This window comes from Rhinolophus hipposideros (genome assembly GCF_964194185.1).
Source record: "Rhinolophus hipposideros genome assembly, chromosome: 3".
Classification (NCBI taxonomy): domain Eukaryota; kingdom Metazoa; phylum Chordata; class Mammalia; order Chiroptera; family Rhinolophidae; genus Rhinolophus; species Rhinolophus hipposideros.
In genome coordinates this window covers 72,536,413-73,113,128 of record NC_138049.1, presented here as the reverse complement: position 1 = coordinate 73,113,128, position 576,716 = coordinate 72,536,413, and the positions used below count along the sequence as shown (strand labels likewise).

The window sequence follows — 576,716 nt, the reverse complement described above, 5'->3', positions numbered from 1 at the left end:
TAGATATTCAAGCCTAGGAAGCACAGACTGGCCCAAACAAGATGAACCTAAACAGGCTCACACCAAGACAAATTATAATTAAAATGCCAAAGCTTAAGAAAAAGGAAAGAATCTTAAAAGCAGCAAGAGAAAAGCAGTTAGTTACTACAAGGGAGTTCCCAGAAGACTGTCAGCTGATTTCTCAACAGAAACTTTAAAGGCTCAAAGGAATTGGCACAAAATATTCAAAGTGATGAAAAAAGCAAGGATCTACAACCAATATTACTCTTAGCCCAGGAGAGCTATCATTTAGAATTGAAGGACAGATAAAGAACTTGCAGACAAAAAAAGCTAGAGTTCATATCCACCAAACCAGCATTACAAGGAGTCTTCGAGGGACTTCTTTAAGATGAAGAAAAAAAAGATCAAACATATCAATAATAAAATGGCAACAACTACATATCTATCAACAATTACTTTAAATATAAATAGATTAAATGCTCGAGTCAAAAGATAGGGTGACTGAATGTATAAGTAAACAAGACCCATGCAAATGCTGCCTACAAGAGACTCACTTCAGATTGAAAGGCACACAGAGACTGAAAGTAAAGGTATGAGAAAAGAGCATTTCATGAAAATGGAAACAACACAAAACAAAACAAAAAATGCAGGGGTAGCAATATTTATATCAGACAAAATAGACTTTAAAACAAAGGCTGTAACAGAGACAAAGAAGGACCTAGTAATTCCATTTCTGGGTATTTAAAGAAACCCCAAATACTACTTCAAGGCGACATGTGCATGCATCTGTTCATTGGAGCATTGTTTACAACAGCCAGGATAAGAAGTAAACCTGGGTGTCCCTGTACAGATGGGTGGATAAAGAAGAGGTAGTAGATATATACTATGAATTAATACTCAGTCATAAAAGGAGAATGAAATCTTGCCATCTGCAACAACATGGATGGACCTACAGGATATCGTACAGTCAGACAGAGAAAGACAAATGTCATACGATTTCACTTCTAAGTGGATTCTAAAGAACAAAATAAACAAACAAACGAAACAGAAACAAACTCATAGATACGGAGAATATAATGATGGCTGCCAGATGGGAGGGGTTTTGGTGGTGGGTTAAAAGAGGGAAGGGATTAAGTATAAATCGGTTGTTACAAATTAGTCATGGGGGTGTAGGGTATAGCATAAGGATTATAGTCAATAACACATAATAACTATGTATGGTGTCAGATTGGTACTAGTTTTGTTGGGGTGATAGATGGAAGGGTGTTTGGGGGGCAGGGTGAAAAAAGTGAGAGCATTAAGAAATACAAATTGGTAGTTACAAAATAATCATGGGGATATAAATAAAACATAGGCAACATAGTCAATAATATAGTAATAGCTATTAATATGTATAGTGCCAGGGAAGTACTAGGCTCGATAGGGGGATCGCTTCTTAAATTATACAAATGTCTAACCACTATGCTATAAACCTGAAATTAATACAAAATAGTGTTGAATGTCAACTGTAATTGAAGAATTTTAAAAGGGGAAAGAGAATAAGAGGTTCAAATTTCCAGGTATAAAACAAATAAGTCTTGGGAAAGTAATGTACATTCCCAATAGGGAATATAGTCAATAGGATAGGGAACATAGTCAATAATATTGTGATAGCTTGGTAATGTGTCAGATGGTTGCTAGATTTATCATGGTGATCACTTCTTTATGTATATAAATGTTGAATAACTATGGTGTACACCTGAAACTAATAAAATATTATGTTATCTATACTTTTATAGAAATGTTTTTTTAAATATTATGATTAAATGTGTTGAGAATAATTAACAAGTTTAAGGTGTAGAAATAGGGCAACCAATTAGGAGGTAAACAACAATAGCAGCTTAGGGCTAAATGTTAGAAGTGAGGACAGAGAGACCTGGTAATATTAAGGATGTTTTGAAGACCAAACCAATCGGATTTATTGTTAGATTGGATGTTTGTGTGAAAGAAAGAGAAACATGAAAAATTATAAGATTTTTGATGGAAAAAACTGAGCAAATGGAATTGCTGTTAAGTGAATTGGGAAGAATATGGAACAAACAGGCTTGGGGGAAGTATAAGGATTGCTAAGAATTCTTGTGCATTCCACATCTGCAGCACAGATGGACAAGTTGAACTGTTAAATGCTAGAACCAATTACTATATTGCTACAATGCTTATAATATTCACTAGGGTTTTTCACAAACATTCTAGTTTTCTTTCCAGGCATCTGGTAATGTTATACTTCCCCATACAATTTGAACTTAGGTGTAGCCAATTAACTAGCTGTAGCTAATTAAATCTATTTATATGGAGCCTCCATCAGCTGGCGTCTCCGTCACCCTGAGGTCCTGAGCCACCACAAGGAGCAAAATATCCTGTATTAGACACATAGCTAGAGCAAGAAATAAACTTTGTTGGGTTAAGCTACTGAAGTTGTAGGGATGTTTGTTACTATAGCATATTCTAGCTAGTACTACCTAGCATATTCTTACTGATATAGAAATTAGTACCCAATGTGACATGCAATTATGATATAGAACATACAGCCATAAATACATAGCACTGTCTAATAATCAGATAGTGGGCAGCAAGAAGAGGAAACTGTTATTGGAAGCTGGAAGGATGATGATTAATGCTATATACCAATGATAATTTTGGTAAAGCATTGGGTACTAATTACTAGGTAATACTAGCTAGAATATGCCTGTAATAACCTAGAAGTAAAATAAAATATATAAAGAACCTGTAGCTTTAATGAAGAAGATCAGAAAACAATGTTACTGTTGTGTGCTGGTTGCTGTTGGTTTCATTTGATAAGGTACAGTAATCCCCTGTTATCCATAGGGGATATATTCTAAGACACCAATGGATGACTGAAACTGCAGATAGTATGAAACCCTACATATACTCTGTTTTTTCTTATACATAATACCTATGATAAAGTTTAGCTTATAAAGTAGGCATAGTAAGAGATTAACAACAATAATTAACAATAAAATAGAACAATTATAACAACATATTATAATGAAAGTTATGTGAATGTGGTCTCTCTCAAAATATTTTACTGTCCTGTACTCACCCTTCTTGTAATGTGAGGAGATACAATACCTAATTATGTGATGAAGTAAAGTGCGGTGAATGACCTAGGCGTGGTGACTTAGCGTTGGGCTACTACTGTCCTTCTGACAATAGTACTGTGCTTCCCCGAAAAAAATAAGACCTAGCCAGACAATCAGCTCTAATGCATCTTTTGGAGCAAAAATTAATTTAAGACCCGGTATTATACTATATTATATTATATTATATTATATTATATTATATTATATTATATTATACTATATTAAAGACCCAGTCTTATAGTAAAATAAGACCGAGTTTTACATTAATTTTTACTCCAAAAGACGCATTAGAGCTGATTGTCCGGCCAGGTCTCATTTTGGGGGAAACACAGCTATAAGCACTTTATGGGTTCTCTGTGGCATATCCAAATTGCAGCACCACTACTCTTGCACTTTGTGGCCACTATTAAGTAAAATAATTGTTATTTGAACACAAACACTGTGATACTTCAACAGCTGATCTGATACCCAAGATGGCAGCTAAGGGACTAATGGGAAGGTATCATGTAAGCATGGATAAGCAGGACAAAGGGTATTCATGTGCTGGGAGGGATGTAGCAGGACAGTGCAAGATTTCATCATGCTACTTGGAACGGTACAATTTAAAATTTATGAATTGTTTATTTCTGGAATTTTCCATTTAATATTTTCAGACTATGGTTAACTGTGGGTAACTGAAACCAGGGAAAGTAAAACCACAGATAAATGGGGAGGACTACTGTATTATGAGAAAGAGATGAGTTCAAAAAAGAATTGGCTAGCTTCAGGCAGAAGTAAAAGCAAATAAAATATAATAGCTAAAATCCACAAATAAGATGCAAATAATTCTCCTTTCTCAACTTGTAAAAGAAAACTTATGATGCCTTAGAATGATAAAGACCAATTAGAACTCATCAAGGATAAAATTAAGAGTGTGGCTTTCAAACTTGTTACAAACTGAAAAATAAAGGAGACAAGAAGAACAAGGGACAACTAAAGGTCTAATACTCATTTATTTCTTCCAATTGGAGAAAGAGCTTAGGGAGAAAAACAAAACAAAACCAAACAAACAAAGCCTGGTAGGCTCTTAATTAATTCAAGGTGGAGACAGGAGAACTTTAGCAAAATGCATTAGTATGTCTAAAAATAAACTATGTGTGGCTATTGGCACATAGAACTGAATAGAATCTAATAGATATGGTGCTTGCTATGTTTTCAACAAAGTTATACTACCAAAGAAACAACATATCTGAACTGAACAAGGTCTGATTGTTCAAGACTTAAAATTATCTTAGGTTTCTGACTTCCACAGTTATACAGTAGATTAATAAAACTGTTTAGTATTAAATAGCAGGCAAATGTTCCAGTATCTGTTTTAGTTAAGTAAATGAGTACTGGCAAAATAAAAATCCTCTAGAGCAACAGATTCAAGAACCATGGGAGCAGTGGACCAGGGAACTCTCCCAGTAAGCAGAACCGAAGTCTAATCAAAGAACAATTCCTCACCGTCAAGGAACATCTAGATGGATTTCCGAATTTCTATGGACCTGTAACAAGCAGCTTTGTGTCTCCTGTTCTTCCTTCTTTCTAGATTGAAATGTTTATTTTGGTTGTCCTATCTCTCTTCCAGTATTGTATGTATAAAGGGTATATGGGAGATATATAATTTGTCTATTACATTTATAGAAATTCAGACTAAAAGGAGCTTTGTCCAGACCTGGTAAAGGGACTATGGAGTATTACTTAGAGATTCTGGACTTGGACTGGATGCAATATCTGAATGGAATTTTGCATAAGAGTTTGCCAAGTCTTTGGGGACCAGAAAGGTAAATTGTGGTGATTAGGGCTGCTCACTTTGGCCAATAAAAACTGACTTGAAGTGAAATAAGTCACTTCCACGTAGAAGCTTTGAAAATGTGGGATTCCCCACATTCCCATTTTCCTCAATCTGTCATAATGAAAGTATATGAGGGAGAGGGGAAATGTAACTCCTCATGTGCCAAGGAGAATAGAAACACTTGTGAGCAGCTCTACTGACCGCCATAGTCTGCCTTTTCTGAGAGAAGAACAGTTATCCCAGAGGTGGTTGAGTCTCAGCTTCCTTTCCCATTAAGTGATAGAGAAATAAAAGAGCAGACCTTTCACACTCCCATTTTTGATCTACTGAGAGAAGGAGGAGTCAAAGTTTCAATCAGAAAGGAGAGCAGAGTTTTAAAATTGACTCACTTCAAATTATCAAGAGACTCCAATTTTAATCTGTCTAAGATGTTGCCCAAGTTACAGGAAAGAGAAATTCATCTGAGCATGGTTCTAGTCAGTGACTGGAGAAAAACAGAATGGTTTTGTATTCATTCCTCACTGAGTTCAGACTGTTCAAGAAACCAGTTACAGCTGTGACCCTGTTGGAGAACTGTTGTACAAAGATAAATGTGAGCTCTGGAAAAGATGAATGTGGGAAATACTGTGATAGAACTGAGTTTGAAAATTTGTATAGAATGATTTAAATCTCCTAAGAAAGTATAGAGTGATAGGTCAAAAAGTGTAGGAAGGAAAAAAAGTAAAAAGAGTACAATCTTAAGAGTTTACCAAGAGATGAATTCCTCTGTCATTACTAGAGAAATACAAAAAAAAAAAAAAAAAAAAAAAAAAAGCATAAAAATTTATTTTTAAAGTCCCTGTCAGACACTGAATTTCCAAGCAGGAAACCTTTTCCTAAATACGAAGTGTATTTAGGTGGTGACCTAAATGCCAGAGTCCTGGGATATGAAAACACTCCTATGTCCTCACACCTAAACACACCACCCTAAACACACATCCGTTAATATGTTGGAGCAGGCACTGGGGGAAGGTTTTATTCCCTTTAATGCAAAAAGTAAATTACCAATAACTGAGTTTATTTTCCAAGAATTGCATTCCCACCCATTAGTGCTTTAGTGACTGTGAATTAATATCTCAGTAATCAAAACAGACTTTTGGATGTGTTGAATACCAGAAATCAGAGCATGTCAGTTTTTTGGAAAACTACCAAGATACTGGTTGAAAAGGTGTCTGTGAACATACAGACTATAACAATGGACTGATTTGAAGGGTCTGTCCAGGGTATCTTTAGACTCAGGAAATGTGGATGGTCTCTTCAAAACAAGTATAGCAGGGCAATTTTGGTGACTTGCTTTCCTCCGAGATCAGTCTGACTAAACTCTAACACTGCTCTCATCTTCTTTCAACTACTGATGCTAATAAAGTTAAGAGTGGAGGGAGACAGTGATGACTCACATCCAAAATTTGAAGAACAGCTGTCAAATAGATGATTTCAGGGGAACTGGCCTAGTGCCTAACCAGCTGGAATAGACAAGACATTGTCCGAGCAGCTGAAAGCTCAATCAACTGCTTAGTCAGCTTTTGGGAAGCCTGGTGTCAACACCTTTCCTGAGGCCTCTCCCAAAACACACTGACAAGATAAGAATGCTCTACCTGCAAATGGGCAGGCCGTCCACCTGCCTGCTACCGGTATGTGACTGATGGAGTAACAAGCAAAGGTACAGGAATTTGCAGGAGGTCTGAGCCCACAGTGAGCTGAACACACTACAAAACCATACTAGGAGGACTCAGAGATACGTGTAAGAGGTTAGAGAAATGCACCTACCCGTCTTTTAGCTTTGCTTGCAGAGAAGGTAGACATTGTGTGGCAGGCTGCACTTGCCAATATAAAGTTGAAAGCATGGGATTTCCATAAAATCAAAGGCAGGCCTGGAGGATCTTGTAAAAAACAAATAGTTAGGGAAAGAGAAGGCTTTGGTCCCACCAGAAACTAGTCTCTGATCTAGTTAGGGAAGAGAAAACACCTGAAATTACTCCTGATGATGGACATACACTTGAAAGGGGATTGGCTGGGACTTGGCACCACCAGCCTCTCATGGAAAGGCCAGCGGCATTCAAAGCCTTAGGTCTCCTCCTCTCCCAGAGACTTAAGTAGAAATAGAAAGAGGGTTAAAGCATGAAAGACAGACTTCCATAGTCAATTTTTTGAGATTCTGAGGTTGAGAAGACACGAACAGTATGTTAGAGACTGAAAAATCAGCCCAAACTTCTGTTCAGTATTAAATCCTCGATGGCTTCCTTTAAGGCAGAGAGAGTTTCTCACTGTTCCATGAAGATGTGGTTGTCTTGAGCAGTCAACCATGAGAAAATGAAGAGCTCAGAGGGTCCTTACCCAAGTTTTCTGACCAGTTAACCCCCTGGATCTTTTGCCAAGGCGTCTGGCAAAACGAAACATTCTAAGGAAAGCAAAAGTAAGGTTACATTTGCAACCAACAAATCATGGAGCTTACTTAGAAGCCAGGTACATTTGAGTAACAAAAAGTATTAAAATGTAACTTTTCTCCAATCTGAGTTTCATGGAACAAATTCAAATCTAAACACATATATTGGATAAATGTCTCTAATCAAAGGCTGCTTTCATACAAAAATATTTTTGTAATATTTGGAAACGATGGATAAAGAAGACACAAAATATCTTCATAATTTTGACACTAAAACATCTAGCCTAGTTGTGACTAGTTGGTATATGACTTCAACTAAAAGAGTTATTCTAATGGGTCAGATGGCGTTATGTACCTCTTGAAACAAACGGTATTGGAGCTGCTCAATGTACGGTATAGTTGCTGTTTTTACTTTCAGTCTGATAATTTAAATACCTATATTTATATATTCTGATAACTTCAAAAATTATATTTATATCCTAGAATCAATTCTGAGCTCTCCATGCATCCAACTGTCTCCTTAATACTTCCACTTGGTGTTCAAAAATCAAATTGAATATACACAAGTCACCTCCTCCACCCATGTTCTTCACCCTAGCCAATGCCACCTCCATAACCCAGCTGTTCAAGCAGGAATTCTGAGAATCACTCTTGATAGTGCCTGATTACTCATTGTTCATAAAAAAATTTTAAAAATTAAAAAAATCCATCCCAATTAGTGCCAGCTTAAAACAGATTTCAAACTCATTCACTTTCAGCAAGTCCACTGTTCCAACCTAGTTTCTGCCTCCACCCTCCCTCCTGTGGACCACTGCAAGAGCCTCCTCATTTGTTTCTCCTCTTCCTCTCCTGCTGCACTCTGTACTGTTTCTCCCTCATCTAGTACACTCCTACCACATAAAGTCTTTCAGTTCCTCTGGGCCAAAATACTTTTTTTCCTCTCTTTTCCTCTAACTTATATTGTAAACTACAGAAGCATGGTGTAAATCACTTTTACATGGTGGTATCAAAGTGTTGGATAAATATTTATTGCATAAATGAGATGATGTGGAATAATGCTGCAAGGAAATTTAAAACCATCTCCTCAAACCCTTTCATTTTATGACTAGGGAAAACAGCAGGTGTCAGGTGCTTCACTCAAGGCCATTCAATTGGCCAAGTGGCAAAACTGGAATTTCAGATTCTTAGCCTGTGTATCTCCTGCAATACCACTTAACTGTAATGAATTCAAATATCAACAAATGCTCATTCACTTTTTTCCATCCATTCACTGAATGCCTACCATGTTGGCACTGCGGCCACAATAAAGAACAAGGTAGATACAGACTCCAAGGAGCTTTTAGTTAGTGGAAATTGGTTCTTGGAATGATATATTGGGAGCTCAATGTTATTTATAAAAATTCATTAATTCAGTGATATTTCATAGGAATTTAAGAATAGTTTATTTCATCAAGGGAAACAGTTTATTATTTTATTCTGATTGAATTCAGAAAAAATATTTCTTCCTGAGTTTAATAATGTAATTCTGCATGAAAGCAAAAGCATCTAAATATTAAAGAGTTTAAGACTGATAGCCAAGCTTATTTTTAATATCTTTATCCTACAAAAATCAACAAAGATTGTCAATGAAAAGAGAAAATATTGATCGATCACTTGAATGTTTTGTTAAACTCAGGTCTTTTGTATCGTAGTAAACAATTATTTACTGTTCAAATGATTTAATGTTTATCGGCATGTTTTTTGAGATTATTTAGGCATTGAATACTTTTTTTTTTGTAAGATCATCATGTTCTCTCTTGGTCTTCTGCTTAGTTTTCAACTATCAGGTTGCCAATTCAACTGCTTACAAATCTCTTTGGAAGGTATTTTGCAATTTCCTTTTGGTTTATATGATATCTTACTGTCTGATATTTGTCTTTTCTTTAAAGAAGTGTTTTATAGACTTTACAACACAATTTTTTGCAAGGAAATGTTAGTAAAGAAATCACTATTGTAGATTTGTTTTTAACTCTTAAATTGTAAAAGAATAAATCTAATATATTCTGAAAAATTCTTTAATTTTTAAAGACTGTTGATTCTTTTCAAAAGCAAAATATTTGTTCATTAGATGAATTTAAACAGTAGCAAAAAATGTGATTGTGTTCTATGAAGATATACACACTATAATGATATATAATATATATACATATACATTAACTAATTGTACATCTAAAGACTTATTAGGAAAGATTAGGTCGACAAATACCTAATAAAGTTAGATGTTTATTTATGAGATCACTTGTTTTGAAATGAATCCTCTGAGCTAAAGTGCATGGTGTTGGAAATAAGCAACATTGACAGGTAGTGGGGATAGCCTTCTCAAGAGATTTTTTTTTTTAAATGTTAAATAGATAGGAGAATTTACTTGTTTTCAAATAGAAAAGAAACATGGACACTTGAAGTTGATGCTTGAAATACCCTATTTCATTTTCTCATCAAACTTCAATTGGCCTACTTTAGCACATGCATTGCAGAATCCCCATGTGGGAGACTCATGTGAATTACTTAACATCTTTGGTGATATAATCCCTAAAAGGAGAAGGAAGCACGAAGATTCATGAGTGTGCTGCTACTGGTGTCACAACATCAAAAGGAGCTAAGACGGGAATCCAGCTGCTAGAATTTGAGTTAGCAGAAGAAACCACTGCAGATTGTTTATGGAAGCACAGATGGCTAAAGGGAAAACAGCTTTCTCGGAGCCAGCTCGCCAGGAGAAACATTGGCAGGACACAGTTGCACTCTGTTAACATTTCCCTCCAAGTTGAAGGGGTCTTAATTTCACTGCTGAACAATGATATTTGACACTTTTCATATATGACTTGTATACAGACTACAGCTATAAAAGTTTGAACTGCAAAACATCTGGAGAGAGACAAAAGCCGTTCACCTAGCTAGAGGTCAGGTCTCGCAATGACCTTTGGGAGCCCTCAGAGGAATTACAGAAGCTTAGGAATGGCCAAACATGGAATGAACCGCCAAGCATGACAAACACATAATTCAAAAAATATGCTCTGATTCAAGGTTATAAAAAATAAAATAAAATCAGGGAAAAGGATCCATTCGTAGACATTTATGATAAGTGTCTATCAAAAACGAGAGTAAGAGTTCATACTAAAGCTTAAATGAGTATACAAAAACAAGTTTAGGAAAAGTTTGAACAAGTTTGCATAACTATTCATAGAGAGTCATACAATTAAATACATAGTTTAGTTTTTATTATTCTATTTTGATGTTAATTTCTTGTATTTCTCACTGGAAAAAAAAAAGGAATACATCATTAACCTCATTCTGCTTTCTAATACAGAGTTGTTCAATGGTCCGAATCCTAGAGTGAGAATACACACCTCCACACACCCACACATAGCATACACAACTGGTGGCCTGCTGAGCCTCAAGCACAAGAGGGTTTGGTTTCTGAAAGTCATTGTTTCCCCCAACTTCAATTCAAACAAACCAAAGGATGTGGGAAGATATAAAATGTAACTTATCCCCATCATGTCTATCAAGTTTTTATATTAAGGGAGGAATCAAACCAATTAGGGTTTCTTTAACTATGTTAATACTATGTTAGTAAACTATGTTAATGAAATATATCTATATGACAGTGTAGGAAAACTAGATACTGTATTTTGCCATGTATAATGTGCACTTTTCTACCCAAATTTGGGAGGGCAAAATAAGGATGCACATTATACATGGGTAGTACTAATTCCATGTCTATATAAATGTTTTTAATTCTTTTATTTATGCTTATGAGTTAAAAGTGTCACTCTAGAAATCAATAACGATATCCATATGCAAAATAATACTCTAGAATATGATAACTGGTTTTGTTGAACTTACGACGAACTTGCAACGACGAAGAGTTCTTGGCCTTCTATGATGCGTAAATATCGTGAACTTGTTACCAGTACATAAAATTCCTTGTACCTTGTATCTGTTCTTGTGTTTTGTAATTGTTTATTACATAAAATGTCTTGTACTATAATATGTTAAAAGATAAATGCTAAAATACAAAAAACAAATACCTAAAGGTAAACAAATAAAATTTGAATTAAAAATTTAAAACAAAAGATTTTTTTCCCCTGAATGTTTGGGACAAAAACGTGGGTGTGCATTATACATGGGAGCACATTATACATGGCAAAACATAGTATTTCAAACATGGCTTCAGAAAATCGCAGAACAAAGTGAAAAATCAAAACATATATTTCTACTCTAATTTTCAAGAATTGTGCAAATCCCCATTCCTCAGACATTCTTTTAATGCACATATAAAAACATGTGAATCAGTTTTCTTTACGTTCAAGAATGAGCATGTTTACTCTCCTGTTCTGTTTATGTGATGCCAAACATTCAGGTAAATGCACAAGAATTTGTTTGGTTTTCCAGGTATTATATCCCAGATATTTACATGAAATATCATAATGTGAGACATAAATCACTGTATTCTCTTAAATCACCCACTATGTAGTCAAATTTACTAAGTGCCAATACTACAACAGACACTACAAAGTAGAACATGTGCTCTATGCCTCTAAGGAATTAAAAACCAAAAAAAAATGAAAGGGCTAAGAAATAAATATGTGAAAGGTTAAATAGCAATAGTACATATCAATAAAAGTTCAGAGTAATAAGGAAAACCATGTCATAAGACATGTGGTGATTAACTTCCAAAAAAGTTAGTAACTGCCATTAAGAACTGCTGGAGTTCAGAAAATGACAAAATTACACCCATGTATCATGGTTAGGGGTGACTTTGCAGAGGTAATTGAATTTGATCTTATCCTGGAGAGTTTACAGGATTTGGGTAGGTAGAAAGGATTCCTGGAGCGAAGGTACTCCAGGTCAACAGGGCAGTGTGCGTCAGAGCAAGAGAGCATGAAAGACAGAAAAACACAAACCAGTTTCTGTAGACTATAAAATACCTTGTTGGCTGAAGTGTTCAAGTATGTTTACAATGTTCAAGTATGTAAAGGGACAGAATGCTGACCAGGTAGCTTATAGAGTCAGGCTTTGGATGCCAGTGAGTACTGGGGAGTCCAGGTAGTGGGGATAGTATGCTGGAGATGTTTTAATTATACTAGCTTGATGATAGTGAATTTGGAAGTGAGGGGAGCAGCAAGAAGGAAAGTGGTAAATAATCGTAACTTTTATTTATAGAGGCTAGTTGTGTCAAACATTGTGTTTTATGTACATTATCTTCCACAGTTACCCCAATCCTATAAGATGGTGTGCCAGCCTTATTTTAATTACCCAAGCTGTTAAGTGACACAGTTAGGATTTGATTCAAGGTCGTTTAACTCCAAAAGCCATTCTGGATGAGATGTGTGCTGCTTCCAAGGCATGGCGTAGTAAGGGACTGTGGGGATGGCCAAGAAGGGTCAAATACATGGGAAAGACAGAATAAAAGTAAAATCAGTAGGACTTGATGACTCATTGGATGAGAGGGAGAGGAAGTCAAAATTAGTTTCAAGTTTTCATGTTTGAGGGATGAGAAAATGATGATGAGATTAATATAAAAAATGTAGGAGAGGCAATGGTTTTAGAGGACAGCAAAAAGAGAGTAGAACATTAAGTAAGTTTCAGATGGCAACAAGATGTTTCAGTGAAAATGGCTGGTGGGGGAGATTTTAAGGATGAGCTCTAATAGTACTTTCCTCAGCTAGAATGAATATTGCAGCACTGGCACCACAATGGAAAAAGAAAATGGTTATGGAAATCCAGCTTCAATCTGGGATCACCAGATCCCTTTCTTCCCAACATTTCCTCCAAGTTTGTTTAAAAATATGAAACATGAAAAAAATTGTACATGATTTTGAAGGATGCAAACATTGTGGTTCAATAGAGTAGACTTTTTTTTCCAACCAACGAAGATTTTCCTGCCTTCCAATGCCAATTTATGCTCAAATACCCTTTTTCCCCTAACAACTTAAAGTGTGAAAACATATGCTTTCCTCTGCCTGCACCCTGTCCACAACCCTTCCTGTAAAATTCCATCCTTCAGCAGTTAACTATAGCTTTAGAATGATATAGGTCTTAAAATAAAAGTTTGAGGGCTCAAAGAAAACAGTGGGTTCCTAATGTAAATATATCATGAGGCCAAATACTTAAGAAAATATTCAAGTCTCAAAATTTCATCCCTTCTTAAAGGAGTCTTTTGAGAGCTATTGCTTTTTTCTTTTCCATTTTAAAACATGAAGCTTGTGTAGTGATCATTTCCCGTAGTGTTACAAATATAGGCAAGCTGTACTTGGCCCTCCAAGAAAGGTACACAAAATTTAACCTTTCAGTATACTCTGAAAAAATGAACCATTTCCTAAGCAGACTCTACACTGTTGGGATAAATTGTAATACCGAATTTAGTGTATGTCTCACTATGGGAGGGGGAAGTGTTTTTAAACTTCAATAAACTTTTATTTCTAATATGAATGTGATCCAAAAGTAGATAATGTGTCATTGTTCGGTAGCTAAAAGTTAGATGGCTAATTGTACTGCAGCCAAATCATTCTATATGTATTCCATAACTGCAGAAAAAAATGTCCAGTGACTAAAATGAGTATAAATATCTCATATTCTGTCAAGACCTATAATAACAAAGGCAGTAAGGAGAATGAAACTTGTAATTTTACTGCAGGTGGATTCAATTAGGGGGAAAAAGTGGTTTTGGGATCCAGAACTTGCAGAGGCATAATAGATATCTTTTGAGTGAAAAATCAGAGGATATCCTTTTATTAATAGCAACACTCCGAGTATAACTGAAAGAATAACCAGAAGAGGAAGACAACAGACAACATGTAAACAATCACAGAAGTTTGTTTTAACAGAGTGGTTGACTGTGTAACTTATTTCAAGGGGTGACTAATAATAGGAAATGTGTTTCTCTGCAATAGAAATTTGGCATGATTTTATCTCTCCCTGCTCTATTTCCAAACGTGAAGGATGTGTGATGATAATATCCAAGGGAGGTGCTTACGTGAACAGGCTGTCCCATATCCCCTAAGAAAGTGTCATATGCTATGTGCAACTTCAGCCAGACTTGAAAAACTCCAGAAATATTAAGGAGCCTTTTCAAAGGACAGAGATACACTACAACAGGAATCCCAAGTGCAGTTCATTAAAGAAACACTGATTTCAAAATGGACAAATAGTATGGATAATTAAAGGTTGATTTTTGTTTTGTTTTGTTTTGTTTTGCATTAAAAATGACCCTAGATTATGTGTGCAGATAATTGGAGGGCTGAGAAAGATCAAAATGTCACAAGTAGTGGAACGATTGGGCAAATTATGTTATGCTATCTTGATGAAATATTATGAAGGTATTAAAAATGATAACTATAAAAACTAAAAATGAAATTTTAAGACCATTATACTTTATTGATGAGAACACAACATGATTACAATTATGGAACAATGTATTTTTGCACAAAGGCTAGAAGGGAGTATATGAAAGCTATGTTTGGATGGTTATAGAATGGTCTTTTTTAAAATTCTTAAATCAATTTTAGTGTTGTTTTAAAAATGTTAAAACAATCCCTGAGCTTCAGTTGTTTTATACTCTGCTTATATGTATAACACAAAAAATAGAAACCTAAAATTTAAAATTAAATAAACTTTTGTCTTTATTACACAGGTAGAAGAGCATAATGTTTGGCTGGGTTCAAAGCCTCACTCTGCCACTATGTAACCTTGGGTATGTTAACCTTTCTGCGCCTCAGTTCTCTTCTTTGCTAAAATGGAAATAATAACAAAACCAACCTGTCATGATTATTGTCAAGATTAAATTAGACAATTCATGAAAGCCCTTGGCACAGTACATGGCACACAAGGAGTTTTACTAATGACAGCTATTACAGTTAATAAACAAAATATAAAGCACTTTTATATACACGTGTGTATTACATGTTTATATGTGTAAAGGCATGTCATGCATGCCTGTCACATATACACAGTAAGTGGGAGCTGTCACTTAGTACTCAGATGGCTACATTTATTGAGCACAAGAATATAGGATGTGCCAAAACTTCTGCTAAGAATCTTAAACACTTATATTATGCATTATATGTAACATGCTGTATGGTCTATTTTACAGCATTTCATCCTTACAACAATTGTGAGGTTTAAGAATTATTATCCCCATTCTACAGATGGGGAAGTGGAGGCTCAAAGAGCTGAAACAACTTCCCCAAGACCACAGAACTGTTTAATGGCATTGCTGGAGAAGAACAAGGCTAGTTGACACCACATACAAGCTCTTAACTGCTAGCCATGCTGCTTTCAGTAAATGAGAAAGAAATAAGATACACTTAGCTCATATTTCAACCCACTATATGCCTCATCTGTCTGGTGACACTCAATAAAACAGAGGTTCCAGTTATTGCTTCAAACACAAGCACAGGTAAAGTCCTGTTGTGAAGCCATTTAACTTTTCTTCTCCAAAACCATTCTGGTCTTCCTCACCTTAGCTGCACCCAGCAAACCGCACAGGGCTACCATAATTTGAGAAATGAGGATAAAGGGTAGTGAGGTCATCCCAAAGTGGTGTTAAAAGAACATAACTGCCCGTTAGAAGAAAGGTGCACAAAGAAAAGTCTTCCGCTGCAAATATGTCATTTTAACAATTCAACATTATTAAATATGTTTCTATTTTTACTGTTGGAATTCCTCTAAGTTTTTAATGTGTTATTATGAAATTTGGATCTTCAAGAAAAGGATTTAACATGCAGTATTTTCCTCCCCAGACCCTTTGTTCTGGAAACCCCAATTAACACTTTCCAGAATGAGTATCCCTAGGGGCCCATTCCTGAGGTAATGGTCTAGTGGAAAAGCCACTGCCAGGTTTCAGGAGACTGGAATTTGGGTTCCAGCCTTCCTCACACTCATTGTGATGTCAGGCAACTGTTAGACCCCTCTGCTTCCTCCTATAAAATTAGGAAGTGGTATCTAATATGCTATAGTGGTATAAAATGTCTTTCTGCGTCAAATGCTTGAGAACATCTATGCACATGAGTACGCCACACCACAGTGTAGCTCTTAATTCCATCCTTCCACATGATTGAGATCTGACTGATACAGGAAGAAGTGTTAAAAGGATTGAAGTCCATATTCTTTTCTTTCAGTGTAATATAGGAGGAATGTAAGAATTATAAAGCTAATAATGAACAACTTAGCAACCTAACATGACTTAGAAAAAATACTTTTATGTCAGGCAACACACTGACACCATGCTCACAAAGCAATCCCAAGTGTTTTTATTGTAGAATTTCTCTTTGTTCACCCAGCCCTACTTCCCACCACTCTCTAACATTCTCTCTGCCCAGCTACGCCAGTCACCCTCATCAGCAAAGCTCACTCCACCTAAAATGTTTACTCCCTGCCATGTAATGCTCTACTCTTTTGCCCAAAGTAGTGCCTCTCATCTCACAAGGAAAGCCTTCTTTGATTCAAGAGATTCTCAGCTTCTTAAGAATAAGAACTCTGTCTTCTTGTATTACCAGCTTCTTACATAATATTAGACATGTAAAAACTAGATGCCAATACCAGCTCACAGTATTCTCGCCTATCTCTAACTCCTTTTCTACTTCTGTAATCATGCAGATAAGCATTTAAAACTATATTTACCTGCCACATATAATTATTTTCTTATATTTTTCATGGGTATATGTGATATTTCCTTTAGTATGTTATATAAAATTGTTTTATTCCTGCATTTGTCATAATACCTAGTATAATGTTAGGCAAGTAGAAAGTATTCTTTAAATACTTGTTGAATATCTATTTGATTGTAGTCTCTTTTAAAGAACTTTTATAACATTAATATTGCTAGACTATGAGTAGTACTTTACATACATTATTATATTTATCCCTCATACTTAACTTTGAGAAATATAACATCTTTCTCATTTTGTAGATGAGGAAACTAAAGGTTAATGAAGTTAAATGATTCTTTTCAAGGTCATGCAGCTACTAAAATAAGATGTTTATATTTGTCAACCAGGATATATCTGAGCATGAGCAAACACATTAAAAATCATTATAATTATATGAATTCTGAAATATTTGTTTATTAACTGACATTTAGTTTTATTATATTGGTAAAACTGTAAAATAGTTTTATTCAAAAATTACTTTCAAAATAATTCTTTAAATAAAAATTAAAAATATATAAAACAAAATAGAAAAAAATTATGATTAGCTAAACATTAAAAATTAACAAGTTCAATAATTAGTCTTGATACATATTTTCATCTCCAAAATTGTATTATAGAGTCTTTTAAGAAAATTTTTTCATTATGGTCATATTTTTAAGTTTTTCATAAAATTTTCTGAAATCTTCAAAATTACATAATATGATAAGTAGATTTGAAATTATAATACTTTCAATAGAGCTTTCTCTATGAAACATTTTTTTAATTAAAAAATACTTTCTAAAAGTTTTTACGCACTCATAAAAATAGATCCTTAGGGAAAAAGTTGAAAGTGCCCTTAAAGGGCATAAAACTACAAGAAAAATAAAAGCAGAAAAAAAATTAAAAATGGAAAGTGGAGAAAAATAACAAATGTCGTATGCACATAAAGGATGAGTTGTTTGACAATGGGAATACTTGTGGAGAATAAAGAACACACTTTGCATGCGAGAGTGTGCCAGGCCTGTACAGTGACAATAGTTCAAATAATCCAAATGTGGCTTTTGTAAGGACATAGACCATGTCTGACTTTTCAGCTTTGTTCAACATGCCAGGAACATGTTTTGTAAATATTTTTGGAATAACTTAACGAATCAACCAATTAACCAAAGACAAGGAAATCTAATAAGTCAAACTCAAAGACATTTTGATGTATATTTAGAGGGTAAGCATCAACTTTTCTTAAAGACTGAAAGAAAAAACTTAGAGGAAGAGCCCAATGAAAGTGCTATACAACCCACAAATTATCACTACCCAGGAATAATTCACTGTATTCAAGACCCTTTAACATCTGCAGAATAGAGTATGTGGTAAGGTATTACATGCCAATACTGCTGCTGCTAAAGCGCTTCCTACCACATTAGAGGAAGAGGCTACATGCCTCAATGTTGTCCCAACCTAGGAAAATGATTGATTTTTTTTCAATGCCTGAAAAAAGTTGTCAACAATAATTACAAGACTGCATTGCTTTACAAATGAGCAAATAAATTTATCGACCTTTCCTCACAAGTCCCTAATATGTGGTGGAAGAGAGTGAGATCTTAAACTTGCAAATTAGTGGTATCTCAACATCTTCCAATACAAGAGACTCTTTTCTGTTACTCTGTCTCTTTTCAATAAATGCTGAGTTGTTCGATTCCCACATGGGCCAGTGGGCTGTCAACAACAACAACAATAAATGCTGAGTCATTCAAATTCCGTCCCCTCTTCATGCTCACCTTCAAGATAAATCTGGGTTGAAGCTGGAAGCAAAGAAGATTAACATTTCTTTGGGGGGAGGGACAACAATCCAAGTGCATCAGTCCTTACCTTGTCCCCTGTCTTTGCAGACCTCTGCTCTCCATGTGCTTTCTCTAATCAGCCTAGTCACTGGGTGTCCAGGCAGCTGGTGTTTTCATTTGCACATCTTGCTAACTCAGCCTTACTTCAGCTTTCACTTACACTGTGGGTCTCCTAGGAGGTCTACCTGTGGCTTCTATTCAGTCCCTGCCTCAACACATCTGCCTTTCTCTAGTCTTTGTGAAATATCCATTTGCCTGTATTATGATAAGCCCTTCTGGCAAGTTCACCAGTCCAACTACTCTTAAGCATAATACATTCCACTTCCTCCTGAGAACATGTCAGAATTTCTGGGACCTTTCTATGATGCCAGAGTCCAAAGTCAGCTTGAGAACCGTCAGTCAGACTTATTTTTCACGACTGCTGCACTAATGTGCACCACTACTCTCCCCCTGCCATGTTGTTTTGAGACCATACTCTGGGACACTCCCTTTCTAGGTTTTTGGAAAGAGAATGATCTAGTATTTCTCTGCTTTAGGTTTTTCTCTTAAACTAAACAGCACAACTTGTTCCCTGATATTTGGGGCCAGTCAGAAATCTTATCATGTATTTGATCTTCATCTTCCCCTTCCCACGATCCCCTAGGACATGCTAGTTGGCTTCCTACTTCCTCTTCCTTTCTGGGTGGAACTTTGACTACATCTTACCCTACTTCTTCCAGAGAGAAGACTGCTTGTCTCGGTCTATGGCAAATAGTTATCCTTCCCTTAAAGTAGGAATATTTTATGATTTGAATCAGCCAACTGAAGATCTTCGTAAAGAAATTATTAAATTGCTTGGAACTGGGAGTTATAGAAGACAAAAATTTATTCGTTCAATCAATACCTTAAAAACGTCATCCCCAAGTTTTCCAGTTTTAGAATTCAAGAAACAAATTACACTCCTATTTGGCACCTAATCTGTTTGTAGAAAAAAGTTTTCTGTAACCAGGACAAAGTTATTTATGAGAAATAAAGTGGATATACTCATATAAATTACTTACAAGTACTGTAAAAGTGTAAGATTCAGAAATAATATATAGTATAAATACTATTCATTGCTTAATATGATACCACAAAACTAGGAATTTGGCCATTTTTTATTCTAATAAACCTGAATAAATACCTTCATTTGTGCCCTAGATAAACTCTATTAGGTAAATATGAGAAAATAAAGAAGAGTTCAAAATCTGTGTTATAATATATGCCAATTTTAACATTTGGACAGAGAAATATATACTCTTAAGCAATAAATTATCACATTTTGTAACTATTTACAAAATAAATCATTAGCAGATCAGAGAAAATTAATAGATTTTACTACTACTGAGATAGCCTATACAGCATAGCTATGCTAGACAAAGGGATGATTCATATTCTAGGTGGGACAGAGCAGAATGGCGTGAGATTTTATCATGCTAATCAGAATGGCACATAATTTAAAACTTATCACATGTTTATTTCTGACATATTCTACTCAAAATTTTTGGGCCATGGTTGACCACAATTAACTTAAACTTACTGACCACAAGAAAGTAAAACCAAACTGTAGGTAAGGGGGACCATAAAAACATTCAGTAGCGTTGATATAAGGACTGATGAGACGTTAACATTAAAGTCTTATCACAGAGACTGGAATAGATAGATACTTTCTCTTTCCAAACACCCATTTAGGTTATGTTATCTATGTTTCCTTCCCCCAGAGCTGAATTTGGTCCTCTGAATTTGCAGGTTCTCTTTGAGAGAGCTGTGTAGTTCATTTGTTCTAGGATAGAGTTCTTGTTGTATGAGGATGGAGAAGAAGAATAACCAGAAAGAATAGGTCATGATGGGTTATGGAAAATCAGTTGGTTTATGATTGAGAATCTTTGTTTCAGAATCATACACAACACATTACAATGTCTTTCTATGATACATAATAATATAGTAGCTACACACATAATTTTTTTGTTTTATCTCATTTTATGATACCTTTGTGGGTTAAAAAATTTAATCTGTCAAACTCTTTCCTATGAAAAATTTAACTTTATTTTGTCCTTTCCTTTGCATGTTTTATATGGAATCTGTTCGTTTCTGTTTTTCTCATCTAGAGCCTTGGTGAATTCAGCAAGTAAATCTGGTTTCTTGAATTGCTTTGTTCACATTTGGTTTAATCATATAAAAATGTCAGAAAAAATAGATCACCGTATATAAAGACCCAGTGTCTTTAAAATAATAATAATTAATTAAGCAAGTACAAAATGAAGAAATTACTCTATTGGTTGGTATTAATAACTCTTCACCTGTCCCCCAAAAAGATCCACTTGTATAATTACATTTAAGATTTAAATTCATTCAACAAAATTTGCCTTAATAAAACACAAATCCAGCTGAAAACAAAAATCTAGGACCTAAAGCCCAGAATAACAGCAGCTACTGCCATTGAGAATACCACTCTCTTTTCCTCAAAGTGGTGGTTTTACCACCCACTAGCTGACCTTCTACATACAATTCTAAGAGGCTCCCTTAAAATTAAAAAAAAAAAAAAAAGAAAGCATATAAATACATGTTCCATTGCATTCTATGATTTGGGGAATTTTGTTGCTTTATTATTATAATAGAAATCAGTTTTTAAGAAGTGTGTTTTGTGTGTGTGTGTGTGTGTGTGAGTGTGTGTGTGTGTGTGTGTAAGTGTGTGTCTGGCACACAGACAGAAAGAGAAAGAGAGAGAGACAGAGACAGAGAGAGAGCTAGGTGGGTTCTAGACTAATCAGGGGATCACTGTATAAATTATATAAATATCTAACCACCATACTATACACCTGAAACTAATATAAAATAACACTTAATGTCAACTGTAACTGAAAAAATAAAATAAATCATTTTTAAAAGAGAGAAATCAAATATACCTTTAAAAAGGTATGGAAAGCTGAACTATGAGCTGTTAACAGTGCTCAACTTTGAGGAGATTACAAAGGAATAATTTGTTTTCATACATTCCTACATTGGTTGCATTTTCACAGAAATATTACACTTATTTTTATTTCAAATAAAGGAATAGTATTTCATGGTGTATATAACAAAACAACAACCTAGGAGAGATCCAAGATGGCAGAGCAGATAAACACAGTGCTTGCTTCCTTTTGTGATCACAATAAAATTACAACTATATTATAGAATGATCCACCTAGAGAACCATCTGAAGTCTGGCTGAAGAGAAGTTTTATAACTAAGAATATAAAGAAGAAGCCATGTCAAGACTTGTAGGAGGAGTGGAGTCACAACACAGGCTGGCCCCAGACATCCCCATGTAGTAGTTGAGAACTGGGAGGGATAGCTCAGCCACAAGTTTCTTCCCAGAGAAACTAGAGACCCCAGCCCTGAACTAGCTTCCCCAGCCCAGAGTATTGGTGCCAGGAAGAGGAGCCCCCGCAACTTCTGGCTGTGAAAAACAGTGGGTATTCTGACAATCCAGGTGAGATGGAAGGCTGAGGGAAACTGAGATGTCCTCTTAAATGGCCCACACATAGACTCTGTCAGGCACTCACCCTGAGGTCCTTTGTAGGGACCGCGACTGGGGGGGCATCAAAGGCATCCAGGGGGCAGACTGAGGTGTGTGGCTTTGGGGCAGGGTTGGAGGACAGTCACCACTTTCCCTGAATGAGGGTTCTCCTCCCATGCAGCCAGCAAGTGGGCTCCATCTTTCCTGTGTTGAGCTCTACCCCACACTGCCAAATTTGAATCTGATTGCTCTGGTGAGCTCCGCTGCTCCACCCTGCTGAATCACTGGGAAGCCACCCTACCCAATTCACCCAACACCAGAGACGCTTTCTTGCAAGCAGCCAGCCCCTGCCCACACTGCATACTTTCTTGGCAATCTATCCAGTCCCTGGGCTTCAGGGGGGCAGCAACTGGCCTCAATATGTTCTAAGACTTTTGCTGAGTAGCTTCAGGCTCATCACTGGCACCAGACCAGAGTCTACATTAACCTGGTGATGATAACTCTTTCCAATTTAGTGACTCTCTGAGACCCTGCCTCACCCAACTCAAGTACATAATGAAGCTTTATCAGTGGCTGAACCTTAAGGGAGCCAGCAGGTAGCAGCAGGCCTGCGGTGTTCTGGCTTTCTGTGGAGCTACCCCAGGCTTGGATTGATGGTAGCCATCCTTAGTTTGCAGTGTGTCCTCTCCTATGTGACTCCAACTTTAGCACAGGGAGCAAACAACCATGGATAGATTTATAGCTCCTAACAGGTAGTCCCCAGCTGGTGACAGGCAGTGGGTGACCTAGGCCTGCACCACAGCCCCTCCCATGAGATCCCAGAACCAACATATTTGGAGGTGAGCTTCAGACCACAGCAGAGCACCACCCAATTAGCCCTACAACTAGCACACACAAAGGGCAGTTTCAACAGGCAGCAGAGCCCATTGTGGTGAATCCCACTCAGTGGGGTAAGACCCAACCCCCACAGCAGCCTATCAGCAGTGGACATGGCCAAACTCCACAGTCTGAAGGCTAATCCTTCAGACGTGTAAATAGCAGTCAAGGCTCAACTATAACAGGAGAGCACACATAATCCACACAAAGGACATTCTTGAAACACCTGGTGCAGGTGACCAGGGAGATTGCGCCACTGGGCCCCACAGGGCACATACTACATAAGGCCATCTGGCCAAGACTGGGAGACATAGTAGATCTGCCAAATACCTAGAAACAGACACAGAGAGGTATCCAAAATGAGGAAACCAATGTGTCCTAAATTAAAGAATAGGAAAAAACTCCAAAGAAAGAACTAAACGAAATGGAGACAAGCAACATACCAGAGACAGGGTTCAAAACAATAGTTATAAGGATGCTTAAGGAATTTAGTGACAACTTCAAAAGAGAGATAGCAAGGAGTAAAAAGACCATACAAAGAACAAATCAGAAGTGAAGAATACAATAACTGAAATGAAGAATCACTAGAAGGAATCACCAGCAAACTAGATGAAGCAAAGGATTGAATCAGTGATTTGGAAGACAAGGTAGAAGAAAACACCCAACTGGAACAGCAGAAAGAAAAAAGGATCCAAAAAAATGTGGATAATTTGAGAGACCTCTGGGAAAACATCAAGTGTAACAACATTCACATCACAGGGATACCAGGAGGAGAATAGAGAAAGCAAGAGATTGAGAACCTGGTTGAAGAAATAATGACTGAAAACTTTCCTAACCTGGTGAAGGAAATAGACATCCAAGTCCAGGAAGCACAGACAGTGTCCCAAACAAGATGAACCCAAACAGGCCCACACTAAAACACATTATAATTAAAATAGTACAAGTTAAAGACAAAGAGAGAATCCTAAAAGCAGCAAGAGAAAGGAAACTCTTAACTTACAAGGGAGCCCCCATAAGATTGTCAGCTGATTTCTCAATGAAATGTCGCAGGCCAGAAGGGATTGGCACAAAATATTCAATGTGATGAAAAGCAAGAATCTACAACCGAGGGTACTCTACCCAGCGAGGCTAGCATTGAAAATCAAAGGACAGATAAAAATCTTCCCAGACAAGAAAAAACGAAAGGAGTTCCTCATCACCAAACCAGTATGACAAGGAATGTTAGAGGGACTTCTTTAAGATAGGAGAAAAAAAAGTCAAAATATGAATAATAAAATGGCAATAGCTACATATGTATCAATAATTACTTTCAATGTAAATGGATTAAATGCTGTAATCAAAAGACATAGGAAAGCTGAATAGATAAGAAAACAAAACTGTTACATCAAACTAAATAGTTTTTTCACAGCAAATGAAACCATCAATAAAACAAAAAGGCATCCTACTAAATGGGAGAAGATATTTGCTAATGGTACATCTGATAAGGTGTTGTATGAGTTTTTAAAATTTATTTTAAAACTCATACAACTCAACACCAAAAAAACAAACAACAGAATTAAAAAATGGGCAGAGGACATGAAGACATTTCTCTAAAGAGGACATACAGATGGCAAAGAGGAATATGAAAAAATGCTCAAAGTCACTAATCATTAGAGAAATGCAAATAAAAAACACAATAGGACACCACCTTACTGCTGTCAGAATGGCTATCATCAAGAAATTAGCAAACAAGTATAGGAGAGGATGTGCAGAAAAGGGAACCCTTGTGCGTTGTTGGTGGGATTGCAGATTGGTATAGCCATAGTGGAAAATAGTATGGAGATATCTCAAAAAAATGAAAATGGAGCTACCTTATGACCCAACAATTCCACTCCTAGGTCCTATCCAAAGAAATCCAAAACACTAATTTGAAAAAAATATATCCACCCCTATGTTTATTTCAGTATTATTCACAATAGCCAAGATATGGAAACAACCATAATGCCCATCAACAGACGACTGGATAAAGAAACTGGTGCATTTATACAATGGAGTATTGCTAGTCCATAAAAAAGAATGAAATCATACCATTAGCGACAACATTGATGGACCTGGAGGATATTATGCTAAGTGAAATAAGTCAAACTGAGAAAGAAAAATACCATATGATCTCACTTATATGTGGAATTTAAAGAACAGAATAAACAAGCAAACAAAACAGAAATAGACTCAGAGATACAGGGGGAAAAAACTGATGGTTGCTAGATGGGAGAGGAATGGGGAGGGGAGAGAAGGTGAAAAGACTAAAAAAGGACAAATTAGTAGTCACAATATAGTCACGGGGATATGAAATACAGTATGGGGAATATAATCAGCAATGTTGTAAAGGTCATGTTAGGTGCCAGATGGGCACTGAACTTATCAGGTAGATCACTTCATAGACTGTGTAGATGCCTGACCACTGTGCTGTACACCTGAAGCTGAAGTAGAATAATATTGAATATCAACTATATTTAAATATGTATATAATCACGGGATGTGGAGTACAGCATATGAGAGATAGTCAACGGTATTGTAACAGCTATATATAATGTCAGAGGGGTAGTTCACTGGGAGTGTTAATACTTTGTGAGGAGCATAAATGTCTATAATGTTGCTTTGTACACCTGAAACTAATAAAAAAAAAGTTACGTATGCTGCCTACAAGACACTTTCAAATTGAAAGACACACACAGACAGAAAGTAAAGGGATGGAAAAAGTTATTTCTTAAAAATGGAAATGAAAACAAACAAACAAACAAACAAAAAACAGGGGTAGCAATACTTATACCAGACAAAATAAACTTTAAAACAAAGGCTATAATGAGAGAAAGAAGGACCCAGTAATCCCACTTCTGGGTGTTTACCTGAGGAAATCCAAAATGCTACTTTGACCTGTGTATCCATATGTTAATTGCAGCATTGTTTACAATGGCCAAGATGTGGAGACAACTTGGGTATCCATCAAAAGAAGAATGGAAGAGGAGGTGGTACATCTACACAATGGAATATTGCTCGGCCAGGGAAGGGAATGGGTTCTTGCCATCTGTGGTGGTGTGGATGGACGTAGAGAGTACTGTGCTTAGAGGAGTATGTAAGACAAAGAAAAACAGATGCAATGTGATTTCACTTATACATGGAATCTAAGTAACAAAATAAACAAAAAACAAGAGAAACAAATTTATAGGTACCAAAAACATTTTGATGGTTGCTAGATGGGAGAGGGTTCGGGAGTGTGGATTAAAAGGGGGAAGGGATTAAGAAATACAAAGTTGTTGTTATAAGGATGTAGGGTATAGCATAAGGAATATAGTCAATAATATTGTAACAGCTATGTATGATGTCAGAGGGGTACTAGCTTTGTTGAGGTGATGAATGCGAGGTGGTTGGGGGCAACATGAAAAAGGTGAAGGAATTAAGAAGTACAAATTGGTAGTTACAAAATAGTCACAGGGATGTAAAGTAAAGAATAGGGAATATAGTCAATAATATGGTAATAGCTTTGTATAGTGCCAGGTGGGTACTAGACTAGTCTGGGGAATCACTTCCTAAATTATATAAATGTCTAACTAATATGCTGTACAACTGAAATTAATACAAACAAATACTGAACATCAATTTGAATTGAAAAATTTAAAAAGAGGTGAAAAGTGAAGGGGAATAAATTTCCAGGTATAAAACAAATAAGTCAAGGAGATGTAATGTTCAGCATAGAGAATATATCAATAATATGGTGGTAGCATAGTACAGTGTCAGATGGTTTCTGGACTTATCATTGTAATCAACTCTTTAGGTATAAAATATTGAATAACTATGGTGTACCCCTGAAACTAATATAATTTGTACGTTAGCTGTGTTTTTAATAAAAATCTTTAAAAAAAGAAAAAGAAAACAGTAACCTCTGTTCGAGAGTCAGGATAATTCTTCCTTCAAGTTTGCCCACCTCAGAAAACACAACTAGCATTAGCTCTCTTACTTCAGTGCAAAACATAGGATTCATATTAGATTCTCTTTTCTTCATAGTACTTCTGTTGTCTCTACCCTCAGAACATAACCTGAATCCAACCAGTCCTCACCTACTCCACGACCAGCATCTGGGTCCAAACCACATTTTTGTCTTATGTGTGCTACTGCACATGCCTGTTAGCCAATCTCCTGCTTCCGCTCTAGCTCTCCAAAGTCAGTTTTTCATGCTGCAGTCATATTGCCCTTCTTTAAATGTAAATCACTTATGTCAATCCCCCACTCAAAAACCTGTTCACGTTTCCTAAGAACAAAATTCTATCACCACATGATCTGACCCTTGTCTTTCTTTCCAATTCTACCTCCTACCATTCTCCCCTTCTTTCATTCTGACTACCTGTTGTTCATCAAACATATCAAGCTATCTACAGTTGACATGCTTGTATTAGTTTGCCAGAGCTGTCATAACAAAAGACTATAGTCTGGATGGCTTAAACAACAGAAATTTACCTTCTCATACTTCTGGATGCTAAAGGTACAAGATGAAGGTATCAGCTGGTGTGGTTTCTTCTGAGGCCTCTGCCTTTGACTTGCTTCTCCTCTTTACGTCCTGACATGGCTGGCTCTGTGTCTGTCTGTGTCCAAATCCCCTCTTCTTGTACAGACACTGGTCATATTTGATTAGACACCACCCATATGACCTCATTTACCTTAATTGCCTCTTTGAAGGCTCTACCTCCAAAGACAGTCATATTCTGAAGTACTGGGTGCGAAGAACTCAACATATGAATTTGGAAGGAACAAAATTCTGCCCATAATAATACTTTTCCTCTGCATTAAATATTATTTCCCAAGATTTTTCATGGCTCATTCTTTCATATCATTCAGTTTTTTGTTTAAATGTCATTTCATCAAACAGGCCGTCCTCTACACCAATTTATAATAGCACACATACCCTCTTAATTCTATTCATTACCTTATTTTGGTTTTCTTCCTAGCACTTCAATGATTTCATAGCACTATATGATTTTTTCTTAATTTTCCTTGTTTCTTCATCCTTACTTCCAGAATACATGTGTGCACATGTGCGTGCATGTGTATTGCATGCATGCACACACACACACACATTAACATATGAAGGTAGGAATGTTTATCTGTCTTATTTATTGCTGTGACTCCAGTGTGTATAATTGTTGTAGGAATATATTTTCAGCTCAGGAAATATTTACTTAATGAATCAGTAAATGAATTAATATTTTGAATATTTTACAAAGAAAAGTCCATGAGGTATTTCTAACAGTATAAAGACACTGGACAAACTATAAACAACCCCTTATATAGACTATACACAAAAATGATCATGGAACATGTTATTAATGGTCATGCTTCCTAAAACTAATGTTTGTTGTTGGTTATTTAACAACAAATTTAACAGACTGTGTTTTGTCATGATGAATATAGTTTATTAATTACTCAATTAGACCAGTTGTTTTCAACCAAGGGCAATTTTATTACCACAGAGGACATTTGGCAACATCTGATATATTTTTGGTTATCCCTACTGGAGTAGGGGTGCTACTGGCATTTAATAGGTAGAGACTAGGGATGTTGTTAAACAGTATATAATTCAATGGCTAACTTTCCACAACAAAGAATTTTTCGGCCCAAAATGTCAATAGTGCTGTTTGAAAAACACTGCTCTAAAAAAAATTAAATCAGAATAACAGATTCTTTGACTAGTTCACTGCTAATTTACCCCTATGACATTGTTTAGCATAAATGATGGGTTCTATATAATAAAATACCAGTATACATATTTTTTTAAATGCCCAATTCCTATCCAGCTCTAGACAAAACTGCAAATTAATGGACTTTGTCTTAGGAAACTTTTCACTTTCCCCCTTCTGTCTCACTTTCCTTTTGATACCTTTGTATTCTTAACAGTGTGATCCCTTAAAGGCTTGAATGTTATCCCCCAAGCCCACTCCCTAGGGACTGGAGTTTTCACTACATACCATACCAGGGTCTATCCTTACTTTGGCTAAGCTCCATATTGCCCACCAAGCTTTGTCACTTGTCTATGTCAGCTCAAAATTCTAAAACTCTAGGAATAAACCATGCAAAAATTTAGCAGGGAAAATGTAGAGTTCGGCATTTAAGTTTCATCAACTAAATTTCACCAGGACAGGATCAGGGAGATGATTTTGCCAAGGTTCCTGTTGAAAAGATGTGGGATATTTTATTATTGATCCTCAACCTCAACATGAACCAGGACTATACTGGAAGCTTGATGTTCTGGTCTAAGAACACAAGAGACCAACCCTACTTCACCTAGTAAGCAACACCTGGAATAGGCAAGAGAATGTTGGGACTCACAATCATTTTGTGAGCATCAATTTCTGGGGGTACACTGACAGATCACTATATTCAGAGGAACTACTAAAATAGCTGGGAATGTCAAAGCCATGCTTCATATGGAACAATTGAAGAAAATTGAAATGCTGGTGCAATTGAAGACAACACTTAGAATTAGATAGAGTGACAATCTCTAAATATTTGTGCAATGACTACCCAAAAAAACAAAAAAAAAAAACAACCTTTTTTCCCCTTGCTTTAGAGAACTGATACCATTGAGCTGAAGTTATAAGGATGAGGTGGTTGACTTACACGCTCCATGTGGAAGAATTTGATGACATGTTGGTAAAAAGTGCTGCTTCACAAATAGTGTGTTTCTTATTACTGGAAATATGCAAGCAGAGACCACAGGACTGCTTCTCAGATACACTGCAGAAGGGATTCCTATTTGGGGGTAGGAAGTTAGACTTGAAATCTCTACATGTCCTTCCAATTCTGGGATTCCATGAGTCTAACAATTCTTTTACTTAAAGCAAAATGTTTGACTATTCTCTACAAAAGAAAATATGCTTGAAATAAGGTTTTCTCCATACTCTCAATAGCTATAAAACATTTTGAAAGAAATATATTATCTACCATCTTTCAAACACTAGATGAGTGTGTGATTAAATAAGCACCCTAATTTTAAGTTATAATAAAAATTATAATTAATGTCCCTTTTTCTGACATATAATTATAGGTTACATTACATATAAAGTAAGAATACATATAATTTTTAGCAGCGCTATCCTGCCCTACTTATCTCTTTTGATTTTTGTTTATTTGTGTTTTCTGAGATATGTTTTTTCAGATCAGTATAAATTTTTTCCATAAGTAACAGTTTTTATTTATGAGTCATTATGGAATTATGTAAAAAGCTATTCATTAGATACCAAGAAGTACTTTCCCAATTTGTGTTTGTTCCCAGTGTTCTAACATTTTGAGCTGAATTCTAGCATTCTGACCATTAATGACTGTGTCCTCTACCCAATTAATAAGTCTCTGAATCTCAGTGTGTTTTTTTATCTTTAAAATTAGTTTGTACTAGCTTATCTCTGAGATTTCTTTCATCTTTTATTTTTTATTATTTTATTACTTAACATCACAGATGAAGTTATTACCAAAGCTACCAATGTAAGTCGTGAAGACTTCAAAGAGTTATAAAAAGTAGAGAGGCCGGGAAATCAAAGGAATAGAACACATCCCAGCCTCCTCCATATCCTGGTGTTTTGTGTGTTATTACTGACAGATAAGGGTTTGAACAGTGTTGTGGTGCCCCAGTCAACTAATCCTAGAAATCACAGTTTTTTGAGGATTAATAATTCATGTAGTCCTGTCTGGTATGGTGGAATCAAAGAGGAGGATAGAATGCACATGTGAATAACAGCGAGGGAGATAAACTTATATTTCTTCTTTTTCTTTCATTTAATTCTGCCCAGAGACCCACTATCCTGCAGTAGTTGAGAAAAATTGAACTTCTTTGAAAGTTTGACAAGGGTGAAAAAGCCATTCTAACATGTCTATAGCAGCCTAAAATGTCAAGCCACAGTGCTAATTAATATTGGTTAGAGCACTGATTGGTGCTTCACACTTGGGTTTCTTTAATGCCACATCAACGTGACTGTAAAACCACATAGTAGCCAAGCCAACTATGAGTTGACTAGTGAAATAGAAGAAGTCACCATAAAAGCTGCTGTGTTCCCCTCTTCACCAGATGGGGACAATTTTTCTTTGATCAAAATAAAATTCCAATCATGGTTCCCCTGAGTAGCACACTTGTATGTGTCACTATAGACTGAACACAGATTATTAAGACTAAGGGTTTTTAAATAGGTTTTTGAGATCCTCTAATTGAAATCTCTGTATTATTTCAAAACTTTAAGCAAGTTATGCTCTTGACAATAACAAATTATAATTGTATTTTAACAACTTTCTCAACTTGATCATGAAACAAAATCATTCTTCATTTTTTTTCCTTTTTCCTATAAGGAAAATCCATCAATATTATAAATCAAAATTTATTGACTCTTATCTATAATGTATGTCTCAGATATTTAGGTGACAATCGACAATTCCGCAGGGTATGACATGTAAGAGGTATTGCTTGAGATTGAGAACTTACACTTTGAATCTGATAATGGCTGTTACCTTAGCATGCCCCTCCAGATAAACTCTCCATCCTTCTCTGCCCTGCCCTGTGCCCCAAGAGACTGACCTGTGTGGACCATATCAGCGAATTCCAGGGCCCTCTGGCTTCCAGTTGTGTTCACCAATGGGGAATTTCAGCAGGAGATAGAAGAGAGTAGATTGAAGCTGGGGTATATATTCCCCTGCCTCCTTCCCACAGGGTCATTTCAGGCTGGCTTTGACTTGTCCCTGAAACCCTGAAGGCTTCTCTGTGCAACTCTCTCCTTCCAAATTCTAGTTATAGCTTCCCCTTCATGTCTCTTCAGGAACAAGTGGTGATAACTCTGCTGTTACTACCTGAAGATACGATGCTACTCCTTTTGTTTTTCCTACCCCATTCCTTGTGTTAGTAAACAGTATCTTTTGCAAACCATACTGAAATTATCTTAATTTGAGTGAACCATTTCTTTTTGTTTGTTTGTTTGTTTGTTTGTCTTTGCTAGAGCTGATCTTTTCAGATACTTAGGTGAAGCTCAGTGGAAATGCGTAATTCTCTTTCAAAGAACCTACTTTTGGATTTATTTATCTTTTTAATAATTTTTGTTTTCTATGTCATTAAGTTCAGGTGTCATATCAGTATTTTAAGTTTTTGATGGGATCATTATTTTATTATTTACTTCTAATTTTCACAGTGTATATGTTCTTTAAGGTCTCTTTTTTTTATAATTTAGTAAGGATTTCTTGCGGCCAAGTATATGATCAATTATTTTCTACTTTCATAATTGAAAAAAAATGCATTCTCTATTCGAAGAATGTGAGATCCATACATCAAGTAAATCAAGTTTGCTGAAGAAATACTTTTTGGGGGCCTAGTGAATCAATCTATTTTTGAAAGAGCTATATATTCAAAAATCTTTCATTATCACACTACTTGCATGAGGTTTTCCTTGCATTTCTAATAGCTTTTGGTTGTGTATTTTGTCACTGTGCTGTTTGACATATGTTATTTTATAACAAATCTTCATCAACGTAGATTTATATCACTATACAACTATACAATATGCCTGTTCTAAGTGGTATTAACCTTACATTTCATCGTATGCGATATTAATATCATCATTCCAGTTTTCTTTTGATTTGCGTTTTTAATGTCACACAACCCTTTTATTGGATGGAAGGAAAGCAGGAAGGCAGGAAAGAAGAAAGGAAACAAGGAAGGAAGGAAGAAAGGAGGGAAGGAAGGAAGGAAGGAAGGAAGGGAGGGAGGGAGGGAGGGAGGGAGGGAGGGAGGGAGGAAGGAAGGAAGGAAGGAAGGAAGGAAGGATGAGTGAGCTAATTTTGACTCTTAATATGCACTTCTTTGTAAACTAATCAATTTGAATTTTGTTCTTTAACTCAAAGTAGTAATTTCTGACTTTTTAAAAATTTATTTTTATTAGTTTCAGGTGTACAAGACAAAGTAATACTTAGATGTTTATCATTTATATCCCCCACACTGTGTGGACCCCCCTCCCCCCATCCACTATCCCTCTGACATCGCACCGAGCCATTATATTTCCACTGTCTCTATTCCTAATGCTGTACTCCGCTTCTTGTAAGTATATACATACATGTATATACATACATACATATATATATGTATATATACATACACAATTATAGTTGGCCAATTTCTGACTTTTAATGGATGAATTCAGTCCAATCACATTTAACAGAAAGTCTAATGTTGATTTTATTCCTTCTGCTGTACTCCATTTTTTACTACTGGTCTACATTGTTTTTTCCCTATTTTTTTTCCCCTCAGTTTTGTTAATTTGATTGAATTGCTGCTCATTCCTCTTTCCACCACATTAGATTAAAGGTTCTGGTGTATTTTTCCATTTCCTTAATGGTTACGGTCTCTTTCCTTTCTCCCTTAATCAAACACATATGTCACTACAATTGTTTTAAAAACAGGATACCAACTACTTTCTTCTTTCCCCTACTATGATGTCCTAGTCACACCTGCTTCCCCACCTCTCCAATGCCAACAGAACTTCAAATACTTTTATGTTCTCCACATGCTTACTCCCCCCCATCTTTTGGGATAATTTTATTTTGCTGTGTTGTCCCCACATACTAATGGTTTGCTGAGATAGCTCAGTGCTTATAGAGAGGAAAGAGGAGGAGGGAAAGAAAAGAAGGAGAAGAGAAAGATGAGAAGCATAGGAGAAGAGTGAGAACGGGAGGTGGAGAAAAGAGGGATGAAGATGAGAAGTAGGAATGGAAATCCAAGGACCTCCAGGTAGAGGGAAGTGAATATTCAAGGACAAAGGACAGCCATGCTATGTGATTATTGTGGGGGTGTCCAGTGCACAGCACAGGTACAGATGCAGAACGTGGAAGAGTCTTGCACGTTGTAAATTACCCCAAACTACCACAAGAAGAAAATCTAATCCTCACCATTTCCATTTAGGTTTCTATATGTCAATGTGGCATAATATGTTTCAGAAAGACAAAATTAGATTTAATTTTAAAAAAGAATCCCAAAATATAGAGTAATTATGGATGTCTGCAAATTATAGTGCCTGTTTATGTATGTGCCAGTGACACAATGAGCTTTATGATATCCATTTATCTTATAAAAATATCTAAAACTATCAAAAAATGAAGCTGGACTTTGTTTTGTTATATCCATAATCTCAATGGTTTTAAATAGTATTATTTTAGACTATAATTTTGAACTATACAAAGTTTAAGCTGGCACAAAACAGTATTTACATAAAATTGTCCATGAAAAGTGACTTCTGGACAAGTTCATCTGGTAAATAAAATTGTGTGAGGCATATTTAATTTTCATAAATTACATACTTATTATTAAAGAACTTATAATACTCTATACAAATTTAAAATGCTGAATTCAATTAAAATTGTTAGTATACATAATCAGCAACTGGTCAAGCTCTTCAGTATTTTTTTTCCAGACTTTTACTGACTAAGCCAACTTGACAAAATAGGCTTCATTCTGTTTCTTCCCTGTGATTAGTCAGGATTGGGGGAACTTGGATGCTCTTATAGTTAAATATATTTAAAATAGATTCAAATTTAGTTTTTTTTCTTTATCTCATAAAGAGCTGCATTAAGCAGTTGATACTGCTGCATTGAATCCTTTTCAGAGCTTACTCTTGTACTTACTTGTGATAAAATCCCTTCTTCAACCTGTTAATAAGTCTGTCTGTTATTATCAGCCAATAGTGTGACAGATTTCTTTCCATCAATTGATTGATTCTAAATACAGTTTTCCCCCTTTTTGGTTCTGTACCACTTCATTTTTTTTAAGTTTCCCAGGACCTAACAAACAACCACAAAAGCAACTAAAAACTACAAATTATTGGTGTTGTTAAAGATGTATATACAATGGTCTCACCGAGGCCAAACCTCTTACCACCAGTGTTTGGCCCTGTGACAGCATGAGGAATCAGATTTCATCCTGTCTTAGAGAGTTTTCCTCTTGAGCTTTTAAAATGTGTCCATGTGGCACCATGTAAAGCTTTCAGTCAGTCATTATTTTGCAACACAGTTATTTTTAGTTCATTATATAGGTAAATACTGAGTCAACAAATAATGTTACCTTCAAAGAATTTTGCTTCTCTTTCAAGTTAACTATTATTTGTCAAAGTAGATCAACATAAGATTTAGTTCAGGGTTCATTTTTTTGTATATAAAATTCCTCTGAAGGTATTCAACTAAATATGGTTCTAATGAAATGCTGGCAGTAATGTCAAAAAGTAGCAAAGCCTTCCAGGCAGTCTGAGATTTTGTTTTCCAGGAAGCATGAAATGTAAACGGTTGGAATGTACCTTGGGATAAGGAATATCAGTGGCATGCTTATACAAACAGAGGAGATAATGTTTCCAGTTTGCTAGTAGTATACTACATCCATAAGAGCACAGGGACACAGTTTGCTTTACATCGTATCATCTTATTCCCTGTGTGCTGAATTGAATGCACTGTGCTCTGTCCTAAATTATCAGCTCTTTCCCATCCGTGGTTAGTCTAAATACTTTCATCTCACCACAGAACCACAGCTGCCAAAAACGCATGCAGGCACACCCTCCTTCTTAAAATGGATGTACTTACAAATTTCAGGAGCTCCTTTGCTTAATGTCTCAAGATTTTCTGCTGTCAGCCTGTCTGTTCAACTTTAAAATAAGCTTGTTCATGCAATTGTTCAGGATTTAAAAGCATTCGTGTGCCTAAAATCCAGATCATGCTTACAAGTAACCTCAGTCATTCCTTTTTGCATTAACTAGCTAGCATTTGTTCAAATTAGGGCCTTGTTTTAATTTGGATGAAGTTAGAAGTCTTCAGAAAGGACAAAGCATAGAGAGAGAAAACCTTTACTCCCGAGGTTATCACAACCTTATCTTTTCTTTTTTCCGCAGTCATTCTTTAGTATCCATTAGCTTGGCTGTTTAATACTTTTACATAATAAGGTAGGTATTGTGGTCTTTCTTACAAAAGGTGATGAAACCAGCATCAGTGGTCAGATCTCTTTACTCTGAGAACCCTGTGAGCATGGTGGCCTACATGTAAGGTCAAGGGTAAGTCAGCTGCCTGTGACAAACAGAAGCTCCTTGTTTTCACTTTAACCAAGGATACTTGTGGTCAAATGAGAACTGCAATGCCCCAGATACCCGCTAAATCTCTTTCTGTATGTCTACTTAGCTCTCATTGTTTTCTTCTTGTTCTATGATCTTAATTAATTAGCTGCTCCCGCAATTGGACAGTGCTTCATGCCAAGCCACCTCACTAGGCAATGGCCAAGCTGCAACTGGGCACTGTTGGGTCAAAAGCCCAAGTATGATGCAGTGTAGGTCCAACTCTGAACCTGCAGCTGAGAATGTAGTAATTTCAACAAGATGGAAAACAGAATGTGATGAGCTCCCTGACTAGCCAATCCTGAGCTTGCAAAGCCTTCCAAAATGTTTTATATAACAGTATTTTTCTCTGAAATTTTGAGCCATATCTCAATGGGTACTTTTAAATTTTATCTAACTGATTTTCAGCAAAACTCTAAATACTGGGATTGGTTGATAAAGTCCTGATTTGTTTTCTTATTTTGACAAGTTGCATTTTCAGTGGCTAGGCTACTAAATTCCTCTAAAAGACTCTAAGACGTACATAAGCCCAGGTTTTTCTGGCACATGAGAAGAATTCTAGATCTGGGAGTGGGGGGGGGACTAGGTGAAACTACATGGCATTTTTTAGCCCCCCAACCCCAAAACCAGACCCCCCCAAAAAAGATATTGTACTTTGCTAGAAATTCATGTTGAGAAGAGAAGTGAAGCATCTCCAGTTAAGATTATGGAAGTTGGGTCCGCACTATAACAGGGCACTTGCCTAGAATAACTGTTCTTCCTCACTTCTCTCAGATAATTTAGATGTGAGAACACAAGGACAACCTGATGTTTTATTATGTTGACTCTCAGGACTGTTTCCTCCCCTCTGGAGGTACAGAGGTGGAATCCATATCTGCTGAAGAGAGCATCTCATTTATGTAATCAGCTGTTTCAATCAATGTCACGGGTTTTAGATAGAATTACAAAAGAAAAAGAGTTACAGAATTTCAACCACCAAAGGAAAGACGATTATTCTGTCTGTATTATTTAAAATGTGATTCTCAGACATCAAATGTTTTAGGATTAGCTACAAAAGAAAGTGATTGAAATTAAAACCAGAAGACAAAGACAATGATATAAAACAAATGATACCAGATGAGAAAAAGAAGAAACAAGCCAAGTCTATAGCCTGGGTCATTAGTCAGTCAGATGTGACAAGTTACAAAAGGCAATTCTGCTAAATTTCAGAAAGGTACAATAATTTGTATTCCTAACTTCTAATTTCCACCTCATATTAGCGTACAGCCTCTGGCTGCATAGATTGTTCACTGCACAGATCTAAGGAGTGTTATTCATATGGGCAATTTTCACATGAACTATATTATAAACTGTGAACCCCTGGGAGCTGTGCAATGCAGTAGCTCTGCCTGCTAGTCTGCGTAGCATAAGAACAATAGAGTTTATAAAATCCTATCTGAACCCAAGGTCCATAAGTTTAGTGCTGATGCTTTCTTCTATGCAATTTATTATTTCAGGCCTTATATTTAGGTCTTTGATCCATTTTGAGTTAATCTTGGTACATGGTGACACATAGCAGTCTAGTTTCATTGTTTTGCATGTGGCTTTCCAATTTTCCCAGCACCATTTATTGAAGAGGCTTTCTTTTCTGCATTATATAAATTTGGCTCATTTGCTGAAATTATATATATGTATATATATATGCATACATATATATGAATTTATTTCTGGGTTCTTGATTCTGTTCCATTGGTCTGAGTGTCTGTTTTTCTGCCAACACCATGTTGTTTTGATTATTATCACTTTGTAGTATAAAGTCAGGGAGTGTGATACTTCCAAACTTGTTCTTTTTTCTTAGGATTGCTTTGGCTATCAGTGTCTTTTGTGATTCTATACAAACCTGATATTTTTTTTCTATTTCTTGAAAAAATGTCATTGGGATTTTGATGGGGATTGCATTAAATCTGTATATTGCTTTGGGTAATATGGCCATTTTAACTATGTTGATTCTTCCAATCCATGAGCAGGGAATGTCTTTCCCTTTCATTTCTTCTTTGATTTCTTTTAATAATGTCTTACAGTTTTCAGTGTAGAGATCCTAAACATCCTTCATTAAGTGTCTTCTTAAGTATTTTATACTTTTTGTTGTAATTGCAAAGGGAATTTATTTTTTCATTTCTTTTTCTGAAATTTCATTGTTAGTGTATACTGTAGAAATGAAATGAAGTTTTGCACATTGATTTTGTAGCCCGCGTCTTTACTGTATTTTTTTATTGTTTCTAATAGCTTTTTGGTGGAGTCTTCAGGTTTTTCTATATAATCATGTCATGTGCAAAAGTGACAACATAATTTCTTCCCATTTGGATGCTATTTATTTCCTTCTTTTGCCTGAGTAGGCTTCCAATCCTCTGCTGAATAACAGTGGTGATAGGGGGCATCCCTGTTTTGTTCCTGCTCATGAGGGAAAACCTTCAGTTTTTCACCGTTAAGTATGATATTCACTGAGGATTTGTCACTTGTGGCCTTTATTATGTTGAGGTACTTTCCTTCTATACCCATTTTATTAAGTGTTTTAATCATAAATGGATGCTGTATCTTGTCAAATGCTTTTTCTGTCTCTATTGCTATGATCATATGATTCTTATCCTCAAAAGCAAGACAAGTAAAAGCAAAAATAAATGTATGGGATTCTATCAAACTAAAAAGGTTCTGCACAGCAAAAGAAATCATCAACAAAACAAAGAGGCAACAAACCAAATGGGAGAACATAACTGCAAAAAGCACCTTCACTAAGGGGCTACCAAAAATATATAAAGAACTCATACAACTCAACAACAATAAAACAAACAACACAATTGAAAAATGGGCAGAGGACCTGAACAGACACTTCTCCCAAGAAGACATACAAATGGCCAATAGAAATAAGAAAAAATCTTCAACTTCACTAGCTATTATGGAAATGCAAATTAAAACCACAATAAGATACCACGTCACATCTGTTAAATGGCTATTATCAATAAGACAAGTGATAACAAGCATTGGAGAGGTTATGCAGAAAAAGGAACACTCATAAACTGATGGTGGGAATGTAAACTGGTGCAGCCACTATGAAAAACAGTATGGAGGTTCTTCAAAACTTAAGAATAAAATTACTATATGACCCAGCAATCCCTCTTCTGGGTATCTACCCCCAAAATCTCAAAACATTTATCCATAATGTTATTATGTACCCCTATACATAGGGGTAGATACCCAAAAGCATTATTATGCAGCATTATTCACAGTGGACAAGACATGGAAATAACCAATGTCTTATGATAGATGATTGGATACAGAAGATGTGTACATATAAACAATGGAATATTACTTGGCCATAAGAAAAGATGAAATACTGCCATTTGCGACAACACGGATGGATTTTGAATATGTTGAGATTATGATGCTAAGCGAAATAAGTCAGACAGAAAGAGTTGAAACCATATGTTTTCACTCATATGTGGCACATAAGACTAAAAGCAACAAATGAACAAGACAAACAAACAAATAAAAATCATAGACACAGACAACAGTTTAGTAGTTACTAGAGGATAAGGGAAGAAGTGGGTAGTAATAGAGTGTAAAGGGGGACACATATATGGTGATGGAAAGAGAACTGATTCTGGGTGGTGAGCACACAATGCAGTATTCAGATGATGTATTATAGAAGTGTACACTTGAAACCTATATAGTTTTATAACCAATGTCATCCTAATAAATTTAATTTTTAAAAAAGAACAAAGCATTAAGGGACACTTTTCTATTTATAGGCTTCTCTCTCTTCTTGTGTTTCATTTGATACAGCATTTATTTATGGTTTATGGGAATTTAAGGCTTCTGGTTTCCAAAACAAATAAAATAAAAAAACAGCAGTTGCACTCAGTGCCTTACCCAAAGTCACACGTCTTCCAAGGTGGCCCAAATCCAATGACTAATTAATATGGAGATATAAAGGCTGGTCCTCTCCTCTATCTCAAGACAGTTCAGAAAGGCCATCATATCTTAAGAACTTCCTTCATTGTCAGCTGAGGTCTTCATTGAGGCTGCATCAGAACTCTATTTCTTCCTTCTGCCTCCTTTTTTCCTTCCCTTCTATGGCTGTTATTCTCAAGAGTGCTCCCTAATAAACTGCCTGCACACCAATCTTCATCTCAAATTCTCTTTTGGTGGGGAACCTAAACTGGAATATCTGAATTCCAAATCCCATGCTCTTTTTAGCAAATCGCACTCAGCATCCTCATGAAGTTTATCCATAGTGGATTCAGAACAACTCATTCATACATACACAGAACAGACAATTGGACCCCTTTGTGTTATTTCAGGGAAAAACCACACCTGCCCTGATTTTTCTCATCCCAAACATCCCTTTCTTATCACTGATTCATGAAATTGCTTCAACAACGCAAAATGTTCCATTCTACAATCAGAATGAATTTTAATGAAAATATTCACAATAAGTAACACAATAAAAAATGACTATCATCCATGATAAGCAATTTAAGGGGCAGGTATCCAGCTACTAGAGTATGGGAATATGTTGACTAATAATACAATCTACCTGGTAAATCAATGTGTGACCTGGTCATCTTTAGTTCTGCATTTCATCTGCATACTCAATAGACAGGTTTATGCATAAGGATCAGTGTTTCATATACTTACTCCCTCTCTCATAACTAAGCTCCCTAGAAAAAAGTTTTAATGTTCTTTTATTCACGATGATTCAATCATACCTATCATTTAGCACGTACATATAACAACATGAAGTCATATGCTAGACAGATTTACAAAGGCAATTATATCCATTTCATTCCTAATTATTAAAGAAAAGCAAAGTATTGTTCTCCTTGTACTCCTCACCAAACTAGAAATGGATGAAACCAGCTCCAAACTTGGCCATTCTTCCTTGCCCGTTCACTACTCTAAACAGAAGAAAATTATAAGGAGAAATGGGAATGCATGGCATGAGGAAAGGGAGAAGTTTTATCATCTAGTACCTATCCGTAAGCATACCGGCATACACACACATGTGCGCATACGCTCCTACTGATCCTACATTAGCCTATGGATTCTTGTTTTTCTTGCTGTTGTTTATCTAGTTATAACTTTATACCAGACAACGCAGACCAAATAATACTGTGACAATAAACCCTAACGATTCGCCGCAACAAAGCTAGTTTTTACTCATATTACCTGTCTATCACAGGCCTACTCTTCATTATCTTTCTCCCGGATCCAGGCTGAAGAAACAGCTCTGATTATTTTTCTCTAGGTATTTAGTAATATAGTGATATTGTGTGAAATAGAGGAAGAAAGCTTTTACTTTTCATAATATATGCCTGGCATAGGAAGCAAATAAATTATTTTTCATTTTAAAACAACTGGAAAACTGAGTAATGAAAAGTGTTCTGAGTCATAATTTACAGCATATGAAAAGTGTATTTCTGTTTTCTAGGTTGAAGAGTTTTTGTTTTTAATTTCCTTAAGGATGTAGTCTAGGAAGGTGTGCTGTCCATTTTGAAGTAAGTAGAAGGAAAATCTGGAATCTTTTGTCTTATCACTCAAAACCACAGTAAAGGTATCGATTATTCAAGGCAATATCAAGCTATAACTTCGGAAGCTGATAATCGGCCATTTTTGTTCCTGACTCTTTTTTCTAAGTTAGACTCTCAAACCAGCTAAAAACTACCTGTGATCTCACACCTGCTGAGAAAATTGCATCAGCCTAAGGATCTTAGCCATAATCAGTGACCCCATTAAAAAAAGAACGAAAAATAAAATGAGAATACTACTTCAGTAATAGTTCCTACTATTATTCTGATGTCCTGACTTCTACTGAAAATCTTCCTTAAGATTATCTTAATTTCAGATTTGAGGTTTTTTCCTCCCTAAAAGAACTGTTTTCTTTTTTTTTTTTTTTTTTTTTTTTTTTTTTTTTTTTTTTTTTTTTTTTTTTTTTTTAATTAATTTTATTGGGGTGACAATTGTTAGTAAATTTACATAGATTTCAGGTGTACAATTCTGTATTACATCGTCTATAAATCCCATTGTGTGTTCACCACCCAGAGTCAGTTCTCCTTCCATCACCATATATTTGATCCCCTTTACCCTCATCACCCACCCCCCACCCCCTTACCCTCTGGTAACCACTAAATTATTGTCTGTGTCTATGAGTTTTTGTTTCTCATTTGTTTGTCTTGTTCTTTTTGGTTTATATACCACATATCAGTGAAATCATAGGGTTCTCTGCTTTTTCTGTCTGACTTATTTCACTTAGCATTATTCTCTCGAGATCCATCCATGTTGTCACAAATGCTCCTATATCATCTTTCCTTAACGCCGAATAGTATTCCATTGTGTATATGTACCACAACTTCTTTATCCATTCATCTATCGAAGGACATTTTGGTTGTTTCCATGTCTTGGCCACCGTAAACAAAGCTGCAATGAACATTGGCGTACACGTGTCTCTGTAGAGAAATGCTTTTATATTTTTGGGGTAGATACCCAGGAGAGCGATTGCTGGGTCATATGGTAATTCTATTCGTAATTTCTTGAGGAACCTCCACACTGCCTTCCATAGCGGCTGCACCAGTCTGCATTCCCACCAACAGTGTATGAGAGTTCCTTTTTCTCCACAGCCTCTCCAACACTTGTTACTATTTGTTTTGTTGATGAAAGCCATTCTGACTGGGGTGAGGTGATATCTCATTGTGGTTTTCATTTGCATTTCTCTGATGATTAGCGATGTTGAGCATTTTTTCATATGTCTATTTGCCATTTGTATATCCTCTTTGGAGAAATGTCTCTTCAGGTCCTCTGTCCATTTTTCAATTGGGTTGTTTGTTTTTTTGTTGTTGAGTTTCATGAGTTCCTTGTATATTTTGGATATTAGCCCCTTATCAGAGGAACTGTTTGCGAAAATCTTCTCCCATTCAGTTGGTTGTCTCATTATTTTGTCAATAGTTTCTTTTGCTGTGCAGAAGCTTTTCAGTTTCATATAATCCCATTTGTTTATTTTAGTTTTTACTTCCATTGCCTTTGGAGTCAAATTCATAAAATGCTCTTTGAACCCAAGGTCCATAAGTTTAGTACCTATGTTTTCTTCAATGCAGTTTATTGTGTCAGGTCTTATGCTTAAGTCTTTGATCCATTTTGAATTAATTTTGGTACATGGTGACAGATAGCAGTCCAGTTTCATTCTTTTGCACGTGGCTATCCAATTCTGCCAGCACCATTTATTGAAGAGGCTGTCTTTTCTCCATTGTATGTTTTTAGCTTCTTTGTCAAAAATTATCTGTCCATATTTATGTGGTTTTATTTCTGGGTTCTCAATTCTATTCCATTGGTCTATGAGTCTGTTTTTCCGCCAATACCAAGCTGTTTTGATTATTGTAGCCCTGTAGTACAAGGAAAAATCAGGGAGTGTGATACCTCCAGTATTGTTCTTTTTTTTTAATATTGCTTTGGCTATTCGGGGTCTTTTGTGGTTCCAAACAAATCTGATGATTTTTTGTTCTATTTCTTTAAAAAATGCCATTGGGATTTTAATGGGGATTGCATTAAATCTGTATATGGCTTTGGGTAATATGGCCATTTTAACGATGTTGATTCTTCCCATCCATGAGCACGGAATGTCTTTCCATTTCTTTGTGTCTTCTTCAATTTCTTTCAAAAATGTCTTATAGTTTTCAGCATATAAATCCTTCACATCCTTGGTTAAGTTTATTCCTAGGTATTTTATTCTTTTTGCTGCAATTGCAAAAGGAATTGTTTTTTCTATCTCTTTTTCTGAGATTTCATTGTTGGTATATAGGAAAGCAATGGACTTTTGTACGTTGATTTTGTAGCCAGCAACTTTACTATATTCATTGATTGTTTCTAATAGCTTTTTGGTGGAGTCTTTAGGGTTTTCTATGTATAGCATCATGTCATCTGCAAAGAGTGACAATTTAACTTCTTCATTCCCAATTTGGATGCCTTTTATTTCTTTCTCTTGCCTGATAGCTCTGGCGAGGACTTCCAACACTATGTTGAAAAGCAGAGGTGATAGGGGACAACCTTGTCGTGTTCCTGAACGTAGAGCAAAGGGCTTCAGCTTTTCACCATTAATTATGAGGTTAGCTGAGGGCTTGTCGTATATGGCCTTTATTATGTTGAGGTATTTTCCTTCTATACCAATTTTAGTAAGTGTTTTAATCATAAATGGATGTTGTATCTTATCAAATGCTTTTTCTGCATCAATTGATAGAATCATATGGTTTTTGTCCTTTATTTTGTTTATGTGATGTATCACATTGATGGATTTGCGAATGTTGAACCATCCTTGTGCCCCGGGGATGAACCCCACTTGGTCGTGATGAATAATCTTTTTAATGCATTGTTGTATTCGATTTGCTAGAATTTTGTTTAGGATTTTAGCATCTGTATTCATCAGAGATATAGGTCTGTAGTTTTCTTTTTTTGTGTTGTCCTTACCAGGTTTTGGTATCAGGGTAATGTTGGCCTCATAAAATGAGTTAGGGAGTACTGACTCTTCTTCAATTTTTTGGAAGAGTTTGAGCAGGATTGGTATTAGATCCTCTTTGAAGGTTTGGTAGAATTCACTGGTGAAGCCATCTGGTCCAGGAGTTTTGCTTTTGGGAAGGTTTTTGATGACTGATTCAATTTCGTTACTGGTGATCGGCCTGTTTATATTTTCCACTTCTTCTTGGTTCAGCCTTGGAAGGCTATATGTTTCTAAGAACTTGTCCATTTCTTCTAAGTTATTAAATTTGGTGGCATATAGTCCTTCATAGTATTCTTGGATAATCCTTTGTATTTCTGTGGTGTCCGTGATAACTTCCCCTTTTTCATTTCTGATTTTGTTAATTAGTGTCTTCTCTCTTTTTATCTTAGTGAGTCTAGCCAAGGGTTTGTCAATTTTGTTAATCTTTTCAAAGAACCAGCTTTTTGTCACATTAATTTTTTCTATTGTCTTTTTGTTCTCTATTTCATTTAGTTCTGCTCTGATTTTTGTTATTTCCTTTCTTCTGCTGACCTTGGGTTTCGCTTGTTCTTCTTTTTCTAGTTTTTTAAGGTGTAACATGAGGTTATTTATTTGGGATTTTTCTTGTTTCTTGAGATAGGCCTGTAATGATATAAATTTCCCTCTTAAAACTGCTTTCGCGGCATCCCAAAAATTTTGGTAGGATGTATTTTCATTGTCATTTGTTTCTATGTATCTTTTGAGCTCTCCTCTAATTTCTTCTTTGACCCAGTCGTTCTTTAAAAGTATGTTGTTTAATCTCCATGTATTTGTGTTTTTTCCTGCTTTCTTTTTGCAGTTGATATCCAATTTCAAAGCTTTGTGATCAGAGAATATGCTTGGTATGATTTCAATCTTCTTAAATTTGCTGAGGCTGATTTTGTGTCCCAATATATGGTCTATCCTTGAGAATGTTCCATGTACACTAGAAAAGAATGTATAGTCTGATGTTTTAGGATGAAGTGCTCTATATATGTCAATTATGTCCAATTCATCTAATGTGTCATTTAGGGCTGCGATTTCGTTATTTATCTTCTGTTTGGATGATCTATCCATAGCTGTCAATGATGTATTTAAGTCCCCTAGTATAATTGTGTTTTGGTCAATTTCTCCCTTTAGTTCTGTTAGTAGTTGCTTGGTATATTTCGGTGCTCCCTGATTGGGGGCATAAATGTTGATGACTGTTATGTCTTCTTGTTGTATAGTCCCCTTTACCATTATGAAATGTCCATCTTTGTCTCTTGTTATCTTTTTCACCCTGAAGTCTGTTTCATCGGAAATCATTATGGCTACACCTGATTTTTTCTGGGTACCATTTGCTTGAAGTGTCAATTTCCACCCTTTCACTTTGAGTCTATGCTTGTCCTTGTAGCTGAGATGTGTCTCTTGTAGGCAGCATATGGTTGGGTTTAGTTTTTTGATCCAATCTGCTACTCTGTGTCTCTTTATTGGTGAGTTCAGTCCATTTACATTCAGGGTGATTATTGATATGTGAGGATTTCCTGTCATTCTGTCTTTAGTTTTCTGGTAAGGCTGTGTCTCCATTGTTTCTTTGCCTTTTTGTTGTTGTCTGTTATTTCTGTGTGGTAGTATTCTATGATGTTTCCCTCTGTTTCTTCTTTTATTACAGTATATATTTCAGATTTGGATGTTTTTTGAGTGGTTACCCTTGAGTTTATATAAAAGAAAGTTTGATATTTAGAGTATTCCAGTTTCTTCAGTACGCTTACTTTCTCTATTCCCATATTCCAGTTCAGGCCATTACGCTCCCCCTTTTTATGTTTCGGTTGCCACAAGTTGTCCCTGTTGATGGTGGTCTAATAGCCTCCTTTAGTATTTCTTGTAGTGCAGGTCGTGTATTAGAAAATTCCCTCAGCTTCTGGATGTCTGGAAAGGTCTTTATTCCTCCTTCATATCTAAAGGAGATCTTTGCTGGATATATTATTCTTGGCTCATGATTTCTCTCTTTCAATAGTTTGAATATTTGGTTCCATTCCCTCCTAGCTTGTAGAGTTTCTGCTGAAAAATCTGATGATAATCGAATGGGCTTTCCTTTGTAAGTTACCGTCTTCTTTTCCCTGGCTGCCTTGAGGATTCTTTCTTTATCATTGATTTTAGACAGCTTCAATACAATGTGCCTTGGTGAAGGCCTGTTGGGATTGAGGTAATTAGGTGTTCTATTTGCTTCTTGGATTCGAGGATCCAGTTCTGTCCACAAGTTTGGGAAGTTCTCATCGACGATTTGTTTGAATATATTCTCTGTTCCCTTCCCTCTTTCTTCTCCTTCTGGTATGCCCATTATTCTTATATTGCTCTTTCTGATGGAGTCAGAAAGTTCTTGTAGAGTTCTTTCATTTCTTTTAAGTCTCAAGTCTCTTTCTTCTTCCCTCTGTGTAAATTCCAGGTTCCTATCTTCGATGTCACTGATTCTTTCCTCCATCTGGTCAACTCTACTACCTAAACTGGATATTTTATTGTTAATTTCTTCTATTGAGTTCTTAATCTCCAGAAATTCTATTTGGTTCTTTTTCAAGATTTCAATCTCTTTTGTAAAATGCTCATGGTGTTCTTTGATTGTGTTTCTGAGTTCATTAAACTGCCTTTCTGTGTTTTCTTGCATCTCGTTCAGTTTTTTCAGAATTGCGATCTTGAATTCTCTGTCATTTAAATCACAAAGGTCCATATCTCTAAGTTCCTTTTCTGGAGACTTTTCACTTTCTTTCTGAGCTATCTTGTTGCCTTGGTTATTCATGGCAATCACTGATTTACTATTTCTCTTCCTAGACATCTACAGGAGTGTCTTCTGCAACAGGTTGATAGGTATGCGAAGAGCTTTTGGAGTTCCAAAGCTCTTTCTGCACCAGATTCAGAGCCCGTTTGTTTCAGCAGTTCTGTTTACTCCTGCAGGGATCCGCCCAGATAGGTGGGGCCAGGGGCGGGGTGAGTTGTGAGAGGTGGCCCAGAGCAATGGCGGCGACCACCACCACAGCCAGTCCTGCTTCCACAGCTCCCTCCCCTTTGCCGGAACTAGTTGAGCTGCGAATCTGTGTCTGCGGTCCACAGTTCTCAGAGCAGCAAATATTCTGTCCTTTGATCCGACACTGCTACTTTATCGCTTCTAGCACGGGGCAGGTGGGGGCGGGGCGAGCTCTGGGAGGGTAAGGAGGGGGCGGCTAGTCTCCGTGCCTAAGGCTTCCGTTCTCCGCTCGGCAGTGAGGGCTTAAACCACCGATTTCAGCCCTCTTCCCTCAGTCTTTGCTCCGAGGTCTGCCGTGAGCGAGCGTTGGGTTCAGCGGTTTTGTATGCTGCCCCCTCAGCCCTGCGGGCCGTAAGCGGAGCCCTAGCAGTCCGAGTCCTTCCCTCTCCTGCAACGGCGGTAGTTCCGGGAGCAGCGGGCTCTGAGCACTGAGCTAGGTCTGTGTCCTGCGCCCGCGCGGCTCCGTCTCCGCACTTCTCCTCTCCCTCCTCCCCCGCTCGCGCGATTCACCCACCTGGAGGTGAATTCAGTAGTCGGCCTCTTCGTCTTGCCTGTCTGCTGTGCAAGGAGTCCTTTGTGGAGTTATTGTTGTCCAATTCGTTGTAAATTCCAGGGGAGCATTACAGAGGCTCACCTCACGCCGCCATTTTTTTCAGTCTCTAAAAGAACTGTTTTCTTGTTCCCTCTCTGTCTCCGTGTTCTCAGCAAGTAGTCACACAGAAGCGTGAGTTATTGTAGAAAAAAAAGACGCAATAGAAAAACAGTCAAGAAAAGAGTAAGAAAAATAAATGGTTTGAATGGGAATTTTATAAAAAGATTTCAATAATAAGGGCCTTGCTCTGAGGGAGAAATTGAAACACATAGCAAATATTCATATTCAAGAGGACGTTTACTGTCCTAGATACCAAAAGACTACACTTGGGACTTTAGGGGAAAAGTGACATAAAAGTAAGAACTTCGTTCTCGTTATTTGGATGAACTCACTCATAAAATTAGAGAAGCCAGCCACATCTTGATTCAAGTATTGTGAATTACCAAGAGTACTGCCCCCACCTTTGACATACCACACTATCTAAAGTAATCAAAATTAGTCATTTCTTTGGATTAAGCTATTAAGGGCCACTCATCAAGTGTTAATATGATTATATTGTTTTTAAAAAAGAAACAAACAATTTTAGTTATTTTTCTCTACCATGTATCATGTATTTATTTCTACCATTTCTTGAGACAAAAGAAAGATTTCCTAGTAAACAAGAAAGAAATGTTTAGGTTTAATGGCAGCACAAAGGGATTCTCTGGGAGGACTTAAACCCCCCGGCTCAAAACCTCCTTCAGCCTCCCCTAAGGTCACCTCGAATACATGTTCAATGTGAAGGAAATCGTGAGTCTGTTCACAAATGCAGTTTCACAGCAAATTTCAGACACCTTCCCTTCCAATCAAATTACCATCCTCATTTCCTTACACAAACTCTGCAGTGGCCAGACCTCAGGCCCCTCCCCACCAGGAACAGAGCCAGATATATGAAAACTCTGGAGGACAGGAGGGTGGCATTTGTTATCTGAGAAGCTGATTTGGGAAAGTTAAGGAAGTGAAAAGAAGGAGAGGCAACCTGTCAGTGCCTGGCAGTGTCAAAACATGTTTAAGTGTGGTTCACAGAAGCGATGGCAGCAAGAATTTCAAACTAGCTGGTGGAACAGCAGCAGTGATTGATTGACACAAACTAGCAACAGGAAAGTTAGAGGCATGTTGGTCCTGGGAGGTGGTTGCATTCATAGTAGGGCCCCAACCAGGACTGGAGGTTCAGAGAAGAGGATCAAACTCCCTGGGAAAAGGAGAGTAAGAATTAACAAGGCACCAGGGCCCCCGGTTGCAAAGGCCTGGCTTAGCTAGTGCCATTCCCAAAACATTCTAACTCAGTTCGCCAAAAAGAAGATCCACCATGCCAGGTCACTCTTGGCTTAGAAACTGGACTATGTTTAGGCCTGAACATAGCTCTACTTTGGGAAAAGATGCAGGGAAATTAGCTGGACACTTTAAAAAAAAATAATCTATAATTTATGTTGCTTGTTCTAAGAAAGTTCTCATGTGATGAAACTTACGTAGTTGTAAAAATTACTTTGGGGAACTTATTCAATAGTGTTTGGGGATTTTGTTGGGTGTCCGATGGACATGTGTCCTGTTTGGGAGACCACCTCAGGGATGCTGTGGATGCCTGGTCATGGCATTGTACACCAGAGGCTGGACATTAATGAATGCCAACTATAATTTTATGTGTATAATGTGATGGCTCGGTGTGAGGTCGGGGTGGTGGTGGATGGGGGGAGGGGGGTTCACGGTGTGAGGGATGTAAAAATAAAATAAAATAAAATAAAACTATTAAAAAAAAAACAGTTGGCTAATGCTATCCTGATTTTGGTAAGTTTTTGAAAAGAAAATGCAAATGGTAGCCTATCTTTTGTAAGAACTTTCATCTCAGAACAAATAGCTACTTTATTTCCTGCCTACTTCAAGAACATTATACAGTAATCTGATAATATATTAACACTCAAGTTTGACCCAATGATTATATTCACAAGAAACACATTTCCTCTTGTTTTACATTATTCACCTGAATTTTAAAATTTCACATACGGTCCCTCATTCATATTAGCTGTCTATATGCCTCCCTATAAATGTTTAAACCAAATCACACTCATGAAGCTTTCCCCCACGATTGTGAGTATGTATAGAGAAGCTCTAGATAAACACGATCCATCAACTCAACTGCAGATAAAACAAAGGCCTCTTTCAAGAACTGAAAACAAAGCTAATGATGGGAGAGGGGCAGAGGAGCCAAGGAAAAGTTGATGAAGGGACCCAGTAAAACATATCTCTGGTTTTCCTTTTAAGAGATACATTCGATGAAACTATCATAAACAAAGATATAAAGTTTCTTTTAGATGGAACTCTTTACCACTTATAGCTGAAAGGTATTAAAAATGTGGAAGAAATCACTGATACCTCATGTTCCATCTTTGCTCACATAGAATTTTGTTGGCTTTCAAAAAAAAAAAAAAAGGTCAAACATACAAACATATTCACAGAGCTGTTAATAGATTTTAAACTTTGTTCCATATTGCTAACTCTACAGTGTCAGAGAACGTCCTTGGAAACACACAGGTTTGCAGGATCAGAGTAATGAATAGTCAAACCAGCAGGGAATTCCAGCATTTAAGGATATTTGGATGCCTATATCTGGACGGGCTAGAAGTCACTGTGTAGGGGAGTACATCTGAATTACATGATACCTGCTGTAAAAGAGAGAAACCACTACAGAAGAGAATGCCATGTGACCACAGAGGGAAAGTCTGTCCTGTGCATCTGCAAGCCAAAGAACACCTACAACTGCCTGCAACACCAGAAGCTGAGAGAAAGGCCTGGGATAAACTCTGTCCTGGAGGCTTCAGAGAGAGCCTCTGCCGACACTTTGATTCTGGACTTCTGGCTTCCAGAACTATGAGAGAATAAATTTCCATTGTTTTAAGTCACTCAGTTTATGGTATTTTGTTATGGTGATCCTAGGAAATTAACACAACCCGACTACTTCTACAGCAGGTTACCTGACCAGCAATGCCCCAAGTCTGGTCATTTCTGGTCACACTGCCTATTCAGCAATGTCCGAACTTCCTTGCTGTCTGGATTACTGAAAAATGCTCTTTTCAACAGCTACTACTAATTTTTCCCAAGAAGTTCCAGTTACTTTTTCCACTTCTGGCTCACTGCAAAGAGTTCCAGAGGTTTATGAAATGTTTGGAAAACCAGAGGTTTCTTTTTTCAAAAGGAAAAAGAACACTCTCATCTTAAACCTCTCTCCCAGAATGACCTTAAAAGGCTTAAAATTATAGGTTATTATGGGTAGCTAAAAAGCTCATACTTGAAGACTTGCTTGGGGAATTTCTCTTCTGGGGATAGCACTGAGGAAAGAAGATAAGAGACATTCCTGCTTTTGATCGGCTCTCCACTAATGTCTTTGAGGTTTACCTCAGAAACAATAGTAAATGGCTTCCTCTACAGAGTATTAGATAAGTAAGAAACATTGTCTCAAGTTAAAACCATGGGCCTAACTGTTGACTCAGAACGTCGACTAGCGTTCTCTTCCCATACACATGTGATCTGAGTCAAGTCATTTATCCTGTCGGGACAAATTTCATCATTATTTAGTGTTGAAATGGCTCTTCATAAGATTCCTTGCACCAATACATTGCATAGTCAAATTCTTTACTCTCAGGTCTTCTAAGCTTAATTACAGCAACAAACATGTCTTTTCTCCAACACTGGTACATACATTTTATTAAAGAACTAAGTTGGCTCTTTAGACTTCTGTTAAATCACTTTTATCAGAAGAGACTTCAGCTTTTATACTTTGCAAAGCATGCTTGTGGCTTCACCTCTCAGTCACTGCCAGCATGAATGGATTTCACATTGCCCTTCAATCTCTAGAAACTGAATAAAAAGATATAGGATATGATTGCAATCCTGGCCATCCCTCCTTTTCCCAAATGAGTAACTCAGGGGAGATGTTACTTGAGAGAAGTGGTGAGTGGAATGGAACCAAGAGTACTGAGAAGCTCACACCAAAGTTGCTCTCCCTAATGCACAATTTGGGGTGAACTTCTTGGAAAACCAGAAAACTTGGAAGGGAAATATCCATGTAACAACATTAGCAATCCTAGAACTGAAGTACTTGAGGGAACATACATACCACTCCTCCTCACAACTGCGATTAAAATTTGATCTAAATTAGCTGTTTAGTCTAGAAACATCTAAAAGCCTAACCCCAATTTCTGGAATATGGCAATCTACTGACAAAATTCCAGCCATAAAAAATTCCAGAGATAGTTTCCCAGAAACTAGAATTCTCTTCCTTTTTTTACTGTATGTAATTGTACTTATCAAGCTTACTACCACTAGCCACATGTGACTATTTAAACTTTAATTTAACTTTAATTTAAATGTGACTATTTAACTTTAATTAACTGATATTAAATGACATTAATAATTCATCATTTTAGTCTTAGTAGCCACACTTTGAGTGTTCAATAACCCCTATATTTAGTGGCTACTAAATCTGACAGCACAGATATAGGCTACATCCAGAAGAGGCAGTAGATCTGACAATTAATTCATAAGGGGTTCTCAGCCTCGCATTACCATGTGTAACATTCTTTAACTAAAAAAAAAAAAAAATTAAGCTTGTAGTTTAATATAACATAATAATGTATGCATTGCATTTTATTCCTAATGAGAAAAATATGGAAACAATTTTATCAGAATTTTCTTTTTCAATTTAAAAAATTTTTTCTCCAATACTTTTGTATGCCCTTAGAAACTAAATGTCCAGGATCATTGTAAAAACAGCTGGTCTTGGCATTTCACGGCACAATGAACTTGAGTCTGCTCTCTTTGTGTTGGAATATATAGGTAATTTGGTTTTTAAATGTAAGATATTCTAAAAGTACAATAAAGTACCATGAAATTAATACATTTTCAAGAAAACCCTTCCCCTACGTGTTTAAAATTTCAAACCTGTTTGAATGTAAAAGAGAAGATTATTGAAAAAAAAACACAGGCACATATGGCAATGAAAAGCTATGAAAAATGGTATGGCTATCATAAAATAAAACAATATTTATATTTATATACTTGATATCATGCTATGTACATTCCCAACTTGCATTAACTGTATGCTTTGCTTTGTACTTCACCTTATTTTGAACATTTGATAGAGTCATACCAACAATATTCTGATGACAAAGATACTCCCAAGTCAATTTCAATTTTAAGAAGCAGTAACAATTCGATTTCTAGGTTGTTGATTATATTAGTTAAAGTCTTATTTTAAATAAACCGTATAGATCTGACTTATAAATGTGGGTAGAAAAAAAGGTCATGGTTGTCAAAAGTGAGACAACAATACCAGTAATTTATGGTTGCCCTTATTTAAACCCTGAGATTCCCGATAAGTAAGACCCTCTCCCAAGATATGTTCCATTGGAAAGTGCAAATGACTCTCCAAAAAAACTACCTTTCCAGTCAAAAACACATGCTCTGGACACTGAGTCAGTAGCCTCTTTTTGCTATGTGAAATAATACATTTTATCTGAGTCACTTTGAGGTTGGTGAGCATCAAAATAGACTAAAAATTGTCTAAAAATTCACATAAACATGACCTTCTCATGTTTCTCCTCAAAGAAACATACTCTGTTAAAACAATGTAATCTCCAGTGAGTGTTTAATGAGTGTCCAGAGAGAGCTGAAACACTCTTTCACATTTAAAGATGGTGTGAACCACAGCATTATATTATATTATATAGACTATAATAGCTTGTATGTGTATATAGGCATGACTGAAAAGACTGACATGGGACTAAGAACATACAGAGAGAGTCCATGAATGAAGCTCAATTCTATTCAATTTAACAAATATTAAATAAGCAATTATTATATGAGGGACATGTGGGACATGTTATGTGAGAGGGCTGGAGGAAGGGTGGGATAAGAGATAAAGATTAAGAAGACCAAAAGAAATTTTAACTTTCATGACACATGTCTAAGTCAGCTTGATTATTTTTTAAATGTCAACTGCTCTCCCTGTTAAACATGAAACAATGGATATTACTGAGTAAATAAATGTCATTAATCTGAATTAGGTTTAGTTTTTCTCTGTAAATTTTCATTAAAGTGTCAGAAAGGTGGCTAAGACATAGTCTACAAAGAAATCACAGCTATATCATAATCGATCATGCTAATGTGCTTTATCTATAAGTTGCCATGTGTCAGGCTGTGCACTTTTGGTAAGCTAATGCTAGTGGTCATCACATGGTTATTTTGTTTATTAAAGTGTAATTTTTAATGTATTACATATGTGGGGGTCATTTTAAGATATAGGAGAGGCTCTTTATAGATAATAATATATATAGGATGTCTTAATTTTCATCTAAAATGATACTGTCCAAATACAAAACACCGAATTACCTTATTTTAAAAGAGAGCATCAAGAAAACAGAAGAGAAAAAGATTAATTTCACGGCCAACTAAGTTATATTGAGTAAATTCAATGTTTATCAGCAAGGTCTTCTTATGCTCTGAAGCAGTGCCTCTCAAATTTTAATATACATGTGAATCACCCTAGGATGCTATTAAAGTTTGGATTCTGATTCATGAGGTCCAGGGTGGGGCCTGAGATGGTTCATGTCTAACAAGTGTCCAGGTGAAGCAAGTGTTACTGCTCCTCCTCACTTTCAACAGCAGTGGTCTGAAGAGTATTTCTATGAGCAATGGCTACAAGCAAGATCTCCTTGTATACTTTATTACAGAGTAACTTAAAATGTTTAGAGTTCAACATGGTCTCTAGTTAGAGACCAACTAAACTAGAACTCCAAGGATGGGATGTGGAGGGTGTTTTGGGTGTTTTTTGCCATTAAGCAAGTTTGGGAAACAAAAGATTACTTCTTCAAGTGTTTCATTTCAAGTGAAAATTTCACGGGGAACAGTCACCAACTAAACTTGTATCAGTCAAAATTTATTCAACTGCATTTCTTGTGACAACTAAGATAAGAGTTGATGAGAAAGAAATTTGGATAAGGACATGAATAGGGGTCACCTTAAAGTGCTGTCAAGAGAAAGCTAGACTGGCTAAGGTGTAGCAGGAGAGGATTCCTAAGCAATCAGATCATGAGAAGTGGAGAAAGGGAAGGAAATAATAGCTTTCCTTTACTAACAGCTTACTATGTGCCCAGCACGCTTTTAAGCGTCACGTGCAAAAACTCCTTTGATCTTCCCAATGTCAATAGGTTGGTTCTACTTTTTGACCCGTTGTACAACTGACAAAGCTGAGGCAAATCAGCTAGAAAACGGCAGAGCCATTTTTCAAACCTAGACAGTCTAGCTCCATAGTCCACACTTTCATTCATCATGTTAAATTTCCTCCAAAACAAGTTCTGATAATTTTACAAAATCTGTCCAAAGCCAGTGTTTAGCTGCATTAGTATCTGAGGAAGGAGGTTGACTTTGGACCAGTCACAAAACTATAAATTCGACTTTTTTAGGTTAAAAAATAATCAAAATTAGACACCACATATGGTACAATCTCCATTAAATGTTTTAGTCAACATTTAAGTGTTCCTTGAGCACTCACTTTCTGCCTAGTCCTGGACTACTTACACTGAAATCCTAGGGTACAAAAAGCCCACCTCTGGGTACAAAAACTGACACTCTTGATGACTATCAACCACATGAGGATTAGCAACAAGGTCAAATGGCTATTCAGAGCTTCTGTGATTGAGAACCATACAGTTTCTGAGCCTTTAACCCCTTGCCATTCTCTGTCTCGTGAATCACTCCTCTCTCCTTCTAGAAGTCAAAAAAAGTATAAAGAAAGATAACTCTTTTCTCCCTAAAGGATTTCTGGTAAAAAGAAGGGCAGAAACCTTAGAGTAGGAGGGGCTGCTCAGCAGGCACACCATCTCAGATTTTGTAACTTGTGGACCCACAAGCCAATTACTAACTAGAAATATGTTTTATTTGGCTTACATACTATTTCATATTTTTAATGAATTAAATATCAGTATTTTAAATGTGACAGATATTATGACCCAAATAACTGGACTTCTGGCTCCTCTTGACCTTATAACAACAGATGGTGAAAGCTGATTAGCAGGGTGGTCCTTTGAGACCTGCAGGGCGGTCCTTTGAGACCTGTAGGTACTCTCCAGCAGCCCCTACTTATCACAAGCCCCAGTTGTCTTTGAGACCAGCAGCATTTTTGAGCCATTGCAGTTTGAATCTCCCTGTTCTACCTGGGTTCCCTAATGTCTTCTGTCTCCTAGAAGAGCCTGAAGCCATTCCATTATGCTACCCTCCTAACAACACCACCAGGGGTCATTCACAGGAAAATAAAAGACATAGGAACACAGGTTTGAAAGGTAAATGGACTAGAGTTCAAAGACCTTAGGAAATAGCTCATGTGATAGAAGTTCCATTCCCAAGTGAGTCATAGAGACAAAATGGTTTACAATTCTTTTCTGTTTGATCTTTTCGTAATTCTGTCTTGTTCTTCCATAACTTCTTCAATTTATGCAGATCTTTGTTGATCCTGGAAAGTACCGTATTGTTTCATCTCTCCTCTCTTTTTTCCTGCCAGAACAGAATGTTTTCCCCTCTGCGCATTTGGTCTGAGTTGGGAGTTACTACCTCCCATTCTGACCAATGGTACCCTTAGTTTATCAAAGCCTACTCAGAATCAGTGTACATTTTTCAGACCCCCACAAGACTTCAAATGTATCTGTACAGTGGAAAAGTTATTCTTTGATATTTTTTCTTTGTTGGTGCCACCGGGATTTACACTTCTCTAATTTAAACTACAATGAGACTATGATCTGGTTAGTATTATACTCAGTATTATCAAAAGGAATTTGTTTTTTCTTATATTGTTCTTGAAATATTTTTAGGCACAGTTTCTCCATCCAGATTTAAAGATGCAGAAACAATTCTATGTCTTCCCTGCATTCTTGGGCACTTAAAACAGCATTAGGCACATCACAGGCCTCAAATAAATACTTTTTGGATATCAATTTTTATCAATTCATTTCATTTGCTTGGAATTTAATGTGTATGCTTTGATTTGGGAAAATATTTCATTTTATTTACTTAAAATATAACCAATAAACAAAATATTATGACACTGCATCAGGAATTTCACAGATCTTCTGTGTCATTTGTTTGAGATTTTAGTCTGGAACACAACTTTGGCATTCCATTCATATTAAAAATAATGCTATTAGATGTTGAAACTTTAACAAATGTATGAAGCAAGCCTTCTGCCTTTAAGTAACTGATGTCATACTTACTTTGAGAAACATCTATCAAAGAAACTATTTTGGCATGAGTTGTATCTACACATCGCCAAATATTGTCTAAAATACTAATTCACTGCATATATTTTTAAACTTTTGAAATGTTGTTTCAAAGGGAACTCAATCTCAGAAAGCCAGAAGAATGGAGTCAGATAAATGACCAGCAAAAGTGGATAAAAGCAAACATAAGGAAATAAGCAAAAGTCACATGCTGGAAGGAGCAGGAGTATGAGGGAGTGGTGGATGGAGTTGGCAAAATTCAGGATTAGTTCTGCAACCCATCATGTTTGCCAGGATATTCTGCATTGGCAACCCTAAAGTTCATCGCTGTAAGCAGCCATACTGGCTCTGCACTGCCCAACTCCAGGGGGCGCCATGTGCGCAGACTCTGATAGGAATGGTGTCCTGAGCTGTATAACGTGGAAGCCCTGGGCAGTCATAACGAGACCAAACCATTCCAGACCAGGAAGCCTTGTATTGCGTGACCAGAGTAAGGCAGCCACTTAAGGTCTTTTATAACATGCCAAGCAAGTAGCGAGACTTTTAGTATTCTCTTGGACTTAGCTTTAAAGGCTCTTATCTTTCATAGAAATCTGTACTATTAAAGATTGTCCTACATATCCCAAAAAGAGAGTGGGAGAAAAAAGACATTGTCTTGAGAGTCATAAGAGAAACAAGAGATTCCCAGAAGCTAAGCAGGAGATAGGGTCTGAGGGAATCCAAAAGAGACTGGACACAATCTGAGGGAATCCAAAAGAGATTGGACACAATACTTTCCACACCGTGCCAGAACTCCAGAGAAGTATATCAGAATGTAAGACTGTGCAGGAGAAGATGAGCCTCAGACACTAGCGCTCTCAGCCTAGGCCAGGACTTTGCATTCACGTTGGCCCAGGAACAGTGGCACCACAGATTACATCAGCCTATGCTGGCCTGGTAAATGAGGCGTCAGCAACCACACGGCGGGACAGAAACACAGGCGTTCTCACAGCCCTTTTAAGCCTTCTGGATTCTTATGTGACCTAGAAAAAGAAGTTCCAAAAAAAAACAATGAAATTGAATATGCTAATATGCTATGAGTTCAAAGAGTGGAGACTCCTAGACAGGTCTTAGTTGAGATCATTTAAGTGAATCTAATTTCTCACTCACCCATTTGTATCTTCTCACAAATTTGTATCTTCCTTCAGTCAGAAATAGCATTTCTAGGACTGGCATTAAGGGCTAGAGTTATACCACCCAGTACTACTACATGATAGTAAAATGCATCCTTATTTTTCAGTTGCTAAATGTCAAACCTTTGGCCCCTCAATAATTATCACATGCTCCTATCCTAACACCTAACAAAAAATATTGCTTAACTCCTATCCCTAGATTTTATTTATTTTAGAAACAATAGTTAGCTTTATAACACTGGAAGGAAGGAAGGAAAAGATGGAGGAAGGGAGGGATGGAAGGAAGGAGGGAGGCAAAGAAGGAAAGAAGGAAGGAAAGAAGGAAAAAAGAAAGGAAGTTCTATTATCTAACTTGCTGATTTTAAAATTAGTGAAAGTAATTTGACCAACCTTATGTACAAAAAAATGCTGCCTGGATCCATAACCATTGAAAATCCCTTTTTAATAAATGGGATCCCTTCAAAAAAACCTCAGAAACCACATCAAGAACCCTCTGTAGGTCGGTCCGGTGGCTCAGGCGGTTAGAGCTCCATGCTCCTAACTCCGAAGGCTGCCGATTCGATTCCCACATGGGCCAGTGGGCTCTCAACCACAAGGCTGCCAGTTCGATTTCTCGACTCCCACAAGGGATGGTGGGCAGCACCCCCTGCAACTAAAATTGAACATGGCACCTTGAGCTGAGCTGCCGCTGAGCTCCGGCATGGCTCGGTTGGAATGCGTCCTCTCAACCAGAAGGTTGCTGGTTCGACTCCCGCAAGGGATGGTGGGCTGTGCCCCCTGCAACTAGAAAACAGCAACTGGACCTGGAGCTGAGCTGCGCCCTGCACAACTAAGACTGAAAGGACAACAACTTGACTTGGAAAAAAGCCTGGACGTACACACTGTCCCCAATAAAGTCCTGTTTCCCTTCCCTAATGAAAAATTAAAAAATAAATAAACCAAACAAAACAAAACAAAAAACACTCCAATGAAATTCAACACCTATTCCTATATAAAAAAAAAGAACCCTCTCTACAAAACAAATTGTATTACAGATTTTAATGACTATCATATGTTCATTATCAAGAAATTAGGTAGATTTTTCTCTCTTCTTTTTTTCAATTGATGCAGTGTAGTCAAAATAAGAGAATTAGCTAACAAATTTTTTTCAGAGCAGTTTAGTGCTGAGATAAGCGAAAGCAGACTGTTACCTATTTTATTTTATTTATTTTGTATGCCTTTGCTATTTAACTCCTTAGCCTAACTACTCATTAGGTAGAACATTTTACATTTATTTCTTAGTGGCACTCTATTGCCTTATTTGAAACCAAGAATGGTATTGGTTTAAAAACTGTTTAGCCCATGCTCACTCAACCTGTTTCCCCTCATCTCCACAAACTCAAAGGAAAGGATACTGGTATAAGATAAGCATATGACCAGTAATAGTATAGTAAACTCACTGGCCTAGGAGCATGATACCTTCAGCATAGAACTAGAGTAACATTATATTAAAAGTAGGGCTTAATAAGAAACTAGTTTTAACATGCAGCAAACCAAAAAGGAAAACATAAAAATATGTAAAGTGTTCCCTTGTCCTGTAGTCCAAATCATAATGAATGACATAAAGATATAGATCTGGGTTTTTCCAACTGATCATTAAGAGATATAATTTAGCAGTTTGGCCCTTGGAATTTCTCAACCAAACACAAGTGCTCTCTACTGGTTTTAACAAAAGAATATTTTCCTGGATTTAGAAACATCATCCCAAACAGTGTGTAAGAAAGAAGGAATGAGAGAGAGGAGAGGAAAGCAGAGAGGAGGGGAGGGGAAAGGAGGGAAGTGGTGGGGAAAGGAGGGGAGGGAATGAAAGGGAAGAACAGAAACAAACAGGTATGAAAGGGAGGGAGGACAGAAAGAAATGACTATGTGGAATATTTTTAAGTATACACCATGTATATTTTCCCTTTAAAATTATTTAATCTGGGTTCATCTTTGAACTTCCTAATACGATGAAACAAAAACACTCATCTTTCACAAGATCTCTATCAGCGTCCTCTCATCTAATTTCCTCAATCCAAACTCTTGTTTCTCAAATCTATCCTTAATCATCAGTTATGCTCCCAAAACACAGCTTGGATCATGTCACCCCCAATCTCCAGCATCATTCATATAAGTCTTGGTACTCAAATAATTAGGCCCAAACTTTACCAGGCAGGTGAGCTTCATTCACTTACATTGTTACTCTCTCATGCAATCTCCCACTGCATTTGTTCAGTTCTTATTCTCAAAATTCCATCTACTATTCAGTCACAGAGAAGGCCTCCTGCATGTCACAACCATGCTCATGTTACAGTTAATGCTCTTTCCATGCAGTCCGTTTCCATGCAGTCCGTTTCCATCCTCTTCCAAAATTTCTATCCCTCTACACTGCAAATTTCTCTGTGTCATACTATGAACCTCGTGAGACCTGGGGCCCACTCCTGTTTTCTTCTCACCACCCTATTTGCAGCATCTGGGCACTCTGGAGAAGAGGGACCGTGTCTTATTTATCTTTGTATCCCAGGTGCCTAGCCCCACAAGCAATGAATGTCCCACAAAGATTGGTGGAATTGAACAAATTTAAATTCTACATTTTGAAATTCTACTATTTTTCATGACCCATCTCAGATCAACATCATTGTGAGACCTTGCCAGATCCTAATGGTTTTATCTACTCCCTCCCTGTTCTCTCCTGGCACATTTTTAATAAGCCCTGTTATAGCATTTGATTCCTCCTGTGTTGTAGCATAATAATGGCTTATGTCTCTTTGAACTGAATCTCAGGTCAGAAGCAGAGAGAGTATATTTAGTACAATTCCTCGCCACTGCTATACTGCTAGTCCAGCACCCAATATTTTCATCCAGGATATCTTTCCTATGTCTTGGCATTTCATGTGATAGTTATAGACCTCACACTACCCCTGTTTTGTGATTTTGTTAGGTTAACATTTGCTAAGTAGAGCCCTGGGGTGTCAGATAGTAAGCCCTGTTCAATAAAACACCATAAGGGAAATTGAAATAGAGAAGCTTATTACTCATAGGTCCTAGAGGAGGTACACGGCACAACTCAAGGGGCCACTCAGGGAGATCAAGGCAAGGAGCAGGCAGAGAATATGGCAGAATCTGGGCACGTACCTTCATTAAGGTCCATGGTGGAGTGCTTTGGGGTTCCTGGGCCTCCTAGATTGACCATTTCAAACCAAAAAGAGTGGGGTTTTGGTAACCTCCTTTAGATTTTAATACGGGGTCTCATGTAAGTGGCACACAAGAGAAAGGCGCTGGGGTGGTAGGAGGGGGGATATTGTTTATCACAAGGCCATTGGAGAAGCATGTCAGGAATGTACATTTACTTGTGACTTTGTGGGCTACCTAGGGCATGAACTTGCAAGGGGATGGGGTGGGGAGAGGTGGCGAGTGTCAGTTTGGGGCCCTTGCAGACCATTTTGCCAAACAAAATGGCACCAAGGCAGCAATATCCTGGAGCAGCTTAGCTAAACTCTCAACACCCAGACTCTCTTCTGCTCTCCTAACTGGCAGCCATAATTAAATTCTTAATCCAGATATTCTCTGCAACACATAAGACAATGGGTTTCCTTCCCATAATTGTAATGTTAGACCTATATTAATGTATCCTGAGTAACCTTAGGATTTTTTACAGCCTCTTTTTCTTGTTAACCATATATTGACATTATGATCAGTTGTCTAATTTCTATTAAATAACAGTTTATTGGTTGGGAGCAGATTTCAATTTGTAATTTTATGTTCTGTCTCCAACATTACTCTATTTGTTGAGTGAACAGTTTGTTGAATGAATTGTTTGTTGAATTAATAAATTAAGTCTGGATCAATCCTGGAAAGACCAAAAGAATATTATAAAAATATTTTTCAAATGCTTCTATAAAATTAATACAAATGATAATAATCAAATTCCAGTGGTTCTCAAAGGATGGTTCCAAGACTAGCAGCAGCAACAGCAGCACCTGGGAACTTGTTAAATATGCAGATTATCTGGCCCCATGCCAGCCCTACTGACTCAAAAACTCTAGAGGTGGGGCACAGAAAGCTGGTTTTAACAAGCTCTCAAGTGATTCTGATATACACTAAAGTTTGATAACTACTGTCCTAGTTTATCAAACTGATTGTTCTGATGCTGTTCCATTGATTTTCTATCTTTAGTATGTGTTTCCTTGTAACAAGAAAAGCAGACTTTATTTTCAATTAATTCCATGTACAAACAGGGTAGTATTCAGCAAATTATTTAAACTATTAGACCCATTTTGCCCTCATCTGTAAAATAAGCACGATAACAGCAAATTTGCAGCATTGTAGGGAGAATTAGGAGTAATATATACATAAGGCTACTATATATACTTAAGGTACTTAACACATTTGTTCTCATCCCCTTTCCTTCTCCTTCCATTTCATTTTCATATCTATGGAACCATCTATTTTTTGATACTTCATCTTAATGATCTGGTCTGATTTTGAGACAAGATTATTTCCAAATACTTGATCTTTGTAATTCTCATTTAGCTAAATTTCCATTTGGCCATGAAGTTTCTACTCTCTCTCTTGGTCATTTTATATTTATATCTGAGAAATTGCATTTAAAGAGTACTATGGGGTGGATATCATGATTAGGCTTTCCATCTAGAACTCACTTTCAAAGCCCTAAGTTCAACATTACTTTTCATGAGGTTCTCCCACAACTGGAGTCACAAATATTTACTGAGTCCACCCAGTAGACTGGACAATAAGCCCTCGGTACTGGAGATAACATGGTGAGTACAATACAACCCATTCCTTCAAGGAGCCTCCAGCTAAATGGGTTTATCTTGTTTATCCAGTTGACTTCTTCTTCTATACCAGAATTTATTTTTCTGGAGAAAAGAACTATTGTTTAGTGACTAAGGTAGGGAAACATGATGGAAATAAAAGTGTAGTTGTGTGCAAGGTGGAAAAGATAGCCAGTGTATCTCTAGATATAAAACCCAGATTTCTGAAATCTGCCTTCATTACCCTGCACTCACTAAAGGATATCCAATGGTACCAACACTAGTGTATTACTAGGAACAAATGCTAGCCCTTCCAAGAGCTTCTGGAAATATAAACTTTCTTTCAATCACTACTGAAAGTAGAAAGTATTTCTGTTTAGAAAGAGCTTGATTAATTTCAGTGTTTTAATCATGATGGTAGAGAAATGCATTATTATTACTGGGTATTCAAAAGTTTTGATGAAAAATCTAGTGGTTTCTTGGTGAGCTTCTCGAGTAAAAGTAGAGAACAGAGATTTGTCTTGTCCACAAGTCTACCACAGTGTGCAGCCCACAATAAGACCTCAACAAGGGATAGTTTGTAAAAGGTAATAGTGCTTTTACAGCCAAAAAGTATCTACAGTGGCCCTGTTGGCTCCAAGCATATGCTCATTAAAGACTTTAATAAGTACATAACCTACCCCCAAGAAAGGTGGCACCAATTTACATTTTTCACTAATGGGAAAAAGTGCATTTTCTCAAACCCTCACTAATACTGAGTTTGTTAGTTTTTCGATTACTTGCATTAATAAAGCATTATAATTCAATGTTTTTAATTGCATGATATGAGGTTGAACACAATTTCATGTTTATATTAGTATATTTTTTCTATTAATTGTCTGTTTTCTTGTATATATTCTTAATGATATGTTTATCTTTTAGCTTATTGATTTCATTATATTTTCTGCAAATATTTTTGTAAAATTAGTATGTGTGTCTTTATTTTGGCTTTATACCCCAGTGCTCACTAATAGAGAATTTGGTTAAGTAGAACATAGTACATGTGTAAAATGGAATGATACATAGCCATTAAAAATAATGGGTAGGAGGTCAAGATGGAGGACTAGGTAAATGCTGTGCTTACTATCTTTTTTTTTTTAACTTTTCATAGTTACTTTTTTTTTTAATTTATTGGGGTGACAATTGTTAGTGAAATTACATAGATTTCAGGTGTACAATTCTGTATTACATCATCTATAAATCCCATTGTGTGTTCACCACACAGAGTCAGTTCTCCTTCCATAACCATATATTTGATCCCCCTTACCCTCATCTGCTTACTTCCTTTCTAAACCACATCAAAATTACAACCAAAGTACAGAACAACCATCATTGAGAATCATCTAAAGTCTAGCAAAATCAAAACCTAAAAAAAGAACATACAGAAGAAGCCACCTGGAGACTGGTAGGAGTGGTGGAAATGCTGGCCCCACACCCACATGTGATAATTAAAAATTGAGAGGGATATCTAGGCTATCAAAGTCCCCCCAGAGGAGTGAGAGGTCCCAGCCCCACACCAGACTGCCTAGCCTAGAATTCCAGTGCCAGGAAGTTGGTTTTCACAACTTCTAGCTATAAAAATCAGCAGAAATTTTGGCTGGGTTAGAAGGAGGGTAGCTGCAGTCCCAGGTGATGCTTTAAAGGGTATGCACACAGATGTACTCACTGACACTCACCCTCACTCTGAGCTCCAGCACTGGGGCAGCAGCTCAAAAGATTCCAGGGACACAGGAGGAGAACCTAAGTTGTATAGCTGCAGGGTGAGGGCTAGAAGGGCAGCTTTCTCCCAGAAAGAAGTGCTGGCAGAATCCATTGTTTCTTTGTTGCACCCTCCGCCTCCCAGCATGCAGATGTAAGCAATTGCCATATCCAATTCTCCATCAACCTAGCTAAAACTGTTAATTCTCCCCACCCTGGTATATCTTGGAGACACTGCCCCACACACCTAGACCACTTGGTGGCTTTTCTGTACAAATGGTCTGTCTTGGATCATATTTCGAACTTTCCTAAAATCTCTCAAAGGTTCAGAAAACCTAAGCAAAGAGCATCTAGCTTTGGCATGTTTTATACCTCTAGCTGAGCAGCCCTAAGCCTGGTACTAATGACATCCAGCCTCACTTCACAGCTTGGCCTCTTGAGGTACCTCCAAACCCAGTGTTGGTAATGGCCATTGGCAGATTACTTTGTGGATCTTGCCAGATGGCCCTAGGCAGGGCACAGACTGTGGCTAAATTTGACCTGCAGTGGGTCACCTCACAGGAGGCCCCAGGACTTGCACACCTTCAGACCAAGCTTAAGACCAAGCCAGAGCATCACCCAGCCACCTCCAATGATGACAAACCCAAAGGGTAGACTATGCAAACACAAGAGCCCTACTAAAGTGAATCTTGATGTGTAGGATCAGCTCTTGCACCACAGCTCCACCACTGTAGTCATGACCAGTCCTCAAAATCAATCAGCCTGAGGTTCAATCCCTCTGCTGACATGCAAACAGCAACCAAGGCTCAACTACAACAGGAGGGCACACACAACCCACACAAGGGACACACCTGGAGCATCAGACTCAGGTGACCAGAGAGACTGTGCCACTGGGTCCCATGAGACACTGACAACATAAGGCCAATAAGACCAGGAGGTTTAGCCTACCAAAGCCTACCAAATACGTAGAAACAAAGGGAGGCAGCAAAATAGGGAGACAAAGAAACATGTCCCAAATAAAAGAACAGAAGAAGGCTCCAGAAAAAGAACTAAACAAAATAGAGACATGCAATCAACCAGATGCATAGTTCAAAACACTGGACATAAGGATGCTCAGTGATCTCAGGAAGAACTTCAACAATGATAGAAACATAAAAATAGAGACAAAAATCATAAAAAAGAACTAGTCAGAAGTTAAAAATACAACAACTGAAATGAAGAATACTTTAGAGTGAATCAACAGTAGATTAAATGAAGAAGCAATTTAAAAGATGAGGTAGCAGAAAACACCCAATCAGAAAAGCAAAAAGAAAAAATAATCCATAAAAATGAGGTGAGTTTAGGGGGCCTCTGGGACAACATCAAGCTAACATTTGTATTATAGAGGTACCAAAAGAAGAAGAGAGACAGAAAGGAATTGGAAACCTAATTGTAGAAATAATAGTGGAAATCTTTCCTAAACCAGCAAAGGAAATGGATATTAGAGCCCAGGAACTGCAGAGAATCCCAAACAAGATGAACCCAAACAGATCAGCACCAAGACACATCATAATTAAAATTCCAAAGCTTTAAGAAAAAGAAAGAATCTTAAAAGCAGCAAGAGAAAAGCAGTTAGTTACCTACAAGGAAGCTCCCATAAGACTATCAGCTGATTTCTCAACAGAAACTTTGAAAGCCGGAAAGGATTGGCATAAAAATATTCAAATGATAAAAAGCAAGGACCTACAACCAAGATTACTCTATACAGCAAGGCTATCATTTAGAATTGAAGGACAGCAAAAGACCTTCCCAGACAAGGAAAAGCTAAAGGAGTTCATCACCACCAAACCAGTATTACAAGGAGTGTCAGGGGGACTTCTTTAAGACAAAAATAATCAAAAATATGAATAATAAAATGACAATAACTACATATGTATCTACAATTACTTTAAATGTAAATGGATTAAAATGGATTAAGTGCTCCAATCAAAAGACATGGGAGAACTGAATGGATAAGAAAATTGTTCCCACTCTGTTTATGATACATATGCTGACTATAAGAGATTACCTTTAGATTGAAAGACACACACAGATTGAAATAAAAAAATAGGAAAAAAATGTTTCATGAAAATGGAAATAAACAAACAAAACTGGGATACCAGTACTTATACCAGAAAAAATAGACTTTAAAACAAAGGCTAGAAGAAGAGATAAAGGACCCAGTAATCCCACTTCTGGGTATTTATCCGAAGAAACCCAAAACACTACTTCAATGGGACGTGTGTATCCATATGTTCATTGTAGCATTGTTTACAATGGCTAGATGTGGAGGCAGACTGGGTTTCTGTCAATAGATGCGTGGACAAAGTAGCTGATATATATATTGCTCAGCCACAGAAGAGAATGGGTTCTTGCCATCTGTGGTGGCATGGATGGACCTGGAAGAAATTTGGTTGAGTGGACTATGTCAGACAGACAAAGACAGATGCAATGTGATTTCCCTTATGTGTGGAATCTCAAGAACAAAATAAATAAGCAAACAAAACAGAAAGAAACTCATAGATACAGACATTTTGATGGTTGCACGGTGGGAGGGGATTTAAGGAGTGGGTGAAAAAACAGGAGGGATTAAGAAGTACAAATTGCTTGTTACACAGTAGTCATGAGGATGTAGGGTATATCACAAGGAATAGTCAATAATATTGGAATAACTATGTATGGTGTCATATGGGTACTAGTTTTCTTGGGGTGTTAGATGGGAGGGGGTTTGGGGTCAGGGTTAAAAAGGTGAAGGCATTAAAAAGTACAAATTGGTAGTTACAATGGTCATGGGTATGTAAAGCATAAGGAATGCAGTAAATAATATGGTAATAACTATGTATAGTGCCAGTTGGGTACTAGACTAGTCAGAGGGATTACTTCTTAAATTATGTAAATGTCTAACTGCTGTACACCTGAAATTAATATAAAATAATATTGATGTCAACTGTAATTGTAAAATTAAAAAAAGTGAAGGGGAAAGGTTCAAATTTCCAGGTATAAAACAAGTCATGGGATATAATGTATAGCATAGGGAATATAGTCAATAATATTGTGATAGCATGGTACAGTGTCAGATGGTTGCTGGACTTCTCGTGGTGATCATTTGTTTAGGTACATAAATGTTGAATAACTATGTACACCTGAAACTAATATAATATTGTATGTTAGCTATATTTTAATAAAACTCTTCAAGAAAATGAATAGATTTCTATTCATGAATATGGGTTCATGTTCATACATCACTGAGTTTAGATAAAAACAGTATAAAGACTGGCTTTACTTTAGTTTTATACAAAGTGTATTAATATATGAGTAAGTGCTCAAAGACAGCATTTTCCAGATTTTTTTTTGTTTTTTTTTTCCCAAAAAGGAATTCTAGATTCATAAGGTCAAGAAATACTGCATACTAACACTTTCTTAGTTGTTCTCATAGCACAATTCAGATATTAAAGTTTCTGAGGATATCTACAACAGAGAAACATGCTTAACCTTGTTTAACCTATCATTTATCAGAGATAATTTATTACTAAACTCTTTTCATTAAAAAATAATATATAATCTGATTGAAAGTCATCAAAATGGCTGCGTGAGGTGAGCCTCTGTAAAGCTCCCCTGGAATTTACAACTAATCAAACAACAAAAACTCTACTAAGGACTCCCTGCACAGTAGACAGGCAAGACGGAGAGACCCACTACTGTATTCACCTAAAAGTGGGAGAATCACATGAGCGGGGGAGGAGAAGTGCGGAGTCGGAGTCGCATGGGCGCAGGACGCAGACCCAGCTCAGTGCTCCGAGCTCGCTGCAAGCCGGAACTACTGCAGCTACAGCAGAGGGAAGAATTTGGACTGCTAGGGCTCTGCTTATGGCCCACAGGGCTGAGGGGACAGCATATAACACGGCTGAATTGAATACTCATGGCAGAGACCTCGGAGAAAAGACTGCATGAAGAAGGCTGAAAACGGTGGTTTAAGCCCTCACTGCCAAGCAGAGAACAGAAGCCTTAGGCACTGAGACTAGCCACCCCCTCCCTACCCTACCAGAGCTCGCCCTGCCCCCACCTGTGAGGTGCTAGAAGCGGAATAGTAGCTGTGTCAGATCAAAAGAACAGAATATTTGCTGTTCCAAGAACTGTGGACCGCAGACACAGATTCGCAGCCCAACTAATTCTGGCAAAGAGGAGGGAGCTGTGGAAGCAGGACCGGCTATGGTGGTGGTCTCCACCATTGCTCTGAACCACCTCTCACAACTCACCCCGCCCCTGACCCCACCTATCTGGGCAGATCCCTGCAGAGGTAAACAGAACTGCTGAAACATAAGGGCTCTGAATCTGGTGCAGGAAGAGCTTTGGAACTTCAAAGGTTCTCCGCATCCCCACAGGGACGTGGCACCCTATAACCCAGGTGAATTGTTAACAGAGGAGAAGGCCGTCTCCCAGGGAATCCCCCCATTGTGTGGGAAACTGGAATAGTGCAGAGAAAACATAGCACTACTGTGTGAGAGAGGGAAAAAAAGGCTGCAGTCGGAGAGAAAATAAAACATTCTACCAAGTATTGGAAAACAAAAGAAAGACCTCTTCCTATCAACTGTTGCAGAAGCCACTCCTGTAGATGTGTAGGAAGAGAAATAATAAATCAGTAATTACCATGAATAACCAAAGCAACAAGATAGCTCAGAAAGAGAGTGAAAAGCCTCCAGAAAACGAACTTAAAGATATGGAAATATGTGACTTAAATGGCAGAGAATTCAAGATTGCAGTTCTGAAAAAACTCAACGAGATGGAAGAAAACACAGAAAGGCAATTTAATGAACTCAGAAACGCAACCAAAGACATGAGCATTTTACGAAAGAGATTAACATTTTTAAAAAGAACCAAATGTAATTTCTGGAGATTAAGAATTTAGTAGAAGAAATTAAGAATGAAATAACCAGCTTAGGTAGTAGAGTTGACCAGATGGAGGAAAGAATCAGTGACATCAAAGCTAGAAACCTGGAAATTACACAGATGGAAGAAGAAAGAGACTTGAGACTTAATAGAAATGAAAGAACTCTACAAGAACTTTCTGACTCCATCAGAAAGAGCAATATAAGAATAATGGGCATACCAGGAGAAGAAGAAAGAGAGAGGGAACAGAGAATATATTCAAAAAAATTGTTGATAAGAATTTCCCAAACTTGTGGACAGAACTGGATCCTCGAACCCAGGAAGCAAATAGAACACTTAATTACCTCAATCCCACCATGCCTTCTCCAAGGCACATTGTATTGCAGCTGTGTAAAATCAACAACAAAGAAAGAATCCTCAAGGCAGCCAGGGAAAAGAAGACAGCAACCTACAAAGGAAACCCCATTAGATAATCATCAGATTTTTCAGCAGAAACTCTACAAGCCAGGAGGGAGTAGAACCAAATATTCAAACTATTGAAAGAGAGAAATTATGAACCAAGAATAATATATCCAGCAAAGATAACCTTTAGATATGAAGGAGGAATAAAGACCTTTCCAGACATCCAGAAGCTGAGGGAATTTTCTAATACACAACCTGCACTACAAGAAATACTAAAGGAGGCTATTCGACCACAATCAACAGGGACAATTTCTGGCAACATAAAAGGGGGAGAGTAAAGGCCTGAACCGGAATATGGGAATGGAGAAAGTAAGCGTGCTGAAGAAAATGGAATACTCTAAATATCAAATTTTCTTTTACATAAACTTAAGGGTAACCACTCAAAAAAAATCCAGAACTGAAATATATACTGTAATAAAAGAAGATACAGAGGGAAACATCATAGAATACCACCACACAGAAATAATAGACAACAACAAAAAGGCAAAGAAACAATGGAGACACAGCCTTACCAGAAAACTAAAGATACAATGACAGGAAATCCTCATGTATCAATAATCACCCTAAATGTAAATGGACTGAACTCACCAATAAAAAGACACAGAGTAGCAGATTGGATCAAAAAACTAAACCCTACCATATGCTGTCTCCAAGAGACACATCTCAGCTACAAGGACAAGCATAGACTCAAAGTGAAAGGGTGTAAATTGACACTCCAAGCAAATGGTACCCAGAGAAAATCAGGTGTCGCCATAATGATATCAGATGAAACAGACTTCAGGGTGAAAAAGATAACAAGAGACAAAGATGGACATTTCATAATGGTAAAGAGGACCATACAACAAGAAGACATAACAGTCATCAATATTTATGCCCCTAATCAGGGAGCACCAAAATATACCAAGCAACTATTAACAGAACTATAGGGAGAAATTGACCAAAACACAGTTATACTAGAGGACTTAAATACATCATTGACAGCTATGGATAGATCATCCAAACAGAAAATAAATAATGAAATAGCAGCCCTAAATGACATATTAGATGAAATGGACATAATTGATATATATAGAGCACTTTATCCTAAAACATCAGACTATACATTCTTTTCGAGTGCACATGGAAAATTCTCAAGGACAGACCATATATTGGGACATAAAATCAGCCTCAGCAAATTTAAAAAGATTGAAACATACCAAGCATATTCTCTGACCACAAGACTTTCAAATTGGATATCAATTCTGAAAAGAAAGCAGGAAAAAACACAAATACATGGAGATTAAACTACATACTTTTAAAGAACGACCGGGTCAAAGAAGAAATTAGAGGAGAGATCAAAAGATACATAGAAACACATGACAATGAAAATACATCCTACCAAAATGTTTGGGATGCAGCGAAAGCAGTTTTAAGAGGGAAATTTATATCATTACAGGCCTATCTCAAGAAACAAGAAAAATCCCAAATAAATAACCTCATGTTACACCTTAAAGAATTAGAAAAAGAAGAACAAGTGAAACCCAAGGTCAGCAGAAGAAAGGAAATAACAAAAATCAGAGCAGAACTAAATGAAATAGAGAACAAAAAGACAATAGAAAAATTGATGTGACAAAGAGTTGGTTCTTTGAAAAGATTAACAAAATTGACAAACCCTTGGCTAGAATCACTAAGATAAGAAGAGAGAAGACACTAGTTAACAAAAGCAGAAATGAAAAACGGGAAGTTATCACGGACACCACAGAAATACAAAGGATCATGCAAGAATACTATGAAGGACTATATGCCACCAAATTCAATAACCTAGAAGAAATGGACAAGTTCTTAGAAACATATAGCCTTCCAAGGCTGAACCATGAAGAACTGGAAAATCTAAGCAGACCAATCACCAGTAATGAAACTGAATCAGTCATCCAAAACCTTCCCAAAAGCAGAAGTCCTGGACCAGATGGCTTCACTAGTGAATTCTACCAAACCTTCAAACAGGATCTAATACCAATCCTGCTCAAACTCTTCCAAAATTTGAAGAAGAGTTAGTACTCCCTAACTCATTTTATGAGGCCAACATTACCCTGATACCAAAACCTGGTAAGGACAACACAAAAAGGAAAACTGCAGACCAATATCTCTGATGAATACAGATGCAAAAATCCTAAACAAAATTCTAGCAAATTGAATACAACAATGCATTAAAAAGATTATTCAACACGACCAAGTGGGGTTCAGCCCCGGGGCATAAGGATGGTTCAACATCCACAAATCCATCAATGTAATATATCACATAAACAAAATAAAAGACAAAAATCATATGATTATATCAATTGATGAAGAAAAAGCATTTGGCAAGATACAACATCCATTTATGATTAAAACACTTAATAAACTAGGTATAGAAGGAAAATACCTTAACATAATAAAGGCCCTATATGACACACCCTCAACTGATCTCATAATTAATGGTTAAAACCGAAGCCCTTTGCTCTACGTTCAGTAACATAACAGGGCTGTCCCCTATCACCTCTGCTTTTCAACATAGTGTTAGAAGTCCTTGCCAGAGCAATCAGACAAGAGAAAAAATAAAAGGCACCAAATTGGGAATGAAGAAGTTAAATTATAACTCTTTGCTGATAACATGATGCTATATATAGAAAACCCTAAAGACTCCACCAAAAAGCTATTAGAAACAATCAACAAATACAGTAAAGCTGCTGGCTACAAAATCATCGTACAAAATCCATTGCATTCCTATATGCTAACAATGAAGTCTCAGAAAAAGAAATACAAAAAACAATTATTTTTGCAATTTTAGCAAAAAGAATAAAATACCTAGGAATAAACTTAACCAAGGATGTGAAAGACCTGTATGCTGAAAACTATAGGACTATAAGACATTTTTGAAGGAAATTGAAGAAGACACAAAGAAATGGAAAGACATTCCATGTTCATGGATTGGAAGAATCAACATAGTTAAAATGGCCATATTACCCAAAGCAATATACAGATTTAATGCAATCCCCATCAAAATCCCAGTGGCATTTTTTAAAGAAATAGAACAAAAAATCATCAGATTTGTTTGGAAGCACAAAAGACCCCGCATAGCCAAAGCAATCTTAAGAAAAAAGAGCAGTACTGGAGGTATCACACTTCCTGATTTTTCCTTGTACTACAGGGCTACAAAAATCAAAACAGCATGGTATTGGCAGAAAAACAGACACATAGACCAATGGAATAGAATTGAGAACCCAGAAATAAAACCACATAAATATGGACAGATAATTTTTGACAAAGAAGCTGAAAACATACAATGGAAGAAAGACAGCCTCTTCAATAAATGGTGCTGGCAGAATTGGATAGCCACGTGTAAAAGAATGAAACTGGACTGTCATCTGTCACCATGTACCAGAATTAATTCAAAATGGATCAAAGACTTAAGCATAAGACCTGAAACAATAAACTGCATAGAAGAAAACATAGGTACTAAACTTATGGACCTTGGGTTCAAAGAGCATTTTATGAATTTGACTCCCAAGGCAATGGAAGTAAAAGCTAAAATAAACAAATGGGACTATATGAAACTTAAAAGCTTCTGCACAGCAAAAGAAACCATAGAGAAAATAAAGAGGCAACCAACTGAATGGGAGAAGATTTTTGCAAACAGTGCCTCCGATGAGGGGCTAATATCCAAAATATACAAGAAACTCATGAAACTCAACAAAAAAACAAACAACCCAATTGAAAAATAGACAGAGGATCTGAAGAGACATTTCTCCAAGAGGACTTACAAATGGCAAACAAACATATGAAAAAAAATGCTCAACATCACTAATCATCAGAGAAATGCAAATAAAAAACACAATGAGATATCACCTCACCCTAGTCGGAATAGCTATCATCAACAAGACAAATAGTAACAAGTGTTGGAGAGACAGTGGAGAAAAAGGAACCCTCATACACTGTTGGTGGGAATGCAGACTGGTGCAGCCGTTTTGGAAGGCAGTGTGGAGGTTCCTCAAAAAATTACGAATAGAATTACCATATAAGCCAGCAATCCCTCTCCTGGGTATCTACCCAAAAAATCTGAAAACATTTATCCATAAAGACACATGTGCTCCAATGTTCATTGCAGCTTTGTTTACGGTGGCCAAGACATGGAAACAACCAAAATATCCTTCGATAGATGAATGGATAAAGAAGTTGTGGTATATATACACAATGGAATACTATTCGGTGGTAAGAAAAGATGATATAGGAACATTTTTGACAACATGGATGGATCTTGAGAATATAATGTTAAGTAAGCATTTTACTTAGAATGCTTGAATAAGCCAGACAGAAAAAGCAGAGAACCATATGATTTCATTGATATGTGGTATATAAACCAAAAGCAACAAAAGAACAAGACAAACAAATGAGAAACAAAAACTCATAGACACAGACAATAGTTTAGTGGTTACCAGAGGATGGGGGGGGAGGTGGGGAGGGGAAGATGAGGGTAAGAGGGATAAAATATATGGTGATGGAAGGAGAACTGACTCTGGGTGGTGAACACACAGTGGGATTTATAGATGATGTAATACAGAATTGTACACCCGAAATCTCTGTAATTTTACTAACAAATGTCACCCCAATAAGTTAAAAAAATTAAAAATTAAAAATTAAAGAAAACTAACCTCAAATTGGGAAAAAATAAAATAAAATAAAATAATAAAAATAATATATAATCTGATCCAGGGTTCTGTGGAGCACAATTTGAGAACTCTAGCATGGAAAACCACTTGGAAGGATATTCACCAAAATAGCAGGAGGATTATCTCTGGGTACTGGGATTTAGGTAACTTTTACTTTGTTTTAGTATTTTTCTCTAATATTGGGATTTTTACATGTATTATTTTACAGTTAGAATACATAATACAATCTTTTTCATTTTGAAAATAAGAGGAATGCTCATACACTGCCAGTGGTACAACCACTATGAAAAACAACATGGAGGTTTCTCAAAAAATTAAGAATAAATTACCATATGACCGAGTAGTCCCTGTCCTGGGCATCTACCCCCAAAAAATCTGAAAACATTTATCTATAAAGGTATATGTACCCTTATGTTCATTATAGCATTATTCACAGTGACCAAGACATGGAAACAACCAAAGTGTCCTTTGATAAATGATTGGATAAAGAAGCTGTTGTACTTATTTATGATGGAATACTACTCAGCCATAAGAAAAGATGAAATATTGCCATTTGCAACAACGTTGATGGATCTTGAAATTATCAAGCTAAGGGAAATAAGTCAGAAAAAGTCGGAAACAATTATGACTTCATTCATATGTGGTACATAAAACTGAAAGTAACAAACAAGCAAGACAAACAAACCAAAGCTCATAGACACAAAAAACAGTTTAGTGTTACCAGAGGGTAAGGGGGGAGAAAGAATGGTTAAAGAGGGTAAAGGGGTCAAACATCTGGTGAAGAAAGAACTGATTCTGGGTGCTGAACACAGAAAGTAGTACATAGATGATATATTATAGAATTGTACACGTGAAACCTATATAATTTTGCTAACAAATGTGACCCCAATAAATAAAAATTTTTAAAAATAAGAGAAAAAGCTTAAAAGAAAATCAAATTTATGGATCTTAAAAATAAATAGATTACCATCAGTTAAACTGATTTGTCATGGAAATAAAATGTTGTCAACATTGTCTGGAATTGTTTTTCCAGTCACATGGGTAGATTTGGGCTGATTCTATCCCCCTACTCACTTCTCAGGTATTAGAGAGTATGCATTTCTGTACTGATACACTGCCCTAGAAGTTCCCCAGCAAAGATCAGCTGTTCCACGAGGCAAGGGGTTAGAGGGAGATACAGAGATGCGGAAGGCATGGATTGATAGATAGCTGGGCAGGTTAAGATTATTGTAGACCACCTTCCCCACCCCTCACTCGATGTTCAGCATATGCCCACATCCTTCAATACTGTGTTTGTGTAAAAGTAGTGATGTTTCAGTACAGTCGTGTGTCACATAACATTTTGATCAAACACAGACTGCAAACACAATAGTGGTCCCATAAGATTATAATGGAGCTGAAAATTCCTATCATCTGGTGAGACGGTAGCCATTGAAAAGTCCTGGTGCAACACATTCCTCACATGTTTGTGATGACTGTGCACTGCCAGTTGTATAGAAGTGTAGTACATACAATTATATACAGTACATAATGCTTGGTAAGTATAATAAGTAACTATGTTACTGGTTTATGTATTTACTATACTGTACTTTTTATCTTTATTTTGGAGTGCACTCTTTCCACTTATTAAAAAAAAGTTTGCTATAAAATAGTATGCTGTATTGTGCCAGCAGCAGCCTCATACATCTGCTTATGCATCATTGTTTCCTGTGTTTGATTTAATCTTGCGTTGTTTTATAAGTAACATGCTGTACAGGCTTATAGCCTACGAGCAGTAGGTTATACCATCCATCCTAGGTGTTTGGCAGACTATACCATCTAGGTTTGTGTAAGTGCGCTCTATGAAGTTTGCAAAATGACAAAATTGTCTGATGTCTCATTTCTCAGAATGTATCCCAGTCATTAAGCAGCGCTTGACTGTAGTAGTGGTATCATTTCAAGACAGGAGGAAAGTAGGGATATTACCATATTTTGCTGTGTATCATGTGCACTTTATTGCCCAAATTTGTGAGGGAAATTTTGTGAGGGAAAAATAAGGATGCACATTATATATGGGTGGTACTAATTCTGTACCTATATAAATGTTTTTAATTCTTTTATTTATGCTTATGAGTTAAAAGTGTAACTCTAGAAATCAATAAAAACATCCACATGCAAAATAATACCCTGGAATAGAATAATCGGTTTTGTTGAACTTATAACCAACTTGCAACAACAAAGAGTTCTTGGCCTTCTATGATGCATAATATCATAAATTTGTTACCAGTACATAAAAATTTTTAACCTTATATCTGTTTTTGTGTTTTGTAATTATTTGTTACATAAAATTTCTTGTATCATAATATGTTAAAAAAATTAAAGCTAAAATTCCTTTATAATACAAAAAAACAAGTACCTATATATAAACAAATAAAAATTTGAATTAAAAAATTAAAACAAAATTTTTTTCGCCCTGAATGTTTGGGCCAAAAATGTGGGTGTGCATTCTCCATGGCAAAATACGGTGTTCAAGGAAAATGTGTCTGACATTTTTCTTAAAATGAAACTATCTCACTATTTTTATTTACATAAACCTTTTCCCCTGTATTTGCTAAAAGTAACTTTAACATTTTTTCTAAAACAAGCTTCAACTTGGGTAAAGATGCAGCTGAGCCTGAATCACCTGAGTTTTTAGGGAAAGCATCTCTTCATCAGCATCTGTGAACAAAACCAAAGACAGAAGTTTTGCAAGATATGCTCATATGGTGGCATTTATGGGCATTACCTTCTTGGGCAAGCAGCAACTTGGAAGGAGCAATGCTGATTCCAGCAAAAAGGTTTTGTTAAAATGTAGGCAAACTACAAATGGTATTCATATCTAAAGGGGTGCTGCCAAAGGCCTCCGGGGCAACCAAAATTTAGGGTGGCACCACAGTCTCATGACTCAAGCTTAGTCAAAATGTTATGTTGGACTCTGTCAAGGTTAATTTAAAAAAAAATCTAAACACCTGGGAGGAACAATTGGTTCTGGACAAAGAAAATTAGAGCTAAAATTGAAAACAAAAATAAGCTTCCATTTAAAGGAAGCCTAAAAAATCAGTAGCCGATTATTACTCCAAGACAGAACTGTTAGCAATAATCCCCGTGTATCACTCCACATTCCTGGCACAAGCAAAGGCATTTTCAGTGGGTACAATAACTAATTTTCATCAAGATGGTTAATGTGCCAGCTCAACCAGCAGAGATTAACTAGCACAGGGCTGAGAAAATCATGTTATTTAACACTCACTGACTTCCAATCCAGATTAGGGAGTGGAATTCAGACAGAATTTATGTTCACGTTATGCTGTCTAAGACTACTTACATGTTCTAAAAACCCAATCTGCGTCAGACAGCTGAATCTGTCTGCTTTATTCCATGGGAATGGAAGGTAATTTGTGATAAGAACGACATCTACCATAAGTAGACTTCTCAGATTCCCCTAGAGATTATTGATCTCTCCCTTGACTCCAACACTTCCCTAGTATTTGTGTTTGAATTTGAGAATACAGATCCAATTTTTCATATTTCTATTCTTCCACAGATTTTTTTAAGAGTGAAAATAAAAGGAAACATGAGCATCATTAACCAAAGGACAAAGTTACTTAAGTTGTTCTTCCTAACTCTAGGCAAAAAGTCACCTAATCCATCCAGAGCCATGCCAGGTACATAATGGACATGCAAAAAAGATGTCTTGAATATATCTAAATTGACTCTCCCCCTTTGTAGGTGTCTTTTTCGTAGATTTTAGCCAATGATTCCAATACATATGTATAACACGGAATTATAGACATACATTTTTCAACTTGAAAACACTGTAGCAGGCATCAAATAATAATAAGAGCTAATACTTACATTATACTAACAGTTCAGTAGTTACTACTCATTTAATCCTCACTAAAATCAAACAAGCTGGACACTTTTATTATCCTCATTTTTAAATAGACACTGAGGAAAAAGTGTTAAGTAACATGCTCATAGTCAGGAAACTGGTAAGTGACAAAATAAGAATTTGAACTCAGGCAGTCTGGCCACACAGGTTTTGCTCCCAGAGCATCCTCCTGCATTTTGGTTCAGCTGCTCCTTCGACAAGCAGACTCAGTTCAGACTGACTTCCCAAAGTCAGAGGTCAGGGTCAGCATTCCTGAGAGCAAGGGCAATGCTCTTGTTCTCTAAATTTTACTACATCCCAACCAGCTACTTGCCAATAGATTCCAAAATATAGACAATAGTATTTATCTATAATCATCCCAAAGAAGAGATATAATAATTTAGAGGAGAGTCTGATAGCCTTCACTGGCAAGTCCTTCTTTTCATCCAAATTGTCACTGCTTCTCCATTGCCTTCACTGTATACTGAGGACATCCACCCTCTTCACAGCAACCTTTCATGGAGAGTCTAATGGGAGAGGAGGAATCAGGCATCAGTGTATCTGAGTTTTAGTCCTCGCTCTTCACTAACCAGCTTTGCAAACTTATAGAAAATACTTAATCTTCCTGCCCTAGAAACTAAATGAGTAAGCTAGATTGTTTTTTAAAAATTAAAAACCCTTTAGTTTTATTTCAGCTTTTACTTCCCTTGTCTTTGAAGTCAAATTCATAAAATCCTCTTTGAACCCAAGGTCCATAAGTTTAGTACCTACGTTTTCTTCAATGCAGCTTATTGTTTCAGGTATTATTTTTAGGTCTTTGATCCATTTTGATTTAATTTTGGTACATGGTGACAGAGAGCAGTTAAGTTTCATTCTTTTGCACATGGGTTTCCAATTCTCCCAGCACCATTTATTGACGAGGCTGTCTTTTCTCCATTGTATGTTTTTTGCTTCTTTGTCAAAAATTATCTGTCCATATTTATGTGGGTTTATTTCTGGGTTCACAATTCTATTCCATTGGTTTGCGTGTCTGTTTTTCTGCCAATACCATACTGTTTTAATTATTGTTGGCCCTGTAGTACAATAGACATTTCTCAAAAGAGGACATACAAATGACCAATAGATGTATGAAAAAATGCTCAACATCACTAATAATCAGAAAAATGCAAATAAAAACCACAATGAAATATCACCTCACCCCAGTCGGAATGGCTATCATCAACAAGACAAATAGTAACAAGTGCTGGAGAGACAGTGGAGAAAAAGGAACCCTCATGCACTGTTGGTGGGAATGCAGATTGGTGCAGCCATTATGGAAGGCAGTGTAGAGAATCCTCAAATAATTAAGAATAGAATCACCACATGACCCAGCAATCCTTCTCTTGGATAGCTACACAAAACGTCTGAAAACATTTATCCATAAAGATATATGTGCTTTGATGTGCATTGTAGCTTTATTTATGGTGGCCAAGACATGGAAACAATCGAAGTGTCCTTCAATAGATGATTGGATGTGGTATATATAAACAATAGAATACTATTTGGTGGTAAGAAAAGATGAAATAGTGCCATTTGCGACAATATTGATGGATCTTGAGATTACAGTGATAAGCAAAATAAGTCAGATAGAAAAATTCGAGAACCATATGATTTCACTGATATGTGGGATATAAAACTGAAAACAACAAAGGAACAAGACAAACAAATGAAGAAACAAAACTCACAGATGCAGATAATAGTTTAGTGGTTACCAGAGCATAAGAGAGGAGGGGGAGTGGTAGATGAGGTACAAAAGGGTTCAAATATATGGTGATGGAAGGAGAACTGACTCTGAGTGGTGAGCACACAATGTGATGTATAGATGATGTATTACAGAATTGTACACCTGAATCCTATGTAACTTTAGTAACCATTGTCACCCCAATAAACTGTAATTAATAAAAAGAAAAAACCCTTTAGTTTTAAATAATTTGTGTGATAGAGTGCCAAGCACAGAGGATAGGTGCTGGACAAATATTTGTTGCACTAAATAAGCTTTTGGCAAGACCTTCAATGTTTTAATCTCTTTTTATACATTCTTGAATTTGTCCTCTTTCAACCATTAACTATGTTGGCTTGGTTTTTAACTTGGGAGAGAAGGATAAAATGTGCTAGTGAGAACCACTTAACTTTCCCAGTGACATCAGTAGAGTAACCATCCCTCATCTCAAAAAATAACTGTGAAAAATTCTACTAATAATACTCCTACTCAAATTTCTAACATGGTGACTGTTAATAAATATTCTAGATGGAATACTATTCTGCCATAAGAAAAGATGAAATAGTGCCATTTGTGACAGCATGGACGGATCCCGAGATTATTATACTACGTGAAATAAATCAAACAGAAAGTCGAGAACCATATGATTTCACTGATACATGGGATATAAAACTGAAAGCAACAAAGGAACAAGACAAACAAAAACTCATAGACATAGACAATAGTTTAGTGTTTACCAGAGGGTAAGGGGTCAGAGAGGTAGTAGATGAGGAGAAATGGGATCAAATATATAGAGATAGAAGGAGAACTGACTCTGGGTGGTGAACAAACAATGTGATATATAGAGGATGTATTACAGGATTTTACACTTGAAACCTATTTAACTTTACTAACCATTGTCACCCCAATAAACGTTAATTAAAAAGTAAATAAATAAATAAATAAATATTCTAGAATCTTTAAAGAATAAAATGATATCCCAGATCTGAACTCTAGCTGTCCCCTACCTCTCATCATATCATACTCTAAAGTCCTGGGGATAAGTGTTCAGTTGGCACAGTGTGGGTCTCACGCCCACACACTAAGTCTACCCAGGCCAAGTTGAATATATGACCCCCTTGGCTACTATAGTAAAATGGAAAAACTGGGAAACATTTTACATTGAGATCACAAATGATCATTATTCCCCACAAAGGGGAATTCCAGGTTCTAGTGCAAAAGGAAAGGAAAAATGGGAAACCAAACAACAAACAAATGTGCACTAAATATAACAATGCATATTATTCAGCTTCTCCTTTCAGCTTTTCTTTAGCAAAATCACAAAGTGACTAACCATTTGTTATTCTGATGTAATGTGATCTGGCATATTGTAGCCAGATTTAATAGATTACTATCTTCCTGCTGAACCTAAGGATAAAATGTTTGGACTGCATTGAAATATTCATTATAAAGAATCCAGTATGGCCCCTTTGTTAATTGTTTCCAGACTTTGCTTATAAAATAGTCCTGTTTGGAATTTCACCATCACAATAGTATATTGAAATCTGTGTGTAATTCTGTAAAAAAGAAACTTGTTTCACCTTGTTCCAAATTTATCTAACCATGAAAAAATTATTTTAATTTTTTTTCAGTTTTACTAAAAAATAATTGACATACATCACTGTATAAGTTTAAGGTACACAGCATGATGGTTTGATATACTGTGAAAGATTACAATAGGTTAACATTCATCTTGTCATATAGATACAATTTAAAAAAAGAAAAGAAAATTCTCCTTGTAATGAGAGCCTTACAATTTACTCTCTTAACAACTTTCCTATATATCATACAGCAGTGTTAGCTATAGCCATCATGTTATACATTTATTTATCTTATAACTGGCAGTTTGTACTTTTTTACTACCCTCTTCCAATTTGCCCTCCCCCCAACCTCCACCTTTGGTAATGAATGGCAAGTCTGATTTCTTTTTCTATAAGTTTTGGGGGTAAGGGCAAACCTCTTGTTGCTTGTTTGTTGGGAATATTTTTAGATTCCTGATATATGTGAGGTCAGACAGTATTTGTCTTTCTCTGTCTGACTTATTTCCCTTAGCATAATGCCTTCAAGGTCCATCCATGTTGCCACAAATGATAGGATTCCCTCATTTTTTAATGGCTGTATAATATTTCATTGTATATGATATGTGTGTGTATGTGTGTGTTTGTGTGCGTGTATATATATATATATATATACATATATATAAACAATTTTTTTATCCATTCATTCATCAATGGACACAGGTTTTTTCCATGTCTTGGTTATTATAAATAATGCTGCTATGAACATGGGGGGTATCTTTTTGAGTTAGTGTTTTCATTTTCTTCAGGTAAATACCCAGAGTTGGGACTTCTGAGTCATACAATAGTTTTATTTTTAATTTTTTGAGGAAACTTTATACTGTTTTCAATAGTGGCTATACCAATTTACATTCCCATCAACAGAACACAAGGGCTCCCTTTTCTCCACATCCTCACGAATATGTTATTTCTTGTCTCTGATAATAGTCATTCTAAGAAGTATGGTGTGATATCTTATTGATATTTTGATTTACATTTCCCTGATAATTGGTAAAGTTGAGCATGTTTTAATGTACCTGTAAGCTATTTATAACTCTTCTTTGGACATAGAGTTCGATGTAGTGGACGCTACTTTTTCACTGAACAAATATCATTTTAAAGGGATGTTTAACAGGGCATGCGTACCATGCCCTGTTAAATTGTGGAAATTTAAAATATATGCATATATATTTATATGTACATATATATGCAAACTATATGCATATATATGTATATGTATATGTATATATATATGTGTGTACATATATATATATATATATATATATATATATATCCCAATTCCAGTTGATGGGAAGATAGCAGACATAAGTAAGGGATAGCTGTATTTTTTAAATCACCAGAAGTGATTTAAAACACTCCAATTCCCGACGAGTTGTCATCAAAATGGCAGCATGAGGTGAGCCTCTGGAAATCTCCCCTGGAATTTACAACAAATTGAAAAACTATAACCCCACAAAGAACCCTGCACAGCAGAAAGACAAGATGAAGAGTCTTACTAATAAATTCACCTAAAAGTGGGCAAATTCCATGAGCAGGGGAGGAGGGAAGGGAGAAGTGTGGAGACGGAGTCACACGGGCGCAGGACGCAGACCTAGCTCAGTGCTCCAAGCTCGCTGAATTCCAGAACTACTGCAGCTGCAGGAGAGGGAAGAACTCGGACTGCTAGGGCTCCGCTTATGGCCCACAGGGCTGAGGGGACAGCACATAACAGGGCTGAACCCAACGCTCACGGCAGAGACCTCAGAGAAAAGACTGAGGGAAGAAGGCTCAAAATGGTGGTTTAAGCCCTCACTGCCTAGCACAGAACGGAAGCCTTAGGCACTGAGACTAGCCACCCCCTCCCTACCCTCCCAGAGCTCGCCCTGCCCCCACCGGCCCAGTGCTAGAAGCGGAACAGTAGCAGTGTCAGATCAAAAGAACAGAATATTTGCAGTTTTGAGAACTGTGGTCTGCAGACAGAGATTCACAGCCCAACTATTTCCAGCAAAGAGGAGGGAGCTGTGGAAGCAGGACCGGCTATGGTGGTGGTTTCTGCCATTGCTCTGGGCCACCTCTCACAACTCAACTCGCCTGCCCCCACCTATCTGGGAGGATCCCTGCAGGAGTAAACAAAACTGCTGAAACACACGGGCTCTGAATCTGGTGCAGGAAGAGCTTTGGAACTTCAAAAGCTCTCTGCATCCCCACCAGGATGTGGCGCCCTATGATGCAGGCAAACTGTTAACAGAGGAGAAGCCCTCCTTCCAGGGAATCCCCCCATTGTGTGAGAAGCTGGAATAGTGCAGAGAAAACATAATATTACAATGTGAGAGAGGAAAAAGAGCTGCATTCGGAGAGAAAATATGACATTCTACCAACACGTACTGGAAAACAAAAGAAAGACCTCTTCCTATCAACCTGCTGCAAAACCCACTTTTGTAGATGTCTAGGAAGAGAAATAATAAATCATTAATTGCCATGAATAACCAAAGCAACAAGATAGCTCAGAAAGAAAGTGAAAAGTCTCCAGAAAATGAACTTAAAGATATGGAAATATGTGACTTAAATGGCAGAGAATTCAATATTGCAGTTCTGAAAAAACTCAACAAGATGCAAGAAATTACAGAAAGGCAGTTTAATGAACTGAGAAACAAAATCAAAGAACAACATGAGCATTTTACCAAAGAGTTTGAAATTTAAAAAAGAACCAAATAGAATTTCTGGAGATTAAGAACTCAATAGAAGAAATTAAGAATGAAATAGCCAGTTTAGGAAGTGGGGTTGACCAGATGGAGGAAAGAATTAGTGACATCGAAGATAGAAAACTGGAAATGACACAGATGGAAGAATAAAGAGACTTGACACTTAAAAGAAAAAAAAAAAAAACCCTACAAGAACTTTCTGACTCCATCAAAAAGAGCAATATAAGAATAATAAACATACCAGAAGGAGAAGAAAGAGAGAAAGGAACAGAAACTTTATTCAAACAAATAGTCGATGAGAACTTCCCAAACTTGTAAGAAGAACTGGATCCTCGAATCCAAGAAGCAAATAGAACACCTGAATACTTTACCCCAACAGGCCTTCTCCAAGGCACATTGTATTGAAGCTGTCAAAAAATCAATGACAAAGAAAGAATCCTCAGGGAAGACAGAGAAACGAAGACAGTAACCTACAAAGGAAAGCCCATTAGATTATCATCAGATTTCTCAGCAGAAACTCTACAAGCCAGGTGAGAGTAGAACCAAATATTCAAACTATTGAAAGAGAAATTATGAACCAAGAATAATATACCCAGCAGAGATATCCTTTAGATATGAAGGAGGAATAAAGAACTCTCCAGACATACAGAAGCTGAGGGAATTTTCTAATACACAACCTACACTACAAGAAATACTAAAGGAGGCTATTCGACCACCATCAACAGGGACAACTTGTGGCAAGCAAAACATAAAAAGGGGGAGAGTAAAGGCCTGAACCAGAATATGGGAATGGAGAAAGTAAGCGTGCTGAAGAAAATAGAATACTCTAAATATCAAATTTTCTTTTACATAAATTTAAGGGTAACCACTCAAAAAAAATCCAGAACTGAAATATCTACTGTAATAAAAGAAGAAACATAGGAAAACTTCATAGAATACCACCACACAGAAATAATAAACAACAACAAAAAGGCAAAGAAACCATGGAGACACAATCTTACCAGAAAACTAAAGATAGAATGATAGGAAATCCTCACATGTTAATAATCATCCTAATGTAAATGGACTGAACTCACCAATAAAAAGCGCAGAGTAGCAGACTGGATCAAAAAACTAAACCAAACTATATGCTGTCTCCAAGAGACACATCTCAGCTATAAGGATAAGCATAGATTCAAAGTGAAAAGGTGGAAATTGGCACTCTAAGCAAAAGCTTTCCAGAGAAAATCGGGTGTAGCTATACTGATATCATTTGAAACAGACTTCAGGGTGAAAAGGGTAACAAGAGACAAAGATGGACATTTCATAATGGTAAAGGGGACTATACAACAAGAAGACATAAGTCATCAATATTTATGCCCCCAATCAGGAAGCACCGAAATATACCAAGCAACTACTAACAGAACTAAAGGGAGAAATTGACCAAAACATAATTATACTAGGGGACTTAAATACATCATTGATAGCTATGGATAGATCATCCAAACAGAAAATAAATAATGAAATAACAGCCCTAAATGACACATTAGATGAAATGGACATAATTGACATCTATAGAGCACTTTATCCTAAAACATCAGACTATACATTTTTTTCTAGTGTACATGGAATATTCTCAAGGATAGACCATATATTGGGACATAAAACCAACCTCAGCAAATTTAAGATGATTGAAATCATACCAAGCATATTCTCTGATCACAAGACTTTCAAATTGGATATCAACTGCAAAAAGAAAGCAGGAAAAAACACAAATACATGGAGATTAAACAACATACTTTTAAAGAATGACCAGGTCAAAGTAGAAATTAGAGAAGAGAACAAAAGATACATAGAAGCAAATGAGAATGAAAATACATCCTACCAAAATTTTGGGGATGTAGCAAAAGCAGTTTTAAGAGGAAAGTTTATATCATTACAGGCCTATCTCAAGAAACAAGAAATATCCCAAATAAATAACCTCACGTTACACCTTAAAGAACTAGAAAAAGAAGAACAAATGAAACCTAAGCTTCACAGAAGAAAGGAAATAATAAAAACAGAGCAGAACTAAATGAAATAGAGAACCAAAAGACAACAGAAAAAATTAATCTGACAAAGAGTTGGTTCTTTGAAAAGATTAACAAAATTGACAAACCTTTGGCTAGGCTCATGAAGATAAAAAGAGAGAAGACACTAAAAAACAAAATCAGAAATGAAAAAGGGGAAGTTATCACGGATGCCACAGAAATACAAAGGATTATCTAAGAATACTATGAAGGACTATATGCCACCAAATTCAATAACCTAGAAGAAATGGACAACTTCTTAGAAACATATAGCCTTCCAAAGCTGAACCATGAAGAACTGGAAAATCTAAACAGACTGATCACGAGTAAAGAAATTGAATCAATCATCTAAAACCTTCCTAAAAGCAAAATTCCTGGACCAGATGGCTTCACTAGTGAATTCCACCAAACCTTCAAAGAGGATCTAATACCAATCCTGCTCAAACTCTTCCAAAAAAATTGAAGAAGAGACAGTACTCCTTAATTCCTTTTATGAGACCCACATTACCCTGATACCAAAACCTGTTAAGGACAACATAAAAAAAGAAAACTATAGACCAATATCTCAGATGAATACAGATGCAAAAATCCTAAACAAAATTCTAGCAAATGAAATGCAATAATACATTGAAAAGATTATTCATCATGACCAAGTGGGGTTCATCCCAGGAGCACAGGATGATTCAACATATCAAATCCATCAATGTGATACATCACATAAACAAAATAAAAGACAAAAATCATATGATTATATCAATTGATGCAGAAAAAGCATTTGACAAGATACAACATCCATTTATGATTAAAACACTTAATAAAATGGGTATAGAAGGAAAATACCTTAACATAATAAAGGTCATATATGACAAACCCTCAGATAATCTCATAATTAATGGTGAAAAACTGAATCCCTTTGGCTCTACGTTCAGGAACACGACAGGGCTGTCCCCATCACCTCTGCTTGGAAGTCCTCGTCAGTGTTGGAAGTGTTGGAAGTCCTCGCCAGAGCAATCAGGCACGAGAAAGAAATAAAAGGCATCCAAATTGGGAATGAAGAAGTTAAATTGTCACTCTTTGCAGATGACATGATGTTGTATATAGAAAACCCTACAGACTCCACCAAAAAGCTATTAGAAACAATCAACGAATACAGTAATGTGGCAGGCTACAAAATCAACGTACAAAAGCCACTGCATTCCTATATACTTACAATGAAAACTCAGAAACAGAAATTTTAAAAATGCAATTCCTTTTGCAATTGCAGCAAAAAGGATAAAATACCTAGCAATAAACTAACCCAAGGATGTGAAGGACCTATATGCTGAAAATTATAAGACATTTTCAAAGAAATTGAAGAAGACACAAAGAAATGGAAAGACATTCCGTGCTCATGGATTGGAAGAATAAACACAGTTAAAATGGCCATATTACCCAAAGCAATATACAGATTTAATGCAATCCCCATCAAAATCCCAATGGCATTTTTTAAAGAAATAGAACAAAAAATCATCAGATTTGTTTGGAACCACAAAAGACCCCGAATAGCCAAAGCAATCTTAAGAAAAAAGAACAATGCTGGAGGTATCACACTCCCTGACTTTAGCTTGTACTACAGGGCTACAATAATCAAAACAGCATGGTATTGGCAGAAAAGACACGTAGACCAATGGAATAGAACTGAGAACTCAGAAATAAACCCACATAAATATGGACAGATAATTTTTGACAAAGAAGCTGAAAACATACAATGGAGAAAAGACAGCCTCTTCAACAAATGGTGCGAAGAGAATTGGAAAACCATGTGCAAAAGAATGAAACTGAACTGCTATCTGTCACTATGTACCAAAATTAATTCAAAATGGATCAAAGACTTAAGCATAAGACCTGACACAATAAACTGCATAGAAGAAAACATAGGTACTAAACTTATGGACCTTGGGTTCAAAGAGCATTTTATGAATTTGACACCAAAGGCAAGGGAAGTAAAAGCTAAAATAAATGATTGGGTCTATATCTAACCTAAAAGATTCTGCACGGCAAAAGAAACCATCGACAAAATAAAGAGGCAACCAACTGAATGGGAGATTTTTGCAAACAGTGCCTCTGATGAGGGGCTAATATCCAAAATATACAAGGAACTCATGCAACTCAACAACCAAAAAACAAACAACCCAATTGAAAAATGGGCAGAGGACCTGAATAAACATTTTTCCAAAGAGGACACACAAATGGCAAATAGACATATGAAAAAATGCTCAAGATCACTAATCATCAGAGAAATGCAAATAAAAACCACAATGAGATATCACCTCACCCCAGTTAGACTGACTATCAGCAACAAGACAAATAGTATCAAGTGTTGGAGAGGCTGTGGAGAAAAAGGAACCCTCATACACCGTTGGTGGGAATGCAGATTGGTGCAGCCGCTATGGAAAGCAGTGTGGAGGTTCCTCAAAAAATTAAAAATAGAATTACCTTATGACCTAGCGATCCCTCTCCTGAAAAATCTGGAAACATTTATCCATAAAGACACAGGTGCTCCAATATTCATTGCAACTTTATTTACGGTGGCCAAGACATGGAAACAACCAAAATGTCCTTCAATAGATGAATGGATAAAGAAGTTGTGGTATATATACACAATGGATTACTATTCGGAGGTAAGAAATGATGAAATAGGACCATTTGTGACAACATTGGTGGATCTTGAGAATATAATGCTAAGCGAAATAAATCAGACAAAAAAAGCAGAGAACCATGTGATTTCACTGTTATGTGGTATATAAACCAAAAACAACAGAAGAACAAGACAAACAAATGAGAAACAAAATAGTTTTCAGACAATAGTTTAGTAGTTACCAGAGGGTAAGGGGGGAGAGGGGTGGGAGATGAGGATAAAGGGGATCAAATATATGGTGATGGAAGGAGAACTGACTCTGGGTGGTGAACACACAATGGGATTTATAGATGATGTGATACAGAATTGTACTCCTGAAATCTATGTAACTTTACTAACAATTGTCACCCCAATAATCTTTAATTTTAAAAAATAGATAAATAAATAAAACACTCACTCCTAGTTGGAAATCAATAATCTAGAGGAAGACAATAGTCTTGTAAACCCCAGCATGAACCAGTCTCCCTCAATTGATATGTGGAAAGTATTAGCCATATTCCTCTTTATTATTCAAAATACAGATTAACAATTACATAATAATAAATACAGATAATAAATAATCTGTATATTTTAGTGGTTTGTATTAGAGGGTATCCGAAAATAATAGCTGTTTTCTAGATAATATATAGGCACAAAGAAAAGAAATCTGCAGTAAAATATGACAAAGTAAAATTGGGTTGCTATTTCTCATTTAAAATCTTACAACTTGAAAATTTAAGGTGACCTACTCAGGTTGTTTCTCTTTCAATTGAGGAATATTATATAGAAATCTCGGGATTTTATGGACTCATTGGTATGGCCCTAAGGAGTATTGTGGGTTTAAAAGCCCTAGTATTCCAGAATCATGTTTCTTTCTTTAAATGTAACTCTTTGAAGACTGAGTTTTGTCCCTTTCTGGGTTTTTTGTTTTTTTTCTTTCTGGTTTTGATTGCTGCTGTGGACTATTTTCCCCTAGTTTTTACTTAGTTGTTATTTATTTCATTATGAATTGGAGCAAGGAGACTTTACAAGGCAATCTCATCCAGAAATTTTCCCTTAAATTTTGTATTTATGTTTAGGTAATTATTTATATTTAACTTTATGTTAGTTCTTTCCAATTCAATTACTTTGCTGAAAGTTTCAGAACTTCTTATACTTATCTAAATTAGAGGCTGTAGAACTTTCATTTTGAGGAAGAAAAGACATCAAACCAGAAACATGAGTCTCTGTTTCAAAAGAAAATCAGCTTTAATTAAACAAAAAAACAAAAAAAATAAAAATAAAACAAAAAAAACCTGAAACCATTCAACTATATCTAAGGGAATTTTTTTTTTAATTCCAGCAATATGTTGTACATATCTTCTCTTAGTTGGTGAGATAAGCTGGAAGATACAGAATACATATGACCCAGGAAGCTAATCTAAGGACTATTTTCTAACTATGCTCCAATGTTACTGATAATTTCTGTTGTGTTTTCCTACTATTCAACATAAAGAAATAAGAACTACATTGCTATCAAATTCCTAATTAATATAAAGGCCTGTTTTTACACATCTGCTCTGTAAATTTCTAAATGCTTTTATAGATATAAAGAACCATGACTCTGGGTGGTGAACACACAATGGGATTTATAGACGATGTAATACAGAATTGTACACCTGAAATCTATGTAAATTTACTAACAATTGTCACCCCAATAAATTTAACAACAACAAAAAAAGAAACTTAAAAAAAAAAAAAAGAACCATGAAATGTATTTTTTATGTGATTCTGGCTATTCAAAAACTGGTGACAAAAACAACGTAATTTTCATTTTCCTCCCCAAAGCTATGTCCTTGTTTCTGCCAGCTCCACATACACTACTCTGTTAGTCCCAGTGTTTGAAATAACAGCTCTCTGTCTCTGCTCTGACATGTTTAAAACAAAAATTGCTTCTAAAGTCATAAATCCTGTAACACAACTCAAAACTTTGTTTATTCTCCGACAAGGTCAACCTGTTTAAAAAAAAATGTCATCAGACTATTAGCTTTAATTATTTTCTTCTCCCCTCCCCTTTATCTTAACTTCTTCTCCCTTTACTTATGCTCTTTCCCTTTTATCTGAGCTTAATACTTATAATTTTCTGCTCCTTTCTCATGGTGCTCAGGTCATCGTGCACCCTATGAAGGATGCCAAAGAGCATATAAAACTGTTCTCTGATTTCCAAGGTAAATCATTTTGAGCATTATGCTACAAATGGTGTTCTTTTTCCACTCTCCTATTGTATTTTTATTGGGCCTATCTAAGTTTTGTTCTGTGTACTTATCCTCAAAAAAGGAGATTCCTATAAAGACCTGCTGTTTCCAAAAGACTAGGGAAATAGCAGCTCCTTGGCCCTGCTTATTCTTCAGTTGGATGCCAGTCAAAATTCCATCTGAGACTCACTGTGGAGGAGCAGGTTCCCATGTCAGTTTCTAATCCAATCCCCAGTGTCTTTGAGACCTTCATGAAGGATAGCTAAACTTACGTGAGATCATCTTCAAATCCCGCTCTCTAAATGTCTGATATTCCTAACAGACTATGTGCATGTATAATGTACAGTCTCCACTGAAAACAGGACTCTTCCTATTTTTACCCCATCCACCTTGGTTTTAAATGTCCCAGTGGTGCAATGATCACCCACCAATCTCTCCCGGCTTCCTAACCTATGAAAGCTGAGGCCACTTGTACCCACAAAGCTTAACTATCAGAATGGAGTATCAACATGCCTTAACTATGTATTCCAGGATGTTATTAAAGGAAGATAGGAATATAAATCAATAATTTCACTGATTGCTTCAGTAAATTCCTGCAAACCAATTTATTTTTTTAAAAAGTAAGAATTTAGGTGAACAGCCTGCTTATTAAGACTCACTCAAGACCCTCACTCCACTGAATTCACCAATCTTAAACCTTTATGCCATGAATTTTGCTCAATCCCAATATATCCCCCACCTTGAAAGACCACCTTTAAGCCACTTGATAATGGATACTAACACCCTATAAATATCCTTCCTTGACTTCCTTTTTCTCAGACTCTTTTAAGATAATAAAGGTAGTGTTCTTCTTTATTGTATTAGGTCTAAAAGTATAGTTTTGATTAATAAGCAGGTTTTCTGGTAGTCTTCTGGAGAGTTGACATCTAAAGACACTCATCATTTTAGTGATCTTGCTTTTTTGTTTGTTTGTTTGTTTGTTTGTTTGTTTGTTTTAATATGGAGGAAAAATGGGAGTAGAAGAACAGTATTATTCTCCTCCAAAAACATGAGTAGAAGAATTGCTTGCCTGGTTTTCTAGCTAATTCACCACCTGTGCCTAAATCTGAAACAAATAAGGGAGATGACTTCCATTATTTCAGGTATATGGTGTTTGTTTTGTTATATTAGGCAAAACACAGCTAAGCTAGATTCATCATTGTGTTCTTATCAATCCAGATATTGTTAATCTTATTGTCTTTGGTTTTCTCCAAGAATCTGCAGCAGGTTGTCCCTAAGAGTTACATTTGGATTTTGTTTCGATTTTTACTTCATTTTTATCTTTTAAACTATTTTGGAAGAAGTTGAAAGATATTCCATAAAGGGCTTTTAGGCAAATGTCATTTTCAACCAAAAATTTGTGCTCCTTTTCAAAGCAAAATATCTTTTTTGTCATTCAAATTGGCCATTCATTTGTTTCTTTCTTCTCTTCATTAAACCAAGATTTATGGAATATCTCACCTGGACCAAGTACTGTGAAAGATATTGAAGATTTGCCTTCCCTACTCTCAAGGATAATATGTTAGAGGAGTTCTATGAAAAAAATAGCGTTTATATACCTGCTATTAATATGGACATCGATTTTCCTCCTTGAGAAGAAAAAGGTATTGTATAATAAAAAGTGGGATTACATGTTAGAGAGGAACAGAAGGTGTTAAAAAAATTCCAACTATTTAAACTAAGAAAAGGGCTCTTGCCTCGAAATTTATTTTGAAAAGTCCACCTTTCCAACAGATTTATTTTATCATGTTTCCTGTAGAATAGTCTTGTAAATGGTCACTTCTATAAACACTTGAGAAAAGTTGTAATTGTTCCAGGGTGGAAGTGCATACTGACTTCACTCTTATTCCTTCCCATGTACCTCCACGTCAGAAGGCAGCCCATAAAAGCAGTTACAGAGAACTGGTGTTTTATTGTATTTGTTGGAAATGATTTTCAAATAAATCCAGTAATTATATCCTGAAGTCCACTTACACGGGCTTATATTATGAGTATTACTGAAGTAAAATTGACTTCTAAGAATGTTTAACAATGTGTTAGCTTTCCCATCAATGTAATTTATGTTGGGCCAATTTCCAGAGTTGATATTGATAGTCTAAATTAATTGTTAACTAACAGCCAATTAATAAAATAAAATGAAATAAAAACACAAGAATTCATGTTAGGCAGGATTTAGACTCAGAATTAATAAAGAAAAAGCAGAATTTATTGCTTTCAGTATTGTATCCCACATATCAGTAAAGTCATATAGTTCTCAACTTTTTCTGTTTGACTTATTTCACTTAGCATGATAGTCTCAAGATTCATGATGTCACAAATGGCAGTATTTCATCTTTTCTTATTGTCAGAGTAATGTTCCATTGTATATATGTACCACATCTTGTTCCAGTCATCTATCAAAGGACACTTTAGTTGTTTCCACATCTTGGCCACTGTGAATAATGCTGCAATGAAGACAGGGGTACATATATCTCTACAGATATATGGAGATATGATGGATGACCTCTCCAGTGTGGGATGATCTTTACTATCGATTGTTTCATGACAACCTCTAGTTCAAATGTTTTGCTCTGTCATCACATAACAACAAATCAATATAGTAAATTTCAGGTCAAAAATTATGTTCCAAGTTCTTATACAGTATAATTTCCATGGAGTAGAGTCTACTACATAGTATTCTGTCGCTCATATCACCGATTGATTGAAATTTCACATAAAGTTTCACAATTGATTTTATTTAGTGAGCCTTGGTATGAATAGTCCTGAAAGTGCCCATATAGTGTGAATGCATTTTTCATCTCCTGCTAAATGCAAATATTTAATAGGGAAAACATATAAGAATGCTGAGTACATACAGACTATGGGAATTAGTATTAGAGAATACTAATGAAGATAGGATAAGGAACAGACATGGAGATTAAAAAACAAAAACAAAAACACATATATTGTCTCCTCAGAAATTGCCTAGATTTGGCCCTGCATGCAATGCCTTTTTTGCTCATGAACAATAAGAATTACATGTCAGTTAGTTTCTCAATTTTATTTTACCCACTATGAATCTCAATAGCTATTAAAAAGAGAATGTTGTCTATTTTCCCTGAATACAGAGGGGGAAAAGGACTTTCATGGTAATCTAATACCAAAGTGATTTTGAGGAAAGGGAGATATTTTTCCATCCCCAGAAATTACTCAAATTCTATTCCAGCTTTAGAAATATTTACTGAGGCCAAATTCCACAAGTTAAATGCCAGTTTTTGCACACAGCATAAAACCCTCTGTAGGCTGGCCAGTTCTAAGATCATCTTGATATTAAGGTTCAGAACAGAGTTTGCTCAAAGTAGGCCTGAGAAGTTTTCAAGAACCCAACCCCTGAGATTTGACCAGGATATTAAATCTGGAATTCCCTGTCCATTTCAGTGTCAAACTATCCTCTGAATTGAAGAGAAAACGATTTGAAAACTAGTCAGTTCATATCATCTATATGCATTTTAAACAAAAGGCAGAATTTCTTAAGAGGCATCATTAAGATATGAAAGAGAAGGTTATAAACTTCCCATTGACAAAAAATCTCTGTGGGATGAAGTAGGTGTGAGTCTTCCTTGAGGTAGAGGATGGCCCTCAAAAAGTCCCCTCCAATCCAAGATATTTCATGATTCAGCAGTAAACTTCCATTGCACACAAGTTGTACTGAGATCATTGTTGTTCATGGTTATAAGTATTTCTACTAGGGATCTTGTCTTGTGTTTGTGATTTTATTTAATGGAACTGTAAACACCATAATCAACAAAAGAGACAAGGTGAATATAATCCCTTTCTACCTGAAAGGGATTTCTTTCTGAAGAGTGGTAATGATGCAGAAGGCAAGGAAAGGAAGGAAGCAAGAAACAAAGGAAGTTACTGACAGGAAAGGAACAGTGGCCTATAGATGAGCAAGAGACTTGTAAAAACAAAAACAAAAACAAAAATGAATGTCCCAAAACTGATGTGATCAGAGAATCCTATTAATATCTTTATTCCACAGAAATGTAGTTCTAGACTGACCAAGGGCAAAGAGGAACCTGAATCTGAGAGGAAGGCAAACATTTAATATGAAAGTAGGAAGAAAGGATATACGGTATCAGCCTCTAAAATTTTCAAAGGTACAGTGTTCAGATGGTGTGAGCCAGTTTGAGACCTCTCAAAATAAGAAATTCCTGGAAACAGAGGGAGGAGATTGGTAATGAAAGAGGTAGAGGAATTTTATTAGCCAAAGCAAAGGCTTTCTGCAATTTGGAACTCCCTTAGGGTTAAGCTTGCATGCCAAGAACTTTTTCATGCCAAGGGCTTTTCAAAGAAGTTTGAAAGTGAAATAAAAACACCTGTCAGGACTGTGGGTGAACCCTTCTGGACAATTTGGCAACAAGAGATCCCCTTGCTCTGTGGTAGAGAATGCAACAAGTTACAAGCTGTAATTATTGAGTAATCTGTTGTGTAGAAGGCATAGTCTACATGGACCCTCCTTCCAAAAACTGAGACTGACCTGGCACCTGAATTATATAGTTCAGTTCTGTAGCCCAAAGCCTTCCTCTCTTTGAAAGCATGAGAATGTGTTTTCTATTTGAACTAGTTGAGTAGGCTAACAATAACAAATTGTGCAGCATCGGTTCCCAACCATGCCTCTCCACCTCCACTCCCTATACTTTCCACAAAGGGATGGGCCCATGCGTGATGCCTATAGAGTGCCTTGATGAAGTCTGCATAACCAGCTGTCAACCCCTCTCTGAGCAAACTCAAAAAGTAGACAAAATTAATATCTTTCTAACACTTTCATGAGGTACACCTGAAAATAAACAAACAAACAAACAAACAAACAAATAAATAAGATGACTGAAGAACCAGGAAAGGAAGGTACACAGCCACAAATGACACCTCAGATCACAGCACAGAACGACTCTGATGAAGACACCACAGGCAACACTGGGCCCAAGCTCACCCCACAGACATCACCAAAACTGGATATCAGTGCACAATAAACAGGATGTGGGTGTCACCACTCCAACCACCCTTTGCCAGAATTGATTCTATATTATCCCTTACTATTTTTGTCACTAGATTCTTTAATAATTATTAACTAAGTTTTTATTATTCTAATTTTACTTATATATGGTTATTATAAATAAAACTAAATTTCTTTTCAAATAATCTACAATTCAGACTTTCTTTTGAGTCATATGGGCTTACCCTACAATTTTATACCAAATTAATTAATTTTTCTTACAATCGAATAAATTGTGCTTATCATCACACAAAAAACAGACATCTTTACGTACATGACATCTATAAAATGTCAGAGAAGACAGAAAGATAGAAAAAGTTTGAATTTTTAAAAACCATTTTTGTCTTAATTCAAAATTGTGATGATTTGAGAGAAAACATGAAGTAGTTAACGTAAAAAAAAATGGCTCAAATGCATCCATATTCATCCATGCGAAATAACATCTTGAAAATATTTAATATAAAATGCTCATATTTTTTGTTAAATGAAAAAAGCAGGTGACACAATAATGTGACTACTGTGATCTTAATTTAGTACGTGTGATTGTATACACACACATATACACGCGCACACACATTCATGCATAGAGATAGGAAATACATTCCAAAATTCTTATTATTTTTATTTTTAAAAATGTAAAATAATTTTAAATCATAATATATCATCTTTCTTCTTAAAGTGGTCCAGTATTGGGTGGCAAGAGTACTTCATCTTCTTAGAATTAGTTTGGCAATCAAATGCTTTTGGTAATCAAACATTTCTTGAGTTTTTAAGTCAAGTATTGAAAAAAAAATGATAACTATTACCTACTTTTGGCACTCTTTCCTTTTGTACTCAATTTTAATTAAAAATGTATATAACTAAAACCCTAATAAAGTTCTAGACCTGTGAACCTCAGTTGTGGGGCAATACAACTACTTAAAAAAATTAAATAATTCAAATCTTTACTTCTATCTCATAATGTTTAGTTCTATCTCATAACCTCCAGCAACACTTTTCATAGTTCCCTTTCCTATGACTACACACCTAGACTCCGGAGACATATTCTATTGACCTCAACTCTTCATTTATCCTTCATTGCCCTTGATTATACCTCTTTTTTCTGATCTCTCTCTCTCTCTCTCTCTCTCTCTCTCTCTCTCTCTCTCTCTCTCTCTCTCTCTCTTCTTTTACAGGAGAATTTGATGCTATTTAGGAGGTACAGAATAACAGACAGGAGGTTGTCTCTTAAATAATGAGGTAAAATCTGATAACATTTACTGATAGAGGAAACAAAGGAGAAAATAGCTAAATTAATTGAGTACTTATGACTGTTGAAACATGTACAAAGTATCTTAATGAATTACCTCTCTTGATAGTTACCACAAACCAATGAAAGGGGTACTATTATAATACTCATTTAATAAATAAGTAAACTAAGGCTTCTAAAAGCTAAATTACATGTCACAAAATTAACATATAGTAGAGTTGTCATTTGAATACCAAGAGAGCACATGAAATTAAATGCTTAGCCACTTTAAGAAAGAATATATAATGACTTCAATTTTAGACCCTTGGAAGGAGAGGTGTCCATGAATCAACCAATGAATATTTCTGGTTGGAAATGGGATAAGCAGATCTGATTCTCAGAGAAGAGCTTAAAAGAAGTGTCTATTAGATAACTACCGTGTTTTCCCGAAAATAAGACCGGGTCTTATATTAATTTTTACTCCAAAAGATGCATTAGGGTTTATGTTCAGGGGATGTCATCCTGAAAAATCATGCTAGGGCTTATTTCCTGGTTAGGTCTGATTTTCAGGGAAACACAGTAGAATAAAATCTTTAAAGACTATCATAAACCAGTTAGGAATTTTAAACCAAGAGTTGGACTCTGTTTCTGTCTCTAATATTAACAAACTGTGAAACTGACAGGTAAAATGAAAGTATGGGACAATACATAGGATGTTCAAGGACCTTATCTGTGACAATTTATACTTGTAAGATTCACACACACAAAAAGTGTTACATTTCAAAAATGAAATGTAGTATAGTTTTGAAATGTGGTATAGTATAGTTTTCTATAAAGGAAAATCAGAAACATACTGCAAGAATTGTTGAGTTTCCTAGGGAGTCACCAATTTTGGGATTTACACCAAGACAGGAAGTAAGAAAATCAACAGGAAGCATAAACCTCTATGCAAAATAAAAAGTTCTTCCTCAAGCTTCAAAAATTGATTTTTGTGATTTCAAATATCCTGTAGACAGTATTGGAGATTAAATTCAAACAAATCTATTTACTCACTTGGAAACGTGACTATATACTATAATAATATTTCAACTTGTCTGTGAGTGTCTATGATACATTTTATCTCCTAGATAAGTACAATAAAAGTCGCCAAGTGTAGAAACTTGTCAGTGAAGTAAGAGGGGCAACTAGAAATAACTAGAAATAGCAAGATGGAAAATACTGGAAGAATATGAAACAAAATAAGAGTTGGATAAATGATCTTTTTCAGCCATAACATAATGATTCTACGATTTTTATGGTACATAAAACTTTATTGAGGTAGAATTTACCTACTATAAAATTCACCCATTATAAGTGTACAGGTCATTGATTTTTGTAATGGATTTACAGAGTTTTAGAACATTTCCATCACCCTAAAAAGTTCCCTCAGCTGATTTGCAGTAAATCCCTGTTTGCGTCCTAGTCTCAGGGAACCACTGCTTTGATTTCTGCCTTTTCTAGAAATTTTATATAAGTGGAATCAGGCAATATATCGTCTTTGTGTCTGGCCTCTTTTTTTTGTGGTCCATGCATGCTATAGCACATATCAGTGGGTTTCTATTTATTCCCAAACAGTATTATACTGTATGGACATATCACATTTTACATATCCATTCACTAGTTGATGAACATTTGGATTTTTTCCAGTTTTGGGGTATTATGAATAATGCTGCTATGAACATTCATATTCCAAGCCTTTGTATATACATATATTTTCATTTCTCTTCAGTGGATACTTTGAAGTGGAACTGTTATATCATATGATTCTATAATTCTAACAGCAAAATCTTTAGAAAAGTTATTAAAGGAAAGATATTTTGGAAGCATAGCATCAAACATAAAAAGTAGCCAAGTTTCTCTCCCAAACTGTCATCCTCATTTCACACAAGCCCATTGTTTATTTTTACATTTTTAGTTCTCTCTCCAGTGGTCAGTCAAGCAAAACCACTGCACATGACAGAGTAGAGTTTTTGTTTGTTTGTTTATTCTTTGAGAACAGCCTTTTCTTTGCCATTTAGAAAACAAGAGTACGCAAATAAAATCAAATGCATCACCTCTAGCTCTTCTTTCTCTCACACACTTTCCTAATAAAAATTCATGGAATTTAGACTTCTTTTAAGTAAATGGAGACTAGTCAGCTCTTTATGAATTTTGAGAGAGTTAATAAAAATACACATAAATTTTTCTGGCACTTTTTTTCTTTGACCCCTTTCCTGCTTTCTCTTGCCTCTCTTTATTCCTTAAATATCCATTGCCTGGCCATTTTTTGATCTGCACATCCCCAAGATAATCTCACCTACCATTCTTCATATATTCAGGGCTTCCAAACCTGTATTCCCTAACCTCTCATCCTACCTCAAGATATATTTGCAGCTTCCTCTTTAATCTTCTACTCAGTTATTGACTACAACTCACCATTTCAAAAGCTGAATTCCTCATCTTTATCAATAGACCTGCTAGCCCTACTCTATTCCTTATTTTAGGAATTGGGATCACTTTCCACACAAGCCTGCAGCATAAAAGTCATCCTTAATGACTATTCTTCCCTTTAATCCTTCTTCATGTATAATCAAATACCCTTTTGTGGATTCTACCTCCTAAAGCTCAGGTCTGACCCTCCCTTCTTTCCTAAATACAGATAACTTGATTGCAGCCCTCTAATCTCTCATCTGAATTACCCACTCTGTAAGCTATTTGTTGTACCCTCGGTATTGCTTCCAGGGTGATCTTTATAAAATAAAAGGCTGATCATGTATGCACCCATTTTAAAATCCATCAATGGCAATCTCATCACTTTCAGAAAGACAGCCATCCCCAAAAGCAAAAGTCCAGGACCAGATGGCTTCACTTGTGAATTCTACCAAACATTCAAAGAGCATCTAATACCTGTCTTATTCAAACTCTTCAAAAAAATTGAAGAAGAGCCAATACTCCTTAATTCATTTTATGAGGCCAACATGACCCTGATACCATTTTTTTGGTACATAAAACTTTATGTGGTATGTCAAAAACCTGGAAAGGATAACACACACAAGAAGAAAACTACACACCAATACTTCTGATAAATACAGACACAAAAATCCTAAACAAAATACTAGCAAATCGAATGCAATGATGCATTAAAAAGATTATACATCACAATCAAGTGGGGTTCATTCAAGGGGCTCAAGGTTGGTTCAACACTCAACATATGCAAATTGATCAATGTGACATACCACATAAATAAAGGAAAGGATAATAATCACATGATCATATCAATAGGTGCAGAAAAAACATTTAACAAAATACAATATCCATTTATGGTTAAAACACTAATAAAATGGGTATAAAAGGAAAATACCTCAATAAAACAAAGTCTATATATGACAAACCCTCAGTTAATACATACTTAGTGGTGAAAAACTGAAAGCTTTTCCTCTGTGATCAGGAACAAAACAAGAATACTCCCTCTGAGTATTGTTATTCAACATAGTATTAGAAGTTCTAGCCAGAGTGATCAGGCAAGAAAAAGAAATAAAAGACATCCAAATAGGGAATGAAGAAGTCAAATTGTCATTTTTTGCAGATGAAATGATTCTTTATATAGAAAACTGTGAAGACTTCACCGAACAAAAATACACTTTTGTTTTATTAGAAACAATAAAAAAAATACAGTAAAGTTGCAAGATACAAAATCAATGTACAAAAATCCATTGCAGCTTAATACACTAAGAATGAAATTTCAGGAAAAGAAATTTAAAAAAAAAATTCCTTTTGCAACTGCAACAACAAGAATGAAATACCTAGAAGTAAACTTAACAAAGGATGTGCAGGACCTATACACTGAAAACTATAAGACATTATTAAAAGAAATTGAAGAAGACACAGAGAAATGGAAAGATATCCCATGTTCATGAATTAGAAAAATCAACACAGTTAAAATGGCCATATTACCCAAAGCAATATACAGATTTAAATGCAATCCCCATCAAAATACCAATGGTGTTTTTCAAGAAATAGAATAACAACAAAAAACTCATCAGATTTTTATGGAATCACAAAAGACCCTGAATAGAAAAAGCAACCCTGAGAAGAAAGAACAATGCCAGAGGGATCACCCTCCCTGACTTCAATTTATACTCCAACATGACAGTAATAAAAAAAAGCATGGTATTGGCAGAAAACAGACAAACAGAAATGGAACGGAACGGAGAACTCAGAAATAAGCCCATGTTTATATATATAAACACATGTATGTATATACATGTGGAAAGCCATGTGCAAAACTTCTATCTGTCATCATATTTTTAAATTAACTGAAAATGGATCAAAGACCTAAGCATAAGACCTGAAACAATAAATTGCATGGAAGAAAGCACAGGTAATAAACTTATGGACTTTTGGTTCAGAAAGGATTTTATGAATTTGATCTCAAAGGCAAGGGAAGCAAAATCAAAAATAAATGAATGGGACTATGTCAAACTAAAAAGCTTCTGCACAGCAAAAGAAACCATCAATAAAACAAAGAGGCCACCAACTAACTGAGAGAAGATATTTGCAAAGAATATCTCCAATAAGGGACTAAAATCCAAAATATATAAAGAACTCAGACAACTCAATAACAACAACAACAAAAAAAACCAATCCAATTGAAAAATGGGCGGAGGACCTGAACAGACCTGAACACAAGACAAACCAGTAGCCAACAAATATCTGAAAAAATGCCCAACTTCACTAGCTACTAGGGAAATACAAATCAAAACCACAATGAAATACCACCTTACTTCTGTTAGAATGGCTACTATCAACAAGAAATGTAATAACAAGTATTGGAGAGGTTGTAGACAAAAGGAACCCTCATACACTGCTGGAGGAAATGTACATTGGTACAGCCACTATGGTTAACAGTATGGAGGTTACTCAAAAAATTAAGAATAGAATTACTGTATCAGTCAGCAATCCCTCTTTTGGGTATCTACCCCAAAAAATCTGAAAACATTTACCTGTAAAGATATGTGTACCCCTATGCTCACTGCAGCATTATTCATGGTGGCCAAGACATGGAAACAACTGGTGTCCTTTGATAGGTGATTGGATAAAGAAGATGTGGTACATATATACAATAGAATATTACTCAGCCATAAGAAAAGATGAAATACTGCCATTTGTGACAACATGGATGGATCTTGAGATTATCATGCTAAGGGAAATTAGTCAGACAGAAAAAGTCGAGAACCATATGATTTCACTTCTATGTGGGATATAAAACTGAAAGCAACAAATGAACAAGACAAACAAACAAAACTCATAGACACAGAAAACAGTTTAGTGGTTACCAGAGGGTAAGGGGGAAATGGGGGAAGTTGAAAATGGTAAAGGGGGTCAAATATATGGTGACAAAGAGAGATTTGACTTTGGGTGGAAACATACAGTGCAATATACAGATGATGTATTATAGAATTGTACATATGAAAACTATATAATTCTACCAATCAATGTCACCCTAATAAATGTAAATAAATAGATAGATCGATAGATAGATAAAAGAAAGGAAAGAAAGAGAGAGAGAGAGAGAGAGAGAGAGAGAGAGAGAGAGAAGAAAGAAAGAAAGAAAGAAAGAAAGAAAGAAAGAAAGAAAGAAAGAAAGAAAGAAAGAAAGAAAGAAAGAAAGAAAGAAAGAAAGAAAGAGAAAAACAGCCAGCATTCTTAGCATGGTTTTCACGTTTTGTATTATCTGGCCACTATCTATCAGTTCCTATCCTGCCACTTTGGAGAATCCACCACAGAGGAAAAAAATGACATGCAATTCCTCAAAAATACAATGCTTTCTTCTCACTTCATGTGCATTTCTTTGCACGTGCATATGTGTCTGCCTGATATACTCACCTCTGCCTTTTCCCTATCTTCATGTTGTAAACTCAAATCCAGGAGGCGACTCCTGTGTCCCCAGAATTCCTTTGTGCTTCTAGGATCTTTGGATAAAGATCTTGTAATAACAACCTCCAGTCTGAGTTGGAGTTTTTCTTAGTTTTCTGATTCCCCCACTCAAGTATGTATTGGTTTAAGGGCATGGACAGTATTACAACAATGTTAAGGGCAAAGATTTCTTGGGTTTGAATCTTGGCTCTGTCTCTTACTAACTCCATATCTGGGCAAGTTATTTAAACTCTCTATGCCTCAGTTTCCTCATCGACAAAGTGAGGGGAATAATGGTATCTACTACACAGGATTTTGAGGGAAATAAAATTAGTTAATCCATCTAAGAGACTTCGAAGGTTGGTATTCTTCATCATCATCACTATCATCATCATCATCTGCTAAGTTCCCACCTAAGCACACAGCACCTGGGATATGCTATTTGAGAAAGAAAATCATACATTAACAGCCTTTATGGAAGTATTAGCTCAAATAAGAGAATATTGCTCTCCCCCAGCCCAAAGACCACAAAGACCAAAGTACATAGAGTCAATGAAATCCTGAAGCGTAGCCATCATTAATGGGGATGATACAGTGTCACAGGGGCAAGGGAAGAGACTGTTTCAAAGTAAAGGGGATTGGTGATTGGTTTAGCATGTTTGGGAGAAGTCAAAGAGACAGAAAACTGAAGCAAGGCCATTTGAATCTGGGCATTGATATTTTTGAGAGTGTACTCGTAGTGGAATGGGCACGATGTGAATAACAGTGCTGGAGATAAACGAGGCTGAGTGAGTGGTAAGGAAATCGGGACATATGTGCAGATCAGCTCAGGAGAGCTGACAGTGCATGGGAGGGTAAAAATACAACGGGGGTTAAAGGGAGAAAGAGAAGGCTCATAGATTTAGTTCCCAGTTCATTAGTTCTCCCCTTTGAGAGGATAAATGTTGCTTGTCACCTTCTGGCCAACTTCTCTATTTCTAATCATCAGTATCTTGCCAAAAATAAAAAAAAATGACAAATCCTATGGGGTGACTGATTTTTATTTTATTATTTTTTTGCATTGCTCCACTTACTTGAAGAAATCCATTATTGCTCTATTCTTGCCACATCTTAAGGGTAAAGAGCTAGATGTGGACAGAGAAGAGCAAGGATATCACCTACTTGCTAAAACTTGTAAGGAATGTATTACATGTTTGAGTCAGAGATATTAATCAAGACATTAGTCAGTTTTACATAGCTCATCATGAGACGCTGTAAGTTCAAAAATTCCAAGTAAACTCTTCTGACATTTAACTTTAACATGGTCTTTTTCTAGTCAAAAAAACTATATCAAACTTCATGTGAAAACTAAAAAACACAAAGTACAAAACACAAATATTAAAATCTCCATAATTCTACAACCTAGATAAAGGTACTATTGACACTTTCATATATTTCCAACAATTTTTTTCTATACACAACTGTGTGCACACAAACATGCACATACAAATCTTTACAATATTTATAGCATACTCTATATAAACTTTCTCTCCTGTCATTTCTCATTCAATACCATATCATAGATATTTCCCATATCTTTAAAAATTTCTATTATAAACATAATTTAGAATAATTTTATAATATTTAATTTATTTGATTTGACAATCTCATTTTTGTCGGACATTTATATGGAGATTTTTGTAGTTTATTTGCTGCTGCAAAAAGAATCTCCTTGTCTCTTAGCATTTGACTCTAAGTCTGACAAATTTTGAAGAACAGATTCCTGGAATGATTACAGTGTTAAAATGCTCCTCATCAGGAAGCACACATTACTATGTTCTTTTCCAGGAGTTAATAATAACTGACACTCCTGCCCCTGACATGGGATGAGACCAATCTCTTTGGGCCTACTCTCACCAATAATCTTAGTTCCATTTTCCATGTGATACATGAGTTATGAATCCCATTTTTAATTTCATGTTTACTTAGTAATGAATTTGAACCTTTTAGAAGCCATGATAGCCCATTTACATTTCTTGTCTTTATGTTGTTTGGCCATTATTTTATTGAAGTTTTATTTTTGTTAATGATTTTAATAACTTTCCTTGTAAAGCTATTAACCCTTCTGTCATATTTATTTGTCTTTTAGCTTTGATGGTATTTTACATTCTTAGATAGCTAAAATTTTGTATGGTTAACTTTGTACATCAGAATGTTAATGTAGTTTAAATATTTTCCACTTCTTCATGGATTTTATTCTTAGAAAGATTTCCACTTATCTAAATCAGATGAATATTTTCATTTCTTTAAAGTAGTTTTATATTTTATATTTAACTCTTTAATCCAACTGGAATTTGGTGTATATAATGATGTAAAATGCCACCTTTATATTTTCCAAATATTACCCAATCATCACAGTGCAATTTTATTGACATATAATCCATCAGTGCTTTTTACTACTGATGTGGGGGACCAGTATTATGGATAATACATGAATTCCTCTATCTACTAAGGTCTACATTCATGTTTTCTATTTTGTCCATTGATCTATTTATTGATTTCTGTACTAATAAAGTAAACTTTTAGTGACTAGCTTTAGAGTATGTTTTGGTGCCTTTTAGGGCATTAATGGCATTTTATTGTTTCAAATCTACAACTCGCTGTGCTTTTACTTTCCCAAGGACAGAATCTATTCCCATACTGAATTTCCAAAACATATGTAGGAAATACAAGTCTTTGATTCCAAATGGTGCCACAAAACTTTCAAAGTGACCTCCTAGTTTCTAGTAAGCATTCTTTCTCTGGTGATAAGATTGTGGTGGGCCCAGATATCTTCCTAATTGTAGGTTTGCTGAAGAACAAACCACCCTGAACTAGGATCATGTTGAGTTCACTGCTCAAAAAAGTGTCATGTATCAAAACATCATACTGAGCATGCTGCTTCCCAACCTACTCATATATATTGGAAAGACATGAATAACTAATTATCAACAGGAGGATCTCTAAGTTTTCAATGAAATTTAACTAAACAGGTTTCTCCCTGGTTTTTCAGCCCTTCAGTCATAAACCTTAATTGAATAAGAAAACTATTTCTTTCTCTTCGTCAAACTAACTAACAAACTACACTCAGTTTGTTCACTGGTCCTGTGAAAATAAGTTGAACTGTGTTTATGTTAACTTTTATTTTAAACTTGGCAAATTTTCTTTAGTGTAAAGAGCACAAAATAGTGATTCCTGCTCATTTTTCAAGTTGATATTCAGAAACGAAATCTTTCTCTTGCAAGGAAAACATACTTAAGAGACAGTTCCTTCTTGGAAAGAAGGAAAACAATGGTTATTTACTGAAAATATACAGCTATCTCAGGTTGGTGGCAATCCAAAGGAGAGGCCTCAAGCGATTTCTTAAAGAGAAAAAAATTTACATTCACAGTCATTTTGTCAAGAATGCATTTCTTTAACCATAATATAGCACTAACAAATGCTCTTCTGGATATCATGCATGTTTAGACCTTGCCAAGTCACTTCTTTAACTTCATTGGCTAGTGCAGTTAACATTTCTCTTCCCTTAAATTAATCCAGTCTAAATATAGTAACTAACTATGCATATGCATATTCAATCTAAATATCAGCATTCTCCACCAACTTGGTAAAGAGCTTTCTCATTAGGAAAACTTAGGGATTCCTATTCCAAAGAGATCGTTTTCATCTAAAAACATTGACACTGCTTATCCTTGAAAATAACCCTGTGTTTGATAGAAGAAAGCAAAGATTTTGGCTTTTTGAGTGGTTTGCTTCTGTCTGTTTAAAGATGCTCTAATAAACAATCCTGAGATTTAAGAAACAAAAAAGAAAGATATAATAGTATTTAATTAAATTCATTAAGCTTCCATTTTATTTGCAAAAGAAGGGGAAGAAAATTAGTTATGTTTAATGTAAAAAAGTAAGCTTACAGAAGAAAAATTCCCTCTCATGGCCCGATTGCAATTCTTACATTAAATAACATGAGAGGCCTTGAGGCCATATTTAAAGTTTCTTTGTCTCCAAGTTTAATGCCTTGGGCTAATCAGTCTATAATTTCAAAGCTAGTGTTATATCATTCAGGCTGATGATTTGCATAAGAACTTACAAGAGATTTATGCTGAATTATAAAAAATGTAAGCATCATATAGGATAGGACAGCCATAATGTTGAATAATCAAATATTAGAATAAGTTGAACTACCAGTAGGATAGATATATTAGATAAAGCAATCGGGATAACTGGTGCCCAGAGCCTTAAGTAACAAGGAAACAGGCAACAATGGATGTGTGTATGTATGTATGTTGTGCAGGAGGACAAAAGGGGAATGGGGGAAAGGGAAGAGTATGCCAACCTATATTTTTACAAAACTGCTTAACACATATTTATAAACATAAAACAAAAATAAAGTTTTAATAGGGCATTGTTTGGTCCCACAATTAGCTTGTTTGGTCCCACAATTAGCCTTTAACAAGATCCCTGGAAATTAGATGCTATTATCCTCAAAACAAACACCTCTGATGTCCAATTTAATGACCAAACTTTAGTTAGTATTTACTCTTGTGAGAAGCTGTCTGCTAAATGCCACCTCTCTGCGGAGCAATGAACAACAGTCTGCAGTATTCCAGTGCCTAGCACCCCATGGCTTAAAATTTCTTTTCTGTTGATCCTTCATTGAGTTAACTTTTGTACAGCCACAGATACTGAAGTAAAAATCTTTAAAGATTCATTTTCTAAGTTGTATCTTAAAATTCAAAACCTACTGTATTGAAAATAGCATGTTCTATTTCCTAATGCATTGTCATACTTAATGACCCAAAATCAAGAAAGCACACTCCTGGATTGCATTGAGGAGGTTTACCTCTCTTCTGATTGCCTATCAGAGAATAGACTAAGTCTTTTTTGTGAGGTATAAGATAATATTTGCCAAATCTCTATTATATTTACAATGTAGGGCATTCAATCAAAAATTAGCAAAAACAACAAAACAAGACAAACAAATGAGAAACAAAAACTCATAGACACAGAAAATAATTTAGTGGTTACCAGAGGGGAAAGGGGAAGGGGGGAGGTAGATGAGGGTAAAAGGGATCAAATATATGGTGATGGAAGGAGAACTAACTCTGGGTGGTGAACATACAATGGGATTTATAAATGATACTACAGAATTGTACATCTGAAATCTATGTAACTTTACTTTAACAATTGTCACCCCAATAAACTTTAGTTTTAAAAAAAGAAAAGAAAAAAATTATCAGTGCTCCCAAGAATCAGGATCAAGAGTATAAACAGACTAAAACAAACAACAATAAAAAAAAACACACACAAAAAAAATCACAGGTGATGCAGATTTTTGAGTTATCAGACAAAAACTTTAAATAATTGTGATTAATATCTTTAAGAAAATAGGTGATAATGGAATCTTTATACATAAAAATTGGAATCTATAAGAAAGATAAAATGGAAATTCTAGAACTTAAAAATAACTAAGTTAGGGACACGGACACAGTAAGTGAATTAAACCTGTAGAATGGCCATAGTTAGAGAAAGAAACCATGAATTAAAAGATCAGTAGAATATTTCTAAACATAAACACAAAGAGAAAAAAAAGAAAATACAGAATAGAATGTGAAACATATGGTCCATAGTGAATGTCTACAAAGTGTCATTTGAGTCCTTGAGAGGTAAGGGAGAGAGAATAGGGCAGAAAAAAATATTTAAAGAGTAATGATCTGATTTAGGTTAACTAAGAAAAAAAGAAGATTCAAATTACTAAAATCTATTAAGAAGGACATTACTACAGACATTTGGGGAAAAATTATAATGGAATATTGTAAATAACTGTACACCTAGAGATTAGATAACTTAGATAAATGTAAGAATTTCTAAAAATACATAATTACCAAATTTTAGTGAAGAAAAAATAGAAAATCTGAATAGACCTATTATAAGTAGAGAGATCCCATTATTAATTTTAAAACTCCCCAGAAAGAAAATCTCAGGCCCTAATAGCTTCCCTGGTAAATTTTATCAAAAATTTAAAGAAGAATCAATACAAATACTTCACAAACACTTCCATAAAATGGAAGAGAAAGGAATAGTTTCCAATTCATTGTATGACAGTGTATTACCCCAATGTCAAAACCAGACAAAAATATAACAAAAAAAAAATAAATAACCACAGAGTAATAGCACTTATGAACTTATATGGAAAAATGAAATCCAGCAAACTGAATGTAGCAAACTGTAAGAAGGACTATACACCATAATCAAGTAAGATTTATTCCAAGAATGCAAAGTAATTCAAAATCTAATTAATGTAATATAGCAAATTAGTAGAATAAAATACAAGTACCATATAGTCATTTCAATAGGTACAGAAAAAGTCTTTGAAAAAAATCCAACACTGTTTTATGACAAAAACACTCAACAAACTAGGAATAGAAGGAAACTTTCTCAACCTGATAAAAGTCATCCATGAAAACAACTAACGTGGCACTTAATGGTGAAGGACTGAATACTCTGCCCGTAAGATGAGGAAAAAATCAAGGTATTCCCTTTCACTACTCCTATTCAATATTGTACTAGAGGTTCTAACCAAGGCAATTAGGCAAGAAACAAAATAAAGTTATCCAAATCGGAATGAAACAAATAAAACTACATTCACCAAGTGATTCACTGAGAGATAATGTGTGAGAATTTTCCAAAACTAATGACAAATGCAAGCCATAGATTCAAGAAGTTCAAGAAATGCAAGCAAGCTATATACAAAGAAAACTACACATAGGCACAGTTGTTCAGCATAAAATTAATGAAAACCAAAAACAAAAAATCTTATAATAAACTATACCAAAAAAATATTTCATGGAGCAACAATAGGACTGAACTCCCTCCTCCAATAGAAAGGATGGAAACTGTAAAAAAGAAAAAAAGAAAAAAGAAAAACAATCCCACCTTTAAAATTCCAGAAGAAAAAAAAAAGAACTCTTTAAGAATTCTATACCAAGAATTTTCAAGTAAAGATAAAATAAAGATGTTTCCAGAAAAACAAAAACTGAAAGAACTATTTGCTAGAAGGCCAAAGGAAAAAAGTTATAAATATAGTTCTTCAGACAAAAGGAAAACAATCCAGATTGCAACATGGAAATGCAGTAAGGAAAGAATGATGGAATGTGTAAATATATACTTAATCTTTGGTCATACTTACTAAAGTTGAACATAAGCATATCCTATGAACTGGTCATTTCACCCCTAAGCATAATGCTTCTCAGAAATGCATACTTATGTGCATCAAAAAACATGTATTAAAATGTAAAGAGTAGCACTATTAAAAACAGGCAAATACTGGGAAAAAAATGTCCATGAACAGGAGAACAGATAAATAAAGTGTGGGATATTCATACAATAGAATACTAGTCAACAGTGAGAAAAATAACAATTCTCACACACAATAACATGGATGAATCGTTAAAACATAAAAAAGTACATAATGTATGTTTCCATTTGTAAAAATCTCCCAAACAAGTAAAACTAATCAATGGGGTTACATATCAGAATAGCAGTTCGCTTATTGGAAATGGCCTAAAAAGAGTTGCAATGGTCGATATCTTTACACAGGTAGTGGTTATATGAATATACTTGTATGTACTTTGAGAAAATTCTTCCGGCTGTATTCTATAAAATTGTGCACTTTTATTTACGTCTTTTATGTGTCAATCAAAAGTTTACTTTGAAAATGCCAGCATGGTGGTTATTTGCAATGATACATTACTTAACAGCTTTACAAATAGAAAGTTTCCAATGGTCCTTGCAAAGCCTTAAACGATGCCCCTATGTCAGCACTTTGGTATCAAGCTTGAAAGTGACCCTTGAATGGTCTCAGACTGTTAGATCTTGACCACTATTTTAAATGCCTGTTAGAATAGAAGGCCCAGTGACATCTTGATCTTCTTCAGGGATCAGATTCAGCCCTACTCAAGGTGTTCGTATTTCAAAAATACCTACAGTTTAATTTTTCTTAAACATTTAATGTAAAAATCTATTACTCTTAATTACACCCCATTACAGGGATGAAGAAATAATAATCTCTCTGATTAAAATCATGAAATAGGACTATGTGTGTATGTATACTGTCTTTAGAAAAAATAGGATGTCAGTGGGTATCAATAACACTTATTGCAGAGACGTGGCTAATGTTTGTGCCAAAATATGTTGTTGCTCACTCTCAGCAGGATTTGTGTTCCATCTGCACTAGACAGGGAGGTGCCCCACACCCCAGGGCTTTGCATGTACGTGCAGGCCCTTGCAATCTCTCTTCATACAGACCCATTATTTGGGTCTTCCATGTGGAGTTATTTTGCCCACACCCAAATTAACACTGGAAAGAGAGAGACAGAGAGAGAGAGAATCTCCATGGCTTGCAAGACTATCTTTGCAGTTAATTAGGTATGTTGGACAGGCAGAACCAGCAGCCACGCCAAAGCCTTTTTTTTTTTTTTTTTTGCCTCAGATAACCCCCCTCTTTTTTGGTTGGGTATGATAGTTATCATCAGTTTCAAGCTTGTTTGTTTTGGCTGCAAAAAACAAGTTCACACTCTTGGAGGAGAGTAAGTAAAAAAAATAAATAAATAAATAAAAATCTCCCTTTCCAATGTCAGGAGTGAGCCAAACACTTGGCAGCATTTTCTGGACATTTTCTGGCTCCATCTCACAACATACATCATTAGGCAGAATCAGAAACTGATAAACCTGCCACACCAGGAAGGCACCACACTCTGTCTTCTGGTCCAATAGGCCAACGCCAGGCCTGCCTTCACTCCTGAGATCTGGCTGGAACAATAACATCAACCACAAACCTTCCTGTAAAATGGCACTGATATATGACTAAACATAGAGATGAAAACCTTTAGTTTGAAAACTGACAATCAATTCTTCAACATTATTTAAGCAAACTGCTGTGCTAAAAATTAAAATTTCAAAGTGGTTTCAATTTAATAAGCCATTGATGTGCTTATTACAGATATTTCAGCCAAAGCCAGAACTTCCTTTTAAACATCAAGTCATATCACACTGCTCAGAACCTTCCATGGCTTCCTCCTCACTCAGAGTGAAAGCTGCAATCCTTACAATGGCTACAGGCCCATGAGATCTGCCCCATCCTTCCACACTCCCTAACCTCTCATCTCTTCTTCTGAATACTCCCACCTTAGCATATTTGCACCACCGCGTCTCTGTTCCTGACATACTTTGCCCAAACACCCCCACAGCCATTATGCCTTTGCTTAATTGTCACTTTCTCTATGAGGCCTTATTCAAAGTTTCAAAACCCACCATACTTGGCACTCCTGATTCTCCATTATCCTCTATGCTTTTATCTCCCCTTATGGCAATTGTTACCTCCAAAAAACTACCTAATTTACTTATTTATATCCATTATTTATTGTTGTTTCTTCCTCTCCAAAATGGTAGCCCTGTGAGGGCAGAGATTGTTGTTTTATCTATCGATTTATCCTAAGTACCACAACAGGGCCTGGACCATAATGGTTGTGCAATAAATACCTTTCAATGAATGAATTACTGAAACATGGGCATTTACTCTGAATTCAGGAACTTAATAGTTGCCTGAATAATAGAACCAAGTTGCAATCACATCCTCCCCGCTTCCCAGTGGGTTGATTCAGATGGACACTGAGGTAAACAGACCCAGCACTGCAGACCGCTGTACTCAAGCTCTAAACAAGGTACAGCAATCTTGAGAAAATAATAGGAACTAGTATTTGTTTAATGACTTACAATTTACAAAACACTTTCACAAACATGTTCTCTTTAAAATCTCACAGAAACCCTGTGAAGAAGGCCTTATTATCCTTATTTTTTAAATGAAGAAATAAGAATCATATTCTAATTAATTTTTTCAAAGTCTCTTCATGATTAAGGGACAGAGTCAGGACTTCAAAATGGAACTGCATTGAGATCTAAGTTTACCTATCATCCCCAGTCTCTCCCATAATAATAATAATAATAATACGCATCCTGGGAAATAGACCAGAGATACATAAATTTAATAAAGATGTTTAAAAAAATCACACACAGAGTTTGGCAAAGGACAGACAAGCACTTCCAAAAAATTACATCATGAAGGATATCAATAAACTGAGCCTCGTGATATAACCATATAGCATAACTCTGGTCACTTTTCTTATTGTAAATCAGTGAAAGATAATGTCAACATACTTATCAGACAAATAAAGCCCCTTATGGCCAATCTAACTGATAACTATAACATTTTTTAAAGCAGTTTAACTTCTAACAATCATAACAGTTCTGGGAAATGCCCAGAACTTAGCTGCTATAGACCATTTATCACAGGAAAAACTATTTTATACATATAATAAATATAACAGCTTTCATTACACCACCATTTTATGAAAGAAAAAAATGTCATTGCTGATAATCTAAGTATTTATTTGGGATTATTGAATTTAAACAAAAAAGTCATTTTCTAAAGTAACAACTGGTTAAATTTTCATCTTTAGAGTCAAAGTGTGTTTTACATTAATACAATTCAACATAGATGACAACCACTTGTAGAAAAGAGAGAAAACAAAGACAAGCATTATGGTAGTCTCTATTCTCAAGGAGCTTGAAATCTCCTGGGGAGAATAAAATAATTGCATTCATACTTGTAATAAAGAGAAGCACACGGCAGTGTCATAGAGAGATATAAGGTGCTGGGAAAATTCCAGAATTAGGGAAGTCATATCTGGTTGAGATATTTAGAAAATGTAAAAGGAACTGGATTAACTCTCCTGCCTAAAACTAATAAAATGCCCAAACAAAATATTTGAAACAGCAGTTTTCAAAACAGTGTCTAATCAGACAACAAAGGACAATAATCCATGAGAGATTGGAAATACACAAGGCGAGTCAACTGCTAAGCTAACTTCTCCGTTTTTTTTAAAGTTTATTGGAGTGACAATTGTTAGTAAAGTTACATAGGTTTCAGGGGTACAATTCTGCAATACAATGCCTACATATCACATTGTGTGCTCACCACTGAGAGTCAGTTCTCCTTCCATCACCATATATTAGAACCCATTTACCCTCTTCTACCACACCCTTCCCACCTTATCCTCTGGTAACCATTAAACTATTGTCTGTGTCTATGAGTTTTTGTTTCTTCATTTGTTTGTTTTATTCCTTTGTTGTTTTCAGTTTTATATACCACATATCAGTGAAATTATATGGTTCTCGACTTTTTGTCTGACTTGTTTCCCAGCAGCAGTGCAAGCAGACAGAATCCAAATGGAGCCTGGAGGATTCCCTGAGTTGAAGCGATGGGTCTGAAAGTTGAGTACACCAAAGTGGCTAGAGTTTGCAGGACAGTACTGATCATAGTTCTTTTAAGAACTCCAGAGATCTACAGTGGAGTTTACTCCTTGAGTATTTATCAGACAACTGATCCGCACACACGTGAAGAAATGACCTTAAACCAGGCAAAGAGCCATCATCGGGGATTACAGAGAGACACAGTCAGTGCTCACACAGGATTGAGACTAGTGTCTGGTCATACCAAGCAGACAGAAAAACCACATAATTTGTGGGGCCTTTGGGTAGAGTAATCAGAGGGGTCTTGCCTCAGTGTCAAAGAATAATTACTAAACCTGGACTGGTCCCATTAAGAATTCTGAAAAGCCAGGCATAAAAGAATCAAACTGCTTACAAGTATTTTAACTGTATCCCAAAACAAAATTCAAGAATATTTACAGGCATACAAAAATATCCAGTACCTAAAAAGGCAAAATTTCAAAATATTCTGAATGAAGACAAAAAGATCAAAAGAGTACATATTGTATGATTCCATGTATATAGAATTCTAGAAGAAAACTAATCTATAGTGACAGAAAGCAGATCAGTGATTAGTTGGAAAAGGGAGTTGAGAAAGAGCAAGAGGAAGGGATAATAGAATTGCACAAGAAAACTTATGGGGATGATGGATAATGTTCATTATTTTAACTGTAGTGATGATTTTTTGGGTGTATACATATGTCAAAACTTCAAACTGTACACTTTAAGTATCTACAGTTTATTGTATATCAATTATAGTTCAATAACACTGTTTAAACAAAATGTATAGACCTGCTTCCCTAAAAATCGTTCCCTGTTTGATCAAAATGGAGGTGCTTTTGGCAGAAATTATCTCAGGGAGTTGATTTGGGAATAGGTAATATTAATTAGTTCTGATTCACAGAAACACTTTCATTCATTTAGTAGTGATTTAGATGTATATCCCTACGGTTGACTTTAGAGTACTTTAGAGAGTAATTCACTGGCAGATCTGTGAAGGACAAGCTGTTTTACCTTCTCAAAAAGTTTACTTCCAAACTGTTGTCTCATATAAAATGTTCTGCAAATGCATTATTTTTAGGATCACCCAAAAATTCTATTAATCTGAATTCCTATTTTGCTATTCACTCCATTTTTTAAAATCATAGCTGCCAAATATGCATAAAGTGTCTATTGAGAAGTTTATAGCATCATTGGGAGATTTAAAAGTCTAGAATCCTTTCTGAGCAAAGAGATCTCATATCCTGCCAGAAAGGATCATATCCAAATCAACAGATGTCACAGTGAAATAAATTTTTTTCATGTACACACAGTGTTCCAAACTTTGCAACTGATTTGGCAAACAAGGATAAAAATTCTGTTTGAGAAAAATGATAGTGAGAGAGGCCATTGGATTGGCATATATCCCTGGGGTGGGAGGAGGGAGAAGATTGTTCTGTTTGGAGTCCATTTAGTTTAATAAATGAAATACCATCAGTCTTGGAATTAATTATGTGAATGACCAACACTTTCAAAAAATTCACTCCAGCTAGCAAACATATCGTACTGGTGACTTTTTTAAAAAATGTATTTTCAATTATAACGTTTTTTAGATATTACAAATGTATCAGTTGCAGAACAGGCAAGGTTGATGGGAATGAGAGAGCCAGGGACCACGCTGAATATTTCCAAGGGAGCAGGAGAACAGGAAGAAAAATGTCAATGTGAAAGTTAGTGAGTTATATTTAACAATTGCCAAATAGATTTGCAATAAGTAGTTCCATTTTTGCCTGCAGGCTTTCAATTACCATTTTGTGGAATGGTAGTATAAATACATGGGTTGATTAAGTCAGATTTAGCCAGCTATTAGGCTGAATTGAAGGAGTTCACACTTTCTCAATCCTTTTATCCTGGTTGGCTCCATTCTCAACAGAGGGCATTAGTTTACATTGGCAAACACATGCTTCCCACCTAAGTGCTAGAAAACTTACTTACATTAAAGACGGGAAATTTGGATTAAATTGAAGCCACAAACTCTGACATACTGAAAGTTAGTATCTAGATAAATCAGATTCTCCTGTGCTTTAATTCTTGATATTTTGAATATGTAAAATCTTTTTGGCTAAAATACTGTTCACTACATATTTGATAACTGCACTTCCTTAATAAATCCTTCCATTAGGGTTGATACGCTTAAGTCTTTTGTGAATTAAATAGCAATAAAACTGTAAATGAGCAATAATTTCCATTACATTTACTTTAAATAATGTGAAATTAATTCACATTTCACTGACAGCCTCACTTAAAAATTACTTTGATTTTTATCTAAAAGTCATCGGATGATATACTACCATGAGAAATCTCTTAGATTCTCTATAACTGGGATATGCACCATCCATTTGACGCAACTGGGAGATAAAAATCTAGATTTACAAAACACGCAGATGGAAAGTGGCTTCCACAACACAAAAGTAATCAAACTAGGAACCTGTTAAACATCTTGTTTCCCTTATGCTTTTATAATATCTTGTGACTTTTCAAAATACGATTTTACCTACATTTCTGAAATAGATACAGTGTAAGTGTCTCTATCATCCATCATACTTAAATAGCCAAAGTAAAGCATTTGTTTATCAAGTCTGAACTGTTATAAATTTTATAAGAGGTATTATGATGATGGAAGTGGGTGACAAAAGATATCCTAAAATTATAAATATTTCTTACTCTGGGAATCAAAAGAGTATTCCAAATAAAAAAAAATTACAAAACTAAATGAAAAAATATATATACATGGTATATTATCAGCAAATTTCTTTAGTTACTTACATAAAAAAAAACCTGTTTAAGCAGTAATAGAATCCTCATATCTTAAACTGTATTGCTGTAAAAAAAGAAAAAGAAAAAGGCAGTAGTTACATAGAGGTTTACTTCATACCACTGCATGGAACGTCCTGTCAAATGACCTGAGTTTAACCTGACACTGTACACAAAGTCTGGTCAACATCCAACAAATACTTGTCTGTGACTGACAGGAATTAGACAAGTAGAAATCTCTCTCTCCTTCCCAGGCGTTGCATTAATTTATGGGAGACTCAGAATAATTACTATTGAAAACAGAAGAAAACAAATGGTTAAAATAATAATATAGGACCTAGTATACATTAGTAACTTCATCTTTTTATTAATACTCCCAGCCATCTACTCACCCATCCACACCTTGTTCTTTCCTCAAGCTCACATTTTTCATATTCTGGTGCCTTAGCAAGTGCTGCTTCCCCCCTAAGATGCCCTACCCATCTGCACTTGCTCTTCTCCGCCTCCAGCGCTAACTCCTTTGGCAGTTTGTTCTGGTCCTTCCTCCCACGGCTCCCCTAGCACCTGGAGTGCACCATCCCAGCACTCGTCTTCATGTGCTTTCTGTCTCTCCACTGACTCTGAGGCTGACCAGGCAGCAGCCACAGTCTACCTCTACATATCTAGCGTGTGGCACTGGGAGCATCAAGAAAACCCTGCATACATCATACTCAGACTCCGAGCAGTGTGAAAAAATTGGTTTGGGCTACAACTGAGTTAAATGTTGTGATGCCCACATCTGTCAGATGGAATTTGGAGCTGAGCAGGTCATGTGATGACTGGGAAGTATTGAGGTCACAGAAAATGTAACCCCAAGAGTGACTTTCCATGGTAAATTCTTTTATCGAGAATTCAGAGCAACTCACTAATTTGGTTTCTCAGGTTGTCCTAGTTCCACCAGTGTGTACAACAGTTTTTATTAAAAATACTTCTATGCTCTGTATTTTAGAATAGTTTTCATTGCTTTACACTTCTACTTTGGCAGTAATTTTCTTTTAATTCTACAGAATATTTTTAATTATTTTAATAAAAATTCTACTATCATACACATATTTCTCAATGTCCAAATAACCCATATTTTGAGATGGAATTAAGAGATAGAGAAAGGCTTGAGTATTTTCTATTCTACAAAAGGTTACACTTGTTTGGGCCATGACCAATCCTACAAAAACATGGATTCTAATCTCTCTGCAGTTTATAGTGGCATATTTCTAAGTAGGGGAGAAGAAGCCCTTTCAAGGACTTTTCAAGCCCCATAATACTATTTTAAAATAGTTTTTGTCACCAAATCTTCTCCAATCCAGCTGGGTAATAAGTCTCCCTCATAATTAAACTAGGAGGCAAATGAAATATGACTTTAATAAATATATTCTGTCATTTTGTTCTCTAGAATATAGTTAATGCTATTTACTGTCAGTTTAAAGATTACATACTTAATCATTTTCTATAATCTACAACTACAAAAGTGTTATTTTTAGTTGAACTTGTAAATCATTCACTTACATGAAAGAGCAAAGGTAATCCTTTCCAATTTGTATGGTTATCGTTAGAGCTTCAAATGAAATTCATTTCTTCCTATTAGCAACTTGGGACTCATACCAAGGAAACTTGAAACAGCTCTAGAAGTAAAAACATGCTAACCAACATACATTTGTTATGCTCTTAGAATTTCCAGCATAAAGTGATTCTCATCTTCAAAGATCTACAGGCCATTTAAGAAGACAAGATTCAAATAAATGATATATTCAACATTCAGTAAGATGTGTGTCCAATAATGAAGTACGAATTCAGTGCCTAAGAATTTAGAGAAAGTGGCTGAAACTCCAAGGAAGACTACGTAGAAAAGGATATGTGGTTTGACTAGGGTCTTAGATAAGATATAAAATTTCAGAAGGAAAATAAGAATGAGTGGCATGGTGTAAAGAAAGGTATAGATGTGTGAACAACATAGTGTATACAAATCACTGTGAGTACACCAGCCTGTACAAAACGGTGTTCAAAACCAGCATTTCCTAAAGTACTACCAAAAATGCTAAATCCCAGGAAAAGAATAGATAATAAAACAGTTAAGCACGTGGTCCCCAGAGACCAAATAATTGCTTCTGACACCTAACCCTCCCCCTCTGGATTGTGTAACCTTAAACGAATTACTTAACCTCCTTTGTAAAATGGGAATACCAAGGATACCTTAGTATTAAATAAGCTAAGTATTCTATTAGTATCTGACACACAATGAGCATCTAATGTGTGTTAATTCTTATTAGCTATTATATTTTTCTTGAAAACACTGTGTGACCAAACAGGCTTAGGAAGAAGTTGCTAAATAAAACTTCACAGGTTTACTTATGCCTGATTTCCCAGAGTCCTTAATATAATAATGTAATGTCTTATAAACCTCAACACATGCAGGGTTTCCAAAATGTATTAGGCTATGGAACTCTTTTCGTGTGGAGCACAACTAATCTTCTATGCAAGATTTTGGGAAATACTGTCGCTTGTAATATAAAGTAAATGTACTTAAATGTACACTTAGCCCACACCCTTAGAGTTTATAGTGGCATTGTTGACATATGAAATCGATTTTAATAATAATAATAATAATAATAATAATATATACTGAGCACCATACTTTTAATCCTCCTCGTAGCAATCCTATGAGATAGACACTATTATAATCACCCCTTTTTCTATATAAGAAAACTGAGTCTTAGAAAAGTAACATCTTCAGTTTCACAGACCCAGTAAGTGACAGGGCTTGGATTCGTATCCAAGTTCTGAGACACGACCATTGATGACACTGTACTGCACAGAACAGTTCTGTCTTCATTTGTTTCTTATGGTCTCTCCTTCAACTACCAGCTGGCTTATCACGGATTTTCTTTTGAAAACTACAGAGAGTAGTTTGGTTAACTATAATGTTATCCATCTCCTTAGAGGACAAAGACACTTAAGAAATCACATTCCACAGCATATACTATCATTTTTTAGAGTTTGCAGTTAGCTTTAGCAAGGCCTTCACACCCCAGGAGTCTTCAGTTGCTCAAGCCAATTTTGGTGCTTTGAGAAGTGTGCACGTTTCGCTGCTAAGTATATTATGTTTCTCTCTTTTCTTTTTCATTAATTTTGTTCCATTAATAATGCTTTGCTCCACACCATGGAAAATCTCTTTTCTGGGAAAATGAAATACTGATGGGCACTAATGTCAGAGACTGTTCTCCTCAAGGTGTGCGGTCCACTATGGTCTGGTGCTTGTTTCTGAGCTCTTTGCTGCTGTCTGTCATAGAATTCATATGGAACCTGAAATGGGCATTTATAAACCTTTACAGCAACTTGACAGAGTCATTTTACCATTGTTAAATCTACTATAAAAGGGGGACTTATAAGTTGTATGTCTTTGGGTTTCTTTATTATGAGTTTCCCTTGAATTTTAAAAAGACATTAGTGTACATAGATGAGGGAAAGGCTAGTTCTCTACTGCCAATAGTTTGAGAAGAACCAACCTAGGGGATAGGAAACCACTTTCGAAAGTAAATTCTTGCCCACTCCAGACATTTCATCACAATATATTCCCCTAAAATGCCCAATGAGTTCCTACCTAAAATTATTAAAAAAAAAAATAAAAAATTAGTCACTTTAACTCTGGAATGCAAAACTGAAAGTGGGAGGCAAAAGTACACTAAATTCCTATTTTGTTCTTTTTCTCTTTTTTACATAGTTCACTTATGCAGTTTATGTAAAGCTATCCACATAAAGCTATGGGTAATTATAGGGAGCAATATTAAAAACCAATATATTATGGGAAACTTTACTATGGAAGTTACATTTCTCACCTTTTCATTTTGGTGTCATGAAGAGAAGCATGACTTTCCACAAAATTTCCTTTGATGCCACTGTCAGAAATGGGATTATGAGTTGATCGAACGACAGAACTGCACCAGTATGACATATATTAAATCTTTCATATCTTACACTAACACAGAAGGAGGAAATAAAGTCAGAGTGTGAAAGCTACATGTTGAAGGAGTGTGTGACTCAGAGGACGTGAGCTGTGCAAGAAAAAAGACAACTTGCCACATTACACATAGATAAGTAATATCCAACAGCGTGCAAAAAGGGAACAATAAGCTGGTAGACAGAAACCAGTCTGGAGAAATGAAAGCAAGAAGCAATTGTCACAAAAATTACATTACCCTTTCCAAGAACAAAAAAAATGCAATACAGTGTTCAAAGAAATCCCTTCAGAATTACCTATTAAAACTAATTGTTCATTATTCTATTCTGAGAATCCAGTGTCACTCAAGAACGAAAAGACTACGGGCCAAAATGGTTCTTCTTGTATTGTTGAAAAAGGAGATACAGAAAAATAAAAGAATTCCCAGAAAGTCATTAGTTGTATTTCAGTATGAAAAAAAAGAAAAGAAAAGAAAATGCAACCTGTTTTATTGTTATTTGGTTTTTAAATTTGCTCAAACTTTATTGGCCGGAGAGTGGCACAGAAAAAGAATTTGTGTGCATGGATTTATATGTGTAGTACACATCTTTACAAACAAATTCTGTGTAACATCTGCATTTCTATCTTCTCCTATTAGCTTATATGATGATCATATATTATTTTTTCTAGTCTCACTCCACATTCTAAAAAGATCATTTCTATTTCACATGGTCTAAAACAAAAGCCACACTAGATATGCAATAAAAGACCATCTAAACAATTCATATTATGAAGGAATTATAGCAGCATTCTATTCATATGCCAAGAGTATATCAAGTTTGGGCTAGGAATGGCATAGGCTGCTCAAAGAAACTGTGTTAGAAAAAACTATAACCCACATTACACCTTCCCGTGGTAGCTGTGCAATATGTTACTCATCTTAGGAGATAGTTTTACTCTGAGATCCCCAGTTCTCTGGCAGCTGTGTTTATACAAAGATATCCTTGCCAAATTATTTGTTGCCTTTTACTGTTTAAAGTTGCTTTCTTCTTACATCACATGTACTGAATTAATCTCATTCATTCCTTTACTTTTACTTATAGCCTTTGTTTCTCTCACATCTCTGGCTTTTTTTTTTTTTCCATTCTGGCAAGAGTTCAAGAATTTTAAAGCAAACAAATAAAAACTACAGTTTAACTCTATGTTACTGTATTCTTTCTTTTAGTACAATCTTGTTTGCTGAATGCAAGGAAGCATGAGTTAGGACATTTAAAACCCTTGTTATACCTATAATGTTAGGATGCTCTATTGGTAGAATAGCATCCTAGCTCTTTTCTGTTCAAGCTACCTACAGCCTTCTGCCAAAATGCTTTTTAAGCTCTTCTTTCTATTATGTCACTTTTTTATGGGGAAATCTGTCCTAGCTGACTCTTCCCATTTCAGGTCTAAATTTTTCTCCCTTATCATAATGCCTACTACAATCCTCTCCCATCCTACCAGCCCACCGTTATTTCTCCCTGTTGTCCAGCATGCATTTTCCACTTTACCCAAGCCTATCTTGCTGTTCAGCAAATTTGGCAGCAGCATCCCTTCCTCTAGGAGGTTGTTTGTGTTGTTCTCCTGCTCTGAATATTCTTTGACTTCCTTATAGTTCAGGAGCTGTCTTCCTCTTGAGACGCTCTCTTACTGCCTTTACACTTAATATTTCTCTTGTCTACATGTCCTATTAATCACCAGTCATTTAAAGTACATTTGTTGTATCGCTTTAATTAAATTGTAAGCCATCAGTTTAGAAAATGGAAAAAAATATAAAAATTTCATAGAGCTGGTGAGAATGCTGGTATGTGGACAATCTGATTTTTGCTAGTGAAAATGTAAATTGCTCCAATCTTAAATAAAAATAATTCAGTGATAACTATTAAAATTTAAAACCACATTCTTTGACACAACAATCCCATTTCTGGGACTCACCTGAAAAGAATACAGTTCTAATATAGAAAGATATATGTACAAGAATGTTCATTGTTGGGGCAGCTGGATGGCTCAGTTGGTTAGAGCGCGAGCTCTGAACAACAGGGTTGCCGGTTTGACTCCCACATGGATGAGTGAGCTGCACCCTCCACAACTAGATTGAAGACAAGGAGATGCAGCTGAGCTTCTGGAGAGGCGGCCAGTTGGCTCAGTTGTTTAGAACACCAGCTCGCAACAACAACAAGGTTGCCGGTTCAATTCCCTAATGGGATGGTGGGCTGTGCCCCCTATAACTAAAGATTGAAAACGGCAACTGCACTTGGAGCTGAGCTGCGCCCTCCACAACCAGGTTGAAGGACAACGATTTGGAGCTGATGGGCCCTGGAGAAACACGCTGTTTCCCAATATTTCCCAATTAAAAAATAAAGGAGAAGAATGTTCATTGTTGTTCTATTTGCTGTAACAGAAGTATATAAACTTCTTCAGTGTCTATTAGTAGGAGATTGAGTAAATGAATTGTGGTACATTCACGCTATATTATGTACAGTTAGTTAGATTAAAATACTTTCAAAATACTTTCACCTTACAGAATACTCACGGCATATTGCTAAATAAGAAAAGCAAGTTACCAAGTAACATACACAGACAGAATTGCTGCATTTTTACAAAAACATAAAGAGTAGAAAGACATTTGCTGGATTAACACTGATTGTTGGTTTGGGAGGTAAAAATTGGAAAGGAGAGAGGTGAACGAAGACTAATGCAAAATGGAAAAATGCATGTGATGGTCATTTTGCTCACTGATATGTTCTCGTCACCTTGTGTGCACAAGAAACATGAATTTCCTGGCATTTTTGTTTGGACGAGGCCATGTACCTAGCTCTGACCAATAAGCTGTGAGCTGTAGTTATACATGGCATTTCTGGGTCAGAACATTTAATTGCCAGTTAGAAAACTCCAGAATTACCTTTCCACTGCCACAATGATTGTGAAGTACAACTGACACAAAGTCTCCATCCCAGGGTTTGTAAGTGACTACAGAAACTTGTGCTCACTCGTGTTGGACATGAGGCGTACACATAACTCTTCTTGCATTAAGCTGCAAACATTTTGGAGTTGTTTGTTACTGCAGCATAACCTAGCCTATCCTGATGGATATAATAAAAAGACATTAAATTGTTTATATTTATTTATTTATTTTTTACTTCATGCAGGCACATAGCTAAAAAATACTTCAATAGCCCTAAAAAGCTATTGAAAAGAGATTCTGCCTCACCCTTACTGAAACCAATTCTATTCCACAGAAGCAACTAATTTCATGCTTTTAGCAAATTTTATGGTGGTCAATTCAGTAACACTCAATAACATGCTTCTACTACTATTCCTTGGTTTATGAATTTTAAACACTGTTTCCTATTATGGTAAGTCAGGATTCTTTTGTACCACAACCACCACTCCCAGCACCACCAACCATAATAGACTTACTTTACCTCTCCCTATTCCCCTATACATCAAATTTTTGGTTAAAGTAATAATCAATGCTTATATTATTATGACTGTGCAAATAATTGTTCACAGAAATAATTGTCACCTTCAGATTTCTCTCAGCCAACATTCTGAGAATCCATTGTCTTTTAAGTTTTCTGGGTTCCATACTTTTACATTCTCTCTTGGTTCTATAGGAAAGGACACAGGATGGACGATTTTTCAAGACTTTGAACAATCTAGTATTATAATTTCTACAGAGTATATAATTTTCCCTCATAATTTTGAAAGTATTCCTCCATTCTTTTTCTAACTCGCAGTTTCTTTGAGCAGTCTATGACATTCCTAACCCTAGCTTGAAATGCGATATTTTATCAACCAATCTTCTATTTCCTGATAAACCTTGGTGTGGGTTTGTTTTGTTTTGTTTTGTTTTGTTTTGTTTTGTTTTGTTTTGTTTAATTCTGGACGCTTGCCAGGTCCTTTAGCCTGTAAAACTATGTCCTGGTATTAATTGTTTGAATTTTTTTCCAATTTTCTAGTCCTCTGTATATAATTTCTCTTAAATGAATGTTGCCCTCCAAAGAACACATAGGACCTAGACTGAGACTCAATTTTTAAAAATATCTTCTTGTCTTGTCTTATCTTCCTTTCTATGTGTTATTTTGCTTTCTTAGACATGTTTCAATATCACCTACTTAATTTTAATTTGGGGTACATTTTTAATACTCATAAGTTTTTCCTTCTCAATATTACACTTTATAGCATCTTATTCTAATACTACATATGCAGTAATTTTTATCTCTCTGAGGATATTAACTTAGGGATTTTTTAAAGATTTCTCCATTCCCTTCATAATATTTTTTGTTGTTCATTTATTATAGTCTTATTTAATGAAGGAGATTTTTATCGAATATTTTCTAGTGACACTTGTATATCAGTTCATGTCTAACAGTGAGGCTAAGCAAGGATGATTGGACATTCTCCACTCAGGGGGCAGTAAAAAAGAGGGAATATGACGAGTAGAGGGAGAAAGGGAGCTGTCAGTTGGAAAGCTTCATCATACGGTGATAGGCAACAAGACAGATTTCTTACTGAGGTTCCTCCAAACATCAGAATGCCAAGGTCCTTTAGGTTTCTCCTGAAAAGATTCCCCCACCTCTTGCCTGGGAAGTGTATGCCTGAGAAGCATTCTCGGAGTAGACAGTTGGAAGCAGTGGGGCTCATCATCCAGTATAATGCTTCACAAATTCTTTATCTAACTTCTAGCTTCTAAAAGAACGGACATCTGTCACATGCTGAGTAATCTTCTCCCTCTGTCTCTTCATCCCTTTGGGTTTCCATCTGTTTTATTCCTTTATCATTATTTTAGTAGTGTTCTGAAGGGGTACAGATACAAACACTTGTGTTGCTTCTGTTATGTTTATCCAGAAGACAAACATAAAATGTTTTAAAAATAATTAAAAAGAAAATTGCAAGTTCTTTGAGGACAGGCCTCACACCGCAGTTGACCCACAGCACTTATTGCAGCAAGGGGAAGATAGGAGTTACCCAGTAAGAACTTCATTTATATTGAGAGGAACTTACACATTAATTACTCACAGAGTGTACTGGTATTTCAGAAACTAGAACAAAGGATTTCTCACTTACTATGACAGGGACTCTTTCTGGAGGCATTTACAGTAAATTTGACCAGATCCTTCTCCCACTCATTCTTCTATTTGTTTTCATTTAGGATAAAAAAAGAACATTTTGTTTAGTCTTTTTCTTCTGCAGACACGTGTAGGGCTGGGAAATGGAAAAGGGGTTCGTTTACCATTACTCACGTGGGTTTAAGTGGCCTGGGAACTCATGCACGTGTCCTGCCAAACCACCGCCAACGACTCACAAAACACAATGCTGACTTTTTCCATGTATCCAATAACACATAAGTGTATGATATGTTAAAAATGTTCATGCCATATACTCTGGTTTCTCTTCAGATCGTATAAATCTTTCGCCTTTTACTAAAGATGTTCAAGCCAAACTATTCTAAAGGACAGCAGTGGAAGGAGAAAGGCACATTTTTTCAATGATCTGTTGTTTGCCCCTTTCACCACACAACCTTGGCCTATTCCGAGTCTGACACTGAGGGACTCAACAGATGGAGGAATGTGGTTTTAAGTTAATTGTACTTGTTCCTACTCACAGCCCTCAGATTTAGATATCAGAGATGCCTGAACCCTTCCTCTAAACACACAGACCCAGTTATTGCTGGAGGAGCATAACCCAGTGATGTTTGTCTAAGAAGATCCCTCCCCTATGTGCCAGTTTCACCACAAAAGCATTTATATATGATTTTCTTCTTAGAGTAATTTTTACTGGAGGTTTAGCTTCTTACAAGATATGGAATCTGTATTATATAATTCCTCATTTAGGAGTCAATAAACAAAGATCTTTTCAAGAAAATTTATAACAAAGTTTAATCAAAGGAGCATTCTTGGACTTATAATTAAAATTCCAAAAAGAACCACAAATTCAGCTGTTTCTGCCTCAGCCCCAGTCACACCACCACCCTTTCACAAAAACCTCACTATTAAGCCATAGCAAGCAAAGGGAAAGAGAAGGGAAGGGAAGGTGGGGAGGGGAAATGAGGGAAGGGGACAGGAGGCTAAAAGAGGGGAGGGGAGAAGAGGGGAGAGAAGAGAGAAAAGTATTAGATAATTTTCTATACTCAAAGGTAACTAATTTATCTTTACTATTATCTTAAAGGATATGGTGAATGAGTAAGCCATTTGTTATTAAATATTTTAATTAGGTTTTACAAAGATCACATTTGGAGGGTGTTTTTGTTTCTTTCATAATTTGTTTTAACACCAATGCATTAGGGAAAGAAGTAACTGGCATTTGTTAACTATCTATTTTGTGCCAGGCACTTTGCTGTTCCTTATATAGATTCTCTCATTTAGTCTTTACAGCAACCCAGTAGGATAAGGATTATTGTGCCTATCTTAAAGATAACAGAACTAAGACCTGGTTTCCAGGGTGACTCAGTTAATGCAGGATCTTGCCAGAATTTGAACCCAAGTGTTTCTGGGTTTGAATTGTGTAGGAGACACATGTTGTGGTGGTAAAAAACCACTGACTCTAGATCAAGAATGGCTGCATTTGAATCTAAACTACACCCTTTCCAAATGGCCTTAGGTAAGTTGTTTCATTTCTCTGTGCTTCAGTTTTCTCATCAACAAAACAGAGATGATCAAATTCATAATTTCACAGGTACGTTGTAGAAATTAGTGAAGTGAGGCCTGCAAAGTCCTTAAGAACAGTGCTTTGCAAAGAGTAAGCCTTCACTATATGAATGTTAACTATTATTGTCATATCATCTCAACTTTCATAAAAAAACATTTTTCTTACTTATTACTCCTACTGTACAAAAAAAAGAGAAATTTTATAAATAATTGAACCCATAAGAAGACATTCATCTACTAAAATTTCACTCTATACATAGGAATTGGATTTGCCTGGACATTTAGCCAAATTGAAGGTTACAAATAAACTTAGTCATCCTGTTCATTTATGCATCCCAAAGAACTTCCAATATCTCCTTAAAATTTCAAGTATTTTCATTGGACCTGACACAGATATTTTGATATTTTAATATTTGAAGCATAAGAGCTAGTTAGGAAGTAGAGTTGGCTGACATTATGGACAGAAAGTACTTTTATCCATATTAAGAAGAAAAAAGGCTCAAGTCTCAAATATTGAATCTCAGACTTAGGAAAGACCCTGGTAGATGAAATAGTACAGTGAAGTTAAGTTCATGTTCTTAAATACTTCTTTGCTTGATATCTGACAGATCCAAAATGCTTTCACACACATATTTCAAGAGATCTGCTATATTCCTGACATCACTATTTGTTCTCTGCTTTATCTGCTTGAATATTTCTAGTGATGGAGAGCTCATTGCTTTGAGGACAAGAGGACTGGAAAAATTAATACTTGAAACCTGCCATATCAGGTCAGCATTTATTGGAGATTTTAAAAAAAAACAAATTTTATGAATTCTGCCCTCTCTGTGGATACTGGCTTTCTTGGAATTGATTAAATTGGCTATGCATTTATAGTCTTCAGGCAGTTTTTCCAACCCATAGAATGAACCTGTTCATAAAGCTCTGAGTCCCATGAACATTTAGGATAGGTTGTTTTAATGCAGTCTTCAGGTTAATTAGCATGCAGTCAATGGGACTATGTAATAGGTGGCACAGTAAGTGGGGGAAATGAAAGAAACCAAAACCCATAGTTTTTAAAGATTTTCTACCAACAAAAGTGTGCTTACATTGGCTTATATTTTTCTTATAAGACTAAAGCAAATAAGATGTACTCTTACAAAACATCAGATCAGGTAGTTTCTGTTGGTTTGTTAAGTAGTTTATGTTTAAGAAAAACAAGACAAAAATTACTTTTGAGTTGCCAATTTATTTTCATAAATATTTTTATTGAAGTTTAAAAAATTATGAATGACTGCACTGCATATATGTTAATTTGTGTGTGTGTGTGGGTGTGTGTCCAGAAATTGAGGCCACAGGTGGATGAAGATAGATGTGGACCTAGGTGAAGAGTTATTTTGATGAAAGAAGTTGTTAAGGAAGAGAAAAGAGTTTAGACAACAGTGGAAGAAAATCAGAAAGTCAGGGATAGTAAATCCTCAAACTTGATCATTGAATCTCTTTGTCTACCTCTCCCACAAATACTACCATTTCCCCACATCCAAAACAGGCCACAAAAACTGCACAAGACTTTGTGTCACACCGTGATTCTGGGTATTCCTTTAAAATACAGTCTAAGAGAATCTTGCTTAAATATTTTGGGGCCCAAAGATATATCATCATTCTTTATATGTGTCCCCTTTTCATTAATAGGCTTTCAGTGGCACAAGATAGGGGGACTCAAGGAACTTGTTAGCAAACATCTGTCTATCTCCTTATAGTAACTAGCAGAAATGAAAATATTAGCTATCAGTTAATTAGTACACACTATTCATCAATCTCTGTATTTTATTTCTATTAACATCAATCCTCACAATTGGCCAAAGAGGTAGTTTTATCTTCTTTTGAAGATAAACAATTGTACTTCAATGACTTTTCCTTTCCATATAGTTAAAGTGATTAAAGTTGTGTCTTTTAGTATGTGTCACTATTTTGGAACATTGTCTTGGGCATTTAGCCACCAATTTTGCTCAACTGGGGGCTGAATTCAAACGTGGTATGTTTTCCCAGGAGCTCAATCAATTGACCCTGGATTAAACCCAAAAGTAAAAATGAAATACAGTAGCACAATTGTAGAACAGTTCTTGATTTTTGCATAATCAATACCACTATATATTATTTTATTTTATATTTTCTCAACCAGGTTTAGTCAAGAAGTTTTCCTTTGCCTCTAGATAACATTATCTAGTCTGCCAGGTTTTCTTGCAATATTTGTTTAGTTGCTAATCCATCTTGGATTTATATATGTATGTACTGCAAGATGAGGGTTCAAGTTTATTTTCCTCCATATGACTAACCAATTATATAATGGCACCATTTAATAACTAAGTACTCATTTCCCACTGAACTAAAATACCAACTTTATCACATGTTAACCTCTTATATATATGGGAAATATTTTCTGCTCTATCTGCTTCATTCCTTCTGCTTATTTTCTATTTCTATATTAATAATTAATTGATTTGACCACAGAGATTTTTAGCATGTTAGATTTTTAATTACATCCAAGGAAAACAAGTATATATTAAAATTTAAATAAATATTTTTTTCTATATTTTCTCCCTATATCAGACACAAATATTGGTTAATTTGGTTTAACTTATGTATTTTTTTCAGTAATTATAACCCGAAGTATTCCATACATGAAGAAGTCGGTAACTAAACTAATTTTTTACAAACCAATGCAAATCATCAGATTAGTTTCAAATCAATAGAGTACACATGTTTGGTATCTGGCAATACCTTGAAGGCACAGGACTTGATACATGTCACTGTGCCTTTAACACTGGACTCTATTCTTTGATTCCATGAGATTCTATTGTAGATTCTATTTGACTGTGTGATTGCTAAGAACTAAGATTCTAATGTACCATAAGTACTAATGCTCTACAATAGTTCAACTCCAGAAAACAATCTTCGCAAGCATCACGCTGTCACAAACTGAGTGCACGCAGGAAAGATGGTCAGGAAGAGAAAAGCCACTCAGTATGAAGCTTTGGGTATAATAGATATCTGAAAATTATCATAAGGGCCAAAACCATAAACCAGTTTAATATTAAACTAAAACTGATATGTTGTTTGTCCAAATATCGTATCTCCTAAAACAGTGGCCCTGAAGAAACCTGGGCCTCAATAAGATCCCTGGGCTCTCTGTAGCAATATATTCCACATACAAATGAGTAAAAAGCTCTAAAATTATGTTTTGCCTGGGAGAGCTGTAAAGACCGCAGGTAGGTCTGTTGGATCAAGTTTCCTCATTCACATAGTTAGAAAATTAAAAATCGTCATCCAAGCAATTAAACATCAGTTGGTTTAATTTAAAGTATAATATGTTTCAAACAGTTTTTATAAATATACATAAACAAACTTTGGTGATATTGACTCAATCTTTCATAAATTAGATATGCAATGGTTCTAAGGCAGAATTTACCAGCCAGAGGCCCAAATTAAATTCTTAATCACAAAACTCTTATACCGAGCAGGTCAGGACAATCTAAGTACACCATGTACAAATTAGACAGAATTCTAACACTCATCCCCTTTTTCTTTATGTATAATTTTAAAAAGAGTAGTAACAATATTAATATGTGTGTACATATACCCACATACATGTATATATACATCCCGGGAATGCAAAAAAAATGTATACACATGAGTTTCATTCATCTTTTGTTATCGGTATATATTGAGCATTAGAATTTTAATACAGTTTTTTCCTTTCTTAAAATGTGTATACATTTATTTGACACCCACTATATATATTTCTGTGTTAGTATCTCACCTTGTTCTAAAACAAAGTGATGGCATTAAACAAAATTATATGAAATAAAGCAAGATGAAAGAGAAAGGAGAAAGAAAAAAATACTCAGAATTGAAGCAAATACAAAAATTCATGTCACAAATTTCTATGCACTTGGTACCAATGGACAACAAAGGTAGATCTAAGATTTCTAGCAAATATTGTAGTAGCATCATATCTGTAGTATGTTTACATAAATTATCTCACTATCAGCACTGTGCCTGCAATGCAGGTGAGGTAATCCATTACTCAAGTGTATATTCTAACATCCCGGACATCTTGGGACATAAAGCATTAAGCTTCACAAATTATAATGTATGCCATGAACAACCCTCAGACTTTTGTTCAAGAATGCTGTACAAGAATCACGCTTTCAGAATCAAATGGAATTTATACAAAAACAATGATTTGTTGAATGCCTGTTACATTTTAGATATTTTTTATCTAAATAGTTTATTACTGATGAGGTTCTAAGCTGGTTATCAACAGACTTACTTAGACTATAAGAATACTAAAGACCAGAGAAATGAAAGAACTTACATAAGATTGCACAGCTAGTAAGAGTTAACACCAGGGCATATATGCCAGCCTTTGGGCCCAATGCCAATGTTCTTTCCACTGCTGTGTCAATCCCTAAATGGTAAAGTTAATGGCATGTTTTAGACCTGGGGTCACCATGACGTACTTGCAATCTAAAGTCTAAGTTCAAAAAGGGCTATAAAATGTAAACTCCCTTACAGCTGTTTTTATTATTTGGATACAATGGGTTGTCTATTCTAAGCTTATTTTATACTTGGGTTTAATCTTCTAATCTAATTATTTTAGTAGGCTTAGTAAACATTTTACTCAAAATGGCATGAAATAAATGTCTATAATAATAATCATCATAATAACTATAGAGTTTCTTCCAACTCTGACATTCCAGTATGTTTTATATATTTCATACAAATTTTCGATTTTCAGATCAAAAAATAATTATTAAAGTGAGGTTCTTCTATAATGTGTTCAGTCTCCTGATGTTCATTTGCTGACAACAAAGGAGAACAAGAATTTCCAAAGTAAAGGTTTTATAACTGGCATCAAAATAACTTCAAAATTAAAACAGATCTTTCTCTACCTCAGCAACAAAGCCATTCAACATATAATAAACCAGTAACCATTTAACAGATATTATTATTAGCAAAACAACTTTAAAAACTTTAAGGAAGGTTTAAGTTTTGTTTGTAGGTTTTTAAAAATCCATAAGTAAAAGTTACTGAAAGTAATCAAATGAGTCAAAAATATAAATAAGCTTTTATAAATGTAAATAAATGTAGTGAAGCAGATAAAGTAAATATCATGTCAAAAACACAATCTTCTAAGGGAAAAGAAGAATTACTACTACACAAACAAGAAAGGCAAAACTCTTGTGGAAAAAATAAGAAAAAGGTACATTATCAAAGAATTTGTATTTATAATGAAAAGTGGTTGTAGGATCAATTAATTCTTACCTGCAATACTATAAAATAGATAATTAATATTCTGCTGAAAATTAAACTGGAAGTTTTTGGTCCTGGATTTTATCTACCCTCTCTCACATCCTAAATAGTGCTCATACTGAGGAATCATAAAATTTAGGATAAAACATTTCCCTTTGAAAAATACATTTAAACACCTATCCTTCACCAGACAAGCAAATCTACATTTGAAAATTAAGTATCACACACAGAACTCTTACTCATGGAACCTTCCATAAAACTTCATTTCCTAATGGATAAGGTCATGTCAGATAGACTCTCCCATTAACATTGACTCTCAGTGTGAGGCAGGCATTCAGAGAAATCATCAAGGGACAGCACTGAAAGGAATTAGAGGTTATCGCAGTCCAAACACCTCATGGTAAAATTCAAGACACTGGAGCCAGAGGATTTAAGTGACTCATTCCAGATTACATAATTACCAAGTGCAGAGCCTGAACCTGAACCCATATATCTCAACTTCTGACCTGGTCTTCTTTCCACTTTGACCTTCTGACTTCTGGTTCAGTAGAAAGAGTTCCAAACTACAAATCACAAATGGTTGCCAACTTGACTTTGATCATCAGGAATGAAGACTGTAATTCTAGAAAAAAGATAGACACGGCAGTACTCATGGTCATGTACACAATATTGGTTTTGATTACTGCTGTAAGAAATTACCACAAACTTAGAGGCTTAAAATGCAAATTTATTATCATATAGTTCTGTAGGTTAGAAATCCAACACAGGTCTCACTGGGCTAAAATTGAGGTATTAACAGGACAGCATTACTTTCTGGAGGCTCTGGGGAAGAATCCATTTTCTTGCCTCTCTCCAGCCCAAGAGATGGCTTCCATTTCTTGGTTCATGGTCCCCTTCTCCATTTTCAATGCCCACAACATTGTGTGTGTCTCACCGTTCTTCCACAGTCACATCTCCTTCTTATTCTGACTATAGCATTGAAAAATTCTCTGCTTTTAAAGATTCTTGTGATAAGATTGGGCTCATCTGGGTATCCAGGGTAATCTCTCCTGGAGGGAGGGGAAAACTTACTACTAGTCCATGTCCAAGGAGAATTTTAATTTTAAATTAACAGTCTTGAGACACTAGTGTCTAGAGGCCTATGATTACCATCACTGATGGTATCTCAAGTTTAAAATCTGAACAGTGAGGGCAACAAAAGATGCCCCCAGCATCTCTCCCTGTTATGTATTCTTAAATCTCCATAAGGCCATTCTAGCCAGAGATGATCAGATAAGATATACACTCCCCTTCCAGTTCTTTACTGGCAGGAAAATAGTTTAGTCTACTACCATCAGTGAATGCAAGATACTTTGAATGGAAATTTCCAAATCCCAGAGAAGGGGCTCCCACACTGGGTAACTGAAGCATACAAGAACTTCCATTTCTTCTTCCAGCCTGTCTCTCCTCTGATTTGGAACCAGTACGGAAGGGAAAGGAACACTATAGCTTTTTCAGATGACCATGTCTTCCAGGTGCCATATTCAAAATAGACTGAGAATCTTTAAATCTTCAACCCAGAAGCCTCTACTCCTGGTCCTGCACAATTCCCTGACATTTACTTTCCTTTCTCTACTCTATAGAATTTACAGAAACCAAATAATTATACCCAGTTAAAATTCATAGGGGAGGCCATTTAGCTCAGTTGGTTAGAGCACCGTGCTCTTAACAACAAGGTTGCCAGTTCAATCCCAATGTGGGTCACTGTGAGCTGCGCCCTCCACAACTAGATTGAAACAACTACTTGACTTTCAGCTGATGGGTCCTGGAAAAACACAATTAAATAAATAAAAGTTTAAAAAAAAATCAACAAAATCAGTAGATCCCAAGAATGCTAAAACTCAAGGGGAATTCACAGATGTGCCATTCAATCCTCTTTTCCCCTCCTCTACTTTGCAGATAAACAAACTGTGAAACAAAAAACTTAAGTTCTTTCTAGAGGCTATTCTGTTGGTAACAGTACCAGAGCTTGAACCCAGGTATGAAACCAGGGATCTTTCTAAAACATAATGCTTTTATAAGTCCACCTGCCAAATCTTTGGGATTTTATAATTATGTCTTTATCTTTGCTTTAATTGAGGCTCTTTTGATTGCAAGAAACAGAAATTGCTCAAACTAAGTCATGTTAAAAGAATGAGGGGCTCTCACAAATCTGAGGGATAGCAGGCACTTCCAGGTACCATAAAAGCCTGCGAGTAAGGACTTGAAAGTCCTCATGCCCCCTTTTGGGGCTGATGGTCACTGCTCTTCAATATCCTCAAAGGATCCTCAAATGCTTCCTTAGCTTTCTAATACTCTAGTCAGGCAAGTGGTACAATACGGTCACCAGCTCCAATGCTCATCCTGTAATCTCCTCAACCCCAACTGTCTGCTTCATTCTGTGTCCCTTATTTCTAAGTTTTACAAAATGAAATCTGATCAGATAAGTTCAGCTATGTGTCATCACAGTTCTTTGCTCTCGAAATACACACGTGTCAGGTGTTGACTTTTGGTTCACTCAGTGGCCACATCTGAATAACATCTTTCCCTGCTTGGTGGGTGATGGGTTGAGCTATAGGGGAAAGATGGATATGAGAGGAATATTTACTTATATGCCTGGAACAATTTTTATTGGACACATTTTTCCTTCTTAGATATGAAGACTAAGTCTTCTTTAAAATTAGTGTTTGTCATACTACATAAGATAACCCAGCAAGAACTAAGAGCTCTAGGGGATCTTCCTAATACATCAAAGCAAACACAGAGAGTCAGTCAGAATGGGGAGACAAAGAAACATGTCCCAAATAAAAGAACAGAAGAAACCTCCACAACTGGAACCAAATGAAGCAGAGGTAACCAACATGTCAGAGACAGAGTTCAGAACACTGGTGATAAGAATGTTTAAGGAGCTTAGAGAAGACATAAAGAAGGATATAGAAATCATAAAGAACAACCAGTTAGAGCTAAAAAAGGATGTAGAAATCTTAACGAACAACCAGCTAGAACTAAAAAACACAATTACCGAAATTAAGAACTCACTTGAAGGAATGACCAGCAGGTTAGATGAAGCAGAGGATCGAATCAGCGACTTAGAAGACAAGTTAGCAGAGATCACTCAAACTGAACAACAGAAAGAAAAAAGAATAAAAAACAATGAAGATGGGTTAAGAGACCTCTGGGATAACATCAAGCGCAACAACATGCGCATCATAGGAATACCAGAAGGCGAAGAGAAGAAGCAAGGGATTGAGAACATATTTGAGGTAATAATGTCAGAAAACTTCCCTAACCTGATGAAGGAAACCAACATACAAGCCCAGGAAGTGCAGAGAGTTCCAACCAGGATAAACCCAAACAGGCCCACACCAAGACACATTATAGTTAAAATGGCAAAGCTTAAAGACAAAGAGAGAATCTTGAAAGCAGCAAGAGAAAGGCAGAAGGTTACATACAAGGGAACTCCCATAAGACTATCAAATGACTTTTCTACAGAAACATTGAAGGCAAGGAGGGAGTGGCAGGAGATACTCAAAGTGATGGAACACAAAGGCCTACAACCTAGATTGCTTTATCCAGCAAGGCTATCATTTAAAGTTGATGGAGAGATAAAGAGCTTCCCAGAAAAGAACAAACTGAAAGAATTTATGACAACCAAGCCAGCATTGCAAGAAATACTAAAAGGACTTCTGTAAATAGAAGAAAGATGAAAACAATTTACTACAAATCTAAAAATGGCAATAACTATGTACCTATCAATAATCACTTTAAATGTAAATGGATTAAACGCTCCAATCAAGAGACATAGGGTGGCTGAGTGGATAAGGAAACAAGACCCTTGTATATGCTGTATACAAGAGACTCATTTCAGATCAAAAGACACACACAGGCTGAAAGTGAAGGGTTGGAGTAACATATTTCATGCAAATGGAAGCAAAAAAAAAGCTGGAGTTGCAATACTTATATCTGACAAAATAGACTTTAAAATGAAAAAAATATTAAAAGACAAAGATGGGCACTATATAATAATAAAGGGATCAATCCGACAAGAGGACATAACCCTAGTAAACATCTATGCACCTAACATAGGAGCACCTAAATATATAAAACAGGTACTGATGGACATAAAGACAGAGATCAACAGCAACACTCTCATAGTAGGGGACTTCAACACACCTCTGACAACAAGGGACAGGTCCTCCAGACAGAAAATCAATATGGAAACAACAGCCTTAAATGATACTTTGGAGCAGTTGGACTTAATTGATATTTTCAGAGCATTTCACCCCAATGCTGCAGAATACACGTTCTTCTCAAGTGCTCATGGAACATTTTCTAAAATAGATCATATGTTAGGACACAAGACAAGCCTCGATAAATTTAAGAAAATTGAAATCATACCAATTGTCTTCTCTGACCACAGTGCTATGAAATTAGAAATGAACTACAGGGGAAAAAAACCAGGAAGATACACCAATTCATGGAGGCTGAATAACATGTTGCTAAATAATGAATGGGTCAAGCAGCAGATCAAAGAAGAAATCAAAAGATATCTTGAGACAAATGAGAATGAGAACACGACGACCCAAAATCTATGGGATGCTGCGAAAGCAGTCCTAAGAGGGAAGTTCATAGCACTGCAGGCCTACCTAAAGAAACAAGAAACATCACTAATTGACAGTTTATCTTCACACTTAAGGGATCTGGAAAAAGAACAGCAAAATAAACCCAAAGGGAGCACAAGGAAGGAGATAATAAGGATCAGAGCAGAAATAAATGAAATAGAAACCAGAAAAACAATACAAAAGATCAATGAATCCAAGAGTTGGTTCTTAGAGAAGATAAACAAAATTGACAAACCTTTAGCCAGACTCATTAAAAAAAGGAGAGAGAGGACCCAAATTAATAAAATCAGAAATGAAAGAGAAGTGACAACAGACACCACAGAAATACAAAAAATTGTAAGAAATTACTATGAGCAACTATATGCCAACAAATTTGACAACCTTGAAGAAATGGACAATTTTCTAGAGGCGCACAACCTTCCAAAGCTAACTCAAGAAGAAACAGAAAGCCTGAACAGTCTGATTACCACCAGGGAAATTGAATCAGTAATCAATAATCTCCCAACAAACAAAAGCCCTGGACCAGATGGCTTTACAGGTGAATTTTTCAAAACGTTCAAAAAAGAATTATCACCTATTCTCCTCAAGCTCTTCCAAAAAATCCAGAAGGAAGGAAGACTCCCAAACACTTTTTACGAAGCCACTATCACCCTGATCCCAAAAGCAGACAAAGACACCACAAAGAAAGAAAACTACAGGCCGATATCTCTAATGAACATAGATGCAAAAATTCTCAACAAATTATTAGCAAACAGAATTCAGCAATACATTAAAAAGATCATACACCATGATCAAGTGGGATTCATCCCTGGTATGCAGGGGTGGTTCAACATCCGCAAATCAATTAATGTGATACACCACATTAACAAAATGAAAAATAAAAATCACATGATCATATCAATAGATGCAGAAAAAGCATTTGATAAAATACAGCAACCTTTTATGATAAAAACCCTTAAGAAAGTGGGAATAGAGGGATCATATCTTAACATAATAAAGGCCATATATGACAAACCCACAGCTAACATCATACTCAATGGGGAAAAGCTAAAACCATTCCCCCTAAGATCAGGAACAAGACAAGGTTGCCCACTTTCTCCACTTCTATTCAACATAGTGCTGGAAGTTCTAGCCACAGCAATCAGACAAGAGAAAGAAATAAAAGGCATCCAAATTGGTAAGGAGGAAGTAAAATTATCATTATATGCAGATGATATGATACTATATATAGAGAACCCTAAAGACTCCACCAAGAAACTATTAGAACTGATAGATGAATTTAGTAAAGTAGCAGGATATAAAATTAATATTCGGAAATCAGTTGCATTTGTATATACCAATGATAAAATAGCAGAAGGAGAAATTAAAAAAACAATTCCATTTACAATTGCTCCAAAGACTATAAAATATCTGGGAATAAATCTAACCAAAGATGTAAAGGATCTGTACTCAGAAAATTATACAACACTGAAGAAAGAAATGAAAGAAGACATAAATAGATGGAAACACATTCCATGTTCATGGATAGGAAGAATTAATATAATTAAAATGTCCATACTGCCTAAGGCAATATACATATTCAACGCAATTCCTATCAAACTACCAACGACGTTTTTCACAGAAATAGAACATATAATCCTAAAATTTATATGGGACCATAAAAGACCCCGGATAGCCTCAGCAATCTTGAGAAATAAGAACAAAGTAGGAGGTATAACGATACCTGATTTCAAACTATACTACAAGGCTACAGTAATCAAAACAACATGGTACTGGCATAAAAATAGATACATAGATCAATGGAACAGAATAGAGAGTCCAGACATAAATCCATGCCTATATGCCCATCTAATCTACGACAATGGAAGCAAGAATGTACGATGGGGTAAAGATAGTCTGTTCAATAAGTGGTGTTGGGAAACCTGGACGGACACATGCAAGAAAATGAAGCTGGACCACCTCCTTACACCATATACAAAAACAAATTCAAAATGGCTTAAAGACTTAAATGTAAGATCTGAAACCATAAAATATCTAGAAGAAAATATAGGAAGAAACTTCATGGACATTACCCGGAGTAAGATTTTCACTGATATATCCCCTCGCGCGAGCGAAGTAAGAGAAAAAATAAACATGTGGGATTACATCAAACTAAAAAGTTTTTTCACAGCAAAGGAAACCATCAATAAAACAAAAAGGGATCCTACTCTATGGGAAAAGATATTTGCCAATGATATATCTGATAAGGGATTAATATCACAAATCTATAAAAAACTTACTCAACTCAACTCCAAAAAAACAAACAACCCAATTAAAAAATGGGCAGAGGACTTGGGGAGACATTTCTCTAAGAAGGACATACAGAAGGCAAGAAGACATATGAAGAAATGCTCAACCTCACTAACCATCAGAGAAATGCAAATAAAAACCACAATGAGATACCACCTCACTCCAGTCAAAATGGCTATTATCAATAAATCAACAAACAACAAATGCTGGCGCGGATGTGGAGAAAAGGGAACGCTAGTGCACTGTTGGTGGGACTGCAGATTAGTGCAGCCACTATGGAAAACAGTATGGAGGTATCTCAGGAATCTGAAAATGGAACTACCCTATGATCCAGTAATTCCACTCCTAGGCATCTACCCGGAGAAATCCAAAACTCCAATTCAAAAATCTGTATGCACTCCTATGTTTATTGCAGCACTTTACACAATAGCCAAGATATGGAAACAACCAAAATGCCCATCGGTAGATGACTGGATTAAGAAGCTGTGGTACATTTATACAATGGAGTATTACGCAGCCATAAAGAAGAAAGAAATCTTATCATTTGCAGCAACATGGATGGATCTAGAGAACATTATGTTAAGTGAAATAAGTCAGAAAGAGAAAGACAAGTACCATATGATCTCACTTATATATGGAATCTAAAGAAAAGACTATGTGAATGAACTAATCAGAGTCAGTTTTGGGGACGCAGAGAAAAAACCGAGAGTGGTTAGATGGGTGTGTGGGAGGGGGTTGGGGATAAGGGGAAAGGTGAAGGGATTTGGAAGCAGCTGGTAACCACAAGATGGCCTCAGGGTTTTTCTTTTGAAAATTAATTTGGGGAAGGTATTCTATAATGTTGTAAAGATTTTGTTGGGTATCCGATGGACATGCGTCCTATTTGGGAGACCACCTCAGGGATACTGTGGATACCTGATCATGGCATTGTACATCAGAAGCTAAACATTAATGAATGCCAACTATAATTTTATATATATAATGTGATGGTTCAGTGTGAGGTCGGAGGGATAGTGGATGGGGGGAGGGGGGTTCACAGTATGAGGGATATAAATGATGAACGTCTAAGTATTACCTTGTTTTGTACACCTGAAACTAATAAATAAATTAATTAATTAAAAAAAAAAATAAAAAATAAAATAAAATAAAACTACAAAACTTATGGAAGAAAACATAGGGGAAATCTATTTATTGGATTTAGGAAAATATTTCTTAGGTAGAACACACAATAATAAATCAAGAACAGTAAGCTATGATAAACTGGTCTTTCTAAAAATTTAAACTATAATAAAGAGTCTGGCTCCAAAAAAAAAAAAAATAAATAAATAAATAAAAAAAAAAAATAAAATTAGTGTTTGTATTTGCCCAAGTTTACATTATATGCTAAAAGACTGAGTAGACTCAATTCACTGCAGCCTAGTAATACCAGCACCCAGGTCAGAGACTAGGAACAAGTGGATTATCTGGTCCTTAGGGCCAGAGAAAGACATGAGGGTGTCCTGAGAAGGCTAAACATTTAGTATCCCTCCAAACCATGAATATATAAATCTCTTTGAACCTTTATTTAATCAGATAAAGAAAATCAGATTTTTCTGCTAATAAAAACTGTATGTTCCCTGCTCATGTTCAAAATAAGGGATTTGTTTTATGCATTTACTTCATGTGCTTCTGAGCCAGTCAGCATCTTGGGAGGCATATAAAAGGGTTTAACTTCAGATAATAAAACAAGCCAATCATTGTGGGAAATACCCTTATGTCATATATTGTTTGGTTTCAGAATAGCAGCTGACTATGCCTGACAACACTGAGAAGAGGGAAACTCTCTTGTCTCTTGGTGAAGTCGCTTGGAATTGTTACATGAAATTTGCATAAATTCTTAACACAGATGGATAGGCACTAGGGGGAAGTGTTTGAATTTCTACGAGGGGCACTGTCTCTATCTGCTGGATCAAGACAACTGATATTTCTTTCATCAATTATGTAAGTCACAGTGGAAACCTGAGTTAACTGGTACTACCGTATTTTGCCATGTATAATGTGCACTATTTTGCCCAATTTCATGAGGGAAAAGTAAGGATGCGCATTATACATAAGTAGTACTAATTTCGTATCTATATAGATATTTTTAATTCTTTTATTTATGCTTATGAGTTAAAAGTGTAATAATAAATAAATAAATGCTAAAATTCCTTTATAATACAAAAAAGTTCCTAAATATAAACAAATGAAAATTTGAATTAAAAAATTAAAATGAAAGATTTTTTTTTCCCCCTGAAAGTTTGGGCCAAAAACATGGTTAGGCATTATACACCCGAGCACATTATACACAGCAAAATACAGTATGTTTCTCATTTTAGCAACTTTATTTTAAAGCCATTGAGTCTAGATCTTCTTCAGATTGCTGATGACTTGAACCAATGAAATCTCTGAGCTTCCTAACTATAATCAGATCCAAATACTTCTTTAAGTATTATTCAATAAAAAATATAAATTTAAGATATGCTTTTCATAAAGGTACTTGTCTATGAAAAATGAGGCTTGGCACTCTAATCCATGAATATCATTAATTTTAAGAATATAAAGTAAATAGTCTCCCAGCAGAAAGTAGAAACAAATGTCTTGAGCTGGTTTTTGCCTTGCATAAATCTATAAAGAATCCCATAAGGACTCCACACAACAGTCTAACTTACGTTCTCATTTTCATAAAACAACTATTTTAATTTAATAGCGATTCCCCACCAACTTTAGTCTTAAATTATTTAAGACTTAAAAAAGTGGGGGGGGGGGGGCATTACAGTGGCATTAATAAAGATGCTGACAATGGAGAGCAGAAAATGAGTTTTCAATGAAAGTGATGGTTACTGTTGCTGTTGCAATAAATGAGGTCCCATAACTGAGAAGGTCTGAGCACTAGCTTTACGCCGTCTAAATTAATCCATAAAACTCTATATGTGCACTGTGTTCCACATACCCCTGAAACAAAATGTGAATGCAAAAGGCAACAAAAGTCCATCTGTCTACTAATCATAAAGAATGCTTACTCAGGAAATTTTTATAAAGGCCTGGGATGTACACAATTTAGGTTAGGACTCATAAATTGACTCATAAATTTGCTTTAATTGAGGCTCTTTTGGTTGCAAGTAACAGCAATGGCTCAAACTAAGTCGTGTTAAAAGGATGAGGGGCTCTCACAAATCTGAGGGATAGCAGGCACTTCCAGGTACCATAAAAGCCTGGGAGTAAGGGAGTAAAGAGAGACATCATGGATACTTCTCCATAAACCTCAGTGCTCAAAAATCTCTCCCCATCTTACAACTGCAGAAAGGCAACGAGCAAATCTATGCACAATAATAACTCTCACAAGAGACTTTCCTTTCCTGGTTATGAGAACTGTCACCATTCTACATTGCAGCCACTCTTCCCTCTAAAACTCTGATGAAGAAAAATGAATGTGAGCAGAAGTGTAAATGTTCCATGAAGTACTTTAATTCACTTTTGATCTTTAAATCCAAACTTCAAAAAAAATTACTGTAAGTCGTTGCAGGAAAAATTCTTTGTACCCAAAGTAATATTAACTGGTAAATAAATAGAACATGCTGCTTTTTAATAAATTATTTCAACCAGAAAAGAAAAAACCTTATTGAAAGAGAACTAACATGGAAGAAATTCACTCTTCTTCCAACAAACACACATCAAAAGTTGGCATTCTATAATCCTTAGGCAAAATTAGCATTCCATTAGGAATGAGAGATGCAAGCATTTTTCCAGATAAATAATTCCATTTCTGGTCTATTACTTTGAAAAGTCTTACAACTTAGTTAAGTAGGTGGCAGTGCAGGCACACCATCATCTAACAATCTCCAAACCACAACATCCTGGGAAAAATCATATCAATCCTTCTTTCTAATATTTATAATTAACAAAAAAAAATATGAATTTTCTGTATGTATTTCCATGTCATACCAATATACTACAATAACTTCATAGGGACTATTTAAGGTTTAAAAACAAGATTTGACTGAGCAACAGAGAGAAGGACATATTGTATTCCTGTTGGGAAGATTTATTACCATCATAACGATAATTTTATCTCAAAATAAAATACAGATTTAAGGAAATCTCAATTGGAATCTCAATAGAATTTTATTTGGAATTGATTAAAGTAACTATATACTTCATGTGATTAAAATGTGTAAGAATGAATAAATCAATGAAAATTGTTAAGAAGTGTTTAAAAGAAAAGAGGAGATTTGAAGGGGAAGAGACAATTAAGGAAGATTACCCTACACAATATTAAAACTGACTATAAAGTTACTACAATTAAAACAATATTTTATTAATATTTTATTAAAATAGACAAATAAATAAGTGGAATTAGTAGAAAGCCCAAAGAAATCTTAATATATAACAAAGTAGCATTTCAGTTTTAATGGATGGATTTTTTAATGGTATTGGCACAATTGCCACCCATTTAGAAAAAACAAAGTCATGCCTTTTACATAAATTTCAAATGGATTAAAGATCAAATCACGTGTGTGTTATGTGTTTTAAGGTTTTTTTTAATCTTATTTTGATAAGAACACTCAGCGTGAGATCTTAAGAGATTTTTAAGTGTACACTCTGCTATTGTATCTTTAGGCACAATGTTGTATCTCATTTCTAAAATTTATTCATCTTGCATAATTGAAAATTTGTATATCTTAGCAACTTTCATTTCCCGCTCTTCCCAGCCCCTGGCAACCACCACTTTATTCTTTGCTTCTACAAGTTTGACTATTTTAGAGACCTCATATAGGTGGAATCATGCAGTATTTGTCCTTCCATGATTAGCTTATTTAACTTAGCATAATGTCCTCAAGTTTCAACCATGTTGTCACATATTTAAGGATCTAATTATATATACATATATATATAGAGAGAAAGAGATACGTATATACATATAGATATATATATATCTATATATATCGCAGAAGATATGTATAAACCATCAAAAAGAATGTAAATGCAGAATTCTCAAAAAAGAAGATTGACAAATTTGACTTCTTTAAAATGTAAAATGTCTCTATGATAAAGTTGGCACTTTCTCACTGGAAAATAATATTTGCAACTCTTATAACTAACCATTGGCAAATATCTATTAACAAAAATCCTCTCAAATTGCCCATTAGAAAGCTGGGCAGATAAGTGATAGAATGCAGAAGAAAAAAAAAGAATCAATGACTAATAAACATATAAAAAGTATTCAAGTTCATTGGCAGTCTTGAAAATGTAAAAAAGAAATGGTAATGAGAAGCCATTTTTTACTCACCAGATGAATCACAATTAGGATTGATAATACCCAGTACTGTCAGGGGCTCTCATAGACTGGTGGTGGGAATACGAGTTGATATATTTCTAGAAAGTGACTTGACACATCTATCAAAACTACAAATGTGTGTAAACTTTGATCCAGTAAGTCCATATCTAAACTTCTATAACCAGAAATAAGATGACTAGTACCTAAAGGTGAATGTTCATGAATGCTTTCTGCAGCACAGTTTGTAGTAGTAAAAACTAACCTACATCCTCACCAACCAATAGAGGAAGAGCTGGATAAACTGTCATAAAATCACACTATAGAAACTACGGCACATTGTATAGCTACTGAAAAGAATAGATTTAATTGATATGTTTGTGTATAAAGACCTGAAAAGATCTTTATACACAAATACTCATATAGTTTTACTTTCTAAAGAACAGGCAAAATTTTCAAAAATGTAAGCACTCTGTTATGTTAAAAACATATCACGAACATTTTTTGAAGTCTTATCTTGTGTCAGACACTGTGATAAGTGCTTCATATACATATTTCATTATCACAATTCCATAAGGTAGTTATTAATATATGCACTATTTTACAAATGAAGAAGCTAAAGTTAAGGACTTTATGTAACCTATACAAAGGTATACAGCCAGAAACTGTCTTGGCCATTAGGGAGGGTACCTTGCCACTCTATAGAGAAGCAGAGGTCCCAATTTGAACATGGTCTACCTCAGAAAGCCGTTAGGCCTAGTGAAACAGAATGGCCAGGGATTCGCTCATAAACATGACCACAAGTGTTCCAAAAGATCCCCTCATTCTTAGGGAGGACATGTTGTTTCAAGAACAATGAGTCATGAACAGTTTTCGGGTCAAGGTGGTGAAGTATGCAAATGCTGTGCTCACCTCCTCTCAGAACCACATCAGTTACAACTAAACCACATAATAACCATTATTGGGAATCTCCTGAAATCTAGCTAAACCAAAACCCTACAATTACGAACATACAAAAGAAGCCACCTTGAGACTGGTAGAAGGGGCAGAGATGTGGAAAGGGCTAGTCCCACACCTACGTGTGACCATTAAAAATTGTGGAGATATCTTGGCTACAGAGGTCTACCCCAGAGAGTGAAGGGTCGCTCCCCATCCCAGGTTTCAGTTCCACGAAGAAAAGTCCCCATAACTTCTGCCTATAAAATGCAGCAGCGATTGTACCCGAGCAAGAGGAAAGGCAGCTGAACTCTCAGGCACCCCTCTTAAAAGGACTACACACAGACTTAGCTACCAATGAAATCACTTGCTCTGAGCTCCAGCTCTGGGACAGCAGCTCGAAAGTCACCAAGGACATACAGAGAAGAACTGAGTTTCTGGCTTCAGGGTGAGAGATGGAGGGTCAGCTTTCTCTGGGACAAAGGAGCTGGAGGAAACCATTGCTTCTCTGTTGAGCTCTCCCTCTTCCCTGCATGCAGACACCTGCAGATGCTGTATCTGAGTCTCCATCAAACTGGTTATCACCTTTCATCTGCCCCACCCTAGTGATTCCTTGAGACCACACCTCACCTAACTTTTGGGCACACCCAAGCCATTTCTAGTGGCTTTTTCGTATAAATAGCCCGCTTTGGCTAATGCTGCAGACTTTGTTAAAATCTCTCAAAGGTTCACAAAATGCTAACAAGCAGCATCTGGCTTCAGCATGTTCCGTACCTCTGGCTGAGAAGCCCTAAGTCTGGCACTAGCAACAGCTGGCCTTTGTTTATGACTTGGTCTCTTAAGGCCCCTCCAAGCATAGCATAGGTGGAGGCTGTCTCTGGATTGTTTTGTGGCTCATGCCAGGTGGCCCCGGGCAGAGCACAGACTACAGCTGAACTTGGCCTCCACTCCCAGGAGGCCCCAGGGATGGCAGTCCCAGTGGCCAGCTTCAGACTGGGCCAGAGGATCACCCAGCCACCTCCAATGATGACACACACAAAGGGCAGACGGGGTAGGTACAAGAAGCCTGCTAAACTGATAGCAATACTTACACCAGATAAAATACACTTTAAAACAAGGCTATAAGAGGTGACAAAGAAAGACCCAGTAATCCCAATTCTGGGTAATTACCCAAAGAAACCCAAAACACTACTTCAAGGGGACGTGTGCATCAATATGTTCATTACAGAATTGTTTACAATGGCCAAGATGTGAAGGCAGCCTGGGTGTCTCTTGATGGATGAATGGATAAAGAGTAGGTGATATATATATTACTTGGCCATGGAAAAGAATGGGTTCTTGCCATCTGCGGTGGCATGGATGGACTTGAAGGGTACTGTGCTGAGTGGAGTATGTCAGATAGTGAAAAACATATGCAATGTGATTTTGCTTATATGTGGAATCTAAAGAACAAAATAAATGAACAAACAAAACAGGAACAAACTCATAAATATTCAAATAGAGAACATTTTGATGGTTGTTAAACAGGAGGAGGGTTAGGGAATGAGTGAAAAGAGGGAAGGGATTAGAAAGTACAAATTGGTTGTTTCAAAGTAGTCATGGGGATGTAGGGTATAGCATAAGGAATATAGTCAATAATATTGTAATAACTACATATGATGTCAGATGGGTACTAGATTTCTTGGGGTGGTAGTTCAGAGGGGGCCTGGGGGACAGGGTGGAAAAGGTGAAGGCATTAAGAAGTACAAATTGGTAGTTACAAAATAGTCATGGGAATGTAAAGTAAAGCACAGGGAACATAGTCAATAATATGGTAATAACTATGTATAGTGCCAGGTGGGTACTAGATTAGTCTGGGGGAATCACTTCTTAAATTACATAAATGTCTAACCATTATACCTGTATACCTGAAATTAATATCGAATATTGAAAGTGAACTATAATCAAAAATTTTAAAAAGGGGAAAAATATGGAGGAGAATAAGGGGTTCAAGTTTTCAGGTATAAAACAAATAAGTCATGGGGATGTAGTGTACAGCATAGGGAAAATAGTCAATAATATTGTGATAGCATAGTACGGTGTCCAATAGTAGCTGGACTTATGGTGATCACTTCTTTAGTTGCATAAATGTTGAATAACTATTGTGTATACCTGAAACTAATATATTGTATGTCAGCTATATTTTATTTAAAATCTTTAAATAATTAAAAAATAGAATAAGAGCCATGTATGAGGCAATGATTTTTGACTCCATTACCTAAATCCTATAGCAATAGGGCTGTAATAAATGAGCAATTAAACACTATAAGAGTAGAAACAGTAGTACTCCCATAGGACACTGAGAATATGAGGCATCAACAGACACTTTGAATCCACTCCCCAGGAGCAAACCAGCAGCAAACACATTTATAAGTGATTTGCAGTGGTAAGAGACATTATCCCAAGTACCAGAGCAACAGGATGGGGAAAAGATGGTCAGTCAGTACCATGTGGCTCTGAGTAAACCAACATGCAGTAATTCTCTTAGACAAGAGACTCCATCAGATGTGTAAGATGCAGAGAAATGTTTCACTGTAACTGCTGTTTTTACCCTGTTCTTAAAAATAAGCATCACACTTACTGAAGTTTCATTAGATATAACCTATATTTTTGACACAAGGAACATTGGAGGACTCTTCCTCATGTTTTAATTCTTCTGGAGGGACAGTCTTTAAGGAGACAAGTTCATTCTATTTAGATGTGAGTATAAAACATGGCATTAAGTTATATACACAGCCATAGATGAAGAGAACACTAAAAACTTACAGAACAGAATCTTAGGGCAACAAGATTTAACCAGCCTGTATTCAATTAACTTTGCAGGTACACAAAACTAAATGACTACTGGAAATTCAAGTTTTTTTTATTGCCCAAGGAAATTTTCTGATTAATTGATTTAAATTTATGGAAGCCAACTTAAATATTATGGCAAGGCATCAGAGAGATAAAAAAAGATTGAAAAGAGACCTGTTGGAATGATCTTTATGTATCGATCTAGATACCAGCAAGAAACAGATGGTATGCTCAAGTAAAGAAAATATGAGTCTAAGAAAGGACAATGTACAGAAATGTGGGCAGGGTGTAGGGAAACCACAGGGGCCTCAGGGCTAGTCATTCTAGTTATCACTCCCATACCTGAAGGGAGAAGGGGAGGCAATGGTAACCAAAAGAGACCTGTTTGGAGAAGACCATCTTATAGAAGCTTTAACACTCAACTGAAGGACAATCAGCCAACTAACTGAGAACCCACAAGGAGGGGGGCCTCCCCATTGGCTAAATGCAGCACATAACCAGAGAGCAAGAGAGACTATTGATGTAATCTCCAAAGGTCAGCCTGCTTGCCATAGAGCAGTGTAGAGAATGAAGGATAGTGATTCTGAAGGGACAAAAGGAAGATACCCAGTAGAGCATCTGTCTTACAACTCTATGCCTGTAGCAGGCTAAGATGATGACGGTTTAAAACTAAAGAAGCACACAGTATCTTTTGGTATAATTCATAGAACAGAAACAGCTCATTCAATCACAAACTAAATGGCACAAACATGCCTTTGGCACGAGGTCAGAGGACAAAGATTCGTTCACTGCTGGGAAATATATCCTTTCCAAGAACAAAAAGATCATTAATTTTAGACTTGGCTTCTTCTAACCTGTAAGACCCAAATATACTACAAGTATACATATCTGCAGGTTCAACATAAATCTGTATCCCCAATTCTTTAGCTGCTTTCATTACAACACCTAAACTAGAGATAAAGTTTATTGGAAAGAAACATTAAGTAAGAAAGATGGATGTTCTTAAGATTATTACAGGGCATGTGCACATATTTTAAGCATTACTTGTTTCCAGAATGTCAACTATGCATTGCTGGCTGCATGTAGGTAAGAGTATTGTGATGGTCTCCACTTGTGCCAATAATCATTCCATATGTCAAGGAAGGCTCATTTTTCTGTGCATACTATTGACAAACTTTAGGCATTATACAAAGGGCCTAGGCTTCCTTTCCTTTCGTTGGAATATTTCAAGAGTAATCTCAACTGACATCCAGGACTTATGACTGTGAGATGAGTGGTCACTATAAGATTTTTAACATATGGTTAAATTCAGATGTTAACCTAAGAGTATCATATACATTATTACCTCTATAATTAAAAGTATACCAGAATATCTTTTATAAGTCTGCTTGCTAGGGTTTGCAACATTTTGATGATAGATAGATAGATAGATAGATAGATAGATAGATAGATAGATAGATAGATAGATGGTAGATAAAGATAGTTTCTGAACTCTTTTCCTACGTGTTTTTAATTTAGAAAAATAAAACTTGGCTTATATCTTATACTAAATGGATCAAACTTTCATCTAGGTATTTCAAAGAAAAGTTCACACTATACCAAAAGAAGAAAAAAATTCTCTTTTGGTAGTCAGTTGCTTGGTAAAAAAAAAGTCAGAGAAGGATTTGCTATGGAGAATTCACCAGACTTCCCTCCTGCCTATGAGCTCCTGGTCTCTAGAGCCCAGTTTGTGAAGGAGAGTTGGCCAGTGGAGAACCCCAAGCCCAAATGGTTTCACTGGTGAATTTTACCAAACATTAAAGAAAGAAATAACACTGATTCTACACAATCCCTTCCAAAAAATAAAAGAGGAGGGAACACTTCTTAATTCATGTTATGAAGCCAGTATTGCTGATACCAAAATAGAGACATTACAAGAAAACTATGGACCAAAACAACAGATCTATTGCACATAGACCAAGAATCAGCAAACTACAGTCTGTGGGCTGGCTGTCTATAAATAAGTTTTGTTGGAACACAACCACATCCATTCATTTGCTACGGTAGAGTTGAAGAGTTGCAGATGCAACAGAAAGTGTGCGGTCAACAAGTCAACTACATTTACTATATGGCCCTTTATGGAATTTGCAAACTCCTGACATATATGCAAAATTCCTCAACAAAATAACAACAAAGTTGAGCTGAGCAATACATAAAGGCATAAAATACATAGCAACCACGTCCACACAGAGGGAGTTGAGGTGGAGTGGGGTGGATGCCAGAGCCAGAGCAGGGTGATGAGGGCATTATATAGTCAAATGCTCTACCCCTGAGCTATGCCCCCCCCCCAAGTCTGAGGAGGGCATTATGAATGGTGACTGGGACAGCAGCCCAAGCAGACAAAGACACTGTGTGTTCAGAGTGGGCTGCAGGGACCCAAGTAAAATGAGGAAGATGTCCATGTTGCAGGTGACAATGGCAATAAAAGAATAGTTATCTACACAGGGGATTGAGACAAAATGTAAACATACAAACAATAATCTCCTTGCACTAGGAGGCAAATGAAAATCCTAAAAGAAAATCTTGAAAAAATTGAGACGTGACTAAAGGTAACAGATGCCGTCTTAAAGGACCTCCCACTAGCCAAATTGTGGACAGTTGGAGCACCAAAATAAATTATATTACTAATGGATTATAATCTATTTAAGAAAAATAGGTATCAATGAGTTCATATTTTAAACAAATAAATAAATAAACAAACAAGAAAGCAAGGTGTTCTTTAAGGTTATAAGATCAACTAATGAGTGTAGAAGAAACAATTGAATTATAAAAAAATTACCATTTGGCAGCCATCATAGTAGTAATTAATTCAGCCAAGAAACATTAATGTATATTCAAACTAGAGGCATTGGTGTGCTGGAATCAATTGATGACAGATAGATAGATAAACAGATGGATAGATGGATAGATGATGGATAGATGGATAGATGGATGAATCCGTTGTTGAAATTATTAAAATTTAAATTATATGAATGTGCAATTAAATAAATTATATTTAAGCAAAGGTAACACAAACTTAAACCTCACCACTTGGCTCAAACACCTCTCTCTGAGCAACTGCAGGCCCGAGCACATGCTCAGCCCTGACATCCTGCACCACAGTCCCACTGCCCCTGTCCCCCTGCATTGGAGGCACTCCTCACCTTGCTTGGGTTCTGACAGCCCATCCTCCCTCCCTTCCTCATAGATGGATACCTACCTCATTTCCCATTGTAGAGGTACAATTATCGCTTGCAGTTCTAGACTTATACTACTTTAAAAGGTCAAAATTGCCAGAGATAAAATGCTTTCCTTCCCACTAGTTCTAGCAAACATTCTGTGGCTGACACTGATTGTCTCAGTTTAGGTCACAAAGCCATTCCTCAGTCAATCACTGTGGTGAGGGGTGGGGCAAGGGAGGGTAGAGGAGTGGGATGGAATATGCTGATTGTAGAGCTTGGGGACAAATGCTGGGTCCTGGAACCAAGAAATTGGGTTAGTCCCTCTGGGACTACATGGGCTGAGAATGACATGGAAATTGATTCTCTGAAGGAAAATCCAGTGTTAGAACAAGAAGAATAAAAAAGGAAGCAGGGCAGGCAAGAAACCACTGCAGGTACCTACATATTTAAGAAACAAGGGGGAGTGGAACCATCAGGCAAGAGAGAGCAGCCATTCAAGTAACAATACTAGAGCCTGTTAATATCATGAGAAACAAGCACAGGAAGAGAGTTTTAAGAAAGAGGGGGAGGCTAAAAGTGTTTTACGAGGTCTGATAATTAAATTCATGAACTTGTTGCAACGATGTTGCTAATCTTTTTTGATATCAGAGGGATTATTCATTATGAATTTGTACCTCCTGGACAGTTAACCAAGTTTACTATTTGGAAGTGCTGAAAAGGCTGCGTGGAAAACCTGAACTTTTTGCCAACAATTCATGGCTCTTGCATCACGACAATGCCCCAGCCCACACGGCACTGTCTGAGAGGGAGTGTTTAGCCAGTAAACAAATAACTGTATTGGAACAACCTCCCTACTCATCTGATCTGGCCCCCAATGATTTCTTTCTTTATCCAAAGATAAAGGAAATATTGAAAGGAAGTCATTTTGATGACATTCAGACATCAAGGGTAATATGACGACAGCTCTGATGGTCATTCCAGAAAAAGAGTTCCAAAACTGCTTTGAAGGGTGGACCAGGAGCTGGCATCGCCGCATAACTTCCCAAGAGGAGTACTTCGAAGGTGACTGTAGTGATATTCTGCAATAAGGGACGTAGCAATTTTTCCAGGATGTGTTCGTGAACTTAATTGTCTAACCTCATGTGCAGCAAACATCAAAAGGAATAGTATAAAAAGAAAAGATTCTTTGTACACAGTGATTGATCATTAGTGACCTTGCAAGGGCCACTTGAGCAGAGTCATGGGGATGCAGGAAAGATTCCATGGAATTATGTTTTAAATTGATGGTGAGGAGATGGAAGCAGCAGACAAAGACTCATTTTTCAAGAAATTTGGCAGTAAAAGAGAGGAAAGAGATAAAGTGTATAAAGGCATGATTTTTAAAGGGAGAAATCTAAATATATTTACAAGCAGATAGGAACTCATAAATTGTGCCACATTTGACAACTCTGGAAATTTATTCAGATAAAGGGATTAGATAGCTAATTGGCTACTATTTGAGTTACGCAACAAATGATGTTAGTTTCGTGTTTTCTAAGAAATTATCCTGTGCTATAAACTAAAAACATGTAAATGTCAGGGGTGTATCTTACTTGGGTTTAACAAAAGAGGCTGACAGAGTACCTCTGAATAAATTAATAATAAAAACATATTTTAAGTGGGCGCTATTGAAATAACAGGCTCAAGACTGATAAATTGCACTTGGAAAGCCTCAGATTTCAAATCCTCACTATCAAGCAAACAGAAGCAGGCAAAACAAAACAAAACCTGGCCAAAACTGTGAAAATCCCACAAAGAGACACGTTCAAGTAGTTTAGTCTTTACAGTGGAACATCATATGTCTATAAGTCATTCAATTCACAGGAGGATACTTGCTCAATCATTTATTTGAAAATGTTTCAAAGCATTTATTTGAAAATCATTTATTCTACTATATGTTTTAAGAATAACAAATGTCTATAATGTGGCTTTCCATTAGTGTAGATTGAGAAGCTCTTTTGTTTTATTGTTTTTCAGATTACTTCTCTTATTTTTCAGTATAATCTAAAAATATCAATCACGGGGACAACAATCCTGTTTGGAAATCTTGATATATTCTCAAATAAGGACACGTTGCCTGGGGCAGGAGCTGAATCTCCAGTGTTCTCACTTCTCCTTCCTCCTTCCTTGAGGGTAAGACTGGTTTAGAAGAATGATTGTCCATTTGAATAATGAGCATAGCTGCATGCTCAAGAAAGTCCTGAGTCTCCATCTACATAATCCTAATGAAAAATGAGAATGAGGAGATCATTGATCACGATATAATATTTCTTTTGAGAATTGGAAGATTTGAGTTTCCATTTAGTCAGAATTGGCTAGGAAATGTGTCTTAAATGCGGCAAAGGGCAAAAATATGCACAATGAGGAAGAGCTATTGCTCTCCGGTCTACTGACTCTGTACAAATATGTTGACAGGTCACCTAATAAATATTTTATAAACAAGTTTAGTTTTGCCCTTTAAACCCAACAAAGTAGTCATCCCCCAAGCAAGAAAGGAACTGAGTAACCTGGTGCCACCAGTCCCTTTCTCTCCCTGCTAGCTCATGGCTGCCTCTCTGTTTACCAGTCAGTGACTGGAGGGGAGAATTCCAGAGTGACTGTGAGACTGGGTTATGCCACAGAAAAGCCTGGCTTAAGTAAACAGGCACTTCTGATCATGTCACAGTTGGAGTAAATATCCCTCATCCTCTCTGCGTCACCTCTATGCTCATCTTCAAGATAAATGTTGAGTTTCTTGGCTTGACCTCAAGACCTTTTCTCCACCATCTGGTTCCTGTTTCCTTCTCCAAACCCAGTCCTGTGCCTGTCTAGTCACTCCTTTCCTCACCCCATGTTCCTTCACATCTTTTTACAAGTGGCCCCATCAGCCAGCAATGCCTTTCCTCCAGGAAACTAAAATCGTTTGCTTATGTTGCAATGCTCTTACCTGAGAAAGTAGTAAAATTCCAAAGGTAGTGTCTCTTTGGTACCCCTTGCCACCTACAAAATGAGCTTAAGTTTCATCTCAAGTTTTACTTATGGTCTTTTTCAGGGAAACCTAAACTCTGTCTCTGTTAATCTACTGTGAATTGATGAATCATTAGAATTTTAGCAGGAATGTGATTAACACCAATGAAACATCAAGAGAAATACTCAACATCATATATACAGAGGGTGCCAAAAAAATGTATACACATTTTAAGAAAGGCAAAAACTGTATTAACATATACTGATAACAAAAGATGAATACAAGTCACGTTTGACTTCTTTAATTATAAGAGGTGCTCAAAGTGGTTACTATCAGCATCCAGACACTTCTGATTACGGAGAACTACTGCTTGAGCAACGTTGACCAAAGTGTTAACATCTCTTAAAAATGTGTATACATTTTTTTGGCACCCCAGGTATATGATGGGTACAATTTGACTTTCGGTTAACTGTGCATAGCACTATATTATGTATTATATTTGAAGCCACTATTGCTGACTACTTCTGCTCACTTACAGCTGAAATGTTGAAGGAGTTATCACTGTCAATGGGTGACATCAGGTTTTTTTAAGTAAAAATCCATTTGAAAATCATAATTAAACTCATTATTTAAAGGTCTTTGGAAACTATAATTTAAGTTTCTGAGGCACTGAGATATTCAAGAAATTAATTTCAAATCAACTTTCATGACTATTCCATATCATTTATATACAGACAGCTATAGCACCAAAATAATCAGAAATTATTTATAGTTTACAGTTTAATAGAGCTATTTTATTCTAGTGTTTTATGAAGATAATGAACCACTTGAATTTCCTTATAATCTATGATAAATATCAAAAAAGATTAATACCTTAATAATATTCATCAAAAGTCAGAGAACGAATCCATTAATCTCTTCTTTTGAGTTTCTCCCTTATACTTTTCTTCCTTACATCCCCAGATTTTGATGACTTCTGCACTAAAAATTAGGCTTTTTATTGGTTTTCCCAAGATAATTTCTTGGTGTTTTTGGAGAGAGGGAACGTAAGTTATGGATAAGGCAACAAGGGAAAAGAAGATGAACACAGAATTAAATGGCATGAATAATGATAGCATACATGCCAAAAGATGACATACTAATAGAATGAGACATTTAGGTCTTGAAGTGCCAAACCTGAATTGATTCAAGCTGCTCCTGAAGTAAGGATTCCTTGGAACCTTAACGTGCAGACAATGCTGGCTGGGAAAACAAAATAACTCATATAAAAACAAACATAACTGATGAAAGCTGGAAGAACTTCAAAAAGGAATCTATACAGCATTAAAGTAAGAGGGAGTGTCCCTTAGCTCTGAAAGCTAAAGGATTCACACACATAGAGAAGCTATTCCAATCACAGACATCAATGAAATGATTGTTCTTGCTTTTAATGAGAATACCTATGCTTGTCTCGATTGACTTTTTTTTTTCCTTTTCATGATGAATGAAAGCAATGAAATCAAGTGGTGGGTATTGTTCCACTTATTTATATTTTCAAAATTTATCAAATTATGTTACACAACTGTCATTGAACCTCTTCATAAATGTGTTCATCTAATATTTATGTGAATATCATGTTTTTGCGAATCACCATCTTTAGCATTTCTTTTATAGATTTTACTTCCAAATTAAATATTCAATAAAAAGTTCTCAAAACATCACTCAAATAGTTTTCCTTTCTTGTACATTTAGTCAACAAGCTAACATAGTATAGCCACCATTCCTCTTCCCATTCAAGCAAAAGTTATCTCTCAATGTCTCTTTCCAAATACATTTTTTCTCTCAACCAATTTCTTTGGTTTTTTTCTCTGCTACTTTCCCTCCATACTCTCTTATTTATCCCCACATTTGACATTTTAGTAACTAGCCTTCTGAAAAAGTTCTAATAGCACAATAGAGCCCTCCAGGAAAGCGGAACTCTATAAGCCTAATGAATAAGTTTGGTTTTATTGAAAATTTACCTACTTTGTGAAAAGAAAAAAAAAGCAACAGTTGTTGTTAAACCATTCTTTTTTGTGCTTTCTGAAAACTGGAAATGACAAAGGTTAAGTTAAAAACAGTGGTCATAAATAGCAACAAGTGTTGGAGAGGCTGTGGAGAAAAAGGAACCCTCACACACTGTTGGTGGGAATGCAGACTGGTGCAGCCGCTATGGAAGGCAGTGTGGAGGTTCCTCAAGAAATTACGAATATGAACACTGTTTTTAACTTAACCTTTGTCATTTCCAGTTTTCAGAAAGCACAAAAAAAAATGATTTAAAATAAAATTAATTAAAAAAAAAAAAAAGAAAAAAAAAAAAGAAATTACGAATATAATTACCATATGACCCAGCAATCGCTCTCCTGGGTATCTACCCAAAAAATCTGAAAGCATTTCTCTATAGAGACACGTGTACTTCAATGTTCATTGCAGCTTTGTTTACGGTGGCCAAGACATGGAAACAACCAAAATGTCCTTCGATAGATGAATGGATAAAGAAGTTGTGGTATATATACACAATGGAATACTATTCGGCGTTAAGGAAAGATGATATAGGAACATTTGTGACAACATGGATGGATCTTGAGAGTATAATGCTAAGTGAAATAAGTCAGACAGAAAAAGCAGAGAACCCTATGATTTAACTGATATGTGGTATATAAACCAAAAACAAGACAAACAAATGAGAAACAAAAACTCATAGACACAGACAATAGTTTAGTGGTTACCAGAGGGTAAGGGGGTTGGGGGGAGGGTGATGAGGGTAAGGGGGATCAAATATATAGTGATGGAAGGAGAACTGACTCTGGGTGGTGAACACACAATGGGATTTATAGATGATGTAATACAGAATTGTACACCTGAAATTACGTAATTTCATTAACAATTGTCACCCCAATAAATAACTTTTAAAAAAAATGAACTGAAAAGATAAGTATTAATAAATAACATATGATGTGAGAAGATGATCAATTCTATGCGAAAGTAGCACAGTAGGATAAGGGCAAGGATTCTTATGCTGGACGCCCAGAAAAAAAAAAAAAAAAACCGTGTTCATTAGGAGTAGCAAAGCATAAACTGATTTCTACTACCTGAAAATGACAAAGCTTGTCATCCAACCCATGCTGCTACTTTCTCTTTCAAATCTAAGAACTGAATGAAGACATTGGACCTAGAATTGCACCTAGAGCATTCTAAATCTAGAGTCCACAGGGATGCTGGAATATTCAGGCTGGAACTCTCAGCCCATGTTGTTAAGCAATGATGGCAATTCAATGATATCTCTTCAGTGACTTAGTTTTCCTTACTTATAGGATTTGGAGACAAGGAAAAGGCTGCCCTCTTTTTGCATGAATTCCTTGCAATTCCAGTTCTCTCCAACTTCCTGTGCCATTGCGTCAGTTTTTCTTATCCACAGGAAACCCAGTCTTAGATTATGTGTGGCTTGAGACAGAATCTTTTCTTAGTATTCTTCACTTACCAAGATAAAATTTCCCCCCAGTGCCTGAGATGGTTTCCAATTCAGCTTGTTTGTACTTGTATGTTTCCACTATCTAAAAATGATGAGACTTGTTATCCAATCCAAATTTCCACTTTCACTTTCAGCCTTTTATGCGGTGTTTGGTTTAGAGTTAGAGGATAATTTCCTGTCTTTATTATACAAGGTGAAATAGAGCCTCAGAAAAGCTAAAGCACTTTCCCCAAAGATCACTGAATCATTTAGTAACCAGTCCAATTTTAATTCCAATCCAGTGTTCTTTTCTTAAATCTTGTCCCCAATATATCAGTCAGAATCCCAAAAGAATATAAATTTCTCCCAAAGGGCTCAAATGATAAGATTTTAATAAAGAGATGATTTACAAAGGTGTGAGCAAGTTAAGAAAATAAACTAAGAATGGTAAAGCATCCAGAAACTAGCAATGGGAACTTGCTAATGGAAAGGCGCTACCTACAGCGCTGAAGAGACTCAGGGAGAAAACATAAATGTTATTATTTTTGTCAGAGGTCAGTGGAGCTGAGGGACTAAGACACTCAGCAGGAGGTATAGTGTGGTAGGAAGCAGCTACTGCCAGAGTTAGGACATTGTCTCCTCTTCCCTCTCATTTCCTGCTGGTGCTTCTTACTGCTTGAATCCTTTCCAAAGCCAGCCTGGAGAAGACCCCAAGTGAATTCTTCCTAAGGCGTTAGCTTCCAGAGGCCTAGAGTGCTGCTGAATAGATCTAAGGGTTAGGGCTGAAGGGTGGAAAAAAGGAGAATAACCAACACACTTTAATTAGACATATTTGTGAATTAATGATTCTGTTTTTAAAGGTGTAATTCATACCACTAAAGATATGAATTATTCCCATTTAAAAGAGTCAGCTTAATACTTAAATTGAAATTTCATTCTTGTGTAATTTTACATATGACTTCAAATACTTTTGTTCTCTGGCCAACCAATCACGTAGCATCAGGAAATTCATGTTACTTAGCCATGTGCTTTCTGAAGTGCAGTGTGAGCCTCCTCGGGAGAGTCTACGTAGACCACATGAGAATTTTTAATGTTCTTTCTCATGAGAGACTCCACAGACAAAGCTGGAGAGAGGTCAGAACATGTGATCAACACAAGGCATCCCAACTAGTGAGCTAACACTTTCCCTCAGCACTCACAGTCACTCATTCAAACGCAGCCCTGGCTCCACTGCTCTAAGAATTAAAAGTGCCCTGTATCACATCAAAGAATATATTTCCCCCTCCTCATCTCTTTTTATCCTACTGGCCTACAGCACTATTTATTAACATTTTCTACCCCATATCTCTAACAGTGCTTTCTCATTTGATCTCCTGCTTATTTCTACAACCAAAAGGACTACGGAGCTTCATTGTCTGTAATTCATGTTACTAACAGAACAAGTATATGAAGCTTGAATTTTCAAATATCTACAAACTCCCATCCTTCAGAGAAAATGTTACCCCCGATAATTGATCATTAATAACTTGGGATACTTAGGCCAGACAGGTGGAGAGCATTCAGGCTGAAGATATCTAGATTATATTTTGATAGCCCAATTTTCTCCTGCAAGTATTCCCAACATCCCAGACAGAAAGCCCCTGGCTTTCCATAATTTGGTCTAGAATGGGTCACATACATATATCCGGTCTGTACCATATATCAGCTATTGGCCTCAAGAGCCCTCATAAAAGTGGGACAAAGACTTTCTTGGCCAGTCTGACCCATATAGTATGGGACTTTTACCTGTGGAATTCATGTTTACAAAAACCAAAGGAGAGAGGTCTAAGTTGAGCTGTGATCTTAATAAGGCCAGCTTCTGGTTCTCCTAACATTTCTTTTCTCAGCCCTTTACAATTCTATCCTTTTTTTCATGGTATCTGGTACCTTCATAGGTTGTTCCCCATTTACCTAATCAAACCTTTCTCCATAATTCATTTGCTCTGTAGTATAGATCATTAATAACAACTAAAGTGTTATCTGCCGCCCTCACTCACACACACAAAATAGACTTGAATATAAGTGATAATCAAAGTTAGACATACAAGAAGCAAGCCAAGCACCTTTACAAAAGAAAAGTCTTTGACATCAAGTCCCCTGAGTTTATAACCTCCACTCAGCTTTCCCCTACTTTTCCTGTCTCAACGTAGAATTCTGGGATCACTCTGTGTCTCAACCAGGCCCAGATGCTGGCTTCCTTTTTTATTATTCTTTTTAATAGAATAGTTTTACTGAGACATAATTTGCCCATTTAATGTGCACAATTCATTGGTTTGTACTATATTTAGTAATACTAAATTCATGTAGTGTAGGATATATTTTGAGGTATATTTCCAAAGAAATTGTACCATTTTACATTCTCTGTTTACAGTGTATGATGATTCTAATTTCCCCACATCCTTGCTAACACTTATTTCTTTTTTATTATAACCATTTTAATGGGTGTGAAGTGGTATCCCATTGTGGTTTTGATTTGCATTTCCCTGATGAATAATGATATTGAGCACAGAGTCATATGCTTATTGGCCATTTTTATACATTCTTTGGAGAAATGTCCATTGATTAATATCCTATGCCCATTTTTAAGTCAGATTACATGTCTTTTTATTACTGAGTTGCAAGAGTTCTTTATGTAAATATCAAGAATACCGTTATCAGATATATGATTTGCAAATAATTTATTCAATATTGAGGAATGGCACTTTGCTTTCTTAATGGTATCCTTCAAAGCACAAAAGTTTTCAATTTTGATGAACTCCAATTTGTCTACTTTTTATTTTCTTGTTTGTGCTCACATCTAACAAGGTTTTACATAAAGTAAGGTTACAGAGATTTACTCCAATATTTACTCTAAGAAGTTTATAATTTTACATCTTACAATTAAGTGGATGATCTATTTTAAGTTAATTTGTGTATATGGTGCATAGAAGGAGATTTTTTTCATTCTTTTGCACGTGGGTGTCCAAGAGTGTCAGCACTATTTATTGAAAAGACTATTCTTTCCCCCACTGAATTGTCTGGATACCCTTGTCAAAAATCAAGTTAACGTAAATGTAAGGGTTTATTTATGGACTATCCATTTCATTCCATTGTTCTATATATCTATCTTTATCATTGTATCACACTGTCTTGAATATTGTAGCTTTGTAGTAAGTTTCGAAATTGGGAACTTTGGGTCCTCCAAATTTGTAATTCTTTTCCAAGATTGTCTTAGTTATTCTAGCTTCCTTGAAACTTCATATTAATTTTAGAAGCAGTTTGTCAATTTCAGGAAAGAATCCAGTTAGGATATTGATAAAAATTGTATATCAATCTGAGAAGTATAGCCATCTTAATATTGTTTTCAAACCCATGAATGTGGACTGTTTCTCTGTTTAATTAGAATCTCTGTATTTTCTCTCAACATCTCAACTTTTTTTTGTTTGTTTCAGAGTACAAGTTTTGTACTGCTTTTGCTAAATTTATTCCTATTTTATTCTTTTTGATGCTGTCGTAAGTGGAATTTTTTTCTCAATCGAATATTTAGATTGTTCATTGCTGGTGTAGAGAAACTCAAGTTGATTTTTGTAAATTGATCTTGTATCTTGCTCATATCATTTATCAGTTCTCATGCTTTTTTTAGTGAATTCCTTAGGATTTTTCCATATATAACATTACGTCATCTGCAAACATACAGTTTTACTTCTTCCTGTCCAAACTAGAAGTCTTTTATTTCTTTTTCTTATCTAATTTCCCTACCTAGAATCTCCAGGACAATGTGCATAGAAGTGTCAAGTGTGATCATCTTTGTCTTTTCCTGATGTTAAGGGAAAAGCATTCAATCTATAACCATTAAGTTTGATTTTTGCTGTGAGGGGTTTTTTTGTAGATTCCTTTATGAAGTTAAGTAAATTTCTTTCTACTCCAAGTCGGTTGAATGTTTTTATCCTGAAGTAGTACTGGGTTTTGTCAAATGTTTTTTTCTTAGTATATGGAGATGATTGTGTGGTTTTTGGTTCCTTGTTCTATTCCTATGTTATATTACATTAACTGATTTTCCACTGTTAAATCATCCTTGCATTACTAGGATAAATCTCACTTGGTCATAATGTATATAATTCTTTTTATATGCCACTGAATTTGGTTTGATAGTATTTTGTTGAAGATTTTGACTTCTACATTTATAAAGATATTTGTCTATAGTGTTTTGTTTTTCTTTTCATGTATTTTGATCTAAAGTATGTCTTATGTAGACAGCATGTAGTGGAATCTTGTATTTTTTTATCCAGTCTGAAATTTGTGAATTGATTATATTTTTTTTATTCATTCACATTTAATGTTATTTTGATATCAGTGGATTTATGTTTGTCTTTCAACTTTTTGTTTTCTATATGTCTCATGCCTTTTTCTTCCTCTATTTCTCCCTTTACTGCTTCCTTTTACATTAACTGTGTATTTTCTAGCAATATTTTAATATATTTAATGATTATTTTCACTATATTTTTGGGGTTTTGTTCTTAGTAATTGCCCTAGGGATTACCATATACATCTTCACTTATCAGAATCTACTTCATATTTATAATAGCTTAATTTCAATGAGCTATAGAAACATATATTCTTGTATCTCTCTCTCTCTGTCTCTGTCTCTCTCTCTCTCTCTCTCTCTCTCTCTATATATATATATACATATATATATATATGTGTATATATATATATATATATATATATATATACAAAACTAAAAGACAATTCCTTGCTATAAAGTATTACTTTACATAATGTTATATCTTTTAAAGAAACTGGTAGGAGAGAGAAAGGTAATTATATATTCATAGAATTACTTATATCAACATTCTTATTTACCATTTTTGTTCTCTTCATTTGTTCTTCTGAATTCAAGTTAAAGTTTGATGTAATTTCCTTACTTCACTTCGATATAGCTCCATCTACAAACTTTGTGCTGTTATTGTCAAATTATTACATTCCTATATATTATAGGCCTAACAATGCAATTATATATGTATCATATTATACAATTGCTTTTTAAATCAGTTAAAAGAAATATTCATTTCTTCTCCTTTGTACCATCTTTTATAATTACATAATTACGATTCATAAATTAAATTCTTTTAGTGTTTTTATAATTATGTAATTATAATTTATAGTTACATAATTATATTTATAATTAGATAATTCTTAGTTATATTATAATTATATAATTACTGTTTCCAATGCTTTTTATTTTTCATGAGGATTTGAATTATTGTCTGGCAATACTTACTTTTACCCTGAAGAACTTCTTTTAGTATTTTTTATAAGGTGAGTCTGCTAGCCATGAATAATCTCAGTTTCTGTTTATCTTGATATGCTTATTTCATCTTTATATTTTTAGCATATTTTTATTAAATTTACTGGGGTCACATTGGTTGATAAAATTATATAGGTTTCAAGTGTACAATTCTATGATATATCATCTGTAGATTCCATCATATGTTTACCAAGTCAAATCTGCTTTCATCAGGAGGTTGTAAAGATGTGTTAACTTAAATGTACAGAAACAATGGACAGGGCTTGCTTAAGACAAAGATAAACCTTTTACTAAAAAGTTATAGGCCTGTGGTATGACTATCCACCATGACCCCTCAGTTAGGAATTTATAGTCAGATCACCCTGTGAGGTTACTTTCCACAGAAGCCCATTTTTCTTGTCTACATTTCCCTCTTTCGGTCATAAATCAATCCAAAAGATGCATTGATGACCAACCATTTGATCAGATAGTGTATCACACTCAATTTTAGTAAACTCTTTAATAAGACTTCACTGAAGAATTAGTATATGAATGCCCAGTCATTTTAAGAGCACTAGTGACAAATGATTTAATGAGAAGTTGGGCCAGATTTTTTAGGAAGTTTCTCCCTATCCACAAGTTCCAGGAACAGACTTTGGATTTCATATGGAAAGTACTCAGTGGTTTATGGCTGCCTGCCTACAAGAATCAAAACTCTAAACAAAATCCATTTGAAGCTCCTGTGTCCCAGGACAGCTGAGTGCCCACCTCACCCGGCCACATGCTACAGTATATCAAAGGGTGTTTTGACTTCTGGTTAACATGTGTTATTACCTTTTATCCAACTCTAAAAGAGTGGAATGTTTTTAGTGGTTGAGGAGAAGGCCAAGAAGCATTAATTTTGTTCATAAATAGATTATTAAGCTCTAAATTTGTTGAAGTGGTTTTCTAGATATATTTTTTTCATCTGAAGATCAGAATATTTGTACATTAGATATGCTAGATGTTCAAGGAATAATTCAGCCGACAATTAACTTAATGGCCAGCCCAATGTGAAGAAGCTCTCAAAATACCCAAAATAAAGCCCTAGTAAGCAATTGAACTGTATCCAGTTTGGATAGTAAATGTAATTAACACCGTGGTGCCATTATATGAATTTATAGGCTTATAAGGTATTTTCACTCGTAACAATACCAATCACTTCTTGAACACATGCCTTCACTAACATGATGGCATCTAATCTTTCCATCAATTCTAAAAATAGTTATTAGTTTCACTAATAGTTCTCTAGATTTGAGATAGATCTATGCTAAAAAATATGCCATGACAAAGATAACTTGGCTAAATAGCGGATTAACTTGAGGAGTAAGGTGGAATTTTCAATCAGCCATAATTTAGACATAGTATAAAGAATGTTTTTGAGAAAAGCTATGCTTTTTTCTGATACGTTCTCCCTGTATAGCTGTCTGGTATCCCGATCATTGTAAAGAATGACAGAATATGAAAATAATCCCAGTACCAAATATAGAAAACAACAATTCTATCCTTTTAGGAATTTTCACTAAATTAAAAATCAATCACTATGTATCAAGTGTTTATACATGTATTTTCTCTAATTATCTGTAATACAACATTGCAATAGAGGTATTATACTCATTTTATAGATTATACAAGTAAAACTCAGAGAAGTTGAGTTACTTTCCCAAAGCAGCTAGTAAGTAGGAAAGTCTACACTCACATCCAGGTCTTCCTGGCTCCAGAGTCTTTCTTTTCCACTACTTCGGTACTAATCCCCAGGTGGGCTGCTTTCCTTTAGTATTTTATTCTTAAAATGTAACCCTTGGCTCCACAACCTATGAATACAATGTTGTTTAAGAAAGACATAATTCCAATACCTTTAAAAATTGTTGAGCTATACTCATTAACAAATTCAAATAGATGTTAAAAAAAAAAAAAAAAAAACCTATTCCCAGAGCTTTCCTGTTTCACACATCCCTTCCATTTTTTTCCTCCACATTCTTCTCTTTGGTTAAGTCAAAGCAAAGAACATTAAATTCCTGCGGCATGAGATCCTTACTAAAACTTGTATATAAGCCTATCATGACGCCCAACAAACACTAAGAAACCCAGTCACTACATTAAGACCAATTTACTAGAGCTATTGGATAGCAAAAGCAGAGAGCATTTATTTGGTGACCAGTGTGCTAGGTATGTTCACATAATTATTACCTCTCACTCTACTGATAAGAATGAAAATATAAGGATTATAAGCTATTAAAATGTGAACAGAGAAACAAGTATTAAAACTTGAAATGATGGAATGAAAACTGAAGACAAAGTAAGAAAGCTTCAGCTGAAAAGTGAACTGGAACAACCTTTTCATGAGCTGAAATAACTACTGGGGAAGTCTCTAATTTCTTCTCAAAGGATTTGTATCTGAATTAATTTTTTAAATGGTCAAAAATATCAAAAAATATTGACATTAATATTCCCACAACTCTAAAGGTAGCTGTGAAGCCCAAGTTTTGAGAACTTTGGAATCAGAGAGGTTAAGAAACTTCTTAAGATCACAGTTATACAGCATCTGCACCAGGGTTGAAACCCAGGTTTATCTGAGAGCAAGGTTTGCACTCTTAACTAGAGCATAATTTGTAGACAGGATTATGCTTGCATTATCAAAAGTAAAGAGTAAAGACAACATAGTTTAGGAGAAAGCAAAGATTGGAAACCTCCTCTCTTTTCTAGCTGTATGACTTTGCATAGTTTAATTTTTTGAAACTTTTTTCTCATCTATACAATAGGGATAATAATACTTGAAAGGTGTGTAAGTGGAGGCACTTAGCACCATGCAAGGCACAAAATAACTTACATGACTGTTTTATATACTGTTTTTAAAATACCCATGGAAAATATTTTATAATATTATTAGAAGTTCTCTTTTATAATATTATTAGAACTGATAAAATTGAAGATTGAATCAGCAATTTGGAAGACAGGAAAAACCTGCCACAAGAAAAAGTGAAAGGAGTTCACCAACACCAAACTAGAATTACAAGGAATCTTAGAAGGACTGCTTGAGGTGGAAAAAGATTAAAAATATATATATATGAATACAATAGCAATAACTACATATCTATAAACAATTACTCTAAATGTAAATGGATTAAATACTCCAAGCAAAAGACATTAAAGGACTGAATAGATAAAAAAAAAAAAGACCCTTACATATGATACCTGCAAGAGACTCGCTTCAGATCGAAAGACACACACTAACTGAAAGTAAAGGGATGGGGAAAATAATATTTCATAAAAATGGAAAATAAAATTCCAAAGTAGCAATACTTATACCAGATAAAATAGACTTTAAGACAAAGGCTAGAACAAGAGACAAAGACTCAGTAATCCCACTTCGGGGTATTTATCCAAAGAAATCCAAAACACTAATTTCAAGGGAACATGTGAATCCATATGTTCATTGCAGCATTGTTTACAATGGCTAAGATGTGGAGAGAGCCTGGATGTCCATCAATTGATGAATAAATAAAGAGGAGGTGGTACATATATGCAATGGAATTTTGCTTGGCCACAGAAGGGAATGGGTTCTTGCCATCTGTGATAGCATGGATGGACCTGGAAGAAATTGTGCTGAGTGGAATATGTCAGGCAGAGAAAGACACATGCAATGTGATTTCATTTATATGAATATGTGGATTCTAAAGAACAAAATATACAAACAAAACAGAAATAAACTCATAGATACAGAGAACATTTTGATGGTTGCCATATAAAAGGGGGCTTGGGGAGATGGGAGAAAAAGGGAAGGGATTAAGAAGTACAGATTTGTTGTTACAAAGTAGTCATGGGGATGTAGGGTATAGAGTAAGGAATATAGTCAATAATATTGTAATAACTATGTGTAGTGTTAGATGGATAGACACTAGATTTATCAGAGTGATAGATGGGATGGGGGGTTAGGGGACAAGGGGAAGATAGTGAAGGCGTTAAGAAGTACAAATTCATTTTTACAAAACAGTCATGGGAATATAAAGTCAAGCACGGGGAATATAGTCAATAATATGGTAATAACTATGTATAGCGCTAGGTGGGTACTAGACCAGTCAGAGGGATCACTTCTTAAATTGCAGAAATGTCTAACTACTATACTATATTCCTGAAATTAATATAAAATAATATTGAATGTTAACTATAATTGAAAAAAGAGGGAGAAAAGTTGAGGTGGAATAGAGGTTCAAATTTCCAGGTATAAAAAAAAATAAGTCATGGGGATGTAATGTACAGCATAAGCAATATAGTCAATAACATTGTGATAGCATGGTATGGTGTCAGATGGTTTCTGGACTTATCAAGGTGATCACTTCTTTAGGTATATAAATGTTGAAAAACTACTGTGTACACCTAAAAACTACCATAATATAGTATGTTAGTCATATTTTAATAAAAATCTCAACAAAAAAAAGGCTCCAATGACTAACAGTTCTCACCAGATCTATCTCATAAATTTGCAACAAATTCAATTTTATAACAAACTCCATATAGCCATCCTTTCAAGTGTTGACTCTTGGAGGAATGACTTGGGTGAAAGCTCTTTCAAGAAAAGAAAAAGTCCTTTCTTCTCTGTGGCATTTCCTGAACATTCAAGGCTTTTTTCATTAACAACTCAATGAGACTTTGAAGCAACCTCTATATCTTACTTTCCACCTTGCTTTGAACCTTGGAGAAGATAACATGAAATATTTCCTAACATCTCGCCAATTATCTACTCTGCATTGGTCACATTACCTTGAATTCATAAGTATAGGTGCTGGTTCGATACCTCCGGAGTTCCCCAGGTGAAATTTGAAACTGATGCCATACATGGAGGGCAAGGAGAGACCAAAGAAAGTGGCAGTCCACTCCAAATTGGTAGGTGGCAGGTTTAATAAGCAAGTGAACTTACTTATGAGGCTTGTATCCAACAGTCACAAGACAGTAAATCTCTACACCCACTCACTAGATTCTTAGAAATTTATGTAGAGGCCTTAACTGGGTTAAGTCACATATTCAGCCCAGGTGGTTTCAACAACCTTTTACTCTCTGAAGGCTGTGTTCTTGAAACAGTTCCTAGTGTAAGAATGGTGGGCAGAGAGCACATTCCAAAAATGGGAGGAGGTGAGGAGCCTCCAATTGCCCAGGTCCAGCTCACAGGTCAACCATAGGTCATGTTCTCTTGATGACCTCCAACATTCTATCCTAGGGACCTGCTTTTACAATCTCATGTGCCCCCCTCTTCCACAATGTGCCCTGAGAGTTCAGCAAGGGGGTTCACTAGCATGGAGGTGGTTAATTTGGTGACTGTCTGGCTGCATTGGAGGCAGATGCCACAGCAACGATATGGGTACATACAAGAGACAATAATTCCCAAAATTTGTAACACTTTTTCCACCAAGAGCCCCATGATCTGAACCATTCATTGATTTATTAAGTCCCCTAGGTTGGGGGTCTGATCAGGTAGGGCAGGGGTGTCCAAACTGTGGTGTGCAGGCCAACTGCAGCCCGCAATCCACTTTTAATTGGCCCTCAGCAAATTCCAAAACTACATTTAGTTTACTTAAATAAACCAGGTGAGGCAATGCGTGCTTCAGTTCGAGTGAGTGGCCCGGCTGTTTGTGTATTTTACCGCATATGGCCCTTGGTAAAAAACATTTTAAAAAGTTTGGACACCCCTGACTTCACTTGTGCCCTCGTGTGATTTAATAAAGATGACAGACACATTAGCAGACTCATTAGATATGAATATACAACATTCTATTTGGATATGGTACAGGCACCAACTTGGGAGGTAGTAATAACATCCAAGGCCCAACAACATGGATGGACCTAGAGAATATTATGCTAAGGGAAATAAGTCAGGCTGAGAAAGATAAATAATGTATGATTTCACTTATCTGTGGAATGTACAGAACAGAATAAACGAGCAAACTAAATAGAAATAGACTCAGTGATACAGACAAAAATATGATGGTTGCTAGACGGGAAGATGATGGGATGAGAGAGGAGGTGAAAGAACTAGAAAGTGTAAACTAGCAGTCACAATATAGTCATGGGGATATCAAATACAATATGGGAAATAATAATCAATAATGTTGTAAAGATTATGCAGGGAGCCAGATGGGTATTGGACTTATCGGGGTCCGGGGGGGAACACTTCATAGACTGTGTAGATGTCTGACACTGCACTATACACCTGAAGCTGAAGTAGAATAACATTGAATGTCAATAATAATTAAATATATATATACATACATGTGTGTTATATATATATATATATATATATATATATATATATATATATAGAGAGAGAGAGAGAGAGAGAGAGAGAGAGAGAGAGAGAGAGGGAGACGGAGAGAGAGAGCCAAAAAAATGCATACACATTTTAAGAAAGGTTAAAACTGAATTAACAGTACTGTAGTACAATGAATAACGCTAGCATTTATTTGATTAATGCCATCTTTTGAGTGAGCATCATACTTCACATTACTACCTTAATTCAACTTCAAAAAATAATACATAGATAACATCTCTTAAAATGTGTTCATTTTTTGGCACCCCCAGTATATATAGTGACTGAATTTAAAGTACAGCATAGGGAAGATAGTCAATGGTATTGTAACAGCTATATAAGATGTCAGAGGGGTAGTAGATTGGGGGGATATCACTTTGTGAGAGATGTAAATGTGTAATTATCATGTTGCTTTTTACACCTGAAAATAATTTTTTAAAAAACTGTGATCCTGGAATATTCAGCCATAAAAAAATCAATCAATAAATCCAAGGCCATCCTATTTTGGAGGATAGCTTTCCTCATTAGAGATGGTACAGTGTTTAGTCAAGACTGCTATCATTTAAGACTTGTTGGGTGAATGTAGTAAGGGTTTTCATGTGTGCTATAACATCCCCCAGGCCAACGGAGGGGACAAAGACATGGGCCAAATGACTGTACCAGTGGGAAACACAACGTGTTGATCCCATGACTGGACACCACAGAAGCAGCAAAAATCTAAGGTAGAAAAGACATATTTAGTAGAAAGATACATGGGAAGGTCTTCCCCTTCTATAAGAATTACTCTTGTGGCTTGATCCTCAGATGTTAGGTAATGTGGCTGCAGCTTTAGGAATTTGAGCTGGTGGTGCTACCATACACGCTGGCCAGGGGAGGCAGCAGTGTCAGGGGTGAGGAGATAGACTGGCGGCCGGATATGCCAGACCAGAATTCCCACCTTTCTCCTCTCTCAATGGTACCTGTTCCATTCCAGTCATAGTGCATTTCCAACAATCCAGCTTGCAGCAGGACAACTGAATCCTGGTGGAGACTGAATAGTACCCTCCTCACCCAGGGGTACAAAATAACTCACCTATCACTCACCCAGCCCAGTGGGACGACCCATTGCTCATGCCAGCAGATAATGTCTTTCCAAGGTGTGATGGGACTTGGTGTTCTCAGTAGCACAGCACACTGACCCACAATGAGAGTCGGGGCAATGGCTGTTTCCAGAGATTTTCCTACTTCTACAGTATTAGATGTCTCAGAAGGGATCCCCAGTCTGGAATATGGGACAACAGTTCTTACTGCTTGATCATTCAAATGTATTAAAGCCTGGGACAACACTGAAGTCCATCTGACCAAGGAGGTTTTACATGTTAGTAATTTAATCTGCTGCATTAATATTCCATTCTTCCTTTCTGCCAACCCAGCTACTTGTAGGTTATAGAGGAAATGGAACCCCACTTAATGTCATGTTCTTTTGCCCAGTCTTGCATATCATGACATTTGAAATGTGACCCCCAATCACTATCTATTCAGTGAGAGTGTCTGTACATGGTACTCACCTTCCCTAAGCCCCTAATGGTAGCAAACTAGTTTGCATGGTGACAGAGGAAAACTTGGGGTAGGGCAAATGCAGTTTCCACACAAATCAAGTCACATTTACAACCTTTACTTGGGGCAGGGCAATATAATCAATTTGCTAATCCCTCACTGGTAGGGCACTTCAGTGGATGCCTTCAGACTCCTTTGGCTACTGCATTAACTAAATCGTTGTATTTCAAGGGCAATCTGACATCCTCAGCAATAAGCCATCTGATCAAGGCATTAGGGTGGCCATTCTTTCTATGCACCCATCTACTGTATCTGCTGAAGGGTCCGTTGCTAGGTCTTGTTCCTGAGCTAGGGCATCAGCTTCATGATTGCCAGGGGGTGTCAGCACCTACAAGCTGGGATGTGGAACACAGCGAGGACCACCTCAGGCTCCTGTAGACTGGTGAACCCAAATGTCTTTCCACATACCCTAACCACACAGGGCTTATGCATGATCACCCATCACTGGGTTTCTCGTTGTCCAAGCCCTAGAGTTCATTCCTTTAGAACAGCCCAACTCTCAGTGCAAAGAGTCAACAGCCAGGGCTCATGAGGGATCACCAGTCAAACCGCTCTAAGTTCAGCTCACTGACTGCTGCAATTCATTCCTGTTTTCATCCAGATGGTGTCAGTGTTGGGATGAATAGCAACTGCTGTCCATGTGGATGGATTGCCCCAATTAGACCCATCTGTATACCAGGCTTCAGTGGGACATTCCCCCATTCCCTCTCTGCAGACCATAGGAGCCACCACCAGAATAGGAGTGGGGCATTTGGAGAATCTACAGTCTCCAGGGCCTAGGAGCACACACATTTCTAGAGACAATGGGCTGGTGGACAGGGTGCTTCTCTGCTGCCAACAGGCATGCCACTTAGAGCGGGAGTTAGAGTCATGGCAGCGGTGGGTCAATGGAACATATTCTCAGCCCATCCCTTAATATGAAAAGAAGTTCTCACCATGGTATACTGTTCCTTTGTGAGATGTTCTACCTGTGTACACTGCTAGGAGCTATTGCTTTATGGGGTTACTTTGGGTCCTTGTCCCCTTTCAGAGCTGGGACCAAAATCATAGGGGTACTATCTCCCAGTGTTGTTTCTGCCACAGTGCTCAAACCCATACCTTGCAGAGTCACAGACACCTCTAACACCAATGGCAGCCTGCTTATGAGATGCCCAGAGCTTTAATCTCCTTCACTAGTATTTTTGCCTTCTCAGAGGTGGCTTGCTGATCAGCCCAGCATCATAAATGTCTTGTCCCAGGACTGGGCTCCACCTGATTATCAGCATCCCATATCGGGTGCTGGGGACAGACTGGAGTATTTTGGCTTTTATTTCTGAAGTGTATGTGGCCTGATCAAGGCCTTCAACACAGGGGTATACAGATGGCCTGTCTCATTCCCAACTCCCTAAAGATTTGTTGTATCTCCTATATAGATTTTCAGGGTCCCACGTGTCCAGAGAAATCCTTCTCATCAGGCCAAGCCTCCCTATATGCTACAATAATCTATAGTGTAGAGTGAAACCACCCCCAGTGTTATGCAGATGCTGTTGGAGAACAGGGTATATGGTGATATTGCTCATTTTCTTTGCTTCCTGCCCAAAGAAATGTCATCGCCCACCCCCACCCCCATATCCAAAAGCTGTACTGACCATACCTGGATACTCTTTTTGGCCTTTTGCTCTAGCAGATACTCATATATAAATAAGCTCAGTGGGTATATACTCTCTCTTCATGAACGTTTCTTGTATTGAACGCTGTCCCACTAGCTGGAGTTGCTGTTGCTGTGCTTTGGCTTTCCTTTGTATTAGGAGTCAGACACCTCAGGAAGTTTGGTCTGTTTCACTGTCAGTCACCACAACATCCTCCTATTTGTCCTCCTAACTTTCCCGGGGATTCCACCTCTTAGCATCCCAAGCAGGCTTTGTCACAGTGCTCCAGACCTTAATCCACAGCAGTTTACACCCTCTTAGCTTTGCAAAGTTTCACACAGAGTTCTCCAACTTATTATCTTGCTCTCCCACCTCGTCTGCTAGCCTGAAGCTAGCACAGTGTAAACAACCACATATCATTTTCTAACCTCAGCTTTTCTTCCAACTTTATAATTTGAGCTTTAGCTTCTACTTGGGCCTAAGTGGCCAGCCGAACTGCCCACAGTAGAGGTCAGCCTGCTGTGGCATCCATTCCTGCCCCTTCTTTGCTGCAGGTATGTGTCATTGCTCAAACAAGTGTGTCAAGCCAGCCAGCCTTTTCTGAGACTCCTGTACTCATGCAGCAGTCCACAAATATTTAGTATATGAAACACCCCTACCCCCACAGCCATTGCAGGCAATGTGGGATTGCCCATGCAGGTGAGTGTTTTCCAACAGCCATTTCTCTATTCTCCTAGCTGGCTCACCAATTGTTGATTCAAAATCTCAAGAACTTACAGGGTGAAATCTGAAACTGGCTCTTGTACACAGGGCGAAGGAGAGACTGAAGAAAGAAGCAGACCACTCCAGATCAGGAGATGGCAAGATGAATAAACAAGTGAACTTTCTTATTAGGTTTGTCTTGGTCAGCTGTAAGATTAGTAGATCTCCTTAAGTGTTCACCAGGATCTTAAAAATGTATATAGAAGCTTTAACTGGGTTCAGACACATATACCGTTCAGATGGTCTCAACCACTCCTTACTCTCTCGAGGCTGTGGCCTGGAAATAGCGCCTAGTGTGGGAGTAGCGTGTGGAACGGAGATTCTAAGGACAGGGATGGGGTGAGGAGCCTCCTCCAATTGGGTCCAGGTTGTGGGTCAACTGGCAGTCACATCTTCTCAAAGACTTCCTCCAACAATAGGACAGTACCATGAAAAGAAGCACAAATGTATAACAGCCCAAAATAAGGAAACTCAAGCTTTCCTGTCATTGGTGGCTTGTATAGAGTGTAAAAAAATCCCAGTGGCATGGCCCCCAGCTCTGCAACAAAGTGGACATGAAGAAGTTTAATCACACGTGAATTATTCAATCTTTATACAGTATTTTGATGTTTTAAATAGAGTCTGGTGTATCAAGGAAAAGAGTTTATTTCACTTGAAATTATTCATCCAACAAATACTTACTGAACACCACCTAAATATAGCACTTTGGTGGCTGCTCTAAGGTCCCTGTCCTTAGAGAAACTTGTCATCCAGTAGGGAAGACAAACATTGAGTACGAAATTGCTGGTATGATAGAAGGTATCAAAGGGAAGTACATGGTATTCATGCACATTAAACTTGGGAAGTGACAGGACAGGTATCCCAAAGGAAGTGATTATTTCAGCATCAAATTAAAGGATAAGTAGTATGTGACCAAATTAAGACAGTGTGTTCTAGACAAAGGAAATAGCACCTGTTAAGGCTCAGGATTAACAAGTGGTACAGCAGGAAGTCAAATGTAGTTGGGGAAAATCAACTGAGATAAGTGAGGTATGTGATGTCAACGAGTAGGAAAAGGCCAAATCCTTGATGGCATAAGGGTCTTAATGAGGTTTCTGAACTAAACCCCATGAACAGATTTTAATAAATGCAGCATATGGCCCGATTTGCGATCTTAATAATCATTTTGGCTGTTAAGCTGTAAGAAAAATGGATTAGAGGGAAGAAAGAATGACTGGAATGAGACCAGAGAGAAGACCTCTGAGAAATGCAGACAAGACAATGCAGCTTAGAAAAAGAGAGGGGCAGTGGAGACACAAAGAGGTGAACGGTCGAAAGATACTTAGGAGATAGAATCAGGAAGATTTAGTGATTGATGGTTCATAGGAAGTGAGGGAAACTTCCGAGTTAAGCAACTGAGATACTGGTTGTACTGCTCACAAAAACAAGAAACTTGTCTTGTTAAAAACAAAAAAAGCTGGTATGGAAAGGAGGGTGACGGATTTCATTTCGTTCATATTAAATTTGAAATGCCTGTAAAATATCCAACTGAAGATATACTACAGCAGTGGGGTACACCTGCCTGAAGGATCAGAAGAGTGGCCTGGGCTAGAAATAGAGTTTGGGCGTAAAAATGATATCCAAAGTCAAAGAGAGAATGTATACAAGTTGCCCATCCTGGTTTATCATATGGCTCACCTGAAGAAAATATTTAAAATAACGTATTCTTGGGCCTCCATTTCCAACATGCTGAATCAGAATCTCTAGACGTAGTTTGGCTTCCTAGCTGTACTTTATAAATTACCTAGGGAGCTTTTTAAAATCCTTATCAGCAGATCTCATCCTAGTCCTATTACCCTGAATTTATGAGGGTGGGATTCAAACTTGAGGATTTTTTTTTTTTTAAGTTCCCAGTGATTTCAGTATGTCGACAAAGTCAAGAACAACTGCTCTAGGAATATGGCTGGTAATCTGTATAATTATGAAGCATACAGATTACACAATTAGCAGTCATATTTGAACTTCATGTTTTCAGCCACCCTTCATTCAGTTCTCTGCTTAAATAAGCATTTCCTTACCACTCTATTGAAACGTGCACACATCATTTACACTCACCATTCTATCCTTCCGCTCTGCTGTATATTCCTCCATAACACGTATCACACCCTCTGACTGTGTATGCTTTGCCTTTTTATTTGTTGTGTGTTTATCACTAACAGTGCGAGCCCCCATGAGGAAAGGGACTTTGTTTATGTTCTTTTATGTTCACCACAGAACCTCAGCACCATTTCCAACATTAATAGGAGTCTAATCCAATATTGGTGGAAGGAATAATAAGGAACCCAGAGTTCAAGAAGAAGAAATAAAATAGGAGGAAAGTTGGGTCCAGATGCATGTGGCTTTGTAACACTGTGGTAGAAAGATGAGAATCCAGTCTGGCTTCTTATTCCTGTATGAAATAGTTGCTTCTATGAGAATTAGCAAGATATAGATATATACAGAACATAACTGAAGGCAATGACTAAAAAAACAAAAATAAAACTAGATTTTACAGTCAAGATGGCAGCGTAGGTAAATACAGTGCTTACCTCCTCACAGAACCACATCAATTCCAACTGACATACAGAACAGCCATTATTGAGAATCACTTGAAGTCTAGCTGAACTGAAGCCCTATAACTACAGACATACAAAGGAAGCCACCTCAAGACTGGTAGAAGGGGCAGAGAAACAGAACGGGCTGTTCCCACACCTGCCTGTGACCATTACAAATCGGGAAGGATAGCTCAACTGTGAAGGTCTCCCCACCCCCAGAGTAGTGAGGGGTTCCAGCCCCTCCCCAGCCCAGAGTTTCAGTGCTCGGGAGAGAAGTCCCCATAATTTATGACTGTGAAAACTAGCAGAGAATGTGGCTGAACGAGACAGAGGTGACTGCACTCCCAGGCGTTCCTCTTAAAGGGACCATGCCCTGACTTACTTTCTGATGGATTCACTCACTCTGAGCTCCAGCACTGGGGCAGCAGTTCAAAAGGTGCCAGAACATATGGGATGAACTGAATCGACTGGTTTCAGGGGAAGGGCTGGAGGAGAAGCTCCTGGACCCAGAAGCTGGTGGAGCCATTGTTTCTCTGCTGAGCCCTCCCACTCCCTACACACAAATGCACACAGATGCTCTGAGTCTCCATCAAACTATCATCTTTCACCTGCTCCACCCTAGTGATTCCTAAGACCACACCTCTCTCAACTTTTGGGCACACCCAAGCTGCTTCCAGTGGTTTTTCCCTACAAACAAAGTGTCTTAGCTTATGCTTTTATTCCTAAAATCTCTCAAAGATTCATGAAACCCAAACACCCAAAGAAGCAGCGTCTGGTTTTGATGTACCCTGTACCTCTGGCTGAGGAGTCCTAAGCCAGGATTTAGCAACAGCTGGCCTCAGTTTGTATATTGGCCTCTTGAGGGACTTCCAAGCCCAACACAGGTGGAAGCCATCTGTATATTGATTTGTGGCTCATATCAGGTGGCCCCAGGCAGGGTACAGCCTGCAGCTGACCTTGGTCTGCAGCAGGACCCCTCCCAGGAGGGCCCCAAGGTTGGCACACCCAGAAGCCAGCTTCAGACCGAGCCTGAACATCACTGGGCCACATCCAAGGATGACACACCAAAAGGGAAGACCGGGCAGGCACCAGAGCCCCATTAAAGCGAACCCTGCTCTATAGCGTCAGCCCTGGCACCACAGCTCCTCCACTACAGTCACGGCCAGTACTCATAATCAATCAGGCCAAGGTACAGCCCCTCCCACTGATGTGTAAAAAGGCTCAACTAAAATATGAGGACACACACAACCCACACGAGGGGCACACCTGCAGGACCCAGATCTGGTGACCAGGAAAACTGCACCACTGGTTCCCATAGGACACCTACTACATAAGACCATTCTACTAAGACCAGAAGGCATAGTAGCTCAACCTAATACTAGAAACAAACACAGGGAGGCAGCCAAAATAATGAGATGAAGAAACACAACCCGAATGGAAGAACAGAACAAATCTCCAGAAAAACAACTAAACAAAATGAAGACAACTAATCTACCAGATGCAGAGTTCCAAACACTGGTTTTAAGGATGTTCAGTTATCTCAGGGAGAATTTCAACAAAGAGATGAGAAACATAAAAATGGAGATAGAAAACATAAAAACGAACCAGTCAGAAATAAAGAATGTAATAACTGAAATGAATACATTAAAGAGAATCAACAGCAGATTAGATGAAGCAGATGTCTGAATCAGTGATTTAGAAGATAAGGTAGGAAAAAAACAGAATAGCGAAAAGAAAAAAGGAATTTTAAAAAATGAGCATAACTTAAGGGACCTCTGGGGCAAAAATCTATCATATCAACATTCACATAATAGGGGTACCAGAAGGAAAAGAGAGAGAGCAAGAAATTGAAACTTATTTGAACAAATAATGGTGGGAAACGCCTCTAGCCTGGCAAAGGAAATAGATTTACAAGCCAGGAAGCATGAAGAGTCCCAAACAAGATGGACCCAAACAGACCCACAGCAAGACACATCATAATTAAAATGCCAAAGGTTAAAGACAAAGAAAGAATCTTAAAAGCAGCCAGAGAAAAGCAGTTAGTTACCGACAAGGGAGCTCCCATAATCAGCTGATTTCTCAACTGAAACTTTGCAGGCCAGAAGGGTTTGGCACAAAATATTCAATGTAATGAAAACCAAGGACCTATGACCAAGATTACTCTACCCAGCAAAGCTATCATTTAGAATCAAAGACAGATAAAGGGTTTACCAGACAAAAAAAATAAAAATAAAAATAAAAATAAAAAGCTAGAGGAGTTTATCACCACCAAACTTGTATTACAAGAAATTTTAGAAGGAATTTATAAGATGAAAAAAAGGATAAAAACATGAATAATAAAATGGCAATAGTTACATATCTGTCAATAATTACCTTAAATGTAAATTTAAGATAAAATGTTCCAATCAAAATATAGGACGGCTGAATGGATAAAAAAAAAAAAAAGAAAAGGACACTTACATATGCAACCTATAAGAGAGTCACTTCAGATAGAAAGACATACACATACTGAAAGTAAAGGGGTGGAAAAAGATAATTCATGAAAATGGAAATGGAAAAAAAAAAGCTGGGTGGCAATACTTAAAACCGATAAAATAGACTTTAAAACAAAGGCTATAACAAGAGAGAAAGAAGGACCCAGTTATCCCACTTGAGGTGTTTATCTGAAGAAACTCAAAACGCTACTTCAAGGGGACGTGTGCATCCATATGTTCATTGCAGCATTGTTTACAATGGCGAAGATGTGGAGGCAGCCTGGGTGTCCGTCAATAGAAGAATGGATAAAGAGTAGGTGGTACATGCATACAATAGAATATCGCTCAGCCATCGATGGGAATGGGTTTGGGTTCTTGCCATCTGCAGTAGCATGGATGGAACTGGAGGGTATTGTGCTGAGTGGAGTATGTTGGAGAAAGACAGATGCAATGTGATTTCCCTTATAACTGGAATCTAAAGAATGAAATAAACAATACAGAAACAAACTCATAGATACAAAGAACATTTTGATGGTTGGCAGATGGGTGAGAGTTTGGGGGTAAGTGAAAAGGGGGAAGGGATTAAGAAGTGCAAACTGGTTGTTACACAGTAGTCATAGGGCTATAAGGTATAGCATTAGGAATACAGTCAATAATATTGTAATAATTGTGTATAGTGTCAGATGGGTGCTAGTTTTACCAGGATGAATGATGGGAGGGAGGTTGGGGACAGGGTGAAAAGGTAAAGGCATTCAGATATACGAATTGGTAGCTACAGAATAGTCATGGGGATGTAAAGTAAAGCATAGGAAATATAGTCAACAATATGGCAATAACTATGTATAGTGCCAGGTGGGTACTAGACTAGTCAGAGGGATCACTTCTTAAATTATATAAATGTCTAACCACTATGCTGTACACCTGAAATTAATATAAAATATTATTGAATATGAAAATTAATTAAGTTAAAAAAAATTTTTTAAAGAAAACTGGTTTTGCATTCCTTGGAGTTGAGGATATTCGATAAACTAGGAATGTTACCAAGACATGGAATCCAAGCTATATAAGGAAGGAATTGAAGACAAGGAGCGGCTGATAGATGGGAAGGACATCAAAGGTTCACTGCATTGATTGTCATAATGAAGTTGAAAACAGTTGCAGTGGGGGTATTTGAGTAGGTGAGCTGGAAATCCAAAAAAAATGAGGGTCTAAATTAGTGATTTCAAAGCAGTATCAATTTGATACAAGTCCAAGGTAAAACCTTGGAGAGACTGTGTAGCTGAGGTTGAGTAAAAGAAAAAGCCTTTGATGATAAGAATTTCGAATAACTGTGATAATGTTATATTTGTTATCCAACATGGATGATTAGGGTAGATAACTAAAGCCTCTGAATGGGGGGGGAGTCACCATGAGGTAAATAGATGATGGTGATAGGGAGTTGGGTATGAGCCTAAACAATAAAGGCTTTTTATAGAAGGAAGGATTGTTGGTCTGGAAACAGTGCTAAGTAGTGAGGAGGACATGTCCCCACCCACCAAATCTGGGAGGTATAAACAGTCTCCGCAGTGTCTTCAGGGTCCTGTCAGGAGGTGCTGGGGTTGTTCACTAAAGAAGTTAAGGATTTGGGGAAGTTTGTTAAGAATGGAGTGGGAATTTCAGGTGGTCCAGTGGAAGGGTTGGTGATAAAAGAGGAACAGGGGATTGACACACAGAGCCAAGACTTGCAGAGAAATCTGTATACCACCTGAAGAACTTTGAGCAGGGGACATGATATGGGCAGGGTTGCAGTTTAGATAAATCACTCATTGAATGGATGTGTGGAGTGTGGATGACTCATTTGAGGGGGGGCCAAGGCTATGGGAAAGGATACCATTTATGCTGTTATAGCCATGACAAGAAATCCCAAGAGTCTGAAACTAAGGAATAACAACAGGGTGATTACGATATATGTAGGAGCTCAATCAACTAGACTTGATTGACTGAATGTAAGAAGTGAAAAGAGAGTTCACAATGACTCTCCAATTTCTAGCCTGAGGAACTTAGTTGTTGTTAGGGACAATGGAGGAAAATCAGATTTGTGGGGAGACAGGTTCAGATTTGTACATTGTGTCAAAGATTAAAGCCTTGTGTAGACCCCCAGCATGCATTTTCCCACTCACATGTAATAGAGTAGCAGACTTTAGTTTGACAGGTGGCTGCCCAAAATCAAGAGAACATTTCACACTTGGAGCTAGATGTAGCCAAAAGACTAAGTTCTGGCTAATGGTAGGTAATACAAATTTGTTGTTATAAATTGTGTTTGCAACTTCCAGGAAATGTCCTTAAAAGGAGTAGTGGGTTTTTCTTCACTCTTTCCTCCTTCCTGCAGGGGAAATACGAACATAATAGCTGGAGCTCTACTAACCATCGTAGACCGGAAGTTTAACTTAGCTAAGGAAACCACAAAAAGCAGAGCAGCACAATGGAAAAAGCCTATGACTTTGACTTCTTATATGAGAAATACAGAGATTTCTACTTGCTTAAGCCACTGTTATTTTGTGACTGTCTGTCAGTCATATTATCTAATCCTCCAGTTGGATATACTGCTATGGAACCAGGCAGGAGATCAGTGATGGAGACAGGGTCTGTAAGTGACCAGCATAAATGGTAGGTCTTTCCCTGAAAGCAAGTTCATATGATTTTTTCCCGATAGCCTTAAGCAGCCTGGATCTCAGAGTGAAAAAGTTAATAAAGTTTCACTTAGACATTCATATCTAAATTCATTTTCTAAGGACAAGTATAAGATGATATAGGGGTCAATTAATTTGTATATAAAAGATTGCCTTTGAAAATAAAAGATTTACCGCAGCTATTCTTTGTATAATTGGCTACTCTTTATAAGGCACGCAGACCACATGAGGATAGTATAATCCAAACCCCTTTTATTGTGGAGAAATTATGACTAAAACCAAATGAGGAATAATCTCATGTGCCAAATACAGTGCAATGGATACAATAAATAATAAACACTCAGGAACAATAACATTGACTTTATTTGTACAAAAAATAAAATATGGTTGAGCAACTGATAGGCAACATAATTCTTTACAGACTCAAAATTAGACACTCAAAAATCTGAGAAAATATATGTGCAACAACCTTTTACACTTGCCAAATTGTTAATGCATTGTACAAGATATTCTATAAAACTACTCAGAAATTATGATCTATTTAAGTGTTATTTTAAAATTTTGAAACCTTTCTTAGAAGTCCTCATTAGAAGGTACAACCTCTTACCAAAGGTATTTCAAGTTAGTGTCTTAACAATAAGAGCCCTAGCTTCAAATATATATTATAGTGAATTTCTTATAATGCTTCCCCAAATGTAAAGAGCTAGGAAAAGTGTTTCAAGTTGTTGTGTATTCCACCAACGAAACTTTGAATATTTAAACCAGCACTTACATATTTAATTTTGTGAGGTTTTACCCTTAGTTTTCAAAACTAGACTATCTGGTCTTTTCTCCCTATGACTTGTCAATATGCACTCAATCAGGGATTACAAAAATGATTTTAACATAAGATTCAGCAAACAGTAATTAAGGAGAAAATAGGCTATGAAAATAAAAATCACAATGTATCTCACTTGGTTAATTTTGTGCTTATACCCTGGTTAGGAATGCCTTGGCCCCTCATCTCACCTCCCAGCATAGATTATAAAGTAGCAAACGTCAAGAATCTAATCCATACCTAAGCAGTGAGAGAAGCTGGAATTATTTTGTGCCTCAAACGCATGTCGCCTTGGGCCACAGCTGGGTCAGTGACGAGGTACTCAACCCTACTTCATGCTCCTGATACAGCAGTTCTTTGTCAAGGAGCATCAGAAACACAAACGAATTATAAATTAATTAAAATGAATTCATAGAACATGGAAGTTTGAAAGTGCATGCTCAGGGAGTAGGTGTCCCCAGGAAGATAGAGGGAGGGGTGGAGAGGAGAGTATCTGGTGATAAAACAGGGTTAAGAACCACAAGACCTAGGGTTTTTGTCTTGTACTGATACTAATTAGCTCAGTCTGTTTTTTTTTCCTATGTAAAGTAAGTAATTGGACTGGGAAGCATTCAGTGGTGTCTTCCACCTTGAAAAGTGTACATATTGGGGATTACAAGTGAATGCTGTGAATTTAGCAATCTGCTTGAAACCTCCCGAACACAGGACATACATTTATTGTCTATTCCTTTTGATCTCTGTCTCCAGGATGTATTTAACCTAGTTGTTCTGCTCTGCAGAAAATCTTCTATCACTACCTCTCTCTCTTCAATTGATGTTTTTTTCTTCCAAACCAACATTTACATTGTTTTCTTTGACATTTAGAATGACATTATTGGCATTGTGAATGTGCAAAAGGAAGGTACTATGTTTCCCCAAAAATAAGACCTAACCAGAAAATAAGCCTTAGCATTTTTCAGGATGATATCCTCTGAACATAAGCCCTAATGCATCTTTTGGAGCAAAAATTAATATAAGACCTGGTCTTATTTTCAGGAAAACACAGTATCAGTAAATGTAAAAATTTCCATTAAGGAACTTCCCATTTTGCAATTAAACATGCTATTGGGTAAAGTATGGTATAGGAAAGTGATTAAATGCATACAGAATCATGTGGGTTGGTAAAGGTTATTTGGTTGTTTGGGGTCTCCTAGGATACCTAGTTGTTTTTTCCACCAACCCACACATCCTCTACATTCCTAATAAAGCTTTTGGAATCAGCTTGGCTTTTAAAGGTTCTCACCACTCTTTTTCTATGACTTCACCATATCATTAAAAATCTAAAGTTATTTAGCATAATTTAATATGTTAGCAAGATTTGTAACTGTATCCAAGGATATAAACTTGTTTGTTGTAACAACTGCCTAAACAGTCTAAAAGGCCATGCAAAGAAAACACAGACCATGTCAAATTTTCAGTAGTTTTATTGAAAAATGCCTCTTTTGTTTCAGAAATAAATAATATAAGGCAGTGAAATTCACAATCTGCAGTTAAAATATAAAAGCAGCAATTCTATGTTCATAGTCTTGCAAACATTTCCAACTGCTTTTGATAACTAAGAAACATTATGTTCTGAAAAAAAGTTCATACTAAATATACAACACAAACATGCAATTCCATCTCTGCAGAATAATCTGCAATTTGGCATAAATGTTAGTGTGTCTAAAAGGAGGTTTAAGGCAATATGAAACTGTATCCAGTTGATACAATAATTTCAGCTACATGGTTTAAGGTTTGTGGTTGTTAAAGGAGATGTATAAGAGCATTCTATGCCATAATGTATAACAGAAAATAGAAGAGGAAGATAAATAATTGCAATGGAGTTGACTTTTCCCTCCTTTTCGGTTTTAGGAGGGGAATTACTTGAATCGTGGTGTAATTGAATTGCAAATAGGTATTGGAAATGATAAACTGCCCTCTGGAAATATACAGTAGTTCTGGGTTCCAGGACTTACTGCTTAACCTAAGATTTTCACTGAGGCTGCCCGCTGTACAAACTAAAGGCACAAGGCACGTTCTCTCCTTGCAGCTTCTGTGAAGGAAGTATTTTGCAAGCATTTCAAGGGCAAAGGCAAGATGTCTACAGAATGCGTGCAGCGCGCTAGGCTTCCTGCAGAAACAAGGTTCTCTACAGTCAGAAAGGGTACTCTTGGATGAAGCAACGCCGGAAGAAACATCGCAGATATGACGCACACTGCTCTGTCTGACCTGTAAAGGAGAATCCCAACACCTCCCCCCAGCCTGGCCGCGCAGGGCGCAGTCTCAGGTTCACTGCCCTGGGCCGTGGGGCAGGGCACGCCGCCAGCGCACGTGGGGAGGATGCTCGTCTGCAGGCTCATCGGCTCCGTAATCTTCGTACTCGTCTGTCCGCTCCGGCTCCACTGGCACGATGAAGGGCTCGCGCTCAGGCAGGTAGGCCCCGCCCTCGGGCACGTATGGCTCTGTCCGATTCAACATTACAGTTATGGCATGATTTGGTAGATACACACACAGCAAAAGCTAAATCATCACCTGAGGTGATAGCACTCCAGTCTTAATAATCTCATAACTATAAATAGATAAATTACAATGTGCTGATTACTTCCATTTGCAGTGAGAATTTGGTGATGCTCAAATAATGTAATGAATGGCACTTAAAAAAAAAAAAAAAAACCTTCAAAGATCCAGCAGTAAATACAATCATTGCACAAATACCTGGGAAAGGTCAGAGACTGGGCCAAAGAACTGTAAACGTAGAACCTAGGTAGGATTTTCGCAAATCCCCAAGTAATTGTTCATGACTTCGAACTCCTCAATTCAAAGAACAGTTTGGAAAGATGAGGAGGTGAGGGGAAGTTTTGTTGACTCCTAGAAACTTAACTCTGGAGGTGAAAATCAACTATCACCAGGTAATATACAGTACATGACATTTTTCTGTGGCTGTCTCTCCCACAGACTGAGTTACAGCTGGTGGGTGAGGAACACCAGTGACTACAGCGAAACAGGAAGAAAAAAAGTGATTATAAAACTTTGGTTTGAAAATTGCAATTACAAAACCCAGATGAGAGTTCACGTACAAAAAATAATAATCATGAGACACATGCCCTGAATCAGACACATCGCTAACAAGCAAGAGAGGAGGAGATTCCATTCGGTGTTATTCCGGCATAGAGCAAGCAGCAGGCTTTGATGCAGAAGCTTATTGTAGGATTGTTAAGTGATTTTAGTGGACAGGATCACATACAAATCATTTACAAGCCACAATTAGTTTATTATTTACATAAGACATTTCTCTTTAACCAGGTTAATTCTTTTTCTCAAAATGGCATCATGTCCGCTGGTTAGTAGTTTTATTATGCGCCTCTTTCACAACTGAGGCTTCTCATGGCTGTGTGTTTGAACTTTTTTTTAAATAATATTTTTCTACATTATTACTGAAATGCATCAGGCTTATAAATTAACACCACTGTTTTTTGTCTCATTCAAGTTAGTATAAAGAGTCTCCACCCTCCTTTATGATGTTGACCCGGTTCGTTAACCATATCTGTGGTGAGATTTCCATACAGACTCATTTCCTAATAAGCATGTGCGCAAACATCTCAGAAACAGGATTTTCATGTATTCAAACTGTAAGCAGCACTGGCGACTTAGAAAATTTGTTAGCCGGAACCTGAAACAGGTCAAAGATGATAGTTTTTAAAAGTTGAATTACTATGCAAAAAATATATTTACACATCCATCTAAGTATGTAATGGTTAAAGTATATATACATATATATATATCCATATATTTCCAGTTATTCACACATACCAGAAGGCAGAGGTCATTTAAATTTCACTTATAAAGCATTAAATTATAATTTTGTGAGTGGGTTGCATGAGAAATTTACATTAAGATTCATTATTGCTTTCGGTCATCTGTAAGTATGCACATAAATATATAGATATATAGATATTTAGATATTTCACTACTCATGCACTATTTGCTAGTAGCCAACCATATCAAACAGCAGTATCGTTTTGAAACTTGCAAGATGCTTGAGGGTGTGCTGATGAAAAGGACACCGCTGACCACTGCATGACTTCCTCATTCCAGATCAGCATATGTCCCCTGTCCCCACATTCCCCAAAATCAGACATAAGAGAATGGAAAACACTAGAATTTGACTACTAACTCTTTTTAAAAATTAGGTACCAGATTTTATAAATACTAATTTGATGAACAGTGTGAGACACTGAATTATTTTCAGTTATCTGCACCATGTTATCAAATAATTTGCCTATACATTAGATTCCCAAAACAAATTTTTATATATTCTTAGCATTCTACAATTGTATTCAACAAATCCATGTTCCCAACCTTTAGGTTAAGAAAAAAAAAAATCAATTGGTAGCATTCTTTGACCATCCAAAAGAAATATGGAAAGTTTTATGATGTTATTTGGTAAATGAAGAAATATTGGAAGGGAGAGAAAATAATTACTCAACTCCTAACAGTGAAATAATAGTTTACGCTTTGAGAGAGAACTATATCACTACATAGTCAAAACACACAATTGAAAGAACTGATATCTTCAAGAAATCCTTAAATCAACGTTCCTTCAATCCTAAGGAACTTCATTTCCATGAACGTTCTTTAATTCAGGTGAACTTGAGTTCCTACAATGGCAACAACATACCTGGATAGCCTTGCCCATTGTATGGGATGCTGGCGCATTGGGATGAGTCACAGTACCCAGGAGGACCTGGGGGTCCTCGGATACCTGAGTTTCCAGGGCGACCTGGGGGACCAGGGGGACCTCTTGAACCTGTGGACCCTGGTGGACCTGTTCTGGATTCTCCTTGTGGACCTAGTAAAGGGTTGGAACAAAAATTTCCCCTCTTGTTAAATACTTCCCTTGAGACAGTAAACAATACTTGAGGTACCTCCACTGCCTCAAGACTAGACAATTCACTAGTGTATGGTAAGAAAATACTTCCTTTAGAAATCACCAATATGAACCAGCATAGATCTTTCTTACCAGTGAGTCATCAAGAGTTAATACCAGAACTGCAACTAATTTAATGATTTTATTCAAAGAAAACTGCTTTAGCAAGAATTAAGCCAAACTAAAGATATCAATGTGTTCTCTGGTTTGCTCCTACTCTCAGACAGATAAGACTTCCTAATGCAAATGGCTATATTAGCCACATTGGACTGCCAGGAAAACACGTGACGTGCCTGCTCCACACCTCTAGACTATGTAAGCAATGTTATTTCTGGATCAAGTGATATTTATGGTTAACATAAATGTAAATATGTAACCACTAGAGCTGACCTTGGTTGCAAGAGCCCCATGGACCTTACAATGAAGAAAAAAATTTGTTTTCAATCTAGTAAAGGAAATGTATAAAGCAGCTGGATAACTATTATTTCTTTCCACAACATCAATAAAGAACCTGTAAGTGAAATCTTGTGAGGTATCAGGCTTTTTAGTGAGAATAATATTTTTTTTTCAGTCTACTAACATCTTGAAGAATACTAGATGAAACAGGAAATGACACTGTCCTCGAAGGCTATGAGACCAAACAAAACAAAGAGGAACATCATGAAAAAGAAAACAGCAACCCTTTGTGTCAACTGAAACTCATACCTTCATGTGTTAAAGTTACAGTGAATGTTTAATAGAACACATTCAAACATGTTTTGAGTAAAAAAAACATAAAAATGAGAAGGTTATACGAGTGAAACTTCTTGCTAAAATATTTTCCATGATGGTAGACATGCCTGAAGCTAACAAGAGAAGCTTGTGTGCCCTCTCAGTAGTTACACCTTTCATTGTTCGATGCACTAGTAGACATACCTGGGGGACCAGGTGGCCCTCGTGCTCCTGGAGACCCAATACCCCTTTCACCTTTCTCTCCCGGCAAACCTAAGGCAGGAAGAAAAGATAAAGTCCAAGAGGAAAATTATCTGGAAACATACAGTTTTTATTTTAACTGATAATACTTGATTCAATTAATTAATTTCCCTTAGTGAAAGCAGAACCTAATTTTTCACAGAAGTTCACTCTGTAAGCCAAATTCTTTCTAGACGTTTGTGTAATTCCAGATTCATGGTCAAGAAATAATCTGGCTACGAGTCAGGGGAAAAGTTATTTGAAGCAAACAAACATGTCTAATACAATTTTTTAGAAACAATTATTAGAAATAGAAATCCTGAATAAATAGTTACAACTCATTGAAAAAATATCTTAAAGCTCTCTTATCTTCAGTAGCCCTATTAGTGTAGCATCCACACCAACAGAATTATAGAAATATCTAAGTTTTCTCAAGAATGCTGACTACTACTTCGACCAAAGTCGAGTACCCAGAGTCCTAAAACATCTGGAATCAGATAATCTTATTTTTCTTTTTTTCCTTCAATTACACTTATCTACTATAAAATTAAAGCCAAACAAACACACAAGACCAGTGCCAGACCCTGAATAAAGGAACCAAAAAATATTGGATCTAAAACTGTACAGCTGCTTACGTACCTTCAGTTGCTGCCCAACTCTTGCCAGTTAAACAATTAATAAGATTTTAGTGCCTGAATTTGGTTGGCCAAGATATAGTTTTTCCCATGAACAACCACCACCACCAGAAAATGGTATTATCTTTACTGATATCTCCTGACAAAACCTTCCTGCTTTCTAACATATGAATCTCTATGGCTTGTGGCCCCCTAAAGAAGAAAACACATTTGTGGACACACAGCTATTCTGGGGCTGTCCAAACAAGACTAAAGTTTACCAAGTTCAATCTTCCACATGCTTTTCAACCTGCCCCAGCTCCTACACTTGCAGATTCTTTCCTTTATCCCTACGCAGCAACCAGAAATGCCTACCTCGTTCTCCTGGGGGTCCCTGCATCCCTGGTGTGCCTGGGAAACCTGGTCGCCCCCCAGGTCCTGGTTCTCCTCTGGTTCCCGCGCTGCCTGGAGGGCCTGGGGGACCAGGCGGGCCTGGCTGGTTGCGACTAGAGTGGTAATCATTTGGAATTTGATTCAGCATCTGATTGAATCTGTTCATCTGACCTACAAATAGAAAAAAGACTTGTTGGTAAGAAACCCAATAAGGGAAGAATGAGAGGGTGAAACTGTTTGCTCTTAGTGTTTAGTGAAATCCACCTCTATTCCTCCCCCTCCAAGGAACATTCTAATTATAACCCTAAAAATAAAACACTCCAGTCCCCAAGGACAAAATGATCCCTGATAAACAATTGTCTCCACAAAATACTGACCAAGTAAGCCACAAGCATTACTATAAACATTAAAGAGTTGTAAAAGTTTAATATGGCTGGGATAGAAAGTTCTGAGGTTCGCCAGATGATGTCACTCAAAAGTGGTCAAATATAGGGTAATGGAGAGAGAACTGACTCTGAGTGGTGATACAATGTGATTTATAGATGACGTATTACAGAAATGTACACTTGAAACCTATGTAACTTTACTAACCATTGTCACCCCAATAAACTTTAAAAAAAAGAGAAACATTTTTATTATTCAATTTATTGGGGTGACAATGGTTAGTAAAATTGCATAGGCTTCAGGTGTACATTTCTGTTCTTGATAATTAGGCTTTAGTGTACATTGGAATTGCCTGAGATAACGATGAAAAATACAGATTCCCGAGCCTCATCTCTAAAGACAACGCTTTACTATGTTTAGAGTATGGCCCAGGAGCCCTCATATCTAACGAGCTGTATAACACTGGTGATTTTATTGCACGTGCTCTCAGGAGCACACTCCAAGAAACACTGATTAAGACTTCTGACAGTGGGAACCCTGAAATTAAGGCCACACTTGGTTTGCAGGCACTGAGCTTTATTACTTAATTGGCTTCATGGAATAAGAAGAAAGAGTCTGTGAAAAATAAGGAGGCAATACAAATGTCCCCACCAAAAGGGACTTTCTGTGATCAAGTTAATCTTGGTGGGCCCCTACCTTAAAGTCACAGAATACCTTAAAGTTCATAACTTAAAAGAGCCAATGTTTGCTGCTTCCATATATACACAGATGAAGATCACTAAAAATCCTACAACATGGAAACTGAAAAGCCCTTCAAAAATATGATTTTGTATCAGACCAAATATAAGGATAACAGGTCTAATTTTACCTTGAGTAATTATTTTATCTTAATGAAAAACATTAAAATATTACTAGCCTTATCTAACTGGGTATAAAATTGATAATGTATACCAATAAGAGATCATCAAAAATGAAATAGAAACATATATCTTAGAAACTTAATTACTCAAACTCTGCATTTTCCTACAATTAATTAAAAGGCATTCATACATTAAAAAGAAAAGAAATTTTACCACTTATCAATTGTTCACAGACTTGTCTTGCAACTGCCCGCATCATGTTCTGGGAAGCAATGTCTCCCTTGTTAATTAAATCAATGAGAATCATTAGCATATTATTTCTATAGTTTCAGACTTCAATGTTTACCACAAAAAAGAAATGTAAATGAAATTTTAAGAAATACATACTCTATCGCCTTTCTCTCCTTTCAATCCAGATGGACCCTGTAATACAGGAATTTTATATATTAGAAGCTGACAAACATGGTCTAAAAAACGATTCATAAATGGACATGATAAAAGAGAGCAAGGTCTGCTTTCTAATGAATTAGCAAAATGACACATCACATTTATATCCATGTTACTCACCTTTTGCTTCTCTGTAAAAAGAAATCTAATTCCCTTTCCCACCCCACTCTCTCTGAAGCACATGTCCTCCAAAACAATGCTGAGATATGAATTTTATGATCATAATTTAGAAGTTATGTAATATGCATACATTTTATGATACTATTGACAATATAGTTCTGGAACTAAAATATATATAAAAACTGCCCTTGGTACCATTATATTTTCTTTTACATCACTCTGGCTGGTTAACTCAGCTGGTTATTGCAGATTGTCCATGAGGTTAATCTTGGTTCAGTTCTAGTAAGAACCACTGGGCTTTTTGACAATTCCCTAAATAAACATATATCTCTAACTTCTTCCAACTTTTTTTTTTTTTTTGTGCATTGGGTATAAAAGGAACCACATGTCTCCAATATTAAATAATTCAGTCCAAATGGTGGTCCTACATCTAAACACAACTACAGAATATTTGTTCCTACTCTGTTAGGCTTCTCACTGGCCATGAGAGGATCTTAGAAATAGTTTCCCTTATAGTGTAAGAAGTTTTTGTCTTTTAGCAATGTATTTCCAGGCTAACAACTGCTATCACAGAAGGAAGATCTAAACCATTGATAAATCTAATGTTCAGATCATACCCAAACCAAGTCATGCCTCATAGTCTCCATGACTTTTGCCTGAACTACTGCAATATCCTCCTAACTGAACTTTTGCTTCCTGTTTTGCCCCTTTAGAGTCTATTCTCCACACAGAAGCCAGAGTGATATTTTTAAAAGGAAAATTTGATCATGTCACTCTCTTTTGGCTGCAAGAGACCCCCACGACACTTAGAATAAAAGAATTCCTTATCATTGGCTAGATGGTCCACAGCTATCCGACCTCCTCTTCCATTTCTCTTCCAGTCCTTCTCTTGATTTCACGTAGCCAGCCAGGCCTCTCTGCTGTTTCTCTCACATGCCAGACTCATTGCTCACTCAGTGTTTTTATTCATGCTGTCCCCGCAGCCTAAAATCCTCTTCCCACAGCTCTTCAAACAGCTTCATTCCAATGTCACCACTGCACGCAGGTTCTAACTACTGTTATCTAAAATAGCCATCTCCCCACCACCACAATTACTCTCTAACCCCTTAGTCTGTTTCTTTTTCTTCATGTCATTCATCATCACCAGAAACTATATTACTTATTTACATGTTTTTGGTCTATAACCCCCACTAGAATCTCCGTGAGAGCAAGGACTTTGTCTTGTTTATTGTTGTATCCCCAGATTCTAAAACACCGACTAGCATACTTAGGCACCATACAAGTAGGTGTTGAATAAATGAATAAAATATTTCACAAGCAGTTCTTGAAAATATCCACTATACAACTTCAGGTGTTGTAAGCTGGCAAAAAGATACCATCAACTGGTTATAGTACTAATGTCATAAGCTAATCGGGATTAAGCCAAGCTCTCTGCTAAGACCTTTATACACCTATATGCTAGTTTGGATTTTAGAAATTAAAGGTAAGATAGAATAGAGAAGAAAAGGAGAGGCAATTTGCCACCATAGAAGGATAAGATAAAGGGAAAAAAGAGGGTCAATAAGGCCCAAATAAATGTTACCAAATTATAATCATAAGAAAAACTGGAGTTTGACTTTCCCTTTGCCAAAAGTACTAAACTCATGAAAACACTATTATTATTGAATTTGGAGCCTTTTGTAAATTTCAGGGATTTTTTTTTTTACATTGACTGCTACTTTGAGATTGTTCTTGGGGTGTTTTTTAATTTACTGCCACTGTGAGGTTGTTCTAATATCCATGGTTTGTAGAAATTATGTTTATTGCCAGAATCTAAAGATCACATTTCAAGTCAAGGAAGTAGAAGTTTCCTCTAGGTTTCTAGCTGTAGATATCAATTACATCAGTAGTATTCTTACATAATACTCTTACTTTGCTCATAGTAAAACAAAATAGGATTCTAAATAAGTAGAAAAATTCCGTGTATTTTTATCTTTTCTTGTGAAGTTTCTGCCACGATTCAATGAGGAAAAGAGAGTAATAAAGGCATGTGCTGGGGTACACAGATTATAAAATATATCAGGAGTCCTTTAATCTTTATGCTGCTTGCTTAATTTTATGTAAACATGGAAGGCAAGCCATGTCACATAAAGATTATACCCTAGGTTTGTTTGACATCAATTTTTTTTAAAAACTTGGATTTATGTAACTTGGATAATACTTAAGAAAAGAGAAGTTCAGTTCAGAAAACAGCCCTGAGAGATGTGTGCCACGGCTAAAAGTTGGACTTAATTATCTTTAAGATAAATTTTCATATTTCAGAATTCTATTCAGACCCAAAAACTGCTTAAAATAAATTCATGCCTCATCCGTAAAAAATAAGGAATAATTTGTAAAGAATATGAAGCCCCGCATTCATTACAAATACTTCTGGATATTTTAGGAACTTCAAATTCAGTTTTGGAAATACTAATTCTAAAACACCAGACATCTATTGTTTTAACCAAAACACCTAACTAAAAGGAAGTTAAACTGGATGTAAGTTGGAGTAAAATAGCAGATTAGATCAATCCTTTTAATTTCGGGACTATGTTCTTAGCAACTTGAAGGAAAGGAAAAGACCAAGCGGCTTGGCTGGATGATACCACCAAAGGGTTAATATCTGCACACTACACACGGAAGTGCCATACACCACCATCATGTATTTTTCTATGGTAAGTAGCATACCACTCCTAAATAAAAAGAATCATTCTGCTGACCCAGCCTTGAGTGTTTATACAGTGCAGAAATATGTGTCTTGGCTCATAATCCCACTCTCCTTTTAAAGAAACCCTATGACCACAGTTTTCATCCCAAAATGTCCTAGCTCTGAGAGAGAAAAACTTTAGAATTAGTACCAAGTTAAAACCATGGGTTTAATATAGTTTCAACAAATGCTTTGAATGCATTATAACAGATGTAACATAAGTAAATATGACAAAAGCCTTTCCGTCTCCTCATTATTGATGGCCACAAGTAAATGACTCTAGACATGCAAGCTGTCCACTTACGGGCCTGCCGTGGTCTCCGGGTTTTCCTGGTTTCCCACTTGGTCCTGTGACTCCTGGAGAGCCTGGGCTTCCCTACAACACACAGGTCAGGAAAGGGAATGTTATGATGAAAGAAAAATCCCATCTAAAGTAAACTAACAAAGCGTGGCCAGCTTTAAAAGCTTTTCAATGAGACAGCATATAATCACATATTAAGGAAGAATAAAATCAAATTTTAAGTTAACATCTAGGAAAAAATATCTTGAAAATTCCCATTCAATGTTTATGAACTGTATAGTTCTAAAATACAGTTTGAGACTATTTGAAAAATATATACATATATATAATCAGTTTCACAATTCACAGATAGTGGTCCCAGTAAATGGATTACAAAATGAATCTGCAGAAAGCAATTCCTGTTTTTCAGTTTATTTCTATTACATAACCAGACAAGCCATCAAAAGACAGGAGTGAAAACTTTGACTGGGGAAAAAATTAAGAAGGTAGCCAGTTTTGTGCTAAATTGGGCACCATAGTGGCAGAGTCTTCCCTTGTCTGACAGAAATTGCACTCTCGGCCTAAAAATTCACTTTTTCTTTGGTGCATTCTCCATACTTCCACTCTCTGTCATATCATCACCCTTCACCTCATCAAAACCATAGGAATTACTCCTTGTTTCTTTTAACACACCTTCAAGACATTTTAGCCATATTTTTCAATACATTATGTTCTAAAGCCTAAAATTTCCTTAAAATAGAATCATCAGATTTGATAAAACAACTAATCCTTTACTTCATCAATTATGCAAATTTTCAGCTCAGTAGTAAAGACTTAAGTGGAAATTTACCACACATTTTCACTCTCCTTTACCTGAGAACATACATAGGTATTACATACATAGGTATTAAACATCAATAAGATTATTTTAACATATTCTCTTGAATCTTCATATCATGCCATAAAACATGAAGAGCATTCATCACCTCAAAGAATTTAATTGTGATCTCACTCGGACGCAGGTATACAGATGACACTTTCAAAACCATTGGCTGTAGTATTTTCCCCAAAGATCTTAATTCGAAGATATACTTGGGTAAAATTTACTTCTTCAGAATGACTGATAGCTGTTCAGCAATAAATGTCCTTAAAGTGCAAATATCATAGGCCAAAGATTCTTAAAATTGTAGAACAAGAAGTAACCAGTGAAGTCATAAAATTCCACCAGCCAATGTGGGGATGGAAGGAACTGAGGCACTAACCAACTACTGACCAAGTTACTTAAGGATATTTTCCTACTTTTTAAATAAAACTTGATTAAACATAAAAACTGTGTTTTAAATTCTTTGAGGTGATGAATGCTCTTGATGTTTTATGGCATGATATGAAGATTCAAGAGAATATGTTAAAATAATTTTATTTACGTTTAATACCTATATATGTTCCACCTGTGCTGTGGGGTATTTTAACACGTATGTTTTCCCCAGTGTATTTTGATTTAGGAAAATAAAAATAAACAACAACCTCAATGGCATACCCCACAGCACAAATGGAATTACCTCAAAGGCCAGGTTTACAGGCTCTCCTCTAGAAAAATGGGGGAAGGGGTTTACAATGTAACCATTCCATCCTTACCGGTGGCCCTGGTGGACCCCTGGGTCCCATTGTACCATCTTTTCCAGTAAAGCCCTATTGTAAAAAAACAAAATTAATTATGGATTAGTGAGATAACAACCAAGTGCAAAGGAAAGACACTAAACAAGTTGCTAAGTGTGAAGGGTAAAGGATTTAACCCAATTTGCTGTTTGTGGGTAACCTTTCATTATAAAGACAAATATACCAAAATAAATGATTTCCAATTTAACTTACATTTTGTACTGAATAATTAATTTTTATACTCACTCATTTATATAGTTATAATATAAAGGTATAGTTATAAATAAAACCATTTTAAGACAAACTAATCTTCTCCAAAGAAGGCATTTGTTTCATGAACATACGTACTAACTTTTGCTTTTGTAAGAGTGTGAATAAGTCCGAAGGAAGACTAACACTTTCTACTGAAAAGTCAATGTCCACAACTGGCACAGGAAGGATCCAAGTGCAATAAGAGAAATGTTGCTAAGAAAAGCACGTGGTTTCATAAGAGATGAAGGAGAGGCCAACCTCCTGTTTAGATAACTCCCTTCTTCATTCTCTAAGCAAGGGCAGGACTGCTGATGTCTCCAATCCTAGGGAATTCCTCTCCTCCCTCCCCAAAAAAGAGGCCATGCTGTCTTAACCATTCTCCACTGGAAACAAAGGAAATCCTCAATTTGCAGTTAATTTTTTTAGTGGCCCATCTCACTTCTTCTCATCTCACAGGAAGACCAGACCCACATTAGACTGGGAAGGAGAAATCTGTCCCAGGAGCACAGAGCATCTCCCCACAAGCTCACTCTTTGGCTGTCCTGCCCCATCTCCATACAGTGCCAAATGACCTCTGCCTGGAATGAGTCACTGTGCTACCCAGTTAACATTCATCCCAACAGCAGGTCTCTGAAACCCAGCCGAGGATTTCTGAGTCAGATCATTTTTTATGGTTGTTGCATTCCTCTGTCAAAGGAGATTTTTGTCTCATTTTCTGCAAAGAATAAGAGTGATAATTTTATCCATATTCTTGGATTCTAGCAAAAATCAAGAACATTTGGATCACTGCCTGCATTAAGTATCCACACTTCCACTGATTTCACAACAGGAAATTTAAATTATTTCCTTAAAATCGTTAGAAATATTCCACCACCCCCCAAAAAAAATTCTTTTTCAGTAACTTAGATAAAAAATTCAGACTGTTTTCTGGAAGATCTAAGCCTACTTAATAAAAAACAGACTCCAAGTTCATCTGATGTAACATCAACATTGCTTCTGAAAGCCACTTAAGAAGCAAAAATGTACTGGTAGTATTGTTTGGACAGCTTGAATTGTATTTCTTCCATCTAAATCTCTCCAACTACTATATAAGACATTCTTATTTTTTTCTTTTTTCCTTTTTAGATAACTATCATATTTCTGAATAATCCTCCTTCAGAACATTTTCCTTTTTTTTGCAGCTTTACTGAAATATAATTGACAAAATGTGTATATATTTGTGTTGTACAAGATAATGTTTTGATATATGTGTATATTATTAAATAATTACTACAATCAAGATAATCACCAGATCATAATCATACCCATCACCTCACATAGTTATCACTTTTGAGTGTGCTGAGAGAATTTAAGATCTATTCTATTAACAAATTTCAAGTACACAATATAGTATTATCAACTATAGTTACTATGCAATATATTAGATCTCCAGAACTTATTCATCCTGCATAAGTGAAACTTTGTACACTTGACCAATATCTCTTCATTGTCCTTGCCCCTCTGCCCCTGACAACCACAATACTACTCTTCCATGAGATCAACATTTTAAAAATTCGATACATAAGTGAGATCATACAGTATTTGTCTTTTTGTGCTTGGCTTATTTCACTTAGCATAATGTCCTCCAAGTTCATCCATGTTGTCACAAATTACAAATTTCCTTCTTTTTTAAGGTTGAATAGCCATATATATATATATATATATATATATATATATATATATATATACACATATATAACATATATATACATATATGTGTATATATATATATGTATGTATATATCTCACATTTTCTTTATCCATTCATCCATCAATGGACACTTAGGTCTGATCAACCACTTTCTTTTAGGAGAAACATATATTTAAGTTGGGGTGAGGATTTTATTCTGGTGTCCTCAGAAGGGCTACCCACTGAGTCATCTGCAGAACTTTATGCTATAATTTTATTCTCTATTTTCAAAGCTGCAGCAGTTATTGCTGCTTCCCCCTATGTGAGGGTGGCTGAGGAAACCTATGGTTGTCTTCACAGATACAATGCATTAGATACCTGTACATGCAGTTCTTTTGTTATTTTCTAACATTCCCCAAAGCTGTGACTCATTTTGAAAATCATCTATGTTGAAGACAATCCATGCATTTTGTTCTTACCGACTCCACCTTGGTAACAATCTTACTTCCCCACCATGGTCCTTGGGCTTGCTCTCCTGAGCTTTCTTCTCTTCTCTTCCACCACAGAGTTCAAGTTTCTTTGTTTCTTTCTTTGTTTCTTTCTCTTTCTCTCCCCCCCGCTTCCTTTTCCAGCTAAGATATCTGTACCTAAAATCTACCTAACTTTCCAAAATTATGTTCCATCAGCCATGCACCCTACTTTCCGCACTAGTGGTAGGAAACCAAGTGGTGGGTAGGTGTACAAGGTTATGAGGGAAAGATGGGAATGATTTCCTAAAAAGTGTCCTCACCCTCAGCCTGAGAGACCTAGACAGCCTCACCACAAAGTTGGATTCTCCGATTCGAATGTGAGAGTGGAAAAGCATACTCGTCCCCACTCACTCATTTTTCAGAGAAGCACTGATGATGGTGCTGGCTGCCTGACTGCTAGTTCAAAGAGAGCATGTTGATGGGACTTACACTGGTGACCCACCATGTCTGCATGAAGCCCACACTGGGTCGACGTGATGGACCCAATAAGGCTTCAGTAGTAGCAGCAGCAAGTGAGTCAGCCCATCAATACTTCTTGGTTATGGTACTTTTTGTTTGGTTGTCTATTAAATAGACTGACTCATCACCCTTACAATCTGCATTATTGTCTTTATTGTGAAATAAGAATTCAAGAAAAACAAGAGTCAAAAGAGTCAAAAAAAATGTGTGTGTGTGTATGTGTGTGTGTCGCCTCTAGGTCCCAGACTCCCAGAGAATACCGTTTTTTTCTTTGATCTCTTTCTCTCCCAAACTCAAAAGTAGGCATAGGAGCAAATAAAATTCATTAACATATCATCCACTCTTTGGTATTATCTGGGAAAACCTTTACTCAATCTGAATGGCTTCCCTCTTCTGCCCAGCAATGTCTTGGAGGTATTACGGTTAACAAATCGATGTTTATAATGATAGCTATTGCAGCATTGGACCTCTCAGATTCTGCTGCTAATCAAATATTTTAATTTTTGATTAGTCAGAATACAGATTACTCTCAGGTCTGAACCACAAGATGCTGAAAATTTCCTTCGTTCTGAGCAACTCTACAATCTCTACCAAAGCATTAATGGTCTCCAATGAAACCATATATTTCTATAAATTGAATAGAGCAGAGAGGCCAGGTTCACTGTGCTTCTCATTTACTTGTCCTAGAAAAAGATTGGATTTCCTGCACTGTTTTCATAATAAGTCAAGAGCAAACCTGAAAGCTGTCACAAATGAGCAAAATCCCTACTAAGTAAGTACCAGTTGTCTGTCTCAGCATCAAGTCCTGGAAGTGGTATTTAAAGGTGTAGAGAGGATGGCCTGACTTCGTAGACAGTGCCCTAGAAATAAAGACTACTCTCAGACTTACATAAAAGCTGTGTCATAACAGAGATGTTAATTTTATGATTTAAAACAATTTGCTAGGATTCTTACATCTCTTTCCAATCAGGTAAAACTCCTTTTATGGACTACTTTTTCTAAATCTCATAAAATAAAAAAAATTCCCAAAATTGAAATTTCAAAGGTTCTTCTAAAGTCCCACCACTTTGTTTCATAGACCCTGAGATTGATCTGATATTGGGTGGCCCGCTGATAGTAGTTTTTCAGCCTTCCACAAGATATGTGAACTCTACTTTCCAGCCATACAAACAAATTGTAAAGGGTCTTCAATTAATGGGCAGCAATATGATATCATTTCCAACATTATTATAGTTCACCCAAGAAAACTTACTCTGTCTCCTGGAGGTCCCATTGGTCCTGGTGGGCCAGGTAGGCCTGGGGTTCCCTACATGAAAAGAAACAAAAAAGTGGAATACTAATGTCTAAGTATTACTTTGTCTTGTGTACCTGAAACCAATAAAAAAATTAAAAAATTTTTAAAAAGTGGAATACTGTAATATAGTTCCTCTGTGTGAACAGATACTGTTATTCTCTAAATGTGAAAGAAAGAAAGAAAGAAAGAAAGAAAGAAAGAAAGAAAGAAAGAAAGAAAGAAAGAAAGAAAGAAAGAAAGAAAGAAAGAAAGAAAGAAAGAAAGAAAAGAAAGGAGGGAGGGAGGGAGGGAGGGAGGGAGGGAGGGAGGGAAGAAAGAGAGAGAGAGAGAGAGAGAGAGAGAGAGAGAGAGAGAGAGAGAAGAAAGAAAGAAAGAAAGAAAGAAAGAAAGAAAGAAAGAAAGAAAGAAAGAAAGAAAGAAAGAAAGAAAGAAAGAAAGAAAGAAAGAAAGAAAGAAAGAAAGAGGAAGGAAGGAGGGGAGCAAGGGAGGAAGGGAAAGAAAAGAGGGAGGGAGGGAGGGAGGGAGGAAGGGAGGGAGAGAAGGAGGGAGGAAGAAAAGAAGGAAAGTTCAGGGTGCTCTGAAAAGAAACAGAAAAGCAGAACCAAGAACAGTGCCAACCATACTGTATATGATCAATCAACATTCAGATACCTGACCTGACAAAGCACAGACATAATGAATAAGAACATAGTATGAAATAAAAAGAATGTGAAGCACATAGCCAGACTTTTTCTGCTTTGCTGCTTAACCTTGGTTCACCTTTTGAAGCACTGCAAATCAACTTTTCAAACACTTGACAAGTGAAGGAAAAGGCAATTTCAAGAACAACTCACTGTTCGGCCTGGAAGTCCTGGCTCTCCAGCATCACCTTTCATCCCTTGGCGACCCTAAAGGAAGCAATGGGAAAACAGTTCCCAGGCGTTTTGTAAAAGCCCCTAAAATTTCATTTGGACAGTAGATGCATCAACTCTTTTGAGCAAGAAAGCCCTATTCCTTCACATGATTCATTTGTAGCTATATCAAATATACGTGTGTTTTTTTTTCCTTTAACTGCCAATAAAAATGTATCTGTCCTCTATTATGGCATCTTAAAAGTAAATTTAGAATTAAATTTAAGAACTATTCAGTTACATATTCTCATCCATGCACGGTATTTGTTTTACCTTGAGGTATAGAAAAAAGTTAAAATATAAAGGTAAAATACCTTATATAACTTCTTGTATAAGGTATAAGAGCTTTAAAAGGTAAAATACCTTATATAACTTCAAATTTTAAAAGAAGTAAAGACTTAGATGAGAGAAATAACACACGCTTGCCTTGAGGTCATATTAGGAAAGGACTCCAGGGCTGCTACTGAAAGCAATTGCAAAGCTTTCAGGATGCTGAAGGATATATGTACTACTTATGAAAAAAAATTGAAAGGTCAAATAGGTAGCAATAATTTTTTTCTACACAGTTTCATATTATTATATATACTATTTACATATCTGAAATTATAGTCATCATAGGAAGTCATCGCAATGACTCACTTTGTTGAGATCTCTGAGAAAACATTCGTTTGGCAAAACATAGTAAAAAATGTTCCAGTTAAACTCAGTTAAACTCCAGTTAATCCAACATCCTCACTTAATACAGAAAGACTTTGTCCTTACTTGTTCTCCCGGAATAGAGAGTCCATTGGGTCCCTGGGGACCTGGAGGACCCTGGGGGCCTGGAGGACCTGTATCTCCACGAGGCCCAGGGGGGCCCTAAAATACAAAAGAGAAAAACAACCGCAAGTCACATAATGTTCATCCAGTGCTTAACACCCAGTCAGAAACTTGTCATCATAATTCTGAGACACCAATCATACAATCTTCACAAACATTTTAGAATCTATATATCTACAAAAGTATTTATTAATGCCATTCCTTTCTTTTTTTGACTACACATTAAAAGAACAATTGGAAAGTGCAATAAATTCACAAGAACACTTAAATTTCCAAAAGTCCTATTAGAAGTAGATTTTTTTAAGTAAAATACTTTATTGAACATAATATATTCATATATTTATCTACTATATTCATGAGATCAAAGCTCAAATTTCATCGGATTTGATTTATTTTAAGCTAGTCCTGATTTCTCTGAGACTTTGGCTTAATTCTGGAACCAACATATATATAAATCAAGCAAGGAAAGAACAGATATCCACTGAGTAGATAGTCTACGCTTGAGTTTCTTTGCAACGTATGTAGGTGGAAAAGGCACAAACTTGGAGGCAGACAGATCTGGGTTAGCATCGCAGCAGCACCCTTTCCTAACTGAGTTAGTTTATCATTAGTGATATTAGGACAAAAGCAACACATTATCTTCATAATATGTTGCTCCTCAGAAGCTTGAGTTTTTTTGTGGAAGACCAGTGTGGAACAAGTATTCGGGGCCAGTGACCCCCAGAGAATGCATATGTCACACAGCTCTCTCTGAGACAGGTGAAAAACAGAGCTGCAGAACTGTTCCCAGCCCTCTCCAGCTTCCCAGCAGGACTCTGCTCCTTGTAGGGTCTTCTGATTCATGACCACGTCACCCCCTCTGCGTCCCCATGTTGCAGCAGAGCCCTCAGTTTCTTCTGCAGATTTCCCACGTGCAATTCCTACATCAGTGAGATGCTTCATACATTTCTTTCTCTGATCCATCATTTTGACATCCAGAGACAGGGCAGAGGGAATCACATCAATCAAGGTACACTAAACTTGAACTAACTTGCTCAAGGTCACATTCCCCTTAGCCAAAATTTGAACAACCAGATGAAAATTTAAATGCACTCTCAATTATACTTACAATTGCCCCACTGATACCTCTTTCACCTCTGGGACCTTTAGCACCAGGTCCTCCCTAAAATACATAGTAAAAGCACATTTTAGAGTAAATGTAAGGAAAGTAGTAAGAAGTTGATACATAAAAATGGCTTCAAGAAGCAGTACATTCTCCAGACAATCAATGCTTCCCCAGTTACTTACAAAATATTGAAGTAAATATTCATATCATACAAATATCTGGGAAAAGAGAATTTCAAAACTTTGAATATTCTAAGTGTCTCATTTTTACATTCTGAACTTTATTGTTAGCAAAATTTGAAGTTTACTTGAAAATTTGATGTTTATTGGAAAAAGCAAGCATTACTTAAATACAGTAAAGAGAAAAATCAGTTTTGGAATTATATGAATGCATTCTTAAGGAAAAATAATATGCAAAATGAAGAGTATCTCTCAGAATCTCAGAATACGTAGTTTAGTAACAGGAATTCAGATACCACTGAACAAAGAAAAAATAAATATGACAGTGGCATCCAATAATATTATCTTACAGCTAGAGAAAAAATATCTCTGCTTGTCAAACATATGTAAGTCACAGTCAGGATAATTTTATGATTAAAAACATAAGTCAGGTAAATCACTATTAATAAAAAAAAATTATGGTAATTCCAGTGACATCTTGATTCTGTGTATCAGGAGCTGATTTCTAATTAACCTAAAATCAATTTACATTATTTGCTATGACCCACGTATAGTAAAATTTGGTGTTTTGAGGATATCTGAGCCATTTCTATGTTAACTAACCATTTTCTTTAAAGAGGCCAATGTTGCTTAGAAGTATTACTTACGTTCTACAAAACCAGCCCAGGTCAGACGTTGGATTAACTAAATCAAAGCTTCCACGTTATTAATGAGCTCTATCACTGCAATCTTAATGTTTTACCTTAAACTTTCTTGGTCCCCCGCCCCCAAGGAATAGACCTACTCACAGTCTTCTCATTCAAGTTATTCCAAACCTCAATACTTTCAACCAGTGTTTATGATATCGTGACATATGTAAACTATCCTTTTTATACATTGTTCTCATGATATGGCTGTTCGTAAGGTACACATATCCTACATTCTAAACAAGTTGTTCTTGAGTCAGCCTCTCAACCGTGGCTCCATAACATACATACAAGAAGCTTTCAGGAGATGTAGGAATTTTCAAAACCATGTGACTACAGAAAGAAACCCAGATTCATATCTTTAAGAGAAAAGATCTTGACTACTAAGCCCATGTCATTCATTCCTGCATGGCTGGAGAAATGTGTTCAAATGTGTTCAGATGATTCTTCTTGATTTACTCCATTTCAGATCTCAAAACATACCACAAAAATGGTTTGCCATTTGGCTTGCTCTGTCCTAGAAAACACAGATGGCTGGAAGCATTATGCAAAAGAATGATTACCCAAAGATGTAACATGAAAAACTAGGACTGTTTCAGTTTCCTTACCGCAGGGCCTGGTGGTCCTGGAGGCCCAACGCTGTCCTGTGTACATGTGCAAGCATTTGGAAGAGCAGGACATTTTGCTTCATCTCTCTGAAATTTCAAAAGAATATTTACCTATGAACTAAGGGTAAAATAACAACTTCCTTTCCCTACCCCCATTTATCTTATATACACAAGGAAATCTGTTTCCCAACTTGTAGAAATAATTTTTAGCTATCATTACAAATAGTCTTATGTTGAATCTTGCTTTGCTCCTTTGCATCTTTATTTTATGTTTTACTTTAGGAAAACTCACATAACAAACAAATGTTTACAAAACTACCCCTGGTAGTTTTGGACCACTGGCAATATCAACTAATTTTCTCTAATCCAGTGTTAGGAAAATGCTGAATATCTCAGCTACCAATGCCTATTTCACTCAGAATAAAACCTAAAATCCTTTTCATGGCCTGCAAGGTTTTCCAAGCTCTTCAAACCAGAACCTCACCACCTTGGCCTTCTCATTGCTTACCCCTTCCCCCCACCCCATTCTCTCTGCTCCAGCCCCACTGACCTACTGGATGTTTCTCAGATATTTAGAGTACATTGTGGCCTTAGGGCCTTTGCATTTGCAGTTCCCCCTGGCTGGAAAGTTCTTTCTCCATTATCCACATAGTTTGCTCCTTCACTCCACTCAGCTCTCTGCTTAAATCTCACCTTATCACTGAAGGCTGATGGTACTCACCTGGCTATCTATCCCTTTATCCTGATTTGTTTTTCATCTGAGGACTTTTCACTCTATAACACAGTCTATATCTACTTGCTAATTCTTTCTCTCCCGCTGCCTTCCCACTAGAATATTCACTTTTCCCTGCTGGAACCCTAGCACACAAAAGAGTGCCTGGCTTATAATAGGTCCTCAATGAATATTTGTTGAATAAAAAAATGCATACTCATCCTGTGGATGTATGCAGTTCACTGCTTGCCAAAAGCTTCCAATTCATCATCAGCATTCCACATTGTAACTACCACCACTTGCACAGATACTATGGGGGAGAGCCATCATCTCAAAAAGAAATATGGCTATTGCTACCATAAACCTTAGATATCCAGAGATGTGATGGCTTGTTCTGTAAAATGCTGAGACTTTACAAACAATAGGAAGGATTTACAATCAGTGGGTTTACCAAATATGCTGACTCAACAGGACTTTTCTGTCTATGCGTAACCACGCTGGCCCTTAGAGAGAACTTCCAGATGTGTCTTGTGCATTCCTGACTTCCAAGGGAAGGGTGGCTGGCCCAAGCTGTGGTAGCTGCAATGCTCACACATAATCGTGTATCCTGGAGACGCAGTTACGAAGTGCTAATTTCTCTCCCAGACCATCCACATCCGCATCCCCATTATTCCTTGGGGACTAGTAAAACCCAGACAGGATTCCATTCCAGTGTACTTACCTTAGAGGGAATATCACAGCATCTGTCTCTACTGGTCCACACCGGACTGCAGACGATATCAAAATTCTGGATTTGGAACTGCAAACAACCAACAGCAACATCAGCTAAAGATGCATGAGAAACATTCAAATTAACGTTTCTGCATTTTATCCTTTGCCAACCTCTCACAAAGCCTGTCTCAAGGGTACAAGCCCTTGAGAACAATGTGATCCTTACTTCATAAGGAAAGAACATAAAAACCAATGCCTAAGAGAATAAAGTAAATGCATACCTGAAATTCCCACTTCTGATTCACTTCCTTGGCTAAAATGAAATGTTTGATTGAGTTTTGGGTTTTTTTGTTGTTTTTACGAGAACATTAATTTCTTTATTTAAAAATTTATTTCATTAAGAGTTCAAAGACTACACACATTTAAATCAACTCTTAAGAGTCTATATCCTTGTAGAAAAATAACAACAACAACAACAAACTAATTCCTTACTTATTCTAAAATTGATGCTCCTCTTTTTATAAATTCTTACCTAGGGGTTGACTAATACTTTTTATGATTACCTTCAGCTTAACTATTTCAATATAGTACAATCATCCTTTGGTATCCCTGGGAATTAATTCCAGGACCCCCTGCAGATACCAAAATCCACAGATGCTTAAGTCCCTTACAAAAAATGACAATATTTACATATAACCTATGCCCAAATTCTTGTATACTTTAAATCATCTCTTGATTACTTACACCTAGTTCAATGTAAATGCTATGTAAATAGTTGATATAACATATTGGGTAGAGATCAACTTTCTGGAATTTTTTTTCTATTATTTTTGATCCATGGTTGGTTGAATCTGCAGAGGCAAAACCCGCAGATAAGAAGGGCCAATTGTATATAATTTCTATCTTTCTATATTTTAAAATTAAAGCTCTTTTCATAAAAAGGAAAAGATTGTTTAGCTAGAGCAATTATTTTATAACCCCAATATATAGTTGTTCGGTTTAAATATCAAATCAATTAAATAAAAAGTCTGGATTTAATCACAATTACATTAAATTTGCGTTTATTATTTTTACATTGTGGAACAAAAATTTCACTTTGGAATCTAGGAGAAGAAAATTCTGTCTATGGGAGAAAAGCTAAGTTAAATAAATGTAATTTTAAAAAAAAAATAGAAGTAAAAGATGGCAGACTTGCTTTTAGAACAATATTATTATTAATTGACATTTAATATGAACTTAATTAGCCTGTTACAATGAAAACCCTTGATTTAAAATTGTATTACTAGATAGCCTTGTAAATAGGGTTGGCATGCTCCTGCCTCAAGCATGAGCCAGTGAAATCTGTGAGTAATACAGTCAGTTGGCTGCCCTACTACATTGATCTTGCCTGTGAGACAGACAGATGATGACTCCTTCGTGAGAGCATGTGGGCTCTAGTGATGGTCACAGCCAGTGTCCACAAACGCTTCATATCCTGACTGCCCAAATTTGTATTAAGTCACTATCTTTGAACAAAAACATGAATTAAGATCTCACTGATTATCTTGGCAACGATTTGTGTTGTATTCTCCCATTTAGTCCTGTTTCAAGATGACCACATGATGTTCTCTGATGCCTTGACATTTTATTTTGTTTTAGCAATAAAATGCACTATTATATCCTGTCAGTAGCATATTCTCTCAATGTAACTTTTCCAATGTTTCAATTTGACCAAGGAATTTAACAATTTAAAACTCACTGAGAAAATACCGAACAGATTATTTTTAAAACCACACAAGGTACCAAGAAAAATAAAAATGTGTTACTTACTGTGGCTGATTTCCTCTCCCCTTTAAGTAGTTTTCCAAGAATTTCATAACCATCAGTTGTAATATTTCCAGCTTCTTTTATGTCTTTTTCTATAATTTCATAGCAGTCGATGTAAATCTTAACACTTTTTGAGGTCACAACAATATGAACCTACAAAGATCATATGTTTCCATTATAAATTTTCTACCACCAAAAAATTGTCTGACTTCTGCATATTTCAGATCACTGATTTTAAAATGTATTATTTAAGCTATCCTCATCCCAAATCTAGAGTTTTAGACTAAAAATCCAAGATCAAGCTGCAAAATGTTCGTGTCACTTATTAGCAATTTCCAATCAAATGACCCACTTAACCTCCCTGGGTCTCAGTTTTCTTCATCCATATGTACATGCCTAATTCCTTATTCCTACCATGTACTCTTACTGAGATAGTCCAGAAATAAGTAGTAGATGAGGGGACTCTGTAAACTATTAAGAGCTAATTCAAATAAAAGTTAATAAATCATTAATATATTATTATAGTCAGTACAAAGGAGCCTCAAATGTCTTCCACTGATTTTGCTAAATTAAATTTTAATTTATTTCCTAATTTCAGTCAAAAGAACTTGCACATCATATAGCTACCTAACATAGTTAAGAACTAGCGCATATCTTCTATAGAGATTCAGCTCTGGACATCAGTAGATTCAAGATTCAGTTTCCTTACAAGTAAAGAATCTTGTGTTGATTTGTTTTTTTTGTCTGATATTGAGCACATTTGGAATCTTAAGAAATTTATTAGTACAGGTAATAAAACACCTGAATTTCAACAATGTAAAGAATGGTTGTGTGTAATCTTTGAGTTTATAGTTATGTTGATATTTTCCATTTATCACAGCACAAATAGTCAAATAAGCACTTGATGATTATTTTGAAAAGTTTGACTCCAAGTTAAAAGGAACAGAAATTCCCTTAAATACTTTGCATCAATAGCATAAGGACAATCTCTAGAGAAATTTTTAAACAGTAAGTGTTTTTCTCACAGAAAATGACCACCAAAACATTAATTTAGAGTATCTATAAATGATAACTATGAATTATATGTTGTATTTCTATAAAAGTGATCATAGCTTGCTAACAATAAACTTTATACTCCCCCAGCACAATCATCTAATAATGAATTCAAGAAGACCACCATACAAGCATTCCCAAGATATGTATTATCTAGTAAGAACTAAAACTTATTTGTTACCTCTTGTATAAACAATCTCAGAGGCAAATATTACAAAATATTTGAAAAATCAATATCCAGAAAAATTATTTCAAACTCAAAACTTTTAATTTGTAACAAAATTATTCCAAATACACTGGTCACTGATTGCCAGCCATAAAGAAGCACATGCCAAAAACATATTTTGCTACAATTTCTTCCATATGTTTTACTGTATTTTAAATACATACATAATTACATTTTAGAGTGGGCTCTTCATCTGTAGACCTATGTCCCACATATTTAGGGACTATTTCCCAACTGTGAAACATTGTTGGTCACAGACGAGTAGAAAGAAATGGAACATTGTCAACTCATCTCCAATCCCAAGTTCTGTCCTTCCCTAAAACTTCATTTTTCATCTATTCTCCTTTTTTCTCTTATTAGAAACTTCTCACTTGGATCTATGTCATCCATCAATAGACTGGAGACACAAAAAGCTTTTCAAGCGAATTCTCAAAAAGCAATAGCTATCTGCCATTCCTTCCTTATACTCTTTTAGCCTATCCCCTCTCTTCCAAGAGTTCCCCACACGTCATTTTCACTAATTTCCTGCTATCCAAGCATTACACATTACCCAAAAGATTGAAGGATTTCAGTTACCACACTACATGGAAAATGAAAAATGAGTGTTTTGTATCCTTGGATCAATAAAGAATACAAATAGCCAATAGTGGTTGAATTTGGTACTTTAATTGATGGTATAAATGAGAGTATGTGAAAAGAATGGGATGGAAGAATGGAGGGGGAAAAGAATACAATAAAAAAGTAGAGGAGAAACTAATAAAAGAAACATATCATGGTTTAAAAAAAGAAGGTAGAGAATTTGAGGAGAGAACAGAGCTTGAGAGAAGGATAAAGAAGAGGCACTATATAAAAGCTAAGAATATACGTACCTCTCTATAAAAGCAAATAAGGGAGGAAATGTCAAAAAAATATCTTGATTTGCAATAATTAATGACTGTCACCATAGACCTCTGCAAAATACTGCCTTTTTTTTGCTCAAGTAAAATGAAGCATTTGATGAAAGTTTGAAAATTAAAAAAATAATAGTCCCTAAATGGTTATCAGTTGGCTAATAGAAAACTAAATTTCTAGTATCTTCAGTGGCTATGGAAGGAAAAATGAAGTAGTCTTTTTGAGTGATTTACTCAAATGTAAGTTTAATAGATGTATCAAGGAGCCAAAAAAGTCCATATGAATTTTGCCAGATTCAACAGTGGATAAGGAGCGGTTGAAGCCAATATTTGTCAAATTAGAATTTGCTTTCCCAATGAGGTATTTATTTTATCACCCTTCACCATGAACATCTATAAACTATTAAGTGGATATGCTATTATAATTAAAAATCTTTGTTTTTCCTTCACTGTTCCTTTGCTTCTCACTAATGTGTACATTGCACCTCTTTGAGCTCCATGAGAAGAGTTCCTGGCTATCCTTAGCAAGAATCTGATTAATGAATAAGAAACACATTCCGGAAAGAAACCAAGATTCTCAGGAATAGAATCCACAAGAAATACAGCTAACCCTACTCAAATGCAGAAAAGTTCTTCCATTTTCATTTGAGAATCATAGTGAACTAGAAATATTTGTCTTCTATGTATGGGGACTAACTTTCTTACTGTCATCTTGGAGAAATTTTAGATCACTTGTGCAATAAATGATATTCTTCCTTTAACTTAATCAATAAAGAAATATCATTAAAAAGTCCATTGCTAATCTACATTGTTCTCTTCATTTCTAATGTTCCAAATTTCATTATTTTTATATGTCAATTCATTATCTTTTAAAAACCCGATAGAAAGTCTTTATTATCCTTGGATGTTGACATACAAAAAATTAAGATCAACAAAAATAGACAATACCCTCAGAATGCATCCTAGAACTTTTAATAATATTTTTCAGAGAATTCATAAGTGTGTTCATGTGGAAATTAATCTCATAAACAATTATTTTGGTGGATAATGATAAGTTTTAGACTGGCATGTTTGTAACTTTATAATAAACAAGCAAGCTTACTTGTCTCTATAAAATAACACTATCAATTAAAATACAATCCACAAAAATTAAGCTTTTGAAACAAAATCATGTAGGGGTTCACAATAAATGGTAGGTAGAAAAAATAGGCATACAATATTGTATATGCTACATAACTCAAATTTTGAAAAGATATTAGCATTCAAAGTATGTCAAAATGTTAAAAATAGTTGTCTCTTGATTAGTAAAATTATTGTTTTATTTTAAATTTTCTTATTTGGGTTAATGAAATTCTCTCAGATTTTGTTTTTAATTTAGTTTTTCTAGATTATTATATATTTTTCTCAATTGTAGTTGACACTCAATATTATATTAGTCTCAGGCATACAGTACAGTGGTTAGACATTTATATAAATTACAAAGTAATCCCCCCAATAAATTTAGTACCTTCTTGAAACTATACATAGTTATTACAATATTACTGACTATATTCCTTATGCTACAAAATAGTGATGAGGATGTAAATATTTTGTTTTTCAAAAGATATAGCCTATGTTTCTACCAATTTCACATGACATTTTAACAAATAATAAAATTAATTAATTTAAAGTTTTGTCATATTCTTTTCTCTATAAATAACCAGATAACCCTATTTTTTACCTTATGAAAACTTCCATAAAATAATGTCTTCACTTCTTCTGTGTCAAATGTAACAGTCTGCACCTCACCTCTTGTATCCTTGTTAAAGAATGATAATGTCTTGCTAGAAGCTGTAATCAACACATAGTTGCTATTAAATCATATGCATGGTATATTTTACATTGAAAGTATTAACATATAATTCTTGTTGGAGAGGTTTCTAAAAAATACAATAATTTCAGTTGAGATAAAATATAATTAGAACATATACCAATATGTTATATTTTTAAAACTTTAAACATAAAAGCATATATCAAGTAAATACACACATATATATATGTATGTATATACGTATATATATTTAGAAGCCTCTTAAAGACAAAAGAGAAGGAAATAGAAAACACGATAAAAAAATATGTATGTTTGTGCCTTAAAATAAGATAAAAATCCTTACGGTCTGCTATCACTCCAACTTGTGGTTTGTAGTCTCTGTCTGTAATTTGCCAAATTGCAAAAGGATCACTGGGAGTTTCTGGGAGAAGTCTGAATAATAATATAATCGTGTATGAAGGAGGGAGTCCATTTGGGTGTAGATCTCTGTTGGTTAATACGAAATAAGTAAATTAATTACTTAATAAGGATTTCTCACAAGAAATAGAGAATATTTCAAATCTTTGGACCAGAATCTCATCATGGGCAGTATTAGACGTCATTTATAATAATCTGCTTACATAAAAGAAAGGAAAAATTCACGAAAAACATCAAAAGAACACTAAAGGCCAATTATGTAAGTAGTAATAGAATATTTATAATCTGATAAAGTCACAAAGTCTGGAAAATTGCCAAATGGTCTTTTATCCTACTGTTAATAACCAATGTTTTCTAGACACATAAATGATTACAAAACTATATAATAACTTTAGAGTGATAAACATTATATCTATGGATCTAATTTAAAGAAAATAAATCTTACTAAATATACTTAATTTCCAATGTCAGGGGTATGAGATCATAAATAAGATGGTTTTAATTTCTCCCTCTGTATCTCTAACAGTTTTTACACTTCCAAATTCCTCCCTTGAAATAAAATAAATCAAATAATCTCCAGAAGCTCACATGTTCCCAAAAATAAAACCAGTAATAAAAGTTAAGGGCATGTACATGTGCAAACGTTTAGTGGTGATAAAGGGAAATGATTCAATTAAAAGGAAATGTTTCTTGGCTCTAAGGCTGTAAGACAAAAAAATGTGGTTCCATGTGTTCTTCCAGATTTGAGTCAATTATTCAGGGAGAATCTTTGAAGCAGAATTGATGGTTTTCTGTCTGAGACCACTTAATAACACTTTATCTGAAGGTAGGAAAAAGGCCCTGATAATCAACTCTTAGGAGCTATTTGTTCACGAATTTTGACATAGGGCACAGAATTTCTCTTGAGATTTCATGTCCTTGTACCATGCCACTGGTACTTCTGGAATGCAATGCTGCCTTGCTTCTTAAAACATATGTTCTGGGCAAGCTGCTGTGATGTCTTCTTCATGCTAAAAAACACTACTATCTTCATAATATACCATGTTAAAAATAATATCTTCTCCATATTAATTCATGTCTAACCTTGTCCATTTTTCTCCTTCTTTCTCAATGAGTGCTTATGAAAAAAGTAATTGTATTTATGCTTCTTTCAGCCATAAATTCTGACTCTTGAGTGGACTATAGGCTACTGTTAGTTAAAATGTAGGTATCGTATCTTGAGACAGTGAGAGTTAAACACTGGGTATTAAGGTTTACTGAAAAACCTAAAACTGCAAACCAACGTGGTTAACCATAAAAGAGTTAGGAACTTACAGTGTGGTCAAACTACAACAATATGATCTCTGCGTCCTTAAAAGAAATTCATTTTTGTTTTAATCTGAATTTTCCGTCAGCTTTCCCAAAGCATTTCAAATTTCAGGCAGCATTTTCTGACCCTGTCCTAAGTTACTGAAAGCTTTATTTCTTCTTGTTCTTTTCTCTCTACAAGTTGCCAGACACATATTTCTCAAGACTAAAATGTTTTCATTCTAATGAATAAGAAGTGCATGTTTTGGTTATCATACCAGGTGCAAACTTTCATGAAGTAAAACAACGATATCTCCAGCTACCCAACAGATTGCCAGAGCAATCTAACCGCTGCCTGTCTGAACATGGACAAGCAAAACTGCTGCGGTCTTTCATCTTCTGGAAGTCTGAAACACTGAAAAGAATGCTGCTCTCATTTTGCACTTATTTCATCCAGTCCTCTGCACCAGGGGGGAAATATGTTCAAAATAACAAGCTGCCTTCCTGTGCAAACAACCTCCCTTAGAAAAAGTATAACTACGATCTTAGCCTTAAATTCAAAAGGGTCAGTAGCCATAATATTGCAGAATCTTAGTTCTGAAAAGGCCAAGGCTTAGTTCTAGTTCTGAAAAGGCCAAGGCTTGAGTCCTAGTCTCATGTGTGACCTGATGGAAGATACTTAATCCAACTATATTGAAGGAAATTAAACCAGGTCATACATGAGGAATCTTCTGACAATTCTGAAATTCTAGGATTCTGAGAAGGCAGCAAAGATTCTGAGAGCCTCAGAAAAGAGTCTGGCCAATTATAATGAAAAGAAGCTTTTGTTGGTATACTTACACTGTAGGCTGATTTACAAAGGCATTCTTCTGAAGCCTGTATGCTGAGTAGCTGGGAAAAGACCCTGACTCCAAAGAAACTCCTTGTACAGATGCAAAATTCTTTTCCGTCAGGTTGTATGCTTCAAGCATCTTAAAACCTTTACATCAGAAAAGAAAAGAAAATGTTGAACCTAGGTTATTTAAATTATTTGATTGTTTAAATCCTGAAATAAATTAGCCCAAGGGTATAAATGCTTACCTGGTGAGGTGTAGCCATCCAAATAAATGAGAGGACAACCTGTAATATACAATGTTCTTTAAGTATGATTCACCAACATGATATGCAAACATTGTACATGTACAGAAAGCAGCACTGTATGTGTATCAAGTAATGAAATTGTTCATACATTTATAAAAACTTCTTGCATGTAGGAGAAATTAAACTATTGACCACTATAAACAGTGTTTTCTGAACATTCTCCAGCCCAATTGGAATTTTACAAGGTTCTGAAGAACAATAAAAAAGAGTTAAAGTGAAAAAAAATTCAGATGTTCTTTAATAAAGAACTTTTCACCCAGGGAATTTTAGATTTATGTAAAAGCAGGAGTCTGTCCCTAGTCAACCCTCTTTTCTACCAAGCCCCCGAGCCTCAGGCTACCTACCGAACCTCATGTAACAGTGACAGTCAGTGACAGTGTACAAAAGTTTTTCACCATGGGTGCCCTAAAGCCCAGGATACCAAAGAGTGGCTTTCAGGACCAGCTGGGATGGAAGGAACTACAACTGTAGTTCCCTATCCACTTTCACCAGTGCTGAGCTTTCAGGTCAGTTTTCAGAGTAAACCACTGGCATTTGTCTACTACTGCCACCTCTCACCAGAGTTCTGAGTTTTTAATACAATGTTTAAAAGGTAAAAATATAACACTTGTAAAGCATAACCATGCTTAGGATCGGGAGTCTAGACTAGCCACATATCTGTCTCCCAAATTTAATATTCCAAGAATCGGTGCTAAAGGATGCGGAAGAGGATAAATTGACAAATAACCAATCTTTTGTCCTTCACTGTATTTTAAAAGTTGAACTTGAGATCTTGTTATAACAAGAAAAATTTACACCCCAAAAAACAAATGGGAACCAATGAATTTCTATGGAGCACACATGCACAAGTCAGTTTTTTCATTGCTCCCTGAAGCACAGATGTTGACAAAACAAATACCAATTGATTACTAATAGGGAAAACCTTCATCTCACAGAAACGTTTCTATAAATGCATTCCTAAGCTGAAGATTAATTTACTCGAATGTCACAGGCATCAGGATGGTGGAAAAAGGACATACTAAAACACTTTATTTCCATACAAGGAATATATTACATCTTCAACAAGGCTAAAAATGGACTTCTGACAAGCACACACTTAGCGTGATCTCAATAGGAACAATGATTCATCAGGTTCTCAAGTGATTTCCCAGGATCTGTTTATGCACAGACTTGATCCCATAAGGAGAGGGAATGACCTACTAAGGTTTTTTTTTTTTTTTTTCACAACAAGTGAGACTGTAGATCCATGTGGATCATGACTTACTTGACGTGGCAGTTTCACAAACAAATGTAATGAGGTTGTCCTCGATCTTCTCGAAAGATTCGAAGTCATCCACAATAAACACGTGCCGCTCGCTGGGTTTGCTGGCTATGTTGGCAAGCTCGTTGTACTCAACATCAGCTACACCAACGACGAAGACACTGAACCCTGCAGAGCAGCATCACAGCATGAGTTCCACAACACAGCCCTTCTTCTGTCTTTCACTGTTTAAGCAACTCAAAAAGCAATCTTGTCAGCAATGATGCCGCATTTTCTCAGCATATGCAGGAAGTCCTTCTAATTGACGTCAACTCTCTTTCATGAATCTGTACTTTTTCCAGGTCTTCCTACTCTCTGGCTAATAAAAGTCAGTTAATTGGATTTGCTAGAATAAAATCCTAACAATTCAAACATTTTAACAGCACAAAGACTTAGTCAGCATGGTGCACATTTCCTGACAGAGATCCACAGTCCTAATATACTCATGAATTCAGCATCTCTCTTAGGCACCCTTTACCTTTTAGGCTGATGTGACTCAGAAACCAAGAATGGGCTCATTTTAAAATTTGATTCTGATTTTCTCAACAAACTCAGGCTCAAAGGCAGCATTTTGCTCACTTTTAAAATGGAATCTACAACTCCTACTGGCAATAAACTTTCATTTATTTAGGTTAATACAAATAAAGTTTTCACTCCAAAAGCTTAATTTGACTGTAAAAAAATAAACTGTATAAGGAATTAGTTATATATAAATATGGTAACTTCAGGAGTAAGCATTCATAATCCCAAACTTAAATCAGCTAGGCGCACAAAATACACGGAAATCTGCTCAAAGTACATAACATAATGGCAATGATTTATAAAAAGATCAGTGCAATTCCCTGGAACAAAGTACTCTACAATACCACAATAGATAATGCATAGCATAGAATTCTCCCTAGAATATGTACTTGGACCTTGGCTGCACGTGAGGGGTGGGGAGTAATGCAAGTACTGGAAAGACCTAGTTTCATCTCCAATAATCCTAAATAACTAATCCAAAGGGCAGTGTTGCCTGCAGCTTTCAGGATGTTTGGTGGCCAAGATCTCCCCTAGAGACATCTCCCTGAGGCCTGGCTACTCCTCCTTTGCAGTGTACCTTCCAGCAGTCTGCTTAGGGCCTGCATCTGCAAGGCTGTGCTCAAATAAAAGCCTCCCTATGTCTCTCCTTACACAGGAACCAGCATCAAGACTCACTTCTGCTATGGCAGGAAACCAGCTCTGGGATCATCCATCATTGCATTCTGTGGCTTTCCAGCCACCGAGGGGAAATATAGTTTGCTGTTTGACAGCCCCTGGGTCACATCTTATACAAAGACCACACCATAGTATTTTTGAGCAATTACCAACCATTCCATAATTAAATATAAACTAACATGATGAGGGTAGAGAGTACAAATTATACAGGAACAAGAAAGTGAAATCAGTAATTTGGGATGGTTTGCAATCATTCTTGAACATTTAAAACTGTTAAAATAATGAGTACAATCACTAGACATCAAATTCATGCTTGGGCTTACCTGACTGCTGGATGACGAAAGCTGCCTTCTTGACCTCGTCCTGTGACCGACCATCTGTGACCACAACCAGCACCTTGGGGACATTCTTCCTCATGCCACTCTCCCAGGTCAAGACCTTTTCCTTGATAAATGTGAGAGCCTTACCTACAGAGTATGGAATATTTTAGTATCACCTCAGTGCAAATTATCCAAATGCTGTTAGTCACACCCAACTGATAAGAATTTGAATATTAGAGTGAGATGGTACACTCAGTTTTAGCACTCCGAATGCTTAAGAGAGTGAAGGTCTACGTGTACTCCAATTAACTGTACCTGTTCTTGTGTTTCCTCCTCTGTACCTAATATTCTGGAGAGCCCCAAGGGCTAGGGCCTTGTCATTGTACGTGTTCAGCTTGAACTCAGACTTCACCTCATCACTGTACTGCACAAATGAGACCTGAAAGAAAATGTGGTTTGGCAGTGAAGGTAAGTCATCTCTTTTTATATTTCAATTTTTCCATGAGTCCTCTAGCTGCAGAATAGGAAAAATAAGAAGCACCTCAGACCTGACAGAAGAGTATAAGCTCTTTATAGCTAGTATCATAACACTGACTAAATTAAGTTCTCATTAATTTCCATAATTTCTAATCTTTAATTAAATTGAGAATAATTGATATTAAAATGTAAATACATGGTACGTATATGGTACCGTTCTCTAGGATATAGGAAGGGATAGGTAAAACTGGGGAACAGTGAGTCTCCTGAATTAGAAATGAGAACACACCATCTTGAACTCAAATGTTGACTAAACATTTGGTTCTTAGTCAATTGCTCCTTCTCACCAACTACATCCATTCTTTATGGTAATATAAAAATGTCACATGTGTGATAATCAGCACTCATCACAGATTTAGTGGTAGTATGATTTAGTGGAAACAGTACAGACTTTGTAGTCAAGATTAATTGGACTGAAATCTGAGCTCTGCCAATTAATAGCCCTGTGACATTGGGCAATTTCCCAATACCGTGTTTCCCCGAAAATAAGACCTAGCCGGACAATCAGCTCTAATGTGTCTTTTGAAGCAAAAATTAATATAAAACCTGGTCTTATTTTACTATAAGACCCGGTCTTATCTAACATAAAACCGAGTCTTATATTAATTTTTGCTCCAAAAGACGCAGTAGAGCTGATTGTCCGGCTAGGTCTTATTTTCAGGGAAACACGGTATTTCTGGGCTTTGGTCTCCTCATCAGTAAAATTGAGATAACTATACTTACTTTCTAGGATTGTTTTAAGAACTAGTAATCATTTATACAAAGTAGCTGGCTCATCTACGTTAATAAAATACAATAGCAATTTTTATTTTTAATACAAATTTCTAAAATGATGAAAACATGACTTAGTTGTTGACATTAAATTGAGAATATAACTAGCCTGATTTTTTCTTGGGTTAGAACTACATCCACAAGGTTATTTGGGGTTTTGAAATTTAGTATATTCCATAAAGCACTCTTCCATAAAAGAAGACATGATTTGTTTATGAAATTATTTGTGATTTATGTCAAAATCTCTTATTTTCATAATGTGTCTAAGATGCCACAGTGAAAAAGTACAAGTTGCCAAAATAAAGAAAATTCACCGAAAGGAATGGGGAAGGAACAAAGAGAATTCAAAAGAATACTAACACAATACAGTCTTGCTTTAAGGAGTCAATGATTTAGACAAAAGAGAATTGCACAAATGATGACAATATACAGTGATACTTGCTGTAACAGTAATACAGACAAAAATCCTTCAGGAGCAAGGAATGCCTAAAGCCATCAAGGAAACCTCTCTAGAAAAACTGGGATTGGAAGTGGGCCTTCAAGGTTGCGGAAGGCAAGAAATAGCTAATAACAACTAATCAGGGTCTTGGAGAGGTCTAGGAAGACCCCCCGGAAATAGTTTCGAGCAACTGGACCTGAGTGCTCAGTTCACACCTACATTGAGATTAGTGGAGGAGATTCTCTGTTTTATAGATAGTTACGGCTAAATGATGAAGTTTTTTTGAGGCCCCTCATAGAAAGATAAACTTCTCTAAGTTCCTACTGTAATGAAACAAATTCTTTTGGAGTAATTCTACAAGATCGTTGGTAGTTATTTTAGGGAAACAAATGAAATACCCTTTGAGTCAATAATGGCCGTTCTTCTGGTCAAGGTAATACCTGCAATGCCATGACAGAGGGGCCAGCAGGATTCCACACACCCACCCCAGTCACAATTCAACACTGAATCCTCTGACTGAACAGAGTGCGACATTCACAATGCATTTAATTTTCAGAACATCAGATGACCTTAGATGGAAATGTACCATTGTCAGAGTTTTAAGCTGGAAGTAGGATCAGAATCCCCTAAATTCTCCAACAGGAATCTCTTCTAGCCAAAGAGAGTACTGAGAGGAATGTTTAGTCTTCTGTTTATTTATCAGTGATGCCCAACTCCTTCCCAAAAATACATGTGTAATGAAAATAGCAAATAAGAGTCAAAACGTAATTTGTACTAAAAAGTCTTTCTACTTAAAAAGAGGAGTTCGAAGGGAACAGCAAGACATGACAAGTGAACAGCCACCGAGAAAACGACACTGACCTGAATTCCAGCAGGATTGACTTCATCAAAGGCTCCCACAGTATTGAAGATAAACTTTACAACTTTGTTAAAATTATCATCCCCGATACTCCAGGAAGCATCAGTCAAGAATACAATATCTGCCTTGGCCCCTTTGCATACTAGAAAGAAAAAAAAAAATCCGAGGAAGCCCCAAATCTCATGACTTCCTTCATTCAAGTAAAATTACTTAACTAAGAAATGCAGTCCAACACCTTGCTACTCAAAGTGTGGTTCAGCAGCATAGTATCCCCTTCTTAGAAATGCAGAATCCTGGGCCCTACCCCAGAGTTCCTAAATCAGAATCAGCAATAACAAGATGCCCAGTTGATTCCTATGAGCAATAAAATGTGAGAGGCACCAGTCTAACTGGTCCTCAATTTTCGCTCTGGAATTACTTCATCTGCTTAGTTCCATATGTAAATGTATGCTTTTTCCTCCTGGAACTTTCTGAGTAGCTTCAAATAATAAATGGGGAGGAAATCAAATGTAAAGCAATGACATTCAGAACTTAAGAACAGCTATCAGTGGATTTGGAGATGTTGTGTATAATTACCAAATATTTGGTGCAAAAAAGGTGTCTTTTCGTTTTAAACTAGGCCAATTAAGAATCCTATGGAGGGAACAAAGGGATTGAATAAAATCAATATCTTTAATTTAAATCTTCAAACTGGGAGGCTGAAAAAAATTCTGCAAGGAAAACTTTAACAAGATTTAGTATATAAAAACTTATCATGTGGAATGTACAATACCAGGCGTGAACCAGAATGTAAACTGTGGACTTTGGGTGATAATGATATATCAATATAGGCTCACGGGTTGTAACAAATGTGGCACTCTGGTGGGGAATGTTAAAACTGGGGGAATCTGTGCATGTGAGGGTGTGGGGATATGTATGGAAACACTGTAATTTCTCGTCAATTTTGCTATGGAACTAAAACTGTTCTAAAAAATAAAGTCTATTAAAAAAAAACTCAACACGTTTTTAAGCCAAGATTATTTGCTACATTTCTTTCAACAATCTAATTTTTAAAAACCCTTTATTATTTTACTCTGTAATAATATACTTTTAATTTTTCGACAGCCTTCTAAGATAAAATAAAAATACTTTAAAATCTGAAATGCTTTTAGTTACACACTGGAAACAGAATGTGGGAAAAGAACAAACCAGTAGTTAATTAGATTAAATTTAATTTGATAAGGCACAGAGAATTGCCCCAAATTACTGAGAGACCAGCCTTAATAACCCAGTATGTCTTTTCACAGTTCACTGCAAGTGACAATTATGTCTCCAACTTCAGCAAATAGAAGTGTTTTAGTTTTGTGTAATTGAGGGCACTTCTTAGGCCAGAAGACAAGAATTCCAAAGCCAAAGGCCCAGGGGCTAGCTAGCTTGCAGATACAGCCAAAAAGGTTCACAGCGCCTACTGATGCCAGCAGCCCACAGAAAGAAATGCCCACCAGGGACTGTGTAAGGTATCATTTTACATTAATCCCCAAAATTGAGGAAACAGAGTTCCAACTAAAGAGCTAGAGTAGTTTATGACTGATTTTATTCACACCAAATTGTGCCTGGTATGGGAAGAAGGACAAATTACTGGTAATCTTTTCCTTTAACCTAAAAACTCTTCAACAAGAAGAATACATCAGAAATGTTCTACATCAATTGTAAATGCTGTATAAACTTCATAACTAAGAGAAGGTTATAAATCCCTCTCAGCTGAGTGTATTGTCGAATCAGCTGTACTTACCATCCCGGGCGGGTGGAATTGTGGGAGGAGGAGGAGGTGTGGGTGGCTCTGTAGGGGCTTCTGTTGGTTTTAGAGCTAGAATTAAAAAATCATAATTAGAAAAACACAACATGTGCACATTTCATATTACAGAAAGTAAATTTTAAGAGTGATTTAAATCCTTGATAACAAATAAAGTCTCATTGGCAGAGACGTACTGGGAATTCTATTTTATCCAAATTTGGTATCATGGGAAGTCATTCAACTGAAAGTCATGGAAGTCATTGGAAGTCATTCATGGAAGTCATTCATTGACTACAACTGCATAAAGCAAAACCAAGATTCAGAGGGTGAACATAAGGCCTTCAGATAAGGTCAAATGAGTAAAAGTCACTAATATCGATGCATATCACCTTCTCAGCTAGAGCCACATCTCTCTCCTTTAGCCCTTTCCTTAAGATAACACCAACTCTGTAACAGGGGCAACATGGATTTGCTACAGATAAAGATCCTGAACCAGCCACAGACTCCAACCTTCAAGAACCAGACATCATTACATCATTACTGCTGCCCCTAGGGAGAAGTGCCTCCACAGGAGCCACTGAGGTCTCCCACACCCAGAGCATTCTACTCTGAAGTCTTACAGACTTTCCAGATTCCTCAAAACTTACTGGTATGTTCTTTGACAGGAACACCTGGTCCCTCAAGGTTCGGTGTCTGCACAAAAACAGTGATGTCATAATCAGTGTCTGGTGTAAGGCCAGTGAAGCAGTGACTGGTTTCTGATCCACGCACTGTGATTTCTTGTCCTCTGGTTCCTGATTATGACAACAAAGGAAAATAAAACTTCGGTTGTATTTAAAGACATTTTTATACATAATTTTATAAACAAAATGACATCTTTTTTATTGAAGTTTAAAATGTTGCTGCTATATACTCCAGTTTTGGGGAGGTTTTTTGTTTGTTTTTTGTTTGTTTGTTTTGCACACGTACCATCTGCAGGGCTTAGTTTTAGCCTGTAGGAGGTAGCTGCCCGATGAGGTGACCATTTAACACAGAATGTATCCCACCCAACCTGGTAAGTTTTCAGATCTGTCACATTTAAATACACTACAAAACAAAGAAAGAAAGATATAGATTTACTTTGTAAATAAAGGCCAAAAAAAAGCATACTTTTAATCATAACACAATTTTAAAACTTCCACTATGGCTGAAAAAAAATGTCTAAAATCATGTTATGTTTCCTTATAAGAAATATACATTAAACATACATGAAAATGGGTACAGCCAAAACAGAACTCCCTTTCTATCACTGATTTTCAAGGAAAAAATATTCCACATAGTCCCTCTCAACACCACAAATGTCAATGACGTCTCATGGAAAATAATAAAAAAATTTTCTGAAGGGCTATCTTCTAAGCCCTTAAATCATTACTAAAGTACTTCATGACAACAAACTCTATCTGGGCTGAATCAGTAATTATAGCACTTCCATAAAAACTTTCAATTAAATTAACATATTTAGGTAATATATGCTTTAATATCAAATATCAAGAAAAACTATACAGCATTCCAATTTTAATTTTACAGATCATTCATGAATGAGATTGTAATTCCTATAATTTTCATCTTTCAAAATTCAAAATATAATATTTCATGTGGACTAAACATACCTCATCATATACATTTTTGTATACTCAATTATATTACTTATGTATTTATTTAGCTGGACACAAAAGGGCAACCTACTTAATGCTGAGAAAACATGCATATGTTAAGAAGAAATAAAATTAAAACAGGCTAACCTGGTACTTTGTACTACACTTTTTCTTACAACTATGCAAAAATACACAACTCACATGTAGTGCCTTGATCCGTCAGGGGGATACTGAGTCCAGAATCATACTGAGCATAAACATTCACGTCATAGGTGGTGCTGGGATTGAGATTGTGCAATGTGTATGATGTCACTTCTCCAACAAAGACTTCCATGGGCTCACTGGAACCTTCAATAGCAATCACAAAAATACACAGAAATACGCTATCACTAGTCTCAAATTTTTCTTAAAGTGAAATGCCTCAACTTATACTCAAATGATAGTATGAATACCATTAATTCCAAAGACCCTTATGCACTTGCTCACTGTAGCACATGCTGCATTATGAATATGAAACTGTAATCAGAGACTGGATTTTTTTACCCTCTGGTTCTCAAGGCATAGCAGAGTACCTAGAACGTAGCAGGTGTATAATCAATGTTTCTTTAATGACTAAATCAATCATATATCAACTACCGTACATTCTCAAACCCCTTCTCTAAGACCTACTTTGCCAGTACAGTGCTCTGTACGTAGCAGGTGCTCAATTAAAATTTTTCAATGTGTTGTAGAGATTATATAAGAACATCTATCTTGGATTTCATTCCGTGAGTTTAGTGACTAAAGGTCCTCAATTACCAACACCTCCTCTTCCTTCAATTTTGTCTCCATTTCTTACACAGGCTCATCTTTCCTTTCTCTTGCCCTTTCTCCTTTATTTTTTTCTAGGAGAAATTTCTAGGAAATTTCAGAAAGTTCACACCCTTCCTTCCTAGGTCCATGGCAGATACCCTAGTACACTTGGTACAGAGTATTTTCCATCCATTTTGCTAAGCATATAGACAAAATATAGAAAAAAAGATAGCAAATAATTTAATCAAGGTGATATCCATTAAGGTGCAAATACCAATGAGAAGTTGAAAGTAAGCCTCTTATGAATAAACTAAAATGCTATGCCCAAAATATATAACAGCTTACCATAATGGGGAAAACACAGACTTTTACATTGATTAAATACGCATTATTTCATAATCATAATAACACGTAGGATGTCTGAACACAAACACCTTGGGTGTGTGCAATTTTATGGATCAGGTCAAACTTTTTAGTCATGCAAATTAATGAAAATGTCATCTACACCCACAGTAACAATGATACTTCAGACCACTGATTTAAAATGATATTTCCAGAACATTACCTCTGGTCAGAGAGGACTTGATGTGATAAATGAACTATCAGGACAATCTAATACGGGGGTGCAACAAAGAAACCCTCTTATGCAAATAACTCTCCTCCAATGCATTTCCATGATGATAAAGCTACTTCCTTACCCACTGGCTTATACACAATTTTATATCCAAGAACTGGAGAGGGTGAAGGATCCCAGGATACCCTGAACCGTGTATACCATTCATCAGAGATGTGTATGTTCTGAGGCGGAAGTAGTCCCACTGCAAATAAATATTGGCAAACATTACTGACCTTTCATTGACACACAGGGAAAGCACAGAACTTGATGAGTATGATTATAAGTATTAATAGTGCAACCCCATGAAAAATATCTATTAATATCCCATAATTTCCTTATCCAGAAAACAAAAGGCATTAAAATGTTCAACAGAAAACTTAGCAGTTTTCCAAATTCAAACTGCAACTCAAGTGGACTCAGGAACTGGTGATTTCCAGAGATGGTTATGTTATATGACGCAGAATTACAGAAACTAAGAAATCTCATACCCCTTTTAGACTGCTTACGGATTGTAAGAGCCAACAAGCGATTGAGAGACTCTCTAGTCCAACTACCTTATCATATAAATAAGATACGATTTGCCCAAGACCACAACAGCCAGCTAGTGACGGAAACAATGTTCTTTCCCAACACCATTCTGCTCTCCACCCATACAACCAAGAACAAATCCTCAAGCCTCCACAGGTACTGCCTCCAACTCCACACCCTGAAAACCAGTGCTGTTAAATAGCATGTTAAGTAGTTGTTGAGTTAGAATTTGTACTATTACACAAATAAGGAATTCAACTTGAAAATTTGTTTCATAAGAGAAACTAAAAATGGCTTTGGGCCTTCCTCGGAAATTCAATATTTAGGAAAGATTTTTGTATATACTTTGATAAGTATAAAATTCTGAAATATGCCATTTGCCCAGAAAAGTACCAAAATATATTCTAAAACCTAAGGGAAAGTAAAAAGTGGGAAGTTGTGAAATTAAATCATCTTGATTTTAAATTAAAATCACTCAGCTGAGTCTCCATTGGCTGAGTCCTATAGACAATAGGTGCCAGTAAACATAAAGATTCCTGGCCTTGAGAGACAGAGCTGAAACAACTCTAGTCCTGCTTTTCTGTTAAGAGCTTTGAATGTTACCTCTCCCAAATTCTGTACTGTTGTCAAGATCATTTAAGCACAAAAAGAGTTTTGGCAACTCAATATAGTAAAGATCCTGAAATCATTAGATAAGTGGATTTTTGCTGAATAAAGTGGAAAAGAGGAATGCCAATATTTACCTGTAACAGAAACCAGATCTATCGCCTAGCATCCCTTTATGCTAAAGCAGTGGCTCTCAGCCTTGGATTAGAACATCAGCAGGTCCAGGCCACACCTCAGACCAGTTACTTCAGTATATCAGCGGGTGGCACCCAGGCATAGCAATTTTTAAAGCTTCTCCTGTGATTTCAATGAGCAACCAAACTGGAGAACATTTGCTCTAAACCAGGGGTGTCCAAACTGCGGCCCGCGGGCCAACTGCGGCCCGCAATCCATTGTTAATTGGCCCACAGCAAATTCCAAAAATATATTTAGTTTACTTAAATAAACCAGGTGAAGCAATACGTACTTTACCTCGAGTGAGTAGCCCAGCTGTTTGTGTATTTTACCGCATATGGCCCTTGGTGAAAAAAAAGTTGAAAAAAGTTTTGACACCCCTGCTCTACACCATGAGAAACTGCCACCAATGTAGGCTTGAAAGGGCAGCCTGAAAACTGGCAAAAATAAATTACTTGGTACAACAACAAAAAATATTTTTTTAAAAGCTACATTTGTAAAGACAGAAGATAAGTGCTAATCATCTTTTTTATTTATGACTTAAATTTCTATCGTGACGGAGTTGTTTTTGCTGATACTAAATTGACTGAGTTATTAGCTACAACCTTAGCTGATACCACACAAACTAAAGAATCATTCATAGAATAAGCAATAGTTTTTCCAAAGGAGAAATAAATGACCTCAAGCAAAGCAAAACATGCAGATTTTTGTCTCCTTTTTCTTCTTTTAGTGGACCTTTTTAAAAGACGAATTCTGTTTTCATATCATTTTGATGAAATTAAATGTCTAATATAAATGTTAATGCACTACTAATGTGGTATTTGAGATACATTGGTAAAGACCAAATTTAAAGGTTATAAAAGGGATAAGACATTTACCAGTTCTTCCATTTCCTGTTAGATGGCTGCCATCTCCATCTTCGTAAACAGCAATAACAGTAATTTTATATGGAGTATCAGATTGCAGGGGCTGCAGTATTACATTGTTTCTTCTGCCTGGGACTGTGGTCTGTTGGGGAAGTTAAATTATAAATTTACTATGGTCTAGAGGACTTCCAGATCAAAAAACAATATTGTTGCATGTATTCCCATAAACAGTATGTTTTCTTCGTATTTTCTTTGTTGTTGCACAATGTTCATGGCAAAGCAAACTGTCTACACTGCCTGTGTGTAGTGTGGGAAAACAGTTTTACAGTCAGACAGATCTGGGCTCAAATCCCAGATTAGCCATTTACCAGACTGGTGACTTAGCAACTCTGAAGGAAATTGTGAGGTTGAAAGGCAATAACACTACAGCACCTCAGTATGTATTACTGAGTATCTCAGTGCTCGGTAGTATGTTCCCTTCATCTCTCATTGGTACGTTACATTTTTCTGTATTCCTTCAACAAGTATGTACCAAGTACGTACTGCGAGCCAGGCATGGTACTAGCTACTGGGAATATACTGGTGAGGGTTTCTGCCCTCAATTAGTATCAGTTTGGCTGATACTAATTAGGTGGAAAAGATGAAAAAGAAGAAATGGAAAATACATTTAACTACCTCCATGAAGAGTAAATGAATCAGATAGATTTCTAAATCTCTCTTTCAATCCTAAACTTTACTTCTATAAACAGTGTGAATCACTTATGCCAGTGATTTCCAAAGTTAGAGTCCCTTGATTACAAATGGTGAATTAGGGGAAGAAATTATATCTTTACTGTTTTCAGAAAGTGAAGGGAAAATGCACGTTTGTACATGGGAAGGCTGAACAAATACTAAAGCACGAGCTTTGCTTTGGCAAACTAAGTGTGGCAATTTGGCTTATCTCTTTTTGATCAGAAACACTAAGTGGCAGTTGCATGTGTTTCTGATTAATAAAATGGGGGCTTGAATTAAAGCTTAATATATCAAGTTCAAGTAGATTTAATATTTTATAACATACGGATAATGGAAAAAAAATGATCAAAGAGGACGTATGTGGAAAAATGGTTGCAAACCAGGCCTAACTGCTTTACAATCACCATTTTGTGTAATCTTCCACTAACCTATCACATCAACTAATCACTAACCTTTAAAGAAAGGGCTGAGTTTTTCCATCCATAACAAATGGATATGCATAGTGAAAGCTATGAGAAAGCTATATGAAAATTTGAATCTGGTTCTAAAGAGACAAAATATGACACTCAAAAAGTTTGAAGCTAATATTAGAGTATCTATATTCCAAAAACAATATGTACTGAACAATGTTAAATTTAGAGAAAAGAGTGATCAATTAGCACTGGTGTATTTTAGGAAGAATACAAACAAAATAAACAAAATAGATTTGTTTACAAATCTATCTTGTAACAAATTTTGTTTACAAGTCTATATTGTAACAAAATAGATTTAAAGAAAGGGTAAGATTTAAACAGTCACAGCATTTGAACATGAATTTAGGTAGCTCAGAATAATGGGTATCATGTTTCACTAGACTTAATTCCTGTGGTGTAATTAGATGATTAGAAATATGCATTTCATGGGATAAGGTAGTTTTAAATTTCTCTTTGGAATAGAAATGAGCCCCAAAGACACTGATTCTCTGTAGTGTGGAATAGGAAGCACATTCCAGTGGTCCCAATATCATGTCAGAGGAAGTCATATAGAAGGTAACTTTCACACAGGAGTCAAGGACTCAGCTCTAATCCCATCTCCCTCTTCGAGAAGAGAGCTTAATTTCACCCTCCAACCAGGTTGGAAATTATAAAATGCTCAAATAAATGAGAATCAGACTCACATATTCATCAATCGGGTCACCGACAGTGGGAGAATAAATGATCCTGTATTGCTGAACTGGCCCATCAGCATGATCCCAGGCCACAGAGAGGCTATTGGTTGTCTCCCCAAAGACTCTCAGATTTCTTGGTCCACTTCGTGGTACTAAATAAATAAAATACAATAGAGTTATCTGCCTGTCTGTGAGCATGACAGATATGGGGTGGACAGAGGGGTATAAAAGAATTTTACTCAGGTCAGATTAAGGAAGTGATTTAATCTGGTCACTTCCAGATTAAGTCAGGTGTTTCACCATTCACTAGGGTGCTTACTCCTTATGATAAAATACACATCTTTTATGGTTTTAATGTGAAAACATAACGAGTAGAAAGTGCTGCATTTCAGAACTACAGTTACATCCTGAACTTCCAGGGGCATAAAGCTAGGTTTGAAACTAAATGTACAAATAAGGAAAGAAAGGGATTATTTTAACCACTTCCTGTTTAATGAAAAATAGAGGCCAAGCCCTCACATTTGTAAAGTACCCATTTGGTAAGAAGATGCATTGAAGGGCAGAAAACGGAGGAAAAAAATCCCTCCTTAACTTAGGTCCTCGATGAGAAAATGACCAAATGAAGATCACTCAGCATAAAAGGCAGTCATGGATCCAAAGCCTTAGCCTGGAGTATGACTGTGGGGGAGCCCAGACATAAAGAAACACATGCCCAGGCCTCCCCTCCCCTGCACAAAGATGGAGAAAGTTCTCATCGCCTCTCTCTCAGCGCCTCTCACTCACCACCCACCTCACCCTCGAAACTCACTCAGAGAAGCCCTGCCAATTCAGTTACAAGGGAAGGGGGTGGAGAAAGGATTTCTGCCTCACGCGTTCGGCCCTGGGTGGGGCTGGGATTCCCCTCTCCGTCTGAGTAGAGAGCCACGATGTTCACGGAATAGGGTGTGTCTGGAATCAGCCGCTCCAGGTGCACCGTGCGGGTATTTCCTGGCACCACAATCTGGAGGGGAGGAAACGCCAAATTCTGTCTGCTGACAACCCAAATGCTTACCAAGTCTTTTATTAGTCAGCATAATAACTTTGATAATAAAAAGCTGAGCCCAGACATGCCAGAAGCCAACTACTGTGCTTCATCATGGGATAAGCCCAGCCCACACTATTAGATGCAGTTTATCCTCAGAAATTTCCTCTCCAAAAAAAAGTTAGTTCACACTTGACCTTAGTAGCTTCAATTATCTCACATTTATGTTTATTGTAAAGATTCTCAAATATAACATCCAGGGCTCCTGATAGTTACCCAAAGAACATCCTGAATATTAAATACACATAGAAGAGACTTCTACCATGATGGTGGAGAGGTTTTTGTATTAAAATAGAGAGCAATTTTATGCAATGGATAAGGGCAACATTGTCTGAATGTGTCCTACCCTACAAAGGGACGTGCAAATCAATATTCTTACAGAACACGTGTATTGTTCATCATTTGTCTTTCTTTGTTCACCTCCATTGTTCATTTTTATGAAGACTTGTAAATAAGGTTAGTCTATAAATTTACTTTTCTTTAGGTGTTCTGATACTGTCCTTATTCAAATTAGTAATTTCTGATTACTAAATTACTAATCTACTTACAAAACTGAATAGTACTATGAATTGAAGATAAATTGGGCTATTTCTAAAAGCCAATGAAGGGATACTCTAAGACAGTTTCATAATAAAGACATTTGTACTGTATAACAAAAGCCCACATTAACAACGTTTAGCAATAATTTGCATTTATTGCTGGGGTTTTTAACTCATATAGGCTAATTTGCATTTCCCCAAATTCAATTCTGCTGACTAATCTTATAGTTAACACACCTGCCTTAGTTCATGAAAAGCAATCATTTAATCATTATACTCTGGCATGTTTGTGGTTTGCATTTTTACAGGCTCCCCAACATGACATGAACATGAGCTTACATTTATCAGGAAATGAAGTTGCTGAGACTCGGTGCCACACCAACAACAGGCCTATTGTTCTGAGCCAGCAGCCATGGCAGGAGACACAGGAGAATCTATGAAATTCAATTGCTGAGCTCTAAGATGACAAAATTACTTACAGATTCCGAGGGTCTCGTGCCAGCCACAGGAGAATACACAATGCGATACTGCTGCACAGGCCCAGGGGCAGGGTCCCAGCGAACATCTAGGCTGTTTGGCGTCGGATTGTACACCTGGATGTCTCTTGCGAGTCCTCTCACCACTGAGGAAGGAAAAGCCAACACGCGTTTCTTAAGTCTGTTTACACAGGTCAGCTTTTGCTATCACTTCTTCAGAACTTACACTCTGTAAAAGGGTAAAATACTGTCCTCCTTAAACTTCTAATTATCTACATACAAAAGCAGATTTAAAGTCTCCAAGTCCAAATTTACTCAATGTTAGCCAATTATAGCCTTTCTCTGTATGGAAACAAAGTCATTGCCAATAAAAACAAGCTAGTAAAAGTAGTAATATAGTTGGCCATAAAGGGACAACAGATAAGAGACAAAATAAACTGGAAAAGAAGGTTCAGTTTTCCAACATAGGTAATGGAGAGAGAGAGAAGAGGAATTTTATAATGTCTGCCTTCTAAGTAAAAGTAGTTATGAGCCCATCTAATTCAGTCAGCCAGTTTCAATCATTCATTCTTTCATTCACTCCTTCTTCATACAACAAATAGCTACTGAATATCTTCTCTGATTAAAATTAAAAGCAAAAGAAGGGAGAAATAAGATCCTTAGTTCTCAATTAACTGCCCCAATAGGGACTTTGAAAAACAAATTAAATCCACATATTAACTCCAAACTCTAGTTTAGCCAATAACATCTTCTTTCCAGGCCACTAATCTTTTAGCAAAAGAAGCCATCCATAATTGCTTCTGTTTAGCCATCAGCAAGTATATTTCTAACGCCAAAGAAATATTTATAAGTATGCACAAAAGCCTTTAAGCAGTACTACAAAAAACAGTAAAACCACTGTAAACTGGTTTTCAAGATGTTAACAGCAAATGAAAGCACAGAGATTTTTAATGCCAAAAATCACTTCTTTAGAAACCAGAGAAATGTGCAATCAAGCAATGTGATGAACAAATTTCAACAATTCACACTATAAAAGCCCATTACAAATGCAAGATTGGAAAAAAAAAAAGCCCATTATACAACACTGTTTCTCACAAATGTATAAAGCACAAAGCAAAGCCCAGTGAACTTTTGTTAGTGAAAGAGAATAACCAAAGTGGCATACTAATGATTGTATATACACATTTATAAATCTTAAAATTATCATTTCAGAAGACAAATGTCATTATAATTTTTTTTATCTCCTACTCTAAAATAGTAACAGTTGATGGTGTTTGGGAGGTAAATTATGGGTAATTGTATGCTTTTATTCTATCATTCTGAATTTTCCAAATTTTCTTTAATGGGTCTGTATGACCTTTATAATGAAAAACAAAAATTTTAATGAAAAAATTAGATTTTTCTGCCTTCTTACTTACATGTTCTTGCAGTATCTGATGTGCGTCCTCCATCACCATCTGTATAAACAGGAACTACTGTAACAGTGTATGGGGTATCAGGCTGCAGATTCCTAAGAATGGCATAATTGGTATTCCCAGGGATTGGTACCTAAAGAGTTAATAAAATATAAAGTACTTGATTTGAAAAATGTGTAAAAGAAATAATACTTCAAACAATAAAATACTCAAAATACTAACTCAAGACCAAGTCAAGAAGCAAGCTCTATAATATTGGAATATAATAATGTGCCCCCATATGAACTGTTACAGGGTTATAATGACTTCTCTAGACCACTACACTCACCCTAGGCTTCTCCTTTAGAACTTCCTGGAATAATTACTTCCCCCAGCCCTAATCCTCCTCAATCCCCTTATCACACAGACACTAAGGTTCCAATCTATTACCCACTGTCAAGTTCTATTAAATGAATATGAACTTCTTCAGTGCTAAAATAAATTGGTTAACTCCTTTAGCTCCACTTTAAAATCATTTCACTACGTTTAAACAAATATTCATTTTTCACTACAGGAAATAGTTACCAGTTCCTCTGGACCACCTGTTGTTTGTGTGTAGAAGAGCTTGTACTGACGAGGATTTCCGTCTGCATGGTCCCAGCGAACATTCAAGGTACTGGTAGAAGGGTCATACACTCTTAGGTTCTTCACAGTATTCAAAGGTTCTGGAATGCACAGAAATCACATCACAGTATGATCTTAAGCAAGCACACACGAAACACAGGCTCACTGATATTTCCCAGGAATCCTGGAATGTAGCAGGCACCCCATAATGGGTACCCAACAAATATTTGTTGAAGTAGTGAATAAATGAAAGAATGTCTGTGGTAATCTGGCACACATATCCTTTCTCCATGAGATAGTTTGGCCCCAGAGCTTTTTTTATCCTAAAAAGTAATAAATGTCTTTCTCCACAGAGACAGTTAACTAACTCCAAGCAAGGATATTAAAAACAATTAATATCATTTTTTAAATGAATTTTAAAAGATTAGCAAAACTCTGAGTCACTGTGTTTCCAGATAAGGACGTGATGCTGTTCCAGTGGTAATTATTAAAGAAGCTACAGGAGTGTGGGTTCACTTACTGGTCTTGCCTCTTCCGGTCATCCGACCTCCTTCACCATCAGGATACAGGGAGGATACAGTGATTGTGTAAGGAGTGTCGGGCTTCAGTTTCTGCAGGACCACACTGTTCTGTCGTCCCCCTATCGTGGTCTTGAGTAAAACAGGAATAAGTGTTAACCTTGTTCTTTCCATCTCACTATTAGAAAAAGCTCTTTCGGCAGAGAAGCCATTTGAGATCCTTGCCAATGTCCGGAAACATGTACTGCAGTGAAGGTTTAAAAGCTATCTATCTTATGGTATCATTTTAAATGTAAATTATGCACCTTGAATCACAAAAAGGACTCTAAGCCTTAAGCTGGTGACCTCAAAAAACTATTTCCGCTTGCTCACCTCCAGAACTGCCAAATTTCATCCATAACACATTTCACAGATCTCTTCCCAAAAAGGCATTAATCATAAGGGAGCTACAAAGGAACTTGAAGATAGCAAAGGAACTTCTTACTTTTTTACAGATGTTTTTCATTTGCTTTAGAAACACATTAAAATGATTCAGCAAAAGATCTAAAGCTTTTGGTGTTTCCCCCAAACACTGCCACTCTAACAGTATTAGCTGTGTAAACTACGTGACCAGACCTTTTGCCAGGACACAATCAGGCAGGGGTTCCCAGCCATCTTCATGATCCCAGCCTTGTGGTACGATGCTTTTTAAATTTCTTCTAATTACAGAGTTTTAAGTATTGTATTCATTGCTTAAGGTCATCTAGCTATATTGTTGAAAGAAAATTTGTATGATTTGTTAACAGCTTACCAAATTCAGATGTTTCTCTCACACTAATTAAAATCGCATGAAAAAGGCATGCTGCCCACAATGAGTACACATGTGGATGGCTGGGTGCACGAGCACAGTCCAGATGTTTCCCACTTCACACCCATCCTCTCAAGCAGCCTGAGTTCCAGGAAAAATCTCAGCGAATCACTGTAGCCATTCTCAATGTCAGCAAATTGAACTACAGTGGCTAATTTTAATAAATTTAAAATTTGAGGTTATGAAAGAAAAGTATCAGTTTGATACTTCGCAAATCCGAAAGTAGCTACTGAATAGAATTAGCCTTATGAGTAAGCAGAGGGATGTCTGCCTACTTCTTTCCAGAGCTCCAAGATAATTCTGCCATCAGTGATTCATTACTTTATTCTGGACTAGCATTGAAATGCAAAGATCCCTAAGAATAACAAACCTAAAGGGATTATCAACTCATACTTTCCAGAGGATAATTTTATGAGACTCCATCTAATTACAACAAATAGTTGAGAAACAGTAAAAGAGATTCAGGACAGCAGTTGGAGTATCACAGTGAAGTTTAGCCTGTTTTATAGTTTTACCTAAATCTGTCCTGGCACAGACAAAAAGATCTACTTCTGACATTAAAATATCAATCCATTAAATGTGTCTTGTCTTATTTTACATAGAAGGCAGTTGATTACAGTTGGTATTTAATTTATTATTGATAACCTATTCAAGTAAAATAGACAAATTTTCAATCCAAATACATTAAACTACCTAAGTCCGGTTCTATGGAAACCGCAAAAGGCCAACTGAAAAGTCTCACTGGGATGGGAGGGTTTCTGGTTCAGCTAAACCCACTTACTACGTACTATCAGAGACATTTAACCACATGTCTTTAATGAGCATCCACCCTTGTTAACACTTCTAAACTGGTAAGATGTATGACTGATTTGCTGGCGCTCAGCTAGTCAGATGATTAAAGGATAATGACTCATATCTCTCTAAGGCTATGTGAGGAATTATAATGGACGCTCCCCCCAAAAAAAAATCAACCTCTCCAAAAGAAGTATTTGATATAAATCAGAAAGCATCACCTCCTCTGTGTAAAAATCATGGTGCTTCCTCAGCTAAGATAATGTGTGTAGTTGTAGACACACATTTTATAAAAGCAAAGCTGAAAAAAGTTCAAAGACAGACAACTAAAGTAAGCAAGGTAAATAGACAAGGGCTCTGTTAAAAAAGGAAAACAGAGAAAATACAATAGATGAAGGCTGAGTTTATAGTCCTACTGTATTTCTCAGAAAATTCTATTTGGATAAATATAAAAAGAATTTTAAAAAAGTATGAATTAGGCTAACAGGCGCCCATATCTGAAAACACCAGATCTAGGAGATACCCTATGTCATGCAAAAAACAACAACAACAAAAAATCGAATATTGGAAGTTTAGGAACTTTACAGCACTGATTAAGCTAGGGAGATATAGAGTGAAAATCTAAATAGACTCAAAAATATAGATGTCTTCGTGGATAATCCAATTGTGATAGCTTTTTAAGGGAAACGTGGACACATTGAGACACTTTCCTGGTGCTGTGAGACACCCATGAAGAACAACTCTTGTCTCCCATGAGGACATCTACTGAGTGTCCATCAGGGATAGAGTAAATAATTCCATCCACTACAGTAAATCTTACATCTCTACAAAAGAATAAGTATGACTAAGCAAATACTGCAGTGAAGGATTTTGAAGAGGAAAGGGTAGAATTTGTCTAATAGTTTTTTTCAAAACAAATTACCGTTTGTTCATTGCCTTCGCCCGTTGAAGGCTGGTAAGTGACTCTGTATTTCTGCACACGCCCACTAGCAGGATCCCACTTAACCGTCAAGCTGTTAGATGTTGCATTGTACACCTGAAGGTTCCGTGGCCCGCTTTTTGGAGCTGAAAGAAGAATGTTGAGAAACAGAATAAGAACGTGGACCTACGCTTCCCTCCAAAATATGCACTGTTCCCAAGGAAATCAATAGAACCATATACTTATAGGTTTAGCACTAAATTATACCCATGATAAATCATGGTTATCAAATCTTAAATGACTCTTTAACAAATAGCAACGAAGCAAAGTTTTTCAAGAAAAGAAGGCCTGTTTTAAAAAGGTCCCAATCAACACCTTACAATTTAAAAGCCGAAGGCCTGTTTGCGACAGATTTTGTGGTATTTTTCTTTCATTCATTCATTCATCTATTCATTCATTATCTGGACCTTCATACAATTCAGCAAATTAAATTCTTACCTTGTGTTGTTAAGGGTATCAGACGCACTAGAAAAATAAAGAGAGAGAATTTGGGAGAATATTACTAACATAGCTAAAGCTCTATTTTTTAAAATTAATTTTGAAATAACTATGTCCTGAAGGATGAACACCTACGTGTGCGCTCACGGCCAGTGAGATCATCGCTTTCTGACTCATCAGGATAGATGCCAGTGATAGAAATTTCATAGAGAGTGTTTGGGTTCAGGTTTTCAAACACCAAACTATTTTCATCTCCGTTTAAGATGGTCTTAGGAAAAGAGGAAGAAAAAAAAACAACCCACATGAAATTAAGTCACCACATATATCATATACTCAACGGCCGTTTGCTGACATTATTTACTCAGATGTTTCTCCTGCTTTGATTCATGCCATGAGCTCAAATGTCACCAGTAGGAAAGGATGCTTTTCTGACAACAGAGTTAACACATTTTTCAAAAAGATGTTCTATAATTAAATGGAATTTTAAAAAACAAAAGAAAGAAAACAAAGGGGGAAAAAAGAAAGAATGAGAGTTAACACTACCTCCATCTTATCCGAGCTTCCAGAAGGTGCCCAGGTTATTCTGTAGAGAGAAACATCTGAAGCTCCATGATCCCAAGTTCCTCTGAAACTCTCTGGTGTTACTTCAGTAATCTTCAGGTTTTTTGGTGCCGGCACCTTGCCTATCATAAGAAAAGGCAGGACTAAGTTCTTTAATGTGATCTACAAAGTTAGTAATAATACAACTGCCTTGTTTTATTTTAATGGACATGGAAAAGCTGGCTGAAAACATTGCTCAGAACCAAATATGTCACCAAGTCAGTTCATTTGAAAGATAAATAGGAGCTCTGAAAGCGGGGAAGCACTGTATCGCTATAAGAGGTGATTATTTATGTTCTATTAAAATGGTGATGTTTTTTTAAAAAGGTACCATTTAGTAATACTCTTCTAACTCAGTGGTTCCTAATCATTTTGTGTCTCAAACTATTTGAAAATCTAATGAAAATCACAGACTCTTTCACGTAGCTGTACACTAAGCAGAAATTTTGGCATGTAATACCAGAGTTGCATGAACCTTCAATGGTCCATGAAATGTTATAATCTAAGTGATCCATGCGTAAGCTTTTCCTATAGTCACTAACCTTAAACACAATGTGAAGCAGACTGTACTAACTCTATCCAGAGAGAGGAATAACCCCGGAGTGCTGATGACTGCTGAAATGCCAGTTAAAAGGTCCTCCATTACACAGGCATTCTAGTTTACAGCACAGCGGTAGGAAGTGTCTGCCACCAGTTTTGAGCTTTCATTGTTAAGTATTTCTCTGTCTCCTGATAACCAAAGCCAACTACACAAACCCTGGAGCCATCAAAAAGTTGTTTCTTATAATTACAATGAAAAAGCTCATTGAGATAGAGTAGTACCACTTTCACAAGCACAACTGCCATCAAACCGTCTGTTAAAGATGAACTCTGGATGTATCTAAAAGTTATCAGGAAATCTTAAGAGTTAAAAACATATATTGAAAGTATGAATTTAGTATACTAAATTACCGGCTTTCACTAGCCTTTTTTCCCCCGATTCTTTTTCTCTTTACTGCACGTTATGTTTATGTAAAGCTGTCAGTCTACTCATATGCATCAATTTTCATCTCTAACCACTACCCTCACCAGGAAAGTCCTGAGTCAAGAAGGCAACTGAAATTGCTAAGAGATGTCACATGGTAAGAAAATAGCAGAAGTGGATTCTGCCTAATGTTAAGGCGCAGGCTGTGACATTTGACAAGATGTACAGACAGCTGAGCACTAATGGAGAAGCTTTTGAGCTTCTGGTGATGGAGTTACTGGACAGGAATTAAAAGTTCCAGGCCATGGTCTGATCCCACCGCTGGCTTACTGGATGAGGTGAGGCCAATCATTTAAATTCTCTGCACCTGTGCTGTCCACTATGCGAGCACTAGCTACATGTGGCTATTGAAATGTGGCAAGTCCAAATTAAGATACACTGTCAGTGTAAAATTAATACACACTGGATTTCCAAGAATTATGATGAAAAATGTGAACTATCTCATCAAAAATTATACTGACGCATGTTGAAATAATAATCTTTTAGATATATTGGGTTCAACAAAACACATTTTTAAAATTAATTTGATCTGTCTTTTTTTACCTTTTGTAATGTGGCTACTACAACATTTGGAATTACATATGTGGCTCCCATTGTATTTCTCTGGAATCCTGCTGGCCCTAGACCTCGATTTCTTAACTACTATTTAACTAGGAAATTGTGGGCTGAGCGCAGTGCCAGGCACTGGAGATACAAAGTTGAACAAAATAAATATGTCTCTGCCTACATTAGTATGGAGCGAGGAGAAAGTAGAATAGATTTAAAAAAAAAGAAAAAAGACCAAGAGGCAAAAATAATTAAGTTGAATGCTATGGAAGTACCATGAGACAAGAGAAACTGAAGTCCCTCAAAGAGGCAACAGAATGGAGCAGGGAAGGAGGGGCGAGGCAGGTAGCTCTGCATCTCCCTACCTTTCCACTGTGGAGGTCTGCCCTTCCTCTGAAATCCAACAGCATACAATCTGAGTGCCGCATACCCCACCTTCCTTACATGATCCCATGTATTGTTAATTCATTTTCTTATCTCCACAATGAACTCATAAACTATCGAGGGCAAAGATGCTTATATTTTGTGACCCCTGATAGTCATTAACGTCTAATGAGATGTCAAAAAATATTTGATAACTAATGCAACTTTTCCAGAGAAAATATCCAACCTACACCACGAATGTACTTTCTTCCCCCCACCCCACCTCACCCCACACACCTACCAGTTAAGCATCTAGAAGATGAATTAGTAACAGTGGCTGGTAGAATAACAGTAGGATAGAAATTATTATAAAAGAAATGGACATAAAAGTAGAAGAAGACAAGAAAATAAGTGAAAAATAATCTATCAATCCAAACATGTTAAACACTGACAAGAAAAACAGCATTAAGAAACAAAATGACCCAGTAAGTTTAGTTATGTGTGCATGTAGTATTGTTTCTCAACTACCAATTAAGCATTTGCACAACTCACGGGTAGTTTCTTGAGCAGTCACTGGGGGAGATTCTCCCTCATCATACACGGCAGAAACGCTGACAGTGTACAGGGTTTGTGAGACGAGCTCTTTAAGATGCACGTTGGTCCGTGACCTGTCCACTTCTACCTAAAACAGAGCAGTGGAACTATTTTTTACAAAAGGTTTAGTTGTGACATCTGTCTGTTGTTTGTTGTACCTCTCAACACAAGATGGTACCAAAAATAAGCAATGTTTTCCAATTTGCATAGAGTCCAGGAACTGAAGACAGTGTATATGTTTCTGAACTGGAAAAAAAAAATGTATGTACTAGAGCCATACGGGGCACTATTGTTTGGTAAATGATGACTGCCTATGGATTCAAACAACTTAATCATTTTTCACCTGTTTTCCCCCTTTGTAGCACTGCCTTATTCTTTTCAGAAATGCTCTCCTGTGCATTATCTCATTTGCTATTCACAAGAACCCTGTGAGACCCACTAGTCATTGTACCTCTTTTGAAATTTAAACCCAGAATAAAATGAATGTGTACACATGTATAAATTATCTTTTGTATAATCCAAATGATCAACATAGTCAGTAACTGGGTGCTTAGAGGAACTATTTCTATATTCTAAAAATGCCCCTAAGTTTACATTAATGCCTCCCCCAAACATACACAAGTTTTAAACCCATTCACTGGTGAAGCCCCTCAATTTACTCTCACTTTGAATTAGGTTATAATGGAAACAACTCTCCACCCCAATATCATCTCACAAATATTCACTGTTGAAGGGACATTCCTCTAACAACATATTCATCCCTTCTTTCTGTCCCTTTCAACTATGCTATCTTCCTATTAGCTGACAAACTCCTCCACATCCCCTTGCTAGCTTTTATTTTTGGAAACATTATTGATATTTTTTAATAATTCATAGAATGCAGAACACCATATAAAGTGTCTGGATGAAAAGGAAATACCATCTAAATTCTACACCTAAGGGATGATGGTTTTGAGATTATTATCATACAGCAAAATATTTTAAACTAAATTCAAGACAGTCCAATATATTATTGATATTCAAAAAGTGCTTTATGAATATAACAAATTTTCAACACTATATTAATAAACTGACAGCATTCAAAACATGCTATCAACTATACGTGTTTAGTTTCTTTTATTAAACCTACAGGAAAATGAAGAATTTCAAACTCACTCTAATTTCCAACCTACCTCTTTGATACCTTCTTCTGGTGCTCTGTAGCGAACAATATATTTACGAACTTTTCCAGGCGCAGGATCCCAAATGACATTCATGGTGCTATGGGTAACATCCCTGAGTTTCAAATCTTGAGGTTTGGGTAAAGGCACTGGAGATGCATGAGAAATTAGGTCCAGATGTGATTCTCAACCACAAAGCTCTAAAGAATCCACACAAACTTTCAAGAAGTTGTTTGGAGAAAACTTAAAGGTGTGCAGCAAATAACTAAAAAAAAATGGTTATGATGATAAAAGTACTATGATTCCACCAGGTAAAGTCTACCAGTTGACTTTAAAAAGCCAAGAAGGTTTTTTAAAAATAGAATAAATTAAAATTTTTATGACAGCTCTACTTCTCATTTATGTTAACTTCTTTCACTCTATTTACATAAGCTCTTACTTGCTATAATAAATCATAATCTACCATAAATGTATTAGTCACATTTCTTTACCATATATTTAAATTGGTTAAGACAGTAAACAAAATCAATAGAGGTTAAGTTCCCCTAAGAATATGATAGGAAAAAAAATGGTTTTGAGAGTGAAGAATGAAGATTGACAAAAAGTAACCATCCAATAAGTCTATAAGAAAATTCACAGAAGCCTAAATGGTTAGAAGATAATAAAAATGTGTTGGTCAGTAGATAATTGGATAAAGAAGATGTGGTACATATATACAATGGAATATTACTCAACCACAATAAAATCTAAAATACTACCATTTGTGACAACGTGGATGGATCTTGAGATTATCATGCTAAGCAAAATAAGACAAACAGAAAATATTGAGAAACATATGATGTCACTCATATGTGGGATATAAAACTGAAGGCAACAAATGAACAAGACAAACAAACAAAAACTCATGGACACAGAAAACAGTTTAGTGGTTACCAGAGGGCAAGTGGGAGAGGGATGTTACAGGAGGATAAGGAGGGTCAAATATGTGGTGATGGAAGGGGATTTCACTTTAGGTGGAGAACTGACTCTGGGTGGTAAGCACACAATGCAATATATAAGTGATGTATTACAGAATTGTACACTTGAAACCTATATAATTTTACTAACCAATGTTACCCCAATAAATTTAACAACAAAAAAGAAGAAAATAAAAATCATAAATTTTTAACAAGTCAAACAAAGTTTTACCTAAAAAAGAACAGAGAAAAGGATAACTAATGAAGAGGTTTTCTTTTGTTGCTGCCCATTTGACCAATTTCCTTTGTCTCTCATTTCAACTCTGTACATCTGTCTTTCTGAGTCTCTCTCTCCAACTCCATGTTTCTGCACCTCCATCCCTTCAATGTTTTCATCTCTCTGCATCTCTCTGTTCCCTTTCTCCTCTGTTGCAGTCCAGCCCTATATCCAAATCCATGACCACATTTTGTCTTTCATTCCACTATGGATCTTCTCTCCCAGCACTCTCAGAACACACGTCTCCATCCCTGGATGGCTCCCCACTCTTTCCACCTGCCGCTAGCCACCAATGCCAGACAGGTTCTAACATATAAAAGATGACTATTTGTTGTTCATGAATTCATACTGTTCCATCCTACAGCATTCTTTCTCTTTTCTGCTCCATCATGCTTCTGTCTCAGTCCCCTTTCCCCCTTGAAGATTTCTTCCAACTTCTTCATTTCCTTAGAAATGTGGGCTGAGACTCACCAAATTTAAGGCAAGTCATCTATCTCAGCATGCCCACCTCAACAGCATGAGACCAAACTACCAGCTAAGGAAGGCAAGTGTCCTAAGTGCAGTCATTGTCACTTTTTAAGAAAAAATACCTAAATGCTAGTGAAACAAACAGGAAACACAAAGGGGGCTGATCAACACACACAAGAGACGTGCAAACCACAAAGGAATCCATAAGCTTATACTGCTTTGTATTATTCATCGGTGCTTTCCCAACACTTAGCACCATGACTGGAGTATAATAGTTGATCAATATGTTTTTGGATTGACTTAACTGATTGATTCACTTAATTGAAACAGACTTATTCATATGTGCTATAGAGTTTCTATTTCAACAGGAACTTGGAGCATCTTGATCTTAAACCTAACATTTTCCTCCAAAATTACACTCAGCCAACTTTCCTTCTCACCAATGCTGTATACCCTACAACAATGCTGGAGATCCCTACAACAACATCAATTGTAAGATGTGCCACTATTTTATGGTCTATGCCCTGATTGACATCTGGCCAAGAACAGTTGTAGGATAACATGGATTGTAAGATACCTCTCAATATCAGGCATGTTAAATGTGAAAAAAAATGTAAATCCTAAAATCAATTTAAGGTGCTGTCATAAGTCTAGAATTAATCTTAATTCTCAAATTTGATTACTATAAGTAACCCTGCAACTTATGCACATATTATCAAACCATTGTTAGCGTCATTAGGTAAAAGAAAAAGTCCAATAATATTATGTTTGTAGTAACAAGGAAAGAAAGAAAGCTGGCAATGTCTTACAGGTGACTTCCCGAGCAGTGACAGGGTCACTAGTGAGGTCGTGCAGGGCGGCCTGGACCTTGACTATATACTCTGTGTTGGGAAAGAGGTCAGTCAGCTGCACGTCGTTCACCGTGGGTCCCACACGCATCTGCATATGGACAAGCGAAGAGGAAATGAGATATTCAAATCAAATGTTTCCAATAATTAGGGACAGCCAATTACAGCCCACTTGTAACCACTAGATTATAACACGAATTTTATTTTTTATTTCTCTGAACCGCATTTCCTTTTTCATGCCAATGTTTTCTAAAATGTGTCACAGGTCACAAATCTAATTTCCTATTTTTCTGTTTTGTGTATTAGGGTATAAATGAGTTCATAATAACTACATTTTAATGAGGACTCTAAACTGTAAAGTCTCTGGAAGGTCCAAGGAAAAAGAAACAAATGTCTCCCACCTCTTTGGGTTTTGTCGGTTTTGTGGCATTGATGGGTTCATATGACAAGGTGTAGCCAGTAGCCCCTCCCACTGGCTGCCACTGCACATGCATGGTGGTAGGGCCAATGTCATAAATATTCAGGCTGACTACAGGGACAGGCACTGTTGGAATATAAAAGCAGACATCAGTCTCATTCTTTTTATTCTACTCATTTTTTAATTGTTGTTTTCTACTTAGTTATTTATATTTGTACATGCTAAACAGAGAAGAGGTTGCTGTGAAAAATCAGTGAGAGTTACTATAATTCTTTCCTCTTCCTGCAAAAACCCAATCACATTGTTTGTTGCTACCGCATATTCAGGGCTGTATGTTACAACTATTTGATAGGGAGAAAAAGTTTAAATTTCAAATGAGATTCCAGTGAGTCTATATGGAAGCCAAAATAGATACTCACTTCCTGAGATTTCAATCTCTTTTTCTGGAACATCTCTATGTTGACTATTTTCATTCTTCAGTCATAAAATTTCATAGATAAGTAATCAACACAGTATTTTATTTCCTCTTTCTTTCAAAAATGTTTTTAACAGAGAGTGCCATACATAAATATCTGGAACTTAGGCAATTTACGGGCTTTCTGCAGTCAAGCCCATGTGACAGAGTAAAAGTTTGGCTTGCAGTCTCCTTTTCACTCAACACCCATATAGCTTTCTATTTACTGTCCAGAAATCTAGTTTAAAGTTTTAAAGAATTTTCAGATGAATCCTGCCTATTATGAAATACTTTATTTCCCACCTCTTGTTGTCTAATATGAAGGGAAATGAGAGAAGAGATAAAGACCTGTGGAACTGAGCAGTAAGGAGGATGAATTCTTGCTTTGGAGAGAATGATACTCACTCCTTTCTCTTATAAGTGGCCTCCTTTCCTCTTGGAACCCAGCCAAGAAGATAGGAGAAGGAAAGAGTATTTTCATAGGGCGTCAGAAATACCACCAGGAATAGAAGCGAGGAACATCTCTCCTAAAAGCTCTATTCAAAGTCAAAGCCATAGAACTTCTCTAGTAAAGACCAGAGGTCCAAGGCCAGAAAAATATGGGGAAACCTCATTTACAGCAGAAAGATCTGGCCATCAACAGAACTGCAATATATCATCTCTGCACGTTCCTCTTCCTAATCTTAGTCCCACTCCCCACATGGTACTTTTCCTTAAGACATGAATAACTCTATGAAAAGTACTTTTCCCTCTCAGTTATCTGTGGCTATGACGACTCATTCCACCAGTGGGGTCCCATGGTGATGGCAGGAATAGCCAGTCAGAGCAGAAAACCATTGAGTATTTATTGAGCACCTGCACAAAGAATGCATTCGGTAAATATTCGTTGAGTAGGTATTGAATAAATGAATGATTTGGAAGACTGACAAAAGCCCACATGGGCTATCACCTCTTTATCTTAAAAAACAAAACAAGAAGATTTTATTTTAATCTTGACTTACAGGTTTTTTCTGTGCCCTTCAGAGGCTCACTATATTCATCTTCTACCACAGAATACACATTCACATCATACTCAGTTTCAGGCTTCAGATCTTTCAGTACTGTGCTACTTTCCAGTCGGCTCACATAAAACTAAGGGAGGAATATTTAAAAATAATAACAACTTATGTTATAATCACTTTCCCCTTTTCTACTACAATTACAAAGCAGTTAACTACAATGAGCTTAGAAATTATATTTCAATGAAGCCATTGTCTTTTGTTTTTAGATACTACCAGATTACAGTGAGATCTTGAACAATTCATATAATTTATTCTCGCAGCTGTTGCTTCCTTATTTGTAAAAGGAGTGGGTAAAACTAGATCATCTTCTTCTTCCCTTACAACTCTATGATTCTACTATGAACTAATGAACAAATCAAGCATCCTGTAATTAAGTTTTAATTAAAAATCATATTGCTATTCTTCAATTCTTAGAAACCATAAGAATCCAAGCAAAGCACTTTGCCTTTAATTAAGACCAAATGGAAGTGCTTGTCTAACAAGGAATAAAAAGCATATTGTCAACTCAGTTCTGTACTGCTCTGTATCCCTCTTGCTCTCCTAACCCAACATTTTTCTCAGAGCCCTAATGAGGAGGACCCAATCTCAACATCAAGAAGGAGTGGGTTGTAGGTTGTCTACTCACTTCTTGGCGTTTCCCTCCAGAAACTGGGTAGTATTCCACTTTATATCTATCCACACTGTCAGTAGGCGGTGTCCAGCTCACTCTAAAAGAACGATGGGTTCGCTCAGAAATAACTAGGTTAGAAGGTGCTTCCAAGTCACCTACATATGGAAATAAAGTACATACACTTTTTTCATTATTACATCAAGGTGATGAAATTTGAAATTACATTGAAACAGTATTACTTCCCAGATTAAGCTTGTACACACATTCCTTCACACACGAAGTCACTACAGTAAATCAGTATAGTGGCCCATTGCCCATAAGACCTCTCTGAATGGGTGGCCAAAGGGTTTTTCAGCCTCAGAAAATTCAAACCTGAGTTCATTGTATTTCATTAAAACTTGATCCCATTCTTTCTTATGGGACCACCAGTTTACCAGTCACCTAGACTCAAACCCTCTGAATCATTTTTGGATACTTTCTCTTCTTTCTTGCTTTGTAATCAATTTATAATCTAATAAATGTAATAATCTATAATGAATGTAAATACTAATTAATAATCAATAAATAAGGATTTGGGACCTGACAATTCCATTGTCTCTACCACTGTTGGCACCACCTAAGTTCACTGCACTAATTATCATTTTGATTATTTATATTCATAGCTTATCTCCCTAACTATAGTTTACACCCTGTGAGAACAGAATTGGCACCTTATTCATGATAAGTTCCCCTACAGAACTTAAATCAGTGGTAAGAGAAGCTAACCACTTTTGTACTCAAGGGAGAGGAAAAACAAATAAGTTTTTTTAAAATTTGGTAGTATCATACTGTCTGTGATTGTGCTCTCTGTAGGTAGAGAGAGGTGAAATGACTAACACATAAGAAGACCCAGAATAAATATCAATGAAAATGAAAATATTAAGCTCAGTATGACCACTAGAAAGATGTCCAAATAAAAATGGAAAGAAAATTAATCCAGTGACTCGACGAGCATGGCGAATCATTCTCATATAAATTCTTCCTACTTTCTTTGTAAGCCAAAGCTGAGGAAAGGATTTCCATTCTTAGTATCCTAACCTTTATTGTACTTGGGTCATAATCAAACCTACAAAATTATCAAGCAATTTAACTGTCTGGGAAACCAGAATGAATGCAACTATTACATAGCTGACAAAAAATAAAAAAATAAAGGAAAATAAATAAAAGATGTTTTCATCCCTACTCAAAGTTCTCTCCAACTAAATAAAACTACAACTCTCTCAGCTAATCCAGAGCCAGAAGCCTACAAGTTCTGGCTTCCTGGCTGGTCTATTTCTCTAGGGAAAAGGTCAGTCTGTTGTTCAAAATCCAAAACAGAAAATCTGCAAAAGTTTGGAGAGAGAAACTCAAGAAGGAGCAGTCAAATAAATGCATCCCCAGTACGCAAAGCATGTGAAACATTTCTACCACATTATTTGTTAAGTTCATTCCAATTTTTCCAAAACCAGAATAAATTCAGAAAAGACAGTCTTTTCCATATCTATAAGTACTTAAAAGAAACTTTTATCATAATGATAATTAAATTTTGTCATTAATTTTCAAAAACCTTTAATTTTGGTGCTTACTGTGTTTTGCCCTCTTTTCTTTATAGATAGTAACCATGTTGTACTATTCTTTGTAACTACAAATTCAGTTCCATCATTTTATTTCTAAATTTTAATTCCTTATCAATAGCTACTTTTTTCAAGACCTCTAAAAACACCTTTAACCATTTGACTCTGAGTAAGTAATTTAACTTCCCTAAATCTCAGTTTCCTCACAGGGGAAGAACATTGTGTCATTTCTAAAAGTCCAAACTCTAAAATTGTAATTTCTCTGAATATTTAAGGGTTACAAGTACAAAGTCTTAAATTTTGTCATCTATAGTTGAGGCAAAACAAATCAGATATAAGACCCCTCTTTCGGGGCAGCCCCGGTGGCTCAGGCGGTTAGAGCTCCATGCTCCTAACTCTGAAGGCTGCCGGTTAGATTCCCACGTGGGCTAGTGGGCTCTCAACCACAAGGTTGCCAGTTCAATTCCTGGAGTCCCGCAAGGGATGGTGGGCTCCACCCCCTGCAACTAAGACTGAACACGGGCACCTTGAGCTGAGCTGCCGCTGAGCTCCTGGATGGCTCAGATTGTTGGAGCACAGGTTCTCAATCACAAGGTTGCCAGTTCGATTCTTGGACTCCCACAAGGGATGATGGGCAGCGCCCCCTGCAACTAGCAACGGCAACTGGATCTGGAGCTAAGCTGCACCCTCCACAACTAAGATTGAAAGAACAACTAAGATTGACTTGGAAAAAAGTCCTGGAAGTACACACTTCCCCAATAAAGTCCTGTTCCCCTTCCCCAATAAAATCTTTAAAAAAAAAACAAAACCCTCTTTCATTTCTAATCACACAAAAAAGTTAAGAAACTTTAGAAAACAAAAGTCTAATAAGAGGCTTTATAAGAGAATATATATATATATATATATATATATATATATATATATATATATATATATATATGAAAAGCATCTCTCTTTCTCTTCTCCAGCCTCCATTTATACATACATGTGTGTGTGTGTGTGCATGTGTGTGAGTGAGTGTGGTGTACAGGCACATATAAACTAAAAGTATCCTCCAATAAGCTAGAAGTCATTTCTAGTTTGATGCCATCAGAAAAAAAAATCAAGGACTAAACCAATAATTCTCAGTTGGGGGCAGTATTCTCCGCAGCAGACATTTGGAAAATTCTGAAGATATTTTCAGTTGTCATAAATCAGAGGATGCTACTGGCATCCAGTGGGCAGATCCCAAGAATGCTACTAAACATCTCACAGTGCACAAAAGAGTCACCTCCCCCATCCAAAAAAGAATAATCTGGCCCAAAATATCAACAGTGCTGAGGGTGAACATCCTGGGCTACCCTTACCTGGACCTTTGACACTGTTGCACAAGTTAAGGGTGAGGTCACCCACAATCTTGGCGAGTGATTCAAAGTCTGCCACGTTGTACGCGTGGATTTCATCAGGATCCGTTGCAATCACCTTTAATTCAATCTCATCAGCATTTTTAATACCTCAAAACAATGGATATATAGAAATTAAAAGCACTTCTCAGAAGAAAAATAATGGAATGAAGCAAATATTTTACATGCTACCCTTATATGTTCAATGTTAGCTAGAACACATGATTTTCCTCAATAATAAAATGATTACCTATTTTTACTTATAAAATAGAAACAAATAAAAAATATAAACCAAAGGCTACTCTGAATTATATTCTTCTATATGTTTCTAGCACCAATTTCCCACCAAAAAGTGTCTCTTCAGTGTTCTTTCTGGAAAGTAAAATAATGGATATCAAAAATGAACATGGTGCCATGGGAAACCAAACAGGAAATTTCCTGAATCCTACTAATAGCAAATTTGCCCTCTTGATCCATTACTGTCTTCCAAGAACACATGTCATTTTGTCTCATTACAAGGAAAAAAGGAGAAAATGAATTAACTTTCTGGCATATCATGTTGACACATTATGTGATAGGAAAAACGTGGGTTTTTTTTCACACTTCAGAAAATAATTTTAACTACAAAACTACCCTCATCTTTTGTAATACAGGGAACATTACTAGCCTTTCCAGTGCTTACCAATAGCAAACAGCTCTACACTTTCATCCTTGAGTTTCCTTGAAGGCCCCTCAACATCATCTTGTGACTTTCCATCAGTGATAAGAACACCAATTTTTCGAGCTCTAGACCTCATGCCAGCTTGGGTTCTGAAGCTCTGTTGGCGAAGGAAATTCAAAGCCATGCCTAGGGGATTTTTAAAAGAGAATCAATCACATCATTATTTAGCTACAAGGTTTGACCAAAAGCAGAAACTAAAATTGCACCAGACCATCCTTCCTCACCTGTGAGAGTATTGCCTCCTTTGTATGGCAAGTTTGCCACAGCTTGCAGCAAGCTCTTCTTGTCTTTATGAGTATTTAACTGCCACTCCGTTCTGGGGTCCCCGCTATACTGAACAAGGCCTAAAATAACACCATTGGCATTAGCGTATATAAAAGAGCATAATGAAAATGTCTAAATGTCTTCAATATTGTCAGACCTACCAATTTGTACTCTGTTAGGGCCAATATCAAAGATTTCCACAATACGAGAAATGAAATTCCTCACTGTTCTAAAATTTGCCCGGCCGATGCTCCATGATCCATCCACCAGCAACACAATGTCTGCTTCAGCTCTGGTGATACAATCCATCCCTGACACGACAATTGTGAGACAGAGCAGAGTAAGCAGCAAGTTCTTAGCAGTGTTACTTCCTAGCCATGCCTCTGCCACCCCTAGATGCTCACTGTTGCCTAACTATTTGAGTTCTGCAGCTTTGGAATTCAAGACTCTGAAAATATGTCCATATGATTTGTTAATCTCAAATAACAGTCATAAATATCATCAATTCCTCCAATGATTATTTCAGTGGCAAATCCTTCATCTTTGACTAAATTTCCTGGCCATAGTCATAGACCCTGAAGACTTAAATAAAACCATCACTGTAAGTTTGAATCGGCTCACAAACCCAAGAGCTGAAATAAATAAGTGAAAATGTACAGCCATCTAACTATAAGGCATTAATAATTTTAATAAAATTTTAATGTGATCTAGCAACTAGATTTGTGGGTGATTCTTTTTGTAATATTCAGTGGTCATTAGCAGACAAGTATGAGAGGAACTGATAAAATGTGTAAGCTAGAAAAGGTTTTAGTGAGCCAAAAATATCTTTTAAAATAATTAAACTCCCAGATAACTATTGCATAAATTATGAAGAATCAGACACATGACTCTTAAAATTAGACCCTTTCAAAGTAAAAATACATGTTTTAAAACCTGATAGCTATTATATTATTTAGTTATAAACTACTTAATCATCTATTGTGTACAACAATTATGTAAATACAGATGGTGAAGTCTGCACATTTAAAAATCAAGAGAGAAGGAAGACAATTTAGGAAAAGTATGCAAACAAATATACAAATTGAGAGCTATAGAGACAACAAGCACAAACATTGATACAAAGCTAGGGTGCTTTGGAAAGAGAGAACAATCCCAATATCGTCAGTGCACAGGCTACAAAATAAAAATATAAGTCAGTTAATATCATCATAGGAGAAACAATAGAACATTAATGCAAAACAGCAAGATTTGACACTTTATTTTATCTACATCTATGTTTTCAAATATTGTATTTCCCAGAACTATATGTTACCAGTTATGAATTTTCCAAGCTGTTGCCATGTTAGCATTTGATCTTTATATTACAAAAAAACAAACTTTCATGGAGAAAAATTATGTGATGCTCATCACACAACAAAGGCATCATTCGTGTATTATACATTAAATCAGGATTGAGGATTCCAAGATACTGCTCCAAACACCTAAGTCTTTGCAAGCCTGCTCATGCTCTGTGTACACCTACTCTTTTTTAGCAATTAATAATGGAAAACATTTAGAAATAAATTCTACCCACAACTTAAACTTGTAAAAATGTTCAAAACTAGCTTTGTGTACATCAAAGTTGTAATCATGGCAGGAGCAAAAGAACCTAAGATTTATGTCACCATTTTGCTTCCCAAGTTGTGGTTGCCCACCTATTTATGTAACGCAACTCTGCTGCTCAGCCCAAGTAAATTATTTCTGCCATTACTTTAACAAAACAAAACTTCATTTTAGTCATAAAAAAGAGAGAAAATGTATACATATTATCTACCTATTGTAAAAACTCATCTTTAAATAATACAGTACTATGTAATCAATGAAATGCTGATAAGAAAAGCCTTAAAAATATATTGTCAAAAGTATGCTTAGCTGGATACTTTTTAAAAAATTTAAGTATGTAAATTATTTAAATAAATTTTATTGTTAAGTTTTTATAGTCATTTTTCACTGCATGATTAACCTAACAACTCATATTTAAAGTAGTTTCATAATATTAAGGTCTCCTAGGTAAATGTAATTCAATTTCTTACCAGAAGATAAAATTGGCATTACAGTTGTGTCAGAAAGGGTTGTCATTTCTTGTCCAACAAGTGGTGAACTTTCTCCTCCATCAAACATTCCAAAAACATTCACTTTGTACGTGGTACCTGCCCTGAAATGTTAAAATATATAGTCTGTATGTATAATTGGCTCAAATGGTATCATTTTTTGCTTTGTTAATTTATAAACTTTCACACAAAGGAAGTTATAATGTATAACATTACAAGAGAAGAATAAGTTCTGTTTCACTGTAGTTTAAGCTTACAAGTGAGGCATTAAGGGAAACTAGCCAGCAAGCATTCTAGAGAATACTAGGGCTTCACAGAGCCAGCTTCTGTCTTGACTTTCCATCAGATGTGGAATCCTCTCCATGTCACTGAGCATGTCAGGGAAAGATCAGGCTCTTTATTCTTACTGCTTCTAAGCAATGGTCTATAAGAAAATAATGTAAATGTTGTACCTTGCCAGGTAACATAAAGCTCCTAGCACAATGCTCGGCACATGGTAGGCTCAATAAATTTCATCCTCCTTATTCTGATTAAAGTAAATAGCAAGCATTTATACAGATTTCAATATCGTTGAATGAATGGTTGAAACAAATAAACTGTCCAAAAGGCATTGCACAGTAAGCCATTCTTTTTACTGTAATGAATGTAGGGTGCTGTTCAAACTCAAATTTCCTTGTTTTCCACTGCACAGCCTGAAGCAAGACTTTTAATCAGCCCACCCTTCCCCAATCCTGCCAGCTGGCACCAAGCACAAAGTCCTGCCTTTTCTCTCCCATGGCCCACCCTGGAAGAGGATTCACACTTGGAATCAGCGTGAGTCACCTGGGCCTTTCCAGAAGGCAGGGGATACCCCACAATTCCACAGGGCTGGTTAGGTACAAGCTGCTTTTGGTAAAATCGTGTAATATGGATGTTAATTTTTTTAACTCAGGGTGTTATTGAAAAAAATGACATCCCTGACCACTTAATAACAAAAATGTTTAAAACATTTTTTTAAAAATCTGCATAGACCTAAATTCTGTTGCTAGATTCTGAATCCTTAACTTCAGCAGCATCAAGAATAAGAAAGCAACTTCAACTGATTTTAAAAAACTGCTGGCAAACAGACACATAACTGATTATCTGTGTCAGGCCTATTAATTTACATAAGTTAGTCAACCTTTTAACACAAACCAAATATAGTTCATTCCTACCTAAGTTCCTCCAAAACAACTGTATTGTCATATGGTCCAACCACTAACTCCCCCAGTCTTCTGTCATCCCCTGTAGGGTGGAATGTGACTTTATAACCTTTCACTTCCCCAGGGGCAGGCTCCCAAGTCACTCGGAAGCTCGACATGGTTGGGTCAGATGTTTTGAGGTTTCTGGGTGACTTAAATCGAGAAGCTGCAAGATAAAAAGATTTTAAAGTATTATCCATAAGATTACACTTTGGGTTTTGTTTTTTATTAGCCCTTACAATAATAAATCAAATTAGAAATATCTAAGTCACATACATGAGAATCATCACAAAGATAACACTTCAAAATGTGTATTTATAAAAAGATTAAGTCTGGTAGCACGACATATAATACCCAATAAAAGTCCTGATTAATAGAATGATACCCAAGTGGAGGTGTAAATAATTCTCACAGTTCAGAAGATTAGATTATCATTAGAATATTAATATGTACAATCGTTTTACCAGGAACTAGACTGGCAAAAAATATGCTAATTAGGCATCCTATGTAATTATTCTAATTTAATTTGTTGCAGAATTAATTTTAGACATTTACAAATAAAGTAGATGTATTAAAGTCTCCCTTTAAAATATGACATACTTTCCCCCAAAAAAAATTATTTTGTACCTGTTGTTCCTGATCCTTGCCTAAGCTTTCCTTCTCCTGTCTTGTAAATTGGAAGAACTGTGATGTCATATGTGGTCTGGGGTTTAAGTCGCTTTAACACTGTTGAGGTGACTGTGGGTGGCACTTTAGCAACCATTTGTCTTCCTCCCCCACGGGGGCGATATACAACACGATAGTTGATGACTTTCCCTGGTGCTGGTTTCCAGGTAACTCTCATTGTGTTTTCTGTTTCTTCATCCACTTTCAAAGTTTTTGAATCTTGCGATACTGTGAGATAAAAGGATGGTTTACCATGTTGAAAGAAAATATACATATCCCACTTATGTGAAAAGAAACTATCTGTGGTTTCTTAAATATGTACACTATTCTCTTGCTGAGCATTGTGATCGCTTGTAAATTCATGATGGCGTGTGAGCTTAATCTCAGTGAGATCACAGTAAGATGTTTTTCTTTAACTGGCTAGTAAATAAAAAATGGAAGTTCATATTGCACGGATTTCCTACTTGCATTCTAGAGACCTTAGTAAAGAAAATATCCATTTCTGGAGATAAACTTTTAGAATTTTTATTATGTTACCATCTGTAAAGAATTCCTGTAGCAATCATGCTGTGGGGAATACTAAAAGTCACGAATGTGAGATCAGAAGTATCACGTGGATCTTTTCAGAAAAAGGTACAAACAACTAGCCAGAATGAATAGTTCACACTATTCTTTGCGATTGTCACAAACATGTAAGACTATGAAAACAAAGGAGTAGGGAACTTTAACACATAAAAATATCTCAAGGGCTCTAAAGATAAATTGGTAAACACTGAGTGTTTTAGGACGCACTATATGTAAAAAGTGTTTAATAATATGTAATCAATGTTATTTATTAAATTATCTTTTACTAATATTTCACAATTATTAATAATTATATCAGGAACAGGTCATCAAATATCCACAAATAGCCAACATATCCCTTTTCTTATACATAATTAGGATTTATAAGCAGGATCATTTCGTTCAGTTCAATAATCTTAGCCTTCAAAATCCATAAGCATTTTCTATAGGAAGAAACTAAGCTGAAAGAAACACTGCAAAGAATCTTTCTTGATTCTAAGAGAAACATTTGTGTTCAAATGGGCAGGGACCACTTGAAACAACCAAAAATCTGAAAAAACTAAAATGTACATATACAGATAAACATTTTTCAGACATTAGACATCAAGCAGCACAGAACAGTGATCCCTGAGAGATGGAAAGCAAATGAAAGTGCGCGTTATGATTGCCCTAGCTTATTGTTGGAGAGGGTTTCCAACCTCAGTACAGGAAGGGGGGACCCCTATGGAGCCTGGTAGTGTTCCTTATTTGAGAAGGTAGTTTTGTAAGTCTGGAGAGCCCAAAGCACCTAGAACTTGCAAAGCAGAGAACTGTAGAGGAGATGGTGTTATATGAGTACAGAGAAGAAGCTCCAAAAAAGTCCTCCTTGAGCCTTCAACCCAGTACTAATCAGTACATAGATATGGGGTCTGAGAATTAAGTTTGCAAACTTGTTGCAATGATGTTGCTAACCTTTTTTGATATCAGAGGCATTATTCATTATGAATTTCTACCAACTGGACAGACAGTTAACCAAGTTTACTATTTGGAAGTGCTGAAAAGGCTGCATGGAAAAGTTACACGAAAATGACCTAAACTTTTCACCAACAATTCATAGCTCTTACATCACAACAATGCACTAGCTCACACAGCACTGTTTGTGAGGGAGTGTTTAGCCAGTAAATAAATAACTGTATTGGAACACCCTCCCTACTCACCTGACCTGGCCCCCAATGACTTCTTTCTTTACCCAAAGGATAAAGGAAATATTGAAAGGAAGACATTTTGACGACATTCGGGATGACAGCTCTGATGGCCATTCCAGAAACAGTTCCAAAATTTCTTTGAAGGGTAGACTAGGCACTGACGTTGGTGCACAACTTCCCAAGGGGAGTACTTTGAAGGTGATCATAATGATATTCAGCAACAAATATGTAGCACTTTTTCTAGGATGAGTTCGCGAACTTAATTGTCTGACTTCATATGAGAAAACTACTGGAAACCAGGGAAAGAACCACCCAAAAAGGAAGAGAAGGAGCAATTCTGACTTCCCGCAAGGCCAGAAATGCTCCCCCTAACCAAAGCAGAAAACCTCAAAATTCTCAGAGCATGATGTACTCAGGAGGTTATTGTCTCAGTAATAGGGCAAAATTAGGCCTAAACTAAAAGTTTCTCTAGTCTGACTTTAATAGAGCATAAAAGAAAGCTTCAAAAAGATCAAACTATTTTCAAGTAACTTAACTGCTTCCAGAACAAAGCTTAGGAATGTTTATAAGAATATAAAAATATCTGGCACCCAAAAAACTAAAATACACTATGTCTGGTATCTAATAAAAATTACCAGGTATTCAAAGAAGGAAAAAAATATGACCCATGTTATACACTAAATGATTGCATCACCCCAAAATGCATATATTAAAGCTTTAATGGGATGGTATTTGGAAATAGAACCTTTGGGGAGGTAATTAAGATTAAATGAGGTCATAAGGGTAGGGCCCTAATCTGATAGGATTTGTAAGAGAAAGAGAAGATACCAGAGTGTTCACTCTCATTCTCTCTCTCCCTCTTCCTCTCTCTCTCTCTCTCTCTCTCTCTCTCTCTCTCTCTCTCTCTCTCTCTCTCTCCCTCCGTCCCTCCCTCCCTGCAAATATAGACCAAGAACAGGCCATGTAAGGACATAGCAAAAGATTGTCATCTGCAAGCCAAGAAGAGAGTCTCACCAGAAATCAAATTCTGACAGAACTTTGATCTTGAACTTCCAATCTCCAAAACTTTGAGAAAATTAATTTCTGTTCTTTAAGCCTACAGTCAATGGTATTTTGTTATGGTAGTTGGAATTGACTAAGAAAATCCATAATAAGAGCAAAAATCAACCAATAAAAACAGAATTAGAAATAACATATATGACTTAATTATTCAAAATGGATATTAAAATTATATTTTATATGCTAATGATGATAGAAGAAATATTAAGCATGGTGAGTAAAGACATAGAACATACAAAAGACTCAAACCAAACTTCTGTAACTGAAAAATGCACAGAGTGGCATTAACAGCAGATTAGAAATTGTAGAAATGAGATTAATGAACTTGATGACATGATAATAGAAACTACCTACCCAAAATGAAACCCAAGGAAAGAAAAGAAAAGAAAAGAAGATTGAAAAACAGAACAGTACAACAGTGAACAATGTGATAACTTCAAGACTAATGTACATATAATTGGAGTACCTCAAGAAAGTGGGTGTGTAATAAATAAAATATTTAAATAACTAATGGCCTAAATATTTTTAAATTTTACAAAAGTATAAATCCACAGATCCAAGAAGTTCAATGAACTATAGGCATAGGAAACGAAGAAAACTACACCAAAGCATAGCATAAGTAAATTGCTTTGAAATCGTTGTTAAAAAGAAAATGTTGAAAGTAGCCATATAAACAAAAGATACATTATGTATAGAGGACAAAAATGAGAATAATAAAATAGGTAAAGAAATTTAATATATGATTGTGAGTTATGTTTCTGAGAGATGTAAAAGTATAATTTCAACTAAGAATAAATTGGTTCGATTTTTTATTTTAGGGTTTAAAAAAACTAAAAGAATTCTCAGCCAAGTGTCTTACTTTCTGGAAATATTAAAATTTATTCAGATTAATTTTCAATTATCTATTATTATTCTCCAGGTGAGTGAACTATTAAAAGAAAAAAAATGTATATTTTCAAACAAAAGATGTAAAGACTTTATGTATGGTTTTGAAAATAGTATGGAAAAGAATGGTATACAGAACAACTTATTTGTATTATTACAAATTTTCACAAATATCGAATAATTTGATGTGTATCTAATACGTTTCTAAAAAATATTGTGCTAAATGTTTTCTGATCTCTTGTTTCTATCTTAATTTTTTATTCAGTGGAACAAGACACTTCTTACACAAAATTCTGAATTACACACAATTCAGAATTGAGGAAAATTACCATTTAAATCTTATAAGTGTTGGTCTGAAAAGAAACCTATGTTCCCAAAAGAATGGCATCCCAAACTTTAAAATTTTCCCAAAACTAAATATGTTAATAAACAGTCAAATGTTGTACTTCATACCTTGAAGTGCTTCAAAGATTTCAATTATATTCCTGCCTTTGATTCTTTAGATAAAGGAATTGAAGTTAAATAAGGTACAATATACCTTATCCTACTCTTAAAGAAAAACTATGGATTTTAGGGAGAAATTTTTAAAAGCCTTGTTGGCTTCCCACAAGTAGAAAGCAAGCTTTTTAACTTTATTGATAGGCAGCCACATGATATAAAAATGCTGTAACACTCACATTGTAAGTTCTTTCCGTGTCTTAGGAACTCTCACAAAATGCTTTCCAACACCCACTGTACCTCTGCTAAACCAGCTGCCATAAATTGGAGGGCTAATAGAAAGTTTCTCATCTGCTGGCTTTCTAGCCACAGTTCACGGTTTTCATACTATCAGCAGTCTGCATACCATGTCTCTGAGTTGAAAGCGATTCTGAAAATATTTACAAAATGTTCCCTTGGACGTTTATCAGAAACTCTAAGAGCCTGACCTAGTGACTCTGCCCAGTTATCCACACTTTAGGATTCATCCACCACCTAAATACCACATCTGACTCAGCTTGCTCAAAGTACTTTCTAAACTGCTTTACTTTCCACAGAGAGAACAAAGTAAAACACAGCAACAAAATGGTACTAGAACAAAGAAAAGTTCCTGGCTTCTCTCACAGCTGCTTAAATGTTTGAGCAGGTTGCCTGTACTCTAAAAAATGTATGTTTCATTCCTGCCTAGTCTGCTCCTAGTTCAAAAGAGGCCTTTCTGTTCACACATCTTTAAATGAATCAATTAGCCACTGAAAATTTGTTAGAAGCCCAGCTACTTAGAACTGAAAGATTATTTAGGATTTCTGCTTACACACTTGCTTTTGGCTAAAACGTCCCTTGTAGAGATTTACAATTCTAAATAAATATCTGAAGACTCAGTCTATTTAGAAGAAGACACAGTGGAGGAGAGTTTTTGAACAAGCGTCCCTTTACTCTAAATACATATACTTTTATAATTTCTCAGCCACATAAATTGTATCTTTACTCCTACAAATAAATTTATTTATATGTGTCATATCTGGCCTAAATTCACAACATGACTTCTTTCTATAACAAATGAATTTCTGCCAGAAATAGAGATGAATTTCTGCCAACTTCTTAAACATCTGAATATATTATTCAGACAGAAGATTTCATTTACTATTAATACTATGTAAACCAATCATATGAATATTTGAGAAATATGCCTTTTCATGTATTTAAATTTCCTATAAGGATTTTTATTTTTTTCAATATCATTAACTTTGACACAAATTTAAGCTTAGTCATAGCCTACTGAGTTTGCCAGTGATTAAAAAGAAAAGATGACTTCTTCAGACAACTCAGATGAAAAGATTTTAAGGATAACTTAAAATCAAGACTTAGGATTTAATTGAAATTGTTCATTGCCAGAAAAATCACCCAATTTCTCCACTTCTTTCTAATAAAAGAAAATGCAAGGATTCCCTATTCTGTCTTCTTTTCCTAATTTTTTTCCCAAAACAGAAGGAATACATATTTCTCCTATAAATTTTGAGAAATGCCCATGATTAACAAATGACTTTTTAGGAAAGATAATTAAGAAATGTTGACACATATTTCACCAGACAGCTAATAATGAATGATGATACATCATTCAAAATTATTTACAAGAAGAATATTAATGAGATTAAGGTAAACCATTGCCACCAGAAAATTGAGACTTTTGATTTAACCTTACCAACTACAGTCGGAATAAAGTAAAGAATCTAGGATTAGTGTATAACAATCATAGTCTCAATAGCCACTATCACTTATCAACCATCTCTCAGTGGCGAGGCACTATGCTTGGTACTTTGCACATTGTTATTTCAATCCTCAGAACTGTAAGAGACTGCATTCTACAGATTAGGACACTGAAGCTCAAAGATTAAGTAATTTGCTGAAGGTCATATAGCTATAAATGTGCCAAATTCTGTCTTCATAGCTCCTGATCTTTTTATTAGTTCAGTTTCTTATCTAGTTGATCATTCTGAGAGTGAGAGAGAAAGAGGGAAATAGGTAGTGGGAAGGGATTCAATATTTCACATTTTGTTAAAAACTTTAGATACTAATCAAAGCTGAATTTAAACCATATTCTTTATAGGTCCTAATGTTTTAGTACTCAATGATCATATCAAAAAAAAAAAAATGCAAGTGGTTCAGCTTCATATCACTTAAGTTAGGTAGCACCAATACACACCAGACACATTTGTAATGTTACCTACATTCAGTTGTGGCTTCTCCATTCAAAGGTTCTCCTTCTCCACTGCTGTAAACTGCAAATACTGAAAGTTTGTATTTGGTCTCTGGCTGCAGATTTTCTATCACAGTATGAATTGCATCTCCAGGAAGACTTTTCTCTCCAGCCTCAACATCATCATAAAGCGATTTCCACGAGACCCTGTAACCACGAACCATTCCTGGAGCAGACGTCCAATAAGCCCCAACTGATGTGTCAGTGATATCTTTAGTAATTAAATCCCGAGGTGAACCACGTTCTAGAATAGAAATTAAAGGAGAATCGTTTTTTAATGCCTACTAGATATGTAAATATCCCTACCTCCTGGTAGATATCCTAACTTGCTGGACTCAAATTCAGCTTGTCTAAAGTTGCTCATTTCTTCTTTCTGAGTTCTCTGTCCTGTTCTGTCAGTGGAACAGATTGATGGAATAAAACTTTAGAGTTATATATGCTTCCAGTCGATCACCCTGCCCCCTATATATCCAGTCAGATTGTAAGGTCCTTCAGCGCAAGGACAACATCCAAGTATGAAGTATACGCCTAACAGAAGTATATGCCTAACAGAAATTTTTCCAAAGAAAAAAATGCATCTAAATCCAAAAATTTTACCACATTTCACTCCACCTTATGACATAGCCCATTGTTCACAAAGATCTTTGTTTCTTTACCATCATATTTTCCTCTCTGATCTAATTTAAATAAGCTCAATTTCAATGTATGATTTACAATAACTTCAACAATTTCCTATCACTTACAAATCTCAATTCTAACAATCATTTTTTGGTGGAAACTTTATTTGTTCAATCAGTTAAAAAAGTAGAAGTGCAAACTTTCAATACAGCTTACCCCTAGTGAAACCAAAAACCACCAATTCTTCTGGAAGGCTTAAAAGCGATTAGTCATCAAAATAAAACACACTACTTGTTTTAGCTGATTGAAAATGTCTGCTACTAAATTTTGGCTCTTTCATTCAAAAAAAAAAAAAATACAACCCAAGTGGAAAAATATAGAAACCTCAACTTAATAGGAGGCACAGATGCCTTCCAATAAAACCCTCACTTTCCATAATTTAAATGTAAGTTAAATATACAGGTCACTTTATATTGGCTACCTTTTCTAGGGTTTATGCCACAGTGTGACATAAATACAAAACTCTCTGCTTCTACAGCATACATTTTACCACTAATTATATATTCAAGCTAATGATATACAATGCTGTTACAAGAATTTGGAAGGCTATTATTTTATTTGAATCAAAGAAAAAAATGAATACCTTAAAGATACCCATAATTAAACAATTAAATTTCAGTACAAAAAGTAAAGATAACAACAAATGAAAAAGATATCTGGGTGAACAAAAACGTATCACACATGGTAGAATTTGGAGGGGAAAAATAAACAAAACAGGAGCTGGGCATCATACCAGAACCCCAAGCCCAAATGGAAAATTCTAATCCATTATAAATAACTCTAACTGCTGACAAGACATTTCATCTCTAGAGGGAAATTAGTTACATATTTCACTGTAACCAAGAATACTTATTTTCAAGAACATGTTGACTTTTTTTCCCTAAGTGCTTGAGACTAATTCTCAACTAAAGCTCTTCTTTACCTGTATTTGCTACTTAAATGGCCACACATCTTTATATTTTCTCTACTTACTGGAATACAAACAAACTGTTTCTATGGTTTGGTTTGATTTCGTTGTTTTTTTATTGATTGATCGATTGATTGATTGATCATTGATATCCCCACAAATGGTCTCTAAGGTTTACATGTGCACACATGTTTCTTTTGCTTGAAATGTAGCCTTTTTTCCTAGGCTTCTTTTCTCCTAAATTACCTAAATTGCAGTTAGAAACAGCTGGTGTGAAATAATTGTACTGAAAATTGACTTTGTATTTAAATGAGCTAAAAAAAACACATTAATGACATTCCAAAAAATATATAAGACAAAAATAAAGTTAGGAGAATGTGGGCATTATCTTCCAAATTAACACTGGAGTAATGTATAAACAATGTTTTTAGTTTCTAGTCTCCCCAAAGGTTGTGCTTCTCAGCCTGTTTTCCTTTCTACTTTCTACAGCACTGCATTTGTGACATTGTTTATTTCCATGACAACAGATACCAATTTCACAAACAGAGCCTGGTGATTTTGCTGTGAGAAAAATAATAGGAAGATAATTGTGTTTGAAGCAAAAATACATCCACAAAAACATTTCTGGGCTACAAACAAAAGGAGCTTAGATCACTAGACATGAATTTCCCATGAATTTTAATAAACTATTTTAACACTCTCAAGACTTATGAAGTAAGAACAAAGTACTAGTAAAATTGTAATAAAGACCTTTGTAATGTTTATCAATGTCCTGAAAAGAATCTGTAAAGATACAAATAAAATATCAACTGAAAGATATTCCTGAGTTCTAATTAATGGCATAACAACACTAAGTTGAGTGAACGCTAAATTCCCTACTACTCAAAAAAAAGGCTCAAAGAACTGTAGTTTCTGCCTGTGTCACATAAAGGCATGACTTGCAGACACTGGTATTGCAATATTCCATGATTGATAATGACACAGAAATAAGGAATCCAAAACAGAAGAAAGACACCTCAATCCAGTAGCCAAAATTAAAAAGATAAACCACTCTAATGGGCTTCTATGTCAATCATTCAGTTTGATAAAAAGATGCCTAAATATTAAGTTTATACTATTGTCAAACAATTGAGAAACTTTTTTTCTGAAAAAAGGAAGAGGGTTGGGTATTCTAGCTGTTGAATGAGTCCCAGGGATTTTGAGAATATGATATAATCATGACAAGTAAATCTTAATAGATCCTATAACCCTTGAAGTTTTTTTTTTTTTTCTTAAATGGAATCTTGGCTTGGCCAAGTATTAAATCAAAAGATGAAGCTATTGGATTGTACCCTATGATATAATTGGCAGACTGCCAAGTGGCACAGCTGGTCTTGGAATTAGATGTGCAACAAGTTGAGCAGGTCACCAGCAGACTATATCACCTCCTAGGGCCCTGGGCAGCAAAATAACTGGACTGGACTTAGTTGGATATATAGAATCACCTGCAGAGCCAAAGACTAGACCATGCCCAAATCAGTTGAATATTCTATTCAACTGGAATATCTGGAGATATGCCTCAGCACTGATGCTTCTAAATCTTTTAAATCTCTTCTGTGATTCTAATGGTCTACAATTCTTTATTTTTTTCTCATTTCTTTTCCCTTCTTTCTTCTGCTTCTCTCTGAGGCCTCGAGAGGCATTTATTTTGAAGGTGTGCTTGCTTAATGTCTGAAGGAATCCTCATACTTGTTTTTTCTCTGAAATGGGGCTCCTTCAAACTAAAGACAGGTGTGGTGAAAGCAAAACTCTTCAAAACTGTGAACACAGTGATGCTATGTAGGACTGCTTGATGATTTATATATTGTTTGGGTCTGTGGCCATGCACAACAAATCACCCTTTAGATACTAGACTAGTCTAAAGGCTAACCCTCAGAGAAGTAAGAAGTTGTTTGAAGCTTCTCATCACATCATTTCCATCCCAAACACATGTGGGATGTTCAATGCTCTCGACTCCCCTGCATCCTTTCTAAAAAGGATATGGTTCTCTACACATGCTTCTTATTCAAGAGTTGATCATATTTTCCTGTGACTGAGGTTCAATCCAAGTGTTACCCAGCCAAGCATTTGGTTTGGTTTAATATATTGAATTGTAGGCTTTGTTCTCAATCTAAGAAACTTCAGACATCAGTAACTGCAGGAAGAGAATTATATGGCTTGGTTTGGTTAGATGGGGTTTGGGAAAGTCTCTTGTTAGCATTCCCAACAGGGAAGACGAAAGAGAGAGGAATAAGAAAGGAAAGATGTCAGAAGACCAGCCTGTAGCCTCTCTCCAAGAAAGGCAAAGCAATGGCGGCAGTGAACGAAAACCAGTTCCAGTAGACTTTTTGCCATTTTGTCATTACCTTTCCCTGAACCTGGATCCACTTCTGCTCTAGCAAAGGCTCCCTCCCTCCTTGAGTTCCTCCCTTCCCTCTGCCGCAAGATACAAATGTATGTTTTATGATGTTTTGGCTTGTTCAGTTTTTTTACCGAAGTGACATTGTTTTCAATAATATTTAATCTCATGGTTCTGAACTATATGTCTGTGCTTTGTATGTTACTTTTATCTCTGATAACAGAATTTCTGGCAATCATTTCAAACAAGTCCTCTTCTTTAGTGATGGTATGCCTTCATCTTTATTCCTTTGACTTCTTCTCAAAAGTTTTCCCTTCTACCCTATTCTCTTCAGTATAGTACCAGTACAGATATAAGGAATAATAATGCTTTTCTGTCATAAATTTAAACATACAAAATTCACCAGTTTTTTAAATTTTTATACATTTCCACTCCGATTATAAAACGTATTCACATATGTTCAGAAGGCATTTTTCTCGTGCCTGCTGGCGTGCATCTTTGTGCTGCTGCTGTGGGATGTAACACAGACAGGTGCATTTCTCATGATCTGAACATCCACAAGGGGTTGATTTCTACTTTTTTCCACATATGAGGCCAAAGAATTAATGCCTCATTTAAGTAACTTTCCTACGTTTCCTTAGCCCTTTTCCATTTGCTTTCTGAAAAGCAAATCATCGTCCAATTCAAATACAATTATAAAAGAAATTAGCCAATGATGATAACTGAAAAATTAATCATAATGAAATGAAACTGTATTTCATCTTATAGATTGTTCCAGCCAGCTTTCATTGAGTTTCACATACCACTTTCAAAAATAGAAGTTAAATTGAAAATGTAATGTAAACCCTCTTCTAAATCAATTTGTCTTTTCCGTTAGAGCTCAGCTAAAAAGTCATCCAACTTTCCATAGCAGAATACAGAAAACCTGCTTCTGGATAATGTTCATATGGAAACACACTTGATTTACTACCAATGAATTAGAGCCACCATTCAAAAGGACAAAGTTCACTATTGATAAGTTAATTACCTTAAGCAATACATATTTCTTAAAAACCTCTTAACAACTAAATCAGCCTTTGACCTCAAGGCCTGTGTGAGGTTTCTTTCATAATTATTATCTGTTCAATTTGATTTAGGTTTTTTTATGATGAGTCATTAATTCACAGAAAAGGAAATATTAATTACTGTTTGGTGATTGTGCTAAAGTTGCCTGGAAACGTCAGAGTTGTTATACCCAGAATGTATGATTTTTCAAATTATAAGACAGCAATAAATCTAGGAAAACATAGAGGCCTTGTTTAGTCCATCTTGGAGAGGCCCCATGCTACTCAACAGCATGCAGAAGAATTCCTTGATGTGCTAAAAACCTCATTGTAACAAAATGTCAGCTGAGTTAGCTTGGTTTGATGTACAGGAAGCCATTCATGTCTAGGACATTGGCAGGTTGCTATAGCAACTGAAACAAAGGAAATTCTGAAGTCATCTTTTCCATAGCCAAAAACAACACTCAGAATTAAAAAGCATTGAAATAAGTCAGAAAGAGTCAAGAACCATATGATTTCACTCATATATAGGATATAAAACTGAAAGGACAAACAAGTACAAGACAAACAAGCAAAAACTCATAGACACGGACAATAGTTCAGTGGTTACCAGAGGATAAGCGGGGAGGGAGAGAGTTAGAAGAGGGTAAAGAGCATCACATATATGGTGATGGAAGGAGATTTGACTTTGGATAGTGAACACACAATGCAATACATAGACGATGTGTTACAGAATTGTACATTTGAAACTTATATAATTTTATTAACCTACGTCACTCCAGTAAATTTAATTTTAAAAATTTTAATTAAAAATAAAAAGAACCATATTATTCCCAAACTGAAATTTTAATTCATTTGTGGTAAAACTCTGAGTTAAAATGGGCATTATTCATCTCAAGGTTTATAAGAACAGTTTTCCTTTCTCTAAACACTAACAGTGACAAGTTCTACAAAAACGTAAAGTGCATTTCCATGTACAACAGTGTTTTAGTAATCACATTAAATTTACTTTAACAACAACAACAGGAGAAAAAAAAAAAAAAAACAATGTAAATCAACCCTAATGGTTTGTGCTCAGATTCCTCTGAAGTTTGGATCTGAAATAGTAATAAACTCTGCCTTTGTGATTCTATTTCATTAAGTACGAGAGCCAACCATGAACTTCCCCAAAGCCAATGCTAATAAATCTCTCTTCCAGGGACAGGGGAATTTTCTGATCATTGGCTGCACTTCAACAAAGCACTAGAAAACAGATTCAAGTTAGGGATGGTTGTAGACCACACTAAATATTTTTTTAATTCTTTTTGAATTGAATTGAATGCACTTCAGGCAATCTATAAAATGTTCAACTTACAGAATGCTCTTGCCCACTAAGCCATGGCTCTGGATCGAAGAAACATTCCTTTAAGGTAGGCTCTTACCACCTCCACTCCCAAGAGAAAAACAGATTAGAAAAACAGCAGCCCTCAAAAGCAGTTGCCTGGCTCTGTTTCTGGGCTTTCCATTCCCTGCATTTACCATCATATCCTATTCCTGTATATGGTATGTGGGTTTGGCTGAGTTAATACAATAAAATGAAATGGAATAACCAGGGGCAAACATTTTCTATTTTTTTAATTTAGTCACAACTATGCTTTCACATATTTGTCAAGTTTACCACACATGATGCAATGGGATAAATATGTTAATAAAATCAGGCTGGCAGCATTTCATGTAATCCTTCACCATAGTAAAGAGCTTGGTGTAAATAGAAACAAAAATTTATAATTACAATGTACTTATGAATTAACTCTATTTTTAAAGTAAACTTGTAAATCATCTAGGTCTCCTCCTTCTCAGGAAATGAGAAGTAACTTTCAAAATTTATTTTACTTCCCATGTATCTCCCTTAGAGGTAATTTCTGATCAAATATGGGTGAGAACACACACTCACACAAGCACACAAGTTGGTAGATGTTCTATACCACTTGTGCAAAGCTACAAAATTATAAACAATTTAACTGTATAGCTAGCATAGAAAAAAACTCACAGCCCAAGAGAATGTGTTTCCTGTTCATTTGAAATGTGTATTTTGTTTTCTAAAGATTATTTATACATCATTCTTAGCAAAATTCCATAACTTTTAGAATCAAGAAGATTTTGATTGAGTATTAATATATTTTTGAAAGTAAGAAAAATCAGAGGGTTAAAAGATACAAGTAGGAGTTAAACAATTTCCAAGATATTCCTTATAAGGGAGAAATTTTTACAAGTATAAATAATATGCAGCTATTCTATAAAAAAATAAAAGCTCAAAAGTTTATCCCCAAAATAATCCTATGAACAATCTATGTTGAAAGATTGAGGAAAGCACATGAGAAAGAAAACTTCAAAAGGTCAAAAGAAAAGTACAAACTTCTCAGAAATTTTAGATGTTGCTCCAGATATAAAGATCACATGCTTTTGTTGTTTGGATTATGTCTCTGTGATTAAGGCAATTTCCATTTCTACCTCTAATTATTTTCACAACTTTAGTGTAGCCAATCAATATCTCTGAATATCTCTTACAAAAGCTTTATGTTTTAATATCAGTTCTAAAGTTAATGTTATTTCCTTTTGATACATTTTATAGACATATAGTACAAGCTTTAATTGCATTCTCCCATTTGATCTCCACAGTACGTCTGGGAGAAAGGGGTAACAATGGTCATCCCCTCTTTATAGATGGGTAAACTGAGGTTCCGAGAGGTTCCGAGAGGTTAAGGTCACATGGTTAAGAAGCCAAACCAGGACCCTTCTGGTCATCAGTATTTTACATACAGGTGCTTAATCTTTCATTTAAATCCTCTTCTAAAAATAAATTTCATGGACTATTGCAATTAAACTCCTAGATCACTATTAGAGATAGAATTTTAATTAGAATGTTTTTTATTTATTTGTTTTAATTCTTGACTACGTTTTGAAGTTTTATCCAAAACTGCCTGCTGTAGGCCTTGTCCCTGCTAATTAAATCATCTATAATCTTCCAAACTCCTGGATCCACCTAATTTGATGGATATTTTTTCTAATATCACTGTGACGTCACATCACAAAAGATATTTCAGATTCTTCTTCCTATGGTTATTTAAAATAAGTCATATGAAAGATGGTTATAATAAGAGGACAGCTATGCCTGATTTTCCATTTAGGCCCCCAACTATGATACTAACTTATCACTGTAACCATGCACCAGTATTTCTTTTTAATATTATATTCCATTCTCATTGTGGTTAAGTTAAATTTGTATTTTCTCTCTCTTACATGACTTACTTTGTAGTTATGGTGAGGTAACTCTAAGCTTCCATTATGTTTCAAAAGATCCAAAAAGATATGAAGTCTTCTGATAGATAATGAACTCTAGAGAACCAAGGAAAGGCTCCAGTCTTGTTGGTGGTTCTTACTAAGTACTGCATTAACTCTGAACTTTTAACACAGAACTGAATTTTGGAGGTTATTTGGAAAACAAACAAATGGAAACTTGGATTCTCATATTTCTCAAGCTGTTATGAATGTTTTTATGCATGGTGAATGAAGAGACACTGAGAGTCAAAATAGGGTTCCTGTGCCCTCCTGGGCGATGGAAGCAGCTGTTGTTACCTTGGGCAATTCAAACCCTTTTCATCCACAGGTGTTTCCCAAGGTCCCTTCCCACTCTGAGTGTCACACACCTATTCTCCAGTTAACCAACTCATGACATTATAGATATATTTCTAGGGTCTTATTTATGCACTGAGCTCCCCAATACACTTCTCCCTAGTCAAGTTAAATGTTTCAGTTGCTGACATTCTACATCTCATAATAAGAGGCGGTTTTATAGTTACTTATTTTTCAATACAGATTTCTTATAAGAGAAAGAATTGCACATTTCTAGATTTCATTCTCTGAAAACATTTTAAGCTTCCTAAATGCAATCACCAACAGGTTCAGGGATTTCTATAAAATATGACAGTAATTACCTTCAAGCGTTGTTCCTTCTCCAAAAAGGGTGTCTCCGGCCCCAGACGCATACAAGGCCGTCACAGATAAGGCATATTGTGTTCCTTCATTTAATCCTCTCAGCATGGTATTGGTTGTATCTCCTCTGACAGTGACCTCTTGAGTTTCACCTCCTGCCACTGGGGTATATGTGATGAGATACTGTTTCACTTTTCCTGGTGCTGCACTCCAAGATAATTTCATAGTTGATGTTGTAGGGTCAGAAACTCTTAAGTCTCTTGGGTTCCCTCTAACTTCATTGAAAGAAAAAAAAGTCATTATTTAATAAAATGACTTGAAAAACACTTCATTGTCTTATATGCATATCTGTGTATGAAATGAAATGTATGTCCTGGGTGATATTATGACAGTTGTAAATGTTAAGTAGCCAACAGGTTAAACATTTCTAAGTTGGGCCTTATATGTCAGAAGAAAGAAAGCAAGAGACATCCAATTCTCCTGTGTTTACACAGTTAAAACCTTTCATGTGAGAATCTGTCATGTAAAAACCTACAAGGTTTTCTGTAAAAGTGGAACAAAGCACTATAAAATGCCCATACGTTGATTATTATCACAATGTAGATTTTAACTCCTATAAGAAATCTTCAATAAAAAGGGTTTATTGGCACAATCCTAAGAACATCTAAATGTAAGGGCCAGGAAATACACTGATGTAATAAAATAACAGATTATAAAAATAATGCTGTTCGTAGAAAAAATATGTAAGAGAGGAAACAGCCTATGTGAGACCTAGGCTTGGGTAAAACTCGGGCTGCCCATCCCTTTGCAACTATGACGTTTGGCATTTCCTGACTTTACTGATAGAGTGGCCATGTCATCTCTAAAGGACCTCAAGGCAGCCAACCCTATGACGCTCTCCACTGGGCACATAACAGCCAGCCACTTTTACTCCAGAAAACAGAAAAATGAAGCGTTACTGGGTCTTTTTTGGTGCCCAGCACAAAGAACCCTAGATCCCCAAAAAGAAAGAGAAAAGGGAAGTAGTGACTTCCCAAAGGGAAGATAGCAGAAAGAAAGCAGGTAAAAACAGGAAGGGTCTGTGTAGGAAAGTCTAATTAGCTAGACTACAGCAAGAGGGAAGTAGTGATGCAGGCTCAGCTAAAATGAGTATTTCTTATGAATGCACAAGGACAATAAAGTCCACAAACAGGTTCACCATTCATTAGCAACATGTGTCTGAGTTGTTATTTAGTTTGCTTACCCTCAATTTCTTTGTAAAATGGAATAATAATAACTGCATAGACTCTATGCAGGGATTAAATGAGACACTATATATGAAAAGCTCTTTACACAGAACCTGAAACAAATAGATGCTCAATAACTGTTCATTATTGCTAATATGCTCTTATTGTTATATATTTTAAAACTTTGGAAATAGGGAATAAAATGAAAGATATGAATATCTTAATTTTCTCAATGAATAACATGTTAAATAATAATTTGCCACAAATATCAGAATCTATCCTAGAAGCCTAACCAAACCATTTAAATTAAAAACAGGCTAATATTTTAAAATCTTCCTAAAGAAGTAATATATAATCTGTTTCAATGGTGCAGAGTAGTTTTATTTTTAATCCCTAGTTGTCCTTAAATTTATATTAGAATACTTAATAGCATTATTTTTAAAAGAATATTTAGACCAAACCATAGCATTCAGGTTCTATTGACACAAATAAATGCTGTCATAAGCAAGTCAAAAATTTGAGTAACTCAAGTCTGAAAAGACTACAGTCTAAAATGACTCAGATAATTGAGACCAGATGTCTCACGGCTTGTAGTATCTGCATAGTTGTCCAAAGTCTCCCCTGCAGTCTAAGATTTTGGTTGTTGCCATATGGTCAGCATATTTCCGCTACCTTCCTCAGTGGCTGCATTTCCAGTCAACGGAGAGCCAGGTCCTGAGAAATATTCAGGAATTACAGAGACTTCATATTTTGTGTCTGGAGTCAGGTTCTCCAACGTTCTCCTCCTCTGATTGGCTGGAGTAGTAACTTCTTTGCTTTCTCCACCAGCAACTGGTCTGTATATAATTCGGTACCTTAAAACTCTCCCTGGAGCTTGAGTCCAGGTAATTTTAAAGCTATCTGTAGTCTCATCTGTCACTTTTAGGTTTCGAGGTGCTCCTTTCACTAAAATTAAAAAAAAAAAAGTTGATTTTATATGAAAAACACAAAACTAGATTTTGATCACTAAGTTACAGCATTTCTCTAAATAAACCCATGCACAATTTTTTGACAAATATCCTGGCTACCGCATTCATTTAGCCAGACATTAACCAGATTCTAATACAGCAAACAGATAAAATATCCATAAAGAGACTAAGTATTGATAGTTTTTAATTGAATAAATAAGTATGTAACAGTAAACTTTTAGAATCATAAATACTCTATCAAATGGTTAATTCATATTGATATAAAATTCAAGAATAAAAACAACTTGATTCTTCAAATATAAGTAACCAAGGCTTTCACTCTTACTAGATTTTTTTAGGAAAGTAGGAAAATAATACCTAACACCCAGGTCTACCATATTTACCCTCTTGAATGAACTGTCTTATCCAGTCAGTCCCACAACTAACTTTTTATCTATGTAGTCATTTGAGTTGGAGATAATTAGGCCATACATGTGTTGGACCAAACACATTATAGGTAATTAATGAATGCAAGTAAGGTCTAAATCTTGAGGCTAAATTGCAATATGGGTAACACCCATAGACTCACAGTCTTAAATAAAATTTTTATTAAATCCAAATGAGAATATCATTTGGCTTCGTGGTTAGTAAACATGTTTAAATGACCTATTTGTTTAATAGGAAATTTGTCCATAGGGACAACACATTCAGAAAATGAATAAAGGTTATTATCTTTTCAATCTACTGGGGTAGATTGCATTGCAATATGCCTGCATGCCCCTCACATACAATTAAAAGTTTACCTAAATATCCAACTCATCAATAGATCACTCCAGGGAGAAAGCAATTATATCTCTCAAGAAAAGAAAGAAATGGTAGTTGGCAGACTTGCACCCATGATTCATTTTATATGATAATGAAAGACTAAATTAGTCAAAACAAATGAGGCAAAAAAAAACTGACAGGTTTGAATACTGGCTCTGAAACTTAATAGATATGTAATTTGGAGCCTCAGATTATCCTACTGTAAAAATGTGACTACTTAAGGGATCATTGAAGTGGTTAAATGAGATAATTCATGGAAAACAATTGTCTTAGTACCTGACATATGGCAGGAGCTCTATAATTGCTAGTTTAATAAAGGTATTGAATCAGAAACTTCCTTATTGATTAAAGAAAATTAAATCACAGATTTCACTACAGGCAAATCGAATTGGAAAGATATTACCAAATTCTATTATGGTAGCTCAATAACCAAAAACCAGAGTGTATATGAATGTAGTTACCTCTACCCAAAAAACCCTTTTGACTTAAATTTCTTCTTGAGACATATTCCCATCCCCATTCCAAAATGCTGAAGAAAAAGGGCCAGGCTCATGAAGCAGCAATGTAGGCATTACAGAGAAGTTATCAGAAAACGAGAAATACCTAAAGATAGACTTCTAGATTATACAATCACAAAAATCATAAGATGAAGACACCTTAGGCCATTTAGTTTATTTTCTGATCTTCGGGTAAAAATATACCTAAACCATGCATAAAAGGAAAAGTCAATCTTATTTAAAAAAATCTTTCAGAGAAAAAAGCCTTTATCAGCAAAGTATGCCAATATGTACCTTCCCTGTCAGTAAATACTTCTTTGTAGCTATCTTGAATTTCTCAGTGCTGTTTCAGCCTCTTCTCTTATCCCCATTAAAAACAAGAACCGTTGACATCTCATAATATTCACTATATTTATCTTAAAGAATAACTGCCGGGTCTGAGTCCTCCTAACCAGGTTCATGTCAAATGTAGTGAAATGGACCAGAAAGTATTCTACTCTGTCCAGAAAAGAGAACACATCTAAACAAATACTGCTTAAAACATTTGGCAAAATGTGTATACCCATTATTTACAATAGCGAAAGGGTGGAAGCAACCCAAGTATCCATCCACGAGTGAATGGATAAACACAGCATGTAATATACATACAATGAAATATCATTCAACCGTAAAAAAAAAGGATATTCTGACACATACTAAACATGGATAAACTAAATGGTAACTTTGTTCTACAATAAATTGCTAGTTTGGGGAAAACAGTGACAGAAACCTCATCACACCTTCTTCAGTGGTCTCCTCTCCAGCTACGGGAATGCTGAAGCCATCCTCATACTCCGCAGTCACATTGACCAAGTACAGGGTCTCTGGCTTCAGGTTGTTGAGAATAACACTGGTGCTGGACGCTGGCTCCACCACTGTGACCTCATCATCCCCAGTAGCTTCCTTGTAGGTGATGTGGTAGGAAAAAACATTTTCTCCAGCGGGTGACCAATTGGTTTTGAAACTGTAAGAAGTCACCTCAGAAAAACTAAGATCCCTTGGAGGCACATATGCTATTTCAAAAAAAGAAAAACATAGTTTAAATTTTTTAGATCTATAAAGCAAAAATAGACTGAATGACTACATGTTTCTGAAATGCCTTATAGTCATTTGGGAGAGTGGTCATCGAGACCGATGTACTGAGTAAATATTCCGCACATGACCATTGAGAAAAGGCCTTTCACTTACAGACCTACAAGGAGGTCCTGATCATTTGTCTTGACCATTCATAATACTAAGTTATGTTGTTTAAGAGACTAACTAAAATTGAATTTGAATTTTGAGCTTCTTAAGACAAAGTAGTAATGGAATGGTCCTGCCTACAACTGGAATTTTAAATAGTAACAGACCTAAAATGAACTATCAAAATGTTCCCATTCATCCCCAACAATCGGATATTAATCTTTGGTAGTAGACAGGTATTTCAAAGTAATAATTAAGGAATTTTTCCTAACAAAAGAATATGTATTAAACTAAAACATAGGAAGAGACAATGTTTAAAGCATACAGCTGGTCCTCAGGGGACATTCAATGGAATTGAAGAGACAAGAGAGTATGAAGTTATTGACAAAACAAAGCAGTATATATGAATGTCAAATGACTGAAAGTGGTAAGTGCTACAGCACCAGAATAATAAAAAAGTCTTGATGAAAAAGATGAGATGTGTAACTGAATGCTGAAAAAAAGAATTTGGACAACTAAAATAAAAATAAAAAGAGGGATAAGGAATTCCAGATGTAAGGAATGATGCCCAAAAATGATCCCGGGAAGGGAATACGTAAGAGAATTCAAAGGTCCAGGATTATGCTCTAGTTGCCTTTGATTCAAAGGACCTAGCATCCAGCACACAGCAAGCACTCCATTAATGGTTTCACAGTTGCATATGACAAATAAGTGTGATAAAGCTGGTTCCTAGCCCTGCTTGAAGATCTCATATCAGAAACAGCTCATGACTCTGTAAAGCAAAAATGTCTAGGAGGAAGTTTTATCTCAGAGCTAAATAAACTAAGTTTCATAGCTTTCAATAACATAGGAAAGTTACTTTTTCCTATATATAAAAAGACTTGAAGACATATACTATCCACAATTTTAGAACTAGAAATTCTTTGTTTGTGAAGAGATAACTTTTACTCTACAAAGACTACTAACCTTTTTTCTTTATAGCTGCCAATTCTTGCTCAATTCTAAGGCAGATGGACTGTGTGAGTTCAAAAGATATCCTCTGAAAAGCGTCAAAATCTTCCACTGTAAACACATGGGTCTCAGCAGGTGGAGAGGCAATGGCTTCTAATTCTGAGCGAACAGCATCTTTCACACCAACTGCAAAGATTTCAACATCTGAATTCCTGAGTTTTATAGCAGGATCTCTGAAAGCATCTGAAGATTTCCCATCAGTGATAAGAATCATGACCTTTGGGACATTGCTTCTTGAGCCCTTGCTAGGCACAAATATTTTCTCTCTGACATAAGTCATTGCTTTTCCAGTGTTTGTAGATCCTCCTCTGTAGGGAAAGGTGTTTATTGCTTCAATTATATCTTCAACTTTGGTGAATTTTTCCAAAGTGAACTCAGTATGAGGATCCCGGCTGTACTGAACAAGACTTATCTGTACCCTATTTGGTGAAATCTCAAAACTTTTTATGAGAACTTCCAAAAAGGCTCTAACTTTAACAAAGTTGGCAATCCCGATGCTATAGGAACCATCAACCAAAAACACAATATCAGCTTTTATATCCACACCACGTGAGCATTCTGTAAAAAGAAAGAAAGTTCATTAAGATTCAACAACTATAAATTCATCATTGAAATATAGCTATTTGGTTTTCTTAGCAAGCATGCTTCTTTAAAGAAAACTATTGCAAATATTTTGTTTAAAACTAAATCTGAACCAGTAACACATACCATAAAATGGACCTTTAGATATTCCAAACCCAATGATACACCTATTAACTTACCCACTTGAACTTTCATTGGCTGAGTCTTCTCCATTATTGAAACAGGTTCACTGGATGTCAATCCCTTCATGGCAAAAATACTGATCTGGTATTCTGTGTCTGCTGAGAGGTCACGAACACTGAGTGTGGTTGTCTGAGGCCCCACACTCAGAGCATGCTGTCGGCTGCCGGTGGTCATTGGTGTAAGGAGGACTTTATAGCCAGTCACCGGGCTAGGAGATGGAGTCCAACTTAACTTAACATATTTTGATGAAACTTCCGTGGCAATCAAATTTGAAGGAGGTTCAATAACTGAAAAGTAACAAGCAGAACAGTGATTTAAAACAACAAGATGCAACCCTATTAATGAGGTTTTTAGGTTTGGACCTTCAATTCTCTTTATTCAAATTAATCATGGATGCATCAGAGAGTTGTCAAACCCTAATCTTTCACTTCGACGTGTACCCATCAAACAAAAAGAGACTCAGTGCCAAATTTTCCTTCAGGGAGCTGAGACGTGTAGGAAAAAAGAAAGTCCTTGGAAGAAATGAGTAATAGGACATCTGAAGCCTAATTCTTCTCTGGGACCAAGATTTCCATTCTGGTTTTAGTATTTTACTCATTGCCTTTATTCTCAGGTACCAAAGTAGGCACTTGATAAATATTTGTCAAATCACTGAGTTACTCAATTCTTTAGAAACTTTTTCACTTTTAATAATACTACAAGAATAAAAATATAATCTTTAAAAGACACTTTTTAATATGCCAAGAAGGATAAAGAATTCAGTAATTCCAAAATGACAGGTTTTTTTCTAATTTTAAATCATTTTATTCCCACTTATGTCAAGGTAAGAAAAAGAGTTCAACAATGTTCATAACGCCACCAAAGAGAGGTTGAAACAATGATTTACAATGAGCAAATATTGAAATCTAAAAAATGTCTATCTTTATTCAATGTAGAATATAACCATGTACTTAACAGAAAACAATTTTAAGATATTTCAGAAAAAAATCTTCAAAATTTTACATTTGTCAATGGAATCAAATTCCCAGAACATATAGTTCTATTTTTTTTTTATATCAGCCTGCAAGAAGTGGGTGATAAAATAAGTACAGGTTTACGCATCATCCCCTCAGAGAAGCAATCAGATGTAGCACATCACAATGATGTCTAAAGAAGTGGGAGGGAAGCAATGGATGTGCCAGCTGGATGCTCAGCCAAACCTTTTCAGTGATTTGGAAATAGTACAGGGAACAGAAGTTGTAGGCAAAAGCCAGCAAAAAAGAGAAAGCTGTGAAGAACAGTGTCAACACCCGCAAAACATCCCCATGCCCCAAACACCAGAAGTTCAAACAGTGGCAGCACAAAAGTTTAGCATCTGTTGTACACACATCCCAGTGTAGATAAAGAATTTGAATGCTTTAAAAGACTGAGTAGATCCAAGATGGCAGCTTGTCTCATCTCGTGAACACATTAAAATTACAACTAAATTAAATCTGGAAAACCATCTGAAGTCTACCTGAACAGAAGTTTTATAGTTAAGGATATAAAGAAGAAGCCATGTCAAGACTGGTAGGAGGGGCAGAGACGTGACAGGGGCTGGCCACAAACCTCATCTTGGTGGATGGAAATTGGGAGGGATATCTTGGTCACAGATGTTCCTCACGGAGGAGCAAGGGTCCCCAGCCTTACACCAGGCTCTCTAGCCAGGAGTACTGGTACTGGGAAGGGGAGCCCCGACAACATCTGGCTGTGAAAAACAGTGGAGATTCAGACCATGGGGGTGGGACGGAAAATTTCAAGAAACCCAGACATCCTCTTAAATGACCCACACAGACTCACTAACACTGGGCTTCAGCAGAGAGACAGTGACTCGAGGGGTGTCGTAGACATACGGGGGGAAAAATGAGTTCTGTGTCTTCAGTGAAACGACTGGAGGGACAGTTGCCATGTTCCCTGTGTGGGGTCCTTCACCCATGAAAGTCCTCCTCCCATGCAGCCAGCAGGCAGGCGCCATCTTTCCCATGTTCAGCCCTCCCTACACCCATAGCCAATCTGAATCTGAATTTTTCTGGTGAGCTCCACTTGATCCACCCTGGTGACTCACTGAGACCCCCCACACACATCCAACTCCTTACAACAGGAGGTTTTATCTGCAGCTGAACCTTACGGGACCTGGCAGCTTGCAGCTGACAGCAGGCCTTGGAGTGTCCAGTCTTTTTGTGGAGCTACTGGAGCTATCCCAAACCCGGTACTGATGACAGCCATTTTTGGTTGATAACGTGGCGTCTCCCATGTGCCTCCAGGACTAGCACAGGCAATGACCAACCACAGATTGCTTTGTAGATCTGATGAGGTACTACTCAGCCAGTCACAGGCAGTGACTGACCTAGGCCTGTACTGGAGCCCCTCCTAAGAGGCCCCAATCCCAACAAATTTGGAGGTTGGCTTCAGACCACAGCAGAGCACCACCCAATTAGCCCCACTAGTGGCATACACAGAGGGTGGTCTCTGGAAGCACCAGAGGCCACTGGGGCAAATCCCACTCCATGGGTAAAGCCCTCTGCACTGCAGCCCATAAGCAGTGGATGTGGCTAAACCCCACAGCCAGTCAGCCTGAGGGTCAGTCCCACCCCCTGATGTGCCAATAGCAATCAAGGCTCAAGTATAATAGGAGGGCACACACAACCCACACAAGGGACACTCTTGGAGCACCCAGAGCAGGTGACCAAGAAGAATGGACCTCATGGGCACCTACTACATAAGGCCACCTACCAAGACTGGGAGACTAGCCTAGAAACAAACAAACAAACAAAAGGCAGCAAAAATGAGAAAACAAAGAAATATGTCCCAAATGAAAGAGCAGGAGAGAACTCCAAAAAAAGAACTAAATAAAATGGAGGCAAGCAAACTACCAGAGACAGAGTTAAAAACAATGGTTATAAGGATGCTCAAAGCACTTAGTGAGAACTTTAACAAAAAAAGACATAGAAAACATAACAAAGGACAAGTCAGAAGTGAAGGATACAATAACAAAAATAAATGCACTAGAAGGAATCACCAGCAGACTAGATGAAGCAGAGGATCAAATCAGTGATTTGGAAGACAACATAGCAAAAAACACTCAATCAGAACAGCAAAAGGAAAAAAGAATCCAAAAATATGAGGATAGCTTAAGAGATCTCTGGGAAAACATCAAAAGTGACAACATTTGCATCATAGGGGTACCAGAAAAAGAAAACAGAAAGTAAGGGTTTGAGAACCTATTTGAAGAAATAGTGACTGAAAACTTACCTCACTTGGTGAAAGAAATAGACATACAAGCCCAGGAAGTGCAGAGAGTCCCAAACAGGGACTGAACAGGAACCCAAACTGAACAGGAAGAGGCCCACACCAAGACAAATTATAATTAAAATGGAAAAAGTTAAAGAAAAAGAGAGAATCCTAAAATCAGCAAGAAAAAGGCAACTTGTAACTTGTAAGAGAACTCCCATAAGATCTTTAGCTGATTTCTCAACAGGAACTTTGCAGGCCAGAAAGGATTGGAATGAAATATTCAAAGTGATGAAAAGCAAAGCCCTATAACCAAGGGTACTCTACCCAGCAAAGCTATCATTTAGAATTGGGCAGATAAAGAGCTTCTCAGACAAGAAATAGTTAAAGGAGTTAATAACCACAACAGAAAAAAAAATTAAAAATATGAATAATAAAATGGCAATAACTACAGACCTATCAATAATTACTTTAAATGTAAATGGATTGAATGCTCCAATCAAAACATAGGGTGGCTGAATTGATAAGAAAGCAAAACCCTTACATATGCTGCCTACAGGAAACTCATTTCAGATTGAAATACACACACAGACTGAAAATAAAGGGTTGGAAAAAGTTATTTCATGAGAACGGAAATGGAAAAAAAAAAAGCTGGGGTAACAATACTTATATCAGACATAATAGACTTTAAAACAAGAGACAAAGAAGGACCCAGTAATTCCTACTACTGGATATTTATCCAAAGAACCCAATACGCCACTTTGAAGGGATGTGTACATCCATATGTTCATTGCAGCATTGTTTACAATGGTCAAGATGTTGAGGCAGCCTGGGTGTCTGTCAATAGAAGAATGGATAAAGAGAAGGTGGTACATGTATACAATAGAATATTGCTCAGCCAGGGAAGGGAACGGGTTCTTGCCATCTGTGGTGGCATGGCACAATACTCTAGACACAATATACTCCACTAAGCACAATACTCTAGGAAATAAAGAGTATTGTGCTTAGTGGAGTATATTAAACAGTGAAAGACAGATGCAATGTGATTTAGCTTATATGTGGACTCTAAAGATCAAAATAAACAAACAAACAAAACAGAAAGACACTTTTTACATACAGAGAACATTTTGATGGTTGCCAGATAGGAGAGAGGTTGAGGGAGTGGGTAAAAAAGGGGAAGGGATTAAGAAGTACAAATTGGTTGTTACAAAGTAGTCATAGGATATAGTGTATAGCATAAGGAATATAGTCAATAATAGTGTAATAACTATGTATGATGTCACATGTGTACTAGATTTGTCAGGATGATTGTTGGGAGGGGAGTTAGGGGACAGGGTGAAAAAGTTGAAGGGATTGAGAAGTACAAGTTGGTAGTTACAAAAATAGTCACAGGGATGTAAAGCATAGTAAATATAGTCAATAATATGGTAACAATTATGTATAGTGCCAGGGGGATCACTGCTTAAATTATACAAATATCTAACCACTGTGCTGTACACCTGAAATTAACATAAAATAATATTGAATGTTAACTGTAATTGAAAAATTTTAAAAGGGGGGTGGGGGAAGGTGAAGGAAAATAAGAGATTCAAATTTCCAGGTGTAAAACAAATAAGTCATGGGGATATGATGTACAGCATGGGGAATATAGTCAGTAATATTGTGATAATATAGTACGGTGTCAGGTGGTTGCTGGACTTATGGTGATCACTTCTTTAGGTATATAAATGTTAAACAACTATGGTGTACTCCTAAAACTGGTATAACATTGTATGTTAGCTATATTTTTTAATGAAAATATTTTTAAAAAGTAAAAAATAACAATAAAAGACTAAATAAAGAAAGGTTAACTAGAGAAAAGTGGGGTGGGGTGGGTTTTGTAGTAATACCAATCAAAAAATCATACATTAGGTAGTAAAGCCAAGAAAAAGATTTAGAGCCCATGAAGTAAGAAGGAGTTCTGAAACAGAATTAGGGCCAATGAACACTGTCAAAATACTTGAGGTTTGGAGATTAAAGAATCACATATGTGATTGAAGATGTAATCTTTAATCACTTATCAATTCTCAGGCTAAGAAGAGAACATCATGGAAATTGTGACTTTTTAATGCCCAAAAGGATGCTCATGAAATAAATGTCTCCTGAAATGGCTTTTCTTTCTACTATGTATTTAGAAATAATAACTGATAAAAATTGGAAAATTTTCCAGATGTGGCAGGATCAAATTGATTGAGTTTGAAATATTCTTAAAAGCTTTGAAAACATTATATGGAGTATGATGATGGAAAACCCTTTTCCTTCACCATTTAATAGAAAGTGTTGTTATTAGTTTAAGTTGCTAAAATAAATGTCTTTCTAGGCTGTCAATGTTTAAATCAGAGTGTAAGATAATTAAAGCAAGACACAGCAAGAAAAAGGCATGATTATGGACAAACACTCAACATGCACAAAATGGTCTTTGAGAAAAAGAGCAAGTGAAACTTGTCCAAAAAAAAATTTTAAGAACGTTACAATGATATAAGTATCTTATTATTAAATGTCCACTGAGGGGGAAAAAAACTGTACAAATGATATCAACAAAGCTTAGTCATTAAAAAATAATACAAATAGAGTATGCAATTAAAGAATCACTAGAATATATGGTTGCGTAAACGTGTCTACTCTTGGGATATCTATGAAGTTATAAATGCTATCAAACAATGGAAAAGGCTAACACATGGAACACTCAACAGTCCACTCACCTTCTTCTCCACTAACCAATTCACCAAGTTGTTCATCAACACCTGAGCACACCTGGGAGATGATCTCATTCTGAATATCCACAATTGCATCAAAGTTGGCCACGTTGAAAACATGGTTTAGTGAAGGTATGGAGGCAATTTGTTTGAGTTCTTTTGCATCTGCAGCTTTAATGCCTTAAAAACAAAATAAAAAAAACAGATAGTGAAAAGGGAAACATGCTAAATTGGGTAAGTTCTTTGTTTTCTCAGTCATTCACAAGTGAAGACAGTTTGAAATCCTTATTCAGTCATAAACCAAATTGCTTTGCTTCATAACGAATGTACAACTGTTTAAATGACAAAAGCATTTTATAATTTCACATAAAGTGGCCAGCCAGAGAGGAAAACAAATGGTTAGTAAAACACAGTGAGCCCTCATCACAACTATGCCATCATTTGTCCCTGCTATCTATAAAGATAATACTTTTTTCTTCCAGAGTCTTGAAATGAGCTGGAGCCCTCTGAATTCTTCAAGGATTACATAATATAGGAAACACATAAAAAACACTTAATGATAATACAAGGAGAATCTTTATTAGAATCATTGGCCCAGCATTCTTAGAAAAGTAGAGGGCTGGCAAAGAACATAAATACCACCTCATTTAATGCATTACTAAGGGAGTTTCATGAGACTACAGAAGCCGAATTTTTACTCAAAGATGATTTGGCTTGAAGCTACATATAAATTGCAATAACACTTCTAATAGTGTCCTTCCCTGAGGATCCAACCCTTCATCTTCCTAAACGTTAAGTATTGAAAAGTCCTAAAATGAAAATAACCAAATTTGACCTACCCAAAGAAAAAACTTCAACCCCGATACCGCGAAGCTCCCTCGCTGGAATTTCCACTTCATCCTGAGATTTGCCATCCGTAATAATAATTGCCACTTTAGGAAAACCAACCCTTGCTCCAGCAGATTCCGTGAAGGTATTCTTAATTAAGTAATCAATAGCATCCCCTGAAGAGAAAAGAAATAACTATATTCATTCACTCCACACTCCACAGTTTTGCCAAAGTCAAAGACTATGTGATTAATTTCAAAATTATTCGACATAAGATAATTGTGCAATGCTTAATTTCTTTCCCAAACAGGTATTTCATTTATTTTAAACAATAACAAAATTTGTAAAACATACCTGTCATGGTGTTGCCACCTTTGTATGGGATTTTTTTAATTGCAGCAAGAAGCTCATCCCTCTGGTAGTACCGGTTTAAGTTAAATTCAGTCCTGGTGTCAGAGCTGTACTGAACGACTCCAACCCTTGTCTTCTCTTCCCCAATGTCAAAAGCAGACACAAGAGCAGCAATAAAATCTAAAATGTACTTGAAATTATTTCTTCCCACACTCCATGAGCCATCCACGAGGAACACTAAATCAGTCCAGGCACTGACAGAGCATTCTGAAATACATTTTTAAATGATGCATTATTAAATCTCCACCATTGAGGAATACAAATTAACATTGTAAACAGGTTGGCTCTTTAAATCATTTTGTTCATTAAAACATATTCACACTGTTTTTCACCCACAACAGGCATGCACAAAAGAATGTAAAATTTTATTAGAAGATTTTCAGTGCCTTCATGAGAACACATTTCTGGAACTATGTCTTTAAATTGCTACATAAAACATCATGCAAGAAGAGATAGATGACCAAATCTTCAAGATCATGTGTCCCAAGTATTTATCCTATCAACCTATTTTTATAAACTACATTCTTACTCTTTTTCCAAGTAAAAATTATATAAAACATCTGGCAAGCATAAAAAAAGAAATGTAAGCAAAGTGTTTTTTTTCCTTGGTATTTAGCAGTAAATAAATACAAAACAATCGCTGTACTGTTCAAGCAAATGCAGTTGAATGGAAGAAATGAACAAATCTTGTAACATTCTCCTGAATTTTACAATATAAGGTTGCACTAGATTAGTCTAGAAGGTTAATGAACTCTAACAGAAGTAAGAACAAGCATAAATATGATGCAAAATAGCCAGAATATCTTGTTGTCCTAATTATCAATGTATTCATATTTTGAGGGGGAAAGACCTTTTAATTTAAAAGTAAAAATAGACATGGTTTTCTTAAATTACTAAAATGCAATGACTCACTTTTATAACTATATAATATTTTCCTTTCACTCTGTGTTTGGGAGAACAGGTTGGTTTTCATGAAAATCTGTATTCATAAGGCAACACTAAGTGTATTTTCTAAAGATGTTTTTGTCCTTGCAGTCAGTTAGTGGATAATAAAAGAAGTATTTGGCTAGGAAGAGGAGGAAAGGGTCCTGGAAAATTTTGCAAGCAAAATACAAGTTGTATGCCTAAATAATATTGCACACTGTTTAATGGGCCAATTTAAGTCTATTGAAAAGTCAATATTTGGCATAATCCTTTGATCTAGAATAAATATTGATGGTTCAGGGAAAATGTTAGCATTGTAACTGCATACTATAAACTTCATTTCAGTTTATTAGACATCAGAAAGAATGAGAAACAGTGATCTGGAGTGAAAAATTCCAGATAAAGGAGACTTTGTGTTCATGATCCTTTTATTGTCATCCTGGGTCATAAATCTAACTTTTACAAGGTGGCAAAATTAGAAGCCCAAGAAACCCTTCAAGGCTCCATTCCACTAAATCAGACAATGCAGTATAAGACAAAAGGAGGTGAGAAACTGCAAAACCTAGACTAAATAAAATTGCTTTCGTTTGATTACAAATGTACCAACATACCGATGATGTCTTACAGAGAATGAAAAAGGCTACAACTGCCATCAACTAAGGCCATGCAAATATGCTAGATATGATCATAACATATACACAGACCTGCAAATATATTTTTATGACAATTGAATTGCTAAAAACACTATAAGAGCATCTCCCTGTGTCCCAGCCTTAAATTTCTCCTATATCCCTAGGCTACCACCTATTTCTATCAGTTTGTCTTTGAGGTATGAGTTAAATCCAGTGATGAGGTTTGTTTTTAACCTACTGTCAAAACACTGAATGAAAATTTGGACACAGATTTAAAACACTCCTAGTAAAAAGAATATTTAGAAAATAAAGTGAAAAATTGGTTAGCATGTCAGAACACAGGTATTATAACTGCTAAGTCATACATTACAATTATATTGTCTATACTTCTTTTAGATAAAGCTTATAGAAAATAATGTGGGAATGAGATCAAACTATGTATATAATTAGAACATCTTCGTATTACATTTATGACTTCTACAAATCTAAGCAAAAATATTAAAGGAATACTTACTTTGTATCTCTGTTTTTCCAGGTTTCTTCTCCCCTGGCTGTGTTGGACCACCTGTTTGAACTGAAGTCAAAACCTGATTACTACAAAAGGACATGAACCTTTACAAATACTTCCTTAAAAGAAAATAAATATATTGTGTTTTACCATTGTTTTCCAAATGCATGACCACAGAATACAGCCAGATAAGCATTTCCTTGCAAATAAATTCTTTTTAGTGAGATTTTATATACATTTCAAAAAGACGTTAACATTGTTGCCTAGCAAAGTTTAATGTTTTTAATAGTTTTCATTCATAATATTCATGCTGCTTCCAGAGATCAGGGCTATAAATCAGAAATGAATTATTTACATCTACTAATAACTAGGATCATAAAAATGACTATTCTAGAAAGAACAATTAATACTGATACAAACTAACCCTGCGCAATAACAGATTAAGTCTGAAAGTTGGAGGAATTATCTGCAAAAATAAAAAGAACAAAAGTGCTTTATATGTGTGCTTACTTGTTAGTTGGCCTATAATTGGTGCACTTTCTTCTACTTCATCATATGAAGTGATTGTCACCACATATTCTATTTCAGGTGTGAGGTCTGATAATAAAGTTTCAGTGGTACTAGCTGCAAGAGTAAATTCTTTAGTGGGCCCATCTGGAAATATGAAAAGGAAAATATGAGTGCAATAAAATATTTTGACATATAACATAATATAATGTAATTCCCAAATACACTCAAAATCTAGGAAATTCAATATACATTATTTTTCAGAACATCCACAAACATTGTTTTACTGTCCTTCAAAACCAAACTCTGAAGTCTAAAAATTCAGTAAGTGGACTTGCAATGTCTTTGCTTGTCACAATCACATTCAATAGTTGTTCGAGGACTCAAGGATTCTTCTAGATTAAAGATATGCCAGAAAGTACAGCAAAAGGAATATAGTCAATAATATTGTAATAACTATGTATAGTGCCAGGTGGGTACTAGACTAATCAGGAGGAATCATTTCTTAAATTACATAAATGTCTAACCACTATGTTGTACACCTTAAATTAATATAAAATAATATTGAATGTCAACTCTAATTTTAAACAAATAAATAAATCAAATACCAGATTATCAAAACAAAAATCTCTTATTGCTTTTAAAGACTTAACGGTAGGTTAAAAAAATTGTTTTATAAATGAGATATAAAACAGAAAGTGATTTAATTTAAAATTAGGTATTAAAGGAGAACAAAGAAAAAGAAAAGGGATGAAAATCAGCTCCAGGAAAACAAACCCCATAGGCTAAAATTGCCTCCACTGGGAAACAATTGGTGCAGAAGCAATGCATCCTCCATACTCAGATGGGTGCACAACTTAAAGGGTAACCATTCTCCTCTGAACTCACTTAACTAGGTAGGAAACATTTCAAGGTACAATGGACAGAGTGTTTACTTCTATATTAACAATTATATACTTCCTGGCAGATTGTGCTAAATCTCAAGTCAACCAGGAAACAATTGTTCCTAAGGACTTAAGTGCCTGTTAAGATTTTTTTTTTTTTTTAAGGAGGGCACAGCTCACAACCGCCAATGTGGGGATGAAACTGGCAACCTTGGTGTTATTAGCACCTCACTCTAACAAACCGAGCTAACCGGCCACCCATTAAGATTTTGAATTATATTAAATTTTCATCAAAACATGAATAATCAAAAAGTTTACAAATATAATAGAACTCTGAGCAATGCTCTTGGTTTACATGTAGAGCATTGCACACCCACCCAGGGTCCCCATGGGACAGGACAGCAAGACACCAGAGCTCTGTTGGGTTGAATGGTCCCAGTGCCAGTTTAGGGAGTACATTCCCTAAACTGGAATGTGTTGGAAGAATTTCCAACACCTTGAAATGGAATGGACTTTTTTTCAATTGCTTTTCTGCTTTGGAATGTATGAATTACTTGGCTGAAAATATATATGAAGAGAAAAGATTCAAAATTGAAAAAGTAAATTCTTGACCCCTTTTTAAGTTCTCAGATCATATTTAAAAATAGCTTCCCAATTTCCTGATAAATCAGCATTTAAAATCATTGGTATTTTAAAGGCCATAAATATTTAAACACAGCTCTAATGATAAGTTATGTTAACATCATTCATCTCTACTATCAGCCTATCGAGACTTCTTCCTACTACTTGGCCAGTGTTAATAAAAATGATTATTTTCCCATTTCATGTTAGAACTAAAAGTTAATCAACAGAGATTGGTTCTCCACACTTGGGCAACATCCTGAATACTAAAGATAACTCTTGAGAACAACCAAAACAAGTTTTTCAAAGACTCTTAGCTTGGGATCTACAGAATCCACGTAGCCAAAGTAAATTCTTGTCTTTCATCATGGTAGCACACCATTATCCCAGAACAATGTTTCCTGAGTACTGAAGTATGTAGGATACAGGGTATGACATAATAACTCCATCACTTGACACTTTACATGTTAGAAATATTAAGTAGTTCAAGAAGAATGTCAATAAGTAAGAATTCTGTTTTATAAATTCAAAGATTACCAGCAACATTCTGATCGGGTAAAAAAAAAGTCCATTTTTAAATAACAACAGCTTAGCATAACAAACCATGTTAATAAAGCTCAACACTAAAAATGTAACAGTGGTTACTAGGCTGGAAACCTGGAGACCTAACTCCACCAAATATCTGGTGATATTGACTGAGTCCCTCAGGTTTTCAAAATCTCAGTTTCCTCATAATGAAATGAAAGGAAGGGAGAAAAGTGGATTATACCATCTTTGAAGTTCTTGAAACAAAACTTACCTGTCGTAGGGTCCACTGTTATTCTGTAACCCACAATTGGATCCACTGGTCTTGCCCATGACATATGAACAGTATTTTCATCTACAATTTTAAAATTCAAGTCTGAAGGTGGGTCAACTGCAAAAAAGAGAATTGATATCAGTTACATTTTCCAACATCAGGAAATGGTCAATTTAATTAATAAATAATATGTTGAGCAAAGCTTACTAAAATTGTCTTTGCATAAATTTGTTTCCAACAAATATAAAAAATATCTTGTTGGATAAGAATAAAATTAAAAGCTGACAAGATATGACAAAACATCAGAGAGTATACATATTACAGAAGACAGAACAAAACACTTTTGATTCTTGAGTTGCTAGGTCATCCAAGAATGGCCAGCAAAATCAAGCATAATAGAAACATATTTTGATACAAATACATACAAGTACAATGAAATCACATATAATAACCACATATGCAAACAATTCACATAGCAATTAAAAGAATTTCCATACATGCTGAGTGCATTTTGAATAAGCATGCCAAATCACAACCTGCTTACAACCATAGAAGTTCATTTAGAACACTAACATATTACTTTTTTTTCCATAATGTGGAAAAGAATCAATGATGGTTTTGGTTCATTCTCTGCATTGAAGTTTTGCTACTAGTATTTGTTTGATAAATCTCAATCTGTGGCAGAAATGAAAATGTATTTCAATGAAAAAGAAGAAACAGGAAACAGCACTGTGGTAGTTTCACAAGGAAATATATACTTAATGTATATTCATATTCATATAAACAAATATTCAAATAGTAATGAAGGATGTTAATAATTTAGAAATATGTGAACAGTAATAAAAAGATGTTGATCAAATGAATATTCTGCTTGTTTACACCAATTTTCTATGTTTGCAAGGCGTAAACCAACACTGTTCTTTTCCTTTGCAGCAGGTATACTCCATACTAGAAATGGCATTTTAAATTAAAATGCCAGTATGGTCCTTTACAAAACAATGGTTAATTATGAAAAGACAACATCAATGTATATTTATGGACATTTATTTACAGAACTTAAAGAAAACAGTGAAGAAGGATCAGCGATCTGGAGACATGACTGCGCATAAAAACTTGGAGAAGTCAATGAAAGGAATAATCGAAAAGTACAGAAAGAGTTTACATACAAAACTGTACAGCATCATGCATGTGTCAATGAAATGTTGACTTGTTTTTAGTTTCCTACAATGAACAAAAGCCTCCATGTACAATAGTCATTACACAAAGACGTTTTAGAAATATTTTATAATGATATTCTCTCTGCAATGTTCATGCCTCATCATGCAGCATTGTACTGACTCACTGTCAGTGCATGGTCGGTGCATTAAAAATTATTACTCTGAAGCAGGTCAATAAAGTAAAACTTTCAGCCATACTCTTCTTAAGTGTCTAAGTCTGAAAGTATTCCTTGTGAGTCAGAATTTTCGCATCTGTTTTGAGAGATTAATATCTCTTTGTAGGTTTTCACAGAGGTCAATTGAAATACAGCAGTAGCTTTGAGACATGAGTCATAGAATTTAACTGAGGTTAGGGACTTATGTAATATTAATATGTTTTAATGGAAATAAAACAAACTAAGCAAACATTTGCTTTAATATTAATAAACTGCTGCTTACAACTGTAGGAGATGGCTTTATATTTTTTTACTGGATATACTAGTAATGTAACGAAGGTTATATTCTTACTATCCATACACAGGCAGTGAGATTAGACTATTAATCTACATGCATAGTTGAATTATTCAACATTCGGCTGTCTTGTACCCATATTGCGAGGTTTAGCTGCCATCATCACTTAGTGTAACAAGCATGCAACAAATGTTAATAGGACAATAAGTAGTAAGAATATCATTATAAAATATTGTTCCAGTAGCAAATGGCTCAGGACAAATTTAATGCAAAGGCAGACACAACTGGCCTGAGCATGCTTTAAAAAAAAAAATCAGTACATGGAAAAACAGTACCACCAACCTTGTAAGGAAATTGACCTGAAGCAGCAGACATTAGGTTAAAACTGCTGAAAGGCAGCAGCGGCCCACCTTGTTGATTTCCAAATGACCAGGATTCCAGAAAAACTGAAAAATTGACTGTTGGGAAAAGTCTTTAACATTTCAGAGGATTGTAAGATGTTCATAGAAACTCAGATGTGGTACTTGGGAATCAAAAGAAGGAAAGAATGGCCAACCAGCATATGTACAACATAGAGCCCAGTCCACTTTTTTTTTTTTTTTTGCCACTTTCATCACGTGTAAAGGCTTTGAGGATCATCATTCTATTTATACATTTTTCGTTTGTTTCATGAAAAAAGATAACAAAGTAGATATGAGTATGGAGCCCTGTGGACTTAAATCAATGTGAAATGTATTGTTATCAATTTTGAAAATCTTTTCTTTTACATAAAAGTAATTCACAACTGCCATTGTGTTGTCACAAACAGCATTTTATGTTCCCTAAATCACTTATAATTGTCTCTTTTTCTTCTCATAACAAGCTAGCACAGTAGGCCTTATTATTCCAGTTTCACAGATCATTCAGTGAAATTCAGAGGGGTTATCACAGCTAATAAGCAGCAAAACTTTGATCCTCTGGTCTGACTCAGCACATGCAGTTTACTGCCACAATCAGTTAAATGTAAAGAATAAGAAATATTTGAGTGAGAGATTAACTTTGGAAACCAATATTTTTACATAGTTGACTATTAATATCTGTATATATTTCTCTACTCTATTAAAAAAACCCATTATGTGATGCTTGGTCAATAACAAATATATGGCATTCAGATATCGCCCATTCAGAACCAGAATTTGGCATATTAATTTTATGCACTTGTTCAAGCAATTTTAAAACTAAAGTGTCTATCTTGATACATCATTTGAAAACAACTTTTTTCATCATGGCACCCAAAAGAAAGGTAGGTCCAAGAATTTACCAACTATGCAGAGATAAATGGATGGATGGATGGATGGATGGATGGATGGATGGATGGATGGATGGATGGATGAATGGATGGATGGATGGATGAATAGATGGACAGGTGAGAGGAGAATAGTCTAATAAGTTTGGGTAAGTATACAAAATATGTTAAAGATAAATAAAAACTTAGAACATACTACCAAAATATCATCTTGATGAACCAGTAATACCTTTAGTTCAATCTTTATAATAACAACACTGAAAAGGATAGCACCTTAATGGTAGAAAATTTCAGCATTGTGCAAAGAGTGGTTACTATATCCAATAGGCATTGATTTAAATTCCATTCAAAGCTAGTATAAATGTAATGATCTTTGCCATGATATATTTATTTCATTTGTGTTTGTGAGATACCAAAAATAACCAGTTGAAAAGTTAATATTTCAGACAAGTAATGGATTATTTGTACACATTATAAAATGTGTTCTTTCATTAAACTGACTGGGTTGACCAGTTTTCAAGCAAGAAAGATGCACAGTATGGGCCAACTAGCACTAAGTCAGAACTAGAAGACCTTGGTCTTAGCTGAGCCTTGTTGCTAAGTAACCACATTAGTTGACTGAATTGTTCAGCCTCCCTGCTCCTCATTTTCTCATGTGGAAAAGGAGAGAATTCAAATAAATGATCTGTAAGTTCTCTAGTCTGAAGTTTGACATAGGATTATAGAAATATATGTTAATTAGCCTCTTAACCTAAAGACAAGATAATTAAAGCCTCAAATCACTGATGAATTGATAATGTCCAATTATGTGTTGTATATTATAATTGTAGATCATATAGAGCACTGGCCAAGTGACAAGGTTAACAAAGTCTATGCTGTGGCTCAAAATTACAAATACTAAAGACAAAAAAAATTTTTTTCACCCTTATTTCTATAGGACAAACTACTATAATATGAAAGATTAAGTTTCTTATATAAGTAAGTAGAAGAAAAACAACAAGATAAAGGTGGTACCACTATAAAAAAAAGGAGAAATGCAAAAGGTGAATGCCAAGATCTTTTAAATAATATCAAAAAAAGTATTGGGTTTTCAACATATAAAAAAATAAGTAAACAAGTAAATAGAAATTGGCTGGAAAATAATATGGATACAAGAGTACAAATATGAACTGCAAAAGGGAAAGAAAAGTAACTATGGCTACTTTAGAACTAAAATTAAAATGATATAGCAGGAAACAGCGGTACAAGCTAAAAGTCTGAAATGCCTTCAAAAGAAATATTTCAACGCAATTCTGTTTCCAGCCCATTGTACCCAGAAAGGCCTTGGTCACAAATTTTGTTAGCGCTTCACAGGCTCCTGAGACCATTTAGCTGGTAGTTAACACCCAACCTGTGCTATTCCATCAGCCACATGTGGCTATCAAGTACTTGAACTGTGGCCAGTCCAAAATGAAATGTGCTGCGAGCATAAAATACACACTGAGCTTCAAAGACTTAATACAAAAAATGTAAAACATCTCACTAATAATTTTTATATTCACTACCTACTGAAATGATAATATTGTGATATTATTAGGTCATATTAGGATATATTATTAGGACATATTGGGTCAAGTAAAATATATTATAAAGATTAATTTCCACTGTTTCTCTTTCCTTTTTTAATGTGACAACCAGAAAATTTTAAGTTACATTCGTGGCTTGCAATAGTGGCTCATAATATCTATATTTCTATTTTACAGTTCTGAACTAGAGAATAAGGCCAAAAAAAGAATCCTATTAACATATAATTATTAAATGCTTATGTAAGAGGATGAGAGACAATAAAAGACATAGCTTAAGAAAACAAAAGAAAGAGCTATACCATGTGGAAATAAATACAAATTAAAAAGATAAAATGTGTAAAATATGGAAATAACCAGTAACGTAGATAGTAAAATGTTCTTTTTAATTGTACTTTGCTAACCAGCCATGATTCAATTCAGAATTGACTTTTTTCCACTTACATCATTTTCAATCTAATTCTTTTCTTAAGAATTCTCAAATCTTACTGATTTTCAAATAACTATTTTCTTAACAAGCAGTCAGCAGGCCACTTCAGTGAACTATCTAAAAATATCTTCCGTTGGGCTTCCACAGCTCCTCAAATAAAATTCCTTCCTATCAACGACAGAGGAAGGATCCTTAAAGGCCACCTCATCTGAACATTCCTTCACACAGGCCACTCTGAAAAGTCCTACATTCACAAAATATTAATCAGATAAGAAGAGCCAGCAAGTTTCTGTCACTTTTCTGAACATGCCATACATTCTGGAGACTCTCAGCTTTTCCTAATCTTAATGTTTTGTACCCACAATCTTGAAGTAGAAAATCAAACACAATAGAAAGTTTTTGAAAATCTCGGTGTTGTCACATAACAGCATTATTTTCCCACAACCTCTAAAAAAAAGTACTCATCCCTCCCCCCACACCCCAACTTCCACAGGCATCCATCCCATGCAGAACTATTTCTTTTCTCCCTTAACTCCATAGGGATATTTCTTTACTAGGGGGGGAAAAAAAGATGTCTGTTAGGGTATTACCCCATTTACCTTGCAGAACAATAAATCTAGTGTGTCAGGTCTCCAAAGGGTTCATATATAGAAATGGCTTGTTTAGTAAATACTTAGAAATTAAGTCATTAAGTGCACACAAGAAAAAGAAGAAAGTGACGTTGAAAATCTAGCAAAAATCCTTCGATTTCCAGAGGATGGGATGATATGGAGCCACTCTGCAGACGTTGCAGTCACCACTACCCATCTCCCAGCCCCTGACCTACTCAGGGTTCAGGTCTGATGTTGGAGGGAAGGAAGAAAGGGAAAGTGATGTCGGGTTTGTCTGGCTGCTCCCTGCTTCCTGGGTTGGGATCTTTGGCCCATACCCAACCTGTCTGCGCTGGGCTGGGCCTGGGCCACCGCGCCTCCGAGCCCCGCGAACCCAACAGAGACAGCAGCAACCTTGGGCCACGAGAACAAACCCGAGGTCCCGGATCTCTGCTTTGCCACCCATTCCCTGGGCGGTTTGGCTGCTACCTCATTTGTCGACACCGTCCGCCTGGCCGACTGATCTTCCCACAAAACACACAGACGCGCAGAGCCAGCGCTGTTAGAGTCTTTTATTTCGTGCAGTCACCGAGGTCGCAGCCCCAGCCGGATGGTTACCAGTCACAGTCACAGGAGCTAGCCCGCCAGCTCACCAGGACTCCTGAGTGTCACCCGGAGGTATCCTGTTCGTAGAGGTGCGAGCAGCCGTCGCCCCCTCTCGGACAGCTGGTCCTCTTGGAAGGCGGCAGCGTAGGTGGCAGTGTGGACAGCACACCGCAGAGACAAGCGCAAGGAGACCATACAGCACTGTACGCAATGAATTAAGCAGAAGATGAAAGAGCTCGACCTGAGAGCTGGGAAACGGACAAACCTCTGGAGAAGGGAGTGTTTCTCTACAGAAGAGAAACCTCCGGAGAAAACACGAAGTGCGGAGAAACAGAGCAAGCAATAGAGGCAAGGTTGATTTGGTGGGGTTTTTTGTTTGTTTGTCTTTTGTTTTTTTCCTACAATTCTGCAGTGTCACTGGAAGAGGGGGAAGGAAGAGCTTTTTACCTTCTGCCTCAATGAAAGACAGGAGCAGGGCCACGCCCAGGATGGCAAGCGCCGGGGAAAGCCTGGTCCGCATGCTGGGCCTCGGCCTCCGAGCTCACAGCCACATGAAGAGATCTGCGGGAGGAAGCGGTAACCGCATCAGAGCTGGGTCCAGACAAGCCTGCAACCAGGTTAGAACTAAAGCCTGGTCGCGGACCAGGGCCCAACCAGATCTTCCTTAAAAACCACAGGGCCCAGCCCACATATAATGGGCCTATTGTGGGGCAGTGGAAGTCAAGTTCATCTATAGCAGTTTAATCATGGCACTAAGAGGGAGTGCAAGTTTAAAGAGGGTCCTGTTTTCCTGGAGGCTGATCCTGCTTAGTATCCAGGGTGAAGGCCTCACCAGGCCCTGCATGACTTCATCGTGCCTGGGTGATGGCTAATTCAGAGGTCATTTTATCCCTGACTGGACTAAATGTGTCTTCCAGCTGGGGATTTTATTTGGCCGGCCACTTTTTCCTAGCTGCTGAATTCTTTCTGTAACTGTACTTTAGTGGTCTCAGGGTAATTTGGAAAAGTATAATAAACCTCTTTTATTCTCTTTTTTCTTCATTTTGTTCTGCCTACAAATATGCAGCTCTTTAGGTCTGAAATGAGTTACACAGAAATATGTAAGGCCCAGCTGAAATCTGACCCTGAGGCTAGCTGTGTTGTCTTCACATCTGATAAATCTTTTACCCAACGTGAGGGGAAAACAGCTCTAAAATACTTAATGAAAAAAGGGACAAGCAAGAGAAGAGACGAAACAGTCTTGTCTCTTTCCCCAAGATATTTCTTATTAAAATTCTCAGTAACAATTCATCTTTTCATTTAATTGTCCATTTATCCCAGAAGATTACATTATGGCTCCATAGGAGAATATGTTCTATTCTCATTTTTCCTGCCTTTGTATCTAAATTATTAATTCTAGACACAGCGTCTTATTCACCTTAGGCGGTTCCCAGCACTTAGTAGGTTCTTAATCCATGTTGGCAAAAGGGAATCTTCTAAAATATTCTAAGATCCAATCCAGAGACAAAAGCTGCTAGCACTGAACTGAACTGGGAAGCTGCCAGAGGTAAAACATTAAAAAAAAGTTGCTCTGGGGTACATAAATTGTTGTAAGGCAACAGACTAGGCCTCCTGAAAAACAGAGTCGTTCTGGGGAATCCAAACATGAGCCAAAGGTTGAGCCCTCTTTGAGAAAAGAACCTGACAAGCTCCAACCATGTCTTTCCAAATTATTGGCACAATGTATTAGGGCAGCTCTCCTCAGCCTAAGTGTAAATTGCATTTTAAATGTCTGATGGGCAGATGTGCCAAATTTGCCCGGAGCTCTCGTTCATGAAGCCAAGATTAAAATTTTGGCCCTGCTTTGGAGATCCAAGGGGCTCTAGCAATTTTTTTCTTCCTAATTAACAACTATTTGACATTTCTAACCCTCTTCTACATCCGTGAAAAATAGAGGTGAGAGGGCCTATTGTTCCCGTCATCCGGCCTTAACTTCGCTATAATAATTTCCAACTCAGTTGGCAGTCGTGCTCACGAAAAGTTAAAGGCTGACAATCTACCCACCGAAAAACTGTGTGCAGGTATTTTTTAAAACCTCCAGTCTCCACAAAAGCCTGAACAGTGGAAGCGCTTTTGTCTGGGTCTAGAGCGCCACCTATCGGTTTCCTGATTCAGCGGCAAGAATGAATCATGTGGTGTCCGGGTATCTGAACATTCAATCAGTTCATCCCGTCAGCCAGGCATTCCATCCATATGTTTGTTTTGTTTGTTTGTTTTTAAGTTTTCTCTCCTTTTAGCCAAAACATTTATCTGAATGCTTAGCAACACTTCATTGAGCGTTCTCAGACGTAAATGTCTGAAAGAGGCCGCCCCTACGTGGCAGCGAGAATTCCCTCACTTCACCCTATGAATGAAAATGAGTCAGTTGCGGGAGGGAGGGGGGGAGAAGGGGGTGGGGGAGGGTTAGGGGGAAGTTGGATGGGAGTCTTAAGGGATTCTTCTCCTTCCGCCAGCTCTCCCCTTCACCACCCTTCTGGAAGAGGCCAATTCCTAAACTTAAAGTTAAAAAAAGGAAATTACTACCCTCCACCCCACGGGGTCCCTCTAGATCCTGCACTCGTCACCTACCTCCTCTCCTAACCATCCGCGGCCTTAACATTAGTTGGCCAAGGGCGAGTTCAGCTCTCATTTCCTTTCCCGCTCCATCTCACCCCCAGCATACCAGCACACTTTAGAAGGCCACGTAACGCGGGTTGAAGTGGGGGACGGAGGTCCCGGAAAGCCCCGAAATGGTCACCGGAGGGTCCCTGAGGATGCTCGATTTGCAATACCTCCTCTGCTCCCTGGCTGCGGGTCTCGCTGCCGTAAATGAACCTGGCGCCCCCACTCTCTGATCCCTACGCTTTCTAGGATTTGGGATGGGAACTACCTACGAGGTTCCACCGACCTCGAGTAGCTAGCTCAACCAGCGCCGACGGGAAGAAGTAGAGAGAGGGAGCTTTCTCCAGAAGCTGGGGAAAGTCCGCCAAAATTGAATCCCCCGGAGCTCGATTAACCCGCCATCTCGGATGCTGTGTAACGCAGAGGAACGAGCCAGAACACTCCACCAGGAATCTGTCTCGAGATGCCACACACACCCGCGCAGCCCAGACGAGCTGCAGAGCACTCAGCCGGCCCTCCAAAGAATTCCGCACCGTGCGTCACAAAAATACCTTCCCTGCGCGGGGGCTGCACTACCGCACCACCCGCGAGACAATGTAGGACCAGTGGCCACAAAGCCGGGCGCATCCTTCATTGAAAGCGACCGCGTCTATAGATGAACTTCCCCTGCATACAGAAACATTGAACGGGATGATTTTACGCGCACACAGCCGCCTGCATCAGCTCTTAAGAAAAGCTGCAATTTTGTCTCCCTCAACGATACAAACGAATCACAAAACCCCAGTACACCTGGCAAATCTCAGACACATCTCCACACTTACAAGTCCAAACGGTCCTCGCCCGGGATCCTTAATTGCTTAGGGCGGAGCAAGGAACCGGCTGGAAGCAAGTTTCCCTAGTGGTCTTTGGGAGGGATGGGGTGCAGTAAAGGGTCTAGAAGCCGAACGGACCTGAGGCGGCTGTGATCCAGGCGGCGGCGGCGGCGGCTTCCCGGCGTGGTAGAAGCTGGCGCTCTGTGCGACCCCGGCCCGGCCCGGCAGTTGGCGCTGCGCTCCGGGAGCACCTGGCAGTTGCCGGGAGATGGGCAGCGGCAGGGCCACCGGAGAGGAGAAGGAGGAGAAAAAGATGGATCCCAAGAAGAGAGGCAAGAGCAGCCCAACGAATGGAGACGGCCGGAGACCGCAGCTGCCAGCGCGCGGACGCGTCTGGGGCGGCTCGCCTGAGTCGAGTGGGAAGAGGCTCCGTGCCCCGGGCTACTTAATAGAGGGCTGTTCCCAGCTCTCAGTTTACTCGGTTACGAAACGCCTGAGAAGGTGGACGGCTGCCACGGGGTGATGTATGCTCCTCCGGCGGTGAAGGAGGTCTACTTTTGGGAACGTGTGCATACTTCGAACATTCCTTCGGCGTGAGGTGGCGATCGCGGTAGTAGCAGAGCCCCGCCGGAGAGCGGGGGAGGGGTGCAGGAAGGGGGGGGGAGCCAGGAGGGGGACAGCCGCAGCCGAGTGCGCTGCCAAGGGAAGCCGTTCACTCCTCCGCTTGGGGCGGGCGAGGGAGCTCGGGTTTCCCTATTCGTGTGATTTTCTTTAATGAATTTATTTTTCTAAATTAAGAACAATAGGAGGAAGGAAAGCGACTCTCATTTTCAAAACTGCAAAAGTGTGACCGAACCCACCCCATCCTAGCCCCCATCCCTCATCATCACCACCTACACCTTCCTCCCCCTTCGTCCTGGGTGCACTTAAAACCGATTTACAGGGTTTCCATTAACTAACTGTCTGTGCACGCGGCGCGCCTTCTGTCTTTTTCAATCTCCGAGCGACGATTGGAAACCCGGACAGCCGTCCGCTCGGGGCTCAGAGATGGGATGGATGGCTTTCCCAGTCCTGTCTCTCTCCCCTGATGTTTCGGGACCGAACTGGGAGGCTTAGTCTGAGCCAAGAGAGAGGGTTGCGAACGCAGTGAAACCCAGGGATCCTAACGCGAAGCGCTCAGGAACAAGTTCTATCCACTGTAGAAATTTCTCACCCCGGCCAGAGCAAACCCTGGCCCCGAGTGTAGGATTCGGACCAAAAGCTCTGCCCTTGAAGCCCCGTGGGGTCAAGGCAACGAAGGGTTTTAAGTTCCCCCCCCCCCGCTGCTGGGGAGATGGAGGCCAAATCTGGGGCCGACATTCTGCCAGCATCATCCGCTTTGCCGCCTTCTCCCCCCTCCGCTCTACCCCTTGGCCGAGAGCTGGAAGCCTGGCAATCAGGGTTGCCAAATTGTACTAGACGCACGGGAGGAAGTGCGAGGTACACTGTGGCATCAGAAAAGCGCTTCAGGAACGGTTCACATTACACACGTCTGTGCGCTCAGCACAAGCCCTGCGCCTTTTGGCCTCTTGGAGCCCAGGGGTTACCCCTGCAAGATTAATCCACCGGGGACGGAGGAGGTGGCGCCGAGGGGAACGCGGGAGCGTTCCCTGGAATTAATCTCCTGCAATAAAGTAGAGGTCCTATCGCCAAAGTAAACCTCTCTTCTTTGTTTGATCCGACGTCTGCTAACTTTGCCTTCCCTCCACCAAGAGTGATAAACTCCGAACTTGCTTTTAGCATAACAAGCACTTGCAGAGCAGCTCCCAGCACTCCACCCCACGCATAGGCTGCCTCCATCTAAAGCCAGAGTGAAGACTGGAACAGAGAGAAATGGAACAAGCCACCTTTGCACATTCCCCGAGTACACACTGCCCACTCGAAGTCTAGCTGAGCAGCTCGCACAAAGAGCCCACACACACGCAGTGCAGAGGCTTTTTCCTCTTCAAACTCTCACAACCGGGTGTCTGGCACAAACTCAGCGTGCGAACGCGTCCTGGGCGCGAATAACCCGCGGTGCACAACGCAGTGCGGTCATCACCACAGTGCGACTGAGCCCCTATCCCCAGACTGTAGAGAGACAGCCTCCGCACCCCCACGCTACGCCCCTCTCACAGAGGCACGTGAGCGCGTGGCAGAGAAGTCCCGGCAGTAGCCCTCCGGGCACCCAGTAGCATATGTGCCACACCCGCGGATGCTCTGGCAGGCGCCGCGGCCTGAAACGGCCCTGTCTGGAAAAGGACAACTGCTGCCTTGCACGCCAGCCCAGGCTAGCTGGGATTTACATTTCGCCCATGTGGGGGGGGGGGGGGGAGAGGGGGGTGCGCGCGTGCGCGCCGCTTTTTCTTTATGCACCTTTTTTTATTATTTAATTTCTGATGGCAATATTGTTGACTAGGAAGCACTGTAACTCTGGATGTGGATATTCTTGGTTTAAAAAGAATTCTCTGCTGTTGATTTGGGTGAGGGCTGCAAATGCATCTTTCAGCCCGGACTGGAGCAGCCGAGCGCGGTGGCAGGCTTCCTGGTCCTGAGGCTGGAGGCCGCAGACTAGGGTGGAAGAGGCGTCTGCCCTCCCCACCTATCCCCAACCCACCCTAATCCCACCCCCCACCCACGCCCCGAAAGCGCGTACTTTGCGCCTCTCTGCAACCCAGAGCCGAGCGTGCTGGGGACCCGCGTGGCCGTCCTCTCTTGCTCAAGGCATTCACGCTCACACACTTAGATTGAATGTATTTGAAAATAGTCGCTGCAAAGGAGTGTAAGTAATATAAACCACTGGCCACAAGTGTCCCTCAGAAAAAGGATCCCTCCACAGAACTTCCAAAGTAGGATGAGAGGAGAAGGAAAGAGGGGACACCCAGATAGGGGAGTACACAGACGCATATCCACAAGCTAATCCAAGCACATCCATTCCCAGGAGACACAAGTGCAACTCAAAAGTATTCAAAGGGGTGCCTCTCGGGCCTCTGGGCGTGACGTCTGCATTGTCCATCCTCCTGAGCCCTTCACGCTAAACACCTAGTTCCATAAGCGAACAAACCGGTAGGAAACGTGTAAGCCCTCTTCTAACCTGCGTCCTTCAGTAGTGCGTCCAGTTCTTAATACCCCTTGGAATCCGCTAATATTTGCACCAAATAAATGGTGTTCGTTGACTGAGGCAGAGCGGGTTGTATTTATTCAGCTTGACTGCTTTTTGCGTCTTTTATTCCTCAGGTTATATCCCAGGACATCCCTCTCCTCACTTTGTCTAGCTACTACTCCCACCTCTTCTCCCTCCGACTCCTGGGTTCCTGGCGGTTCCAGAGCTTCAGATTTCTTGTCCCACAGCGCAGCCTAGTGGTCAGCGTGAGCCCTGACATCCGGGGTCAAAATTATAGATGTAGAGCCTAGAAGTTAAGTTTCAGGTTAATTTTTTGAAAGGTGTGTCATTCATTTATCTGATTTCCAGGACTGCCTGAGAGGTGTCAGAATGGAAGAAAAAGTGGGGGGGGGTGGCATCAACTTTTTTTTGGGGGGGGGGCGGGGGGCGGTTAATTAGCCGCCTATAGAAATTCTTGTCCCAAGGCTGCTGAGAGGTTCTGGTCAAGGGTAGACAAAGGAAGAGGTGCTGATTTCAGGAAGAAAGTCGGATTATAGCACCGCCCTCAACCTCCAAAATGGCAAAAGCATCCTCCTTATTGATTTGCCTGGAGTTAGGTTTAGCCAGCGTTCCTTGGGACAGGTGAGAGGGGCTCCCCTAGGACTTCTTGCTGATTCACCTTATAGGGAGGAGGGAAAAAGAAACCTGGGCTGAACGTGCACTGATTGTCCAATGTTGGGGCTGCACGTGGGCTATACCCAGAATGGGCTTTAAGGTCCTTGGGTGAAGAAAGCTCTCACAATTGCTTCGGAATATGGGTGTGAAGGGAGGAGATGGTGCTCCACCTGCACTGATTCTCAGAAGCAGAGAGGCAATGACCCGCAAGAGTCAGAAACAGTATGTGAACCCTCTCCATTAGATCCCTGTGCGCTAGGCAAATCAGAACACATTTAATGAACAACTTCTATGTGTCCAGTACAGTGCCAAGCTCAGAGCAGGGATACAAAGATAGTTAAGATGAGGGCGTGCCCTCCAAACTCTGTCAGGTAACACGTAGGGCACCTGAAGCAACTTCACATGGGCCACTGAAATCTCCCAAGAGATTATGCCTTCAAAATGTTTTCACATTAAAAGTAGACGACTACCCTCTCTGCACTAGCAAAGCCGAGAAATGCAGACATCAAAACCATACCTAAGGAAGGAAGAGGGATGCACTGCACTCCCATCTGCAGTCCTGACTGATCTTGCTTTTTCAAAAAAGGGCTATTTCAGTGACACCCACAGGCTTTGTGGGCACTTCACCCAGACCTTCTCACCTGCACTGATACAAGCTCCCTCATCAGAGTGGGATCAACTTCAGGGCAGAAAACAGTAACTATGTCATGTTTATTGCACTACACAAGGTGGCTAGCTCAAATCTTATGTGACCTCGAAAAGTTGTGGTTGCATGGGAAGCTATGAAGCTTCAAGAAAAACTGCATCTAAATAAAATATCTTCCTAGCATAAGCTATTTAGATTTAATGAAAGTCCAGTGCTGCTGGGAGTTGATTATTCAGTTAGCTCCGACTTCCTTGAACAAAGCATAAAAGATAAAAGGAAATTTCGCTTAAGAGTTAAGAAAGCAACCCTCTGCCCTTTCTTCCTTCATTTCTATAAAATTCAGTAATTTTCAAGTCATTCTTAGCATGCAGGGGATTTGGAACCTGTTTATTTTGTAACTATCAAACTAGCACAAGGTCCAGACTTTCTAGTAAAGCCACTGCTCTGTGTGTCAACAGTTGCTATGTGTACACTGACATACCCTATCAGGTTGGTGGAAAGTATGAAAATTCATAGGAATTTATTTTTCAAGATTTGGTCTTGAACTTCAAACTTACTACTTAGCGGACTGAAATGCAGTAATGATGAAATCATAGCCATAGGAACTATGAAAAGAGGTTTCATGGGTCTCAGTTGGAGCTCCTGTAGGATGAAGTGTAACCAGACCAAGGATTTACTCGATAATGCATTTTTATACACTACTAATTAAGTCAGCTACATTTACCGAACACTAACACCCAGGTATTCAAAGCAGGTAAGATCCCAGACTTTGGAATGCTCCTAAATCCAAGGTGAAGTGCGCCCACTGGTGGAGAAAAAGGAAAAGGATGACCATTGTCTAATCAGACTCGTTAAATCATTTTTTATCTTGAACATTCATTCAGTAAATGCTGTTACTCTAGTCATGATGCTCCTTAGGAAAGTTGGGAGGATATTTATAAAGGCAAATCAAAAGAAGATCTGTCCATAAAACAGTTAAATGTAGTACCAGAGGCCAGAAATAAACATAAGAAAAAGTCTAATAATTCAAAAGAGGCATGGAAACAGTGTGGTGATTGAAAGCCAAAAGACCAATGTGAAAAATAATTTGAGAGGAAATATGTGGCCTATGGAAACAAGATACATGACAGCACAGGAAGAAATCAGCTCAATCCACCATTCAGAATATTCCACAGACAGAAAAGGTCATTTCTCTACAAACCAATTTCTCTATAAACCAATCATTCCACAAACCAATGACAAGGAAAAAATGGGAAAAGAGGAGATTGTTATGAAAAACATTTAGGGGCCATAACAATTAAATAATAATCACAACAATAATAATGGTTGTCAAGAACTGTGAAGGGTCTGAAATTTTATCCTACTTGTAAGATAGCAAGTTAGCCTGCTACAGTTTCATGAATGCTTGCAGAACACCCAATGAACCAGAGACAGGTCTCTATTACTTACAGCAATAGCAGTAGCCAGAGTATCATCATTTGGCCAGTTCCCCAAACCCCAGTTCCCACAGTGTGACACAGAGAGGGCCCAATGACCTTTGCATAAGCAGTGAGTTGCATTATAGGAATGGAATCTGAGCTTGGGGAACCCAAGTCTTGTATAAGGACAGTAAGCCTGCCTGACTTTTGCCCTGAAAGGAAACATTATGTTTGTTATAGTGGACAGTAAACAAGTTTGCCCTTTGCTCTGGAGGGAGGAATTATCTCTGTATTCCAAGGCTGCTAGTATACAAGCACCCTACAAGAGATCATCTGGAACAAAAGCAGTAAGTGTCTGCTCAAAAGACATGCAGAAACATGAGTGACCCGTGGAGAAACATCTCCCAACAATAAGAACTGTTGGGAGTTCATGGGAGGGAGAAAGCAAGTATGTTCAAGGGGTGCCTGAAGAATTTCTAGAGGAGGAAGACTTTAAAGGAGTAGGAGTGAGCATTCTAAGCACAAGATTCAAAATGACAAGTTGAAAAAAAAGTAAACAGAGGACAGGAAATGTGTTGGACAGTAAATAAACCAGAGTTGTTTTAGCAGAAAATTCATGAACCCAACTGAAATAGTAGTGGGCCTTGGAAGTGGCCTAGATTCTGGAATTTAACCCTTTACATAGCATAATTTACAGAGTGTATTCCAGACACTGCACATGACAATTTACATACATCAATCTATGAAATTTAATTTTTATCTGCTTGCTATAGAAAAGAAATTAAGGCTCAGAGGAACCAAGTGATTGCTAGGAAGTTTAGAGTCAGGAACTGAACTCAGAGCCCTCTCTACAGTGGATGGACCATCTAAGTCCATGGTCTTTCCATTATATTAAAACAAATGCTTATTAAATGAAAAAATGATTTTTTTTTAAATCTTAAAAAGAGCCTAATCTGGCAATGGAACACACAGTAACTTGCTGGGAAGACAGCCTACAAGCAACGACACTGGGAGAGGGTGTGGCAGAGTCCAGATAGGGGACACAGGCTGTATTATGGTGCTCACTGCAATGGCATGAAAGAGGAAGATGACTGGCTTTAGAAAGTAAGGATGGGAAAATATCTTCTGATGACCGAGCAAAGTCAGATGACTAAAAGAATGATGATGCCATGGGGAAAATTAGGGAATTTCGACAGGCAAGCTCGAGGGAATGTGACAAATGTTTCTTCCTAATACAGTTTATTGGTAAGTTTCTACTATATTAATAAAATTAAAATAGTACCTCAGATTCAAATACAGATTTTTTAGAGAGAGAGAGATGTATCTTAGGATTTTGCAAACCAAAAAAACTACTAAAGAGTTACAATTGCACTCTCTTACAAGCAGTTATTCAAAGGGAAAATGATGGCGTTGTTTCTTGGCTGTCCTGCAAGCTTGTTCAGGGGTGGCTTAATATATAACTCTGCTTGTGATGCAAAAACATCTGGGAAATGCTTAAACAATTTCCTCCATCCTCCCCGTCTAGCTGCTGCTCAAGTGTTGGACTCATCAAGCTAACAGTACATAAAGTCCTCACTCATTGTTTAAATTGAGAAAATCATTTCAAACTCTCATACATGGTCTAATTTAAATATAGATATAGATATATAGATTACAGTTTTATTTATTGAATGGCTTCTTTTATCTTTGTGGTTTTTTTCCTGGTAGCAATAGCTTTGAAACAAAACCAATAACTGCCCTTATAATAAAAGATTCTGACATCTTTTGTTAGGAAAAATTAAGGTTGTGTTTACAACAGGGAAGTAGTTAGAAAAACAAGTGTTGAGGATGCTGTTTATGTTTTTATTAACTTTTTTTTAATAAAGTATTATGCCTTTACTATTTTTATTATTACCTGTGAGAATGAAGTTAAAATGTCTGGTCTTGCATTTTCTAGCATTGCCTAATGCATATTCAGATATTTACACTGGAGCTGAGGAGGTCTCAGCAGATAACTAGTGGGCTTCCACCATATGGTCATTGAGTAGGCTCTGTGGTTGGCTCAGCTCCCTCACCCCCCAGTGAGGCCACCATGTGGCTTGAGGTAGCTCTGAAAAGTCTAAGCCAATGAGTCTCAAGCCTGCCTGCATGAAGGAATCCTTAGAGAGACTGAAAAAGTCTGAGCACCACCCTTAGACCAATTAAATTTGATCCCTGGTGTGGGGCCTCAATCTGTATGTTTTTGAAACTGCCTATATCATTCTACACTTGATTTTAGCGAAAAGGCCGAGAAGCGATGCCTATATCATTCTAATGGCCAATAAGGGCTGACACACCTTCGTCTAAGCCTCGCCCCCTTTGTTATTCATTGTATCTGTACTAAGGCTTGCTGGGAACTCAACTGCCTCCCAGAAAATTGAGAGGAGTTATCTAGAACTGGCAGGTAAGAAGGACTAACCACCTGTAGGGCTGGTCCCCAAATCAATGGCCCAAGGGGGGTGTTTAAATTTGGGTTCAGTCTTACCAGCGGTAGTTAGGATAATTATTATGAGGAAACCAGCAAACTGAGGGAAAGTCAATCAGCCGAGGTCATAGAGCTGGTAAGTGGAGCAGCCAGAATCAAACTGAGCCTCACCTACTTCCCAAGCCCTACAACACCCACTTCTATGTGATACCTGGAGAGAATCTGCTTCACTGCTGTCATTGGCTTTAACGTTTAAATCAGACAAAAACACGGTACAGTTTCACTTGCCAAAGAACGCTCAAGATGCTATTTATTTCTCATTCTTACTAATGTTGATGCTAAAACATATATCCCAAGATGAGAAAAATTTGCTTTCTTTCTTCTGCTAGAAATACCAATAACATTTTTTACTGTATTTAGACTTAACAGATTAGTTGAATACTTTCAGGGAAAGAAATGAAACTGTATGGTAGGCCTCGTCTAATGATGATAGGAATTATCACAGTGATGGGACCAAAAAATTTTTAGAAATCATGTAATCCACTCCCACATGTCACAGTTATAAAACCTGAGAACCTATGTTGTTAAGTAGTTTGCTCAATGTCATGTTCCTTACAGCTGTGCCAGGACTACAATCTAGGTGCCAGCTGCCTGGTTCTTCTTTCTACTCTTCTGGGTACCCGATGCCTGGGCCTGTCATTAACTTTGCAAAACATGTTTGGATGCATCGCCTTACTGTCTTATGAATGAGGTTGGACAAGAGCAGTGGAAGGCTGCCACCTATCACAACGTATCCACAACTGCCATCTTTTAAAGTCAAAGCGATACAAAACTTGCCACAAACAGGCAATGACATACACAACTGCATGTACCTGGCCCACCCAACACTTACCAGTACAGCTGACGGAGCTGCTAATAAGAAGGCCAGATGCCTTGGGGCTATTGACCACTAGAGCAAGCAAGATGGGGAGGTAGCTCCTGTGTCTCCCTGCTGCAGACGCTAAAGCAGCACCAGAACAGTGTCCAGGTGTTCTGAGCGCAGGTGACAGGACAGACTTGGCACAATGGACTCTTGTCCTATGACAGGCAATGTGTGCTCTCTCCCTAAGACCACCTCCGGGAATCCATGAGAGCAGCGCCACACCCACTGTTGATCAACTTTCTCTTAAAGTGCCCACAGCTGGCAGCCTACTGCAACCGAAGTGCTCTGCTGCTAGCAACAGAGAATGGAAAAACAGGGAGTAAAACACTCATGAAAGTCAAGAGGCAGGTATCCCATGTGCTATGGTGGCTTTGCTCCATGGAGGCCTCAGACACCCAGGCTACTTCCATCTCATTACTTCACAGATGTGGCCTGTATTTCAAGGTTCCACGTGGTCCCAGATGGTTGCTCTGGCTTAAGACATGACATACAAATTTTATCCCAAAGAAAAAAGCAAAACATAAAAAATAAAAATAAAAGATTAGGAGGGAGTCACATCGTGATCTTTGTTGTCTTGAAGAAGATTCCCTGCTCTTTGACGATTGTGATTAGATCTCATTGGCCAGCACTTAGTCACATGGGCACATCTCGCTACAAAGTTGACTTGACAGTGTAATTTATTCTGGCCACCCATGTGCCCCCTAAAACTCTATTATTATGGAAGAAGGTGAGAGGGGATAATGGAGAATGACTAGCAGACTCTACCACTGATAGATAGCAGTCCAGTGGTCAATATCCACCTTCTTTGGACATCTGTGCTGGGCACTTGGTAGCTAAAAAGCAAGCCAAACCCTAGCCAAGGTGTCAAATAGTGCTGGTAACTGACATCAGATCTCACAAGACTTTAATTGAAACGTTGACTTATTCCACTCAGTCTGGAGGACTAGCTGCCAAGCACAGAGGAATCTCCTTTGTACTGTTGTATTCAGAAATTCCTTAACTCCTATTAACTCCTGGCCCTCACACTTAGCATAATTTTGAGATGGCTTTACTTGAAAGGAAAACCATCCTGTGAGCTAGACAGCTTATGGAAACAGCAGGTCCCCAGAGAACAATGGGGCCATGGATTCATCATTTGATGACATCATTGCAAAGACATGTGTTTTCCCTAGCGAGTCATTTACTCCATTAAAATTTCATTTCATCTTTCCTATCATAGAGCGCATTGAAAGGATTACATGACATCTTTTTTATAAACAAACATTACACTGGAACACAAAGAAGGCAAAACAAATGCAGTTATAAATAGAAAGGGACTATAGGAAAATTTCCAGGAAAATGTAGGCGTTTTATAAATGACTATGACTGAACTTCTCTCATGAAAAGATGCTTGTGCTTATCTTAGAGACAACAGAAAAGTCACAGAAGAGTAACTGTATCCCATTAGAAATTAAGTAGGCTCCTTCTAGCATCTCAGATGAATTGGAATTCCACTTCGAGCTCTTTGAAACGTAATTAGAGTATTTTTTGACATATCACAGAGCCTGAAAGCCACGTCCCAGTCACACTTAAACTCACAATTTTGTTCTCTGGGTCTGTGAGGGGCTGTAGTGGAATGAGATATATGAAAGTGCCACAGATTACTTACTCTAAAGTGGGTGGGACGTTTTAAAGGGGCAGGAAAAGAAATCAGATGAATATAAGAGAGGACATCATTGGTATGGTAGGTATAGAGTAAAAGTCAAAAACAGTTTTAACAAAAGAGAATTAAAAGGTGAAAATGCAGTTTAAAAAATTGACATTCATGAAACATATATTGCACTTTTAACAATATATCTTGATGCAATGCCCACAACAATCACTCAAATGCAGATGGAATTGATATTATTTCCTCAGCAACCCAGATGAAAAAAAAAATCAGATGTTTGCTTGAAGCCGTAAGACGAAAAATTGTCTCTGCTAGTTCCCAAACCCAGATCTACCGGCACAGCTGGCGGAGTAGTAACATGGGCTTCTTGCTCAGGGCTCCTTCCAACCTGGTTGGTCCCTCTGTCATCATGGCACTCAGCGTTTCCAGTCTTTTGCTGGTCCCTGGACTCAAGACTCTCCATTCCTGGAATGGCTCTCCCCACCCAACTTTTAGGTAGGCCTTTGAAAAAATTGTTCTCATAAGCCCTGATGGAGTGATCCTATCAGATCAGCTTCCTGGAGACTGACTTCTAACAAAGTATTAGGTTGGTGCAAACATAATTGCAATTTTTGCAATTAGCCTTTTAAACAATGGCACTGCAAAGAAGGAATTTCAACTATTGTTAACTAAAACAGTGGAGGAAATATTTAGGGGAGGAATGGGTCTTATTCAATATCTTTCTAACGGCAATCAAAAAAGGCTAGAGCTCAGTGCATCTATCTATTTTCAAATATTGGGTTTTTTCTTTTTTAGTAACTTAGTAATATCTGACAACTATAAAACCAAAAATCTAGTATGCATATATTTATAATTAACTTTAAAAGCACTCACGAACTGAAAACCATACATATGGCTGGTAGAAGTGTAAATTAGTACAATTGCTTTGGAAAAGGTTCGCATTTTATTATAATATTGATCACACACTTACTATACAACCCAGAAATCCCATTCCTATATATTTACCCAGGAGAAATGAAAATAGATTTTTATATAAAGACCTGTATGCGAATGTTTATAGCAGTATTATCCATAATAGCCAAAAACTGAAAACAACTGTAATGCCCATCAAATGGATAAACATATTTAGACCATGCATATAATGAATACCACTTAGTCATGAATAGGAATAAACTATTGATATGTGCAACAGATGGATCACAGACTCATTACGCCCAGTGAAAAAAGTCAGACACAAAAGAATACATGCTACATATGATTCCATTTATATGACAGTATAGCCCTGGCAAAACATAGAGACCAAAATTAGAGCAGTGGTTTCCAGGGGCTGGAGATGAGGTAGGGGGTTGATGGCAAAGGAGCAAATAGAACTTTGGAGGGTGATAGAAATGTTCTATATCATAATTATGGTGTGGTCACAGGACTGTACACATTTGCAAAAATTCATCAAACTGTACAGTTTTTTAGAGTTAATAAATGTGAATTACTCCTCAATAAATTTCATTTTTAAAGTGTATTAAAGAAAAGATGTGTTAGAAGTTTTTTGGAATCTCAGAGCTGAGAAAAATATGTTTTAAGAAAGAATTTATTGCATATTTGCTCTAAGACGAGCACTTTGCTAGAATCTAGAGATTCAAAGGTGAGAGACCTAGTCCATGACTTGAAGCAGCTCAGAGTCCAGTGGAGAAGAGAGAGGAGTGGACAAGACCACAGCATGGAATGACACACGCATTGGTGGAGTATGTGCCGCAGGTTGGAGCACACAGTGGGGTAGCCAACCCAGACTTCTGGAAATGATGGGCTCCCAGGAAGAGAAATGCTTAAGCTGAGCCAAGGTTCTGTAGGAGTTAGTCAGCCAGATAAGAGAGAAAGACATCCTTAACTGAGGAAGTGAAAAGTACAAAACAGAGAGAGACAGTTTTCATGGATGAGCTCTAGTTTTGAAAATTGCCAAAATGAATAACGTAATGAAAGAGGGAGAAAATTTAGACAACGTGTCAGGAAATAAATTACATGGCAGTGAGACATATTAAAATGTAAGTTGTTCTTTCCAAGGAAGTGATAGATGATCTTGAGCATCCAGAGAAAACCAATTTCATAAATAAACAGGACTGTTACATATTAAGCATATGCATTCTTCGCTTAAGCATAATGACCTATCAATTCTTCAGTGACTTGAGGATTAACACAGACTTTACTGATCTGTTCCATTTCTAATATCTCCTACTTTACTACTTCATGTCCTATCTGTTTACTTCAATCTGTTGATTTAATAACTTGACTTCAACTTTCTTCTTCCTATTGTTTTCGCCTTTAAAAAACTTAGGCCCAAAAAATCTGGCTGGTTGTCATACTGTATCATTGTGGGACACACAGAAATGATTTATCATGATGTCTTACTTTATAGCACAAAAGTCCCTAACCAAAGAGGCAACAAAAACAGTACAATCTGATAATCTAACTAAAGCATGTATGTTAGTCTCATAAAGCAGGTTCTTGCATGTTATCCCATAATCCTTCTATTTCTATTCCATTGGCCATAACTTAGTCACATGGCCATACATACCTGGAAGGGATGATGAGAAATGTAGTCTTTATTCCAAGCAGTCATGTGCCAAATGCTAGACATATAAAGAATGGGTACTATAGGATAATCAGCAGTCTCTGAATCCAAGATGAGATTCCCCTTATCCCTCAGAATACGGGGGCCATAGAGATAATGCATTTTTCTAGTTAAAATATGAACTCTAGAATTTAATTATCAAAATTTTCCTCTGATTTGTAGTTATTTGTTTTTTCATCTAGTATAACCCTGGAACATCGCAGATTACTTTACAAAGCACTAAGGACAGTGCCTCCCATAGCAGAAGTGCTGGATAAATACTGGCTATTATGGGTCATGGTCTCTTTGTCAAGAAGCCATAAAACCTGACAGTGGCAAAAGGGATAATTTAGTCTAATCTTCTAATAAATTGGCCACATCTTTGGTAACAATACCTAATTGAATAAAATTAGTTGCGGTTTCCAGTCTTTATCTAGTAGCCTTTCCCAAATTTGCATTCCAGTATATCAAAGAGAATTGGTTTTCTTTTTGTAAATCGGACTTTTATTTCCAAGAATGTCACTGAAAACTGGGCAAGAAAATACCTTGAAATTTCAGCTTTCTGTGCATCTTTCACTGTGAACCAAAGTCAAGAATTACCATTTTGTTGTATATACTAGTGTTCTATTTTGGTAGATAAGATATTTCCTGATGGATAATTTGACAAGACAGACCTGAGAAAACCCAGATAAGATTGTTGATCTATTATTTTATTTTATTAGGAAGCATCCTGGGTAATTTCCATAGCATCAAAATAACCTGGGGGTGGGGGAAGGAATAACTACATATTTCCATTAACTACAATGTAATAATAAATAAATACTAGTGAGGACATTTCCATTAAATTTCCTTTTTTTTGGAAATTAAATAGAAAACAGCATTGCAATTTACTTAGGGACAAACTGTTTTGAGAACTGAATTTATAATTAGGCCAAAAAACTAATTACCTGAATAGTTATATATAGGAAATAAATTTGCCTCCAAACAACCTTAAAAGAGGAGTAGACCAACAGATCTTGGATCATGTTCTTTAGGAAACTAATTTATCTTTTGAATACTCTCAGCAAAAATAAAACCTTTCAAGTATTTCCTTATTCACTAATAAGTGTAAAGCTGTCGCAATGTTTCTGACATCTTTGTCTCACAGCTATCCACAGTCTAAAATCAATGACTCCACTTTATTCCATCTCTTCTCCTTCACAAAGCCCTCATTATTACAAGAAGTGGCTCCAAGAAATATCTTCCATGAAAAACCCTTCTCTTCGCAATCTCCGCTTTTTCAAGTCCTTATTCTTTCTAAGGTTGGGCTGAGACCTGTGGGCACACTGATAGCCTTCAAACCATAACAATTGAACTCCACCTTCAAACCATAATTTGTAAACGTCTATTCAACACACAGTGCAGTTGGGATGGAGCTGGTTGCCTATTAATAAAAATGTGATGCCCTTCAGAAGAAGTGGCACTGGATATAATATAGTATTTTAACTTATTTGGAAATGTCTCCTAAGTTGCAATTTTTTCATCCCTTCCTTTATGAGTGAAGAAAAGAAGGGATGAAAAAAATGTAACCTACATTACCAGAAGTTAAATGTCATAGATCTGTTGCATTTGTTTGCTGGGGCTTCCATAACAATGTAGTACAGACTGGACGACTTGACATAAATTTACTTTTTCACCGTTCTAGAGGCTGGAAGCCCAAGGTCAATGTGGACAAGTTTGATTTCTCCGGAGGCCTCTCCCCTCAGTTGGCAGACAGCTATCTTCTCACTGTGTGTTCACATGGCCGTCTGTTTGTGCGTGCACCCGTGTGGTGTCTCTCTCCATATCTTACTCTCCTCTTCTTATAAGGACACCACAAGCATATTGAATTAGCGCCCACCCTAACAACCCCACTTTAACTTAATTACCTCTTTAAGGCCCTATGTCCACACTTCGGTTACATTCTGAGTTACTGGGAGTTAGGGCTTCAACATATGTATTTGGGGGAGACCCAATTCAGCCCATAGCTCCTGGCCATCCTAGAATGTTAAAATCAGACAGGGAAGGAATTTATTTCAACTCCTGACAGCTCTTGATAACCAAATCCTAAAAGTAACTATCTCTCACAGCATTCCGCACTTCACGTTTAGATTCCAAATCATTTTCTACACAATTTTCAAAAACACAAGGAACAAAAACAAATCCTTTCACTAATTATTTCTGCTTGATAAAACAGGGTCAGTATCCTAAAAGAGAAAAAAACAAAAAAACAGCAAAACAATTTATGCTTTTATTAAGTGCTTGTTCTCCCTTTAGCTTTCTTGTGTGACTTTTTGGGACCTAACAGTTCCCCTTTTCCCTGTATGGAGGACTTCTCCCATGTAGCACGCAGGTGGGCACCATCCTGTATTGAGTCCACCCCATAGGCCAAATCTGAATCTGATTGGCCCAGTGAGCTCTGCTGCTCCACCCTACTGACTCACTGAGATCTTGCCTCACCCAGCTTGCATACCATAGGAGGCTTTATCAGCGGCTGAACTTTTATCAGCTGGCAGTAGGCCCCCGAGCGTACTGGCTTTTCGCAGAGCTACCCCAGACCCGGTACTGGCAGCAGCCATCCTCAGTTCACAGCGTGGCCTCTCCCATATGTTTCCAGGTCTAGCACAGGCCCCGGCCATCTGTAGATTGCTTTGTACTCCTACCAGGTACTCCCCAGCCTGCACCAGAGCTCCTCCCAAGAGGCTCCAGAACCAACATACTTAAAGGTTGGCTTCAGACCACAGCAGAGCACCATCCAATTAGCACCAAAATCAGCACACACAAAGGGCATTCCCTACAGGCACCAGAGCCCACTGTGGCAAATCCCGCTCCATGGGATAAGCCCCCAGCACAGTGGCCCATAAGCTGTGGACATGGTCAAACCCCATATCCAGTCCACCTAAAGGTCAATATGACCCACTGATGTTCCAATAGCAATCAAGGCTCAACTATAATAGGAGTGCACACACAATCCATATGAGGGACATTCCTGGAGCACCCAGCTCAGGTGACCAGGAATAATGCCACTAAGCCTCAAAGGACCACTGCTACATAAGGCCACCCAGCAAGATTGGGACACGTAAATAGCCTACCTAATACATAGAAAGAAACACAGAGAGACAGCCAAAATAAGGCTCTCTTGGGTAACATCATGCATAACAACATTCACATCATAGGGGTACCAGTAAAAGAAGAGAGACAGCAAGGGATTGAGAATCTATTTGAAGAAATAATAATTGGAAAACTCTCCTAACCTGGTGAAGGAAATAGACATACAAGCCTAGGAAAACAGAGTCCCAAATGAGATGAACCCAAACAGGACCACACCAAGACACAATATAATTAAAATGGCAAGGGTTAAAGACAAAAAGAGAATCCTAAAAGCAGCAAGAGAAATGCATTTAGTTCCCTACAAGGGAGCTCCCATAAGACCGTCAGCTGATTTCTTAACAGAAATTTTACAGGCCAGAAGGGATTGGCATGAACTATTCAAAGTGATGAAAAGCAAGGCCCTATAACTAAGGGTACTCTACCCAGCAAAGCTATCATTTAGAATTGGGCAGATAAAGAGCTTCTCAAACAAGAAAAAGTTAGAGGAGTTCATAACCACCAAACCAGTATTACAAAAGGAATGTTAGAGGGACTTATTTAAGACAGAAAAAAAAGATCAAAAATATGAATAATGAAATGGCAATAGCTACATATCTGTCAACAGTTACTTTCAATGTAAATGGATTCAATGCTCCAATCAAAAGACATAGGGTGGCTGAATGGATAAGAAAACAAAACCCTTACATATGCTGCCTACAAAAGACTCACTTCAGATTGAAAGACACACACAGACAGAAAGTAAAGGGATGGAAAAAGTAATTTTACGAAGATGGAAACAAAAAAAGCGGAGTCAGCAATACTTATACCAGAGAAAATAAACTTAAAACAAAGGCTATAACAAGAGACAAAGAAGGACCAAGTAATCTTACTTTCTGGTATTCATCTGAAAAACCCAAAACACTACTTCGAGGGGACGTGTCTATCTATATGTTCATTACAGTATTGTTTACAATGGCCAAGATGTGGAGGCAGCCTGGGTGTCCATCAAGGAATGAATGGATAAAGAGGAGGTGGTATATATATACAATGGAATATTGCTCGGCCAGGGAAGAGAATGGGCTCTTGCCATCTGCAGTGGCATGGATGTACCTGGAGGGTATTGTGCTAAGTGGAGTATGTTAGACAGTGAAAGACAGATGCAATGTGATTTAGCTTATATGTGGAATCTAAAGAACAAAATAAACAGACAAAACAGAAACAGACTCATAGATACAGAGAACATTTTGATGGTTGCCAGATGAAAGGGGGTTTGGAGAGCAGGTGAAAAAGGGGAAGGGATTAAGAAGTATAAATTGGTTGTTACAAAGTAGTCATGGAGATATACAGCATAGCATAAGAATTATAGTCTATAGTATCTTAATTTTGTATGGTGTCAGATGGGTACTAGATTTATCAGGATGAGACATGGGATGGGGCTTGGGAGGCAGGGTGAAAAGGTGAAGGGGTTAAGAAGTACAAATTGGTAGTTTCAAAATAATCATGGGGATGTAAAGTAAAACACAGGAAATGTAGTCAATGATATGGTAATAACTATGTATAGTGCCAGGTGGGTACTAGTCAGGGAGATCACTTCTTAAATTATATAAATGTCTGACCATATGCTGTACACCTGAAATTAATATAAAATAATATTGAATGTCAACTGTAACTGAAAAGTTAAAAAGAGATGAGGGAAAGGTGAAGGGAAATAAGTGGTCCAAATTCTCAGATATAAAGGTGAAGGGAAATAAGTGGTCCAAATTCCCAGGTATTACTGGGATGTAATGTACAACATAGGGAATATAGTCAATAATATTGTGGTAGCATGGTATGGTGTCAGATGGCTGCTGGACTTATCATGGTGATTACTTCTTTAGGTATATAAATGTTGAATAACTATGGTGTACACCTGAAATTAATATAATATTGTATACTACGTATATTTTTAATAAAAATCTTTTTTAAAAACCCACAATGTGGCGTCTTGATTTGCCATAACCATGGCCTGGACCATTTTACTAAGTGAGCCCTAGTGGAATGCCCTACCTCTTTGATTTTCTGCATCCACTCTGCTTGGTAGATGTCAAACTTTGAATAAGAAGCACATGTGGAAGTTTGTTAGGTCAATCTCAAAAAAATAAAGTTTGTGAAAAATCTCAGAAACATGATAGAAAATGAAAAGAGGTAATATAGGGAATTAAATTGTGAAATATGTCACAAGCCTATTTTTTTTTGTGACAGTGTAAAATTTACATCGATATTAAAACTGAAAACAAAGGAAATCCATAAGTGTCTCATGAAGATTCATAATACCATCCTGTCAGAGGATGCTCTGCACTTCCAACCCCAAGCTTTGAACAGTTCCAATGAAGTTCAAGTACACAGGTGTTAGGGACACGCTACAAGACAACCACCTTTGTGTCTTTACAAACTGATAAAAGCAAAAGGGGTGGAGGAGCACTCTTCCAGTCACAAGAGCCTTGGACACGACAAACAGATATAGTACATGGTCCTTGGTAAGAGCCTGACGTGAAAAGAAAAAACATAAAAAGCATTTGGGGGTCAGCGGAGGCAATTGAATATGGGCAGTACATTAGGAAACAATTGTTCATTCATTAGGAGTGATAATGGTACTATGTTATACAGAATAATGTGCTGAAGTATTTTGGAGTGAAATTTCATATAATCTACAATTAAAAATGGTTTAGTGAAGAAATACATACAGATAAAGCATATGTGGCAAGATTATGACAATTTTCAGATATAGATGGTGGCAATGTAAGTGCTGATTATACTTTAAAAATTTTTTTTCCCTACGTCTGAAAATTTTCACAATAAAAAGGTGTTTTTAAAGTACATGAGGACATTATTCCTGTCCCAAAATTTTAAAATATTATTTAAATGAGAAGAAAGGCATGCTAAAAAGGAAAGAAGGTTTAAGAAGGTCGGACCCATAACTTCCAAAAAGCGCTAGCAGGCATAGCAAAGCACTCTTCTTCAGATGTTAAGTCCGTCATCATTGAAACAAAACAAAACTAGGAATTTGGGTTCGCCCTTAGATTTCCGTGCTAGACAGTGTGATACCCACAGTGCCTCACTCATGCGTGTCAGGCTGAAAGACCAAGGTGCAGTTAGCCTAGGAGCCGACCAAGTCCACCAGAGGTAAACACTGTTGGACGTTGTATTGGTGCCAGTGTTTCTGACTCCCAAACTAAGTGAAACAACTGGTCAGAATAAGCCTCTGAAGCATGATGTAGCAATAACAATGAGGTATCATAACTATATATCATAACTATCAATAGTAAAGATGCCTAACATTTATCAAGCACTCAGTGAGAGGCAGGATAAATTGGTAGGGACGTTAAAGATGATGCATCAGTAGAAATGCCAGATAAGACATGTTGCGCATACTGAGCTACAAGGTCACAATGAAGTCTTCCCTTAGGCCAGGTGTTGTTATTACCTGTACATGTGAGTAGTGCTATAGGAGTTCAGAGAAAAGAACTTCTGACTGCCAACAGTTTTACTAAAACATTGTGTACTTTTACTGCAATATTATTTAATTGTAACTGGATGAATGTGAAGTTTCCCTTTTTCTTCTTATCCAATACTGCTCCCTGGTGGTGCCATAGCCCCTTTGCAGTGCCTCTGAACTCAAGGAGGTACAGAAAGGGAAGTGGAAACACACATCAACTAATTGCTAGTGGATCTGATTTGTGAACATTTGTTTCAAGTTGAACCATTTTAAGAAGCATTTATTTCCTTTGTTTTTTCCTTCCAGGAATACTATGTTCTATCATGAAGTATCATGTCCTATGGGTCCTAACCTTTTATCACAGGGTGCACTGGGAAAAGGCAATGACCTCTGAAAGGCAATGACCTCTGAAAAAAATGATGTGAAAGGGAAAAGTAGATCTTCCATTGGCTTCATGGAAACGCCAATTCCTGTTCCCTGGCTGCGACTGAGAGCAGCTTCTTTATAGAGGCACAAAGGGAAGAGGACATTCACAAGTCCCGGAATTTGAATCTGATTGAAACATGGTGCTAAGAAGTTTTTCAATCTTGATGTATGTAATAAATGCCCCAAATCCTTGTTATGTCAAAAGTGGAGCTGTTTTCTGTTTTGCAAGAGGTGATGGTGATGACTTGGGTACTCCTTTGGGGGCCTGATCTTAACCTTATTTTGGGAAGATTTCCCCTCCATAGGCCAAGGGACTGTTCAAAGATAAAGCTGAGGCTCTAGAATCACCTGAAAGATGGTCAATGCAGCAGGTAAACTTAAAGCTTCCAATTGTTCCATAAACAAAACAAAAATGTCATTTGTTTTCTATCGTGTTTCCCCGAAAATAAGACCTAGCTGGACAATCAGCTCTAATGCATCTAATGGAGCAAAATTTAATATAAGACCCGGTCTTATTTTACTATAAGAACGGGTCTTAATAAAACATAACAACGTAACATAACATAACACCTGGTCTTACATTAATTTTCCCCCCAAAAGACGCATTTGAGCTGATTGTCCAGCTAGGTCTTATTTTCAGAGAAACATGGCAGTATAGGTTGAGGCATTATATCCCTAAAATTGTTGCTTCTTTTTGTGGCACAGGAGGGTTTTATTGGAGAGGTGCTCACAGGAGCCCAAAGCTGAAACTGCCACAGTCACCAGAAACTTAGAACACTCTGGCCTCCAGAATTGCAAGGTCTGCAGGCCTTGCTGAGGAAGCATAGCTCAGGATATAACTCATTCAGAGCAGGGATTTGACCTGTCTTGTTTATGGATGTACGTACACCTCAGAGCTTAGAAACTTGCCAGGTTCATAGTAGACATTTCAATGTTTGTTGAATGAATAACTAAGGGGAAAGTGCTGCCCTTTTCGCCATACAAACAAGTTCTGCCCTGCAACGCCGGGAAAGGTAGATTTGGGAGAATTCGAAGAATCTTCGAGCAGTGCCTGGCTGAGTTGATTTCTCATGATGTTGACGAAGCAGTATGACAAGAAGGGAAGAAGGGAGGAATGTGGAAAATCATGTTCCTGGGCATATGTGATATGCCGATGACTCACAAAAATGAACTCAGACACATTGAAGGACAGCGGTGTTTTTGTGTGGACAAGAGATGCTCAGAATCATGGTTATTTGGACACTAATGTAAATGTGACCTAGACTGGCTCCCAAGTGGGTGTGACCTTTAGCATAACTAGCACGACACAGCATTAACCACCTCATGTCTCCTGAGAAGCTCTTCTCTATTCTACTCTTCTCATATACTTAAATGGGAGTGCCTTGGAAGTTAGGTCAACTTTCTTGAAGAAAAATCCTGCAACTGTAAATTGTAACTTCTAGTCCTAAAGCATCTCCACTTCCAATTTTTCTTCTGATTATTGAAAGCAAAAATCTAAGAAAAATGCAGCTGATCCTGTTTACAAATTTACACATTCCTAATTCTGCTCTCTTTGTGGCAGTGTCCTGCAGGGTCTCAGCTCCCACTCCCTGCCCAAGAACGCAGGACACAGTAAGGCCAAAAAGAAACACCCACGGAGCCATAGATAGGGGAGTCATATCACTATATTCTCACCGGCGGCATCTGCCTCTCTGCAATCTGCTCTCGCTTGCCCCCATTTTCTTTTGCTAGCGTAGCCACAGCCGTAATATTAGTGGCCAATGGCTTACAGGTTACAGCTGACGGCCAATTAGCCACAGCTGCTGGCCATCTGATCACAGTTGATGGCCATTTACTACCAGAGCCAGCACCTTTCTATGTGAGGCTGAGAGCCTGGAAACTGTTTTTTTGGGCTTTGTCCCCACACTCCACCCCTACAGGGTCTCGCCTCACAATCTACGTGACAAGTGTCTTCCGCGAGGGTCCCTGTGCGAGGAGCCTGGAGGTGAATGCAATATCCTGGACACAACCAGGCTCTCTGAGCACAGCCAGGGTTTCTCAGGGCACCACCAGTACTTCTGGGCACAGCCAGACTTCCTGGGCTTCTTAGGGTACCACCAGTCTCCCCGGGCACAGCCAGGGTTTCTCAGGGCACCACCCCAGTACTTCTGGGCACAGCCAGACTTCCTGGGCTTCTTAGGGTGCCACCAGTCTCCCCGGGCACAGCCAGAGTTTCTCAGGGCACCACCCCAGTACTTCTGGGCACAGCCAGACTTCCTGGGCTTCTTAGGGTGCCACCAGTCTCCCCGGGCACAGCCAGAGTTTCTCAGAGCACTGCCACTCTTTCTGGACACAGCCAGACTTCCTGGACACAGCCAGGGCCTCTCAGGGCACTGCCACTCTCTCTGGACACAGCCAGACTTCCTGGACACAGCCAGGGCCTCTCAGGGCACTGCCACTCTCTCTGGACACAGCCAGACTTCCTGGACACAGCCAGGGCCTCTCAGGGCACTGCCACTCTCTCTGGACACAGCCAGACTTCCTGGACACAGCCAGGGCCTCTCAGGGCACTGCCACTCTCTCTGGACACAGCCAGACTTCCTGGACACAGCCAGGGCCTCTCAGGGCACTGCCACTCTCTCTGGACACAGCTAGACTTCCTGGACACAGCCAGGGCCTCTCAGGGCACTGCCACTCTCTCTGGACACAGCCAGACTTCCTGGACACAGCCAGGGCCTCTCAGGGCACTGCCACTCTCTCTGGACACAGCCAGACTTCCTGAACTCAGCCAGGGCTCTCAGAGCACTGCCACTCTCTCTGGACACAGCCAGACTTCCTGGACTCAGCCAGGGCCTCAGGGCACTGCCACTCTCTCTCTGGGCCTCTCGGGGTACTGTGCTGGAACAACAGCGGCTCACATCAAGGTGCTTACATATTATCAATGGCGGTCAGTCAAGACACAAAAGCAAACATCAAACCAGTCCCACTACATGGTGGTATGTTCCCAAACTGTTAAGCGTCCATTAAATCAAGGATAGAAGGCAATTACCCATAGTCCATAGTCATTCGCCAGGGCTGTCCTGGGGGTGAGGGATGACTTTGACCTCACCCTCATCTCCCACAGAGGACTCAGCAAGCGTTTCCTCCTGGGACTAAAAGTCCTGCATCCGGGCTGCCTCAGCAAGCACTTCCCAGCCCACAGGGCAGCAACAACGTCCGCTTTCTCCGGCCTCTGCTAGTTGGGGAACCATCCACATCTTTCCACCCCTCCAAGGGGATCGAGCTCTCCGGCAGCTGCTCCTCCTGGTCTTCCTCAGACTGAGCTTTTTTCGCACAACCTGCTCCACTGCCCTTCAGAAAGCTTTGGCCAGCACCGTATCCTGCCGACTACGCCATGTGTCACGCAGGGGACCCTGCTCGCTGCGCCATTTGTCGTGTAGGGTCTCAGCTCCCACTCCCCGCCCAAGAACTCAGGACATGGTAAGGCCAAAAAGGAACACCCACGGAGCCATAGATAGGGAAGTCATATCACTATATTCTCACCGGCGGCATCTCTGCAATCTGCTCTTGTTTGCCCCCATTTTCTTTTGCTAGCATAGCCACAGCTGTTATATTAGTGGCCAATGGCTTACGGGTTACAGCTGACAGCCATCTAGCCATAGCTGCTAGCCATCTGATCACAGTTGATGGCCATTTACTACCCGAGCCAGCACCTTTCTATGTGAGGCTGAGAGCCTGGAAACTGTTTTTTGGGGCTTTGTCCCCACAGGCAGTGTTTCTGCTTCTCATACAAAACATAAAGACATTGGTTATTATTAATATCCTTATTAGCACGGCCTGCCATCTTACTCTCATTCAAGAGGACAATTCACTGCCCTCAATATCTAATAATCTTGCTTAGTCTAATATCCTCCTCATTAGCTATTTTATCTCCACACTAGTCCATCTTAAATGCCACTGCCTAAATCATATCTCCTCCTGCCCTCAGTAGCATCCCATCAAAAAAATCAAGAATTGTTGCAATGGATCTTCAGATGCCAAAATATCATAAATTACAGGTCCCTTACATTACAGAATTTCTGTTTCTCCTGCCATTAAAATCTTGAGCAGAATATCTTGCATTTCTAGAATTAACTTGTTTTTCTCATCAATGAAGGTATTTTCCACCTACTGTTACTCTTGAAAAACAAAGGACATTTACATTTTTTATGTATGCTTAACACCTACTCACTCCTGATTGAGCACACCAGTGCATACAGTATTGTAAATCTATGTTTAACCTGTGAAAAACTCTTCAGAGCATTAGCTCCTTAAATAAAAGCTATATATTGGCGAGGAGTAGGCCCTGAAAACAAACTGGGCCAATGATAGTACCTTTCAGTTGATGGATCCTAGGTGAAATTTTTGAATGTGGGAGCAAAAATAACTTTCATTTTCTTTCAGGTGTCTCCTCAAAATTCATAGGTTGAAGTCTTATATAGAGGTAATTAATGTTAAATGACGTCATAAGAGTTGGGCCTTCCTTAAGCCAATCTATCTGTGTGTGTCCTTATAAGAAGATGAGGCATCAGCGCTCTCTTTCCATGCCACGGAGGTAAAGTCTTGTGCGGATGTAGCAAGAAGGCAACATCTGCAAGCCAGGAAGAGGGCTCTCACCAGGAACTGAACTGGCAGGGACCCTGATCTTGAACTTCTTGCCTCCAGAACTGTGAGAAAGGAAATTCCTGTTGTTGAAGCCACCCAGTCTGTGGTATTTTATTATGGCAGCCTGAGCTGACGGATACAGGTGGTAAAGCTCAGAAGTACAGGTTGCCAGAGGACACATTTCTGCCATGCTGGAGAAGGGGTTCTGAAAGGATGAGCTGAGACAAGTGGTGGGGAGAGTCCTAAAAGCACTCCTGTGCTCCAGGTACTTACACACAGAACAAAGTGAGAATGTCGTCAGAAGAATTCTTTATTCCTTTTTTACTTACTATGCATGAATTCCTAAGAAAATGTTTCTGAAATAGTACTACAATATATGCATTCTAGTTATTAGGCATTCTATACATAGTCATTTTTTGTTTTGAGCATGCTTAATAATCATCTATAATAAGAACCCATTCTACTAGTTAAAAAGTTTAATTTGAAGACCAATTATCACAAATTTATTATTTAAGCTACGCTGCTGACTTTGGGAAATGAGCATAAGGTATATTTTGAGACTTGAAAAATATACTGATATTCAAAATTACTTCTTGAAAAATGTATCTTTTGATTAATTTTGTTTGCTTTTCTATCTTCAGTCCTGTAAAGGGATTCTGTTAGTTGCTCTTTGTCTAGACTGTTATTGATAAATATAGACAGAGGAAAACAAAAATGGGACTCCAAGCTCCTCATCCATGACAGGGTTTCTGGTCTATTTATTCTTACTATATTCCGACTATTCTTCCAAATGGGAAGAAACCTGTTTTTAAAGAAAAATCATTGTGATAATCATTCGGATAGAATCAAGGTGGGAAAATGACCAAACTGTAAAGATATGTTTTTGTGACAGAAATGGTCAAAATCACATTTTCCCAAAGCAGACACTGTTTTAAGAAAAAGAACTATGGATAGAGAGCATCCAATATTAATGGCCATGAATGTTTTAGCTAAGTGCATTAATTGAGGCAAAATGGCTCAGGAAGAGATGTAATAAAGCCAAACAAGGACATCGGCCTTTAATCATCAGAATAATGCCAAGAGAGCATTTTTTTAGCAACTCCCCAGAGGAAAGATGACAGCCTCCAACAAGAGTTCAATAAAGGAGGTCAAAGAAACAGCATGTACACACACACACACAATTCTAACACTGAGGCTGCAAAATCTAATATTAAGAATTTCTCTTACGCTAGTACTTTACATATGCTTTGAAATCAGTCTCAATAGACAGTTCTCTAGTTTCCAAGCAGCCTAATTGTAATTAATCATGTTTCTGGCATATTATACTAGGATAAAACTTTAGAACATGTTAGGTTTTGATTGGTTTTCCTTATTAATGAGATATGTCCTTCAAAATACATCTGACTTGAAGAAGTTGCTTTAAAAAAAAAAGTAGCAGCTGTAAAACTATAATTTCAATAGAGATATTCAATCAAAACAGATAGGTGGCCAGCTTCACAGGAATCAAGAGAGAAGAGAGAATCAGAAATTGCCAGTCATTGAGATGAAGATTTACCAAACATAAGCAATGATACAACAGTATGCAAACAGAATAAAGTCTGTGACGGAATCAACCAGTAAAGTTGTCCTAACTAGTATTCTTTCTTCTTTCCTCATCTAGGTAGTAACATGGTACACAGCAGATTAAAAATTTGGTTTCAGAATAAGACCAGTTGTTATTACTATTAATTGAAATCTAGTTCAAAATAACTGCTGTTTCTCGCTAACTCTATTTCCTCAGCTTCTCGTTCTTGCTAATAATAGTAACAACTAGTTGGGATAGAATGTCCACATGTTAGTTTATGTTTAAATTTCTTATTAAATCAATAAAATACTATGGTTATCAGACTGTGACGCATATTATTATGAAACAAGAAAAGGTCAATGTAGATGCTGTGTGCAAGGACACGGCCATTTGTTGTGCTAGTCTCTGGGGAAGAGATAACAATTGCTGCTTTCTTTCTCCAGCTCATGTTCCATCAACACTGGTGTTTCTGTAATTTAACCATGCAAAGCAATTTCCCTTTCTCTGGAATGCTTTTCTCCTTTTGACACAGCTGGCTTTTTTTTTTCCTGGTCTCAGTTCAAATGTCATTTCCTCTGAGGCTTTTTCTAGCTTCCCCTCCACCATTTTTCCTAAGAGATCACACTCATACTGGTGCTTACTTTACGGCAGTTCCCACTGTAGACCATTATTGTGCTTATGAATTTATTTACTTGTCTATCTCCATTGAGTAGAATGTAAGCTTCTAGAAAGAGCTTGCTGGTCTAGTTCACTGCTGTATTCTCAGAGCCTAGAACAGTGCCTTACACAAAATAGGCTTTGTTGGATGGATGGATGGACGGACGGACAGACAAGGGCAAGGTCTAGGTGGTTGATACTTTCCTCTCTTCATAATCTTTCATTGCCTCCATGACCAACACCTGTTCTTAGCCTCCATCATTTCTCACCTGGATTGCTGCAGCAGGCTTCTTAGTGGGTCTGCTTACTTCTACCCTGAGTCCCCTATGGTCTATTTCAATACAACTGCCAACGTGATCCTCTTTAAAACATGTCTCTTCTGTGAGAAACCCTGCAATGGCTCCCCACCACTTAGAGTAAAAGCCAGTCATTACAAATAGCTCACAAGTCCTCCTTGGTGTGTCCCTCCTTACCTGTGACATCTCCCTCACGCAGTCAGCAATAACTGCTCTTGCCTTCCTGTCCCTTGAACATGCCAGGTGCCTTCGGGCATTCGCTCTAAGTTGTTGCCTCTCTCTATAACATCTTTTTCCTATCTATCTGATTGAATAGCTCCCTCACCTACAGTCTCTTTTCTCCCTTGGAACTTATTACCTTCTAACACACTGTACAATTTATTTTTATATTTTATTAACTGTCTTCCCTGCCACCCCTCTCTAAGAACTGTGAGGGCATACTTTGTTCACCAGTGATTCCCAGGTACCTACAGTAGTGTCTGGCACACAGTAGGTACAGGATAACAAGACGTTACTCTATACATGGACGCATACCAGCACCCAGGAAGAGGGAATCCTAAGCTAGATGCTTGTGAAATTGCTGGCTTTGGGGAACTTGTGCGTAACTATCTCAAACAACAGAAAGTTCTGCAAACACTGAAGCAAACTGGCTACAGCAGTTATCATAATTCTGGTTTTTATCACTCTTACATTCTCTATTAACCTTTTGCATTTCTTCCACAAGGAAATGTTTTTGAAACATTCCTGCTACGAGAAACCAGTAATGGCTATCACTTAATAGCATCTAACTACTGTTTAGGATAAATGGTAGAGCTGTGGTTTTATTAGATGGTATGATATATGTTAAACAGGAAATCCTGCTTTGGTAGGTTTCTGGCTGAGAAACCTGAACTAACTTAAGCAAAACAGGAAAATCATTGGCCAACAGAACGCAACCAAGCCTAAGAACAGGCTTCAGAAACAAGCAGAGCTTGGAACCAAAATGCTTCGAGGTCCTATCTCCTCCAGTGTTGACTTCATTCTTTTAAAAAACAAACTGGCTAGGGGAAAGACCGTTAGTTGCCAACTCAATATCCAGTCTCCCTGTCGTACTAAACAGAACTCTAATTTTGTTTTGCAATATGCCCAGCTGAGACATTTCTTGGCCTCCTTGAATCCAAGCATGACCGTGACAAAGGTCTGGCCAAAGCTAGTCTTTTTGTGGGACTTCACGGAGCTTCTGAAGCTCCTCAGGAGAGCTCATTTATTTTTAGCATGTTGTCTTTCACCAGTCCTTCTACCTGCAGGAAAACAATATAGCTGGAGTTGCAGCAGCCATCCTACAAGGAGTGAAAGCCGTACACTAAGGCTAACAGAGCCAAAAGACAGAAGTCACCTAGGACATGGATGAAACTGAAACCGCTCTACTAGCCCTGACCAGGTCATAGCCCCTGGTTTTTATCATTCTTACATTCTCTATTAACCTTTTGCATTTTTTCCACAAGGAAATGTTTTTGAAACATTCCTCTGTGCCACATCCACAGGGATATGAGTTGAAAAGATACAGTTCCTTCTCTCAGAGCTACAACGTAAGTACCTAACATTTATTACACACTTGGTATGTGTCAGAAACCATCCTTTTGTGCTTTACATGCATTAGAGTAACTACTGATATGTGTTCTAGGTGCTATGACGTTTATACAGATGAGGGTACAGGCTTAGCAAGGGTAGCTACCCACGGCAATCCAAGGCTCAAAGCTGGGTCTTCTAACTCCATCATCTGAGTGATTCACTACAATGCTATAACTGGTTCCCGGTCTCATCGACAATTGTAACTCAAATTTGAATTCAGATTCAAAGGGATGAAACTCTTGAAGATGAGTCGGGAATATTGGGAGCAAAGGGAAGAATGTCAAATGTTCCAGCAGAATCTGAGCTTTCCCAGGATGCCAAGAAGGAGTATGCATGCACCAAGCAGCAGCAGTGCTCTACGGCCAGGGCTCCGAGCGCGGAGCTTGGATGTCAAACAGAAAGTGGAAGAGACAAATGTTACACAGGCAGCTAGATAATAAATTATGTATACAGATCAATGTGGAACTGAATAATGGAACTGAGGATTGCACTCATCACTCTTTTAAGCTTCATGCACAAGGGGTAGAAGTCTGTAGGGTATTCAGATTTTCACACACTGCTATTAACAGTAACTGAAGCTATGCCAGTCAATATTTAATTAAATACCTGGTAAGATGAAATATACTAGAAAGACCATGAACTTTAAGAATCAGATAAAACTGGATTTCAAATCTTGTGCTGCCATTTATTTGTAGCTTTGGGTAAGGTGCACGTCCTCTCCAAGCTTTAGCTTTCTCATCTATAAATACCGTTTAACTTCATCTAGAAGAGCTACAGAATACAAATGTCATTTTGTGCGCAGTACTTTTTACTTAAATATATCTTACTTAAAATTTTACTTAAATATATCTCCCACAGTGTTTATATTAATGAGATAACATCAATATGAAATTTCTTCTATTTAGTAACAGATACTACTCTTAAAAGGATACTATTGTGCAGTAAAGATAAAAAGGAGATTGGAATGATGGTTATTTTGTTTCTTGAAGGGCACATTTTTAATACAGTATTTCTTAAGGACTCTGTTCTATGGACTTTTGGTTAGCCTTTGAAATCCATCTATAGTAGTAATCTCTCTCTTACTAAAGCTAAGTGAAGCAGACACTTTCACAGGATTCTATTCAGCAAATTGTCTCCTGCTACCTTGCTCCTCACCCACCTATCTCCACCCCTGCTTACAATGCAGAATTTTAGGCAACATTTAATCTTAGCAAAAAAAAATTTTAAGTATCTTAAGCATTTAACCTATTTTTGCTTTATCCAAACTTGCCATGTTAACATACCCCAAACAGAACATTTTGGCATGAAAAAAATGTTTTATAAATTGCCTCACGAGGTTGCACCAGAAATAGTAAAGTACCTCTTATAATATCAGCACATGAAGGCTGTAGAGGACATCAAGCTGTTTTTTCCTTTTTACTACACAACAGTCTCTTTCACACCATGGCATAAAAGCACTTCACAATATTACAGAGGTTGCTTTTTGAATCACAGAATTGAACTAGATTCCAGACTACCTTAAGAACTTTCTCAGCATTTAGGAATGTGTAATGATATTTCACTCCCTCCAAAAGCAGTGTTCTCTGCTGATGTTTTTAATAAGATCCTGTCAGAGGTTTGGCACATTCATAACTTTAGTGGCAGATTTTATAATATGGCTAACAAGACCCTTTCCAGCCTTCAAGAGTTAAGGCTGAAAAATCTCCATTAGCTATCTTTTGAGATGGATTTGTACCCAGACTCAATGTCTTAATAGGAAAAGGCTTAGCTTGGCTCTTTCAGATTTGACTCAATTAAAAAAAAAAAAAACCACTTTACTCAATATTATCCAGAAATTAGAGTTTATACTTTATGTTATGCTTTATGTTATGGATTAAAGTAACACAACAGAAACCCATTCTGAGTATGAAAAAAAGAATACTCAATTATTTTACAGCTACTCTACTAAAGCCTAATTCTAAACTGTGGAATACATCCAATATTTAAATATACACTCACATAGCTGAGAGAGGAAAAAAACAAACTTGAACCCCATGAGCCAAAAACAACCGCTTCCACTAACCTCAGGTTTTAACAGATCCCAAGATATAGTATAGTGGGGGGAGGAATCTTCAAGTGTCAAGCTCAATTAAAGCTGAAGACCAATTAAAGCTGTATAATAATTTGCAATATGCCCAGATGCTAAGAATAACATTTTGCTAAAATAGTGTCACAATGGTACTTTATACAGCCTTACAGACAAGAGTCATTTTTGATCCTTACCTAAAATTTGTAAGACTGACCAAAAGCTAAATGATTGGTATATGTATGCTACAGTGATAAAATAAGACAAAGCATGGTACAGACTGCTTTATTGGTGGCAGTTAGTACAAGTCCATAAATATTGATCCCCAAAGAAGAATTCTTATTTATCAGCTTACTGGGCCACAGAGAACAGAATGAAATTGAACCAGCTAATTGCTGGGAGAATGAACTGAAGTCAATCCTGCTTCTTGGGAAGTGAAGCCATAGCCAGTTGATATATGGCATATGCTGTTCCTAAAAAATAAAAAGAAACAAAAGAACTTACAAGAAATTCTAAGATTTAAATCTATAAACCTTATATTCCAGCTAAAAGTTGTAAGATAAAGACTGGCAATAAGAATACTTTTATGGAAACATTAAAAAGTATGTTGATAGGTACTGGCAAAATTTAAAATATATATAAATACATTTAGTCTAGTTTCAATATTAATTAACTTCTACAGAAAGTGTTAGATGTAGCACAATAATGCATTTGTCAACTTAACAACATGTAAAAGTTTTAAATAAGATTAAGAATATATATAAAGATTATTTCCATACTAACCTAAGATTGCCTGAGAAATGCTAAGAATGATTCAAAAGCCAATAAAGAAGTAAAAATATGCAAGCCTTAGCAAAGTGTGTTACCAATAAAATCAAGGAAGAGTGATATAATTTTAAAATAATCAAATTTAATATAAGAATAGCTAATAACTGGACATTTTAAACTAATTAGCAGAATATTTAAGAAACAGACACATCAGGCCAAAAAGTGTTTAGGACTTTATCTTACAAAAGCCCAAGTGTCACTATCTGGTTATTGTCTTCATCCATAAAAGCCTCTTCACTGTATTCAATTCACGCCTGAAAAGGCACATTGGCATGAGTGGGGGCTTTATCATTAGGGTTTAAATCCCAGCTTTTCCACACAGAAGCAATAGTATCTTGGGTAATTAACATAATTTATTCATCTTAAAATGAGGACATATGACAGACTTAATACAAGGGTGACAGAAATCTACAGTATGTGGCATTCTATCAATTGGATGAGCACATGGTAATCACTCTGATAGCTTCCCTTCCTTCGCCAGAGAGCAATCATTCAAATGCCTAACTTTGCTCCTAGTATACCAATTTGTATATTCTACTGCTAATACTGACCAATGGACCTGCCCAATCCACAGAAAAAATGTCAAAGCATTTTGTGTATAGTAACAGAATTGCTCTGTATAGGTTTTGTTTCTGTCATAATAAAAATGGGTTTTTATTATGCATTGCAGTCAACATGTTTAAAAGCCAGTTATAGGAGATGGGGGTAGAGTGGTTATCTTTGGTTCCTCCAAATGCCTGCAGGGCCACCAGTAGTTCAATGGAAAGCCACTTCTATCACAAGATAGTCATCAAACTTTATGGGTTTATGTTTTTTTAAAGACACTAAAATGCTCTTAGGCAGTATGTGTCAATCACCCTCTTGAATCCTTATATGCAAAGCAGTAAGATCTCAGATTCTGGGACAGGCTGCCTGTGTTAAAATACTGGCATAACACAATGCAATATACAGATGACATTATTACAGAATTGTACACTTGAAACATACATAATCTTATTAACGAATGTCCCCCCAATAAATTTAAAACATTAATGTTTAAAAAAAATACTGGTATAATAAAGGTAATGAAATTGTTAGTTATCCTTACTATTACTTTTCTATAAACCAAGCATTCCAAATGTCTTACCGCCAACTGTAAGAACCATGGTAGCTCTATACAGGAGGGCATCAGCTACCCCACCCTTTAGATGCACTGGAATTCCATTATCCTCCTAGGTTAAAAAAAATAATAATATACGTCATTTATTTCAAACTGAGTTCAAAAGACTAATCCATTTCATTAAGTGGCTCCTTAAACTCCTGGATTAAAATATTTTAAATAACAAAATTAAAAAGAACTACAATTTTCCTGATTTTTTATTACTATTAATACTACTACTACTACTTTTATAGTAAGTTCTAAAGTCAACATTCCTTCTTTTAAAGTTAATGTGAGATCCAAGAAAGATGTTCCCAAGGAACATATAAATTATAAATGTTAAAGCTATAAAAATATACTCATTGAGTTAATCAACTTAATTATTAAAAATATTAGTAATCATCACATTATCACACTTTAGATTTAGTCACAGGGACGATTTTTTTTCTTTAGAAAATGGAAAAGATGTTTTGATTTATAACCCTGAATTACACCTAGTCCAATACCTGGCATAAATTAGATATTTAATATACCTGTTAAATATAACTATTTTATTTCTACGTAGTATTAATGATCCAATCTTTTTAATTACTTGAAATTTTATTTGCAAACAATCAGAGCTCACAATAAAATTTTAAAAATCATTGATAACCTAATAACTTATAAAGGTAAACTACTCTGTCCCACTAAGTCGCTGCTCATAAAGAAACCACTATTAACAGCATGGTACATAGCCTTAAAGCTTTATTAATGCTTATATTGTCTTATCTTCTAATTTATATACATTTGTGTTTAATATACAAAATGATACTATGCTGTATAATGGTCTACCATATATTTTTTTCGCTCAAAGCTATCCTTAAAACCATTTTCTGTTAGCCCATTTAAACCTACCTTGTTCCTTTTAATGTCTACTAGCACTCCACTGTGCAAAAACATCATAACCTAGTCAGTCAGTCCTCTATTCATGGTTTTTTAAGTTATTGGGGTATTTTGATATTGAAATTCCACAATGAATAGCCTCTTTCCTATTTTTAAATACTTATGCTACTATTTCTATAGGAAAGATTCTTAAAAATGGTAGTCCTAGATGACACGATATGTGATTTGTTTTTAATGAACTTGCAAATATCCTCTAAAACTTCTGTGCCAATTATACTACTACCTAGAATGTTATGAAAGTATCGCATATGAATGTTCCTATGTACCGCACTTGGCTAACATTACCTATTTTAAATCTTTCTAAAATTTTAATAGGGAAAAAATATTAACTTATAATTTTAATTTGCATTTCTTATTGATTTGTAGGAGTTCTTTGCATACTGAGATTGACATTTGTAATATTTTTTAAAATTTGCTATTTGCTTGTCTCTGTAGCCATAAATGCATTTAAAATTTTTATGTCACCAAACCTTGCAATTTTTCTCCTCTACAGCTTGTAGGCTTTGTAAAAACTTCCTCAGGAAATCTCCCCCATCTCTAAGATTATAAGAAATATTATCCTGTGATGATTACAGTAGTTAACACTGTACTGTAAACTTGGAAGTTTGCTAAGAGAGTAGATCTCAAGTGCTTTTACACAGCCACACAAAAAAGTAACTATGTGAGGTGATGGATGTGTTAATAACTTGACTGTGATAATCATTCACAGATACATTACACATCAGATTGTACACCTTAAAAAAAAAAAACAGGTACAATCTTTAATATATACAATTTTTATTTGTGAATCATACCTCAACAAAACTGGGGTGAGGGGAAAGAAATATCTCTTACGTTTTCTTCTAATTTTTTGAGAAACATTTATAGTTACAATTTATCTTTTATATACAATATAGAAGAGATCTAACTTTACTTTCTTTAAAATAGTCAGCCAATTCATCCAATACCAATTTATTGTATCCTTTTTCCAATGATATACACATATATATATGTATTTCTGGGTCCTTTCTATGGTCTATTTGCCTATTCCTATGCAACTACTCCAAAGAGTATGTCCAAAGAAAGTAAACCATCCAAATAAAGTGTCATGGCCCTATATATACACCTTAGCCCTCATTTATTCTGCTTTCTTAAGGGCCTCCTAGATATAGCAAATGCCCAGTTAGCTGTCAACGGACAGTTTCTTATTATTTTTTTGCTAATACAACAGGATCACTAATAATCAGACATCTCCAGATTTATTTAATATTTATCTCTACCTTTTGGTAATCCTATCATTGCAAGTAACAATCTCTTATGAAATATTTCAGTACCTGAAATAGCTTTTGTTTCTCTGGAACTTTATTTTCAATCTGCCTGCGTGAAGCAGTACTTATGGTCCTCTGGGTAATCTGACGAAGAGCCTGAAATGGAAAAATCCATACATATTAAATAGATTTATGGCTTAAAGAAACCTTCAAAACCAACCATGTTCAATCTTCAAAATTATACAAGAGGGAAACTGAGTTAAAACATCCAATTTGTCAGTCACAAAGTTATAAACTAACATCCAGGTTTTCCAATATGTTGGTCGTCCACTGCTCTTTATATTACATTCTGCCGTCGGCAAAGAGCATATTCAAGAAGCAATTCATGCTGATGCTGAGCAAAACAAAAAAACAACAACCAGGATCTATACCTAAATTGAACCAGTACCATTATATAATCCTTGAGGAAAACATATTGACATACAGGTATTACAAAAATAAAAATGGTTACAAAATACACTAAGCTCAGGTTTTCATTTAATATCCTTACCATTATTATTAAAAATCTATTACTTGATATCAAAATAAATTAGCATGATTCCTACTTAACTAAAATGCTTCCCTCTTTAGACTTTTCCTTAAACTGTAACGTGCAAAACTTTTTAAAAAGAGACTTGCATTATACTCGCATATCCAATTGAATTAAATAATGAAATAAACATTATCAAGTGAAGTGCTCCACTTTATAAAATAAATGATATGCCGAGAAACTAAGGAAAGCCTTATTGAGTAATTACAAAAGAAAATAATCACTGTTACATTTTCCTTCTCCTTTCAAAATTTTAGGAAAATATTTCACATGCTCAGTGGAGGTGTGAAGGTCACTGCATAACCGCCGGAAGGAATCCACACTACACTTCCGCCATGACTGCTCCTGAAGTCCCAAAATTCAACTTTGATTTTTAAACTGCCTTCTGATGCTCAAAAAGCTCAGAACCACAGCAACTTAAACCCTTTCAGTATCAGTGGCACCTGGACCATGGTTTTACTCACATGACAGCTACTAAACTAACTCATCAATGACCCTCCCAGTTAGGAATGGAGACGAACAAAACCACGGCTTGTCTACCCGACAATCCTCTGGTCTCCTTCCCAGCCTCTTTACTCCCTACCTTCGCCAAGCACAGCCTAGGGCGAGGGGAAAGGGAAAGTAAAGTCAGTAGAGAAGGACACAGAGCAAGGTGACTTAAGAAGCCGCCCTCTTCCTCCCTTCTTTCTTCTTAGATCGGCTTTTCGGTTGGCCGTGGCCCCTCAGCCTCCGCTCCCAACGCTCCCGCCCCACATCAAGACTGCAAGCTGAGAAGGTCTCCTCACCAGCAGATTCCGCAGCATATTGACTCAGTTACTGCCCACCAACCGCGACAACTGATCACTGGGGAACGAAAATCGCCACGCCGGAACCGGAACTACCTTCTGGCATTGCGCGAGCGTCAGGGATCTCAATATTTCCGGGAGGAGGAGGGATTGCTCTAACCATAGAGAGCGAAAGACAAGCGAGAGCGGCAGTGCGGAAGTGGCCGCTCTAGGCGGCTGGCCCTCACGGCCCTTGACTGCCTGACCAGTCGGATGTCATTCCGGCGGCTAAGGCTGGGGGGGAACAAACGACTTTTGAGACCAGAGATGGGAGTGACCTATTAAGCACTCTTTTATCTAGTTTAGATAAAATTAATGTGAGCCCAGGCTATCCTAGAAAATCAGTCTGTATTTTGAACGAGAAGGCATAAAACTAAGCAATTTTTAAAGCATTGTTTAGAGGCTGATGGGTTGGCCAAACTAGAAGCTGTGAAACTGGCTAAAATATAGAAAACAAAAAGCTGTCTCCTCTTACACGGATACCATTTTTCTTCACCGAAGAAACTGTCAGGGCATTATTATTCCTTGTGCTGAGAAATGCTGTGAAGAGCTGCGTCGGGATACCAATTTTTCTCCTGTACCTTTGGATGCTGAACGCCCCATACAAGCAGCTCTTCCAATGTCCCGAAATTGTGGAAGCTGTTTTCAAGTTTGTGTCTGGGAAAAGGCTGAAAAGGGGAAATTTTTAATTGGGGACATGAAATGGGATGGCAAATCTTAAGTCCAGCAGGACACTCTCCATGACTGGAGTTGCTAGGCATAGCAATTATACAGACAGGCTGTCATTGTATCTTGCATCAATCTTGCTTATGTAATGCTACAAGTGTTTTTAATCTCTGTGCCAACTCCCAAGTGTGTATAAATGTAGACATATCTACCCTAAAGATCTTTTCCCTTTTACAAACTTCTAATTATTCCATTGTCATTTAAAATGAAAGCTGATGATATATGGGTTCAGCATAGGTGAAATGTGTAAATAAAAATTAATACTAAAATTATTTCTTCTCATCCTTAGGGTTAGACCCACCAAGTTATTTGTCCCCAGTTCAAGTTCTCTTCTTCACCAAGGTTTATAAATAACCCAATTCACCTGGTCCCTGGATTGGGACTGAGGACGGCATTTATTTTCCCCTTGGTATTATGTATTATAATCAAATACTTGAGAACAATTACCAGGCGCCAATGGCTGGACCATATTTTTTAAAAGTGGACTATCTATAATTTGAACTTGTTAAATTGTATGTGCTCTCTTATATTTTTTCCATTTAGCCAAGTAGATTGTAAACTTCTCAAGAACAGAGATTTGATTTTCTTACCAATCCCCTAGGACTGCTTAAATGGGGTAGACTGTTAATAGATGAATTAGTGGTGTATGAGTATTGGGTGACAGAGCTAGGACACAAAGAAAACCCAAAGACTCCCATAAAATACTCATAGATCCTAAAGTAGATGCAGATCCTGATTTGCATGTCATACTGTAATTTCCCCTTTACTGGATCATTCCATCAATATACACACATTCCCAAATTAAACAAACCTTTGATTTCAGTTACTATTCCATTTCTCTTCGTCAAAATAAAAGATTTCTTTTTTTTAATTTAATTTATTTTATTTATTTTTTTATTTTTTATTTTTTTAATTTGTTAGTTTCAGGTGTACAAGACAAGGTAATACTTAGACATTCATCATTTATATCCCTCACACTGTGAACCCCCCTCCCAAAATAAAAGATTTCTTACACTTATCTTCCCTTCCTTTTCTAATTTTTTTTAAAATCCCATTTTGGGCAGGTTATACTGCTCGTTAGAATCGCCAATGGCTTCTATGTTGCCAAATAAACTGTCACTCTCAATTTTCATCTTTTCCATCTATGGGCAACACTTAACATGCTTGACCACTCCCTCAAAACATACTTCCAATTTTTTATTTGGAAATAAACCATAAATGCAATACAGTATAACATGTCCACTGTACTTTGAAACATCATCTTAAGATGGCTTCCATATACTACTCTAGATGGTTCTATTTCAGCAGCTGCTACTTATAACTTTCTTTCCTGGATCCTCATCCTCTCAATCTCTAAATTTCAGAATACCACCTTTTTTCCTACATTTATCTGTTTTGTGATTTTATCCAATGCCATGAAACACCATTTGTGTACTGACAACTCTCCACCCTGACCTTTCCTTTTAACTCCAGATATCTTCACTTATATGTCTAATGAGCATCTCAAACTTAACAACCAAAATGGAATTCTTTCCACTCATTTCTAAGAGTTCTCCTCTGCAATTTTCTTCAAGCCCCAAAATCTTGGCTATGCCTTCAAAATATAATGTGAATCTGATCACATCTCATTATCTACACTGCTACCACCACTCCAAGCCAAGCCATCATCTCTTGCTTGCATTACTGAAAAAGCTTTATCTGGTTTCCCTGCTTCTACTCTTCTATTCAGTTTATCTTGCACACAACAGTGATACTTTTAAGAATTTAATGACTGCTTAAAACTATTTTGTTCACTGCTATATCCCCAGCACCTAGAATAGTAATTGGCATGTAGTAGATATTTGGTTAAGTGAATAGTATATATGCTGAAAAAGAAATGGACTTATTTTATTGAGTATGAAAATTCAAAAATTCTTTAATATTCATTGTACTCTTTTCAAACATTTTTTCAATCCCAAGTTTCCTCACTCATTGTCTCCTTGTTCTTGCTCTACAAATTATGATTGTCCTGACAGAAAAAAAAAAGGCTGAATTTGCCTGGGTGCCCATCAAACTTTACTGGATCTTCTCAGGGACACTTGAAATTTGTTACCAGATTTGTAAATGCATCCTCTGAAGCAGCATATATTGAGGATAGTTATTCTCAGAATAGGTTCCTTTCCAAAACATCAGTATGAGGTTCCTTTGTAATACTAGAAAATTAGCAATGGCTCTTCATTTGAAAAAATACTTCCTTCAGAGGGTTCTTGAATATTACAACAGAATTGGCAGTACATTTAGATATGAGGTAGGTAATGGTTAGCTTGAGTCTTGTCAATAAGCTAGATTTATGGTAATCAGATATAAAAGTACTCAGCGGAAGTATTTCACAGTTACTGATGCAAAGTTACCCAATCAAAAAGTTACTCAACCTTTCTTCTCCTTTAAAAAACAAGATGTCAACCTTTACTTTGATCCTGTCTATAGCATCTATAAATAAAAAGCAAAGGAAAACCAGAATAGTTTATTATTATTATTATTATTATTATTATTATTATTATTAGGGAGTATTGGGGAACAGTGTGTTTCTCCAGAGCCCATCAGCTCCAAGTCATTGTCCTTCAATCTAGTTGTAGAGGGCGCAGCTCAGCTCCAAGTGCAGTTGCCATTCTCAATCTTTAGTTGCAGGGGGCACAGCCCACCATCCTACGCAGGAATCAAACCAGCAATCTTGTTGAGAGCTCACGCTCTAAACAACTGAGCCATCCAGCTGCCCCAGAATAGAGTTTTGTGTGCTTGGGATATGTGTATTTTAATTCTGGAACCATGCTTAAACCACTTCCAGTTTTACAAAAACAATATAGAAAAGCTTCATGTGAAGTTTAATGTGTAAAAACTGCTAGTTAGATGAAAGGTGCCATTTCAATATACTTCCCTATTTTGATTATTACATAGTTAGGAATCAGGAAACACTTGGTTGTCAATTCATTGCTGAATTATTTTATTATTAAATAATTTATCTAATTGCAAGCCTCAGTCTTTTCATCATTAAAGGGGTTGGATTAATGATCTTTATCTCTGGCTCTAAAATCCTTATGTGTGAAAAGTTTCATAAAAAAATGAGTTCACTTGTTGTTGAACAACTTATTGACTACCTACTATGAATGTAACACTTAGCAATATGTTCAGGGGAAAACTTTTTAAATCTCTGACCTTCTAGAACATATAATCTAATTAAGATGATATACGCATAAGAGTAAATTATGATGCAGACATAAATGAATCTCTGGTAACTGGTATAGCAAAAGTTTCTTTGGAAAATTCAACAAAGATAATGGTCATTAGGAAAGTTTTGAAAAGACTGGATTTTTACAGGATCCAGTAAAATTAGAATGGAATAGAAATTAAAAGGCATTCCAGACAGGGCAAGAACCTGATTAATAACCTGGATTTAGAATTAAGCATGATCCACTTGCAGGATTAAGCATGATCTACTTGCAGGGACTATAAAACAGAGGCCTAAATGGAGTGAAAAGAGAAAAAAAATATTATTGTAGTTAAGAACTGGGAAGTCAGCTCCTGAATCTGTCACCTCATAGGACTAAAGGCAGTTTCACAGTCTATTTATACCTCAGTTTATCTGTAAAATGAAGATAATAGTATCCATCATCGTTGGGTGGCTGTGAAGATTAAATAATATGATCCAATAAATATTAGCTATTATTATGGAAGGAAAAGTTGGTTAAGGAGAAATAGATCAACAGAAAAAATATCCATGCAGAATGTATAGCATATGAAGAGGTGAAGAGAGGGGAAACAAATGTCTTGGGGAATTGTAAAGTTTGGTTGGCAGGAAAAACGGAGTGTGAGGCAACAGTGGACAGCAAGAGTTAAGACTTTAATGATGATATTAAATTTTATCCTGAAAGTGCCTTACAGCCATTTAAAGGTTTAAATGGCAAACTGTCAAGATCAGAACTCTATTTCAAGATCATTCTGGTAGAAGGGAATGCTGGATTGGACATCAGTTACTAGGGACAGAGCCCATGAGAAGGCTTTCATAATAACCCAAGGAAGAAAGAAAACCTGAAATAAATCAGCAACAAAGAGATATAGATAAAGGGATGTAGGTAAGCGGGTGGATTAGAGCTAGCTATGAGGAAGTACCTTCAAAAATCAACAGACTGTAGTAATTTATTGGAGTGAGAAGTTGGATAGGCAAGCAAGGTTTCTGGCTTAATTCATGAGGTGGTTAGTGATACCATTCACTATGTTGAGGAATATAAGAGAAACGCCAGGCTAGTATGAGATGATTCCTGTTTTGGCCTTATTAAGCTTGGGAAATTCAAGGACAGTCCAAGACAAAATCTATAGTGAACAACCTAGAGCTCAGAAGAGACGTAAAGGCACCAGAAAAGGTAACAAAATCAATGGCAGTAGAAGTGGTGAGAATTTAAGACTGCTTGGAGAGTATTTATAAAGTGAGAAAAGGGCCCAGAATATTATCTCAAAGAATTCCCAACATTTTATATGGTGAGTATAACTAAGGGATACATAAAGGAGACTAAGAAACAGGTAGAGTTATACACACAGAAGCCATATGCTAAGGATAAAGAGGAAAGGAAAATGTCAATATATCAAATAGAGCAAAAAGTTCAAAGTAAGGGTGAGGTCATTTGATTTGACAAAAAGGCGTGGGAATTGTTCACTGTGCCATTTTACCATACTGTGTGCTAAATGCTTGTTACCTACCACACCCCTTATTCCTCAAAACAAAATGTGTCAAGTGGGTATTAAAATCCCCCTTTTACTAAAAAGGAAATGGTAAACCAAATGGTTTAGATTAATCTGAAGATACAGTTTATATCTATATGAAATCGCCCCATCAGCCTGCTTCTAAAACCCACACCCTTCCCACTGAATCTTTTGGACACTGATGACAGTGAACAGAGTACAGTGCAATCATGGGGTTAAAGCCTGAAACTACTCTTTTATAAGCTTTGTTGTGAATAAAAAAGACAACACACCTCAGGGATTATTTTAGACCACTGATTCAACAACTGCAATTTGATATGTATTTGTGAGGGTATTTTTTCTGCATTTCTGGTCCTTGAAACAAAGTGGTGTATCAGTCTTGTCAGTTACAAGTATGGTAAGTTCAACCTTCTTCCACATTACCGGGGACAAAAAAGCTTGTGACATACAAACAGAGAAGCTCCCATTACTATGACTTAAAGTACATAACAAGTTTACCTTTTAAGATTTTGAAGTGTTATAAAATCACCAAAAGGTGTTTCTGGTTTAAGATACTGAATTGGCCCCAAGAGTCTCTTTTCCCTCTCACTTCAATAAAATGAAAGAAATTGAAAGGGTATGAGGTATGAATAGACTTTTAGATGAATCTCCAAGTGAAAGAAGCCAGTTTAAAAAGGTTACATATGGTATGATTCCATTTATGACATTCTAGGAGACAAAACTATGGGGACAGAAAATAGATCAATGGTTGCTTAGGATTACAGGTAGGACAAAGAATGAGTATAAAGGGACAGTCTAAGGGAGTTTTGGGGGTTGATGCTACTGCTCTGTATCCTATGATGGTTACACAAATCTAGATATGTCTTAAAACTCACAGAACTGTACACTGTAAGAAAAGTAAAGTTAATTGTATGATCACCTAATACTTTTTTTTTTTTTTAAATATGAGCCCCAAAGAATGGGAAGTAGAGAGGAGACAGAAACAGAAAAGGGATTTTAACAGATTTCTGGAAAACAGAAAGCAGTTGGGATATGACTGAGCAGGACAGAGAGAACTGCAATCTAAAGGGACTGCAAAGGGGATTCCTGTGAGAAGCATGCTGATTGGTCCCACAACCCTGAGAAGCTCAGACTTGGAGGTACAAGTTACAGCAAAGAATGTAGTCAGGCCTGAAAGGTACAGGCCTGAAAATGGCTAGCTGAAAATCATACAGCCCCTGACTTACCCCTCTCAACCAAATACAGTCTCTCACCTCCATCACTATCTCCCACAGGTAGAAGACAAGAGAACTTTTATCTGGAGAAAGTAATGAGAGACAACTAGATACCAGGGATATGCAGAGGGACAGGTATAGGGAAATATGTGCGAAATGGAAAACCGAAGGTGAGGTGGAAAACAAGGGAGAAGCAGAGCGAAAGCAGTCATAAACAGACCCTCCGATCAAATGAGTGGCTCCCTGACAATCATTCCCCAATGCAGTATTTCTCAAAATTCAGTCCACCTATAGCTGCTGACCCACCAACTATTTAGTACTTGTGTAAGCTTTTCATCATGAACAGAAACATGTACTTCACTGAGTGGCATTTATGAGTTGCACTGTATACTATCACTCGTCAAGCACTGCCCACAGAAAAAGAGTCTTCATTTAGTCTTTGGGGGTCCATTCGTATATGACAGATTGTTGAAACTAGCCAGATGTACAAAGAAAGTTGCCTACATGAACAAGAGAAAAAAAAACTAAACAAAAATCGCAACAAAACTCAGTGTAAACAGAGTAGGAAGGAAAAACAAAAATGTATATGCATTTACATATATCCTTAGAAAAATATTTTATTTTTGAACTAACATTAACATGTTTTAGAAACAACAGAAATAAAGAAAGTAAAAAATTAAGTATTTTTAAATATATAAAAAATTCAATGGAAAGGTAATGTTCAAAAATCAAAATGAAGAAATCTAGAAAGAACAGAAACAACAGCATCAAAACAATTGGAGAAAAAGAGAAGAAAATTAAGCATCAGTCTAGGAAGTCCAATATCTGACTAGGATAGGCTTAGATTTCTTAAACGCAACAATGAAAGCTAGAAGAGTGGAGCCATGCCTTCCAAACTCTGAAGGAAAAATATTTTTAGCTTAAAATTGTATATGCAGTCCAACCATCAATGAAATGTGAGGGGAGTAAGAACATTTTAGACATGTAAGGACTCAGAAAATGTGCCTCCCATATACCACTTCTCAGGAAGATTTAAGTGTCTGAGGAAGTGCTACAGTAAATAACACAGTAAACTAGGAAAAGGCAGGAGGTCATGGAATAATAGCTGTGAGGACAGACAAGAGAAAGACCAATACAGATGGGCACGAAAGACAAATTCAGAAGAGATCTCTCTAGTAAAAACAGTGAATTAGATTATCTGATATTTGGGGACAAACACCCTTCAAAACTAGTGATAAGACCATGGTGAAACTGGCTAGCTGAAGTTGGCAAAAATGTTAAGACATGTTTCCAGAAAGTTATGTTAAGTGTTAAAAATCAGGGATTAATTCCAGGAAAAATAAAATTAGGCAAAATGTAATCATGGTGCACTGCTTTGCTTGGCAGTATACAATATTTTTACAGCCATAATTAAACAATAGCTAATGCTTTTGGTAAATAGTATATGACTATAAAGGGAGAAGGGGAGGTATGCATGTTAGAGAGCTGAATTATCTGACAACATTATCAAGACAATAATAGCTAGAACTGTTAAATCAATAGAATAGGCATATCATTTAGACACATTAAGATAAATATCAAAAGAAACTTTTGTAGTCAAAATGATTGTAAAGAAAGTTGGGACAAGGACTACTATTGTTCATCATAAGGCCTTCAGATTTTTTTTAACTGTGTACATTTTCCTTTGATAAATATTACAGATACATAAAAGCAAATAAGATCACTATGGTCTGATTTGATTTTTAGACATACGTATTTTGAAATTTCAAACGACATTAGGGGAAATGTGATTTTTATGTTTACTGAATGGGGTATGGGCTAAAATGAGGCTCTAAAACATTGTACTAGATCATCCAAACTCTACAACAAACACATGCATCAAAATTCTTCTTGAAACAACACTTACTTACTCTCTGCACCTTCCAATTAAAATCACCATGTTCATGAAGAACAAAACTTTGCATATTAACCAACAAAGCACCATACTATAATTCTAAGGCAGTGTTTCCACGACGATAGGTGAACAAACAGCATACATTAACCCTAACTCTCAGCATCTCCTCTTTCCTAGTTTGGATTTTCATTTCCTCTGTGCCCTGTCTACTTCATTATTTTTATCATTCTTGCCTGTCTACCACTTCTTCATTTTATGTTTACCAGACATTTCCCTTGATTTAATAGGAAACATAGCCCATCTGCCTATACCCCAGGTGACAATTTGACCACTTCCTGGTAAGAACACGTTACTCAGTAATATAGATAAATCTTGTAGTTAATGCTATTGTAGTCATTTATATATATATATATACATATATATAGTCATATATATGTGTATATATGTACATATATACACATATATAGTCATATATATGTATATGTGTGTATATATATATATATATATATATATATATATAAATATAAATGGCACACACACAGCAATCAAATCTATGCATGGAAATGTTAAAACTTGGACTCACTCACCCTGAGTTAAAATTTAGCGTTAAACATTAGCAACAACATCAGCAACAACATCGGGGGCATTGCTATTTTAGTAAGACACTTGAACATAGCAAAATTAATTTTGTTCATTTTTATTAATACAGAACATACTAACAGAAAGTTATCTTTTACTGTAATCAAAGTTACAAATAAACTTACTAACCAATAAACAAATAATATTCCTTTGATTCTCCTCCTGGATGAATAATTTTCTATTCCGTAAGTTAGTTTTACCAATTTATTTTGAAACTATCTTACTATTTCAATGAAATTTCTTAGCTTTTACTTATTAAATAATTCCTTCAATTGAGAAACTTCATATATCAAAATACTTCCTGCAAGTTAATGCATTCTTCAATCCCTTCTACTTAACCTAGTTGTCTTAAAATGCAATGATTCTTTGAAAGTTAAATATTACATCAAAAGCTGAGCATAAGGCCCATAAGGAAGAAATGTTTTCTCTCCTCCCATGCTTCACAGAGGCCATATGAATGTTCCCCATTCTTCATATTTACCAACAGGAATCCTTTAGAGCTCAAATGGCAGGAGAAACTGAAGCTATCAATGTACTTATAAAATAGATAAAACTCCAAATATATTTTAAGATTTCGTCTTCACCACAGATAAGAAAGTGTTAGAAAGGCTCTTCAACTTTTCTGTAGCAGCATCTTTGGTCCCCCAATTAGAAAAAGGATGCAGTATGGCAGTCCTCATTAAACAGCAAACTCAATCTGGAAAGGCTAGCCAAAATCTCTCTCCCCCAGTGATGTATCCCAGAAGATTAAACTGCCATGTGCAAGAGGATCGATTATCAGAATAAATAACAATATTGTGAAGGACAAAACAAAGAACATTTTTAGACAAAGAATACCCTATGCACTCATAAATTTCAGGATCATCATACATTAAGTATGTACATTAAGTACCCCATGCAAGTAATATCCTACCAGTTAAAAGTCATTATGAACTACAAGCCCTTTTAACTGAATTTCACGTTATACAAAACTTAAGTGTGGCACATTTCTACTATTAACCATTACATTATTTTTTTGTTTTTTAAAAACATATTAATCAAAATTGATACATTACCCAGACCTTCTGATTTGAAATATAACTGAAGGAAACCATTACAAACTCTTAACAAACAAGCATTCTTCTATACAAACATATGAGTAAAAAAAAGAAATAGCAATTTTACTGCAATTAAGCCCTCCAATTAAGACATACATTTTCATGCATATGAAAAAATAAGTTTACATTCAAGAATAAGTTCCATAGCAAACAAATTACAGCATTTATTCAATAAGGAATATTAAAATAATTCCAGTTAATAGAAAATAAAATAGCTTCACCCATATATATTATAATTCATCATGTACATACTCCAAAATTTCCAGAATTTAATTAGGAAATTTAAAGAACTTTTTAAAGTATGCCTTAGGAAATCCAACCAAAACAATTGGTGCCTTAACGAAAGAAAAAGTGTATACACATCCATATTTGACCTATATGCAAAAATTGAATAAAGAGAAAATGAAGGTTACTATTTTCCAAACTTTCTGCAATGTAGTATTAGTACTTATACCAAAACACTTACCTGAAAAACAAAAACAGCTTGAGGTATTTCCAATGCTGAAGCAAATTTCTGAATGTTAAATATCACAAGAATGAAAACAGTCTCCTTTGAACATTTACATCTGGTTTACAGCTGAAGTAGAAGCTCAAGGTCTGCCAAGAAGTTTTCACATCTCACCTATGTTCTTTCATCCCTTATGAAGTGTAAGCTTCAAGGGAAGTGATCACATGTAACAACATACCAAGTGAGTTGGGGTTCTTAACGGCAACATCTTAAACAGAAAGCGGAATTTTAAATTCTCCTGAGACCTAGTTGACCTCTTCAAACATGAGCATTAATTCCTATGCTAGACAAGGTAAGCACGTCCTTTGAAATCAAAAGTAAGCTTGACGAAGACCTGTACTGGAGAAACTGAATACATGAACCACCTCACCGAAGATGGTACTTGAAGCCTTTACACACGACACAGGAAAATGATGAAGTGTTTTATTTAGATTTGGTCTTTCTTCATCTTTTTGTTAACTCTGAATCCTGAAACGTTAACAAGTCATTATATTCGTACATCTTGTAAACCCTTTCTTCACACAATAGGCACACATATATAGCACATGTCAATACAATATTATCAACAGCATAAACATTTAAGCAGTAGACACACTTCACATGAAAGAGGCTCTAAGCATCAGATGGCCTACCTCAACAGGAAGCAAACATTAGAATGCCGCTTCAGCAGTTACAGTGCTGATATAATCAATATAGCTAGTTTGTTTTATACCCGTCATATATTTTCATAACTCATCCATAAGGAATAAGCAAGGACAAAGACTGTTCTTTAAATAAAAAGTTATGTGCCAACTTCAAAAAATATACTAACCAGACATCGGCATTCAAAAGCTAGGTTGAATAGGACTGGCCTTGATGCACATGCAGTAATTTTGTTTTCAGAATATAAAATTAAATGGTAATGTCAGCAGTATTACTACTGTTTCTATATTTATGATTAATTACTAGCAGTACAACTCCCAGAAGGAAGGAGATGGATCCAATAGCGATGTAAGCAATCCCCAAAAATGGATTTTTTCCTCCCATCCATGAAATAGTGCTTAAGATCATCCGTTTTCTTCCATCAAAAGAATGTACAGGGTAATCTGAAGAGTGTATAGGAAGACTTTTCCATGTCTAGTTACTTGATTTTTAAAATACAACTTAAAAAGTTGGCATTTAATTGCTTGTAATAGCATTTAATTGACACTTAATTCATTGGTATAATTCTATGATACACAGGCACCTTACTCATATATGTTCTGAATTAAAATCATTATATAATTATTATCTTGAAGGACTGGTTTAGCAAATTAAATGCTAGTAGTAAAGGACAATATAGTTTGCAAGCAGAAATAATCAAATCTAACGGTTATGTTGTTTCTCAGGTACTTCTGCTCTTAATACACAGGACGGGCAAAAAGCCACAGAGAAATAAAATGTGAAAAACTATTTCAAATGAACAGCAATGAAATCCAGAGAGGAAGAGAAGAGTGACAGACCAGGAGACAATGAAAGAATGAAGGGATTAGAGATCTTTGTAAACTCAAAGAGCATGTATAGCAAGAGTGTAGTTATTTAAATATGAGAGGACTCGGCGCACAGGGTTAAAAATGTTTTAACTTGCTGATTTACAATAATGATAAAACTCATGGTGTGACAGAGAGGTGAAGGCTAAAACAGAGTAGAGGTGAAGGGTGAATTGTTAAAGAGATTTAAGAAATGGGACATCAGTATATTGGATGAGCTACCGTGTTTCTCCGAAAATAAGACCTAGCCAGACCATCAGCTCTAATGCGTCTTTTGGAGCAAAAATTAATATAACACCGGGTATTACATAAGAGCCGGTATTATATACTATATTACATTTTATATTATATATTATATTAGTTACATTAATTATATTATATGTATTATAGACCCGGTCTTATATATTAAGACCGGGTCTTATATTAATTTTTGCTCCAAAAGACACATTAGAGCTGATGGTCCAGCTACGTCTTATTTTCGTGGAAACACCGTATCTACATGGACCAGTTCTAGGATTTTAGCAATTAATTAGACCAGAAAAGAAGACAGAACTAAGTCCTTCTGTGAAAGGTTTACAACCTTTCCCAAAGCATCTTTTGAATCAAGTGTTAGGTCCTATCTGTTTCTCTGGGCTTCTGCAACTCTCCAAATGGCAGGCTCAACTCTACTAGTTTCTTAAATCAACTTACATTGTTTGAGGTAAGAATGATGACAAGAGCTCTAACATACTCTGGGGGACACAGTCTCAAATCATCCATGCTAGTCTCTCTGTATCACAAACCTAAAAAATTAGTTTCTTCCCTAATTCTAATATCTAGTTCCCACCTTATAACTAATTTTGATAATTAACCCTTGATGCTTTGCAGGCCCAAATTCCCATCTTATCAATCTTCAAGATATTCTGCATTCTCCTGACAGTTCTCTCAATGCCCGGGATGCAACTGTCAACGAAGAACTCCTGAGTGTTCCGATGACTTGCCTTTATTGTACTCTAGGCTTCAGTTTTGGATACTGTGAGACAGCTGCAGTCTACGTTAGCGATAGCCTCAGGATAATGCTCATTCTACCCACACCTAAACTGGGTCTGTCTGTCCAAAACTACTCTTATGTGGGCTGAGTGTCAATAAGTTGGTCACTTTCAGGCTGTTACTATCAAGTCATATTCAGCTGTGTACTGAGGTGCAAAATCAAGAGACTAAGGATCCAAAAAGACCATTACTCTGAAATGAAGTCTACTATTAGGTTGGTGCAAAAGTAATTACAGTTTAAAAGGTTAAAAATAATTGCAAAAACCGCAATTAGTTCTGCACCAACCTAATAATTTAATCATTTACTACTACTCCAATATAAAACCAAAACTACACACTTATGGCTAATTTGGATTACGAAAAATCAAAAGTGCAAACATCAGCAAACATTTAAAGGCTAATATTTGAGAAACTTTTCATTCATGAGCTATACAAGCAATGTGCTAGATATGAATCACGTAAGGACTTTGTTTGAAATAAAAGGTAGTGCCCAATATTTCTGTCTTAGGAAAGGCTGCCTCTAGGCTGATATGGATTGATCTAACCTAGTTAGGGATGCAGCCTGTAGTGGTGGTTGATGATAAAATCATGGCCTTTGGAGTCAAGAGCTTGACCATGAGCCCCACCCTTCTACTTATTTTCTATGTAAACTTGGGTAAGTGACCGTATTTTGCCATGCATAATGCACACCCACATTTTTGGCCCAAACTTGCAGGAAAAAAAGTCTTTTGTTTTAATTTTTTAATTCAAATGTTTATTTGTTTACACTTAGGTACTTGTTTTTTGTATTATAAAGAAATTTTAGCATTTATTTTTTTAACATATTATGGTACAAGAAATTTTATGTAACAAATAATTACAAAATACAAGAACAGATGCAAGGTACAAGAAATATTATGTACCGGTAACAAATTTACGATATTTACGTATCATAGAAGGCCAAGAACTCTTTGTTGTTACAAGTTCATCATAAGTTCAACAAAACCGATTATCCTATTCCAGGGTATTATTTTGCATATAGATATCATTATTGATTTCTAGAGTTACACTTTTAACTCATAAGCATAAATAAAAGAATTTAAAACATTTACATAGATACGGAATTAGTACTACCCATGTATAATGCGCATCCTTATTTTTTCCTCACAGATTTGGACAAAAAAAAAGGATGCATTACACACACAAAATACGGTACTTAACTGCTCTATATTCCTGTATTCTTATCTGTGACATGGAGATGATAACTACCTCATAAAGCTTGAATTAAATAAAGTAATGCATGGAAAGTACTTAGTACAATGTTGACATACAGTCAGAAGGAAAGAAATGATATTTCATAGCACTGAAAATTATATCTAAATTATTAATGTGGCGCAATCCAGCTAATGATAAAAATGTTTTGGTACTATGAACAGAGCAATAATTAGAAATAATTACATTGATATGAATTAACACATCTGCTGATTTGTAATATGTAAAAATATATATTAAAACGGCCCAGTACCACCAACACTTATTCAGTGTTAGTTATACTCACCGGCCTTTGCATTCAGCTCAGTCACAATCTCCCTTGTAAAACTATCTAGCTTACTAGTAAATCTAGCACTTATATCTTACCTAATTTTTCCAGATAAGATGCTTGAACCCTAGTACACAGTATATAAAAATTTAAGACATTTCTGGAAGGTATAAATTAAAAGATACTTTCTTATATATATAAATGTACTTTATAAAAATGCGGAGATGAAAACTAAAACACAAAGTAGCATACCACATAACTTAGATAAGGTTGGACTACACTCTTTGAATTCTATAAATCTGTGCACATGCCAAAAAAAGGATACTGTATGTGATATTCAAATAGTATTGTCCAGCAGGTAATGTTGGATGTAAATCACTTTTCCGCTCTATAAGACGATATAACTTACGAAAAGTAGGTAATGCTGCAGTACGCATCCAAACAATAAAATCCTCATTTATGAACCCGTTATTATCTTGGTCAGAATCCAGCATGTATACTGGTTTAACCCAGTTTACTGGTTTTGTTGTACCTTAAATAGGAGGTGTGGGAATGGGGGAGACAAAATAGTCAGTTCTATTAAGAGTTTCACTGAAATAAAATAAAATAAAATAAAATAAATTAAAATAAATAAAAATAAAAATAAAAAAATATATAAAAATAAAAAAAAGAGTTTCACTGAAAATTCACACTAATAAAAGAAACATATGCAATACACAATCTGAATATTTTTCTCATTTTCAAAGGTATAAATATATTTATTTTCTAAGTCTTCAAATCTAGAGAAAAAACAATTCTTTGTTTAACGACGTAACATAATTACAAAGATTTGATAGATATCTCAATTAAGAGAATACTAAAAATAGGCTATTGAGTATATACCAAAAGGCAGATGATTTAATGCAAAGATATAATGGTAAAAAACATTACACTGTGAAATTAAAGAGGCATAGAAATAAAAATAAATTTGGATTTATAATTATAATAAATAATTGGGGTTTGTTTAAAAGAAACATTGTTGCAGTTTTAAAAGATTATGGCTAAAATGCTTCTAAGAAAAACCAAAGAAATTCAAAGTTAAAAGTATGTGTTTCCTTTAGAATTTCAGTACATTAGAACAGACTACATATTTTACTTTACCGTATATGAAGATAAGAAAAGTAGTTGTTTTTTAAAAAGCATAAACTTCCTTAAGATTCTAAAGATAGAAAATTTTAGGTACTTTATTAAAAAATCCTAAGTTTATATTATGTTTTAAAGAGCTATTAGTAATATTTTACCTTTGAATCGTTCTTCTAGGGGGATTTCTTCTCCAGGGGGATTTCTGAATTTCACATTTTTATCTGTCCACCAAGCAATACCTTTCTTTTTCAAAGGAATAGATGTCAAGTAAGATCCATTGCCGACCAGAAACAATTCTAATGTATCTAAACACAAGAAATAGAAGACGTTGCTAAATATCCATTGAAAATCTATAGTACCTCCTTTACTCTATGAGAAATGAGGATCTAGTATTTGCTCCCAAAAGTGGTTGTTAACAGAGCAGGCATATGATGGACAATTGCTCGATTATTTGTATGTGAATTAACTATTGTAACTTTATAATCCCAGATGGACTTTTCTTCCCTCAATACAGTTCTAGGTCACTTTCCTATATGGCTAGCTGATCTGTTATAAGGTCAAATATTTTAATATTAACCCAAATAAAACAATTTGCAAGGTAAATCTGCCTCTTCTGCTTTCCTTTAAAAAAATGCATTCTGTAAATAGCTTCTAAACTATCCATTTCTCTATTTGCAGTGTCCAATACGGTAGCCAGGGGGTACATGGCTACAGAGCCTTTGAAAATAATAGCTGGTCCAAATGAATGTTTTATAAATGTATAATATACATTAGTACAAAAAAATAGAACATAAAATCTCAATAACTTTTATACACTACATGTCATTTATGTTGAAATGATAATGTATGGGGTATACTGGGTTCAATAAAATATACTATTAATTTCACTTGTGGCTTTTTATTGTTTTTAATGTGATGACTAGAAAACTTAAAATTATACACATCTCACAGTTACGGTTCACATTATATCAGACAGTGCAGCTCTAAATGATCAACTGTAGCTTCTTTTTAATGGTATAAGTATTCAAAGTTGGTGGGAAAGGTAGCCTGGCTTGTATTTTATCATATATGAAAGAGGGAAGTTAGCACAATGTCTCTGCTTCTTTCTTCCCAGAAACAGAAATTTATTCTTAAAGTATAAGAGTTCTCAAAAGAAAGTCACAAAATATTACAATACCCCACTGAATTATTAATTGATATATTTATCTTAAGGTTGTTGAATTTCTCAATTTCATTCATGTTTACCAGACTATCAAACCCGTAATTAGATTACATAATACAAATACTCCTAATTATATGTCTATATGTGTATCTTTGTATCTACATCCTACCATTAAACATGCTGTTGGCAATAGCTCCGCAAGGAGCAATGGGTTTGTCTTCATTTCTTCTATAAGGCTCACATTCCTTACTGGGATTCTGATGTTAAGAAGGAAAAAAGAGAGAAATTATTACCGAGGCTTCCAGGAAAACTATGAGCTAGCCCTAATCACTGATTAAAAATTAAATCCCTACATGTTTCTCACTTGTAATGCATATGAGTGTGTATTATAAATAGACTATAAACAATGTCACGTTTAAATACTCAAACATATTCCTTAACATCACTGTATTATCTTTTTAATGTAACTTTTCTTTGCATATATTTTGGCATACAGGCATATTATCAAATTGACTTTTTTATTTTCATACCAACACAGAAATCATAACCACAAGAAAAATTAAGAAGCAGCCTACTGTCAATCTAGTTGTGACATAATGAAAGGAATCTTAATTAAGCCGGAAGTAAGGAGACTGGAGGTTCTAGTTCCAGCTGTGTACTATGAGACTTTGGGCAAGTTTCTTGATTCATCTGGGCCTCGCTTATAAAATAAACATGTTCAACTAGATAATCTGGAATTTTGTAATCTTGGATTAAATCCCATGCCACGGTAAAGAATGAAGGAGGGAAGGAAGGAAGGAAAGATTAATACATATTCCTAGAATATACCAATCTTCTCTAAATTGCGCACCCGGGTACAAGGAAAACAAAATTACTGGCAAGTCAAGGAGCAATTACCTGTCCTCCAGATTTGGTCTGACATAACCCCTACTGAAGATCTCAAGGAGATATGGCAAAACCAAGTCTGAGATTAGGTGCACATCTGAGTTGTTCTGTGACTCCAAGGCCACATTAAGCCATGTCTCAAAATACATAATCTTTAATATTTGGCTTCTCAGCTTTTTTGATCCCTATGCCACCTAGATTGATAAAGTTAGAACTCTTGAGACTATGAATATAGACAACATATAACTGGTTTATTACTATTTGAATGTTCTAATGGAAACTCTGATTTCAAAAACAAGGTTATTTTCTGTAAATAAACTTTTAGTAGGGCAAATATGTTCTAACCATTAAATTCTTAAGCAAGTTTTAAAAGTAAGAGAAATATTATTTACTACCTGTGCATCAGGTACTGAACTAAGCAATGCTGGGCTGCAGTAACTGGGCTTAGGAAAGCCAGTGAATAAGTACCTAATATGTACCGTGTACCATGCAAGAAACGGGGAGAAAAAAAAAGAAGTCGGTGCTTTTAAGCGGCTTCCAATATAACAGAGGAAACAGATCCGTACACAACCAACGATACTTTGAAATAAGAGCCATGATAAGGGTGTCTATATTCATTCAACATGCATTTATTAAATGCCTTCCATGTGCTAGGCGCTGGCCAAGCAAAGGCTAGGTACTTGGTATTTGGTAATTAAAGGAATTCATGCCCCCTGCCCTCATAAGTTAACAGTGTAGTTGGGAAGACAGAAGATAAATAAGCACACACACATAATTACAAATTGTAGTAAGTGTGACGAAAATGCTATGCAAGTAATTAATGGGGGGAGGACAAGAAGAGCTACTTTAGAATCCATGATAAGGAAAAGTTTGTCTCTGGAGGTAGTATCATACAAGTTAAGACCTAGAGTAGGAGACAGCCATATGAAGAGCAGGCAGAAGAGAGTTTTAAGCATAGAGAACAGTACATGCCACTGAGAAAGAACTTGATATTTCTGAGAAGGTGAAAGGTAAATGCAGTTAGAGTACGGCAAGAAGAAAGATAACATGATGTGATTGGAAAGTTATGCATAGCTCAGATCATCCTGAGATTTTACTCCAACTGCTGGTAAACCATTGACAGATTTTAAGCAGAGAAGTTTATTAAAATTTATTCTTTTAAAGATCACTATAGCAGCTAGGTAGGAAATGACCTAGAAAGGAAGGGCAAGAATGGATGATGTGAGGAGACAGGTTGTTAAGCACAGTGAGAACTGACTTGGAACAGGATATGAATGAAGTAAATATATAAAGATGTTATTTTGCATCAAAGGGCACTAAAGGAAACAGCAGGCCTTGAAATGAGAGGACCTCTAGGGAAAGAGTAAAAACTACATTCTAAGCAAATAAAATGTAAATGCCCAAATGGGCAGATTACTTCTGCTACCAGACATGGTTAGGGAGCAGCATACATGGCCCAGGGCAGCCAGGCCAAAGGTACATTAAAAATACAGTGTAAAACAATGACGCTGAAGTCCTACGATGACACTAGATTGTGAAGAATTTTACACATGGCGTTAAGTAACTTGGACTTGAACCTGTCCATCTCAAAATTTTTAAAACTTTTAAATCACCTGGTCTTGAAATCATACATTTCAATCTCATTCAGGGATCAACAAATGACAGCCTGCAGGCAAAATCTAACGACTACCTGTTTTTGTAAATAAAATTTTATTGGAATACAGCTACACCCATTCATTCAATTATTGTCTATACATGGCTGTTTCCATTCTACAATGGCAGAGGTGAGTAGCTACAATAGAGGCCACATGACCCACAAAGCTGGAAATATTTATCAACTGGCCCTTTTCAGAAAAAAAACTCATCAATCCCTAGTTTATTCTAAAAGCTCTGCTTGCAGTTTGTAAGAAAAGAATCAATCTCCGCTTCTTTCATCCTCAGTGAAGAGAGCTTGTATCTAAACAAATTGTGAATCAACCACCACTTCTGGGTCTTTGAACACAACCAATCTCCAATACCAATCAACAAATTGAGAATGGCTTAGGAACTTGGTATGTCTCACAGAATATCACCTTCTCTGGAATTGAGTTCTAAAAATTGGATCCCACAGAGTATAAACCCCACTATTTTGGATTGCAAACATTATAGACCTAACCAGAATCTTTAAATAGACTCGTTATGTCTTAAGATCCCAAACATCAAGAACTAGCAACAGAACCAGTCAGGACAGCCCAGGGCAGCTATACGCTTACCAGGACCATTCTGGTCACAATATGATCCCAAATTGCACTCTAAGAGATTCACCATTTTTAAGAGACCCTAGATTACTCTGGGACTCTGAAAGTTTGTCGCACTGGCAGCAGTAACATAAAATATTTATACATCAACCGCTACTATAGGAAGTAGAACAATGGTCAGAAAACTAAGATCCATTAGTCCACAGATTCCCAAACCAGGCTGGACATCAGAAGAAGAGCTTATTAAAAATAGATTATTTTAGAGCTCCACCCCTGAAGACAACTGACATATTAGACTTAGAATTCCAGAATCTGTATTTTCAAAAAGCTCCTCAGACAGTTTTTCAGTAACCTACCCTTTGGACTTTACTATTCAGGCTTCCCAGAAGTTAAAAAATTGAGAGCATGCATACATGTTCAATTCTAAAACACAATCTCAGAAATTAAAAGTAGTTTAGTTACATATTCTTATAATAATAATGAACAAACACAAATAGAACAAATTATATACCCAGAATGCCAGGTCCATCAAAATTCCATTACAAATAGGTTAATAAAGCGAAAATCCCAATGACACTACCAGAAACGAGCAAGTAGTAATGTGTCCTCTGGCTTAAAAAATCATTAATCTGTGTAAATTCCACGGGAAAAAATTTTTTAACTACAAACCTTCACTAAACAAACTGTAAGGGGCAAGTATCACTTTCATTTCATTCTAACAATATTAAAATTAACATTTCTAACTGAACAATTATCACATATACTTATTTCATAGGTACCACAATTTCTTATTCCACCATTTTACTTACAAGTAAAGCACTAGAATCTCCATTTAGTTGACTATCATCTCGAGATTTCACATAGCGACGATGGTTTTGATAGAAATTCGACAGTCCATAATACATAAATACATTGCCCTAGAGAAACATAAAGGGGAAAAAATGCATATAAAACTATTAAGTTTAAAATTGTGTCATTCATACATAAAAGCTACATAATTGTGGACTTTACTACTTCAAAATTTGTGAAAACTTAAAACAGGTACTGGGGTGAATTCTACCAGTACTCAGCAATCTACAAGTAAAATGGTACAAATTTTAAGTAAGGTTAAAGGTGGTATATTACAAAAATCCAAGAGTAAATTTTGAAAATATCCTTAAAGATGTCAAAGAAGTACTATTTAGATTCTTTTTTAAACCCTATTCTCATTGATCTACTTTCAATTTAAAACTTTCTCTGATTCATATTGGTCTTCAGCCAATTAGCATCAACTTTTCAAAGGGATAGTGGTGAAAACTTTACTTATGACCCAAGTAATTCTGAACATGAATTAGGACATAATAAATTTCTCCACAGAATGCTATCTAATATTAGTAATTAATAAATAATTAGTAAAGTATCTATGATAATGAGTCACTCTGTAATAATCAACAAAAGTATGTTAATGTATTCAGTGGAGCCAATTTGGAAATAACATTACAATTTGGAAATACACTACAATTATTTAGAAGGTGCCATGAAGCCATCTTGAATGACTAAGATTTTTAGAGGTAGCAAAAACATGAGGCTATTTTCTCCTTCATTTTTGCTACCTCTATCACCTATAATGTTATCCTCAATTAAAGGAATGCAGGAAAAAAGGAATTCAGTAACACTTTAAGTATGCTTTTACTTGATTTGTTTTCATATATAAAATCATTTATACAAAGCTTGATTTGCAAATGTCAAATTTATGCAAACTTTCCCATTCTATGTAAAGAAAATATTTACATGGAAACCATTCATTTATTTACTTTATTTATTTTTGGTTATCAAAATTATATCACAGAAACAAAGAATATGCTTTAAAAAAAAATCTCAAATTGGAAGGCAGTGTGGAGGTTCCTCAAGAAATTACGAATAGAATTACCATATGACCCAGCAATCGCTCTCCTGGGTATCTACCCCAAAAATATAAAAGCATTTCTCTATAGAGACACGTGTACTCCAATGTTCATTGCAGCTTTGTTTACGGTGGCCAAGACATGGAAACAACCAAAATGTCCTTCGATAGATGAATGGATAAAGAAGTTGTGGAATATATACACAATGGAATACTATTCAGCGTTAAGGAAAGATGATATAGGAACATTTCTGACAACATGGATGGATCTTGAGAATATAATGCTAAGCGAAATAAGTCAGACAGAAAAAGCAGAGAACCCTATGATTTCACTGATATGTGGTATATAAACCAAAAACAAGACAAACAAATGAGAAACAAGAACTCATAGACACAGACATATTTTAGTGGTTACCAGAGGGTAAGGGGGGTGGGGGGAGGGAGATGAGGGTAAGGGGGATCAAATATATGGTGATGGAAGGAGAACTGACTCTGGGTGGTGAACACACAATGGGATTTATTGATGATGTAATACGGAATTGTACACCTGAAATTATGTAATTTCATTAACAATTGTCACCCCAATAAATAAATTAAAAAAAAAAAAAAAAAAAAATCTCAATTAAGAACTACAGTAAATTCAACTTACAAACTGAAAGAGATCCTTTCAATGAGTACTGAGACAAAAATAACTTACTTGAAGTTGTCTGAAAAGGCTTTAGTCCAGTTCAAAGTTTTGGCTTATGAAAGAACACAGAGCCCACAAAAGAATGAATGTGAAGATGATCGCCTTTACAGAAGAGAAGTTCTAAAATAACTGTTTTTTAATGAGGGAGGAAACTAATGGAGCTTCTGAATCATTACAAGTCTCTTTCATTTCTTTAATTCTGCCTGTTCTGACAAAAAGAACTTAATGCGACTTGATAGTTTGTCCATCACATGGAAAAAGAATAGACATTTTATTCTGTTTTAAATTTATATGTTACTTCTGCTGAAAAGAAAGTAAAATAATTAAATTTCTGTCTTCTCCCAAATTTACTGTCTGGCTTTTTGTTTTTGTTTTTTTTTTATAGGCAGCCTTACTGTCCTTTATTTCAGTTCAAGTGCATTACAGCAATCATCTGCCAGAGACTACAAAAGTCATCAGTATCTTTAAGAAAATTCTAAAGTGTTAAAGCACTTTTGCTCCTTGAAGAATAAAACAATAAATTTTAAGCTCAATTTGTAGGTAAAGGAGAGTACAAACTGGTCTTGCCGTCCCTATTCTGAATCTTTATGTCCTTTAGTATCTGTTCAGTTCCAAGAATGGCAGATAAGTGTGAGTGCAAAAGACGCAGACAGACCACACACAGAGATGTTCTAACTGCTGATTATCAAGATATAAAAGATCAATAAGGTTTGCATTTGGATAATGGTTCAAATCTGATAGAAAAATACAATTAAATGATGGGTGAATTAGTATTAATTTTCCAAAGTAAAGCTTGTTTTAGTATTAAAAGTAGGCAAAACAATCTGAACTATAATTTTTAAAATACAAGTAAATGTAGATATAAACTTGATCAAAACTGATTTATACAATTTTAATCAAAAATTGAAATTTATAAAATTTCCCAGTGAGAAGATAAATATGTTATTTTAAATTTAGTTATTAAAGTAGTATATAAAGTACTATATGAAAGTAGTAATATAAAGTACTATATAAAAGAAACTATTTACATACATGTAGTTAATTACCAAACAGCACAACGTAATCAACAGCCAAACAAAACAATCTTCCTCAAAAGTGTATGGACTCCAATAAATTCAAATGACTTCTCTACCAAAAATAAAAATAAAAATAAATAGCAAAAAAATAATAAAAATATAGCATTAATATTTTCTAATACATTACGTGGGAATACAAACCTCAAATGACTGTTCCAGTGTGAAGTTAATGGCACAAATACAAGATGTCACATTTGGAGATAAACATTTATTGCAGGGACTGGAAGGGTCTGTTCCGGTATAATCAATCTGCAAGAGAAAAATAGAACTAAGCACTTCCTGGGAGAAAGTGGGGACACTCCAAAATAACTTGCTATTAGAGGGGAAAATGAGTCCAATGAAACAACCTATAGCCCAGGGGGAAAAAGCTATTTTTAAGGTCATCCGTTTCTTTTGACAGTGTAAAAACTGGCAAGACCCGTATGTTATTCAACTGGCTTATCTTTCCAAATAAATTCTTGTCTCCTTTTTACCAAAAGAAATTCATTTATGCATCAGAACCATAAATATAAAATTAAAACTTCATGATGTATAAAGATTTAAAGACCTATATCTAAATAATTGTGAACAAAAGGGGGCTATATAATAAACCTGACAAGCTCAGGGAGGCCTGACAAGCTCAATGATCAAAAGTAGTCACACAGGATGGTCTGATTATAAATTCCTAATTGGACAGGGAATGCAGGTAGTCACATCCCAGGCCTAATAGCTTCCCTAGCACAGGTCAATCTTTACCTTAAGTGAACTCTGTCCATTGTTCTGATGCATATAGGAGGTCAGAGTAATCTCTTCCAGATGCCTTGAACACAACGGAAGATACCAGAGCACAAGATACCATAGAATCCCTCATTGTTTTCCTGTTCCCCAAATCCCATCTCTATAAATGTTAATTATTATTATCCTGTACCACCCGTGTAAAAGTATGTGCTTCTCCATTCTGCTTTTTATCCAATTTTAGAGATTTCCTCCACTTGGCTTTCTCCTGCCTCCTTGATCTACCACTAATAGATTTTATGTAACTTTCCTTCCTTTTCTCTTTTGATTGTAAATACAAAAAAGGAACTGCAAATTGCCATTCTACAGGAGCATTTTCTCAGTCAGTTGAGATTTTGCTCCTGGGTATGTCCTCAAAATCTGACTCAGGTAAACTCTTACAAGATTTTTCTATAGGCTGGATGTTCTTCTGTTGATATAATTAAAATATCAGATTAATACAGAGATCAGTAAATCAGTTATTGCTCTTAAATCTTCTAATCTTAAATACTTTCAGTCACCTCAGCTTTCCACAGCACATTTTCAAATTAAAAAAAAAAAAAAGAACTATTAGGTTTCTCAAGAGCTACCATTTGTTCAAACCCTGGTCTTGTATAATAAAGAATTAGCCTTGTCTTTGTCCTGGGTTCCTTGGCAAGGAGGTTCTAAAACCCTTGGAATTTCCCCAGTGACAGGAGTGTATCTATTTTTGATAATCCCTTTGATTCACACTAGAGTTTATGCTAATAAGATGGCTAAGGATGAGGGCTGGTCACCATTAAGATTAGAGGTGATTAGGGATGGCAGCCCAGCCCAGCCCAACCTCTGAGGAGAGGAGGAAGGCTGGAAACTTAGTTCAATCATGTGGCCAACGTCTAATCAATCATGGCTATGGCATGAAATGTCAATAAAAATCCTGGACACAGGGGAGCTTCCTGGTTGGTTAATCCACTGATGTGTCAGGAGAGTGATATGCTTTGCTTCTATAGGGAGAGGCCTCTGCATTCAGGACCCTTCCAGACCTCTCTCTTTATTTACCTGGTCCTAATTTATATTGTTTATAACAAAACTGTAATCCTAAATATAGCACTTTCCTGAGTTCTGTGAGTCACTCTAAAAAATCATTAACCTGAAAGGGATCACAGGCAACCCCTGGATTTACACCAGTAGGTCAGAAGCATAGGTGGCCTGAAGACCTCTGAACTTGCAACTGGCTTATGGAGTAAGGACAGTCTTGTGAGGGGGGTTCTTGGAATCCCCGCCCCAGATTTGTAGTTACTTAGGCAGAAGTGTGAGTAGCCTGGGGATGTGACTTACAGCTTGTGTCTAAAGTGGTGGCAGTCTTGTTGGGGACCATGGCCTTACACCTGTGGAATGTGATGATAACTCAGAGTGATTAGTGTCAGAACTGAATTGCAGGACACCAGCTGGTGTCAGAAGACCAGGCCTAATAGCTAAATGAGAGCCTTTGTTTCCATTATAAGAATTTTTGAATAGATTTCATTTTTCAGAGCAGTTTTAGGTTCACAGCAAAATTGAGTAGAAAGTGCAGAGTTCTCACATACTCTCTGCCCCCCACAAATGCACAGCTTCCCAATTATCAACATCCCCACCAGAGTGGTACATGCTTTACAATTAGTGACTCTAAGATGACACGTAATAATCACCCAAAGACCCCAGGTTACATTAAGATTCTCTCTTGATGTTCCACATTCCATGGGTTTTGACAAATGTGTAATGACACTATACACCATCATAGTATCATACAGAGTAGTGTCACTGCCTTAAAAATCCTGTCTATTCAGCCCTTCCTCCCCGTTAACCCCTAGCAACCACTGATCTTTTTACTGTTTTCACAGTTTTGCCTTTTCCAGAATGTCATATATAGTATACATAATATATATATATATATATATATATATATATATATATATATATATATATATATATATATACGGCCTTTGTCAGATTGGCCTTTTCACTAAGTAATATGCATTTAGGGCTCCTCTATGTTTTTTCATGGTTTGAGAGCACTTGGTTTTTAGCATTGAACATTATTCCATTTCCTGGATGTACCACCGGTTATTTATCCATTCACCTACTAAAAGACATTGTGAAAATTAAACACAAACCTCATTTAAAATGGAGTCGGGAAAAGAACTCTAACTCACTACTGATCCGCACAGGGAAAGACAGTACCTCGCATCTCCAACAGAAGTGGTACTACGTTACTGCCTCAGCAGGAGGAAGCCGAGACTCCTCCGTGCCTAGAAGCCCCTCAGCCAAAGAAGACTGCCATGGCAGCCAAGGAAAAGTCACTACACTTCAAACTTTCAGTTTCCTCTAACACACTCTTCCTTTACAACAGGCTCTCCTGAGTCCATAAAAGATCATTCCTCTCCTTTGTTTCTCTGTACTTGCTCACCCTGAACTGCAATTCTTTATTGTTCCCGAATAAACCCATTTTGCTGGAGCAGTATCTGGCTGGCTGGCTGCTTATCGTTAGCAGCATCTTGACTGCTTCCAAGTTTTGGCAATTATGAATAAAACTGCTATAAACTTTCGTGTGGAGGTATTTGTGCAGACAGAAATTTTCAGTCTATTGGGTGAATAACAAGGGGTAGGAATGATGAATGTTATGGTAAGAATATGTTTAGTGCTGTAAGAGACTGCCAAACTGTCTTCCAAAGTGGCTGTACCATCTTGCATTCTCACCAACAATGAATGAGTTCCTGTTGCTCCAAAATCTCACCAGCACATGATGCTGTCAGTGTTTTGGACTTTTACCATTCTGACAGGCATGCAGTGGTATCTCGTTTTAATTTGCTATTTCCTAATGATATATGACATGAAGCATTTTTCATATGCTTATTTGCCACTTGTACATTATGGACTAAATATCTGTGTCCCCCCCAAATTCTTAAGTTGAAGCCCTAATTCCCAATGTGATAGTACTTGGAGGCGGGGGCCATTGAAAGGTAATTAGATGAGGTCATGAATGCAGGGCCCCTATGATGCGATCAGTGCCCTCATGAGAAAAACACGAGAGACCAGAGCGTTTGCTCCCCTACTCTCTCTCCCCATCCCATGTGAGGACAAAGAGAGAAGGCAGCCATCAGCGAGTCAGAAAAGAATTCTCACCAGAAAGTGAATCTGCCAGCACCTTGATCTTGGACTTCCCAGCCTCCAAGACTGTGATAAATGTCTATTGTTTAAGCCCCCAGTCTGTGATACATGTTTTTAAGCAGCCCAAGAAGCTAACACAGATTTTGCTACCGAAAAGTGGGGTACTGCTGTAACAAACACCTAAAAAGACAACAGTATCTGCAGGAATGGGTAACGGGTAATGGATGGAGACTGGAGATTTGAGATGAATGCTAGAAATATGGATATTAAGGCTGATTCTGGTGACACCTCAGAAAGAAATGAAGAGTTAGAGAGAAAGCTTCCATCTCTCTTCTCAGAGAATACATAAATAATCACAGAGTATTGGTAGAAAGGTGATCTTGTTATATAAAGTGGCAAATAAAAAACCTGGCTAAACTGTATTCTAGTGTTTTGTGGAAGGTAGAACTTGTGAGGAATGAAACTGGATAGTTAGGAGACTTCTGAGCAGTGTTAAAGGAGTGGCTGAGTTTCACCTGACTGTTTATAGTAAAATGCAAAAAGAGTGAAATGAATGGAGAAGGAATATGTTAAGCAAAAAGAGACCAAAACTTAAAAATATGCAAAATTGGCAAGTCTATCCACATTGCAAAACACGAGAAAGCTTGTTTTGTAACGAATACTAGGGTATAGCTGAACAACTAACTATTTAATAAAGAAATCAGTGAGGGTATGAACCAATGACCTAATTAGCCATTCCAGCAGAATCACTGCCAGTTTGAAATGAAGGGGAAACAGAAGGGGACAAAATTAAGTAAGACTACAGGACTTCTTAGTTCCTACACATCTGGACTGTAGAGCCATTTGGCTGCAAACATGTGCTGTTCTTCAATACAAAGAAAGATCTCAAAGGTGGTTTACACACCCTCAGGGCTACATCCTCAGTTCAAAGTGGGGGAAGGCTCAACAGGCCAGATGGCAGCAACCCAGAGCCTTGGGAGAGCACTGGGGCACAGTGGGTCCTGAAGGCAACGTATCAAACCAAAGAGGATTGTTCTCTAGCCGCAAGATCTAATGTTATTTGCCTCACTAGGTTTTGGAGACTTGTTTGGAACTTGTCACCCCTTTCTTCCTTTAATTTTCTCCCCTCTCAGATAGACAAGTCTACATTATGTCTGTCCTTCCATGGCATTTTGGAAGCATATACTTTTCTGGTTTCATACGTTTATAGCTGGAGAGAAATTTTGCCTGGGAATAAATAGTACCTCGTGTCTCAACCCTACCTGATTAAAATGGTATTTAAGATGAGATTTTATATACTTACAGCGATGCTTTTGGGGCTGCTGGGATAGAATGAAAGTATCTTGCATGTGAGAAGGATGGAAATTTGAGGAGCACAGGGGTGGAATGCATGAACTAAATGTTTGTGTCCCCCAAAATTTTATATATTGAAACCCAAAACCTGCAATGTGATGACATTTGGAGCTGGGTCTTTGGGAGGTAATTAGGTTTAGATGACGTCATGAGAGTGGGGCCCCACAATGGGATTATTGTCCTTAATAAAGAGAATAAGAGGGACTGGAGCTTTTTCTCTGCCATGGTGAGAACACAATAAGCAGATGGCCATCTGCAAGCCAGAAAGAGGATCTACCAGCATCATCATGATCTTGGACTTCCCTGCTTCAAGGGAAGAAATGAGTTTCAGTGAGAAATGAATATCTGTTCTTTAATCTGCCTAGTCTATGGTATTTCATTATAGCAGCCCAAATTGAGTAAGATACTGTGTATCTTCTTTGGTGAAGTGTCTCTTCAGGTCTTTTGTCCATTTTTTAATTGGGTTGTTCATTTTCTTATTGCTGAGTATTAAGTGTCCTTGTATATTTTGGGTAACAGTCCTTTATCAGATAGGTCTTTTACAAATACATTCTCACTCTCTTGATAAATATAAATTTTATGATGAACAGCCCTAATTAATTATCTTTACCTTAATAAAGTAAAAAAAAATAGCTATCTAATCTTTATTTCTGAAATTAAACATTTAAACTTTACACATGGATATTTAACTTCTCTTGGTAATTGCAAAAATAAAGGTTAAAATTTGCAATAGAGAGAAAATAGAGCCAGCATCTAATTATAACATCGAGTTGCTTTTCACAAACCACAAAGTGCTTATTATACTTGGTTTTGTCAAATTCTGATATAACCTATTGAAATGTTCTCCATCAAAGCTTATTTGCTTACTAATGAAACTTTGTCTAGAGAAAATTTTCATTCACTGCAAATATCTAAGAGAAGCTAGGCACATAACAAAAACAAGCTAAAAACACAGGTCTCCTAAATGAAGAGAGGAAAAGCACATGTAATTTTTCAATAGACCTGTTGGGCCACAACTTAATGCCCAGGGCCTATTCGTGCACAATATTCCACTTAAAAGCCAAGTTTTATGATTTTGAAGAGATGAAAGAAGAGACCATTTAGGAGAGTAAATTGTATTTAAAAAACTATTAAACTTTATTAAAATTTGTTTCCAATTTTTTTATTTAAAAATCTCTACATATTTTCTCTCTTTTTAAAGACTAAGGATTAAAAAAGGAAAGTTGCCAGCTGTACCCATTAACATACTGTATGCCTTCAAACAGAAATTTCTCGAATCACTCTCTTTCAAATTAGTTTCTAGGGCAGAGAAGGAAAGAAAGATGATCTGTTGTGATTAAGCGAAGATATATATTCTTTATTTAACTGGACAAAAAATAATATGATGGAATGTGAAATCTAATAAATTGTACTACCTACAGTATATTAAAACTGAACATTTTACTGGAACCAAGAATTGACTGATAAATTGTACATCAACAAAATCAAAGGATAGCTGTAATATTTTTATCACAATCTTTTGATTACAATTTCTAAAACGCACACAAAAAAATTGCATGTCTTTTGATTCCAAAAATCTGAAAGAAGTGTTAAAAAAAAATCATCATTAGCATGTTAAGCCCTACGATCCACCAGGCATGACAAAAGGTGTAAGGGAAATACAAAGGCACTCACACCTTATACTTAGTCAATAAGTTTATGCAGCACTTTCTATTATATACATATTTCATCTGATCCTCACCAAAACCCTATAGTACTATCTCCATTTCACAGAAGAACACATTAAGAAAGTTGCCCAAGGTCACACAAATAGCAACAGCTGGTAGCAGGACAGAACCAAGGATCTCTGACTCCAAGCCCACTGTTGCTTCTATTTTTCCCAAGAATAGTGATTGCCCTTTGCCCTCTAGAAGACTACTTTACCAAAGCACATGAATGCAAAAAAATAACTACTATAAATGCTAACTGCCAAACCGAATGGTAAAGAAGACAGTAAGTACTAGATGGACCAATACTTTCTCACTGAGGAGAAAAGAGGATTTGAACTGAGCCATAAAAATAAAACAAATTTTTTAAAGATGAAAAAAAGAAAAAGAGGGAGCATATGAAGAAGCAAGATAGATCACAGGTACATTTAAGGATAATGAGTATAGACACTTTGGATTTGTGGAGTTTTCATGTTGGAAGGAAATAAGGCTCCTCGGGTCCTTTGCTCTTATTATTTCTTCTATCTGGAATATTCTTCCCTCAGATACCAATATGGCTCACTCCCCCACCTCTTTTAGACCTTTATTCAAAGACCACTTTACTGAGGGCTTCCCTGACTACTCTATTTAAAATTGCAAGCCATCCTTCAACTGTCCCTATTCCCTTTCCTTCCTTTATTTTTCTTCATAGCACTTTTCACCATCTAACATACTTCCAATACAGTGCGTTAAGGAGTGAGTTAATGGCAGATGGGAATGGACATTATCCGTTACCCTTCTTTTCAAACAGATTATATGGAAAAAGAGAATACAGACCAGCACCTAGAGGAAACAGAACAAGAGCTCAGAGTGCTCAGACTTGAATCCCAGCTGTGTGACTAAGCAAATGACTCAATCTCAGATTCAGTGTCCCCTTTAATATTAAAATGGAGAGACTAACTACCCTCCTAAGTGTCACTGTATCAAATAACATATGTGCGTAAAATTCTTAGCAGAGTAAACAGTCAAATAATACCCGTCATTATTAATATTTTTATTATTAAATAGAATTGAGATAGGACATTTTCAAGAGAAGAAACTCAAACACATTTATACACTGAAGAAGGAAAAAAGGCTGAAGAAAGTAGAAGGGAGGTGATATTTAATATTCCTTCTATAACTTGTTTTTTAAAAACTTATCAGCAAAGCCCTGATTTTCTTTTCATATACAAATCAACACATAATGCCTTTTACTATGAAATCAAGTTCAGCTGAATACTATAGTCAATATAAAAACGCGATCATTATTCAATGTCTAAACTACTAGACTCTCACATCTAGATGATTCAGCTCCCATCCAGCCAACATATTAGCATCAGATAAATCTTCCTATAACTAGCGCCGTGCCATGGAGACTGTTAACCCCAACCCCAATTTCTGTGCCACCTTTCTTTCACAGTATAAAACTTTCAATTACTAGCTGAAAACCTTGTTATCAGAATAAAGACCACATTTCCCAGCCTCCCCTACAGCTAGCGTGGCCTTGATACACTAGCTGTAAGGGAGGCTGGGAAATGTGGTCTTTATTTATGTAGTATGTGGCAGCTTCCAAGAACTTTCTTTAAAAGGCCTTTATTCCTTTGTTCTTCATTCCTTCTTCCACATGTTACCTGGAAAAGGATGACAATTAGCACTCCAGCCTCCATCCCTGACAGTGAGCATCGGAGCCAACGCCTGAAACAGAGTGAGGACTCAGTAAAGCAGAGCCTCCATACTAGGCTGGGACTGCATTTCTAAGAGATTTCACAGGAGAATGAAAGCCTTAACTACTCATTGCGGAACCCAATCCTAACACATTGTGTCAGTCACGTTACTTCCCCAGTTTAATACATTTGTTATCAGACACCCAAGTCTACCCACAACCTGGCACCAGCTGATTTGCCCTGACTCCTATTTTCTCTAAACCCCTTTTGATTTCTTGCCACTACATCTTTGTTCATATTAATCTCCTTTCTTGAAATGCTTCCAACCTCCCCCTTAGAAGTGTTATTTATCTGTACTTAAAGTTCCAGTTCAAAGTCCACTTCCACCACCAAGTTTTCCATGGTTATTAAAGACAGACGTGATCTTGTCTTCCTTTAAACTACTTACTAAGGAATTTTCTGTCTGTGCCACTCACTTAGCAATGCTTAGTCTTCCTTTTATATGTATGTCTCATCTCCCTGAAAAGATTCCACACTCCTTAAGAAGGGCTCTCTGCTAGAGCAAAAAAATTAAAAAATAAAAGAGGTCCTGTCCACAAACTTTTTTCTATCATCCACTATGCCCACAACAGCGCTATGCATACAGATACTGCTCAATGTTGATTAAAATTCCTGATAAATTTAACTCAACACATGAGTTTTCACCATCAAAAATCACCAAACCCCTCATCAGCTAAAATTTAAGGGTAGCCTCACCTAATGTCCAGATTGTACTAAAATCTGTTGGGTATAAAAACAAAGTTTGTGAACATGGGAATGCAGCTATTTCTTCGATATATACTTATTTCCTCTCCTTTGGATATATACCCCGAGGTGGCAGTGCTGGATCATACAGTGGTAGTTCTAATTTTTAATTTTCTGAGGAACCTCCATACTGTTTTCCATAATGGCTGCACCAATTTATATTCCATAAGGATTCCCTTTTCTCTATACCCTCACCAACATTTACTATCTCGTCTTTTTGATAAGAGAGTAGATCCTAAGTGTTCTCACCATACCAAAAAAAAAAAAAAGTAACTGTGCGATGTGATGGACATTAATTAGCTTGATTATAGTGATCATTTCATAATGTATATGTATATCAAACCATCACACTGAACATATTAAATACACACACTTTTTATGTGTCAATTATACCTCAATAAAGGTGGAGAAAAAAAGTTTATACTAAAGATAATAGTTCATAACTTATTTGTGAAAGAGGATACCAAGTGGGTGAGGAGCTATAGTTCCCTTATTTTTAAAAATCAATGCTTACTAAACGCCAAAACCATACCAGGCACAGTGCAGAATACAATAAGTTGGAGACCTGCCCATTAGTTTGAATGCAAAACACAAAGAATGAGAGGCAAAACAGAACAGATGTAGACGAGTAGATTAGTTTGAGAGGTATTTCTCAGCTGTGTCTTCCTACCATTGTAATTGTTCCCCTAAATCAAACCGACATTTCTTCTTAGTAACCCTAAAAATACATTGTATTCCTAACTTATTCATAAAAAACGGAATTAATTTGATGCAGTGGGAAAGGAGGAATTTGAAGGGCATGCAATTTTGACACTGTGTAAGAACTGGACTGGAAAATGTCCATTTTTGAATGTAAATCTGTCTAAAAGGAAATCAACACAAGACCTAAACAGGTCACTCAACAAAATGCTGAGTAATAAGGTAAATCATTTTAAGTATTAATTCGGTTAAGTTAAAAGTGGCATTTTAAGTACCAACTTTGAACTGATTATTTCACACTAAAGAATTTACCTGGAGTCCTTTCTAGAGGATCTAAAGAAGAAAAAAGGTAACCAAAGTAAAACTCTCAAAAGCAATTTGTTGCTTGAACTTTATCTGACTGTGAAAAAAGAAATGAAGGACACTACTTGAGCCAAGATTAATGGTAAATTTAGCTAAGGTATTTTATACCTATTATATTTGTACAAAGAAGGTAGAACACAAGCCAATTATCAGGGATCATTGTACCTAACTAAAAGATTATTGAGGATTAGAATGTACAAATTAAACTGTTTTTGTAACTAATGCTAACTTTGCCAGTATGTTTCTTTGAAACTTGAAGTCAATGGCAGGAAATACTTTTTGTAAAGGGCCAGAAAGTATTTCAGCCTTTGCAAACCAAGAGGCAAGGCCAAGCATATTATGTAGACTCTTACATAACAAGAGAGAAAACAAATTTGCACAAATTTTTATTGATGAAATTCAAAATATAATAATAATTGTGTACAATTTTATGGTAACACAGGTCTATAATAAGAATGGATTTATTTTGGGGGGAATGTCATTTCACATAATTGGAATATCATTTCAAAATTTATGTTCCCTATGATTAAATTAATGTTAAATTGTTCATCTGTAAAACCATTCTCAGTTTCTGGGCCATTCAAACAGTCTGGCTGGCCATATTTACTGTGTCATTCCTTGCTCTAAGTACTAAAGTTACTTAAGAAAGGAATTAAAACACTAACATCACAAATCTCTTAATTTCCAAGAGTCAGCTTCTAAGCAACTGCAATTCATTTGAAATTAAAATCTTTAAGGTTAACATAAAGTGCTTAATCTTTAACAGTCTACAAAGCAACTTATTCTTCCTTGACTCTTAGCTATAGGCTAAGTAGAAATACTAAATGCAGAAGAGACATTTAATCCTCTTAAATTTTTTTTAAAATCTAAGAATCCAAGTAACACAGGAATAAAAACAAGAGACAAAACTGTATTTTTATCAAAAAGTAGAGAAACAAAAAAAAAATCAGGTTTAAATATAAGAAGAGAAGACTTGAGGTTTTTCTATCAAACATGAGGGGTACTAGTCCACTAAAATTTAATGAAAATGTATCTTGAACACTTCTGGCAGTATTAATTTGAAGTAAATATTTAGTTCTTTAATTTACTCTGAATGTTACTCTGAAAAATGTCCTCATCCAATTCTAACCATTAAATTATATAAATTCACACTGATAAATGCCTTTGCAAAAGTTAAGAATATCTCACTATATTTTTCAAGTTAGCTGTATTCAATCAATACCTCAGCCTCACCAACAAGGGCCCTAGACTAGAAAAACATTACGTTTGTGGTAAAAAGATATGCCTGACTCCTATAATTGCCAAATTAAAGGAAATATGCATTGCTTGCTGCTAATAATAAATGAAGATATTAAACTTTAGTGTTGAATAAGATATTACATATTTAAAATATTTTCTTATGAATGATGAATTTAACACTTTAGTTTTCCGATAACTTCGTTTCATTAGATTATGGAAAATCTAAAAACAAAGTAAACAAAATATGTAAAACTAATGGGGGTTGGAGGGACTGATACTGCCAAATATAAGCACTAAATTTTAAAAAGCCTTTTTTCACAACTTTTTCAGGAGAGTCCAATGTGCTTTACAAGAGTAGTAATTTTTTAGTATAATATTTCTGGGAAAGGGTAAAGACCTACTGATTTTTATACCTAAAAAGTTTGGATTTCAAATCTTAGCACTTTAAGCTATATTACAAAAGTATTCTGATTTGGCAAGTCTCCTTTGGTCTAGTAATTTGACGTAAAACAGCAATGTAAGTTCTTAAAATTTTCAAAAATGAGGAAATAAGCTAAGGGGTTTGAGCAACTTACAGTATGAAAGTGAATGTTGGTAAGAACTTCTGGTTACTCGTTTACTTTTAATAACCCTCCACATATTTTAAAGTAAACTACAGTAGTGTCTAGCAAAGGGTGGAGAGTACGCAGAAGGAAGCATGTGTGTTTTGGGAAAGCTCCTTAGATTTTTTTCATAACTCCTACCCAATTCAGAACCAATTCTCTCTGTAACAGCCAAATTAAAAAAAAAAAAAATATCCTATTTGCACAACTATGTCAGTGTTGGTACAAAACTCCTAATCATTCTTCATTTTCATTTCCTCCGGTTCCAAATATGCACATTTTTCAAAACCACATTAAAGTTGGAAGCCACAGAATTTTAGAGTTAGACAGCATCTTAGAGATCATCTACAGATGATCTTTTGTGTCTTCTAGTAAAAAAAAAAAAAAAGAAGAAGAAAAAAAAGCACTCAAAAATATACCTAAGATCACAACAGAGGTGGGACTTCTACTCTAATGCCTTGACTTTTAATTTCAGTGTCCTTTTAACCAGAACAAGCTGCAGCAGACTCTTTAGGCCACTTGAAATCAGAAGCGTATACATGAGAACTACTTAAGAAATTTTCATTTTACCAACTTCTTACTGTGAAGAACATTGCTTTATTTCAAAACCCAAAAGTTTTAAAGAAACTAAATATTTATTTTCATAGTATAGTAAATATTAACAGGTGAGTTTTGATACTACCCATCATATAAAATTCCAAATTATTGCTACTTTCACCTCAGTTTCTTGAGAAGTATAAATAAGATGATCAAATTTTTGATGTTAAATTATTTTCTTCTACTTAACTACTAACACTGCAGTAAGAATCTAATGTAGTGTGAAAGCTTAAGGTTGAGAATAAAGACATCTGGTTTGGGTTTCTACCTCAATTTTACAATATTCTTCTAGCTTACTAGTAAATATCAATCTCTCTGGCTCCATTTATCATCTCCTGATTAGGAATCATCATAACTACTTATTGTACAAACTTAATACCAGGAATCTTAGCTATATTGTTTCTAATTCTCACATTTTAAAAGATAGGCATGGGCTGGCCCGGTGGCTCAGGCGGTTAGAGCTCCATACTCCTAACTCCGAAGGCTGCTGGTTTGATTCCCACATGGGCCCAGTGGGCTCTCAACCACAAGGTTAAGGGTTCAACTCCTGGAGTCCTGCAAGGGATAGTGGGCTCCACCCCCTGCAACTAAGATTGAACAGGCACCTTGAGCTGAGCTGCCTCCTGGATAGCTCAGTTGGTTGGAACGCGGGCTCTCAACCACAAGGTTGCCAGTCCAATTCTAATTCCTGGAGTCCCGCAAGGGATGGTGGACCTGAGCTGCGCCCTCCACAACTAAGACTAAAAAGGACAACAACTTGAAGCTGAATGGCACCCTCCACAACTAAGATTGAAAGGACAACAAGTTGACTTGGAAAAAAGGCCTGGAAGTACACACTGTTCCCCAATAAAGTCCTGTTCCCTTTCCCCAATAAAAAAAAAAATCTTTAAAAAAAATGAAAGATAGGCATTATTTACATATTTTACAGGTAAGAAAACTGAGCTCAGAGAGATTACGTTTTCCAAGAAACTGAGCTAGTTAGTGGCAAAGCTGGAATTTAAACCTAGCTCTGCGTGACCCCAACCGAGAGCCCATGGTACCTGCAAATACATCACTTTACTCATATGTGAGATCCTAGTGTGGGTATTAGGGAGATACAAAAGATAAAGCAAATAAAAATACATGTTGAAAAAACATACTGTGACACTTTCTCTAGTTGTTATTACACTGAAAATTAATTTTTAGTAAAAAATTTAAAAACAATGATATTAGTGTTATTAATGCAGAAGTGAGCACTGTACAATTAAAAATATATATTTTACTTTGAAAGGTAACATTTAGATACTAAACTGGATATAGGTATCTTTATCCCTATACCTGTAGTCAAAATAAAATTACTCTGAAAGTCCCATTAAATCACACGCAGAAACTTAAAAGTACTTAACATGGCTAGAGGGAAAAATGATGTAATCTGACAAAACAGAAGAGATCAAGAGACCTTGGTACCGGTTACTGTCCTTTCAAACAGATAAAAATACCCTCAGATAGTCAGAAAATGAGCAGATCTTTATTGTGTCTTCTATCAGTAAAATAATCTGTAAACAATGTACAACTTATTCTCTGTGTGGTCATTGACTTTTTTTTTTTTAAGTTTAAAATCTAGGGGGGAAAAAGAAATCGAGGGTGAATGCCGCAGGCCATGGTTATCAATCAACACAGCTAAAAGCAAAACCGGAATGGAAGAGTCAAGTTACTTTTTACCTATATCATACCCTACAACTAAAAACATCAATTAACTCAAAATAAAGGGTAACTGCAAACTTCGGTCATTGGCCCTAACACGTGACCTGGTAACATACGACTTCTTCAGGTAAAAATCACCAATGCTTCTACGACGCTCGGTCCCTTCCCCAACCATGGCCAAGGTGTCACTCTGCGTCCTAGGACAGTCCCAGCACAGATAATGACACGGACCACGTCAAATCTGCCGCAGCGATAGCTAGATAGAACTTTTGTTCCCACCTCTTTTTCTCTCTCCCCCTCTCTGTCTTCACCTCCATCGGGGGTAAACATCTCCAGAGCCACACAAACCGCCCATGAAGGGGCGTTCTTTACCTGACCCGCGCTCTGTATTAAACATTCACTCGTCTCTAATCGTGTACATCGCGAGAGGAAGCTCGGACAGAACTGCCAACTCTTAGAAAGCCCGCAGAAAGGAGACACTGAGGCAGAGAGAAGGGGTGAGGGAGGTGAGGCGCATCGGCCAACCTCCAGGGAGCTGAGGGAGGAGCGGGCAGGCCCGGACCCTGCGCCCAAGCGGCGCCGATTCCCACCGCCGCTCCCTCCCCTCCCCTCACCTCGATCTCGCGGATGTTGTTGGAGGTGACGAAGATGCCGATGCCAATGGGGATGAAGATGAGGCCGATGATGAAGAAGGTCGGTAGCACCGTGCCAGCCGTAAGGATGGGCTGCCAAGCCGGCAACCTTTGCTGTTTGAAGGCCGTGTTATCCGGCCTCCGGTTCTTAGCGGTGCCCCCGGGAGCACACGCGGGCCCACCGTCTACTTCATCCTTCGCGTTATAGTTCATCGCCATTGCCCCCCGGGCGCGGCTCCGCGACGCGCGCAAGTGGGCCGCCCAGGGGACCCGTCTGCTGACCCTGAAGGAAGACGCGCAGGCGTCGCTGCCGCCGCCACCGCCACAGTAAAGGCGGAAGAGGCGGGACACCCTTCCGCAGACGGCCGCTGACCGGAAGTTGGAGTCGGCTGGGGACGCCGCAGGGAGGGAGAGGAGGGAGGAAACTGAGGGACTCGGGGAGGGACGGAAGGGGGAGGGAAAAGGCGGACGCACGAGGATCATCTGCGCTGTGACGACACAATGAGGGCCCTCAACCCCCGGAGCGTGGAGCTACGACAGCGCATGCGCAGGCTTTGAGGGCGAAAAGGGCGGGGCGTCTGCGCGCCTCTGGCCTCGAGTTCGGTTTGCGCGCACCTGTCTGCGGCTCGGGTCGTCCTGGTGGTGGCCGCTCTGAGTCTCGGGTCCGATCCGCCCCGCCCGGATTACCCTAGTTAGCCCTGGAGCTGCTGACAAAGATGTCTTTCTAGTGGCTTCGGCGCCAGACAGGTTTTTGTTTTACCGCGTAGCCCTCTCTGAAAGGAATCGTAGCATTTAAAAGACCCCACCAAAGTGGCTTGAACCTGGTGTGATTGTAGTGTTTCCTTGCGTTATAAAACCGCGAGTGTCTCTAATTAAAATAAACCGTCATTCAAGGTACAAATACAAACATTGAGATGCGTGATGGGTGACCCATTGGTCCTAAAATAAAAATAAATACGTGACTTGGTTAACCCTATCATTTTGCCTCTACTTGAGCTATTATCACTTGTCTATGTTCCATTAATGGTCTTCATGTTACTTTTTACCTTATTTTCTGTGTCGTTTCCTTTTTGTGCAGATATAAGAAGTCTTGTAATTAACTGTAGCTCTTTATTTTAGAGATCACAATAAAAAAGCTTCACATTATGGCATTACTATAAAATGAGATACTATGCAGACACTTTAAAACTGCCAAGTATTTAATGACCAAAGGAAATATTCATGATATAAAAAGTAAGTAAATCTTGATACCAAGGTAGTATTGGTATACAGTATCAAGCCTACCTAAGAAGTAAATAGTGGCGATCTCCATTGACCAGATGGAGAATGTTTTTTCTGTACTTCTTTGCACTTTTTCTGCATTTTCCAAAGTTTCTACAATAAGCATATATTTGTAAAAAAAAAAAATTGTCTTGATTATATGCAATCCACATAATATTGGCATCTTTGAAATCCAGACCAGAGAGTAAGTCACATCATCTGAAAACAAATACCCAAAGTTTATTTTCTTTTAGGCTTTGTCTGCATCATACCTCTTGGAAGTAATCCAAGAAAAGGGAAACAAAAAGAGTGCTTGGGCCTTGTAATTTACAATTAAATGTATTTTCAAAATGACTACCAGTCTCAAGATGTAAGCCAATCGAATATTAATCTGGTAGATAACTAACTTGCTTGGTTTTGTTCTTATATGACATCCTTATCTGTCAAATTCTTAGCACTGGTAATATAAGTAGGCCTGCATTTTGTTTTGAGCTATGTAAGTTTATTTTCAAATGGAAAATATTCTGTTAGGAGTTATATTTCAAATGGAAAGTTATATCTATGTAAGAATATTTTCAAATGGAAAATATTCATCTATTACAGTTAATGGAGAAGGTATGGGCTTCTTTTATTTTGCTAAATTCTATTGGTTAGTAAAAATGTATATAACAGTATTGGGCATAATGCAAAAGTATAAAGATTGAGGCAAGTTTTATCTTCCCATTTCTGCCTGTATCATCAAACCCACTACATGTGACAGTTCCGTAAGTGATTTGCTATTCCAACATTCTATGTAAGTATGGACAGTTATTTTGCCTTCAGGTTGTATTTTTTAAGTGATTGTGATATATTTATCTGCTTTCTTTTTCTTTTTGTTCATAGGAAAGATTAACTCCTTGTTTCTTTTTACTTAGTAGGAATTCCATTTTGACTGAAACATAGACTTTCCGAACCTAAAGCATTCTTAGATTCTTATCTAAAACTTACATTTTCAGATGAGGGCCAAATGGATGAAATGACTTTTCAAAATCTCTTGATGTCCCTTCCAGTTCCTTCCCCTCTACTGTACTCTGCCATCACAACATGCTTTACCCAGTAACATTTTTTTCACATCCACATCATTAGCTTGAGAACTCAGAATTTTATGATTTCATTGGTCATACATTGTTTTATGACAGTTCTTAGGTAGTTTTTCATTTAATCTTATGAAGTAGGAAATTTAAAAGGGAAATGTTCAGTATTTCTGGGGCAACAATAGAGAGTGGTTGTTCTCACAGTGGATTTCCACCATATGCATTTTTAAACTGGTTGCTGGGAGGGACGTGTGCTCAAATGTGTGCTGATTACACATTTAGATAACATTTGTATTGTTTAAATGATTCTTCATTTACTGATTCCTGTTTTTAAAAAAATGTGCTTAATTACATTGACTAATGCTGACTACCAGATCAATATAGTAAGTGTGCAATGAATGCCTGAGCCTAATAGGGTTTCCAAACAGGAATTCCCGCCCGTTCTCAGAAATTTTTTTCACTTTCCCATTCGCGAATCCCGAAAAAAGTTGGTCGGGAAATTGGGAAAATCGGCTCCTTGAACCCAGGTGGTAATATCAGCCGTCACTTTGTGGAAACGATTCATCGTGGAGAACAGAAAACAATTTGTATTTTGGGCTTCTGGAATGGGAAAGTGAAAAACAAATCCTGAGAACAGGCGGGAATTCCCGCCTGGAAACCCTACTAAATATGAAAGTAAATCCAAAATAATAGGCAGATACGAACCCAACAATCTGAAAAGGTGTAAATAAATAACTTTAGAGGGGAAGTTTCATAACAAATTTTTATTTTTTTAGTTCAGTTGCTGTTTTCAAGCTATTGAACTAGGTAACCAGAAACATTGGGGCCGGGGGGTGGAAATGAATAACTGAGTAACTTAAGGAATTAAGAAGAGGAAAGTGAAACTGCTCTTTTTACTGTTTGGCCAAAATGGCACATAGATTTGCTTATTAAACTCCTTTGAGTATTTGGTGCTGCTTTAGCTCTCTAGCTTCTAACTATATTCAAACCATTTCATTTACATGTGTAGTTTAATAATGTTTAGAAAATTGAAGAGAGCTGAGAAATGTGCCATAGTGTTTACCAGCATGAATTTCAGAGAAAATTCTTGGGGACTGGAAATGGTTTGAATTGTTTTTAGTGACTGGGTAATATTTTGCTTGTTTCTCTCTAGACGGGGAAAAAAAAAATTCTGTCTATTTAGTTGATCATGGCAGCTTACTTGAGAGAAGTTTGAGGGAACTAAATAATATTCATTTTTAACTGAGGCGATATTTAAGAAAAGAGTGACATAGAATTTGTATAATAAATTTAATTTCTTGTACTTATTACATCAGAGATTAATTCAAACTGATTTTGAAAAATTACTTTTAAAGCTGACCTTTTCCTGATTTTCATATACATATTTATTAAACTTTTTCACTTAGGCACTTAAGAAAGTCCTTTTTTTCTGACACTGAGAGATTGATAAGCCTGATGTCATTGGTGTTGTGATGAAAGATTTTGCAAGTTTATGAATGACCACAGTCAGTAATCAGAAATGCTAGTCAAACATGATATTTAAATGATTATTCTCATTAGAGGAAAGAGCAATGACACCAAAATTTCTTAGTAGACAGCCTAAGAAATTTGTTCTCAGGAGGAAATAATGTTTCATTTCTCATAATTCCACCTTTTTCTTTAAATGAGAGAATATAATTCTAATGAGACCTTAGACTTCATTATTTCTACTATATAGAATCTCTCAGTCGATTACATCCCAAGGCATGTATTTTTCCAATTGTGTCATCAATTATAGATAAGGTTTTTCCTTCAAATACGATGTTACCATCTCTTGGTTGACAGCCAACTGACATCTGTTACATGTATAATAGTGCAATTATTTTTAAAAGGGAAGGGACAAAAGGGGGAAGATACTTTCCTTACTCCATGAGAATCATCAAGAGGTACAGGCAAGTAGATCTTTAAAAACAGTAATTCCTTATAAATCATGTTTGGACTATTTTTAGACATACTTTTAACTTACATTTTTCTGTTTTTCCAAGCGTTAGATTATTGGAAGTCGGGTGGGGGGTAAATTTCAATATTTGTTTTTTGAAACACTTGGGTCACTACTACCTATGAAGTGACTCGTTTATTTCTTTAAAATAACTCCAGCGTTTTCTTGAAAGATGACGTTCACAAAATGGACATAAATGTGAAAGTCAACTTTTATTGAGCCTGAGAAGTGAAACACTTTTTTTAGCCAATGGAACTAAATATTTATGACAACCAACACCAAGATCTCATAGGACATCCCTCTTACAAGCACACTGTGAGGGACAGGTTAGGGATTCAGCAAACTATTCCACAACATCATCTTTATTGTCACTGAATCTTGTGGAAAGAGTCATCCACACTCACTTTCTTAGATTCCTAATCCTAATCACTGACCAAGCCACTGATCCCCAATGTCAGACTCCACGTCCACCCAAACTGCCTTGCTAGCTAATTCCTACTCACCCTTCAAGATTCAGGTCAGTAGCCAATTTGAGGAATCTTTCTTTGTCTCCTCGGCTGAGCTAAGAACTGCTCTCTGAGCTCAAGGCAATTTACGCATACCTCTATCCCTGCACTTAACATAATAATGAAAAATATCTCTTTACATCTGTCTTTCCTACTAGGTATAAATTTCTCAAGGTGAGAGACTATTTTTATTGTTTTTTATATATCCAACATCTGACAAAGTGCCTTGGACATAAAAGATATTCAGTAAATCTGGTTGAGCCAACCTGACCAAATATCAATGAATTCACACTTTAGTGGGAGAGTCAAGTTGCCAACAAACAACTGAAATATAATGAGATCAGTGCTATATAAGACGTGTGTGCAAGGGATTATAGGAGGTCCAAGAAGTACCACACCTCATCTTCATGATGTCAAAAACGTAACTGGGAGAAAGTGGGTCTTAAGGTCTGAGTGATAAGGTCTGGTTCTACACCCAGGAGAGAATAGAATCAAAAAGGGATATAGAGAAAGTTGAACCTTATACTACACTTATTATTAATGATTTGCAAAACTGTATACCCTGGCTGATCATGTTCTTTGTCTCAAGCAAGATCTTACTAGTTGCCCTGGAAACAGAGATCTCTGATACCCACCATTTCTAGGAGATACTCAGTTTGTCATCTTATATGGTCTATTTTTCCTACTGCCCATTTGCACCAGTGCTCTGTGGGAACCAGTGCTTGGCCTCTGAATTGAAAATTTGAATTGACCCTTCTCTTGTTAGGTAGCATAGACCATCTTGTGTCTGATAAGATGAGGGCCTTTTGTCTTTGCAGAGAGCATATCTTCCCTTAGAATCAGTGATTATTGAGAGTCTTTTCTTGCTTAATCCAGATAGTCTGTATCTTAAACCTTCAATGGGCACAAAGATGTCTGCAAAGGAAGAATAAGCAGCTAGGTTAGTAAGGAAGATCTGGTACAAAATATCCTGGCTGATGTCCTACTCCTGAAGGAGCAGTCCTTTGAGGTTAGGAGTCAATAATTAGTGCCTACAAAACACCCTGCCATATTGCTTAAACATATGCCTTGTTCTCGAGGAAGAGAAAGACGTGCACTGGGAGCCAAAAAGACCAAAAATGAGAATGTGAGTACAGTCATGGGAAAGTACTGTGAAGATTAGGGGGAAAGAAGAGAGGAAAGCTGGAAGAAGACTGGGAAAACATCTCTCCCTAAAAGGAATTATATTGCCTTTTGCAAACGTTTGTCCAGTATCTTGTATTCACTATGAGGAATATGCAAATCCTGCATTTAAGAACTTTACATTTAAACTAGGGAGACAGCTTTGTGTACCAAAACCTGTCAATATGAGTCAGAATGGGACAAATGGATGCCTGAAGAGAAAGAAAAAAGATTTTCTCCTTAGAGATGCTTATCGCTGAAAGAAATGCTGGGAAGAATGCAGGGTAAACTAAAGATTATCTTTTAAAAAAAAATATCTGGGAACTCCAGGGAACTAGGATCCAACTGTTATCTGTGGAACCATGCAGTCACTGAGGGTGGCCCCAATTAAAGGGAGGCTTCAGTGTTTTACATCTTTCATAAGTTCTTTGGGATTCATTAAATACAAATATCAAAAACAGATTTTAATGATATTCAAGAAAAAATTAAAAAGTATAGTGCAAACGTATCCTATTGCCAACAAACATGGTCCCAGGGAAGTTCCTGCAGTCTCTTTACCCAGGGGAAAAGTGTAGCTCATTAAAGGTGATTCTAGCCCAGGAGTCAAGGGGAACAAATCCATTTGAGCAAATATGGTGGAAAGCCTGAGACGCCCCACTTCTGAAAAGTTGTGAAGTAAGCAGACAATGACTTCTGGCCAGTGCTTTTAAACCTAGCGCATGGACTGACTTGACTGCTCCTCTAAGAAGAGAGGCCAGAGCTCCCCTGTGTACAAGATCTCTAATATCTGCAACTTTTCTTTAGAAAGCATCTTCATTTTGACATCATCCAGGCCTGCTTTTTTGATATGTATATCTTTAAATAATAAACAGGAGAAACCCATTCCTTTGTCCCAAATAAGGCAAAAATAAGTGAGGATTGACTATGGCTGTGGACCACCATTTCTGACAAGGCTGATAAATAAAAGGGGTCAGACGACAGCCTCACCATCACCCCCATCCCACTTTGCTGAAACCATTCCCTGACTGCCTATGTAGAGGCTGGGCTGTGAAATGCTGGCAAAACTACAGGAGTGTTTGCTATTCTGAGTAATCTAGATTGACAGCAGAAAGCAGTATAGTAATATTTGAATGTTGATTGTACTTTGCCTTTGGTGAGGATAAAGGATTGAGGGGAACATTGTAACCAGTTTTCATCTCTCGGTGTCTTGCAGTTTTCATCTTCCTATAGAATCAAACTGTGATATAACTCAGAGGAAAAGCATTTCTCATTTTGGCTGATCTGCTGTACCGCTTCTGCTTATTCACATTAAAAAAACACTATTTTTAACAAAATATGAAGTGCAGGAGTGAGAACTATTTTAAAGCAAACAATTTTAAGGTGTAATACTCATTTTAAATTATTTTAATTTTATAAATATTATGTTCCAACTCAAAAAAATATTGCACAGTGATTTTATATCACAATTGTTATTTTTCTTACTGGTGAGATTTTGATGAAGTTGACTTTGGAAATAACAGAGAATGTCTTAATTTGTTAAATAATTTCAATAACCTGTGATGAACTGAAAGCAGGATATTACATTCATATAAAAGACAAGTACATATTCATAAATTCACTTGGCTGTAATGAAAAATAAACTTCTCATGTACTTAATAAAACTTAAAGGGGAGAAAAATTGAGAATGCTGTGAAAATCGAATGTAACTCCAAAATTGTCAATGTACTCTTGTGCTTTTGAAAATCCATTAAATCTGCAAGACTTCTAAGAATATCTGATCACATTTTAAGTCTTTGATATTGGAGAAGCTAACATCTGATATTTTTAAAACAATCTAGATTAAATAAATACAAATTTGCACTGTTAAAAATAACAGAATCTGTGAATGGTAAGGAAAAATTACCCAAATAGCATAAACCAAAAAAACCCACCAGAAAACAAAAAATGTATCATGTCATGGCATCTATAAACATTTCTACTCAAATGTATGAACCTGCAGCATTTTCCCTATGTAACAAACACGGTTGTCATCATATAGTTATGGAGTAAATGCTGAAAGATATGGAGTAAATGCTGAACGAAAACAAAATATTAGTGGTCACTAAACAAAGTTAATTCCATGAAACTCTCCCAATTTTTGAATTTAGTACAATTTTTTTCATCTTTGCCCTCTAATTAGTATTTTTAGCAGAGACATAACACTGGAGGTCCAGAGGGGGATATACCCCTCAGGTGCCAATTGTTTTTTTTTAACTTCCATTATGCATTTTTGTTATTTTTAGAAACATTGCTCATCAAATTCATGAACACACCCTACTTTTGCTCTATGTTTTATTCATTTCAAGGAAAATTCAACCATAGCATAAAGACAAAGGACACAAACATAGTACATTATCTCATGTAACACTTACTCTTGCTCTGCCACTGATTTTTAGAAGCTGTGATTATTTCAGTAGCGTTGGTGTCTCTGTTAGTGCTTAATCTAGATATTCCACCCATGATTTTTTTTAATGATTGTCCTAAAATACAATTAATTCTTCACATTTTGTGAACATTCCAGACATCTAACATCTAGAATGTTTACCCACTATTTTCATCAAACCCTAATATTTTATGAAATACTTGAAAAAAATCTCTGTAGATGATACCCTCAAAAAACACTCCTATCAAAAAGAAAAGGGTAAAATAATGGATTAGTTTAATGTTGTGCCTCAAACTGGAAACACTAATTATGATTATACTTCAAAAAATACGTTATTCCATTCAAAACTGATTCTCGTTCATATTGATGATTGGAGATTTACTTACAATGAGAGATACAGAAATTATTTGAGCCTAGAATGGTGCCAGGTTTGCATGTGGGGGCAATTTTTTCGATGGGATATGGATATTGGTATATGACTACTTATTATCTTGTTTGTTTATTCATCAGATAAGGATATAGCTGGTGTTTCTATTTGCTGTTTTTAATATTCTATTTTATTTGAAAACAATTTTTAATTAATTTTTACTAATTTTACTCATCTATAACTCTGACTCCATTTGGATTTAAACAGACTTACTCATAGCATGGGCAGAGAAAAGCTCAGTGTCCAGCTAAATGATTCTGACTGCACCATCATCCTCCCTTTGCATTGCAAGTACCAAAGTTCATTATAAATTCAGGAGAAATGAAAACTCGGACCCAAATATATGTAAATTACTTCTAATGTTTTAAATTAAAGTCAAGAAGTTTTTAAAGTCTTTTTCTCTAGCCTTGTCACTATTAGTGTAATAAAACTCCCACAAGTTGAACAAAGGTTATTTGCTTCAAATGCTAATCTATGATATATCAGAATATTTTTGCCATCAGAAGTATAAACACTGGCAAATAGAGAACTTCACTGTGAGTGAAAAAACATAACACTAAATAAAACCCTTCTCTAATTGAAAACATCATTACACTTCAGAAACGTTTGCAGAAAACAAAATCCATAACAATTTTTTTAATCTTCAAACATATACACTCTAGTTTTCTTAATCAGTAATCAAAAGCCCTGCAGGTTATGTGATGTGTTCACAATCATTCAAGCTAGGACAAGCCTACTGTAGCATTTCTTTTACTTATAAAAATCAAAACTAATTTTACATATAATATAATTATTTAATTTATAATACCTACTGAATGAGATTTGCTAATTCCATAAGGTATACCTTAAAACCTTATAAAGTTACATAGAGGAGAAATCCAACATAAAGTTTTCTATTCCAGAGACTCAGCGTGGACTCCTCTCTATGGACTTATAAACCTAGGTACAACCTGTGGAACTGGAGAAATGGGCCAACAGTATTACTTGTGTGGTTTTTGTTATAGTTATCCTCATGACATTCAGAAATATACTTTCTTTAATCTCAGATGAGATACATGATGTAAAATTCCTGCGTTCAGAAATCAATGTGTCAAATCTTCATTTATCTTTAAAGAACTTATTGATAACATGTCCGCGTTAACAAGGTCTTTTAAAAATACTTATATTATTAGGGTTTCAAGTATACTTTAGATCCATATTTTCACATAAACCTAAATTCAACAGCAGCTCTGACATTGAGCTTTGAGCAATGCATGTGCTTCTTACCTTTGAAGAATATATTCTCCAACCTATATGTGGTTCTGAAAATCTGTCCAAGTCCTATCTATCAAAAAAAAAAGTTATCTGTCTTGAGATTTCTCTTACCATTTTTAAAAAGGAAGCTGATACTATTATCTAGTTCAGTTTTTATTTTCAGGCTTTCATTTAGGTAGATTGTGAGAAATAATCTTGATATCCTGTTGTAAATCCTGTACATATAAGTAAATAATGAAAACAGAAATATAATTGAACAGTAAGTTGAAGCTGTTCCTATAATCCTTACAAGTTAAACTCATACATCTCCTTTTATTAATTTGTCCCACATGAAATCAATTCACCCAGAGTTCTTGGCACAGAACTAGAAAGAGCAACTTTAGAAACTGGCTTTACGTATTTACAATTGAACTTTCAATCAGAGCTTTATTTGTTAGTGTTGACCCATGATCAGAACCACAGCATGGTACAAGCAATAATAAAACCTCTTCCAGAATCTCCTGCTTCTGTTCTATATCTTGAATTTACCCCAGGAAATACAGAGACTGTTGTACTTTCTTTTCTTCAGAAATAACAAATTGATAAAATAATTAGAGGTGCTGCTTTGAATGCACCAATACCAATGTTTTGAAGAACTGACCATGGAGTCTACAGATACATGTGCCATAGACTATGAAAAAGGAAACACTTTAGGAGAAAAGAAATCACATTACAAAGTGTATTATAAAAATAAGTTACATAGCATGTGCCCATGGACCTGAAAGCTTTGCAAAAGGAAATTTCTTTTGACACAAAGATTGAATTGCTGTTGCTACCTATTTTCATATTATCAGCGACTCCATTTTCAGCTTTTACGTTACATCCTCAAAACAATTCCACTGTAAGTAGGAAACTATTTCCAGTAGTGATCAGTAGCATAGAGGACCTTAGTGATGATGGAGGGCTGCAGAAATACTATCCATTCAACAGGGTTCAGAGGAAGTACACACACCCAGAATGTGCTTGGTTTACCATTTCATCTGGAGTTCATACGTAACTGGTGAATGATGATGCTTTCTACAAAGAGAAGAAAGATACAGCATTTTCAATTAAACTGAAACTCAAATCAGTAGTTATGTGAGGATCAATACCACATAACAGATGTTAAACAACAAAACAAAAACAGGTACATGAGCCCAATAGCTTCTCCTGCAGTTCTCTACTATTCTTGGGTAACTTCTTTATATTGACATATGTGCTTTACCTCCAAAATTCTTAAAACTTTTTAGAAACCATGTCTAATATTCTAATAATATTAGATTGATTTTACTCAAGGAAAGAATTGAACACAAACACAGTAATTATAATACTATATACAAGCCCCATAGTGGGAAACCAGATTATTTCCCAGAGGTACCATAACTCTCCCAGTCATACTTGCTCTGTTCTGAACAATATTCACATACTTTTAATGGGTGTGAATTTCAGTTTTAATAAGGAAATATTCATTATCTATTTTTAAGAAGTCAATAGACACAGATGACCCACTTTTTTCTCTGACTGCTTTCCTTTTGCATCATTCTGTATATGCTTTTAAATCTAAATTCATTCTTATAAAAGTAAATAAAAAATAAATTGAGGTAGTATTTAGAACAGTACCAGCCACATATGGGTGTGTAATATTTATACTTATAAATTAATTTCACTTTTATCTTAATCTTTATGCCTTTATAAACATGTATCACTTTTTTCATTCTGTCAAGACTTATTTATTGAGGCTCAACCACGTGCCTGTCACTGTGCTAGGCATGGAAATACGTCGATGGGCAAAATGAAACAGTCCTGCCATTGCTGAGATTATAAAGGGCAGAGGAAAGAAATAACTAAGCCTCAAATAGTTTCTCTGTCTGGGAAGTGTATTACCTCCCTGTCAACATATGGCAATGTTCTAAGTGTAAAAAATAACATCAAGGTTTATCAGTAGCGTGAGGAAATTTTCCACCTATTATTTTCACTTTAACTTAAAGTACTATGTACACTTTTTTTTTACTTAGGTAATTAAAATCTAAATAAATATTAATTAAAGCATATTATGCCATAGACCTATCGATTTGTGCTAATTATGTACAGTGAGTGATCGATCCTCTATCAAAAACAAAATGTTTCTTAATTTGGTTTCATTAACTTTACTTTATGCTGACCACTAGGTGGAGATATTTCCATTTCTTCCTTCTACTTTTGAAGTTGAATTTGGGATAAAACAGGTAAGAAAGCAAAGTAAAATGAAATATATAAATGTTTTATACATTTAATAATATTTAGCTATGAAGCTTTTGTAAAGCTTTTAAGGCATACATACGATTTTTTTATCTCTTTTTTTTTAATGGGAAAATTGGTCTGGCTTCATATTTTTTCAATGCCTAAAAACAGCAAAATCTTCAGGCAAAAATTAAAAACACGAATTAAAATATTGTGTAGTTAAAATCAGGGTCTAAAATGAAAATGCTATTTCCCACTCAAATCTTTTTCTTTTTAAAAATGTCTGTAATTTTCAATAAGTGAAAACACATAGGTCTCAAATTTAGCTAATAGAATTAAAGCAGCTTCTCTGTTTTCCTCCCTTAAGAAAGCATAGAAAACATAAATTTAAAAGAGTGAAATCCAGATATGTCCTTATTGTAGATGTAATTCAAAATGCTTGTGCCTTTGTTTCCTCACAACAAAATGAGAGCACTAGAGATCATCTCTAACATCCCTTATGGGGCTAATATTTTGTTTTACTACAATACCTTCTCTCACCTTGAGTGTGCAGACCTCTAAATTCCTAGAGTTACCTTCTCTTAATCCTAGCATTTTGTAATCCCCATAATAATAATAGCTTTCCAGAATTAGCATTTGGTAAAAATATATATGGCAAAAAAGTCCATACATGGAAGAAACAATGTCTTGGTTGGACCATTACATTTCATTATTATATTTAAATTAGCAAACTGGTAATCCATGCATCGTATACCTACTAATGATATTAATCAGATTATGTTATTAAAAAGTATCTCAAAAATATTTGACAATGTCAAATAGAATTTATTCTACTTTAATAGTAAATGATGGTATTTATTTTATAAACTATTTAAAGGAATACAATTAAGCTCAAGTTATTTTGTTTTATACGTGAAGGCATATTTCATCTTGTTTCTAGAGATATTGAGAAAATATCTATATGATAGTGGCCCTATTAATTGAAATTTATTAATCACATTTATTAAATCTATGTTTGCTTATTACCTGTTTTCCCCAAATCTATAAACAATACACAAAATTGCGAGAAATAAAAATACAATGTTGTTTTAAGCCATTAAATTTTTTGATGACTCATTACACAGCAAAACTATCTGATACATATGGAATCAGCAAAGAAAAATTATTTAGGGATTAATGCCATTATTTGTATCTTTTTTTAAAGGCAGAATTCCCAAGTAGCTCTCTTTTTTTTCATGATTTAGTACAATAAAACGTCATAAATTTTATTGAAGTTACAAAGTGAGTGAGCAAATCTTATCCCATCTCCTACTCTGTCTTCACTTCATCTCAAACTAAGACCCAATTATAGGTCAGTTGAGACCTCTAAAGAGACCTAAGTAAAATTAGGTATACTTCTGTAATAATTTTTCTGATATTAGTAATTTGTACAATATATATCAGGCAGATTGAGACCAAATGCCATAGTTAAATACCACCTCTATTAGCAGACTCAAAATAGCAAAGCACTTAAACTTGGGGCCTTCTGATGTGCAGACATTTAATAATATAGTTTCCTTTTTATCTATTTGGAAGAAGCAAAATTACCTCTAAGCCTGAATCAACATATATTCATGGGGACATTGAATTTTTATATATTTTTAACATTAAAAGTTTACCAAAAGCACTTAATGACATTTTCTTCTATATGTTTCTCTCAAGTGTTATCTTGATGTTTTTTCCTTAAGAAGCTTCAGGTAACCTATTAAATACATTATTTGTTATTATGATATATTACAAAATGATGTGGCTTATCAATTCACTCTTTTGTTACACTAGTATTAAATAACTTCCATAGATAGGAAATTTAACATATTATCTATTCCTAATTACACTTTTACACTTGACTTTGGAACTCACTAACTGTTCAACCTCCTTGGGTGGTATACCAAAACCACTGGCCAGCCAGATGACTTGAGATCCACAAGACAGGATCTGGGGAGAAATTTGCATGAGACTGTCTCCTGAGCCCTAGAGTGGGGCAACCTGGCAACAAATTGGAATTCTGATTCCCCTCAGGAGAGCTCCTTGGCTGTGGAGTAGGAAAGACGTACTGCTTGGAAAGCCAATGCCTTCCTCCCAAGTAATGCATATGTTTATGCTCTGCCAAACTCTCTGCAAGGGAACACTTGAGCTCTGAATTTTAAAAATTTACTCTAATAAATGAGACCAGATCACTTTAATAGATAGCCTCTACATTCACACACCAAAGACAAAACATAGCAGAAGTTCAACGTATAGCAGGACTTTGCACCAGCAAAGGAGGGCTGCTTCATCCACAAGAAACTGCACACCAAGTTACAGAAAACATTTCCTCTTGGATTTTGCATGAATTTGGCTGACTTGTGTCCTGCTTCCCAAGTCCCATGGCTCCTTATTTTCCAGGGGCTCTGTTTGGAGAGTACGGCACCATCTTAGGGCTGTGCTGTTCTTCCTGTCCACCAGCTACGAAAACCCAGCTTTGAATTTGCTGCCCGTAGAGTAATTTATCCACCTGCAAAAATGTTCTACATTCTATACACCTTTTAGATGTAAGAGCGCCTAGATAATGTTTACTTTTAGGGTTCTCATTTTAATAAACTGCTTCAGCATTTAGTCCTGTTATTATCACATTCAGAAGTTAATGAGAGCTCTGATAAAACATCTGTTTTAAATAGGAAGTCCAATAAACTTCCTCTGTTGACTTGGACTTGTATTCCTTCTTTTGGATTTAGTTCAGCTAATTAAAAATACTTCCGCTAATCAGTTCTGTCATTTGTTTCAGGAAACTTTTGAACCAGATGATATAAATTCTCTTGGGATTTCTCAATCACCTAAAAGTTTATTTGCTTCCTTCCAAAACATTTCCCACTCCATCATCAGCCCAAATCATCCCCTTACCTCCCCAGGTTGCAGGAGTTAATAACCACAGTTATAACGACTAGTCATTTCCTTTTCAGGCAAGCTAATCCTTTCTCTCACATAGATTACTATTTCCCATATAAAAAAAAGCAAGTTGGAACTAGTTCTTTCACATATAACATTATATATATATATATATATATATATATATATATATATATATATATACATACATACATATATATATCTCATAAAATATAGTTTATATTTTAGTATACACTATACTATTTTAGTATATAAAATATAGTGTATACTATGTTTTATGTATATATATATTTATTATGTATATTTTATTTTTATTATGTATATTTTATATTTTATATAATATATACTATATTTTATGAGATATATATATATATATACATACAATATATTTTAAAAAAACTAAATGGTGGAAAATAGGTAAGTAGTTGAGCCAAGCATGCTGAGGTTCTACTTTTCTGAACACAGATGCTAAATGCCTAGGTTGATCTAAGTCTATGACTGGTCACAAACTAGCATGGGAAATAACATTATGTGTGAAAATTGAGAAGAACATTGTGCTTTTTAGTAAGAACAGCAATATTCCTCAAAGTATTGTTAGAACTTTGACACATAGTTTCTATGTAGATACATCAACATCTCAAAATCCTTTGACAATATTATTTTGGCCCAATGAATGTGGGCGTTTTAGTCTATGTATGAATACACACTTTGCTCATGTGAAGTAGTTTCATATGAAATCATGAATAATGTACTGGGAGAAATAATGTACTGGGAAGACCTGGCTTCATCATTAATGAGATGGTTAGACATCTCTAAGCCTTGAGGTTTTTCTTGTTTTGTTTTTGTTTTCATCTTTAATAATAGAGATAATTATCTTCTAAAGTCTGGTTCATCTCTAACCAGCCCTTGACTTTGCAATGCTGTCCATCACACATTAGCACAAACAGAGACGCCAAAAAAGCAAATAATTTACCAGAAAAGCAAATAATTTACCAGAAAAGCAAATAATCATTAGCTCTTAGGAAAAGCACTGTGGCAGAATCCTTTAAGTTGCTTGCTAAACAATAATGAAACACATCATATTATGACTATAAGAAGGAATGCCAGAATCATAAAAGATTATATAGAACTAAATGCTAAACCAAACCAAGGTAAGATGATTTGCCAAAGGTTACACAGCCTTACTCAGAGCTCCTGGTTTTCAGTCCTATCTCAGGTATCTAGTCCATTGTTCAGCAATCCACCTTTTCTGGATGTTCACCTTGATATCTATTCTAAATCTTAAATTCTGTTTATTGGTGTAGTTGGGCCCTTTAAAATGAGAGCCTCTGTGACCTATTTTAGAGGATCCTTCATGAACCCGAAGAGCATGACAAATCACCCAAAACTTTCTCTTTCCTGAAGTATCATCCATGCTCCTCGGGGGAAGTCAGAGAGGGTGAGGAAAGAGTCATTCATAATTCATTCAAGTATGTTTATACTTCACAGAAACCTCTCGGGCCCCCTTAGTTCTCCACACGTGTGAGGTCTCCAGAGGTGAAAACTCCTGAATCCCGGACTCCTGGCTATTTTGCATCTATTAGCTGCCATGTGGCCTCTGGAAGGAAATAGAAGTAATTTACACTATCCAGAATGGCAGTATTTGGATTTCCTCTAATTCCACAATCTCTTTATCTCCATGTCCTCACACATGATTTGTCAGTACCCTCCACATCATTCTCACAGGCTTGCATTGCAAAGGGAAGAAACAAGAACACCTCTTTCTTCCCCAACTTCCAGCCATCCTTCAACTGCTGGTGCCAAGTTTGTGTTTTTTTTTTTCTTATATCGATGGACAAGCTTACATCCCAGGATAGTTTCTGAAATAATGGTTTGTGTTCCTAGTGGCAGCAATGTTTTTAAAAGAGACTTTGAATAGGGAAGGACACAACCACCAGAAGCAAAAGTAGGAGAAAGGGCAATCCAGGGAGAAGGAACAAGTTGATCAAGTCAAGGAAAGGTGGCCTGGTCTGCTATGCAAATCCTTCTGTACTCCTGGGGTGGGAGATGGGGGGGATGGGAGGAGGGGGAGTAGGAGTCCAGATGAGGCAAACGGAAGGATGCTCAGAAAAGTGGGGAGGTAGAGAGCCAGATCACAGAGAGCCTTGAGTGCCATACCAAGAAGTTGGCATTGTACTCTGTAGGTAATGAGGAACCTCTCAAGGGTTTTCAAATAGAAGAGTGGTATGATCAACTTGCACTTTGGAAAACAAAATGGAAAATGAATCAGAGGGTTTTAAGGCTGGACGTTATGAGATCAGTTAGGAGTGTACCAGAGAAATCCAGATTGAGACGTAATTAAAATCTCAACTCAGGCAGTGGTAGAAGAAACAGAGATGTCAGTTCAGATGCTAGAGTTGTTAGAGGGTTATGAGAATTGTTGAATGCGTCTACTTGATGGGTGAGGGAGAAAGAGGAGCCTAAAATGGCTACCAGATTTCTAGCTCAAGTGGTTTGGGTAGATCAAGATAACCCTACGAAGGTGGAGAATAATAAAAGAAGAAGCCTTACAAGAGGGATGGAGTAGGTGCTGAGAATGGCTTTTAGACAAAGTAAGTTGGAGACAGCATTTTGGTAGTCACCAGCATATGGGTGATAACTAAAACCATGGGAGTACAAAAAATAACCAGAATGAGCCTGTAGTGTTGAAAAATAGCATTTGATAGAATGAGGTGATAGAATACTTAAGATGTAGGCATAAAATAAGGAGCCAACAAGGGAAATAGGCAGAGCAGTCAGAGAAGCCAAAGGAAAACCAAAGGAAATTAGAAGGTTTGGTCACAGAAGGAGAAAGGCTCAACCTTACTCTACTTTCACTCTTATCAGAGATTAGATTTGAAGTTCATTTTCTGAAAAAAACTGACCTAAGTTCTGGGACTAGGTACAAGAATGAGCAACATAGACTGAATACAGGGGAGTGAAAAGTTGACATGCTGAACTGTAAGATTCTCCATCTCACTCCCTCTGATCTATTCCCAAAATACAGATAGCTTGCCTCAGGGAGGTTACTGAAGGATTTTTCCCTCTGCAGAACGTATTGGAAGATATACTAGATGATTGATAGATATAGGTAGGTAGGTAGGTAGGTAGGTAGGTAGGTAGATAGATAGATAGATAGATAGATAGATAGATAGATAGATGACAGATGATAGATAGATAGATAGATAGATAGATAGATAGATAGATAGATAGATAGATAGATAAAGACAGGCTGTTAAGCAAAAGAAGTAGAGATTAAAAAAAAAAAAATCCAGGAAACCTAGGATTCAACATAGGCAAAAAGAGAACAGGATAACAACTGTGCAGCAGGCCTAGAAGACAAGTAGTCCAGACTTAGTAGGGAAGCATAGGACTGAACTAAGAAGGCCTCCGAGGAAAAATATGAAACTGATGTGTTTTTAAGTATTTGGAAAAATTACTGGTAGGTGTTTGGCAGATCTATTGGAGCATATGGAAAAAATAAAGATAGATACATAGAAAACCAAGCAGATAAAAAAATTGAAGCAATTATTCTTTAGAAGGGGAAAAGTGGTAATAAGAAGGCAACAAAATCACAGCATACTACTCTGCTCAGCAGGGAACAATATACACTATAAACATAAATATATAACCATGCAAATGCTAACGGCTTATTTACACACACAAAAATATGTGTGATGTAATCATATTGGAAGGATGGGGAAAAGGAAAGAGGGGACATTTGAAAGGACTAAATCCTCAACCATCAAAACAATAATGGGAAGACAAAAAAATCATATCTAAAATTGATAAATAAAAATTTAGAGTACAAGTATATTTAGAAATATGAAGATAAATACCAGAAGAAACAGTTAAAAGTTACAAATTATTTTCTCCACGCAGCAAACTTGAGGGAAAAGGGGGGTGAGGTACGGAACAGATGTTTTCATTGTCTTTTAGCACTGGCTTTTATTTTAACTATGTATACAAATTACTTTAACAAGAATGAAAGGTAGTTAAAGAATAAATGGAAAGTATGGAAATGGAGGCAGAAAAGTGTGAGTGTTCTGTCAATGGTTTAACTGGGTAGGAAGAAGATGGGGCAGTACCTATAGCGGACTGCACAGTTGAAGGAAGATTGTGCTAAAATGGAAGAGGCCAGAGGATATGTATATTCTGTGTGGAGGTAACAGGTGAAAAGAAGTTGAAAGAGCAGAGGACGAGGAGAAAACCAATGAGGAGACCTGGGTGAGGAGGTAGGAGATAAACATTAAATCTCATCTGGGCTGGGGAAATTTTGGAACCATACATTCCCGTTTACTGGGAAACACCCTCTGTGTTCATCTTGTTACCTCATCCTCTCTCTCTCTGCCTTCCAACCTCCCATATAAATGTGTTCTTTCTATCTGATATCCCTGGGATTTTCCCAATCAGGAAAGTCTCATTCTTTCCCCAGTATTCTGATTCTATGAGAGTATGAGAAATTCAAAACTCTGCACATTTTACATGCTTGGGCATGTTTTCATTTCCCTGAAATTATACTCTTCCCACAGTACACATCAAAGCTATTTCTTCACTCTCTTCTTGTAGATATTCAAGTAAGACATCTGGTAACACTGTACCCTCAATGAATATACTAAAATCGTTAGAGAGCCAAATTGTCACCCGTTAACTTGTCCTCACTAAAAATCTGATAAAAATGCCAGTAGAAACTGAATGACACTGTTTAAGCAGGTGACCTAGACAGGAGGGTCCTTTTCAAGAAATGATAAATACCTGTAGGGCCATGTCCCATACAGGATCGTTTCTGGTAACAGGCGTGCTACATGGCCACCATCATAGTTTGCTGAAATGGTAGGCATATGAAAATTATTCTCAAGAGGGGAAGACAAGGGCATCCTCTGCAGTTGTGCAGACTGTGCATCGCACGTCACATCCCCTGCGAGTACGTCAAAATCGGTGGAAATGGCAACCCCCTTTGCTCCCCAGGGTGGGATCTGAGCAGCAGCTATACACAGCAGCTCTGGTAAGACCCTTTTTATTTTACTACACAATACTGTTTCAGGACAGGGAAAAGACTGACCTTTTAATCCCATTCACTCTTATAAAAGCACATTAAACTGCATCTTAAAAACATTATACTCACAAATGGAAGCTGGAATCGGAGTGGATTCAATGCCCCCACCTCTTATTCCCAGTGGATTTCATTTCTAATACATACTTTAGAAAAAAGCTATCCAATAAATGTAGAGTTCATTCTAAAATTACAAAGAAAAACTGCCATAGTGGTTGCTCTTTATCATTTCTGTAAAGTGAATATGTGTTGTTCTGCCAAGTTTTCTTAGCAGTTGTACTTTGTAGGTGGCTCTGTTCCAAGACAGATGTATAAACATCCTGTACATCTAGTTAAGCCTTTCGGAGCATTCTCCCTGCGGATGGTATGGATTTCCAGGCAGAAGTGATGTAAGCATTGTGTGAGCAGGTAAAAGTAAAAGCAGCAACAATGACAATGAGATTATGACAGAAGTCACTGAAAAATGGCAGGTGAAATCAAAAGGAACGCACTGTGTCATACTTTTGACACCTTCATTTACTTAAATCCAGTATGCTATGTTTCAGTAACACTAAATACCTAAATGCCAGGGATTGTCCTTGTTTTTGAAAGGGATGGATGTCCACTTTACAAAAGGAGGAAAATTTCCATAAGAAAAAAAAATACAAGCCAGTATTAAAAATCACAAGATCTCTCGTTTAAACTTGTTTAAAATCATATTTCATAAAATCTTTATTCTCAGTCTCTCTCTTATTCTACCTTGAAATCCTATTGTTCTGGCATGTCTACCATGGTTGCTCAACATTTTTTAATACATATTCTGAGGACTGATGAGCTGTAGGCAACAGAGATCTGATTAAAGCAAAAGGGAATATGTGAGGCATCTACCCCCATCATGTCCAATTCAAGTCCACGTTCTCAAGGGACAGGACATCCAGTGTAGAAAGAAATTAGAAGAGTCCCTTTATCATGAAGCATGCTGAGTATTGGGCTACAACCTAATCCTATACAGTTTTCTTTAAATCTACTTTTTCCCAAATCTCAAGAGCAGGGACTATACAAATAATTTTGGAACCCTCATAATTCAGAAGTGGAAAAATAACAACCTGTAATTTTGTGGTTATTCTAGTTTTGTAAAGTTCACCAAAACTGACTCATAAATTTTGACAAAGGTGCTGCCCCCATAAGACCGCATGTGCTAAGCTACAGGTTATCAGCCTTGAGCTCATCTGCTGTTATTTGACTATGAAGCAGTGTCCACTTGAACATGGTTAATCTTCACAAAGACACCGGGCATTCTGCACTCACACAGTTTCATGCCAATTAAAACATGCTGAAAATTAATGAAAATGATACAAACACAAGTAAAAGTAACAGGAATGATACTCCACATCACACACACACACACACACACACACACACACACACACACACACACACACACATGAAATCATGAACCGGTTTTATATTTGCAAGTAAAGTCGAAAGTTAATGGAGGAAAATATTTGAATTCAATTAAACTATGCATGATGTCATTTTTTTTTCTTGGCATTAAGGTATCAGAATTTACTTTCTGTTCTTTCCTATCCATTATAACCTCTGTTGAGCTATCAAGAGACACTTGGCAGCTCTATTCAAATTGCTCCACAATTTAAATCAATGGCATACTTAAATAGAGCATGAGTCTGACATTAATGATTCTAAAATTATTGTCTATGAAATCCTGGGAATGTTTTGGAAATGGCCAAAACCTCTACAATACACACAGACACACACAAATAAGTAAAACTCTGTTTTTAGGATTCCATATTTCATTTCCATTTTATTTCACATTCACATTATTTCCTGAAATCATCTCAGAGGCTTTTGTTTTTGTAAAACTTTAGAGGTCCAGGCCCGATCATAGCTAGGAGATGTTTCTTCCAGTACATAAAGCAAATTTGGGATTTGACAGAAGCAAATGACAGTAGTTAAACTATTTCCTATTTCATAATAGAATTTTTGAAAAATCAATTATTGTGGAACAAGGCCTAGTAAATTTGATTTACAATTAGGAAATATGAGAGCCGGCTTTGGAGAGGATGTGATCCAGCTCTTCTATCTTATTGACAAAGAAACTGACGTTCAGATGAGTTAACTGATGGGTCCACTTTCTAGAAGCAAAACTGAGACTGGAAGTCGGCTACCTCAAGCCCAGCACCCTCAACCAAGCACACAGCAAACAGTAGTTTTGGTAGTCAGTTCTGTTCCCCCACGTCAAAACAAATTCACAAAATAGGAAAGACACATGGCTATTAGTACATTACTTTATAAACAAGATACTTAAAACTTCAATTAGTACAGGTAAAGAGTTGGCACGGAAAAACGAAGGTTTGTTTTCACTAGAGCAGTAACATCTGCACAACATACCCCCGCAGCCACTGCCCTTAGCCCTTCCCCCCTCCAAGAGAGGTAGCGCTGCCGGCTGCAGATTTCTTCAGCTCTATTTTCATAGACTGAGTCTCAGCTCGAGGCTCGAGTTTGGTCAGATTTCCTGCTCCTGGAGCTGCCACTACTGGCTTTCCTGCTTTCATACCTTTTGACATAGGAATGCGGGTGGGTGTAGGCCGCTGGGATGACCCATCTTGTCCTGACTGTAAGAGAAAAATACAGAAACACAAGGGAAATGGTGGTGAGTTTCCACCTGGATATGCCATCGACCTGAGAGTTAGGTCTCTTGCCACACAGGAGCAGCCACAGGTGACCCCTCCCCAGATAAAATTACTATTAGAAACTTGAAGTCTTTTTGGTAGCTGCTCCATTCTAATCGCTTTCCTTTCTCCTCTCCTAAAACACCTATTCCAAACTGCCATCTCTTCTCAAGCCCCTAATCTACCTCCTCCTCTACCCTTACTGAAGTTGACTTTACCTCCTATTTCACAGAGAAAATACAAGCCACCTAGCATGAACTCAGGCAATTTTATTGTACCCCAAATTATCTCTACTTTCTTTATATGAAGCTGCTCTCCTTTCCCATCCTAAGGATGCCAGTCTCTTCTCATTGTTTTCATTGTCACTGATGACCACACCCTCCTTGAAGTGCTCCTCAAACTCTCTCGCTGGGATTTCTTACTTGAGTCTCACCCATTCACATCCTGTCTCTGATGACTCCTTTTCAATCTCTTGCTGGCTTCTTGTTCTAGCTTGTTTGCCTTCTAAATGTGGGTAATCCCATATTCCATTCTCAGCCCTCTTTTGATTTTTCTCTTTCACCCTGAGAATCACGTCAGTTATCACCCCATGTGTTGATGAGTCGCGGGACCTCAAACCTTCAATGTTCTCCTTAAATTCAGATCCTGATTTCCAACTACTTGCTAGACATTTCCAGTGTCCCTCAGGTATCTCAAATATAACATCCCCAAAACATTACTTATCTTCTCCCCCAAACATTAGTCCCCCTATGTTTCTCATCCTATCCATCCTTACAACAAAGCCAGAAACCTGAGAGCCACCCTACATACTCAATTTGTCATGAAATTTTTGATTCTGTCTTCAGTATACCTCTGCCCTCATTTCCCAACACCATCTCTAGCCTAGAAAAATGCAACAGTATCCCTGTCCTCAGCCTCTGTCCCCTCCAATGTACCCTTTAAACTGTTTTATAGACATATCTTTCTAAAACATAAATAATGTAATGTTTTTTTAAATCATTACCCTTTTGATGGCTCCCTTTGGATACTCTATGAGGTAAAATGTCAATATCACAATAAGACATGTGTCTCTTTTCAATACCTGCCCCCCAGTTTGCCTCTCCATTTTGTCTCCATGCCCAGCTGCTGCAGCACAGGGAGACTGCTCACCCTTCCCCAAATGTGCCAACCTCCTTCATATGGCCATGTCTTTGCACACGCTGCTCTCTCTACATACTCTTTCCCCTTTCCTTCTCAAAAGTCTCTCGTTATCTGGGAAAACCTCCTCCTCTGTGAAGACTTCGCTGGTGGTTCATCTGTACATACCTCTACCATGCAACCACTAGGTAGGTTCCAATCCTGAGTCTTCTACTTAGCTGAGAACTTCTAAAGGTCTTCTTTGCAGTGCTCGCTTCGGCAGCACATATACTAAAGGTCTTCTTTGCAGTCATCACCTAACCCAGTGCCTAAAGAGTACCTAACACTCAATAAATGTTGAACGAATAAATGCGCAACATGAACTAGCCTCGCTATTCGATTTCTCAGAGGGGTGTCCCAAACTTTTTGTTGTCCTAGATTTTATGGGATTTGATATGCCTGATGTAGGTGGGCCATGATTCAGACCTTAGAAATCGTAGCTGTTTTGAAATCCTATTTGTGTATAGGGTTTAATCAGTAGTCAAAACTGTTGTGACAGAAGGCAAAGCTATCTTGATCTGACCCTTACAATGGTAATAAGATGTTCCAGCAAAAAAAAGCTACTCTAAATTACAACAACTTATACCTCCTCTGTCTTTTTATAGAAATTGAAGCTCTTGCTCTCTGTTGCCTAAAAAGCAATACTGAACCATTTGAGAAGGGTGAGCAATTCTGAGTGTTATTTGGCACTCGGAGAGCCAATAATGAAAAGTTTTACTGGCAAAGCGGTTAGTAATTCACACTTTTTGAGTCTATGTTTGTACTCAGAAAATTGAAAGTAAATTATATTGAAGATATGGGAAAATAAGCCATAGGTTCTATACTTATATAATAAGCTTCCTGTCTTTCTTAAGAGATTCCAATATATGCTGCAGAATTTGTTCAGAGTCTAGGAATCATAATTTCTAGTCTATTAGTTTAATACCTAAATAGTACATGCTTTTCTATAACTTCAATTACTAATCTGTCTTCAATAACTGACAACAATCACTGGAAGTGTTTCAAAAAATAGAATTTGTTTTTAAGCTCTAGATTTTATACTTGGGACAGCTTTTTTTACAATCATTCATTTAGCCTTCTACCTGGTTACCAAATATTTATCAAGCACCTGCTCTCTGCAAGATACTACTAATAAAAGATAATGTTTAGACATATAAACTACTTTCTTTTTACTTTTAAAACAGTTTTTAATATTAAAATCCTTTAATTTTATTTTTGGAAAAAGTATGGCTATGGCCACACATGATCACATACTGAATATTTTAGGTTATAGAAATATAACCCAGGGACAGTTTTACTTTTTTTTGCATACTGACCATGCCCCCCACTCTCCATTTTAAAAGGTATTTTAAACATAAAAATCAAATTTTAAACAATATCACTACATGCTGACATTACAAAGAGGCCATCTTTGCAAGTATTTTGGGGGTCTCCATAACTTACACGACAAAAATTTCCCCTGAAAATTAGTTCAATTTATTAAAACATTAGGCCACTTTTTGTTTTCATTTTTTGGTGTAACTAATCCTCTAAGAAACTTCTGCTAGTGGGTTCACGTAGAGCAAGAGGCATGTGCTTTTTGTTTCATTCTGGGTATTGTGTTATTCTCACTACTCACTTCTTCCTTCCTTTGTCAGCCTGCACTTTGGGACATCTACTCACCACTGACTGGGTTCCTCGAGTGGATGACGTTGTGACTGGCGTTATGGTGATAGTGCTTGTCACTTTGTTCGCACCAGGTCGTGAGGAGAGGTGGTTCCTGGGAGAGCGAAGGACAGTGCCCGTGGAAACCTCCTTTTCAGCTGTCACATTGACAGGTCGGACAGTAATAACTGGACTTGCTCCTTCAGCTGAACTCCCAGGGGATCGTTTAAACTGAGAACCTAAGTGAATGTGAATTTTATTGTCTTCTGTGGTTATGATGTTGGCATTGGAGTTGTATTTCCGTACTGGATTTGGAACAGTCTGTTTTTCTGGGGTGACTTTCAGGACAGTCCTTCCCATGGGCATTTCCTGGGATTCTGGAGAGACTGCAATCTCAGCCGGGGCTGCTGATGTAGACACTGTCATTATCTGAATGGGGGATGTGGGCCTGTCTGCAAATGTACCTCTGCCACTTTCTGGGGTCTTCTCTCTGGAATAGGTGGTAATTGTGACTGGGGACATGGCTCGTTCTGTACAGAGAGTACTATCTCCACTTTTTGGTTTTTGAGACATAACGTTTGGTGATGGAATAATGGTTATCCTTGGTTTCTGATTCCCTAATGTAGGAATGACCGTGGTACTGGAAAAAAATTCTTCAGATGTTGGGCTTGTTATCTCCAAAGTCGCAGTACTGTTCTCATGGTCTGGTGTCACTCGAATATGCAGGGGCTGGCCCTGTTTTGGTGAAAGAACCAGCTCTCCTGGGTGCCCTGGACTGGAATTTGTTCGAGGCCCTTTCTCTTGAGTGATCGAGGGCCCATTTTCCCTTTTTCTCATCCATGGAATCCAAGACTTTCTCATAGTGAGCTCATTTGCTGCTGGAGGATACCTGTCTAGAACAGAGGATCGTTCCATAGGCTTTTTCAATCCTACCTGTCGAAGATTACTCATGATATGATTCTCTTCTTGAAAGGATTTCCGTATAAATACTGCTGGTGTTTCTTCTTCTGCTGCCTCATTACTGACAGCATCAGTTTGTACTCCAGTCGACATCACTGGTATATCTACCATTCTTCTTCCATTCATACTGGGTCTTAGAGCTCGGCTATAGCGCTTAGAAAGCTCCAATTCTTTGGTCAGATTGAGGACCTCCTGTCCCATGTTTTTGTTCTTATTTTCTTCTTCCATAAATCTTTGTTGAAGGACAGAATAATCCACTTGGAGCTGAGAGAGCTGATCTTCTTTGTTCATCAATTCATGAATCTTCTCTTTAAGAGCTTGAACTTCGGCTTTTAAGTCTCGACTTTTAGCCTCTTCCAACCGAAATCTGTGTCTCAACTCAGCTTCCTGGCTCACAGCCTCACCTTTCTCTATGGCTTTATTCTTGGCAATTTGGTGCTTTATCTCCTCCAGTTGTTGAGAGAGAAAGTTAGCCTTATCCTGCTCAGTTCTAAATTTCTGCTCCAGTTGGTCATACTCATCCTCCGTCTTCATCAAATCTCCTTCGACCACCTCCAGTTGCTGGAGACGTTTCTTCAGTCTCTCAATTTCAAGTGTTAGTTCCTTAATCTTGTTATCTTCTGGGCAGGAGAGCTCAGGCCCTTTTCGAGACCTTCCTCTTGTTATTTCTCTTTCCACTTCCTCTATTCCATCAAGTCTCTTCTTTAATAAGTCAACATTGCAACTTAATTCAGATGATTTTTCTTCTTCACTTTTCAATTTGCCTATTAACTCATCTCTCTCTTTTGTCAAATTGTATACTTTTTCCTCCATTTCAGATTTCAGCTTTAAAAGCTTCTTACTTTCTTCGATTAGCTTTTCAGTTACATCCATAACTTTTCCTTGTTCCACCTTAAAATTTTTATTAAGTCCATCCACTTTTCTCTCTTCTAGCTTTATTTTTTCCATCATATTTTTCCTTTCATCAACCAGCATCACGGTAAATGACTTCAACTTTGTAAGATCATCTTTTAGGCTTAATTCAGCCTTTTCGAGTCTACTTTCGGAACATTCCAGTTCTTTAACTCGACTCTTGACCACCTCCAATTCATTTAGCAGATCTTTGGTTAAGTTCTTCTCTCTCTCCAGATTTAAATGTAGCTGGGTGCATTCAGATTTACTTTTGCTAAATGCTTCTTCCAATTTCTCCAGCTCTGACATTCTCTTCTGTAACTTCTCAACTTCAAGTCTGAGCTCCCTGCTATGATGTTCTTCCTCTTGCAACTTCTTCCTCAATTCCCTGCACTGGGATTCTGTTTTCGTGATCTCCTCATCTTTACCCTCCATTTCAAGCACTCGCTTCCGGAGATTTTCGACTTCTGCCATAAGGCTGGAGTTGCCACATTCCCCTTTGGCAATTTTGTCTCTTAATTCCTGAAGTTCTTCCTCTGCCTTTTGGAGATTTTTGTTGGTCTCCTCTAGCTCCTCAATTCTCTGAGTTAAGCCCACCAGCTTGAGTCGAAGTTGCCTGTTGTGAGATTCCTGATTAGCCAATTTAGCATTCATCTCTTCATGCTCTTGGGAAAACCTTGAAGCTTTGTGTTCAAAATCCACTTCTAACTTGAGCAATTTCTGCCTGTCTTCTTTGGATTTGGCAGTAATGGATTTGAGCTTTTCTTCTTCTTCCCTCAGTTTCTGAGTAAGATCCTGTACTTTCTGGCTTTGCAGGCCAAGTTGCTCAATATGCATTTGTCTTTCATCCACCAGCATGAGTGCAAAGGACTTGAGTTTTACAAGCTCGTCTCTTAGTTTATTGAGCCGCTTAGCATTTTCCTTTTCTTTGCGGGCTTGGTAAGCCTTTTCTTGTTCAAGGAGCTTTTTCAACCTATAGAACCAAATACATTAAAGTATTAAATCTTGTTGGCCTATTATATGTTATACTACATATATTCTATTTATATGCAATATATTTATTATTGTAAATATTAAAAGATTAATCAGCAAGTACGTTTGTCTTAGATATTAAATCAAAATAAAATGCCATGACAATAAATCCCTTATCAATTGCTGCAATATCAAGGTTGAACAAATAGTTGTTAATGAAACTAATCAGAAGTCAGGATGTTGGTCACCCTTAGAGAGGGGTAGTGGCAGGAAGGGGACATGAAGAGGATTTTTAAGGTACCAATTTCATGATTTATGTACAGGTTACACAGGATTGTTCAGCTTATAAAATTTCAGTAAGCTGAACACTTATGATAGTTCTTTTCTGCACATATATTATACTTCAATAACATGGGCATTGAATAAAACTTAGGTTGTACAAAAATAATGAATATTTACATAGCGCTTTCTGTATTCTAAGGCACTAGAAATATCTTATCCTCATGGCAATCCTATGCAAGTGTCATCCCCACGAGGAAAATGAGACACGGAACCTGCCACAGGTCTCACAGTCAGCAAGTGGCAGTGCTTGGATTCAAACTCAGGCCGTCGATCTAGAGAATCCTTGTCTTTGCCTCATCTGACTTCAAAAGAGAAATTGACTTTAAATGAAAGAGAAGGCCCAGAAAAGAAGAACCTTCGGAGTTTTTTATTTTGTATGCAGCTATCACTGGGGACAAGGTAAGACGAGCTTTGTGATAGAAAGCTGATCTACATAAACTGATTTTAGTTAACAACAGAACTGCCACAGGATTTTCTCTCAGTTTTCTGAATTAAACATTTTTTTTCAAAATAAAGTGCTAGGTTAGGGAGGAAATCTGAATTACTATTAATACAAAAGAGTTGCAGCTACAGGAATTACTCTATTTCACATGTATGAAATACATTTTCTCTATTATGTTTATCTAGATAAACATAAGTAAGCCAGAGTAATTATTTACTATCCTTGTGTAGGTCAGTTAATTTGCATCAATTCTTAATAGTTATTTTCAATTACACATAAAAACAAAGTTAAAATAATAACCATACTCACCATATAAGTGTAAAAATATGTTTAGAAGAGAAGCAAGTTATAAACAACCACTAACGTGTATTTGTTTAATAATCACAGCTAAGACCTGAATTACTTAATGTACATTAAAAATGTTCTTAAGCATATATTTTTTTATTTCAATATATTTTGTAGCTTATTTATTCTGAATGATTTAGTTCATATTTATAACTAGATCAGCTGTGAATCAAGTAAATAGAAGTTAATAGTCTCACACTGCATTGTGTAAGAAATGACTGGACATATACATAAAAGCTCTTCATAATCAAATCCAGTGTCAGATAATTACTATAACAATGGCTCTGATGGTGTCATGAAGATTTCTTTTACAGAATTAATTTGATAAAATATATCCTTGTGTCTAAACATCTATTAACTAAATGCATAACTTCCAAAACCCATTATGATTTTATTCCTAAAATGGTAGAGAAAGATTGTTTTCAAATTCTATAGACCTACATGAGCAATACTGTAATAGCTTCACTAAATGTGGTTCTTACATATGTAAAAGGGCATTTGTTGATCATGTTCTCTTTTTATTTGGAGTCAAACAACTGAAATAATGTCACAGAACTATGGAGCAGGAAAGACTTGAGGGGATTTTTCAAATTCCTTTACCTTAATTAGATTGTCGGAGACAAATTCACTGAAAACACCAACGCTTTCAACTCTAAGCTTAAGGGTGAAAACTTCTCAAGATACTTGTTTAAATATCCTATGCCTCTCTGCTGTTAGAGGCAGTGGGTGGGAGTGGCTGAAACATAGGCTTTGGAGTCAGACATGGAAGAACCTGAATTCTGGTTCTGCCATTTTCTAACTGTGTAAACTCTGGCCAGTCACTGAAACTCTGACCTCAGTTTTCTCAGCTGTAAGGGAAGGAGCGAGGCATATACATTAATAGTCTGTCACAGGATGGTTCTGAAGACTGAACTAGCAGAAGTGGCTGACACGTAGACTGAATACATGGATGTGACAAAGGGCAAAAACAAATACAAGAACTAAAGTATGCTCTGCTCTCCATCTGAAAAGTCTGTCTAATGCTTTTTTTGTGTTTAATTCCGTAAGTCTTTTTAACTCATTATCATATCTTTGATAGTAAAACCTGGGATCCTGATGTTTCAGCCAGAGAAAATTAAAAGGCTTTCTGATCAGTAGGAAATCCTGTGAGCTAGAACATGACCGTAGAAGGAATTTGGCTTCTAGAAAACCACATTTTTCAAGTCTTAGCTGTGATTATTTCTCTTTTTCTAGCTCCATTAAGCTCTCTCTGTTTTCTTATTCTATCACATCTTAAACCATCCCATCTCTTATGTACAGCAATACACGGCCCATTCTCTGCATTCTCCCCAAATCCAGTTTCCCAGTTGGTATAGCTGAGGGTTAGATCTAGGACTATGGTAAATTTGGGTGGCTCAGTGGGGACAGCTTGCCAATAGTGTTCTGAGTAAATAGATCTGTATTCCAGTTTCTACAGACAGGGTATTGAGGATGGGAAGCATGAGATGAATTGTGAAGACTTTGCAAAAGGTTACTTGGCATGGGTTTTGTGACTGCTCACTCACTGGGAGGAAGAGAAAGAGAGATAGAAAAAAAATTCTTTCAATGCTTTGGGTCTGAATTATTGGAAGTAATAATATCTCTAACAGGAATATGAAAAATAGGCAAGAAAAAGTATTGGTAGAAAATTGAAGCAACAGCAAGACAGTCAAGTTGAAAAGTATACCAGGCAATCATTAATAATACTATCTTGTGCATTTAACTTTTTGTTAAGAGGATAGGTCTCATGTTAAGTGTTCTTACCATGATAAAATTTAAAAAAAACATTTTTTAAAAGTGTATCAAGCAGTTAGTAATGTAGTGCTTTGGAGATAAATCTTATAAATTTTACAGCCCATATACATCTTAACCCATTACCCTAATGCCTCTCCACTGTATTACTCCAGTGCAAGCCCTTCTCTTTGGCTGATAATTCTGCAACAGCCTCCTGAATGCTCTCCTCACAATGTCAGCATTGCTGCTTGTTAGTTGTATAACCTTGGACAAGTTATGTAATCTACTATCTATATATTTCAATTTCCTCATTGATAAATTGGGTATCAAAATAGAACTTGATTCATAGGGTCTGTGTGAAGTGCATATTAGTTAATACACAGAAAGCACTTACAACAGAGCCAGACCATAGTAAATGTAGTTTTAGCTATCTTTTATTATTATTATTATTATTATTATTATTATTATTATTTCACCCAAATGCAAATATGATCATGCTACTCTTTGGCTTTCCATGTCTTCCTACCGCTCTAAGAATAGAGGTATGAAATTCATAACATAGCCCAGCATGATTTAATTCTTTAACACCTTGGCAGATTCATCTCAAGTCAATCTCTCCCTTATTATCAAAGCTGCTAACATTCCATGCATATGCTGAGCCTTCTCTTAGTATTTTTTTCCTGCTCCTTTCACTCTGAACATACCTGGTTGATTTTTTAACCTTCAAGTCTCATTTAAATGTCACTTTCTCCAGGAAGCCTTCTCTAACCTATCTGATTAAGTGAGATCTTTTTATAGATTCCCATAATATCCTACAGCCTTCCTTTATAACATTTATCAACTTATTATTTTTTAATGTCTGCCTACCTCTGTTAATGCAAGTTCCATGAGGGTACCTGCTATGGGTCTGTCTTGTTTACCCCCATCACAATGCCTGACACATAAGAGGTGCTCAAGAAATATGGACTGAATGGATAAATAAAAGAAAGAATAAATAAACAAGCTTGAGTTAGAAATACAGCTCAAGTCACCTATACAGAGACGTGAGAACTGAAGTCCCTTACAATGCTGAGCTGAGTCTAAATTTTTGTTGAACGTATATTATGATTGTCACTAGGCCAGTAATTTGACATTAATAGTGGCTATTAGATGATGAATGTCTCTGATGTAGTAAGCAATGGCCTTTCTTTAAAAAATGTAGTTATTCTAGTCATCAGTCTCCTAGAGAAGAGTTGTAGCTCTGAAGTGGGAAACCTCAAACGAGAGAGGGAGTCCTCTCCATGTGGACTGGGAAGGTATCCCTTACTTTCTGTTTTTAGTACTGCAAGACGAACAACCTCTAGATAATCTATAAAATGCAATTGTGAATATTAGAATCCTAAACAACATTTTGTAGACCAAGCTGAATTAAGGCTTTCTGTGTCTTTCTCATAAGTTCTAGTGTTCTTTTTGTATGTTTCCTTTGTTTGTTTTAGTCCTTAAAAAAAAAAAAAAAGTTCTAACGCCTGTTACAGAGAAACAAGAGAAAGGACTTTATCCACAGTTGGACAAGAAATCTAATGTTGGTTTAGCACACATCTGGGGTCTAGTGGGAGGAAATAGTGGTGACTAAAGTGAGAGAAATCCCAAGAGGAAGGAAAGTCACAGGAGAACTTGGGGCTGTTTTGTCAGCCACCCTCCCCTATGTAGAAACTCTTACGGTGCTAAAAGCTTGGTAATTCTTGAGTTTTTATTTCAATAAGGGAAGTGATATTCCCTCATACACGGAAATTAATGTGATCTCCAAAAGAGAAACTACGGAGAAAGAGAAAAAGGAAAGGATGGAGAAAACAATTTTTTGGAAAGGCCCCAAAATAAGGGGTAAAAAGAATGAAGAGGAGCTACTGAAGGCCTGACAAGACATATAAGAGCAGAGGTACAAGGAGAAAACTCACAGAGGGACACAGGAGCTCCAAAGAAAGAGGGTGCTGGTCTCCGTTTATTTACGTCCCCAATCAATTTAGCATTCTACTTCAGGCAGCTTTTTTCTTCCGTTTCTGGAAATCCTCATTAATATTAAACAAGCATTCAGAAGCATTATCATGTAACTATTCAGAAAACATAATGACTATGGCATATTATGTCTCTTTTTCAAATAATTTCCTAACAGTTACATTTTTATTTTGTGCTTTAAGCAATTAATTTGCATTACTGGGCCCCAGTATTTAAGGAGTGAAATAAGAGGGCTTTGATGCCAATTGGTCTTACCACCTCCTCTTCACTCTCCTATCTGCCCATATCACCATTCTTCAACCATGCCCTGATTCTAAACATATTAGCATAACAAGGAAACAGACCAGAAGACCAAAACTAAGAAGATAAATGAGTACCATGATTCTCATCAGCAGTTACAGGCACAGCCCTAAGTATCCTGAAATCAAATTTATTCTTGGCAAGTTCTTTATTTTCTGCCAACATTTTATTTTATTTAAAGGCCAAAAGGAAGACAAGTAAATGGCATAATAGATTTTTCAGTTTGTCATTTATAAATAGGTTAAGAAACAAATTATTTTCAACTGAAAGACTTTAAAAGTGTAGGCCCAAATGTTCTGATTGTTTATGGCATATACATATGTCAAGGTTCATTAAATTGTAAAATTAAAAGTGGTGAATTTTATCATATTTAAATTTCTCACTAAAAAATATAATGAGGGCCGGCCCGGCGGTGGCTCAGGCTGTTGGAGCTCCGTGCTCCTAACTCTGAGGGCTGCCGGTTCCGTTCCCACATGAGCCAGTGGGCTCTCAACCACAAGGTTGCCGGTTCAGTTCCTCGAGTCCCGCTCGAGTGTGTGGGCTGTGCCCCTGCAACTAGAAAAAACGGCAACTGGACCTGGAGCTGATCTGCGCCCTCCGCAACTAAGACTGAAAGGACAACTTGAAGCTGAACGGCACCCTCCACAGCTAAGATTGAAAGGACAACAACTTGACTTGGAAAAAAGTCCTGGAAGTACACATTGTTCCCCAATAAAGTCCTGTTAAAAAAAAATACATACATATATATATATATATATATATATATATATATATATATATATATAATGAGAAAAATAACATTAAAAGTTCTAGAAAGTATCCTAAGATGTCAGATAAAGGGGAAAAATTATAAAGAAATATTATAAAAGAATGACTTAAAATATTATAGAAAACATAAAGTAGATTATTAACCTTATGGCAGAAAGAAGCAAAAGCAGAAGTTGGAAAGACAAAGAGAAGAAGGCTAACATTTTCAGGTAGGATTGGAGAGGCTGACAAGAAAACATGTTCTGGGGAAATAATGTTTCAGGTACTAGAAAACCACTAGTCCTAATATTATTTCCAGAGGTTCTTAAAAGCCCACCCCAAAGTCCAATTTTTGCTAATGCCTTATTTTAAAAAGTAAATAAATGATAGAAATAGAGGTCTTTGAAAATAAAACATCGTATTTGCCAGCTACTTATTCCATCCAAGGCAATGTAAGTACTTTATTATTTCATTTCACTTTCCTAACAACCCTTTGAGCAAGGCATTACTATGCCATTTCATAAATAGGGAAGTTATTTGACTTAAGCAAGGGAACAGGACTAAGAAGGGGAAAGTTGAGATTTTGGACCAGATCTGTTTGACCACAATCAACGTGCTTTTAACAATAATGCTATTCCTCAAATAGATGTTGCTTGAATGGTAAAAATTTGCAAGACTTTGCATTTATTTAGGTTTACTTCATCTTGCTTGATTCAGTCTATCCTGGAACTCTGTCTTGTCACCCAATATACATCAGCTTATGTCAAGCATTGTGTCAATGGCAAAATGACCCCCATCATTAAAAAAAAGACAGGTCAGTGCACAGAGCCCTTCAAACACTCTCAAGATATCCCTCCTGCTGACATCAATCCATTCAGTAGCAAGGACGTTGTCATTCGATTAGCTAGGAACCCACTGGGCTGTATTCCTTATCTCTTCTGAGCTCCCAGTTTTCTCCTAAGAAACCTGTTCAAACCACACCTTCCTCATGTCAGTCAACTACAACCAAATTCTTCCAGATGGTTCTGCCCAAAAATCTAGAGTCCTACTTGAGTCCTCTCTTTCTCTCACATCCCCACATTCAATTCTTCAGCAAATCTTGTCAACTCTATTTTCAAAATATATCCCAAATGTAATTACTTCTCACCTCCTCCACTGCTATCACACCAGGCCAAACTACCATCATCTCTTATCTGGATTATTGCAATAGCCACTGAATCTGACTTCAGCTTCCACTCTTGCTCACCCTCAGTCTATTTATTCTCTGCCAGAAGCCAGTAATCCTTAAAAAACGGTAAATCAGATTATGTCAGTCTTGTGCTCCAAGCCTTCACTAGCTTCCCATTTGGATCTCGGTGAAGCCAAATCAGCACAATGTCCTCAGAAGCCCTACATTGTCTCCTTCCCCTTACCTCTCTGACTTCATCTCTGAAAACTCTTACTCTCACTCTTCAGATATTCTAAGAGATCACGCCCTCATTTCCTTCTGATCTTGGCACAAACGTCACTTTCTCATGAAGGGCTTCTTTGCCCTCCCTATTTTATCTTGTGCACTTCATGGTAAAACTTCCTATTTCCTTCTCCTTAGTACTTACTGCCATCAAATACACTATGCATTTTATTTATTCTTTTTTAATTGACCGTCTTTCTTCTCTAAAATGGAACCACCATAAAAGGAGGAATTTTGTGTATTTTGTTCACTGCTGTGGCTCTAGCACCCAAACCATAGTCCGTGGTGAGCTATTTACATATTTGTTGAAGACTTTCACAAAAGGCCTTCTCAACAGTCTTGTTGAGATTCAGATGCACTTGGATAAATTCCTTTATCCTTTGTGCCTCAGCTTTCTCATCTACAAAATGGAGGAAATGAAAGTACTCTCAAGGGGCTGTTGTGAAGACTATATGAAATGACATACGTAACGAGATAAAGATATGCAGAGGATATATATAGGAAAGACAACTAAGTTATCCCAGGGAAAGGGAGTGAGAGAGGCTTCCAGGAGGAGGTGACTCTTAACCTGAGTCTTAGCACTCAGTCGTAGCTAGGTAAGTGGAAGAAGGCAAGGAAAGGGCACTCTAGATGCGGGGGTAGCAAACTACTTTCTGTGGGCCAAATCTAGATCAAGGCCAGTATTTGTACAGCCCTCTAGGTAAGAATGATTCTTAACTTTTTTAAAGGATTGTAAAACATAACAAAGACGAATATTTGGCAGACACTGTATGTGGCCTGCAAAGCCTAAAATAGGAGCCTAATGGAAACAGCACAGAAAAACACAGAACTGGGAAATAGGAGACATTTTCAAGGCACAGCAGGTAGCTCAACTGAAATGAAGGGTACCTATAGGGACAGAGGTGGGGAAATGAGGCTAGAAAGGAAGGACAAGCCTAACAAAACACCCCATGGGCTAAAAGGATGAATCTGAATTTTGAATTCAGAATATGAGGAAATTCAACAGATGTACTGAGGATGGAAGAGTGTGTCCAGGAAGCCACATATTAGCTAGGAAGCTACAATAGCAAGAAGTGAGAAATGTACTGTAGTCTGAACTAAAATCATGTCATTGAGAAAGGAGAAGGGGGCACGGGGTGGGGGTGGGGGACATGGTGATTTTTATGAGACAGAAGTCAGGATTTGGTGACAGACTGAGTGAGGATGGAGGGGGAGAAATTTGGACAGAACCTCCAGCTTCTGGCCAGGAGAAATACTCGGCTATTTCCCAACCGTAATACACTGTACCATGCCTCTAACAAACCTATCTCTCAGCCAAAAGACAGCCTCCCTATTATTAGACCTGACCTGAATGGAATAGTTTGATGTTAGTGCTTATCACATGTAGGGCAATATAAAAGAAACACACTTGGAGGGGGAGATAATGAGGTTTCGAAAAGGCACATTGGCTGGAGTTTCCTGAGAACCTACAAGTAAAATTCCTATTGGTCAGCCCGGAGTTCAGGAGATACCTAGTGGGAGTCTCTGAGAACCGATGCAATCTAAAGCCATAGAAAGGAGGAGATAAGTAGGAAGTATGTAGACATAAGAGACAAAAAGGAATAAGAGCAGAAAAAAAGATATATGAGAAAACATAAAGAACTTAATGAGAGAAACTGAGCAAGGACAGCCTGGGAAACAAGAGGGAATCCAGGCAATGGTGCGTTCCCAGATGCCAAGAGGGCAGAGAGAAGCGTAAGCAACAAGCCATGTCCATGACGCCAAACACTCTGGAGAGATCAAGTGAGAGAACAGAAAAATGTCCATTGTTTTCATTTAAATTCAAATTTTTAAAACTTTTTCCACTGAACATATTAATATGGATATCATCAGTACTTCATATGAGCAGTTTTAGTGGAGTTGGGGAACAAAATACAGATTAGAGTTTAGCTGACAAAAAAAAAATCAAGAAAAACAATGGAGACAAATATCTGAGACTAATTATTTGAGATCTTAAATGTAAAAGGGAGGAGAAACAGGGAAGTGGACACAGTAACTAGGTAGGGCAGGATCAACATTATAACCTTTTATATATTTTTGAGATTATATATTAATACATTGCCAGTCCAAACTTCGTGTGCGTGTCTGTGAGATTAGCATGTTCCCACTTCACTTTAAAGCTCTTTGTTTTTCTTTATAGAAATAGTACAGTTAATAAATAATTATAGAATGTCATTATTAATAAATAAATACTGAATACATAATTTTGCAGTCCCCAATGAAACAGTACATGTAGGCAATGTCTCCCCAAAGAGAAACAGCCAGACATTGTATGCATAGGTATACCACCCAAGAAATAGGCTTACCAAAAAATTGCACATGAATCCGATCAAGCTCCTATAACTAATTACTAGTTTACAAGAAAGACAGGGGCAAGAAACATACTTAGTGACATTGTGATGATGCAATAAAAAATTCAAAATGTAGGGGATGACACAGGCTAAAAAAACCTATTTCTTCAGTAAATAAACTATAAGAAGAAAAAAGAGTGGGGGAGGGGAACATAGAGTAAAAGAAATCTAGAAGACATATGAACCAAATGTAATCTATTTGGATTCTTATCCAAATAACTTTTTAAATGAGACAATTGGACAAATAATATTATGAAATTTTAGGTATGATAAAAGATCTTGGTAGTATTTTTAAAAATAAACCTTACCTTTTAGAAATACATATTGAAATACTTATGAATAAAATGATATGTATGGAATTTCCATCAAAATAATCCAGGGGAATGGGGAATGCATTGATTGATTGTTGAAGCTAAGTGATGGTTATATGAGGGTTCATTATACTATTCTCTTTATTTTTATAAATGTTTTGAAATTTTCCATAATAATGTTTTGTAACTCCCTTTTGTAATCTTCAGCTTCCTCACCCCACCTCCACCCCCAAGTCTCAGCAGCTTTGCTGTCAGGTCATATTTTGACTTTCCTTACAGTGCCATGCGTCTCTCATGTTTGTCTGTGATTGTGGGTGGTTCTTTCACTCCTTTCTATGTTTATAAAATTAAGCTTGTTAGAGACTTACTTTTTCTTCCTCTTTGGGGTCCATTTGATGCTTTGTCAAACTTATGCTAGAAAAAGCATCCCCACTCTGTTCTGTTTCACAGAAATTTATCTTTCCTTTTAAAGTGTAAGGACAAAGAAGGGGGCGGGGGGAACTGAGGCTTTCTTTAACCTTATCCTCGTTACCACCCTTGAGATAATACTCCCATGGAAAAGCTGTCAATCGGTGCTCCTAAAGACTCAGGGCCACACCTAACTCTCCATTCTCATTTCTCTTCCTTCGAAAGTAAACCACGCAAAGGTCACAAGTTCTTTTCCCCAACTTTCTTGACACTCCCACTTCAACAATTTCTCCAAATTTATGAGCGTTAGCCCCAGAGCAGCAAATTTCTCTTTGCTTCCTTTAGATGTTGTCACTTGTCTGCATCTTTAGTCCACGAGGCCTCATTTTGAAACCTTAATGTCATCTTAAAAGTCACCTAAGTTTGGGGCTCAGCCAGATCATGCTAATTTCTCTTCTCACTATTTCTGTGTCCTTTCACTATATTCTTCCTTAACTCTCCCTGTATGTATGCCTCTCTGTCGTTCAATAGAAAAGGCAGGTGAAAACTAGCAAGGGCATGATAATAATTAAAGATGAATGAATCTCAAAAGAGTCAAGCTTGCATGCAGTGAAAAGTATTTAATCACAATGCATTTTTTCCCAACTAGAGCATAGCACAGAGTTAAGCAGCTTGGTAACATGATAGGACATGGTTTTAACAAATGTCTCAGGAAGTGTTACTTTTTCCTAAATCACCTCAGTTCCTCAAGAAGTGACTATTATAGTAATTATCCAGAATTAACCTCATGTCCTCAATATACTACACTGGGCTGGGATTAGTGTGCAGTTGGTAAGGCTGGGTTGTGCTGCTGCAGGGTCAGATCCCGTTCTCATTTGAAATTTTGACATTTTGTTCATTATGGGTTTTCTGCATTAACTTTTATTTTTGAAAAATGCATTAAATTATTGTGTATCTTGATGACTGAGTTGTTGGCATCCTTAAATTTTGTGCCCAAGGTGAGACCCTCATTCACCTCATCCTAGTCCAGCCCTGAGCACTGAATGCTGGATAATCATTTTTCATATATAAAGAAAAGGTGGATCCTTCACAATAGGACACAAACTTTTGCGCTTGTTTTTTGTTTTGTGTTTCTTAGAACTGGAGGTGAGTTTGTAAAAGTCTTTGTACACTTTTTCCTTTCCCCTATTGTGAAGACCAGCCACGTTATCGAGCATCTAATCTCAAACTTTTTGACCCTGGCCCAGTGTAGTGGAACAGAGGCCTCTCACATTTATTCTCACAATAAAAAAAGAACTTGGCAGCAAAAAATTGAAAGAAGAGAAAATAAAATCAGGAAACGTTTTTGCTAGCAGCTTCCATAAACTGCTTTTATATTGTAAGAGAAGACCCTGAACTTACACATGATTTTCTATTATAAAACTATATCCTATAAATTTAAATATAACCTACTAATCTTATTACATTTACTTTGATAGTGTAATCCAAGTAATTCAAATAGTACACACACACACACACCAGGCAAATGATCACAAATAAATTATTACTCCGCATCAGATTTTGAGGGGATTAGGTATAATTCTGCTCTAGAATAGGCAATTTGATGATGTGCCTTGATGTCCAGTTGTCGAAAATTGTAAACCAAGGATATTTATTATGGACCCTCTGCGGCTTAGCCCAACAACCCATAGCAAACTAAATGAATTATGAAGTTTAACCAATAGTAATGAATCTTTAAAAATCACAGATGGCAGCAACTGAAAACCATGAAAAGCTCATGATGAATAACAGATTATTCTTCTTAGAGATTATGTTCACCTACTACCAGGTGAATATATTCTCAGGGTTTGTCAACATTTGGTAGTAGCCAGAATACTCTTTAAAACACCAACTCAGTCTTTGAGAAAACATAGTAACATGCTAATTTAAAATTACAAATGCTATATTTAAAAATAAATCACTAGGTATATTACTAGTAAATAGCTCTCAGTCATAGTAGAAATTAAAGTCTAGGGAATTGTTTGTCATTTGTTCACAAAAACCATAGCAACAATTATTAGTATTTTTTTTTCTGATACCCTGCTGCCCATCAGGAGACCCATATTTGAAAATCACTCTTTGAAAAGAAGCTCTGTGATCACACACTCTAGTATGAAGTCCACTGAATCATACAGAAATATAGCCATGATACATTAATTCACTCAATAATTCAACAAAAATTGGTTGAATTCCACACCATTGTCAGATTTTGTATTAGATGTTCAGAATAAAGAAATAAATTGCAATGTTATATAAAAAGTACCATTTATGTTTTCAGTATAGGCTAGTGAGGGACAAACATGGGGATGTGATTGGAGAAAGGAGTTGCTCAAAACTTTTGCAATTTTTGTTCCCAGTACTGTTTCCCTACTACCAGGAATGCAGCCCACGTGGCTCCTTTGGGGAAAGTAGATAAGGGTCCCCCTTCTCTCTAAGGAACCAGTCCCGTGCTGGGGTGCCTGGCTTGATATGTTGAATGAGAAATGGATTTCAGCTCCTACTCTCTCATTGTCCAAGTGCCCCTGCAAGCTACAACCTGCACAACCATACACAGTCCTATGAGCTCTTCTTTCTCATCCTTCAGGTTTCAGTTCACATGTCTCCTCCCCAGAGAGGCATTCACTGACCAGCTTATTGAAAACAGTTTCCCCAGCCACTTTCCATCATATTACTCTATTTCTTTCTTTCATGGCACTTTGATTATCTGAAATCATCTGGTTCATTTATTTGTTTACTTAGATATTGTCTGTCTCCCTACCTCCCCATAGAGCAAAAGCTCCATAAGAGCAGGGTCTATGGATGAACACCAGCCCCCTAATAAAGTGCCTCACATGCAGTAAATGTTCAATCAATGTTTGTCCAATAAATGAATAAACAAATGTTATCCAGATAAAGAATGGGGGAAACGCTACACTTTGTAAAGGGAAAAGAGCATGCAAACACAAGAAAACAGAACCTCTTTCAAAACAGCACAGTCACTGTCAGAACACAACAGGAGGAAGGAGAATGTCAAGAAATAAGATTCCAGTAGAAGGTGGAGGAATCCAGTAGAAGGACATCAAGTGGTTTGATGTCATCCTAGGAGTCCGGCTCCATCGGGAGGGTTACACAGAATTCTTGAAGGACTTTAAGAACAGTGATAATATCAAATTTGGATATTAGACTTTTCTGATGACAATGTGATTGTATTGGATTACAGAAGGTTGAGACTAGTGGCAGGGAGACCAGTTACAAAAATATTGAAATCTTCCAAGAAAATAAAAAGACTAAACGAAGATCACAATTATAACACAAGGAGATGATAGGAATAATTAGGGTATAGAATTGTCTGGTTTTGGTGACTGATTGAATGTGAAGGTTAAGGTAGAAAGAATGATGCACACATAAGTTTTTTCCTGCATCTTGACAAGAGTGACTGTGAATGATAGTGCCCTGACCATACTGGCCCAATTGGCACCGCAATCTAGCCAATTGATCTAAGTTGTACCACATTGGATCTGAGGGAGGTAGTTATGATATGCCAATTGCCCCATTTTTTCTTAAGACTCTACTGACTTGATGAGAAGGCAAAACTGTCTTTTTGAAAAACTTGACTCAGCAGAGTCAGCACGGGCAAGATAAATATCTAGATCTTCTCTAGAATTATGACTTTTTGAAATGTTCTCTTTTAGATCTCAATCTTACTCATCTTTGAAAAATAAGTATGGTTTTCTCTTATAAACTTGTGAGAGGAAGCAAATCACGATTCTGAACATCTTGGTAGAAAGTGTTTTTGAATAGGGGCAACAATTCACTTGGTGAAATCATTGGTTACATATAGCTGCAGAAAAACATTCTTATTGAAGTCACTACATTACCAACCTGTTCATTTGTATATTATTTACTATCACAAAATTTGATACTTCTGGTCATTATCCTTTGTGTTAATATAATTTCCATCTACCTCTCCAATTACTCTCTCCACTATTTTCAATTCTGCTCTGTGCTCTGGGAGGCTGACCTTTACACATTGTATTAACCAGCTCCTTCTAGCTTCCAGTTTAGCTAGACAGGAGATATTGGAGGATGGGGTATTAATTCCCTCCTGAGCCTTGGATATTTGACTTCATTCTTCTACTAAGGGTCATAGACGCTGTTAGGCAGCCCTTTCCTATAGATACAGTTACTGAGGGTTCTGGTAACTACTCCCTTTCTCCAAGTTAACACGCAGTAAGAAGTACACATGCCCAACCCCCCACCCATACACCAATTACTAGGGCTCTATGGAACTGCAGTGTCCCATATTAGCTTTGCTACACTCCACCACACATCTATAACAATATCAAAATAGCCCATCTGAATCATCTGAGTTTTTGCTGTAACCCTGAACAGATCACACAGTATGTAAATTTCAGGGCTCAGAATCACTTTCCTTCTTTCCATCCAACACAGAACTTTAATATACATCATGATTTCCCCTAAACCAGATTTAGAGATTGGGATAATAGGACAAATACAAAAAGAGAGGAGACACAGATAGTGGTTGAGAGAGGGTCAATGAAGAGTTGAGGAAAAAAGAAGAATGACAAGTTTATAGCAACATATACAAACTGCTATAGTGGGGAGCAGGAACAAGAACAAATGTGAAACTGGAGAAAGAAGAGAGGGAAGCAGAGGAGTGTTCCTCCTCTTCCTCATACCAAACATAGGGGTCTCATCGGTCCCCCCCTTCAGGCTAGACAGGGCGCAAGATCCTTACCTTGGATCCCAGGACAACAATCCTGAAGTCTAGCTCTCTACCTTCTTTATTATGCATTGTAGGTTCTTTAGAGCTAGAAAATTTCTGGTTGATAAAGGAGAAAGACCCGTACTGAAAGCTGAGAGGGAATATTCAGGAGAGAAAAAAATGGATGACTACTGATAGAGCACCAAATATGAAATCATATCTAAAATTTGTGTAGAAAACTAATCTCTATGCAACTCAATCATGCCAATAATTTTCATTGGTAGAAAATATATGTATATTTTTTGACACATGTGTCATTTCAAAGCTATCCCTCAGGGCTCAGTATGGTAGTTCAGAGTAAGTGCTTTAGAGCCAGACTATCTGGTTTGTCGCCCGTTCTGCCCCACTACTCGCTTGGGCAAGTTTCTTAATTTCTCTCTCGTCTTCAGTTTCCTCCTCTGTAGAAAAGGGATAATAATAAAATATCTATTCTCAGGGTCATTGTCAGAATCACATGAATTATTATATGTACAGAGCTAAGTATTCAATAAATGTTAGATACTAACATTAGTAATAATGCCAAATTAGAACTCATTTGCCAATTTGTATCTTTTCCCAACAATGAGAATAAATTCTTCAGAGAAAATAGGCAGGGAAGTACATCTACGGGTGCAATGAAAAATATCATTTCATTCTTAAAACTTGAAAATGTTGTTTATCTTGTGGGCATGGATGAGTAGTTTCTATCCACAATAAAATGTCTTTTCTGTGTTTTCATATTGCCTAAGTTGTTCAAAGTACTTTCCAAATACTCTCAGATTAAGCAGATGAAATATTTTTTAAACAATAGAAAGAAGATATTATTCTTTCTTTTTGACATTGTTTATAAAGAATCAACCAGGTGAATAAATTTACTTAATGATTTCCGTGAAGAACAGGAACCAGAGAAATTTGTCACCTAAATGTGTGGCCTTGGGCATTTTCTTCTAAGTGTCCCCCTCACCTTCCCTCATTCTAACCCAAGGAGGTCTTTCCTATCCCATTCCCAACCAGATTCATCACACCTCATTATCAGAAGCTCCATCTAGTTAACACTTGTGTATTATCACAGGAAACTCTCTCCCTCAGAACAGAAGCTAAATGAAGGGATTTCACTAGGGAAGCCAGAAAGCAGGGAGGATATTTTGAGGCAGGTGGGTTTTGAGGTCCCTGCACCACAGTGTGAGGTGTCCTCCCGCATGGGCATGCGTAGGTCGGTGTGTGGGCTGTATTTGTCACACAGAACACGAGGGGAGGAGCTGGAAGCATGAATCAGATTTCCTGAGACTATTCAAGCAAGTTGAAGACAGCCCACAGAACTATAAATATACCTCATTTTACTCAGTGAACATAGAGTGCTAGGCAAAAGTTATATTTTAAGCTTCTATCATATATTTTGGTTTTACGCTTATACATTATGGGAGCTCACAATATAAAAAACTATGTCCTTTTTAAAAGACTTTTGTTAAGATACTATTAAGCTCATTTGTCCCTTGGGAAAATATGTTTCATAAATAAGATTTGTTTAAAATAATAGTGACATGAAATAAGTAGCAAATTAGCTTAAGCATATAAATCGCTGATATTTTTGCATTCGCATGCATTTATTTACTCAGAAAAATAAACTCTCTCTCTTTAAAATGACAATAGAATTTATTGCCATTGTGTCTAAAGGTCTTTAAAAAACTTTAAACATAAGCATGCATGAAATTTCACTATATACTTTTACAATTGTTAATATTTATCTAATAATTACTTTATCCACTTTTGGAACAACTTTAAAGTGAATGCAAAAAATAAAAAGTCACAGCAATAAAAAAAAGCCAAAACCCCAGACTTAATTTTGTATTGATTCTGACTGTTGTTAATCTAAAGAAAAAGAAATGTGCGCACACTTCTGTGTGGAAAGGACATTTGGTTTCATAAGTAAACAGAGTTCATCCAGTCACATGGAGCTAAAAATCCAGGCAGATCAATATAGTCAACCCAAGATTTTCATCACAGTTGGAACTTAAGATTTTCGTCGTTTTAAACAGAGATAAACATTAACAATGAATGTTACACAAAATTAAATCTACACAGATGAGAACCATACCATCTGCCCTTTTGTTCAAATTTCTATAAAACGGGTCATGTGAATCTGAAATCACACTATAAAAAATTGGTTTGGGCCAAGTTAAGTTCTTTTGTGAAAGACTCACACTACCCTCCAGCCCTACTGAGCGCTAATGCAAGCTATTTATTTTGATACACTCTGCTGAATTCAGACAAGATTTTTATGGCATTTTGAGAAATTACTAAAGTTAAACTTTTTACACAATTGTTTAACATAGTCCAAACTTTAATCCCATTCCCACTTTGAAATCCAACCTGCTATTTACTTTATTATTCCTGTTATCACTGCCCCCACTGACTGTTTCAGAACAAACACAGCTTTCTTTGGATCTCTATGCATTCTAATTCATTGCCAACGTTTAGAAGCCTTCCCTCTTTCTCAAAAAGAGATCTGCAAAAAATCCACATAACAACAACAAACTTTAAAAATAGTATTTTTTTCCTCAAACTATTTTTGCTCATGAAGAAATCATAAAACAGAAGACACATTTATAGTACCTGGAAAGGCTGTTCTGTTCAAAACCTTCAAAACACATTACTAGGACTGACAGCAGCAAGATAAGACACTTCTCCGTTCCTATACAATCTCCCCAAGTTTCTGGAGGCTGAGATTCCTTTTCCCCTCCACAGAAAAACAGGAGCACGCCTCATACCACACCCAGGTGCATCTTGGCCACTTCCAATCAAGGATTCTGAAGTACCAGGAAAGTCACAATAAGCTGGTCATTTTCAAAGGTTGTCCCAGTCCACACTCAGTAAAACCTGCAGCCGAAAGCTGAAAGAGTGTCGAGTTCTTACAGCCCTTGTCAGATTAGTCAAGGCTCTACAAATGTCCAAACCCAGCTTCCAAGATGCTCTTCGCAGTAACACTTAGAAATGAGTTTATTGCCAAGGAAGTCTATTAACAAATGAAATGAGCATGGACTAGAGAAACTAACATTGCTTAAATCAAAACAGATCTTGCCTTCCTTACCTTCACACTAGGAAGCATGGTAGCTTTTGTTTTTGTTTTTGTTTTTTATAAGGGGGGACTGAAGTTTGTTCAATAGCAGCAGGCCCTGCTCAGCCCCTACTCCACAGGGAATTAACCGTCACATTCCAGTCTTGTCATCAGAACAATGAAAGGTGAATGTTGTGCAAAACAGCTTGGGACCACTAACTGATGATGTCATTCCTCCCTTATATGGTTCATTATTGTGCAGATTTACTTTGGTCTGTGAAAAGGGGCGGAGCTGCACCGGGTTGGAAGGGAAAGCAGCTCTTAGGCAAAGCAAAAGAACAGGAATTATGCTCTATACTGAGGAAAATGCATTGGGGAGGAAGATGAGGGTGGGGCGGTAAAATGACATAAAGAAAAGATATGCATAAAATGTCAAATGGGCTTTACTCTTGATTTTTCAAAAGCTAAACTCTTTACAGTTTACTAGCTAAACTCTTTACAGTTGTATCAGCACACACTGGAATTTAAATAGGGAGCCTACTAGTGTCTATCTTGATTCAGCCAATAGGAGAGGATTCCCGTTTCAGCCAAAGAGCTGATTAATCTACGTGAACCAAATGAAAACACTACACTGTGGGCTAAAGTATGCCAAGTACCCTTTAGTTGAAGGATCTTTGTGTCTTTTAAAAAAATGTTTTTACCTAAGTTTGTTTCTTTCCTAAAAGTGTTTTGAAATGACAAAAAAGGTGCCGTTCACGCAAACAAAGCGGGTGAGTACATTCAGCCAAATTTCAAGGAGTGTCTATAGCATCATTCAATCATTCATACAAATGTTCTCAAAATCTTCCTCCACCTTCAAACTAGTTTTCTCCCTTCTCTCTTTGTTTTTTTACTTGTTTCCTTCCTCCCTTCTTTTCTGAATGGATATGTGAGTGAGTGATAATTCAGTCAAAAAGCCATTAGGTAACTTAAGAGTTCCAGTATAATTTTTGCTAACCCATATGCATATTCCTTATGTTAAGAAATTCCATTTTAATTACAGAATAAAAGCATAATAAGTTAGTCAAATTAACTTTAAAGTTCACATAATTAAACATTTGGAGAGCATTCTTAAGTCCTCAGATATCTTTCATATTGTATAAATACAAGCCATTACGTTACGGCAGAGAAGAAAATATGAAGGAACAATAAGCTAGAGATAATTGTTCTCCTACATACATCCCTAATGTTCAGTCATGGTTTTTTGCTTTCAGAACATGTCTATCTTCTTAATAGCATGAACTTAGTGTAATGATTAGTGCATGTTTCAAGGTTGCAATTCTGAATAAATGTGTTTTGACTGAGTTATGTTGGTAAAAATTACATTTAAGCAACATTCACACTTAAGGTAAAATTACCGATACTGAACCAATTACTTGTTGGTTTTGGTTTCTTGGGTTTTTTGGGGTTTTTTTGTCAGCTATTTTAATATGGATGGGAGAACTGAAATTCAAGAAGAAACTTCTGCCACCACCTGTTGTGTGCACAGCCGCACTAGTGTGGCGGAAAGGGGCTTCCTGGCCCCCTGACAGACACAAGGTAGAATCTTGGCTTGGCATCTACTGGGTAGATGACCCAGAGGATATTTTATAATTCCTTTGGCTTCACTTTACTTAGCTATGTATGGATTTTAACTTGCACTGTTATGAAAATTAAATAAGATAGTATGAGTTAAGGCCACAAACTCTAACACATACCATAGTGGGGCCACAATAAATAATTATTATGCACAATTCTTTCATTTTGATGATGATAGGCACTTGGCAACAATACACATCTGTGGTCTAAATTTGACAGAGAATATAAACTCATGTTAAAAAGTAGAATGTTGGGGGGCGGTCAGGATTGATTGTATAGTCAGGTGTCATCTTGCACACAATCTGCTTCTGGTGGATCACGCTTGAGTCATAGTCCCACAGAGGCACTGATTATGTTCAAAACCATCTCAAATCAATATTTAAAGACAAATGATAATACCAAAGGGAAATGTTTTATCACCTTTGAAACATCTTTAAAACAAATACCATAAATGTTAATCACAGATGTGTTTTTCCTTCCCTGCATAAGACCACTAAACAGTTACATTCCAAATGAATTTAAGCCCTACTATTAAGACTCACTTAAAAATAGCTGTAAGCATAATTAATTAAGATTCCTCGGCTAACTGACATTACTTTTTAGGAGACTCTTGAAACCTAGAGAAGATGTTAAAATGAGTGAGAATCCTCCTTAGAGTCACAGTAACTGGAAATGTTCCACTATTAGACCCTGAAGGGCAGAGACCACATTTTTGTGTCTTTCTGTCCTCAGGAAGTATCTTCTATTCATTCTTTATATTTTTTTAATTTCAGCCTTTCTGAAGTAAAATTGACAAATAAAGTTGTAAGACATTTTAACGTGTATACTATGGTGATTTTGATATACATTGTGAAAGCATTCCCTCCATCTAGTAAATTAACACATCTATCATCTCACGTATTTTTTCAGTGAGAACATTTAAATTCTACTCTCTTAGTATATTTCAATTATACAACAGTTTTGTCAATTATAGTCACCATGTTTCACATTATGTCCTCAGACCTTACTCATCTTATAGCTAAAAGTTTGTATCCTTTTATCAACTGCTCCTTATTTCCCCCACCCTCCAGCCCATGGCAACAACTTTTCTGCTCTTTGTTTCTATTAGTTTGACCTTTTTTTTTTTTTTTTTGATACCATGCAGTATTTGCCTTTTTCTGTCTGGTTTATCTCACTTAGCGTAATGCCCTCAAGGTCCTTCCATGCTGTCACAAATTACAAATTCCCTTCTTTCTCATGGCTGAATAATATCCCATAGTATATATATATATATATAGCACATCTTTTTTATCCATGAATGGAAACTTAGATTGTTTCCATCTCTTGGCTATTGTGAATAATGCTGTAATGAACATGAGAGTGCAGTTATCTCTTTGATATCCTGTTTTCATTTCCTTGAATATATTCCCAGAAATGGGCTTGATGAATCATATGGTAGTACTATTTTTAATTTTTTGAGGGGCCTCCATACTGTTTTCCATAGAGGCTGAACCAATTTACATTCCCACCAGTAATGCACAAGTGTTCCTTTTATTCCACATCACTGCCAACAATTATTATCTCTTGTCATTTTTTACTATAACCATTCTAACAGGTGTGAGGTGATATCTCATTGTAGTTTTGATTTGCATTTCCCTGATTATTATTGTATTCACTCATTCTTAACTGGCTCCCACCAAGGACCAGACACTGAATTAGGCCCTGGGGATATGGTGTGAACAAGATGGAAGGACAAGGTCCTTATCCTGGTGGAACTCACATTTTAGCGATAAGTGCCCTGATTAATAGTAAGTAGCAAGGATGTTTTTCAAAGAAGATGACTGAGGACAGGGGACCTGTTCTATAAAGGCTTTCCCTAAGGCGATAATATCTGAATGTGAAGGATCAGAGAAATCATCCATGTAAAGAGCAGAGGCAGGGGAGGCGAGCGCAAAAGCCCTGAAATGGGAATAAGTTTGGGAGGTTTCATGCATACAAAAATCAGTGTGACCAAAGCATGGAGAGCAAAAGAAGGAAGGTACAAGGTCCACTGGAATAACTCGTAGGGGTAGTTAGTTCACATTGGACGTGTCCTTATCAGGAGTAGATGCTCTGACAAAACACAAGGACTTCAATAGGAGCTGGAAGGTTTTCTAATTCGCGTAGCATAAGGAATATTAGAAATCATTTTTTTATTGGTGAAATAAGTGATTCAAGACATGTGGCACCTCTATCCATGTATAAATGAGATGTAACAACCTGGTGAGCCCTGCAGCCCGGTGTCCTGAGGAGAGTTGCTCTAGACCCAACCCCCAAATTTAGCAGAGAATTCTATAACTCAGTTTAACCAGAAATCAGCTGATGCTGCAGCTAGAATGTTGCCGCATCTGCCTGATTGAACTTTTCATGCTGGGAACTCGTCAACATATCTAAAGGACAGGAGACTGAAACCTCACCAAGCTTACAAGTACTGCTTACTAACAACTGTACGTGTGCAAAATTCAGTTGGAGACTTGTTTTCATCATGACATATCATTTGTCATGAGTTCGCAATATCTTCCAATAAGGTCTGGCAATTAGAAAAAAAACAAGTTGACTTGACCCAATTTGCCACACTGTTGTGAGGAGTTGGATTTTATTCTGAAGACTCTGATTACATGATTTAATGTTTAGAGAATATATTTAGGAGCAGGGAGGAGAAGAGTGGAAACAAGCTGACCAAAGAAAGCTTTTGTCGTAGCCCGGACAAACAATGTGATGGTAGCTTGGATAAGACTTTATCTTGGACTAGGGCCGTGGTAATGGTGCTGGAGAAAAATGGACAAATGCCAGATATAATTTGGAATGAGAATCAATACAACTTATTGGTGGCTACATTTGGAAGGTTGAGAGAAAGAGAAAGATCAAGGATGACTGCTAGCCTTTTAGTTTGAGTAATTAGATGGGAATAATGTCAATTGAGATAAGCACAACTGGGAGGAACAGATTTGCAAGAAGTAACCAAGAGTTCTGTTTTGGACACATTCATTTGAGAAACCTACGAAATATCCAAACATGCTCGTCAAGTATGGACTTTCATTCAATTATCACTTATTCAATGAATTAAATAAACACTTTCATTTAAAAGTATCAGTAATTTTCTTTTCTATGAATGACATGGAACCAAATGGAGGCTCTCCTCTCAAACTTTTTAGCATGATTTAACTGAAATGTTTACTCCAATGTAACATAATGCACGTGGAAAGTATTATTGTGATGACAGGTCACCAGGCCAAGTCCTAAGTCCATTGTGGGTGGGGATCTTCTAAGACAATCATAACTTCTTACAGTGTTGGATCCTAAAGACAGGCTGTTGTCATCCTAAAAACATCTGGTTGCCACTGAGCATCATGACCTGAACAAGTGGCTCTTAGAATCAAGTCTTCTCACAACTGCCCCTTATTCAAATTGATCAGGAAAAGAAGAGATAAAGAGGACATGTTTCCTGAACATTTCTGAGAAAGATCTAGTTTAGCATATGGCAAGTGGGAAGTTTCTCAATATGTAGGCGATCGCTGGTCTTGCCAATTCAATGTGCTTTTATCTCAGGAGACATTTTTTTGCAGCAGAGGAGTTTTGTACTCTAAAGCTGTGAGAAGTGGATGCACTGGCAGGGTTGGGGGGAGCTGGAGTGGGCAGGCAAAAAGAAGAAAGTCATAGGAAATGCTAAAAACATTGCATTTGAGTTTCTTACATGGGGCAGAAGAATGTTCTTCCAGGATCTTTCTCTGGAGGTTTGGTAATGGTGGATTAAGTCTGGGCAGTAGTTCTTCACACAATTATGCCTCCTTCCTTGGGAGACATAGACTTCAAAACTGCTCAAATGTTACAGATTCCAGAAGTCAGACAAATCTGTAAGCATTGGAAAGCTGAGCAAATCAGAAAGTATTGGAGGGAAGGATGGTGGGTGTAGATAAGTGGATAAATTAAGAACAATTCCATGATTAGAATACAAGATTTGGTGACATTTTAATAAATGACAAATATAGGTAGACCAAAACACTCCTCTCTTCTAATAGTACACTGGATGTGGAACAGTCATAGTCCACCGTTTCCAGTTTCCTTCACACTTCAGATCATACACATCTACTTCCTTAAGCATTTAAGAATAAAATAAACAAAAGTAATTCTCGGTAAACTCCTATAGGATACCAGGAGCTACACAAAAAATATAAAGAAAATCCTTAAGGCACAGCATTTCTGAATTTAAGAGGAATGAGTCAAGATTAAATAAAGTTGACCTCTAGTTTGTTTACAGTTGAAGCTCACATTTCAGCCCCTGAATATTATTTGAATAGTTTCTTGGCTAAGAATTCACATCCAAGAGCTGAATATGTTATGCATTGAGCATGAAAGACCCAACCTTTGATTAATCTTTTCTGTTCAAACTTTTCACCACCATGAAGTACTTTCCAAACACAAGCATTCTTGGAAAAAGAGTGCACATTCAGTCAAGGAGCCAGAAAGGAGCAACCTCCAAACACTGAAAACACCACTTTCCCAAGTTCCAACTCCCTCTCTGGAGTCCAGAATTTGTAATGCTAATATGAGTACCTTCTTCCATCCTGAAAAAAAAAAAATCAAAGTAATGGAGTTATTCTCTGTGGTGCTAAGAGACACATTTTCCCAGCACTTTCTTTTCTTAACTGTTTCTCGGTTTAGGAATTTGTGCAAAAACAACATTTGCCCGTTATTTACTGTGATCACAAATGGTTGCAAATTTAGGGTAGCATCCCCAAGCTTTTTCATTTCTGAAAAATAATCTCACTTACTAATTTTCTACACCTGATTTTGTTCAAGATGCTGGAACAATACATCAGCTCAATTAAAAACTTAATTCAACTAATTGGAATTTGGAAACCAAAAAATCCCAATTATTAATAGTTGTTGGAAATTTTCACTTTTAATTCAGTTGCTTTTGCAACCTGAATTCAGTTGTTTTCTCTGGAACTTATACATCTCACTAATGCTTCAATTAATTTTTTAAAAAATCTATAGGAGACTTTGGTTTTATATTTTCTGACATACAGAATGCCTGTCAGAATTACCAATTGTCTGGCATTACAGTTGCCTGGATCATGACTGATAGTATCAGTGTATTGATAGATCACAAAGAATGAAAAAATAATTTGTCCCTATAAAGTACTAGTTATTCACTGTATTCCACTTGGGTAGACACTGAAGCCATTGACTGAAAATTGCCTGCTAAAGTACCATTATAGCTGGACTGTTTGTTATATTTCCTAATGATTTTCATTGTGTGTTTCTTAAAACATCCCATCTGTTCTAGTTCCTAAGGGCTCTCTGATTAACAGTAAAAATAAGCATGAATTTTTATTTGCTATATATGCTGTATCAATCACAACCAACTTTTTTATCTAAAAAGTATAAGGTAAATCTGCACTAGACTTTCTAAATAAGTGAATTTGTATCTGGAGTCCACTTAATAACACACAATAATTTCTGTGAAAAAATACATGCATTTAAACCCCTCAGATGATCCTCTGAAGGTCACAAAACATTTGCAAGCACATTATCAGCACTCTGGAACCAGTCGCAAAACCACATTGTGTCTTTTTAACATATGTATGGATTATTTTACCAATGTGTGCAAGAAATACAAATACCTTCATTTTATGTATCTTTTACAATTTCCATTATGGGCTCCCCATTCCACTTTATCTTAGTTAATTCTGAGTAATATCAGCCAAGTCAGGTTACCCTTAGTAAATTTGAAGACTCTTGAGTCAAGAGTGAGTCCCCCGAGTTAATTCTAGGCTTCAGGACCCCAGTTCTAGAGTTGGGACTAAGTCCTGGGATCACCAGGAAGGTGGATGGGAGTTCACCGAGCCTTCACATCTTTCACACGGTGTCTTCTGGGAGGCATGCTGCCATCTCTGGTCTCGGTTGTCAAAACGCTCAGGTTACTGGGCCAAGTGGGTCACATTCCTCTCCTCATGTTCAGCCTTGTCTCATCTATTCCCATGGCCTTTCAGGGACCGGGGTAAAGTCTAAATATCCTTTTAGGGTTGCCGGATACTGAAGTTTTATCAAGCTCTCTCCAAGCAGACATATCAGATACTAACATTTACTCTATTTCTCCTGAATTATCAAAGGGAGAACCACAAGTTTTGCCATGCCCTTTGCTATGGACTGAATTGTGTCCTCCCCAAATTCATGTCAAAGCCCTAACCCCTAGTGTGATTGTATTTGGAGATACAGGTTTTAGGGGGTAATAAAGGTTAAATGAAGCCATAAGCGGAAGCTCCTAATCCAATAGAATTAGAGGCCTTATAAGAAGAGGCCTTATAAAGTCTCTCTCTCTCTCTCTCTCTCTCTCTCTCTCTCTCTCTCTCTCTCTCTCTCATGCACATGCACAGAGGAAAAGCCATGTGAGGACACAACAAGAAGGTGGCCATCAGCAAGCCAGGAAGAGAGGCCTCACCGCAACCCAACCATTCTGGCTCCTGATCTTGGACTTTCAGCTTCCAGAACCTTGAGAAATAGACTGCTGTTGTTTAAGCCACTTGGTCTATTTTGTTATGACAGCCCAAGCAGACTAAGCCTAGATATGTCTAGAACTCCACCTAGTTATTTCTTTACTCTCAAATTCTCCATAGCACTTCTACCTGGGTTTATATTGCTCTTTACCTTCCCTCTCCCCACCTCCCAACTCCCCAAATAGCTCAGAACAGAGGCTCTTGTTTTGCACTCCCTCCTTTCATGACATAGACCTCTCTTACTTTCTTGCTTCTCTCTCAGTGAAACGTCTAAACAGGAAAGAAGATGGGTAATTACATATTCTTTCTAAAGCTATACCTAGATCTTTGTTTCTGAAATCCAAAAGACATGATATTGACTTATTTTCTCTCCTTCAGCTGTGACAACTTTTCCTTGAGGCAGTGGTTGCTCTTGGCTGGCTGCTGAAATAAAGATATGTCACAGAGCAAATGAAAATGTCAATATATAATTATACAAGAATTCAATTACAGTGGAATTACTTAGTCTCTAAGGTTGTAAGGGACAGAGTCACCCAAGTTACCTAAGATGATAGGAGTTCTTAGAAAGAGTACCCCAGAGTAAATTAATGCGGAAAACTGTATTTCCAGCCATAGAGGCCCAGGGAGAACTGGGGTATTGTGCCTCATTGTATAGCATATACCTGCCGTTCTAGTTACCCAACAGCAATGTTCATAATCCAATGTTTGTCATCCCCTCAGAAACAGGTGGCCCATTGAAACTCCAGTCTTGTGATGTGGTTATTCTTCACTCTTAGAATTTCTATGTCTCTTCTGGCTTTTTTCTTGGCTTCTATTTTCTTTACTTCTTTCTATTTCATATGGCCCAAGAGAGTGCCTCTGTGTTAGTCAGTCACCATCGAACAGAGCACACTGTTTGGCAGGGTCCTTACACCAGGTTGCCTCACAGGCCTCAGTCTAGGCTATCAAAGGTTGCAAACTAGTCACAATAGAGACTAAATAGCCAAGAGATGAGTTTTGTTCACTGCACATTGTTTGGTAAATTTGAGTCAGCATTGAAAAACTGGAAGATTTTACAAAAGTCAGAATTCTATCTTTTCCTGAAAAATCAGAATTGGCACCACTGGGCCCACAATCTAAAATTTTGTCAATCAACCTGAGCTGAATTGTGACTTTCACTGGTAGTCACAGCTTGCTCCCTCTAGCCTAGCAATGTGTGCTAAAAACCTGGACAGCTTCATTCATTTACTGTCAGGTTCTGGAAGCATTTGAGTTTAAGACCCCTGTGAACTTTGTCTAGGATAGTTGTCGACTTCTGGTCTAACTGGTTGTGATCAGCATTTACAGACTCATGTGACAGAAAGAATGACAATTATGTGAAAGGAGCTTTCTCTATTTCTCTCAGAAGATGCCTTTTCAGTGAATCAGATGCTAAGAGTTTCAGGAACTATCTGACAATTTCCTGAAACCTTTCTATAAGAAAACAACTCAACGACTGGTTCAGATATAGAGAGAATGACAACCTGACCCCCTCCCAGTACTGGGTTCTCACTCTTTACCTCTCGTATTTGAATTCTAAATACCATCCTCCATTCTCAACTCTTCTAGGACTTTTCCAGAATAAGTGCTATCAAATACCAAGACTGAAGCATTCTTACATAGTAAAATTTTAAACAGTATATTTCTTGCCCATTGTCTCTCAAGGTCTCCTTTTTAATGCTTTTCCTTTCTTGTGGTCAGTGTTCTTTACTACCACCCACCCCAATATTATTAGAGTCCTTCCTGATTCTGTTGTTGTTGTCCTTAAAGTCCAAATACATTGAATCTAATTAACTAAAACTCTCAGTTAGCCAGCTTAAGTCCTAAGATCTGGAAAACATCTTCACCATCTTTATCCACAATAAAATACAACCATAACTGACATTTAGAGGTAAATATAATCTAATAGCCTCTGAGGTTGTCCTGGTAGCAGGTAGCAGCACCACAAGATCCTGAATCAGCAAATATGACTTAACTGGATTTTGTGATATATTAAAAAAATTTTTAAAGAAAGTAGAATACATTTGAGAAAGAGTTTCCATAACAGTAAAAGTAAATTAATTCATATCATAACCTTTGATTAATCAGAAATTTTTGTTGATCAGATAGCCTGCTGTCCTAGGCATTATGTTTTACAGTTATATTGCTAAGACCCTGAAGAGTCTTAGATCAGAGGCTGCTAATTCAATGACCTTGAGAATGAGGGCACTATGATGCTTGGGGAAAAGATCACATCCACCCAAGACTCGGCATTTTTGTACTGGGTGAAATGAACCGCAAGGCATTTTTTAATAGGCTCATTCATATTTAATCCACCGTGTGACTAGTTAAGGGTGAGTGACATGTTCCTAGTTCTACAGTGATGATAGTAAATATATTATTAATATCCTGGGTCTTTTAAGAGGATCAATTCTCCTTTGACTCTGAATTTCCAACCATGGGAAGCTGTCATTGAGCCACTGATTGCCTGATCCCTTTAAGTAAGATGTAATATCACTTTTTACATCAACCCCACCTACTCCCTCCCCCAACACAAACATCCAAGCTGTGTGATGGGGTAACACCATCAACCCAGCCTCCTGCATTTCAATTACGTTTTCCAGAAGGAAGTGGGATTTGTATACTGCAAGGGTGAGAGGATTTGGAAGATATAGGTTGATCATACAGTTCTTACAGAAAATTAACTATAAAACACATTGCTTCTGTGACTGAATTTCTGAATTCAAATTCTTCTCCTTTCTTAAAAACTTTATTCCCAGCAATTTTCTTGGTCCATGAGATATTGATAGTAAGTGGCATATCTCATGACCAAGTTAAGGTCCATGAACTTGAATTCTGAACCTGCAAGAGAACAGATGTGCAGTCCAAGAAGTTGTGCAACTTCACAAGTCATCCTCTCTTCCTCCATGCATTGGAGAAATGAAGCATTCATATTAATCAGAAGGTAAGAAATTGGAAATAGAAAAGTTTATCTTTTTACTATGAGAAACTAAGTTCCAACATTGATTCTCTCAATTAACTGTTGGCTAGTGACCTTGACCTTATGGCTAGTTACTCCTTGAAGGAATGTAACCTGTCCACTTTCTCACCTCCTAAATAGGGATGGTAATTATATATTATACAGTTTTGTAAGTATTAAACAAGACGTTTATGTGTCCAGCATACTGGGGAAGTCAATAAAAGCTAACTGTTATTGAACAGCATCCAGCACAGCACTAACACACAGAAAGGGCTCCATTGTTTTCTGCTGATATGCCCCACCTATTGATTACTTTCTGCTTGATAAGACTTGATCATTTACACTTCAGCAGCAATCTTTCTCTACAAAGTGATTCTCCAACCTACCAGTGAGGAAAGTCAAATTTATTGCCATATTTTAGAGATAAGGCATCCAGATCCAACAAACTTCAGGAAATTATGCCAGGGAACCAGATGTGAATCTTTTTCTATAAAGGGAGCCAAGAATATTTCTCAAGTTTCAAAAATTTGCTCTGACTCGTTGCTCCCCCACATAGGCACATGTAGTAATGCAGCCTGTCCCACAGGCTTCCAGGCCAATGCCCCAACCTCTCCACATTGACCTCAATGAACAATACCAAAGTGGGGCTTGAAAGCTTCCCCTCCATTCAAGCTCCTGCTCCTGCATTTTCTGCTACACAACTTCTGAGATTTCTCTTGAGATGCTGATTTGTACTTTAAAAAGAAAAAAAGCACTTATACTTGGAAGGCTTGCTGCAATATTATATGATGATGTAATTATTTATGCAGTCCCAGCTGAGCCTATAGAATCCAAACGCTTTAAAATCTACATCTACAGTTATAGATTTAGACAGCACTCTCCCACATCATTTACACACACACACACACACACACACACACATACCTCAAATATTTCCTTAAGTTCCAGATCATTTTCTGCTGTAACTGTGCTCTCTCTATTCTGACATTCTTAAACCTGCTCTAGTGCAGCTTAAGATTAAAATCACAAGTCATGCAGTTCAGACAAGGAATAAAGTATAAACTCTAAAGGTGATCTCATGTGCTGAGAATTATGCCTTTAAAGATCAAGTTGGCTTAAAATATGGACCAAATATGGGTAAAGGGAGCTTCCTTGACCCAATCTTAATACAATGATGGATATTTTCATTTTGATTATTAACAATGCCAGTTAAGCAGATGCAATTTTTCATGCTATTTCCTCTTATTAATTTTGGGATATGACTATTTGTAAAAATAAATATGCAGTAAGTGATGGTAGTAAATCATGATCACAGTCTGTTGACTTAGAATAAAGGAAGCCCAGAACAACATATTGCCCATTTTAGGTACTTAATTTGTGGAATTTTTATACAGGATGAATTTAACAACTCCTGAAAAGTGAAAAACAATTTCTGTTTCTAGAGTTTTCACATTTGCATGGTCTAGGTCAGTGGCTATCATAAGGAGGTAGCTTGGAGGGGGGCTGTATTTAGCCTTCCCATAACCATCAGCAGGCTCCCATCATAACCACCCCAAACAAAATGCAACGAAAGTAGAACACTGTATGCTAGTCAAACCCAACTCCAAAACAAGTCCCCAGGCTGTTTCATCCACGAACGATGTTGTAAAGCTTCTCCTATCTTGACAGTCTAGAGTCACTGGTCCTAATATCTCTGTGTTTATAACCTCACAATATCCACCATTCTGCTTTTTAAGATTTTGTGTCATAGTTTGGACATAAGAGCATGGAGGTGCGGAGACACAGACACACACAGACACACACACACACACACACACACACACACACAGGAAACATAAAACAAGCCATTTTGCACAAGGGACTTATTTGCATAAAAGTGCTAGACCAGTGGCCTGGTCTCCCCGCCTCCCTCCCACCCTCCCTCCCTCTTTTTCCTCACATAAGGGACTTTTCTGGAGAAGGGGAAAGGAGTGTAAAACAAAGAAGCAAACAAAGGACTTGGTACAGTCTACACGAGATCTCCCACTAGTGCTGGGAAATGCTGGTGTTTTTATTAGCTTCAGCTCATCTTCTCCTACAGGTGCTGCGGCCATGTGGTACCCAAGCAGGAACCTCTCAGAGCATCTGGGCCCTGGCTGAGCCCTGAAGGACTATGTGTCAGGCCACAGTCTGAGGTCCTTATGGGGAGGGGCTACCCAGTGACTTGGCTCACAGGAAACAAGACTCGGGGTCAGCAAACTGCCACCCTGATAAGTAGATCTAATTATGACCGCTTACTTCAAAAGGAGGATTTAACTCAAAGCAGATTTAAGAGGGCCGTTTCCAAAGGGCAGCAAGAATCCCAGAGCTGACCCTTGAGAAAATCCTCCAGGCTTCACTGCCCCAGGAATGCTACAGGCCAATCTCAGTGGACGCCTCAGATAGCAGAGAAATTCAGAGATGCCAACTTAAGTTACCAAGTCTTAGTAGCAGTGTTTAATTTAGCATAACAAGTGTGTCAGGGTATGCCTACAGTGGCGTGGGCAGTCAGGGGATTGATCTGGGAAAAGACATTGACAGTAAAATATATAAAGCACTAGAGTATAACCTGTTGAGTCAAAAATACTATTTCAAAACCTTAAAGTGGTTTGATATTTAAGTGAGAGTCAAAGATTTCTTAGTGAATTCTTATCTAAAACATGAAAGTTTGGTGATATATCCCAGTTGTGCTGGTCAAAGTACTAAAAGCACCTTGAGATAATTTTTTATTTGAATTTTACTTTGAGTTAAAAACCTTCTACATAGCACTTCACTTAGGAGATATGGTTGTTGTGCTTGTCGTAGTAAAATTCACTCCAAAAAGGGGCAAAGGATGGGAATTGTAGAGCTGAGAAGCATGAAGTTAGTAAATAGACACATCTGGGATAGGCTCACTGAATAATTGATGTAAAAGTACTCTGTGAACTATAAAGCTCTCCATCATGTGTTGTCATTTCAATTACTCTACACAAAAATTAGGAAAACAGCCTGGCTAAGTACAGTCTCCATCCACACACTTCATTTAAAACAACTCTGTAAGTGAACTAATGCCACCTCAGGCATTTAACTCAGGTGCTAAATTACAGAAAAGACAGACATATCTGCTTATACATGAAATAATTTACAGAGTAAATTAGAAAACAAACACAGGTGTTCTTTCAAATTATTTGATTTCAGAGACTTTAAAAAGTCAGTAATCAAACAAGTTGCTACTCTTTTACATGACACCTTTCAGCACAGGACACCTAACTGGAGGTCTGTTGTAGAAATACCTCATTTATAGTGTCATTAGGACTTTGTTTGCAATAACTGTGATTGAGGTTGGAAAGTTCCCAGAGGTTGAGAAAGTGGAGTTTATTATCAACGGTTATCAAAAATGTCAAGTTAGACCATCTATTTATTCAAACGTGAAGCTGATAAACCTCAGCTTATAGAAGCAGAAGACACGCTTAAAGAAACCATAAATTGAGGGTTTTATACATAACACTCCAGCCATTGTTCTCTTTTCCACTTCTGCTTCCCCAGGGATGTGCCAAGTCGTGAAAGTAAATGTTACCAAAAATTTTTAAAAATTTAACACAAACTTGTTCTGTTTCATGTTTTTATTTGCTCTCTTATTGTGATAGTTTTTTTTTTTTTCTAATAAGTGAACTAAATGGTGAAAAGCAGATCTCTTTTTAGTAACTAAATAGATAATAAAGCTGGGATTCGGAAAGCTATCTCTGAGTGGCTCTTAAAGTGCAAGTCCCAAACACAGAAGCAGACATGCTTGGTTACTCAAAGCATCGGGACTCAATGTCATTGGTTTCAAAGACTGTGACATTCACAGACATAACCATTCATCTGAGGGAAGGAAAAGGAGAGAATAAGCAAAAAAGAGATGCTGGAAAAAACTGCATAGTATAGAAGAATTAATTACAGAGCTTGTCAATTTGGAGTCTGCTTCAAACGTGGTGATCATTCGTCTGAGAAAATCGCCTAAAAGGATAGCTGAGCAAGGTTCAACACACTGAGGTTTTGTTTGGTTTTGGTTTTGGTTTCTGACACTGAGTCTTAAGAGTTTTCAACCCTTAGAAAGTTAAGCAGGTAGTTCTAGTCATTAATATTCAGATTTTAAATATTATTAGTATTAAGATTTTCTATACTAGTATTAAGAATGAATAGGATTCATTTAAAATTGTTAAGTTTAAGAATTTGCCGTCCTGGATTCCAATCCCAAAGAGAACAAGTAGATTATCCAAAATAGAACGCAATTAGTAGAGAGGCTTTTCAAATATAGGTGCTTCATTGATCAAGTTCATATATAAGCTCCCTGGCTTTCTTTCCAGCTTTATAGTTTTATGGCTTTCAACATCCTAGTGGGAATGTGGAGTCCTACTTATATACACCTCCCCAAACGTTCACATTAATAATTCCAATAAAAGTCTGTCTCACTCTCTATGGTCATACACATTCAGAAGCTGGAATTAGACTCTGGACACTGTCTGTGGTATTATTGGAACAAGCCTGACCCCTGACAGGGGGCCAGAGATGAGGGCTGCTGGCCTCCTGACATGACGGGCAGCGTGTGTGCACATTACCTCTCTCGTTCCTGCTCCAGCAGGTTGGTGAAGTCATCACTCTTGTTCATGTAGTCAGTGTGTTTGTGCTTCTCGTTCTCTAACTCGTACACGGTGCGCCTGTGACACTTCTCCGCCAGCAGCAGTTGCTCTAGCATGCGCCGGTAGGTTTCTTTCTGTTTTTCCTCAAGTCTGTCCAGCTGAGTAAGCAAATATGGGAAAGAGCTTAATGTTTTATTTTATTTGTATATGACTCTAAATAATTTGTTTACATTGGTCTATGTGATTTATTCCCTGAAGGGGAGGGAGAACATCGAGTCTGGTATTCTATGCCATTTTCCCCCTTCCATCATTTTCTCTAGGCCACTTGGCTTTATAAACTAGCCAAGAACAAGGCTACAGTAATGTCTGGCCTTCTGGCCCCTTTTCTGTGAGCATAGTATGGCTTCTAAACTTTCAGGAGAACAAACTCTTTCACTGTTTTCATGAGATGACACAAAGCCCTCTACTCAGAAAGAAAGAGGATAACATTCCTCTTCATCTTAGAACAACTAAGAGCTCAGCATGTACATGCTTCCAAACTCCTCCCCTAGGAAGTAATTATCTTCATCACAAGTTGCTTTCAATGTTTGCAGTTAAGTGTATTTCTAGGAAAAGTATACAAAGGACCCATAGTCCTCTTTTTCAAGAGATGCTAATATAGGGAGAATTTCAAAACTAGTAGAGAGCACATATCTCAGTTTAAAAGAGGTCTCATCAAATGACTGCAGGGCTTTGAGCCTATTTTCTGGCCAGGCTATGTGATCTTGAAGGGGTCATGCCTCAATCATCTTTTTAGTCCCTAGGACCCAGCACAGTGCCTGGATCAAAGTAAATGTTCATTAAACGCTTGTTAAATTGGATCAAATTTTACAATATTAATAGTTCTCTTTCCTACTCTCCTTTTCAAACTCTAGTACAGGGTTTCTCAACTCAGCACTACTGATATTTATGCCAAATAATTCTTTATTTGGGGAAGAAGGGCTGTCCTGTGCACCATCCCTGGCCTCTGCCCCCAACAGTACCACCACTAGCTGTAACAAAACAATCCCCAGACATTGACAAAATTCCACTACTGGGAAAAATTGCTGACCCTCCCCGAGTTGAGAACCACTGCTCTAAATATGTTGAAATAGGCATATTTAAGATCCATTCTCAATTCCACAACCAACTCCCTAAAACCCAATGGAGTAGCGCCACAGGGTATCAGCCTCAGAGCTGCTTCCCCTGGATTTTCCATGTTTGTCCTTCAATCATAAGAAGAATCCAAGATTCCCTCCACAGTTGCATAGTTTCATTGTGAATGGGTCATTTCTGGAGCCCAAAATAAAAGAGATACTGCCCCCATATTTCTCAGTTCTTCTGCCTGCACTTCCACTTTCTTTGCCTAAGGGCAGGTGATCAGACAGACTGGTAGAGAAGCCCAGGTGGCTGATAATATCCGAGATCACCAGAGACTGGCAAATTATACTGTCACCTTAAAGGGACAGTCTACAGAAGAGATTTTCTCTTTGGTATAGCTACGTATTACAAAATATTCTCCCCCAAGAACTCTCCCATCCTCCTACAAATGTGATTTTTACCATATTTTATAGAATTTGTCAAGCATCACTGAAATGCCATCATCCTCATCATCCTGCTTCTCATCATGAGAAATGTAGAAGGAACAACTCTTTGCCCTTTTTGATCTTTTATGATAAAGTAGTATTCTCCATCCTTTTCAAAATATTTGGAAGAGCAGCTTCTGTCTGTTTCTTCATAATCTCCCCCACTCCTCCCTAAGAAAAAAGGGTGACTTATTTGAAGGGATAGGGAACTGGAAATAAGCAGTTCAACCTTTTCATTTCTTATTTTTTACTCTGCCTGCCGTAATATGGTACATTGTGCTCTGTAGGCCCAAACTCTCTCTCAAGTGCGTTCTCCAAAGTCTAGGAGGGACAGTATAGAAAAGCCTGGTGAGGTCATTTATCTATTTATAACAATAATAAAGTTAGTATTTAAAGTCATCTGTTAGATTCCTGTAGTATCCCTCAATCCATTCCAGGAACTCTGGAGGGGGAGATGGGAGTATTATTCATTGGATGGTTGACTGAGATATCCAGCGAGATAGACACTGTAGTGGCATCTGGAAAAAAAACAGCACGCATTGACATTAAGTGTTCTGGAGCAGCCTGGGCAGAGGTACGCCTTCGCCTTCACGCATTCTGTCCATGTGCCTTTGACATTGGATGTTTACCGCAGCTACACTCTTGGGCCTTGGCTACTTCGGTGGCTGCTGGGGTCTCTGTGGGCCGTGTTCACTGACCTGCACGAACCGCTTGACCCCAGCACTGATCACATAATCAGAAAGACAGTCTTTTGGTCTCTAACCCATAGGAAGGAGGCTGCGACCTTGGTGTGTGCACTGTGGTTTCCACACAGAACTACAGCCCCAGACTTTAAACTGCAGAGGTAGTCAATTCCTCTTTAGCAGTATCGCATTACCATAGTGTATGAGGATCTAGCTTTGAATTTTAAACTCTGGATGTAAGAACTAACATACGTAGCAATAGATCAGCTGTGCCAGACCCTGCTTCTCGTTATTTTTGTTTGGAACGGCGTTGAACTCCTAGGAGAGAACTAACGTGGACTAGCCTCTTGGATCTATGTGGCTTGTTTACAATGAAGACCACCTCCCATAACTATGGGCTGTGTAGATTCTTTAATCATATACTTTATGTCCATGGCTTTTGGTTTTCAGGATATAAAGTGTGGCTCAACGATAGAGGAATAGTGGCTTTGACTAATGAGTAGTGAAAGTGAAATGGGCACTTATTACTTTGGAAATATAGCTCCTACTTGGATGGAGGTGGAAATAAAATTGAATGAGGTCATCATAGTGCCAAAGGCCAAAATTTACTGAGAAAAAAGTGTACCTGGAAGTCTGATTCCAGTGAATCAAATTGGTGAAGAAGTTCAAGGACTTTTGATGGGGAGAAATTTCAGTATGTTTTAGACAAAATGATCATAGTTCAGGAAATGATTTTCACTCTGTTATCAGCGGAAAGCTAGCTGGAGAAGTATGAAAGAATTTAGTAAGAGAGAAATCTACTTAGAAGGAAACATGAGGTCTTAAAGACCAAACTAGATTTACACAAAAGGGAAATGGATCTAAGTGCTCTTAAAGACAGAGCTGTAAAAAGAGAGAAAATTTAGTCATTGTTGAATCAAAATGAGGGATCAGACAGGAGAGCACAGAAAACAGAGCAATGTGACTATCCCCACAAAGAGGCTGTTGGGATCTAGGAAATGTTTGAGGAGCATGCTTAAAACTGCAGATAGTCCTTCCATGAGATCAATTGAGGGCCCTTCTCTTGAAGACTGCAGCAGTATCCAAAGTAGTTACATACCATATAGACAGATTTAAAAATTAAAATGTGAGAAGATTGGGGTAGAATATTTGAAGTATTATTAGGTGAGTTTCCAATGTCAGCTATTTAGATGGGCCCTGAGTAAACATGCTCAAGAAACTTGGAGATGTCGAGTTTAGAGGAAAGATGAGACAAAAGGGGATTCAGGCAGAACAGCAGCAGCTGCAGTCCAAACATGAATGTGGTATGATAGGAAAAGACTCCTTAGTAAAGACTATCCAACTCAAGGACATAAAAGGAGGTAAGATTTGTGTTGAACAATGGATCCTCTTGGCAGGCTCATAATTCCTTGACTTTGCTTCTCTCTTTGAGGAAGCCCACACAATATAGAATATGGAAGGTAATATAAGGAAAACAAATGCCTGGGTCTGAAAGCATAGGAGAAATAGAAGCAAACAAATCAAAAACCTTTACGACCCATAAAATACTGATAGAGAAAGAAGGGAACACTTCAAGAAACTGGTCAAAATGTTAAAAAAAATTTTTTCAGCTGACCTTCTTCCTGAAGAAAAGGTTGTGACAAAAGAAAATACTTTGTTGCTTTGTGTAGGACAAATTACTCAAGGATTAGAAAGCTCAAACATGAAGAAGCCTAAATTCTGAGAATCAGCAGCAATGGGGTAAGGTATGGTCGTCACTAGGTCCCAAGGCAATAGGCTTCAGAAGGGTTGCCTGGGAGAGGGGTGATTCCAGATGAAACAAGGGGACAATAAGGGAAACCACTGGTAAGAGATGGGTTTCCCAGGCCTGGGCATTGGGTCTGAAAAAATAGAAAGATCAAAAAGGTTTTAAATATGCAGTTGGAAAACTAGAGCACCTAACATAAGACCTAGACGCAGAGAATGTCAAATCGCAAACCCCGAAACGTCACAAAAAGATCGATGAGTATTTCAAATGCGGATCACTGAGGACAAGGATTGAACACACAGTGAGATTCCTCCACAGAACACAGGGTTTGCCATTTCCCATAATTATTAACCTTTTGATGGTAACAGGCTCTGTCTCATGTGGACAATCACCCCAAACTGAATGGAATCCTCTTGTAGCTGAAGATTTTCTCTATCTACCCTCTTTCCTTTAGAGCAGGGGTGTCCAAACTTTTTTTAACATTCTTCACCAAGGGCCATATGCGGTAAAATACACAAACAGCCGGGCCACTCACTCGAGGTGAAGTGCGTATTGTCTCACCTGGTTTATTTAAGTAAACTAAATATATTTTTGGAATTTGCTGCGGACCAATTAACAATGGATCATGGGCCACAGTTGGCCCGCGGGCTGCAGTTTGGACACCCCTGCTTTGGACACCAAAGCAGAGAATCCTTAAGTCTCTGCTTTGGTTTTGGTAACAAGAGTAACAGGGGTCTGCACAGAGTCCTAGGTTCAAGGAATATCATTTCACTTGAGAGAAGCTGACCTTGGAGCACGGAGTTTTCTTTCATTGTTTAAAACTTATGAATGTGAGAATGGTACTATGACAATTGCATGTGTCCTAATAATTCTTTGGATTCTGAAAAAAAAAAAGTCGACTAGAGGGATTTCAAGATGTATTAATTCAACTTTGAAAATGTTTAAGAGCCCACAGGCTAAGGCTAAGCAGAATAAGAATTTAGGAAAGAAAGAAACTGAAACCTTAATTTCTTTGACATTTTGCTTAAGAACTATGAATTTTGATATCCCAGACTTTAATTTACAAGGAAGCTCAGGAGGATTTAAGATTTGCTGCTTAATTTCTCCCCAGATATTTGGCAAGCGAGGATTCACTTCACTGCGTAATCTCCGGTGAATTCTTTTAAGTTGCCTCGCTGGGCCTAATTTGGTATGGATATTTGAATGAACAATAATTGTTTTGGCTTAAAATATAGCATGGCTTCTCGGAACAAGATCCAGACTATCTACTCATGATCCCGGGAGGCCAATGCAACAGTGATGTTTAGGGATTTTTGCCTCATGAAGTTGGAAGCAGGACTCCTGATCCTGTATAACATGAACTTATTGTTAAGCCCAAAGGGTTAAGAGACCAAAAATCTATAGATGGTGGAAAATAAATCGTTTCTCCTTCTAGCATTCTATTTCTCTCACAAAGCAGGACTTCCCCAGTTTGGCAGTATTGGGAAAAGCAGCTTCTGTCCTTTTCTCTACCTCCTCACTCACTCCTCCCCAACGGAAGAATAACTCTTCAGATCGTTGAGGGGAGAAAGGAACTAAGAAGCATGCCCAGCTTAGCCAATTCCAAAAGGACAACCCACATGGTGGGTGTTTTCTGTTCTGCTCCTCTGTCCATGAGGCAGGAGCATTTGGTTTAGGTCTACTTTCTGAAGGTAGGTCAGAAACTGCTTCATTTGTGTACCGTCCATAAAACTAGGAGAGCTGGAGGCAGAGATTCTGGGTAAGTGTGTGTGCTCTGCAGACCAACCTCTCCCTTGTGGGGTCATTGCAAGGTCTAACTGGGGAGAAAAAATTAGGAAGCCAAATGATACCATTTATCTAAGCTGAGTTCTTCAATCCATGTGGTTATAATAATAACATAAAACTGATATTTTGACCTCTATATGTCTTTTACTTTTCAAATCCGTCCAAGTTTGGAACTAATTAAGGGTGTGAGCAATTACCAACCTCAGATCCCAGCAGATACCAATAGCTAATATTTGTTAATTAGCATGTACCAGACACTATGTTAGGAGCTTACAAGCATTGTTTTATTTAATTCTCACAACAATTCTATGAGATTCGCATTGTCATTTCTTCCACCTGACAGATAAGGGAATTGAGGCTAAAAGAGCTGAAGTGACCTGACCAAAGCCACATGCAACTAGTAACCGTGGATCTCAGACCAGTAAGTGGATCCAGCCTGGTGAATGCATCCTATCATATAATCATCTCTGAACATTTTTGGAAAAGATGAGAACAGAGCTCCAGTTTATCCTTGTTGCAGACAATATAAAATTATGGGACCATCAATCTATTGTGAATACTGTCTAAAGCAGATCTTATCTGGTATCTTTCAAACTAAGCTGTGCAAAGTGTTGACTAAGTCAAAAGTTAAATTAAAATAAATTGCTTCAGACTCTTAATTTCTGTGTCCTCTTTTCATTTATGATATTAATTTCACATCTGTGAAATTTTTTACATGAATTACGAAGAGTCAATATGGTTAGATCATTAACTAGTTCCCTAATTCAACATCGAACTTCTACTATTAATACAATGTGACAATATTTTCAACAGGTAGTATCGAGGGTAATTAATAACAATAGCCAATAGTTCCTAGTACAATCTTATATAAAAATGATTAAAGATAGCCCTATTAGATTTCATCTTAAACAAACTGCCCTAAGCATTTCATTGGGATTTTGCCTCCACCATTGTATTTTAGCTACTTATATGAGATCATTTTAATTATGAGTCTATAAGATACCAAACACCGTAGCTTTACAACCATAAAAATCAATAATGAAATCAATGTAATGTGAGGTTACCAGTTCGATAATAATCCTGACAACTCAATGCTAACACTGATGAGCACTTCAAATTTTTACACACATAATCTTTTAGAGAAATGAAAGACTAACAGACTGCAAGAGCATGCAGCTATCATGATCCCATGAGAAATATATTTTGGGCTTTAAGCGCATTCAAGAAAATGCTTCTAAAATTTTTAGCATTGAAATGTATCTACTATAATTCATGAATTATTTAATTATACTTTAATTCTATGTTAGTATATCATAAAAATGTTGCCTTTGAAAGAAAATGTTAAAGCATGTAAAACGGAAGAATGTGAAGATATCACTCTGAGGTTCCCTTCTGGGGGGATGACTGGTGGTGTATTTTTACCTCTGAAATTGGTTTCTCATAGACATCTTCTCCTAGGGATTTCTCCTGGGCTAGGATGGCATCTCGGTGCAGAACCCTCAGCACTTTCTCTGGCTCCGCACACCCGTAATGAGCCTCCAGGACCTCAGGCTTGGTTTTCTCCGTCTTTAGCATGTGGATCACATCTTCTCTGGCCTGCAATAGAAAGAGCAGCAAGGTTAGATGCTCAGCAACGTAGGTCACATGCCAGGCTCACAAAATCAGCACGGAGCGTATTGAATACATCCCCCACCTCTTCAGGGCTATCCACAAATTCACTGGGTCTTCTGTCATTTTTTTACCAAAAGCAGATTGGCAAGCAGATACTCTGCTTCAGGTTGCTAGGAAGCAGGCAGGCAGAAAAGGGTTTGTGCTAATATTAGCTACATAAAAATTGCTTTTTCTAAGTAGCAATGGTTCTGAGAGGGAGCAATAATGCTCCTGAGATACTTCCTTCCTCTCAGTGCACAATTTCATGTTTTAATGTCAGTGACAATGTAACATCTTCTAGTTTTCTATTTATGCTCAGTGTAGTATTCAAATCTGGTTTCAGATAAAACCCTGCTCTCCCCATTCTAGTTATGACTCCAAGTGTAATTAACCAAAACAGCCTTTATTGGTAATTTCCTGTTTCCCATCAAGTGATTTATTTTGCACAGAAACACATGGCTGGGAACTCACATGGTGCTGGGCTGAGCTTTTCAATCTGATGTATTCACACTGACAGTGGAAATTTAACCCCTTTAACATACAGACTGCCAGTCAGATGAGTCAGTTTGGCCGGGTCTGAGATGTTCTTTTGGTTTCTTAGCAAAACTTTAGCATCTTGTTGAAGCTCTTGAGAAAACCACATAATTATAGGTTTTATATCATATTGACTATGATCCCCACCACATAATGCAAATACATCTGGATGTATTTTCTACTGGTTAGTAATAATTATCTTTTTAGTTATAAGAAGCTGTCATTTGCTAACTGTACTCCCATCTAGTCATGTAACTTGTTTCTCCAGTAATGATGGTGGGTATGAAGTATCCTGACTTCATTCCAATTTGTACTAAAGAATAAACTGGTTGGCAACAGAGTTTCAGTCTGTGACAATGGAATAGAGTTTACCCCTGTGTTATGCTAACTATGGGTTTGAAATTATAAACCAAGTTCATTATCATGGTATTGTAAATATGGGAGCTAACTAGCTAGCCCTAATTTAGGACCATTATAAAATTTGTTTGAAAAAATTTGTTGAAGTTTCTCACTTTTATTGCTTTTTCATAATTAATTAATCTAATTCCAGATGGCTAAAGACTAATTTATTATAGAAACATCAATGGACTGAAATTTGCAGATTTTCTCATGTTGTTTCTGCTACATATAATATGCTCATTTCAAGACAAAAATGGAAAATGTTAATTTTGAAGAACCTAGTGTTTTGGAATTAGCAAGAAAGTTAAAATCAGAAAATAGTTTAATGGAAAGGCAAACAGTCTCCATGCAGGGTGAAAGGTCATAGACAGAGATGCAAATGTCAGACTAGCCTTGTACAAGTTTGTAAGAGATACCAGGAAATATAGCATTGAGTCTGAGTGCAGCTTTCCTAGTGAGCCAAGAGTGGGCTGTATTTGCCCACTTTCACCACTTTTATCAACATAGTTCTGGAAGTTCTAGCCACAGCAATCAGACAAGAAAAAGAAATAAAAGGCGTCCAAATTGGAAAGGAGGAAGTAAAATTGTCCTTATATGCAGATGACATGATACTATATATAGAAAATCCCAAAGACTCCACCAAAAAAATTATTAGGACTGATAAATGAATTTAGTAAAGTAGCAGGATACAAAATTAATATCCAGAAATCAATTGCATTTGTATACACTAATAACAAACTATCAGAAGGAGAAAATAAGAAAATAATCCTATTTACAATTGCTTCAAAAACAATAAATACTTAGGAATAAATTTAACCGAGGAAGTAAAAGACTTGTACTCAGAAAATTATAAGACATTGAAGAGAGAAATTAAAGAAGATACAAATAAATGGAAACATATACCATGCTCATGGATAGAAAGAATTAATTTAGTTAAAATGTCCATACTACCTAAGGCAATATATAGATTCAATGCAATCCCTGTCAAATAACCAATGACATTTTTCACAGAACTAAAACATATAATCCTAAAATTTATGTGGAACCATAAAAGACCCCAAATAGCCACAACAATCTTGAGAAATAAGAACAAAGTGGGAGGTATCACGCTACCTGACATCAAATCATACTGCAAGGCTATAGTAATCAAAACAGCATGGTATTGGCATAAAAACAGAGACATAGATCAATGGAACAGAATAGAGAGCCCAGAAATAAATCCATGCCTATGGATTTAATGACCATGTCTAGTCATTTAATCTATGATAATGAAAGCAAGAATTTACGTTGGGTTAAAGACAGTCTATTTAATAAATGGTGTTGGGAAAATTAGACAGACACACATAAGAAAATGAAGTTGGACCACCTTCTTATGCCATATACAAGAATAAATTCAAAATGGATCAAAGACTTAAATATAAGACCTGAAACCATAAAACTCCTAGAAGAAAATATAGGAAGTAAATTTGCACACGTTACCCTCAGTAATACTTTTACTGATATATACTCTCATGCAAGGGAAGCAAAAGGAAAAATAAATATGTGGGATTACATCAAACTAAAAAGTTTTTTCACAACAAAGGAAACCATCAACAAAACAAAAAGGCATCCTACTGAATGGGAGATGATATTTGTCAGCGATACATCTGATACGGGGTTAATATCCAAAATTTATAAAAAACTCATACAACTGAGCACCAAAAAACCAAACAACCCAATTTAAAAATGGGCAGAGAACATGAAGAGACATTTCTCTAAAGAGGACATACAGATGGCCAACAGCATATGAAAAAATGTTCAACATCACTAATCATCAGAGAAATGCAAATAAAAACCACAATAAGATACCACTTCATCCCGGTCAGAATAGCTATCATCAACAAATCAACAAATAACAAGTGCTAGCGAAGATGTGAAGAAAAGAGAACTCTTGTGCACTATTGCTGGGATTGCAGATTGGTGCAGCCACTATGGAAAACTGTATGGAGGTACCTCAAAAAATTGAAAATGGAACTACCTTATGACCTAGCAATTCTACCCCTGGGTGTCTATCCAAAGAAATCCAAAACTAATTTGAAAAAAATATATGCACCCCTATATTTATTACAGCACTATTCACAATAGCCAAGATATGGAAATAACCAAAATGCCCATCGATAGACAATTGGATAAAGAAACTGTGGTATATTTATACAGTGCAGTGTTACTTGGCCATAAATAAGAATGAAATCTTACCATTTGCAAGAACATGAATGGATCCAGAGAATATTGTGCTAAGTGAAATAAGTCAGACGGAATAAGACAAATACCATATGATTTCACTTATATTCAGAATCTAAAGAACAGAATAAATGAACAAACAAAACAGAAATAGACTCAGAGATATAGGAAAAAAAACAACAATACCTGAAGGTTGCTAGATGGGAGGGTGGTGGAGATGGGGAGAAGGGAAAGAGATTAGAAAGCACAAATGAGTAGTCACAATATTGTCATGGGGATATGAAAGACAGTTTGGGGAATATAATCAATAATGTTGTAAATATTTTGTTGGGTGTCAAATGGGCACTTGTCTTATTAGGGAGACCACTTTATGGACTGTGTAGATGTCTGACCACTGTGCTGTACACCTGAAGCTAGAATTGAATAATATTGTATGTCACCTATAATTTAATATATATATTTAATATATACATATTTAATATAATATATATAATTTAATATATACCTATATATAGTTATGGAATGTGGAGTACAGCATAGAGAATAGAGTCAACAATGGAACTGTAACAGCTATATACAATGTCAGAGGGGTAGTAGATTGGGGGAGGGAGGTTATCACTTTGTGAGGGGCATAAATGTCTATCACATTGTTTTGTACAACTGAAACTAATTTAAAAAACAAAAAGACTGGGCTGTATTTCACCTCCTATCAATCCCCTCTGCCAGGCACCCTTGTGGAAGGCACAACTCCATCTCTGTATGCAGTAGCTCTGGACTAAAGGAACCTAAGGTATGTCGATGATTTTTGGTCTCAGGCAGGAAATGTTCCCTAAGTTCATCTCACACAGGTGACTATATATAGCATCTTCTAAAAAAATGTTTCTCAAACCTGACTGCATTGGAATCACCTCGGGAACTTCCAAAAATCCCGATGCCCAGGCCATCCCAGACCAACTACATTCAAACCTTTAGTACTTTTTAAAGCTCTTCAGGTGGTTTCAGAGTTGAGAATACTGTTCCACACTAAGCAGTTAAGAGACCTAGCAACCATACTAAATACAAATCCTTGGCATTATCCAATATAAACTTCCCCACTTCAATGTATTTATCATCTTCAAGTGCATTTCCTTTTACCGTTCATAGAAAGGTGTCATCACCCTACTTCTAAATTTAAGTTAACCTCACACCTGAGGTCAACCTTTTGTTTGGGCCAAAACTGAAGGAAAAAAAGTTGTCTTAAAAGAAGAAATACAGGGATATGAATTTAGTGATTTATGGAATGATAGAAGGAAATATTTAGAATTACATTTGGAAGTGAAAAAAATGGCAAGAATGGAAGACTATCTCAATAACAAACTACTTTTTTTTCCATCTTTAAATCAGGTAAAGTAAAGGCTGTTTTCTAAAGTCACATTTTAACATGCAAAATACAAAGACTTATAGGGCAGACACAGAATGCACTGTAGTTTGTATAATAAACTGAAATGAAGACTGATCACAAAATCTAAATATTTCAAATCATCTGCTCCCTTGCTCTCTGAAACAGATTATAGTAGATGTTTAAGAAAGGAATAGAATAAAAGCAAAATTCATAATCTTCAGAAAGAAAATCATTACAGAAGCTTAGAAAATAGACTCGAGCATATAGCACTTGGGTAATTTAGAAAAAAAATTGAAAGAGCAAAAGAAAATGGCTTAGAAAATGCTGTTTTTATTCTCTCTGTCTCTTTTGCTTATATATGTTTTCTAAATTTTCTACAGTGAACATGCAATTAATTTTATAAAGAGAGACAAAGTTATGCTTTCTAAAGAATGAAGAAATACTTCATCATTCTGATTTCACATAAATGAAACAAAGGCAAATAATGTAATAGAAAGCTCTCTTTTTTTCAAGAACCCAATGCTGAGAAAGCTGTTTTCATTCTAGTTATAGACAAGCCTGCCTATAGATAGTGTCTCTGGGATTTAGAACAAAGGAGGCTATGAAACCAAAATTGCCCAAATGATTATTGTATATTCTGTTTTTTGACATTGTTTTGATTCCTTTTATAATTATTTCAAACACAGCAGTGAAGCCATAGATACAACAGCACTGAGCTGGGTAAGCGTATGGAAAACAGGGCAGTGTAAGATTATAGTTTTTCCCATCTAATATTTATTCTGATTAGTCACATGCTGACTGTTCAGCTGAGCAAATCATAGCAGAACTATTTCCATATGGCATTTCCAGAAATGACACTTCTGAAAAAAATGTTTGTCTCTAATTGTGGATTAAGGTAATCAGAGAGTGGCTCTCAAATGTAAACTAAATCAAATAATCCTGAGTGCATAAATTGCACTGCTAGTTAGCATAAGTTTCCATGATCTGAGCATAAAGGAAATGAAATAAATCTTAAAGCTATCAGGCAAATAAAAATTTGAATTAACATGGAAATAAAATTCACAGCATGGAATAATAAAAGGAGGCCAGCTTTGAAAACACTCAGAATTCATCTCCAATCCCAGGTACGCTGTGTGATTTGTACAAGTTGCTAACATTGCTTTGACCGAATTTTATGGTCTGTGAAAAAGGATTTAATAACTTTCTTAAACAACTGTTGTTAGGATGAAATTAGCTATCAGTGTATAAAGTACGTAGTATAGAACTTGGCACACAGTAGGTGCCAAGCCAACAGTAGCATTTACTTTCGTTTCTATTAGGTCTCCATCATTAAATACCTTTTTACTACATGGGGAGAAAAGGAATTTTTTTTAAATTTATTTATTGGGGTGACAATTGTTAATGAAATTACATAATTTCAGGTGTACAATTCTGTATTACATCATCTATAAATCCCATTGTGTGTTCACCACCCAGAGTCAGTTCTCCTTCCATCACCATATATTTGATCCCCCTTACCCTCATCCCCCTCCCCCCACCCCCCTTACCCTCTGGTAACCACTAAACTGTTGTCTGTGTCTATGAGTTTTTGTTTCTCATTTGTTTGTCTTGTTTTTGGTTTATATACCACATATCAGTGAAATCATAGGGTTCTCTGCTTTTTCTGTCTGACTTATTTCGCTTAGCATCATACTCTCAAGATCCATCCATGTCGTCACAAATGTTCCTATATCATCTTTCCTTAACGCTGAATAGTATTCCATTGTGTATATATACCACAACTTCTTTATCCATTCATCTATCGAAGGACATTTTGGTTGTTTCCATGTCTTGGCCACCGTAAACAAAGCTGCAATGAACTTTGGAGCACACGTGTCTTTATGTATAAATTATTTCAAATTCTTTGGGTAGATACCCAGGAGAGGGATTGCTCAGTCATATGGTAATTCTATTTGTAATTTTTTGAGGAACCTCCACACTGCCTTCCATAGCGGCTGCACCAGTCTGCATTCCCACCAACAGTGTATCAGGGTTCCATGAGAAAAGGAATTTTATAAGATATAATTTTTGTAACATTTAAGACTGATATAATTCAAGACTAGACAGTGCACAATTTGCCCTTAAGAAGAATTTTTTTCAAAAAGGAATTTTTAAATCAGAATAGCCCCTTTCCAAAAGTTATTTAATCTCCCTGACTCAATTTTCTTGTCTGTAAAGTGAGAATACCAACCCCTCTATGTGACAGGAATCTGCAAGGCTCTAACAAGATAATGAAAATAAAAAGCTTTTAAAACTGTACATAGGTAGCAATTTCAATTTAAAAATTTAAGTTATTCGGTTTAAAAATATGTAAATATTGTTGATTTTTTTCTTCTTGACCAAATCTTTCTATTCTCTTAGGAGAAAACAGTTTCTTTCTTTCTAACTAATATGAAACACCTATTTGTTCTTTCCCTAAAAACGTGCTTATGCTGGAACTGTATTAATTGTGATATGCTACATATACCATGCATTTTATTCTTAGCTTAATTACCCTAGACACTAATTACCAAAAAAAAAAAAGAAGCTAGGGTTATGTATATGTATTACAGTATACATTTAGAACTGTACCAGAACTTACTTTAGCAAGTTCATCATGAGCTTACTAAAAGCTTTTTAATTTCTATACTAATAATCAGGGATGAAATATAAATGTTGCCTATAAATTATTGCTAATTAAAATAGTTTAATAGTAAATCAATCATTAATATTGTGATATCTCTTTAATTAATGGGTTAATGAAGATGACTATGTGATCACAACAAATGTTTTCACTACTTTAAACATGATTCAACTTATATAAAGATCTTACGTTTTGGGGATAAAACCACTTTACATCTTTGTTTTGAGAACCTTCTTGATTTTGTGTAAGAGAATTAAATTAAAAATGTAAGAAAGTTCCTTGAACACTACTATTTTCACACAGAAGTTTCATCGGAAGTGGTTCAACTTCTGGGATCCCAGGTTGCTGCTAAGTAGATCACTGTTTGTCAATATATGTAAAAAGACCCAAAGGGAAGACTACTTTGACAAGTACTCTACAAAAGGGACAGAAGGCGGGTGGAGGGTACGAGGAGGAAAAGACTTACTAAAACTGTTCAATTTATTTAGTCCTAATGATGGAGGAGAATAAATACGAGATTGGGGTACAGAAACAGCCACAGAGGGGTCACGTCCTTCTCATCCATCTATGTGGCTTCTTTTTGTGCCAAGGGTGGGATATGAAGGCCAAGAGCAAAGATTTTCCCGCAGAACTGAAACTGTACCAGGTAGAGCAAGGAGTTATCTCAACGGGCTGCATAAGAAGCTGATTCAAAACATGTGGGGGCAGCAAAGAGCTACTCTGCAAAGCCCAGGGGCCAACAGGTGAGTGTGTGGTTCATTTTATAAAATCAAAGGAGGGTATCTGGGCTTTGCTGGAAGATCAGGGATGGGGGAGAGGGAAGGACAGGTAAGACACAGTACCGGGAGCCCAGACAGGTAACATAGTTGAAAAGAGGGCTAAATCCAATCATTCATTTGAAAAATATTTGTGCACATTTACTTTGTGCAATGCATTGCATTCAGTATTGGAGATATATACTTGTATAATTGCATTCTCAGAGAGTCAAGTCTACAGGAACATAGACAAACAATTGAAAGATATTTACAATACAACATGATAAGCCTTAGGATGGAGGAGATACAATAGGCTAAGAACTTCATTTAGAAGAACACTTGACTTGAATCCGCCTGATGAAGAAGGCTTCCTGGAGGAAGTGACCAAAAATCTCACAAGTACTGAGTCAAAGAAATAGGAAGGTAGTTAGGGTGAGAGTGTTCCTGACCAAGAGAAGACTGTAGGAAAAGGCCACACAGATTTAGATGCATGGGCTGGGGCAAGATGAGGCTGGAGTGATAACCAATGGGCAACTCATGAAAAAGCCTTGTAAAACTGGCAGTGAGTTGGCATTTTATCACGGAACAGCAAGAAGCCTTGGAATTTTTAAGCAGCATCTGTTGGCACACCCTAGGAAATGCAATTTAAAATATCTCTGCAGGTGATTCTAAAGCACAGCTGCACTTAGAAACCATTGCTTTAGGACAAATAGACCAATTCAGCAACAAAAGCACTTAAAATGTTTGCTGTGTTAGCTCAAGGTTCCCAGCAAGGTTGTCTGATTCCCAGGGGCTTGCTTGCCCCAGAGGGTTCTCACGTTCTCACTGTTTGATCAGTTCCACTGATCCTTCTTCAGCAAGGAATCATGGTACTTCAGACCAGTAGCCTAAATCAGGAGAGACTCTGTAAGCTGTTGGAAGTGTTTGCCAGTTCTGGACCAACAAGGGTGACCAATTGGTCCAGTTTGCTTGGGACTATGAGCAGGGTCCCACAAAGTGGGACTTTTGAAAATCAGGACAGTCCCAAACTGGGACACGTTGGTCATCCTAGGGCAAACACAAGTGGACAGATGACTGGATATTCTAAAATGACCCTGCATCTAGCAGGGCAGCCATAGTGGACTTATGATACTCAGGAACTGAATCTCATTGACAGCGTTTCCAAAACTTAGCTTTCTTAAAAGGAAAAATGCCATTATTGATAATTATTCCTGGTGACAATTTTAACTGTTTTTTAAACTTGTGTGATTTTGTAATTTGGGGGAAAAACCTATAATGAGTAGAAAAGAATGTTTAGTTCTTATACCTGTGAATGGAAAAGGGGCCACATATTAAACAAGTTCAGGAGACTGAAAATAACCACATAAGATGGCATGAGCTTAAAAAAATTTTCATAAGTAAATCGGTCATGGCAGGAAATCACTTCTATAGCCAAAAGTTTCCTTCATAAAGTTAATCTGTGTCATTAAGTGGGCCTGTCTATTGTCTTTTTGCACCACAATGACATCCTTGGAATGTCAGTAATCCTTTTTCCGGACCAGAGCTGGAAACTACAAAATATCACATTGTTATCATCTGATTACCATCTCTATGTGCTGTAAAAAGCAAACTATTAGCTATCCAACACCCCACCTATGTAAAAGAAGTACCTGTTTCTCCAATTTACTTTTATCCAATCCCAGAGATTTCCCTGCTTTGCTTTCTCCAACCCCCTTAATCTACCACTAATGGATTTCATGTAACCTCCTCTTTTGATTCTATGTATAAAATAAGCTGCAAACCACCATTTTGTGGACCATTTTCTCAATCTGTTGAGATTTTGCTTCCTGGCAATTATCCTCAGGTGAGTTCAAATAAACTCTTCTAAGTTTCTGGATGTTTTTTGTCAACCTACCCACATGACACAGCTTTTTCTACACTTCTAAAATGGGTATGTGTATAACTCTGGGAGGACAGGGTGGAAGCCTTGGAGCCTTGAGTCCAACATGGTGCACCCTCCTGAAGCACTAACATTACTTCAAGACTTGGAATGGGTAGTAAATAATTAAAAAACCTTTCAAAACACTGATAAAATTTTCATATTTACTTAATGTTTAGGGAAAAACTCTAGACATAAAATACTTGCTTGAGGTGGATAGCTTGGGATAAATTCTTAGACGATGCCACCATGATCCCCAATATGGTGTTCTACTCACCCAGGTTAAGAGGGAATATATCGAGGTGGGAAGTTTGAGCAGCCTGCTCCTACTTTCTGTCACTGCACATCTCGAACAAGGCAATTCCCTGCCGATAGATGCTGACTTTTAAGTGGTGGAAGCATTTTGAGGAAAGAATAAATCTATTTGTCTGCTCATGGAAGAACCATAATGTCACAGTTCCTAAATACTATCACTTTTTGTATTATTTGTTAGCTACCTAAATATGGTCTTATTGCTACCATGAACCAAGGTGCCGTAGAAAAGATGATTCCTGGACGACCAAAGCATGCCTATTCCGTGAAAGCTTTCTCATTCTGGGAACTCAACTCAATGTTCTGCATCTATTTAAATAAAGTGATTTATTAGTTTACTTGTCTATTTCTTTATTCGGCTGTGAGCTGCTTTGACGACAGGAACTGTGTCTATAGTCAGCCCACGTGACAGGCACTCAGTAAATATTTATTGAAATAAAGAAAAGTAAAATAAGTGACGTGAAGTCAGAGAGATATAAACTGGCACCGAAAATCTCCGAACAACCTTAACTACTTAGCCTTGTTTAAAAGAGCTAAACAATTACATTTTGTCAACGTCTACTCTTTCATCTGACAGACTTGTCTACAATTTAGGAGTCTCTTTGTTCTTAAATTTATTCCAAAAGAAAATTATGTAAACTGAATAAGGAAACAGTACATTCCACCAGAATGCTGCAACAGGAAATGGACTATCTTGAACTCTCATACAAATGGAATTATACTATTTCCCCAAGTTAGGTAAGTAGGAATATTATACATTTATTACAAGAAAAAAGCTATGTAATTATGGTGATATTAGCTATTACTGAAGAAATCAAATGCATTTTTTTCTCCTGAATTTTAGAAAGCAAAGTTAACGTGATTAGTAATACAGCATATAAGGAGAAGATTCAGACATGGTTAGTTTACACAACCACTGAAACTAAAAATGTGTCTTTTGGTTTCTCTGGAGAAATCTCGCTCCATAACTATATGGTCAATTGTAGCCTAATAGTCTATACAGTTGTTCATTAAAGATACTCTTTTCCAGTACTTCAGACTGAAAATCATCCAAAAGGTATATTTTATTAAAATATCACAAGCAGATGCTATTTTCATGTTAAAACTTGCTTTAATTATCACCCATAATAGCTTGAATTTTTAAAAGTATAATTCCTCGAAATCCCACTGATTTTTTCTTTTTTTGCAGAAATAGAAAAATTCATCCTAAAATGCATATGGAATTTCAAGGGACCCCAAAGAGCAAAAACAATCGTGAAAAAGAACAAAGTTAGAAGGTTCACACTTTCTAATTTCAAAATTTACTATAAAGCTATAGTAATTAAAACACTATTGTACTGGCATAAATACAGATGTATGGACCAGTGGAATAGATTAGAGAGCCCACAAATAAACCCTTGCATATAGGGTCAAATAATTTTCAATAAGGATACCAAGACCATTGCAACAAATGATGGGAAAACTAGAATCCACATGTAAAAGACTGAAGTTGGACCCTTACATTATACCATATACACAAATTAACTCAAAACGAATCAAAGACCTAAGTGGAAGAGCTAAAATTCTTATTAAAAAAATAGGGGAGAAAGTTCATAACACTGAATTTGGCAATGATTTCTTGGATTTGACACGAAAAGCACAGGCAACAAAAGAAAAAATAGATAAACTGAACTATACCAAAATTTGAAACTTCTGTGTATCAAAGAACACAATCAACAGAGTGAAAAGCAAACCACAGAATGGGAGAAAATATTTGCAAATCATAAGTCTGGTAAGGGATATATATCGAGATTATATAAAGAACTCCTACAACTCAGCAACGACAACAAAAAGACCTGATTAAAAAGTAGGGGGATAGATTAAGAAGCTGTGGTACATTTATACAATGGAGTATTACGCAGCCATAAAGAAGAAAGAAATCTTATCATTTGCAACAACATGGATGGATCTAAAGAACATTATGTTAAGTGAAATAAGTCAGAAAGAGAAAGACAAGTACCATATGATCTCACTTATATGCGGAATCTAAAGAAAAGAATATGTGAATGAACTAATCAGAGACAGTTTTGAGGACACAAAGAAAAAACCGAGAGTTGTTAGATGGGCGGGGGGGGGGGGTGTGTGGGGAGTTGGGGATAAGGGGAAAGGTGAAGGGATTAGGAAGCAGCTGGTAACCACAAGATGGCCTCAGGGTTTTTTGAAAATTAATTTGGGGAACTTATTCAATAATGTTGTAAAGATTTTGTTGGGTATCCGATGGACATGCGTCCTATTTGGGAGACCACCTCAGAGATAATGTGGATGCCTGATCATGGCATTGTACACCAGAAGCTAAACATTAATGAATGCCAACTATAATTTTATATATATAATGTGATGGCTCAGTGTGAGGTCGGAGGGATAATGGATGGGGGGAGGGAGGTTCACAGCGTGAGGGATATAAATGATGAATGTCTAAGTAAAAAAAAAAAAGTAGGGGGAAAAAAAGAAGTAGGCAAAGCGCTTACATAGACATTTCTGTAAAGATATACAAATGGCCAACAAACACATGAAAAGATGTTCAACATCACTAATCATTAGGGAAATCAAAAAAGTACAGTAAGATACCATTTCAATACTCTGGTTTCTCTTCAGGCTGTATAAATCTTTTGCTTGTTCCTAAAGATTTCTGTGGAGAAAAATAACTCTTGAGTCTTAACAACATTGAGAAAAAAGGATACAACTTCATATGCATTAGGATGGCTATCATCCATAAAACAGAAAATAAGTATTGGCAAGGATGTGGAGAAATTGGAACACTTTTGCACTGCTGGTGAAAATGTAAAATGGTTTAGTCACTATGGAAAACAATATGGTAGTTCCGCAAAATATTAAAAATGTATTAATACATTAAAAATGTATTAATGAATACCAAATGAATAAGCAATTCCACTTCTGAGTATAAACCCAAAAGAGTAGAAAGCAAGGACACTCATGTTCATAGTAGCATTATTGACACTAGCCAAAAGGTGGATACAACCCAAGTATCCATTGGCAGACAAATGGATAAACAAAATGTGGCATATACATACAATGCAACATTATTCAGGCTTAAAAAGGAAGGAAATTCTGACACATGCTACAACAGGAATGAACCTTGAAGGTACGATGCTAAATGACATAAGCCAGTCACAAAAGAACAAATACTATACAGCTCCACTTATATGAGGTAATTAGAATAGTTAAATTTATAGAGACAGAAAGAATAGCGGTTGTCAGGGACGAGGAGCACAGGCAGGGAGAGTTGTTGTTTGATGTGTACAGAATTCCAGGTCTGGAAAATGAAAAAATATCTTGAGTTGGATGGGTGGTGATGTTGCACAAACTGAATGCATTTAATGCCAATGAATGGTACACTTAAAAATGGCAAAAATTGTAAATCTTATGTATATTTTACCACAGTTTAAAAAAAATTAAAAGTACCTTGTTCATCCCCCAAAAAACTTGAATAAGGAAAGAGAATAAAAATCATCCCCAATCCTTTGTCTACAGATTCCCATTTTTTAAAAAAGTAAAATTCCATGTAATACATTATAAACGTGCTGTCATATTTTTTTGATTAGTTAGTTGAATGTTAGTCATCTGTGGACTTAAACACATTTTCATTACTTATGTGGTTTTCTTCTTTCTTCTTTTTTACACACATCGGGATATTAATAGTGTGACAGCTGCTGTGTCTCGGATTCGAAATTAGATAAGGTCACAGGCTCCCCCTTGCAGTGCTGTGATAGTACAGTATATAATTTCTTAAATTCCAAGACTAGAGTCTTTTTGTTCTGTGCTCATCAAGACCTTGAGCAGAGCCCTTAAACTGCCCACCCCTATGTGAAATCAGGTCCAGCAGATAAAGTCCAGCTTTCTGTGAACCAGTTGAGAAGCTGAATTCCTTAAAACAAGAGAGTAGTCATCGCTAAGGCACAACTAGATGATTATTTTTTCACTGGGGTTGTTTATCCAGCTCTGTAAATTTAATCCCCTCAACATAAACCAACTAGATAAGATCCAGGACACATAAAGCATCTGTACCAGATCTGGTACTAGACATCTCTGTAGAGATAGCTCTGGTACATAGGACTCTGCTTATTAGGTTAAATTTTCTTCACCTCCTTCCTTTTTTCTATGATTGTCTCTTTTTCAGATGGGCTCTAGAAGTTATTTTTCAAGCTTGAGCAAAGTCCTTCAGTGTGATACTGTCTGGAGGATTGATTGGCAGAGTGGCCTTGCCACATGGCTATTTGCATGAGGAACCAAGGCTCTTCTGGGAAACAACTGATCCCACGGGAGGAAGGGAACCATTTTGGTTGAAAGACAATGGAGCAGGGTCAGAGGGGAAGGGTGAGTCTGAGGGCAGCGCAGTGTCTGTCACTCAGACTCCCCTCCAGCCCAGCCCCCGCCACTCATGCCTGAGTCCCAGTGTGAGGGCCTGCCATAAAAGACCCAAATAATCAGTAGAGGAATTGGTAAATTAGAATTCAAGGCATTGAGCTTCTATAGTAAGGGGGAAGGCAGGAAGGGGCGGCCCTCTGTATCTTGCATCATGCTCTCAGGGTAGACATCAGCCTGAGCAAGCTCCATGTAGACATCAACTGATATAAACAGAAGAGAAAGACTTTGGGGCACAAAGAGCAGCGCTGGCTGGGCTTCCAGCAGGCTCTTACAGGGGCGGCCATCATTACCACAGTGGGTTGGAGCAGGAAAAAGGGCAAAATGACAACGGCCAAATGGTAGCCCTGAGGACTGGGTGGAACATTTGTGGGTCATCCTGAGGACTTCCATTCCAGCCTTTCCCACAGAGCAGGTGAGCAGAGGTAGAAAAGGGAAAACTGGTTTTAGTGGCTTTGGTTTTATCCTGGTGAGGGCTGAAAACTATGAGTAATACTTTTTCAAATGGGAAAAAACTTCAATTAGACACGGTAAGACTACATCATCAAGGTAGAATTTATACATGTGGTTTGTTTGAATAACATAACATTGAGTTCCTTTGATGGCGTTTTTTGATGTATTCATTGCAGCCCCTGACCTAAATAAATTCTACAGTTATGACACATATTTGACCAACTTAGAACAATTAGAGTTTAATTTTTTGAACAAAAATACAAGCAAATCTCAGCCATTATGAACCTATGGGGAATGTCACACTTACATTTACTTTATAACTAATTGAGAGTTAGTACTTTAAATACTAAAGCTTTTTCTTTTTAAGGGTTTGGGAATAAGGACATCCTGTAATCAATTAGAAAGTCCCTCCCCTCTTAAAAATTATAATGTACATAAGTAAATATCTTTTTGAGAACTCATAGTGGTCATCTAAGTATCAATTGTCCTGCTGTGCTGAAGATGTATATTGTTATGTGGTTCCTTGATCCACTTGCTTTTTGTCTTTCTCTTTAAACAAGTTCCTAATGTAAACTTAGAGCTAGTTTTTTTTTGTTTGTCTGTTTGGTTTTTGCCTATTTTTACACCTACTCAAGAGAAGCAGTGTGGTAGAAAGATCATGCCCTTGGGAATCTTGAGTTAGAAACATGCATCAGCACTACTGCAAATGTGACCTCGAATGAGTGAGTTAGCTTAGCTTCTCTAAACTTAGTGACTTTATCTGTAAAATAAGTATAGCAGTAGCTACCACACAGGTTTTACATAGGCTAATATATAAAGATAGCAAATGTTACCCTTTGGGAGTCAAACAGACAAATAATGGCTCCATGACCTTCAACCAGTTAACTCTGAACTTCAGTTTCCTTACCTGTATGACAATGAAATATATATGAAGTGACTAATAATAATGTCCAGAATACTGTATATGCCCAATAAAAGGCAATTTCCTCTTTTCTTTTCTCGTACGAGTGAATTGGCTGATGCAGAACAGCTGGACTACTGGGCAACATAACCAAAAGCCTTTCCACAAACTGAATCAATACATCAAAGGCTAAGTTTTTTCTCATCCCTATTGCTCTCAATATCCTGTGACTGCCCAAACCATTCATGACAGCATCAGAGATTCCTATGCCACAAACCTAACAGACAACCAGCAACCCCATGTTGGCTTATCCTGGGCTTCTGAGCTTCCTGCACTATTTGTTGATGTGATTTGAAGGAGCACTTCCCTCCCTAATTCGAGAATTTGAATTACACAGTTTGTCGCAGTTCGTTCATCACCACTGTCAAAAGATTATATTGCAGCAGAAAGGACTTAACATTTTTTCTAAACTTTTCTGAGTATTCTATTTAAAACCTGGCATTAGTAAGAAACAATGTTAAATAGCACATCTTGTGTTAGCTCTCATGCTGAAAGCAGGCATTGCTTATAAATGAAGGTGCAACACAAGTCAAGGCCTCTGATTTAAGACAATACAAATAACTACAAAAAAATAGAGCTGTTAATTTTTTGAAATTGCATCTTTGATGTTTAATAAAATTCCTATACAGTGTTCCTACTTGGAATGTTCTTTTTGAAAGACATCAGACCTCTGAAAAAGCCACAAAATTTCTATACTATTTGTTATTTGCCAACTGCTTTTGATGGGTAATATTTGGCCTTTGAGTGCCATGTCTCAGTCTGAAATACCAAATCTACCGTTTCAAAAAGAAAATTTAGGTAATTACATTGGCTCCTACAATTATCTTTCTTTTTCACTATATTGGACCAGAGATGGGGCACATGCAAAAAATGTTAAAATAAGAAAAGCTCATTTGCATTGTTATCTAAGTGCTAGTGTTTAGGAGCTACATGATGCTCTGTGATTTGCGAATGGGCATAAAATTTGAAGAACTGACACTTCTGATACCTGATACTTCCTTAATGACTATACTCACCAGTTTGTAATTCTAATTGCTCTCTTTTGTGTCCCTAGCCCCTAGCACAGTGATGGACACAAGTAGGTGCTCAATAAACATTTGTTAAATGTATGAATAATATGTAGGTATTGTGTGTATGATTCTACTTATCCAACAATTTCCTGTGTTTCCTCTTTTCTAAGTGTTTACATTTTCTCCTTTGAGGACAGAACAGCTTTCTAAAAATCTACCTTTTACCTTTCACGAGAGAAAGCTTAGATTCCAAAAGATATTGGCTTATTGCTTTCAATAATGTTCATGAAATTCCTGTCAAGTATCCCCATGATTCAGGTTCCCTATTGTATATGAGTAACAAATAGAAATGAAATGCAGTTGATTCTCATTATCTGCAGTAGTTATTTTCTGTAAAGTTACCACAAACATTAATTAGAGAATACTGAATATTGCTCCTGGGGGAAATAGAGTGTAGCTCCCACACTCCTCTCATACAACATTTTCAACTAATTAATACATAACCTCATTTTATGTGTTTTTCTGTTTAAAGACAAATGAATGGATAAATGAATATACATCGGTAGTTATTTGACTTCTGCGTGAGGGAAAGACTATCTGAAATGACAAAGAAAATGATTAGAAATGATTCTACATGTAAAAAAAATCATAGCCAATTAAATGGCAAAAAAAGAGAGACATATTTCCAACAATTTTGACAGATAAAGGGTAACTATCCTCAATTATAAAGAGTTTATGTACATCAGTGAGAAAAATCCTAAGGCTCAATAGAAAAATATACAAAAGATATAAATAGACGAAACACAGATATATAAAATGTTCATTAGGAAATAGTTCAACTTAATTAACACCGAAAGAAATGTAAATTAAAGCTATAATGAGACACCATTGCTCACCCTTAAATCAGGACACATTTTAAAACTATAATAGCTATTACAAGTGAGAATTTGATTAATGGGCATTCTCATAACTTGGAGGGGGGGAAGTCATCCGGATTCTGGAAAACAATTTGGCAATAGATGCACATAAGAGATTAAAATATTCATACTTTTTAATGGAGAAGTTTAACAAGAAGTTTAACAAGAAGGACAAAGATTGGTGCACAAATATGTTTATTACAACATGTTAATTTATAACAATGAAAAAATGGAAAAACCTAAATACTCAGTAATAAGGATATATTTGAGTAAAATATAATACTTGCATAAGACAAAATATTTTACAGACTTTAAAAATTCTATTTCAAAAAATGTTGAATGATGTAGGAAATATTTATGACAAATATATATATCCAAACTTGTATGGGCACTGTGCTTGCAATTATGTAGAAAAGAAAAATGTGAATAAAATACTCACCAAAATATTCATAATTGTTTAGAAGGCTGGTAGAATTATGAAAGGTTGATATTTTTTAGTAACTTTTTTAATATTTCTAAATCAGTGTTTTTTAAACTTTTTTCAATTTCATTCTCCTAAGGAAACTTTTTAGATATTTTTTCCTAATCGCCTTCCTTTTGAAATTTTAATACCCCAGATATACTGTGTATCTGTTTATGCATAGTAGTCTTTTTGAGAGTCACAAACCATTGTGACATCTAAAATTCCTTTACCCCTCTAATAACCAGTTTTTACCTTATTGGGAAGAATAGCACTCTCATTGATAATCCATGATCTAAATGATCTATATTAAACTTGTTTTACTTTGAAAATCAGAAAAAAATACTTTGTAGAAGAAAGTTCTGAAATGGGTAGTTTCAACTCAGAGTAACAAATCTCTAATAGTAGAATTTCTGGTCCTCTTATGCCAGAAATATTGAAATACAGATCTTTGTATCATGCCTAAAATTGTTTGTGTAAGTGTACATCTATTCCAACTAATATGTCTGGCTCTATATATGCAATATGAAACTAACACACAGAGGGTACCAAAATAATATATACATATTTTAAGAAAGGAAAATTGTATTAAAATTGTAATATTCAATGTATACCAATAACAAAAGATTAATACAAGTCGCATTTGACTTCTGCAATTATGAGAGGTGCTCAAAGTGGTTACCAACAGCATAATTTTAATACAGGTTTTTCCTTTCTTAAAATTTGCATACAATTTTTTGGTACGCTCTGTATTTTGCTGAGAAGGACAGAGTTAAATTTAATAACAACCAATACTTACACTCACTGAACGCTAGTGTGAATAAATTTCAGGGTATTTAATTTATTTCTCTTAACATCATTCTACAGATGAAAAAAATAAGGCTCAATGAAATTAAATAGCTTTCCCAAGGTCACATGATTCATAAGAAACAGTGTTATTCGACTTCAAAATATTTATTCTTTCCATTACCACTTGCTGCGGGGGTCAGTAAAAGCTTTCTGTGAAAATATGATAAAAGCACAAAGCAAGGGAAGGCCCTAGAATGAAATTCGCTGGGTAATGTTTCCTGTCCTAACATTCACCCACAATGGTACGGCCACCATCTGTTCCAATTTCCCCACACTACATAACCTGAGTGGCTTGCCATGATCTTGCCAACAGTTTTTGAGCAGTGTCATCTCTTTAGGTACTTCCCTAAAAATGCCATGCTTCTATCTTCAGGCCAGAGAATGTGAGATCGTGAACCCAAACCTGTAAACTTACTTCTCTGACTCTCCAAGACCCTTTGCCAAGCCACTGCTGCTGGAAGACAGCCCTAGAGCATGACTTCTTGCAATGCACTTTGAAGTAGATAAAATATGCACTCATGGACATCTGTCTGTTATTTCCTGCACTCACAGCTTTGTTCTTCTTTATTGCCAGAGAAGTCTATGGATGATGTCACTTTTCTCTGAAGAGAACAGGCCATCAGAGCTTTTCACTGACATAATTAATTATCTGTAACTTGATTCTGGGCCAGAAAATTCTCAAAGCACAGCCCCCAAAAGAATTAACTCTACTGTGCTTGCTACTCTTAAACTTTTAAAGAGACAGGGTACCATATCTTTTTTTTTTCCTCAGACACTGATAATGGTAGTTTTGTTCAGTGGTATCAAGTAACAGAAAGTGAACTGGGGCACTATTCTATGATTTCACAAGGAAGACCTCCGCTTCAATGGGCAGCAAACTCTAAAGGTCATTACAGATCAAGTATACAAAGCAACGCTTTTAGGGCTTAGTCTTAAATGCTACAGGAATGCATCACAATTACTGAATAGGCTCTTTGGAGGATCTTGTGAATCTGCAGGCAGAAAAATGAGATCTCAACCAAAGCTACCATGTTGAATTATCTACAAGGTGAAAAGCTTTAGTGTACCAGCCACAAAAGCCTAAAACATTAATATTTTTAAACTTAACAAGATATAAGAAATTATCAGAATGGTGATCATAAATTTTGAGAGTTTTTCACCTGTGTCTTTACATATATCTAAAGCAAATTAGCCAGATCAATTTTTTAATATGTATTTAAATGCCACTGGGCACACTTGAAGGAATCCTGGCATGCTATAAAATTAATGCCCTAAAAAAGTAATTGACATTTCACTGAAATTTGACTGTTTATTCAAACACATTATTTGTCTATTAGCAATAGGAATGTGGTTACTGAGCTCAAAATATTTGATTCAATATTTTTACCTTAATTTTCAGGTTAAAGCATATGTAAAGCATTATTATTTACAGCATGACTTTTTTCCCATATGCAGTTCCTACAGTCAACCAATTTTTTTTTTTATAGTCTTGAGGAAAATGTTGGAAAAACTTGATTTTGTTATAAGCTTATCAACAACTACTGCCAATAACCAGTCATCATTCAATGTGGGATTCACTCTGGTTAAGCATGTTACATATCATGGCCCCATTACTTGCAGACCCTTAAGATTTTTTTTTTTTCATGATAGCCTAAGCCTGAGCTTTATCAGACAGCATGACATCGATTCTGATGTTTAAAAACTTCTGCCTTACTAGCTTGTATAATGTTCCCAGGTTTTTCACTATAAATGACTAAGAACCACTGGCCAAGATTCATATTCATAGCTGGGAACTTTCAGGGAAAGAACATTCTTGATTACAATAGAGTCAATAAAATGGCTAATGGTCCCCCTAGTTTACTTCAAACTCCTGCTGTTTATTTGTAGTCACCAAGTTGCCAAATATTTTGGCTTCAGACAATTGATATGTGTCGACCTCTACTGAGTTTTTGTGGTTAGGAACCTTATCTGAGCTGTCATTATCTTGCTTCCATCATCCACAAGCCAATGGTCAGATGAAACCCTGGTGAAGATGACTAAATAGAAGAGGCAGGTGGATGAGATCAGACAACCAGTGTTGCCAGATTTCTCAATGCTGAACTCACCACTTTATGTTCAACAGTGGCCAGTCTTAAATAATATTATGGGAATATCACTAGATTTCCTTCCAATTTCTCTATGACCTTCAAGACCAACAAACATGCAGTCTCAGTGCCCTCTTTCCGCAGCCACTCTTCACACATGCTTAATCCCAAGAGCTAATTTAGCAAGACGCCATGGAGCTACAGTAATAGGGGCTCACTCTTTTCAGCTGAAGTTCTAGTGGCCATCTCACAGATGGTGTTGTATTCATGGGGATCATTTCTGAAGGCTCACATCCCAGGATGACTTCACCACAGCAAAACATTTGAAGCATCTCTTCCTGACATGTCTGGCATTGCTTTTCTAGCCACAGTTCCTCGGGACTCACCAAAGCCATAAAGAAAGCGTACAATTGTGTACTGCTGGGATACGGCAACTGCTAAAGCAGAGGCACTTTGTGCTTTAGGTACCAAAGTATAAAACCCAGAGAAAGCTTCACTTCCCAGACTCGGATCTGCCTTTGGTCCCGCCATCATCTTTTCTAATCCCCTATCTCACTCATACCCATCTCCTGAAACTCACTGTGCTCTTTGAAACTCACATTCAAGTATAAGCCACTTCTAAGTTCACAAACTCTTCCCTTCTCCTCCTTGCACTAAGGCAGTGATTTTCAAATTTGGCTGCACATTGGCATCATGTGAAACATAAAAAAAAAAAAAATACTGATGCTTGCTTCCTAGTTCCAGAGGTTGTTATTTAATTGCTTTGTGGTGTGACCAGGCATCTGCAGAAAACTACGAGAACCACTTCTCTAAGGGAACCCTGATTCTCTCCTGAGAACAGTGTTTCCCCAAGAGCCCTCAGAAGTGAATAGTTTCTCTCCCACTTTCCTTATACCAGTGGACCTGGAGGTGGGGTGGATTTCTACCTTGCTCCATATCACTGCTTACAGATCATTCTCTCCCCCTCTTGACTAAAATGTCCCAGCTTTAAAATCTCATGACAATATTAGTTTGTATCCTATCTTTTTGTGTCAGGTGCTATTCACACTCCCGGGTTATTCACTCCCCTTTCTTTCTTGAAGATTTTAACTCCTGGGTGGCTATCACTATCTCTAACACTATTTCTGTCAAACTTCTTGGTGATTTCAATATTCCTTTAAATGATTATTCTGATATCCTGACCTCCCAGTTCCCTGAACTTCTTTCTTCTAATAATTCTGTCCTTCATAGTAATTTGGCCTCTGAACTTCTATGGTCATACTCTAGTCCTTGTCATTACCAAAATTGCAACCAATGAAAATTTCAACTCTCAACCACCATCTCCTATATTTCCAGCTCACTCCCTCTAGAACTCCAACTCTAACAACCCCTTGATGGCAGCAGAATCTACAATCCATTGATTTTACCATGTTTTCATTGGCCTTCACCCTCTCTCCTCCCGTGTGCTCATTTTCCTTCTCTTCCAGCTTGTTTCCATTGCATACACCCTCAATTTCATGCCCCTTCTCTCACTTGATTATACTCTCTTGGTCAAATCACAGCCTTGGTTAAATCCAACTCTTGGTTAAATCTCATCTCTACTGCTTGTACTCATAGGTAGAGAAAACACATTATGTCACCTGATCTCATTTTAAATTCATGATCACTAACCTTAATAGGGCTGTAATGCTACCAAGAAATCACACTATATTCCTCTAGTTTACTACTATTTTATAACTTCTCTGTTTTTTATAACTTCTCAAATATTTCATACATCTTCCTTCTTGCTACCCAGCTCCCCAAGAAAACTGAAACAATTATAGAAGAACTTCCACAATCTCCCACTACCTCTACATACCCACTGCATCTTTGTCCATATATGTAATCTCTTGTGTTGGTAGAAGTGAATCATTTGTGCTTCTGATTAACACCAACTTTTCAACACATCCATTAGATCCCATCCTCTCTTTACTATTTAGGACATTTCTTTAGTCTTTTGCCTATCATCAGTGTTTCCCTCCATACTAGTTCATTCTCAATAGTGTGTACACATACTGTTATTTCTACCATCATAACAAAACCCTCTCTCGACTCCTAGAGATTCCACCACTTTTTTCTCCTTCCCTCTACAACAAAACTCATTGAAAGAGTTGCCTATATTTACTGCCTCTGACATTCTCTGCTCCCAAATTAGTGGGAATCATTTGAGCCCAATCCAATCAGATTTCTGCTTCTATCACTCCACTGAAACCTCTCTTATTAAGGCAAACCATGTCCTCCTCCCTGTTGCTACATCCAATGGTCAATTCTCATTCTTCATTTTCCCAGATCCATCAGCAGCATCAGACACTTTTGCTCTGTCTCTCGATCTTGAAAAGTTCTTCACTTTGACTCCAGAAACCCTACTTTGCTAATTTTACTCCTACCACTCTAGCTGCTCACTCTCATTCTCCTTTGCTGATTCCTCCTCATCTTCCTGACATCTCAATACTAGAATTCCCCAGGGCTCAGTCCTTGGACTTCTTGTCCATCAAAATTTACTTTCTTCATGATTTCATCCAAGTTTCACGGTATTAAATACCAGCTACATACAGGTGACTCCCAAATTAATAACTCCAGCCCACTCCTTTCCCCTGAACTCCCCTCATATCCAAATACTTATTGGATATCTCTCTGTAGTTGAATGTCTAACAGCATCTCAAACATAACATATGCAAAACTATATTTCTGGTCTCCACTTTCTACTCTGCTCCACCTGGAAAGTTCCCCATCACAGTAAATGGCAATACATGCTTTCCATTACCTAGGTCAAACAACATTGGACACAGCCTTACCCAATCTCTTTCTCATATATTCCATATTCAACCTGGAATTAAATACAAGCAGCTCTCCTACAAAATTTTTACAGAATCTGGGCACTTTTCACCACCACTGTTAATCCCACCCACCGTCATATCTTGTCTGGATACAGAAAGCCTCATCGTTGGGTCCCTGTTTCCGGTGGTTCACATCAACTCAGAAGCAAGGAAATAAATAAAGAACTGCTGGCAAGGAAAAGATCTCTGTACTTTCTCTATATTCATTGCCATTTCTCTATATTCTCTATATATTCACTGTCAATACATTAAATTAAAACTGGTTTGAGGTTCACAGGAATGGAATAAAAAAAGATGTAATGACATTTAAAATTTTTAGGTAGTTATTCTGCAGATATTGTTCAGTACCTAATAACAGAGGTTCTGATTGCCAGGAACAATGAGACATATCCAAAAGAAAACAAATACCATTTTTTTTAATAAAGGGGGTTCTGATTTTTAAATTACTTTAAAAATCTTTTGAGTATTAAGTCACCTCTTTTAAAAGTAAACAAGAATAGCTGGGAATTTAAGGAAAAATGTGATGAGAAAGAACTGGCCTTTTCACATATGGAAACATATTGTAGTGCTATAATTATTAAGACAGCGTGCTACTACAGCATGAAACAGAGAAATCTATGGCTTAAACTATAACTCAGAAATAGATTGAATTCTTATATCATATGATTAGAGTGACATTTCAAATCATAGGGAAATTTTGCTTGTTCAATTAATAGTTATTTACTTATTATCTCTCAGTTGTAAAACCATTTATCATTGTTCTATCCTGGGATACTGAGTCTAGAACTCCGCAAACTGCCCTCTCAGACTTCTGTGCTTGCTGCTTTCTGTTGGGTTCTGCAAGAGTAGTCATTAGAGGGATATTAAAAGTTGGGAAGGGGAGAAAGGGGAGTTCCCTTCTGTTTTGTCCTGTTTCTGACAATGTTTCTCCATCAATAGCAGTGAGCTCCAGCTTCTTCAGACCTTCTAGAGCCAGCCTCATCAAGCTCCAACAGAAGTACCAACAGAAGCTGGACAGTGAGCCCTCCTCAGAAATATCGCTCTTCTGAACTCCCGTGTTCTAGTAATTTCACCTCTTCCCTTTGTTTCACCAGCTATAGAGGCAGTAGCTGCTTTTTACAGTTACCATCTCTAGTTACCTCAGCATTCTCTTATCTTTCAGCTTTCTAACATCTGTGTAAACAAATCCCTTTATTAACTCCTTTTGGTTTGAAATATCTGAAGTATTAATAGTTTCTGTCTTCCTAACTAGACCCTGACTGATACAACAGCCATTTACAAAAAGATAAAGTGACTCACTTTAAACAGAGGTGAATTCCAGATAGACAAAATATTTAAATGGGAAAACGGGGTGGGGTGGAGGGGGGAAGTACTAGGAGAAAATTTGAAAGAAAATTTTCATAATATAAGAGTAAGAAGGACTTTCTAAGCTTGATTCAAATCAGAAAACATAAAAGAAAAGATGTCTGGCTAATAATAGTAATAATAAATTCTGCATAGCAGGAAATGCCAAAAGAAAAGGCAAAATAAAAATAATGAAATGGAGAAAATATTTGATTTACAGCTTATATCACAAAGAACTAATTTCTTTACTATATAAAAGACCAACAATCCAATGGAAAGACAGGCAAAGGATAGAAACAGACTAATCACCAAAAGCAAATACAAATACCTCTAAAAACATTTGAAAAGTTGCTCAACCTCACTCACAAGAGAAATGTAAATTAAACTACAAAGAGATGCCCATTTCACCTACTGAATTGGCAAAGTAATTAAAATATCAGGTTGGCAAAACAATTGATATTATGTACCATGTTGGCAAGAGTGTGAAAACAGACCTATGAGGGCAATTTAGCAAAATCTACCACAAGTTTATATACCCTTTGACTCAGCACTTTTAATGCTGGGAATATGACCAAGAGAAATACTCTTACATGGGTGAGAAGATGTATGTATAATGTACTCATGCAGCATTGATTATGATCACAAAAGCCTATCAACAGGGGACTGCACTAAGGTACACCCAACCATCATATACTCTGCAGCCATGCTGTCAGAGGGGTACTATTAGGTTGGTGCAAAAGTAATTGCAGGTTTTGCAATTATTTTAAACCTTTTAAACTGCAATTACTTTTGTACTATAATAGATTTATCAGTGTGATCACTTCGCAGGTTATATAAATGTCTAATCACTATGTTGTACACCTGAAATTAATATAATGTTGTATGTCAACTGTAATTGAAAAAAGAAACAATTACTTTTTAAAAAAGAATGTAAAAATCTCTGTATAGTGTAATAGGGAAAGATATCCAAGGCATATTTGATATCTGCAAAAGGCCAATTTCAGAACAGTGTATCTAATATGCTCCATTTATATAAAAAAACAAAAAGAATACATGCACACTTGCATACACTATAACTTTTTCTAGCTTTTCAACCATATGTGTGATTAGCCATTTAAATTTTTTAATAAAATATTTTTAAATTAACTAGACATTGTGATCATTTCATAATACATACAATTATTGAAGCATTATGTTGTATAACTGAAACTAATATAATGTTATATGTCAATTATACCTTAATTTAAAAAACATAAAAGATAATGAAACTGTTTTAAATTACAAAAAAGTACTTTTAACATAAAATTTGAAAAATATATAAACTTTACCCCTAGAATTATATTTGGACTCAGTTTAACTACTCAGCAAAAGCATGGCTCCAACCATATACTTGCCTTGTCTTATAATTACAACACGATTCCTGAGCATGTAATTACAATAAAACTCCACCTTCGAAGAGATACAGGAATGGTACTCTGTCGAAATATAAAAATCTCTGAACACTTGGACAGAACAGAAGTCCTCTCCCAGAAGTCCTTGAACAAACATGTGAGCAAGTTATAACAAATAATGGAAAAAGCTTTTAAGCACTAGCCTAACAGTAAGTGTTTGTATGTAGAATTGCCTTCCCTGCCTATGACCTTCACTAGATGTGGAAACAACACTAAAATTCAAGTAGGACAAAAACCAATGAATAGAATCAGCGCATTGCTCCTATCAGCGAACCTTGAACATGTGGAATATTAGTACCCTTTTCTTTCAAATCATTTGTATAATACAAAATGAAAGAAAATAGCTCCCAATAGGAAGAGGCTCTCAACACCATTTAAGACAGGAAATGTTCAAGGGACTGCAGACAAGTCACATAACAGGACCACAGATTGCGGGGATGACATGAAAGATGAGGCTAGAGTGGTGAGCAGGTGCCAGTCCATACAAGCCTCTCAGAGCAACAGCAAGCCTCTGAGTATTTTAAGGAGAGAAAAGACTTGACCCATTTGTATTTTAAAAAGCTAACTCTTGTTGTGCTGTGGAGAGTTACAGGTGACAATACAGCAGGAAGGGCATACCTGTTAGGAGGCTATTGCAATAAACCACGTGAAAGGTTAGGTAAGGATGCCCGAAGTGAAGCAGTGACAGTGGAGATCGTTGTCTCCCCAGTTTTTTGAGGTCAGGGATTTTGGGGCTGTCTAACCCCTTGCATTCAGTCCCGCACTACTTAGCTGGCATTCCATAATTGCCTATCAATTATTCCCTTGTCAATTGAATCAACTATCACGTGGTGGTAGATAATCAATAGGGATGACCAGGTTGTTGATCCCCTCTCTGCTGTGGGTAGACAGCAGCGTGGTGTCTGTGGAGATCATTGTGATGAGGCAGTGAGACTCGGGGAGAAGGGAACTTACAACCATCTGCATCTTGTCTTAACTGGTAAACAAGGGGAAGCACAGATCCCTTCCTACTTAAGCAATTACAGCTCTGGAGAGAAAGAAAGGAAGTGAAATGTTCAGAGCTTCCTGTGCTCAACTCTTCAGTGACCATGGAAGTGTCTCTTGCTCAGGATGTTTAAGTTTCTTTTCAGGAGAGATCTTTGCCCGAGTATTTTGCAGTCAGCATACCTGGCACTTCAGGCTGACATGTTACGCCACAACCACCTATAAAACAAGTCTTGTCAGAAATTGCAAAGATACCAAATATACAGGGCTCACACTCTGTATGCAACTAAGATCTTATCTTCACTCCAACAATTCTCCTTTGTAAACTGAAAGCCAGGAATTTACATTCCATTAAAAGCGGGGGAAAAAGCATACATATTTCGATTGCTTCAGAACATAGTTCATCTTACACATTGTTTTCAGGTTTAAAAAATGTTTGCTGATTTAAGAAATTTATATGTATATAAGTATGTGTGTGTATATATTTTCATGTGTTGTATATATGTTCACATACACACATACATACACGTATAACATATATTTTTTTTTTCACTATTACAAGATGGCAAGGGCTATAATATACCACCTCAGGGCAGACCCCTTTATGGTTCAAAAATAGTAACACACTATTTAAGGGACACACACTTTCATCAGTACAAGGGTCGCTTTTGAGCCCATGAGACCATTTCCTACATCTGCTTAGGAACAGACAAACCCTTGGTTTATCGTTGATTTACCTCATGAATTAGCTATTCCCCATAGAAGCATGGACTTGCAAATGCGCTTTCATTATTACTACTTTAAAAAGGCAGGGGGAGAGCAGGGTCAGCTAAAATTTGTGCACATTGTTTCTTGTTTCCTTTCAGGCCCTTGATCAGGAAATGTTTAACATGGGACTAGGTATTGCTTGAGATTAATGGCTGCTGTTCAGAAAGGTCTATAAAAGTCCTTTCCTGCCAACACAAACATATACATTGTTGAAGCACAAGATCACATCCATAGATAGGATTACATGATAGCTAAACAGACCCAAGTGACAATGCTCTTCTTGAATCAAAGTTTATATCCTTTCTTTCGATTATGCACTAATATCACAGCAAAATGATTTCAGCAATTTTCATCAGTGCCCTGCTTTCTCTTTTAAATACAGATGGTTTGAATAAAAATATTTCTCTGTTAACAACCATGTGACATGAGTCTCTGAGCTCTTCAAGTGTTTTGAGGCTGGGCTATGACTGGTTGACGTGATGCTCATGAAGTCAGATTTCAAATCCCACCTGGACCAGTTAGATTTGCAAAGAAAAATATTCCACACATTGTCTGCACTGTAACCCCATTTAGCAAACCCAAGGATGCCACAGGTCACACAAAGTTCAGCACAAAGCCTCCATCACACTGTACCAGGAAAGGTCTCCTGAGGGTCACTGGGGCGGAAATGAGGGAAGCTCAGGAGGAAGGAAGTGCCTAAAAAAGGCCCATTTTTTATCTACTAAGTCTTTGCCTAGTGACTTACAGGAGTGTTCTTGAACTGTTCCAAAGAGAGAAGGGAATAAAAAAGAGGTTAAAGGCTGGCCCAGGAATTTGTAGACAATGTCAAGTTGCTAGTACTTATAAGCAGTGCTGGAGTGATAGTTCATCAATTTGAATACAATCAATTTAGATTCACCATGGTTTAGACATGCAGTTCTGTATTTTACTCTGAGAAACATTTAATAACTCTAAAAACGTTTTATACGAATTAATAGTGTAAACCAGAAAAATGCCCCTCACTTAGGTGAAGCCCAATCTCCCTCTCCTCTTCCTACTAGCTCTTCTATGGTCTTTATCAACAGCTTGTTGGGAGCTGGAAACTTTCTACATAAAAGAAGCTAGATTGATGAAAGCTCCTGGGGTTCTTTAGACATGGAATTATTGTCTTTAAGGCCTGTTCCCCAGGGAATCTGGACATGGAATATTTAGGACCTTTTTTCCTAATCTTCTCCTGACTACATACGTGCCTATTCAACCTCTCTTCCTCCATCCTATTCAGGTACCTATATCCTCACATAGGTAAATTCATCTCTGCCATTTTCCACATTGTTCGACTATGTTTAACGAAATTTCTACTAGTCCATGTCTTTCTTTTTAAGAACTATTTTAAACTCATAGACATAGACAACAGTTTAGGGTTATCAGGGGGATGGTAGAAGGGGATGGTTATCAGGGGGATGGTAAGAAGGGGTCAAATATAAGGTGATGGAAGGAGAACTGACTCTGGGTGGTGAACACACAATGTGATATACAGGTGATGTAATACAGAAATGCACACTTGAAACCTACATAATTTTACTAACCAGTCATTCCAGTAAATTTAATAGAGAAAAAAAACCCAAACTATTTTCAATTACAAACTCCTAGAAGACAGACTCTGTCTATTAAGCACTCAATAGATGCTTTTTGAAAATTACTTCGTAGTTCCACTTGTTTAATATAAAGTTGTTTATTAAAAATGTTTTTAAAGTGGATTACCATTTAAATTTTTGTAAAACAATTTTATGTTAAATCCAGAGATTGGCTTTGGCAGAACCTTCAGCATAGTGACCAAGCAAGGAGTTTCCAAGGAAACATCAGGTGAGGGTGAACATTGTGGCTGCATTATCTACCTGTCACAGTACCTTACCCCTTATAACACTTTATGTATTTTCTCATTGGATGTGTTAGGCCAGTATTAGTGGCAGAGCTATCTTTCAACCGGGGACTAGATGATACTCCGCCCTGAAAATACTGTCATCATAATCTCCTTATTGCTGGGTTAAATGATAGTATGTCTGGAATTTCCTTTAAAATTATGTAGCCTCTCCTCCACTTACTATTCCCTCAGATCCAGCCTGCTATGTTTCTCTAGCCACAAACTTCTCAAAAGTGAACTCTGGCTAAGCACTTCTGGACACCAGCAGTCAGATATCAACACTCACCCTTCCTTTGAAATTGCACCTTTTAAATGTCAGCTCAATAAATGGCCTGTTCTCAGTTTTCATCCTCCAGCTTTGCAGCAGCAGTTTGAGCTGTAAATGTCTTCTTCCTGAAATTCTCTCCTCCCTTACATCCATCACACATCACCGTTCCCATCTGTCTTCCTTTCTCTTTAACTATGCCCTCTCTTTCCCTTTGGCTAGTTCTTTTCTCTTTTCTTACCCTTCACCACAGGTGTTCTCTAAAGGTCTGTCTTTGGACTTGACTTTTTCATTTTCTTCTCTGTGCTTTGGCTTCAACTAAGATCTCTTCAGATGAGTGTCATGTTTATTTCTCTACATCTGTGCTGTTGATACAGTATTCACTAGCCACATGTGGCTATTTAAATTTAAATTATTTATCATTAAATATCATTTAAAATTCAGTTCCTCAGCCGTATTAGCCATATTGCAAATGCTCACAAGTCACATGAGGTTAATGGCTACCATGCAGAACAGTACAGATATAGAATATTTCCTTCTTTATAGAAAATTTTTGTGGATACCATAGGCTAAGATCTTATGTCTCCAGGTCCTTTTGGAGTCACAAATTCACTATGCCCCAAATTCTACTCTATTTAATATACATTTCTCATAACAGTTATCTGTACGATCTCTTAATTTTACTTTTAAGTGTCTCCATGTAACAAGAGCACATGCCCAAATAACATTTACACAGGTAAGTTGGATTTTTAGATATAGTTAACTAAAGTAATAGAGATCATTTCCACTAGAAAAATACAAGCTATAGCCATTTGGGGGAAAATCTCCATCTTTTACATATTACCTGTATATAGTATTTTCCCATGTCCAGAATTTTATAAAATAATACACAGATTTATTTTATGGGGCATTTTCTTTATTAATATATGTTTTTACATTTCTCAATAAAACCAAGGTTCTCCCCTATGTTGCCAATGGGTACATCATTCTCACTGCAGAGAAGCCAACTTTCTGATTCTATTAGGAGCACTAAAAATATTCTCCCTGAACAATGAAAATAAGACACTGAAACGCTTTGCCAAAATACTGACAATACTATTAGACACATGAGATTCTGAAGCATCGTATTCAACAAAGAATCAGATCTGGTCTTGATTTTAATCAGAAAGCAACCTGTCTCTTTGCTGCCTCCTAAACTTAGCAAAGACATACCATTCTCAGCATGCTGACCATTTTGGTGGTGTGAGGTTTCATTGGGCAGCCTCACTCAGGGTGACCTCAGCCCAAGATTCTAAAGATGGAGCATATTAAGTGCAGGTGAGTCATCGATTTAAAAAGCCATACAGAGTAACAAAAAGCTTCATTCTTCAGAGATTCCATGGGAAGCCTACCCATGTGATAAATAGAACTCAGGAAAAGAAAAGTCATTTCTAAAATAAAAGTGATAAATGACACCTCTGTAGTATAAGCCTATTGTGCTTAGTTGCACCAGGTAATTTCATCTGAACTGATTATCACCATCCCCAGTGGAGTTATGACATCTCTTGTTAAAGATGACAGAAAAGCAGAATCATAGTACTGTAATAGAAATGTCATTGTAAGTATTTGGGACCATTACTATTATTAATTCAATAGCATTATGTGTACTATGAAAATTTTACTTTATATAGTTCAAAGTCTTTTGCAGACATTAAACAATTAATCTTTTGACTATTCATAGGGTGTATAAATATTAGGACATTCCAAGATTCATCAGCAGTTCCCAATAGACTGATAATGAAATATCTACCCTTTCTCTAGGTACCATGAGGCATATGAAAGAAGCAGAAGACACAACTCCTTCTCTCAAGTTGTTTCAGGCAACAGACATAAGTAAGTACATAAAACACTTAGGGAATGTGTATGCATGGGATGCTTTCCTTTACATTTATACCAAAACAATATAGGATTCCTGGACAAGAGAAAGACAAGTGAAGGGGAGCATATAATTAGAAAAGACTTCACATGGGAGAAGATATTTGCCAATGATCTATTTGATAAGGGGTTCATATCCAAAATTTATAAAAATCTCATACAACTCATCACCAAAAAAGCAAACAATCCAATTAAGAAATGGACAGAGGACCTGAATAGACAATTTCTCCAAAGAGGACATACAGATGGCCAATATACATATGGAAAGATGTTCAACGTCACTAGTCATCAGAGAAATGCAAATAAAAAACACAATGAGATGCCACCTCACTCCTGTCAGAATGGCTATTGTCAATAAGTCAACAAACAAGTGTTGGTGAGGATGTGGAGAAAAGGGAATCCTCATGCACTGTTGGTGGGAATGCAAATTGGTGCAGCCGCTATGGAAAATAGTATGGCGGTTCCTCACAACATTAAAAATAGAACTACCTTATGACCCAGCAATTCCATTCCTGGGTATTTACCCAAAGAAATCCGAAATACTAATTTGGAAAAAAAATATATGCACCCCTATGTTTATTGCAGTGTTATCACAAGTGCCAAGATATGGAAATGACCTAAAGGACCATTGATAGACGATTGGATAAAGAAATTGCAGTATATTTATACAATGGAGTATTACTTTGCCACTAAAAAGAATGAAATCTTATCATTGGCAACAACATGGATGGACCTAGAAGATATTATGCTAAATGAAATAAGTCAGACTGAGAAAGACAAATACTATATGATCTCACTTATTTGTAAAATCTAAAAAGCAGTATAAGCAAACAAACAAAAACATAAATAGACTTATAGATACAGAGAACAAACTGATGGTTGCTGGATAGGACGGGGGTTGGGAGAATGAATGAGAAAGGTGAAGGGATTATGAAGTACATATGAGTAGTCACAAAATAGTCACAGGGATGTGAAATACATGGGGAATATAGTATGTTGTAAAAATTATGTATGGTTTCAGATGGGTACTAAACTTATTGAGGGGATTGCTTCATAAATTATATAAATGCCTAACCACTGCACTATACACCTGAAACATAATATAACATAACATAACATAACATAACATAACATAATAGTTTCAGGTGTATAGTGCAGTGGTTATATTCAATATAACATAATATTGAATGTCCACTATAATTTAAAAAATATATATATAGGCATTGGATGTAAAATACAGCATAGGGAATATAGTCAATGGTATTGTAATAGGTATATACGTTGTCAGAGGGATAGAGACTTGGTGGGGTTATCACTTTGTGAGGGGTGTAAATGTCTAACCATTATTTTGTTTTGTACACCTGAAACTAACAACAATAATAAAAAGAAAGAAAAAGAAAAGACTTCAAATAGGAGATAAGCCTTCAGAGCTCCCTAAAAGAAATATGTTTTAGGGAGGGATAAATAGGCAGAGCACAGATTTTAAGGCAATGAAAATGCTCTGTATGAAGCTACAATTATGGATACATGTCATTATACACTTTCCAGATCCATAGAATATACAACACCAAGAGTGAACCCTAATATAAACTATGGACTCTGGATGATAATGAGGTGTCAGTGCAAGCTCCTAAGTTGTAACAAATGTGCCACTCAGGTAGGGATATTGATAATGGGGGAACTGTGCATGTGTGGGGACAGAGGGTATATAGGAAATCTCTGTACCTTCCTCTCAATTTTGCTGTGATCCTAAAACTGCTTTTTTAAAAATGTAATCTTTAATTTAAAAAAAAATAAAAAATAAATATTGACTAGTTAGTACATGAGGGGAGTATGACATAGACCAAAAACAAATACGTGTCCTGAATTTTGCTAAAAAGCCCCAAAGAATACCCTCAAGTTGGAAGACACATAAGAAAAACAACCCTGGGGTGGTGATAGTATTTGAAATTGTATATGTGGGTGCATGTGTCAGGGTTGGGGAAGAATGTAGAGACTGCCTGATTGGATAGAAATGGTCATGTTAGGGAACGCTAATGATGAGCTTTCATAGCTAATGGGGAGTCTGTCATTAATAAATAGCTTTTTTAGATCAGTCGGAGCAATTTAAATTTCAATCAGATAGTCTAGAGACTTCTTTTTAAACTCCTCAGAACAGAATGACGTGATGAGAGAAACACTTCAGAAAAAGTAGTCCGGAAGCAGTTGATTGACCTAGTCGCTAACCCTCACATTTATTAAATGATACGGACTGCTCTCCACTTCAAATCCATCATCCTAGGAGGCTTCGACATTCACGTGGGAGATTTAGCCAATATGCTAACTTTACCAATTCTTGACCTCATTAATTCTAATTGCTTTCACTTCTACTCCCGGGACCGCCCCCAAGAACTTGCATTAGTTAAAACCAGCACACAGAAACGTTAAGTGCAAATAGCCCAACTTCACGTCTTTCCGGCCCTGTCAGGCTTGTCTTCCCACTGACCTACTCATTCCTTCCGATATCTCTTCCTTGTTGGGCACTGTCTCACCAACACTCCACTTTCTCTCATGTCTGTCCTTCCACTGCACCCACTTGGACAACTATAGATTCAGTGCTATACATATAATCTCCCTTTTTATCCTCACACTTCTAAACAGACTGGTGCCACTGCAAACACATGGTCTCTCTGCGGGCTGAATCCTAAACTCTACTCATTTATGTTCCTATTTGTCCACAATCACCTTCCTCTAACTTCCCCCCTGCAGCAATACAGCATGTACATAATTATCCTTAAGACCACCTTTTGGCCTAGGGCTCCTCATTTTAAGCAGAACATAATTTTGTCTTTTCCTTGCAGAGAAAGCTGAGGCTTTAGGGAGATCTCCCTCAACTGGCCACCCATCTGCTACAAACATTATTTTCATCTCCACGCATTCTTTATCCTTTTCTCTGTCACAGAAGATGGTCTCCCTCCTTTTCAAGAGAAAACCCAATGACCTTTTCAAGGTCAGCCCCAATATCATACCTTTGATTCTCTCCCTCCTGACTTTCCCAAGACTCTGCTTCATCAAAAATCTTTGCTTTTTTCCGTATCCTTCATCCGCTCCTTTCTGGTCATACTCCTTAACCCATTAACCCATAAACACAGTGAAGCCTCTTTCATCATTAAAAGCCTCTTTCATGCCTTGACCTGCGTTTCCCTCTAGTTACTCTCTTATCTTTCTCTTCATTTCTTATCCAACGTTCTCCAAACAACATCTGTATTGGCTAAGTATAGTAATCACTAAGTATAGTAAACCTATTATTACAGTAGTCCCCTCTTTATTCGTAGGGATATGTTCCAAGACCCCCAGTGGATACCTAAAACTGCAGATATTACTGAATCCTATACCCTTTGTTTTTTCCTACACATACATACCTATGATAAAGTTTAATTTATAAATTAAACTAAGGTGCAAAGTCAACAGTCATAAGGTCAACTACCCAATCTCTTGGGTTTTACACCACTTTCCCATAGAACTTGAGATTTAAGACATACTGTTTTAGCCTTTTACTTTTTAAATAATCCCATGTTTCACTTAAAGCCCCAAAGCAGAGGAAAGCAACATTGTGATTTCAAAGGAGGAGGTCAACAAATATGTAGTAAGGGCATACTCTGTTCCAGACAAACACTTTATTACTATGCTAAAGAAAAGGGAAATTAGGGGCGGCCAGATGGCTCAGTAGGTTAGAGCCTGAGTTCTGAGCAACCGGGTTGTCAGTTTGATTCCTACACGGGCCAGTGAGCTGCGCTCTCCACAGCTAGACTGAAGACAACGAGCTGCTGCTGAGCTGCGGGTGCGGTGGCCGGATGGCTCAGTTGCTTAGAGCGCAAGCTCTCAACAACAAGGTTGCTGGTTCAATTCCCGCATGGGATGGTGGGCTGTGCCCCCTGCAACTAAAGATTGAAAACAGCTACTGGACTTGGAGCTGAACTGCGCCCTCCACAACTAGATTGAAGGACAACGACTTGGAGCTGACAGACCCTGGAGAAACACACTGTTCCCCAATAAAAATTTTTTAAAAAGTGAGGGAGAGAATTAGGCTATCTCAAAAACAAAACAAAACAAAAAAACCCAGAAAAATCTCAATAATTCTTACAAAAATAAAAAGACGTTCTAAACTCCTGGATTTTGAACAGAACATGTTACTCTATTTCTTTAAATTCCCTTCACTTCTCAAACCACTTAATCTCAGATAGGCTTAATCTCACTGAAACTGCTCTTGCAAAGGTTCCCAATGACCTTCAGATTCACAAACCCAAAGAATGCCCTTCAGTCATATCCAACTGAAACTTTCTGCTGCTTTGACTGACACAACCTCTCTCTTCTTGACAATCTTGACTCCCTCGACTTCTGGATCACTCCACTCCCCTGAGATCATCTCACCTCCTAAATGATGTTTTTCAGATGTCTTACATATAGTCTCCAAGTGGAGGTATAGTTTTCCTTCCACCAAATACTTCTCCACTGAGGCAAGACTATTCATTGATGAACATGACCCATACTTTCCCACCCACTCTGTGTTTGATTCTGCTCATGTTGGTCCCTACATTAATCTCTACCTGTTCCAAGTCTATCAGTTCTTCAAGGTCCAATTCTTCACTGAAGCTTTCACTCATCTCTTGAGATGTTCATAATCTTTCCCTCCTTTGTACTCCCATAATTTATATTGAAATTACCCCACAGAATATTCATTCCTGTACATTCTCATCTACCCTATCAGGTCATAAACTCTTTTTTTTTTTTTTTTTAGGTCATAAACTCTTGCATCATGACTGCTGTAATACCCAGTGCCCAAAACCATGCTTGGAACATAATAGGAGTTCGTCAAATTTTAGCTACGAATATTATTATTATTATTATTAATCTTTGTGTCCCTCAGACCTCTAGCACTGCAATGTTTCTTAAATATTGTAAGATCAACTTAGAAATAATTAATTAATTGATGCCCTAAGAATGAATGAACTCTTGTTGAGAAAGAAGAGCAGATGGAAAGCTCACATAGAGTAGGTGATGGAGAGGTAAAAAAAAATTCTTTGATAATATGAAAGAAAATGGCTAGAAAGCCCAGAAGGAGAGACTAGAGGAAACTTCAAACAATCCACAGCCATATTATCTATTTCATAAATTATCTTTGAAATACAACACCTTCTCTGCCAGTCACCCAGGATGAAGGTAGATTTCTCACTGTGTGGATGACTATATCTCTGACTCAGCCTGGCAAAAACCAAAGCCAAATGGAATGGTGGTACATTATCTAGTTACGTTATCCAGTGTTTTTCTGAGTCTCCTTATGCACAGGTAAAAGACAACTAACTATAAGGGCAAAGGGAAAAATGGTAAAACCTAATTTGAAGTTTTTCTAAAATGTATTCAAGTGGAATACATCAAGGGAATTTAGTACAAAAAATAGATAAATATTTTTTTGCACCAAGAAAAATAAGTATTGAGTATTCAGGTTTTTAATAATTTTATAAGACTATCCTTCTGCCAAGTTTTCTGTATAATGGCTTTTTGATATGAGTACCATTTCCTTTGAACTCTAGTCATTTTGAGTATAGCCAAATTGAATGACCTCTTTAAAGTGCTATTTTTGGACAAATAGGAGAAATTAATCATGGTGCCCAAATGATGTACTAGTCTGGATGTACTAGTCTATTATTTTCCGTTTAGTCTGAGAACCATGTAATCAGTTTTTCACCCAAAAAGGAAAAAAAAAAGTGTTCCAATGTACTAGAAAATACTTGTTATTGAAAGCAGTCATTGACAGAAATGTAATAATGAAAATCATCCCTGCTCCTTCTATGCAGGCAAAGCTGGCCAGTCATTGGGCTAAAATGACAGGCTTACATCTGCTAAAGTGTGGCTTGAAAAGTCTGGAAGATGTCCGTCTCCAAGACAAGGGTCATGACATCACCAGTTCTAGATAAGACTCCTTAGAATGCAAAGATCCCGGGAAAGGCCAACTCCATTTCTAACACATGTCCAGTAAAGGTGCACTTCAAGAATTTCTGGATACCTGGACTGGCAAATAAAACAGTAAATCTGCAAATTTTGCAAAGAGCCAATGCTAACAGTAAAGACCATGCTCTTTATACTGTTCATTCAACAAATTCCCGTGAATCACACAAGATTCTGAAAGTGGCCGGCCACTAGTACCAGAAGATACACAGAACTGTCTCTACTGTCCAAAACCCTAGATACAGAGTTAGAAAGAATGAGAGATCAACAAGGAGTCTGAGAAAGAGAAAATTAGCATAAAAAGTCTGACTGAGCCTCCATCTCTTCCTTTCTCCTAAATCATTCCAGGGTACATCTTCTACAGGCCAACCTGATCTTGGGCTTCTCTTGCCTAGATTATAAGCTCTTTGGTCTGTGTGTCACCATACTTCTTTTGATGAGCAGTTCCAGTCCCCACCAGGCTAAGCTGTTGCACAATTTTAGGGCACAACTCTCACAGAACAGTGACTACAAAGCCCGAGTTGGGTAGTGCCCAGCCCAAAGCCCTGTGGCACCGCTGCTCCCCTCTGTTTTCTCACTATCCAAATCACATCACACTTCACGGCTCAGATCATATTCCACTGCCTTGATGTGAAAGATTTCTCTTGCCTCAATTTCTCTTACCTAAAAAAGTTTCATCTTTCTACAAAATAGCTTTAGTCCCAAAGTTCACAATGTAAATCTCCTTGAGAGAAATTCTGGAGGCGAGGAGTAAATATAAATGTCCTGGAACCCACCCTTGAACTTCCCCAGAGTGTAAATGACATGGTGGGAGGCACATTGGACTGAAAGACAGGCAATTTGGGCCTAGAGCAAATGTAACTACATAGCTGCACAAAGTTGGCAAGTCACATACCTTGTCTGAGTGCCAGTTTCACATATAAAGGAGTATAAAGGAGGTAAATAAGACACCTCAGAGATACCTGCCAATCCCAGTATTTTACAGAACCTTGGAACACTACCTCCAGAGTAAGAGCATTTGAGTCACATACAACCATTCCACAAAGGGAGAGTAATAGATGACCTTTGAAGGTCTGGGAGACAGTTCACTAAATGCTCATATGTGTCTGCCGAATGGCATGTCGGCCTGAGTTGACGGTAAATTACTTCACGTGGTATATCCCTACCTCTCCTCTCAATACAAGATCTTTAGACAGACTTTTTTTCTTATCTGTAACCTGGCAAACCTGGCACAATGCTGTCACATTTTCACCAGCCCACTCGTGTTTGCTAATGGCAACTGCCTCCCTCTCTTAGCTACAACATACATGCCACCTCATGTAACAATGCTACTGAAGGACAGGAGTCTGGTACAGAACTTATATACCTATATCTACACCTTTAAGTACAGGAACACTCTCACTTTTAACTAACCTAATATTGCAAAATCTGCATTTACTAGTGTACATACACGTACACATGTATGTGTATACATATAAATATGGGGGATAGATTACTTGCTTTTCAAATGAATTTACCATGGAATTTCTTAAAATATCAGGTTCTTCATTTCTTCTTTTCCTTCACTGCCTCCTCCACAAATATCTTACACTTTTTACTTATATATTGCTACTCAGAAATATATCTATCGTGTGAGGTAAAATATCATGTATTTGTAAAGATTAATGGAAAGCAAAATGTATTTCTTTGTAGTCTCATGGGTAATTTCTTTGATGTCCTGGGTGTATGGGCTTATATTTTGAATGCCTAGGCTCTGGAATCATATCTCGCAATACCATGAACATAAAAGCCACGTGAATCTTAAATATCTTCCATAATCTACCATGATATAACAACAGCCTTCTATAGAAATTAGTATGTGAAGAGCCACAGGCTTCACACAGGCCACCATGCCTGGAAAGAACTGATCTGATACCATTGTTTTGTGAAAATTTCCCAGGCAACCACTGTAGCTTCCACTTGGGTTAGTACTGTCAGGTGGGGACAACTTAAAAAGTTGGAGTAATATAGTCTGCCTCCTTACACAATGAATGTCAATAGACAAAACATTAACCATATTTCTGGGAGTGCTGGAGCTATTTTTAGTAATGGTGTCATTCTGGAAAGTTTCTTCTTTTGCTGTGAAATACAAATGTGATTTTTATCCACATGGTGAGCTCAGTCACGTTTGTCTGTTTTTTTAAAATCTGAGTTTTGTTATGTTTTCTATTTCTCTTTACCCCAGGGGTTTCCTTATCTGTGTGCACATACAGACGAGAACAGGACCAGATCAGGCTAGTCCACTCTAGTTTAGGGTAGGTTGCAAATGATCTCTCTGATGATAACAGCACCAAACAAAGGCTTCATCTCACATAATCATTAGTATTCCCCTAAGAGGCTCATGCAAGCTAAGAACCAAATAAAAATAGAGAGGAAAATAGCAATCCACTCTTAACTCATCAACTCCCCAAAAGAAGTTATTGTTTCCCCACTTCCAGAAATATAATTGTATAGACCTCAGGAACTCAGAAAAATCCCAACTACCTCTGTTGGCTCCCTAAAAACATACACTGAATGGGGGACCTGACACAGGTAGCTACAGAAGCTTGGTCCAATGGAAAGAGCACTGGACCAAGAATCAGAGGCCTAAGACAAGACCTGGACAAACCTTTAATTCTTCTGGGCCTCAGTTTCTTCATTATAAAATATAGACAATGATACCAATATCTTTATTGAGATTGAATGAGATAATAGACTTCAAAATGCTTTGTGAAAGTATTAGCTCTTCACAATATAATGCTATGGTTATTTGAGTGCATCTCAACTCCTATGATGTTGAAGAAAATTAAAGCTGAAAGTTATGAAAAATGAGAAAAGTATAAAGCTGGTTTAAACAAAGACTTCTTTCTCTTTCCTTCACTTTCTCCCTCTTTCTTTCCCTCTATCTCTGTATCTCTCTTTTATTCTACCTTCTGGTAAAAAGTAATACTTGATCTTAACTCTACCTTCTAATAATTGTGACTTTTCTACAGTTTTCAACCATAGTGAAAGACTAAAGTAGAACAGCTCATTGATTACATACTACTAAGTACAGGGGCCTATGTTAAATTATTACCAAAATCATATTATGAAGAAATTTTCTGCTTCTAGAGAAGCTTGAAGTTGGAATCAGCATCTATTCATTTATTCAACAAATATATATTCAGTGCAAGCTGTTGCCAGGCATTAGGGATTTAGAAATGAATAAGAAAAACATAGCCCTTTTCCTCAGGAAGTTCATATCCCTGTGAGGGAGATAGGTTCCTAGTCTCTTGTTTTATAGCTTGGGAACTAGAGAAACAATAGTTGAGAAAATTTGTCTACCTGCAATTCCCCTTCCATTATGCTGAGTAGTTGGATGAGGTCTTCTTTGGATAACTCCAAGGATTTCTTATTCTTTCGTTCACTTTCTCCAGATGGTTTTAGGTGTCGTTTGACAGTTCCTGAGGCCATGACGTCATCCTCCTTTCTATTTGATTTGTTCTTCTTTTTTGCATCTTCTGAGAGACTTTTATCATCAGCATTGCTGATGATGGAGGATTTGGGGCAGGAGATATGCCCGTTGGATGAAGTTTCACCACCCTGGTTTCGGGATCTCATTCCCACCTACAACACAAGGAAAAAGATTAGATGTTTTTATCACCACTAAAATTATTTTTGTTTAACGATTAAAAAACCAATAAAGAAGCTTTACAACACCACCAATAAAGAAAAAAAAAAAAGGTCAGTCCCAGTTAGCTTCCTGATCTCTTCAATAAATATGTCATTAAAAACTTTAGGAAAATGCTTTGACGGTTTCATGAAAGAATGAAAATGTGATTCTAACCTTATAAACATCTCAAGTCAAATGATCAAAGTCCACATCAACAGAGCTAAGTCATGTTGATGGCATGTATCTTTGACAAGATGTGATAAGAATGTCACTTTACCACTGTGGTCTTCCTCCCTAAAATATTTTTAAAAATCAGAAAATCACAATTTACAGGCACTCTATAAAATTCATGGCCAGTAATCTTTAAAACTATCGAGGTCATTGAAAACAAGGAAAATCTGAAAAACTGTCACAGCCAAGAGGGGCCTAAGGACACATCACAATTAAATATAATATGGCATCATAAATATGATCCTGGAACAGAAAAAGAGACGTTAGAGGAGAATTGAGGAAATATGAATAAAATATGGACTTTAGTCAATAACAAGGTATCAATATTGGTTCATTAATTATAATAAATATACCATACTAATCTAAGATGTTAATTACAGAGGAAACTGTGTATGGGTATTTGGAAACCCCCAATATTATCTTTGCAACAGCCTGTGAATCTAAAGTTGTTTAAAATAAAAAGTTTATTTTTTAAAACAGTGATTCTAAATTAAGTTTATCAGAAAATTCAAAACTCAAATCCTGCCAGGAATCAGACGGAAGTAACAATGTGAGAAAAATCCGTATAGGGTGGAGGGAGGAAAAGGGAAAAGCAAAGGGAAGAGGGTAGTATAGTTTTTAGTGATATGGAATTCTATCTTTCCATAGCCTCTTTTTTTCAAAATCAGGTCTTTTTATGTCAGTCATTTACAGTAATAACAGCACAAAGAATTGGGAGAAAACAGATTAATTTCATATTCAAAATTTTTTAAAGTATATATTTTGAAGTAAAATACAGAAAAAAGACAAAGCGGCAACTAACTTGTCCCATGAGAAGCACTTTGGAGTCATCCCATGATTTATGCTTTACAGATTCTCCGTCAATCTCTGAGCAAAAGAACTTGATCAACAGGTATGTTACGAACCTACCGAACTTGAAAACCAGGACTCAGAGTGCTCCGAAGAGAGCTCTGATATCCTGGGGGCTATACCACAAAATTTGCCTAAACCCTTAAATATAGCAGCTTAGCACACAGTCCTTTTTAAAACTCACAGCATAAATACCGGTAGTCTTTCCCTCAACAGCTATGCAGCAAGATTTTCATTACTCATTCCAGATAAAATACAGGGACTTTGTTTTCTGAAAGTAAATTTCCTTAATGAACCCAGCCATACTTAAGAAACTAAGGAAAGCTTTTCAAAACACTAGGTTTATAATAGAAAAATAAATACAGTGTGGTGTTTCCTTTCAGATAGCGAATAGCCAATTCTTCCAACAAATCTTGAAATCTACATTCATGCTCCTTTTTTGAAGTCTTGTATTGTGTGTGTGTGAACTTTCTACAGCACTCTCACTATGAACAACATAAACAGAAGAGGTGGTCCTTAATATTGGCACCCAGTTTTCTGGTTAACTTAGTCATTTATTCTTGGAATTTTAGAGCATCCTTTGTGCTTCTCTGGTGAACAAAGAATACATGTTTCTTTGTGATGGAAGCCAGAGCACTTCAGAGCAGACCTACTGTATTTCATCACAGTTTGTTTGTGAACAGAGTAAGCTGACTTGATCCTCAAGCCAAAAAAAAAGGTGATGAATGATGAACAGAAAGTTTCAAATTTAAATCTTGGCCTGCTACACATCACAACTAAGACACATGGGCTTCCCAAATTGAATTGTGACTCCCTACAATTCCACACCACATGTGAATTCCTTTTATCTGAAATAACTTTCTCTATCAGATCTTAAGGCTCTTTGGAATGGTACATCAAATAATGATTTGACAACCTCAATTTAGATCCTTCATTAATAGAAATTCCAGGCAATGGTTCCCAAAGCACAGAAAGTGAGGGGTGATGTTTTAAACCTAATTATAATAGCCTTAATCATACACAGCATTTGCATTTGACTATAGCCTATGTTTATAACTTATTTCCCTGGATTTTCTATATCTTTTATAGGATTACAGCATTAGGATATTCCTAAAATAGGACAAATGCACAATTATCTATGTTACATGTATTTACTCAATTGTATTTGCAAACATCCAGAAAGTGTCATTTACTTAGTACCAACTCACATTATATTTAGTTCTTTCTAAAAATTTCTGATATTACCATTTTAAAATAAACTTTATTATAGCAATAATAACATTTACAGAATTCACAGAATTATATTAATTAATTAATGAACATTAATTATAGAATTAATTCATTACAGACTTAATCACTTACAGAAAAAAACACATTTTAGAATTATCTAATTATATCACTAATCAGGTTGAAAACATGAGTTCCCTATTCTCTTCCACCTCAACTCACTCTGGCTGATGGAAAATCTCATGTGCTAGACTGATGATGTTAATTCTGTCTTAATAAATATTTTTCTCTGTGACACTGAAATTTCACATTAAAAATTTTTCTGACATGTGCACATGGGCTTTAGTTCTTTTCCTCTGACATGTGCACATGGGCTTTAGTCCTTTCTTGGTAAGCCATATAGGGTCTACTATCTTTATTTCCACAACAAAGTCAGAAATCAGCACCTGCTCTAACTCAGGAATGCAAAAGTACTCAAGAGATAACGAACCAGTCAAAACATGTTTTAGGAAGGAGTTGGGCAACACGTAAGAGGGCGAAAAACATAATTTCTCAATAGTGTAACTAAGTCTTCCATCAATAATGTCCACTTTAAATCATTTTATTCTATTTTGTAAGGAGAAAATGTCCACACAATAACAAATTTCCATTATCATATTTAGTAACATTCAAGCTCTTCCTTATTATGCTAGCTCTCACTTACTGTTTCTTAAGTGCTACATACACAGTGTGCTAAGTATTTCACATACAGCATCTCATTTAAATTAATATTCATATCAAAGCTATGAAGTAGGTGCTAGTATTCTCAGTTTTACAGATGAGGCCACTAAAGTTTAAAGAGATTAAATACATTTTTCTGGATTACACAGACACTCTTAGTGAATAGAAGAACTAGGATTTGAACCCAGGTCTGACTCCAAATACCTATTCATTATAGGGCTTTCCTCTAAGTTCTTAAACACAAGCAAATTGGAAGGGGAGAAAACACCCTGTAAATCAGATGATCCAGAACAATTTACAAATGCTTACTAAGGTAATGTTTTTTTCACTTCATACTCAAAGTGAGAGAAATCCATGTCTTTCTCCCTAAGACACTCTGCAAAATTCACATAGCAATTGTATTTCATAGAAATTAGGTTGCTAAGTAACAATACTTTTTCTAAAATCATTAACCTGTTGCAGAACTTGTAAAATGATGAATCACTTAAAAATCTTCCTGAAAAGGAACCTGGTCAATTATTAAGGATACAGGTTATAAGAACAGGATGGAAAATCTGAACAGGGACAATCACAGATTTATTGTATAAAAAGCCGAGGAGCTGAACAATAGTAAACACTTAATCAGAGTTAGCCAAATCCTATCCATTGTGCTTAGACAAGTAGCAAGCAGATAAGAGAAAGGCATCTGGCACTCCATAGGCTTCTTAAAAGTTGATTGCACATCTGAAAGATTGGGACACGTAGATAATAAACTTTCTGAAAGAAGCCAGGAATGCCTTTTGCTTCATCCTAGTGTATAGCCTTCAAGAAAGTTCTCCTCAAGAAAAGAGAAATAAGCTGAAGATTCACATCACACTTGTAATCTTTTTTTTTTTTTAATCAATGAATTTGGGGCACAGATTCTTCTCTTTAATAATCAAATTATCTTAGCATAGTTCATAAAATACACTTACTTTTCCTTTCGTAGAAATTAGTCAGCAATACTTTGCACAGAATATGCTGACTAGGGTGTGTAGAAAAGAAAGACCAAATGTTATTCCAAAACCCTCTCTTTCATCTGTAGTCACGTCTCCTCTGTTTCCCACCACTCCCTGCCCCATATATTGGGCAATAACTAGAGCATACGGTCAGATGAATAATATCCTAGGAATCAGAAAATGTTTATAAAGACATTGAATCATTTATGAATAACAAGTATTTCTAGAGCATTTGAACAAGTAAAAAGAAAAGGATAAAGAAAAAGTCTACAGCAATTCCACAGTTCCCATCTTCGTTAGTTCCAGCCAATCTTGACCTTGCATTTTCCCTGAACTTTCTCTACTGCCCTTGCCTCCTTTCAGATTTGTCTTTTTATGTTATGATTCAACATTGGTCACAATACTCCCCATTCCTACCACCAAAAAAAACTTCTTTTCTGCATAAATTAGGTGTGGACAGCTTTCTTATGCTTTTCAAGTATCCAAACCCTGTCTGTTCCTGGTATAATTTTATCTATATACTTTTTCAAGAACATACCTAGTGAATAGGGTAAGATGTCACAATAATTTTCTTTATATAATTTCTATTTTTGAATTTCTTTATAGAATTATAAGGAAAAATTATAGTACACAGTAAAAGGAAAACACTAATTACAGAAAAGTCTACTTTTTACAGTGTGGCCTGGCAAAGGGCCTACTGCATGTGGAGTTTCCAGAACATTACCATGGATCTGTCCAGGTTCTTTCTTTTAGACATAAATGACAGGACCTAAAGCAACCAAAACTAAAGGAAAAAGAAAACATCTGTTTTAGTTTTATGTGAATTTTAAGATGGAAGAGACCAATCAAATCTACTGGCTCATTCTCTATCAATGCCAGATTATTCCCTCTGTATATTTTGTTTACTTGGGTAAGTCTAGTTATAAATATCACAAGTCATGAAATGTTCAAATATTTCTCGTGAGATTATTATTCATTCTAACAGCAAGGACTGTTCATAAATGTTACTAGGTTTGCCCTTAAATTTTCTTTATAATATTTTTTTAACTTTCTTCAGCCTATTTATGGAATAAGCCATGTGAAGTAAATTTTTGATTCTCATTACCTACACTCATAAAACCCTCAAAAAGACCAAGGTTTTTGTTTATTTAAGTCATTTTCATTCTACTTGGACAGATCAACTGAAAATTCTATCCAGACCAACTGAAAATTCTAAATAATTTCACGAATGTTAAAATTCAAGAAAGGGGATTCTCTTGGAGTCACTTCAGTGCTGTGGTCATCAAAAGTTCAAGGAAAATATTATAACAGTGGCAAAATAAAAATATAGGATTCTACCCTAGCCTAAAACTATGGTGAAATATTTTATGAAATTCTCTTTAATATCCTTCAAGAAAGATAATGGCAGACTTAGAAAAGATTTCCAGGAAAAAAAAGAGAGAGAGAGAAAATACATCAAGGAACTGCTATAAAATAAATCTTTTAAAATTAGGTACCTGAGTCTGAATGAATATACAATTTGAGAGCTTTAAAACTTTGAATGTAAAATAGGGTGACCTCTGTTACCAACATTTTGATAAAAAGGGGAATCTGTTTACCACTTTATACTCATTTTTATAACATGGTTTTGGGAGTGATTTTTTTTCTTTCTGTTTTTACTTCCTTCACAGAAATAGAGCTATTGTCAATTGTATAAAAAAGAAAAGCATTTAACCATCTAGCAATATAAAGTAATGACATAACATTTTTCCTGGCATTTTCAACGTCAATGACCCATCCTTTAACCCAATATATTTTAAGTATTCTTATATTTATATTTATAATACTTTACTATTGTAATTCTGATGTCACTATTCTACTAGACACTGTGTATAGTCTGTAGGCATTGATTACATAAAAAGAATAAGGCCCTCAAATTGAAGTTTTCTGACAAATTTTACCTATATTCTTTCTACTTGAGACTATAAGTTTTTCAGACATTTTAATAATGTACCTGTGGTCTTCAAAGTACCTGCGGCCTTTGAAGAATATCATTATGCAATTTAATTTAAATTGTTAAATATTTGTTTTATCATCTGACAAAGAGAACATCTCTGGAAAATTACTAGTTTCCTGGTTAGCCAGGACTAGATTTCCTTCCTGTATTTCATCACTTCTAAAAAGGCCAAGCCCCAGAATTGTATAAGAACCAGTCATTTCCCCTCCACTAACAAAAGAGACCTATCTGTACTACCAGAAAGACAAATATCTTAGACTTTATCTTAGCAGTCTATATTTGATCAATTAGTCTTACATATTACCTTTATTCATAATATTAGCATTTTAAAATACTATTAAAGAGCTTTTTATGCTCTGAGCACTGGGTTAAGTATAAAAAATATAAAAAATATATAGTATTATCTCATGAAATCCTGATAATAATCCATCCAGCAGGTACTATAATTATCCTCCTTATAAAGATAAAGCAAGTGAGGCTTAGAGAGACATTTGCCTGAAATAATATGCCCAGTACCTAGAAAGCCTGAACTAGAATGTTTGAATTTTCCTTGTGCAAGGAGAAATCTGAATGGAGCTTTTATCGCCATAGCAGAACTACTGCGATACAAATGAATTCACAGCCACCTTTTCATGGGGTTAAAATAAGTTTAGTCACAAAGTATAGCATCCACCAAATAGTCTCAAACAACAAAAATTATATAGAATCCTACTATTCCCACAGATTTTTTTCTCAAACTTCTCCTTGTGTAATACCTTATTCTTCTAAGACTACATTCTCTTCCCCACTGTTCCCCTCACACTGCCTTTCTCCTTCTCAGTACTTGAGATTTTCAAAGAAGTAACTTTCCCTTTGCAGTTCTGACTTCTGACTTTTCTGGAACTGGTAGTCACTAAGACTCCAGCAACATAACAACTGTTATACTACTGGATATAGATTGAACTGATTTTTTTAAATTAGGTGAATTAAGAAAAATTCTAATTTGCACAGAAGCTGATTGTTCTGGTAAGGCAACTCCACAAACTTTCCTGTTAGGAAAAAATGTTTGTCTTTATATAGCAAATATTCTCAAATAATTGTATTGCATTTCCAAGACATGTGAGACAAATCACAATTGCTGGTCAATGTTAACAAGACGGGTTAACCTCCCCGAGGAGAAAGACATGCAGTGGTTTGGCTGATATCACTGCTTCATGCTGACAGGGGGAAAAGTGAAATACTGCACATATCTGTGTGCTGACTATGACTTCATGCATTCTAGTTGCCTGTATATATGCCAACTGTATTCAGGTGTCCTTTAAATGTCTTTCTTTTAAATCTCTAGACTATTTCTTAACATAAAAGAATGACTTAAAATTAGTTGTAATGTACCGAGTCAAGGGTTGTGTCTGTTTTGAACTCCTGCTGACTTCTGACTTCTCTAACTGTCCCTGAGCATCCATTGGATTAGGTCAGAGTATAGGGAACCTAAATTAAACACAGAGCATAGCTGCTTTATAACCAAGCAAGGAGAAAAGGAAAAATTACTCCTATTGAAACGCATTCTGTGAAAGCAACTGAAGCCACATGATCGTTCAGGATGTTTACCTGATGTGCACAGCTGCTTGTCACTCTGATACTGTATGAAGAGGCTGAGAATTGTATTAATATATCAACCAACGCATCTTCACAAACTTAGTTGCTATGAACACAAAGGTTGGCAAGAACAATAAAGAGGAGAACTTTGTGATTAGCTAATTGTGGTGCATTAGGAATTTAATTTAGGTAAAATGTCATGCTATCACAATGCCTAAGTTTTGGACTCAGTGTGTGGGTAGGAATTATGTAAGAAAATGAGTCACCACCTTTTGGAATAATTTTTTCAAACACATAATGACCACTAGCTAGCTCTCTCCTTCACCCTCTTGTTGCCCTACCTCAGCATACCACCCAAGCCACAGAACAGTAAGGTGGCCGACAACCTCACACATCAAAATGCGTAGCATTGTTTTCCTAACGTGCTGAATCCTCCTGGCACTATGTGCCATCAACTCCAAGGAATCAAGAGAGAGCTGTGTCTTCACCGCTCACCCCACACTCACTTATTTTGTAATCCTGGACAAGTTACTTAACCTCTCCAACCCACAGTTTTTTCATTTATAAAATGAAGATAATAATGCCTGTTCTACCCACTATGTGCATGTGAAATCATACAGCCTGCCCTACTCTCTGGATGGATGTAAAAGTATTGACTAGCAGTAGTAATGCAGGACGCATTGATCAGAGGCAGATCTACAATCAAACAATCAAACACCTCCCAAGACCCCAGTATAAGTATCACCAGCGACAAAGACACCTTATTTTCAACTATGATTGTCTAGCATAGGGGTCAGCAAGCTTTTTCTGTAAAGGGATAAATTTACAGAAATTTAAAGGGATAATGTAAAGGGATAAAAAATAAATTAAATATTTTGGGCTTTGCAGGTCATGTGGTCTCGGTTGCCTCCACTCCACTCTGCTGTTGTGGCGTGAAAGCAGCCATAGATAATACATAAACCAATGGGTGTGGCTAGATTTGACCCCTAGCCCTTAGTTTGCCAACGCTGATTTAGACTATGTGACAAACATGATTGATGGGTACCTTTAAACTGGGAGAGAAGGAAATGATTTCTGCCACTCCCTCCCCACTTTATAGTAATTAGAAAAACGGCTGAAAGTGAGAAGGAAAAACATGAGAAGAAAGGTAATGTAGTAAAAATGCAATCTGCTCACCTATCCTCGTTTTCTCTTCCAGATGAGTTGAGGGAGGATGTAAATATAAATGGTTCCTTCACAAAGTTTGAGGAATCTAAGGTGGAAGAACCTGAAATGCTAGAATTTGAGAGGACTCCCGCCGGCATTAGTCATGCCATGGGTTATGCAGACATACGACAGAGATTTAGCAGCATGTGTTTGTACAAAGCGGGAGATGGAGACTGATGCCCACTAAGGATATGAAGAAGACACAGGAATGGCCATGTGGCCTTCAGGGTGGAAGGTGGCTAGGAGAGACAGCTTGTACATGAGTAGAAGAGTCACCATGGCAGAGGGCTTCAAAGCAGACCACCTAAACTGGGGATGAAATGGTAGGCACAGCTACACTTCAGGGAATCTGCAGTACCTGTGAGAATTATGGTAGGGCTCTAAGACAGCAGGAGAGACAGGGCACTTTCCCAAAAAGAGCTATGGCCATACTTTCACCAGGAGCCAGGCTGGGAAATGACAACAGAGGAAAGTAGGTATGTAGGACCAGCTTCCTAGGCATGTGACCTGTGAGGTCACACAGGGCCTCATGCTTGGTGTAATGCTCTGTTGTCATTGTCTTGAAATTCTTAATTATTTCTGACCTAGAAACCCCATACTTCCCTTATGCACGGGGCAACCTGAATTACGTGGTCAGTCCTGACAGCTGCAGGGCAGTCAATCTGAACCAGGTACTGGAAGTTCTCCCACCCTGTTACTTCCACCAAGCTAGCCATGCTAGCAAACTTCCTTCCCTACTCCCCCACCCACAGATGAAGCACAATTTTTGTGTGACACCCTTGAAATGAAGAGGCTAGCTTGGGAGGAAGGAAAGACTGAAATGGAATTCTGATTTGTTCTAGGCCTGATCTATATGTATTGAATTTAACTGGGGGGGAAAAACACAAAAATTGTCAAATAAAATTGAATTTACCAGAAAATATACAGGTTAAGTTCTCTACCACAGGTAGGGGTTGAAAGAAAGGAGTATTGGAGAAGTAACTAAAGAGGAAGTTGAATTCAGTCATAAGAAATAAAGTATTAGAATTATGTCCTTGAATTTTATGAGATGTTATAACTGAAATATAACACTGGTTACAATTTTATAAATCAAAAAGTACTATGGGACTTTCAGGCAACAGATGTAAAGCAGTTTTCTTCTAAATTGTCCCTGCGCTAGCTTTGAAAAAGAAAAGCAAGAAATGAGGCTCATCCCCAGGGTTGGAAACAACCAGAGCTCAGGGCCTTTCCAATAATGAAATTATTGCCCAGTACTTCGTAGAGGGGGCTGATGGGGAGCTTTTGAAAAGAGGGAGCAATGAAAGGGAGCCCTGCCCCAAAGCTACCAATTGTCTTTCTCTGGCCCTTTTTTAGGCACCTTTCTTGTTTTCTGATCTGTGTTCCTCACCTATGCCTTTCACTGAAATTAGGAAAATGAAACCCCAGTGATCTCATTCTGCTCCAAGGCTTCCCAGCCCAGACTTGCCTAGAGTTTGTTCCAAGACTAAACATGACCCCTCACCCATCTATTGATCTTTCACTCTTCCAGAATGTCAGAATGGTGTGAAGAAATCAACCTGAGTAAATCTAAATCGCATAGGTAGTAGAGTCACTACCCTAACCCCATATTTCTCAGTCTTTATTAACCAGAGTGAGTCTTGGATTAGAATTAAAATAGAACTAGCCATTTTTAAGAGGCTAGGTTGAAGGTATGGCAAGGACAATATTTCTTTAAATCATACCAATAGGCTATTCTCCTGTGTAAAATAAGCCATGGCAGAAGGAGGACAAGAAGGAATCTGGGCCTTTCAGGTCAGGCCCTTGGGAAAGACGGCTCCAACTTGGGGGGTCTGTGGTGAATGTTGATGGTGGCAAGCCGAAACTGAGCAAAAAGTGGTATAATCAATCGTTCCAGGGTGTTCTGCCATGTTTATGCAAGCTACTGTAAGGCCTGTTAGGGGGTCCTTGTGCCAAAGCTCCTGGACCAGTAGGAGCAGAGGAAGCTGCGGCTGTGTCAACTTGCTCTTTTCATAGCACTTCACAAGGACAAGCTACTTTCTAATAAAAGAAGTACGCTAAAGCAACACCTGAAAACTGAGAAGAAGATAGCAGAGAAGGAGCTCAGTGAGAAACAACTAAGTCCGGCCAATGCTGCTGTCATATCACTGGCAATGATGTGGGTGCTAATGAGGAGAGCCTGGACCCAAACCAATATTACAAGATGGGCAGCCATGCAGTCCACCAACGAAAGGTCCATTGGGAAGACCCATATCCTCACAAGTTCCGTGTAGACATCTCACTCACTTCATCCAAGAATAGTCACCTGCAGCCTGGGGACCATCTGAGAGGCATCACCTTAAAGGTGACAGGTAGGATTCATGCCAAAAGAGCTTCTGGGGGAGAGCTCATCTTCTATGACCTTTGAAGAAAGGGGGTCAAGTTGCAAGTCATGGACAATTACAGGAATCATAAATCAGAAGACTTTATTTGTATCAATAACAAACTGCATCAGAGAGACATAATTAGAGTTCAGGAGAATCCTGGGAAAACCAAGAAGGGTGAGCTGAGCATCACTGCCTAGGAGATCACACTGCTGTCTCCTTGCTTACATATGTTAGTTCATCTGCACTTTGGCCTCAAAAACAAGGAAACACGATACCGTCAGAGACACTTGGACTTGATCCTGAATGATTTCATGAGGTAGAAATTTATCATCCTCTCTAAGATCATCACTTATATAAGAAGTTTCTTGGATGAGTTGGGATTCCTAGAGATTGAAACTGTAGCAACTGCCGATACATTGGAAAGCACAACTAGAAAGTAATAATTGCAAGTCGCATAACTCAGGCATCTTTGCATTTCTGCAGAAGGTCAAGGACTGCAAGGTAATTCTTACATGTTGCTATCCATGTGACTCTCACAGTTCAGTCACCAGAAGAGAGAAAAGGAATTAGGAATTCCTTTTTTACTCCTTGTTGCCAAATAAACCATTTGTTGTTGTTTTTTAAAGAAGAAGAGGGTGACTGGATGTCTCAGTTGGTTAGAGTGCAAGCTCTGAACAACAGGATTGCTGGTCCCATTCCCACATGAGCCAGTGAGCTGCACCCTCCACAACTAGATTGAAGGACAATGACTTGGAGCTGATGAGACCTGGAGAAGCGCACTGTCCCACAATATTCCCCAATAAAAAATTTTAAAAAAACAAACAAAAAGGGTGTTCCCTAAAAATAAAAAAAAAAAAAAAAAAGAAGAAAGAGGAGGAGGATGAGGAGGAGTAGGAGGAGGAAGGAGAGGGGGAGGAGGAAGAACAGGAGGAAGAGAAAGAGGCAGAGAAGCAGGGGGAGGAGGAAGAGGAGGGATCTGGGAAAATGTTTTTTTCTCCTCTCCCCTCTCAATATGCTTAATTCCCAAATCCCCTTCTTCCCCACTACTAAGTGACAACGTCCTGTTTTGCATCGTAACCCAATATTTCTTTTTTGGAGAGCCAATCTGAACCCAGGGTTTACCTAACAGACATACCTTTTTTCCTAAAACCTAGTTTTGAGGGTAGGGAACAGGAAGACCAGTGTTATACCGGCCTGCCAGGGCTCTAGGAATATATTACTGGTAGAGAAGCTCCTCTGAAGGCCTAGGGCAGTAGTTCTGAAACTTCAGGGATATCAGAATCACTTGGAGGGCTTATAAGCACACAGACCGCTGGGCCCCACCCCAAGAGTTTCTGATTCTGTGGGCCTGGGGTGGGACCTAAGAGTTTGCATTTCTAACAAGTTCCCAGATGATGCTAATGCTGTTGGTCCCAGGACCACACATTGAGAACCAACACTGTAAGGCAAGGTAGGACTAAGATAGGGCCAGAAAATTGCAGAGAAGCCTCAGCATATTTACCTATTTCAACTAGAAACTCTCTGCTTTTCCCATAACTTAAATTAGAAATACTTGATTTGGCAAAAAATAATAATAATAATATTAATTGTAACTGTTTACATGCCTAGTTATCATTCATCCTCCAGCTGGGTTCCTATTGGAGAGCATAGACTTGTGGGTTACAAAATGATTCCCTACAGGCCAAAACTTCTTTGCAGATATGGGGTGCGTGTGTGCGCGTGTGTGTGTTTGTGTGTGTGTGTGTGTGTGTGTGTATAGTAGACTTTTTTATCAGAAGATTTCACAAAATAATCTAGATTTTTCAGATTTTTATTGGGAACAAAATCAGAAAATCTGGTACTGCTGAGCCCATCTTCCCACGTAGCTGTATTTAGCTTGAGTTGAGTCATGGCTGACCTGGTTAAATGGAGCATTTGCTCACCAGTTTACAACTCATTCTTACCACCCTCTATTACCTTACTGAACACTTGAATCCAAAAGTCAATTGGCATATATTTATTAATGCATTTGAACTACTATGTTTTTATACCAGTAGAGAAATTCTTTTCTCTACCCATTGAGAAAAACAAAAGCTACATCAAGAGGTTTGTGTTTCAAGGAAAAAAGGAGAGAATTATTTAGTAATGACTACCCCTATGTGTTTGACATGCAAACACTCTGCCAGCTTCACCTGCTTATTACCCACCGTCTTCTAAAACCATTTTAGTTTGGGTCCAGTCTGGACAAGCCTGGGTGGCAGACAGAAATGCATGGGGGAGGGAGTAGAGGCAAGAGGCAGACTCTGTATGCCATGTGGTCAAAGAAACCTCCTAGAAAGAAATTGTCCAAAAGAAAGAAGCTGCAATATGTCACAAATTTGATCCAAGGACAATGTCACTTTGCAAGGGAGAGGGAATGTTGTGCTTAGCAGGGAATGTGTTCCCGGGGATGCCTCCACAGACATGCAGCCAAAGCCGAGGTTGACAGAGAGCTGCATAAAGGCATAAATGGAAACGGAGCAGTGCACCAGGAAAGGTTCTCTAGGGAGCCTGGGCCTTCCTTTGAGCACTGGCCATGCAAGAGGCCAGGGGAGGATTTGGGGAAATTCTTCATGGTCACTGTTGAAACCAGCAGAGAGGGCAGAGGCATCAATGGATCTTCAAACCAGCTCACTGGCAGGACAGTGTTTGGAGGGCCTGACAGACACCCACTGGGGACCACCTCTTAAATTAACCTGAGGAAGATGGAGAGGAAGTTCGGTAATTGTTTAGGTGGAAATTGAGACAAGAAAATACCACGCTGATCTGTTACTATTAACCCCCTGGCATTCTGAGCTTGAGAGCTATGGGTTTTATTTCATTCCACAAACTTTCCTGTGCACCACTATACCAAATAGCAAGCACACAAGAACCATACTGGGTGCAAGGAATCACAAAATAATAATAATAATAATAATAATAATAATAATAAAAAAAATAATAATAATAAAACATGTTCTCTCAAAAAATGTCATAGTCCAAGAGCAGATGGGATCAAGATAATGGAGTAGACAGATTCTGAACATACTTCCTCCCACAAACACATCAAAATTATAGCTAAATATAGAACTACTATTGTTGAGAACCATCTGAAGACTAGCTGAACAGACTTCCTATAACTAAACATGGATCTAGAGAAGCCATGTGGAGGCAGGTGGGGGGCAGGACAGGGATGAAGTCTGTCTGGTTAGGGCCCACACCCACAGTGTGGTGACTCATACACAGGAGGGATATCTGAGCTACAATGCTCCGCCTTGAGGGGCGAGTGGTCCAAGCCCCACACCAGACTCCCCAGTCCAGGGCACCTGTGCCCAGAAAAGTCTTTATAATATCTGGTTTTGTAAACCAGCTGGGGTTACATCCAAGAGAGACAAAGGGCAGTAGGAGACCAAAACACTTTTCATAAAGGGCTCATGCACAAACTCACTTGTTCCAAACTCCAGTGTAGAAGCAGCAGTTCCAGAAGCACATGGGTCATACCAGGAAGGATTAAATGAACTAACTTTAGGGTGAGGGCCAAAGAGCAGGGAATAACGGGACCTCTCTCTGGGGATGGAAGCACTGGTAGATAAAACTGTTCTTTTGTTTCTTTTGTTGTGTTCTTCTTTGACTTGGCTGGCGTGGTGCAGGTGGGTGCCATATCTGTCACTGTCCATTAACTTGGCTAACACTGAGATTCCTGCCCTGCCCAACCCACTGGACCGACCCTGTTAGAGCCTCTTCTAAGCAATTCCAGACCCTCCACAAAAGTGGTGGTCAGCCTTGGCTTGCATTACAGTCTTTCCCAAACACCCTCAAACCCATTGCAAGTGATGGCTGGCCTTGGCTTGCATCCCAGATTTTTCCAAGTGTTTCCAAGCCCAGCACAGGTGGAAGCTGGCCTCGGCTTGCATTACAACTTTTCAGAAGAATCCCCAAGCCCAGCACAAGGGGCAATTGACCGTGCCTCTCTTTGTAACCTCTCCCAAGTAGTCGCAAGCCCAACTAGAGTGGCAAATTGCCTCAGCCTGTATCAGAGCTCCACCCAACCAGCTCTCCAATCAACACACCCAATGGGCAGCCATGGCAGGCATCAGAAACCAGCAAAGAAGATTCCTGCTCCGTGGGTTGGGCAGGATATCACATTACCCATAATAGTCATGGTTGGTCTTCAAAGCCAGTCAGCCTGAGGATCAACCCCACCCGCCAATGCATCCACAGCAATCATGGCCCAACTACGGCAGGAGGATACATGCAACCCACATGGGACATCCACGGATGTTCTGGCTCTGGTGACCAGGGGTGATTGGGCCACTGAGTCCCACAGGACATCTACTACATAATGCCACTCTTTCAAGATCAGGAGACATAGCAGATCTACCTAATATATACAAACACAGAGAGACAGTCAAAATGAGGAGACAGAGGAATATGTTCTAAATTTAAAAAAAAGGACAAAACCTCAGAAAAAGAACTAAATGAAACAGAGACAAGCAATTAATCACATAAAGCGTTGAAAACAATGGTTTTAAAGGTGTATAACGAACTTAGAAGAGGAATAGATTAACTGAATAAGAACTTTCACAAAGAGAAAGAAAATAAAAAAGAACCAATCAAAACTGAAGAACACAATAACTAAAATGAAAAATATACTAGAGGAAATAAACAGAAGATAAGATTATGCAATCAGCAATCTGGAAGACTCGGTAGTGGAAATCACTCAATTGGAAGAGCAAAAAGAAAAAAATGAGTTAAAAAAATGAGGATAGTTTAAGAGACTACTGGGAAGACATTAAGCATATCAACATTTGTATCAGAGGGATACCACAAGGAGACTAAAGAGAGAAAAGGACAGAAGACCTATTTGAAGAAATAAAGATGGAAAATTTTCCTAACCTGGTGAAGGAAACAGACATCCAAGTCCAGGAAGCACAGAGTCTCAAACAAGATGAATCCAAAAAGGCCCAACGCCAAAACACATCATAATTAAAATGCCTAAAATTAAGGAGAGAATCATAAAGGGCGGCAAGAGAAAACCAGCTAGTTACCTACAAGGGGTCTCCCATATGACTATCAGGTGATTTTTTTAGTAAAAACTTTGCAGGCTACAAGGGAATGGCACAATATATTCAAAGTAATGAAAGGGGAAAACTTACACTAAGCACAATTGTCATCCAGAATTGAAGGAGAGATAGAGTTTTCCAGAAAAGCAAAAGTTAAAGGAGTTCATCACCACTGAACCAGCACTATAAAAACTGTTAAAGGGACTATTTTAAATGGAAAATAAAAGGCCAAAACTAAAAACAAAACAAAACAATCTAGAAGAGAAAAATCTCACTGATAAAGGCAAACATTTAATAAAAGTAGTGAATCAACCAATTATAAAGCTAGTATGAAAGTTAAAAGACAAAAGTCGTAAGCTCACAATAAATTAAGGGATACACACACACACACACACACACACACACACAAATGTAAAATATGGTGTCACTAACATAAAAGGTGGTGAGTGAAAACTGAAGTGCTTTTGGAATCCATTTGAACTTAAGCAACCATCAACTTACGTAGATTGCTATAAACAAACTTATTATATATTAATCTCATGGTAATCACAAACCAAACACCTGTAATAAACATACAGAAAATAAAGAGAAAGGAATCCAAACAAATCATGAAAAAATGTTATCAATGTACAAGAAAAGAGAGCAGGAGAAGAAAAAAGAAACAGAACTACAAAAGCAACCAGAAAACAATAAAATGGTAATAACTACATACCTATCAATAATTATCTTAATGTAAATGGACTAAATGTCCCAATCAAAAGACACAGGGAGGCAGCCGCATGGTTCAGTTGGTTAGAGCATGAGCTCTGAACAACAGGGTTGCTGGTTCGATTCCCACAGGGGCCAGTGAGCTGTGCCCTCCACAACTAGATTGAAGACAATGAGCTGCTGCTGAGCTTCCAGAGGGGACCCTGGAGCAGTTGGTTAGAGTGCGAGTTCTCAACAACAAGTTTGCCAGTTTAATTCCCACATGGGATGGTGGGCTGCGCCTCCTGCAACTAAAGATTGAAAATGGCAACTGGACTTAGAGCTGAGCTGTGCCCTCCACAACTAGATTGAAGGACTACTTGGAGCTGATGGGCCCTGGAGAAACACACCATACCCCAATGTTTCCCAATAAAATTTATAACACACACACAAAAGAGAGGGTGGTTGAATGGATTAAAATATAAAAATTAAAAAAAACATGCATATGCTGCTTGTATACTCACTTCAGACAGAAAGACACAGAGATTGAAAGTGAAGGGACGGAAAGAGATATTTCATGCAAATGGAAACAAACAAAAAAGCTGGGGTAGCAATACTTGGACAAAATAGACTATAAAACACAGACTTCAACAAGAGACAAAGAAAGGCATAATGTAATGACAAAGGAATCAATCCAAAAAGAGAATATACTTATAAACGTCTATGTACCTAACAGAGGAGCACCTAAATACATAAAGTAAATGTTAATGGACATGAAGGGAGAGATCAACAATAATATAATAACAGTTAGAGACTTTAACATCCCGTTTATATTAATGGTTAGATCATCCAGATAGACTGACTATCCACAAGGAAACAATGGATAACACATTAAATAACACATTACACCAGATAGACTTAATAGATATTTACAAAGCATTCCACCCCCCCAAACAGCAGAATACACATTATTTTAGAGTGCACATGGAACATTTTCCAGGATTAGACATGTCACATGTTAGTCCATGAAACAAGTCTCAATTAATTCAAAAAGACTGAAATCATATCAGGCATCTTCTCTCCTCACAATGATATGAAGCTAGAAATCAATTATGAGAAGAAAACTGAAAAACACACAAACACATAGAGCCTAAACAATACGCTACAAAACAAGCAATGTACAATGAACAAATCAAGGAGGAAATCAAAAAATATCTAAGACAAAATGAAAATGGAAACACAAAGATCATAATACCTATGGGACATAGCAAAAGCAGCTCTAAAAGAGAAATTCCTAGTGACACAAACCTACCTCAAGAAACAAGAAAAATATTAAACAAACAATCTAACCTTATACCTAAAGGAACTAGAAAACAAAGAACAAACAAAGCCAAAAGTAAGTAGAGGGAAGGAAATAATAAAGATCAGAGCAGAGATAAATGAAATAGAGACCCCCTGAAACAAATAAACAAACAAACAAAAACAATAGACAAGATCAATGAAATTAAAAGCTGGTTCTTAGAAAAGATAAACAACATTGATAAACCTTTAGCTGGACTCATCACGAAAAAGAGAGAAGGGCCCAAATAAGCACAATTAGAAATGAAAGAGAAGTGATTACTGACACCACAGAAATACAAAGAATCATAAGAGAATACTATGAACAATTACATGATAACAAATTGGACAATATAGAAGAAATGGATAAATTACTAGAAATATACAATCTGCCAAGACTGAATCAGGAAGAAATAGAAAATCGGAATAGACTGATTACTAGTACCGTGTTTCCCTGAAAATAAGACTTAGCCGGACAATCAGCTCTAATGCGTCTTTTGGAGCAAAAATTAATATAAGACCCGGACTTATTTTATTATAATATAAGACCAGGTCTTATATAATATAATATAAACATCTGTTTATGATTTACAACGCTCCACAAGTGGGTATAGAAGGAACATACCTCAACATAACAAAGGCCATATATGTCAAACCCATAGCCAACATTATATACAATTGTGAAAAGCTGAAAGCTTTTTCTCTAAAATCAGAAACAAAACAAGGACCCCCATTCTCAGCAATCTAATTCAATATGGTATTGTAAGTCCTAGCCACAGCAATCAGACAAGAAAAATAAATAAAAGGTATCCAAATTGGAAAGGAAGAAGTAAAATTGTCACTATTTGCAGATGACATGATACTATATGTAGAAAATCCTAAAATTTCCAAAAAAAAAAATTGCTATTAATAAATGAATTCAGTAAAGTAGCAGGATAAAAAGTCAATATTCAGAAATCTGTTGCATTTACACACCAATAGCGAACTATCAGAAAGAGAAATTAAGAAAACAACCCCATTTGTGATCACATTAGAAAAAGAAAGAAGGGCTGGTCCAGTGGCTCAGGTGGTTGGAGCACCAGGCTCCTAACACCGAGGTCATCAGTCACTGGTTCCATTCCCACATGGGTCAGTGAACTTTGCCCTATACAGCTAAGACTGTGAACATCAGCTTTCTCTGGAGCTGGGCTGCCATGAGTTGCTTCGGGCTGCTGTGTGCTGCCATGGGCTACCGTGTGCTGCCGTGAGTGGCCAGCAGCCAGCAAGAGCTGCTGTGACCTGCTGTGAGCTGCTGACTGCCTCAGCAGGGGAGGGGGAGGGGAGGCTCATAAGACCAGCGTGGGCCAGGGAGCTGTGTCGTACATAACTAGACTGAGAAACAAGGGCTTGAATCAGAGTGGGGGGGGGGGGAGGCAAAAGAAAGGAGAAAAAAAAGAAAGGAAGAAAGAAAAAAACTCCAAGGAATAAATTTAACGGAAGAAGTAAAAAAAAAAGAAAAAACAAGAAACTTGCACTCTGAAAGCTATAAGATATTGAAAAAAGAAAGAAAAAAGGACACAAAACAATGTAAGTATAAACAATGCTCATGGATTGGAAGAATTAAGATTGTTAAAATGTCCATACTATCCAAAGCAATTTACAGATTCAATGCAGTCCCTATCAAAATACCAATGGCATTTTTCACAATACTTGAATAATCCTAAAATTTACAAGGAATCAGAAAACACCCAAATAGCCAAAGCAATCGTGAGTAAAAAGTAAAAAGAGCAAAGTTGGAGGTACCACGTTACCTGATTTCAAACTAGACTACAAAGCTATAGTAATCAAAACTATAATACTGGCACATAAGTAGACATATAGAGCAACAGAAAAGAATAGAGAGCCCAGAAATAAACCCACACTTATATGGTCAGTTAATCTACAATGAAGGAGGCAAGAATATACAATGATGTTGCCATGCAGCAGCTCAACAGTTTGTTTCCTTGTACCTGCCCCCAAAGAAAGGAGAGTCTGTAAGACAGATCCTTTCAGGGACTTTGCTAAACCTTTGTGTTTACACCTTATGCCTCCCTGTTTGGTCCCAGAACGATGACTGGACAGTCAATGACAAGTAAGATTCCTCATGGAAGGAACAACTCAAGCCAGGCACAATCGCATGGGGACCAACAGGGGAACCCACGGGGTTCACAGAGGTGGGCACAGCCCCCCACTTTCCTCAGGCTAAAGAAAGCCTCAGCCTCTGTGGCTGCATTCCTTCCCAAAACCTGCAAGGGAAGTAATTCAATGAGGTGCTCTCCATCTATTCACATGCACATAGGTTTTTGTCCCTTGGGGAAGTTGAGACTTATGGTCCAGCTGCCTGCAGGCAAGGGTGATTGACTTGAATCGGTTTCCTATTATGATGTATAGAATTCACAGATCTTGAGATTGACAAGCTTTATCTCCTTTACTTCTCCACTGAACTAATAAAAGCTGATACAAGCCCGGGGCTTCCAGTCCTTGATAGGCCTCAGCACTTAACCTCTGTTCATGACTACTGTCTTTTCTTAAGCATGCGCTGCCCTCCTCGCTCCCCACAACTCTCGTTGCTCGGGACGCAACACAATGAGGTAAAGACAGTCTATTCATTAAATCGTGTTGGGAAAACTGGACAGATACATGCAAAAAAAATGAAAGTTGACAACTTTATTACACCATATACAAAAATAAACTCAAAATTGATTAGAGTTAAATGTAAGACGTAAAACTCCTAGAAGAAAACACAGTCAGTAAAGCTGACATCAGCCCTAGCAATATGCTTTTTAGATATAGCTCCTAAAGTAAAGGCAACAAAGCTAAAACAAACCAATGAGACTACATCAAACCAAAAAGCATTTGCACCATGAAGGTGCAACAACAAAATGAAAGGGCAACCTACTGAATGGAAGAAGCTATTTGCAAATGATATATCCAAAATACATAAAGAACTCATACAACTTAACATCAAAAAAATAAACAATTTGATTAGAAACTGGGCAGAGGAGCTGAACAGGTGTTTCTTCAACAAAGACATACAGATGCCTAACCAACACATGAAAAGATGCTCAACATCACTAATCATCAGGGAAATGCAAATCAAAACCACAATGAGATATTGCTTCACACCTGTCAGAATGGCTATTAACAAAAAAAGAGGAAATAACAAGTGTTGGTGAGGATGTGGTATAAAGGAACCCTTATGCACTGTTGGTATGGATATAAACTGGTGCATCCACCATGGGAAACTGTATGAAGATCCCTCAAAAAATTAAAAATAGAACTACCATATGACCCAGCAATCCCACTTCTGGGTATTTGTCCAAAGAAATTGAATACACTAATTTGAAATGATATATTTACCCTTATGTTCACTGCAGTATTACTTTCAATAGCCAAGATATGGAAGCAACCTAGGTGCCCATCAATACATGGATGGATGGAGATATATATGTGTGTGTATGTGTGTGTGTGTGTGTGTGTGTGCATGTGTGTGTATGTGTGTGTGTGTCTCTCTCTCTATGTGTATATATATATATATATACATATATATACGTATATATATATACGTATATATATGTATATATATATATATACATAGAGAGAGAGAGAGAGAGAGAGAGAGAGAGAGAGAGAATAGAATATTATTCAGCCCCAGAAAAAGAATAAAATCTTGACATTTGTGACAACATGGATGAACCTAGAGGGTACTGTGCTCAGTGAAATAAGTCAGACAGAGAAAGACAAATACCATATGATTTCACCTATATGTGAAATCTAAAAGCAACAAACAAATGAAGAAACGAAACAAATCAGAAACAAACTCATAGATACAGAAAATAAACTGGTGGTTGACAGATGGCAGGGGCATAGGTAATGCAAGGGAAAGGTGAAGGGATTAAGAAATACAAACTGGCAGTTATAGAATAAGTTACGGGGATGTAATCTACAGCACAGGGAATAGTCAATAATATGGTAATAATTACGTGTGGTGACAGATGGTTACTAGACTTACCATGGTGATAATTTTTTTTCTTTTTAGATCTAAAATAAAGTCTTTTCTTTAAATTAAAATTTACTGGGGTGACAATGGTTAGTAAAGTTATATAGATTTCAAGTGTACCATTCTGTAATATACCATCTATATACCACATTGTGTGCTCACCACCCAGAGTCAGTTCTCCTTCCATCACCATATATTTGACCCCACTTACCCTCATCTACCATCCCCCACTTTCTTTACCCTCTGGTAACCACTAAACTATAAACTATTGTCTGTGTCTATGAGTTTTTGTTTCTTTGTTTGTCTTGTTCCTTCGCTGCTTTCAGTTTTATATCCCACATATCAGTGAAGTCATATGGTTCTCGACTTTCTGTGTAACTTACTTCGCTTAGCACAATAATCTCAAGATCCATCCATGTTGTTGCAAATGGCACTATTTCGTCTTTTCTTATGGCAGAATAGTATTCTATTGTATATATATATACACGTGGTGATCAATTTTTAAGGTATATAAATGTCTAACCACTATGGTGCTCAAATGAAACTAATATAATATTGTATGTCAACAATAATTTTAAGATAATTTTTTTTAAGTCATAGTCCAAGGTAGGGGTCCCAAAATTTTTTTGGCAGTTCAATCAATAATTTAAAAATGTAATCGCTTAGAGGCAGCCGGATGGCTCAGTTGGTTAGAGCACAAGCTCTGAACAACAGGGTTGCCAGTTCAATTCCCACATGGACCAGTGAGCTGAGCCCTTCACAACTAGATTGAAGACAACGAGCTGCCGCTAAGCTGCCAGAGGGGTGGCTGGATGGCTCAGTGCTTAAAGCAAGCTATCAACAACCAAGGTTGCTTGTTCAATTCCCACGTGGGATGGTGGGCTGCACCCCCTGCAACTAAAGATTGAAAACAGCTACTGGACTTGGAGCTGAGCTGTGCCCTCCACAACTAGATTGAAAGACAATGACTTGGAGCTGATGGGCCCTGGAGAAACAATATTCCCCAATATTTCCCCATAAAATTTTTCTTAAAAAAGTAATCACTTATCCCAACATTTATGTATTTATTTACAAATAATGTGTTATGCTAATCTCCTAATGTATTAGGCAGATTGTAAGTTATATTCAAAATAGAAAAAAACTAAATACTATAAACACTATAAATAAATACAATGGAAACTCACACCGCAATGATTTTCCATGTGACAATTGTTCTACAAAACAGACATTGAAACAGGTTTGAAAAAATAAAAGGAAGCTTGGGAAATGCTTTAATAGTAGCCTTGGATCTGAGGATTAACTGGACCGGATCCTGAATAACTTGTGAGTTCATAAAAATTGGAAACATGCAGACAAATGGTTATAGATTAGGATAGAGTGGCATGCTTTGAGAACGGAGCATTTCTTAGATCCTAGCACTCCAGCTGGGCCTTATGGAATGAGTAAGCTCTTTCCAGGCTGAGCGAAGAGTATAAACAAAAGTGCATAGCTGTTCAGTGATCAGTAGACTTAGAAGAAGTTCAAAATGGAGGACAAGTGCAGGAAAATAGTAATTATGTGTGAATGAGAACATAATGGATTAACTCAGGCAAGTTGCTTTTTATAAGACTACACTCTTCATTTGCATGTTCAGCCTTCAGTTTGTCCCTCAGTGCTATTCTCTCACAGCAGAGGGGAAAAAAAATAGCAAAACTTAGTGATCCCCATAGTAACTAAATAGTGGGAGCGAGGAAGGTCAAGGAATGTTCTATAACTACAAATGAAGTACAAAATGCAGGTTATTTTTAATTTTGGCTATGCTCCTATAATTTTAATGTCTAAACGTTAAAATGTACATAAATAGTAAAGTCTGTTTCTCGTGTAGCCATGAGAAAAAATACTTTCCCAGTCATTCAATCCTACCTTCTTATTTTGTTGACATTTCATTTTCATCAGCTGCCATTCAAACCACCAAAAATGCCCAAAGTGAGTATTTCCCAAATTTGTAACCAGGAAGGGTGTTCTTTACCCTTCTTCCCCTTGTTTTCTTTCTTGCTCTGTTCTTAGTTTACTAGCATGACTCACCATCCACAGCACACAAATTGAGAATTGCTTTTCTAGGAGCAATGATGTGTTTGCTTTCAGTCATCCACATTTTCTCATCTGACACTTGTGGCCAAAGGTAAAGATTTGCCAGGCAGCTGACAAACCAGAGTGGGGAAGTAGCATAGCTTGTGAACAAAGGGTTTCCCTCCACACCACACCCAGACAGCTGTCCTAGGCAGAGAATGAGCCTGCATTATTGGCTTCCTGGCTAACTGAGGTAATAGGCCTAAACATCCCTCTGTTCTCTATACCTCTGCTCTAAGGAAATGTGCCCAACGACTAGTGGGAGCATAAGAAATATAAAACAGGGAAACAGAAAAAAAAAAAAAAAAACTTCAGAGGAGAACTTTTTAAAAATCTTTCACAATACCCTATGCAAAAGATATTGACATGTGAATTGTGTTAAAATAGAGTTTCACTTCTAAGGATTATAAGTAGCTGGATTTTGCTCAAACAGAAGTCCTAGCCAGAACCACAGAGTTAGAGGTTTTCTGATTCTCAACAGATTTCATTTAGATTATAAACCAGTCATAACCTACATTTGGTAGGTTGTTTAGATTTTACCAGAACACTCCCACTGTTTTCATTAGTTTTGTCACTTACATATTTATAAATACCATACCCTATATATGAATGTATCATTAAAAAGGAAATTTTAGAATAAACCATTCATTCTTTGTCACTTTCAAATTTATTGTTCAACACTAAATTTAAAGATAGAATTCATGTAAAATTATTTTCAGGATCCCCTTTAAATTATTTTCACTCAATACATACTTATTAAGTGGTTTCAAAGTGCCAGGCATGGGGTAATTAAAATAATTCCAGGCGGTTTGTGTTATCATGGACTTCATAGTCTAGTAAAATTGTTCCAATTGAATAGATAGGTCATGGAGGAAGCTGGAGAAACTAGTAAGATCTTTTGCCTATGCTAGCCGATTGGTTGAATGAGTTATTTTCAGGTCAATTTTTTAAAACTTATGATAAAAAATTAGTTGATATTATCTCAAAGCCAATTCCACACAAAAAAATTACTGAGCACCTTCCCTATGCAAACTTTTATTCACAACGGCTTAAAGAGAGTGAATATTTAATGTGATATTTTAAAAAATTGAAAAAGTACTCTGTAGCCTAGCAGTCAAATTTTCAAAGCCTTAAATTATATCATATGTGAACGGTAACTCAGAAGCCCCTGCTTAGTGACCTGATGTCGACTTAGAAGAAATTCAAAGTGGAGGACAGGGCAGCCAGTTGGCTCACTTGGTTAGAGCGTAATGCTCATAATACCAACGTTGCCGGTTTGATTCCCATATGGGCCAGTGAGCTGTGCCCTCCACAACTAGAGTGAAAACGACGACTTGACTTGGAGTTGAGCTGTGCCCTCCACAACCAGATTGAAAACAACTTGAGTTGGAGCTGATGGATCCTGGAAAAATACACTGTTCACCAATAAAATTTTTTTTAAAAAATGGAGGACAAGTGCAGCAAAAGACTAATTATGTGTGTATCAGAACATAATGGATTAACTCAGGCAAGTTGCATTTTATAAGACTATGCTCTGTGTTTGCATGTTCAGCCTTCAGTTTGTCCCTCAGTGCTATTCTTTCACAGCAGAAAATAAATAAATAAATAAAAATAGTCGCCACAGTAACTAAATAGTGGGAGCAAGGGCAGAGGAAGGTTAAGGTTCAATTTCTTCAGAGGAGAATGTTAAATCATTGGAGACTTCTTTGCCATTTTTTTTTTTGGTCTTGAAATATGAATGAATTGAAAGGTGATTGTTAGTGGCTTAACCAACAGTTAAGTTATATAGCAAAATCACGTCTGACTGAATTCAGATTCCACATTTTCGTGCCTTTGCTGTTTCACAGATTGAGAACTTCAAATCGGGTTCGCTGGAATAACAGTAACTTGGAGGTAAAAGTTTGGCCTCTCCAACTCCACTCCCACCTGTGACTGGGGACCTGCGGGTTCTCCTCAAAGACACTCACTCAGCTATTTCTAGATCCCCAAGAGGCAGGGGTCAATAACCGTGCTCTTCAAAGCTGTCCTGAAAGCTACCAAGAGAATTTCTGATATTTCCTTCTTTCTTGTTCTTGCTGCCAGTGGCCTCTCCTGTCACCATTGAAGCTGCTGAGCATTTATCAAAGGCAAGAAAGAAGAGATCTCAGGAAGTACAGAAGCCTCCGGGGTTTATACCCCAATGCTCAGATACCACCCAAACTTCACACACAAGTGAAGGCAAGGGCAGAGCCCGAATCCCTGATGCTCTGGAAGTACTTAGAATGACAGAAGCCACAATAGTTACAGAAGCCACTGCCACAAAAACCCTCCATGAACTGCGGATATACCAAAGGTAGAGCAGAAGTGGTTGCTCGGTTTCTACTGGGGAAAGGAGATCTAGTAGTCTGGTTGAAAGTGGGAACAAGCAATCATAGATTATCTTGAAGCTGCATTTGCTTAGAAAGTACACTTTTGTCATATACTGATACTTATTTGGCCGAGCTTTAAAGGGTTGTTCATAGAGATTATAAAACAGATAAAGCTCTACCTCTAGGCTATCTTTTGATGATGGCACAAGTGAAGAATTCATCTCTTTCTGACTCACTTTGGGTTGTCATCTTGTGCTCACTATATGTCGGACGTTTAGTGAAGTTTTCCTGGACACTGGCAGACACCCTTTGGGTATAGATTAAGGACAAAAGGCAGTGATATACTGGTAATCCAGCCCTCCAGAAGGAAAAAACATCCCTGACCGGTAGCATTTTCAGATTTCCATGGTGTAAATACCCCCATCATGGCCAATTTCAAGCTACCAACATGATGTCACTGAACGCGGAGTTGAGAAGACATGAGCACCATCAGCTCCTGCAAGCCAGTGCCAGTTGGCTCCCGCACACCACTGAGAAAGGGCCAAGTAACTGCTGCAGCCTCAACCCCTGCTATTCCTTTTCCATGCAGACAGAATCATATTGGAGAAACTTCGCTATGTTCCTAAATAAGATATTATGAAGGCATAAGTAGGGAAGACAGGTGTGTCAGATAAACCTAGCATTACTTTCTGCTTCCTTCATTTCACCCTTTGCCTGACAAGGAGAAATCACACTCTGACCAGTCAAGCCTCAGTCTACAGTATTGTGGTGTTTCTAGGAAAAGCAGGTAGAAAGAGGGACAAGTCAGAAGGAAAGTATTTCTCTTCTTAGAGTATGTAACAATAAGCTAGGGAGAAAATATAAGAGTTTGTATGGACAAACTGAAAGCAAATGGCCTCTGTAAAGAAAACAAGCTGGAGTTGGAACTGAAGTCAATGTCTTGTTCTTGTTTTCTTTTCTTTTATTAGAAATCAAGAGTAGTTCATAAGGATATTGACTTTCTCATCTTCCTCACACTCCTCATTTCAGCAGTCCTCTTGGCCAGAGATGCCTCATGGGAGAGCCTGGGTCTGGGATATTTCGGTAACAGTTATACTGATATGTTGATACAGTCAGGGATCTCTCTGTGCTCACTATGAGGTAACTGCCTCGAGCACAGTCCAAAAAGATGATGTCAAAGATATATACAAACAAACAGTGACCTTGAATACTTCTAATGCATCTCTAATGGAACAAGCAAAGCAATGCTCACTGGTCACGAGCTTCATGATTTGCTGAGAACATATTTGAGCTGGGGAAGAACTGTTGTCAAGAATTAGTCATCAGTAATGTTTGCTAAGAGGCTAACTGGACATTCCAAAGAAATTAACTGCTCATTGGACATTTCAAAGAAATTAACTGCTTGCATTGTGCCTCAGCTCCTCCATCTAAGGCAGGAGACCACTAACTGTTATCTTTTTCATAGAGGTAAACTATGAGGGTTCATGAATAAATTTATTGAAGAGAAAGATTTTTTTTTTTTTTTAGAGACAAGGCCATGTATATGATGGCTGTCTTAGTCATGTTGCAATGTAACAATTTCTGCTTATTTCTGTTACATTCTATTATTGTGACACAGTGACAGCCCAAAGACAACCAGTTTTATTGTCATGAACTCAAGAATATGCTTCTTCCAGGTGTGCTTAGTTGAATGTCTGCCAGTGGATCCTTTTGGACAGAAAATATTAGCCAAAGAGGGGTTAATGCTTCATCATAGATTATGTATAAATAGTGAAGGTATAAATGGTATAGTATTATAATTTTTGTCACTCATTGAACTATGGGATAAATCTAACATCTGGACTTCATACTTTGAAGCAAGACTAGTCAGAGCACATGATGAATATATTCAGTCCAGGGACTTTGCGTTTCTCTTCTTACTTTCCTTTATTCCAGAGAGCTTTGATTAGAAAGCTTTAGATAAATTTAACCCAAGTAAGGGATAAAAATGGAAACAGAAATTATACTTATTTTTGTCTGCATATTACAGCTTTGTTGTACTTACCATTTCCTTCATCCCATAAGATTATAAACTGCGTGAAGGTTAAAACAGCCTAATTTACTTTTATAACCCCTACAGCAATTAGCCAGGGATTACACATTATATCCTTGTGTAATCAGATTAAACTAAGAAGAAAAAAGGAGGGTATGAGAAAATGCAATGAACACCAGCATATCATATTGATCTCCTGGAAAACGTAGCCCATTCTGTCTCAAATAAACAGAAGGATGTAAAAAAACAGAAAAAAACAAACGTAGACCAATCTCTCTAAAATCCTCAGAAATCTTAAGGACCCTCTAGAATGTTGCGTCTACTCATGAGCTCTTCATTAAGAAGATGGAGAATTTACATTATTTTCCAAATATTACAGAGAAATCAGGAAAGCCAAAAAGTGACTAAAAGTTTCAGAAACTAGATAAATTTTGAATGACTCTAATAGGAAAGTTCTGCCAAAGACAGGGGTTATAAACAGGCTGCTGACCAACTTGATAGGCCAATATCGCATTCTCCCCAAATAACCTCTTATGAAATGCCTCCAGGTCTCAGAATTCTCACCCTCAGCATGTTAACACAGAGGTTCTACATCATAGCAACTCCCTCAGCTTGTGGAGAGGAGGACATCTAAGCTACTAAACCCTCTGAAAAAAGTTTAAAGAGATAGCAAGCCAATATAGTCATGACTGGAGAATGCAATCCCATGTTTTCTGTTTCTTGAAGTATAGAACAATAGAAACAATGTGAAACATAGTAGAAGTCCTTAATATGTACAGGAGGGCAGACACAGGACAGTGAAAGGTAAGTTACTCTTTTTTTCTTTTTTCTTTTCCAATTACAGTTGACATTCAAAAGTAAACTATTCTTAGTACTATAGAACAAGTGGAATATTCAGTCCTTGGGATTAGTCAAGCAGCTCCGATTTGAAAAGGCTTTAGGTAAGTAAATGGATGATCAATTTATAATAAGATGCTAAAAGGAATTTAGAAAATATTTATGCATAAGACTAGCCTTTGAGTATAATGTCCTAGAGAGTGAGCAACTGCCATACTCTTCCAAAAAGGTCGCTGGGGACCTGCAATGAACTGAATGTTTGTGTTTGCCACAAACTCACATGTTGAAATCCTAAGGTCTAATGTGCGGGTACTAGGAGGTTGGGGCCTTTGGGAGATACTTAGACCATCGGGGGTGGAGCCCTAAAGAATCGGATTAGTGCTCTTATAAAAGAAACTCAGCAGAGCTCCCTAACCTCTTCCACCAAATTAGGACACAGGGAGAAGTTGCCAGTCTGCAACCCAGAAGAGGGCCTTCACAAGAACCTGACCATGCTCACCCTGATCTTGGACTCCCAGTCTACAGAACTATGAGAAACAAATTTCTGTTGTTCATAAGCTACCCAGTCTATGTTATGGCAGCTCAAACACACCAAGACAGGACCCCTATCCAAAATAAAACTCTGAGTTAGAGAGAGCATGCATTAAACTAGTGCATGGTAAGTTCTTCCTAACACTGAAATACAAATTAGGCCATTCTTAAGAGGTAATTCTCAATTAAAGAGGAAGATATGTCAACAAATCCTTCTTATTAATACAGCATCCAGCAAATATTTCTTGAAAACCTACTGAATGCAAAGCACTATGGATATCCTATCTCCCACCAGAGTCAATAAGAAAATATATGCATTTGTATGACCATATATTATTGCTATAATTGTTTGCTTTTCCTGCCAATATAGAAGCCAAGATTTTAGGAGTTTGAACTTGGTTAAAAAAAATAATAATGCACACACACACACACACACACACACACACACACACACACCCCAGGGGTGCCAAAAATGTACATGAGATGTTATCTATGAATTACTTTTTTAAAAAAATAATTGGGGAAGGGGAACAGGACTTTATTGGGAAACAGTGTGTACTTCCAGGCCTTTTTCTTTTCCAAGTCAAGTTGTTGTCCTTTCAATCTTAGTTGTGGAGGGCGCAGCTCAGCTCCAGGTGCAGTTGCCGTTTTCTAGTTGCAGGGGGTGCAGCCCACCATCCCTTGTGGGAGTCGAACCAGCAACCTTGTAAGGATGCGCTCCAACCAACTGAGCCATCCAGGAGCTCAGCAGCAACTCAGCTCAAGGTACTGTGTTCAATCTTAGTTGCAGGGGGTGGAGCCCACTATTCCTTGTGGGACTCGAGGAGTTGAACCAGCAACCTTGTGGTTGAGAGCCCACTGGCCCATGTGGGAATTGAACCGGCAGCCTTTGGCATTAGGAGCACGGAGCTCCAACCACCTGAGCCACCAGGCCGTCCCCTCTATGAATTACTTTTTGAAGTTGAATTGAATTATGGTAGCAATGTGTAGTATGACATTTGCTCAAAAGATGGTGTTAATCAAATGAATGCTAGCATCATTCATTGTATTACAATTTTAATAGCTTTTTTCCTTTTTTAAAATGTGTACACAATTTTTTTTGCCATACACACACACACATACACACACACACATATAATTGTACTGAGTAGATGATATAAATAAGATAGGGAAATAACTTCTGGGTTGCTGTTTGAAAGAAATTCATTTTGAAAACAGAGTGTGGGTTCTTTCGACAACATTTTTGTAAATCTAAAATTATTTCAAAATAAAAGTTAATTTGCTACAAAATAAAAGTTAATTGCTACATTGTGGCAAATATGAAAATGAGATATGAGCACTATGAGATATAAGCTGATATTTTAAAATGCCTGACTCCAAATCAATTAAATCTAAGAACTTGGAAATTCAGGATTCCATCTGCCTTCCCAATCTTCATGGCAAGTCAGCTAGGTTTCCTGCCAGGCCTCTGATAGTACAAGAAATGAGAAGTTGCAGATGAAGAGAATTTTCACTATAGTTGTGCTTATTGAAGATATTTAACATTTATACTATTAAAAGTTATGCAATCAGCAACAGGGAAATGATGTAATGGCAGGTAAGATCAGCTTCTTATGATCAAGAACCACATGACTCCACGAGACCACACAGGTGAGGGCCCACTGGGAAGCCCCCACAAATTTGTCTCTAGCCTTTGACGTCACTGACTTCCTTTAAGAAATGGGTGAGGTAGAAGAGTGAAACTGCCCTTCTCCAACTCCGTTTCTCTTACATTCCTTCCCAAAACACTCATCCACATAAAAAATGTCTGGCCGCACACAAGACCCTTCCTTACCCAGTGACATTAGTGCAATAGCCACTCCCTGATTCCTTGACAATACAGCTGATGAACAGAAGACCAAGGACATCCCACAAAAGCCATCTTTTTACCATTACAGAGGAAACAAAAAGGGAGAAAATGTTAAAAGTTAAGCTATAGAATGACCCTATAATTATTATAGTCCACAATGAAAAGTCTTGAAGTGAAAATAGAAAGTTTCTTCATTGTTTGAGAAGATGATTCCCTAACTCATTTTTCCAACTTTTAGATCAAACAAAAAATGTAGATTAGGAAATTTGTAGTTTGAATTAATTATGTTCCTGAAACATTCATTAAGCAAAAATTTTAAATCAACCCATAGATTTTCTTTTTTCTTAGAAATTTTATACTCCAAATTATACTGTTTAAAACTCTTTATAAAATCATTAAACAAAAGCAGAGTAAGAAAAAAAAATGCAAATATTTATAAATATTTATGCCAAAAGCATTAGCGTTACAAGTATCAATCATCAATAGAATATATCAAGGAAGTAAACGATTTTGAAAAACATTTCAAAATTCTGTAGTAAATCTATCCTCAGTCACTCATGAGTTCATTTCCTCAGCCACACGTTTCATATATTAGACTACTTTATTAATAATGGAACTTAAATGGGCCTGTTCCAGTGTATGATTGGCACCAATTTGCCCAGACTCTATAAAGACTCATTTTTAAATTAAATTTGACTTCCACATACTGTTACTGTATGTATATATTTGTAGAGAATCAAAGTTTGTAAGTGCTAGCCCAATAATATTCTAGGTAAAAATGTTTAAGAAAAATCATATAATTTATACCCCTCTCAGAGTTTATTTTATTGGGATTTTTACCCATAATTGTGTGTTACATCTCCTCAAAACTTGCAACTCGTTAAAGAGAACCAGACTGGCATAGAGGGTATTCCACTGACTTCCAGCCCAGCATAAGGGTGAAGCTGACACAGACAGAGGGAGAATATGTAGTCTGACTTCCACCCCATATCTGGATCCCCTCTCCTCCCACTTCTGCAACAACCGCTGTAGCCCAAGTTTCAGCCCCTCCAACTCATATTCTGCAGAGCTCTCAGAAAAATATATTTAACACAAAAGTGTCTTTGTGTCAATTCTCTGCTCAAAATTCTTAAGTCATTTGCTATTACCCAAAAGTAAACTCTACAGTCCTACGTGACTAGACCCTGTCAAGCTCTCTTACATGCTCTTCCCACTTCCCCTCAAAAAACCATGCCAACTAATCTCTGTCCTCTAAACACATCAACTTTTCTCCAGGTCTCTGGACCTCTCTCATTCTCCTCCCCACCAGTAGTCACACTATTCCTTTAAGTGTCAACTTAAGAGTGACTTTCTCTTCCCAGTTTCCCTTAGGAAAACTTAGCTGCTCCTTTCTTTACTCTCCCTGAATGTTGGTCACATATAACTATGGCAACCACCATGTTTATTTACTTATGTGTGAGCTTCTTGAAAGCAGGAACCAAGTTTTTAAATATTTTTATTCCTAGGACCTAATACAGTGTCTGGCATATTATAGGCAACTGGATATTTACTAAATACTGAATAAATGGCCCTGCTGAGTTCCCATAGCCTATCTATTTGCAGATCCTATTTTGCAAAGTCAAAAGACTGGTTTTGTTACCACTACAACTAATTAACAGCATATTTTTGCCCATCTTTCTTTTCAATACATTTTATTTTCTTCATTCTTTCTTTTGGGACAGTCCATCTGTTTGTGCTTAATACCTATTAATGATAAAAAAACTATCTGACCCCTTCAATATGGTAAGATCATTAGTTTACTGAATCTTACAAATACTCGTATGAAACTTTCCAAGCATCCATAGTATATCTGTTATGAAATTTAGAGGATGATCATGCCACAGAGTATACATACTTTCAGAACTAATTTCAAAATACACAGTCAGACTGATTAGTTTACAAAGATAAAATTTAAATTAAGAGATTTTTTTACTTGTAATCACCCAGTTGTGAAAAATTACAAAATGTTCATGTTTTAAAGCTATTGTTACAGATTTTCATGAGAATAAGTCCCCACCTTGCTCCATTCACCATTTAAATCTTGCTTTTCACAGTTAAAGGCGTGTACTCTACTAACGGCTATGAAGAAGTAGTGTTTGCAGCTGCAATGGTTTTTAAAATGTAACAAACTCTTATATTTAACAAGCCAAAACCCAAAATGTCTACAGTGATATAACTGTTTCTTATTAATTGAATGCTGTGGATGTAACCACTACCTATCTTGGTGTAAATTTCCTTTTGTATATTTAGCCCAAAACTTAAATGAGCTAACCTACGTTTCACAGTCATTCACAGAGAAAAATGTGGTTGTATAGAATGACGTGGTCTCTGTGAATGGGACTATGCACCTCAGTGGTTTCAAATCCACGGTGGCTTCTTTAGTGGTAAACATTTAGTTTACCTGTGTTCACACCCCTTGACTTTCACTTGGACAAACCTGAAAGCTCCAGCCAACTAGAACTGCCAACTTTTGCATAGTTTTCTACCCACAACCGTCAATCCTCCCTGGCAATATAAGGAGACTAAACCTTGGTTTGCCCCAATGTCACCTGGGAAGATGATGAATCTCTCATTGAATTCAAGCCAAGGATGACGTACCCCAGAAAAGTAAACCCGGTGTACAACGTTATACCAGTTCTATAATTTGGGGAGTCAGATTCTCTATACACGGTGTGGCACATTGTTTGAACTGGCTAATTGAGCCAGTTGCTGCTAAAAAGCTGGTTCCAAGTATCTGCACAATGAATTAAAACACCTTTTTAGGGTTTTTTTTTAATATTCAGTGTTCGTTTCCTTGGGTAACACTGGTGTCATATCAAATGAAGTCACCAAACCTCAGTGAGGAGACAATTTGTCTCCAGAAAAAGTAGCATATTATTCAGAGGAGATGTTTTGCCAAAAGTGAAAAAGAATTGATTGAGGAACAAAGTTGGTATGAGCATAGCTTGTCTGCAAACCTGTGTGGGATCTAGAACCTATGTATGTTTTTAGCTAAAAGAAGGTTCCATTGCAAGTAGGGAGATAAGAGAGAAAAATGACTATAAACATAAAAATAGATTTTTAGATTTCTTTAAAGAATTAGCTTTTCTCTGCAAAAAAACATTGGTAATCAACTTAATTTTCTAAAAAAGCATTTGCAATTTATCTTCTTCCTTGGTTTTAATTAGCAGGAAGTATCTTCAATGAAAACTTAACTTCATCATGCATGTTAGCTTCAGCCAAAAATTGATTTTTCAAATCTCAGAAGAACTTTGGATAAGGTCAGTATTACCTAAGGGAAACTGTGCAGGGAGCTCTGGGGTTCCACCCATCACTTGAAGAGGAAAGAAAGGAGAACAGTGCTTTCCATCATTGGGTTTGTAGACATGAGATTTCCTTTACCAAGCTGAGATGATTTTAAAGATTCATAGGACAGAATAATAGATGGAGGTTAGTTGTCTAAAGAATAATAAGTATTGAATTTTGGAAGGTAATGATGAGTACTAAAAGGAGCTGAAGTTATTTTTGCTTTGCAGGTGTATGAGTTTCTGATCAAGGAAGCTTTGGAAAGACCTTTATTTTTCAACCTGGCTCGAGATATTTCTAGTGTGCCCTCAGCTACACATCCAGGTGAGGTCACATGTAGTAAATCTTCATCTTAAATGCAAACTGTATGTTAAAACGTACACAGACCCATATTTTGTTACAAATGCAAATCAGGCCTATTTTCCTAGTCGTTGAAGATTGAGCCCTTAAAGAAACCAAACCAGGTGTCAATACAGAAGGAAATTTCTTCAGGATCCTTCATCAACATTTTTCAAATAGAAAAAAAAAAAAAAAGCTGATTGTAATATCAAACTGTTTCCACAGAGAGCTGTTCTCTACAAAGAGTAAAACCTTCCAAAACAAATATGGAAAAACGTCTTTGTAATTTTACTTCAAAGATGGCATGCCAGACACTATATAAATTTGAAAATCTGTTTGCATTTGAGTTTTCAAATTAATTAAATTCACTTTAACCTGAGCTGGTAAATACACAGTATGAGTTTTGTCACACCTTTCTCCCAGATCACTAATCGGTTACGGCATCCTTTGAATGCTGAGCCTGAGTACATTCCGAGAATCCTCAACACATCACCCAAAACACCTCTGCTAATAGATCAGAGTTTCTAGTCACAAGGATATGGGTTTGGCATTTTCTGCTCTTAATTGTTTTAAAATGAAATGTGATTAATTCTTATATGCTATTACTGTATAAATGCAATAGTGAATAACTCCTTTTAAAAATAGATGCCTAAGTAGCCTGGCTAAACACAAAGCTGATCAAACCTTAACAAGAATAGAACAGTGGAGAAAATAAATTCTAAAAGTAATGTTTATTGGGCCGGCTCCGGCGGTTAGAGCTCCATGCTCCTAATTCCGAAAGCTGCCAGTTCTATTCCCACATGGGCCAGTGGGCTCTCAACCACAAGGTTGCTGGTTCGACTCCCGCAAGGGATGGTGGGCTGCGCCCCCTGCAACTAGAAAACGGCAACTGCACCTGGAGCTGAGCTGCGCCCTCCACAACTAAGACTGCAAGGACAACTTGAAGCTGAATGGCACCCTCCACAACTAAGATTGAAAGGACAACAACTTGACTTGGAAAAAAAGGCCTGGAAGTACACACTGTTTCCCAATAAAGTCCTGTTCCCCTTCCGCAATAAAATCTAAAAAAAATAAAATTGAAATAAAATTAAAAAGTAATGTTTATTTGATGCTGTGGCAAAAGTTCTAAGACACTTACTCCCAAAGACACTCCCCAAAATGAGTGGCTATATCTTCAACTCTCAGTTTACAGACTCTAAAGTTAAGCATGTTTATGACCTATTCAAAATAATCATTGGAGTCCGAGGTTTGACTCAGCAATATGATAGCCAGTTAGAACCTTATTACTCCGGTTAAAATGAACATAATTCTGAGGCACAAAGTTGATGTATCTGATTATTCTAAAAGAAAATTCATTGGTGGGCTTATTAAACAATCACAAAATACTAATAGAACACCCCTTGAATTCAAGATTTAGTTGATGTAAGTAATGCAATCAATTTATACCACTTTGGAAATAATATAAGTCCAAATGCTAGTAGACTTGTTGTTCCATGTTGGGGCAGCAGGGATACAGTTGGGTGATAGGAAGTGTCCATTGTTTGTTTGTTTTTTAATAAGCCATTGACTTGCCGTGATGTTTATGTTGGAGTATTACTTTGATATGTTGATACTGTATAAACATTATAAACAAAATTCAAAAGCAAACTGCAAAATGAGAATATTATTTGCAAGTACTATGTACAAATATATCATTAATATGTTGATTAATCATTAATAATCAAAATATCAATAATTAATGATAATAAAGAGCTCTCATACATTTATACAAAACACTAATATATTAAAAAAGACAAAGTACATCAATAGATGATTCACAGAGAAGATAAATGAATTTCCACTCTAATATGAAAATATAAGTAACTTCATACATATACAAAAATACATTTAGAAAATTAGTAAAATTTACAACAAAAGAAAAATGTCATTAACAGAGATCAAGTTAGAAATTTAAATACTGGTGAGATGAGCACTCTTATATACAACTCACGAAAATGTAAATTGATATGAGGTAGTACATAAAACAAACTCTTCCTTTTCTTTCTGCAAAATAATTTGCAAAATTGTATAAAGAAACAAAGATAATAATTCATTTGGATTCAATAATCCCAATTTATGGTACTTTATCCTTAAGGTATAATTAGAGATGCAACCCAAAATTTATTGGCAAGGATTTTTATCAAAGTTTTAATGATAGCATTAGATTCCAAATTCCAAAACATTGGAAACAGATGATCAATAGTATGGAAACTATTAAACAAATTATGGTTTATTTATTTGATGGAAAATACATATTAAATAAGAATTAGGTATAAAACTGTATCTTCAGTGTAATGTTAATTTTGCGAATATAGTATATAAGTTATTAAAAAAGACAAAACTTAGAAAATTCATCAACCTATTCAGCAATTATTTGTGGGTGGTTAAATTACATATGATTTTTTTCTTTATACTTATTTTTTTCCAAGTAGTCTATAATGAATATATATTACTTTTGCATTAAAATTTATTTTTAAAAAGTACACTATGACACCATTCAACATGAAAATGTCATATCATTATAAGTGAAAGGGATATAAGAAAGAAAGAACAGACAAAGACTGTTGATAACTGAAACTGTAGTCACAGTGGTACCTAGGTATAATGTACTATAGAATGTGTATAGTAATTCCCAGCAAAACATGTGCAGATGACACAGCAGTCTTCTTACTAGCTCTAGCCAAGGCTAGTTCACACAATGGCTGGTCATCTTGGATTACTTTGTGTAGAGTTTGGGGAGGTCTCTCTTTTTATCCTGTCTTTCCCCTTACGCTTTGTTTCCTTACGTCTTATTACTTGGCCTACATCCTCCAAGAAATCTCTCTCCACCTCAACACACTGCAAACTTCATTCCACCAGAAACCTAGAGTATGTATTGTCTATATATCTCTTATTTTGCCGGTTAAATTAGATTGTCCTGTCTTTTGGATTCTTTTTTACATTGAGATTTTGATGCTCCAACTGGATTTTTAAACTCCACCAGGGAAAGAATAATTAAAATTGTTTTAAAGCCCCATTCAGTCATTCAAGAAATAGCTACTGAGCACATATTATGTTCCAGATACTGTTCGAGGTGCTAGGGATATATAGGTGAAATTTTTAAAACGAGAGAGAGAATAAGCCCTGCCCTCAACAACTTACTTACAATCTAGTGGGGAAGGCTGGGACTTGGTGCAGTGTCATATGCAATGACATGTCACAACAGATTACGACAATGGTAGTGATAGGAATGAAGACAAGAACAATGTATGTGTTTTCTATTGCTGCCATGACAAATTACCATAAATTTCATGGCTTAAAACAACATTCAAATATCAGCTCTCAGTTTCTGTGGCTCAGAAATTTGGGTACAGTGTAGTTCAGTTGGGTCTTCTGCTTAGTCTCACATGATAAAATCAAGATATCAGCAGGACTGCATTCCTTACTGGAGGCTCTAGAAAAGAATCTGCTTCCAAACTCATTCAGTTTGCTGGAAGAAATCATTTCCTTGAAGTTGTAAGACTAGGGTCCCTCTTTCTTTGCTGAGTGTCAGCTGGAAGGCCCTTGCCTCCTAAAGACTTCTCTTTGATTCTTATACATGGCTCTCCACATCTCAGTATCAGCAACAGTGTACTGAATCCTTCTCACACTTAGAATCTCCCTAACTTCTTTTCTTGCTCCTTTCTTGCCTTCAGCTGGAGAAAATTCTCTGCTTTTAAAAATACATGGGATTAGGTTAGGTCCACCTGAATAATCCAGGATAATCTCCCCATTTTAAGGTCCATCACCTTAATTACATCTGCAGTCTCTTTTGCCATGGAACATAACATATTCAGAGGAGTCAGGGATTAAAGTGTAGACATCTTTAGGAGGCCATTCTGTCTACCACAAATAGTAATAACAAAGAACAACTGTATGAAATATTCCATACTAAAATTACGGATTCAACTCAAGAAATTTCATTGGAATCCATAAACCCCAATGTTTTTTCTTATGACAAACATTTCTACCATAATTCTGATTTCCTGATGACCAGATCTAGAACACACTTACAATCTTTTGCTTGTCAATGTTTTAAATTAGCAGAAACCATTTTTAGCCATAGTAGAGGTGTCTCCTTAATTACCCAAGTGCCATTTTTGTTGGTTCAACTAATTTAGTCTCATCTTTGTCTTAACATCAGTCAGACATTGAGAAACCCAAGGGAGACCCACCGCGGGGCTCCGAGGAGGTAGTTTGGAGTCGCCAGCATGGCAGGGACCATGGTCCTGGACGATGTGGAACTCGGGAGGCGCAGAGAGATTACATGGACTTCTTGGATGAGGAGGTGAGGGAGGTGCTCAGTCGCGAGGTTCTGGATCGTGGAGCCCCTAGGGACGCAGACAGGCCGAGGGAAACCATGCGTGACACCGCCCCACGCGTGACGCCGCCCCACGCGGAGCAGCGACCCGGCCGGGAAAGGTGGAGGCCCGCCAGGCCTGCAGACTGCCGCGGCAGAGGGGGCCGGCGCTAGGACCTCCCATCTCGGTCTCGTGAATTTTCTCGTGGTGGAGTCAGTCCGTACTTGGTTTCCTGTAGGTGAGCCTTAGCGATCTTATAACGTTCTTCTAAATACAAGTGATGGCGGAGTCACGCGAAAGGCGACCGGTTTCCTTCAAGTGCAAACAAAGTGGACAAAGTGGCAAAGCCCACTTTGACCTCTTCGAAATCACTCTCGATTCTCATAATTTGGGGGGTTGGGTGGGGGGAAGTACTGCTATCCGACCGTAGTGATCCGCGGCGTTGTAGGGTTCCCAGATTCCGTATTAGAGACTGACTTCCTATTGGGAGGAAAATACTTCCTAATTTGGCAGCATTCTTTTTCAGTACCAAGTGAGATGCAGACAAAAAATGTTTGTGATGCAGGTAAAGGTCTAAGGATGTTGGTAATGCATCTTGAAGGGTTGCTGATGCTGTATCTGTAAACAAATATCTAAGGCTCCCAACTCCATTAGGTCTGGATATGAGAACTCTTTCTGTACTATACAGATATCGAGAAACCCAAGGAACAAGAGAAGTTTGTTTTGGGGTTGGGATAAGAAAACACTGAGCTGTGAATTACCTCCTAACACTCAATTATGCAGCTTCTCCACAAGACAAGATCAGATCCTGCAGTAAATAGAAAGCACACCTGGAAGGTGGGGATATTATAAAGAAAGCTGTCTGGCCTCCTTTGGAATGGAAAGAACAGAGTGGTCAGAAACTAATCCTGTGGTACCACAAACAGACCTTCAAGAGATTGTGGAGGGGACAATGCCAAATTCATATGACAGTCAGCTCTTTTAATGCTTGTACAGTGCCACTTATTCATCTGAGTAGGCATAAGGAAATGTTTTCAACCCTGATCCCAGACACAGAGAGGTGGCCCAGGTTTAGGCCACTCCCTGTCGAGGACAGAGTGCCACTCAACTTTGTCTTTGCCCACAAGGTGAACCAGCTGTCCAAGACCACTGACATCACAACTTGAGGGATGAAGAAAATATATTCAAATGTATATAAATGTATTCAATGCCTGTTTACACTGCAGTGTCCAAACACCAGTGCTAGTTGGAAAGAAAAATAATTAAAGAAGAAAAATTATGTAGTTAATATTGAATTTGGGGACAATCAAATTTTTAAAATGTAGGCAAAGGTATTTTGTAAACATGAAGCAAAAAGATTTTTTTAAGGCTGATTGCTATTACTACTCTCAATTCCAACTCCTTTATCTCAACAATGGAAAAACTAACTCCAGAACAGCTTGATTTTTCTCAAGATCATATCATTCCCTTGCTCACAAAATTTTCAAGGGCAGTCCATTGCCCACAAGAAAAGGTTTAAATCACTTAGACTTTTATTTGAGGCCCTTCTGATGTTTATATGGATTACCTTTCAAATAAAATTACCAACTAATTACTCAACAGCTACTAAGGTTAAGACAGTTTTCAGCACTATGGGTATAGGCAAAGTTACAAAATATGTTCTATCTTAAATACGTTCTATTTCCCACAGGAATAATAACTACAATTGAATTCATCTGCCTGCAGTGCTCCAAGTTTAGCCTTGATTTTTCCATCTTGGCTTCTTATCGATGTCATCTCCTTTACCTAAAATGCTCTTCACCATCACTACCTCTTTCTTTCAAAATCCTACCCATTCTCCCAGGCTCTACTCAAATCTATCTCTTTCAGAAATATCCCCACCCTCTACCAGACCAGTGGTTCTCAACTAGGGCAATTTTCCTCCCCAGGAACATTTGGCCATGTCTGGAAATATTTTTGATTGTCACAAAGATGCTGCCAAACATCTTACAATATATAAGACAGTCCCCCACAACAGACTTCTACAGCCCCAAATGTCACTACACTAGAAGAAAGTGGTATCTCCTCCTCTGAGCTCCTATAACATCAGATATGTGAACAATCTTTCGGCATTTAGTATATATTTTCTTTTCTTTTTGCTATTTTCTTCTCTGTCTGTATGGTTTTTTTTTCCTAAATGATTTGGAAGTTTATAAGAGAGAGAACAATTTTACGCTCTTCAGCATCTCCTTCAATGTTTTATTCTATGCCTATAGCAGTCATTGATAAAAATCTCTATTGACAACAGTGATAAAACTGTTTTCCATTCTTCAGTACCAATGAATACTCCAGGCTTACGGTTACCACGGCCACATTTCACCAGTTCTGACATCCTCATGATTCCCTCATTTCTATGCTGCATCTTCAAACTCCTGCTTTCATAAAGATAGGAAATCCCAATGAAAAAAAAATGCCAGTGTCCAAAATTGGTCAGATGAATCTGGTTCAAGTCAAAAAAGCAATGGGTCAAGTTCAGCACAACGTAATAACATGTACCTAAATCTCTGTTTTATTTGGTCATCCACTTCCCCACATGCATACTTCATTACAGTACTCTGTTCTCTATAACTTCTCAAGAGCTTAGAGTAGAAAGGAGAAGGAGTCAGGTACCTGTGGCAATCCCTCTACTTTCAGTTATTGCTGACATAGGGTAAAATATCCTAAAAGCAGGATAGGGTTAAAAACTCAGCAGTGAAAAGATTATCATTCACCCTACTCCAATATGGAATTCAAAATCAGTTCAGCAAAGTTATAACTTCCCACATGTTTACTTACACACTGGTGCTTTTAAAAAAATATCTAATTCTTTCAAACAAAACCTTTCTTTCTCTTTCCTATTTGTCAGTGCCCTCAGCATATGCTTAGTCTTCCCAGAGGGAAATCAGCAGTGGCTAAAAACAAAATAAAACAACAACAATAACAAAATCATTGTCTGACATCCCTATCCTAACAATGTTTAAAAAAAAAAATTCTCTTTTAGGACATACATTTCTATGAATGCAAAATTAACCAAAGAGAAACATTTCCAAAATCTAATTTAATAGAAGTCTGGCCTATTCCTATAATTTAATCCAGAAAACTCCAGGGAGACTAGAACCACATATTCATTAAAAATTTTACCTACAAGAGTGGTTTTCAGTGGAGTGGAGGAGAAAGTGATTTTGCTTTCCCAGATAGGAGTTGCCAGATTTAGCAAATAAAAATACAGGATACTCAGTCAAATTTTAATTTCAGATAAAGAACAAAGATCTTTCTTTATAAGCACTTCATACAAAATGATTTATTTAATCCCCACAACAACTTTTAAAGATAGGTAGGGAAACAGGCTTAGAGAGGTTAAACTAAACTGGGAAGAGATGAATCCCGGTCTAACTCCAGAGCCTAATGGCTTGAACATTCTGATATTTACCAAGTCAGAACATACTTTTCAACAGGAACAAAATAAATTTTTATATATAAAAATGTCTCATTTAATTTTTTGGTCACACTTATATTTTAAAATTATTCATTCTTTATCTGATATTCAAATTTAAATGGGCATCCTGTCTTGTATCTGGCAACCTATCCCCAACGGGACATTTGGCAATGCCTACAGACATTTTTGATATCAAAACTAGAGATGATGCTACTTGCGTGGGTAAAGGCCAGGAATGCTGCTAAACATCCTACAATGCATAGGACAGCCAACCGCAAAACAGAATTATACAGGCCAAACTGTCAATAATGCTGGACTTGAGAAATCCTAATCTAGAATCACCTTTGCGAACATCTAATATGCCCTCTTTTAATCAGAGAGGAACAGAAAGCCTGGAGGAGTTAAAATAGTATGCTCTCAACCTCACAGCTAATTAGTTTCAAAGTTTGGCAACTTGGAGGCAAACCCAAAAAACAGTTCCCTTTCTGTGTGGCCAGGAAATGTTACCTACTAAAGCACATACACTTAAGCTATTCAAGAGTGTATTCCTTCAGACTTGTCCAATAGAGAACATCAGTCAAGTCCCTGGGTGGCCTCTAGCTGGGAGGAAGAGGAGGTATAGGGCTTGGTACAAAATTTTTGTTCAAATATTTTTTCAAATATTTTCCCCCAACTTTAATTTTATTTATAGGAAAAAAGGGGAAGTGAAAAGGCTGGGTTGGAATGAGTTCTGATTATGTCTCCTCTCCCCTACTCCCACTTTTTTTGACCTACAAAGATACATTGTTTGAGTCTTTGGGAGAGCTTAACTTTCTTTCTTCAAGGATCTCCCTACTTCTGGATAAGGGGAAATTGCTTAACTAGAAACCAACCCAAAGATGTTTTTAAGTATTACAAAAGAAAATGAAGGCAGCATTGAGGAAACCTACTAGAAATTATTTGGGGGATGGCCAAATGTCAGAGGCCTGTGAAATAACATGAAGTGGTGTACTGAAAATGTATTCATACGTCAATTCTTGCCACATAAGGTTTGCTTGGAGGCCCCAAAGCAAGCAACATGGCTCATCTAAGTAAAGAGCTAGCCAAGATAATCTAATGACCTAAGAATCTAATGACACTATCCACTGTCTCTGATCCTGCTTGGTTTTATTTCAACAGACCAATTTTTATTGCTTCTCTTCTGTGAGTGTCTGCAATGATTCCCTGCCACTGCTTACTGAATTTTTTTCCTAAATTATGAGTTGAGGTTTTCTTAAATGCAGTTTTTAAAATATTCAGTATGTTTTTAATTATTAGTCTGAATTTTTGGCAGGGCTGAACCAAAGAGGAATAATTGCTTTAACTATGTCATCAAACTAAGAAAATACTCATCCTACTAAAAAATTTTACATGAAACATAAAAACGAATTTAGGAAAGGCATATATCTTATTAGAGACTTGGGGAAAGAGTTTCTGACTTCCTCAGCTCCATCATTCAATCATTGTAAAACTTTCAACAGATATAAAATTTTGCCATTAACATTGCCCCTTCCAGGCCTGGTACAACTAACTTTTGAACCAACTGCTGCTAAAAAGCCTCATTTCACATATTGCCTGAGGCTCTTTCGGCAGCTGAGCCTTATAGGCAGCTGGCAGGTGGCAGCAGGCCTTGGGGTGCCTGTGCCTTTTGCTGAACTTCCCCAGGCCTGGTACTGGTGGCAGCCAGTCTCAGTTTGCAGCACGACCTCTCCCACACACTGCTAGGTCAAGCAGAGGCAGCTACCAACCAGGGTTTACTACATAGCTTCTATCAGGTAGCCCCAAGCCAGTCACAGGCAGCAGCTGACCTTGGCCTGCACCAGAGCCCCTCACAAAAGGCCACAAAACCAACAATATGATGGCCAGCTTCAGACCACAGCACAGAGCTACCATATTAACCCCACAAGCGGCACACTCAAACAATGATCTCAGCTGGCACCAGAGCCCACTGGGGCAAGTCCCACTCATTGGGACAGACCCTGCCCAGCGGCTCATATGCTGTGGTCGTGACCAATCCTCACAGCCAGTCAGCCTGAGGGTTAATCCCACCCATTGACATACCAAAAGCAATCCAGGCTCAACTACAACAGGAGGGTGCACACAGCCCACAATGGACACTCCTGGAGCATCCAGCTCAGGTGATCAGGAAGACTGAGCCACTGGGTCTTGGGAGACCCCTACTACAAAAAGGCACCAGCCAAGACTGGGAGACGTAGCAGATCTACCTAATACATAGAAACAAAAACAGAGAGGCAGTCAGAATTAGAAGACAAAGGAATATGTCCCAAATAACAGAAGAGGAGAAGATTCCAAAAAAAGAACTAAACAAAATGAAGGCAAACAAACTACCAGATATAGACTTCAAAGCAAAGATTATAAGGATTTTCAAGGAACTTAGTGAGAACTTCAACAAAGAGATAGCAAGCATTAAAAAGGACATAGAAACAATAATAAAAAAAGAGCTAGTCAGAAATGAAGAATATAATAACTGAAATAAAGAATACACTAGAAGGAATCAACAGCAGATTAGATGAAGCAGAGGACTGAATAGCAATTTGGAAGACAAGGTAGCAGAAAACACTCAATCAGAACAGCAAAAAGAAAAAAAGATCAAAAATAAATGAGGATAACATAAGAGGCCTCTGGGATAATATCAAGCATAACAACATTCACATTATAGGGGTACCAGGAGAAAAACAGAGAAAACAAGGGATTAAGAACCTATCTGAAGAAATAATGACTAAAAATATCCCTAACCTGGTAAAGGAAGTAGACATACAAGTCTATTTCCAAGGGACACAGAGAGTCCCAAACAAGATGAACCCGCAGTGGCCCATACCAAGACACATAATTAAAATGGCAAAGTTTAAAGACAAAGAGAGAATCTTAAAAGCAGCAAGAGAAATGCAGTTGATTACCTATTAGTGAGCTCTGATAAGTCTGTCAGCTGATTTCTCAACAGAAACTTTTCAGATCAGAAGGTATTAGCATGAAATATTCAAAGTGATGAAAATCAAGGATCTACAACCAAGATAACACTACCCAACAAGGTTGTCATTTAAAATTAAATGAAAGATAAAAAGTTTCCCAGACCAAAAAAATAAATAAATAACTAAAGGAGTTTATCACCACCAAACCAGTATTACAAGCAATGTTAAAGAAACTTCTTTAAGAAGAAAAAGGGGGAAAATCATAAATATAAATAATAACATGGCAATAACTACATACTATCAATAGGAAGGAAATAATAATGACTAGAATGGAAATAAATGAAACAGAGTCTAAAGAAACAATACAAAAGATCAATGAAACCACGAGCTGATTCTTTGAAAATATAAACAAAATTTATAAATGTTTAATCAGATTCATCAAGAAAAAGGGAGAGAGGACCCAAATAAATAAAATCAGAATTGAAAGAGAAGTGGCAACTGACACTACAGAAATACAAAGGATTATGAGAAAATATTACAAGCAATTATATGCCAGCAAATTGGACAAGCTGGAAGAAATGCATAAATTCCTAGAAACATAATCTTCCAAGACTGAATAATAATAAAATAAAAAACAGAAAATCTGAACAGACTGATTACTACTAATGAAATCGAATCAGTAATCAAAAAACTCCCTACAAACAAAAGTCCTGGACCAGATGGCTTCACAGGTAAATTACCAAACATTCAAAGAAGAATTAACATCTATCCTTAAACTATTCAAAAATATTCAAGAGGAGGGAAAGCTCCAAGCTCATTTTACAGGGCCAGCATAATCCTGATTCCAAAACCAGACAAAGACATTACAACAAAAGAAAATGATAGGCCAATATCCTTGATGAACATAGATGCAAAAATCTTCAAGAAAATATTAGCAAACTAAATTCAGCAATACATTAAAAAGATCATACACCATAATCAACTGGAATTTACTCCTGGAATGTAAGGTTGGTACACTATCTGCAAATCAATTAACATGATACACCACATACATTAAATGAAGGATAAAAATCATACTATCATATCAATAGATGCAGAAAAAGTGTTTGAAAAAATTTCAGCATCCATTTATGATAAAAACTGTCAGCAAAGTAAGAATCAGGGAAACATACCTCACCATAAAATATGTCATATATGACAAACCCATACCTAACATCATACTCAAGAGTGAAAAGCTGAAAGTATTTCCCTTAAGATCAGAAATAAAACAAAGATGTCCACTTTTACTACTTTTATTCAACATAGTATTCACAATCCTAGTTACAGCAATCAGACAAGAAAAAGAAATAATGATGTAATACAGAATTGTACACCTGAAATTATGTAATTTCATTAACAATTGTCACCCCAATAAATTTTTAAAAAGATGCAAAAAAAAGAAAAAGAAAAAGAAATAAAAGACAGCCAAATTTGAAAGGAAGAAGTAAAATTATCATTATTTGTAGATGACATGATATTACATAGAGAGCCCCCAAAAGATTCCACCAAAAAGGTATTAGGTAACTGATCAAAGAATTCAGTAAAGGAGCAAGATACAAAATTAACATTCAGGAAAAGGTTGTAGGGGCAGACAGGTGGCTCAGTTGATTAGAGTCTGAGCTCTGGGCAACGGGGCTGCTGGTTCGATTCCCACATGGGCCAGCGAGCTGCACCCTCCATAACTAGGGTGAAGTCAATGAGCTGCTGCTCAGCTCCCGAGTAGCCAGATGGCTTAGTTGGTTGGAGCATGGTCTCTCAACCACAAGGTTGCCGGTTTGACTCCCACAAGAGATGGTGGGTGGGCTGCGCCCCCTGCAACTAACAATGGCAACTGGACCTGGAGCTGAGCTGCGCCCTCCACAACTAAGAATGAAAGGACAACAACTTGACTTGAAAAAGTCCCGGAAGTACACACTTTTCCCCAATAAAGTCCTACTCCCCTTCCCCAATAAAATAGTTTTTAAAAAAGAAAAAGATATAGGTTGTAGTTTTATACACCAATAAAGAACTGTCAGAAAGAAAAATTAAGAAAACAAACCCATTTATAATTCCATCAAAAAAGAAAATAAATTACCTAGGAATAAATTTACCAAGGTGTAAAGGACTTGTACTTGGAAAATTATAAGACATTGAAGAAAGAAACTGAAGATACAAATAAATGGAAGCATATACCATGCTCATGGATAGAAAGTATTAACATTGTTAAAATTTCCATACTACTTAAAGCAATCCATAGATTCAATGCAATCCCCATCAAAATACCAATGACATTTTTTACAGAACTAGAACAAATAATCCTAAAATGTATATGGAACCACAAAAGATCCCGAATAGCTGCAGTAATCTTGAGAAAGAAGAAGAAAGCTGAAGGTATCATGCTACCTAATATCAAACTATATACAAGTTATAGTCATCAAAACAGCATGGTACTGGCATAAAAACAGACACATAGATCAATGGAACAGAATTGAAAGCCCAGAAATAAATCCACACCTATATAGTCAATCAATCTATGACAAAGGAGACAAGAATATACAATGGGGTAAAGTCAGTCGATTCATTAAATATTGTTGGGAAAACTGGACAGATACATGCAAAAAAATGAAATTAGATCCTTTTTACATCATATACAAGAACAAACTCAAAATGGATTAAAGTCTTAAATGTACGACCATAATATAAAACTCCTAGAAGAAAACATAGGCAGTAAACTCCCTGACACTGTTCTTACTAATATTTTTTTCTGATATATCTCTTTGGGCGAGAGAAACAAAAGAAAAATTAAACAAATGGGACTACATCAAACTAAAAGGTTTTTGCACAACAAAAGAGTATCAACAAAATGAAAAGACAAACTACTGAGAAGAAGATATTCACCAATGGTACATCCGATAAAGGGTTAATATCCAAAATTAATAAAGAAGTCATATAACTTAACAACAACAGCAAAAAAAATCCAATTAAAAAATGGTTAGAAGATCCGAATAGACATTTCTCCAAAGAGGACACAGACATGCTCAATAGACATATGTTCAACATCAGAAATCATCAGAGAAATGCAAATTAAAACTACAATGAGATATCACCTAACACCTGTCAGAATGTCTATCATCAATAAATCAACAAATAACAAATGTTGGTGAAGATGTGGAGGAAAGGGAACTCTCATACACTGCTGGTGGGATTACAAATTGGTGCAGCCACTATGGAAAACAGTATGGAGTTTCCTTAAAAAGTTAAAAATAGAACTAAGATGACCCAGCAAGTCCACTCCTGGGTATTTATCTGAAGAACTCCAAAACACTAATTTGAAAAGATATATGCACCCCTATATTCATTGCAGCATTATTTACAATAGCCAAGATATGAAAACAACCTAAGTACCTATCAGTAGAAAATTGGATAAAGAAGTGGTGTACATATATACAATAGAATATTACTCAGCCATAAAAAAGATAAAAATCTTACCATTTATGACAACATGGATGGACCTAGAGGGTATTGCGCTAAGTGAAATAAGTCAGATATTATATGACTGTACTTACATGTGGAATCTAAAGAACAAAATAAACAAACAAACAAAACAGAAACAGACTCATAGATACAGAAAACAAACTGACGGCTGCCAGACAGGAGGAGGGTTGAGGGGCTGGGTAAAAAAGGTGAAGGGGTTAAGAAGTACAAATTGGTAGTTACAAAACAGTCATGTAAAGTATGGCACAGGGAATATAGTCGAAATGATATTGTAATAACTATGTGAGGTGCCAGGTGTGTGCTGGACGTGTGAGGGGGAATCGCTTTGTGGATTGTGTAGGTGTCTGACCACTGTGCTATACCCCTGAAATTAATACAAAATAATGTTGAATGTCAACTGCAACTGAGAAATTAAAAACATGTTTTTAAAACAATTTAAATAAGAAAAAAACCCTCTTGGAAAATTCCCCTCTGTCATTGTTATTTATATTAATATCCACATTCCCATATGTACACATAATTTCCAGTTACTTTTTTTGATCCACTGACTTAATAGGGACGTGTCTCAATTGCAGCCTTCCAATTGTTAAATAGTTTCTGTCTCTAATATTTAGGTTATCCACACACTTTGCATTCCCAAGAGAATTAGAAGATATTTTTCAGAATCCGCAAGGCACTTATGTGTTTCCTGGAAGGCAACTTTCCCAAATATTTACATTAATCACTTCAAGTAAGTCAAGTAATTACAAGTAATTCCAATCAAATGTTATTTTGAAAAAGGAAATGCTACTGACTCCTGGCTATGATTTTCATCTTGTTAGGGAAAGCATTGGACCCTGAAACAGCGAGTAGAGATGGCAGTTGTCCTATGACAAGGAGCCTCCAGAATTCCTTCGGCCATTGGCTCTTGCTCTAAAACACAATAGAAAATCTTCCCAGCCCAGTAAGTTAGAGCATGTCTAAGGACTCTTTGGTTGGCACTACATGTATCTGTTTCAGTGCCCACAACTACGTCTTCTTCAGGAAGTGTAAGACATCATCAAGCTAACTAACACTATCAACGGGGCTTTGCTAAGTTTCGGCAAATACATAAAGATTTAAAAAGGATTAAGACACTCTCACCAGAATTTAGCACCCTTTGGAGTAAGTCACCGCTTTGCCATTTTAAAGCTTCCAGCAATTATACACCTCTTTGATGACTTAATATCATTTTATGTACATTTATATACTTTAAAAAAGAAACAATATTGCTTTGAGGAAAATCTAATATTGCCCTTAAAACAAACAGCTAAATTTTGTCTAAGAGTAATGTTAGATACTAAATCATTTTTGTAGTCGAGAATTCGTTATCAATAAATTATTTTACAAAGTAAATACCTTGGAATTTCAGCTACGTTAAAGAGAAATAATTATCAGAATTATTAATAATGATCTTCATTTTCCACTAAGGCTTGATTTAATACCCAGGTGAAAAGTTCCCCTTTTGAAAATGGGAAGTCATTCCCTATGAGACTCCATTGTGAGCCCCATAAAATAATTACATGCTTTTTTAAACAACACCTCAGAAGATAACCAAGACAATATGGCCAAAAGAGACTATAAAAGGCTGAGCTTTTCTGGGTGTTACAAAAAAAAGTCTGTTAAATTAGCACGTTTGATAGCTTTTTTCTTTTCAGCTTTGATGGACATGATTTGTTTACAAGAGAGATAAGACATGCTGATAAAGCTGATAAAAATAAAACTGGTCCAAACAAGCTGCTTTATGAAGAAACATGTAGTACTTTGAAATTTTTCTGTGGCCAAGATGTTGGGTACATAAGTCATGCAGGCTTTACGTAATAATCCCTCATGGAGCTTCCTTCCTATCTGATTTTTCACTTTGTTATAGTCATCTCATCAAATCTAATTCCAAGAACTCAAATCTCTCCTACTCTTTAAATCTGGGCTATAAAGAACCACAGCCACAAAAGTTATAATAATAACTAACACATACAGCCCTACTATGTGCTAGGCACTGTTCTAATCTAAATCATCTTGCATAATCATCAACACTACCTTATGAAGAGATACCATTATCTTCCCATTATACAGATGAGGAATCTGAGGCACAGAGAGCTTAAGTAGCTTGTGTAATATTGCTCTCCTAGGATTTCAGCTCAAGGCAGTTGGACTCCAGAATCCATTTTTTTTACAGCCTTCCTTGACACCCTAGATGAGTATTTACTAACTTAGGCATTGAATTTTTCATTTGCGTAAAATTATATTTACATATATATTTTTAAATGCAATTATATGGGTTTTTTTACCAATATATTTATTCAATATAATATTATGAATATTTTTCCACGCCTTCATAGAACAAAGAGAAAAACTAAGTCTATTGTTTTCCAAGCACAGAAACAGTTGAGAAGTTTGTCCTGATTGATATAATTTCCCTCAGGAAACTTGCAGATTGAAACATACAGTTCAGTAGCCAAATCATTCCTGGACATCCCTAACATTTGATCATAGATCCAAGGGACATCAACAATTATTTAATTTTTCTGGACCCCTTTCATTCTCTGATTTTCAAAATAAGGGTGTTAACTTAGGCAATCTCCAGATTCTATGCACTAAGGTGCCTGGATACTCACACTTAAGAATTCTGACTGAGTACCACTTTACCAAGTGTAAAGTGTGTGCGTGTGACATACATGTTCAGTGGAAGAGAGGGCAAGGTGTGAGTGATGAGGTGGGGCAACAAGAACTTTCAAGAGAGATCCAGTCTCATGCAAAGGCATAGCCAGCCCTAGAGTCAGTCAGGAGATAGGTGAGATAGATTATTGGCAGTACCCTTTCCCAGCAGCACCTCTTACCTCTCTACTTACACCCTTCAGTCTCCATGCCCCATATTTGGTATAATGCTTCTATCACTTGTCTTTGTCCCCCTACCCTGTGAAGCCCACATGGACCTGCCCTTTCTGAGTATTTCATATCTCCAGGGCATGGCTCCAGATATGTTACAATCAGAGGTGACATTTTAAATATTTAACAACCAATCCACATGATGCCAGCTGAAATGCTGAAGTGAGATTTTGAGGCCCCCTGCAGTGCTAAACGTGAACCCTTTCATTTCTGGATTGCAGGGAGGCCCACAGAATCCCATGGGAGTTGTCACACAGCTGCAATGGCAGGATCACCAGCCAAATGGAAGCACATTGGCTTAGTCAGAATAGATAAGAGCTGTAAACAATCAGTTTGCCCATCTTGGCATATGCCAACTTAATATAAATCCTTCCAATGACAAAAATAATTGAAAATAAGAATAAATCTTTATCGATTAAATCATATAGAGAGAATATATATAACTATACATATACAGCCTCAAAAAATCTTTCCTCCCTCACTCTAAACTCTAAAACATTCTCTCTAAAACTCAAGCTAAGCCTGGTACCCACACTCTGTAGCGTGTAGAAGTGGGTCATCAGTTCCATACAAGCTGCCACATTGCCTTTACACTTTCAACTTTTCTAGGTACCTTTCTAGCATCTTCTTTTCTCCACCACCATCAGGACCACAGTGGCCCAAGAGCCATTTAGGTGGAAGTGGGAGGGTTCTGGAGGGAAGATGGTGGGGCTTAAAGAAGGTGACTACCAGACATTTATTTATTTTTCATTGTCACATAACTTCATCTGAACATGAGATCTTCACAGTAGAAACAGAATAAAAAATGAGCTTATCATATGTGAGAAATGTCAAGTCGAAACATTTGGCTCTTGGTAGAGAGTAAATAAATGAGATGGATGAGAAATAGACATACCTCTGAGCAGAGGACCTTAACACGGAAGTGTCTGCGTGTAACACCATGTCCTATGGCCTGTGCATATCTTAGAATTGCTGCTCTCAGTGCACAAGTCAAGCTCACTATTGTACCCTCTACATGTCTCATACCTCCTTTCCCTAAACTATAATCTCATGGAAAGAGGAATTTAATTTATTCAACGTAACCACTACTTGGCATTTAGCATCCGATATGCAGCAACTAATCACTGAATTATCTTGTTCTATACAGTATGTGTCTGCATGGGGCAGGGGGATGGCTAGGGCTGAGCCTTAAGAGAAAGAAAAATAACTAGCTAATTATGCTCAAGTATAAACATAGCTAAATATCTTTTTTTAAAAACATAAATACCCAGTTTCACATTACTCAGTTAAGAAAGCAAATGAGCTGAAAATAGACTGAATGGGAGATGTCGATATTAACTTAAATGATATTTCTGAAACTTCCAAAATTTAAACAGTGCTCTGGGTATCATAAAACAAGTGTCCTTGTGCATAACATGGACCACTACAACATATTTGACCTAGAAAACAGCCAAACAGTCTTAACAAGAGAAATATTATTAAAAGCATTATGGAAACAACATAGTTAAACACAGAATAAGCTATCTAATGTTTCTTATCTTAGTTTATTCATATTAATTCCTTTAGATTTCATGACCCTAAGTCAGAGTTGGTGAATTTTTTCCTTATCATGTTATTTCTCCATCCAAAGAAGTTTGTAAATGGTCATATTTCTGAAGGAAGGTGTTAATTGAGTTGCTCACATTAGAACCAGTGAGTGTTTACTTAAAAGGGGTTAAAAGCAAGGTAGAGAACAGAGGGGATAGCTGAAAAAAATTGCTATGCTTCTGTGGCTTTTTTTATATCCATGTTTTATGAATTAAAACCATGGAAAACTATCATGATGTCTAAATATTTAAAAGGAAATACTATGCTTCACAGAGGTCATTCTGGCATGGATGTTGGACTGTTTCATGTCTGCCCTTAAGAATCTAAGACTTCAAACCCTTGATGTCATCCTTTTAAGACTATAAAGCTCCACAATTTTGATTAAACTTGTTTTTATAGGACTCAGGCCTGATACTCAAATACTCACGTTTAATTATTTCATTCTTTTAAATTAACAGCAAAATATTCTTTCCATTGACTTAAAAAGAAATTATTTATGTTGCAGTGATAAATAAAATATATTTAAAGTACAGTAATTTGGGTTTAACTGCTAAAAATACTATGAGGCTTGGAGGTAAAAAAAAAAAAAAGAAGAAGAAGAATACCAGCATATGCCCTAACATGGCATTGATATTAACAAAAAATGCTAGAGTGCTTTCTGCAAAGATGACAGAAAACACTAAACATTCATGCCTGCAGGGAAACGTTTCTTTTTTCAAAGCCAAAATTATGTCTGAACATTTTGTGAAGGTTTGCAAAGCAAAATTTATGGACCGGTCTTCTCCTAACTCATGTTAAGAACAAAATGATGACATTTTTATCCCACCTCACAGCCAGCCAATTCACATCTTCTGATGTACAAAAACTTGCAGTTCATTAAAAGAGACTATTTGTTTACCTGTCAATAACACGATTTCCCTTCCAGATTGTTCTCCCAAATCTGTACTTGCATATCTGACAGCCTACTCAACTTCTTTAACTGACATCCTAAATTCAATGTGTCCAAAACTCAATTCCTGGTCTTTCCCTTAAACTGCTCCTCTTCAGTTCCATACTTCCAGTTGCTAGATGAAAACTATGGAGTCATACCTAACTATTCCCTTTCTCCAATGTCCACATCAAATCTATGCAGAAATCTTACAGTTCTACTTATAAACTATATCAGGATCTGACCATTTATCACCACTACCATTGCTACCACCCTAGAACTAGCCACCATCATCTTCCACCTGGATATTGCAACAGCCTCCAACTGCTCTTCTTGCTTCTGTCTTCTGTCCACTACAAGTCAGTGTCTTCTTTTTTTTTTCTTCTTTTTTTTAAGTATCTTTTTCCAGGGCCAATCAGCTCCGAGTCAAGCAACTGTTTCAATCTATTTGTGGAGGGCACAGCTCACAGTGGCCCATGTGGGGATCGAACCGGCAATCTTGTTAAGAGCACCGCACTCTACCAATTGAGCTAACCGGCCACCTCTCAATGTCTTCTTAACACAGAAGCTAGACTGAGCCTTTCAAAACTTCAGTCAGATCGTGAACATTCTCTGCTCCAGAATCTCTCAGAGTAAAAGTCAAAAAGACCTTACTTGATAGGGCAGTCTGTTACCACTCAGACCTCTTCTTCAACTATCCTCCTCGTTCACACTGCTCAGCCACACATCTTTCTATCCTTCGAACATGACACTCATGCCCCAGACTGAGGACTGTGCCCTGGTTTTTTTCTCTGCCTGGAATGTTCTTTGCCCAGGTATTCACATTGCTTACTCCCCACCTCTTTCAAGTCTTTACCCAAATGTCACCTCAATGAGGCATACTGTGACCACCCTATTTAAAATTACAGCCCTCATTTCTATTAGGTTGGTGCAAAATAATTGCGGTTTAAAAGGTTGAAAATAATTGCAAAAACCGCAATTATGTTTGCACCAACCTAATATATCTACACCCAGTACTCCCAATTCTCTTACTCTGCTTTGTATTTTATTTTTCATAAACTTTATCACCCTAAAACTCGAGAAATGAGTTACTTATTTGTTATGATTATTTGTAACATCCCCCCACCTCTGGCATGTAAGTTCCCCAAGGGAAGTGATCTTTGTTTACTCATATATCCCAAGCACCTGAAGCAGTAACCAGCACATAACAGGCACTTAATAAATCCTTGTTGAATTAATGAATGGATGAATGAATACAGTACTTTATCGAATAGTGGGAATTTGCTGCTAGTCCTCATACATGTATCCATTCATATATCCATTCACCAACAGTATCATCAATTAGCTATTCTGCACTCAATGCTTCCATGCCCCATTTTCCCATTAGACAATCTGACAATTAAAGTCTAGGATCACATTTGATGTACTAATCTACAGAGTTAAAACTATTGGGATGCAAACGACCTAAATTAAGAGATTCAATACTGTCCAATAGAACTTTCTGCAGGGAAGGAAATGGTCTATATTTGTGCTGTCTGGGTCAGTAGCCACTCGTCACGTGGTCTATTGAGCACTTGAAATGCAACTCGTATGATTAAAGTGGTGAATTTTGATTTTATGTTAATTAATTTAAATTTAAATCGCCACCTGTGGCTATACTATACTATACTGGACGCTAGACTAGACAGCGCAGCTCCAGCCTGTCCCTCTGCCTAAGATTCCCACGGCAGGTTATTAACTACACTACTGTTTTTCTCACGGAAGACCATTAACAGCCCGTTACCCTCTCTTGTTAACTGTCTTTTCTGTGGGTCATGAATGTGTCTTCTTTAACAATTATTGTTATTTTATCAGCTAAGGTAAAACTTTTATATTATACTGATGACTTATAAAATATGAAATCTTTGTGATTTGTAGATGATGTAATACAGAATTGTATACCTGAAATCTAGGTAACTTTACTAACAATTGTCACCCCAATAAACTTTAATTTAAAAAAAAAAAGTTTGCAGCATGGCAAAACAATGGGCAAGGCCAAGGTTGCCATGATGCTGAGACTTCATTTCTTTTGCTAAAATAAAAACTCACATAATTTTAAAAAGATATATATATATATGTATATGTATATATGTGTGTGTATATATGTATATGTATATATGTATGTGTATATATATATATATGAAACCTTCAGAATGTATCCTCTGAATCTAATAGCACATTTTACCTACTTCACTACTTGCATAATGTAATTTCTTTTACATTTTAACTTTATTTTGCAGCTTTAGTGAAGTGTAATTGAAGTACAATAAACTGTTCATATTTCAAGTGAATAATTTGATGAGTGTTGACATAATATACACCCATGGAACCATCACCATACATGATGTAATTTAAAGCTCAAATGATCAGAGTCACTGCTGACCCACAGGATGTCATTATGTCCCTCCCAGCAGCAGTTTTCCTTGGCCAGGATACACAGTCTAGTGAAAAACAGTGAGCTCAATTTCAGCTCTCACTACATCCTCACCGGTGTCTTCGTGCAGTGAACAGTATACACGACCATAAATGGCAGTCTTGAACACTGGTCTGTTAAACTCATTTTTAGAACATCCCCAAAGAGTCTGAAGCATACTCTCTGGTTTCCATTTCAAGGTGGTAGAGTGGAAATCTATTTTAGCCTCCTCTTCCCACTGCAAACTCTTAAAATTTTTGAAAGGAGTTTAATCCATATAACTGGAAAATAATATCAACCTTTGGAGGACCATACACTTTGAGAAAATACTGCAAAAGAGGAAGCACATGGGATTAGAATGAAGATTTAAAACCACAGTTCAAAAGAAATATAGGAGAGTGCTGCCAAAAATGTTAAGAATGGATACCAAGGACAAAAGGTAGTCTAGAGATGACAGACAGTGTGATTGTTAGAGGACAACAGCAGGAACAGCCAAGAAGTTGAACTGTGTACATCCCTTCTATGAACCTAGGCCACATTTTGAGTCAAAGTACAGCAACAGGAGTTAATGCTTTCAGCTGGAAGCAATGGGTAAGGGAACCTAGGTTAAAGAAACAAAGCAGCATTCTGGATGCCATGGGTAGCTGGATTTACCCAAGAGGGAAAAGACATCACCTTACCTACCAGAAGCTAACTTCTGAGGCACCTACCCAGTGGCAGTCCTATCCCTTACACATGTTCTTTTGGTTTTTACATGATAAAAAATTATAGGTTAGCTCTTTCTTTCACCACGTTTCGTTGGAATTGGGGTTTTTCTCGCTATTTCTGGGCTATACTGTTCTTTCCAGGCTACTTTGTAGCAACTTCAGAGTTTTGAGCGTCACCTTCTGCTCGAACCCTTTGGGGGATCTTGGAGGAGCTTCAAGCTGTGACTAGACTTCCAATGGACTCCCCAATGAATCTTAACCGAACCTCCACCCCGGAGTCTCCTCAGATGCCCAGTGAAAAAGATTCAGCTAGCTCTCAAGCTGTCAGAGAAGTACTAGCAAAGAACCTTAGTAACTTGACTCTCAGCCCTAGTACCAAATTCCCTTCCCTTCTACCAGAATGTTCACCCCAACAGCAGGACAGAGAAAAAAACTTACAGGGGCTTGGACTGGGGCTGGGTCAAGGCATAGTCTACAGGAGGAGACACGGAGTAAGGACACTGGCAACTGCTCAGAAAGAAAGGATGCAACGGATCTTACAAGTTATTAGATACCGCACCCTGTCTCTGCTTCGAAAGGACCCACAGGAAAGGAAAATTGAGATTGAATCACGATTCAGAAGATTTAGATGTAGCTGTCCTTATTGCCTATGTCATGGAGCTCCTTCTGATAATATTAGCATGGAGAATAATGATGACATGGAGTCCATTTAGCCAACAGTACCTTATTCTGGTACTGTTTTATTTCTTGCTAGTAATTTTAGGATTATTATGCAGCAGCTAGGAAAAGCTGTTCTACGCTAGGACAGACTATACCAATCAATATTTTGATAACCTAAGATATAAATTCTGTGATGTCTTTTTTCTTGCATTTTTTTCCTGTCTACTTTGATACCAAAGTAACTTCTAAGGAATCTATGTAGTTTGCATTTGAATGACTTCAATATACTTCAGTTCCACTTTTTTATTTGACCTAAAGAAGCACTAATAAGTCTTGAGTATTGCCTGTGTATTTTCGAAGCCTGGAGTCAGTAAGATGAAACCCATCATCAAGAATTAGAAGCAAGTAACTTTTGTGTGAAAAGAATGTGAAAAAGAAGACATTGGGTGGTTTGGCTAGAGCATGATTAAGGAAGGGTGCATTAGATGCTCTGGTTTTCAAAGTTTTGATTTGTAGCAAATTTTTTTGATGTGCTATTTCAATTTTCAGTAGCAAATAAATGTGTGTATAGGGGATCTTATTAAAATTTGAGGCATATTTGAATAATTTTTTAAAAATTATAAACTTGGAATCAGGAAAGATGTCTGAAATAATACACAATAAAGCAAAAGTCATAAAAGAAAATATTACAAATTTGACTACATAAAATTTAAAATATATGAATGACCAAAGCACTTTAAAAGTTAAAGGATAAGCAACATAAACAACAAAAGATAGGAATTAACAAATCATTTAAGTAAAAGAAAAATAAAATAATTGATTAATGGCTAAGGATATAAACTGGCAAGTCATAGAAGAAATAACAAAAAATTGTCAAGATTTATACATGGTCAAGATTTATACAATCTGGCACTCAACCTCACTTTAACAGAGGAAATTCAAAATCAATGAGTATATTTCTACACAGCTAGAGGAAATATAGGTACAAGTAGCCACTTAAGAGGTCACCCCAAAGTTCTACTATTAATATCTACCCCAGAGAGACACTTAAACCATGTGCCCAAGGAGCAAGTTCAAAGATCTTCATTGCAACGTTATTTGTAACCGTGAAAAATTCAAAGCAACTTAAATATTGACAAAACCAAAAATGTCTAAATAAATAATTGTGTACCCTTTCTATGGACTAACATGTTGCAATTTTCTAAAATGAAGTTGACCTATATGTACTGACATGAAAAATTGGCTAAGCCATATTGTGAAGTAAAATAACAAATACATATGTTATAATATATATACACATAGATATCTTTTCTATCCCCATGGAGAAAAGTCTGGAAGCATATACATTACATTGTTAATAGTAACTCTTTCTAGAGAGAAGACTAAGATAGGAGGCATTGGAGAGGGGACTAATCAAAGGGTACTTTAGCATTTCATTTATCTTGCATATAGCATTTGACAAATACAGACTAACACATACCTATATTCAGATATAAAAAAATAAATAAAAATAAAAATCACTTACTAATTCTGAAAAAAATGTTTTCAGGTTTAGACAAACTTATTAAAAGATTATTTTTAAAAATCTCTTATATTTCAAGTAATTTTTTAAAAGAAAAATAATTCATCTAATTATAATTTTCTTGTTTAAAAAGACTCACCTAAAAAAGGAGGGTTACTTTAGTTTGATCCATTAAGTTTTAATTTTTTCATAAAAAGAATCAATTACTACAACCAAAATGTCCTTCGATAGATGAATGGATAAAGTTGTGGTATATATACACAATGGAATACTATTCGGCATTAAGGAAAGATGATATAGGAGCATTTGTGACAACATGGATGGATCTTGAGAGTATAATGCTAAGGTAAATAAGTCAGACAGAAAAAGCAGAGAACCCTATGATTTCACTGATATGTGGTATATAAACCAAAAACAACAAAAGAACAAAACAAACAAATGAGAAAGAAAAACTCATAGACACAGACAATAATTTAGTGGTTACCAGAGGGTAAGGGGGTGGGGGGAGGGAGATGAGGGTAAAGGGGATCAAATATATGGTGATGGAAGGAGAACTGACTCTGGGTGGTGAACACACAATGGGATTTATAGATGATGTAATACAGAATTGTACACCTGAAATCTATGTAAATTTACTAACAATTGTCACCCCAATGAATTTAATTTTAAAAAAAGAATCAATTACTAAGGTAATTTTAAATTATTTTTAATGTACAAATATATGTCATAAAAGTGAAATATAATAAAACTTGAAATATGAGAGATGAAGTTACAATAAAGTACTGTAAGCAAAGTTGTTTTAAACTGGTAAAATCAATGAAACAACAGACAATAAATCTAGGCTATTTCTTCCTTTATTTAAGCTACTTCTACCTTTCATTCATAGTGCTAGAGAATCCAAAGAAACTGCATGTCACACCATATCCTTTACCCTCTGGTCTTAAAAAAAAAAAAGAAAGGTAATCTTGGGTGGAGCTTTATTTTTTGTGGCTGTTTTTGGATGAAGTTTGAATTACTCACACAGGATACTATAAGTGCTCTTTAATTTCTAATGTAATTACTCTGGAAACAAGAGTCACTCTTATAACGCAATTATAACATTTGAATGTTAATTTAACAGAACAGTCTTTCTTAAATATTAGTTCAATATGTATTGGGAGAAAATTTTTATAATTTAAGAATTATCTGTTTTTTAGAATTTTGATTCCCACATTGACTGTTTTGTGATAGGGTGTTAAAGGACGAATTGAATTTGCCTTTTACTATGAAACGTAAAACTGTGAAGACCAAACATATAAACATTTATTTCTTGATAACCACAAATGGCCTATGATTAAGATAGAACCTGATAATTTAAGGAAAATTAACTTGTCTAAATTGAGAATAGAAAATAATTCATGAATGTACTAATTTTTCTTTCTCCTTCCCCATTAGTCTTCAGCTATGACACGTATAAACCAGTGGGAAAACATTAACTATGGTTAATGGACTGAATGGATTTATTAAAAAGAAATATTTAAAGAACTAAAAGCATCAAATTATCTCCACAATACATATGTTGGTCACAGAGACATAATATAAAGTATGTCATAAATCTTACTTCCAAAAACCCCATCTTGAGCCCCATAGTTTTGAAAGAAACAGCACATTTCCAAATCCCAAAGTGTCTTAGCCATATTTTTACCTTTCTTTTGTAATCCCCTATTTCAATATTTTCCTACCATTTTAATTAAGGTCTATATTCTAGGGGGACGATTGTGGGCACAGTAGAGCGTTGGCCTTTTGAGTCAGTAGAGTTTGGATACAAAATCAGGCCTACCTGCTTTCAAACTGACAAAACTTGAGAAGATCATGCATTGCTTTTTTAACTTTATAGAAGATCACTGTGGAGTATTATTTCTGAATTTGCTTTGCTAAACCCAACGTGCCTATTTATAACAGAATAACAATTTAGGTCATTAAAATATGTGTCAAATAAAAGAATAATAAAAGCAAAATCCAAGTGAAAATAACTAAAAAATGTCACCTTAAGTCAAGCAAGTCTCAAGTCTCAAGGGCCCACTGGAAACATAAGCTAGAATTAGGCACGTTTACTATTTAAAGAAAATAACATTGTTAGAATGTTGTTATTAGAATTGTTAGAATATTTTGAATATATTTAAAGGAAGATGGAAGTCAACTGAAAGAAAAGAAATTGCCTAAACTATTCTATTTATGTTTCCTGAGTAGTATTTGAATACCAATAGAGTTCAGACCAGCAAAAGAAATGAGCTGCACTAGGATTCTCAGGCAGGGGCAATTTCCCCCCTCAGAGTGTATTTGACAATGTCTAAAGACATTTTGCGTTGTCACAGCTTGGAGTGGGAGGTACTACTGGTATCTCATGGGTAGAGGACACTGGTACATAAGGATAAATATCCTACAGTGCACAAGACAGGCCCGCACAACAAAGAATTATCCAGCACAAAATGTCAATTGTGTTAAGGTTGCGAAACCCTGAGCTAGACCACAAGGGAAGTCAGTGGTGAGACTTCCCATAACAATTCATGCAGCGAAACAGGCTGGATTAAGGTAAAAAATGATGTTAAGTTTACAAAGGATGAAGTCATATGGAAATCCAAGTTTAGATTACAGTCTTCTTGTGTCAATCAAGTTATAATTCTGGTATCAAAAGGGACATTTTCGGGCATTAATATTTCCTGGAAAAACACACTTAAAATAAATATGTTTAAAAATAATAATAATAAAATAAAATCATACATTTAACTTTCTAAAGAGATAACCATTGTTAATATTTTGGAATATAGTCTTCTAAATTTTCCAATGGAATCGTAGATATTTTTTGTAATGAATGTTTGTTTCCAGTTTTCACTACAACAAACTGCTGCACTCATGTAGCTGTGATTCATTAAATGTCTTCAATTAAACACCCATGCTGTATTAATGCCACCTCCTACTACCCAAATGGTTATTATATGGTAACCAGTCATATGTCAAACCCAACGATCTCATACCTTCCAGAATAATCAATGTAGGGCAGCCAGTTTGCTCAGTGGTTAGAACACAGTGCTCATAACACCAAGGTTGCTGGTTCGATTCCCATATGGGCCAGTGAGCTGCACCTTCCACAACTAGATTGAAAAGAATGACTTGACCTAGAGCTGAGCTGCACCCTCCACAACTAGATTGAAAACGACTTGACATAGAGCTAATGGGTCCTGAAAAACACATTGTTCCCCAATATTCCCCAATAAAAATTAAAGAAAAAAAAGAATAGTTAGTGTATGTAAACAAAGAGACAGAAAGTAGGATTTCTCCCCTATAACTTGTGGGTCACACTGAGATGTGAGTTCTTTTTTCTTCCAGGCAGTGTGTCCTCAGGAGGTCTTCAGCTGACATGGGAGTCATGGGTGAGCTGTTCATTAATTTCCCCAGAGAAGGCACAGGGCTTCCTCCTTCCGTGAGAATATTACATTCATTAGTTATTTAAAGAAGATAATATCAGACAAAAGTTTAATTGATCTCTTTTTAAATGAGTATAATTTAAAATTTCCCATAAAAATGTATCTTAAGTATAAATCAATGTTATATGAATTATAAATCACACATGGTCTGGGCTAGTCAATGCAAGTATTTCTCGAGAAGTGGGTGAAGGTTTGATGTCACTAAGAGTGGTTAGCTTTCCACAAGAAAAATTTTATTTTATAACATGAACTAATCACAAGGAAAACATGGTATAAAACAATGGATGGCTCAGAGCTAATACAACTCTTCTCTGAAATCAGCTTACACTCCTTGTATTTATGGTGGAGGGGAATCATCCATCAACTCACTATTCCCTACAAAGGACAACCCAGCACATGTTAATAAAACAACATTGTTATACATCACATATAGTACAAACAATATATAATATTAATATATTATTAAAATAATAAAAAATATTTTCTGAGTTTTAACAAGTTAAAATGTCTTTGAACATGGCTTACTTTTTTTGACTTTGATATTATACGTGTGGGTAAATTATTTTTTATTTCATAGTGAATTCTTTATACTCATCAAAACTATCAACTATTAAAAAAAACATAAAGTAAAAACTTATTTTATGAGCTTGCAACTTGTTTTCTAAAACCTAAATATCTGAGTTTCAAATAAACCCAAATTTTAGATGACAAGTAGACATACCATGTCTTAAGGAAAATTTCAAAAATAGCATGATTATGTCTATAAAATAATAATAATAACAATTGTTATACCATGCATATAAAGCATTTAGCATAGTTTCTGATATGTTGGAAACAATAAAAGTAACTATGGTTATTATTATTCTGTCATTTATTTTCTTTCTATAGCCAGTAACTACAATAGTTTTATTAAAATTAACATTAATGCATTAATGATTGTCATATTCACAAGACAGTTTATAGATCAGGTCATATTGGTGTCATTATTCATAATTTGTCATTCAGTTTAATTGGGCTGTAAGTAGAAAATACATAGACAATTGCTTCTGTAGTTAGATCCAAATCATAAACAGCATAGGAGATTACATAAAACCTTCAGTTTGGAGTGAAATAATTAAATAAATGAACCACTATTAGTAAGAGAACTAAGTTGGGTAATAGAAAATAATTACATACCATCATTATATAGACTCATTTCAAGAATATTTTAGAAAATATGTCCAATCCATTCCACATGCATATCTTAAATCCACATTTTATAACTCTCCTTTTAAATAAAGCACTTATGAAAAATTTCTGGAATTTAGCTGAGGATTTTATGTGGCCAAGATTTTGACCTTTTCTTAGTATATTAAACACCATTTACAATCATTGTACTCACACTAAATTCTTCCAATCTCTTAGTAGACACTATTCCCCCTTAAGGCACTAAATTCCAGAATAGAAAAACAAATATTAAAGACTGAGAAGAGAGTAAGTCAGACCATCTTCCTATTCCCAAGCATCTGATTTGAACCCCACACTGATTGGTCATTTGTATTTCAAATTCTGTTCTGTTTTACAACAATCTCGAAGAAATGGCAGGTCCTTCCTCCCAGGTCACTATTTCTCAGAGAATAATTGGGGTTAACAGCCTAGATTGGAAATTAATAATAAATCTTGAAGTTGAATATTCTTTGATATATTTGGTATATATATTTGGTATATTATTGATAACAAATTATCCCTTGTGAATAACAACTTTCTCTGCAACAGTAATAAAAGCATCTTGATTTGTGTAGCTTTCATGTACATTAATGTTGAAGGATGGCTGAAGGAGAAGAAATAACAGAAAGAGGTTTCTGAAAAGAATAAATTAGAAAGAAGTAAGCCCAGGAAAGCATGGAAAGTTAATTAGAAAGACTGATGGAAAAAGCCTCCATATGTGAAGGAGGGGACAAAATTTACATATATCGAGTCCTGAACCCAGATACTGCGTTTCCCCCAAAATAAGACCTAACCAGAAAATAAACCCTAGCATGATTTTCCAGGATGACATCCCTTGAACATAAGCCCTAATGTGCCTTTTGGAGCACAACTTAATATAAGACCTGGTCTTATTTTCAGGAAAACACAGTAGTAAGAGAAGAAGGGAAAGCAGAATATCTGCAATCACACTGTGACTATGTAAGGACATGAGAATATATTGGCTTGGCTGTTTGTAAAACAGAGAGCTAGTAATTTCCAGTCAAGATGGTGGAGTAGATAAATGCTGTGCTTACCTCCTCTCAGACCACGTCAATTACAACTAAACTACAGAACAACCACCATTGAGAATTGCTTGAAGTCTAGCTGAACTGAAGCCCTATAACTAGAAACATCCAGAAAAGGCCACCTCGAGATAGAAAAGAGGATCAGAGAAATGGAACACACTGATCCTACAACCGCATGTGATCATTAAAAATTGGGAGGGATATCTTGGCTGCCGAGGCCTCCCCTCCCTGGAGGAGCAAGGCCTCCCAGCTTACACCAGGCTCTCTAGCCTAGGGTTCCAGTAACAGGAAGAGAAGTCCCCATAACTTCTGGCTATGAAAACCAGCCAAGACTGTGGCTGAGTGAGCTAGAGGGCAACTGCAGTCCTAGGTGCACTCCTCTTAAAGAGCCCGTGTAAGGACTTACTTGCTGGTGGACTCACTCATTCTGAGCTCCAGAGCAGGAGCAGCAGCTCAAACACTAGAAATCACCAGGGCTATTTAGGGAGGAAATGAATTGTCTGGCTTCAGTGCAAAAGCTGGAGGCGCATCTTTCTCCCAGATGGAGGAGTTGGAGGAAGTCATCGTGTTTTGTGGAGCCCTCCCCCTCCCTGCATGCAGACACGGGCAGACACCATATCTGAGTCTCCATCAAACAATCACTTTTCATCTGCCCCACCCTAGTGATTCCCTGAGACTCCTACCCCACCCGACTTTCAGACACACCCAAGCCATTTCCAGTGGCTTTTCCATACACCCTATCTTACCTCGTTTTTGGATTTTCATAAAATTTCTCAGAGGTTCACAAAACCCAAAGAAGCAGTACCTGGCTTCTGTGTGTCCCATACCTCTGGCTAAGCCCACACTAGTGGCAGCTGGCCTCGGTTCATGGCTTGGTCTTTTAAGGCACCTCCAAGTCCAGTGAAAGTGGCAGCGATCTGTGGACTGTTTTGTGGCTCATACCAGGTGGCTTCAGGCAGGGTACAAGCTGTGGCTAAATTTGGCCTGTAATGGGTTCCCTCCCAGGAGGTCCCAGGACTGGCATGCCCTTTGGCCAGCTTTGGATAAAGCCTGAGCATCACCCAGCAGCCTCCAAGGATGACATACCCAAAGGGCCGACTGGGCAGGCACTGAAGCCCTGCTAAAGCGAATCCTGCTCTGTAGTGTCAGCCCCTGCACCACAGCTCCTCCACTGTAGTCATGGTGAGTCCTCACAATCAATCAGCTTGCAAGTCAATCACTTCCACTGATGTGCAAACAGCACCCCATGGCTCAACTACAATGAGCGGGCACACACAACCCACAAAAGGGACATACCTGGAGCACCTGGCTCTGGTGATCAGGGAGACTGCACCATTGGGTCCCACGGGATACCTACTACATAAGGCCATTCTACTAAGACCAGAAAGCATAGCAGTCCTACCTAATACATAAAAACAAACACAGGGATGAAGCCAAAATGAGGAGACAACTAACATATCCCAAATAAAAGAACAGAACAAAACTCCAGAAAAAGAAGTAAACAAAATGGAGACAAGTGATCTACCAGACACAGAGTTTCAAACACTGGTTATAAGGATGCTCAATGATCTCAAGGAGAACTTCAGCAAAGAGATAAAAAACATAAAAATGGAGATACAAAACATAAAAAAGAACCAGTCAGAAATAAAGAATACAATAACTGAAATGAATACATTAAAGAGAATCAACAGTAGATTAGATGAAGCAAAGGATCAAATCAGTGATTTAGAAGACAAGGTAGCAAAAAACACTGAATCACAACAACAAAAAGGAAAAAAAGTCCAAAAAAAAAAAAATGAGGCTAGTTTAAGGGGTCTCTGGAACAACATCAAGCATACCAACATTCACATTATGGGGTACCAGAAGGAAAAGAGAGAGCAAGAAATTGAAAACCTATTTAAAGAAATAATGAATGAAAACCTCCCTAACTTGGTGATGGAAATAGATACACAAGCCCAGAAAGCACAGAGAGTCCCAAACAAGGTGAACCCAAACAGGCCCACACCAAGAAACGTCATAATTAAAATGCCAAAGTGTAAAGACAAAGAGAGAATCTTAAAAGCAGCAAGAGAAAAGCAGTTAGTTAACTGCAAGGGAGCACCCATAAGTCTGTCAACTGATTTCCCAACAGAAGCTTTGCAGGCCAGGAGGAAATATTCAATGTGATAAAAAGAAAGGACCTACAACTAAGATTACTCTACTCAACAGGGCTATTATTTAGAATCAAAAGACAAGTAAAGTGCTTCCCAGACAAGAAAAAACTAAAGGAGTTCATCACCACTAAACCAGTATTACAAGGAATTTTAGAGGAACTTCTTTAAGATGAAAAAAAAGAAAAGAAAAAAGAAAAAGATCAAAAATATGAATAATAAAATGACAATCAATAGTTACATATCTATCAACAATTACTTTCAATGTAAATGGATTAAATGGTCCAATCAAAAGGCATAAGTTAGCTAAATGGATAAGAAAACAAGATCCTTACATATGCCCTTCTGGGAGACTCACTTCAGATTGAAAGGCACACACAGAATGAAAAATAAACAGACAGGAAAAAGATAATCCATGAAAATGGAAATAAAATGAAACAAAAAAGCTGAGTTAGCAATACTTATCCCAGACAAAATAGACTTTAGAAAAAAGGCTATACCGAGAGACAAAGAAAGACCCAGTAATCCCACTTCTGGGTATTTATCCAAAGAAACCCAAAATGCTAATTCAAGGGGACGTGTGGACTCATATGTTCATTGCAGTATTATTTACAAAGACCAAGATGTGGAGGCAGCCTGGGTGTCCGTTGATGGATGAATAAATAAAGAGTAGGTGGTACATGTATATAATGGAATATTGCTTGGTCATGTATGGGAATGGATTCTTGACATCTGTGGTGGCATGGATGGATCTGGAGTGCTGATTGCAGTATGTCAGACAGAGAAAGACAGATGCAATGTGATTTCACTTTAAGTGGACTCTAAAGAACAAAATACACAAACAAAACAAAAACAAACTCATAGATACAGAGAACATTTTGATAGCTGCCAGATGAGATGGGGATTGGGAATAAGTAAAAAAGGTGAAGGGATTATGAAGTACAAATTGATAGTTACAAAATGGTCATGGGGATGTAAAGTAAACCATAGAGAATATAGTCAATAACATAGCAATAACTATGCATAGTGCCAGGTGGGTACTAGACTAGTCAAGGGGATCACTTGTTAAATTATATAAGTGTCTAACCATTATGCTATACACCTGAAATTAATATAAAATAATATTAAATGTCAAAATAAATAAAGTGTTAAAAAAAAGAACTGAGAGCTATACAAATGGACAATGTGATGACCTTGTTAAATAACACATTGTTAGTTAAATTACTCAGCCTAGCAGTCACCAAATAGAAGTTGGAAATAAAACACAGTTGTTGCTATTATTCATACTTACATTCTAATTAACAGAATTATATATAATGTTTGGGCTCACCCCTCTTTTTTGTGTGGGTATGAAAAAAGTAAAGGGATCTCATTTGCTTGTGCCCAGTGTATGAAAAAAAAAAAACACTTGGAAGAACAACCAAAGTGATAAAGCACCGCTACTCATCTCAGCACATTCTTTGTGGGACCAAGGTCTAGAAGGCCAGCTTGGTTTAAAATGCTTAGTGCCTACCTTCACTCTGGGTAACGTTTCAAGAGTGTCTTCTTCCAAAGGGGGGCTTCCCCAAAGAAAGTACAAGAATGTTAATGCACAAGGTCTTGGATGATATTTCACTCACATCACTGCTCCCTACCCATTCACAAAATGTCCCTGCTCTCAGACCAGTGAGAAGCTCCTGGGCATCATACACACCATATACCACCCCCCTCACAAGATCCCTCATAAGACACATGCACACTACACACTATTCTATAAGTAGTCTCCCTCCATCCCCTGGAATAAGAGACAGAATTGATGAGTAGTGAGCTGCTGGTGTTCTGAAAATCCCAACATCTGGAAGTGCCAAAGGCATGATGAAAGAGAAATCATGAGCTCTTATACAACAGGTATCTTGGGAAATAACCCAAGACAGGTAATGTTCTGGATTTTAGGGAGCTATGCAGCACAACGCTTTGGCTTGTCTGTGAATTCATATGTCTGGATTAGTAAGCTATATTACCTTGAGAAAGTCAACCTTCCTAGGTTTCAGTTTCCTCATCTCTCATTAAAAAGGGTTGGAGTCAATCATCTCTTAGCATCCATCAGTATCTAAAATTGCTATGTTTAAACAATTTTCTTTCATAGTAATTCATAAACGTAACATATTGCCCAAACTCTGAACTTTAGTTCCCCTTTCCTGAATTAGTTTAATCCTAAAAGACTAATGATCCTGAGCAGTTGTATGAAGTAGTGATCAAATGCAAGGAATTCCTTGCGCCAGTGACCAATTTAATCCACCTTCCCTGTGGTCTCCCAACCTCATGATCCAGTCGTAAATACAAGGGGTGCCAAAAAAAATGTATACACATTTTAAAAAAGGAAAAAATTGTATGAAAATTATCAATATTTACCAATAACAAAAGATGAATACAAGAAGTCACGTTTGACTTCTGCAATCACAAGAGGTTCGCAAAGTGGTTACCATCAGCATGATTCTAATACAGACTTTTCCTTTCTTAAAACGTGTACACTTTTTTGGGGACCCTCTGTATATCCATTTTGGTTATGAAATTATGTTTTGATAATAACGTTACTCAGGAAATACATTGCCATTAAGACATATTTGGCATTTCAATGATTAGGCAGAATAGACTACGCAGCCTTATTTCAACAATTCTAATCAAGCAAGATCCCTCCTAGGAAATCCTATCAAGCTACTGAGGAAGAAGCATGTGAACTTTTTCTTTTCTTAATTAGAGCCACTCGGTCTGCCAAACTTTTAAAAGTCAATGGACAATATTTGAGGACAATAGGAGGAAGAGAAAACAATGCATTCTCAAAAGCACCACGAGTGTTTTGACTTTTCTATTTTTCAAAATGGAAGTGGACTTATTTTTTCTCTGATTATGAAGATTTTTACCACATACTGTCGAATTGCTTTTCAGGAAGCTTGTCCTAGTTGATTTTCCCACCGGCAGAATATAGTGTGTGTTTCCTCACACCTTTACCATACTGGGTATTGAGTTCTTCTGAGTCCTTGTCAATATGTCGGTTGAAATAATACTCTCTTCTTTTAATTTGAATTTTTAATTATCAGTGAGGTTAAATAGTTTTTCATTTGCTTATTACAAATTATTTACATCATTTGTCCATTTTTCTGTTGTTCTCATTTTTGCTTTATAAATTTGAAAGATCTCTTTATATTAAGGATAGCTGTCCTTGATTGTTTTTGTTACAAATATCTCTGTCCAGATTGTTGTTTGCATTTTAACTTTGTTCATGAAAATTTTTTTTCTGTGTAAAAGTTTCATTCAGTTTTTATGAAGTTAATATTTTATGGAGTCAAATATTTTAATCTTTTGTTTTACTGCTTTTTTGTCTTGCTTGCGAAGTTTTTTCACACATACCGTATATATATTTTTGCAAATACTTCACTTTCATTTTGTTCACACTTAAATTTCTGGTGCATGTAGTATGTATTTCAGTGTAAGGTGTTATGTAGAAATTTAATTTCATTTTTTTCCAGTTATTTCAACCCCATTAATTGAAAAATCTATATTTTCTCTTCTGATTTGAAACATCTCTTCTTTCTAACACTAAATTCTAATATGTGTTTATTTTTCTGGACTTTCTACTATTTTTCCTTGATCTCCTCATCTGATATGAACTGACTCTGACACCACTATCAAAGTGTTTCAATGAGTGTGGTTTCAAAATTTCTTTTAATATGTGGTCAGGCAATGCTCCCAACTTATACTTCAAAAATTTCCTGGCTATTTGCACAGGTTTCTTGCTCCAGCAGCAGTTAGGCAGTTGAAGTGTTGAACACGTTCTCGTATATAAGTATTTTTTAAAGTGCACAAACTTGTAAAAATCCTAAAGCAAATAATTTTATAGAAAGTATCTATCACCCTCTTTTAGACATATTAAGAACGGTCACTGTTTGGAAGACTACTAAGAGTGTGGGTAGTGGTGAGAGTCAGGAATTTTCTAGCCCACAAGATGCATATTTGGCTGGCTCCTTATAGCCACTACTGATTTAAGTATGAATGAAAATTATATGTATATAGTGCATTCTCTTCATCACATTATTTTTAAAAACATTAAAATTTCATGTAAGTGGAAAGAGTGCAACTTACAAGTTCCCTACCATTTTTAAAGCTATTTGGACTTGTTGTAACAACTCAGATATTCGAATGTTTCAATCACATTCATTTCTGCTACATTCCCTTAGACTTTGTTTGTCAGGCTCTATCTCAGTTTCAGTTTCTACAGTCCCCCTTTCCCACAGCAAGAGTCACTTCATCCCATCTATGATCTGTGAATCAATCACGGATGACTTAAAACCAAGTGAGTCCTCCTACAATACCATTTCCTCACTAGTTACATGGCATTGAAATTGCCATTGTTTTTACCTGTAGCCTCTGTTAGAGAGCAGAGATAATGTAATATTCACCATTGTATCCCAGTTCCTAGCTCAATGCCTGACACATATGAATCTCAATAAATATCAAATGAATGGGCGAATGCCACATTCTAAAGGTGAAGCAGGAGGGACGCGAAGAGCTCTAGCCCAGTACTCTCTAATTTAGTAGCAACTTAGTTGTTCTGACAATGCACTACAATTTGGGCATCTCACCCAGAGTCTCTAGGACTGCTCCTCCTCCAGAACTATCCTGTCTCTGAATCCTACCTCCCTGCTCTCCTCCCTCACCCTGTTGACAGGCTTGCCCAAACGCTTTTTCCTCATCTGTCTCAAAACACAGCCATACTCCATTTGCCTGGCAAGACTCCCCAGAACCTCACGATGGACTCTCAAATGCCAGCCACTAACTTGGACCACTCTTTGTCGTCTAATGCCATACCATTTTGATCCTGTGTTCTACCTGCTCCCAGTTCAGCAACAGTCTAGTTCTTCTCCCAGCTACATGAATGAATGGGCCCTACCTGACTGAGCCCAGGACATGTTCTTCAAGATGAACAGACTGAGCAGATCTCACTCTATAAGCAGTTACTCTCACACAACCCAAATCCTTTTAAGTTCTCACACAATAGTAATTGAAGTTCAACTTCTACGAAAGTGTCGGAGAACAGAAAATGAAATAGTAATCAATATATAAATCAAATTGTAGGATTTTAACCATACTTTCACACTACATGGAAAAACTAGAGCTCTGTTTTTTTCTCTAATCTGTCTCTCTCAAAAGAACTTCATTTCTCAAAAAAGGACTTCTTTCTCAAAACTCTCCAGTTTCTGAGAAACCACAAGTCCCTTTCATCTGGTTTTCCCCCTTGTCCTCTCTTTTATTTGAGCTCAATATTTCACGTGTTCTTTTTGGTGAGATTCCATCACAATACATCACCAGGAACACATGTGTTCCCCTGAGACTTTATTCCCTGGAAGATGTGAATAGTGATGTAAATAACAGCATCATTGGAATTTGAAGGATGTGATGCAGGAAAGAAAGTGAAATAAGGCAAAATCGAGCAACTATCATCAATATTTCCCTTTGGGGTAATGTGGGTGGTATAGATGCTGATAGGGAACTTCAATGGTATCCATCAGCTGTAGCTGTCAGCAGAAACATTAATTAAATGGCAGCTGTTGCTTTACCACTTGTAGGGGGAGTGGAGCAATCCTAACTCCAAAATAGATTTCTCAGGACAAGAACATTTCCAGCTAATAAACTACAGTAAGAGCCTGGATGTGTTTTTTTTAATGAGTTTTGGGGCTCATGAGTGAAAAGAGGAGGGGTGAATATTTTATAATTAGACTTGTGTCAATAGTTGTTTTATACTACTATATTTCAAGCAAGAGTTCTAGTCTGCTATTGGAAATATGTATATATCATGCCAATCATAGCTATAGAGTCCAGCTTCCATTCACTTTTTAATACATTGGTTATTCTCTGATACTCCAATGAACATTTAAAATGTGTGTTGATTTTTAATTCGTATTGTTATAAAAGCAATATGTGACCATTAAAGGTTTAAAGAATAGTGAAAGCAGAGATATAATCACCCATGGTCACTGATTGTTAGTCTCATGTTTATGTTATATGTGTGTGTGTGTGCGTTTGTTGTTTTTTTCAGTCAAATTAGTGGAAACTGGTCAATGTTTACTTTCTCATTCGCAGGACGTTTAATGGATTCAATTTAACAAACATTTATTGAGCACTTATTTTATGCAACGTGATTTTAAAAATAGTCCCAAATAATTCCTGAATCTATTTATCATGTTAATTATTTTAATTTACCCATACATATTTACTACAGAATAATTATAATAATCTCTCACTTTTTGTTTAGTTTCTATTAGAAAAATATGTGCTACATTATTTGCCATTGGTGATTTTCATCTTGGTAAAGTTCATTGAACCAGACAATGCATATATTTTCCTCTAGGTCTGAAAAAGCCTGCTCTGTAGAATTTGAGACTTACAGGATTAATCAGGAAATTAATTCCATAATGCGACGTAAAAATATAGACTTTAAAAGGTCTTCAGAGTACATTGACCTCACTGGCCAGTCAGTTCCATAGGACAGGGCAGCTTGTTTCCAATGCACCTGCTACTATAGGAAAAGCAAAGTTGTTTTTTCCTGTTGTTGCTAATATCATGAGAAGTTAGGGGTTGGTACGAAAGTCCCGACAGGGAAATCCCAGGGAAAACAGTGAAACCAGCCAAATTCACAGAACTAAAAGAAAAGTCAAGGATCTGAACAGGAGAGTAGAGTTTGTAGTTAGAATTTCCTTGGAAAGGTATAAATAATATGCGCCCCAAAATAAGGTAGAAAATATTATATTGGTCTAGAAGGGAAAGGACAGACAGGACATAGGAAACAAAGGCACTGGGGGAAATGAAGCACCTTGTAACAGTCTCTAAGAGAATGAATTGCCTCCAATTGGCCCACTTATTCAGAAAATAGAGAAGGCAAGGATCTCTAGGCAAGCTGATAACCCAGTTAGAGGGAACCCAGAGCTCAATGGCCAGCTGCCACAAGACCGACACTGAAACAGGGAAGCAGCTGCCATTCAACACCTTATATTCTCAGAATTGGCTCCAGAACAGCAAATGGGGTTAAGCACAAATTGAGAGTCCAATTGCCTGGACTCAAATCTCAGATCTGCCACCTGCTTGCTGAGGGTCGTGGACATTTCCCTCAGCCTCCTTACCTGTAAAATGTAAAGTATATGAATATCTGCCTCATGGGGTTGCCTGTACCTAATACATAGAAAGCAATGATTAAATATTAGCTACATTGTTGTTTATTATGATCACGTGATAGAAAAGGTAATAGCTTAAGACTCAGAGGACTTTATAACTTCTGCCAAGTGACTTCTCTTGCCTCTTCCTAGAACCTTCCTCTTTAAAATGATGAGATTGTACTAGATAACTGATTCCCAACCCTGGGTGCACATTAAAATCACACGAAACCTTCTAAAACAGACCAATACTTGGGCACCTACTCAGGCCAACTTGAATCAGAACCTCTGGGGCACAGCCTGGGCATCTGGATTTTTAAAGCATCCCAGGTGATTTTGATGCACAGGAACTGTTGAGAACCACAAGACTAGATGATCTGAGAGCCCCACGTGAGCTCAGAGTCTAGAGGTTTCCACCCTCTCAGTTTCCCACTGGGTACGGGTGGCTCCAGGACCAAAGCTGTACATATGGTCATCAACAATGTGAGACTCAGAGCCTCCATTTGCCTTAAAATCAGCCCAGGTGCAGAGGTGCTAAGAGATTTAGGAGCTCTTGCAGAATGTCTTAGAAAAACCTTAAATTAATATAAGCTATTAATATATTCAAGAAGCATTAGCAAAAGATTAATGTGGAAATTTTCAGTTTTGTTGCCAAAAGAAATTTAAAATAATTGAATAAGAAAAGAAAAAATACTGCCTGGAGTCAACTAGTCAAGCCCTTTGTCTCCAAAGGATATAACACTAATTCTTTCCTTTCTTTGCGCTGTTACACCTTTTTGCATAAAGACAGGAAAGGACAGAGGGAAATTCTGAGTTTATTTGTTGTAAGAAAATCAGGAGTGATCATGTGAATGAAACGAAGGGGCTTGATGAAATATAATACATAGCTACCTTTATTTTGGATCAAAGAGGTCCATACCACAGAGCAAGGAGCATTTGCTTCAGGAACATGTTTAGCCTGTCAGGTAAGTAGTAGTATAACCTCTGTGCATTGACCAGTAATGAGTGTGTAAAAGTGTACTGGGAAGGGTTGGGATATGCGAGTATATTTGTGACAATATACCATTTTCAAGTCATAACATAGTTTCTCAGAGGGTAGAGATTCATTGTTATGTGTTCACTTCACATGAAACATTCACCTTCCTGGGATATTCAATACCACCACCTGAGATATTTGATACACTGGAAAAGAGGAGTATTTATTGCCACTGGCATTAAGAAAAAGCCTTATCTGCTCCATCAAAATTTTATCAGAACTGCTCTCCTTTTACTTTAGACAATTGCTAAAGTTAAATGTTATACACGTAAATAGAAACTCAAAAATTCCAATTATAACCAAATAGACAGCATCATTACAGGTAACTCTTGGTTAATAAAGATAAAATAATTAAGTAAAATATCCAATAGAACATCTCATGCCATTGCTCCACAATAGCAAATCACTGGCTGAAAAATATCAGGTAATTTTCCTTAAACTATAGCAAGCTCTCCTTTGTTTGTTTGTTTGTTTGTTTGTTTGTTTTGAAGGAGCAACATGGCCAGATTGACCACTCGATACCTAAACAACGTCATTGGAAGCCAATAAGAGCTCTTACATGAATGAGACCATCTGTCTGCTTCCTCACTGCCTCCTCCAACCAATATACACATACCACCAAAGGCTACTTTAAGGAATATTGCTACCAACGGCTGGAATAGGTATTTTGTATAACTCCCTCTTGAACCTACTAAACAAACTGAATGCTTATGACCCAGGCAGAGATCTGCAGAGCATTTCAAATGTCACAATAGAAGTTGGGGTTCTCAGTTGTCAACAGGAGCTACAACAGACCAAAACCCTGATGGTATCAAAGGATACGGCTAAAGCAGGAGCCCTAACGGTACATAAATTTGAATATTCCATGGCATCCTCTCCCAGGGAATCAACTCATTAATGCAGAAACCAGGAACCACATTGCTCTATCGATAACTGGGGAAGAATGGCTTCTGCAATTCGGTGCCCCAGGCCTAGCTCTTCTTGAGGTGCCCAACTCCACTGGCCACTGAAACTTCTGGTTCCACTTCGGAACCCTGGACAAGAGCCCCAGTTGGCCATGAATCTCTGTTCTTTGCTCTTACTGAATCTTTTCAGGGGGCAGCTGACCCCCTGCAGTGTCACATCTGACACCTTTCATTAAAACATCACAGTCATCTAGGTGGCCATCTTCCTTGAACAACTGCTTTCACTACAAGAAAGTGGTTGAAAATATGGGCTAAATAAGGTCAAGTTGCCTGGATCTAAATTTCAAATCTACCCCTGGGCAAGTTACTTACCATCGATAAGACCCATCTTTCTAATCCATAAAACAGAGATTTTAAAAATTGCCTCGTAAGATTGCTATGAGAAGTAAATAAAATCATTCATGTAAAATGCGTGGCAAAATGCCTGGCACAGAATAATCTCTATATGCTAGCTATTATGATAATTTATATATACTAAATAATTATATATAACTATATAATACACATATTATGTAGATAATATATGTAGCTATTATTATCATTATATTATTATATCATTACATAATAATTGGGATTCAGATGTCTCGATCATTAGTAGGAACATATGGTATGCAGGGCAGTGGTCTATGGAATAAACAGAATATAGAAGGCGGAGATACATTACCAAAGTAGAGGAGCCCCTGAGGAGTGAATTCTACCAAAGCAGCTGGCTTCCTTAATTAAGGACCAAAGAAACAACAGGCTGTGATCAAAGCAGTTGGTTTGCTGGTGGCCAAACCAGATGATATCAAGACAGCATGTGAAAATCAAGCTCATGTGTAAGGCCCCTCCCTCATCCAAATACCAGGCTTCTCTTCAAGCATGTGTCACTTACTAAACAGTTAATGAAACACAAAGAGCCTTGCATACCTCCAGTGTCACATTTCAAGACTTATAGAATAATTAGGAAAAATCTGAGCTGGCTCTTCCTAGCTCTCCCTGTCAAGCAGACCATCTTTGTTTTCCATTAGTGTGTGTTGTCGTCACAGTAACTGCAAAGCTCCAAACACAGGCCAGGGGTGTCATTTCCTCATGTACTTAGGCTGCCACACTGAAATAGCATTATGAACTCAGCAATGCCTCTTCCTTTCCTGTTGTGCTGTCGTACCTCAGTCAAAGAAGCAGGGATGGGTTACTTAAGACACAAGTATATTAAAGAGATAAAAGGAAAAATAAAGTCCACATATCCCTATTACTCTGTGTGTGTGTATGTGTGTGTGTGTGTGTGTGTGTGTGTGTGTGTGTGTGTGAGAGAGAGAGAGAGAGAGAGAGAGAGAGAGAGAGAGAGAGAGAGAGAGAGAGAGAGACCTTATTTTTACAAAGCTCTTTTAGATAAACAAGGCAAGTTGGCAATAACTTGATTATCTTGGTGATGTCAGCAGTCTACTGTTTTCAATCAAATTGTCTTCTGGCTTTAAATCTTTAGCAAATCACTTTTTCAAGAATGCATTTGGCTAACTCTGATGTGTCCATTTTATGACTTTTTTACACCTTTTCGTTACAAAGATCCATAGCAGATAATTATTTTTTTCAAAATAACTTGAGAAGATTGCAGTTATAATTATTGCAAGAGGAAAAAAGACTGTTTTCAAGTGTAGACATATACGGTCCTCGGCTAATGAAGCAACAATCATAATTTTTATCTCTATGTTGGTAAAGGAGGGAGGTGACAGTATTTAACCAAGAAAGCAAAACCAGAAAATCCCTGAACCTTCAGGATTCAATTAAAGTCAGATCACTTGAGATAAATTCTGCATTAGCTTTAAAAATTCTTTCTAGTCTGTCTTTCATAGACCTGAGAAACACATAAATCACCCAATATTATGCACATTGACACTGTTTCCCAAAAAGGAAAAGCAACGCCACCCTTCTTTTGCCTTTTCAGGGCTGCTGTGGCTTAAATAAAGCTCTTGGGGACTGTGGTGCTGGTTCACATCATGTTTCTTCATTTCTCTGCTGGGACTTTCTCAAGTTCTGCAATCAGCTGGTTAACAGCCAGCTAGAGCTGCTCAACTCATGTCTGACTGTCCCCATTCTAAGTTCTTGCACCGTTCACTGCATGGTCTTTGAAATTAAACTGCCTCAGCTCCTGCCACAGGGAAAGTTGTATTCTGCCTGCAGCCTTTTCCCTTCTCTGATTAGCTAAAGAATAGGACTATGTAAGGAGAAAGAAGAACATAATCTAATATATATTCCTAAGGTTCCTATATTTTTGCCCTAGAACATTTATGACGTATTTTGTAAGCCAGAAAAAAATTATTTCTTATTTTCTTTCTTTCATTTCTTTTCTTCTTTTCTTCCTTTCCCTTCCTTCCTTTCCCTTCCTTTCTTCCTTCCTTCTTTCCTTCGTTCCTTCTATCTTTCTTTCTAAAAGAAGGTTTTCATTAAAGAATGATAATCATAAAACTCAGTTTGCCTTATCTTTTAGAAACTCATTCTTTCAATTGAGAAAAATAAAGCAAAACGGAGAGGTCTAAATCATAACTATCCTGCATAAGATTTACTAGCACTAAAGCTTCTAAGAAAATTCCCTGCTTATAAGTGTTTTGTTAAATTAAATATACAAAATAGTATTCACCCCATAACATACACACACATATTTACGAGATAAAGCTTTCTTTTTTGTCTTAGAATATACTTTATTGTTATATTTAAGAAGAATGAATAGGATTAAGGGCAACGAAGAGCAAGAATTCATTTCCATTTCGTAAGGGTAAAGCTGGCATGAGATGACCTTTTTTGGTCTTTTCATTTTTATCTGATACTACGTTAGTAAAACAAAAGAAAACATCTAAGGGAAGAAATAAAGACTGATAAATTTAATAATATATCCTTCCATTACCCAGTGTAGTCAGCTATAAAAGAGACACCCAAGCACAATGTATAAATATACTTTATCTCCAACTACGCATATAGAAACCATAGAGTAGTCTATGCTGTGGGTGATTTCTTAGCCTTTTTAGTAATGACTCTATAAGACAGCAGACTGCTGAGTGATAAGGGAGTGTTTGAAACGTAAATTCAATACTAAATTATTGACTGGCGCTCCAACTATGTCTGCCTAGAGTACCCAGCAGCAAAGTATGTCCCAAACAGGATTCCAAGTTTAAACAATACATTCTTCTGCATCTTCTATGATCTACGAATTTGAGTTCACAGACTATCTGTATCTAAGAATTTTATGTGCAAAAAAGATTAAAATAAACAATAACTACATTTAGGGTATGGCAATAAAGCAATAAGTTAAATTTATTGAAAAGTCTACCAGACAACTGTAAGTTTTATTAACTCATTTAATCTTCAAAACAACTCTATGAGGAAGATAGTATTATTATCCTCTTACTATTTTCTAGACGAGGAAATTGAGGCACCGAGAGTAATCTGTCCGGGATCACATTCAGCTGAAATGTGAATCCAGGCTCTCTGGCTGGCTTGCCTATGCTATTAGCCTTTCCTGCCTCCTCCTTCATATCAATAAACAAGTCCTTAAATCTTCAACTCAGATTTAGGAAACAAAATGTATTTTATTAATACTAATAAATTAATTAGTATTATTTAATGCTATTTTATGCTATTGCTATGTATTTTAAAATAATTAATGTATAAACAAACTTATGTTTCAGACTTTTAATGTTATTTTTCTAACAAGTTGTTAACAATCTTTTTTCTCTTAAACCTTTCTGCTGAAATAGACCTCAATCTAAGCTTGCCCTCTCACTTCCCATGATGCTTCTTTACTAAAACCCACATGTTTAGAGAAGTTAGATGAGACAAATCAGTGAAAATGTGGATAAAATAAACTCTGTAAAATCCTATTTTTTAGTGTACCTGTTTTATGAAGAAATGCTGGTCTTCTGGGGGTGGGAGGAAATTAACGTTAGTTTGGAATGTGTATTTTACCACAAAGTTTTGCTTCTAAAGAATAAGTAAAAATTATAACCACAGGGAAACCACTGCTGAGTGAATATATTAAACATTTCACAAATTTCATTTGGAAAATCCCATAGTGATTCTTGCTGAATATCCATTTAGAAGAATAACTTTAATTTCCTTGGCCATCTTAAAATATAAAGAGAATGCTTTTCTTCTGGTGGACACAGAAAAATTTTGCTTCAAAATCATGATTTATATTTTATTTTACATAGTAAAGGTGTAAGTTTCATGAGTGACATTCACTGAGAAATGTCTCTTTTTCAAATATCTAGGGAAAAATTTAAAAAGGATCATAACATCATGTTTAAACATTTTAATGTTTAAAGTCAGATTTTAATCCATGATGACTAACAAATGGAAGGAGCCACAATTTAAATGAATAGTACCAAAGGTAACTATAAATAGAATTTGGTACCAAAAGATGATAAAAGTATATGCGTCATAGTATTTAAAGGTCTAGGTGCATACACAAGTAATGCATGTACACTTTATATATCCCCTTTCTATTTTATTCTCAAGAGGTACATCATCTCTATAATCAGGTACATAAGCATAGTTACAATGACATGTAATTTTTCTGTGTATGGGAAAACTACTAAGAGTTTTCTTAAGAATTTTTTTGAAGTTAAAAGCTATTAACCATACTTACAGTTGCTTTTCTTGATTTTTATGCTTATCAATACTTTCTTACATACTCATCATCAGAAATCTGGAGCCAAAAGTTTAATGGAACATCCAAAATTTGCATGGGTCTGAAAAGCTCCAAAGCCAAGTGATCCTTAGGACAATGCTTTGTACCTAATCATCTTCATAAAATTGTTCTGAATTTAAAGAGCCAAACCTTGTTCCAAAGTACCCTAATTCTGACAGAGCACCAAACTGTCTAAACTAAGAAGGAATCACTTCTAATAGGAATGGTCTGGGAAATCATTGTGAAAATAGATGACACTGATCTGAGTTTTAAAAATTGAACAAGGTCTCTACAGAAAAGGAGATAAAAGGTGTTCCAGACATGGGGAATAAAAAGGGCAGGAGTGGAACATTGAAATGTGGACTGAGTCTGTGTGGTGAACACACAATATGATATATAGATGATGTATTACAGAATTGTACACCTGAAACCTATGTAACTTTACTAACCATTGTCACCCCAATAAACTTTAATTTAAAAAAAAAGGGAAAAAAATGTGCACTGTCTATGTGTTTGGAGAATGGCCCAAAATATGAAATAATCTGAAGCAAAGGGATGGACACTTGTTGTTGAATAGTGGGAGCTGAGACTGGAAAAAGTTAAGTACGTGCCAGATGATGGAAGATTTTCAAAATACCCAGCCTAGGTGTTTGGCAGCAACTACAAGTCCCAGAAGATAACTGGAGTAGAGAGACAAACATAGCAATGCTTTAGGAAAATTAACCCCATGGTCATGTGCAAAATGGTTTGGATGGCATGAGGGGTAGGAGGGGAGCAGCACTGTTACAAATCCAGACTGAGGGTGAAGGGAATAGCCTTAGTGCAATGGAAGACATGGTAATAGAAGCTAACCACTCTTTTGGCGAAGGGAGAAAGGAGGATTCCCAAATAACAGAAATGTGAACTTGAGTGAACAGGAGAGCAGAATCTGTATGGTTTGTGGAGAGTTTGATTGTTCATATACTGGAGGAAAGCACATGGTCTAACCTGAGCTATTTTTGATTCTCAAGGGTAAACTGACAGCCATAAAGACATTCATACTCAAAAGTTCAATTCATCAGGAAACATAGCTTTCACTCAGGGCCAAATGCTGCACTCGGTTATCTACACACTGCTCCACTAACTCCAAAAGAAATTACATGCCTAGAACTAATGGTCGATTTGGCCTTATGCATACATATGTAAGCCAACAATGTGACCCTTCCGAAGATAAAAACAAGAAAAATGTAAAGCATTTAGTTCTGACTATTCAAAACTCAAGAAGATATTTCATCACCACTAAAGCACCAGGAGTTTCATTCTCTGATATCCAAGGTTACCCGAGTGCATTTTATACTATTACTTGTATACATTCATTATACATAATTAGCTAATCATATAATCAGAATTACGACACGTAATACATACTGAAATGTATATACTAATTCATTTTCCAGAACATATGATACATAAGCTTTAATTAGTTTTTCTTAAAACAGGAATATTTACTGAAAGGGCTGATACATTCTTATTTGTCAACACACAATTTGTTCAAAACTGATTTGGGGTAAATTCTTCCTTTAAGTTGATAAAATCAAATAATTCCTTTTAAAATCTTCAACTGTATCTTCCTTGATATTATCCTGAGATTAGAGTACTCATTCAAATTATCACGTTGATTTCAAGGAACAAACTTTTTATACAAATCCAACCCAACTACAGACACCAGGTGTCAACACTAACTACATCACCAATGTAGTCATAACTTTTGTCAGATTCAACGTGAACTTGATAACTCTAAGCAATTCTGAGAAAAGTACATGGCAATTCATAGAAGGAGAGACAATATAGTAACCGATGAAAGCAGGATTTTCTTCACACTATAGTAAACACACTCATACACACACATATGCAACATAAGAAATGATTTTTTTCTAATAAATTCAATGCTAGTTTTAAAAATCAGAATCTGTTTTATCTATATGCAGGCAATTAATTAATTTTTTTTAAAGTGCACAAAATAACCATACCCTGAATAGTTTGTATTCAACAACTGCAACGTAGTGATTTACTACCAGGCATACTTTGTGCCTAGTCGGAAGTGTTTGGGGTGACTGTAATGTAACGAGGTCAGAACCAGCACACGGTGTACCAGTGTAATCAGAGAATCAGGCAAAGGGAAAAGCAGATAGCAGCAAGTCAAAAGTATAGCAGTACAAACACCATGCAAGACTTTCCTCCCATTTACCACACAAGCTACTCAGCTAGTTTCAATAAATGAGTTATTTTGCTCTAGGGAAAATATCCATCCCTTCCATTGGTTAGCCATCCTAACTGTGAAAGGAGCTGTGAAATTGTCTTTTGTCTTATTTGTTACCTGCCGAAGAATTAACTTGGCAGAAATATTTTGATACCTATTAAAACATCATAACAATCTATGTGTTTAAAACAGAATTGGTATAATTCTGAGAAAGACATGTTTCTTTAAAAATAATTCACAATGATTATCATAATTCCTAAGTGTGTTATCACATAATGGAACAGTAAGAATCAAAGGAAACAGACAACACAGAATCCGAGAGAACTCTCTTCTTGTGGAAGCAGAAATCTCTTAAACGAGTAAGTAGGTATTTATTTTGGTCTTACCTGAGGCAGCTCGTTTAACCAAGGTTAGGTCCTTTATGGAGGTAGCTTATCCTTTGAAGAACCCAGTGGCTTGTCCCACAGCCCAAGAGAGACTGGAGTCCTGGAAAACTATCCAGCCCAAAAGAATACAGAGGAAAAAGCTTTTCCCACTTTCTTTCCCAGGACTAGCCAATAGCTGAAGTCATGCAGGAAACCGAGTGGAGAGAAGGGGAAAGCAGCTTCTTCTCCCTGAAATCCCGGTCAGCAGAAATTGGAGGCTGTTGTGTATCTCCCACCCAGACTTTTGTTTAAAAGTTTTTTCAACTGTTGCTAGGTGTTGTTGGGTTCTGAGATTAGGTTTCTCGTCTTCTGCTCCCTTCACAACACCGTCAGAGCAGTGACTTTGTTGAGGAGCTGGCTTGCGCGTGCTATATTTAACCAGTGTTCTCAGCAAGTCAAGCCTGTCAACAGCTGAGAAGTTTGGAGCCGGCTTTACTCAGTTCCTCGGCAGCTGGGTTATCAGTGAATACAGCTCTGCTCACCCTGGAAAAGACTGCGGGAAAACAGCAGTCCCTTTTAAGGACTTCTGCTCGTTGCACAGAGGTAATTATTATTTGAAGCTCTTAAATACAGATTGTAATTTGGGACTCAGTTTTTAAAATCTAAAAACAAACAGCAGTAGCTTGAGCAAAGCATTTTACCACTGCAATATTGTTCTCGATTAGGCTTTCTCAGATACATGTTCTTAAATAAACAGGTTTTTAAAAGTGTATCACAACCGTTGGGAAAATTCACAATTAGAGATGATTTCCAGATTTTTATATTGGTGTGTTATATTCATAGCTAGATGCCTTCCTCAGTCATATCACACTTGACCAGCTTATATACCTGGCTGTCCTGAAAGTACGGTGTCCTGAAAGTAAAGGAATGTCTGTAATACACTGTTTTTGAAAGGAGTAAAGTGAAGAAGAAAGATCTTAGCGTTCTCACTCCGGTCATTCATTCAAAGAAATGGAATCTGCTCCAGGAAAACCAGGACTTGAGACACCTCTGGTTGTTGACAGCCTTGCCTCATCATTAACCCTCTAGTCTCCAGAAGCAGAGAAGAGTCATGTCTACACTCAACTCCAACATGAAGAATGTTTCAATATATTTTATTAGCTTTAGGCTATGTAATAAAATAGTAGGAACCTGGCAAGATTAAGACTCATGAAAAAATGTGTGTTTAACTAACTAGTTTTTGGAACTGTCTTACTAATTACTTATTGAAATTAGCCGTAAGGGAAACAGAGAGAGATCCTTTTAGCCACAGGTAAAGTAGGAAGGGAGACACACACACACACACACACACACACACACACACACACCAATACATCAATATTAAAATACTAGAATATTGCCCTAACAAAAATCTCCTCAATGCCATTATAAAGTGACCCCCCCCTCCCTGAAATTAATTTATCAGTTTAAAGATAACTCTTTTTGACATGCAAACTGAAGTCAGACCAAGGAAACATTTAAAGGCAGGGATTTAATACTTTAAGTGTTGAATACTTACCATAAGTGTTTTATGTGCTGGATAACCCTAATGTCTCTGGGCAAGACTACTAATTTTCACAAGGTGTGTACGTGTGCACGCATGCAAGCGCACGTGTCCTTTTGAAAGAAATGACCCTCACCTACAAGTTTAGCTGACCCCACACCTCAACACATCAGAAAACATCTCAATTCTTCCTATCCCAGCCACCACAATAACAATATTCATTTCCCTCCTTAATTTACTTACTACTGTTCACATATAAAATTGCATTTGTTCAGATTCCTAGACTTTCTGGATCTGGGCCAACACTGATTAAAAAAAAAAAAAGACTTGCATTAAGATGAAAGCCTTCTTATGTGAAATTAACTGACTCTTCTAGAACACTAATGGATCTTTTAGAAACAATCTATTCACAGTTCCTAAAAGGTGGGTTCTGATAGGAGGTGGAAGTGTGTGACTAGACTATGAGATAGTTCAGAATCACCAGGAGAACTTTTTTAAAAAATTATAAAGATCCAGAGAAATTATTGTTTGAAAAATGCTCACACCTCACACATATATCCCACATGCAGCAACAGTCCCAGGTTGAAAACCACTATAATAAAAAGGACTCCAGGAATGCATCACTTCACCCCTACTCAGAGTTCACTTTATAGATGTCTCCAATCGGAAATGAAGCTGAACAACTTGTCACCGAAGTCAGGATAACTGGGGGGAAATATCCCACTTTGCCTAAATAAGTCAATTGAGAGGGTGATAGTTATTTTTTCCCTGTCTATCCAGACAATTAAGAGTTTTCAGTGGGTTTTTTTTTCTCTTTCATGAAAACCTAGTCATTCCCCGCCCTCCTCCCATTGTTTTCTTTCATCCTTGGATTAGCTCCCCATTGTTACTATTAGTTTACTTTAAACAATGTGGTGACAAACAATAGCATACAGGATACTTCGTATAATTTAGTCTATTGCTACCTTCAGATTATGTTCTTTAATTATACTAGCCATATGTGCATGTCTGACTCAGTAGCCCACAATACTCTGTCTCTTCCCATGCTCTTCATCTCCTCCTGCCTCGTCCCCTACACACACACACACACACACATGCATTCCCTAGCTCTCTCTGTAAAATGAATTTATTCTGAAGGCTTTTCCCACAGGAATGATTATTCAGACAAAAGCATTTCCTACATAATCCACAGAGGAAGTAGTACCATTAAGAACTTCTAGAAATTTCTGTTTTGTATACAGTCAATAGGAATTGCTTTTTCAACACATATTGTTAATATATTACTGTTCAGCTGCATCTTTTATCCACAGCCTTAAGTGTAAGCATTCTGAGAACCTCTGGTAAACTTACAACTAAAGCTGAATTTCCCAACTTCAAGAATTAGTCATGATGAAACTTTTTAATAAGTAGATTAATGTTATGTCAGTGAGAACAAAGCAAATAAATTAAATGAGAGTTGGCACATTATCTCTACATCCATTTCTAAAACCAAATTTTACCACATTGTTTATTTAAAGAGGTATAGTGATTTTTAAAGTAAAAAATTAATAAGTTATTTAATATACCAATGAAGAGAAAAATAGACATTTGCTTCAAAATGATGTTCAGAGGAGGGGGGATCATGAGAGGAGTTTCCAAACAAAAATGCCCTCTTATTGCTTATTGCCTGATTCTGAGACTTAAACATAAGCTCCCGAATAGCAGAGAATGTTTCCTATTTGTTCCTTTCTGAATACTCAAATACCATAGTAAATGTTCAATAAATAGGAATGATTGAATAAGCAAATGAACATATAAAAGATTAAAGAAAAGATGAAGAAAACTTTAGAATATATTATCTATAAACTTACAGAAAATGCATTTAGGCTGTCTAGACAGAATTGGGACATTATTGGCTGCATATTAAAAGTTGTAGAAGGAAACTCATAGATTGTGAATTAATTTGAATTTTTTAAAAATTTCTAAGGAAAGTAATAGATTTCAGAATAATAATAAAAATACCTACCAACACTAGCTACATGTCCAGCAGAGTTCTAAGGGCTTAGTACATAATGATCCACTTAATTTTCACAATAACCTAGTCAGGTAGGTATTATTATTATTCCCCATTTTACAGGTAAGAAAACTGAGGCATAGTGATATTAAGTAACTTGACCAAGGTCATATGCTA

General features: G+C 36.8%; 5 protein-coding genes across 9 annotated transcripts; 1 reads left to right on the top strand and 4 right to left on the bottom strand.

Annotated features, from left to right (window-relative positions):
* Window positions 1-186,043: 186,043 nt before the first annotated feature.
* COL12A1 (collagen type XII alpha 1 chain) lies at window positions 186,044-299,813 on the bottom strand. The gene is made up of 66 exons (XM_081035110.1): window positions 299,531-299,813; window positions 296,388-296,501; window positions 289,801-289,917; window positions 287,500-287,643; window positions 286,996-287,055; window positions 284,869-285,132; window positions 284,526-284,690; window positions 283,693-283,866; window positions 277,699-277,989; window positions 276,893-277,495; window positions 275,485-275,757; window positions 273,109-273,381; window positions 271,213-271,485; window positions 262,205-262,477; window positions 255,772-256,038; window positions 255,118-255,310; window positions 253,907-254,028; window positions 251,996-252,145; window positions 251,795-251,914; window positions 251,532-251,696; window positions 250,814-250,960; window positions 247,891-248,030; window positions 247,206-247,335; window positions 245,734-245,876; window positions 245,294-245,423; window positions 242,796-242,932; window positions 241,582-241,711; window positions 239,040-239,179; window positions 238,632-238,764; window positions 238,497-238,523; window positions 238,002-238,144; window positions 235,443-235,572; window positions 234,884-235,023; window positions 234,323-234,452; window positions 232,908-233,050; window positions 231,679-231,808; window positions 230,818-230,960; window positions 228,942-229,071; window positions 226,838-226,957; window positions 225,549-225,695; window positions 224,683-224,799; window positions 224,361-224,507; window positions 223,711-223,785; window positions 221,942-222,081; window positions 219,649-219,772; window positions 219,337-219,480; window positions 217,781-217,945; window positions 216,457-216,495; window positions 216,217-216,355; window positions 214,016-214,158; window positions 213,583-213,692; window positions 209,697-209,846; window positions 207,898-207,975; window positions 206,465-206,551; window positions 204,995-205,048; window positions 203,830-203,925; window positions 203,011-203,064; window positions 202,136-202,189; window positions 197,953-198,006; window positions 196,342-196,413; window positions 193,133-193,168; window positions 192,959-193,025; window positions 191,484-191,672; window positions 190,459-190,527; window positions 189,295-189,465; window positions 186,044-187,078 (listed from the first exon to the last, which is right to left on the bottom strand). The coding sequence occupies exons 2-66, from the start codon at window positions 296,458-296,460 to the stop codon at window positions 186,906-186,908; spliced, it is 9,360 nt and encodes a 3,119-aa protein (XP_080891236.1). The 5' UTR covers window positions 296,461-296,501; window positions 299,531-299,813; the 3' UTR covers window positions 186,044-186,905.
* Window positions 299,814-330,961: 31,148 nt separating this feature from the next.
* Window positions 330,962-336,363, bottom strand: COX7A2 (cytochrome c oxidase subunit 7A2). The gene is made up of 4 exons (XM_081032869.1): window positions 336,222-336,363; window positions 334,914-335,003; window positions 332,647-332,731; window positions 330,962-331,165 (listed from the first exon to the last, which is right to left on the bottom strand). The coding sequence occupies exons 1-4, from the start codon at window positions 336,237-336,239 to the stop codon at window positions 331,107-331,109; spliced, it is 252 nt and encodes an 83-aa protein (XP_080888995.1). The 5' UTR covers window positions 336,240-336,363; the 3' UTR covers window positions 330,962-331,106.
* Window positions 336,364-336,841: 478 nt separating this feature from the next.
* On the bottom strand, window positions 336,842-375,823 carry TMEM30A (transmembrane protein 30A). Of its 2 annotated transcripts, XR_013992216.1 has the most exons (8): window positions 375,402-375,760; window positions 360,322-360,429; window positions 357,344-357,451; window positions 353,582-353,669; window positions 352,409-352,555; window positions 351,454-351,660; window positions 347,031-348,157; window positions 336,842-336,928 (listed from the first exon to the last, which is right to left on the bottom strand). XR_013992216.1 is itself a non-coding variant. In XM_081032851.1 (7 exons), the coding sequence occupies exons 1-7, from the start codon at window positions 375,636-375,638 to the stop codon at window positions 347,964-347,966; spliced, it is 1,089 nt and encodes a 362-aa protein (XP_080888977.1). In that variant the 5' UTR covers window positions 375,639-375,823; the 3' UTR covers window positions 345,510-347,963. The 2 variants fall into 2 exon arrangements, 1 of the variants encoding a protein (XP_080888977.1); XM_081032851.1 differs by lacking the exon at window positions 336,842-336,928 and having other exon boundaries at window positions 345,510-348,157; window positions 375,402-375,823.
* A 9,811-nt stretch (window positions 375,824-385,634) lies between these two features.
* Window positions 385,635-573,469, bottom strand: FILIP1 (filamin A interacting protein 1). Of its 4 annotated transcripts, none has more exons than XM_081035134.1 (7): window positions 573,025-573,469; window positions 487,709-487,990; window positions 445,336-445,509; window positions 438,074-438,252; window positions 401,242-404,047; window positions 398,289-398,346; window positions 385,635-386,556 (listed from the first exon to the last, which is right to left on the bottom strand). In XM_081035134.1, exons 2-7 carry the CDS (start codon window positions 487,982-487,984, stop codon window positions 386,516-386,518), a joined length of 3,534 nt encoding a protein of 1,177 aa, XP_080891260.1. In that variant the 5' UTR covers window positions 487,985-487,990; window positions 573,025-573,469; the 3' UTR covers window positions 385,635-386,515. The 4 variants fall into 4 exon arrangements, with proteins under 4 accessions (XP_080891260.1, XP_080891259.1, XP_080891258.1 ...); XM_081035133.1 differs by having other exon boundaries at window positions 385,642-386,556; window positions 398,123-398,346; window positions 573,025-573,416; XM_081035132.1 differs by lacking the exon at window positions 385,635-386,556 and having other exon boundaries at window positions 397,261-398,346; window positions 573,025-573,416.
* Window positions 546,740-547,216, top strand: LOC308494335 (developmental pluripotency-associated protein 3-like; the record flags this gene model as incomplete). The annotated part of the gene is made up of 1 exon (XM_081042028.1): window positions 546,740-547,216. One exon carries the CDS (start codon window positions 546,740-546,742, stop codon window positions 547,214-547,216), a length of 477 nt encoding a protein of 158 aa, XP_080898154.1.
* Window positions 573,470-576,716: the final 3,247 nt, after the last annotated feature.

Excerpts from the sequence above, each read along its gene's own strand:
- TMEM30A (XM_081032851.1), bottom strand. The coding sequence starts at position 375,638 with ATGGCGATGAACTATAACGCGAAGGATGAAGTAGACGGTGGGCCCGCG. Across the intron at positions 360,430-375,401 it reads ACAACATCCGCGAGATCGAG|ATTGATTATACCGGAACAGA; the intron begins GTGAGGGGAGGG and ends TTTCTCTTGCAG. Across the intron at positions 351,661-352,408 it reads CCTAGAAGAACGATTCAAAG|GTACAACAAAACCAGTAAAC; the intron begins GTAAAATATTAC and ends CTCCTATTTAAG.
- FILIP1 (XM_081035133.1), bottom strand. The coding sequence starts at position 487,984 with ATGAGATCCCGAAACCAGGGTGGTGAAACTTCATCCAACGGGCATATC. Across the intron at positions 438,253-445,335 it reads ATGAGAAACCAATTTCAGAG|CTGGACAGACTTGAGGAAAA; the intron begins GTAAAAATACAC and ends TTGCTTACTCAG. Across the intron at positions 404,048-438,073 it reads CTGGAGCAGGAACGAGAGAG|GTTGAAAAAGCTCCTTGAAC; the intron begins GTAATGTGCACA and ends TTGGTTCTATAG.
- COX7A2 (XM_081032869.1), bottom strand. Across the intron at positions 332,732-334,913 it reads AGAAACAAAAGCTATTTCAG|GAGGATAATGGAATTCCAGT; the intron begins GTACTGAAATAT and ends TTTTTAACCTAG. Across the intron at positions 331,166-332,646 it reads CATGGTTCTTACAGTTGGCG|GAACAGCATATGCCATATAT; the intron begins GTAAGACATTTG and ends TTTATTTTTTAG.
- COL12A1 (XM_081035110.1), bottom strand. The coding sequence starts at position 296,460 with ATGCGGACCAGGCTTTCCCCGGCGCTTGCCATCCTGGGCGTGGCCCTG. Across the intron at positions 245,424-245,733 it reads AACCGACAAAACCCAAAGAG|ATGCGTGTGGGACCCACGGT; the intron begins GTGGGAGACATT and ends GTCCATATGCAG. Across the intron at positions 223,786-224,360 it reads TCCTGTCAAAGAACATACCA|CTCTAAAACCAACAGAAGCC; the intron begins GTAAGTTTTGAG and ends TTTTAATTCTAG.